The sequence below is a fragment of the Ochotona curzoniae genome, unplaced genomic scaffold (genome assembly GCF_017591425.1).
Source record: "Ochotona curzoniae isolate NIBS_2020 unplaced genomic scaffold, NIBS_Ocur_1.0 contig_430, whole genome shotgun sequence".
NCBI classification, from domain to species: domain Eukaryota; kingdom Metazoa; phylum Chordata; class Mammalia; order Lagomorpha; family Ochotonidae; genus Ochotona; species Ochotona curzoniae.
Window position 1 is genome coordinate 15,778,227 of NW_024466219.1, and position 571,455 is coordinate 16,349,681.

The 571,455-nt window shown below is 47.3% G+C and overlaps 8 protein-coding genes and 1 long non-coding RNA gene across 29 annotated transcripts; 6 read left to right on the forward strand and 3 right to left on the reverse strand.

Annotated features, from left to right (window-relative positions):
• Nucleotides 1-23,308: 23,308 nt before the first annotated feature.
• Nucleotides 23,309-26,920, reverse strand: AVPR1B (arginine vasopressin receptor 1B). The gene is made up of 2 exons (XM_040985278.1): nt 25,981-26,920; nt 23,309-23,631 (listed from the first exon to the last, which is right to left on the reverse strand). Exons 1-2 carry the CDS (start codon nt 26,918-26,920, stop codon nt 23,309-23,311), a joined length of 1,263 nt encoding a protein of 420 aa, XP_040841212.1.
• Nucleotides 26,921-82,371: 55,451 nt separating this feature from the next.
• FAM72A (family with sequence similarity 72 member A) lies at nt 82,372-94,626 on the reverse strand. Of its 3 annotated transcripts, none has more exons than XM_040985280.1 (4): nt 94,175-94,626; nt 91,097-91,174; nt 86,624-86,748; nt 82,372-82,935 (listed from the first exon to the last, which is right to left on the reverse strand). In XM_040985280.1, the coding sequence occupies exons 1-4, from the start codon at nt 94,210-94,212 to the stop codon at nt 82,841-82,843; spliced, it is 336 nt and encodes a 111-aa protein (XP_040841214.1). In that variant the 5' UTR covers nt 94,213-94,626; the 3' UTR covers nt 82,372-82,840. The 3 variants fall into 3 exon arrangements, with proteins under 3 accessions (XP_040841214.1, XP_040841213.1, XP_040841215.1); XM_040985279.1 differs by having other exon boundaries at nt 94,061-94,626; XM_040985281.1 differs by lacking the exon at nt 86,624-86,748 and having other exon boundaries at nt 94,061-94,626.
• An 887-nt stretch (nt 94,627-95,513) lies between these two features.
• On the forward strand, nt 95,514-339,211 carry SRGAP2 (SLIT-ROBO Rho GTPase activating protein 2). 5 transcript variants are annotated; one of them, XM_040985547.1, is made up of 23 exons: nt 95,523-95,621; nt 97,316-97,929; nt 191,613-191,805; nt 222,049-222,211; nt 264,917-264,979; nt 270,764-270,979; nt 271,589-271,717; nt 279,580-279,804; nt 283,263-283,364; nt 284,674-284,871; nt 294,449-294,533; nt 297,430-297,457; nt 300,307-300,331; nt 305,499-305,559; nt 311,849-311,926; nt 312,781-312,915; nt 315,298-315,403; nt 322,457-322,681; nt 326,180-326,259; nt 328,641-328,821; nt 330,232-330,378; nt 333,749-334,070; nt 335,974-339,211. In XM_040985547.1, the coding sequence occupies exons 2-23, from the start codon at nt 97,863-97,865 to the stop codon at nt 336,355-336,357; spliced, it is 3,213 nt and encodes a 1,070-aa protein (XP_040841481.1). In that variant the 5' UTR covers nt 95,523-95,621; nt 97,316-97,862; the 3' UTR covers nt 336,358-339,211. The 5 variants fall into 5 exon arrangements, with proteins under 5 accessions (XP_040841483.1, XP_040841485.1, XP_040841481.1 ...); XM_040985549.1 differs by lacking the exons at nt 333,749-334,070; nt 335,974-339,211 and adding an exon at nt 331,125-333,684 and having other exon boundaries at nt 95,514-95,621; XM_040985551.1 differs by lacking the exons at nt 333,749-334,070; nt 335,974-339,211 and adding an exon at nt 331,125-333,684 and having other exon boundaries at nt 95,514-95,621; nt 279,583-279,804.
• Nucleotides 339,212-343,491: 4,280 nt separating this feature from the next.
• Nucleotides 343,492-358,245, forward strand: IKBKE (inhibitor of nuclear factor kappa B kinase subunit epsilon). 9 transcript variants are annotated; one of them, XM_040985554.1, is made up of 22 exons: nt 343,492-343,694; nt 344,104-344,199; nt 344,351-345,837; nt 346,255-346,395; nt 346,676-346,805; nt 347,324-347,505; nt 347,625-347,785; nt 349,031-349,141; nt 349,332-349,511; nt 349,889-350,085; nt 350,681-350,745; nt 350,815-350,906; nt 351,035-351,121; nt 351,480-351,555; nt 351,665-351,777; nt 353,251-353,327; nt 354,099-354,138; nt 354,706-354,807; nt 355,377-355,473; nt 356,064-356,149; nt 356,272-356,343; nt 357,963-358,245. In XM_040985554.1, exons 3-22 carry the CDS (start codon nt 345,508-345,510, stop codon nt 358,084-358,086), a joined length of 2,463 nt encoding a protein of 820 aa, XP_040841488.1. In that variant the 5' UTR covers nt 343,492-343,694; nt 344,104-344,199; nt 344,351-345,507; the 3' UTR covers nt 358,087-358,245. The 9 variants fall into 9 exon arrangements, with proteins under 9 accessions (XP_040841488.1, XP_040841493.1, XP_040841492.1 ...); XM_040985559.1 differs by having other exon boundaries at nt 345,675-345,837; XM_040985558.1 differs by having other exon boundaries at nt 345,748-345,837.
• Nucleotides 358,246-368,707: 10,462 nt separating this feature from the next.
• RASSF5 (Ras association domain family member 5) lies at nt 368,708-429,119 on the forward strand. 3 transcript variants are annotated; one of them, XM_040985563.1, is made up of 6 exons: nt 368,708-369,158; nt 392,712-392,821; nt 423,956-424,072; nt 424,679-424,976; nt 425,544-425,659; nt 426,908-429,119. In XM_040985563.1, the coding sequence occupies exons 1-6, from the start codon at nt 368,708-368,710 to the stop codon at nt 427,058-427,060; spliced, it is 1,245 nt and encodes a 414-aa protein (XP_040841497.1). In that variant the 3' UTR covers nt 427,061-429,119. The 3 variants fall into 3 exon arrangements, with proteins under 3 accessions (XP_040841497.1, XP_040841496.1, XP_040841498.1); XM_040985562.1 differs by having other exon boundaries at nt 368,714-369,158; nt 392,712-392,833; XM_040985564.1 differs by lacking the exons at nt 368,708-369,158; nt 392,712-392,821 and adding an exon at nt 405,057-405,437.
• A 2,876-nt stretch (nt 429,120-431,995) lies between these two features.
• EIF2D (eukaryotic translation initiation factor 2D) lies at nt 431,996-448,310 on the reverse strand. 4 transcript variants are annotated; one of them, XM_040985568.1, is made up of 15 exons: nt 448,136-448,310; nt 446,900-447,090; nt 445,927-446,010; nt 445,152-445,242; nt 442,289-442,396; nt 440,361-440,602; nt 439,906-440,023; nt 438,359-438,404; nt 437,980-438,083; nt 437,712-437,861; nt 437,314-437,403; nt 436,561-436,656; nt 435,233-435,353; nt 432,847-433,021; nt 431,996-432,191 (listed from the first exon to the last, which is right to left on the reverse strand). In XM_040985568.1, the coding sequence occupies exons 1-15, from the start codon at nt 448,189-448,191 to the stop codon at nt 432,121-432,123; spliced, it is 1,743 nt and encodes a 580-aa protein (XP_040841502.1). In that variant the 5' UTR covers nt 448,192-448,310; the 3' UTR covers nt 431,996-432,120. The 4 variants fall into 4 exon arrangements, with proteins under 4 accessions (XP_040841502.1, XP_040841503.1, XP_040841501.1 ...); XM_040985567.1 differs by lacking the exon at nt 431,996-432,191 and having other exon boundaries at nt 432,653-433,021; nt 437,980-438,065; XM_040985565.1 differs by lacking the exon at nt 431,996-432,191 and having other exon boundaries at nt 432,654-433,021.
• Nucleotides 448,311-460,849: 12,539 nt separating this feature from the next.
• On the forward strand, nt 460,850-471,847 carry DYRK3 (dual specificity tyrosine phosphorylation regulated kinase 3). Its single transcript, XM_040985570.1, has 3 exons — nt 460,850-461,057; nt 462,960-463,071; nt 470,028-471,847. The coding sequence occupies exons 1-3, from the start codon at nt 460,981-460,983 to the stop codon at nt 471,603-471,605; spliced, it is 1,767 nt and encodes a 588-aa protein (XP_040841504.1). The 5' UTR covers nt 460,850-460,980; the 3' UTR covers nt 471,606-471,847.
• Nucleotides 471,848-483,232: 11,385 nt separating this feature from the next.
• LOC121159994 lies at nt 483,233-499,459 on the forward strand. Of its 2 annotated transcripts, XR_005884475.1 has the most exons (5): nt 483,233-483,372; nt 484,607-484,727; nt 493,330-493,476; nt 498,184-498,309; nt 499,384-499,459. It is a non-coding gene; the product is annotated as an uncharacterized LOC121159994 (long non-coding RNA). The 2 variants fall into 2 exon arrangements; XR_005884474.1 differs by lacking the exon at nt 493,330-493,476 and having other exon boundaries at nt 483,237-483,372.
• Nucleotides 499,460-503,857: 4,398 nt separating this feature from the next.
• On the forward strand, nt 503,858-544,763 carry MAPKAPK2 (MAPK activated protein kinase 2). The gene is made up of 10 exons (XM_040985571.1): nt 503,858-504,316; nt 538,530-538,669; nt 538,791-538,855; nt 539,016-539,095; nt 539,517-539,643; nt 540,791-540,866; nt 541,902-542,026; nt 542,592-542,677; nt 542,786-542,866; nt 543,226-544,763. The coding sequence occupies exons 1-10, from the start codon at nt 504,026-504,028 to the stop codon at nt 543,367-543,369; spliced, it is 1,215 nt and encodes a 404-aa protein (XP_040841505.1). The 5' UTR covers nt 503,858-504,025; the 3' UTR covers nt 543,370-544,763.
• Nucleotides 544,764-571,455: the final 26,692 nt, after the last annotated feature.

Sequence of the window (571,455 nt, forward strand, 5' to 3'; positions counted from 1 at the left end):
GATGCCAGCAGGCCTTCTAATGCTTGGCTGAGACGGTTGGACCCTGCCCAGTGTGGCTTGGAAACAGTGAGCCACAATCACACACGCAACACTAGAGCTCTTGGATGGGAACCAGCTGCTGGGCTGGTTGACCTCTCACCTGGGGCAGTTTTTTTTTTTTAACAAATCACTGATAGGTTCATTGTTCCCCTTGAACCCTACAATTCCCTGGTGGGTTAAGACAAGTTCTGCTATGTCAAAGAAAATCTCTCTAAGTTAGAAAAAGATGCATTTCTCAGTAACAACAAAACAGATAGGAGTTGATGCTATACAAATTGTATACACAAAATCATTGGATCTGAAATAATAGAAAATTTGTGATTTGGGTCACAATAATTAGGAACATATAAATGAAGGTGGCCATTTGACGCTCAGTTAAGACCCAGCTTGGGACATTCACATCCCATATCTGAACCGAGTGAGTGCTTTAGCTCAACTTCTGGCTCCACTCTGATCCAGCTCCCTGCTCATGTGTACCCTGGGAGGCGGTCGGTGGGTGACGGCTCGGGAATGTGGTCAGTCACCCAGATGGGTGAATTTCCGGCTCTTGACTTCATGGCCCAGCCCTGGTGTTGTGGGTATTCCTCCTATTTCCCACAGCAGCTGTCACTAGAATTGATAGGCATTCTTGTGATATTGTACATAAGTAACTTCTGATAAATTTTAAATACAAGGAACAACATTTTTCACTGTTTACTAATACTATCAAGGCTATTTTTCACCAAGAACTATGACAGATGTAGTCAAACATGTCCAGTTTATTAGTACCACAGATACAAGGATACCACACACACACACACACACACACACACAAACTCACAGAAAATCTATTATTAAAAAAAAAGCTACATGTGGATTTTTTTGGGCTCCAAATAAATGTTGGGTGAATTTCATTTTTCCATGAATGTATCTCTTACTGGGGCGTTGTGTGTGAGTTCACTTGAGTTCAGAAAGTGACTTTATTACCGGAGTTCCTCTTATAGTAAAATCTCATCAGTTTCATGCTTCTTACTCTGTTCCTCAATTTTAAGTGTCAAGTTTTCCTTAAGGAAAAGAAACTGCATATATACTTATTTGGAAGACAAAGTTACAAAGAGAGAGGGAGAGACAGAAAAATCTTCCATCTGCTGGTCCCCTCTGTAAAAGGCCACAGCAGCTCACTCTGGGCCAGGCTGAATGAAGCCAGCAGCCTGAAACTCCACCTGAGCCTCTGACAATGTGTAGGGATCCAAGCATTTGGACACCCTCTGCTTTTTCCCAGGCACAGCAGCAGGGAGCGGAATCAGAAGTGGAGCAGGTGGGACTTGAACCAGTGCTGATGATCTGAATAACTGGTGTTGCAAGTGGTGGTTTAAACCACTGTACCACAATGCTGGCCTTAGAGTTCAAGATTTCTTTTTTTTTTATAATAAGTTTTTTTTTTAAAGATTTATTTATTTATTGGAAAGTCAGATATACAGAGAGGAGGAGAGACAGAGGAAGATCTTCCGTCCGATGATTCACTCCCCAAGTGAGCACAACGGTCGATGCTATGCCGGTCCAAAGCCAGGAGCCAGGAACTTGTTCCAGGTATCCCACATGGGTGCAGGGTCCCAAGGCTTTGGGCCGTCCTCAACTGCTTCCCCAGGCCACAAGCAGGGAGCTGGATGGGAAGTGGAGCAGCCAGGATTAGAACCGGTGCCCATATGGGATCCCAGGCATTCGAGGCTAGGACTTTAGCCACTAGGCCACAGTGCCGCCAGGCCCAGTTCATGATTTCTTAACAAATGCTCCATAGATCTCTAACTGGGGTTAATGGGACCATAATGACTTCACACGATTTCCTATCATGTATTTGATTGTTTCAACTTTACATTTGATTCCTCTTCGAAATATCCTTCATTTGCAAAAGTCAAACAACTTTTGAATGACTTATTACAATTCAGTGGTGTTGAATGAATGTTCTAGTATGTTGCTCACTGGTAGGATTAGGGAATGAGCAACCGTGGGTGGGATCCCTGCATGGCTTATGATGGACTTCATTAAGTTCATCACACATTTTTTCTCATTCTGCTCTCTTGGCTCCCTGAAATGAGAATGATCTAGAGATAATAGGTTTTGCTAGTGGTTTATGGAAAGACTACAGAGCCTCCAGCTGCATCATTTACTATGGAAAACAATTTTTCCTGTTTAAGGATAGATTCTAAAATAGTTAACTTGGGCTCAGCATATGGCTCAATTGGCTAATCCTCTCCTGTCAACTGCCAGGATCCCATATGGGCACTAGTTTGTGCCTCTGCTGCTCCACTTCCCCTCTGGCTCCCTGCTTGTGGCCTGAGAAAGCAATGGAGAATGGCCCAAGGCCTTGGGAACCTGCAGCCAAGCTTGGAGACCCAGGGCGGTGGGGGCGGGGCGGGGGGCTCCTGGCTTTGGATCAGCTCAGTTCTGGCTGTGCAGCCACTGAGGGAGTGAACCAGTGGATGGAGGATCTTTGTCTCTTTTCTCTGAATATTTGACTTTCTAATAAAAATAAAGAAATAATAAAAATACTGAACTGCTCCCCAGTGCTGACAGCCACAAGAGATGCACGTCTGCTATCTGTGTGGCATTTACCATCTTTTACCACAGTCAATGGATTGTCTCTATTTTAATCGCATGATTTTGTATTTCATCTGGTGAGAAATGTGTATAAATGTTAATTGACATTTCGATGTGGCTAGATGGAGAAATGTGCCTCTGTAATGCTATTCCTCCTCCACCCTTCCTAGAACTGCTGCAGAGTCCGGCCGCAGAGCTCATTGCATGCTCAGGCATTCTCATGGCTTGTCCTCTGATTGTTAGATGAGATCCTGCCAAAAACGGAATCGTGCTTATTATGTGGTCAATAGCATGCTGGCAGTTACATAGTTGTCAATTGTTCCAAATCATATTTCAAATCAGATTGGAAATTGGTATGCTTGCTCTGTTATTCATGCTTATTTTGGATTTTTCATGCTTACTTAAAAAAAAAAAAGAAGTACTAAATGCCCAAATCTTTTCATCCTTTTCTATTTTCCACTTGCTCGTCCTCTAAGAGCTGGCAAATTGCAGAACGCTTTGAAGTCTATTAAAGTAACCAGGACGTAGTGTTTCCCCTCGGGCTTTCCCTAGTCACTTGGACAAAATTATGCCCATTATATTTCCAAACACTCTTCCAGCATCTTCTGTAAAGTAAAATTCTCTCCTTGAGAAGGGTGTTTGTCCATAAATGAGGTTTGTTTCATGGTCAGACTCTGTGTTCATACATTTGGCTTCTTGGCACTTTTTATCTCTAGTTTTTCTTGAAATTCGTTGAGGCTGTTCGGCAAGAGCACTGACAGGGCTCCTCCCACGCCACATGGATTTCTGTGAAACACAGACAGAAACTACCAGCTCTGAACTTTCAGTGTGGTTTTGGCATCCCATCTTTTCCCCCTCCTCACTCTTAGTCATCAGTCCAAAAAGTTTTATTTTACTTCCTCTCTAGACAGATTTTCTGTTTGGGAGCTGAATTTTGCTTCAATCTTGAAATGTATTTGCTTAGTAGATGTTAACTAAGTATAGTTAAAGTGTATTCAGGGCCCATTGCAGTAGCATAGCAGCTAAAGTCCTCGCCTTGCATACGCTGGGATCCCATATGGGTGCCGGTTCTAATCCTGGCAGTCCCGTTTCCCAGTCAACTCCCTGCTTATGGCCTGGGAAAGCAGTCGAGGACGGCCCAAAGCCTTGGGACCCTGTACCTGCATGGGAGACCTGGAAGAGGCTCCTGGCTCCTGGCTTTGGATTGACACAGTTCTGGCTGTTGCGGTCACTTGGGAAGTGAATTAACAGATGGGAGATCTTTCTCTTCGTCTTTCCTCCTATTTATATCTGACTTTAAGACAATTAATTAATTAATTAAAGTAAAAATATTTAAAAAGTGTATTTATAGCTTATTGTAGAATTTATGATAGAAAATTGTATTATTGTAGAATTTATGATAAAAAATTGTGTTTAATAAGCCATGAAATTTTACCAGTTGTTCATTTTTGTCCTGAAGAAATTTGCTTTGATAACCAATGAATTATAACTATGATAAAATTAGAAGTTCATTTTTTTTATCACCCTCTCTAGTTTATGATTGTAAAAGAGTGACCTTGTCGGTTTATAATGAGACATGAATATTAATTACTGTAGGGGAGTATTCTGTCATAATGAAAAGCTTGCAGTTCTAAATTGGAAATCTGAAGTGACTATTTAAACAGAAAAGATGAACTATGGGCGAAAATTTAAATTTAACCAAACCACAAATACTAATAGAGGTTTAAAAAAAATGTACAAAAAGCACCAGCTGGAGAAACAACTGCATGCTGGAGGCGTCAGCTCTTGCAGGACCAACAATGTCTTTGTCGGACTCATGCTGCCTCAGTTTACCAAGTAAGAAAAGGTTAACCCTCTTAAGAAAAACTCTCTTTGCATTCATTTGTCAGAAAATTATTGTGATATATGGATTGCTGCTACATTAGACATTTTTATTATTATTTCACAGCAAATAGAAACAATACTATCACAAGTCACCTACTTTTGGAGGCAGCAGCTAAACAAAAATGTGGAGAAAAATTCTAAATATTCCTGTCTGTGATGTGACTAGTCCCCTGAGACACCTTGAACAATAAGCAACCTGAACAACCATCCTTAGCCGCTTTGAATGTTTTTGAGACTGTCCCCGTAATAAAGTGCTTCCACCTTTAGAGAAATAGTCTGTGTGGTAAAGTGAGTAGGAGCCCTGCACTGGGATGCTGGGATGCTGGGATGCTGGGATGCTGGGTGTGCTACTTGCCTATCATGACCCTGAACAACTCCCTTAGCAAGAGGCCACCTCAGCTAGTGTGGGGATAAATTAGCCCAGCCCTTCTAGCTGCTACCTGAAGTCACCTGAGGTGCCCTCCGCTTGAGTAGTCAGTGAGATCATGACATATTGATGAGTACCAGGTTTCCACTTGGCACTTGTGAAAAATGGGCATTCTTTTAAAAAAAAAAATCCTGTTTTCAAATTGGATGCAAGATACACGTGGAAGCAGCAAGGGCAGTGCTTGCTGGGGTGTGCCTTTCCCTGCCAGCTCACCTGTGGTTTTGCAAATTCGTGGGCAGGTATAGTTGGAACCCAGGAGGCTGACACTCGGAGTTTCCTAGGAGGCCAGATGCTAAGGTAATTGTTTGGTGTTTGCAAAAGTCACTGTGCAGATGGAAATACCAACATGATCTTTAAAACAAACCCAGCCAGTAAGCAGTTGTGTAATAAACCTCAAGTGGATGTAGGATTTTCTATTTCAAGAAATGAAATTTTGCAAAGGTAACCAAACAACCAGTCTAGAAATAGTGCCAAGTCTTTGCTTCAGGTGAAGTCAGGGGGAAGTTGGTCTGAATGCATCCCCGCCCCCTCCAGTCCCACCATCTCCTGCACCCCTTCTCACTATCCTGATGGCTCAGCCTGGTCACGGCCACACCTCTGAACCAGCCCAGAAAGGAGAAGAGGAGGCGTGACCTTCCTTGAGTCACTCATGAAGCTTTTGGGGACCTGGTGGGTCCCTGGCGCTGGTCTCAGGACTGGAGGGGGAAGTCACACCAGACCTGACTGGGGCCCACGCACTGCCTAGTCTAGCTGGAGGTCCACCTGCCCCGCTCTGTCCTCCCACCTGCTGTTCCTCCTTCCCTCTTCCTGTCTAGGTGATGGCCTTCATTTGCCCAGAGGTGCCCAATGTACCATCTCTTCCCCAGTGATTTCAGAAGTTAACTGCCAGGCCTTGGCTCCCAACCCCCTCCTGCCTGGTATGTCCCTGTGTCGTCCTCCTAGTCGTCCAGGGGCCGCCTTCCCTCATCACCCAAGTTAGAGATAACTTGCTTCCCCACCTCCCATCCTCTCTGTGCTTTGGCTCAGTCCTGACTATCCATCTGCCTTCTGTAACAGCTACTGGAGTCCTAGTGAGTATCATCCCTGCTGGATTGACATGGGAGTGGGAGCAGCAAGCTGAATCCAAGGCCATGTCCAACCTGGCACCTTTCTTTGCACTGCTGGGGCCCTACTACAAACTCAAGTAGGGTTAGCTGGAATGGATTTTTTTAAATTGTTATCATTATTTTTAGCTTCTGGTCCTCTGCCATAAGGGGTCCATGCCTGGCTTTTAGGTCCTGTTTATTCAAAGCATTTCAATTTCTTTGGCTCTCCATGACCACCTCCTCCTACCAGACCATCCCACCTATCGCTAATTCACACTCTTGCTTTACTAACAGGTGACCTTCTGGTCTACCTTCACCGTGTTAATTCACATGTTTGAACAACAACGCCTGGGTTGAACCTTTGACTAGGAGGAATGAAAACCTTCCACTGGAATTTCAAGCATCAGCAGTCAGCTAGCAAGGGTCAGGGAGCCGCTAGATCTGGCTGATGACTGATTTCCCATTCTTCCCCAGTGTTCGCCTCCAACTAAAGGTCCTGCTACCCTCTCTCTGCAAGGGGCCCTGGGAGTATTCTCACTTCCAAGAGATGACTGCCCTCCTGGACCCTTTACACTTGAGAATACCTGTGTCTGCTCCCTGCCACTTGGGGTCACACCCTTGGTGTACTTCACTCTTGGCAAGATGTCCCTCTCCCATCCACATGGATATTGGGCCACTGGTTCTAAAGGCTTTGGTCTTGGGACTCCTATGCTTTTAAAACGGAAGCGGGAGTAGCACTGTGAGGCCGCAGGCTAAACCGCTACGTGGCGTGCCCACATCTCATAGCGGAATGCATTTTGAGCCCTAGCTTCTCTGACTTCAATTCAGATGCCTGTAAATGTGACTGGGAAGGCAGCAGATGATGGTCAAAGTTGTTGGGGCCTTGCCTTGCACTTGGGGAACTCGGAAGGAGTTCCTGACACTGGGCTTCAGCCTAGCCCATCTTTCTCAGGCATTTGGGGAGTAAGCAGTTCTCTCTATAATTCTCCCTTTCTTTCTGTCACTTTGCCATCCAAATAAACAAATACATAAACACTTTTTGAAAACTATTAAGGAAGCCAAAAAGCTATTGATGATGTGGGTCATGTCTACTTATATTGATCACATTGGAAACTAAGAAAACATTAAATTATTAATTCATCTTAAAAGCAGCACAAAATCATTACATCTGAAAATAACTTCTAAGCAAAACAAGTATGTCTTCCAAAACACAAACAATGATAAGGGGAGAAAAGCACTGCTTTACATTTTTGCAAATCTCACAAACATCTGACTTGATGAAGAAAGCGTGAGTCTCCGATCTGCTTTTGCACTTACTCTGCTGCCACCCTGTGAGCCGTACAGCTGTCAGGAGAGGCTGACAGTGGAGAAGGCAGTCCATCTCTCAGTGCTGTTATGAATATGCTTTTGACCTCACCAACTCTTTACAAGGAGTTCTGGAACCCCTGGGGCTTCCTGGACTGCACTTTGAGAACTGCTTCCTTCACTACTCCTTAGTAACTTACCCAGCTGTTGCTCACCCTTATAGCTAGGCTTTTCAGCAAACTGTATCTGGGATTCAGCCAACCCTGTAACGGGTATTTGGAGGTGCGAGCTCCCCAACAGCATGGGAGAGGGGCTCGGCAACCCTGTACTTTCTCTTATGGTGCTGCATTCCCCCATGGAGGGAGCCTTTGGAGAAGCCCTATTCTGTGGAAGATCACTGGGGAGCCTCTGGAATCTCGCATCTTGGTTCTTGGAAGGACATTTTGATTTTGGAAACAGAGGCCAAGCAGAGTGAAATCTGGTTAATGATCTGGGCAATCAAATTGGATAACACTGCAGTCTGGAATTTATGAAAGAACTTGTCACTTCTGTAAATGTGAACTGCAAAGCAAATGCAAGCAATCAACCTTTCCCCTCATCCTGATTCTATACCTACATTCATGCTTGCATGTGAAAAATTATATTTGGCCAAGTTCAGTGCATACAGTGAGCATTGGAAGCAATCTAATTGCCATCTACCGAGAGATCAGTTAAATAAACAACAGCTTCCATAGACCAGAACATTCTGAAAATGAAAAAAAAAATTCTGCATTTTCTAATACTAAATTAAGTGTAAAAAGCAAAAAGACAGAGCAATACATATAGCAGGCTGTCGTGTGTGTGTGTGCTCCGTGCATACATAAAGCAGACAGCACCCAGGCAGCTTTCGCTTCCAAGGAGGGGTGCTTGCTGGCAGAGGCCAGGGTGGAAGAGCAGCTCTTCAAGGACCCTCTTTTTGTGCCTTTTGAGTTCAAAGCTAAATGTTGTGGAAACGTTGGCTGTCCCTTCGCTTACCAAAGTGCAAGTGGAGTTTGTAATATGAGGAAGGCTCGTCTCCCAAAAGGCAGTGGCGGAATGCTTGGAAAACACAGACAACATCCAGACAACACATGGAGGGGATGGGGAGCTGCTCTCCATCATGGCTCACTCCTCTCTCTCTTACTTCATTCCACAAAGAGGGAAACTGGATCAACATAGGTCACCTGGGCTCTTCGTTCCAACTCCCCTTTGTCAGAAAGAGGGGTTTCTCAACTGCTCCTGCTGCTCTTCGTGGAGAGGTGATGGAAGGGAGGAGGGAGATCCCCTTTCTGGGATATCATCCCATATCTCTTTTTCTGCTATTGGTATTCCCCAGGTGGTCCGGGGAGAAGTGGTGCTATTCCAAATCAAACTCTCCTTTGAAGACTAAAAATTTGTTGTTTGCAGGTGGGTCCACAAATCTGGACCTCAGGGCTTTCTTGGGGCCTGGCACAGGTCAGTGACTCTGCTCAGCCTATTCTAAAGAACCCTTGGCCTTCACTCACTCACTTATTCACTCACTCATTTGTTCTACAAGTACATACTGAATCTGCTCATTGCAGGAGATGCTGGTACAACCAACCCTGGGCATTCATCAATAGCCAATACAGCTCAAGTCCCTATTCTGGTGGCATTTATATTGATATGATGAGAGAATAACAATTGTTAAGTAAGCAAATCAGTGGTCAGAGCAATGTGACAGGGGAGTCCTGGGGCACCCTCCTTGGACTGTATGCCATGGTATGCCATTCTGCAGAGGCCTTGGTCCGTGGAGAGATGCCTCTACAATGCTGTAGGCCCTGCCTCTGGTGATGAGAGTGGGACTGCCCTGGCCATGTGGCAGGTCCTGGGGGAGGAGTGAAGGGCATGGAAGAGAAGAGGGGTGTCAACACTGTAAGATCTTGTCTTTACCAGCTGCTGCTAAACACCTTTGAGAAACTCTGCTTCCAGCTCAAGGAGATCTTCCATCCAGGAACCCCAGCACAGCAGGCACAACCCCTGTGGTGAACCCTTTGGCAAGATGAATTGGACCAGCTGTGGTTCCCAGGACTTTGGATCCAGCAGGGCCTCCCAGGACCACGTCACCAAGTTGCTGTGCATGGGTAAGATCAGCTGAGTATAAACCCAATACCAAGTGGCTGATGCTTCTCATGAAATGGTAGTCTGGCAATTTATAGCTCTTTGTGAGGCAGTTGTACACAGGCTACACAGCATAGGTGAACACAATGGAGCTTAGAGAGGTTTGACAGTGTCCCAAAATCACATAGGCATCAAGTCACTGGACTTTCGGGCTCAGACTTCATGGCATCAATCTCCATGCTGGTTCTCACCCCTGCTTTACCTTCTCTGCCTTCCCCAGGGTGGACATTTGTCCTGGTGCTGCCCCTCCTCCTCACTGTAAGCAGGTGTGGACAGCCCTGCCAGCCCACATTTCCCACTGGTGACTCCAGTTTCCTTCTCACGGCCTGGGGTTCCTGTGCATCCTTTTACCCCACTCCACTTCCCACACACCATGCACAGAGCCTCGTTGCCTCATCTGCATGATCTGCCATTGGTGATGGGCGCTAGGAAGATCTGGTCTCCCAAGTTACTCCCTGTCCTTCACCTAGCAGGTGGGCAGATGCTTTCACGGGGGTGGGGAAAGGTCACTTGCACTGCTCAGAGGGGAGAGGAGGAAAATGGCAGAGAAGGTGTGAGGGCTTAGAGCGCTCAGCACAATTCCATTGGCCTGGGTGCCCCAAGAGGTTATAACCCTTGGTGCTTACCACTCCAGAAGTTGCTATCATTCCCTGCTCTTGAATTGCCCTGATGACCACTGCATCTCCTCAAGCCCACTCGACAGCAAAAGTGTCTCTGAGCACCAGCTCTGCAAGATACATGCCCCAAGGGGCATCACCTGCAAGGAGGGCCCACTGCATAATCCCACTGCCAGGGGCAGAGCAGGCAAAGAGAGATTTGACCTTGAGATAACAAAATGTGGACTCAAATCCAGATCCCCTCCCCGAGATTCCCTCCCTACACGGCAGGAGAGTCTGAGGAATCCTTCTACCACTGGGAATCCAGGGACAGACATGAAAAAGGGGGTGGGCTTGGCATCGCCATCCATCGAGCACGCTTGTCGCCTCCTCTTAGCCTCAGCCCAGTTTGCTGGGGTGCTGACCCCTTTCAACCTCTTTGTGTGCTCCTCCCTAGGCACCCACCACCTGCTCCCCAGTTTGTTTTTTTTTTTTTCTGGACCTACTGCGATATCTTTTGATAACCCTTGATAGAAGTGCCTGGGCTCAGGAGCCAAATGGCTGCATGGAGAGCAGGAGGCAGTATCAACACACAGTGTAAACTCAGAAAGGTGTACATTCAGGTTCAAATTCTGCCACTTGTTAGCACCCATGACCTTGAATAAGTCTAAGTCGGTTCCTTTACTGTTTATTGGGGATTGTGACTGTGCCTACTTCTAGTTAATTTAGGATAATTACATGAGATAATGAATGTGTCCAGCATATAGGAAGGAGTTTTAAAATGGCAGGAAATTAAAATGGCGCTTTCTAAAGCTTCCTCATAAATATATTACTGTTTGTGATCTGGTAGCACTCACATGCGTGTGTGTGTGTAAGGATCGCTCTCACATTTCCTCTCCTGTCTTTCCTTCTCTGCAGAAAGCATCACCATCCGGAAGTCAGAGAATGGATCTGCAGGACTCAGCAGGTGGGTGAGACAAGACTAGACCCATAGAGGAAGAGGGTTGGAGGTGTGGGAGAAGAAAGCTGTGGAGGCTAGGGCAGAGGATCCAGGAAGAGGTTGACTGTTGGGGAAGTGGAAATCCAGAGGTGGGGGAGCTCCTAGTTGGGTGGGGATGCCCCATGGCACTTTGGGGATGCCCCAGGCAGCCAGGCTGTCCTCAGTAATCTTGATTACCTATTGCAGCTTTGGCACAGCCACCACAGCTGTTCTGGGCTCTATGGGCATTGTAGCCCTCATCCTGCTCTTGGTGGGTCTCTTGTCCATGACTCTGAAGAAATGGAAGCACAAAAGTAAGTTGAGTATGCTGGCCCTGGAACTGGGATTGAAGAAAGGAGATACCTAGGGTAGAGGCAGGGCAGCCTTGGGGGAGGGGACAGGTGTGGTCTGTAGGATCTCTTCCTTAGAGTTGCCAGAGACTAAATCCAGGGCAGCATGACTCAATCCATCACGCAGAATCTTTGTGCTGAAAGCCATAGCTCTCTGCATGTACATTTATGGTCCACCCATCAACTACAGGAAACATGGATGCCACACAATCTCATCTAAACAATACGACAATGACTCATACCCACTCCTCCTATATTTTCCTGGGAACTTAATTCCAATGGTTGGAACGTAATGGGTTTTGCCTTTCAAGCCTGGGTCCTCAATCCAGCAATCAACCAAGTCCCTGTGGGTGCCATCTCAATACAGGTTGACTGGGTCTGTGGATTTTCCTAGAGTTATTGAAGATGTCGCTGGGGGCATCAGCCCAGCTTTCTCCAAAAACCCTCATTCAGAGTACTTGCTGATCCCTGTATAGAACCCACACAGAGGGTGCTGGGCAGGTGGCAGGGGGCACACTTAGTACTTGTAAAGCTGAGCAAATAAACAAGCAAATACAGAGACTGTACTGACTTTGGAAATGGAGAGAGATGCAGGACTTGCTCATCAAGAAACTAGGGTTCCAGCTGCCTCCCAGCAACTGGCTTTGCCTTTGGAAGCCCCTCATGCTTGTCCATCTGCTTGTACCTGGGACTCTGTGGCTGAAGGACCTCTCCTGCTATGCTGTGCTGTGTATTCAGACACAATCACCCTGGTTCCTTCTTTCAGCCACCCCAGGAGGCCATCATTAGACCAGGAGAAGGACGCCCCTATTATGTTCCCTTGAAACTTGGTGTGGGAGTCAGATATGGGCCTGGCTGAATTCCAGCACAGCTGCTGCTGTAAACTGGTCTCTGTGTTTCTTGACAATGTCTGAATCATCCTCTGATGAAGGCGAATGACTGTGTATTTATTCTATCTTCTTGGGGTCACAACGAAGCTTTAATGGAGGTGAGTGATACGGGAGGGTCAGGGAACATGGTGTGTCCCCTCTGCCAGACTCCTGTGACAGCCTGAACAATAAGGGAGCCCTCTCTGGGTCTTAGCCCACCTAAGGTAAGAGCTAAGGAGGGAGATACACTCCAGTCCAGGCCCAGTTTCCCAGGGCTCACATACAGGAATTATCCTGAGTCACCCTCCTGTCTAGGGACACACAGTGGCTTATGTGGTAGTCCAACAGAATTACAAGAATAGCCAAGAATTACGGAAGAGGGGTAGGTGGAGCTTACAAATATATAGGGAGTTCCTCTTATCAGTGAGCCCCCATGAGAAATGGGGCCATGAAGGAGCACCTCATGGGAGGTTGACCCCTGTCCACCACCAACCAGGGACACTTCCATGGGGGACTTTGGTTAACATCTGAAACTTTGCAATTGACACATTCCTTTCCTTTCTTTGCAAATCTCCGTTAAGCACCTCCATGTTCTCAGTAACAGGAATATGAACATGAGTGAATACAACAAATAGAACTTTGCCCAGATGGCATTTGCCTTCCCGAATGAGCAAATAAGCAAGGAAATCCATAGCAGGTCAGATGATGGCAGGTGGTCTAGGGAAACAAAATATGACAGCACAGGGAGGGATCACCAGGTGGGAGAGGACTTCTACTTTATATTGGGAGCTGGGAAGGCCTCACTGACATTGACCCAACCGAAGTAATGCTGTGAGATTTGAGGATAAGTGGGAAGAGCACTGGAGGCAGCAGGAGCAGCAAGTGCAAAGTCCTTGAGGCAGATGTGTACCTGAGTGGGGGGAAAAAAATAAACAAGGAGGTCCCCAACTGTAGACAACTAGCTTGCCTTGTACCTAGACAAGTGTTACATTGTTGAAGTAAAAGCAGTTCACAGTGACTGTCATTCTGGGCCTGGTTCATGTTAATTCTTGTGTTAACCATGTCAGTAAACCAGCATAGTTCACGCTCCGACATTTGTGGGTACTGGGGTTGGGAATAGGCCAGACTGGTCCAGGCTGCAGCACCTACAGGCACAACTAAGAATAGGATGTGGAGCAGGCCAGGCTGCAACAGCCACCAGCTCATACTAAGGCTGAGATAGAGGGGGCATACTATGCCAGGCAGGAGTCCAACACCTGCCAGCACATGTGAGATCTGGGTTTGAGATGGGCCTGGTAGGGGGAACTTGGGAAACATCCCTGGTGGGCTGTAGCTCTCATTGATGAGCATATGATACAGGACTGGGTGCTGGTCAGGCCAGGCAAGGTAGCTCTGCCCATCTGCAAAGGTGTGGGGTGGTTCTGGAGAGGGTGGACCAGGCAGGGTTGGGCCAACCTTAGCTCACTGGCATGTGCATGAGCCAGGTTGAAGTGTGGGTCATGCTGGGCTAGGCTATCATATCTACCAGTTTACATGAGCAGACTGGGCAGGGCTAGGCTGAAGCACTCACCAGCAAGAGTTTGGACTGAGGTCAGGCTGCAGCATCCAATGCCAAAGGTCAAGACAGGGGATGGGCTATGCCGAGCTGGTCATGACACGCACAAGATCTACATCTGGGAACAGACCTAGTTGGAGAGCTAAGGGGACACCCTGGCTGCATTGTGGTTCCCTCTGGTGAGTGCAAGAGCCAGTATTGGCGGGGGGTGGGGGGGGGAGGTTGCGATCTGAGTTGAACATGACTACACTGTCCCTCAGAATTAGTGTGGACTGGATCTGGGTGAGCTAATGAGAGCCAGGGAGGGTGTAAGATGGGCTGGGCTAGATCTCAGCTCCTGTTGAACCATTTGAGAGCTGTGTCTGGGTGTGGACCAAGTATGTATGCACTGTAGCACCCAACAGTAAGAATCAGATTGGGTGTGAGCCAGTTGAGCAATGCCACTGTTCTTGCCAGGACAGGATGTAGACTAAGTCAGTCTGGCCAAGGACCCAACGTTGTACACAAGATATGCCACTGGGAGGAGACCTGATAGAGGAGCTTGGGGAACACCTCTGTCAGGACACAGTCCCTGCAGGGTAGCAGCACAGAGACCAAAGCTGAGAGCAGCCCAGACCAAGCCAGGTTATGGAACCTGTCAACATGTCTGAGTCAGGTCTGGGAGCAGGCAGTCTGGGCCAGTTGTCTGGGCCAGTTCATGACACCCATTGGCAGATCTGAGAATCAGGATGGGCTGTAGAATGGGACTGGTCAGGCTGCAACTCCAGCCAGTTCACATTAGGGCCAGGACTGGGGCCTGGCTGGGCTGGGCTAGGCTGCAGCAACCACTAGCATGAGCCGAAACTGGGCGGAAGACTGGGCCAGACCATACTGCAGCACACACTGGCAAATACCAAAGTGAGGAGGGCCATGCCAGATAGTGTCACAGTACCCACTGGCACATGTGAGACCAGGGCAGGGAGGAGGGATGCAAGCCCAGTAGGGGGCTGCGGGGGTGCTCCCCTGCTGGGCCACTACTCCCACTGGCAAGTGTGAGAATTGGGATTGGGGCAGATCAGGCTGGACAGAACTACAACTGTTGGCATGTGAACTGGGTTAGGGATGAGCCATGCTGGGCTAAGCTAACTGTACCCACTTATTCATGCATAGGCCAGAATAAGAACAGGATGGTTGAGCTTTGCTGCAGCATCAGCTGACAAGTGCCAGGACTGGGAGCAAATGCTGTCAAGCTAGACTGCAGAACCACCTGGAGGGTGCAAGACCCAGGACTGGGAGTGGGTCCAGTATGGAAACTGTGGGCTCCTTTCTGATTGGTTGTAACTCCCACTGGTGAACATGAGAACCAGGGCTGGGGGTGGTAGACTGGATAGCGGGTTGGCTGGGTTGAGCTAGGCTTCAATGCCCACCAATGTGTATGAGAGCTAAATGGGATGTGAGACAGACTGGCCCAGTCTACTGCACATACTAGCAAGCACAGGAATCAGGGCTAGGGGTGGGCCTAGTAGGGGTTATTAGGGGTTACTTCAATTAGGCTGCAATTCCCACTAGTGTATGTGAAGGCTGAGTGTGTGATGGGCAGGGTTGTTCTAGGCCACAGTATCCTTTGGTTTATGTAAGAGAAGGGGCTGGATGCAGAATAGATCTAGCAATTGCAACTACCAGTGTGCATAGGCTGATGTGGGTGACAGACAGCTGGATCCCATACTGGCAATCACGCGCAAGAATCAGGTCTGAGATCACTTCAGATGAGGTTCCTTTGGGGATTCCCCCAACTAAAGCACTGGACTCAAAACTCCAACCACAGGGAGAATCCCAGGATCTGTAGTCTGACCATGGAGTGCATGTGTGAAAACTGAGCCTCCTCAGTGGCCAAGATGGAGCAATGGATGGCATGCCCAGATGCATATGGAGGATATAGCAGTCCATTGGAGCCTGCAGAGGACATCTGGTACCACAGCAGAGGAAGGAGGACAGAACAAATTGGTCAGCCCAACCAAGAGCTGACAGCAAATATCTGGGACACGGAGGTGAACTATGTCAGCCAATGGACCTCAGGAGGATTTCCTCATCCTTGGATTGGTGAGATCGACAGCGTTTCAGAACTATTGAAACCACTTGAGCAGAACTCTTGGAGCATGCTGCACATCAGGAACCCTGGGATGACATTGGGTGGCTGTTCCCCATCCCCAGGTACTGAGACAGTTGGAAGGCTGGGTACAGTTTCCTCCCTTATCTCCCTTCTTGCCCTGGATACAGAAGAAGAAAAAAACATTGGAAATAATGGTCTCACTCACTTTCCCCTAATCCTGATGCCTTTCCACCCTAATCAATTATGTAAATATCAAAAATAAAATTTAAAAAAGATGTATGTATTTATTTGAAAAGCAAAGTGACTGAGAGGGAGAGAAAAAAGAGAGCGAGACATATTCCATCTACTGGTTTGCTTCCCAAATGTTGACTGGGACTGAGTCAGGCTGAAGCCAGGACCCTGAAACTCCATCTTGAGTCCCCCAAGGGTGGCAGAGACCCAAGGACATGGGCCATCCTCTGCTGCTCTTCCAGGACATTAGCAGGACATAACCCACTGCTCAACAACACCAGCCCCTAGTTTTTCTTTGTGAGGCAACTGGGAACCAGATCCTGGAGTCCTCCTTAGGACTTGTTCCGAGCTGTATAGAGGAGAAGGGATCAGCCCAGGAGTTCGAGTGCTATGAATGGAAATCAATGAGTGTGTGCTGTCCTGGAAAAAGGACAGGCAAATATCGAGGTAAGAAAAATCCCACAACAGAAAGCAGACCCCCAGCTGGTCCCAACTGCAGGTGACTGTATGCTAGGGACAGCTTGAACACACTGACAGCTCAGCATGGTCATCCTCACAGCCTCCCTGGAGAGGCCGGGGAAACTGAGGCAGTCAGGGGTCAAATGACTTGGTTGCAGCTGTTGGAAGAAACTTCTCAGAGAGCTTGGGCATGGGGAGGGACTGTCCGACCAGGGCTCCGTCCACCGTGTCTTCCTCCTGAGCTCAGTGTCTCGGCTTAGGGCCATTATGCCCCATTCGACCCCTCAAGTAGCACTGGGCACATACCTGGTGTGATGCAGTACAGAAAGAAAATCAGATCCCATCACAGGCTTAATCATGGCTACAGCAAACCATGAGCCAGTCATGGAGCTCTTGTGGAAGCAACGTCCTGTTGGATGCCACAGCTCTAACTCTGACTCACAACAGGTAGGAGTCTAGAAAGAGAAGCAGGTACCACTCTGCAGTGTAGAATTGAGGCCAAAGAGATAAAGCAACCCACAGCTGGGCAGGCCAAACTCAGTGTGTCTAGCCACTAAGCACTCTTGACATTTTCCTTGTGTGGGTGCATTGTGGGTAGCTTGGATCTCTACTTCACTGTGTGGTCAAACTGAAATCCAACTTGGCTGAAGTTGATTGATCCCACTGAACTGTCCCCTGCAGCTGAGGCAGAGACGCGTTTGGCTGACTCACTAGAGTCCCCTCTCTCCATCCATCCCAACTACTCCCCTGCAGAAACTTCACTGCATATTCCATTGTGGGGTGACGGGAGGCGGGGGCAGAAATGGGTTGGGGCGTCAAGATTGCTCCTCCTGACAACTCAACAGTCCCTGCCTATAGCATCTCGTCTGCTTCTTCATCAGGCATTGATTTGTCAAGTTCAAAGCCAGACCTTGAAGTACAGATGGTGTTTGCTCCAGGACCACACACATAGACCACTGAAAAAATACTTGGTTGACAGACATGCTGCTTGTCTCAATGGGCCAATGACATGCTCAGGTACAATTTTGATGTCTAAATTTGATGCTGTGCTAATTAGAGGTACTCAGAGAACCTGCACTTGCTTCAATGTCTTAACTTTTTTTTTTTTTAAAAAATAAGATTTATTTATTTATTGGAAAGTCAGATATACAAAGAGGAGGAGAGACAGAGAGGAAGATTTTCCATCCGATGATTCACTCCCCAAGTGAGCACAACGGTTGATGCTATGCCGATCTGAAGCCAGGAGCCAGAAACTTCTTCCGAGTCTCCCACACGTGGGTGCAGGGTCCCAAAGCTTTGGGCCGTCCTCGACTGCTTTCCCAGGCCACACACAAGCAGGGAGCTGGATGGGAAGTGGAGCTGCCGGGATTAGAACTGGCACCCATATGGGATCCCAGGGCACGTTCAAGGCAAGGACTTCAGCCACTAGGCCACACCACCGAGCCCTCAATGTCTTAACTCTTAAAATGTCTTTGAGGAGCAGTGACAGATAGTGGAAGAGCTTCCATCTGCTGGTTCATTTCCCAACAGCCGAGTTGCGGGTCAGGAATGTAATCCAAGTCTCGCACCAGGGTGGCAGAACCCTGGTCATTTAAGTCATCTTCACTGGTGCCCCTGGGTCTGCACTGGCAGGAAGCTAATTTTCTGTCCATTACCAACAGAACAGAAAGAACATCTGGGAGTCTGAGATTGTGTCTCATAGCCACAAGGCTTTATTGAGCCCGTCTCATTAATTCTGCTTGCTTTGTAGAGGATTCTTTGGGGATTTCTAGGTGGAAAATGAGACATTTTGCAAATAAGAATCAATTTTATTTCCTTTTGCCCAAATGATATTTTCTTTTCTTTAATGCAGAAGCTAAGATTTCACACTGTCGTGCCAGCCTGCCTGGGTGCCACGCCGTGTAACCTGGTTTTGTGATGTTGAATGCGTTAGGTAACCTCTCTGTGTCTTTGTTTTGCTCCCTGACCATTAGAAATACTAACAGTACCTGTCTTCTAGGAGCTGATGAGAACTGGATGGGTTAATATAAGGGGAACTTCAACATGATCCATGGAAAAATGGAATTAAATGGAATTAAATGGAATTAAAAAGTAGTGGGGTGGGCCCAGCGGTGTGGCCTAGTGGCTAAAGTCCTCTCCTTGAATGTGCCGGGATCCCATGTGGGCACTGGTTCTAATCCTGGCTGCTCCACTTCCCATCCAGCTCCCTGCTTGTGGCCTGGGAAAGCAGTCGAGGATGGCCCAGGGCTTTGGGATCCTGAACCCTTTTGGGAGATCTGGAGGAAGTTCCTGGATCCTGGCTCCGGATCGGCACAGCACTGGCCGTTGCAGTCACTTGGGGAGTGAATCATCAGACGGAAGATCTTCCTCTCTGTCTCTCCTCCTCTCTGTACATCTGCCTTTCCAATAAAAAGATAAATAAATCTTTAATAGCTAATAAGGAAATGAAATGAGAAGAAATTTCATTGACAACAGCTAAACAAGTATGTACCCAACAGTGGAAGCCCTAGGGATACATGCTCCCAGCCAAGTTCAACCCCAAGGTCTCCCCTCCCAGTTCATCTCCCCCAGGACAATCAGAAGGATGACCCCAGCTCGGGGTTTGGGGCTGGACACCTTTGCCACTGAGTGTCCCTTCGCCTGTAAGCTCCTGTCGCTGCTCTCTCCACACAAAGCCTTGGTGACTGAGGACGGAGATTTTCCCAATTTGAGAGGCAGAATAGGGAATAAGCACAACACCACAAATAACAACACTGACCTTGAAACAAGACAGGAAATACTACTTGTCACTGACTTCTTTAAAAAGGAAAAACAGCAGGCTTCTTGCAACAGTTCACAGGGACCCTGGTAAGGCCAGCAGCAAGGTGGCTTCCTGCAGGTTTCTGGGACAAGTCTCGAGGAGGTGGGAAGAGACATAAATCAGAAGACATCTTAGTTATCTGGATCATGGTTGGGTCGAGGCCTCTGGGACCTACTTGTGGGGATGGGAAAGTGCTAGAAGCCTTCACAGAGCGTCGTGAAATCGAAGGGACTCAACGCAGGTCACCGAGCCTGCCAGTGTGGAGCCTCACGTGGGGCTATCGCAGGAAACACCCAGTAACAGGTGGTTAGTGAGGATGCTCATGGCCATGACCTCCCCTTCAGTGAGCACCTGTTAGTGAAATCACTGTGGCTGCCAGATTCTTTTCTCCAGACAACTCACTCCCAGGTGCACTGTCCCCCAGCCCCTACCAGGGAAGTAGCCCCCTCATCTGACAGCCGATACAACCACAACGCGATCTTCATCACGTTGGAGAACGCTGTGTGAGGGCTGCCCACCAGCCTCCTGGGCTCACTCTCTTGGGTGGCTCCAACCTCCAGGCAGTAATGGCCTCCAGCTGGGCCAACTCCCTCGCACAGAGGCCTGGCCTACTTTAGTCTTAGGGTCTGGGGACAAAGCAGGTAGGACAGGCCATCTTATATTCATTTAGAGAGGCAATTTTGTAATTATTCATTGGCATGCCATCAGGGCAGCCTGCTAGTATGTGGTGTTTCCTAATTGTTCTCTACCCAAGGAACAGAGAGGGCTGAGTTCATGGGTAGGTGATGGGATCCTTTCCCATTCCCCCAAATGCCCAAGCAGACCTCCGGGGCGAGACAGGTGTGTTGGCTGCTGTGGGCAGAACCCATTGCTCAGACCCATGCTTCAGCCGCTCAACCAGAACTGCAGCTCCCCTGGCTAGCGGACAGCCCTCACCCTGCAGCAGGAACTCTTGTGCTGTGTACCTGCCGGCTAACTCCACGGCTTGGAAGGAAAGAAGCCCACAGCAGGTGTGTCAAGGGATTAAGACCAAACGAGAACTTCAGAGGAAGCACCATATGACATTCCAGTGCAAAACTTGGGTGCTTTTCCTAGCCGCCCCTAGAGGTCGCTTCCGCCCAGACCTCCCCAAGGAGAGGCGAGGCGTGGATCCTAGATTTTAGCAGTAAGAGGCAGAAAAGAAAACCTCACTCTGACTCGTAGGCCGGAACCCCCGCAGCCCAGCCCAGGCACTTTCGATTCCATACTGCCACCTTGTGGAATCATAGCTAACTGCCGAACACTGCCTTCCCCACAGAAACTAGGTGCCGGTCTCCCTTACCACCTCTCTCAAGAATATGACATTTTAACTTTACTTTGACTTCCCATGAGAATTGCCCTTAGGAAAAGAAGATGCTCAGAAATGTCCTGGATGTCAATAAGCTTTATTGGCTAAGTTTAACCATGTCCCTGGATTCCTGACCCAGAACAGCCGTAGTCTGGACTCATTGACATCCCCTGAGATATGAAAGATGCAAATACACATAAAACGCAGACATGGTCATTTGAGAAACTGCTGGTTGATAGCATTCCAAAGAAGCCCTCAGCCAAGCAATGATGTCCTGTTGCCTCCTCGGCCCTGCTGGCCCTCACCTCCTGCTCCTACGTGAGCTTTAAGGAACTCTGGTGCACAGTCTACAGTGCAGCCTTCCCTGGCAGTCAGCTACCTGCAATGAGGCAAAAAGATGGCAGAGAGCAATGAGAGCTGGTCCCTGTGACCTTGCCCAAGCCTCCTCCTCTGCCCAGGCTGCCATGAGCGCCCCCGAGGCCTTGCAAAAGCTGTCATCATAGATCTAGACAAAAGCCGGATCTTCCTCCAGGAGCTCCCGGGACCAGAATCCTGAGTTCCTCAGCCTCTCCCAGCGTGGTCCCAATAGCTCCCACTGCCTCTCCGGCTTTCCAGAAAAGAGCTCATGCAGCCTTTGTAAGGAAGGAGCAGCGAGGATCCGCAGACAGCCGTCTTGCAGTGCAAGGCAGGAAAGACGAGAGAGCCCACACCAGCCAGTATGCAATGGATGGGGAAGGGGCTTCTGCCATGCCAGGTCCCAGGACCCTTTCTTTCCATGCTCTGTAGCCTCTCCTGGGCCCAGGGCAACCTACAGCCATCCTCATCTTCTCTGTAGAACATTCTAGAGTCAGCTGTCTTGTAACTCCTTGCCAACAGAATGAGCATTGCTGCTTCTGTTGGATAACTGAGGGGTATGTGGGTCACAGTGGGAAGATAACTTGTTCAAGTGAGTACAAGAAGAGAAGAGGTGAGGGCAAGACTCAGTGCCAAGTCTTTGGGGGTATACACAACAGTATTTTTCTCTCCTTCCAAGCCTCATGCCAACCAAAGGTTTTCTTAGTGCCATGGTATGAAGGCGGGGCCCAGGGCTGGGTAGAAGCTTCCAGAAGCAGGGGAAGGAATGCCTTCCATAGCTCTGGCTGGCAAGGAAGGCTCCTTCACCCAGCTTCACCGTGACGGATGGATGGGGCAACAGTGGATTGGATGCCAGGGGTTAACTCAGATAGCAGAAGCCGGCAAAGAGGCGGCCTTTGGCTTTTCCATCTGCCTTGACTTTTAGGCCCAAAGCATGGAGCAGGGAGCCATCTTGCTCCCTAGAGCAGAACCAGAGGAGTGATTCTTTATGGCATACATGGGTTTACAGCTACATTGACCTCTGCAACCCCACCTGGCTCTGGCAGCCAAAATCAGTCAGTCTTGCACTGATGTTGGTCCCTGGGGATGGCTGGGCCGGGACGAGGCACTCCTAACATTTCAGCGGATGTGCTTTCTACCGCCAAGGCTGACTCTTGGACTAGACTCAAAACTGGGCTGAGGAAACCTCCCCGTGGCTGTTGTCCACCGAGACCAGGAGGAGCCAGTAGAGCCCAGGTCTTCCTGCCCTGCTGTCTCTGCTACCCCTAGACAGGGACCCAGCCTCAAACAGCTGAAGCTAGAGGCGACAGCTGGCCAGTCCCCCGAACTAGGCCCAATGTCACAGCTGTGGGAAACCAGCGATTGTCCCAGAGCCCATCAGCTGGAACACCCTGGGTGTTTCTCCATTCTGTCACAATTTCCAGGCTTACAAAATTGTGGGAGGATGGAGCTGGGCAAGTCCCCAGAGGTCATCACACCTGACCCACAGGTACAGAGACTGACGCCCAGAGAGGAGAGGCGACACGCTGAAGGCATTGCTGAGCATCCCCCCACCTGGCCTGCACCTGTCCAGTTCTGAGCACAGCAGCTGGGGTCCCAGGAGCGTTCATGCCACGACCGTATTACTTGCTGTCCGAGGTCTCCTCCATGCAGCCGCAGAGATGAAAGCAGCCTGAACTCATTGTCGGGGAGAGGGGGCAGGCAACCAGTCTGGAGCCTAACTCTTTATTTCTTCCCCTCTCTCTGCCTTTCTTCCCACCCTCACTCCCCCAGACCACACCACTCTGCCCTGTCCTACATACACACTAAGGAGTGGCATGGGAGAAGAGGAGCTGGCCTTCATCCTCAATGCAGCTGAGTCTTTCTTCGGGGCAGACAGGTGCCCTAGCAGGTACAGCTCACACTTCCACTCACCTAGCTTCATAGGACCATCCTCCCCCTCCAGAAGCGCTGCCCCCCCGGATTCAGAGGGTCCTCATCCAGCTTTTCGCCTCTCCCCTCTCCTCTCTCCTGTGATGCACTGTGAAGGCAGCAGGACCAGGGGTGCAGGCGGCATGAGTGGCTCTGACTCCCGTGTCTGTGACTGGGAGCTAACTAGGGCGGCCCTCCCACTAGGGGGAGCTGTGGCTCCAAGGGTAGGGGTGACCATCCTGGCCTCAACCTGAGCCCTCATCTATAAGTCCGAGGACCCGAGGCAAGCCTGTGTGGATTCTAGGGAGTCCTATCTAGAAGATGCTCGTCTCAGTGGCAGCTTCCCCATCCAGCTGCTCCGAGTCCTTGGGTGACTCTCCAGGCCTGGGGCTCCTGACCAGGCTGAAGCTGAGGACAGGTGTGTGGCTGGCGTGGGTCAGCAGCGTGGTGCGGCGGCTAGAGAGGCTGCTGGGAGACAGCTGCCGGCGCAGCTGGGGCCGTGGGGGTCTGCAACAGGCAAGGCGCTGCAGGGTGCGCGGCAGCAGGTGCCTGTTGAAGCCCATGTAGATCCAGGGGTTGCAGCAGCTGCTGAGGTTGCCCAGGAGCATGGAGATGGTGAAGGCCACATTGGTGGAATCTGCTGAGAGAGAGGCAAGCAGGAGCAGCCTAAGCATGACGGGCTGCAGGTATCCCGGTAGGGCACCCAGGCCCCTCAATTCCCAAAAGTTGAGAAACCAAGCTAGAGAGAGGAGACACAGTGCCCAAATGAATCCATACAGCCCCTGCCGTGTCCTGGGGGCAACTCGGCTGACACTTAGGGGCAACAATAAAAAGGCAAAGTGACAGGCAGGTTCCCACTGAAGATCAGGACTGGGAGGCCAGCATGCCAGAGAGGAGTATCAGATGTGCTGATAACAACGTTTAAAGGACCAAAAATCTTGAGCCAGTGGGCTCTCATTTGCCTACAAGGGTACCCAGTCTGGAGGGTAGCAATTCGTTCCAGAAATTCTGTCTTAAAAGGCACTTGGCAAGTGGTAAGTCACGGTATACAGTGAGGGACAGGCCCAGGATGGTGGCAGACACTGCCAACAAGGGGGAGGGCTGCACCAGCTACGAGCAGGCTCCCTGTCTGCTCAGATTCCACTGTGAAGGGACAAATAGCTGGACCAGCCCTGGTGCCACTGGCGAAGCCTGGCCCACAGAGGTCTTGACTCAAGTCCGTGCATGCCAACCATGTCATTTGGGCCAGCTGCTTTACCTCTCCACGCCATTCAGATAACAGAGCAGGCCTCACCCCTAACAGCCTAACAGAGACAGATGGCAGGGTTGTCTGTCTCTCTCTGATAGGAGTATCTGTGGCCCTAGGAAACCCTCTTTCCTTCCTTCTAGGCTATTTCGTGCTTGGCCAGAGCAGGGAAGGGGACCCACAATTTGTGAGAAGGAAATGCTGTTGCTTAAAGGAGAGTTTGTTCTAATGTCAAAAGGAAAGTTAAGAAGGGATGTGATGGGGGCCCAGTGCTGATAGTGTAGTGGTTAAAGTCCCCTGTCTTGCATGTGCCAGAATCCCATATGGTCACCGGTTCCAATCCAGACAGCCCTGCTTCCCATCCAGCTCCCTGTTTGTGGACTGGGAAATCAGTTGAAGATGGGCCCAAATCTTTGGGACCCTGCACCCACATGGGAGATCCAAAAGAGCTCCTCGCTCCTGGCTTCGGATCGGCTCAGCTCCAGCCATTGTGGTCACTTGGGGTGTGAACCACCGGATGGAAGATCTTCCTCTCTGTCTCTCCTCCTCTCAGTATATCTGACTTTCCAATACAAATAAGCAAATCTTAAAAAAAAAAAAAAAAAAAAAAAAAAAGAAGGGATGTGATGGAGCTCTGTGTGGCATTGTTTTTGCATGTCTCTCTCCTGGTATCAAATTCACAGACAGCCTTTCCCTAGTTCAGCTCTCAGGGAAGCAAGGCGTCTGGCTTGAGCTTGTCCTAGGGTGAACAAAACGAGATGGGAAAAGCACAATACTGAGGAAGGGGATTTATAAATCCTTCAGGGTTGCTGGAAATATGGTGCCCAGAGCCCCTGGGCACAGGGACTCCCTAGGGCAGCTGCGTGTTGTACCCATCACTCAGCCTGCAATGCACCCACCAGGACACACAGTGCAGAGCAGTCACCCAGACAGGAGGCCAGCACGTGTCCCTGAGGGAGAGGGAGTGGGTGTTTCTGAACTCCGTTCTCCAGTGCTCAGGCTGCCCAGACAAGCCCTGCTTTCCTGAGGCTGAGCTCATCCTCACGGTCAGGCCACCAGGCAGCATCTGAAGTGCTGGTGACTGCCGCCTAGCACGCCGCAAACAAGGGTCTCCAGTATGTCTGCCTGGAGGAGCCAACTTCATTTCCAGTGCAGGAAGAAAGCGCGTTCCTCCTTTTACAGACCCTTGAATCACGCTCAAGGCGTGGAGGAGAAAGACAAGGAGACAGGAAGCCTGGGCTCTGTGCTTCACCTTGTCATTCCCCAGCTGTGTGACCCTGGGGATGTCCTGGCCTCTCTCCAAGCCTCTGTTCATCCTGGGGTTTGAACTTGAGACCTGAGGGGTTGTCAGTGGCTGTCGAGGAGCCCAAGCCCTCCCCAGCCCAGGGAGAGGAAAGGGTGCTGGGAGAATTCGGGGTCACAAATCACCAATTACCAATCCGGACCAGCCCATTTTGGAAATCCCTTTCTGCTCCATCAGTCCACCATTCTAAACCCCCTCCAGCTGGCTGATCAAATCTGCCTATGGCCTTTCCACTTCAGTACCTCGTGGGATTTCTAATCTGGTATATTACCAACAGTGAAAATCAGGAAATGCCCCCACAAAAGTCAGCTTCGATCATCTGAGTGGGAGTTGGAGCTTGCCCTTCTAACATGCTTCCAAATCACTTCACTCACTCCCTGCCACCTGCCTCGCCTCCGTCTTAACCCTCCCAGCCTCCTCTACCCCCACACACTTGCCTTCGTCAGGGGCGTTTTCATCCCACACAGACCACATCTGGACGCTGAAGAAGGGCGCCCAGCAAGCGATGTAGGCCAGCACAATGACAGAGGTCATCTTCACCGTCCTCATCTTGGCCCGCGAGATGGTACTGACACTGCTCACGCGGGAGGGCAGCCCCAAGGCAGCTGCAGGGGGAGCAGAGGGTGGGGTCCCATCCCAGGCCCTCCAGTCCCTGCCTTCCGCCCTGTAGGCCTGTGTCTTGACTTTTAGGTTCTTACAGATCTCATGGCAGATGAGGCCGTAGCACACTGTGAGCATGACCACAGGCAGGATGAAGATGGCCAGGGTAGTCCAGGTGATGTAGGCCCTCAGGCCCCAGGGGAAGTGGAAGTCCGCCCAGCAGTCCAGCACCCCGGAGCCCTGGATCACCTCTCGTAATGAAAAAATGAAGACTTGCGGGAGACTGAGGACAGCGGCGAGCAACCAGGGAACAGCGATGAGTGGGTGAGTGGACTGGCTGGGCTGCCGGAAGCTGTGTAGGGGGTGACAGACAGCCAGGTAGCGGTCCAGCGTCATGGCCAGCAGCATGTAGGTGGAGGCGAACATGCTGAGCACCTGCAGGTACTTGACGGTCCGGCAGAGGAAGTCGGGGCCCTGGAAACGGTAGGTGATGTCCCAGAGCAGCTGGGGCAGCACCTGGAAGAGTGCCACACCCAGGTCAGTCAGGGCCAAGTGCAGCACAAACAGGTGCATGCGTGAGCGCTTGCAGCCAGGCCGGCCCAGGATCAGCAGCACGGCCAGGTTGCCCCCAGTGGCCAGCACCAGGACAGTGGCCAAGACTCCAATCTCCACTTTGGCCAACTCTTCATCCCGGCCCAGCCAAGGTGTGGTGGCATTGGGGGCAGAGAGGGTACTTCCTGGGGTGGGACTTATATCCCAATGAGGCCCTGAAACCATGGTGAGGGTTTACCAGGAGGGAAAAGGATGGATGGAGGGTGTGGACGCAGGTGGGGAGTTCCAATGGGTAAAATAGATAACAAGGGGAAGGTCAAAGGTGGAGCAAAGGTACAGAGAGAATGACAAATGACTGGAAACAGCCTCGGAGGACACGGTAGAGGAAGGATAATGCGACAAGGATGGAGGGACCCCCTGGAAAGAGCAGGTTGTGGGGGAGGGTGGTCAGGAAGAGGCGGTCAGGATGGAAAGGAGGGAGGAGGCAGTGTTGAAAAGGGTTGGGAACCTGTCCCCAAATTCACTTTCTCCAAGCTTCCCTGGAGACAGAGGATTCCCGTAACCCAGCGTGAAAGCCGTCCGGAGCCGTCGGTGTCCCCCCACCCCCACCCTGCCCCCTAGACCTGGAAGCCCCAGCGAAACCCCTCAAGCGCTCTGACCCGCCAGGGAGCCCCGGCGGCGATGGTGGCTGGAGAGCGGCTCCAGCCCAGCGCTTTTTATTCGCGTCCGGGGAGCCCAGCTCGCCGGTTGGTTCCCCGCAGAGGAGGGCGGGCAGGAGTGCGAGTCGCCAGTACTCACCTAGCAGCAGGACCGAGAGGCTGGCTCGGGAGGCGGGAGGTATGGTGCGGGTGATGGACTAAGGACTTCAAGAGCCAGAAGCTACCGACGCGAGCGTTCAGGGGAGCAGCCGGCAGCCAGACGAACTCCTGTAGGCTGCTCATGCACAAGTCCCCAGATAGAGGCACACGCGCAGGGCCAATGCGACAACCGGTCGCTATGCCACCTGCGCCGGGACGCTGCAGCTGTCAGTTTTGGGCGCGCCCTCTTCCCCCTGCACCCCGTTAGCCCTCCAAGCAGTGTAGACACTGGGACTGGGGGGGTTGAGGGGTGAAAGAGGGAAGAGACCTGAATCCTTGCAGGCATAAAGGGAAGAGAAAGGGGAGACCTTTATGGAGAAGGGAGTGGTAAAGAAAGGATTGGAGTGGGGGCTGGGTGGAAGGCGCTGAACACGGTTTGCTTGAGGGGAAGGGGCCTAGGGGACCATAGAAAAAGCCATGTATCTGGGTCCAGCCCCATTTCTTCTGATCTCCTAGCCTGAGATCGTAACCACGGGTCACCACAGTAACCCAGGATTGTGTGACTTGCTCTAGAAGGTTACAAGGAGAGACGTGGGTCAGAATCTCTCCCAAATGAGTAGAAGTGAGTAGAAGTACTGTCAGGTCGTGCCATGCATACATTTTCTACTAGATAGCTCCAGATCCTAAATTTTGATTTTCAAATTAGCTGTCCCACCAGCTGCAGCTTAATTTCCCAACATCCTCACAATCAGGCTTCTCAAGTTTTACCCACCTGCTAAGTCAGAGTTAGCTCTCATTATTTTTCTAATTACTAATTGCTAGTTACTAATTACTTGGAATGTCTTTTCACATATCTACTTAGTGTTTGGACTTTCTCTTCTGAGGAAGTTGCTTGCGTGTTCTGCATAATTTATTTATTTATTTATTTGAAAGGCAGGGTTACAGAAGAGAGAGAGAGAGAGAGAGAGAGAGAGAGAGAGAGAGAGAGAGAGAGAGAGCATCAGCTGATTCACTCAGATGGCCACAATAGCCAGGGCTGGGCCAGGCTAAAATAAAGAGCCAGGAGCTTTTCTTCTTGGTCTCCCACGTGGGCAGCAGGGTCCCAAGGAATTGGACCATCTTCTACTGCCTTTCCTAGGCCATTAGATGGGAGCTGGATCAGAAGTGGAGCAGCTAGGATATGAATTGTCACCCATATGGATACTGGTGTCACAGACAGTAGCTTAGGCCGCTATGCCACAATGCCAGCCTCCATGGTAATTTTTTAAAAGATTTTTTAAAAAGAACTTATTTGAAAGGCAGAGTCTTTCCTAGGCCTCACAAAATCGTTATGAAAATAGTGACCTGTGCATCCCCACCTGAGAATGAAAATAGAACAATCAAGATTTTGCAAAGTCTCTGTGCCAAAATAGATATTACGAGAGACAGACAGACAGACATGAGGCAGGCCTTGTGGTGCAGTGGGCGGAGCTGCCACTTGGGAGTATGCATCCCACGTGGGAGTGAGCCAGCTCCTCTCTCCCTGTACCTGTCGCCTGCTGTGTGCTGGCCTTTCTGCCTTCCTGGATAAGTTCTGTTTCATCGGCCCATAAATGTACAGATGGAGGAAGCGATCTGGGGAAGATGGACCATTACAGGGACTAATGTATCTTTTATAGCTGGGAGCAGCCCTTGGTGTCGCCACTGTCTTGTGTTAAATTGGTCTAATCCTGAGACTGATGGAAAGCAAACAGGTGAGATAAAGGGCAGCAGGGTCAGCCTAACCTGGGTGAACCCCAGGAGCTTTTCAGGGAGTCTCTGCTTCGTTCTTGTCACCCTAAGATAGCTTGTACAGACATGCAGCACTGCAGTTGCAGCACCTGGTCTTTGGCGAGAGGGTGAATGAAGGATCCGCAGGGACCACCAAGTCTCATGTTCTGGGTTTCTAGAAGCAAATCCACTCTGGAGGCCAAACAGGCTCAATGAGAGTTTCAACATCGTGCACCTGCCCCCAGGTGCACTTTCCCTTCTTCTTCATATGCACTCTGCAACCAGGGACAGTGACTTCCTACCCTGGCTGTGCCCTCAGATCTCCCAGACAAACTGCAAATTGCCTCCTGTCACCGGCACAGACTCTAGAGCATGCCCTCAAGGCTAAAGTTCCAGCATTGAAGCCTACAAAGCCGGCTCCCTGGGTGAGGCTTCATAGCGGGTCAGGGAATTTTGCTGACTGCCTCTTGGGTGAACACAGTTGAGTAAGCGCATTCCCCTGGGTATGTGTTTTAAACTACGTGGTATGAATTTTTAAATTGACCAGAGAATAGTGTAAGAAGTGTGCTGGGTGTGGAAGACAGGAAGGTGTGAAGAGTATTGTTCCATTGCAGGCAGGGCCACAAGGAACTTTCCGCTGTTTGGCAGGGCCCGGTGGACCACCTGAATGCAGCTCTGCCTCCCTTTGCATGGACACCGGACCACCCCACTGAGATTTCTGTAATCTATTTAGGCATTGTCTGCCTCTGTGGAGTTAATGTTTACTACCGATGTGAGCTTGGAAGTTGATGTTGCTGATACTGTTTTAGCCAAAGGGCTTAGGGTTTTCCCTCCCTCATTGACCATATGCTAATCAAGGGTGTTCTGTCCCCAGGTGTAAGTGGGAATCTATTCTTTCCCTCTTTCTTTGATCTTTATGTCCCTCCTTCTGTGAAGTCTTTCCTTCCTTGATTAACTCAAGACTAAGCTGTAGAATGAGGATTGTGGTAGGAATGTGTTACTGATTGATATGCACCATCTATTGAGGACTTTTTCCTAACCACAGCACCAGGATGAATAACATCCTAGCTTAAGGTGAAACAAATGGCAGAGTTATCTTTAGAAATATCCACTTGACCATGATGTAAAAAGTCTGAGCCAGAGTTTGACTGATTCTGTATAAATAAAGCGGACAGCTTTCCCACATTGTCCATTATGATGATGAAATCCTAGTGGTCTGTCTTTCTTTCCTCTTTGCGCCTCATCCACGCACCCTTTGCGAGTTCTGAACTCAGCTGGAGCTCGACTCTAGCAGAAGTGAGTCATGGCATATGCCTTGCTTTTGCACTGAGGTTTTCTGGAGAGAGGCTTGAGTTTGTTGTTTGCGGTGGCATTGGGAGAAGATATCCCACTGAACTGCATGGCTGTAAGGGATGCAGGGGAGGGTGTTGAGTGCTCAGGTATCCTCCTTGCCAGCAGAGCAGGTGGCCCTGATGGCAGGGCCAGGACAGACCTCAGGTCTGAGAGAGGAGGCCGAGGTGCCAGCAGACAGCCTTGCTGGTGCTGGCACGGGAGTCGAAGGGGTGCGTGGCTCTCTGACCCACCCTCAGTAAAGGAACAACCATGGGATGTTCACACAGCACTGCCCTGAACTCCCTGGAGGCCAGCGTGGACACCTTCTCCAGAAGCTGTCATCAGTTCATAAGACAATCCCAAATTCTCCCCCACAAGCCTGGAAAATAAATTATGTGTGATTTTCCCTTTCTTTCTTTCCTCATTACAGTGAGGAAATTGAGATGAATCAGAGAAATCATGTGACTTGCTCAACACAGCTAATAGATGAACCAGGATTCCAAGTCTTTTCCAAGGATCATTCCAGAACTCAATATTTATTTATTTATTTATTTATCTATCTATCTATCATCATTCAATAGGCCCTGGGATTTCCCCTACCCCTCCCCAAATCCCTCCACACACACACACAGACACTGAGTTCTCCCACACCATTAGAACAGTATAGTTCCTCATAAACAGTCATGTGTCCATCATTGCAGGCATGGACAACGGCAGAGTCCAATATCCCATTGTCAAGACACATCCAAGAGAAAAAAAAAAGTTTCACTGGGAGTCCACCCTCAATCTGAAAGTAGAGATACACGCTGTACTGTATCCTCACATATGGACACGTGAGTCTCCACTGCACAGTTACTACAAATACCCCCAAGCAAAAAGTCACAACAAAACCAACAACAGGAAGAAAAACAGAAATTTACAATGCCATGAAGTTTAAAAACATGCTACTGAATGACTAATGTGTCACTGAAAAATTGAAAAAGAAAATCAAGAACCTTCTTGAAGAAAATGATGCTACTGCATGACCTATGAGTCATTGAAGAATTTAAAGAGGAAAAAAGTGTTTTGAAGGAATGAAACTGAAAACAATAACATCAAAATCCATGAGTTATAGTTTCCGCTGATCTTGGCTGGTGAAATGTAGATAACAAATAGGTTTTGTGTTTTTAATCCAGTCTACTAATCTATGACATTTGATTGATGAGGTTAAGTACATTCAGGGTTAATATAAATAGGTGATAATTTGGTCCTGTCATTTAGCAATAGGTTGTTCATTGATTTAATCTTCAGTTGTTATTTTGATGGAATGTTCTTCACGTTTGCCTTTGGTCTTGGTGGGTGCTATTCCTCTTTGTCAAAAGAACATCGCTAAGTATCATTTTTAAGGCAGGTTTGGAAGGGGCAAATTCTTTTTTCTTTACTGTGGAAGAATTTTATTTCATTTTCAAAGACAAAGGAAAGCTTTGCTAGGTACGTTATCCTGGGCCAACATTTTTGCTTTTAGAATCTGGAATATGTTGCTCCATTCTCTTCTGGCCTGTAGAGTTTCCTGTGAGTTTAATTGGCATTCCTTTGTACGTCAGTTGATTTTTTTCATGTGCACATATGGGGATCTTTTCCTTACGTTCTATTGAAGAGAGCTTGAGCACCATGTGTCGTGGTGAAGATCGCTTTTGGTCAACACTGTTGGGAGTTTTATGCCCCTCATGGATGTTGTTTCCCAATCTTTCTCCAGATTAGGGACAGTTTTATTATTTTATTAAACACACTTTTAAACCCAGCTTCTCTTTCTGCGCCTTCTGGAACTCTCATAACTCATATTTGGGCTTTTAATAGTGTCTCTTAATTCCTGAGTACTTTTTTTTCTAGCTTGAGCCAGCTCTGCTTCCAGCGTTTTAACCGTTTCCTCATATTTATTGTGCTTTTGTCTCTTCTTTTGCTCTTGGTCATTGTACTTCTGGTTATCAGATTCTTCTCCTTGGGGAAGGTTTCTAAGCTGTGTCACCCACAGGTCTGCAATTTGATTTTACTTATTGCAGTTAGCATATGGCTCTTTGTTTGCCGTCACTTGTACAACTCCCTCCACAGAGTTTCAAATCTGAGCTCTTATGTTAGACTTCCACCACAGTCTCTGTAACTCTAGCTCCTGGCTCAGCACTTTACCTCCTGTGATCCCATGCTGAGGCTGCACATTGTCTATACTGCGTTTCTCCCACTTCCAGTTCGCACATTTCCCAAAATTAGGAAGACACCAGGTGTCTTAAATAGCAAAGTTGTTGGCAATGCTGATCTTGCCAGACCCTGTTGGCCATTATGTCTGAGGGCCACATGTACCTATTTTGAGTCGTAAGATGCCAAAGTCAGTATTATTTTCCTGTGGGACCAATGCAATGCAACTAAGCTCAGCGAATTTGCTCCCAGCTCAGGGCATGCGCAGCTCACTGTTGTGCCTGCAGTCTCAAGGCTTTTGTCACACTGTACAAAATGGCACTTGATATGCCACTGCAGGTGTTCTGGATCTGCTGGCCCTTAGGTCTGAGGGCTACTGGGACCTATTTTGGGTGGAACCTGTAGGATGCCACATTGTTGCAATTCACTGAGCCCAAAATGAGTTCTCTCCCAGCTTAGTGCATGCACAGCCCTGTTCCATAGCCTTCGCTTCCCTGCATAAAATGGTGCCTGATTCAACTCTACTGTGGGTTTGGGCCATGAAATCTACCCTGTTCCTGCACTGCCTGATTGGGATCTGCTGCTCTGTCTCTGCTCCTGGTCAAATCAAACAAACCAGCAGAATGGGCAGTTCTTTATCTGAGTTCACCTCCTGAGTTCCCAGAGAATCCCCATTCCCACCTGGTTGCTGGTCGAGTTCCGACTGCTAGTGCAATTTAGATTGCCTCTCTCTGAATGCTGCTGGGATGTTTGGTCACCGCAATGCCACCTCGTTATTTCCACTGCTTTCCTGTGTCCATCAGTCTCCAGGTGCCCCTCTGCCATTGGTCTGTCCTTCCTATTTACTAGAATGTGCCCTCTCTGCTTCACCCTAATGTTTCTCCATCTGTTTAAATGTGTTCTCACCCTATTTTGCCCACTTTGTTTCCCCTCCAGAACTCAATCTTTGATCTGATATGCTATTCCTGGTATTTGGAAGCAGCATAAACAGGAAGCAGCATCTCTACTATCTACTTGAGAAAAACATGAATACTAATAATAACTCCAATTACATGACCATTTCCGATTTTTAAAAATTATTTTGATATGATGTTATCTCGTGTAAGTCTCATAACAGTACTTCCAAGTGGGTGTTTGCATAGCAGATTGAAGAAGTTCAGAAAAGCTGATTCCCAGGCAAAGATCATATAAGAAATAAAAATACAAACCCAGACATTTTTGGTATCCTTGCAAGGAGTGTCCAGGGCTTTGAGAGTAAAACCTGTGAAAGGGCAGAATTGGGCCCATCCAGCTTGAGACACGGCAGAATCCTCCAGAACAACCTTGGCCCTGGCTTCTCAAAGTGGAACCTGGGAGCTCCCCTTGGTGCTGTTGGAGGGAGTGGGGGGTGGGGTGGGGAGGGAAGGCTAGTGAGTGGGGCTCTAGGGGAAGTGTCTGCCTGAGGCAGACTCTGGCATCTCTAGGGAACTGCTATGGATAAAGAGAGAACCTAATGGACCACAGCAAGACAGGAGGAATGCAAGGCAGCAAGGATGAGCTGATGAAATCTTGAGCAGCAAACCGCAGACTGCCTTGGGAAAGCAAAGGCGAGGGAGAGAGGAGGAAGAGGGAGGGCCACTGAGGCCTGTGGCTGGTGGCTGGGGCTGAGTCAGCAGAAATGGCAGGTGGGCTTTGCAAGAACAAGGAGTCTCCTTGTAGCTGCGTGCTCGCCTGGTGCTGTGATGCATCACCCATCTACTCTCCTTCACATGCACGTGGCTGCCTGAAGTGTTTGAGAGGAGGAAGGGGAAGTCCAGTGGGGGAAAGGCAGAGAAGAAGGCAGAATGAGTGAAGGCAGAATTGAATATTTGGCAGAGTGGGATATCGGAGCCCCTGGGATCCTACTGACCCTATGGAGAGGCAAGGTGACAGTGTGGGCAGATCCTGTTCAGACCCTGTGGAACAGCTGACCCAGAGAGCAGTGAGACCAGGCCTAGTGCTCAGTGCGGCTCCTTGCCTCTACTCCCAGCAAATGGCCTCACACAGCCCCAATGGTTCTCTGTTGATGAGAGAGTTCGTTCATGAACTCTCATACCACTGACCTTCTGCTTTGGTCAAGCTCATCTCCCAGGGCCCTCACAGTCACAGTGCTGTGTCCTTGGCTTTGCTGTCCTCCCCTGAAAATGCTGTTTGCCTGTTCTTGAGTTATCCAAATTCCAGCACCTTCTGGAGTCCTCACTCTATAACCCTGGAGAGTGGGGAAATACATCTCCTTCAGCCTCAATGAACAGGTGAACTTGATCATAAGAACCTAGTAACATTTAGATTTCCATACCTCCCTCTCACAGAGTTGCAAATGTGCCATTTGGGGCTGGCACGTTGGCTCATTTGGCTCATCCTCAACTTCCAAGTTCAGGGATCCCATATGAAAACCATTTCATGTCCCAGCTTCTCCACTTCCCATGCAGCTCCATGATTGTGGCCTGGGAATACAGCTGAGGATGGCCCAAAGCCTTGGGACCCTGTACCCACATGGGAGACCCAAAAGAAGTCCTTGGCTCCTGGCTTTAGATCAGCTCAGCTCTGTGAGTTGAGGCCATTTGGGGAGGAACCAGCGGATAAAAAAAATCTTTCTCTCTTTCTGTCGCTGTAACTCTGACTTTCCAATAAAAATACATCTTTAAAAAATAAAAGAACATGAAGCAAGGGTCCCACACCATAGGACTCAGCTATGCACCAGTTACACATCTGGGACCTAGTAGACCCAAGGTTGTGTTTGCTCCAGGCTTTCACAGGTGTTCATGACTGGACTCCAGAGACTGTTAGTGCTATCCAACTTAGGCCCTGAGAGGCTTAGGGATCCACTGTCCCCTGCCAGCCCCCAGACATTGCCCTAGATGAGAAGGGAACCCACAAAGAGAGGAAGAGATGAGAATCAATGTGTAATATTGTGTGTGTGTAAATGTGTGTGTGTGAGTATGTATGAAAGCGTGTGTATGTGTGTGTGTGTGAGTGAGTGTGTATGAAAGTGTGTGTGTGAGAGAGAGAGAGCTTATGAGAATGTTCCAGGTGAGAGCAGGGTCCAGAGGAACTGGGCTCCAGCCAATAGGAAAAGGGGGTCATGGACCAAACAGCTAGAGAAGGTATACATGGGGTAGCTCTGCCCCTAAGTGAGAAAAAAATGTACTTTGTGGAGGGCATTTGGTGCAGCCATTGGTCCATTTCTTGGGACACCAGCACTCCACATAAAACTGCCCGAGTTCAAGTCCCAGGCCTGCTCTCTTTTCTAACTTTCTGCTGGTGCACTCCCTGGGAGGCAGCAGGCAATGGCTCAAAGGCTAGAGCTCCTGGCTCTGGTTTCAGCCTGTCCCAACCTCAGCTCTTACACGCATTTGGGCGTGTGAACTGGCAGATGAGAGATGGGAGATTCTCACTCTCTCTCAGGTTTTCAAATACATAAAATAAATGAACTTCAAGATTAAAGCAAACATCATACCCTTTTATTGAGTGAGATTGGATAGAGGCTAGTTTGGGGTCTTGTCAACACCCATTGGTGGTGTGTGCATAAAAGGACATACCAGGGACCAGCATGGTAGCTCAGCAGGCTAATATGCCTCCTTCTAGTGCCGGCATTGCATATGGACACTAGTTCCAGTCCACTTCACTTCCTATCCAGCTCCCTGTTTATAGTCTGGGAAGGCAGTGGAGGATGGCCCCAGCAAGTATGTTGGAGACCCAGAGAGGTTCCTGGCTCCTGGCTTTGGATTAGCTCAGCTCCAGCCGTTGTGACTATTTGGGGAATGAACCAACAGATAAAAGACTTTTCTTTCTGTTTCTCCTTATCTCTATATTAATCTGTCTTTCAAGTAAAAATAAATGAATCTTAAAAAAAAAATAAAAAGGAGACCCCCAGGGCCCTCCCCTCCACATTCTGTCTACCCTGTTCTCGCTGGCCCCCAGGCTCAGCAGGAAACTGTGCTGATGGGCCTGTTCTTGCTGAGAAGCCTGTGGTTTCCACGTTGCTTTCAGTTTGCAGATAGAATATAGTAATGAATCCCAAAGTCTTGCCACCTGGGTTTAACATTATTTTTCCCTTGCTGTATTTGCTTCCCTTTGTACAAATCAAACCTTTTCTCCTCTGTGATGGCGTCCCTCGGTCTCTCTGGTGGGTTTAGTCTTGTTTCCCTCTCTGAGCCTGTACCACTTCGTGAAGATCTCTACTTACAACTTAGCACAGGTACTGCAGCTTAGCGTGAGCAAAAATTTCCCCCTTAGGCAAACAGGTGGGCATTTGGAGGAACGGGAAAGGATCCCATCACCTACCCATGAACTCAGCCTCTCCCTGTGCCTTGGGTAGAGAACAATTAGGAAACACCACATACTAGCAGGCTTTGCCCTGATGGCATGCCAATGAATAATTACAAAATTGCCTCTCTAAATGAATATAAGATGGCCTGCTCTACCTGCTTTGTCCCCAGACCCTAAGACTAAAGTAGGCCAGGCCTCTGTGAGAGGGAGTTGGCCCAGCTGGAGGCCATTACTGCCTGGAGGTTGGAGCCACCCAAGAGAGTGAGCCCAGGAGGCTGGTGGGCAGCCCCCACACAGCGTTCTCCAACGTGATGAAGATCGCGTTGTGGTTGTATCGGCTGTCAGATGAGGGGGCTACTTCCCTGGTAGGGGCTGGGGGAGAGTGCACCTGGGAGTGAGTTGTCTGGAGAAAAGAATCTGGCAGCCATAGTTATTTTGCTAACAGGTGCTCACTGAAGGGAAAGGTCATGGCCATGAGCGGAGAGTGGCAGGGATCTAAACCCAGGAGCTAGGAATTCAAGACAAGAAAGTTCCAGAAGAAAGAGGAGAAACAAAGCAAGATCTTAATCCCAAAACTTTGTTACCATAGCAATTCAACTTGGAGGGACAAGGATGAACTCAGTCCTTGTCCTTGACGAGGAAAGCTCGCGTCAGGAGTCAGATTGCAGAGTGCAGCCTCCATAGCCAAGGGCTGATGACTGAGGACCTCACTCAGCCCGTCTAGGTCTCAGCCCAGATGCCTAGAAGATGAGGCCTTCTGTGAAGCTGCCGAAAGGAACCAGTGAGATTGCCCATGAAAAGGGCTTAGGACAGTACCAAGAGTAACAGCAATCAGAAAGAGTGAACAAGAGTGGAGCCTACAGCAGTGACGAGAGCAAGAATGAACTCATCAAGGGCCTGATTCCTGCAGGTGAGCTAGCTGTGAAATGACCCTGAACTTGAAGTCAGGGTGCCAGATTCCAACGCCACTTTTGCTGAATGCTAGATTTGTGGCCTAGACAATTACTTGCTCTGAGCCTCAGTGTCAAATACAAATGCTCACACGAACTGTGCACTCCTCCCAAAGTACCCTCCCTGATTGTGTCAGTTCTGGGACCTGCAACCGTCAACACAGGCCCTGCACCTAGTAGACACTTTAAAAATGCTGTCCCAATCTAGTAGTAGTCAAGAGTGGCCCGATGTTGAATGGAAGGTTCGCACATTTCCTTGCTTGAAGCAGAGTAAGGTCCAGGATTTGAGCCAGGTTGAACTTGAAATGTTTTTAAGTGGCCTCAGCTAAGCGACCCTGGGGGCACAGAAGCAGGCAGGTCACCATTTTCCCTCTTGGTTCCAAACTACCTTCAGGTGGCATGGTAAGCTGATCTTCCACCTGCGGTGCCAGCATCCCATGTGAATGCCAATTCCAATACCACCTGCTCCACTTCCCATCCAGCTCCATGCTTATGGTCTGGGAAAGGAGCAGAGGACAGCCCAAACTTTTGGGTCTTTGCATTTAAATGGGAAACCTGAAAGACACTCCAGGATCCTGGCTTCAGACTGGCCTAGCTCCGCCTATTGTGGCCATTTTGGGAGTGAAGCAAGTGGATGGAAGATTCTCTCTGTCTTTCTCTCTGTCCTTCTTTCTCTCTTTTTCTCTCCCCTCTTTTCTCTCTGTAACTGCTTTTTCAATAAAACTAGTAAATATGTCTTTAAAAAAAAACTCTGAATGGCCCTAACTGTGGCCATCAGAAAGCTTACCTCACTCTGGAAACCTACCTTTAAGTTATAAAGCATGTGGAGTTTTTTCTTTGACTTCTGTAGGCATTGAGGTTTGCAAAACATGTTTAAACTGGCTGGGGAGAAAATCTACAGTAGAAAATCATACAGGTTTGTGATTTTAATCTCAAGCCAAATTTCTGGGCTTTTTATAGTATGCACATTCAGCTAACTGGAAAATTCAAAAGTAAATACATTTTGAAGAGAGGGGGAAAAAAGTCCCTGCTGCTCTCAAATGAGGCCTTCACTACCTGTGAATGAGGTCATCATTTTGTTGCTTGTAAAAGAACTGGATAGAAAGTTCTATTTTCACTTTCTTCCAAGCTATTTATGTGACCAGAAAGGAGGTATTGCAGGGTGTGGAAGAATTGCTTTTTAACTGCCTTGGGCCTTCCTTTGATAAGCAGCGCTGGATTATCCTCCCCAGCACTCAGCCATGTGGCCTGAGCAAGGCTCAGCAGTGTTTGCTTTCTGTAGATCTGAATGGGTGCCATGGTGACCAGGTCTAACTGATGGCCACACATCCAGGCAGGTCTCAGGGAGCTATCACAAAGGTGGATGAAGTCACCATTTTATAACCACTAAAGCTCTTACCACACCTCCCTCTATGTGGCTGGTAGATCTGGTGTTTGAATTGAAAGGTTCTGAAGAGTAGGGGACCAACAATCCTGGTTGTTGGGCACTGGGGGATTTCCTAGAATATTGGACTTTCAGTAAAACCAGACAGCCCCCCACAGGCTGGGGCAGTTCCCTCCCTGGTAAAGAGTGGCCCGTTTTCCTGTTGTTGATGCCATTAGAAGGTACAGCCCATGTTTCAAGCCCCGGAGGGCTCATTAACCTGGATTGCTAGGTGCCATTAGCTTTCCAGTTCAGAAGATCTGGGGAACACCTAAGACTTTGCACTTCTTACACTCATTCTTTCATTAATTTTTATTTATTTATCTCATTTGAGAGATAATATGATAGCGATCTCCCATCCACTGACTCATTCCCCAAATGCCAATGACAATGACTAGACTATGGTGCCGGGCCCAAATTTGCATTTTTTAAAAGATTTATTTTACTTATGTAGAATGCAGAGTGACATAGAGAGAGGGAGAGGTAGAGTGAAAAAGGTTTTCCATTTGCTGGTTTACTCCCCCAAATGGTTACAACATCCAGGGTTGGGGCAGATTGAAACCAGAAGCCAGAAACTCCATACAGGTTTCACACAGGGGTGGCAGTGGTCCGTGCACTAGGGCCATCTTGCTGGCTTTCTGGCTGCATTAGCAGGGAACTGAATAAGAAGTGGGGCAGGACCTGGCATGATAGCCTAGCAGCTAAAGTCCCCGCCTTGTACGTGCCAGGATCCCAAATGGTTGGGAAGCTGGCAGCCTGCTTGCCATCCAGCACCTTACTTTTAGCTTAGGAAAGCAGTCGAGGACAGCCCAAAGCCTTAGGACCCTGCACCCATGTGGGAGACCTGAAAGAAGCTCCTGGCTTCAGACCGGTACAGCCCTGGCCATTGTGGCCACTTGAGGAGCAGTGGATCAACAACTGGAAGATCTTCTTCTCTGTCTTTCCTTCTCTCTATATATCTGACTTTGCAATTAAAAAGTAAATAAGCCTTAAAAAAAAAAAGAATTGGGGCAGCTGGGAGTTCACCGGATGCTCTAATACTGATGCCACCTTAACCACTGGCTCCAAGAATTTGCATTTCTAACAAGACCAGTACCTGCACTGCCACCCCTTCCCTCTCCATACTCCATGGTGCCAATACTGCCAGTCCAGGAACTGCCTGCATTTGAGAACCACTGCTGTGAAACACTGTGTTCTTGCTGTCCACTGAAGCCACCTAAGGATCTTCGTTCAACCAAAGATGCTTGGGGCTCCCTGACAGTGATTCGAATTTAATTACCATGGTGACTGTTGAAGCTCCCCCAAGTGATTCTTCTTAAAACAATATTTTTAGAAAGATTTATTTATTTTTATTAGAAAGGTAGATTTACAGAGAAGACAAGAGACACAGAGAGAAAGATCTTCCCTCTATTGGTTTACCTTACCAAATGGCCGCAACAGCCAGAGCTGAGCTGATCTGGAGTCAGGAACCTCCTCTGGGTCTCCCACGTGGGTGCAGGGTCTCAAAGACTTGGGCCATCTTCTGATGTCTTCCCAGGTCATAAGTAGGGAGCAGGATGGGAAGTGGTGTAGATGGGAACCAAACTTGTGGGACTACTTTTTAAGAAAATGTTGATAACATTCATGTGGGATAACAGTTCTTGTAAGCAGCGGATTAGCTACTTGAGTCATCGTGCTGGCCCCTAAAATTTTTATTTATTTATTTTTACTTGAAAATCAGAGTTACAGAGACTGTAACTCTCTCTGTAAAGAGAGACAGAGAGAGATCTTCTATTTGCTGATTTACTTCCCAAATGGCCACAACAGCCACAGCTGAGCCAGTCCAAAGCCAGAAGTCAGAAGCCAGGAGTTTCTTCCAGGTCTCCCACATGTGTACATGAGCCCAAAAACTTGGGCCATCTTCTGCTGCTTTCCTAAGCTGTAAACAGATAGCCAGATTGGAAGTAGAACAGCCGGGACTGGAACTGACACCCACATGGGAAACCTCCTCTGCAAGCAGATTAGTCTAATATACCATTGTGCCAGCCCCTCCCCAAGTGATTCTAATGTCCAGCCCAGTTTGAGAGCACTGCTCTGCCAGGCGCTGCTCCCCCTGCCCTCAGGAGATGACCTGGACTCATCTCTTGGCAGTTGTTGGCTTGGCCCCTCACCATGCAGGTGTTGAGGAACTCCAGTGTGCCACGCACCATGCCAGCGGCTGTGTGGCTTCATCTGCTATGACCCTCACTCAGGGAGCTTGCTGCTTAAAGGTAAACAGAGCAGAAATCAAAAACAGTATGTATGCTTCAAAACTATGACAAGAGCACTGGAGGAAAAAGGTGGGGAGCTTGGGGATCAGGAGAGAAAGGGCAGGCAGGAGGCAGAGAAGTGAGTTGGGGATCTCTAGAAGGCATAGACGCTAGCACTGGAAAAGCAAGGAGTAAGCTGGACTGAGTATGCAAAAAAAAGACACTCCAAGAGAGAGATGTGGTGCTCCAACCTGGGGGATGGCCATGTTTCTGAAGGGCAGAGGACCAAGCAGGTGACCTGAGAGATCATTGTGGGTGATAAGCAAGGATACAAACGTGGAGGGCTGGAGGGCCTCCTAGGACATGGGAGCAAGCTGAACTTGTGGGACCACTTTTTAAGAAAATGTTTATAAAACAGAGAAGAAAATCTGAGGGGTTTTGTTGGTTGGTTGTTTTTACTTTTTGTTTGAAAGAAAGAAAAGCAGAGGAGAGAGAGAAAGGTCTTCCATCTACCGGTTCACTTCCCCCAAATGCCTACGAGGGCTGCAAACTGAAGCCAAGAGGCAGAAATTCCATCAAGGTCTCTCCCTGAGGTATCAGAATCCCAAGGACTCAAGCCCCATCTACAGTCTCCCAAGATGCACTTGAACAGGAAACTGGAGTTGGAAGCAGAGCAAGGTCTCAAACGCAGGCATTCCAGTAAGGGATGTAGATGACCCGAGTAGCATCTTATTCACTGTGCCAAGTGCCTGCCTAACAGATAAACATTTTTATCTTCTGCATTTTATATTTAAAAACATTTTATAGAGCCTGATGGCTCAATCGGCTAATCTTCCCCTGAAAGCACCAATATCCCATATGGTTCCAGTTCATATGCTGGCTGCCCCTCATCCCATCCATCTCCCTGCTACTATGTCTGGGAAAGCAGTAGAAGATGACCCATGTCCATGGAATCCTACATCTATATAGGAGACCCAGAAGAAGCTTCTGACTCCTGGCTTCAGATCAGCTCAGCTCTGGCCATTATAGCCATTTGGAGAGTGAACCAGCAGATGGAAAATCTTTTTGTCTGTCCTCTTCTCTGTAACTATGCTTTTCCAATAAAAATAAACAAATCTTTTTTAAAAGTTTTTTTTCTATAGCATGTTGTGGAGAAGACATTGTAAGGTTCTTCACCAAAGATGGGGAGTTTGAGGTTGAGATATTTGGAGGTCATGAGAACACTTGCCCTGGGGATTACTGAGACAGGCTGTGGAGGGCTGCCCGGGGGACACTGTGTGCAGCTACAGCCTTGGGGACAGCTGAAGGACTGGGGCTCAGCAGGAACTAACACTCCAGGTATTAAGTTACATGCTTGAGTTTCACACCTCCGTCTTTCCTTAGTGTGGCCTTGGTTGAAGGCTGTGCTAGTGAGGGGCAGGCTTTACAGTTCCTTGCTAGAAGAGCAGGAGGTTTCCAAGGCTGCCAGCCATACTGGGGTGCCCACAGCCAGGCCCTGCAGTCCTAGCAAGAGGGCCCATCTGCAGGCAGGGATCTTTTGCACCGTGTGGAGGTTTTTAATATACTGCCCAAATGGAGAGTTTGATTAAATGGCTTTGAAAGTAACCAAAACTCTGAGGTGGGAAGTGGGAAGATAGCAACAAGGACAATCTGGGGAAGCCCAGTTCCTGAGCAAGCAGGTGCTGACTCCCTTGGGGCAAGGACAGCAGGTGTGGGGGTGGAAGGGACTGCCTCTTGTGCACACAGAACTCCTTGTCACTGGCACAGCTCACAGTGTCCTGTACTGTGTGCCAAGGAAGAGGGAAAGACACCATAGGTCTACAGCCAGGGAAGCAGGCTCAGAAGAGGACCAGGACTGTCTTGGGCTTAAAGAATAAGATCTTCCATTCCTGTAGCCAGGCTCCTGTTCACAATCCTGTCAAGTACTCAGCACCTGCCTCCCCTGGGCATATCTCCCTAAGGAAGGACCTGGGGCCGGTGGCTGCAGCTCAGAACACCTTGTCTGGGGCCACAGGGGGAAGGATTGGGCTGGTGATAAGAGGAGCTGGGCCTGAAAATTGGGTCCAACTATGGTCTCAGTGACTGAAACTTACCTAAGGTCACCTGAATGCCAAGGAGCCGGCTAGATGCAAGAACAAGAGAGACCCGGCTCAGGCAAGGAATAGCAAGGGTAGCTCCTCGGGCACAAGAATCATTTTTATTTATCTGTGATGTTGGTGCTTGTCCAATTACCAGACACTCTGCATACAGATATTGAAAGAAATTATTTTAGTAATCTCTGAGGCCGACCTGGCTATGGGTGGGCCTGACTCCATGCCTTTTGTTGTTACTATTTTTTAAATAAATGACAATTTCCTCCACAAAGGACCCTTGGGAAGATTTGGGAGAAAGGTGCCAAAAAGAAAAAAGAAGAGAGGAGGGAGGATTTAAAGAAAGAGGTCATAGGACAGGATACCCAGGGTCCTGTTCATGAGGACACAGTACCGCATCCACTGTGGGGAGAGTGCCATGCAGAAAGATCAAGGCAAACAGCAAAAGACCAACAAAAAAAATGTAGAACTTGGGGCTTAGGAAAGCTAGAGAAGAAAAAAAAAATGTGATCATGACATAGCACATGTTCCAGGATCAACTATTTTTCAGGGCCATGAGGAAGATGGACGAGAGAAGCTAAAGAGTGTGAAAGCCTTGCCTGCCTGTACTGGAAATACATAAATGAGGTCTACAACTGATAAAGCAAAAGACAGCACTAGGAGTTTACTGTTCAGGTACATGAAGTACGAGGGGCTAAAGTGATTTCCTTTGAACAAAAGGATAGATTTTCTGTGTGGCATTTTTTGTTAAGATGCATTTGTTTATTTGAAAGGAAGAGTTCAAGAAAGAGAGAAACAGAATCTTTGATCTGCTGGTACATGCCACAGAGGAAGTGAAATTGCCAAAATGGCTGGGGTTGGGTCAGGCAGAAACCAGGAGCCAAGAACCCCGTGTGGGACTACCACGAGGGATGCGGGAGTCAAAGCAGTTGGAATGAGCGCATGCAAGCCTGCTCACATCTTATGTTGGATTGAGAGGCAAGCCTGGTGAGGTCATTCTCCCTGGACCATCGTCTCACTGGCCTGTGTCCCCATCACTGCTGAATAATGGTCAACAGGATATCATTTAAACCCTGAGAAGCTTAGGTGCCTCCAGGAGAAAACAAAGTCACTGTTTGTAGGGAAGCTCCATGTTTGTCAGGAAAGTATGTCCCTCATCAGGTAGCCAGGAAAATAACATTTTCAAGTGGGCAGCCCAGGCATTGCCCAGCCATTTCCTAAATGATTAAAGATCACCAATGGGGAAGGTCTTGGTAGCTCCTCGCCCAGGTGGGCGTCAAACTGAGGTATCCCTGCCTAGCCGAGCTATATAACTAGGAATCAGGGAAGCCCTAAACATTCCGGACACTTCCTGAAACCCAGGATCTGTCTCTCTTTAAATATCTTTCTCTCTCTTTTTCCTTCTCTCTCTCTCTTGCTCTCTCTTTTCTGGAGCACCCCACTCCCACCCCTCAAAGTACTTTCACTTTTACTCTTTTACTTTTTTTGGCAAATAAAACTTCTCTGCTCCGAACTGCTTCCTGGCTTTTTATTTTTATATTAAGCTGAGAAGAAAAAAAAAATCAAACTTAAAAGAGATGCTTAAAATAGGACCATTTCCTACTGCCTTGCCCAGGTGCATCAGCAAGAAGCTAGAGTGGACATGGAGCAGCAAGACTCAACCTGCCTTTCACAGGAAATGCCAGCATGGCAGGCAGCAATTCAGCCCTCTTACCATAATGTTGGCCCTAAGATTTTGCATGTCTTCTTTTCTTTAAGTTGTATTTATTTATTTATTTGAGAGAGAGAGAGATCTCCCATCCTCCAGCTCGCTCTCCAAAGGACTGTAATAGTCAGGGTCAAGCTTGTAGGTCAGTCTTCCCTCCCCGGAGCCAGGCACCAACCAGACCTGGGTCCCCTAGGCAGCCAACCACACCCAAGCAGAAAGGAGACTTGATGCCGAGAGCTGTAAAAATCCTGTAAAACCAAAAACAAGGGCAGTGCTTTGAGTGGAGAAGGATCGTGAGGCGCCCCACGCAGCAGCAAGGCTGACTTCCAATGTCAGGGCCTTTTAAAATAGTATTTGATTTTCTGCACTGAATGGGAAATTTTAACCCAATAAAAACTCTCTTCATTGGGAAACCACTGAAATAAAGGAGAAAACCACAGGAGGGAGAAAGGGTCAAGGTGGGTCTGAAGCTAATCTTCAGGTTGCTTCTTGCTCAGATGGCTCTGTTTGGCCTTGCACAGCTTGAGCAGCAGGGAAAGAGGCCCTAAACAGAGAGATGCTTAAAATAGAGGCAGAGGACAGAACAGCAGACCAGGAATTGGTCTCAGCCACCATGCTGGGGGACTCACTCTTGGCAGGAGATGAGGGTGGTGAAGTTTAGAGTAGTTGGGCTAAGGCAGAGGGCACAGAGGCAGAGCTGTCTGCAGCCTGCAGATTTTGGGTGATTCAATCGCTGTCAGCTTCTTTTCCCCTGCACTCCTGGGGGTAAAGGCAAGAGCAGCAGAACAACCGTGCAATGAGCCCCGGCATCAGGAGGGGCTGGACTCCAGTCCTGGCTCCACCAAAAACCAACATCTACACACAGAGCCCAGATTCCACAGCTGGAGAGGAAGGATTCACAACCAGAAACACAAGCCTAGATAGCCCGATTCCATTCTTGGAAGGTCAAGTTCCGTGTCTAGGGAGTCAAGTCTGTAATGCCTGTAGACAGATCTCACACATGGAACACTGTGTGTCATGCCTGGAAGACCAAATTTCTTCTCTGTGAAGCAGACTGAGCTTGAAAGAGCAAATTTCTATGACTGAAATGTCGGATTTCATGTGTGAAGTGACCCATTCCATACTGCAAGGAAGCATCCCATATATGGAGCCTGAGAATTTATACAGGCAGGGCCAGTTTCCAAGCTGTGTGGCACAAACAGGTACAAATCTTGGAGATGGGGCCATGGCATGATTGCTCAGTGGCTAAATCCTTGCCGTGCACACAATGGGGTCACATATGGGGACTAGTTCATATCCCAGCTGCTCTACTGACCATCCAGCTCCCTGCTTGTGGCCTGGGAAGACAGTGGAGGATGGCCCATTTGGGAAGTAACCCAGCAGATGGAAGATCTTTCTCTCTGTCTCTCCTTCTCTCTGTAAATTTTCCTTTCTAATAAAAATAAATAAATGCTTTTAAAAATCTCAGAAGTTGAGATTTCACACATGGAATGCCAGAGTCAATGCTTATAGAGATGAGTCTCATATAGGGAACCCAATATATCCCTAGAGGACTTAGTGTGATGGCTCAATTGGCTAATTCTTTCCCTGCAAGCATGGGATCCCATGTGGGCACCAGTTCATGTCTGGGCTCCTCTACTGCCCATCCAGCTCCCTGCTTGTGGCTTAGGAAGGCAATGGAGGATGACCCAAAGCCTTGGAACCTACACCTACATGGGAGACCCAGAAGAAGTTCCTGGTTTCTGGTTTTGGATCAGCTCAGTTCCAGCCATTGCAGCCATTTGGGGAGTGAACCAGTGGATGGAAGATCTTTATCTGTCTCTGTAAATCTGTATTTTCACTTTTAAAAGATGAATAAACCTAAAAAAATGTCTGGGAAGACACATTATACATCTAGAATGCTAACAGTGCCAAGAAGTCCATGAGGCTCCAGCCAGCTTCTGTGATTGGAAGAGAGCCCATGGACCACTCATTACGACATACTCCTAAAACTGAGATTCTCCCCATTTGTGCCATTCCGTTCCTGAAGGTTGAAATCTCCTGTTTGGTAATAGAGATTCCTGCCCAAAATTCCAAATTCCATGCTTGTGAGGACACTATCCAGCATCCATGTGTGGACATTGAGACTACGTAGAGTGCCACATTTCACACCAAGAGGCAGAGTTTTATCAACAGATGGTCAACCCAATGCCTAATGACCTACCATTCTACACTCAGAAATTCAGGTTTTATCCATGGATGGCTAAGTTCCCCACCTATACACTTATGCATCATGTTGCCTGAGTCAAATACCTGAAGTACGGATTGCATTCTCAGAAAAGTATATTCTAAGCCCACATATGACTGGTAAGTCAGGTGAGATGACTTGTGGTCTAGGCCTATCCACAAGAATATCATCACCCAAGCTTGGATAGAAGGTTTGCACAGAGATAATAACTTGAGGCACACTTAGAAGATCTGATTCCCTGCTAAGGAGCACAGGACAGACATAGGGAAGCCCAGGTTTTGTAAACCAGATGTCTACAGAGAGCATTTACACTCAATGAGAGAGCTCATGGCTGAAAAGTCAGGCTCCATGCTTGAAGAGTGAGGTTCAGTGTCTGAGGAGCAGGTTTTGTGCCTGGCTTACAAGTATACCTGCTCAGAGCTCTGGCTCCATGGCTAGACTGAAAGCCCCACACTGACGGGATAGGTCCTCCTGTGGAACACACAGCATATTGTTGGAAAGGTAAAAGCACTACTTAGAGTTCCTAAAGCAATGCTTGCAAGTGCATCGCTCATACGTGAGGGCCAGGTTCCACACTTGGAGTTTGTCAATCTCCAGTTTTGGAGAACAGCTTTCATGTTTTGGATGTTTAAGAGAGTCAACTTTCAATCTCCTAAATTTCAAAAAGTACTTTCTTTAAATTAGTACCTTTTTGTATGTCTGAGGTCAAGACATCAGACTGTTGTGTCATATTCCCCTCCCCTTTTGCAATTGCCTTTCTTCATTTTGTTAAAAATGAATAAATGAATAAATAGCACATCTTTGGCTCCTCCTGAATTTAATTATGGGGCATCACACTAGGGTGGAATAACCCCTAGAATGATAATGGGACAATTCCACATGTTGTTGTTGGGAAAGCCTCCTTTATCTAAGCTATTATGATCCTACACTAGGGCTGTGTGTCTTCTGTCTTCTCCATACTTTGGATCAGGTAGAATAGAGCAACAAAGTATTTGGTGTATCCTCAGTCCATGTGTACGCAGGAGTGAAGTAGCAGGAATGAGGGCAAGTTTTGTCTTATGATCCTTCCTTTTCCATCCCATGATTATTCTTTTAGGTTATTTATTTTATGTTTATGTATTGATGTATTGGAAAGGTAGACCAACAACGAGACACAGAGAAGAAGATCTTCCATCACTGATCCACACCCCAAATACCCACAGGAGCTGGGGCTGGACCAGGCCCAGACCAAGAACCCAGGCCTCAGTCTGGGTCTGCTACATGGGTGGCACAGATTCAGGTACTGGAGACATCATTGGTGTCTCCCAGGATTCACATTGGCAGGAAGCTGGATAAGTGGAGCTAGAACTTGTGCCAGATACCCCAATATGGGATGTGAAAACTAAGGGCAGCTAATAACCTATACCACAATGCTCTCCGGCCCCGGGATGAAATGAACAAAGCAGAGAAAGTAACAAAAATGTTATACCTAACAATACGCATTTCATCCAGGCAAACTTATGGCAAAATCTTGGGCCTTGCCCAGTTTCTTCCCTCCCTCACTTACTTCCTCTTAATAACTAAATAAATAAAACTGGAAAAAAATTTTAATTTCAGAGATAGATGCTCCCAGTGTCTGGGGCTTGATCAGACTCGATGTAGTGTCCACATTAGGAACTCAATTACTTGAGCTGTCACATCTATTTGGCAGGTTCTGCGTTGGGGGGAAGCTGGCACAAGAGTCACAGCTGAGACTCCAACCCTAGCACTCCTATGGGGGATGCAGGGAACTGAAAAGCAAGGCTAACTGCCTGCCCCTCTCCCTTCTTCATGTCTTCTTATTCAGCTTGGAATTCAGACACTCAAAATTTATAAAAATGTATATCAGAGAAGAACAGCAGTATGCTGTCAAGTGTCAACAGTATTCCCCCATGTCTCAGTTGACTAGTGTGCATTTATTTTAAAGAGAAGAAGAATGTCCTACATTTATTTCCAACAGATAAATATTGTATCTTCAAGTGAAGGAAAGGTATAAAAATTAAGTGATGGCATTTTGTATTTCCTTAAGCATTCATTCAGACATATCGAAGGAACATTTTCAATCAATTCTGGCTAAAAAATTATTGATGTAAAACCACATTCAATTTTGACCTGAACAAACACTCTCTGGCATCCCTTGGCCTTACCTTACTGGCTTAGTTATTGGTATGATTCATTTGTTAGATTTAGGTTAATTTCTGATGATATATGATGAATTCACGTATAAACAATTACTTACAAAAAAGATTACTACAGCTTTTGTAAGCAGGAGGCTTTCCAGTAGCTCAATATTTTCTTCTCCTTTTACTACCTGGTTGCACAAGGCAGATTAAGCCACACTCAAAACAGCAGAACATTTACTTATGTAGAACAAAATGTTCCGCAAATGCAATCCACTAGGTAATGACTTGGCTTCTGAACAACCTGGCTTCATTAAATTTGCTTTGGGATGTCACACATAAGTGTTTAAAGACTACTATACAAAAGGATATTAGGTTACCGTATCATTCATTGTCTCCAGGGCAGAGAACCAGAATAACACACTTAGAGGCTGGGCTGCAAATACAGCTTCTGCCACTGCAGCCCCTGGGTGCTGGCCTCCTGCCGGGCAGGCACAGTGTGCCTGGCCCCCTTCTTCTCCCCTGCTCATGAGAGCTGTGTGTTCCTCTGCTGCAGCTATGTCTCACATCTGACGACCCCAGTCTCATGACATCGACTGCTCCGAATGCAAGCAGGAGCACCAGCTGATGCATCTGTGCCCTGTCCTGCACTCGGGAAAACTTTGGCCTCTATTTGTGACACACTCTCCAGATGGAAAGGCTCCAAAGACAGAGCGAGCAGGCCACACATCTAGGTGGCTCAGAAGGAACGACAACTGCTGCCACACAAAGTGTACAGTTACATGGCTTGAAAGGCAGAGTTATAAAAAGAGAGAGATTTTCCACCTGCTGGTTCACTCCCCAAATGGCAGCAATAACCAGAGCTGAGCCGGGTCGAAGGCAGGAGCCTAGAACTCTAACTGCATCTCCCACATGAGCAATATAGGCCCAAGCCCTTGGGCCATCCTCCACTTCTTTCTCAGGTGTATTAATAGGGAACTGAATTCGAAGTGGAGCAGGTGGAACTGGAACTGAAACCCATATGGGATGCCTGATGGGGAAGACAGCGATTTAACTTACTATGCTACAACACTAACCCCAATCACATAGTTTTAATTTTTTTAAAAAAGGTTTATTTATTTACTTTAAAAGCAGAGTTACAGAGAAAGAAAGGAAAAAAAGCAAAAAGTCTTTCCATCCACTACTTCATTCCCCAGGAGGCCACCACAGCCAGCACTGGGCCGGTCTAAACCAGGATCCTGGAGCTTCTTCAAGGTTGCTCACATGGGTGCAGGGGCCCAAAGATTTGGGCTAGCCTCTGCTGCTTTCCCAGTCATATTAGCAGGGAGCTGGATTGGAAGTAGAGCAACTGGGTCTCAAGCCAGTGCTCATATGTAATGCTGGCATTGCAGGCAGCAAACTTAGGCAGCTATACCACAGTACCAGGCCCACTAATGTGATTTTAAGCATAATTATATTCCTTAACCCTGCACAGGATCAAGGATTGAATTATAATTTTCATTCTACTCTAATACTTCACCAGAACATTACATTAATTTTCTGTTTTACCTCATTCAATAAATTATGTGCATTCCTTAATTTCCTTTAAATTAATTGCACAAAAAGGACTGATCAGTCAACCAATGAATCTTAAAAAGTGACAATCTACAATGTTTGGTTTGGAATTTGCATATTAAAATATATATTGAAAACTTAACTCATAATAAGAAAATTGTTGACTACCAAGGCTTGATATTTCTGTCTTCCACCCTCATTTGCTTTCACAGATTTTTGAATGCAGTAGACCTCAGTTCCACTTTGACAGCTATAAAGCCGCTCAGTAGACCTGGCAGAGGTCAGGAAACATTGCTTTACTACTCTCTAGGCGGTACTTGACTCTCGGCTTCCTGTTGCTTCCTGAATCTTCTTAGGATGCAAGAACAATTGGAATGGCAAGACTCCTTGCTGCCTGGGGTCTTAATAGTCATTCCTGCACCTCACCCTAGCCTGCTTGCTGCTGAAACTGGATCCCATGCTCCAATTGACCAATGAAAGCGACTCCTAAAGGCTGGAATTAGAATTTTGGACTTGCCCTGCAAGTTCAAGTGCAAGGGGAAGAAGGGGGGGAGAGGTGCTCAGGTGACCTCCATAATGGCCTACTTGATTTGGTTTTTCATTTACTGAGGATGAAGGCTCTTTAGATCTCTGGTGTGTTATTGGCTGGAGTGTGTATAAATGGCTGCCTGAAACCTTTTCATCTTATTTGTTCATTTAGCAACAAAGCAGCCGAGTCCTTATCTTCATGTACATGGTATCCCGGTGGTAACCAGCAAGTAAAATGACAGCTGATTAAGATGATTACTTCTGAAATGACCAACCCATAAAACAGAGACTGAGAGACTAGATTAAATACTAAGAGAAGGAACTGACCCTTTCACTGCCCTGTAGGAGTGAGAAGTGCAGACTTCTGCTATGAAACAGATACTTTTTGAGGCAATGAATGGCACAAATTGTCAAGGACCCCACTTTATCCTATCTGCAAAAGGTCCCTAACTTGGAGCAGCCAGTGCCTGGGGTGGTTATAGATGGTGCAAAGGCTTTCTGGTGTTGGTGGCGAGGCAGACATTAGGCTGTGTGTGAGAGGAGCTGAAGGACAACAATGGGGATGTGTGTAGCTGAACGAGGGAAGCACTGCAGTCGCGTGCCTCAGAAGCAGACCATCACGGGCATGCTGAAAGTCTTGCTCAAATCCAATAGCCTTGTTAAGTGGTCCCAGCCTTCAACTGGGCAGCTTGGCCAACTCTTCCCCATCCCACACCACTGGGACTATTGGGCCAATAGCATTGTGCTGATGTAGTCCCATGAGAAATTTCAAAAGTTCCACACCCAGAAACCTTTCACTTAAGAGTATCTCAGAAATGGAGATCATATCCATATCTATTTAAAAAAAAAGGAGGGGAACAAAAGTTCCAGGGGCTGTGGAAGGGCACTGGTTTGCTGGTTTGTGTTTCAGTGCTCCACTTCCAATCTAGCTGCTTGCCAATGACTTGGAAAAAACAACAGAGGAGGGCCCAAAGACTTGGAACTCTGTACCCACATGGGAGACTTGAAGAAAGTTCTTAGCTCCTGGCTTCAGACTGGCTCAGCTCCAGCCATTGTGACCATTTGGAGAGTGAACCACAAGATGAAAGATCTCTTTCCCTCTGTAACTCTGCCTTTCAAATAAATAGTATTAATTAAAACACACACACACACATACACGATCCTGATGTTGTAGCCTAACAGCTAAAGTCCTTGCCTTGCATGTATCAGGATCCCATATGGGTGCTGGTTCTAATCCCAGCAGCCCCATTTCCCATCCAGCTCCCGACTTGTGACCTGGAAGAGCAGTTGGGGATGGCCCAAAGCTTTGGGATCCTGCACCTGCGTGGGAGACACAGAGAAAATTCTGGCTCCTGGCTTTGGATGGGCTCAGTTCCAGCCCTTGTGGCCAATTGGGGAATGAACCAGAAAACGAAAGATCTCTGTATCTCCTTCTCTCTGTAAATCTCACTTTCTAAGAAAAATAAATATTTCTTAAAAATAGTTTGCAGAAAATAGAATTAAAAGTTAACTTATTAAACACACACACACACCTGGAAGCAAAAGGAAACTGTCCCCATGTAGGACCACTCCCACCCTGTGGGAACTCTCTTCTGCTGATTCATTCCCCAAATATCCATAACAGCAAAGCCTACTCAGGCCAAAGCCAGGATCCCAGAATTCAGTCCAAGTCTCCCACATGCGTGTCATGAATGTAGCTACTTGAGCCACACCCTACTGCCTTCCAGAACACTCATTAACAGGAAGCTGATCAGAAGTGGAGGAACAGGACTCCAACCCAGGCCCTCTGATATGAGATGCAGCTGGGCATTCCACATGGCAGCCTCACTGCTGTGCCAAGCCCTCACTCCTTTTTGATCTCTTGGGCAGACAATTCCGATCCATCTGGCATCCTCGTCCTGCCCCACCGGGTCTTGGCCAGCTCATTAGCGTGCAAGGACTTTCCCTCCTTCCTCTTTCAACTTCCCAGTCTTTCATTCCAGGCCCTAGGGAGCATCCAGAAAGAAACCAGCAGAAGGCAAGCCCCTGACTCAGGCTGTGCCTTGGGAGGGACCCCAGCTCAGACACATGGCCCAGAAGGCCCTGTGTGACTTGGACCTGCCCACCTTTCACATATCATCTCCTATGGTTCCAGCCAGCACCCAACACTTGTCACACCCAGTACTGTCCACACCTCATCTGGGACATACTGTTGTTCCTCATGTGGGAATTCTTCAAGTTAGAACTTACGGTGCTTCTTCAAGGAAAATATCCATGAGAGAATCTCTCTCACTTTGCCTGGGTTGACTTTAGTCCCACTGTCCTCATTTTCCTTCACCACAGCTCATGGGGTTGTAAACATTCCTTTACCTGTTGCCTTCCTCGCTGGTCTGTACAATTCGTGAAGCAGAGCCAGTAGGTTCTGCCTTTTGGTTCTTCTCCAGCCCAGGCTAGTAGCCAAGGACCCAAAGCAGAATTCAGTGGTTATTTGTTGGCTGATGAAGTGAAAGAATGATTTTTGTAAAAGAGTTCTGAATGAAACCAAATATTGCATACAAATTTGGATTAAGACCCTGTGAAACTGCAGAAAAGTACAGTGAGGCTCCCACATCCATGTCCTACAGAGATGGGTGTCCATGAGGGAATCAGCCAAATCAGAACTTCGGATGCTTTTCCTGGGACTTTGCTTGTCCTACCTGTGGAGCATCGATTCTAACACAGACCCTGCCAATGCCATTGTCTGCTTTCCAACCCTGCTTTGTAAGATGGTTCTTATCCAGTTTCCTTAAAAGGATTCCACTTAGGCATCACATTGAACAGTCACAAAGAAGGAGGACTTGTTTCCTGGGAGACTTTGGGCAAAGTATCTAAACTCTCTGGGTTTCCATGGCCCTATGCTTATGGCAGCCATATGTTCCTGGGTCATTCAAACCCATAGGCAGCACTGAAATCTGGTGACATGCAAACTAGGATGTGATGACCATTTGACTGCCACCCAACTGCATGGCTGCCTGGGATTGCTGGGCCCCTGCGTAGAATCTCTAAACATGTTCTTTTGACCAGCTACAGGAGGGAGGATCCTGGCCATTGTCCCTACTGCCATGCTTGCCACAGGGAGGCTTCCTGCTACCTGAAAGCTGCAGCAGCAGGCCTAAGGCAGCGGCTGCTGGGTTCTAGAAGAAAGGGAAAGAGAAACATTCCCCTCACTTTGTCACCTGGGTTCTGAAACAGCGTTGCTGTTCCCAAGGTTCTCCCTCCACCATCCTGTGGCTGGACCAAGAGAACAGGCACCACACATTGTTCCATCCCCTCTTCCCTGTCTTCTTCCCACCTCTTCCAAAACACCTGTTTAGGGATCCTCTTCGTGCTGTGCCCACACACTCACACGCAGGTGCCTGAATATGTGCACACACACACAGTCCTTGCTCATTGCTCATACACACAGATGGCCAGGGACAAGGGGAGCCACATTCCCCACATGCCTGGTGAACCTTTAAGCTTAAGTAAGACAATTGCTGCATGGATGTTGGCACCTGCCTTCTGGAAGAAGGAGCAATCATGCATAGAGAGCTTATATTACAGAACTTTTATTTCACAACCAGGAATGAAGGTCCAGAACATATAAAGTCAGTAAGACAAAAAGACAACCACACATAGTCAATGAACCAATGAGACAAACAAGACATTCATTGAAAAGATAATTAGCATATGGAAATGTTTTTCATCTTATCAAGTAAGCATGGAAATCAAGATGATTTCTTTTTAAAAATTTGTTTCTATTGGAAAGGCAGATTTATAGAGAAAGAGATAGAGAGAAAGATCTTCCATCTGTGGGTCTACTTCCCAAATGGCTGCAATAGCCAGAGCTGAGCTGATTTGAAACCAAGAGCCAGGAGCTTCTTCCAGGTCTCCCACACAGGTGCAAGGTCCCAAGCTTTGGACCATCCTTGACTGCTTTCCCAGGCCACAAACAGGGAGCTGGATGGGAAGTGGAACAGCTGGGATATGAACTGGCATTGATATGGAACCCTGGTGCTTTCAAGATGAAGATTCAGCCACTGAGCCCCCCCATCGTGCCTGGCCAAAGATGAAAATTTCTCATCACATGGGACAAAACTAAAGCCTGAGACTACAAAGTGTTCATGTTGCTATTGTAAATCTGCCCACACTGAGGGAGGAGTACGTTGGATGGACAGCTTTCTGGAAACAAGGATGAAGTCATATCAAATACACTGGAACTCCTGGCTATCCCTGTCCCTGCGCATTTACTTTTAAGTATGTACTCCAAGCAAACTCAGAAACGTACTCCAAGTGACGTGTACAAGGAATTCCCTATTGCTTCGTTTATAAAAGTGAAAAACTGTGACTACTTTAATACCAGTTAAAAGGGAAAAAGATGAATTAGTCATGATTCCTGAACTCAGTGAAATTCTGTGCAAAGTAGGATAGATTTACGTGACTTGGGAGGATCTCCAAAGCGCATTTTAAGGTGAAAAAAAGGCAATAAGGCAATATTTGCAGAACAATATAAATTTGTCTTCATGGAAAAAAAAGTCCAGTGACTCACCACCTGAGAGGCCTTGGGCTGTGCGGGCATAATCATCCCCGAGTGTGAGTTCCTTGAAGGTAATGGTCCTTTCACGTCTTTCACGTGTTGTTCCCACATAGCCCTCACAAGACCTAGCACGTAATCACAAATGCCTGTGAGAGGTAAGAGAGAGATGGGGGAGGGATGTAAAGAATAGATTCCATAGACTATCATCGTGCCTGGGATCTGATGATAGAAAAAGGCTATGATGTGTTCTCAAGGGTATAAATGCAAAACTATGAACATAGACTCCTCTGGAGTAAGTTTCCCGTGTTCGTGTCCGAGTGCCTGGGCTCAGTTCTCAGCACTGCTCCTGAAGTCAGCTTCCAGCCACTGCACACCCCAGGAGGCAGCGATGATGGCACAGATAACCTAGTCTCTGCCCCCCACGAGGGAGACATAAATTGCACTTCTGATTCTCAGCTTTGGCCCCAGCCCAGCCCTAGGAATTGCAGGCACTTGGGGAGTGAATGAGGCAATTGAAACTCTCTTTCTTTTCTGTCTGACTCTTTCTTTGTCTCTCTGCCTTTGAAACAAATAAATAAAACTGAAGGGGAAAAAAAAAAAAAGACTTACACATATAAGCACATTATCAGGAAGAACTCTTAGAGAAATGGATCTCAGGCCTTTATCCTCCACATTCTGCACAAGGCCTCTTTTCCAAGGCTCTTTCAAGCTTGAGGACAGCAGGTGGCAGCAGAGTCAAGCTTTCCGGAACGCAAGACCCTGCTGCACATCAAATCAAGCTTGCAATGATTTTCAGTGAAGCAGCCTCTCATTTAAAAATCTATACTCCACACAAGAATAAAAGCAAACGGGGTGTGGACCTAGTGATGCCAGCCCCAGCTCCTGCAGGCCTCCTTCCCTGCGTGTCACCTACAGAGCCACACCTTCTTCCAAGGCATTCCAGGCTTTCTACTGACTGTGGCCAGCAAAGGAACACAGGGTTTGGGTGTGTATCCCTGTCGCGATGTGGCCCTGGGCACAAGTTGCAGCTGGTTCACCAGGAAGCAGGCTCTAGTTAAGGTTGGGCTTACTGGAGAGGTCAGAACATGCATAGAACAAATTGATGGATGAGGGAAGAGAGTCTTAAAAGGAAATGAAGTGCTGACACATGCCACAACCCTAGTGGATCTCAAAACACCATGCTACACCCAAGAAACCAGGCACCAAAGGTCATATAATACATGGGAACATTCATATGACATGTCCAGAAAGACAAATCTGGAGACATAAAAGGATGAGCGATTGCTCAGGACCGGGACCGTCATCACTGGGCAATAATTGCCAGTGAATTCACAATTTCTTTGGGATTGATAAAAAAAAATAGATCATGGGGATGCTCATGCAACTTTGTAAGTAAATGAAAAACATTGAGTTTTATACTTTACATGAGTGAACTTTATGATATATAAATTATTTTAATAAAGCTATAAAAAGCAAAGCATGTCTTGATCAAAATATATTTTAGGTAAAAAAGATAAACCTTGAATAGCTATTCAAGGAGAGGAAAAGTGACAGAGAGGGAAGTTAGTTAAAAATATAGCTATGAGAGAGCCAGCACTGTGACACAGCATGTTAAAATGCCACCTGTGATAGGGCATCCCATATGGGCAATGGTTCTAGTTCCAGTTGCTTCACTTCTGATCCAGCTTCCTGATAATGTGTCTGGAAAAGCAATGGGATATGGCCCTACTGCTCAGGCCCCTGCCACCCAGGAGGAAGACTTGGCTAGAGTTCCAGGTTCCTAGCTTCAGCCTGATCCAGCTCCAGGAGCTGTGGCCTCTCTCTAACTCTGCCTTTCATTCATTTGTTTAAATTTATTTATTTAAAAGGCAGAGTTACAGAAAGAGAGGAAGAGAGAGATCTACCATGCATTGGTTTGTTCTCCCAAATGGCCGCAATGGACCCATCTGAAACCAGGAGCCAGAAGTTTCTTTCAGTCTCCCATGTGAGTGCAGGGGCCAAGGACTTTCCCAAGTGCTTTACCAGGGAGCCAGAAGGAAAGTGGAGCAGCCCAACTCAAACTGACAGCCATATGGGATGCCGGTGTTATAGGCAGCAGTTTAATCTGATATATCACAGTGTTAGTTCCTGTGATTCTGCCTTTGAAATAATAAAATAAACCTTCTAGAATTAACTTTTGTCTATTGGTGGATTTCCTTTTTTTTTTTTTTTATTTCTTCTGTAGCTATGATTTGATTGATGGCACAATATGCTTCCTGCTTTGTCACATTCTTTCCATCCTGAGGAAGTGCCAGCACCTGCTCGCCCTAAAGAGCCGTCATCTCACTCCCTTAGAAGAAGGGGCCCATCCTGGAGAGAAAGCGCAAGCCAGTGAATGGCCAACACCTGAAGTCACACGGACCTGACTTCAAATCCTAGACACGCTTCTTAGTCTGGCTTCTCAGGGCCTTTCCCATGTGCCAAGGTTAAATAAGGGTTCGTGTTGTGATGAAATGGGTACAGTGCTGTTTTGACACCCAGCTGCTCCACTTTCAATACTCCCTGATGGTGTAGAAAAAGCAGCAGAAGATGGCCCAAGAGGGAGACTCAGATGGAGCTCTTGGCTCCATGCTTCGCCCTAGCCCAGCCCTAGCTGTCACAGTCATTTGGGGAGTTAACCAGCAGATGTCTCTCTCTCTCTCTCTGTGACCTTTTCTTCTTTCTTCCTTTTTTTTTTTTTTAAGATCTATTTTTTGTTTGCTTGTTTGTTTGAAAGGCAGATTTACAGAGAGGAAAGAGGAAGAGAGATCTTCTAGCCATTGAATTGCTTCTCACATGGCTACAATGGCCAGATATGAGCTGATCTGAAGCCAGGAACCAAGAGCTTTCTTTGGATCTCCCATATGGTACAGAAGCCTAAGTACTTGGGCCATTCTCTGCTGCTTTTCCAGTTCATAGGCAGGGGCCTGGATTAGAAGTGGAATAGCCAGGCCATACACTTCAGTGTCCATATAGCATGCTAAGCCTACAGGGTGGAGGATTGACCCATTATGCCAACTCACTGGCCCCAAATCTTTCAAATAAATAATGCCAGCCCTTAGTAAATACGAAATTTATGTGATTTTCCTAGAATGTCCACCCTGACCAACAAGATGGCATTTTAGCTCAAAAACCCAGCAGTGTCACCCATTGTTGTCATTCCGATGGAGGGCATTGCTGCCCTCTGCCCCTGTCTCTAAATCCATTTCCATTGACAACCTCACTTACAATCATTTTAAAAACTTTAGGAAGCCTTTGAGAGTGGTAAATCAGATCTGTCTGTGGCAATATTGTGATGGGAAGACTCCGAGTAGGCGGAAACCCTTCACCCAGGCTAGCAGAAAACACACAGCTAAAAACAGTCCCGTATGTGAGCAGGGCCAAGCAGCCTGGATTGCAGCATTACAACTAAATGCTTCTAGCAACTGTAGAATATTGGGAGAAAAAGTCAAAATATTGGCCTCATTACCCTTTAATTCATGTGAATGTTCAGCTTCATAAACACCTCCTGATAATTAGGGATTGGGGATTGAATATGTAGTGTAACAGGTGAGAAAACGGGTTATGAATCTAGGATGCCTTGTTCCAAAACTCAACTGATTGCCATAACATCAGAGCAACTACCCAACCCCCTCCAGGGCTCGGTTTTCTCATGGATCAGTTGAAGGAATGGCAGCATCCACCTAACAAGGATTTTATGAGTCAGTGTAAAGTGTGTGGAACCGTGTTTGGTGTATAATAAGTACTTGATGAATCCATTCATTCAATGATTACTCGGATACAATTCTGGTTCACTCTATGCCACTGTTTGAGAAGGGAGTACTAAATGCCAATGACACAGATGGAGTTCCTGCTGGCAAGGAATTCACTTCCTGGTGGGAGGGACTAGTAATGCATACACATTGTCAGGGACTGAATTCTGTCTCCCCTCACCCATTCCTGCACAAAGCCCTACGTTGAAGCCCTAATTGCATGATGGTATTTGGGGGAAGGGACCTTTGGGAGACAATGAGGATTTAGGGAGTACAGCCCTTGGAAGAAGAGCCCAGGAGCAGGCATGTGCACAGCTGGCTCTGCTTGCTATGCCAGCCTCTCATTGGAGTGCTGGCTTAAGTTCTAGCTGCTCCACTTTTGATCCAGCCACTTGTTAATGCGCCTGGGAAGCAGCAGATGCTGAATCAAGGACTTAGTCTCCTGCTACCCAAGTGGGAGACCTGAATGAAGTTCCTGGCTTGTGCCATTATCCTGGTCCAATGTTTGCTGTTGCAGCCATCTGGGGAGTGAGCCAATGGATAGAAAATCTCTCTTTATGTATATTTTATGTATCTATCTAATACTCTGCTTTTTCTTTAAAAAAATATTTATTTCAGTGGAAGGATAGATTTACAAAGAGAAAGAGTTTCCATTTGCTGGTTCACTGTCCAAATGGCTGTAATGGCCACAGCTGAGCTGATCCAAAGCCAGGAACCAGGAGGTTCTTCCAGGTTTCCCACACAGGTGCAGGATCCCAAACCTTTGGGTCATCCTCTACTTCCTAGACCATAAGCAGGGAGCTGGATGGGAAGTAGAGCAGCCAGGACATAAAACAGCCGTCAAATGGGATCCCAGCACTAGCAAGATAAAGATTCGGCCACTAAACCATCACACCAGGCTCTGCCCTGCTTTTCAAATAAATAAGTACATATCAAAAAGAGAAAAAGGAAGAAAAAGAAGAAAGAGGAAGAAGAGGAGAGGAAGATACCAGGGCAAGCAGGCAGCTGCTTGTAAGCCAGAAGGAGCCCTTAATAGGAATCAAAGCCTTTCCACTTGGTTCTTGAGCTTCCCAAACTCCAGTACTGTTAGAAATCAAGAAGTGCTGTTAAAGATACCCAGGCTGCGGTATTGCATTTTGCAGAACTGGCTAGTACAAATTTACATGTAAACATGTATTTGCATAGGAGCCTTCAGGAGCTACACAACTGGTTTTATTGATGCGAATGTTCCCATCCTATGCTCGGAATAGCAGTTCACCTTCCAGATACATTACACACACAGGTGTGCTAACCCTGAGGGTGGTAAAGTATTGTTAGGATAGATGCTGAGTATCCTGATTATAATTTTCAAGTGAAAAATTAATTAAAACTGTAATTTTGAATTTGGCTTCCTAGTAAGCAATGTTGTCTTCCTGGAACAGAAATAATTGTGTCAGAGCAATTTCTCCTTTTTAGAAAAGAGTTTTTAGTTGAGACAGAAAACAGTTCTCGTCTCCTGGTTCAGTCCCCAAATGCCTGTAACAGCCAGGGCTGGGGGCCAAGATAAGACACAGGTGACCCCATGGGTGGCAGGGACCCAGCTTGAGCCACAACCACTGCCTCTGCACTGGGTTGAAGAACCAGTGCTGGGGATTGAACCCAAGTACTCTAATGTGGGATGCTGGCATCTTAACCACTAAACCAAACGTCAGCTCCCGAAATAGCTTCTTCTGATCATTTTGTTCTTCCTCCTTGGCTTTTAGTTAGTGCTGACTGTGTAGTTCCTTCCCAGAGAGCAGCACAGATAACAGAGCCTATGGCTTCCCTGAGGTCCTTTTGTTATCCCTGACATCTGATCAATCCCTTCTCCTATCACTTCTTCACTTTCACAGGAAAACTATAAAATGTAACTGCCCAAGATAATCACTTTTATATCATTCAGGCTTTTTGCAAAATTTGATTTTTCTGCTTCTCTGGGCCTCTGAAAACTTCCACTGAGGAGACTGGGATGCAAAAGCTTCATTTAATTGCTTTTGCTCTTGAATTCTCCTAATTGCAATGAGCCAGTGACAGCCCCCAAGAAGCATCTTCTTGCTTTCATCCTGTGATCTCTGAGTGCCTGCTGCTACCACTCACTCTCTAGGCAATAAGGCTGTTCTCCAGTTGGCGCGGGGGAGAATGTAACCGAGGGACGACCTCGAAGACTTGAGAGTGCATCATGAAGGGAACAGCCACGCAGCTTGGGAAGGCACAGAGATTTTCTCCAAGGAGGAGGCTGCAAAGAGCCTCTTATAACCGGCAGTCTTTTCCCTTCTGCACATTCCCTTTTGTAATAGACTGATTCTCAAAAAGGAAACAACCATGGGATCTTCAAATATAAAATAACATATGCTCAAAATCATTCAGAAGATAAATGCAAATAAAAAATTATGAGGGGATGCTTTGCAGCTTGTCCAAAATTTCAAAAATAAACAACCCCTCTGTTAGCACCGAAGCTTAATTTGCAGTGGGAATATAATTTGCCTTAGGGAGGGCCACTTTACACCATCAGTGCAATCTGGGAGTGCACTGGATCATAGATCCTGCAATCCCACAGAATTCCAGACATGTGCTCAAAGATGTGCAGATAAGATTTTTGTTGTAGGGGTCAGCGCTGCAGTGTGGTGGATACAGCTGACACAGGCAGCATTATATGCTGCCTGCACACCCGTCCTAGCTGCTCCACTGCCCATCCCACTCCCAGATCATGCATTTGGGAAAGCAGGAGAGGATGGCCCAAGTGCTTGGGTTCCTGCACCCATATGGAAGACCCAGAAGAAGTCCCTGGCTCCTGCCTCAGATGGGTCCAGCCCCAGCCACTGCAGCCATTTGGGCAGTGAAAGGCAGAGATTTTTGTCTCCCTCTCTGTGAGTAACTCTGCCTTTCAAATAAATACATAGTTTCCTTTTTAATTATTGCAGCATTATTTTTAAGAGAAAAACAAAATTAGAAACTTAAATATTCATGAAAAAGACTGGTTAATAGCAAGAGTATACCTATACTCATGTCATACAATACAAGAAAAGCCCGATTTCTTTTTATAAGACTTATTTATTTTTTGCTTGGAGATCTACAGAGAGAGGGAGAAATAGAGAGATCTTCCATCCACTGATTCACTCTCAAAATGGCCACAAAAGCTAGAACTGAGCTGATCCGAAGCCAGGAGCCATGAGCTTCTTTTGGGTGTCCCCTACAGGGCCCCAAGGCCTTGGGTCATCCTCTGCTGCTTTTCCAGGTGTATTAGCAAGGAGCAGGATTGGAAGTGGAACAGCCAGGACTAGGACTGGCACCCGTATGAAATGCCAGCCCTGCAGGCAAAGGATTAGCCTGTCACACCACTACACCAGTCTCAAAGACCAATGTCTGTGACACACTGTTAAGGAGAGAAAAGGGTGCAGAAACCTGGGCAGGTGATTCCATTTGTTCCATATGCAGAGATTGCTCCTCCAGGTTGCATCTGCAGAGAGAAATTAGGGAAGAGCTTTCACCATACACCCTTATCTTTCATCTCACACAGTTTTAGAACTTCTTTGCCATTTTGCATGTATGATGTATGTTTAAAAGTTAATTAAAATGTCAACTGTCACTATAGCTTAACCTAACTTCAATAGAAATAATAGCTTATATACACCGAAGTTTGCTGCGTGCCAGGAACTGGCTTTCTAAACACTTTCCACAATTAGATTCAACCATGACCTTATAAGATACAAGCTATGATTATCCCCATTTCACAGCTAGGGGAATTACCCTGGATCTTAGCCAAAAGTCCAAGCAGTCAATGAGAGGAGAAATCACAGAAGACAGAAGCCAAAGAGCTCACCTGTGAATTCATACTTCATGGCAGGACTCAGTTTTTAACCCAGACTTGTTCAGGAAATCACACAGTCACCGTATGCTGCACTGCTGCTATAGTGCTCTCTGCCTCTATAACCAACTCTTTTTTTTTTAATTTAAGATTTATTTATTTTTATTGGAAAGTCAGATATACAGAGAGGAGAAGAGACAGAGAAGATCTTTCGTCCGATGATTCACTCCCCAAGTGGCTGCAACAGCTGGAACTGAGCCAATCCGAAGCCAGGAGCCTCTTTCGGGTATCCCACACAGGTGCAGGGTCCCAAAGCTTTGGGCCATCCTCCACTGCTTTCCCGGGCCACAGGCAGGGAGCTGGATGGGAAGTGGGGCTGCCAGGATTAGAACCAGCACCCATATGGGATCCTGGGCGTGCAAGGCGAGGACTTTAACCACTATGCAATCACGCCAGGTCCAATACAACCAGCTCTTTAATGGTGGTGCAGCCAACAAGAAACTTTCATAGCAAACTTAGATGCACAGTTCCTCTGAATCAACTGAATTGTGTCTCAGATTTCCCATCTGGCTTGACTGACAGAAGGTATAAATTTGGCCATTTTGAGGTCTCCCCTCTCCACAGAACCTGCAGAGTCCCCGTGTCTTACGTGGCATCAGAGCCTGCCAGCTCTCAACCCACCCTGGGTGCCCCACGGGTGTCCACTGGTTCCATTCAGCACCCTCCTGCTACAGGATGTCGTCCTACCCACCCTCACACCTACCCTATACTCCTCTCAACATTCTAGGGAAATTTTTCCTTTCCTGTTCTCTCTCATACCCCCTCACAACACCTCCCCCCATACACACCGCATAATAACTTTGGCTTTGGAATGCATCTCCTTGATCAAATTTCTTTCTGCAAGCGCTTGAGCCTACATGTATGGAACAATGGCTGTGATAAATAAACTCTCTCTCCTACCGATAGCACATTTGGACAGAGACATGGGGCAGTCAATATTTGTGATTTAAATGCAAAGACAGATTGGCACAAGGGACAAAGACCTCATAGGTGAATGAGGACTGCCTGCCTTTAGATCTTACAAGTTTTCAAATAAGAAACAGCCTAGTTCCTGGCCCTTGTTCAGTTAACCAACCAGTAAGTATAGAAAGGAAGATGAGATTGGAATTCAAGGAAGGAAGTGTTAGACTCCAAGGGCCTGGGATCAAAGAGGGGAGATCTAAATAGAAAACAGGTTGATACCAGGACTCAGAGATGGCTACAGGCAGCCAGGAAAAGGGGATGCATGGTCTACACACAGAGTCTTTTGACTACAGGCGCTTGGGGAAGAGGTCCACCCCAAACTCCATCTGCCACCCGTGAAAACAGAAAGGAAACATGTAAGAGAGCCAAGCCCAAGGGAAATGGTCCAAGGTGGGTGTGCCTCCTGTGTGTTCACGCTCGCATCCAGCTCAGCAAATCTGAGTTTTTGTTCCTTGGGCCACTGTCCATTTTAGTCAGCAAGAGCTGTTTGTTCTTGAGCAGTTTCGGAAAGGTCCTGCCTCCGGGGTGTAGAGCAGCAGGAACAGCTGCCCTCCCCGGGTTTGTATGTGAGTATACGCTTGTGAGAGCTCCTGGCAGCCAGGGCCTAGTCCTGGGCTCCACCTAGTGGACTCCCAGGCTAGCCAGGTGCTGGAACAGAGAGCAGCAAGGAGAGCTTCCACGGTGTCAGTTGCGGACTTGGGTCAGTGCCTGTTCACAATATCCTGCCCTTGTTCACAATGATTGTACTCTGCCATGTATTTCCATTAGAGATACACGTGTGACTGAGAGGAAGCAGAATCGTACACATCTTTTTCTTTCTTCTTAATATATAAATGATATTATATAACCAGGATGCCCAGACGAACACAGAAATGCACATTCCACTCATAACTATATCTCCTGGTGACCAAACTCGACCCAAACTGAACGTGGTTGTTTAGTTAAGCAATGATTAGGCCCAGCGCAGTAGCCTAGTGGCTAGTTTTTACCTTGCACATGCCAGGATCCCATATGGGTGCTGGTTCATGTCCTGGAGGCTCCACTTTCCATTAAGCCCCTGCTTGTGGCTTGGGAAAGCAGTCAAGGATGGCCCAAGGCCTTGAGACCCTGCACCCGCATGGGACATCTGAAAGCAGCTCCTGGCTCCTGGCTTTGGATCAGCTCAGCTCTGGAGGTTGCGGCCACTTGCGGAGTGAATCGTTGGACGGAAGGTCTTCCTCTGCTTCTCCTCATCTTTGTATATCCGACTTTCCAATAATAGTAGATCTTTTAGAAAAAAAAGTAATGGTTTACCTGGTTCACACTTTGGAATGTCTCAGAACAATAATTAGTTAAATGATCTTAAGACTCATGTCGAAGAAGCTTCACATTCAATTGTTAAAAACAGACAAAAGGGCATTGCAAAGCATGGAGGAGTTGGGAATGTAGGGCACCAGGGGCCTTGAGTGGCCTCTTACATGAAAGCCATAGGTGAGAGACAGATCAGTTCAATGTAAGTTTAAGGCATTCGAGCATACAGTATAAATGCAATCTATACTCACTCGCCAGCCTGTCATACTCCAGTCACCAGCTTCTAGATCATTCCAGTCTCCAGCTCCCTACTTGTGGCCTGGGAGAGCAGCAGACGGCCCAGGGCCCTAGGACCCTGAAGCAGTGTGGGAGGCCCAGAAGTTCTTGGTTTCTGGTTTTGAATCAACTCAGCTCTTCCCGTTCTGCCCAACTGGGGAATGAACCAATAGATAAAAGACCTCAGTTTTTCTGTTTCTCTCCGCAATTTTGTCTTTCAAATAAAAAGGAATAAATATTCTTAAGAGATTTACTGTTTTTTTTTTTTTTTAATTGGAAAGTCAGATATACAGAGAGGAGGAGAGAGGAGTCCCAAGGCCCTGGACCATCCCCAACTGTTTTTCCAGGCCACAAGCAGGGAGTTGATGGGAACTGGTGCTCGCCAGGATTAGAACTGACGCCCGTATAAGATCCTGGCATGTGCAAAGTAAGGGCTTAACCACTAGGCTACAGCACCAGGCCTAAGAAATAAATCTTTTAAGAAAAATTTTAACATGCAATGTCTTAGAATATGATATTTAAGATCTTTGTAAAGGTAATGAAACTTTTAAAAATTTTTTAAGGATTTATTTTTATTTGAAAGACAGGTTTGTAGGGAGAGAATGAAAGGCAGAGAAAGAGATCTTCCATCGGATGTTCACTCCCCAAATGACTGTAACCTCTGGAGATGGGCTCCTAGCCTCTGGCTTCTGATCAGCTCAGCTCTGGCTGTTGTGGCCATTTGGGGAGTGAAACAGAGAGGACAGAAGATCTTTCTCTCTGTCTCTACTTCTCACTGTAAATCTGCCTTTCCAATTAGCTCAGCTCTAATCTAATCTGTGTGCTATCCTTTTCTTTTTCTTTTTTTTTTTAAGATTTATTTATTCTTATTGTAAAGTCAGATACAGAAAGGAGGAGAGACAGAGAGGAAAATCTTCCAAATGATGATGATTCACTCCCCAAGCAGCTATATTGGGCCCAGCGAGATAGTGTAGTGGTTAGGGTCCTCGCCTTGAACGCACCAGGGTCCCATATGAACGCCAGTTCTAGTCCCAGCTGCTCCACTTCCCATCCAGCTCCCTGCTTGTGGCCTGGGAAAGAAGTCAAGGACACTCCAAAGCCTTGGGTCCCTGAACCTGCATGAGAGACCTGGAAAGAAGTCCCTGGCTCCTGGCATCAGATCCGCAAGCACCGGCTATTGTGCTCACTTGGGGAGTGAATCATCGAACGGAAGATCTTCCTCTCTGTCTCTCCTCCTCTCTGTATATCTGGCTTTCTAATAAAAATAAATAAATAAATAGAAAAGAACTTGCATTCATACGGGATCCCAGTGTGTTCAAGGTGAGGACTTTAGCTGCTAGGCTACTGCACTGGGCCCTCCTTTTCTTTTTTAATTTCATTTTTAATTTAACTTCCTTTTTAATATTGTTTACGTAGTTAAGAGAGATGCATGCCCCTGTGGGCCTCTGATTAGGTTAGGGAGGTTCAGGTATGGAAGAAGGCGGATGAGACAAAAGTTGCCCTGATTATCAGGGGAGGAGGAGGAGGGAGCTACTGCTGGCTGTCAAACTACATCAGCATGTGGGGAAAGCGAACAGTCATTTGATGATGCCTTAGAGACCCCGATGTGGAGCAGAATGCTCCGAGGGTCTTACTCAAGTGGCCCTGATAGTTTTGGGAAGTTGTTGGTTTCGTTGTTCCAAGGTTGAAAAAATCCTTGCAAGGCCCAATGGTTGACAAAGTCCACCTTAGTGCATCCACAGACCCAGGGAGGAGTCTTGGCCAGGAGGAGTGTTCCACCTGTTCTGCTTTCCATCCTCTAACGAGGCTGTCAACGGCCCCTGCTGGCCCAGTGAGCTGGCTGTTGTGTCTCCCGTGTGCACCTGGACACGCTGTCCACTGCACAGGCATCGGCCATCGAGGACGCCCAGTCCAACAGGAGAAATTTGGAGGCCAACCTACACGAAAACAGACACTCTGTGAAGACAAAACTGGCCATCTGCCAGCCAGGGGGAGGCCTGGAACTCGTTGTTTTTGTTGTTGTTGTTGGGTTTTTTTTTTTCCCCTGCACAGCTCTCTCAGACCATCAGCCTGCCAACACCTTGATCTCAGACTCCCTGCCTCTGGAACTGTGAGACAATAAATTCCTGTTACTTAAGCAATCCAGTTTGTGGGACTTGGTGGTGGCAGCTGTAGCAATGAATATAATTGCTTCTGGCAAATAAATAAGCAGCTCTCTGTAAAAATAAAATTAATCCATCAAACGTTAGACTTGGAAGAGAGCTCAGAAAACACATTGCTCAACTCCCTTGTTTGGAAATGAATGTCCAAGGTCACACAACCAGTTGGTGACTTCTCCTTTTAGCTCAATTTTCAATCTACCCACGTCCATCAATCTGACAACGATAAAAAAAGGTGACCGCAGCACACGCCCATTAAGGTGAGTGGATTCCCAAGCTTGGTTGAAAACAACCGCCTGGGGCCTGGATGCATCAGGATGGAGCCCCCTAACTGTTTGCTAATGGATGTGTGTGCTGTGTTGGAGAATTAATTGTGCACTGGCTCCCAGCCGGAAGATTGATACTCAGCAGAAAAGCAAGACAAGTCACGTGAACTCTGGCTTGGCCTAAGGGGTGCAGGGGACACCTTGTCGTCGTGAAGAATCTGGTGCTGCTGGGAAGGCTGCCCTCTTGCCACTGAGGACGAGTCCCCAGCGTGACCTAATCATCCGTGGGTCAGAGCTCTGGTCCGAGCGAGCAGGGTGGTGGCTGAGGACCAGGAATCTGAGTAATGCTTCCAAATGGGTGTGGAGACTTGCAACGGCGAGCGTGCAGTTGATTAATGACACAGTAATGGCTAGAGATTCCAAAGCTGCCATGGCTTCAGACTGCAGGGCTCTGTCTAAGACCAGAAAGTTTCAGCTCAGCAGCAGAGGCCTTTGAAGCATCTCCAGGAGTAATTGGCACTTAATCAATGCAATCATTGCAGCACATGACTCCTGCAGCTCCAGGCTGCCTTGCAGCCACTGAACTGGAAAAGAGGAGAAATAGGTCTATATAATCTCACCGCCACCAACATTTGGTTCCACAGCCCCAGACTTCGTGGGAGTGAAAGTATCAAAATGTTTTCACATTTCTAGTTTTGAGAATTAGATTCACTGTAAATGATATTTCGCTCCAGTTATCAGTGATGGCATAAGCAGTGGCGAGCATTTTTCCATTACAGAGGCCAAGTCAGCACTAATTCTGATAGATAGGAAAGCAAAACCTATAGCAAGCTGCTAAGCATGGGCTTTGTGTCTCCTCGTCTAAATCCTCCGTGAAACACTTGGGGGAACACTTTAGCGCGTCACTCCCTGACTACGGACGGAACATGTGCTGCTGATGGTTCCTGGACCAAGAGATGTTGGCTCGGCTCTTGGCTTTGTTTCATCAGTTGTAGACACTATTTTTAGGCCTGTATTCTTTCTCCTTTACCCAGCAGGAGTTTACCATTAACTTTCTCCCACTATCTACAAGGCCATTAGAAGAAAGAAAAAGCCCCACTTCCTCCTCAGCATCTTACGCAAGTCTTTCATGTGTGATGGATGAAAGGAAGTAGGGAGAAAGAAAAGAAGCCTCCTGGGGACAGCACCGTGCAGCCATTGATCCGTGTGTGCCCCTGGCACCCTGTGCGGGCCCCAGTTTATATTCCAGCTAATGGCCTAGCAAAACAGTGGAGGCTGGTGTAACTTTGAGTCCTTGCACCCACACGGGAGACCCAGCTGGCACTCCTAGCTCTTAGCTTTGACCTGGCCTAACCCTGGCCATTACGGCCTTCTGGGGGAGTGAACTAATGGATGGAAGATTCTTTTTCTCTTTCTCTCTGATTTTTAAAATAAATAAATAGGACCTGGTGCAATGGCTCAATTGCCTAATTCTCCCTCTTCAAGTGCCAGGATCCCATACGAGTGCCGGTTTGTGTCCTGGCTGCTCTATTTATCCCCTCCAGCTTCCTGCTTAAAGCCTAGGAAAGCAATAGAGGAGGACCTCTAGCCTTAACATCCTGCACCCATGTGGGAAACCCAGAAGAAGCTCCTGGCTTCTGGCTCCTGGCTTCAGATTGATGCAGCATTTGTCAATTAAGGAATTGCAGCAAATTAAGGAATGAGCCAGCAGACAGATCTTTGTCTATCTTTCTCTCTGTAGATTGCCCTTTCCAATAAAAATAAAGAAATCTTAATAAATAAATAAATTAATTAATTAATTAATTAATAACTCTTAAAAACAAATAGGATCCTTGGGCCCGGCACAGTGGCCTAGTGGCTAAAGTCCTCACTTTGAACGTGCCAGGATCCCATATGGGCGCTAGTTCTAATCCCGGCAGCCCCTCTTCCCATCCAGCTCCCTGCTTGTGGCCTGGGAAAGCAATTGAGGACGGCCCAGTGCTTTGGAACCCTGCACCCACGTGGGAGACCTGGAAAGAAGTCTTCAGATCGGCATAGCATCAGCCATTGCGCTCACTTGGGGAGTGAATCATCTGACGGAAGATCTTCCTCTCTGTCTTTCCTTCTCTCTGTATACCTGACTTTGTAATATAAATAAATAAATCTTTAAAAAAAATAGGACCCGGCACAGTGGCCTAGTGGCTAAAGTCCTCGCCTTGAACGCGCTGGGATCCCATATGAACACTGATTCTAATCCCGGTCGCTCTGCTTCCCATCCAGCTCCCTGTTTGTGACCTGGGAAAGCAGTCGAGGATGGCCCAGTGCTTTGGGACCCTACACCCATGTGGGAGACCTGGAGGAAGTTCCTGGCTCCTGGCTCCAGATCGGCACAGCACCAGCTGCTGCGCTCACTTGGGGAATGAATCATCGGACAGAGGATCTTTTCTCTCTGTCTCTCCTCCTCTCTGTATATCCGACTTTGTAATAAAAATAAATAAACGTCTAAATGTCTTAAAAAACCATACAAAAAATAAATAGATGAAGGAAGCATCCTGGAACTTTAGGACCTGTTGCTTTATAGATGATAGGCCACTATTTCAGTGCTTTTTAGAGGATACTCTTAAATGACCTGCTTTGAAATAACCTGCCTGCATTGCTGACAATTCAGACTGCCAGGCCCCTCTATTAGATCTGAAGCAGAGTTGCTGGGACCAGGAGCCTGGACTCTGCTCTGTAATGAAGAGTCTCCAAGGATCCCTGTGTCTGCTAACATGGATCCCACTTAGCTATCCTCCCTGCCTCTAAACTTTGCATTGTCCCAAGACTCAGTCTCCTCTCTCCACTCTTCCCCTAGGTGATCAAACAAACTCTCTTGTTTCTCAACAGTTCCTACATGTAGACAGCTCGCAGCTTTATAGCTTCAGCCCACAATTCTTTCCCCTAACTCCATAATCCTATGTCCAATGAGCTGGTTGAAGTCTGGCAGGCAGATTTAGAAGGTGCTCTTTAATTCTGTCTACAAACTAGTCCCCCCACCCCGCCCCACCATCTCAGTAAATAGCAGCAGAATCATTCCAAAATCTGGAAGGTATTCTTTTTTTTTATACAGTTTAACAGTTTATTTTATTTTACATGATGCTAACGTTGTTGATCAGAGTGGGGTGGATCAAGGTTTAGGGAAAACTGGGTGTGATCTTTCCAAATTTTCTATTTCTCCTTTTTGTTTAGGAGTGTGGGGGGACAAGGGGAGAAGCTATACCCAGTCTTCCAACCACCCCAGTACCCAGAGATGGGGAGCTGCCACCCAATCATTCCAGGATCCTAATGTGGTGCATACTCAAAGGGTTCTGCCCATGTGGTTTTGATAGTTCTGAAATGTTGTCCATCTCGCTGATCCAAGTATGAGGGAACTCTTTCAGCGTCCGTTGGCTGACATAGTCACCTCAGAGGCTCCATTTGCCCAGATATTTACTGACATCATTTGGCTGGGGTAGTGGTCCAATTTGTTCTGTCCTCCTTCCTCTGGGATGGTTCAGATGTCCCCTGCAGGGCTCACTGGGCTGCCATATCTTCCATGTGGAATTGGGCCAATGTCCACCACTCCATCTTTTCCACTGAGGACCAGTTCTTGCAGGTGGCCCAAGGGCCCAAACCGGTCAACCCAAGCCCCATTGGACTCACACCCATGGGGCTCACGGAACTGGCACCCACAGTGCAGGTGGGCCAAGAATCCAGGCCCAGCTACCCAGGCCCGCCTGATCCCCTGCCACTGGGACTAATGGACCTGGTACCCACCATGCAGGCGGGCCAAGGACCTGGGCCAAGCTACCCAAACCCCATCAAGGAAGTCATTCTTGAGCTCTTTTTGGACATCTCCCTTACTTTCTCTCATACTCATGTCCAACCCATTACAGTTTTGACAGCTCTGCTTTCAGGATATGCTCCAAGGCTATTCCTTGGCTTCTGTAGCAGCCTCCTGTCTACTCTCACCACGTGCTTTCCACATCATTTGGGCTTTTGTTGCAGATAACAGAAGCCATTCTATCTATTTCAATTAAAAATGGGTCTCATACAGTTGTGGAAGCTTAATGCCACAGCCATCCTTTCCAATCCTCACACTTTTTTTATGTTGCGACTCTGCTGCAACTCTCCTAAAGAGATGGCACCTTGTCCCCCTGCTCAAATCAGGGCCGGTATTCTGAGTCACCGTAACATGTAAAACGGGGCAGAAGTGGAACTATGTGAGTTCTTGCTCCCATTTCATGCTTTTAGAAGGATGCCAGCAATCATATAAAGAAACTCAGACAAGATTACTGAATGATGGGAGTGGGAGAGAGAGAGAGAATGAATCTTAGTGTTTTTTTTTTAAAGATTTATTTCTTTTTCTTGCAAAGTCAGATATACAGAGAGGAGGAGAGACAGAGAAGATCTTCCGTCCGATGATTTATCCCCAAACGGCCACGATGGCCTGAGCTGAGCCAATCCGAAGCCAGGAGCCCAGAGCCTCCTCTGGGTCTCCCATGTGGGTGCAGGATCCCAAAGCTTTGGCCCATTCTAGAATACTTTCCCAGGCCACAAGCAGGGAGCTGGATGGGAAGCAGGGCTGCTGGGATTAGCACCGATGCCAGTATGGGATCCTGGAGCGCACAAGGTGAGGACATTTAGGTGCTAGGCTACCGTGCCAGGCCTGAATCTCAGTCTTTTTTAAAAATTATTTTCATTGCAAGTCAGATATAGAGAAAGGAGGAGAGAGGAAGATCTTCCGTCAAATCATTCACTCCCCAAGTGACCACAATGCCAGAGCTGAGCCAATCTGAAGCCAGGAGCCAGGAACTTCTTCCAGGTCTCCCACACAGATGCAGGGTCCCAAGGCTGCCCTCAGCTGCCTTCCCAGGTCACAGGCAGGGCTGCCGGGATTAGAACCAGTTTTCATATTGGATCCTAGTACGTGCAAGGCAAGGACTTTAACTGCTAGGCTACCGTGCTGGGCACCTGAATCTCAGTCTTTTAAGCACTCCTGCATAAATCCCAGACATTTGAGACCTTCTAAAACCTTTTGATTTAGCATACTGATATCTTTACATAAGCACACATATGAGACCAATTGGGATCTGTAGAAGAATTGCTTAGCTAAATGAATTTTTTGGAGGCATTTATTACGCAGCAACCAATTAGTGAAATGTCAGTGGATTTAGGCTTTGCAAATTAACAGAGGGCTGGAGGAACAAGCTCTAGGTGTGGCCTCCACGTATGAATCTCAGAATGATACCGTAGACTCGCCCTCAAGGGAGCAAGCTGTCCTGATGCAGAAGCTGAGGCCTGAGAAGCTGTCAGCCAGTTCCAAGCAGAAACATGTCACCTTAACCGAGACTTGGGCCAGGGCTCTTCCTGCTTCCCCTCTGCTGGTTGTGGCAGGAAGTTTCTGATTTTAATAAAGTTTGCTTTGCTCACTGAAAAAAGAAGAAAATTTGTGCCTTTGCATATAACTCAGAGAAAGAAAATTAGGTCTGAACTTAGCTTCAAGGGAGTCTGGGAAATGCAAATTTTCGGTTTTAAAAAAGCCTGTGCATTTCAGACCAGCACAAAAAGAGGGACTTCTTTCTTTTCACTATTCCACACTCCGCGTAACCCCGAATCTAGTGTCCACACTTAGGGGCTGTCCATCAGATACGTGCAAAATGATCAAACTGAAGCCTGATAAGGGAAAGGTATCATTTGGAGATGATTGTCTCCTGTTACTCTGGAGCATGGTCTTCTATATGCCTAAAACCTTGTATTTCTGTCATCCTCCTTTATTTTTTTTTAGCTTTTCATTTATTTATTTGTTCTTAATTTTAATTGTTAATGGTGTTTTCATTGTTAATCTGAGTGGGATGGATTGAGGACTGGGGAATATACGGAAGTACCAAGAAATATATAGGACACAGATATTTTTCAGCCTGCTATTTACCATCTTTATTATTGCTGTCCAACCATTCCAAACCAAACAAGCTGGGTCTGTCATTTATTTGTTTTGTGATAAACTTTCCTTTAAAAAGATGAATTTGGGAGGCTGGAAAGAAGCTCTTGAAGGCAAAGCACTATAATTATTCCCGCCTCCCATGCTTTGGCCACTATCTCTCTTGGAGGGTTTAGTCTTCGGGCTCCTGACAGCTTGCTTTCTCTGCGTAATGTCACACAAAGGAAATTAGCTCAGTATGTCTTCTACGGAATTCCATCTGTGGCTCAATGTTTTCGGGTATTTGTGAACAAGACTATGGAGCGATTTTGATAAGACAGGGCAATGTTCCAGTCTCCGAGAATATTTCCCCCAAAACACTATTTTTAAAAATGCCACTGAACAGCCTGAAAATCCACCCCCACATGAGCAATCTCCTGCAATGTACAAAAAGCTTTTCAGGTGTCACAGCCATAATAGCAGGTGGTTCCTTGGGGTAGATGAATTACAGCAAGGAAATAGAGACTGAAAGAAAACTGTTTTGGTATTCTGGGTACAACTTTCCTCCACTGAATCACTCCCGTAAGCCCCCTGTTACCATGGGCCCCTTTCCAGAGCAAGTGAGCTGTGTGAACAGAGGTGGAGAGATGTGTTCTAATGGGCAGGCTTCGATGGGCCCATATTCGGCAGATGCAATTAACAGACAGCTATTTGTCAGCCCATTCTTGCTAAATCTCAAACACATGATTTGAATATGGATCTGATACTTTTTTTGCTTTTCCTTATGACGAACACATGCTCATTGGAAAGTGGTGCCCGTTGAAGGCAAGGTTTCTGGAATTCCATGTGGGTAGAGTTTAAGTATGAGCTTATCAAGAAGGCTGAGACTAGAGCAATTTGTGAAAGGTGATTATTCCACCCCCTGCACCCACGTTCAGGAGAAAAGGAGAAAAAAGAAAATTAGAAGCATTTGTCCCACCTACCTTCTCCCATACCTCAACCCTCCCCATCCTATTTAGTGGTTCTCATGGGCCTGCATTCTTGTCAACTATGTAAACAACATCAGAAATTAAATAAAATTATAAAAACTGTGATTATTTAAGTAATTTAAGAAAAAGATTTGTTGGGACCAGTGCGGTAGCCTATGGGCTAAAGTCCTCTCCTTGAACGTGCCAGGATCCCATATGAACACTGGTTCTAATCCTGGCCGCTCCACTTCCCATCCAGCTCCCTGCTTGTAGCCTGGGAAGGCAGAGGAGGATGACACAAAGCCTTGGGACCCTGCATCTGTGTGGGAGACCTGGAGGAAATTCCTGGCTCCTGGCTCCAGATCGGCACAGCACCAGCTGTTGTATCCATTCATTCACTCCCCAGGTGACCACGATGGCCAGAGCTGAGCCAATAAGAATCCAGGAGTTGGGAACCTCTTCTGGGTCTTCCACATGGGCGAAGGGTCCCAAGGGTTTGGCCTATCCTCTACTGCTTTCCCGGGCCACAAGCAGAGAGCTGGATGGGAAAGGGAACAACCAGGACACGAGTGTCAGTGTCACAGGGTAGAGAATTGGCCCGTTGAGCCATCGCACCAGCCAGTTTAAAATTACTTTTCATTATGAAATATTTAAAAGTACAAGTAACCAGGGTTCAAATATTCTTTTATAAAATTTTGTTACTTGCAAGGTAAAAAAAAATCTGGAGTAGTTAAAACGATTGTTTTCAATTTGAAGTACAGCAAAGCTGGATTTTAAAAGTTTTGCACAGGAATTGTCATTGTGGCAATTCCAGCATCTCATATGTAGTTTTCTCTGTGTCTCTCCTTCTCGCTGTATCTCTGCTTTTCAAATAAATGAATAAATATTTAAAAAAATAGAAGATAGTTTTACAGTTTCTTTTTTTAATCCATAGTGTATGAGATTCACATTCTAGTCTTTTATGGGTGAACCAAGTCTTGCTTACAGAAAAAGGAGATTTTGTTGGGCCCCATTCAATTTAAAACAAAAGTTAACTAAGGCCTAATAGGGAAATATGGATATAGGAAGATTGCTAGTGGGAAACCTGACTTTATTTGAATGGAGGGCACTTACATTGAAAGATTAAAACAAGCACTATCATGAAGTTAGTGCATTCTGGCCTCTCCAAGGTCACAGTGCCGTCACTTTCTGGTCGTATGGCTTAGTGCAAGGTTTTGACGCTGTGTCTCAGTTTCCTGGCCTGCATGGCAAAGATGATAAGATCTGTCCACCAGAGGCTGCATGTAATGCGCTTAGAACACTGCCTGGCATACAATGAACTCTCAAGAAAAATGACACTCTGCTTTCTGCCGGGGCCCTTAACCAGCAAGCAGGGACTTTGTCTTCTGTAGTTTTCTCTCCCTGCATCTATTCTGCTCACAGTAAGCTCTCAATAAATATTTGTTGAATGGATCATTTTAAATAGTACTTTGAGGTCAAAGTTTGAAAGAAATTTGTCTTCAGTTTTATAGCTAATAGTTAAAATAGGCCTCAGATTAGCATCACCTAGGTAGGAGAGAACCTTTGGCTGACAAGATCCGATTTCATGTTTAGATCTTTCTAATTCTCAGTATGTCAGGACTAAGATGCTCTTTCTTAATGGGAACGATAGCTTCCAAGATTATCCTGAAGACTCAATTAAAGTGCACGTGAAAGTTTGCAGTAAATCATGGTGACAAACAAAAACCATGACATTGTTAATTTTTTACCTTCTGCAGTTTGTCCTTTGGTTGACAATAAGATGATGCTTTGAGAGTGTTGCAAGAAAAATCTTCAGTTCAGGATTTAAGTACTAAAAATATTCAACCCCAGAGGTACCACAGACATAGACTGATTTTTTCCATCTGTGCAGTTTAGGGTAGAGTTGGCATAGGCTCAATACCAGGCAAGAAAGAAACTATGGTTTAGGATGCTTTCAAAGTGAAAAAAAAAAAGGCAGAAAAGGAAATGATTTCTTTTTATAAGCTTGAATTTGAAAAGAGGAAAAACCTTCATCGGGCAATTCCCCCCTGAAGCAAGACAAGTGGCTCCACATCCTTCCCCCACTCTCTATTTTCTTTCTGGTAAGTTTCATGATCTGCACCTTACGGTGACTACTTCCTCACCGAAGGAAGGCAACATAGTTATTGTTTATCAGCTACATGTGACTCAGGGGTCAAAAGAGCAGCTCTTCACGCAGTCAGCTCCCTACATTACTAATATTTAAGGACCTGGTTTTCTGGGCCAGAGAGTGTTCAGAATATTACAGCTTTCAGATTGGGCCCCACCCAAGATGCCTCAGCGGAGCTGAAGTTGAGAAACTGGCTTGAGGAAAAAGATAAAGTAGTTGAGAAAACCGTGGTGGGTGAATGATGAGTCATTGTCCCTTCCTTGAACTTCAGGAATGATGAGACCAGGGGAAGGCAGCGGCGCATGGCAGACCCAGACTTCCATAAAAGACAGGAAACTCACGGGGTTTAAGCAACTACATGGATTCTTAGGATAAAAACATCTAATTCCATGGTCAAGTTATTAAGTGCATTAAAAATATATATTATTCCTATCTCTGCTAATTTCCTGGGAAAGCAATGCAGGCTGGCCCACCTATACCCACGTGGGAGAACTGAAGAGGCTCCCAGCTCCCGGCTTTGGCCTGGCGTGGTTCTGTCTGTTGAAACCACTTGAGTAGTGAGTAGTGGATGAGAGATTTTGTTCTGTCACTCCCTCTCTCTGTGTAACTCTGCCTTTCAAATAAACAAATATTTAACAAAGAAACAAAAAAAGAGGAAGACATTATGAATACTGAATTGGGTTATATTTTACCATCAGAGATACTATAAATTTGATTATTTTCTTTTCCTACATAAAACTTTAGTGATTGCTCATTGCTACTGGCTCCAGTCCAAACTTAGAACGGTATTGAATATTCCTCATGATATGATACCCACTTTCCTTATTATTTCCTTCTTTTAGTTAATTTGTGTTACATATATTAGGGAGTGTTTGAGATTGCTTGTAATTTCCCAAGTAAGAAACACACTTTACAGATTTTTGTATATTTGCTTTCTGAAAATCAGAGGGACAGAGAACAAGAGTGAGAGAGGTCTTTCATCCACTGTTTGAGTCCTCAAACACCTGCAGCAGCTGGGGCTGGGCCAGGCTGAGGACAGATGCCTGGAACTCCATTGCTGTCTCTCAGATGGGCAGCAGGGACCCAGGCACTTGGATCAGCATCTGCTGCTACCTTCCTAGGTGCATGTGCAGAGCATTGGATTAGAAGTGGAGGAGCAGGGACACAGACTTGCACTCTGATATGGGCTGTGGGTGTCCCAAGTGAAAAGTTCGGAAGGCCTTCCCTGTGAAAGATACCTTTACACTCCCATTGGTTCACACTATGCCCTTTTGCTTTGCCAAAAGCTCTCATGCCAGCTGTCAGATTTCGTCCAGGAAAGCATTAAGCATAAGCCTCAAGTATCATTTCTTCCTGGTAGCTTTCTCAACTCCCACTCTCTCCTACTACGCAGAGGGATGGTCCTTTCATCCAGGGAATAACAGCACTTCAATTTTTGCTAAATCACTTGACCCAGTGAATTAGATGCACTGATGGGTCTATATTCTCTAAGTCACTATGTATTTCCTGAAGGGAAGAACATATCACTGTGCAATTCTTGCCACATTGTGGGAGACTAATATGGGTTTATCGAATACAGTCTGAAATCACAAGAGGATTGGGGCCAGCACAGTGGCACAGTGTATTAAGCCACAGCCTGCAGTACCAGCATCCCATTTGAGTCACAGTTTTTTAGTCCCTGCTGGTTCACTTCCAATCCAGATCCCTGTTAATATGCCTGGGAGAGCAGCAGAGGATAGGCCAAGTCCTAGGGTTTTTGCCACCCATGGGGGAGACCCAGAAGCTCCTGGCTCTTGATTTTGGGCTGGCCCTTCTCTGGCTGTTAAAGTCTGGGGAGTGTGTCAAGCAGATGGAAATCATCTCTCTGGCTTTCTCCCTCTCTGTAACTTTGTCTTTCTTTCTTTCTTTTTTTTTAAGATTTATTTATTTATTTATTTATTTTTGGAAGTCAGATATACAGAGAAGAGGAGAGACAAAGAGGAAGCTCTTGCCATATACTGATTCACTCCCCAAATGGCCACAACGGTCAGAGCTGAGCAGATCTGAAGCCAGGAGCCAGGAGCCTCTTCTGGGTCTCCCACGTGCGTGGGTGAAAGGTTCCAAGGCTGTGGGCTGTCCTCAACTATTTTCCCAGGCCACAGGCAGGGAGCTGGATGGGAATTGGGACTGCCAGGATATGAACTGGTACCCATATGAAATCCTGACGCATGCAAGGCAAGGACTTTAGCCACCAGGCTACTGTGCCAGGCTTGCAACTTTGTTTTTCAAATAAATAAACAGGTTTTAAAAGGGGGGGAAAAAAAAGGAGTACCAAAGAGCAGACAGATTTCTTTTTAGGGCTAGGTGTTATACTAGGACCAGAAAATATATGCTGAATCCACATGTGACATTGGTCTTATCAGAATGCATTACAATTTACTGTTATTAAAAAGAAGTGTCATGAACATATTTCTCTAGATAAAACTTTATCCACCCATTTTCTACCTAACGTTGGCTTTTCCACAACCCATGAGGCCAGACATAGGTGGATAATTTGTAATATTCTCAAACTGGTGAGGAATCACACTGGGGCTTGCTTCAGTATGTGCCCTCTGCCTTGCTTTTGTTCTTCAAAGGGCCCCTCACCTCTGAAGGCATGAGCTGCACAGAGAGCAGATGAACTCTACTGAATGTTAAATTTGTCTCATTCTCTATATTACACTCCTGTAACTGAACAAGTTTAACACAAGAAAGGTATAACACAGAATCAACTCACCTTTTTTCCCCTTTGTTTATTATACTCACCAGGAAAAGTTTAAGAGGATAAAAGATTTAAAAAAAATCCCTAACCATATTGTTCTACACTCATTCTCTTGGTTCTTTTGGGGACCTCTTGTCAGTGTTAACAACCAGTCCAGAAGACTAGAAGTTTTCCAAGTAACAGCACTTCATGAAGCACCTTTTGTGTTGGTTTATAGCAAATGAGCCCTAGAAATCTCTTTTCCCCTAGGCTGAGTTGGTTTCATGCTCAAGTCAGTCACTACTGCCCTCACCTACAAAGCATAACAATGCCATCACCCAGCACACATCTTGATTAATATCATAACTGATTCATGTCTAGAGATGCTCAAAGGCTGCAGTGAAAAGATTAGGAGTGAGTCCTGGAGTCCTGGAGTCTCTGTGTCTGTGCGAGTCTGAATCAGGCCATACCTCTTATGTGACCCTTATGCAAGTTACTTAACCTCTCTATGTCTCATTGTCTTATCAGCAAAAAGAGAATAATAATAATTGTGTCTACCACCTAAGTGAGTTGAATATGAAAAGCACATAGAATGTGATGTCTTGTCCAGAAAATACTCCAAAAGTGTTGGCCCTAACACGGTGTATTGTGCTTATTCTCTCTATTTCTTAAGGTAAGATAAGTGGATATAATAAAAACATTCAAAGAAAGGGTGGTCATTTTTAGAGTAAATTTTATTTACAAAACGGTAGCTCAGGCTGCTTTGGTGTCATTGTTAACAACATATATACAATGAGACATGAAATTAGCTTCAAGAGACATATTTTAGCTTCACATAAAACCAGAATCCAACACTATTGCAGTTTCCTAAGTGTGGCTCTGAAAGCATCTTAAAAACACACATATATAAGCTGAAAAACAAACAACAGAAAAACAAAAGAAATTCAAACTCTATAAGGTACAATGACTTAAGCAAACCACTTAGATGTGACTTAAATTGAGACAATTCAGCTGAAATTTGCTATTTACAGGGAAAGCCTTAGGAAATGGGATAAATTAAAGACAGAGTAGTTTTGTCTGGTGTTCACATTATAGTATCAAAAATGGTCTTAAAAGAATGCAAATAAATAACAATGGTAAACAGTATATGCTGATAACAGTATATGCTGATAACTCACCTAATGTCATGTTGAGGAATCAAGATGATCCCTCCACAGATGACATTTAGCATTTTTAATTTCTGCTGATTCAGAGTCTTATTCCATGATAAAGCAGCTCTACCCATTATAGCACATGGTAACTGGTACCCATGGAAACCTAGCTGCCTGTTTGTTGGTTTTTAAAATTTTATTTATTCATTTTCCATTTTTATTTGAGAAGCAGAGAGAAAGAGACATAGATGGAGAAATTTCCAATAGCTATTTCACTCCCCAAATGTCTGCAATAGCCAAAGCTGAGCTGGGCCAGACTAAAGCCAGGAGCCTAGAACCCAGGCCGGTTTTCCCACATGGATGGCAGGAAGTACTTGAGCCATCAACTGCCAACTCCTAGAGGGCACCCTACCAGGAAGCTGGGTAAGAAAAGGAACCGACGGGATTCAGTCCAGGCACTCACATATGAAGGTCCCAAGTGATGACTTGTGCTGTGCCACATGCCTCCCCCAACCACCTGTTTTTCAAAAAGCCTCTGTTGATACTCAGGTGAGCTTGATACATACATGTTTGATACCCATGTGGGTACTAATGCCCTTTATTCAGGAGTATAATTGTATCTGGAATTGAGTTTTAAGAAAAATTTTCCCAAAAGTTGAAAATAGCTGTGACTTGCAAAGTATCTTTCATCTAAATTTAATATACTTATACTAGGCAGAGGAGGAGGAAGAAGTAGAAATAGAAGAAAATTCTATCAGCATACATTCAATTGATGAAAATAAGTTGAGATAGCAAATAAATATTGTCTTCCAGAAGAGAAAGTCACTGGCAAATTCTTAGTAACAAGTTCAAGGTTGATCCATTAATATATTTTAACTAGGAAACAGTTATCACAGGAATGCTATATATCATAATTCCATTTATCTAATACACTCCTCCGCTGAGAGATCTAACACATCTTCATCAGCACTTTCTTCTACTTCTGGCAAATTTTCCCAAAGTAGGGCATTCACACCTGAAAACAAAAAGTCATAAAAGTTACTGTTGTTGCAAATCAGGAAATGACATGTGAACTTTTGGTAAGATTGTAATACAAACCTAGGGTTAGTAGAAAAGAGAACAGCAAAAACTACATACATTGTATTTACATGAAAACAAAATTGTGTAAGTAATCCATCTACCACACAGGCATTTATTTAAACCTTTTAAAGCAAGGGCTTACATTCCAGCATCTTAGAACTTGAAAGATCTCAGGGGTTACTCAAACCCTACCTCCTTTCTTCCTTATGCCAGAATCACTTTACGCTAACAATTCTGTAACCTATTTTAATGATCTTTAAGAATGGATACCTCACAGATTCTTTCAGATTAAGTGCCTCTTTGAAGAGAGTTGGGAAAGTACTGAATACATTTGCTGATGCTTCAAGAAGCGAAGACACGGCTGGTGTTGTTTCTCCAGTTTTTAAAAAGGAGAAGTTTTGGAGCCAGTTGTAAGATGGACTACAATCCTTAATGTAGGCAGGCTTGAGCTTACAGGGTTCCAAGTCAGAACTGTAAACTTCAACAATACTAGGTTGCAGGAATAAATCAAAAAGTAATTGAAAATCTTGTTGAGAAAGGATTGTGAGATACTATACAAAGAATCTAACACAGGTGTACTCAGCCACAAGGATTTCAAGATTTTTTTTTTACACCAAAATAAACTTTTAGTTCGATTTTCTGTGAACTTTTAAAGTACCCGTATATAGCATAAGACTAAACATATGGTAGAACATAATGAGATGGCTTATTCTGGGCACATACTGTATTTCAACTTAAAAGCATCAAATTGAAAAAATTAAATTCTAGGGAGCCAAATGAAATTCAACATGAAAAATTAATCTCAGGCTGCCCACTTGTCAGTGTGGGCACAAGCAGAACTCAGCGGCCGTGGATGCTCACTGCAGCCACATGACCAAATGGAGTGAACCGGCACTTGGAGATTTGGCTTGAATCTAATTTTCATTGCTTCTAGTACACTGTAGATGATTTTACTATTTTCTCACAAATGTATGCAACCATAGGCAAAATCTACTATTGTTTTGTGTATTTAAAACTTTATAGCAGAGTAGTAAGCCATGCATCTTTTCTAACTTGCTTCTCCCCCCACACCACTATGCTTTGGAGGTTTACGCTGCTATGTATAGACTTAACTCATTTATCTTTTATTTCTATGTTGTATTACATTGTATACAATGAAAATTAAAATGCATAAAGATTTTAAAGAGCTGAAGCCACTTGTTTTTCAAGTCATTTGCCAATTCCAGGGAATCTTAGCTGAGGTTCTTTCAGCCGCTTTGGGAAAGTTCTGAGCAATCCATGCAAAGGTTGGACTAGAACTCGGATCCTCCGGGGGTCTCTTTCAGTCTGACCACTCCAGAATGCTGCGGATCATATGCACCCATTTGGCTGCTACTGACTCAGGTGATTCAAGGAAAAAGTACATATGCTGTATTTCTGTGACAACAAAATTGTCTAAGTGATCCATCTACAGACATGTTGCAACGTCACGAAAAATTCCTTTTTATGGCAAGCATCTAGAAAATCCTACTTTTGATCACACTCTAAGGTCACAGAAGTTTAGTATTCTTGGAGCCAATATCCAAAGCCACGAAGCAGCTCAGTACAATTGGTTCAAAGAACAAAAAATAAACCAAGAGGTTGGATCTGACAGAAGCAGCACCTTCCTTTCTCTGTAAGGGAGGAAGGAAACCCTGGGACACATCTGTTTCTCATGGATTAGGTTCAGTGTGAATGTAAGAAAGCTGGGTTCTTCTCTTTGAAAAACTGACCAGGATTAAACAGTAAATCGAAATTGGAAACTCTCCACCCTGTGTTTTGAATCCTATGAAACAGGAAAAATAGTATCAAAGCAGAAACTCTCTTTAATGTACACGTGGAGCAACACAACTCAGCTTGGAATTCACGGATCTTTCGGCGTGTGAAGGAAAATCATGTTTTTTAAAAAAGGAATATATTTTTAGTTCCAAAGAAGACTAAATCATAGATTAAAAGCCTGGTATAAATGTCAAGTTAGATTGTCAAGTTTCCTAAAGTCACTTGGTCTATTGTGTAAATAGATATTTGATATGGAGAACATGCTCCTTGTAACAAAATTGAAGGCTACAGACTATTCGGAAGTATTACATAAATATTCTTTTCAAGAATTGGTAATTTTTAAAATTTGTCTATTTTTTGAAAAGCAACAAGATGGAGGGACACACAGACAGATACAAACAAAAAGGATCATCTATCGGAAGATTCACGTTCCCAAAGCCCACAATGACCAGAGCTGGGCCAGGCTGGCATTGGTAGGTGGGAACTCTTAAATCGTCCACGGGACTCAAGTACTCGAGCCATCACTTGTTGCCTCTTAGGGAATACATCAGCAGGAAGCTGGAATTGAAAGTGGAGGGGGGACTTGAACTCAGGTATACAATGGATGCAGGTATCCCAAGTGGCATCTAACATGCTGGACCAAAAGTCTGCTCAAGTACTACATTTTCTTATTAAAATGGTGAGTGTAATTTATTACATATTTCCTATGACTAAAATTCTATCATAATTTGTTGATATATGCATCAAGATATCTATTTTTACCATAAGGTACCACCAGATACAGAGGTTACCTAGATCTTCCTCCCAACCTTAAACACTCCAGCCTCTTCTTCCTCTCTTTCTTACATACACACATATCCATGAATACCTCACCATCAAATGTAATCTCCAAAAAAATTCTTAGTGGGAGTGAGAACTTAACATAGTGGTTAAGACATCCACACCAAGGCCGGGTACAACGGCTCAACAGCTAAATCCTGACATTACAAGCGCTGAGATCCCATATGGGTACAATTGCGTGTCCTGGCTGCTCCACTTCCCTTGCAGTTCCCTGCTTGTGGCCTGGAAATGCAGTGGAGGGTTCTGAACCCATTTGGGAGACCTGGAAGAAGCTCCTGGCTCTTGGCTTCAGATTGGCTCAGCTGTGGCTAGTGTGGCCATTTGGGGAGTAAACCAGTGGATGGAAGGTCTTTCTCTCTGTCCTTCTTTCTTTGTAAATCTGATCTGCCTTCCCAATGAAATAAATGAATCTAAAAAATCTAAAAATAAAAAAATACAAGACACCTTCACCCTGCCCTGGAGTATCTGGGTTTGATTTCAGGCTCCAGTTCCTGATGCCAAATGCAGATCCTGGAAGGCAGTAGTGAGGGTTCAATGATTGGCTTCCTGCCAGCCATATAGGAGAACTAGATTGAGTTCTAGCTTCTGGTTGAGGCCTAGGCCTGGCTCTGGCCTTGGCTGTTGTGAGCTAAGAAGTAAACCAGTGGACAGGAGCTCTTCCTTTGACTGTGGCCCTGAGGCTTCTCTAGAGTCAGAGTATGTATCAAAGCAGTAATCTGGAGCACTTAAAATGTTAATTTAAAAAAAGTCAAGAAATCCAACAAGGTTGAGGGCCTTAAGCACAATAATGAACATAGAGATGACCATGAATTTTGGTAACAGTTTTCATAAGTGAATGTTTCAGGAAAGTGGATTACAGTTTCACTTCAGCTGATCTGGTCTAGTTAAGAAGGTCTCAGAGGAATCCTGAAATGATCTGTCAGGGTTTTCCACTCAGTTGTTGATAGAGAGATGTCTTAGGGATGTGTAAGTCAATTGTTTCTTACCAGTGGAGTCTAGTCTGTTAATGTCATAAACTGCTTGGCTGTGAAACATCCAGAAGTGTCCATTGTTGCAAGAAAGAAGGCAGGAACTACATGGCACAATCACATGGTAACCTACAATGTTTCCGCTAAAAAAGAAAGTATTTGTGATTAGATACTATGTAATATCTGGACATGTAAGCTTTTTTATATAAAAAGGTAAATAGACTGTAGAATTTAGACTTCTCTTATTCCAAACTCTATTGCTAGTCTCTTGGGGGTGGGAGTTATTCTGAAATGGTTGCAACACTGCCAATCAAGTGGGGAAACAGTCTTTCGGCATTGCAAGATTATAGTAACAGTCTTGCATTTCTTTGCTAGTATTATTCTATTTGTTCTCCCTCCAAAGGTTAGCTTCTGGATGCTGTAAAATAATGATTTGCTTTGCTTTGCAAAGCATCCAAGATTGATGTTTTGTACCACATACTATTTTAAATAAATTTGAACCCGTGGGTAAAGGTTTATGGCATCCTCAGGACTGTGGCAAGTTGAGTTCTTCAATGTTCTAGTTCCACGCCAACACCTAAAAATGATCTCAACAGATGGAGGGGTAGGAAGACAGCATGAGTTCCTGTAAACCAAACACAAGCTGGTTGCTCTAATTTTAGTTAGTGTTTTTTGAAGGAATTCAGAAAGAAAGCAAATCCACAGCCTCTAGAGAAAGTCGAAAAAGTTTTTACTGTCTTCAGTATTACCCAGCTGATTTAAGTACCTCACTGTTTCATAAATTTTTTTACTAGTCACATATTAAATACAGTAAACATACAGACCATGTTTTGGGTAGTATTTTTTTAATAGCAATATGAATTGCTTTTATTTTGAGTTATAAAAACTCTTACTATAGCTCGGTCTCATCCTGCTGGATGTGGGAGTCAGTCACTTTTGTGAGACCCTATAAAGAATACTATAAAAGATACCAGCTCACCTAAAATACACCATCTTCTCATAAACAGCTTGAAAAGCAAATAAATGAAAACAAAAGTTGTTCTTGGGCTAGATCTGTCAGTCATTACAAGACCATATTGCAAGTGAAGCAAACTCTGTGGCTTGAAGTAGCACCTGTGTTCATTCATTCATCCATCCACCCTTTCATTGACTCAATAATGTTCAGTAAGCTTTTACTGTACACCAAGAGTAGTTCTAGGTAGTTCTAGGTACTTAGAATTCAGCAAGGAACAAAATGATGTTCTGGCTTTCATGGAGCTAACATTCTAACGGGGATAAATTATTATTTTGTTCTCTTGTTAATAAAACCCCATTCATTCAGTGGTTTCCTACTGCCCAGAAGTCATAACATCCCACTTTGTAACACCAGATGGAGTGCCGGCTATTCCACTTTCTATCCAGCTTCCTGCTAATGTGCCTACGCAGGTAGTGGAAGACATACGCAAGTGCTTGGGCAGTTTCTGACACTCACAAGGAGACTAAAGTGGAGTTCCTAGCTTCTGGCTTTAGCCTGGTCCAGTACTGACTGACTGTTGTGGCCATTTGGAGAGTAAACCAGTAGATGGAAGATCTCTCTCTCTCCCTCTGATTTCCCCCTTCTTTCTGGTGCTCTGTCTTTAAGATAACTAACTAAATAAATCTTACCAAGAAAGCAAGCCTTCCATACCAAGGTCTAGATCCACACCACTAGCCATTAGCCACATAGAGCTACTGAGCACTTGAAATAACGCTCGCCTGAATTGAGATGGGTTTAACAGCAAAGTGCATGCCAAATTTTGAAGAGTAAGAATATAGAATAGAATATAACATATTTTACTAATAATATGAAATGATAATATTTTGGATAATTGAGATAAAATATGATTAAAGTTACTTATACCTGTTTTTTTTTACTTTTCGAAATGCTGTGTTTCCAGGAAATTTTCAATTACATATGTGGCTTAGGTATTTCTACTGGGTGACACAGCTGTTGAGGATCTGTGTTCTGGGTATATCTCTAACCCACTCGTACCCTCCTCTTCTATTTCCATGTCTTAACCACACTAGCCATCAGCTTTTTCCTCCCATTTACTTATTCTTGTTTATTTGAAAACAGAGCTCTATGAACATTTGGGGTGAATCAGTATAGATTCAGAGACAGTCAAGGCTGGACTAGGCTGGGGAAAAAAAGTTCAATCTGGGTTCCCAGAGGTACTTGGAGAAGCACTTGCTGCCTCCTGGGGTGCAAATAGCAAATAGCAGGCACTTTGGGATGAGACCCAGGGGTCCCAGGTGGGGTCTTAACCACAGTGCCAAACGTCTACCCCTTTGGTCCCTTGAACATACAACCAACTTCCTTTAGCTTTTTATCTTTTTTAAAAAAAGATTTATTTTATTTTTGTTGGAAAGTAAATATACAGAAAGCAGGAGAGACAGATTCTGATTCACTTCCCAAGTGCTGCACTGGCTAGAGCTGAGCCGATCCGAAGCCGAGAGCCAGGAGCCTCTTCCAGGTCTCCCACATGCGTGCAGGGTCCCAAGGCCTTGAGCTGTCCTCAACTGCTTTCCCAGGCCACAAGCAGGGAGCTGGATGGGAAGTGAGGTGGCTGGGACAAGAATCAGTGCCCATATGGGATCCCAGCACGTGCAAATGAAAACTTTAGCCGCCAGGCTACCACTCTGGGCCTTAGTTTCTTAACTCCAGTGTTACCTCCTTATAAGAGGACTTCCCTGGCCATGATAGCTAACGTAGCTCCCATCCACTTTCCCATTTTCTATTTCATCACCACAAATTATTAATTTTTTTGAATTGTAAAGTCAGATACACAGAGAGGAGGAGAGATAGAGAGAAAGATCCGGAGCTGCGCCAATTCGAAGCCAGGAGCCTGGAGCCTCTTCCAGGTTTCCCACACAGGTGCAGGGTCCCAAGTTCTTGGGCCATCCTTGACTGCCTTCCCAGGCCACAAGCAGGGAAGCTGGACAGGAAGCAGGACCGCTAGGATTAGTACCATTGCTCACATGGGATCCTGGTGCATATAATGCGAGGACTTTAGCTGTTAGGCTACTGCACTGGGCCCGTATATTATTATTTCCTCTATAGTACTTCTGACCATATTAGGCATTTCTCTAATTGAATGATTGATTAATTTCCCACTAGAATATGATGCCCAAAGGATAGTGACTTAATCTTACTTATTGTGTTTTTGGTCCCTAACACATAATAGGTTCTCAATATACAATCTGAATAAATGAAATCAAAGTCATAAACCTATAAGAAGAGTTTGCTGATTTCAATCAGAAAGATTATAACTTATAATCCAAACGTCATTTGAATGAGAAAAATTGCAACTTTCTTTTCTCAAAACTGGGAGTAGTAACATAGATCTACAGCTAAAAAGACAACAGCAACAGCTCTTACATATGATGTAATTTATAGTTTATCATATCAGCCCTTTTAACTTTTACTATCATTAGGTCCTCGCAATTTTATAAGGTAAATAAAGAAGACACATCTATATAAAACAGAAATTAAATAAGGAGAGACCAGTGTTGTGGCCTGCAATGCCAGCACCCCATATGGGTGCTGGTTCAAGTTGCAGCCATTCCACTTCCCCGTTAGCTCCCTGTTAACATGCCTGGGAAAACAGTAGAAGATGGGCCAAGTACATGAGCTGCCGCACCTACATGTAAGACCTGGAGGAAGCTCCTGGTTCCTGGCTTCAACCTGGTTCAGCCCTTGCTGTTGCAGCCGTTTGAGGAGACAACAGCAAATGGATGATCTCTTTCTCTATCTGTCTCTCCTTCTCTCTGTGTAACTCTGCCTTTCAAATAAAACAAATAAACCTTTAAAACATTTGGATGATGCAGCCATTGGGATTAAGGTGCCCCTGGAGACACCCACATCTCATATTGGATGGCCAGGGTGAGTCCTGTCCTCTCTGCTTCCAATCCAGCTTCCTGCTAACGCGGCTTGGGAGGCAGCAGATACGATTCAAATGCTTGAGCCTCTGCTCTACTTGGGAGACCAGATGGAATTCTATGGTCCTGTCTTCAACCTTGCCCAACCCTGGCTGTTGTGGGCATTTGCGGCATGAAAGGTCTCTCTCTCTCTCTCAGTTGGCCTTTCAAATAGATGAAAATAAAACTTCATAAAGAAGAAATTAAATAAGGAAACAGAGGTTTTGAGGTTTAAACAGCTTAAAGATTACACAAAGAGGGATAAAACTTGAGCCCCAATCCGACGTTTATAAGCCCAAGTATGTACATTGGCTTGTTCTGAAAAATCAAAGCAGATACCTGTGAAGGCACTTTGAAAAATTACAAAATCATACACAAATGTGAAGTACCACAAACTCTTTTAACAAAACAGCTCAAAGTAACAAATGGCTTTTCAACGGCTCATTGCATGGGTTATGTCAGTGCTTGCTGCAGCCCACTGAACCTTTCTCTGTGCTTTTGTGTCAACATCCATCTTCTAAACCCAGAGCTGTCTGGAATACTGCCACAAATTACCATTTTAAACATGCGATGTCCTTCAGTTTACATCTGCAGATTTCAGTGAAATAGCTTCTTCCAATGAAGTCCACTGCACTGAGGATGGAAAAGTGCAGAGAAAATTAAATGAGCTTTAAAAGAAATGGTGAAAGAAATCCACAGAAACAAAAATTCCCATTCTAATCATTTGATTATGGAGAGAGACAGAGAAATCTCTACCATCTGCTGGTTCATTCCCCAAACGACCGCAAACACCCATAACCGGCAGCCACAGACTCCCTCGGGATCTTCCACATGGGTGCAGGGGCTCAAGAACTTAGTTTACCTTCTGGTGCCTTCCCAGGTACATTAGCAGGAAGCTGGACTGGAAGCAAGGTAGCCAGGACTTGAACTGGCACTCTGATATGAGATGCTGGTGTTATAATTAGTGACTTAACCTACTATACCACAACACCAGCCCTCATTGTGAGCATTTTCAAGTGTGCAGTTCAGAACTGTTAAGTATAGTCATGTTATCACACAAATTTTCCAGACCTTTTTCAACTTGTAAAACCGAAACCTAATACTTACTAAAAAAAAAACAAAAAAAAAAAACACCATTTCCCTTTCCCCCAGTTTCTGGTCAGCACTATTTTACTTTCTGTTTCTATGAATTAGACTATTTCAGGTGTCTTATATAAATAGAACCATACATTTGTCCTTCAGTGACTGCACTCATGGTGTAGCATGTAACAGAATTTTCTTCTTTTTTAAGGCTGAATAAATAATCTATTACATGTACACCACAATTTATTCATCCATCCCTTTTCCCAGTTGACAGGCTTTTTGATTGCTTTTAATTGTTAACAAAGCTGTTACGAATATGGATATGCAAATATCACTTCAAGATCTTATCTGAGGGGCTGGCATTTGGCACAGTTTGAAATGCCTGCACATAGCAGACTGGTCCACGTTCTGGCGCCTCTGCTTTGGGTTCACCTTCGTGCTAAGATCCACGTGGAGAGGCAGCAGGTGATAGCTCAAACACATGGATTCCTGCCACCCATGGGGGAGAAATGCATTGAATTGAGGGAAACTGGCTTTGATGTGCCTCAATCCTGGCTACTATATAAACTAGCTGATGGAAGATCTCTCTTTTAAATGAAAAATTTTTTTAAATGTTAAAAAGATCTTGATTTGAAATTTGTTGGATAAATATCCAGAAGTACATGAGAGTTTCAATTTTTCCACTAACTCACCATCAAATATACTTTTAATTGTGATGTAGCACAGACTTTGTAAAACCAAAGAACTGTAAGATATTCTACAGTAGGACCACAGTATATTTTGTAAGAATCAATTAATAACCTGAGCTTACACTAAATGTCTGACAAATCTTCCATCAAAAAAAAAAAAAATTCATTTGTGGGCTCAGCATGATAGCTTAGTAGCTAAATCCTGGCCTTGCAACCACTAGGATCCCATATGGGAACCATTTCATGTCGTTCCTGGCTGCTCCACTTCCCATCCAGCTTCCTACTTGTGGCCTGGGAAAGGAGTTGAGGATGGTCCACAAAGCCTTGGGACCTTGTATCCATGTGGGAGACCTGGAAGAGGCTCCTGGCTTCAGATTGGCTCAGCTCTGGCCATTGTGGCCATTTGGGGAGTGAACCAGCACATGGAAGATCTTTCCCTGTCTTTCCTTCTCTCTATATGTCTGCCTTTCCAATAAAAATAAATCTTAAAAAAAAAAGAAAATTTGTGTTTATTGATTCATACACATCAATACATTAATCCATTACAACTATAACTCCTCCAAAGAACAGTAGATATTAGAAAACATCTAATTCTATCCTAAACTCTGGTTTGACTTATAACAATTGACGTTTCTGAGGCTTTCATTGTCCGTCTTCTTACCTTACCACAACTTTTGCAAAAATGAATGGGTTAATATTTTAAGCATGTGTATGTACACACTACTAACAGGAACAAGTACTAGGCAGTAAATCATAAAATTTTAGCATCAATAAGTTTTGCTTTATTGCCTTGCCTTTTTTTTTTTTTTTTTTTGCAAAACAAGTAGGCACACACACAAATTTAAAATGTTAACCCATTTAACTGCAATACATTGGCTTTGCTCTTAGGCGTAACTATGCTTAAGCTAACACGCAAAAGGTTTCAAAGAGAGTTAGTAGTCACAGCTTTACTTGGGTGCATTTTAAAACCCTTAAAATCAGGTAAGGCACAGATAATGTTGTTTACATATAAAGAAAAAGTACCTTTTTGAGCTACAAAAATCTACTTTTGAGTGGAATAAAATGCTTCTTAATTAGATAGAGAGCCAATTCTTAAGGACTCTGTTCAAAAATGGATAGTGACTGAAAACGGATTTTAAAAGGGTTCGATTATGCAAATAAAGGAATTTTATCCCCAGTAGGCTTTGAAGGAGAAAAGAATTACTTTAATGCTAAGTCTCTATTTTTTTTCCCACACATAAAAAGCTTTGTAAATTCCAATCTCTCTCACTGAGTTCAATGGATAATGGTTCAGATTCAACATACCATTTACAAACCACATTAGAAAACGGGTCCTGGTTTGTGGGATGAAATTTAATGGGCAAAACGAAAAATGCTTAAATACCCTCTCCTGCAAAAGTCCTGCGAAAATCATGAATTTCTTCCAGTATCTAGGCCAGAGACTTGAATCAGTGACGGGTTGGATGGGCAGAGCACCGGCGCCAGGTACCCAATTTAAAGGACCGCAGTCACGTGGTTACCATTGAACTTAAGGCATTCAGTATGTCAGGACCGACTGCTTTGGCCCAACTCTGTCCGGACAGTCTGTCCACTTATACAGATACTCCAAGGGGGGCAGCAGCCAGCGAAGAGTGAGGCCCCAACATGATAACCCCCTGAGATTTGGGATCCAAGATCTAGGCCAGAGATCCCGGTCCTACACCTTGCCCGGCCGAGGCCACCACCGCCCACGTCCAGCTTAACTTACTTGGTCGGAGGGATGTCTGTTGAGAAAAGGTCTATTTCAGTGTCAGCCAGCAAAACAGCCTTCATCCCCCTGGAGCTGAGCACCTGTGTACAGAATCTGCAGCACAGGACCGACACGCAGCGGTCCTTGAAGCTGCAGCTGTCGGTGGTCATGGCGGCCCGGGGAAGACGAGACTTGGGGGCTTGGAGGACGCGATCGGGAGCACAGCCCTTCCCACAGTTACTGTCACGGGTACCAAAAAAAAAAAAAAAAAAAAAAAACCAGAACAAAACAAAAATCGAGTTGCGAGGTTTTCTCAGTCCTGAAAGCGAGTATAAGAGTCCATGTATTTATTGAGTGGGAGCTGGGAAGAGCAGTGAATTTAACCTTCTTTTTGACTTGGGGAGAAGGCAGTGGAGTTTACAAGGAAGCTCTCCACAGCTTTTCCTTGTTGCCTGCTGGAGGGATTCTCCAGCCCTGGACTCCCACCCCTTTATGGAAAGCGTCTCCCAGTCCCAGCGTCGAGCTCCTCCCGTGGAGCTCGCCAGTGCCTTGCTTCTCAGGATCGCGTCCTCGGCTCTCCCCAGCCTGGCTCCCCCCGGTCCTCGGCGCTGTGCGTGCGGGCAGCCCTGCGTGCTCTCGCTCCCGTCGGTTCCTTCGCGTCCTCCCCGCCCTTTGCTCCGTCCGGAGCCCCGCGGTCCGTTCCGGAGCGGTTGCTCCACAGAGAGCGGCGAGGCCGGCGGTGCGGGGCGGAGGTCGCCTGTTGGGCTGGGTCAGACACGGGCATCTGTCACCGAACACGCCGTTTTTGGCTTCTTCTTCCGCCGTCTCTGCCTCTGCCAGCCGGCTGTCAGTTTGAATTGCCAGCGCCATGCGCCGATTGGCAGAGCTGGAGTTCGCCCACGGCCCGCATTGGAAGGTCCCTGATCCGAGCTGAGTGGTCAGCAACCCGTACGTCCCGCCCCAGTAACGGTGCCGAGATCAGCTCGGATTTCTAATTGGACGATCATGGTTCCTCCTCTCATTTCATTGGTCAGTCTCGGAGTTTGACAAACCCTACTCCCGCCCTGATGTACGGGAAAGACACGCCCTAAACGCTTCTTATTGGATGTTGTTCCACAGTTCCCGCCGGGTTCTACTCTCTATTGGTTTAAATTCTCACTGCCGCCCCTCCCTTCTTCCCGGTCCAATTGGTCGTGCCTCCTTTCAAGAGTTGGGGTTTGGTCCCGCCCCCCCAGCTCTACTTTAGGCAACGCTAGCCGGGGGCGTAGCTGACTTGTGACCACGCCTAGTCAGTGACTGCTAGTCACACCTCCAAGTTTCGTCAGCTCCTCCCACTTATTCCCGGCCTCTCGGGACAAGCTATTCCTATTGGCTACAGACCCCATCGGTCGATAGAAAACGGGCGGTGATTGGCAGGAGGGTGGGCTCTGCTTCCCGGCGGGGTCCTGCGGAGTTGGCGGAGGCTCCTCAGGGGACTAGGGGGCCGATCTGCGTAGGAGCGGGTGGCGGGGAAGAGAAGGGGGAGAGCTCAGAGTGGGAAGCGGAGCCGCGGGCCTGGGACCCGTCGCGTCAGAGCCAGGTAAAGGCTCCTTCCCTCTCCCCTTTCTTCTCCCGGGACGCCGGGCTGTGGAGCCCTGACTGAACACACCCGGGCTGGGGCGGGAAGGAGAGGGCGCGGATGCTGCTCGCGGCATCGGCTTGGCGGTGGACGCCCGGAATCCCTCAGACCGCCCCCTGCCCCCGACCTTCTCCGAATCAGCCCGGAGTAGTCCTCAGGACCGCCTGTCTCCCCGCCCCTCACCGCACCGGCCTGGGTCTGTGCCCGGACTCTCCGGCCGCAGCGCAGCCCGTGCCCAGCCCCCTCCCCAGGTCCCCTTCGCGGGCCCCTCGGGGCAGCGCCGTTGGCATCTTGTGAGTGGCCGTCCGCGAGTCTCCAAGCCCTGGCACGCAGCCCGAGTCGCAGCCTAGGACCCAGAAGGATGGGTGTTCCCACAGCTTCCGGGGCTCTCTCCCCGTCCCACCCCGGAGCGCTCTCTTCCCCACTCCCGTGCTCGGACCCACGTCCCGGAGTCGTTAACATCCTTGCCCTTCCTTCACCCACTTGTCTCCCAGCCGCCCCTCAACCTCCCCCTCCCCCACGGCAGCCTCCTCCTCATCCCCGCTCTGGCCGTGCAGGACGTCCCCTGGTTCCCGTCCTGCCTCCGGACCCCAGCTCACACCCTCCTCCCCGCTTCCTGCCGCCCCCTGCTCGCTCTCCTCCCTTTGCTTGCTGCAGCCCTTCCTCCGGCTGAGGGAAGCGGGAGATGCCAGCGGGAGCCTCCCCTCTTCCCGACTCCCGGGGTGGGGACTGGGGGAAGAGTTGAGGAGGAAGGGGTCGTCGCTGCCGCACGCTGGGGAGCTAGCTGGACGCCTGGACGCGCGCTCCCGCCAGCTTCCCTCCGGGCTCCTGGGCCTGGGCTGCGGCGTGGGGAGCTCCTCGGGCACCGCCTGCTGAGAGGAGTCGGGATTGCTACCCTCAACGACCTCTTGCTCACCCCGAGTCCGGGAGTGGGTGCGGTATCGGGGATCCCCTAGGGCTTGAGTGACCAGAAAAAAATATTGAGGGGTGGCATTTCGAGTTGCTCTGGTTCCCGGCTTGGGGGAGGCGATGGCTGCCTTCCGCCCCTTGCTCCCGCCCCTCGTTTCCCGACCCTCGCCTCCAACCCGCTTCCTGCTTCTGCCGATCACATTGTGTTTCTGGATGTGTCCCGTGCCGAGCGGGCTTTTTCCTGTAGTTGCCCTCCCCAACCCCCCTAACATTTTGCTGCCAAGAGAAGCTAGTAACCAAAAACAAAACAACTGGGAGGAGGGGTGGCAGGAGCAGAAAAGTTGTGCCCGCGTGGCTCGTCCCTCTCTGCCTTTGATCCCCTTTGATGTCCAGGGGACGTGCTTCAGCCCGCGGTCAGGGAGCGCTTTGGAGGCCGAGCCGGGAGGGACCCTCAGTCTGGCTGCTGCCCAGCGCTGGTCAAGCTCTCGGGAGGCCTCTGAGGTGCCGCAGTCCCCACCCGGAGCGACTGCTCCAAAGTGTTTTCTTTTAGCCTTGGAACAAAATCCGGAGGGAGCTTCCTTCCTCCCCACCATGCCGGGGCTCCCGCCGATCAGGCGTTAGGGCTGGCGAGATGAATGGGGCCAGGCCAAGCTCCCAGCGACGTCCCCTACCTACCCCACCCCCGCGGCGATTAGGATCTGCGCTGGGGCTCATCGTCCTCCCTCCCCTTTTTCCTGCATTTACAGGCAAGTGAACCGGAGCAAACGACTTCCGATCCAGTCTGCGCTGCAGCGGCTCCCGTTTGGGATTTGATTTGCAGCATCTTTGAGCTTGTACGACAGAAAAAAAAAAAAAAAAAGCCGCGAAGCACGCCCAGCCCTCGCCCGGCACCCCGCTACGCACCCACTCCCTCCCGGGGACACAGCTGGGCGCGTCCACACCCCCGCACCCCTACATCATGTTGTGCGGAAGGACTTCCACTCCCCGCCTGTGCCGTTGATGTCAGACCCCAGGCCATCCTCCGGGCGCTGCAGTTCTCCCGGCTAATGCTGAGGCTGCGGCTCTAGCGCCGCCGTCGCCGCCCCCTCGGCCCCTGGGCCCACCGTCTGCATGTGCCCGCCTTAGCCGCGTGCCCAGCCCGCAGCCCGCAGCCCGCAGGGAGAGCTGGAGACCACCGCGGGCGGACCCTTCTGCCCTCCGGAGAAGCGATCTTGGACGTATTGATTTCGGTGGTTGGATTCTTCCCGTGGATCTATCAATTCGGTATTCGGATTTGGAAGAAAGAAGGAAAACATGACGTCTCCAGCCAAATTCAAAAAGGATAAGGAGATCATAGCAGAGTACGATACTCAGGTTAAAGGTAAGGGCTTTGGAAAATAGCGAAGGCTGGGACCGTAAGGGCTGGCGGGGCATGTGTTTCCACCGTCAACGGCTGGCTGTTCATCTCTTTGGGTGGAGCAGGTTGGGGCAGGCTGACCTCAGAGGTGGGCTTGGTAGGTGGTGCTGAGCCTCCAAAGAGGGGCAGTGCGGGGGGCCGCCAGTGCTGACAAATCAATGTTCAGAGTGGGGGGGCTTTAGGGATGTCCCTGTGGAGCCAGCCCTAATTTTGGCACGCTGGACCCGGTGGGGGAGGGGCGGGAGATTCTTGGAGAGAGAAAAAGGCACCGAACGGCCTCCTAGTGTCTGGGTCAGGTTCTCTCGAAGGACAACTGAAATCTGACAGGTGTTTGGTCATTTCCAGCTGAGGTTGAAGAGGAGTCCGTCAAGGCAACCTTGAAGAAGGTGTACCTGTTGGAAAGCCTTGGGAGAGGCGGGGCCTCCTTCCCCAATCCCACCCCATGCCCTGCATTAAAACAGGAGGTTTTGCTCTGGCACTGGGCACAGAAAAGTCCATAGCCACCTTGGGTGCACCTGGTATCCGCCCGATCCTGGGTCACCCTGTGGACAATCTGCGCCCAGAAGAACAGAAAGGATAAGGCCACCCACATGCCGTCTCCGCCCTCACCTCGGTCTAAATGGAAATTGGCTGTTAGTGTTGCTGGGTGGTGCTGATTCTGGAAAATGGGAAGACATAATTGTTTAACCCTTCTGTGTTGCCACCTTGCACTCTAGAATGTCTGCTTTCATAGCCCCATGTGCCACTCTGCAAAAATGTGAGGGTTAAAACGGAATGTGGACCTGCAGAAGCCCAGTGACCCGTCCCTTCCTGTGGTCAGTGGAGTCCCTGCCCAGACAGCCCTTTCATCACCAGCAGTTCCCTTAGGAGGGCTTCCCCTCTGTGAAAGAACCTCCAGCATGACCTTGCTGGTCAGTTAGAGGAAAGAGCCATGTGCCTGCAGCCCGCTGAAGCCATCACTGGGGAGTGGGAGAGACGGGTGGCCCCGAAGGTTACAGCACATGGTTGGAGCTCTGGATTTTCCTTTGTTTCAGAGTACAGAGGGAGGGGCCCCTCCTTCTTTCCCTGCACCAATGCAAGGAGACTCTTTCCTGTGATAGAGGACTTGGGAAAGGCCAATGTCTGGGATAATGATTGCCTTGAGGTGGGGGTTGGGGGCGGGTTGGGTTAGAGAATGGCCAGCTCTCACATCTCCTGCTAGATTGGAAGGTAGTTTGTGCCTGCAGGATCTTTTGTATGTCTGCAGTGTGGTCAGTGCTGGAGGTGCCTTAAGGGACCTTCTAGCCACTTGGCTGCAGATATTGGTAGGTTTATTACAAAGGTGGGGGAGTCAGCTGATTGATGGCTTCAGTTGAACTGGGATTGGGAGAGGTGTGGTTCTGAGTTATAATTGGGGTCTTGGCCTCTTGTCACTGTTCATAATCCCGGCCTGTTTTTGTAAACAATAGGCCACTGGCCTCTGTGTGTCCTGTCCAGACATGCTGCATTTTGCTCCTGGAATACCCCCTGCAGTTTTAACCAGATATGTTTTTTTCTTCTTTCTTTCTTTCTTTCTTCTTCTTCTTCTTCTTTTTTTTTTTTTTTTAACATATCCTATTCTTCCCTCTTGCTGTTGAGAGTATCAATAACTTTAGCATTCTCAAATTTCTCTCCAGGGGCATGCCTGTTGACAAAGGTGTAAAGTGAGTTTATATGTTTATGTTTGGCAAGGCTCATTGCTTTTTGGCCTTTTGGTTAAGATCAAGAGTAGCGTCTTTTGGAAGGTTCAACACTGATAGGTTTTAACAGAACCATATCTGCCAGTTGGTAAAGGATGTCTCACCAATGTCTCAGAATTAAACACTGTGTAATTTACAAGCAGTACTGATTGAGATGATATCATGTGGTTCACTCTTGGGGCTTCTCTTCAACCTTGTCATAGACAGGAGATTGCTTTGCTCTGATATTGTTCCATTGATGCTGTTCAAGATCATAGAATTTTACAGGTGTTTGAGTATGATATCTTGCTTAGAGAAGGTACCTGGTGCATACTTATCAGACTGATTTAAATCATGAAGTCCCTGATTGTATAGCTGAAGAGTACAGAGAACTGAAGCAGCCTGCCCAAGGTCACACAGCTAAGTGGTAGCAGATCTTAGATTCGAAGCAGTTTTACTGATTTCTGATTCCCCATTCGGCATTTACTGTGAACCAGTCTGACCAGGGTGAGAAAACGAATTAAAATGAAGGAACTGCAATCAGTCAGTGAATAGTAATAGTGATAATGATAGTATTTTACGTTTAGGTGCTTGTTAAATTGCAGCCTGTACTAAGCGCTTTACATGAATGATCTGGTTTAATTTGCACGTCATCCCAGAAAGTGGGTATTATTGTCACCTTCCACTTACTGCATGAGGAAACTGAGGCTTCAGGAAGGTAAACCCTTTCAAGGTCATACAACGAAACCACAGCAGTTTGATTTCACTCTTATTCAGCAACTGTTTATTGACTACCTGCTGGGTGTTCTGTGGTCTGGTGACATGGCAGTACAGAAGACAAAGTCCTCACCCTCAAAGAGTTTATATTCTAAAACTTGTGCTCTTTAGGGAAAAACAAAACTTGGAGACAAAGGACTGGGGTTCGAGGTTGACTCTGCCCTCCCCAACCCAACTGTCTGGAAGATCTGAGCCAGAATTGTTACGAGTTTCAGCTTCTTATGTATCATGAGACTCATGATGCTGCCAGCCTTTCCTGTACAGATGCCAAGATAAGACACCTGCTATAATAGCAAAGCAGTTTGGTTTGGTGGTTCAGAGCGCAGGTTTACAATCAAAGGAATCCAGGTTTACATCTTGGTCTTGCCATTTGCGTGCTTCGCACATCAGACAGGTTACGTGACTTGTCTGAGCCTCAGTTTCTTAATTAGGGAAATAGGAAAAATAGTATATATGTCCTAATGCACTTGTGAGGAGCCAAGGAAATAGGCTGAATACATTATTTAGCACAGTATCTAAGACTTGGTAATGCTCAAAATAGTGCAATCTACTACTTGTCTCTTAGTGAACCATCCTCCAAGCCAATTTGGGTTGATTAATAAGAGCACGTTGTGGTTCACTCTAGCTATTTAAATGATTGGCACAGGTCTAGGGATGAATCTTGAGTTCTAGCCTAAGTCATTTGCTAATTACAAAAGATACCTTTTGTCTTTCATATAAACCCTTGGGACATCAGTTGCTTTTTCTGTGAAGTGAACAGGTTGATGATCTAATCGCTGGCTGCCAGAGTCCCAATCCTGCTTCTTACTTGGCTCCTGCTTCTCACATGGAATGCTTTGAGGCAAGTGGCTTCTAAATGGACTCGTGGGATTCTGTTCAGCCTGTGGTGTTTGCCTCTTCTTAAACCATCTGCTTACAAGTGCCCTGAAGGAGTTCTGAGGCGGGGCCCCCAACCCTACCCCAGTGCGGTTTCATTAGGGGCATGCCTCCTTCATCAGTCTGCCTTGTAGCCGCCTTCTTAAAAACCATCATTGTTTCTGGTTTGTGGGTGTTCAGATTCCTTTGAAAGTTCATGCCTCTGAATGTCTAACTGGAAGGCAATAGTCTTAGCCTTTTTACATAGCCCTTTCCAATTTGCAAAGCACTTGCATGTACATTAATCTCTGGAAATTCTTTACAGCCTAGTCAGATTCATAGTCATAACTTGGGGCCTTTGACCTCCCTTGTTAACTCGCTGGCTAGGACTGAAGCAGTGGTTGGTGGTTAAGGAGCAGAGCATGGTTACCAGGGGTGATCCTTTGGGTGATACTTGGGTGAATTCACAACATTGCATGTATTTTAGCTATTGTCCTTTCCTTACTCTGGCTTCCTTACCTTCGCCAAACCGTGAGTTTTGCTACTTTTTCAAAAGAAGGCTTGAAGTCGAGAGTTAATGCAAATATTACAGGAGGGATAATCTGAAACAGAGTGGCACTGTGTATTGAGCAGTGAAATTCTTTTTCTTGAGAACATTAGGGGTCTTGTCTTTTTTTTTTTTTTTTTTTTAAACATCTTGGGAGAATGGTGTCTGCACACCATAGAGCTGAGAAGTGAAATTTTGCAATTTCCATCTGGAGCATTTTGATAGAAAAAGCATAGGCCTTTGCCTGGAACAGTTTAACCCTTTCAGGACCCTATGAGAGAGCAGGCAATGCAATTTCAAACTGCAGTCATATCGTGTGTGCACATTGGGAATGCTGATTGCTGGTATTTAAACAAGCTTGTTCCCCTGGGAGGTTTGAGCAGTTCTTCACTCTTGCCAATGAAGGTCTTTCCTGAGGTGTCTTTTGTCCCAGCCCCCACCCCCCAAGGGAGCTTTAAATATAATCAGTTTGTGAAAAGCTGCAGTAAAACATCCCGTTGGAATCCCCAAGCAGATGCTATCATCTTCCTGTGAGGTGATTGAGGGCTCCTCTTCCCTTGCTCAGGGACAAGAGCCACTCTGCCGTCAGGTGAATCCCTGGAAGCAAATGAAGCTCTTGGGAAATTTCAAGTACTCTGCAGCTCAGAGGTAAAGGACCCTGGAGCAGGTGGTGGGTCTGGGGCCATGGGATATGTGAAGCAGCAAATTCACATAGAGTCTTCAGGCATTCTTTGGGGGAATAGGAATGGGGATAGTTCTTTTGGAGAAAGCTACCTGATTGTCAGGCTTCATGCATCTTGCGCCATATACATTTAAAGCTAAGACAAGCCCTGATCATTTCCCCACTATGAAGTTTACAGAGTCTGACCTGGTCCTGATAAGTAGGACCCAACCCACATGTTTTTAAAAGTGGCACGTGCCCACACCTTGCTTTAAATTACCTCTGTTGATGGGTGACACTTCTAGACCCAGCTGCTCCTCTTCCCATCCAGCTCCCTGCTTAAGGCCTGAGAAAGCAGTGAAGCATGGCCCAAGTCCTTGGGACCCTGTACCCTTGTGGAACCTGGAATAAAGCGCCTGACTTTGGATTAGCTCAGGTCTGTCTGCTGTGGCGATTTGGGGAATGACCCAGAGGATGCAAGATCTCCCTATCTCTTCTGTCTCTGTATGTAACTCTGAGCTTCAAATAAAAATAAATAAATACTAAAGAAAAAAAAAGTTAACAAACTTTAACCTGGTATCAGCCTCAGAATTGGAGAGTGTAAGAGTTACCCAGAAAGTAGTTTGATTTAAAAGTAAATAATGGGTGGACTTGAAAACATTTTCAAATTTACAATAATACATTTTAGAATACTGTGTAAGAATTCTGCTGTCTGCCTTTTTAGCTTTAATTGTGGCAAAATACATGTACAATGTATCATTTTAACGATTCATTCTCTTTTTCTAAGATTATTTATTGATATGAAAAGCAGAGCAAGAGAGGGAGAGACAGGGACTGAGGGAATGAGATCTTTAATTCCGTAGTTTATTCCCTAAATGCCTGTAAGAGCTGACTCTGGGAGCCGGAAACTCTGTTCAGATCCCCCATGTAGGTGACAGGGACCTAAGCTCTCAGATCCTTACCCATGACCTTTCCGGAGACATTAGCAGGAAGCTGGATCTCGGGTAGGTGTGTGACTCTAAACAGGCACTCTGAGAAAGAATGTCTGCACACCAAGTGGATCTTAGCCTTTGTATCCCCACACTTCTCCCTATCATCTTAACCACTTTTAAAATGGATGGGTTAGCAGTATTGAGGACATTTATGTCGTTTTGCCACCATCACCATGTATCCACAGAACTCTTTTTCATCTTTCCAAAACTCTCATTCAACAGTGACTCTCATTCCCCTCTGCCATGGGCAGCTGCTGGTCTGCTTTCCTACAATTCTTTGTACCTCATGGGAGTGGAACCGTAATGTATTTGTCCTGTTGTGATTGGTTTATCTCACTTACTGTAGGGTCTTCAAGATTCGGCCACACAGCATGTCAGAATTTCTTTTCCAAATTAAGGCTGGAGGATAACATTTCATTGTATATATGTAGCACATTTTGTTTGTTTATCTGTTAATGGATACTTGTGTTGCTTCTACCATTATCCTTTTGAAAAAAAAAATGCCACCATTGTTTCTTATTTTTCAAAAGATGTCAACAGTCTATTCCAAGGTTTTTACAAGCTTGTATAGAAGAATACTTCAGAATGTTTGTGGAAATTATACATTATCTTTTAATCCTATTTTAGTAAAGGTTTATTTGTATTTGAAAGGTAGTGTTGCAGAGAGAAGGAGGACAGAGGGAGAGAGAGAGAGGGAGAGAGGGAGAGAGGGAAAGAGAGAGGAGAGAATGTCCATTTGCTCTCTAGATAGTCACAGTTACTGTAGCTGGGCTGATGCCAGGAGCTAGGAGATTCTTTTGGGTCTCATGTAGGTACAGGAGTCCCAAGAACTTGGACCTTCCTCTGCTGATTTTCAGACTCTTATTGGGGGGCTGGGCTGAAAGTGGAGCAAATGGAACTGGAACCAGTGCCCATATGGGATGCTGGTACTGCAGGTGGGAACTTAGCCTACTAAACTATGACATAGATACTTCTAAATAATTACTTGTCCTGATAAATATTTTTGAATTAAGGTTTTAGTAAATGCATTCATTTTTGTGAATGTGAATCTATAGTCATAATTTGAACGTTACATGTTTTATTAACAAGATTTTATATCTTTAATAATTACATGATTTATTAAACATTTATTGTGTTTTAAACGGCTTTATTGATGTTTAGTTGACATTTAATAAACTGTATTTCAGGTATGCAATTTGATCCCCTTTAGCATATGTCATATACTCATGAGACCATTTGTAACTCTAAAGAAACATAACAGTCACTCCCAAATGCTTCTTCATTATAAAATATTAATAAATGAGTACTATAATAGCCATGACTTAGAAGAGATACCAACTCAAGTAAGTAATATTACCAATTTTTTAAAAGTATTAAGTCCAGATTGATTCTTGGAAAATTTGTTTAATCTTAGTGTAACAATGGTAAACAGTCTCCCAGAGCCTTAGGTTAATCATTGTGTCTAAGGCATCACTATATTTTAGGAAGGACAGTGCACAAGAGAGGGAGAATAAAAAGGAGGGAAAAAAACTTGGGCGTTATAAGAGCTGACTAGTGACAGTATCTATTTTGCTATGAAATCTGTTTGAGCTAGTCCCCATGGTGTCAGGCCCCTTTAGAAGGGGTCACAGTGAACCAGATGCCCTGGGGAGGGGCCTGTAACTCCCATGGGAGACTACTCAGAACATTAGGAACATGGCTTCTTTCTTCAAACAGTTGAATCCCCATTGCCTGCCCGAGAGAGACCAGCTTGTTCGAGTGGACAAGAACTCAGTCCTTAGGCTGAGTGCAGCACATTCTTTCAACTCTGTTTCTCAGTACATGTGCCATTCGTTAAACACATATACTAGTGGCTACCATTTTGCTGTTGTAATGGGGCTCACCATGGAAACAGCATTCTGCTAATTCCTTGTTTCATGGTGCTTCCACCAGCTTCAGGAGTAATGTATTATTCTGGTCCCTGTAGCTGATGCTGCAAATGAGGTGTTGGCTTTCAGGAGTTCACCCGGGCTCTGTAGCTGATGAATGGCAGGACAAGTAGCTGATGAATGGCAAGACAAGAGTTAGAACCTGGGTTGTCACTGGAGTCTGAGTTCTGAGTGCTGCTCATGGAATGTCCCTTTCTCGCTGTCTCACCCTTCCTTCCCCCATCTTCAGCAACTTCAATGTTACTCTTCTGGCAAACCTAACATTCTAGGATAACTTGCTTGACCACTATGACCAGAGGTGACCTTATCTCTTTTTCACCCACATGGTACTTCTCTTAATAGCTCTCAGATGGCCTTGATCTTGTCCAGCCTTGTGTTTGGAATATTCTGTGTTTTAGGCTTCTCTCTTTGGACCCAGCTCTCACTTGGAGTCTTGTCAACATCATTTCCTTGCTCTGTGGCCTCACTCGAGTCCTGCAAGCTAACTTCTTCAGTTATAATAGAGAGAACAAAAGGCCTGCTTCACTCTTTTATTGTGAAAGTGTCTAAAGTACTAACTCTGGGTATAGAAAATATTAAATGCTAAATGCATAGCTCTGACTAGAAGATTCCCTCAGGAAACCTGTCTAGAGCAACACTGTGGACCAAAGATGGTTCTTGGGGAACATCTGTTGATTCTAATCATGAACAAAAAAAAAAGAGTCACCTAAAAATACTAGTTTTCCTTAATTTGTTTTCAACAATATGTCTTGGCACAACATTGCCTAAGTGGTTGAAAAATTAAGTTGTGATTCTGTTAATATCAATGCATTACTTCCCACTGACACTGCTCACGTTTTATGCCACCACAGAGTTGACCTGTCTCTAGCATCCTTGCTGCATCATGTCCTGTCATGCTTTTGGCTTCTTCTGTGCTTTGTGTCCTTTATCTTGAAGCTGAAACACTGAATCTTTCTTTAAAGCCAAGCTGTGATATTCCCGTCCCAGGAAACCAGGAAACCTTTCCTGCTTCTCTGCCCATCCTTGTTCTGATAGCGACCCAGCATACGACCCAAGCAGGATTCCCCACGATTCCTGCCATCTCTCCTGGCTTTTTGCATGAGCTACTTCAGTGCTCAAGAGGCACCCCCACCACAGCATGCTTGCACTGGTTGTATTCTTACACTCATCTTACTAAATTGTAATCTCTTCACTTACATCTGTCTCTTGGTTCACAACTCACTGAATAGAACTGCCCTTAATTCATTTCAGTGTGTCCACCTTTGTTACATAGAAAACACTAAAATATTTGTAAATCCAGCAGATCTCTTAATGGAAGTGGTTGTCCAGTGCCACAATGCCACACTTCTATATTTCTCTCTATACTCTTAATAAAAAGCTGACTCTTCCTTTAATGCTATTTGAAATTCAAAGTGGATTGAACATTGTGAATGTTATCATTATTCTCAAGGACAAGCGAAAATCATATAGTACCCCTTCACAATTGAGGGGCTCTCGTTATTACTCACCCCCAGCCCTTTAGAATTGCTGCCCTACAGCCATCCTTGAGTTGATCAAATTTCTTCAATCACATTTCCTCACCTTGCCAACCAAGAAAAATATTGACTCTGAAATTCCCAAGAGTTGAAAGCATCAATTGAAACAAAGCATTTTGGATTTGTCCGGGATTTATTTCCCATTTTAAGCAGATATGTAAAATCTAAATTTCAGAAAAATTATATCTTGTTTTGAGCAGGAATCAAAACAGAGTTGACTTGAAAGGGGATTGTTGTGATACTTTTCCAGGTTGCAGAGCCCTGTTACCCTGTTTGCAGAGCCCTGTTAACCTGGGTAGAAGCAGGTGCATGATCTGTAGTTAACAGGGTGAAGGAAAAAGGGCACAAACAGAAAACTGTCCCCTCTGGTTTTTCAAGTTAGTTGGTATTTAGTAGCCTTGACCTTACTTACGTATTTTGAATGGATGGTTTTGAACTTGAAATGTATATTCGTGAGGAAGGAAAAACAGCTGTGAAGTATGGTTGCTTCCTCTATTTCTGTGGATATTTTAGGATACCATCTGTTAAAGAGAAGACATGTCTTTTTTTTTTTTAACCTTTTCTTCTAAAAATGCACTAATCAGTGGGCAGGTGGCATGAAAGGCATTGTAAAAGCTAAGACCTTGTCTGTACTGTTTAAATGTAGATCCTGTATTTAGAATTATAGCCTGGTAGGCAGGTTCTGAACTCTCTTGGGAGAAGATAACCTTGCCAGATGCACCCATGAGTGGCTGTGTGGCCAGGGTTTCACAGGAAGACAAAACATAAAGACAAAAAAATTTTTGAAGATTTGTTTATTTATTAGAAAGTTACAGAGAAAGAAAGAGAGAGAGAGAGAGAGAGAGAGAAAGAGAGAGAGAGAAAGAGAGATTTCTTCTATCACTAGCTGTCTCCCCAAATGCTTGCAATGGCTGGAACTGGATCAGGCTTAAGTGAGGAGTCAGGAGTTTCCATCCACATGCTTCCCGTGGGTGGCAGAGGGACATCTTCCACTGCTTTCCCCAGCACATTGGTAGGGAGCTGGATTCGAAATGGAGCAACCAGGATTGGAATTAGCACCCACATGAAATGCTAGCATTGCAGACTGCAGCTCAAACCCCTCTGCCACAACATTCTCCCCATCCTTTAAAATTCTTTTGCACCAGAATGAACTTGTTTTTGATTCTATTTTCCATGATGTTTTTGCAGTCCTCTCTCTCTTTTTTTGAGAGACCTACTAGGGAAAATCTTGTCAGATGAGTAAGCTGCCCTTTGGACCGACATCTTGGATGAGGTACTTACTTGGGATCACTATTTCTTTGGGTCAACAATTATAAGAAATTGAACTATAGGATTCTGCAGAAGCAGAATGGTTCTAAGTACGGGATTTGCAGGCATATGTTCAGCCTGGTGACTGGGACACCAGTAGAGATTGCCTGCATCTAATTTATTGGAGTGCCTGCATTTGAGTTCTGTCTCTATTCCTGATCCTGCCTTCCTGTTAATGCAAACCTGGGAAGGCAATAGGTGATGGCTTAACTTCTTGGGTCCCTGATACCATCGTGGGAGACCTGAATTGAGTTCCTGGCTTTCAACTTTAACCTGACCCTACCTTGGCCATTGCTGGCACTTGTGGAATGAACTAGCAGGTGGCAGCCCTTTCTGTGTCTAAATAAATAAATAAGCATGAAAGTAAATATCTGGCTTTGGTTTAGATTTCATTATCATTGTGGGGATAACTTACCTAGGACTCAAAATCCTTAGTTTCCTCATCTATAAAATTAAGAAAATAATTCTTAGCCCCTGAAGGTGATGATGATGATGGTGGCTGGCATTTATTTGTTTATTCATTAGGATTTTATTTTTATTGGATAGTCAGATATACAGAGAGGAAGACAGACAGAGAGGAAGATTTTCCGTCCAATGATTCACTCCCCAAGTGGCTGCAATGACTGGAGCTGAGCCAATCCAAAGCCAGGAGTCCAGAGCCTCTTCCTGGTCTCCCACACGAGTGCAGGGTCCCAAGGCTTTGGACCATCCTGGATTGCTTTCCCAGGGCACAAGCAGGGAGCTAGATGGGAAGCCGGGCTGCCGGGATTAGAACCAGCGTCCTTATGGGATCCCAGCATGAGCAAGGTGAGGACTTTAGCAGCTAGGCTATCGTGCCAGGTCTGGCTAGCTTTTATTGAGTGCCTCTTATGCCTGAACTTTGTTTTCAGGGCTTTACAAGTATCAAGTCAAGCATTTCCCAACAGCTCTATGAGGTGGATACTATTATTATCCCCCTTTATAGAGAAAGCATATGGGATTAACATAACTTGCTGCTGAGCACCTAGCTCATAATGAAAACAATATGAACCCAGGCAGGCTTCCCACTGGTGTGGGGCTCAAATGAAAGAATTCATTTGAAAAGCCGTTGTAGCTATGAAACGCGTTTAGTTGACTGGTCTCATTTTCTGTATCTTGGTTAAAAAAAAAGCTAATTTACATTTGCACTGTGTTCTTGGTACAAGGGTGCTTGATCTATGTATATACCTTTGCTTTCTCATCTAGGCATTATGGATTAAATGAAAAGTTTTCTAAGATCGTTCCAGCTTCATTGTTCATGATTTCAGCTCATTTAAGTTATTTACGATGATGTGTTATCCTTCTTAAGCATATACACTTGTAGGTTCGTGAGGCCTTTATAGGTTCCATACAACACTCTGCCCAGCCCCGGAACTGCTGCACACAAACAGAGGTGGATTCCAGCTCGGACAGAGTGGTCGTTTGCCTAGAAAACAGTTGAAGAGATATTTGGTTAGGTTATGTGATCCAGTAGGAAGCTGTGCCTCCCAGTTGGTGAAATCTGGGGAGGAATAGTTAATTTGATGATTCTGAAAGTGGACTTGACTGATTTACTAGGGATAATGAATATTTTAGTCAAAATAAATATGTTGAATTTTGGATTACAGCACGCTCAGAGATTTCAAAATTGAGGAAATTTCCCTGTGTTATTGGTTTGTGTGATTTTCCTCTTCCACGTTGATGGGTCAGAAGCTGATGTGTCACTCTTAGTATTATAGACATTGATGTGTTGGGCAGTACTTGAAATTTTTTTTAAAAAGGAAGGAATTTAAAAACAATTCACATTCATCTAGAATGCAAATTTAAAAAATTGGGAAGTGGGAGGTTTTTAAAGCCTGACATCTGGGCTGGGACAAATTGGGGGTGACGGTGACAAAGGGTAGATCTAGACACGTGGGCTGTGGGGGAAGCGCTTTCAGGTGCTCCAAGGATGTGGGAGGGTCTCTTGCCTCTTACACCCCTCTTTATTTTAGGCTCTTTGTCAACTAGGGGATTTCTGTGAGGATTGTGATGAAGTGTGTTTGTTTGTTTTCTTTTCACCTAATGAATAGGCTAAGTAACCGCCTGTTGTTTTAAAATGAGTACTATTAATAATAGTGACAGCCCATATTTTTTATCATTACAGTGTTTAAAAAATATCATTCATAGCGAGGGAGGATTATAGCTATGTAATATTGGACATGGCCATTTTACCTTTGGGATTCTCAGCTTCTCAACTGGAAAATAGAAAGATGGATTACTAGTTTCTTGTTGTTCAGGACGTATGACCAAAAAATGGTTTTCATAATGAGCTGCCGCAGAGAATCGAGGTGTTGAGTGTTGTCTTGAGGGAATGACAGACCAGAGAGTAGATATTACAGCTTTCTCCTCAGTTCTCCTACTCGTGGTTTAAAGTTTCATCTCTAAATGACACTAATAAGCTTTGTGTTTTAGGCATGGTTAGAGTCAATTGTGCCATATCTCTTAATCTCTCTCATTTATTCAGTGATTTGTGGTGATGTAAGTTATCTCAACTCCTTGCTGTCAGCAATTTAAAATCCAACATTGAAGCATTTGATTAATGAGGTTCTTGGTCCGGATATGTTAAGGCCAGTACCAGCTTAATTTTGAAACACCTAGCTCTTAAAATTGTGCTAACACTTCTGCTGCCACAACGTGACACTGATGTCTGGCAGTTATTTCTTTCCCAGAGTCAGGGTGTATATATGAACTTTCTTTTGTTGTTTTGGCCTGGGAGCAAGTCGGCTAGTCTACAAATACCAGCTTTTCTGGATTCAGCCCCAAGAGTTAATCATTACCTAGGTGAAAACAGAAATCTCTCAAGTTTGTAACCTTCCTTTGCTTCTAATCTCCTCTTCAGTCTTCCTTGACTATAAGACATACATGCACATAAGGCACATATGAATAAATACACACACCATACACACACACTCACAAAACTTAATGTAAAACGACCTCATGTTTGTGAGAGCTGGAATTACTTGGGAGGGGTACTTGAGTTCTGCAGGCTCAGTGAGCATGATGTGAAAGCTGGGTTATTTGGCCTGTGGAGATGGCAGATAAGAGCGTGATATGTAATTGAGTAAGAATTTCAAAAATTATCCGACAGCATTAGGAGCAGCAAAGCAACTGCTTGTGCTCTTGTACACTCGAAAACTATTTGGAGTAAGAGTGAGGAGCTAGCATTGTTTTCAGGGCCTGCAACCCCCCTCCCCACTCGACCAGGCAAACATGCTTGCCCAGGCACAGACTGAGGTCTCTGAGAGCTCTTGCCCAATCATTCAGTACATTCTTCTGTTCCTGAGCAGTTCTCCAGTCTAATCATTTCAGGAAAAGTGATGTCTGTTAACCTTGAAATCCTTTTCACCAAGGACACACCACAGCCCACCTTCCCATCTTGTTGCAGTGACCCCAACTATAAATGGTCAATTCCTGCACTGCAGAGCTCACCACAGGATAAACAAAAGGGCTGATGAGTTGAGCTCATGGTTTTGCTGTGCTGCCACACCCTTTGTACAGATCCTTGCTGCATTTGGGTTCTCAGCAACTTGGAGGCTATTGTTGAAATGTTAAGGCGTTGGCTTGTGGCTACTGGGGTGTTTTCATGCCCCTGCACTCCTCACTTCCTCTAGTGTTGGGACACTTCTTACTGACAAGGAGATCATGAGGTCATTCCAAACAAGTACTCATTTTTTAAAGACCTACTATGTATTTAATGCTCTTCTGGGTTATGGGTATGGAGGGATAAATCAGGTTTCTGCCTTCAAAGTGCTCCAGCCTATTGGAGTAATGGGCAGACCATGCTGATATGGTGCTAGGACCACAGTAAAGGAATGTTGAAAGCTATATGGACAAGGGAATAATCTTACAGCGGGCCCTAATAATGAAGCTGCTAGATGGAGGAAGGTGGTGCTTGCACCTAGGCTTATAGCACAGAGCAGGCTGAAGTGCCTTCCCATCTTTATCTTATTTAACTTCAGAATGATACTTTGTCAGGGCAGAGGGAGTCTAGATTTTGTAACCTTTTTAAAAGCTTTTTTGGGAACCTTTTATTTTGAGATAATTATCCATTTACATGTAATTTAGCATCGTTGTGTAGCAGATTAAGCTGTGGTTTTGGACACTCACACTCCATGTTGGAGTCCTGGTTCTAGTCCCTGCTACTCCACTTCTGATCCACTTCCTGCTGTTGCCTCTTAGGAACCAGCAGATGGTGGCCGGAGGACTTGAGTCTCTGGCACCAGATAGATTTCTTGGCTCTTGGCTTCAGTCTAGCCCAGACTTGGCTCCTAGAGACACTTGAAAGTGACCTGGAAGATAGAAAATCTGATTCTGGCACTTTAAGTAACTAAGTGTTTAAGTAAGTAAATAAATAAATAAAACTAAATCTTTGTTTTGTAAAGAGTTATTTATTTTACTTGAAAGAGATACAGAGATTGTTGGAGAGGGAGAGAGAAAGAAAGGGCAAGAGAGAGAGATCTCTCTTGGATCCATTGGTTCACTCCCTAAATGGCTGCAGTGGTCAGAACTGAGCTGTTCTGAATCTAGGAGCCAGGAGCTTCTTCTGAGTCTCCAGTGTGGGCATTGGGGCCCAGACACTTGGGCTATCTTCTGCTAATTTTCCAGGACATTAGCAGGAAGTTGGACCAGAAGTGGAGCAGCTGGGAATTGAACTGGTGGCCACATGTGATGTTAATGCCACAGGCAGAGGCTTAATATGAATACCACAACACTGACCCCAGTAAGCAACCTTTTAAGGTTGGATTATTTTTTTCTCTCAGTGTAGTTGTCTGGATATTTATCAAGTTTGTTGTGTGTAATGATAATGCAATCCTATTTTGCTGTGTAATACTCTTTGGTACAGATGTACAACAATTTGCTTAACCATTTGTCCATGAAGAACAACATTTAACCCTTTCTTTCTTTTTATTGATGTGTACTGATGCTTTTATATTTCAGTTACTCATCCTTTGTTGATGATCGTGGGCTATAACACCCTCTCCCAGGGTTGGCTCATATTTCTACCTCTTTATCAAGTTCTTTGTTCTATAAGGGATTTCAAATTTTAACATAGTCAAATCTACCTTTTTCTTTAATATGTAAACTTATGTGAAATGCTCACATAAAACCTCTTTTCTAAATCATAGGCTATTTTTCTGTTTTCTTCTAAAAAGTTGAACAAGTTGCCTCTCATCTTGAATAAATAAGGAATGTATTTTCGTGAATGGTATGAGGTAGAAATCTTAACTCTTGTAGTCCATGTGGCTATCTATTCTGGCTCCATTTTTTCCCCATCATTTTCCTCATTGATATTTCTTGTCATAATTTTACATATATCAAGGCTTTACATATTTGTGGGCAAGACAAATTCTTCATTATAGTGGAGTGATGCTGCATGGCTTTGCAGCAGGAGTTGCTGGTGAGGGTTTTGTCTTATGAGGTCATTTAGGCTATCACCATAGCTCCTGCTAGAATGGCTCTGCTCTTGTGTTGGTTATAGCGGACATTGTATTTGAAGAATGTCTTGGGCCCAGCGCGGTGGCACAAGTGGTTAAGGTCCTCGCCTTGCATTCCCGGGATACCATATGGGCGCTGGTTCTAATCCTGGCAGCCCCGCTTCCCATCCAGCTCCCTGCCTGTGGCCTGGGAAAGCAGTCGAGGATGGCCCAAAGCTTTGGGACCCTGCACCCGCGTGGGAGACCCGAAAGAGGCTCCTGGCTTCGGACTGGCATAGCATCGGCCGTCGTGCTCACTTGGGGAGTGAATCATCGGACGGAAGGTCTTCCTCTCTGTCTTTCCTCTCTGTATATCTACCTTTCCAATAATAAAAAAAAAAGAATGTCTTGCACTTTAAGCTTTTTTTTTTTTTTTAAGGTTAGAACTACCATTTGAGCACATTATATTCTAAAGAATTTTTCAAAATTCTTCTAGCCAAAACTTTCTTTTGACTTGAGTTAGGCACAAAATAAACCACCCGGAAGTCAGGAGCTAATAGTCAAAAAATAGTGTGTTCATTTTACTTGGAAGGTGTGTTTGTCCAAGGTAAATGAACACATTATTTTTTGATTGATTGTAGTTCCAACTCTATCACCCATGCTGCAAATAATTATTATGTGGTTTTCATGAGAGGTTTAGAGCTGTCTAGTGCCTAGTCCTTATCCTCTGTGATCTTATAAAACAGAGGAGCAAAACGGCCTACATATCTGAAAAGTAATTAGGGGCCATTGTTGTGGCATTACAGGCTAAATGGTTGCTTATGATCTTCTCATTCTGTTCGGGCATTGTTTGAAGTCCAGGTTGCTCTACTTCCAATCCAGCTCCCTGCTAATGTGCCTGTGAAAGCAATGGAAGATGGTTTAAACTCTGGAGCCCCTGCCACCTACATGGGAGTCCTAACAGAAACTCCTGGCTTTGGCCTGGCCCAGTGCTGACCACTGCAGCTGTTTGGGCAATGAACCAGCATGTGTAAAATTTCTCTCTGTCTCTTCCTTTCTCTCTGTAACACTGCCTTTTGAATAAAAATAAATGTCTTTTTAAAAATGAAAAAGAAATAATTTTAAAAAATAACCCACAGCAGTACGAGAAATGACATCAACCAGTGGATGACTGAAAATGAGTAGTGTTGATAAGAACTTGAGGAATTCTGAGATGGGAAGAGGTGTAGGCTAGAATGAATAAGACCTTGATTTATGCAGTAGGAGGGAAGAACAGAGGCAGTGTGTCTTCCCTTAGTGGTGTTCCCACAGCCCCCACCATGCTCACCATGCCTGCATCACTTCCTATATCCTAATACAATGATGGTTTTATCCACTCTCACCCCCACCCCATGCTCCTTCTCCCCAGTCACACACTCCCTACCAGAAAGCTTGTGGGTTATTTGAGAGTGGGCAGTGGGCAGCCTTTCATTTCAGCATTCCCAGAACCCAATAGCATGTTTGCACGTGGTAGGCACCCACCAGTGAATGTGTGCTGAGTGAGTGAGTCGATGCTCCAGGCTCCTTGGCTGGAGCGGAGGAGTCACACAGGAGTAATACTAAGCTGGGTTAGTTCTTGATGGTTTTGAAGATCAGCCAGAGTTTGGCCTCCTGCTCTGCAGTAGAAAACAATGGGGGCAGTCTGAAGTGAAGGGTGGTATGATGAAGTCATGTTTCAGAGGGACTCCCTCCCTTGGCAGTGTCGCTGGAATGGGAGAGGGAGGCTTGGTTGTATCCACAGAGCATCCGATAGTCTGTGCTGGAGCTGCAAATATATTGTTACATGGAATCAATTCTTAGAGCCACCTATGAGGGAATCCTGATTCTCTGTTTACTGAGTAAGACACTTGAGTTCAGGTAGATGATCCAAAGCTGTGTGGGGACTGCAAGTGATGTGTGTTTAAGCTTTTTTATTTTACCCTTGGTACCCGAGTTTGACCACTAGGTCAAGAGACACCACTACCATTGGAACTTGAGCTGCAGAGAAAGGTGTTTGGAGCCTAGGGGTAGCCTAAGAGGAATGCCTGAGGTTTCCAACTTGGGAGAAAGGGAGAACTGATACTGGCTGTAACAGAAATAGACATAGAGAAGCCAGAAAAGGCTGTGTGGTTGAAGAGAGAATGCATTATTCTGAGGAGACAGTTACATTCAAGCAGAGATTGCATCAGGTAAGTGGCAGTGCTGTCCCCTTAAACCTCCCCCTCCTTCCATTAAAACTGTCATTTTCCTTTCTTCTAAATTAGGAATGTCACAGAAAAACTGAAATAGATGACACCTCCTGTACCTGCCAAATACCTGACCTCCTTTGCCGATCCTTTACATTTCAGTTTGAGAAATGTTCTCCCTTGAAGGGGACTTGTGTTTGCGTACAGGAATTCTTTGCATTTTCTTTCATCCCAGCCTATAAAGAGGAGCACAACTAAAGAAGCAGAGGAAAGCTTTCAGTTCTGAGCTACTTTACTCCAAGATTCTGTGCAGGACCGCTTCTGAGAGCTGTGAATTTAAGAAAAGTCAAGTCAAGTCCTGCTACCACCATCCGTCACCTGTCCTTTTCACCATGTACCAAAGAGCAGGCTAGTAAACACGTTATTTTAAAGGCATCCCAGGGAGTGTGGGAGAGTCTGTGTTTAGCAAAACATGCCTGGGTGGTGCTAGTGCTGTTTCGGGGTGTGGAGGCAACAATGGCTAATCATCTTAATTTGAATAACTTTGGGATGGTAAAATGGCTGTTTGATAAGATGATTTGATTGGAGATTGTGATGTAGGATTTGTTGGAGTTTTATTAGACTTAATAGACTCTGTCATCACCTTCATAGTTTTTAAAGAATTGCTTAAAAAACCTATTTGAAAAAGAGAGAGAAATGTGCAGAGCAAGCAAAAACCATTTGCTAGTTCACTCGCTAAATGCTCTTAACAGCCAGAACTGGGCCAGGCCATGGCCAGGATCCTGGAATTCAATCTAGATTTCTCATGTGGGTGGCAGGGATCCAGGTGCTTGGGCATCCCCTGCTGCTTCTCACAGTGTACGTTCCTCAGAAACTGAAGTAGGCAGGGGTGCCAGGACTCAGTCTAGGCACTCTGGTATGGGATACAGGTATCCCAAACCCCTGATCCCCGAGGCTTTCTATTTTTAGTGTGGATAGTCAGGATTGTCATTGCTTTTTTTTTTTTTTAAAGATTTATTTTTATTATTTTTTATTGGCAAGGCGGATATACAGAGAGGAAAGACAGAGAGGAAGATCTTCCGTCCGATGATTCACTCCCCAAGTGAGCCGCAACGGCCGACACTATGCCGATCCGAAGCCAGGAGCCTCTTCCGGGTCTCCCACGCGGGTGCAGGGTCCCAAAGCTTTGGGCTGTCCTCGACTGCTTTCCCAGGCCACAGGCAGGGAGCTGGATGGGAAGCGGGGCTGCCAGGATTAGAACCAGCGCCCATATGGTATCCCGGGCGTGCAAGGCGAGGACTTAACCACTTGCGCCACAGCGCCGGGCCCTGTCATTGCTTTTTAATCAATGTATTGGATTCAAGGAAGCTGCAGGAATTATTATCCTCCGATTTTTTTTGTTTCTTTGTTGGTCAATTTAAGTACCCAAGATTACTCTGAGTTAGCTTGAGAATTTTAATCTGCAGTTTGGCAGGAGGTTCTCAGACTTGAGGAGGTTCTCAGACTGGAGGTTCTCAGACTTGAGGAGCAATGCCACTGTGAACCTTGCCATCTACTACATGACTGGGTAAGTGTGTAACCTATTCTGGCTTCAGCTTCTCCCAAGAGAAGATGAACATATAATAGCTACAACTGGGGTTGTTGTGTTGATTTAAATGAGATGAAATTGTGCATTTGCTTTGTAAATTGCATGGCTAGGACACTTAAGATTTCTATTTGTAGTGACAGAAGAAGGTGGCTAGTCTCTTGATATTCACTTTAATGGGACTTGACCTACATAACATGGGCTCAAAGATGTTTGCTAAAATGAGTCACCTGTTGCTTTCTGGGCCATGCTTGAGATGACATGCTGCGTTATGGTGAACTCCTTTTGTACCGCCCTAAGTTCAGCTTGGTCTTACACAATTAGGGTAAGCTTTATGAACACACATTCTTCTCCCTTGGATACAATAGTGATTTGGGCAGGGTAGACAGCAGGAAAGTAATGTAGCTGGTAAACATGTGATTAATAATGTAGATTTGACCTAAGCAGTAGTGAGGTCTCTGTATATGGATGGGTAAATAATAAATAACAAATATGCCAAGCTGAGCATGCTATAGAACCTATGATCTGTGTTCATGCTTGAAGTGTGACTGTGCCAAATCTGTATTTGGTATTTAACTAAATTAGCTCCTACCAATCAAACTGCTTTATACCTATTGTTTATGCATCTCTATGATCTGCTGAACTGTAAATTCCTTAAGGGAAGGAACTCTGTTTTTCTAGCATTTAGTGAAGCATTTGGCTTGTAATAAATGTTTGATGGATGGATGGATGGATGGATGAAACTCTGTAAATATATTTAACTGATGGCCTTAAAATATTTTTATTTGAAAGGCAAGTTTTACAGAAAGAGAAGGAGAAATAGGGAAGAGAGAGATCTTCCATCTGCTGGTTCACTCTCAAAATGGCTGCAAGTGGCAGAGCTGAGTTGATCTGAAGCTAGGAACTTCTTCCTGGGGCAGAGAGACCCAAGGATTTGGTCCACCCTTTGCTGCTCCTCTTGGCCATAAGCAGAGAGCTGGTTCCCAAGTGGAGCAGCCAGGGTACAAACTGGTGCCTGTCTGGGATGCTGGCACTAGCAGTAGGTTTAGCTTGCTGTGCTGCTGCACTGACCCCTATCAGTGGGACTTTTGTGGAGAGCATAATGTGTGATTGTGTTGTCACCAGTTAATTTCATAGATGTCTTCTCAACTCTAGACCCTCACTGCTTGGGAAAGACCCATGTTTGTACAACTGGGTTGTGGCGGCTGCTTCTCTAGCTAGGCTGCCATGACCTAATGGCACAGTGACTGACTCAACATTCATCTACGTGTTTTATTAATGGAGTAATGCTGCTCCTCAGCCCCTCCAACACCCTTTCAAGGCTTTCAATTCAGTTAATTCCCCCTCAGGCAGTTTTTTACACAAATTTGTCTTCATCTCATTTCTTACTCCCCTTTCTTTTTCAGTGCTTTCTCTTAATTCAAGGAAACCTTTTCAAACCATTCTTGTAGGTGATGTATTCATGTTCATGAATTAAAACCCAAATCAAACACCCTTCCGCAGCATTCCCTGACTGTGGTAGATGAACTTGAAAAGCACAAGCGAGGAACCTGAAAGGAGGCAAAGTCTGGGCACAGGAACTGCAGAGCAGTGAAAGCAATCAGGCATCAGAGCTGTCAGGCTTGAAATCTCCTAACAGTGCCCCTAAGCCTCCTTTTGAATCACTCAGAGTCTCCATTTACCTCCTCCTGTTTTCTCAAATGAAATTTCCTCTTTCTCAGGCACTAGTCTTAAAAAACAAAGCAACATAAAACTGTTCACACCTATCTTCTTTCCTATCCCAGAGAGAATGGTGTTGGAATTGAGGGTCAATGTTAGAGTCCTGTTGCCAGTTTGTAGCTGTGTGACTGAAAAAGTTTTCAGGCTTTCTGTGACTCAGTTTCCTCACCTGTTGAAAATGTCTTGTACTGCCAAATAACCACGTATCCATAGTATCTTAGTGGTGAAGCTTATGTATGTGAAAAAGCCTTTGTAACTATCTACACCTCACGTATTTCTAATGTTACACCAGTTTTCTGTATTGCTTCATTTGTATGTACTTAATATTTTAATTACATTGTAGATTAAGATAGTTGTTTTTTTATCAGCCTGAGAACAGAAATACTGTATGTGACTTTTATGCAGAAATGTGTTTGAATTTCAAACAACAAATTTAAATATTATTAGGCAATGTGCCCTATTGTTAGATTAATTGAGTACTATTTCCTGATTGAAATAACATGCCATGTTATGGTGATGATAGGAATTTCTACCACTGGTGTTTAACATGGTATTGGGCACTTAGCAAGAGATTAAGACATATACTCTTATTGGTAGTTTGAAACGCCATCTTAATTATGATGCAGATTTCATTATGCAGTTGCAGTCTAATTGTCTTGATTTAATATTAAAATGAGAATGGGAAATTGGAAGTTCTGTTTTAGCATTGTACTATTCTTTTTTCATCCCTAAGTTGGGTAGATTTAGGTAAATAAAATGAAATTTACTTGTGAAAATATTGTACAAAAGAACGATCCAGGTCTGCGGCTCTGCTGATTTTTAGTTGGGGCACTGAATTTTGGCTGGGGCTTTTAAAGATAACATTTCGTAATTAGTCAAAGGAGCCATTTCCCAATCTCTTGTTGGAGTTTTTAAGAAAAATAAAGCCAGTGCGAGAACCTGTAAATGTGGAGTTGTCCACCTGCTTAAAATGGGTTTTATTCAAATAAGTGATCTTTAATGTCAGCCACTGTATATTTATTTGGCTACAGAGGACAACTCAAGCTTCATCCTGTCCCCAGTAAGCAAATGACAGATAGGGTTGACAATAGACAGAACCAAGTGTTTGGAGCAGTAAGATAAAATTACAAGGGCTGGCTGTTGCATAGCACACTCAGTAGAGCTTAAAGGAAAGAGAATACTTTGTTAGCACTGATACAGGTAGGCTTCTAAGTGGAGGCAAAACACTAGACCTTAGGATGGATCTTCCAGTCGTAGTTTTATTTTAGCAGCTTCTTAAATTCCTGCAGAGGCTGTGCAATTACATTCACCACTGTAGAATGTATTTTTGATTGAATTTGGTTTTGCTGCTGTTAGGTTCCTTTTGTCTTATCTTGCAAGCGTCTTATCTTGCAAGCATATCACCATGAATTCTTAAATCATTAACAACTCATTAAAAGTCTTGGTGATTTTCATTTTCTACCAAGCTGCAACCTGGGTGTGGTAGAAACTTGTGCCGGCCTGCTTGGCTAGGCCACACCTGAGCAGCTTCTAGCATTTTGGCTGCTAAAAGGTCCCTGAATAAACATGCTGATCAGATGGGTAGCCTAATCGTTACAAACCCATGAAAAGAAGAACTAGGCTGCTGGATGCCTAAGGAGTGTGCAGGATCAGACTCTTCAGCCTGAAGCACTCTTCAGCAATTAACACCTTGCCTCTCTTTTTATGCAACTTCCTCTTCCCCCTCTTGGAGACTGTATTTTTCCCCCCTTCTCTGAGGATTTCTATAGCTTCTTTCTTTCAGGGACTCAAAGTGCTTTTAGTTTTGTTGTGCCATTTATTCTCCATAGGGGTAGGAATTACAGTTTTGATGGAGATGAAGTAGTGCTACTGGACTGTGTAGTAAGTGATCCACAGGCAGTTACAGTAGGACTTCTTTTGGTAATTGGCTCACATATATGTGCATACATGTATGTAGAAAGAGAACCATGTGTGGCTTGACAACAGGGACATGTTAGGAGAAATGTGGATTCTTAAGTGATTGTATTATTCTTTGAACCTCATGAAGAGCACTTAAAACAAACCTATATGGTGTAGGTCATTCATGGATGTGGCCTCTTGAGGCCATAAACAGAAGAAAGAGATACAATAAATGCAAAAGGTTTGAGCCCAATGGTCATGTAATAATACTGTTTTACAGTACATTTGTTGTATAAGGAAGAAAACACTCTTAAATAATAGTCAAAAGTATATCACATGCACAAATCAGTAGCATAGTTGTTGGTTAGCAATATCAAGTGTTATATGCTATACAAATTATATGAATTTTTTTTGGGGGGGTGTAAGTTTTTAGAGAGACAGAAAGAGTTCCTATCCTCTGTTGGTTCACCCCCCAAATGCCAGGAACTGCTGCGTTGGTGCTGGGCCAGGGTGGAGCTAAGAGCTAAGACTACCTCCAGATCTCCCACAGGAAATCAAATACTAGAGCAGGCACCTGCTGTCTCCCAAAGTGCACATTAGCAGGAAGTTGGAATCAGGAATGCAGCCAGGACTTGAATCTGTTGAGCAATGACATGATTGGCTACGATGTCTCTAGGCAATTGGAAGTTTTCTAATCCAATATGATCTTATTGAACCACCATTGGCTGGAATGCTAGGCTTGTGGCCATATGTACTTTATATACTCTGTTAATATGCTAACATCTACAAAGGAAGGCTCTCCAAAAAGTTCATGCCAAATGCATACTGTGAAGAAAGCTACATATGAATTAAAAAATTATCTTTTAATTGTTTTCAGTGAACCTTTTCAAGTTCCTGTGTGTGGATGTTCATGTATGTACACTTGCACATATTACCTTAAATCAAGCAAGTGAAGATGTCTCCCCAAAGAGAATTTTAAATATTAATGTTTTTCAAATATTTAAAATGTCTTACTTATGCCTGTTACGTAGGGAGAAAAGGTCGCTCTGTTTTTGACTTGAGTCAGAGGAGAACTATTTGCTGTTCGGTAAACTGATCAGTTGTCACTTGTATTGAGAGAAAGATGTTCAAGCAGTGAAAATGTTTCTGCTACACTGGCATGCTTTGTGATAGAAATGAAAATGACAACATGTTTTTGTGGTTTAAATGAATAGATACCCTTTAGATCAATTCAAAAGTTGGTAAAGTTGTTTCAGCCAATCAAGGGAATGTCTGGTGGCAGAGGGAGCACAGGTGTCAGCATCTGTGCTGGCAGCTGGGTGTGTGCAGGGAACAGAGGAAAGGTATGTGTGAGCAGAGGATGGTGAGCAAATGGGAGAGGGATACAGACTGAAATGGAACAGGTGAGGATGGTTAAACCACACAGAACCTGAAGACCTGGGGACTCTGTTTGGTTTCTTGTGTTGTAGGCAGCTGAGGAAGATACTAGGCAGGGGAGTGACGCATCTGATTCATTTATGTTCTTAAGATCACTGTGCTTGCTGTGCAAAAAATGGATGTTATGGGGTAAAAATGTAGAAGGAAGGATGCCATTTGTAGAACTCTTGCAGTAATCCACTGAGAGATGGTGTTGGTTTGGACCAAGTAAAAACTGGGCAAATGTGAGCTGTCTTTTCTTTCTACTAGGTGAAACCAGAATCAATGATAACCTTAATTTAAAAGGAGCAGTTGCAGTGTGGGTGTTGTGATGCTGTAAGTTAAGCTGCTGCTTGGGGTGCCTGGAATGCTGGCTTAAGCTGGCCGGAAGCTATTTTGCTTCCCATCCAGCTCTTAACCAATGTGCCTGACAAAGCAGTGAATGATGGTTCTAGTACTTTGGTTCCTGGTTTTGGTCCAGCTCTGAACCTTTGGGTGGAAGTACTCTATTTCTGTCGCTCTTTCAAATAAACAAACAAATGTGTATATGCATGTATTATGCATGTATGTATACATAAATATATATTTAAAGGAACTTTTGCTAAAAAGAGTGGTAGTAGCAGTAATGTATGTGGAGCTCAGATTCCTTTTTTTTTTTTTTTTGAAGATTTATTTTTCTTGGAAAGGCAGATTTACAGAGAGAAAGAATAAGATCTTCCTAATGCTGGTTTACTCCCCAAGTCCCTGCAATGACTGGAGCTTAACTGATCGGAAACCAGGAGTTTCTTCCAGGTCTTCCATGTGAGTGCAGGGTCAGAAGGATTTGGGCCATCCTCTACTGTTTTCCCAGGCCACAGGCAGGGAGCTGGATGGGAATTGGAGCAGCCAGGACACAAAACAATGCCTGTATTGGATCCCGGTGCTTATGAGGCAAGGGTTTAGCCACTGAGCCATCGTACCCTCAGATTATTGTTTATGCAAGATGTATAACCCTTTTGCGTAGGACACCATTGCTGCTGTAGCTCAGGCTCTGGGTTGGGAAGGCCAGATTGCAGATAAGGCTAACAATTCTGCAGGCGCACATGAGCTTCTTTGTAAACCTCACTTGAAATTATTTGGAGGAGATTTGACCTTTGGCACTAAGTTTGCCTAGGCTGGGAAGAAAGTTGCCTGTTGGATGTGATTTTAGGCTGTTGTCAAGGACTACCAGATGTAAGCAGATGTGCTGGAGACAGCTCTTGTCCTGCTAGCTTTACCTCCACAAAGTGTTCTTTTCCTGTACTCCATTAAAAAAATTGTTTATTTGTTTTCTGGTATGAGATTGCACTTACTTCCTGTATGTAATTTTGTTAAGGGTCTAAGGTCATTTAGATGCCAGTTTAGGGAATGAGGACTCCCTAGGGGACAGTAAGCAGGTATCTAGGGCCAACACTGGAAGGTTGTGGCATGTGTACTGCACCTACTTAACCATTTTGCTTATCTGTGAAGTCTTGTCCTCTCTGAGGATTTGCTTCGTAATTTTCAAATTGAAAGTTTTAGATGAGATGTCATCTCTTTTAACTAATCCTGCTAGTTGGATAGGTTTGTATCTAACTGCCCAGTCTTTGATTTTTCTCCCATTTTATCCTGTAAGGAGATCTGCATTTTCTTTCCATTTCCTCCACCTAGAAAGTGTTCTTTCTCTGTGACAGTATGGAAAATGCCAGCTGATTTCCCCAGGAAGGGCAGCATACTGTTTCTGAGTGGTATCTGCCGTGGTGCGTGTGTGCTCTGGTCAGGAGCCTGTACTAGGTGGACGTGTTCTTGTGTTGAGATGCTTCTCTGTGGGAGCCAGAAGGGTCCATGTGTCCACAGTGAATTACAAATTCCTGGTGAAGATCTGGGCAAGCAGATAGTTAGAAGCAAGTAGAAAGGTTCTCTATAGGAAACACTTTTGAACCAACATCAATTAAATGGAGCAGGTTTTCCCTTCTGAAGATCAGAAAGTATATACCAAAGGAGGTCCCAAATGCTGTGGAACAAACATTTTATTGTTACCTCATATTTACTTAGCATTTTGTGCTTTTAAAAATTGATCCAGGGGCATGTATTTAGCCTAACAGTTAAGATTCTGGATAAGATGCCTGTATTCGGCATGGGAGTTGTTGGGTTCAAATCCTCCGTCTGCCTCCTGATCTCCAGCTTCCTACTGATGTGTCATGGGAAGCAGCATGAGGGTTCAAGTACTTGGGTTCCTGCCACCCACACAGGAAACTTGAATGAGTTCCTGGCTCCCGACTGGCCAAATTCAGGCCTGGCAGTTGCAAGCATTTGGGAAGTTATTCACTAAATGGAAGCTGTTATCTGCCTGCCTCTCAGATAAATAAATAAATTAATAAAGTACACTTTCAATTAATTCACTCTTTTAATCCTAAAACTCCTGTGAGGTGAGCAGGGTGGGGCAGAAAGTAGTTAGCTTGTTTTAAAAATGGGGACTCTGACATCTCAGGTAGGCCAGGTGACATGTCCAAGTCACTGAGTTAATATAAGCAGAGCTAGAACTAAGAAAGTATACAGGTTAATCCTCTGCCTGCAGTAGCCAGCATCCCAGATGGGTGCCAGTTCTAGTCCTAGCTGCTTCACTTCTGACCTGGGTCCCTGCTTATGGCCTCGGAAGGCAGCAGAGGATGGCCCAAGGCCTTGAGCTCCTGCACCTACATGGCAAATCCAGGCTCCCAGTTTAAGAATAGCCCAGCCCTGGCTATTGTGTCTGTTTAGAGAGTGAACCAGAAGATGAAAGATCTTTCTGTCTCCCTCGTTCTCTTTGTAACTCTTTCAAATAAAATAAATAAATCTCTTTTTTTAAGTGCATTTTTTTCTTTATAAAACAACACCAGTGAGGTGTGATTTATATACAATGAAGAGTTCTCAGTTTAAATACGTAATTTATAAGTTTTAGCAAATGTCTGTGCTCATGTAAGCACAATTATAATCAGTGTTTTGAACATTTTTATCTCCCCCAAAAAACTGTTCATGCTCCTTTGGACCAGTCCTCTCCTTTGCCCCAAATCTTTTGAAGTCTGATTCAAAGCTGTTCACTATTCCACACTGATCTGACAGCCGTTCAGCTATTTTCTGAGAGAATACTGGCCCACAGCCAGCCAGCCTGAACATGTTCAGTTAGGAAAATGAATGGGAAGCTAGTGGGTTGGCTGCTCCATTGTTAGTTCCTTCCTTCCCTTCTTTTACCAGCTCTAAGCCATGGAAAAATAATATATGTTCTCCTTCCCAGGGAAGGTTGAAGAACTGGACACCCCCTCACTTGTCTGCATTTGCCTCCTAGTAACCTGCAGGGATGTGAGGGCCAGGATGTGGTGGCATGGCAGAGGAGACAACCTCTGGAGGATGTTCTACTTTTGTGTCTGCTTAGTCCTCTCCTTGGAAACCAGTTCTTGGCTGCTTGGTTGCAGTTCCCCAAGGCCCTAAGCAGTCTGAATCCCATAACTAATGAATGAATCCCAGAGGCATTAGAGAGCTCAACTCCGAAAAATGAGCAAATTTTGAGTTCCAGAGCTGTACAGATAGAGTAAGTCCTAAACAGAGCTCTGTAGAATCTGAAGAGAGACACTGCCTGATGTGGCTTCCTAGTCCTGAATGTTGATTGTAGTGTCCTGTACATTACAGAGGATGAGAATGTCTGATGAGATCCTGGGCTAAAGCTGTTCTCTGGAATTGCTGAGGAGGATCCCAGCCCTTTTCAAAGCCACCTTTGCACTTAGACCAACAAGGTGGAAGACAGGTGTCCTAGCTGAATCCCTGGAGGGGCCATAGGAGATAACCTGTAACAGTAGTCCTTGCTTTCCTGGTGATGTTTGCTCTTACTTAGCTCCCTGTGCTGTCATTTATTTTGGGCTGGGTTTTCAAGGCTCTTTCCTTTTCTTTCTTTCTTTCTTTCTTTCTTTCTTTCTTTCTTTCTTTCTTTCTTTCTTTCTTTCTTTCTTTCTCTCTCTCTCTCTTTCTCTCTTTCTCTCTTTCTCTCTTTCTCTCTTTCTCTCTTTCTTTCTTTCTCAATATTTATTTTTAATAATAAAAATAAAAAAATAAAATAAAAAGAGGAGGAGTAACAGAGAGGAAGACCTTCCCTTTGATGGTTCATTCCCCAAGCAGCCGCAATGGCCAGAGCTGAGCCAATCCGAAGCCAGGAACCAGGGGTTTCCTCCAGGTCTCCCATGTGGGTGTAGAATCCCAAGGCTTTGGGCCACCCTCAACTGCATTCCCAGGCCCCAAGCAGGGAGCTGGATGGGAAGCAGGGCGGCTGGGATTAGAATCGACGCCCATATGGGATCCTGGTGCATGCAAGGCGAGGACTGTTAGCCACTAGGCTATCAGGTCGGGCCCTCAAGGCCTTTTGTGTGTTATCTCTTTATTCTCAGTAAGCTTACCTTCTGTTAGTGTGAGTACCATATCTAGGACAGCTGGCAGGACAGAACAGATTCAGATTTCTCTTCTGCAAAGTCTCATCTTAAATCTCAAGCCCTGATGTATTGATTTTCTTGTTGTGATCTTTACAGATTTCTCTGGCTCTGCCAGAGTGGGAAAAACATCACTACACTGCATGCTTGAGCTTCAGGTTTCTCTTTAGTTGGCAACCTCATCCTGAATACAGCCCTCCTTTTTTTTTTTCCAACAGAATTGAGCCTCAGGTCCTAGCTTTGCCTTGTCTTCCCTCATGTTTAGCTCCTAACAGCTGGTGTCCATCCCTTGCCTCCTTACCTCCATCGTTAGTTTGCTGGCGAGTCCCTGGAGTTGACTTTTTAACCTCACTGCTCTCCTTGTTAGCGGCTTTGGTACTCTGGGTTTAAGCAGTGGGCTTCCTGTGTTTATGCTACAAGCAAGGCTAGGACCTGGAAGGTCTGTGTGGCTATGCCACGGGCTGACTGCAGTGTGATTTGGCAAGACAGGAGTAGTGGGAGCCAAGACAAAGTGGAGAATCCCAAATGTGTGCAAGCATGTGCATATGAGGTGGCTGCACAGGGATGAGGACACAGATCACTTTTATTTGGGGAAAGAGACATTTCTTGTCTAGTTCTAGCCCAGCAAAAAGTGAGGGTTGTAGCAGTGCTCTCACTTCCATTTCTCACTGGAGTTAGATTTCACTAGGTCTAGGAAGGTTTCTTTTCTTTTCATGCCCCTGGAGAGTGTTCTATAACAATGGAAGAAATGTTAAAAACTGCAGGAAATGGATAGGATTACAGTTGACTAAGGAGGGTGGCAAGGTGAAAGAGAGAGAGAGAGAGAGAAAAAAAAAAAGAGAGAGAGGGAGGGAGGGAGAACTAAAGAAGACTGAATCTTAAAGGAAAACTTTTGAAGATACTCTCTGGGTGCAGCTGGTCACCCAGGAGGAGAGCTTGGATTTACTTGACAGTTCCATTTTCCACTCTGGCTTCATGAATACAAGCAATGGGAAGTAGGGAGGGGGACTAATACCCTCCCCTGGGAGCTGTGGCTGAGCTCCCTGTGTTCAGGACTAAACAGAGCAGCTGCAGTTGGAAAGCACATTGGCTCAGCTCTCTCTAAAGAGCTCAGCGGTGTGGTTATTTCATGTCTTTGTGCCCTCATATTCTCCTTTTTGCAGCTCATACGTTTTCTTTTTATTGGAAAGCTCAGCTGTCTTTCTTGAGCACAGTTTTACCTGGGCCCAGGTGGGGCTGCTGCCTCATTTGGTTTTCCTGTCTCAATCCTCATCACTTGTCATTCCCAGACTCCCTGGGAGGGAAGAAGGGTTGTATTGTGATGCTCACCTTCTAGAAGGGCTGCACCCTACCAAGACAGATGGCTGCTTAGCCTATTTTTAACTGTCTCTGGGGAAGAAGATTCCACAACCTATTTTGAAACTTGTTTCACTGATTGACAGCCCTCAAATTAGGAATTTCTTGCTGATACCTGCCTTACATTTCAGGAGCAATAATTGAGACTCATTTTCTTTGTTCCTTTGAAATCGTAGAATTTGGAAGCAGAGTGATTTTAAGAGCCATGGAAGCTTACCCCTAATGAAGAAAATAAAACCCACAAGACTTCCTACGTCCAAATTAAGATGGAAAATGCCTCTCACCCTCCCATTGGGGATCCCATCAGTTTTGGAACCTGCCTTTAAAGCACACATTTGGGTGCCATTCTGTGAGAATCGATTTCATTTTCGGGGGAAGAACAAGCGATTCTGGAATTGCCAGCGTAGAATGCAAGGCATTAACTGACTTACTCTATTTTGTTTCTAGTGAGAAAGTTAAATGATGCTTACAGAATTAACCTAGTCTCTGTTGGCAGAGTGTAAAAATAAACTCGGCTCTCAATATACAAAGACTAAATAAACTTAGTTCTCAATATACAAAGACTTCCCCAGTTCTTTTTCCCCCCCTTCTGCTGATGTCTGTCTTTAAAGAGAAAAAAGCCATGATTTTTTCTCTCCTCCATCACTGGGATCCTCTATATGTTAAATATCTCTCTTAAGGATATTGTTAGATGACTGCACTCCACTGAAGGCTCCCTTTTCACTTGCCTTTTGTTGCTGCACAGACTTCCTTTGACACAAGGCCTGTGCGGCCTCCCTTGACAGACTGCATCCTGATGGCAGAGAGCTCTGGTGAGAAGCCAATGATGTCAGTTGAGTTTCATTGTGTGGCATCTTGTACTATTCTTTGCAAGCAAACAGAAATGTGTTAGATTGACCATAACGAGGCCTTGGGGAAGGATCTTACCCCTCTTTGATGATTAGTACCTGTGCCTTTTCTCAGTAAAGCATCACCTGAGACATTTTCTTACAGAGATAGCATCACCTACCAGGTTGGGACATCAGATGCTTGGATCAACTGACGCTCTGTCTCCAGACTTGTGACCAAAGCTGAGCTGGCATTGAGGACAGCCCTTATCTTTTGTTCTGTGTTTCAGCCTATATGTAGTCATTGCGCAGCCCATGCTCACAGGCATCAGCGTCTGTGTTTGAAAACAGGGTTAAAATTCAGTAATCCACCTGTACTTTATCTCCCTCCATGTGAGGTCTGTTTTATGAAATTCTGGTTTAAGCCATATATTTGGATTGGGCTAAAGGGGATTTAAACACATTTTGCTACCAGCCTAAGAAAAACAGGTATATATGTGTACTGGTCATAACAGTTGGTCAGTTAATTCCAAATGTTTGAGTAATATAAAAATGTTACCATGTATTTATGTACATGGATACATCTTAATTATATGTATTGTGCATATGTATGCATACTTATGAATACAGATTCAAATACTTAGTACTGTACATAGAGTTGGTGCTGAACAACAACCCTTTTTTGAATAAATGGTTGTCTCTATGTATTTCAGTGCCTTATGTACTTGAAATTCAAGTAAGAACCTGTAGAGAAGCTGGTGTTTGGAATTTTTACGGTAGTGATTCTTTCATTTGTATGAGAAATAGAAATTTCCTGTGGGACTTTTACACTTGGGTTGGAATAACATGGCTTATAGGAAGATACTTCGTTAATAATAACTATTCTTTATTTCTAGGATAATATAAGTCATATCGATAATAACTAATAGAGTTCTTACTATGTGCTAGGCATTGTACTAAGTATATATTATGTCAGATAATCTCCACATCCCCAAAATAAGACACAATAGGGCGAGTTGTGTTACCATTCCCATTTACAAGTATGTGGGATCTGGGACCCAACAAGGGTGTTGTACAACGTCTAATGTCTGCACTGTGTGGTAATGTGTACAGTTTGTTTTTGCAATACTGCTTCATATTTGAAGAGTTGAGGTGCTTTGTACGGAGGAGTGAAAGGAACTCTTAAATCTAGAGACTGCCTAGAGGGGGAAGCCAGCACTCGCTTTGGCTTTCTGGGAACTAGAGTAGGTAAGTGCTCCCTCTTGCTCTCCAGAGCACACAAAGGATCCTTGTGGCTGGGCATTGCTCAGAGTGTTTGAATAGCTTTTGGCAGGTGGTAGGTAAAGCTATAGCAGGAGTGAAAACAAGCTACTGTGAGACATTAGACCCTGCCTGTCACTTTCCTCCCGGGCCTCTCCCTTGTTGGAGGGCCCTTTGGAAACTCCTCGTGCTCTGGCAGTCTGGGAGCCTGTGAACAAACTGCTTGCAGGTGCCAAAGCAAACAGCAGTGTGGGGCCTCTTGGCCTGGACTGGGAGATGGGCAGAAGGTGGGAGGGCTGTTTGAAAGCAGTATTGATGGAAGTGATTTTCCTGGTTATTGGTCCAAGGTGAGTTCTGAATTAAATGTAAGAGAATTATGATTTTTTTGTCCTTCTACAACTTTGGGACTCAGCAATCACCACAAATCCAGTCTTTACAAATGTACTCACAGCCAGGAATGAATCTTAAAAAGTGCCAGTGTGTGAGCCTCTTGGTCAGAAAGGCAGCTCGCAGCAACAGCAGCAAAAAACCAAGCAACTAACCAAAATACCTGTGGGGCGATCAAACAGTATTTATTTGCAAGATTAATTTGGATGCCAGAATCTTCTCTTTTTTTTGTAAGTTGGAGGGAGACAGCAATTAGAGGCCACCTTCTCTAGTGGCCATTCTCAGAACAGTAGCTATTTTTGTGATTGGCTTTACAGTAACATAAAAATAGATGCGCAGGCCTGAAACTCAAAGGAAACAATTCTTGATGTACTTTTCAGAGGGAGTTTGTGCTGTCTATGGTTAGTTTTTCCATTTGTCTGCAGCAGTCACATTTTTGCAATGTGTTTGTACATTTCTGACAATGTTTTAAAAGAGTATAGGAAGGCTAGTTTCATGTTAGAATGAATTCTGTGGGTCTTTCTGGCATTACTTTATCCCATTTGAAAAGAAAGATGTTGACTGGTGTTGGCAGTCTTTAGGTTTTATTTTGATCTGGATGAAGTTGATCAGTGTGGAAATTCTAGAACTTTGTGTAGGTGTTGAACATGTCCGTGGAAATGCACTATACCCATCGCTGTGGGAGGCTCCTCCAGCTTGAATTTAAACTTATGGAGCTGGCTCCCTTAAATGCCAGCATGCTAACCACGAATGCAACCAGAGTGTGTTCATGCTTAGATTGTATCTGGACCTCTCTCTTCTTGTTTCATATCTGGTTCCTGCTTCCCTGACACAGAACAAAGTATACAGCATTCAGAACCACGGTCTTAAAAAGCTCCAAAGCAAACAGATAAGCACAATATTCAGGGCAGTTTTGTGAGATAGTATTATCTACCATTTTAAAATTGAGGAATATGAGCCTTAGAAAATTTAAATAACATCCCTCATTTACACAGGTCCTAGGAACTGAAATCCATGATCCTGAAATCTGCTAGTAGAGTAGGTGTGATTCCTACAGGACCTCTGACCATGACTTTAACCCTTTGCTATTTGTATCACCGCTTGGATTTCTTGAAAGTAGACAGGGCATTCAAAAAGTTCATATAAAATACGTATTATCAAAGAGTTATGCAGGGGCTCAACATTTTTTGCATCAAAATGAACTTACCTTTTGATTTGATTTTCGTGAAGTTTTCAATTGCCCTCATAAATCAGCTGAAGTGAATGTGGGAAAGACACCTAACTGCAAATGTTATAGGAGAGACCATCCACTACAAAGAAATAGTGGCCCGCCTGTCCTTTTCACTTATGCAGATGGACTTCCTCTTCCATCTCTGCTAGTTGCACTGGGTAGAAATAGGGATGCTGTAGTGGGGGAGAGGAGCTAAATGTAGTTTCCTGTGATTTACATAATAAAATAATCTCCCAATAGCCCTTTCTAGTCTGCTGGTGGCTGTGATGAAGTGGGCCTGCCCCTGGGGACAGCCTCACTTAAGGGCCTCCCTTAGGGTTATTAGGCACACAGAGGGTCTTGGGATCAAATGTGCAGTTAAATTGATGAGATCAATTCATTAGGAAAAAGACTTCCTCTTCTTCCAAAGCTGTATGGTGTTGGGTCAGTCTCACATTAGAAGTTAGATAAAAGATTTCATGCCAGGGAGAAGCCTAGGCTGCAAGCTTTGATTATTTGCAGGAAGGGTAAGAATTTTTGAGTCTGCATCAAACTATTCAATTTCGAAAGAAGAGGCTTTGTAGCTTTTTTGTTTGTTTTTTTTTTTTTTAATTTTGACTTGTTTTCTACCTGCTTTTCTTTTAGAAATGATTTTTATATTGGTTTAAAAGTTTTTTTTTTTTTTTAAGGTCCAGGAGAGCTTTTTGTGTGTGTGTTGTGTTGTGTTCCCTTCAATTCTGACCACCCAGCGGCCAGCTTAATCTCTTTCCTTGTTTTGATTCTTTCATTTAGCATTGAATTAGACTTTATTGGGGGAAGTGAGCATCAGGGCCCTCAAAAGGAAGAATGTCTGCTTCCACCCCTTCCCTTGAAGTGGGTACAAGGAAAATGTTCCCTCACACCTGAACACTGCTGGTTTGGGTTGGATGTTTACAGAACTCCTTATGCTTCCTGTGCACTGGATGCTCTGTATTTAGAAGGTAAAGAAAATCTGCTGAAATCAAAAGATGTTAAATTGAGAGAGAAAATGATGCCACCACACTCCTGGTTGTAGTCTGTAATTTCAGCCTTATTTTGGTTATAAAATATAGTGCCCTTCTTACCTCCACTCTGATCTCCTTTTCTTTGTCCTTTTGGAATCTGGGGTTTGCAGCTTTCTTTCAAGTCCTGTAATTAATAGTCTCTTCTGAACTGTAGGAGCCTTAAATTCTTAACAGAAACGTTACTTGCCTCATTTTACAAAAGAGGCCTTTCAGCCAAAAATCATTCAGTCAACCAACAAACATCATTTAGCTATGACCATGCATAAGAACTGTGCTGGATATTCAGAATTCAAAACAAAGAGGATGCAATTTCTGTCTTGAGTCACCTGTGATCTAACTGGTGAGGCGCACATATGAATAACCGGGCGAAATTCTAACATGATGAGAAGTGTTTTAATTGAGTTCTATATAGGATTCTCATTTTGTACTTTGAAGAATAGCAGCTTCCAAACCCTGTTGTCTTTGCCTATTCCCTTGCCCATGCTCTGCATTCTCCTGAGGGCCAGAGATGAATATGGATATGCGTATGTTAGGAATGTGAGGATGAATATCTCTTTTCAATGCTAGGCCTGTCTGGCGAGGTGTTCCAGAGATTCCAAAATTCCTACAAAATGTTTTAGTTACTGAAGACTAATAGGAGGTAGTTATGTGGTAGAGTCACTCTGAAAGCTGTGGATTTTGGCTTCTTGTTCATTAGCAAAACACCTATGTGCTGTTTTTTCAATTCTGCTAGATTAGGTCGTATGAAATTCCTATCGTGTAATTGGTTTTTCATAGTTCCACCTAATAAAAAGAATCAGCTTTATGATCTTCTGGCCTTTAGGTTTGGGATGCACGTAGGAGTGAGGTATCCCCAGCCTGTGTGTTTTACCACCAGGTTACTATGTCTGAATGTGTTCTCTATTCAGAGCCTCGGCAATGGAGCCTGTGCCCCACTGTGGTTGTGACACTCCCCTCTGAAGTAGAATCTCTTACTCTAGGCAGTGTCTTTTTGTAGCTTGGACTGAGAATAAAACTGCTGTGAGCCTATTTAGGAATGTTTTGGAGAATGTATAAGAGTCTGTTTCATGCATATATAAGAGAAAACAGCAAATGAAAAGGCTGTGTACACCACAGCATGAATGGTGTGCTATTCTTAGCTGGGGCTCTAACCTAGAGTAGGACAGGAAGCAAGATGTTTCTGAATGTAGACTTTGGCTGCACCAGGGTAGAGGCAAGAGGCTTCGAGTCAGAAGGAAACTCATGACATTCGCCAGTGTCCTCCAGACCTTCCTCTTTTGGTAGACTGAGAAGAGGGAGTGGTGATTGTCTCCTATAAGAGAAAGCAGAATTAAATTAGATCCAGTCTTTTTTTTTTGTAACATTTATTTATTTTCATTGCAAAGTCAGATATACATGGAGGAGGAGAAACAGAGAGGAAGATTTTCATCTCCTGAGTCACTCCCCAAGTGACTGCAACAGCCAGTGCTGCACTGATCTGAAGCCAGGGTCCAGGAACTTCCTTCAGGTCTCCCATATGGGTGTAGGATCCCAAGGCTTTGGGCTGACCTCAACTGCTTTTCCAGGCCACAAGCAGGGAGCTGGATGGGAAGTGGAGCTTCCAGGATCATAACTGGCACCCATATAGGATCCCTATGCATGCAAGGTGAGAACTTTAGCTGCTAGGCTACTGTGCTGGGCCCTAGATCCAGTCTTGACAAATGGGCTTCCCACTTGTCCTAATAATTTCATAGAGAGAATCTAGATTTATTTAGTAGAGCAGCTTTTCTCATGCTCAGTTAGCTTAGGTTCTGAGAAAGAGACATACCTGTTGGCTGCTTGGATTACACCTCCTTCAATAATTTAAGTACTCTGATTTGTCTTTCACGTTAGAATTGAACTTGATTGGCCTTTGAAAGTGAAAAGAACAGGGCTAGAAATGCCTCACATGTATTATAGCACACAGTGGAGTGCCACCTACTTTCTAGTCACTTGGTGGCTGCTGACGGATTGATTGGAATGTGTTAGTGTCTAGCAATTGGACTGACCAATTTCCTTGTCTGATGGTGTGACTGATAGGGAAGAATGTTCGCAGATAGCACTGTTCCATGGAATTAGGATGGGGATGGTATTAGCTGGCATTTGTTTTGTCACTGCCACCATCATTTTATTTTGAATGTACATGAGATGACTCATAGTAAGGCAAATATACACCCAGGCCCCACACTGTATGTTTATTATTTAGTATTGATGACCATTCCATGTCTGTATTTAAAAAGGTCATGGTGGGCCCGGCGCGATAGCCTTCTGGCTAAATCCTCACCTTGCATGCACCAGGATCCCGTATGGACACTGGTTCATATACTGGCTGCTCCACTTCCCATGTAGCTCCTTGCTTATGGCCTGGGAAAACAGTAGAGGATGGCCTAAGGACTTGAGACCCTGCACTTGCATGAGAGACCTGGAAGAAGTTCCTGGGTTCAGATCGGCTCAGCTCTGGCTGTATGGCTACTTAGGTAGTGAACCAGTGGACAGAAAATCTGCCTCTCCTTCTCTCGCCTTTCTAATAAAAAAGGAGGGCCTAAATGTGGCATTACTTTAATCAGACTCTGAATGGATCAGGCCTGTGTACAAATCATTCCACTTCCTTGTTTCTACAAATAGGAAAAAAAAATCTCATTCGGAATTCAAAATGCATTCAACTATCCTAAAAGATACTCTAGGTAGGGCACACCTTTTAGAAGAAAGGAAACTTCTTTTACTCCCTTCTTAGTGGTGCATGGGATCTTAGAAACTCCTTTTACTTTCTTTTCTGATCAAGGTAAGAGATGAATGTAGGGAAAATTCTGGCTATAGCTGGACATAGGATTAACATATTTCTGTTCGTATTAACTATGTGATTGAACCATACTCTTTACTCCTTGTCACAGTACATCACTGCTGCAAGTTAGCTTCCTTAGACAAAAGTCAGTTTCTGTCTTCATTAGATAGGGGAGAGGATAGAAAAATGAGGGTGATCAACTGTTACTAACTTCTTGGCAGAAATGGTGACCATTTCAGAGTCAGGCCCAGAAGACCTGGCTTAGGAAAGCATGGGAGACATTGCCAAGAGCTCCTGTTGAGTCCCAGACCTCTTCACCTTGTTGAATTGAATATATTACACACTACAATTAGTTTATTATTGTTATTATTAAAAAGGGCTTTTTTAAATTTATTTGAAAAGCATAACTACACAGAAAGAGAGCATGCTGCTTTACTTCCCAAATGGCTCCAGTGGCCAGGGCTGGGTCAAACAAGCCAGGAACCCTAATCTTCTTCTGGGTCTTCCATATGGATATGGAGGCCCAAGCACTTGGACTGCTGTTATGCTTTGCCAGGCCCTTTAGCAGGGAGCTGGATCAGAAGTAGAGCTGCCAGGACATAATCATTGCTCAAATGGGAAGCCAGTGACTTTACTTGTTACAACACTGACCTAATAAAGGCATTTTCAAAGGATTTTGAAAACCTGGCCAGCTTGTTCTGGACTTATCATGTTTATCTGTACTGGTTTATCATTGCCACCAACATTTTGTGTGTGTGCATTTCCTCCTCTCCCAACTCCCTGTTTTGTGATTTGAGTGTCACACCAAAGATTCTAATGCAGACAGCTTTCTGCAAGAGATATAAAGAGGTGAGAGAGCTAAATAATTCGTCATGTTCCTGATTGGATGCATTATAATCATTTCCATTGACCATGATAAGACGTAGGGTTGTCTCTTTCAATGTATACTGGGAAATTTGAAATTTGATAAGAGGTATGTAACAGAGAGGCTGGTTACGAGAGTGATTCTATAAATATGAAATCTTCATGTTGCCTTTGACTTGGTGATGACAAGGTGGTGAATCAGTGTATGATATGGATGCAGAATATACGAAGCTAGCTGAAGTGTAGGGGTGTCAGGACAGGAATATTGATGAGGTAAGACTTGTCAGAGATTAAAGGTTGCTTTGTCTTTTCTAATGAAGGTCGCTTTGATGTGGAATTTAGCTATTTCATCTAGCTAATTGGAATAATGGTCTGGTTTCTGTTTCTGAAGGTTCTGCTGTTGATCTTGGACTAGTTCATTTTCTTTGCACACCAAGTTGATGACATAAGCAACAAGGCATGAGCTCTAATGTTTGAAGTATGGTTTTGGATTGTAGGTTCTTTGGGTTCTTAAATTAGCAGAGAGAAACAAAGAGAGGCAGCATGGTATAGCCACAAACAAACAAAATCCCAAACAACAGACTGGCAACAGAAATACCTAGGTTCACATCCTGGCTGTACTGCTTTTGAATTGTGTCACAAGAGTATGTACCTAAATCTCTAAAACTTCAGTGTTCTTGTTGTAAAATATGAGCGAAATAACTGGCCACCTTGTAGGAAAGTTGTGAGGTTAGAGTTGAGGTCGGTAATAATGGCCTGGCACATATACACACATAGTCAACTTTAGCTGTTTCTATTATTAACAATAATAGCGTGCAAACCTATCCCTTCATGTTTTTCACTTTTCCATTTGTAAAATGAGGTTTACATCCCACGCTTAATAGTGGAGCCAAGTGAGGTGTCTGAACTGGTGAGGATGGGTGAACCAATGGCTCAGGATCTCATATAGGTGCTCTGTAAATTGCAGTGTATTTCCAAGTTGTAGAAGAACTATATTAAAAACACCCTGCCTGTTTCCCCTTGTCATTCCAGCTATTCAGAGGGCTTCTGGCTTTGTGCTTTAAATAGTCCTCAGATGGTGATGTGCATAGTGGATGCACTCAATCCCTCTGAGTCCTTTTGCCCTGTTTGGGAGTTCTTTTCTTAGGACACAATCGCCGGAATAGAAAGCCTCTGACCCCACATCCCACCGGAGCCATATGTACCCGGTTAATGGATTTCTTTGGGAAGCTGGAACAAAAGACTGGGTCTGCTTCTGTCATTGATGAGACCAGGTATGAAGCAGCCCATTAAAAATCAGTCTCCTCCTAATTGTCTGGACTTTATGAGCCTGGCTTACCTAGAACATCCCATGTTATGATCCTAATTAAAGTTTGGCTTGTTTACTCTGCTCCAGTTGAGGAGTTATAGGGGGGATAAAGGCAGATAAGATATTTATGAGTGAGCCTTTTCCTGTTTCATTTTCCTCTGGATCTGTAATTAAAGGATTAACAATACTCATTATTAATTGAGCAGAGTCTAGGGAGGAGGGGAGCTTTGACAGATATTTTGCTTTTTCTGTAAGCCTAGGGCTGTGCTAGCAGCATTTCACATGCTACTTCATTCAATTTTCAGTGTTGTCGGGCCCATAATATAGAGGTAGAGCTTGAGCGTCAGAACTTGCCTAAGGCTTCATGATCAAGGACCTTCTGTGACTTACTACAACAATGTGGTCACTTCAATGAAGATACTGATGGTTTGAAAGCATCACTCAGTGTTTATTAAACACCTGAATGTAGTTATTATATTTGTGAGGGCAGGTTCACATTGAGGACTTCTGACAGTATCTGCAAAGAGATTGGCTCTCACCCTGAGTTTATGTGTTGTATGGGTTTACTTATTTATTTTGGTTGCCCAACTCTGAAGCCATGGTGGAGGGTCTTTTTCTTGGGACCCTCCTTGAGCTTCCAGAGAGAGAGCTAAGCTGCCTAACTTCCCTGTTAAGCTAGGATGGGTGCTGAAATAATTTGCTCTCCTTTACAATACATGAGAAACTCAGGCACAGATGGGAGACAGAGGCACAGAAATTAAATAATTAGCCCAAGATCACATCAAATGATTTCCAACTCAGCTGACGGCTCTGGCTAGGACCTCATCTCCCAAATGTTGCAGCTTCCCTTACAGTGTAATTTGGTCTCAAACACTTTACAAGTCTCATCTTTCTTTCTTCTTTTTCTGTTTTGGTAAATAAGATGTGTGTCACACCTACTGTCTGATTAATGTTGGATTTTAATTTAGCCCTTCAAGATGATCAATGATTCAATGAAGAAAAGTGCTGTCGGCCTGTCGTTTATAGTACACCTCTCTTTATTTCTTCTGAATGCTGCGTTTTCTGATGCTCTCGTATTCTGCACACTGTTGGTCTCTGTGACTTCAGAACTTGGAGACTCTCAAGGGTCCCCTTGCCAGACGAGCTTGTGTAGTTGGAAATTTCACCCTTCTCAGAGCAGTGCTTGTGGAGGGAAGGAATCCAAAATTGAATCTCCTTTTCAACTTTACAGAGGGGAGAGGGGGAAGGGCACAAAAGAAGGCCATTGACTTCTTTGTAGGAGCTGTATCGATGTGGTATGTGTTATTCTTTCTTGTTGTAATAATATTTTTCGTGAACATACCTTTTTAGTTTCTCTTATGACTCAATATTTATTGAAACATGAGCTCATTCATGGAGTATGACCCCCCTTTATTTTATGTGATATGGGCATTTGTGACTACCTGTGGCCTCTTAGGGCTGAATTCTTTGACTTCCTTATGGATGATTATGTGACCTTTTTGTCAACTTCAGTACTTACTACTGTGAAAAGAATTATAAAGGAACCGTTTTTGTAAAAACAGATAGTCTTATTTGGAGTGGAATATGTTAAGTGCTAAATGCCTCTTGTTCTAATCACCTTTCAAACTGCAGATCTTTGGGTTTGTTAGATATTCAGTAACACATGTGTTCATTGAACACTTTCTGTGTATTTTTACATATTGGGCTCATGTGTTTCTTTAACATGCCAGGTAAATGTGGTCTGGGTCTGTCTCAGCACCCTGACCCACTCTTTGTACATAGAACATTCTTCCCCTGGTATGCATGTGGCTCATTGACTCTCTGCTTATGGTTTCTTACTCAAAAGTCATCTTGTAGAGCTAGGGCGGTGGTCTAGCTGCTTATCCTTTGTTTGCCACACTGGCATCCCATATGGGCAACGCTGATCCACTTCCAATCTAGATCCCTGCTAATGACCTAGGAAAGCAGTGGAGGATTGCCCAAGGCCTTGGGCCCCTGCACCCGCATGGGAGGAAGATTCTGGCTTCAGATCAGCCCAGATCTGGCCATTGTGGCCATTTAGAGAGTGAGCCAGCAGATGAAAAAACTCTTTTTGTCTCTACTCTTTCTCTCTCTCTCTTTGTAATATCTGCCTTTTAAATAAAAATAAGTATTTTAAAAAATCACCTTTTATCAATAATATTTTGTTAAAACCGATCTTCATGAAATATACCCCTACTTTGTATTTCCTATTGGATTTGACTCTTCCTCTCCTTCTACTAGAGCATGAACTCTCCTGGGAAAGATTTTTTGTCAGTTTTGTTTTGCTATATCCCTGAAGTCTAAGAAGCACTTAGTAAATATATTTGTTGTTTGAATTAATAAATCAGCTTATTACCAAGTGACTCAGTTAATGTCCTGTGTGGAAGGAGCAGCTTGAGTCAGTCTCACACATCTGTATGATAACTTATATGAAGAAGACATGGTCAGAATGGATTTGTCTGTGTGGGATAGGTAATTCTTTAAAAATCTCAATGGACTCTTACCAAGTTTAAGTCATGGCTTTAGCTTTTAAACTATTACTGTTTATTTTTATTTAGAACGTTTAAAAGTTATTTGTAAGGCATTATTTTATTATGTATTGTTGTAATAGTTTTATTATTTTTATTTTATTTTATTTGAAAGGAAGACAGAAAAAGAGAGATAAACAGGTGACAGAGATCACTTATCCACTGGTTTACTCCCTGAATGTTCACGACAGTCTGACCTAGTCAGATCAAAGCCAGGAGGCAGAAGTTCAATCCAGATTTCCCATGTGGGTGGCAGAGGCCCAATTCCAGGGACTACCACCTGCTGCCTGTGAGGATACACACTAGCAGAACTGGAAACATGAAGAGGGGTGGTGCTTGGAGCCAGGCATTGCTGTACAGAATGCAGGTATCCTAAGCAGCATGCTAACCATCACCTCAAGCAACCATCCCTAGTATATTGCTGTTTTCATAAAATCAGAGGATGTTAAGATTGGAAGATCCTTTGCCACCCCACTTGTTTTACAACATGTCGCAATTGAATGTGTATCCCATTTAAATTTAGAGTTGCTAATGAATGGCCAGACCAGCTGCAAGTCCTTTGGGCCAAAAGCCTTGATCCTGCCAACTGTTCGTTTCTTGGATGAACTACCTTGTTTTAGGCACATGTGTGTAGCCAGTCTATTGTGGAGTTGTCAGAGTGTGTAGAGCCATCTTGGATACTCGGTTCTCCCCGTGCAACTTGTGTCTTGAATGAAGCTGGCCTGTCTCCATCTTATTTCTAAGTGTGGGAGGTCTTTGGTTTAGCAGGAAAAAGTGAAAAGGCACTTAGAAAACCCCAGCATTTACTGGAGTGTATTTGTTACCTGAATGTAATTGGGATAGTCTAAAAAAGATTCACATCGATTTACTTTATTGCTATCTGTTTTATAATATAAGCTGCTCCAATTTGATTTAGAAGGCACTTTATTATACATAAAGAAGGTGTCATGTTTAATTCAAGTGACTGTGTCCTTTCTCTACCAAGTGTGCAAAAAGTACCTCCCCTCCCCCCAGCTTTTGTTTCCCCCCTGCATCTAATTTTAATAAAACAAAGGTTCTGGCCTTTCTTAGTTGACATTAAGATATGTCTAGCTTATATCTGAAATACACTCGGAGGATGCTGACTTCAGAAAGCTATTTTTGGGTTAAGGGAAGTTCAAGCGTCCTGAGTATGGTAACCATGCCACCTAGGAACTTCATTTTGGTTTGGTAACAAATTTTATTTCAGCATATTTTCTTCCAACAGGTTGGCAAAATAATCAAGGTCAGAAAAATCTAGAGCTGTGCCTTAAAGACACCTAGCTAAATAATACGACCTAGAGTTAGGAGAGAGGACCGGTATGGTCCACGGATGATTTCTTTTCAGGCTGGGTTAGGGGAGTTTCAGAGCACAGTTGAATTCCTCTCCCCTTCTCTAATTTTCCCTTTTACATCTGCTTCGGCTTTTATGTTCATCAATGTTCATCAGTTTTTTTTTTTAAGATTTTATTTATTTATTGGAAAGTCAGATATACAGAGAGGAGGAGTGGCAGAGAGGAAGATCTTCCGTCCGATGATTCACTCCCCAAGTGAGCGCAACGGTCGATGCTATGCCGATCCGAAGCCAGGATCCAGGAATTTCTTCTGGGTATCCCTCGCGGGTGCAGGGTCCCAAAGCTTTGGGCCATCCTCGACTGCTTTCCCAGGCCACAAGCAGGGGGCTGGATAGGAAGTGGAGCTGCCAGGATTAGAACCGGCGCCCATATGGGATCCCGGGACGTTCAAGGTGAGGACTTTAGCCGCTAGGCCATGCCGCCGGGCTCTGTTCGTCAGTTTTTAAGGTTGCCCTTTAGCTCTTGGAATGATTATCAGGTCGGAGTCATAATCATTAACAATGGGAGCCCTTGATCTGGATAAGGTGAGCTTTAAGATTTTCTTCTCAAAATGCTTGAGAAGCAATCTCACGGTCAGATCTCACCCTGATGCATTTTGTTTTAAGGAATTGTACTAGGCCCTGACTTAGGTTCTGCCATTAAGTAAAAATATCTTGATTCTGTGGACTGGTGCCATGTCATAGTAGGCTAAGCCTCTGCATGCAGTGCCAGCATCCTGTACAGGCACCAGTTCATGTTCTAGCTACTCCACTTCCAATCCAGCACTGTGCCGACGGGCTGGGAAAGCTACAGAGGCAGGCACAAGTCCTTGGGCCACTGCACTCAGGTGGGAGATCTGGAGGAAGTCTTGGCTTCGGATCTGCTCAGCTTCAGTTGTTGCAGCCATTTGTGGAGTGAGCCAGAGGATGGAAAATCTCTCTCTCTTTCTCTGCCTTCACTCTTTATGTACCCCTCTTTCAAATATAAATAATGAATAAATAAATATTTCCAAAAATTTATAAGACTTACTTATTTTTATTGAAAAGGCAGATTTACAGGGAGAAAAGGAGACAAAAAAGAGATTTTCCATTCTCTGGTTCACTCCCCAAATGGCTGTAAGGAATCCAAAGCAAGAAGCCGTTACCTAGGAGCCTTTTTTGGATCTTCCATGTGGGTTCAGGGTCCCAAAGACTTGGGCCATCTTCCACTGTATTCCCAGGCTGTAATCAAGGAGCTGGATGAGAGGTGGAGTAACTGGCACCTATATGGGATCCGGTCCCATGTAAGGGGAGGATTAGCAAATTGAGTCATTGCGCCAGGCCCTGAATATGAATCTTAACAACAACAACAACAACAACAACAACAACAACTCCCTGTTTCTTAGGGATAGTGGTAAGTCTTCAGCCTGTAGGTCCAATCACCAGGAAGTGAATTCTCACCAATTCTTGGTTTGTATGCTTAAAGTTACGCTTTGGGCTGGCACTGGGGGCTAGTTCTGTCAAGTCAAACCACAGAACTACCTGGAGAGTGCATAATCTGGGACTGGGAGTGGGAGAGGCCTGGGAGGGAAATAGTGGGCTCATCCCTCTTGGGTTACCACTTCCACTGGAGGGCACGTAAACCAGGACAGGGGTGGGGTGGAATGGACTACTGCTACACACACTGGCAAATCAGGGTAGGGGATGGGCCTGGTGGGGGTTATTGTGGGTTGCTCCAACTAGGCTGAGCTCCCACTTGTTTATGCGAGGGCTGAGAATGTGCTGGGCAGCACCAGGCTGGACTGCAACACCCATTGGTTCCAGTGGAAGTCGGGGCTGAAAACAGAATCAACCCAGGATCGCAACCACTGGCTGATCAGGGCCAAGGACTGAGCCGGGCCCTGTACCTGCTAGAACATACAAGAATCTGGTCTGAGAACACCTCAGACAAAGTTTCTTTGGAGATTTCCCCAATCGAAATGCTGAACTCAGAACCCTAACCAAGAAAAGAGAGAAGACAGAACAGGTCAATCAACCATAGCAGGTATATGTTGGCAGCGAAATACAGGGCAAACGGCGACTCTATGATGGACTATGTCAATCAGTGGATTCTTCAAAAAGCTCATAGTGCTTGGAGTGGCAAGACTGGCAGCAATTTATAACTGGTGAACTATCAAAACCACTTGAGCAAGAACCTTGAAGCATACCCCTGCATGTGGGACCTGAGGAGGGTGGGAAATTGGGTGGGCCTTCTCCCTTAACACCCCCCTTTAAACATGAAGGGAACAATATGGAAATAATAGTCTTACCCACTTTCCTATAGCCCTTGAACCTTTTTACCCCAATTAACTATGTAAAGATTGTCAAAAATATAATTAAAAAATGGCTTAAAAAATTACACTTTGGGATTTACTTTTTTCTTTTTCTTTCTTTTTTTTTTTTAGTAGCAGCCTTTAGAAACCCATGGAGATTAATATGAGCTCACATTTTATTTGCATGGTTTGTGCTTCCCTTTCACTTTATGCTGTCTTGGTTGTACGCTAATTGTGTTCTCCCTCTCAGTCCTCTCCCTATCCCGCCCCCAACCTCCCTGCCCCCGTTTTCTTTGGCAGACATCATTACTTGTCTTGGAAAAGTAGGTGAACAGCTGTTTTTAGAACTCTTTAAAAAGGGTACAGTATGGATGGCTGTCTCAGCTAATGATAACCAGATCCAGGGGGCTGGGGTCAGCCTGAGTTGGAGTCTATTCAAATTAGCCAAGTAGTGATTATCAGTGGCAGGAGTATAAGTGACCACAAAGTGTTCAACACATCTGGAATGGGGTTCTGACATCATCCCCAAGATCTGTGGGGAATATACACAGCCTATAGACCCATTCCTCCTTGACCCTGTAAGGATTCTTTCAAGAGGAGTGCCCTGAGTGGTTTTGTGGCCAGCTTTCCTTCTTATTTGTCTTTGAGGAGATGTCAGCTGTCTCTGGAGCTCCCAGCCCCAGAGGTGTATGGTCTGCATTTGAAACTGCCGGAGCACATGCTGGATCCCAAGGGATCTGCCTTTCCTTTACTTCTTGTCCCTACACAACTTTTCCTGGCAGTCAGCATTGCTGTTTTAGATGGGTTGCTTTTTGCTGTTTAAGTTGTTTGGCAGTGATGTGTCAGGATGCGGGCTTTCTGAATACTTTCCCAGCTGGTTCCTCGAGTGTGGTTCGGGAGGGGCTGTGCTGTGTGGTTGAGGCTGCTGTCTGTTTGGATACTGACAGCTGGTCTGTGAGAAATGCTGTCCTCAGTCTGCTGTGTGGGGCTCCTCCAATGTGGATGGAGGTAAGTCGGGTGTGATGATATTGTTTTGTGGTGCTTTTGGTAAAGCAGGCTAGATTACAGGATTCAGTGTAATTCTTACCTTTAATCTATACATAGCTGGGCCTTGCTACCTTTCATTATGAGCTCATATTATTATACATTTGATGGGCTTCAACCCATTGCTGGCATTGTTTTGAGGTTAGTGCATTGTTTGAGGTTAGTAGGTGTCGCTTCAAGTTTTAAGTTGACTCCATATCCTTTCGACTTGACCTTCTGATAGCTTCCATGCTTTTTGGCACAACAGGGTGTTCTAAGAGTCTCCATCCTACTACAGCAGACAAGGAAATCACCATTTCTCCAGAAGACTTTGATTTCTTCCTGTAGAGAATATTGTCCAGGCCCTTGGCCTGAATTACCCTGTGAACCTTCCTTCCTGGGACAATGACCCATTCATGTCCAGGATGAGGATTTCTCTTGGAAACAACGGATCTCCTGGAACCACTGTCTCACTTTTATAAAGGTTCCTCTCAGAGAATCTCCTGCACTGTCCTTAGGTAGTCTTGCTAGTTCTCACACATCTGTCTCATTCACATTGGATTTCTCTAGTCCTTGCATGCTGTGCCTTCAACTATCGAGCTGTTCTTATCAGGACCAATTTTTCCCTAGCTAACATTGGCGACTTCAGTCCTTGCCTAATACTCCATCAAATAAGCTTGTGCCTGGGCTAAAGTTAACTTTTGCCTCTTTAGGCCCTGTGTTGTACCAATGATTTGTTTCTTAGAAGCCCCTTCATCACTCATGAAGAACTTAGTGGTCTTTAAGGATTTCATGCTGCTTCCTGGGTTTCTGAGGAAGCTAGCTTAAGAACTGCAGGTTCAGTCTGAGAAGCCATGGCTGTCTCATCAGCTTGACTTCAACCTGGTTAGGATTAGGTGCGGTAGGGTGGGGGTTGTGTGCTTTTGGCCCAGCATGTGCCTGGTTGACTCATTCTCTTTTCTTTCTTCTTGCTGTCAATGGGTCTTAGTTTCTTTACAGTGGTGTTTAGTGGGCCATGTTGTTGATTTCCTGCCAGGAAGTGGGATGTCCTGACTGTACTGTTGGCAAAGGGATTTAAGTATAGATAATGGGTTGCAGTTTTATTAAATGGAACAATGTGACAAGAAGGCCTTGAAAAGAGACTTGGCAGAGGGGCCTAGATGAATAGCTGGTCCTTGGCTTCCATGTTGATATAGAAAGATTGTATGGTCTCAAATCTGGCAGATTGCCGATGCATCATTTAGTAATCCTTGAGGCTGACTATGTAATGGTCTTGCATCCAGCTTTGTAGGTCTCTGGAGATTTATTTTAATCATTCAGTTATTTTAGTTTGGTCTGTTTAACTTCTCATGGAGATAACAATTATGGAAGAGTCACAGATATGAGGGAAAAACCAGGAGCTTTGTTCTCCCATTTTCTACTTGACTGCTATGACTGGCCTTATAATTGAAGAATGAGGAGTTAGGCTCTGTGGGAATTATTCCCAACTCTTGTTTTGTTTTGTGCTTGCTACAGTGCTTCAGTGAAATTCTCATCTGGCAATTTCGAGTGTGTGGAGTAGTCGTTCATATTGCACTAACTTACACTTCATTATATTGAACAGGAGACCCAGTAATTTATAGCCTATCATTTCTGGAGTCTGGAGATGGCTCAGCACAAGCTTTTCTGAAGCAGATTCTATTACATTAGAAGAGAAGCTCTCTGGCTTTTAGATTAGAAGAGAACTTGAAGCTTTTAGATGCTAAGCAAGGAGGTCATGTAAAGGTAACAGAATGACTTTGGAACTCAATCTCCCATGCAAAAAAGCATATAATGTCATTCTGTGTTGGCCTCCTTTCAGTTTTCTTTGATTTTGAGTAATAAATTCCCTCCTCACTACCCAGCTGAGCAATTTGGGAGTTTGTATTCCCTAGAAAGACTATTCTTGTACCCATCAGACTGAATTAGGTGAAAACTCCTTGGCCTTAATGAATGTTGAAGGATTTCAAAGGGCTAATGGAAATTCTTCTAGAAGTAACAGTTTTCATTGGTAAGGCAGTTTTGAAGAAATTCCCTGAACATCTTGAGTTATTTTATATAGCAAAGCAAGCAGCATTAGGTTTTTCTTGCTAATAGATGACAGGAAAAATGTGGACACTAGAAATCCATGGAAAATCCCTAGGTTGTGCTGTAGCATAAAATGTCCTTTCTCCTTTCTTAGCCCTTTTACCAGAACTGTTCACAGGAAACAGCGTGGACAAATTCATGTTAACTCTTCCCTCTGCCTCCTCCTATTGTTCTTCTGGAAGGTAGTTGGCACATGTCATGGAAAATCTAGGGTACAAACTCCGTAGTTAGATTCAGAGTTATAAGCAGAGTCTTTACTTGGATTGCTTCCAAAGAAAAGTGAATAAGAAGAATCTTGTTCAAAATTCTTCTTTGTCTTTAAAATTTGTATTTACCGAGTTGCCACCTTTGTAGTTAGCAAAGTTTATGTCCTTGTATTCATTAACTGATTCCTCAGTCATGGAATATCAGCAATGTTCCTGATGCTTGCTGGACATGTGAATAAAAAGATAAACAAGAAATAGCCCTTCCTACCTAGAGCTCATGGTCTATTGTCTGATAACATCAGATTTAATGACATCTATGATAGCCTTCTATTTAACTTATATTTACAGCTTGAAGCTGGTGGAAAGCCTTGAAAGTATGTTAGGCGGGGTTGGGGGTGGGTGGGTGGTGGGTGGTGGTGACACGATTCCTTTATAGTTTTAGAAAGATCACTATTAGTAGTTAGAATAGCAGGAAGTCAGAGAGAGAGTGAGATTGGAGGCAATAATCTTACTGAAAACCAATATCCATTGAGCCCTTCCAAAGTGCAAGGTGCAGTTCTGTTTGCTGGAAGCCTGAAAGGGAATGAGTTTGACTGTCTCTGCCCTCAGAGAGCTTATAGTCTTGGAGTGGTCAGGAAGACAGTAGACATGTAATCTGTAATTTTCTGTATATTGATAAAATAATTTGGAGAAAATCCATAAATCCCTAGGGATTAGAATGTTTGGGCATTAGGGTGAGTACTGAACTGACTTAATGGGATGGGCAATGTGGACCCTTCTGAGAAGGTAATGTTTGAGTTGAGGCAATCACAGGAGGGTCTGGGAAAGAAAGGTCCCAGTGGGGACCCTGAGTGGGAACAGAGAGGCCATGTTTGAGCATCCATGTGGCTGAAGGAGTCAGTGATAGATGAGGCTAGAGGGCCTTCTTTGCCACAGAAAGGGATTCAAATAAATTACAAGAGTGAGAAGCATTGCAGTTAATCAAATCAGGGGTTAGAAAACTATAGCCCATTTGACCCATTGGGCTTCCTATCATATCCAGTGCTCAAGTGTCTTTGTAAGGAAACCTTATTGAGACAATCATACCCAGTGATTTACACATTGTGTATAGTTGCTTTTCTATTGTAATAGCAGAGTTGGATAGTTTTAACCTACAACATGTGGCCCAAAAGTCTATATTTGTCATCTTTGTGGTCTTTGTAGAGAAAAAAAAAAGTTTACAGGGTCAGGCATTGTGGAACAGCAGATTAAACTGTTGCTTGAGGTGTCCACATCCCATATCAAACTACTTTCTTTCAATCCAGCTCTTTGCTGAAGAACCGAGGAGACAGTAGATGATGACTCAAGTGAGTTCCTGTCACCCACCTGGGAGACTGGGATGGAGTTTAAAGCTCATAACATGGCCCAGCCCAGGTTGTTGCAAGCATCTGGGGAATAAACCAGTAGATGGAAGATCTTTATCTCTGTCTCTTTCTCTCTCTCCAAAAAAAAAATTCGATCTTTGAAAAAATGTTTACTAGACCCTAAATTAAATCATCTAATTTAAGTTTTGAGGAGATTGCTGGGTGCTCAGTAGAGAATGAATAATTAGAGACAAGAGTATAACTGAATGGTTCGGCTAAGACCTATCTAGATAGAAAGCAGAGAACATAACTGCTTTACTTTGTTTGAAAGCACTTGCCTGTGAGTTATACTCTTTAAGTATTGTTGAATTAATGGCACACTGAAGAAGACAGGGTCAGTGAAAATAGAAAGGTAAATGGGACTTTGAGAGATATTTTGGAAGCGAAAAACCAATAAAGCTTATTGTTGATTAGGTGACTAGAAATAAAGGTAAGGCAAAGCAGGAATATAGGATGGGCTTTGGCTTTCTGACTCAAGTGTCGTGATGTTTGGCAGTACTATTAACTGAGCCAAAGAAAATGGAAATAGGACAAAATTGATTCATCTTTGAGCAAGGGACACCCAGGGCATCTAGGTAGAGGTGTCTGCTAGGTGGTGTGGAATACAGGGCTAGAGCCCAGTGCCATGAGATCTGGAATTGCAGAGTCCTCAGATGATGTGTTCTCTCCCAAGAAGAGCATGTAAGGAGAAAGGGCATGAATAGGCCCTCATAGGACATTTATTTCCTGTACAGTTTGAATCTAAAGAGATGAGGAAGTGAAAATAGCTCTTGAACATGTGCCTCAATCTGATCTTTCTGTGACTATGGAGTACTTTTTCTACAGAGGCTGGTAGACTTAGATGAGACTTTGTTGTTCCTTTTCTTCTGGTTGCCAAACTTCTTTGAGGGTGGATGATTGAGGCAGCCCTGCAGATTCCTCTCCCTGCTAACATTGGAGCATCTGCAGCCTTTTGGTTCTCTGGTTGCATTGTGTCTGTGTGTATCTGGTTGAGACTGTGGATAGATAGGAGGGTGTAATTATCTTTGGGGTTTCATCTGAGAGAGGTTTCTCTAACACCAGGATTAGACAAGTCATTTAATTTTATTCACATTAGTGCCATTTCTCTAAACTCCTGACATCCTGATAGACACTGAACAGCAGTAGTTGCTCCTTTCCTTTTCCCTTTCTTCCCCCAAGTCTGGGGAAAAGGGAACCACAAACGTGATTCATAAAAAAACACTTGTATTGAAATGGTCTGCAGATAGTTGCAGTGTTAAGCTTGAATGTAAAAACTCTTCTCTTTCTTCTCTTTACAAAATCCATATGGCAGCCTAAGAATAAAATGAAAATTGCAAAGAGTGTGCAGCAAGAGGACAGCTTGCAGAGCTGGCACTTGTGGCGTAGCAGGTAAAGCTGCTGCCTGTGGCACTAAAATTCTATGAGGGTGCCAGTTCATTTCCTAGTTGCTATACTTTCCAATACAGCTCCCTGCTAATGTGCTTGGGGAAAGCGATGTAAGATGACTCAAGTGCTTTGGCCCTAATGCCCATATGAGAAATCTGAGTAAAGCTCCTGGTTTTTACCTGACCAGCCTTGGCTGTTGGCTGTTGAAGCCAACTGGAGAGTGAACCAGCAGATGGAAGATTCTCTCTCTCTCTCTCTCCTTTCTTTGTCCCCCTCTCTGTAACTCTGACTTTCTGGTGAAGCAATCAATTTGTTAAAAAAAAGGGAGAGATTACTAACGGTTAAAATTCTTTTTAAATTTTTTTTGAGATTTACTTATTTTTATTGGAAAGGCAGATAAAATTATATATAGAAAGGAGGAGAGACAGAGAGGAATATCTTCCATCTGATGATTCACTCCCCAAGTGACTGCAATGGCCGGAGCTGTGCTGATATGAAACCAGGAGCCAAGAGCCCCTTCCGTGTCTCCCACACGGGTGTAGGGTCCCAAAGCTTTGGGCCTTTCTGCACTGCTTTCCCAGGCCACAAGCAGGGAGCTGGATGGGAAGTGGGACTGCTGGGATTAGAACTGGAGCCCATATGGGTTCCCAGCATGTTCAAGGTGAGGACTTTAGCCGCTAGGCCACAGTGCCAGGGTCTGGCTAAAAATATTAAAATAAATATGATAGGTCCCACTTTCTACCTTGTTCTTGCTTTTTTGCCTCCTTTCCCTGTTTTAGTGTAGTGTGAAGAAGACTGAATTAACACTGCCATCAATATTCAAATAACGCTGAAAATAGAGACCCACATTTTTTAGCTCCAAGGAGACAGTTGAATAATAGTCTTGACATTCTTCTGACCTAAATAACTCTTGCTTCGAAGTCAGTGACGAAGATATGAAGACTAAAGCCCAATCACCTAGTCCCAAAACAAATAAGATTTTTGATATCCCCACCCTCTACCACCAAGTGCAGTTCATAGATAGCAAAGGTAAATTGAAAACATGGGAAAGATTTACATTGAGAATTATTTCTTCTGCCCCATCTTGACCCACCCTGTATTCTCGCTTCCCTTTCCTTGTTATATACCCTTCTTTATAGTGTGTTGGATCCCTGCCCAATGTTTCTTTATGTAAATACAAGCAAATATGAATATGCGCGCCACTCCTGCTTTTACTCACAATAGGTAGCACGTTTTGTAACCTTTCTGTGACTTGCTTTTGGTTATTAACAGTATATCCTGGGGATCTTTCTATCTTGAATAGACAAAGCTCTCTTCATTCTTTTATTAGAGCTGCATAGTATTCCATCGTATGGATGGCTATCTGCTAGCTGATTAAACCATAATCTCTTACAAATAACGCTTGAGTTGTTTCCAAAATTTGCAATACAAGCAAGATATCAGGTGTACAAATGCAACTTTTAAAATGGCTTTACAACTCTACACAGGCTTTGTAAAATGAGATTATTATTCTTCATTCTTGAAATGCTGGTTAGTTTTATTGATTGATCAATTCTCAGTTGCTGATATTCACTGGTAATGGGACCACATCCCTTCATAACTCAGGAATCGTTAATATGACTGCCCCATGGAGACCTATTGCTCTGTCTCAGTCTTATTTTAATAATAAAACCTTTGGAAATTTTAATAATGAAACCTACTTAAGGCCCTCTGCTTAAGAAGTCTGAATCACTGATCACTGCAATTACTGCCATGGCAGCTGTAGAGCAATTTAACAGGATAATAGTGAATAAGATAAATTACACTTCAGATTCCTAGTGGATTGATGTGCAGAAGTATGTAAGGGAAGATGGGGTGGGGGTAGAATGCTTTCAAATTGTAGCAGAGTTTTTAAATAGGGAACTGGGCCAATGTAACCATTAACATTTGGAATTAGTCATCTTGTACCAACATCTGGGCTCTATGGTAGGTAGGATGTCCTGTTTATTGTAGACAACAAATTGGCTAATTCTCTTGTTGGTGTGTCTCTTGTGGAGTGGGTGGAAATTCTAGGTGGCTTGCTAATTGTTTTATTTAGAATACTTCTCTTCCTACTAAAGAATGAGATTCTTCAATGTGGGAATCGGGAGGCAGAGCAGCTTTACAAATAGCTGCTGGCCAGGGGCTTGGCAGCTTCTGCCAGGTGAGTGGTTAAAAAAAAGGCAGACTGGAAAAATGACTGTGGAACGGTGAACGCTTCACTCTTATTTACAAGACTAACATAAAGTCTCCCTGTGTGTTGGGGATGGGTCAGTTAAGAAGTAAGTACAGTGCTTGCTTTGTGTGCCCCTCAAGTTGTGGAGATGTGGTTCATATGGGTGGGGGTACAGAATGAGTTTTGAAGGGTCTTAAGGAAGCAAATTCAGGAGAGCTGGCTGTAGTTGCCCCGTTTTGGGAACATTCCTCGGCAGCTAGTCACATTAGTATGCCTTAAGATTGGCTAGGGATTGATCTTGTACTGTTGCTTTCAGTATAAAACACTTAACACCCACTGTCTTATTCCTTCCTGAGGTGACCTTTGGAGATAAAAAGCAAGAAAATGCGGAATTTTCTTTTCTTAATTTTAAACAAGATTTCTTTCCATCTATTTGAAAGGCAGATTTAGAAAGAGAATCTTCCATCTGCTGGTTCACTCCCCAAATAGCTAGGTTGTAATAGCTAGGTCTCAGCCAGGCCAAAGCCAGGAGCTCAGAACTTTTTCCAGGTCTCCCACATGGGTCTCCCACAATAGCCCAAGCATTTGGACCATTTTTTGATACTTTCCCAGGTACATCAACAAGAAGCTGCATTGGAAGTGGAATAGCTGGGTTTTGAATTGATGCCCATATTGTATGCCAGCATCACAGCTGGTTATTTAACGTGCCACACTACCATGCTGGCTCCTTTCTATTTATATTTGAGAGGCAGAATTACAGAGAGAGGAGAGACAGATACCTGCTGATTCACTCCCCAAATGACCACAGTGGGCCGAACTGGAGGTTGAAGCCTAGAACTTCTCCAGGTTTCCCACGTGAATGCAGGAGCCCAAGGGCTTTCACATCTTTTACTGTTTTCCCAGGCACCTTCCAGGGAACTTCATCAGAAGTGGAGAAGCCGGGACTCAAACCAGTGTCCATTGGGGATGTTTGTGCTATAGAAGGAAAATTAACCAATTTTTCACCTTCCCCCGTTTTCTTAACCTTAAATCTACATGAACACACCTGCGAGTGCTGTTGTTGGGTTTAGATAGTGTGGTATTGATGTTCAAGCAAACAAAATTGTCTTGAAAGTCTTTTTCAAAAGGGATTGCCCAAGAAAGCAGGACACATGAGGTTACTGCTTTGAGCCAGAGATGACTCTGGACATGGACAATGCCTGGAGACAGTCTGAGAATTCTATGTTCAAGTTCTGGTTCTCTTGGTCAAGTTGTATAACATTTGAATGAGAGGGAATTTTTTTTATCTGTTTTAAATAAAGAGAATGTTATCTGCTGTGCCATTTTTTAAAAAGCAATTAAGTGAGGTAATAGATATTAAATTGATTCTCACGGGGTGATTGCTGCTGCTATTATTAGCAGAGTCTGCTAGAGATCTCAGAGGCTTGGAGAGGAACACATACAGGCACTGTTCCTTGCATAAAGAGATGATGTTTGCCGCAGTAAATCAAGAGAGCACCTTTAGGGCTGCAAAGCGTATTGACAGTATTGGTGGAGGAAGGTGTTAGTTACCATGGCAACTTTGGGATTCAATTTGAGGGAGAGTTGTGACTAGAGGTTATCTCACTGTAAGAGACTGACTGGTGCAGATAAAAAAAAAAAAAAAAAAAAAAAAAGAAGGCCTATCTAGTGGGAATGAGAAATGTCCCTGGCTCTGTATCCTCAGGAAATACCAAGGGCTAATGCTGCAGAGAAAGTTCCAAACATGAGGCCGAACAGTGTGCAGGCCTTCTGCAGTAGAGGGTAGATGTGTCTTAGTGATCTAAGTGTTGCCACCGGTTTATTGCTTTTGCTCACATATATTGCTTGGATAAATGATAAATGTATGGATGGGTTTTCAGTGAACTGTTTTATGTTTAGTTTAGTTTTGATCATCTGAAGCCATATTGTGAAACTTGCATATTCTCCTACAAAGAAGGTGTGGGTTACAAGGACCATGAGTACAGAACACACCTTAATCATTTATGTTGTTCCTAAGGTAAATGATATAATGAATATAAATATTTGTTTTTGCTTGGACAGTTCAGCATATTTTCTTGCTATTAAGGCTCTTCTAGTGGTTGTGTTTTTCCGTTTCCTAATTGAAACCTTGACCAGAAACAGGGAAATGAACCAAATGAAATTTCTTACGACATCATGCTTCTGCATTTGCTGTTTAATTCTCTACGGCGACCAGTGCTTGCTCACAACTACTCATTCCTTTCATAGCAAGGGTAGCTGTGTGACGTGCTTTGCCAACAATATATGGTCATATATGACCCTTCTGGTCAGAGACAGTTGTGTCTTTATGGTTCAGTTCAGTGGTTTTTGTTGTTGTTGTTGTTGTTGTTCCTTTTTTCTTCTCTCTGTGATCAAATTTGTGACCAGGTGAAAGTTCATCTAATCTGGGCCTTTGTTGGACACAGCATGAATGAGAAATGAGCTTCATTGTGTTAAGCCACTGAGATTTGGGGGTTATTTCTGAGGCGGAAGCCAGCCTTCCTTTTCTGCTTTGATAGGCACTTAATACATGTTAGTGAGTATAACAGTGAACAAGAAAGAGGAAGTTTCGGGAATGGCATTATGGCATAGCAGATTCAGCCTGAGTTTACCATGCTGGCATTGCACATGGGTGCACAATTGAGTCACAGTTTCTGCACATCCAACCTAGCTTCCTGCCAATATGCCTGGGAGAGCAGTGGTAAGTGACTTCAGTGCTCAAGGCCTTGCTGCACATGCACTGGACCAGACTGACATTCCTTGCTTCTGGCTTTGGCTTGGTCTACACTTAGCAATTGCAAGCATTTGGAGAGTGAAACAGCAGATGAAGGATTTTTTCTCACACACACACTCTTCCTTTCTCTTTCTTTAAAAGCTTTACCTTTCAAATACATCAATATTTTTTGTACCAATTTTAGTATATGTGCTGCCAAAATGAGCACAATAAATATTGTTTTAAAAATAGAAGTTTTTTTCTTCATGGAGCTTACTTCCATGAGAAGGACAGGCAATACATAGACCAAATAATGATAATTAGAAGTTGACAAAGCTGAGTGCAATAGCCTAGTGGCTAAACCCTCATCTTACATATGCTGAGATCCCATATGGGCACCTGCTCTTATTCCAGATTTTCCACTTCCCATCCAGCTCCCTGCTTGTGGCCTGGGAAAGCAGTCAAGGATGGCCCAAAGCTTTGGGACCCTGTACTTGCATAGGAGACCTGGAAGAAGCTCCTGGCTCCTGGCTCCTGGCTTCAGATTAGCTCAGCTCTGCCTGTTGTGGCCAATTGGGGAGTGAACCAATGAATGGGAGATCTTTATCTCTGTCTCTCCTCTCTAAAAATATGTTTTTCCAATTAAAAAAAAATCTTTAAAAACAAAGAAGAAATTGTGAGAAGTGCTTTGAAAGAGACAAGGCACTGGCCCCCGAAGATCATAGAAAGACATTAAGAATCTGCCTGGGGCCCGGCGCGGTGGCGCAAGTGGTTAAAGGTCCTCGCTTTGCACGCCCGGGATCCCATATGGGCGCCAGTTCTAATCCCGGCAGCCCCGCTTCCCTTCCAGCTCCCTGCCTGTGGCCTGGGAAAGCAGTCGAGGACGGCCCAAAGCTTTGGGACCCTGTACCCCCGTGGGAGACCCAGAAGAAATTCCTGGATCCTGGCTTCGGATCGGCATAGTATCGACCGTTGCGCTCACTTGGGGAGTGAATCATCGGACGGAAGATCTTCCTCTCTGTCTCTCCTCTCTGTATATCCGCCTTTCCAATGAAAAAATAATAAAAATAAATCTTTAAAAAAAAAAAAAGAATCTGCCTGAATCCTTGTTAGGGCTTTTTTTTTTTTTTTTTAAATTTCTGTATATCGTAAGATTCTTGGATACTTGAGAATACTTTTGTGCCTGGAAAAGAGATAATACTGAAAGCAAAAGAAACTGTTGTGCTATTTGGTATGTAGTAGATTCCAAAATAAGTGACAGCAAAGAATGATATTGGTTCCTTTGTATTTTATAAAACTCATTAGTATCCCACTGGGTTTAGTAGGAGATGAAAGCCAAGCTTTGTGTGTGATGTGTTAAACCCTTCCCTGAGGGCATGCTTCTTCAGCTGTCAGACTGTTCTGATTACTTAGTGAATATTAGTCCAGTTTAGTAGGGTTAACCTGGCTCCTATATTGGGGAGAAACAGAATTGAAATGAATACATTATCCTAATATCTTTCTGATCTGATTTTATAGGGAAATAGACTGATGAAATATTTACTGAAATGTTTAAGTATTCCCAATAAAAGCTTTGAGACTGATTATAATTTTTCTGAAAGAAGCATAAAGATGGAGTGAGGTCTGATTGTTGAGGGTCATTGGTTCCACTGCCAGCTGGAGACTCACTTGTCATGATGGTGAGGTCTCTTGGTACTAGAGTGAGCAGTACCTGCTTTGGGAAAAGAAAAGAAATGATACCTAGGAGTTGTAATGTGGGATAATGAGCTTTATCTGCTCCCTCCCCCACCCCCACTTTTAAGATTTGTTTATTTTAATGGAAAGGCAGATCAGTTTTAAGAAGAGAAGGATAGACAGAGAGAAATTTCTTTCATTTGCTGGTTTACTCCCCAAATGGCCACTATAGCTGGTGCAGAGCCTATCCGAAGCCAGGATCTTCTTCCATATCTTCCACGTGGGTGCAGGATCCCAAGACTTTGGACCATCCTCTGCTTCTTTCCTACACTATAACCAGGGAGCTGGATGGGAAGTGGTGCAACTGAGACACATACTTGCAACCAGAAAGGATTCTGGTGCTTTTGTAAGGCAAGGATTTAGCCATTGATCCATTGCGCCAGGGCCTTTTTCTCCCTTTTCTTTGGTACAAACCATAACATTGAGAATGGAGGAAGATCATGAAAAAAATGTCTAAATGACAGCTATGAGGATGACCCAACTTGTAAACAAACAAGCAAGCAAAACCAAAACCACTGGACACTGGGAGCACATGGACTGCAAAATTGTATATCCAAATTTGGAAAATAACTTTTGCAACCACAATGAAATGGATTCTAGATTGGGGTGTGTGCCCCTTATCAGTCAAGTGGTCTTAGAGTCTTCCCTAGAGCAAGACTGAGAATTTCTAAATTTGAGCTAATACATTTTTTTGTGCATTGAATACTTTAGTCATTTCATGTTGACACATCCTATCTGGATGAAACCCCAGGAAACTAGGAAAAATGAATAAAAGTAAGGACTATCTAGCCTTAAAGACACAAACAGCCTTGCAAATATCTGAGTATATTGATATAATGTAAATTTCCATGCCATACACATGCCAACAGCTTAATGATGTATATAGCAAAGTCCCTTGTTAGTTTCATTCAGAAACTCTAAAATGAGCTGCAAGATTGGAAGTAATGAAGCTAAAGGCCAAAAATAACGATCATGTTACCTAGAGTCTCATGAATAATTCAGCTAAGCTTAATGCTTTTTCCATGGTAAAAATAAAGCAGAAATATTTGGCATAATGTAAGTAAATTATACCCTCCTTTTGGGAGGCTGGTTGGTCATGAGGAATGCGAGGCAGGGTGGAGAAATATCAGGAATCTATTCGTATTTCTCTTGACTGGATATATGGAATCTCTCAGATTCTGCCACTGGAGAAAATTCAAGTTGGGGGTTTAATGATGCCCTTGAATGCTTGCTAAAAGCTGATGTTTGGGGCACCAGATGGACTTTGAAAATTGCTTCTAAACTCATGGGAGGGTGTTCAGGAAAATATCAGGAGAGAAGGAATGTGTAACATTCTCAGTGCTAAAAAAACAAAGGAGTGTTGGTTTGTTTCAGGCAACGAATAATCGATAGGCATGAAGGAAAGAGCTCAAGGATGTTCCTGAAAGTTGTGTGCAAACTAGATTACTGTAAATCTGGTAAGAATTGAAAGGCATTAGGAAAACATTTTAGAAAGAGCTACCAGAAGATTAGAATTATTTTTTATCCAGTGAGCCTGTTTCTTTCTCTCCAGTTTAATTTTTTAAAATATATTTTTTAAAGATTTATTTTATTTTTATTACAAAGTCAGATATACAGAAAGGAGGAGAGACAGAGAGGAAGATCTTCCGTCCGATGACTCACTCCACAAGTGAGTGCAACAGCCGGTGCTATGCCGATCCGAAGCCAGGATCCGGGAACTACTTCTGGGTCCCTCACACGGGGCAGCGTCCCATGAGTTTGGGCCATCCTGCACTGCTTTCCTGGGCCACAAGCAGAAAGCTGGATGGGAAGTGGAGCTGCCGGGATTAGAACTAGTGCTGGGCCCGGCGCAGTGGTTAAGGTCCTCACCTTGCATACCCGGGATCCCATATGGGCGCCGGTTCTAATCCCAGCAGCCCCGCTTCCCATCCAGCTCTCTGCCTGTGGCCTGGGAAAGCAGTTGAGGACGGCCCAAAGCTTTGGGACCCTGCACCCGCGAGGGAGACCTGGAAGAGGCTCCTGGCTTCGGATTGGCATAGTATCGGCCGTTGCGCTCACTTGGGGAGTGAATCATCGGACAGAAGATCTTCCTCTCTGTCTCTCCTCTCTGTATATCTGCCTTTCCAATAAAAATAAAACAATAAATCTTAAAAAAAAAAAAAGAACTGGTGCCCATATGGGATCCTGGTGCATTCAATGTGAGGACTTTAGCCACTAGACCATGGCACTGGGCCCTCCAGTTTAATTTTTAAATCTAGGCTTTACCATATTGATTTTTTTTAAAAAAAAAGATCTATTTTTATTGGGAAGGCAGACATACAGAGAGGAGGAGAGACAGAGTGGAAGATCGTCCATCTGTTGATTCACTCCCCAAGTGGCCGCATCAGCTGGAACTGAGCCAATCCGAAGCCGGGTACCAGAATGTCTTCCAGGTCTCCCATGTGGGTGCGTGGTCCCAAAGCCTTGGGCTGTGCTCAACTGCATTCCCAGGCAACAGGCAGGGAGCTGGATGGGAAATGGAGCTGCTAGGATTAGAACCAGTGCCCATATGGGATCCCGGCACGTTCAAGGCGAGGACTTTAACTGCTACGCTACTGCGCCGGACCCTTACTATATTGATTTAACTTTATTTGAGACCTCTACTGAGGAGGTAAAGGTCCAGATAATCTGCATCTTCAGACCTAAGTTATTACCTCCTGCGTGGGTGAAGTTTCCGAATTCCTTCTACTTTTCTGCTAAAATTAAAGAGGAGATAAGCCAGTCAGTGGAATCTAAGCATGTTTGAGCTGGAAGAGCTTCGTGATCATCTGGTGCAGGTCATCGTGTGACGCACACAACAGACTGGAGAAGCTTTGTTCGTTGTGTTGAGAGACCCCTCGAATGAAAGAGAAGGCTAATTACTATGCACGAGATGAAAATAATCCAAAGAAGAAATTCTTGTTCACCTAAAATAAATGTGGAAAAGGAAATAGACTTGGCTAGCATAGCTCATCGCTTTCATCCTTTGTAATTTTTATTGTTTAAAACATGATGTGATGCTTGGCAATTGCGCTCTCATCTTGTAAGATAAAGGACTGTGTAAGCTTACTAAATAATAATAATAGGTGGAGCTCTGTTATAATGCCTGTGACGCCATCAAGCTGCTGCACCAACTAGGCATGCCCCACTCACTAGTTCTTTTTTGAATATCAAAGGCTAACGTAGAATCTCCCCCCCTAAAAGTGCAATTTAATGTCTATGGCGCTAAAATGACTTCTTGTGATATGATTACATGTATCCTTGCAGAACAGTGATCTATCTACCTTAAACTTGTTGAGCACTTTATTTAGGGGAGAATTGAGATTATGATTATAAAGCAAACTGAAATTATGTTATCAAAACATTTTAAAACAAAAAAGTAAAGGAAGAAGGAAGGAGAGGAGAAATTATCATTGTTTTCTTGGAATAGTATGTGTGAAATTTATTAAGTTTGTTCTTTGTATATTATTAAACAAAATAATTTTAAAAATAAAATCAGAATTTAAAAAAAAAAAGAAACCTAAAAAAATTTGTGACCAGGCCCAGAGCAGTTGCTCAGTGGCTCACCTTCCAAGTGCTAGGATCCTATATAGGGTGCTGGTTTTTGTCCCAGCTGCTTTACTTCCCATCCGGCTCCCTGCTTGTGGCCTGAGAAAGCAATTGAGGATGGCCCAAAGCCTTGGGACCCTTTTCATGAGAGGCCCAGAAGAGGCTCCTGGCTCCTGGCTTTGGATTGGCTCAGTTCCAGCTTAGTTACAGCCATCTGGGGCGTGAACCAGTGGATGGAAGCTTTTTTTCTCTGCCCCTCTTTCTCTGTTCTTTCCATTAAAATAAATAATAAAATTTTAAAGTATGGCCATTTGCGTGGTTAGCACTACAGAATTGATTTTAGGCCTTGCTTAAGACGGTGGGCCTTGGCAATGCCTTGGGCTTTGGGTTTCATACGCTCTTGAGAGACTGAACTAATTTTGTTCGGACATGAATACTAGCTTCAGATCTTGAAACATCCTGACTAAGTCTTAGCCATATGGACTGTTTTTTAGTCTCATCTCAGAAACAAAGAAAAATCCTTTTGGACAAGTCAAATTATTTTCATGGTGTTTTTGTAATGTAAAATCCCAGGTATGTAATCCAAAATAACCAAATGTTGTAGAGATGTGCCAATAAAAACTAAAAGCCATATAACAGATAATGTACATAGGTTCACGAAAGATCCAGACAATGAAGTTGTAAGAGCTGGATTAAAAAGCAAACTTGCGAAATGTTTTTGAGTAAGAAAAATGTCATGACTGATAATTTTGGTAGAGAACTAGAAACTAAGGATTGAATAAGATGAGAAATAATAAAGTTAAAAATATAATAAATAAAAGAAAAAAATGGATGTATTTCATGTAGAGTTGATAAGGTTCAGTAGCAGATTAGTATACTTGAGACATTGGAGGAAGATGTTTAGGGGGAAAAAAAGCCAAAATTATTATTTAAAATATGAAAAACATAGTGGAAATATAAAAGTACCATAAGGAAAAGATTTTACAGATTAGCAATTTCAGATCCAGAAGGAAGCCATACAGAGGTCATGAAGATGCAGTATTTAATTAAAAGACTGGTCATGAAGAAGGACTATACTTAAATACACATACATTTTATATTTATTTATTGATTCAGGAGGCAGAGTGACAGAGGAAAGAGAAGCAGAGAGATCTTGATGTATTAGTTTGTTTCCCAAGTGTCTACAATGGACAGGGTGGGCCAGAATGAGACTGGGCACCACGGACTCCATCCTGATTTCCTGTATTGGTGTTAGGGACCCAGTACTTAAACCACCATCTGCTGCTTTCCCAGGTGCATTAGCAAGGAAGGTGGAATGAAAGCTGTGTAGTTGGGACTTGAACCAACTCCCTGACATGTGATGCATCGCAAGTGATGGCTTAACTTGCTGTACCATTACTGGACCCAAAACATGGACTGTTTTATGATAGAGCTGAGATCAAAGCAAATACAGATAAGAGTTCAGGAGTAACACAATTTGTATTTGTTCTAAAAAATGGAAACAAAACAAATGAAAATGAAAGGAAAGATATGGATTGCAGGTGGAAAGGGGAAATGGAATAAAATTATCACAAAATTAATAAATAGGTAGGAATCCAAGGATTCATTTTAACTGGCAGGCTAAACAGTAGAAAGATGAGTAAGGGAAACAGCCTGCTATGGACATTATAAAGATAACCAGTAAACAATTTCTATTCTCTAAACAGAAAAAAGGCATAAGGAGACAATTACAGACTGTAACAAATTAGAAGTAGCCAAAATAATTTAAAACCATGTAATATGTCTAATACTAAGTAATATAAAACCATAAATGAGCTGAACCTCTCCTAATAAAAGGAAATATTTTAAGATTGGCTCCCAAATAAAAACACAACTCTGCCGTGTACAAGACACATACCCACAACAAAAGCATTCAGAATGGCTAAGATAATAAGATGACTAAAAGATGTATAAGGATACTCTTAGTAGTGTTATTTGCAAGACCCAAACTACTAGAATGCCATCAAAAGTAGAATGAAAGGGGACTGGCACCGTGGCATAGTAGAGGAAGCCTCTGCCTATGGGCCAGCATCTACTCTGGTTGCCAGTTTTAGTCCCAGTAGCTCCACTTCAATCCACCTCCCTGCTTATGGCCTGGGAAAGCAGTGGAAGATGGTGCAAATGCTTGGGCCGTACACCCACCTGAGGGACCCGGAAGAAGTTCCTTGTTTCAGCTCAACCCAGCTCCAGCCATTGCAGCTATTTGGGAACTAAACTAGTGGATTGGAAGATCTCTGTCTCTCTGTGGCTCCTTCTCTCTGTAACTCTGCTTTTCAAATAAAAATAAGAAATTTTAAAATAGGATGGAAAAATATAAATTGTGGTATGATTACAGAGTGGACTATTGCATATAATGAGACTATGTGAATTAAAACCATGCATAACATGAACAAATTTTGTAATCATCATAATGAGTTAAAGAGACACAAAACAAGAACATATAGTATCTGATTTCATTTATCAGAAGTCCAAAATAGGACAGAACTAAGCTATAGTGATAGTGATCAGGACTGAGTTCACCCTCAGGGGTGGATGGTAATTGAAAGGGGACTCATGGTCTTGGGGACACTCAGTGATGCTCTGCATACTGGCACTGGTTCTCTTCTGTTTGTAAAACTTCTTTCAGTTGGATCCCTAAGAGTTGTATCTCTTTTCACATGTAGATTACTTTTTCATAAAAGCTTACATTAAACAATGTAATTACCACTTGGAGCAGGTGTGTAGCACAGTGATTAGGTTGCTGCTTGAGATGTCCACATCGTTTATTAGAATTCTTAATTCCAGGACTGGATCTTCTGTATCTGATGTAGTTTTCTGCTAATGTGTACCTGGGCAGTAGCAGGTGATGGCTCATGTACTTGTGTCCCTGCCATCCGATATGTGGGAGATCCAGCTGCTGACTTTGAGACTCCTACCTGTGATCAGGCTTATCCCTGACTGTTGTTGATGTTTGGGGAGTGATTCAGGGGATGTAAGATCTTAGTCTCCCCTGTCCCTTTCCCTTTTAAATAAAGTAAAAAGAAAGAATTAAAAGTACTTAAACTATGTACCAGCAAATGACAAGGTATGGAGCCCCATGGGATATTAGGTGCAGAGCCAATAATTTTAAATTCCATTTTATATTTAATATTTAATATTTTATATGAATACCACCTCTAGATACTTGAGAACGTTTTCCTTTCCTTTATGTCAAGAATCCTTGATAAATTCTTTTCCCCATCTCCAAATTAAAAATAGAGACCAGAAAAAACAACAGAGAATTCACAAGCAAATCTAAACACACAAAGAAATTTGCCATAAACAATGGCATTTCAAATTGGTGGGGTAGGAAAGAGGATTGGAGCTTCCAATAATGAGTTTTGAGACAACTTGGTAGTCACTGGAAAATAAAATTAAATTGATCACTTTGTTTTTACATTAAAGTAAATTTTATATTATTAAGATATTCATGTACAAAATGAATCTGCAGAAATATCAAGAGAAACATAATACAATATTTTTTAAAACATGGAATATAATCTAAGTATGAAAGATAGCCCCAAGACTATATAATGAAAATTTCATAGATTTTGAAAGCTTTGAAAGATTAAAATGATAAAACATCAAAAGATGAACTGGAGAAAATATTTTCAACACACAAAAAGGGTTAATTAACTTTATAAGCAGGGTTTGCACAGTCATCAAGAAGTCAGGGAAGGATCAATAATTCAAAAGAAAAATGAGCAAAGAAAGTGAACTTTGTTTAAAACAAGCAAACATGAAGACTTATTGCAACAATAAGACTTAACAGCACTGGAAATAAATCATACATAATAGAGACATACAAATTAAATCACAACTAAAATGTGAAATCATTTCTCACAAATTATATAAAAACAATTTCTGATGTGTTGCTTTCTCCTACATTGTTGACTTAGCAATATCATAATTACAAATGTACAGATCCTTTGACATAACAATTCCCTTGCAGGTGAATTCATATCTGCATTCATTATAGCATGACTTATGGTGCCAAAAAATTGGTGCAATGGTACAAAAGGATTCAGATCACATAAATGAAAACATGAACATCCAAAAAGGCCTTATTGGTAGGTTATTTTATGGAAATGCATTTATACATACACACATAAACATGAAACAGAGTCATGTTTTAGAAAGGAAAACTGCATATATATAGGTGCTTATATACACAAACTATTACTAGAGGGTCTGGTGTGGTAACCCAGTGGCTAAAATCCTCACCTCGCATGCACCAGGATCCCGGGTGGACATCAGTTCGTGTCCTGACTGCTCTACTGCCCATCCAGCTCCCTGCTTGTGGCCTGGGAAGGCAGTCGAGGATGGCCCAAAGCCTTGGGACCCTGTACTTGCATGGGAGACCTGGAAGAAGCTCCTGACTCCTAGCTTCAGATTGGTTCAGCTCTGACCATGGCAGCCATTTGGGGAGTGAATCAGGAGATGGAGTATTTTCCTCTCTGTCTCTCCTCCTGTCTATATATCTGACTTTGCAATAAAAATAAATAAATCTTTAGAGAAAAGAATATTTCTAGTAATACACAAGGAAATACTAACATTAGTGGTCTCCAAGGTGTAAAACTTAGGGGTAGGATGGAGCCGGAAAGGAAACCGTTTTCAGTGTTTACTATTTCTGTTGTTCCAAAGTGTTTCCTCCAGGTGAATGGATGTGTTATGCTCATGTAGCAAATACAAGACCATAACAAGAAAAGCTAAAACATTTCTATTGTGTGCCCAGCGCAGTGGCGCAGTGGTTAAGGTCCTCACCTTGCATACCTGGGATCCCATATGGGCGCCGGTTCTAATCCCAGCAGCCCCACTTCCCTTCCAGCTCCCTTCCTGTGGCCTGGGAAAGCAGTCGAGGACGGCCCAAAGCTTTGGGACCCTGCACCCACATGGGAGACCCGGAAGAGGCTCCTGGCTTTGGATCGGATCGGATCGGCATAGCATCGGCCGTTGCGCTCACTTGGGGAGTGAATCATCGGACAGAAGATCTTCCTCTCTGTCTCTCCTCCTCTCTGTATATCCGCCTTTCCAACAAAAATAAAATAAATCCTTAAAAAAAAACTTTTATTGTTCATAAGGATTCTTTACAGAGATCCTGTTTGTATTTTGTATGCATATTTGTTGTGTGGAACTGACCTACACATGATTGGATATTACATTTCTGTGTGTACTAAATGCTGTTAGCACTTATGCTAGACAAAGCACCTGAAAATTTCTTGATTTCTTTTCCTTTGAGAGATCTTGTGTCTGTTGGTTTGCTCCCCAAATGGGCAGCAGTGGCTGGATTGGACCAGGCCAAAGCCAGGGGCACGGCCATTCAGGTCTTCCGAGTAGGTGGCAGAGGCCCAAACACTCAGGCTGTCTTTTTTGCTGCTTTTCTGGGTGCATTAGTAGGAAGCTGGATTGGAAATGGAGCAGCCAGGACATAATCCTGTGCTCATATGGAATGCTGGTGTCACTGGTGATGGTTTTACCTAGTGAGGCACAGTGCTGCTCACCTCTCCTATTCTTTTTTTATAGACTTAGTCTGCAGAGGAGGGGCAGTGTTTTGACATAGCATGTCAACCAACTGTTTGAGATGCCCACATCACGCATCAGATGGCTGGATTGAGTCCCAGCTGTTGCCTCACTCCCTGCTAATTGTGCCTGATAAATCAGTGGAAGGTGGCCCAAGTGTTTGGGCTCCCGCCACCCATGCAGAAGACCAGTGTGGCATTCCTAGCTCCAGGCTTAAGCGTGCCTCAAATCTATTTGCTGCCACTGTTTAGGGAGTAAAATAGTAGATATGTTTCTCTGTATCTCTTCCTTTCAGTAACTCTCCTCTGCAGTTTCCTGAACATGCCAGATGTAGGTTGGGTGATGCTGCTGTTAGAGTTAGTAGAAATCTGATTTCTCTTTGGGTTTTCCCAGTTTCTGGGTTTTGTTTGTTTTTTGGCCAAGCAGGGTCTTCCTATAACCAGCTGTAAACCTTTTTCCAGAGAAAAACTTAAACTGCATCCTCTGTAACTCCTGATTTTCCCTCAGTGACATTGGACATTGGCCTAGACCAGTGTCTAGTTGGAGTTTGAAGCTGATGTGGTTGCACCTTTATGAGGAAAAGTGTCACACTCGGGCTTTGGAAGCAGTGATGAGTTCAAGAAGCAGATTTAGGTTCCCTCCTCCAAAAAGGCATGGAGGATTGGTTGTAGTCTTACAGCATTGGTCCATTTTTCTGTGGTGTGCTTTTTAGCATTTTTGTAACAACAACAAAAAAATCCTAGTTCACTATTCTCTGCCAATAACTTTTCCTGAGCTGGAAGGAACAGATGTTTCTGTTGGAAATTGGCATCTGTTTCTCTCCTCGCTGTAGTGCATGCTTCCTGCAGGCCCTGGCCCATGTAACACTGAATTCACATTAGAAGGCTCTATCCTGAGACTCCTGGGGAAGAACCTGTAAGACCCTGGTCTTTCTAGGAGGCCAGAGCAGACGTGAGGGGGAGCTGAGCTGAGATCTCCTTAGGCAGAGTGGAGCCGGCACACCTGACCTTTCCCCATGGCAGTGGCCAAGAGCTGTTGCTGGTACTCCTGAAACCAGAAACAAAAGCTACGGAGACCCTAGGATTCTGTTGTCTACCCAGACCTGACAGTCCTGACACACCCAGGCACAGAAAAACATCACAGCCAGGCTGTCTTTGGAACACATACCCAGAAACAATGACTCTGTGTTTTGAGTGTTTTCTTGTGCATTGCTTTAAGCAGGTGCCTTCTGTTGTAAATAAGTGCTTTTCTGAAGTGTTAAGTGTGCCCACTACAGTATGGGAAATGTCCAGTGTTTCTCAATGCCCCAAATTTTCCCCTTCTTTTGTAAAAACCACATTTCTTTTCTTTCTTTCAAGCTTTCAGTTTCCCATCCTCTGTTGTCCTTTAATGGGTGGGGCAGCTCCAGAGCATTGTCTCAAAAACATTTTGAATGTTTCTGTTGATTAAAAAAAAAGTTTTAAATAGCACTTACTTACTTTCTTTTTTTTTTAAATTTGAAAGCAACATGTTTGGAGACTGTGTTCTGTGTAGAGGGGTAGGCTGCACCTTATAATATCCACATCTCAAATCAGAATGCAAGTTCAAGTTCTGGGTGCTCCATTTCCAGTTCAGCTTCCTGATAATGTATATGGAAGTGCAACAGATGACGACCCAAGTACTGAGGATCATGCCACTTAGCTGGGAGACCAGGGTGCAATTCCTAGCTCCTGGCTTCTACCTGACCCAGCCCTAGCTGTTGGAGTAGTGAACCAGTGGATGGAAAACCTCTTTCTCTCTGTAGCTGTGCCTTTCAAATAATACCAATAAACACATCTTTTTTTTTTTCTTTAAGAAAGCAAAAATTTGGAAAATACAGAAAAGCAAAGTGAAGGAAATAGTTATCCCAAAAGACACTACATTTTTCTTTTAAAACATCATTTTCTCTCTTTGTAGCCATAAATTCCTTTGTTTCATCGTTTACATTTTAGCATAACTGAGAGTTGGCACCTGCTGGTTAGAGGTCCCAGGAACACACCGCCTTGTAAGCATACTGACACAGAGCAGGCATCTCCCAGGTTGCCTTTGAAGCTTTACAGAATGTGAGAAGCTCCGCATCCCTGAAGGACATTTGACCCCTGTCATCTCCCAAGCAGAGTGGTTTCTGGCGAGAATGACCAGAAGGGGTGGAGCCTGGGAGTCTTTCCTACCCAAACCTGACCAGTGTTTGCTTTTGGATACGGGTGGAGGATATTTTGGGATTTGTATTTCTACCATAATTTCAGCTCTGTCACCCGGAAGTTTGGTCTTCGACCTTGGATTTTCAGAGTGAAACTTCTTTGTTATGAAATACTGTTTGTACTGTGGGAGTTTTTCAGATTAAAGTTGGAGCCAGAGTGAGAATCCTTCTTCCTATTGGATCTGGTTTTCTCTTGACTGGCTCCTGGCAGATGCTGACAGTAGGAGTTGGTGTGGAGAGGTCTGATGTCACTTCCTGTCAGACTGACCTTGGAGCCTCTCTTGAAGACAGAATGAGGAAGCCCCAAAGAGATTGTCCTGATTTTGATGACACTCAGAGTCAAGGATTCCGGGGGGATTTCTCATTTCTGTAACAATCCTCCTGTGGGAAATCACTGGAGGGATGAGAATTTATGAGTCTTTTTTGTAGATGCCCTTTTTATGCTGTCAGATGTGTGTTTCTGCAAAGACAACTGGATTTTGGGCTTAGGAATGTAGACATTGTAGAGTTCCCTTGTTGCCAATTTTTTTTTTTTTGGCATGTTTTTTTTTTCCTATCCTTTCACTCAATTGATTCTAATGACTTAGCTTTTCCTATATTCCACATCAAGGTATATTTTTTCCCCCAATTATCCCTTTGAAAATTCTCTCTGTTTTTGAGCAAGGTATGGGAGAGGGTTTTATCTAAGCATCCCCAGCACACAACTCCCCAGCATCCCCTCCTGCACACACCCTTCCTGCAAGTTGTCTTCTTAAGAAGCAGATGCTCCCAAGTGTCGCTAGCAGCCCTCAGCCTCTGCCCTTGTGACTTTCCTCTTTGTAGCAAAGAGGCCCAAAGAAGTTAAGAATGACTTTAAGTTCTTTATTATATGACCCTAATCAAGAGCCTCTCCTAGATTTTTCCCCAATGTCGCCTCTCCGTGTACAAATAGAGGCTCACAGTATTGTCAGTTGAATGACTCTCAGAAACATTTTGTCTTCCTCCCTGGTGCACGTAGTAGGTGTTCAATAAAGCCATGTCAGAGTGAAGCAGCTTGAATGAAATGTGATTTCTATGTAATTTCATATTCATAAGTCTGTCCCCAGTCTGAGTTGCTTTGCAAATTGTATATTGCTACTCAGATTGTCATTTCCTGAATTTTCTTTTCTTTGTTCCTTTTAGACATACTTGCTTCCATTGTTCCAAATTTAGGCATATTGAGAGTGAGACCAGGTGGGTGTGGAAATAGCTCTGTGGAATGAAATTGTTCAGTCAGAGGAGGGTGGGGGAGATGGCAAAAGCTATCAGAATCTTTTGTGTGGGTTTTCAGGTTAGAAATTGGGAACCATGGAAAGGCAGAAAGGATACAAAGTGACAGGAACACCTTATTTGGCTTTCAATCTCGATTTACGACCACCGTCTCCCCATGTCCCACTGTTTGTTCCCCATAGAGAAAGCTCTACCAGGGAGGGTCAGGCCAGTGCCTCCTGGGTCTGCCACAGCCCTGTTTTCTTCCACTTTGGCTCTTGTCACTTTATATCCTGTGTCCATTCCTGATACCACCCCACCAGTTGAAACTGAGATAAAAAAAACCATTAGCTTTTTGCCTGCCCTGCTTTTAATCATCTTCCAAAGGCAGCAATGCCAGTCCCTTTCAACTACTTCTATGTGGGTGTCAGACTGAGCGTTTAGCTTCTTCTTTATGAAAATGCACATTAGCTATTCAGGGAGTTAATCTCCTAATGATTTGTGTGTGTTGGTAAAAAGGAAAAACCATCATCCCCGCCTGGTGCACTCAGATGTCCCCTTTGGTACACTGATGGCAGCTAGTCAAAAGCACAGGAGCATTTAATTTAATTTTGCAGATGGCAGGAGGTGCTGCAGGAGAGCTTGGTCACATATGCCCCCTCCCAGGAGGGTAGCTTCAGTAACTTCTGGTTGCCGGAGGGGCTTGCATGTGAGAATTCTAACCCTCTGCCTTCCCTCTATTATAAAATGTGTTTTTTGGTGATTGGGAGAAAGCAGGAAGAAAGAGTGAAGAAAATTGCCAGTGAAAAGCCAGTGACTGATGTGTGGCTGCCATTTGTAGCAATGTTGCTCAGAACATACCAATTATTACCAGATTAACCCATTTCCTCTTTAATTGTTTATGGTCTCATCCTTCTGAAATTGCTCCCTGGTGACCAGAAATTCTTTCTGGGGCTTTGCTGAGGCTGGAACCTGTGCTTGTTGGTGACAGAGACGTTCACCTGTCCCTAGGACTAAGCTCCTAAGTGAAACTGAGGGAAAGACAGATAATCTTGTTTTAACTTAGCTGAGTTTATTTTGAAGGTGGCGTCTTCCCAAAGGGAAGCAGTCTCAGGATCCTGATGTGTTACTGCACAGCAGCTGTTGATGTAATTCCCAGTCCTGTTAAATGTTTTGGATTGGAAATCCAAGCTGTTGGATTTTAGGCCACGCCCCATACTCTTCCCCATCCCTCCCCACCACATATTGATGTGTCACTTGGTGGTTTTCAGTCTAACTATTGGGTAAATTCAGCTTCAGATCTTCTCAGTGTAGGGAGAACTTGGGTTCTTTATGTTTCAGAACCTTGCTGTTCTATAATGAAAGCTGCATTGTATAGGAGCAAAAATTTTTTTCTGTAAATCATTTTAGGTGATCCCATAGGCATTAGGGCACTTCGACAAAAATATATTCCTAATACTTCTGTTTGTTCCTGCTTAAATAGAAACTATTCATGAGTAAGTTGTGAACTTTTAACACTTGCTGAGCTTTTGCATACGTCTTTCTTTTGCTGTTTTCCTTTCCTGTAGGGGTAGCTACTGGTCCCATGCTGTAGACAACTCCTATCATAAGAAAGTGGAAGAGCTGATATAATTAATTTATCCTGATAGTTTGAGCACTAGATTTAAGTGTGGATGAACATTTGTATTTCAGCGATTTATCTCTTGTCTGAATAGAAGACCCTACTCTTTTCTATTTTTAGCCATTACAGATAGGTGAAAAAAAATGCTTATGTCCTATGTATTGACTTGTTTATTTACTCAAACTCATTTATTTCTTAAACCTATATTGATCATCTGTTATGAATTAGACTCTACTTTGTTTATTTTAGTTAGTGAAACAAAGATCTCTGTGGATTAGCATTTCTGATGGAGGAGGAGAAAGAGAAATAATATATGTGAAGAAGATATACTTTTTTTAAAGATTTCCTAATTTCTTGAAAGGGAGAGCTAGAGAGTGAGGGGGAGATAGATAGACAGAATCATTTAATCTCCTGATTTGCTTCCAAGTACCCACAACATTTAGGTGAGGCTAGACCAAAGCCAGTTGTCAGAAATTCCATCTGGGTTTCCCATGCAGGGGCAGGAACCCAAGTGCTTCCATCATCATCAACTCTGTTACAAGCCAATTAGCAGGAAGCTATACTGAAAGCAGAGTGGGACATGATCCCAACTACTCTTATTTGGGATGCAGGCATTCCAGTGTCTTAACCCTGGAAGGGTTATTTAGAAGGGTGTAAGTGCCATAAGAAAGATTGTGAGAGCTGGGTAGTTGGGACAGGTTGCATTTTAAAATGAGGACTGGGGAGCTTTTAGGTGAGGTTTCCTACGATAGGTCACAAAGCACAAAGATTTGAGGATGAGAGGAATATTCCAGACAGAAGACCCAGTGCAAATCCTCTTAGGTAGGGAGAGCCCTAAGGTTTGGTGTAGTTAAGGCGCACCTAGGAGTCACTTAGCCGAAACAGAGTGGTCCAGCCTGGATTAGGAGCTGAGGAGAACGTGAGGTGCTGTCAAGCGCAGGGAGGGGGATGCCTGATTATGAGTTTTCTCCCTGAGGCCTCTCCTCGGGAATTGAGAGTGGTTGATCAGGAGGGGAATAATAATAGGGTGGAGTAGGGGGCGGTTCTAGAGAAACTCCCATCAAAGCCTCGCAGAGGCCTGGAACCTGGCACACAGACTGAGCTCAGCATCTCCCCTTCTTCTGCTTCAAGAATCTCAGATACTTGGGATTTTTGACATATTTGGTGTTATTTTACTCCATTTCTGAAGCTGTCTTCCCTCTATTGCTACTTTTACCCCAGGGAGAGCACCCTGAAACACTTTTCTGTAGCACCTACCTGATACTTTCTAATTCTGGAAGTGAACTTTCCAATCACATCTCACCACATGCAGTAATAGAAGTGAAAGCACTTTAAATCACAAATTTCAGGAAGAGCTTAGCAGACTGTATCCACTCTCTTCAAAACAAGTCTTCACATCCACTTTGAAAGCATTGTTACCTCCCCAGTACCTGGCACAGAGCTGGCGTGAAGGTTGAATAGAAATGAATGTATATCCAGGAGATTATAAATAAAAATTTAAAAATAAAGTAAATGAAAATTTCACTTGGGGCAGAGGGTCTCTTGGCCTGATTGTATGCCTGGGCATATCTGGATAAAGCCTAGGCCTGACCCCTTTACAAGTCTTTGTGTTTCTTTGTGCTGCAAATTCCACAAACTTTGGTGTGGCTTTTCAAGGGAAGGTGTGGAATGGTATATTTTGGGTGAAGTTTTCATCTTGTGTGCTGCACATTTTTTTTTAAGATTTATTATTTTTTATTAGAAAGATTTACAGAGAAAAGGAGAGACAGAAAGATGTTCCATCCACGGCTCACTCCTGAAGTGGCTGCAATGGCAGAAGTTTAGTCAGTCTGAAGCTGGGGGCCAGGAGCTCTTTCCAGGTTTCCCATGCAGGTGCAGAGTCCCAAGGCTTTGGCCCATCCACTACTGTTTTCCCAAGCAACAGTAAGGGAGCTGGATGGAAATAGAGCAGCCAGCACCTGTATGAGATCCCAGCGGCATGTGTAAGGCGAGGATTTAGCCACAGCCATTGTGCCTGGCCCTTGTGTACTAGATTTTCTATTTGTTTGGTTTCTAAAAGCTTGTGTCGCTGCTTAAAGTCTCCACACTGATTTTGAAAACACTGACTAGAGAGAGCCCTGTGTTTTTCCAATTGTAGATTGTGACTCCTTTGCATAGCAGGTTGTGAAACCAATTTAGTTGGCCATTTTAAAAAAAAAACTTAATGGAATATGATTGTCAAAAAAAGGTAATTATCAAAGTGCATTGTATGTAGAAAGCCTTGTTTTGGTGCTATACATGCATAGGTATATGTTGGATTACAGTCTAATATCTATTATTAAGGGATGTGGTCAGAAAAAATTCAAAAGTATTATCTGCAATTACTCAGAAAAGTTCTTGGAGATAGTGAGCAAAGTGCATGGATCTTGAATTTTTTTGTTTTTTTTGCTCAAAACACTTATTTTTGATCTTGTTTTCTATGAACATTTTATTTGGTTACATGGGAATTCTTCCAAATTGAGACTGCCTTAGAAGGTTAAATTTTGGTGAAGCAAAACAAAGGTTAAAATTTGAGTGATAGTGTTTGGTTAGAAAAACAACCGGGATTGCATTTATTACTCTGCTGTGAAGTGGAAGCTACTGTGCCAGGACATTATGTGGTTCAGGTCAACAGGAACTAAGCTTGTTGTTCCTCTCTGCACAGAGAATTATGCAATTTCCAGTGGGAACTCCCCTTTGGAGGTGGCAAGGGAAGGGGAAGGAAGAGTGGAGAAAGAGGCAATTAGGCAGAAATCTTAAGTGTGAGTCTGGCTGACCCAGGATCTGCACATAGTTAACTCCAAGGCTTTGTTGGAATCTGCCAGAGTCTCGATGTTGAAGACGGGGAAAGCACAAACTCATTTCCATTCATTTCAATTCAACATTTATGCCAGCTTCGTGCTAGGTGCTAGGGATGTAACAATGAATAAGACATGGTCTTGAACGTGTGGTGCTCCTAGCCTGGCAGGGAAGACAGATGTAAATTGCTAATTATTGTACATTGTGCTGAGTGTCATAATAGAGAGAGTGTGTAAAATGCTCTGGAATAGAGCTTATGAATTAGAGGAACTGTGCTTTCAGCCTTTCATTCTGTGAAATGTGCAATTTAATAGTAACTGGGATGGGGAAGTTGGGGAAGTCCACGCTGTTGGAAAGGAAAGCAAGTTTTCTAAGGGAATCAGAGTCATCTAGTTAGCCTGTGTCTTTCATGCTTAAAGGTATTTTGTTTCAAAATAGTTTTAAAGATTTATTTTATTTTTATTGGAATGTCAGATAATACAAAGAGGAGGAGAGACAGAGAGGAAACTCTTCCGTCTGTTGGTTCACTCCCTAAGTGGCTGCAACTGCCAGAGCTGAGCTGATCCAAAGCCAGGAGCCAGGAGCCAGGAGCCAGGAGCCAGGAGCTTCTTCTGAGTCTCCCATGTGGGTGCAGGGTCTCAAGGCTTTGGGCCATCCTCAACTGCTTTCCCAGGCCACAGGCAGGGAGCTGAATGGGAAGTGGGGCTGCCAGGATTCGAGCTGGTGCCCACATGGGATCCCGGCGTGTGCAAGGCGAGAACTTTAGCCGCTACACTACCGCACCAAGACCTGTTTCAAAATAATTTTAAAGTCAGTTTTGGAACATCACTGCTCAGGAAGTCTAGAGACATACAAAGTAATTCAAAACAATTTTCTGTAATATTCTTAAGAAATACTGACAGTTATTAGAAATTTGTAGTGTTCTGATAGAACCCACGCTTTACTTAAATCAGTAACAACTTTGTAGGACATGTCAAATCACGACCAATTCTACAGTAGTAATATCAATCAATGCAGGCCATGTAGTTGATGCAGGCTTTGGAACCCAGCTCTCCTAGCACCAGGCTGATTCACTTTTGCCAGCTGTATTTGTTCTGGTCTTATTCTATAACTGTGTAGCCCAACGTAGCCAATTATGCTTTATTGTCCTATACTTGATTTTATTTTGTTTAGTTCAGTGTGTTTTATTGTTGGCTGAGTTGGCTCTTAATTTTGTTGCTGCCTAAGTAAATTCTGAATTTGCCCATTTATAGATTAGAAAGTGATTTTTTTTCAGAGATGTGAAATAATCAGGTAGCATTATACCTTTATATATATATATATATTTATATAGTACATTATGAAGCCTTTTCTGCTGCTACTTTTCTGTTTCTGAGTAAAAGCTAGAAAATGGAAAAAAATCCTTTCCACTTAGCTTGTTGATGCATGTGGTCGAGACCCGGCCTTTCAATTGTGTGAGGTAAGTTGAAAGGGAATGAGGAGTGCGACCCAGAGGTCCCCTTCTTTTGAATCATGTAGTTACCCTGCTGAGCTTGGGATGCTAATGCCTAAACCATAGGACTATAGGACCAATCTGCTTGCAAGATGAGAGCATGTGTTCATTTCTTGCCAACCTTTGGATCACCAGGCTCTTTGTGTGTGTGTTTTTTGAGTATGCGCATTTTACTTTATTAGATTCAGGTTGAGGGAATCATCGGGAGATTCTTGGAAACCCTGAACTCCCTGAAAATAAATATCTCATATTTCTCTTCTATTTTGGCTCTCTGTTGCAGGAGAGCATTTCTGTCATTATGAACATTGGAGTTTGCTGATCTGACTTCTCCTCTGTTCACATTAACAGCAGCTCATTGCTGCTAGAAACAGTTCCGGAGTTCTGCATTCTGCAGTACTCTCCAGATGCTTGTGTCTGAGTAGTGTCACCTTTTTTCATCCTCCCATGGAAAAATTCTATGTCCAGCTCCTCTGAATTGCTTGTTACTTCAGTTCCTCGTGTGTGACTTCTTTTCTTTCTTCTGGGCCTTTGAATATGCGTGCCCTCTGGACTGAAGAACTTTTCCTATCCTCTTCTACTGCCTAACAGCATTCTTTCACGTTCGGTTCCTCTGAGAGACCTTTGCTGAATCTTAGGCCAACTAACTTTGTCACTGTGTTCCAGTAGCATCCCGGTTAGTGGCCACATCACACTTAAAATGATTAAAATGGTAAATTATATGTTTTTGTATTTTATAATGATCAGTTTTTTTTTTTAAAGGTACTTGGCCTATTTGATGATACTTAGGTAGTACATACTAAATTTTTTTCATTTATAAAGGATCTAAAGTGGGAAATCCAAGAACATGCTAAGGCAGGTGATTTTTTTTTATGTTTTTTACATAGTTGATTAGGGTGATAAGGGTCAAGGGAAGGTGGATGAGACCATTATTTCCATGTTCTTTTTTTTTTTTTCTTCCTGTATCTGAGGAAAGGGGACGATAAAGGGAGAAGCCACACCCAGCCTCCCAAATGCCTCTGTACTCTGGGATGGAGGACCGCCACCCCACACTGGCAGGTGATTTTTTTTAGAAGGGAAAATGAAGCAGTGTGAAGACCGTGGAAAACTTGTGTGAACTCCTGAGAGTTCACAGTCAACTCAGTTGGTCTTGAACAGCCTTAGAAAATGTAGACGTAAGTGTGAGGGGACCAAATTTTACATCTCACCCAGGGTTGCACAGACTTGTACGGTGAGTGTTATGGTGTCGGATTACTTACTTCACTTTCCAGAATAGACGGACTACCTTTGCTTCCTTCCGCATCATGAAAAAGCAGAAGATCCAGGTAATCTGGGGATGAGATCAAGGGAAGAGACTGAAGCTGTGACCTGGTTTTGTATGTCACTCATGCTTTGTCCTTCCCATTCAGCCTTACTCATCAGTGACACAGGAAATGGTTCCTGTACCATCTGCTTCCCAGGGACTACCTAGCAGTAGGGAAAGCAGATTGTGTCATTCACTGACAGGTGTGTTGCTCTGGGTTGGTTAGAGGGACAGGGACAGGAGCTCTTTCTGGTGGTGCATGTGTCACTGTGGCTCACAGGAGCAGTATTGACTTGTGTGACTCTGTGAACCTGGCTATTATACATCTAGAAAATACCACTTAGCTTATTTGAAAGTGATACTCTTCGTATCTGTTTAAGTAAATCCAGAGACCATCATTCTTTTTTGTATGCAGGATTTTACCAGATCTTGAATTCTGGCATCTTGGTTATGGTAGCAGTATTAAAAGCAAGCAAACAAAGAAACAAACAGAAACAGTGTAGAGTAAAATTTAGAAAGACTTTGCCAATTTTTATTCTTATGTGAAAACCTTTTCCTGAAATTCTGCCCAGTGCTGGTTAATCAAAAATTTGTTCTAATGAAGTTTCTTCCTAAGAAGTTTTCATTAATTATGAAAAATATCCATGGTATTATATTATAAATCCTTTTCTGACTATCATAAATAGTAGGGGAGAAATGCTTATAAAAATGTGGCAGAACTGACTAGATAACACTTCTCTCTTTTGAATTTTTTTTTAGGATTCATGTATTGATTTAAAAGACAGGGAGATACATACATACATGCAGATGCAGATACACAGATCTTCAGTCTGGTGGTCAACTCCCTAATTACCTGCAACAGCCAGGGCTGGGCCACCCTGAAGTCAGACACTAGGAACTCCACTGGGTCTCGCATAAAGACGGAGGAACCCAAGGACTTGGCCATCATCCAGTGCCTCCCAGGTCCATTAGAAAAAGCTGGGTTGTCTACGGCCATAGCACCCTGAACGCGCCCGATCTCGTCTGATCTCAGAAGAAAAAGCTGGGTCAGCAGAAGCACTGAGTAGCTGGGACTGGAATGAGGCATCCCAGTACAGAATGCAAGCATCCCTAGCAGTAGTTCACCCAGCTGTACTATGACACCTGCTCCCTCTCCTTTGGGTTTTGGTTGACTTTCTCTTTTAATTTTTAAAGAATAAATATGTTAAAATGTGAAACATTTTATTTATTTATTTGATACATGCACACACAGAGAGCTGGATAGACAGGGAGGCTAGTCCTATCTGCTGATTCATCTCCCAGTGTCTCCAGTAACATGGCCTGGGAATGCAATCTAGATCTCTGATGTGAGCAGCAGGAACTTGAGTTACTTGAGCCATGACCACTGCCTTCCAGGATCAGTATTAGCAAGAAGCTGGAATGTGTAACCCTTGCTGGGAGTTGAGTTCACATACTGTAATGTAAGATAAGTGCATCTTAACAAGGGCTGGACACCTGCCCTGACTGTTGCATTTTTTAAGAAGTATAACAATGTGACCACTGGAAAACCCATGTGGCCCATCACAAAAATCCACAGGTATGTGATCCTACCTGCAGGTCCTGTCTTAGCTGCTCTCCCAGGTATGCTTCCTATCTGGAAGCCAAGGAGAGCAGCTAAGACAGAGACAGCAGAATGGCTGCTCATGAGAGTGACACTTTTATAAAAATGGCATTCTACTATATCCGTTTGTGTTTTGCAAAGACAAACAAGTGAATTTCATTTTCTTTGAGTTTAACAGAAAAAAACTGAAATGAAAGTAAAGAAAATGCTGAACTTAAGAGAACGTTTCTTCTCTCCCAACATTTATAGTTTCTGAAAGTTCTCTCTAAGGTTGAGAAAATGACTATGAAAACCATTAGGAGGCTCAAGTCATAGTAATATTTTAAATTGTATTTTTAGCTCTGCCTTCACTTTTAGATGAATTGGCTGATTCCTTGCCTGGAAGGAGCTGGTGATTCATGCTTTACACTGCTCTTTCCCATCTCCTAATTTTTATAGTATAAATCTATTTTTTCCTTGGCAGGGTTTCCAGTTTTTTTTTTTTCTTTTGATACGTCTAAGCACCCATTCTTTTGCCTTGGCTCCTCTATTCTTGTGGTTTTTGTTTTTATTATTTATATCTCCTAAGTACAGGATTTTTTTCTCAAGTGGATGCTATATGGGTTGAAATCTTTCCAGTAAAACACTTGTGGTAACTTAGCTCATCGTAATATTCTTGAATCACAGTGGTTCTTGGGACTTTTTGACATGGCTCCGTTATCTTCAGGCCTTGAATGTTACTATGAGAAAGCCTTAGACCAACTTAATTTCCCCTGTTTTGTACAATGATACTTACATAACTGTCATTTACTCCTTGAAGTCTTGCTGATTGCTCTATGTACATTTCCTGATGTGTGTTATGCCTTTTCTTTTTGTGCATGCTTCTATTTTCTTCCTTTGCATTTACTGTGATATCTTAAGCCTTTTTACATGCCCATTAATTGTATTTTTAAAAATTTTTTATTATGGAAATAAGCATCGTTGTGCAGTTGGTTAAAGCTGATTGAGATGTCTGTATCCTTTGTTGGAATATGGATTTGAATCCTTTCTGATTCATCTTTCTGCTGATATACCTTGGAAAGCAGTGAAAAATGGCTTAAGTATTTATGCCCCTGCCATCCACATGGGAGACCAGATGGAGTTCCTGGCTTCAGGGTCCAACTTAGGCCGGACCTATCTATTGCTACATTTGGGGGGCAGGGGCAAACTAGCAGGTGGAAAATTTCCTTCTCCCTTTGTCCACTTCTCTTTATCTGTCTTGTATGCATATATTCTGTCTTTCAAATGAACTCTATGTATTTCTGTTGTTTTGCCTTTCAAGTAAATAAAAAATTCTTAAACTTCTTATGAGGGATATCAGACATATACAAAAGAATAAAAATTAGTGTTAAAATTAGTGTTATATTAGTCCCATATATCCATCACTCAGTTTTGATAGGCCTCACTTTGCAACCAATCTTATTTTATCTCTATTTCCCACCCACTTTCATGGTCCTTCTTTACATTGAAATCAATACCAGACATATTCATTCTTGACTATTTCAATATTTAGTTCTAAGAGAAAAGGACTCTATACAAAAGCAACCATTAATAAAATTTATCTGATTTGTTTCAGATCCATTTACTGAATAGATGAGAAATCTTGAAAAAGCTCAAAATAAATATATTATGCAAAAACTATCACAGATTTCAGATTTTTTCCCCCTAAGATTAACTTTGTATTCCATTTTTCCACAAACATTTTGAAACCCTCTTGTGCAAGGACACTGCTTTGTTGAGTTAGGTCAGCAGCTTCTCCCTTCCATATGCATAGTGGTTGATGACAGTTGCTGAGCCTTAAACTCAGAGAGATGAAGCTTAGAGAAAAGGCTACTGGGGTCTCCCTAGTGTAGCTAGGCCACATGTTGGGAAATAGCACCATGGATTGCAAACACGAGAGATGCCCACTAGTTCCTTGGTGTTCTCTGAATGTCTAATTCTCATGTAGACTGGGAGGATAAGGGGAGAACCCAGAACAGAGTTTCTTGTTTGGCAGGTCCTTTCTAATTTAATAATGACCATGAAGAAAGAGTTTCGTAGTTTGTAGATTCCATGTCCCAATTCTTCTTTTGGTACCCATATGGTTTATCCCAGAGCTCTTCAGACTGCACAATCAGACCTTGTAATGGATCATGAAATCAAATCAGTGAGCAACGAGCGTTTAAAAAGACAGAAAATTATTGGCTTATACCAAAGCTAAATTTTGTTTCATGAAACTTATTCCAGGTGTGAATATTGGAGCAGTGGGAGATACAGGAAGAAATAGTTGACCTGCAAAAAATTGACGCCAGTCATTTGTGCTACTCAGGTCCTATCAATTTCTACACCACCTTGTTCAGAAAGTGAAAGTATCAAATCAAAGAGCCTAAGAGACGCATTTTGTTTATACATTTAACAAAAGCATATGTGGATCTTTGAATGATTATTGTAGGACTTAGTCTCAGGTCTCCTGTTTGACACATTGAAAAGATTCAGGGGTCCTTTTTGTCTTGTAAGCATTTCAAGCCTGAAACTATAGGATTTTGGTATGTAAGACAATCAGATGAGGCCATTAGAAATGAATGGGTGTGGAAGCAAGGTCAGGAGTATTGATTTTGGCTCACATCCTGTTGTGATCTGGTTCAGAGTGACCTTAGATAATTAACAGATCATTGTGAACCTTGGTGTGTTGTCACCTTAGTGACTTTTCATGAACACTTACTAAAAACCAAGCATTTGTTGTCTTCATATTCATGGTCTCCTCTTTATCCTGCGTTAACAATCTAATGGAGTAGTTTTTATTTTATTATCAAGTAATTTTATACATAATTAAACAGGCTTAGAGAGATTAAGTATCTTGTTCAAGGATACGCACTAGAAGAGGCTCCTGGCTCCTGGCTTCGGATGGGCTCAGCTCCAGCTGTTGCAGCCACTTCAGGAGTGAATCATTGGGCATAAGATCTTCCTCTCTCTATCTTTACATCTGGCTTTCCAATAAACAAAAAAGGGGAAAAAAAAATCAGCCTTTTCTGGATGCAGAGTTCTTAGCTGCTTTCTTGCAAGCTTGTCTCCCTGAGTGTTTTGAGCATTACATGAGATAGAATACCACAGTAAGCATTTAATAAATTATGTTTATGATTACTATTAAATATGTAGCCTGTGCCTAACAATAAATGTTTTGAACAAAGTTTACTTATTGTACAGAATGAGCAGTAGTTAACTAAATTAGATCTTGAAATAACCCATCACTTTAAATACATACATGGATAAATATATAAAACATTATATTACATATATCAGTATAGAAACTATATGCACATTTGAAAGGTGTATTTACACAGTGAAGGCAAGAGAAAAAGAGAAATCTCGTTTCATGGTTCACTCCCCAAAGGGCCACAGCCACCAGAGCTGAGCTTATCTGAAGTCAGAGGCCAGGAGCCTTTCCTAGGTCTCTCACATGGATTCAGGAACCCAAGGACTTGAGCTATCCCCAGATCACAAGCAGGGAGCTGGATGGGAAATGGAACAGCTGGGACACTAACTGGCACTCACATGGAATGCCAACACTCAGGCGGAGGATTAGCCTGAGATGCCACCATACTGTCCCCAGCATCCATATTTTAATATTGGTTATTTCAATTTGATTGTGCAGGAGCCTTGAGTAACATAGTTTGCCATTTTTCCTTTTGTATAGTAGACAGTTTGAATTGACATTTTGTCTTTTCAGAAGTTATTTAGTAGGAAATTCCTTGGGTTTTGATTATCCTTGTTTTATCCTGCTTTTCAGGACTCTGACCTTGCTTTGTCCACACTACAGAACACTTTAACCACAGCTGTCCTTCCTCTATCACCCCCACTTCTCTTTAAATTGTCCATAGCCCAAAGCCTCAAGACTAATTTAGGTTCACACTGATCCACAACGATTTCTTCCTCTCTGAATGCAGTATGGAACAATTATTTTGGCACTTTATCTGTTTAGTCCTTTACTTTGGCATTTAGCCTCCTCCCCCCACCCCAGTTGCATTATAAGTTCTTTGAGCATAAGACAACGTTTTAGATTTCTTATTTGCTTCAATGATTCTTCCCTCAGCTCTTTGCACAGAGATTTTTGTTACAGGAATATTTGCTACATTCATTGGTTGATTATTATATTCCCTGGGGACTGACAAGGAGCATGTCTTAGCAATGAGCCAGGAATATCAGACTGGATGATATTTCCCAGAAGAGCTGTTCGTCCTCTCAGCTGCATTTGCAGTGTGTAGTACAAGTTAATTCTAGATTCTGGACCTTGGGAATTCTGTTTCTTAAACATTTGAGGCAGGACCTAGGAACTGAAATTACTGCTTTGGCATTTGATGTGGCAGCTTGTTCATTTGGGAGCCTTTTGTCTTTGACTTGCTATTGAGTCACTTGAAAAGCCACGGCAGCTTGCCAGAGCAATTGTGATGATCAAAGTTCATTGAGCTAGCTAGCCCCCTCCACACCCTCCTCCTCATAAGCTTTATGGGGTTGCTTTGTGTGTCTTCACTTAGGGGCTGGAAAGTTATTGGATGACTGAATGTCCTTTGAAAAATTTTTCTCCTCTTCCTTCCCCCGATGGGTTTCACCTTGTCTACAAAGCCACATGCATTTGTTTTCAGGTAGTGTAAAGTGAATGTAGCTTTGACACAGTCTGCTGCACAGGAAAGACAGCTGTGAGACCACCCAAGATCAGGCTCCAACAGGTAGAACTATAGTCCCAAGGCAAGCCTAGGAGCCCGACCACAACTGCCCTCCCCGCCTCTTCTCCCCTCCAAGATCACCTGAGAACCCACGGATCGCTTTCACATCCAGTTTGCTCACCAGTGAAACGGGGAGGACAGGTTGGCTTTAGGATCATGGTTTTAGAATGTTTATTACTGCTAACCATCAGCGTTGGTATGTGCAGGGATTTTCAACTCATGAAATTCTCTCACCCATTCTAACCCCTTTACCATTTTAATTGGGAAGCTAGGCACCCATCCAGCAGGTCGCCTCCTCTCTGCGTGTCTTTGATTTTCTTGGTTCTTTTCATCATGACACGAGCCTTTACTGGTTCCATTTTTGGTCATTTGAAAACCATACTGTTCGCCTTTGCAGCTGCTCCTCCCTTTTGGTACCCTTGTCTCTGACCAGGCTCCAGTGTTGTTCTTTGTTCCACTCAGACCATGCTCACGTAGTCCCATGCCTTGGCTTCAATTTTTGTCTTCCTCTGCAGTATCCTCTCCTTCCCCTTCATTTTCTGAAATTCTATCTATGCTCAGAATTCTCTTTCAGACTTACATTTCTTCCTGTTCCTTCTCCTCTCCTTTCTTCCCTCACAGATTTGAAGGCTTCTATGCCTTGTAGTATTCTGGGTCTTAGGAATATATTAGTAAACCAAACAAACAAATTTCTTCCTCTTGAAATTGAATCTTTCTCAAGAAGTCTTACATTAGTATAGTCTCCACTGAACTAAATTTTCTGAGCTCACAAAATTTAACTTGTAGAATTTCTTTAAAAAAAAAAAAAAAAAGATGTGAGCCCAGCATAGTAGCGTAAGTGGCTAAAGTCCTTGCCTTGCATGCAACAGGATCCCATCTGGGCACTGTTCTAATCCCAGCAACCCCACTTCCCATCCAGCTTTCTGCTTGTGGCCTGGGAAGCAGTGAGGACAACCCAAAACCTTGAGACTCTATACCATGTGGGAGACCTGGAAGAGCCTCCTGGCTCCTGGCTTCCGATCAGCTCAGCTCCAACCATTGTGGCTGCTTGGGGAGTAAATCAACGGATGGAAGATCTTTCTCTCTGTCTTTCCTCCTCTCTGTAACTTTGCTTTCCATTAAAAGAAAATACATTTTTTTTTTTAAAAAGAGTCATTCCCCAAATGGCTGCAACAGCCGAGGCTGGGCTGATCTAAAGCCAGGAGTCGGATCTTTCTCCAGGTCTTCCACATGGGTGCAGGTACCCAAGGACTTGGGCCCTCTTTCTCTGCCCTCTCAGGTCATTAGCAGGAAGCTGGAATGGAAGTCAAGTGACCTGAAAGTGCACCTTCTTTGTTATAGGTTTTTTTTTTTTTTTGCTTCTTTCCCATTAGCTTGCTAATTTTGATGGGAGACTTTTGTCTCTGTTCCCAGAACAACTAGAAGGTATGAAAATAAATATTTACAATAAGAGCAAGAAAGCATATTGCTTTGGAACCCCAGTGACTTGGATTAGAGTCCTGGATCATCAACTAAGTAGTTTTTTGGTCTTGGTCTATCCCCTTCACTTTTTCACACCTGTCCCTCGAGCATTTTAAGAGCCCTCCTATTACGAAGTTTATAGAAAGGCAAACCAGCAGGGTCAGGGTAAAGAAGGAGACTTGGCAGAGCCTGCTGGCATTTTGTTTCCTGGGGACCAGTTTGGAGAGGGGCTGATTACCATGTTGATAAGAAGTCTTGGTAGGAGATAGGGAAGGCAGAGCCTGATGAAAGCCTCAATTGTCTTCTTATATAACACTGGCTGGAAAGGTACTAGGAATTAATATTCCTGAGATGGCTGGGTGACATCATATGTTTGTGAAAGGGCTAAAAGCAGGTGAGGCAGATTTTGTGGAAAAAGACGGGCAATCAGGCCAGATTCCCAGTGGAGAACATGGGCTGATCTCATATTGCACATGCTGACAACAGAGCCTGGGGGAGTCACAGGACCTGCCCCCTGGGTACCAGTACATCAAGGGGATGTGGGACATGCCTGTATGACTCTCCAGAAAGAGTATGTATTTCTCTCAGTCTGCTTTGCTACCCCATTTTCTTATCAGAAAATTGGGACTCATGACTTAATCAGAGAAGTTCCTCAAGAAGGGGATAATTTTGAAAGGGGGAAAGAAATAAGCTAGTAACTCTGAATTGAAAGCAGTAAGCTGAACAAAATATCTCGTTCTGCAGCTGTACTTTGCTGACAGATGGATTCCCTGGGTGTTCTCTGAAAATGGAGATAGTTTTCAGAGGACTGTGTCACAGTCTACACACATGATATTGGTGTGTGTGGTAGGGCCCTGGCTAGTTTTGCTAAATGATCTGAATCCACTAGAACTGGTTTTTCTTCCAGTTGTATTCTTATTGGGATTTTGCAACATTTTCGAGAAAGACAATGAGATTGCTTCTAACTCCCAGCGATGCAGGTAAAATCTTAGCTGTGGCTGAGTCTGGACAGAGAGCAGCATCTCACAGGGAAGCTTTGTTGGGTTGTGTCTGCTGACCCAGCATTTGAACTCACACAAAATCATTCATCACTAGTTTTGATTTGATACTGTCTGGAAATGATGGAGTGATAATCTGCTAGTGAAGTTCAATGTCATGGCCAAGCCTGATGTCCAGAGGGGCAGCTTCCAAGATTTATTGCTTTAGAAAGAGTCGATGCAGAAGTTAATTTAACCCGTACAAATAAAAAAATGGAAACAAAGAATTCCTTCTTTTTTTTTTTTTGCCCATTTGTTGAGCCTTTTTCCCCATAGCTGACAGGATGGTACTTAATAAATGAATGTACTGCTTGATTGAGTTAAATCTTTTAGATATTTTTGGAGGATTTTTTTTACTTACTTGAATTTCAGAGTTATGGAGAGAAAATGAGAGACAGAGAAGAAAGAGCTTCTATCTACTGATTCACTGCTCAAGTGGCCACCATGGCAAGAGCTGTGCCAACCCAAAATATCCTGGAGCCAGGATATTTTTCCAGGTCTGCCATGTGAGTGTCAGGGGCCCAAGCTCCTAAGCTATCTTCTACTTTTTCCCAAGCCATTTGTAGGGAACTATATCAAAAGTAAAGCAAATGGGGCCCAGCAGCGTGGCCTAGCAGCTGAAGTCCTCACCTTGAACGCGCTGGGATCCAATATGGGCACCAGTTCTAATCCTGGCAGTTCCACTTCCCATCCAGCTCCCTGCTTGTGGCCTGGGAAAGCAGTCGAGGATGACCCAAAGCTTTGGGACCTGCACCCGTGTGGGAGACCCAAAAGAAGCTCCCAGCTCCTGGCTTCAGATTCGCTCAGCTCTGGCACTTGTAGCCACTTGGGGAGTGAATCATTGGACGGAAGATTTTTCTCTCTGTCTCTCCTCCTCTCTGTATATCAGACTTTCCAATAAAAATAAATAAATCTTAAAAAAATAAGTGGAGCAAATGAAACACCAATGGCACTGGGATGCCAGTGTCACAGGTCAAAGCTTTATCTGCTGTATCACAGTGTTAGCCCCTGATTTCTAAAAGAAAGATGTAATTCACATACCATAAAATTCATTTTCTTTTTAAAGATTTATTTATTTTCCTTCAAAAGGCAGATTTACAGAGAGAAAAATCTTCTATCCGCTGGTTTACTACCCAAGTGACTGCAGTGGTTGGAGCTGAGCTGATCTGAAACCAGGAACCAGGAGCTTCTTGCAGGTCTCCCATGTGGGTTCAGGGTTCCAAGGATTTGGGCCATCCTTGACTGCTCTCTCAGGCCACACATAGGGGGTTGGATGGCAAATGGAGCAGCTAGGATACAATCCAGCGGCCATATGTGATCCCAGCATGTGCAAGGCAAGGACTTTAAGCACTGAGCCGTTGTGCTGGGCCCAAAAACTATTATTTATAAAGTGTGTAATTCAGTGTTTTTTTTTTTAAGCAATATGTTTACAAGATTGTGTAACCATCACCTCTGTCTTGATTCTGAAACATTGAAGTTAGATTTTGACTTGAATCTTTAAATGAAATATCAACCAAAGAGCAACTCTGACTCTCAGGAAGCTTGTTTAAAAACTTTGGTCCTTGTTACAAGGGAAGCTGCAATTTTTGTTCCATTTTATTTTTAAAGATTATTTTTATTGGAAAGGCAGATTTGCAGAGAGAAGGAAAGACATAAAGATCTCCCATCCACTAGTTCACTTTCCAAATGGGCATGATGGCCAGTGCTGAGGTGATCTGAAGTTTCCTCCAGGTCTCCCATGCAGGTGCAGGGTCCCAAGGCTTTAAGCCATCCACAGCTGCTTTCCCAGACCATAAGCAAGGAGCTGGATGGGAAATGGATCACCAAGGATACAAAGTAACACCCAGATGGGATCCTGGTGCTTACAGTGGGCAGGATTAGGCAATTGAGCCATTGAATGAGATCTCCAGTATTATTTTCAAAGGACACAGCAGAAGAGAATGGGATGGTAACTTTTTTTTTTAGCTTAAAATTTGTTACTTTCCACTACTGATGATTTTTAAATCTTAGTTAGGTCTTTAGATTATTACTATGGCTTTGATATAATAAAAAATATTCAAAACAAAAGCATAAGACTTTGGGCTTAAGTTATTGTCAGCCTCATGAGGTAGGTGGGGCTTAGTAAGATTTGTTGGCCAGTGATCTGATGGGATGCCCAGGGAAGGTTATTCTAGTTGTGTGCCACTTCAAGAAGCTCATGATAACTTTGGTACTTTGGTTTTGTGGATAGCCAGGAATTTTTCCATATAGCCACTTGTGGGAAGTGAGAACTTGATTTCTTTCCATGTAATTGTATGGAAGAAACCTATAAGAATCCCATTGTTTCCCATAGCTCTCAGGACCTCTCACTCAACTGGAAGGGTCTGTAAAGCCTTCTTGAGTTGGTGTGCGGAGTGTAGTGTGGGTAGTGTGCATAGTGTGTTTCTTTGAGTTTGCAAAAATGTGTATGCGTATACTTGCCTAAGCACACAAGGAAAGTAAGGAGAATTTCTTTGGGCTTTTACAAATTACCGTTTTCTTCTTTCTGCCTTTGTGACTTGTTAGTAGGCCAGGGTGCAGAGGGGCCCCTGGTCTGGGCACATGGCCCAGGCATGCTGGCATTCAGAGACCTATTGTTTCCTGTCCCGTCTATGCACATGGATAAAGAACCAGGGCTGGCCCGACTGCCTTCTTGGGGACCATTGTTTGTGTTAGCAGCAGCAGCAAGGCCTGAAGTAGCACATTCTGCCCTGAACAGAGCCCCCGTTCTATCTTGGAGCTGTAGGCCCGGGGTAGGAGTGGTTAGAGTCTCCTGCATGTCTGTGCAGATACTCTGAGCATGCTAGTAGCTAGCAAGGCTCCTCACTGGAGAGTATGGAAAAGTGGAGATGCTCAATGATGTCAGAGCACAGAGAAACTACAGTGGCAAGTAGTATCTATTGGCAGAGCCTCTATTTTTTCCTGGATCAACAGGGGGAATATTGCATCTTAATTGTCTGCACCTGCTGGGTTTGTTAGATGATCTCAGAGTACACTCAAAGGACAAAAAAAGCACTTCCTCCAAAGCTGCCTTGTAGAGTAGTTCTAGGAAGTGGAAAAGGGATCCAGTCTGATTGTAGGTTAGTTGAAACACAGGCTAGCTAGTCAGTCAGTGGGATAGTCCAAAGTTGACTCTGGGCTCTGACACTCCTCTGCTGGAAGATGGAGGAAACAGTATTCCAGGGCTGAGGTTCATAGTCACTGTCAGTTCCCCACTAATACCTTCAGAGGCTCCAAGTTGGTGTCAGATTTCTCCTGTCCCCCTGCCCTACTATTGACAAGTCAGATGAAGTTTAATTTGGCTTCAACAGCAGTTTGCAACTATTTTTATGGACCCTTTGTTAAACTATGTAACAAGTCTTCACTTCACTTACGTATGCAAAAACAATAATTGGGAATACCTTTTAGAGTAGTTGTGAAATTTAAAATGTATTCAGTAGACACATGCTCCCTTCCTTCAGGACCAAGAAGGGACCCTAAGGGTGGCATGCAGTTTGTGCTGTGCCTCCGGTCACTCAGGCACCTGAGCTGGGGGTTCCAGGATAGAGGGATGGGCCTGGAGGCTTATTAGATTAATTCATGTATCTCTGAGATCTCCTATGAAGTGCTTGTTGCTTGGAGGACAACTGTGCAGTGCCCTACTTTTAGAACTTGTGTTGCAGAACTTTGCTCCCTTTTTTGGTATGGGGTAGATGCTTTTCAGTCTAGTGTGTTCTTTCCTATACCTCTGGTTAATGAGATTATTGAGATAACATCCTGTCCATCCCTCTCCCCTTGATTGAGTACCTGAAGGACATTTTGAATGCTCTGTGTGCTCTGACTCCCCGACCCCCATACCCCTGCCCACACACGCGTAATGGCTACAAGTCCCAGCTTTTCCTTAATACGTGGAGAGGGAACAGATGCCTCTAGGCATAGTCTCAACAAGGGCTGTTGCCTTTAAGAGATCCAAAAATCCCTGGTAAGAACCAGATGCCTGACATGACCTCTGCAGATCTTTCTCCCCTACACCCTTGTAATCAGACTCCAAAAAACACAGAACAAGAGAGCTTTGATGAGTGATGAGGTAGGCGGCTTTTCTGCTCAGCCTTCTGTCTGCTTGAAATATCTGTAGTGCTCAGTTTCAGTTCAGGTGAGGTCATTGCAGGGCTGGTTGGCATTGGTCGTTGGCAAGGGGGAGGTGTAGGGTTGAAGCTGGAGATAACTGCGGTGGCAGATCCCCTAAGATCACCCAGCCAGGACAAGGTACTTGTGCTACATACTGATATCTGTAGAAACAAAAGCAAACAATGAAAATGGAGATAATATCTCAACACAAAACTGAATGCACCATTTACCTCTACGCTCTTGCTCCATGAAGGAGTGCTTGCAATGTTATCCCTGTAATCCAATTTTCCTGATTTATCTATTCATCAGATGAAAATTCTAGTCACCTCCTCCACCCCACCTTGCATTACATATCACAGATAAAAAGTGTTGTTATGTTTGAATTGTTTGGGCACTAACCTGGAGCATAGCTGATGAAAGGCATGATGTAGGTATTCTTTGTCTCTGTCACATCCTCATGTACTTGGAGCTCAGCAGACTTGCAGGGGAAGAAGATGAAAAACCCAAACCACTCAATCTGACTTAGTTGGGGATCAGGAGATCAGGAACTAACTTTGGAAGGATCCATACTGCAGCCCCTCACTGAGCTGAAAAGTAGCCTGACATTGGCAGGCAGCATCTTTGAGCAGCAAGCCTTGTCAGTGATGAATGCAGGGGTCCACTGTAGGCGGAGCTGGTTGAATCTGAAGGTATCATTGTTGCAGTTGCAGAGTGATGGTTTGTGACCTCTGCACAAGGTCTCTGGCCAGCCCAGGCCGACTCTGAGTTATCTATGAGGATGAGGTAACAGAGCAGGGTGTGAAAAAAATAAAATGTCTTTCCAAATCAACTTCTTCAGGATTGATTTACATTCTGTGATATTGAAAACTATGAAATCTGAGGGACAGTGGATGGTTTGCTTGACAGAAAACAGCCTGGGGCTTGTTTTGTTTGTCACCATTGACCTTGGGCAGGTCTCCCTCTGCCTTTATTAAAATATTCTGACTAACCCTTCTTCTTCAAGATGGTGTATAACATTTTGAAATGATTTTTAAAAGTATGGTAAGTAGAAGCATAGACTGTAAAATCGTCTTGCTGGATTTGAGGTCTGGTTCCATACTTACCAGCTTGATTCCTTCAAGACTCAGAGTTTTAGGGTCTGTAATGTAGTACAGTGCGTTAAGTAACACTAGCATCCTATATGCAAGTGCTGGCTAGTTTTCCGGCTGCTGTTTTCAGTTTTGCTAAGGCACCTGGGAGGAAAATATGACATTGTTACCGAAGTGGCAGGCCCAGATGGAGTTCCTGGCTCCTGGCTTGGGCATGGTCCAGCTCTGGCCACTGTGACCCTTTGCAGATCAGCACTTGGGAGATTTCTGTCCGTCTCTATCTAAGACTCTACCTTTCAAATAAATATATATATTTTAAAGGATTCAATGTTTTCATCTTTAGGATAGGGATGAAATAATTTGTACCTCCTATGGTGGTTGAGAGAATTCCTTTGGCTTTCTGTTGGTAAAGAACCCAAATTCTGGTACTGACCTGGAAATGTAGTAAATTGTTCTTTTTTTTTTTTAAGAGTAGTTTTGAATATGATTAGGTGAGATTTGTAGCTTCCCTAAATGATTTGGCAGATTTCTGATTCACAATATTTCCAGAAAGTGTTGCTGGAGGCTTTTGGAGATAACTCACATAATATAATCGCTTTAGACTATAGAGGTTTTTCTTTATTACTAAAGATTTTGGATTCTCCAGGGAGCTGAGGAACAGGAAATGAAAGGTGAGTGAATGCTGGCATGTAGAATGTTATTTTAGGACTGTTCACTAAACATCCCCTGGTTTCTATTGCAGAGATTCGTGCTCAGCTCACAGAGCAGATGAAATGCCTGGATCAGCAGTGTGAACTCCGGGTGCAGCTGCTGCAGGACCTCCAGGACTTCTTCCGGAAGAAGGCTGAGATTGAGATGGACTACTCCCGGAACCTGGAGAAGCTGGCTGAGCGCTTTCTGGCCAAGACCCGCAGCACCAAGGACCAGCAATTCAAGTAGGGGCTTGGTGGCTATTGCTCTTGGTGATCCTGGGTTCTGGAATGTTGCATTTAGATCCAGTTGAATTCTTGAGCCAGTGACTTCAAGTTGCTGAAATCCTTCAAAGATTTCTCCTTTTGCAGCTCAGTCTTACATGCAGTTGCAATATCATAATGTACAATGTCTCATGCACATAATAACAGCTAATAGTTTGAAAGCTCTTTCTATGTTTCAGGCATAGTTTCAAGCGCTGTATGTATGTGTTTTCTTAATTCTCACAACTCCATTTGTTGGTTATTGTTATTATCTCTAATTTATAGATGGGGAAGCAAGCATAATAGAGTTAAGGAACTTAATTCAGACTTACACTTTCACAATCCCCTGTTAAAGAGTAAAGTTAGGGTTTAGACCCCAACAGTCTTGCTCCAGGGTCTGTACTCATTTCACCAAGCTGTCGTTAACTAGGAGAAATATATGATGTAAGAAGTAGCCATACATCTAAATCCATGCACAACTTAGACCTGGAACATGCTAGAGATCAGTCTGTGCAAAACTTCCACCAGCTTCCCATTGGTTATGTTATTGATACTCAGGGTGTGTGATCTCTCATTTTCAACATCTTTTGGAATATTTTAAATGCAGAATCTCAGGCCCTACCATAGACCTACCATAATGGAATCCCCATGTTGAAATTTGAGAAGTGCTATTCTGTTCATAAAGATAAAAACTTCTTGGCTTGGTCTTCAAGACCTTCTACTACCCCTCGCCTTAGCAGCTTTCCAACCTTATTTTTATGTATATTCCACTTTATGTAAGCTAAATGGAATATTCACTCCAAAAGGTTGTTGCTGTCCTATTATTTGAATGTATATGCCCGTTTTTCCTGTCTCTGCATGTTTAAGCCAAACCTACACAATAAGGCCCATCTCATATGCTCCCTCTTACATGAAACTTTCTGATCCTCCAGGGGAACATTCTTTATCTTCCGAAGTCTTTTTTTTTTTTTTTTTTAATTATAGTGTCAGATATACAGAGAGGCGTAGAGACAGAGAGGAGAAGACCTGGCTTCTGACAATTCACTCCCCAATAGACCACAATGGCTGAACCTGAGGCAATCTGAAGCCAGGAGCTTCCTTCAGGCCTCCCACGTGGGTGCAGGGTCCCAAGGCCTTGGGCCGTCCTCTACTGCTTTCACAGGCAGAGAGCTGAATGGGAAGCAGGGCGCTCAGGCAAACACTTAGCTGCTAGGCCACTGCGCTGGGCCTTATCTTCTGAATTCTTACAGTATTTTATTTAGTCTTGGGGCATTCATCACTGTTTGCCTTATATGGTCTTCTTTTTGTAGACTGTAAAAGCTGGTCTGATTCATTTTAGTGTCCTCCAGTGCCTAACTTAACATGTGCCATACACCATCTACTTACTTGATGTTGTAAAATGAGTAAATTAATGAATTGGTTTAAGAATTCATGCCAGCACATCTTATTTTATCCTGTTCTTTGTTTTTGCTTATTGCTCTAACTAACTAGTGTGCTTATTGTCCTTTACAAGCCAACTCTGAGCAATAGGTATGGAAGCTTAGGTTGAGAATGTAGCTGTGTTGCCTGTCAGCGTAACCCAGCAGCAGTTCCTCCAGAGACTTTCTCCTCAGAGTCCCTTATCTTTCCCCAGTTCTACTTTGTTTCTGATAAAGGAATCATCTGATAATAAAATGTTATTTCAGTATGTGATAAATGAAGGCTTGAGGGAGGAATCATTTACCCTAGAAAATGATTCAAAATTGGATTTATTCTGTTAGTAAACTCCTCCTGCTCAGTAGTGTTGTGTTTTAGTACTATATCATATTCTCTGCTTAAGGACATATTCCTTATAAATCAAGGTAGAGTTATGTTAATCTTAAGTCTTCTGAATGGTCTCCCATCCAAGTACTAACCAGGCCCGACCCTGCTTAGCTTCCAAGATTAGATGAGATCGGGTGCAATCAGGGTGGTATGGCTGTAGACTTCTGAATGGTTCTGATTAAGACTGTATGCAGGAAACAGACTCTTTTCTTCTTCAAGGCTGGAAGAAGTTATTTCCCTTCTGGTAGCAGGTACTTACTTATCATTTTCTTTTTGACAACAAGTGACTATTTATTTAGATACAACTTTGTGCTTTTTTTCCTTCTCTCTGCAACTTAACTTATACTGTTCCTGCCTAAGTCAAGTGAGCATCTGAGGATTCGACATAGCTTATAATTTATATTCCTGTGTCTTTTTAATACAACGATGACTGCTGCCTTTCAGTGTAATATTGCAACAACACTTTAGTTTTTCCATTTTCCGCTTATTTCTGTATTCCAAAAGAAAACCAACTGTTGAGATGTTTGCACAACACACACACTACTCTACTGAGACAGCCATGCTGCTGAAGCAGACAGCAACACTGTGCCAAGCTTCAAAGGTTTGTTATCCAATGAACACTTTGGCAAGGGAAGGACATCTCAGGCATGTCTAATTTGGTAAAGATGAAGTCTTGGCTGTTCTAATAGGGCCCAGATACTAATGGTTTAAGATAGAGGCTGATTTATTTCTTGTGTAATAGCCAGGATGTTAAACCATCCAGAACTATGTCAGAGCTCCTTATGGCAGCCCCAGGAGGTTGTCTATAGGACCCAAAATGCTCACTGCTACCATGTCCACATTCGAGGCATTGATACAACAACCCAGCAAGGGGTAGGTACATATTTACTCTTTAAAAGAAACAGTCTTGGAGCCCAACATAGAAGCTTAGTAGCTAAATCATTACCTTGCGTGTGCTGAGATCATATATGAAAATCAGTTTGTGTCTCAACTGGTGTACTTCCTGTCCAGCTCCCTGCTTGTGGCCTGAAAAAGCAGTCGAGGATGGCCCAAAGTCGTTACCTTGCGTGTGCTGAGATCATATATGAAAATCAGTTTGTGTCTCAACTGGTGTACTTCCTGTCCAGCTCCCTGCTTGTGGCCTGGAAAAGCAGTCGAGGATGTCCCAAAGCCTTGGTACCCTGCACCCATCTGGGAGACCCAGAAGAAGCTCCTGGCTCCTGGCTTCAGATTCACTCAGCTCTGGCCGTTGCAGCCATTTGGGGAGTAAACCAATGGATGGAAGATCTTTCTCTCTGTCTCCCTCTGTCTGTAAATCTACCTTTCCAATAAAAATAAATACATCTTTATAAAGGTGGGGTGGGGCGGTAACAGTCTTGGGATGGCACACCCTGCTAGCCAGAATGTGGAAAACAGGAGCAGTTCCATGGATGGAAAATGGAAACATAAACATTCCATATGGTCCGATAAGCTTAGTATAGTTGAGATATTGTGAAAGTTTTAGGAGGATGTCAAAATGTGCGAAAGCAACCCTGGTATGCAGAGAGAACAGAGATAGTAAAAGCACAGCGGTGAGAAAAACAAGGCTGGTGGATAATTTGTCTGTTTTGTTGAAGAACAGGAATTACAAATGTGATTGTGAAAGAAACTGAAAACATTGGTAGGGGCCAAAAAATTACAGAAATGTATGGATATCAAGTGACAGAGTTTGGGCTTTATTCTGTTCATATGCAGGAACCATTAATAATTTTTGAACAAGGAATAGGATTGACTGCTTTGGAAAGGGAGTCATGGTAGCAATGCATACCGTCAGCTGGAGCATGGAAGAGGGCTGTTAAGAATGAATGGTGGTGTGATGGGTCAATGGCTAAATCCTTGCCTTGCATGCACTAGGATCCCAAATGGTGCCAGTTTGTGTCCAGCCGCTCCACTTCCCATTCAGCGCCCTGCTTGTGGCCTGGGAAAGCAGAGGAGGATGGCCCAAATTCTTGGGATCATTCACCCACTTGGGAGACCTAGAGGAGCTCCTGGCTTTGGATCAATTGAGTTTTAGCCATCCAGGCCTCTTGGAGAGTGAATGAGCAGACTTGATTTCTGTCTCTCCTTTTCTTTGTAAATCTGCCTTTCCAATAAAAATAAATCAAGTCCTTAAAAAAAATGAATTGCATTCCATTGGTGAGGTTAATGTGCATTGAAGCTGAAACAGCAACCTTGGAAACAAAAAAGATGGGGTGAGTTGGGAAGGCAAAGATTAATTCAAATCAAAGAAATAGGAACAGAAAGGGCTTTTGGTTTCCTGGTTCTGGAGTAGAAGGGTGGTTTCATTCAGCTGGTGAACTGTTGCCTCAATTTTGCTGACTCTGGGCCTGGTCCTAGAATAGTTCATTCTCTGCCCAGAGCATCTCAGCGGGCACTTGTCACCTCCCCCGGAGCTGTAGCAGCTGTTGGCCCAGCAATGCCATGAATTTGTCTCCCTGTGTTGCCAAGAGAACAGCTGCCAGCAGCAGCTCTGGGCAGACGCATCTCAGGGATGTTGAATTGGTTTTTCCTGGGATGGGACAAGTTGGCCAAGGCCAAAGGCAGCCTGCATAGATTCATCCTGCCATTTTCCAGAATAGTTTCTTCCCTGGCTAGATTTCATCCACTGATACTCAGTTGAGAGGGATGCTTTGTTGCAGTTCTAAGTGTCTACATTTAGGGACATTGTTGCTGAGCTGCTTTTTCATCTCTTGGACAACTCCTTTCTCTGGAAGCTATTACCTGTTCACTCTTTGGCTTTGCTTCCTATTCTGCTTTGTTCCAGCTCATACTTTGTCTTCTCCTACACAATGCTGACTACAGATATCCTTATTAAAGCCCACACAGCTCTGAATCCTTAGCAGTCAGACCCAAGGTCTCAACCCTTTTCTGTGCTTCCTCTTCCACCAGAAAAAGAGAAATGCTGCAGACAGAGCTGTAGCAATTATTTGACTGTATCAGATTCTGCTTTGTCTAAAATGGTTAGTAGGATTTCCTGCATCCATGTGACTTTTGGAGGACTCTGCTAATGTCTAAAATTCTCTTAGCTTGATTTAAGAGTGGAGATAAGGGCTCAGTGTCATAGCTAGTGGCTTAAGTCCTTGCCTTGCATGCGCTAAGATTCCATATGGGCAGGGTTTGTATCTCAGCTGCTCCACTTCTCATCGAGCTTTCTGCTTGTGACCTGGAAAAGCAGTAGAGGATGGGTCAAAGCCCTGGGACCCTGTAATACTCTGGGAAATCTGGAAGAAACTCCTGACTTCGGGTCAGCTCAGCTCTGGCCTTTGCAGCCACTTGGGGGAGTGAATCAGTGGATGGAAGATCTTTCTCTTTGTCTCTCCTTCTCTCTGTAAATCTGCCTTTCAAATAAAAATAAATAAATCTTTAAAGAAAAAATAAAAAGTGCTGGCAGATGCTGGCATGGGGGACAAATTCTGTCAAGCTAAACTGCAGAACCACCTGGAGAGTGGGCCGAGTAGGGAAACAGTAGACACTTTCCTTTTGGGTTGCCACTCCAGCTGTTGAGCATGAAAACCACAACTGGGGGCAGGCATGGCTAGACAGAGTGGCACCTGCCACAGGTGTGTGTGTGTGTGTGTGTGTGTGTGTGGACTGGATAGTGGGGCTGTAGAACTAGGCTTCAATGTCCATTGACATGCACGAGAGCTGTTTGGGATGTGGGACAGACTGGACAATACATATTGGCAAGCATGGAAACCAGAGCAGGGGGCTGACCTGGTGGGGGTTTTTGTGGGTCACCCCAACTAGGTTGCAGCTCCCACTGGTTTACATGGCCAAGTGTGTGGTAGGTGGGACCATGTTGGGCTGCAACTCCCATTGGTTTGCATAGAAGACAGGGCTGGAGACAGAACTGAACCAACAATTGCAATCACCAGTGTGCGTGTAAGCTGATTGGGGCGACAGACTATACTGGACCCTGTATTGGCAAGCACACACAAGAATCTGATCTGGGATCACCTCAGATGAGGTTTCTTTGGGGATCCCCCAACTGAACTACTAGACTCAGAACTTCAACCGTGGAGAAAATTGCAGGGTCCATGGTCTGACCATGGAATGCTTGTGTCAGAGCTGGACTGCCTCAGTGGCTTAGATAAAACAGTGGGCAGCATATTCAGGTGCACATGGAGGATACAACGGTATATTAGAACCTACAGAGGACACTTGGTACTGTAACACAGAAGGGAGGACAAATTGATCAACTGCCCAAGCCAAGTGTTGGCAGTGAAAATCTAGGCAAACAGAACTCTAAGGTGGACTATGTCAGCCAGTAGATTCTAGAGAGATTTCATTGTGCTTGAAGTGGTGAGATCGGCAGCAATTCAGAACTGTGAAACTATCAAAACCACTTGAGCAGAGCCCTTGGAGCAGGCTCCACGTCTGAAACCCTGGGATGGTTGGGAGACTGGGTGTGGCTCCTCCCTTTATCTGCCCCCCTTCTCCCAGATACCTGAAGGAAAAAGGAGAGTGTGGAAACAATGGTCTTACCCAGTTTCCTCTAGCCCTTGACCCTTTGTGCCCTAATCAACTATGTAAAGATCTTAAAAAAAAAAAAAAGAAAAGAAAAAGAGTGGAGATAAAAATATTATATGAAGATAAGAAACCTTCCTAGGGAGATGTTCTTGCATTTTCTTTGGCTCCTTGAAAAGTATAAATGTATTCCTATTAGATGCCTAGCCTTTGATTGTCTCTTTTAAGTGGAATCTGTGTTAATATTGCCCAGCAGGACTCTAATTGACAATCTGTGGGCTACTTTTCTTCTACATAGACTTTCTGTAAATTACCTTTCAGTATTGACTCACTAGCTTTTGATCTCTTACTTTTAATAGCTCATTTCTGTTTTATTTTGAGGTAGGTTTTTATTTTTGGTTGCATTTTTAGAGGGCTGTTTCTACAATGCTATCCTGCTGTGTTCTTGGTAGAGTCCTTATGCTACTTTTTAAACCCACAGTAAATATATTTTATTTCTTCTAGCTTTTCCTTCTCTCTTAAACCAATGTTTATTGAAAATTTTAGAGGTATTGTTCTAAGCTCTTAGAGCAGAGTCCAAAGAAGTAATGTTGTAGTTCTTTCCCACATGGATTTATTATCAAGGCAGGGGAAAAATTAGATCTGAATATAAGAACCTATCTTTATCATTACCATTATGTGAGGTAAATATCAAATATAAAGGAGGACACTTAATTGATATGGAAGGAAGTAGTAGTGAGGAATGGAATTTGAACCACACTGCAAGAAAACGAATAGGTTCTAGAGCGAGAGAGGGAAAGGAAAATTCTGAGCAGAATGGGCACAACTGGAGGAAAGTACAAAGTATTTGAGTTACAACAAGTAGGTCGATTTGGCTGAGAAAACCAGTATCTGGAAAAATTAGACAAAGTTAGGGAGGATTGTGACGTGAAGGGCCTTGATTCCTGATTAAGACATCAGAGTCTATGTATTAGATACTGGAAACCACTGAAGGTTTGAATAGCTTAAATCTCCAAGCCTACATATGAACACTGTTTAGGGAAGATTAACCTGGCTGATGGTTTGCTAAATGACAAGAAACTTGAGGAGAAACCAGTTGCTGCCATAGATAATAAGGATCTAAATTGGGGTGGGATGATAGGAATGAAAAGAATAGGAATTTTATCCTACCGTCCATTTAGCAAATATGTATTGTACCCTGACCATGTGCCAGACACATGCCAAGTGAGACTGATATTGCCCTCTGTACTCCTGGAGCTTACCGTCTAGAAACAGATGGAAAGCACCTGGTGTGTAGGAAGCCTCTACAGGAATTGCTGACTGATGAGATTCAGGTTTCAAGTGAGCATAAAAGAGCTCTGTGAAAGTTTCTTTTGGACTTGGGTGACTTGTAAATTAATGGTGCTTTTAACAGAAATACAGGAATTAGGAGCAGTTGTTTATGAAAAAAGACTTGAATGAGAAAAAATTTGGTCTTTGGATTTTAAGGTTAAGATATTGGAAGGATACTGAAGCTGAAATTCCCAGTAACCAAAAGAAAATGAATGGCCATATGTGGGACTAAAGATAGATCTGGGCTGTTAGGAGATATGAGCGTATTTGTGGAATGGTGGTGATTGAGGCTGTGGAAATGTTTGTGATTTTCAATAGTAAGGGTTTACTGACAAAAAAAAACACAAGATTTTCTTTGTGTTGTCTGTGGTGCTTAGGTTTCAGTGTGTTAAGGGTTTAAAAGATGTATCTGTCTCTGCATTTCTTTTTTGGATTTAATTATACAAACATCAGATATTGAGCTAGGTGAGGGGATGGATATTAAATTCACATTATATTAAGGAGGTACATATAAAAGCAAATCTTACTTGAGTGGTTTTGAACTATGTTGCTTTTGGACAGAATCAGAGGGAGCACGGTCCAGGTATCTCAAGAATCTGGTAGACATTCAACCTGCAATACTCCTTTCAGTGGGAGATTAAGAACAAAATTAATTAAAGAGAAATTCTTGTGCAGCCCATATTCCTGGCCTTAGGCCCAGCTTTAGACTATACACAATCTATCTTGTTATGTCACTTGTTGCCTGTGGAGTCTTCCTTTGGGGTTGAGTTCAGAGTTGTTCATCAGTCTCATGGGATAACACTGAGTTAAACCCAGAGCTTATTGGCCATGGAGAATGTTAAAGCTGTGTGTGCAATTCAGAAAGGGTAGAGGACCAGAAAGTTCCTCTTTGAGTGTGGGGTGACCTTGAGGAGGGAAGTAGGAGGAAACATAAAGTTGCCAGAAGGGAGAACCCCTGACTTCCTGGGACCAGTGCGTCATTCATTCATTCTGGACAGACTTGGGAGCAGTTTGTTCCCTCAGGGAAGATTTTGCCCAGATGCAGCATCTGGTGTTGAGCAAGGTTTGGCTTCCCTTTCCCGTGGCTCAAGCTGCTTTTATTTAGACACTAACCCATGGTCTCTTGGTATGTTGTTTGCTGGCCAAGTCTGTATAAGACCTTGGGTGGTGGTTGGGTCCATTTCAAAGGAAGAATTGGGAGGGCTCCTCACATGTGAGTAAAGCAAAATGGAAGACACTGAAAGACAGTTTATGGATCAACAAGACAGGGTAGGGTCATGCTTTGAAACATATAAAGAATTCAGTGGATAGCTCTGGAAGATGTTATGACTTATTAAAAAGAGCCCATTTCTTTGAGCCAGACAAATAAGAGTCTTACTTCTGTCTCTTCTACTCAGAGTTGTGAGGGTGTTGTGCAGGCTGGGAACTGGCGGTGGGAACTCAATCCAGGTCTTCCACATGGGTGACAGAGACTAAAGTGTAATGCCACCCAGGGCCTGCATTATCAAGAACCTGAAATCAGAAAACCAGAGCCAGGAGTTAACAGAGTGGGACACTGGCATCCTAACTAGTGCCTTACTAGGCCGAAAGCCTATCAGAGATATGTGATTTTAGATGACAATTTAAAAAAGAAAAACCGAAAAATCAGTATATTTATTTGAAGGCAGAGTACACAGAGGGGAAAAGACACACACACACACACACATTTTCTGTTCACTTTCTTTTTTTTTTCCATTTTTTAATTATATTTTTGAGTGTTTACTTTCCAAATGCTTAATAAAAGCCAAGTCTTGACTAGACCAAAACTGGGAGCAAGGCACTCCATCTGAGTCCCCCAAGTGAATGGCAGTAACCCAAGTAATTTGGGTCATCATCTACTGTATCTCAGGCACATTAACAGGAAGCTAGATTGAAAGCCGAGGAACTGGGACAGGAATAGCAGTCTGATACAGATGCAGGCATTCCAAGAAGGCCCACCCCTAGATGAGCTTCTTAATTGCCTCAGTTTTTCCAATTGCAAAATGTTAATAATAATAATACCAACCTCATGAAGCTGTCATGCTGATGAAATGCATTAATGTATACGAATCTGTTATGATAGTGTTTCTTCAAAAGTTGGAATAGAGCACAGCTATACCAGATTCACTAGTTATTCCCTGTGCAGAGTTAACCTAGCCAGTTGTCCGTCCGAATAGGTAATGTTATGTCAGTCACCATATTCTTCAGAGACCACTGTGCACTCTAACAAAAGAAAAATTCTCCTCCCTCCTGATTTTTATAATATGGCTTCCTGAGTAGGATATAGGGGATTACATGACTCTGTATTAATTGTATGATCAGTCCCTATAAAAACTCAGCAATTGTATATTTTGTTCTGCTGGGTGGAAGATAGTTCAGTCCTGGTGTGTTGCCTTTAGATCTGGGCTCATAATCATCAAGAGGAGGAAGTGGGTCATGCAGCTATCCTCTGGTTTCCTAGAACTCTGGGAGTCAGCAGTTAGCCCTATTGCCAAGTGGTTGGGTTTCTATAAGGGTGGGGATAGTTTTGGGGCCTCCAGATCTGAACTGCTGCTTGGACAGACGATGAAGGCCGATCCAGCTTAGCCTCCTGTAATGTCTATCATTAGACCCAGCAAGGCAGTCCAGTACAAACTTTAGTCATGAACATAACAGAATGTCATTTACTGGGTTGCTTGTTTCATAAAACCAATCAGAAACTCCCATGCTTCTTCATAAATAGGTTTATATCATCCCTTTAGAGTAGGAATTGATAGAGGGCAGCTCAGAAGCAAAACATGCTTTGATGAGGATGCTGCATGTCTCCCAGGATCTGCCCCTGGAATGTCAGCAGGCCCCACACCTCAGGCTTCCAGCTCTGTAGAGCAGACACTGCTGATCACATCCCTTGACAGCAGTGCTGGGGCCTGGGGAGTTGATAGTATTCATTTTCTCTGTGCCTGTAAGCTCCATAGTAATTCCATAGTAGACACAGGAAGCAGTGTGTGACTGGTTCTTGGGATCTTTAATTCTCAGGAATTTGCAGCCAATTAAATGAGTTGACTTTGATCCAGGTCTCTTTTAAAAGCAGAGCTGTGTCATCTTATTGGGAGTTGGCTGTGTTAAGTGGGAGGGTTTACAAGATAAGAAGAAAAGACAGTCTCTGCCTCACAGACTCCTGTGATTGAAATGGGGAGCATCAGGCAGACTGAGAATTAGCATACATGTGCATGAGGGTCCGTGGAACTAAAAATAGGACTCCATTTAAAGCAGGTTCCAGTAGTCCCTGGGAAGGGACGAAGGATGGTGGAGTGTTCAGGAGGGACTCAGTCAGGGAAAGGTAAAAGCAGTTATATTCTCAATTAGATTTGGCCCACCTAGAGGTGGGAGGGCGATTTTTAGAACTGAAACGGGATTGTGTTTTCTGCTGTTTTGCTTCTATCCCCCCAAAGGTCATTGTCCCCCAGGTTTTAAATCCAGGGAGGCTCAATGGGCACAGTTCTCCTTCTTACCATATTTTGGATACAGCTGGTTAAAGAACCAGGATTAGAAAATGAATCAAACAGACTAGGATTATCTTTCGTGGTAGGATGCTGAGCTGTGTTTGTTGATTTCTGCTTAAGCTGTCGGGACAGGGCATCCTTGCATGAAATTCAGACATCCCTCTCTGGCAGCCTCTGTGTTAAAGTAGGGGTTGCAGAACGAGTCTGGCAGCTCTCAGCCTGAACCCTTGTAAACAACAGATGTTCATAACTAAGTTCTGTAGGTGGGGGAGGGGTTTCTCTTGATGCTTGAAATTCTTTGAATTTATAGGCAGTGGCTCGGGAATTTAGCAAAAAGAGGAAATTGTACAGAATCAACTGCGGTGTACAGGTGAAAATGATGGTTGAGAAGGGTTTCCTTAGAAGACAAAGCACGGGCAATTGAGTGGGCTCTGAAGAGAGAGGAGGAGGAACCAGGAAAGCAGGTGTAGTTAGGGAATGCACCTCTTCCCTGCTCCAGCTGTACCTGGGCTGAGTCGGTCAGCTTGTTTCTGTTTTCTCTAGTAGTGGAAGGAAATGCCTGCCCTTCTCTTCCATGGAATCCTATGCACACATGCATGCTAGGTGCGTAATACAGTCTTTCCCTTTAGTATCTGAAGCAGTTTGGGTTCTTAACGATATACCAATTCATGGGATGTTGTTAAGGAGTTTGTCTTAAATTTTAGTCTTGAACTTTCTCAATGTTGATTTTGCCATGTCTTAATACATCGGCTGGAGGCAGCTGAAGGTAGTATGGTTTATAGAGTGGTGCTGTATCTTCTTCAATCCCAACTCACTGATCCCAAGCACACATACCTCTTTCCAGGCAGATAATGACTGCTTAGGAAGCTTGTTCTTTATATCATTGTCAGGGAAACCATGATGTTTCCATAGTTATAATACATCTTTCATAGGCTGACTTGGTATTAAATTAGAGAAGACTTTAGGAAAATTCTTGCCTTTAATGAAGTTGAGGGAAAAGGAACTTTTCAGGCCTTGTCACAGTTTTGAGCCACTCTAATTAGCCAAAAACAACTAACTTGAATGAAAATCTGCTAAATCATTAATTATAATTATTTTGGGGATAAGAACACCTTTGTATTATTCCTTCTGGAAAACATGTTCACTCCTGGCTGTTTTGTCTGTGAATATGGAATGTTTTTGCAAACACCAAGCTTTGTGAGGTCCATGGATTTTAGCAAACATTTATTGAACAGTTATTCTATGCTGAGAGCTTTGCTAGGAATGAAATATTCATGTGTGTAGAAAAATAAGCCATTATTCTAATTCATTTAAACTGAAATGTTTTAATTTGTGTATGTATGCATAAATGTTCTGCTAAGGCATTAAGCTCAAATTCAAGGGGATAGAATTGTTGAGCTACTCTTATTAATCCCCAATAATATGAGATTCAGTAATAAATTCTTGAACTCAAATTTGTTATCAATAAGATCAACAGATTCAGAGCAAGTTCTGGGCTTCCCAGAGAAGTATAGAACTCAACTCTTCTCAGCAGGCTCGTGGTGTCCTGTAACATTATAGAAAATTCATGTGAAAAAAGATAGCATGAAGCCTACACTCAATTTCTGAAGAAGAGATAGGAGAAAGAGTGTATTTTCCTCCAAATGGGATCTTTACATTTTTTAGTGTAATTTTAGACTTACCGAAAAATTGGCAGTAGTACAGAGAACAACCATATGCCATGTGATGCAAATTGTCCCCAAATGTTGATATATTACTAATTTGCATTATATCCATACACAACATACACACATGAACATTCAGTTTTTCTGAAGCACTTGAGTTAATTACAGACATGCTGCCCTTTTATCCATACCTATTTTGTTGTATATTTATTTTAAAATGAGGGAATTTTCTTACATAGTACAGTTAACAGAATGAGGGCATAAGAACTGAAAAATGATACTATCTATCTTTAGACATTCAGATTTTTCCAGTTTAAAAAATACCTTTAGGGCCAGGTGCGATGGTGTAGTGGTTAAGGTCCTCGCCTTGCACGCCCGGGATCCCATATGGGCGCCAGTTCTAATCCCGGCAGCCCCGCTTCCTTTCCAGCTCCCTGCCTGTGGCCCAGGAAAGCAGTCGAGGACTGCCTAAAGCTTTGGGACCCTGCACCCACGTGGGAGGCCCGGAAGAGGCTGCTGGCTTCAGATTGGCTCAGCTCTAGCCATTACAGCTGCTTGGGGAGTGAATCATCAGACTGAAGATCTTCCTCTCTGCCTCTCCTCTCTGTATATCCGCCTTTCCAATAAAAATAAATCTTTAAAAAAATAATAAAAATAAAAAATACCTTTATTGATCAAAGGAAGACCAAGATAATGCAATTCATTCAATTGTATCTCTTTAGTTTCCTTCAGTGTGAAGTGATTGCAAGCCTTTTTTTTATATTTCATGGCATTGTCCGTTTTTTAAGTGTTCAGGCCAGTTATCTTGGATATTTCTGATAATCTGAGATGTTTTCTTATGATTAGATTCAGGCTACACCCTCTTGGCAGGATTGCCACAGAATGTCACACTCTGACTGCGTCATTGACAATGATTATTTTTCCCTTTATTGGAGGTGTTGACTTGATCATTGAGTTAATATGCTATCTGCTGGGTTTTTATACCAGGGAGTTATTCTCTTCTGTTATAACAGCTGCATACATTGTGGAGAGATACTCTGAGACCATGCACATAATGGCTATTCTTCAACTCTTAACACTTGTTTTAACATTCTTGCTTGAGGGGCCAGCATTGTGGCACAACAGTTTAAGATGCTTCCTGTGAGGCCAGCATCCCCGTATAAGCACTGATTTTTCTCTCTCTGTCTATCTCTCTCTTTCTGTAACGTTGCCTTTCAAATAAAGAAATCTTTAGGAGCCAGTGTTGTAGTGTAGCACATTAAGCTGTCACCTGTGGTGCCATTATTCCATATGGAAGCTGATAATTCCTGTCCTGTCCTAGCTGCTTTACTTTTAATGAAGCTCCTTGCTAATGGCCTGGGAAAAGCAATGGCAGATGGTTCAAGTGCTTGGGTTCCTACTACCCACGTGGGAGACTTGGAAGAAGTTTCTAGCTCCTGGTTTGGACTGGCCCACCCCAGCCATTACAGCCATTTGGGAGTGAACCAGTAGATGGAAAATATCTTTCTATGTTTTTCTCTTGATCGCTATAACACTGCTTTCCAAATAAATAAATCTTTAAAGGAAAAAAAAAGAAATATTTTTTAAAATTTTAAAAATTAAAAATAAAATTTTGCTTGAACTAATTATTATATTTTCCAGATGGTCATTTTTCCAGTTTCCATCACTCCTTCTATAACTGCCTGTTGAAATTGTACTGCAAGAGTTTTCCTACTGCTTTTATTTTCTGCTCTGGTTGATTGTTTGTATCAGCATAGACTTGTGGATTCTTAAGTGATTCAATAGATTACAATCCTTTACCATTTTACTTATTTTAATGTTCACATTGCCCCAGATTTGGCCACTGGAGTCCCATCAGACCCAGTCCTGTGTTCCTTTTCCTGTGATTCCAGCATTCTTTGAGCACATCCTTATTTTCTGACACAAGATCTTCCAAGCTTTATTTTGCACTTCGTTGTTTCAATTCATTCATTTTTTTCAGAGAGGTTTCAGTGGGTAAGCTCGTTTAAAAATCTTCAGTGCTATGTTTCTGTTATATTTTTATTTATGATCATTCTTTTAAGATAGAAGAAATAGGTATATGTAAATGTACACACATTTCTATATTTCTCTTATATACAGATGCTCAGGCTATGATAAAATTATGTACTAATAAGACCATTTTTAATTGAAAAGGTTGTAAGTTCAGAATGCATTTAAGACACCTGACTTAAGGAACATGTTAGCTTAATGACAGAACACACTGTATGGTGTCAGTTGATTGCCCTCATGATTGAAACCTTACTAGAGTCCTGTCACATATCACTGGCTCAGGAAAGACCAAATGCAAAATTCTAAGCATTGTTTCTACTGAACACCTATCCTTTTAGTATAATTATAAAGCTAAAGCTAAAAAAAAACATCTTAAACTGAAATATTGCTAATCTAGAGCCTGTGTACTCATCTATAATAAAGCCTTTGCATTCACACCAATATCTTAATTCCAACCCAAATTCAACACCACACTTTATTCAATTTTCTTCCCTTTCCGTATTTATAATTCTGTTCTCTAAATTGTGAGAAATCTAGCTTCATTTATCCATAATGTATTCATTGATTTGCTAAGTCTTACAGTGTAATATGCAGAATTTGGTTTCAGAATTTCAAACCTAAGTTTCTGATAATGATTTAGAGAACTTTTTTTTTTAATCCTTGAGTCCCAAAACTGTTCAAAAACGAGTTGGCTAATTCTTCTTTGAGGTTGTATTATTAATTTTAAATGTAATTTGATTTGACTGTTTCTGTCTGTATTGTTTTTCTCCTCCAAAATTTGATCTTATTACTATTTGTCATTGCCAAATCTTTTATCTTGACTAGTGATTGAGCAGTTTCAGGAGGAGTGAAGTACCTGCTTATCCATAGAATAATTAAGGATTTTTAACAGGAATGAGCAATGGAACCATGGGTCAAAGGGCATGCATCAGGAACGGTCATCCTGTGGACATTTTCCCTTATTCCTGAGCCATCCTTGACTTTGAGCAAGACCATTGCCAGTTTTTACTAAGGTTGCTTCTCCCACATTCTCCCTGCTTTTTATCAGCATTGATGGAACCAAGAATTCAACATGCATCTGAACTCTAAGACTGTGACTGCGCAGGCTGCTTCTCAGCAGGTCATGTAACCTGCTTCAGCTAGCACTTCTGGATGACCTGTTTCTGGTCTCTTAGAGGTGAAATCCCAGGGCATTCTGCTCACCAACACCCAGACTTGCAGGGTTTTAGGCTGATTGTCAGCCTGTTTGCTGGCACCCTGTTGTGACACTTCTGGTGCTTGTCTTCATTGGCTTTCTTCACTCAGATACTTTGGCCTCTTGATAGTTTTTTGCATAAACTCTGACCTGGCCATTTTCTCCTCTTTGTCTGGGGATGGCTTCCAGATTCTCCTTCTTCTGCCTCATTTAACCCTCTTTCTCTAACTCCCATACACTCATTTTTGTTCTTTCCTCCAGACACTTATAACCTGGTCAGTGTTGCTGCTTCCAACTGGTCTGAATCTTGTCTGCAGCTTAAGTTCAAAAACAGATGGGCCTGAAGCATCATAGACGATGTGCCAGTGTCTACCATATGAAAGCACAGTTACTAAAAGGCATCAGGAAATTTTATAAAGTTGTGGGGATTAATTTTCTGTCTATTCATTGATCCTTTGTTCCCATTCCCCCTCCATCGCCTCCATCCCACCCTCCTCCTTACACCTTGCTGCTTTCTATCACATCTTTGTATAGTCACTTGGCAAGTGATCCAAAACTAAGGAATTTGTGTCTTCTTGGTCATATAAGGTGGGGTAATGTGCTAATAGGCACATTAGCAGGTCAAAGATGTCACCAACTTAGGAATAACTTGTTTGATCACCAATGGAAGTGCAAGAAAGTGACAGTTCCATTGCTTACTCTTTTTTTTAAAGATTTATTTTTTTAATTTTTATGGGAAAGGCGGATATACAGAGAAGAGAGACAGAGAGAAAGATCTTCCATCTGATGATTCACTCCCCAAGTGAGCTCAACGGTCGATGCTATGCCGGTCCGGAGCCAGGAGCCTCTTCCGGGTCCCAAAGCTTTGGGCCATCCTCGACTGCTTTCCTGGGCCACAGGCAGGGAGCTGGAAAGGAAGCGGGGCTGCCGGGATTAGAACTGGCCCCCATATGGGATCCCGGGAATGCAAGGTGAGGACCTTAACCACTTGCGCCACCGCGCCAGGCCCATCCATTGCTTACTCTTGCAGGGACTATGTATGTACTCCTTGTAGGCAAGAGATGTGTTCCTTTGGATGCAATGACATTGTGCAAACTTATTATTGTTTTAGAATCCTTACTTTTGGAACTTTGTGAGTGCTTGCCCCTGTGTTCTATGGAACATTTTTTTCCTAAGATTTATTGATTTTTATTGGAAAGACAGATATACAGATAGGAGAAGAGACAGAGAGGAAGATCTTCCATCATTTATTCACTCCCCAAGTGGCCACAACGGCTGGAACTGCACTGATCCAAAACCAGGAGCCCGAGCCTCTTCCAGGTCGCCCACATGGAGCCGCTAGGCCACTGCGCTGGGCTCTAAGGAACACTGTTTAACTTTGGTGTTCCTACTCACTGTGTTCCTTAAGAGCTTGGTGGGCCCACGTATCGTACAGGTGCATGATGAGAACACTGGTAGTCATCATGGAGCACTGGGAGCGAGAGGAGAGCACTGGTGTGGTGCAGTACTTATTTGGTGCTCACTGCAACCAGAGTCTTGGTATTGAACTGTCCTCAGGAATAGGCTCCCGGAAGTCTAGGGATCCCCAAGGTCCACGTGCAAATGCTAGTGTGTGTGTCCTTCCTTTTCCCTCCCTCAGAAGAAAATACTTACAGGAGAATTCTCAGATTCTCAAATGGGGCTGGGGTGTGTAATAATCAAAATCCAGGATCTTTTCTTCAGAACAGTGGCTTCTAAACTTTTTGATCATGAGCCACCATGTCTCTCTGTTTGTGTATTTTATATTGCAACCTGAAATACACAGAGACATGTAGGCTATTCAGTACATTAATACAACATTTAAACAATACAAATCTTTGCTTTATGATGTATGTATTATTATTTTCTGCTTTGTTCTATTATTCTGTTTTTATTTTTTTTGTTTGTTTGAGAAATGCTAGTATTGAACCTGTAAATTAATCTTTCCCTCCCCAATACTACCAGTAGGTTGTATCTGACAATGTGTAAAACATTCCCTTAGGGGCCCGGCGCGGTGGCGCAAGTGGTTAAGGTCCTTGCCTTGCACTCCCGGGATCCCATATGGACGCCGGTTCTAATCCCGGCAGCCCCACTTCCCTTCCAGCTCCCTGCCTGTGGCCCGGGGAAGGTAGTCGAGGACGGCCCAAAGCTTTGGGACCCTGCACCCGCATGGGAGACCCGGAAGAGTCTCCTGGCTTTGGATCAGCATAGCATCGGCCGTTGCGCTCACTTGGGGAGTGAATCATCGGATGGAAGATCTTCCTCTCTGTCTCTCCTCTCTGTATATCCGCCTTTCCAATAATAAAAAAAAAATTAAAAAAAAACATTCCCTTAAGTGCACTGGTACTTTTTAGAATATCTAACTTTATTTTCATTTTATTGGAAAGGGAGACAGATAGAAAGGAGAAATCTCCCATCTGTTGGTTCACTCGCTAGATGCACCTATCAGTCTGGGTCTCCCATGTGGGCAGTGGGAACCAAGTATGAGGCCATCATCTGCTTCTTGCCAGGATATTCTGGGTCAGAGGTAGTGGTGGGATTCCATCTCAGGCACTCCAGTATGGGATGTGGTGATTTAAGAACTGTACCAAATGCTTGTCTTAGCACTGACTCTTAAATGTTTGCTATGCATGCAATTACCTGGGATGCTTGTTTAAAGTGTAGGTTCTTGGTCACTCCTCCACCTCTGGTGAACTGAAATCTCCCTGGGATGAGCACAGGAACTCAGCATAAACAAGCACTCCCACTGATTGAGCTGCAGGATGATTTGGGGCCCTAAAGATTCACTTAGAGAAGCTGTTTTTGTGTACTTACAAGCCTGGCTTTTTAAGACTTCAGAACACATGTACTCTAATGTCTGTTGTGGTCCTTAGGAGGGCAGAGAAGGGGTTAACTGAGGCCAAAGAATGAAGGAACTGAAGGGTCATTTTACAGTGGCTGGGGTGTGGCCCAACCCTCTAGTAGGTGCCCAGAGCCAGTCCCAAATTAGAACGGGGTTGGATTCAAAACTGCTCTTCCTATTCACTTGCCTTTCATGTGTAACCACATGCAGTGTGTCAACATGCTTTCCGGCGCCGTTAGGCACCAGTAGTTTTGTTCCCTCTGGGTTCATGGACCCTTGGTATTCCTGTTATGTGTTGTCTTAGAATAGCTTTGTGTTCTGGGGCTCTGAGCCCTTTCTGCTAACTCTTTCAGCACCAGACCTTTGTGAATGCTAAGGCCTTCTTAGTTGAAATACAGCAGTTACCACAACAAAGGGAGAAAATGATGATTGATCAGGAGACCTGGTTTCTGAGGATGCTCTGCCTCAGTTTCTCACTTAGAAAGCAATAGGTTTGGCCTTGACTCTGGACTGTCTTGAAAAAAGTCTCTTCCATCTCTGAAATTCCAAAACTTCTGTTTTTTTTTTTTTTTTTTTGTACCCTCTAACTTTCTATTTTACTTTGAAAGTCTTCTCTTTGAAGACTTGAAAGTTTTGAAGTATCAGCTACATCAGGCAGGAGATTCATGGTGTTAGGGAATTTCCAGAGAACCAGATGATAATTTAATAGCAGCAAGATGTATCTCTACTTAGTGCACTGATGAAGTGGGAAATTTACGAAACAAGTTCACTGCAAAATTGGGTAATAAGACAGGATTTTTGAGATACATTTGTTTTTATAGACATAACTCTAACCACTTTATGTTATGGATATGATTTCATTATATGGATTGTTGAGTAATAATAATAATTGTTGTAATGGTAAGAAATGATGATGTTGCTAAGTTTTGTTGTATAACACTTTCTTGTTTACAAACTTTTAAAAAATGACTATTACCTCCTTTGACTCGATTTTCCTAAAAAGTCATGAATTATAGCAAGGTTGTTGTCCTCATTGATTTTTTAAAAACAGTTGCAAAATTTTTGAAGCCTCGAAGTGTATTTGTGACTCAAGGTTACCTGACTAGTCTTAAGCATTGCTGAAGAGAACCACAGTGCTGGCATGGGACTTGAAGTGTTCATCAGACTCCTTAAGGACCTGAACTAATAACTTGACCTACTAGCCTGGAAATTGACGAGGGCATCTCTTATATCACCCAGTTCTTTAAAGTTTTGTCAATAAAACATCAACATGCTTAATAATATGTTATGATTTAGAACACAGGAGCCTTTGGGCATTCCTGTTTGGTCACTCAGCGGCCATCCGGAGGGTGAGCTTAAGATATATATTGCAGCCCTTGATTAGGCAAGACCGATGGATGCCAAAGAGGCTACTTATTACATAAATCCTAGTTTTGCCGTCCTCAAGGCTCATAGGTCTTCTGTGGCTGTGACATCTGTCATTAATCCCTACTGATGAAGTGTCCACTTGTGCTTTGTGATAGGTGTTCACTAGCATTCTCAAATGTACCCTGTTGTTAAGAGACTCCCTTCTGACAAAGGCAAGAGAAGTATCAGGGTAGAATGTGGGAGGAGACGGTGATGCATGCCTCTCCCTGGATGATTATGCTGACTGACTTCATTCCATTTAGCCATATAGTTTCACAGAAGCTGGATTTTCCATGCGATTAACATGAACCATGGAAGGGGACTCATTTTCCCAAGAATAGGTATTCAGGAAGGGGAGATACCCCATGGCCACTCTTTCTTCACGATGGCTTGTTGGTACTTGGCATTCTTCAGTACTGTTTGGCAGCCACGAGTAGTTCCTGGCTATAGATCAAGCTTCTCCTCTTGTGCCTGGTGCCAGGGAGATGTCCACTCCTTAGGGGGTGGTTACTACTTTGAAAATAAGAGTGTGGATTTCTAAGTGACGTCATTCCACTCTGGCACAGACAGGTGTTTATCTCTCTACAATGAATTACCAGGGGTGAGCCAGACTGTCTGCCTCAGTCATCTTCCAAGGTCTCATTTATTTTAAAAATCTGCTAACAACATCTGTGTGTAGTTTTTTCTCTCTGTATGTTTGTCATGTGTTATAATTACTTGTGGGGTTTCTAGTGACATCTTGAATGGAAAAGAAAAGAAATCTGAAGATACAACTGTACAGTTATGCATAGATTTTTCCGTAGAATATGTGATCCAACTATCACTATAATGTCCGGGGTTATAACATTGTTTTTAAAGATTTATTTATTTATTGGAAAGACAGATATACAGAGAGGAGGAAAGACAGAGAGGAAGATCCTACATCCTATGATTCACTCCCCAAGTGGCCACAGTGGCTGGAGCTGAGCCAATCTGAAGCCAGGAGCCAGGAACCTCCTCTGGGTCTCCCATGCAGGTGCAACATCCCAAAGCTTTAGGCTGTCCTCCACTGCTTTCCCAGGCCACAGGCAGGGAGCTAGGTGGGAAGTGGGACTGCCAAGATTAGAACCAGCACCCATATGGGGTCCCGGGTGTGCAAGGTGAGAACTTTAACCACTACACCACTGCGCCAGGCCCTGTAACGTTTTTTAAACTGAAAAACAAAGCTTTTATGTACCATAGTCATTAATTACACCTTTGTAATATCTTCTACTGTTACTATGATGAAAAGTCAGCCTCATATCAGGCCTTTTGATGTGATCACAACCTATTGTAGTGGGGCTGGGGGGTGCTCTCAGTGGAGCTATCTAATTAATACCTTATTGACTTTTCAGGCCTTAGCTCATTTGGGGGCTGAGTGTATAAACCCTGTTCTCCAGCATTTAGATTATTCCTGGATTACACAAGAAGGGTTTGATAGCCTCTCTGTTGATTCTTCTGCACAGTTCGGGGAGTGATAGTGCCCAGACATGTGTGTAAACAAGGGCAGTCCTAGATCTTCAGGAACCGTAAAGAGGCTTGCTGGGCAGGCAGATCAGCCAGGAGTGAACTTCACAGTGAGTTCATCCATGCCCTTGTACACACAAGCATTCAAGACCAGCGTAAGATATGAGTTGTAACTGATGGACAATTTAGGAACAGAAAAGCTGTGCTTTGGATCCAGGAGGTCTGCAAACTTGGGAGAAACAGATCAGAAGCAGGAATGTTGATCTTTTTGTTTCAAGTGCACAGAACAGGTGTCTGGCACATAGTGTGGTTGTTCAGTTAATACTGAATTAGTGAATGAAATAAGTTGAGATCAGAGGATGAGCTCAGGATAATAAAATGATTTACGCAAGAAATCTGATTGGTCAATTCTTGGATAGACTTCCCTTGTTTGTTTTCCTGATGTTCCTTGTCTGCACCATGAATGTGGTACCATGTAAGTATTTGAGAGGAAGGCAAAGTCCTGCACTTGACATCAATATTGATGGAGACAGTTCCAATTAGAGTCTACAGTTGTTCATATCTGACCTAACCCAGAAGACCCCAGCTCCTATAATCACTTAGGAAATTGTTTTTAAGCACTTACTAGATGTCAGATATGGTGCTAGTCCAATTCTTGACTTCAAAGCAGATTTCTGAACTCCCGACTCTGGGGCATGCCATTCTCCCAAGGGTGAGGCTGAGCTCCGTGGAACTGATCCAGAACCACAAGAATCCTGTATAACTCTTTTCCTCTGCCCTGATTATAAGGGAAAATTTATACTGTTTTAAGTAAGATGGGTACACCACTGCTTGAATCCTTTCTAATCATCTGTCTCAGCACTAACTTCCCCCTGAAATTTTGAGAACTCATTTCTCCATACATAGAATACATTATTTTTACCTTGGGCATTTTCCTGTTTCTGTCTCTGAACTTGCCTACCCTGATTTCACTGTGGGTAAAGCTGAAGCCAGAGCTGTGATAAGCCCAGAAAGCCAACCCGCCTGTCTTTTAAAAGACGCCTCCAGGCTGCCACTGAACTACTGGGTCATATAATAGGCAGCCACCATTTCGGGCAGAATCTTTTCAAGTCGGTCCCCCACCTTGATGGTCCCCTCCCCCTTTCTTTTAGCACCTTCCCCAGCAAATCCAATCCATCCTTAGGCTTATCTAGGTCAGCAAGGGTCTGATATTATGCATGGCACTGTCAGACCATAAATCCGCTGAAGCTTTGCCTGTCTATCCAGGCCGTCTGCTTCTGTCAGCATCAGCAAAATGCATAATAGAGAAAATAAGCCAGAAAGGCTAATAACACTCATCTGAATAAAATAATCTCTTTGGCTGCCTCAGTTCATTTCGTTTTAATCAGGTTTCCAGGAAGGAATTTAGGATTTAAAGAAAAAAATACAGCCTCCTTCTTGTCACTAGTTTTCCTGTCCACCCTGTCACCAGATGATTACTTTTATCATGCATGTGCCTTAAATTTTTCTTATTCGCATCATGGTGGTATGCTCAGTTGTATACACTGAATGATACAGTTAACTCACTTGGGGTCTTGTCTGTCATCACAGATACATCTATTTTTATAACTGATTGTATTGGTATTTGCCAACTATACACAGAATGGCAGCTTTGGTAGGAATTCTGAGACAGAGGGTGGATGCTCAGTGGGAGTTGCTGAAACATCAGGCTGTGGCAATCTGGGCTCCCTTTGGGTCCCTTGCTGTCTACATCAGCACACAGTTCTCAGTGTGGAATGCAGGGCTGATCATTCCTCCCTGTCCCTTAGAGAAAGGACAGTAGAAAATTAAATTCTGCTCTCCTGTTGGTATCTCTCTCACGTCTTCCCAGAGACTTACAGCTGCTTTGTTAATTGCCTGTTGCTGCTGTCTTATCCCAACCATTATTTGCTGAGGGCTGTGCATTTTCAGCAGGCTGTGCTCTTGGCCCTGGCCCAGGGCTGGGTGAGGAGCATTTTGGAAATTGATGAAAGCTGGGTTCTAATTTGTTTGAAAATAAAAATAATAATATTTCCTCGCATTTGTGTAATGCTTTATTGTTGGTGGAGTTCTTTTGCTTCTGTCATCTGATCTGAGCTACACAACAGGCCTAAGAGATGGCCAAGTGGCCAAGTGGAAGACTACTGGAGAGACTGCTGGTCAAACAGGGAACACACCTCACTAAAGCAACACAGAAGTCATTCCAATAATGCCATGCTTGTGCTATGCATTACATCTACAGAGCCATTACATGCCATTAATTAAATGGCACCTTGGACCAGGAGAGATGCCAGGATTTTACAGTCATGCATTGAAGATGTTTAGGAAACTAGATTTACACCAACATTCCATGCATCCATCTTGTAGAAGCCATATTTGAAACCAAGCAGAGAAGGGAGGGATTTGGGGGTAAAAGCATGACATAGAGGCTGGCTTGTACCTTTATCGAGTTGGCTCTTCACCTTTACTAGTTTAGAAAAATCCCTTTGGGCATTTGCTGCAAAGTTCATGGTGTAAGAGGAGGGATTAGAACCAAGCTGATGTCGCTAAAGCTCATGATTCAGCTGTGCAAATTTATCTCAGTGCATCCACAGAATCTCCTCTAGACATGCAGCTGGCTCGTGACTTTCTGGGTCTCCTTTCTTTTGACTGGAGTCATTCCCTCTCAAATACAGTATGATGTTTTCTTGATCTTTCTCCTGAACAATTTTTTAAGTAAGAAAAATACTTCTGGATATTTTGTCTGCTTTTTAGGGATTAGCGTTTGAGGAGGTTTGCAGCTGTTCGGCACATTCCTAAGGGATGCAGACCCTTTTCTTTCAGTGCCCAAGTATTACACAACCTAAGGCTCTGGGGGTGGGGAAAGTAAAGACACTGTGCAAACAAATGATAGATGGAAAAGATATAAAGACAAATTTCAATCCCCTAACCCAACAGAGATCCCTTGGCTCCAGCAGCCCCAAATAAAATAAAGCCGCAAAGCTGCTAGAGCAGGAAACCACTCTAGCAGAGCCTTAATATGCTCCCTATGAAATCACGTCTCGTTGACTTGCTTATTTTCCAGCCTGAAGTGTGTTTCATCTTTGTTCGTGTTGGCTAGGAAAATTGTACAGTATATTTGTGTTCCTCTCTTCCCCCATTCCCTTCACCTCTCCTGCCCTACTGCTGTCCAGAAATAAGTAAGAGAATTCATTGAAACACCTCAGTTGAAAGGGGAAATATGTTGAGCAAGCACACACACTTAAAGGAGCAGAAATACTGTATAAAAAGCTATAGTACACTCTGCTTGTGCCAAATCATTTTACTTATTATGTATGTGTACTTGAATGTGTAGCTGTACTGACAGATCTTGTCAACTCATTTTAAAAGATAGTAAATATATACCTTTAAAAGATATATATATATACACATGCATATATATATCTTTTAAAGATATATATGTATATCTTTCACAGATATATATATATACATATATATATACATATATATACATACATATATATATATATATACCTATATATACCTTTTCAGGACCTTTGTAGGAGAAGCTAGTTTTTGACAGTACTAATGGCATTTCCTCACACTCCTACATGTATGAAGTTTCCATTTTAGACTTTTCATGTGTGTAGAAGAGGGTTGCTTCTCTATCAGGTGTGCTCTTGATGTATGTTGCTCACTTTGAAAATATAGCAAAACTCTCCTGGATCTCTGTTGCTAAGATCTAGTGAAGACTGGAACGGTGGTCCTGAATCCCCTGGCCTTAAAAGGCAGCTGTGTAGCAAGGATCTTTCTGTGCCTTAGCATCCTCCAGTAGCTCACTTGGGTTCAGTCTTAGCACATACTGCAGGAATAATGTCCCTTCTGTGTCTTGAGCACATAGGGATTTAGCTGAGTTACCTCTTAATTTAAAGGAAAGGATAATTAGAGGACTACAGTTCAATTAGATGATATTTTCCCTTCTCTCAAGATAAAAAAGTAGCAATATTTAGCCTCATTTAAAAAAAGTAAAAGGTCTTTTTTTTTTTTTAATATAAAAACTACAGCCAGAATTTTCCTTTTATAATTATTTGCAGTAGTTCTTTCTGATGTCATGGATTCTGATGAAGTATCAGTCATGCAATGATCTTCCTTTATTGATGTCTGTCTTCATGTTCAGTGTTTTAACAGTATAAATGACAACATCAAAACAATACAACCAGAGTTAATTATTTTATCAGAAAAAAGAAATTTGAGACATTTATAGTTCAGAAGGCTTCCGGAATATTAAGAGATGGGAAACTCCTGGAAAACTTTTTAAGCTATAGAGTCTTCTTTTAGAACAAAAATCTTGCACAGATCCCCAGTTTGTGAAATGGATCAAGGCAGTATTTTATTGGTATAAATCTACTTTTAGAATACAAATTTTTTAAGAATACTTATGACCAAGGCAATCAACACGAACAAGTGAGGCTGTGTTTATGAACTAAAAATACTGAAATCTGAATTGTGAACAGGAGTTACAGATGTATATCAGTTTCAACATCAAAGTTATTTTTGGTTTTGGTTCCAATGTCAGGAAAGCCTTGATTCACACATATTTGTTGCTGTAACCTTGAGATAGTTTTAAACTGATTTTAGTTGCTTGAAGAAAGTCATTAAGTTGAATCACCAACATTATCTACAGCTATTCCTATTCACCTTTATAAATATTAATTGGACAGGTCAGAATTTATGATAAATTTTAAAACAATTAATAATGAGGTGGTATGATATTGAACAAGTTAATTCTTATTTTTCAACCATAATCTACTATTAAACCAGCATAATCCCATAAACTCTGCTATGTAATTAAACCTGGCTATTGTGTGTCAAGTTTTGTGTACACCTGTACAGCTTTATCCAAAAAACACACATGAACTTGAATTTAAAAGTTAGCCTAGGCAGAGCAATAGCCATTCTAATATGGTTCAAAAGTTCCAATACATTCAAAGATTTTTTTTTTAATTGCAAAGCTTACATGCAACAAAGCTCACCTGGTAGCCCATGGATGTTCAGATATTGTCTAATGCTGGGAAAAAGTCTCAAGCCCTTTACTCACTTAAATGGACTTGTTACATTTGTCTTAATTGAGTTGTGGTTCTCTATTAATTCTGGAGCTTCTGCTCCATGAAAGCAATAATAGCTACATGCTGTAAGGGTAGAAATAAATATTTGTGATAACATGACTTAAATTTCTTAATAAAATGCATAAGTGTTAAATGGTAAGGCAATTTATCTTTGAAAGAGCCCTACTTTCTGGGCCCGGCACGGTGGCGCAAGTGGTTAAAGGTCCTCGCCTCGCACGCCCGGGATCCCATGTGGGCGCCGGTTCTAGTCCCGGCAGCCCCGCTTCCCTTCCAGCTCCCTGCCTGTGGCCTGGGAAAGCAGTCGAGGACGGCCCAGGGCTTTGGGACCCTGCACCCGTGTGGGAGACCCGGAAGAGGCTCCTGGCTTCGGATCGGCATAGTATCGGCCCGTTGCGCTCACTTGGGGAGTGAATCATCGGACGGAAGATCTTCCTCTCTGTCTCTCCTCTCTGTATATCTGCCTTTCCAATGAAAAAATAATAAAAATAAATCTTAAAAAAAAAAAAAAAAAGAAAGAGCCCTACTTCCATCCATTCATTTTATTAACTTATTTTTTGTGTAGTCAACCTTTGGAGGACGTCTTGGAATGTCAGTTCTGTATTCTTTTCTATGATGTTAAGTTGGGTTTTCCTCCGCTTGGAAACTGCGCTGTGCATTTGTGAACTAGCTGGCCCTTTGTTCATACATTTGTTAAATTTCTGCTTGTTGTAGGTCTTTCTTTATCTCTTATACTGTACTCTGCTGTTTATTTTTTTATAACCACAAAATTACTTAGTAATGTACCTTGTTCATCTAAGATACAAGTACTTACACATTTGTGGAGTGTGTGTAAAGTGCTGTAGAAGAGACTTAGAACAGACCTCCAACCCGTAAGATACAGACTGAAACCAATTATAAATTGAAGGTCTTGTGGGATCTGCCCCTGCCTTTTTCATAGTCCTTTAAAACTTATATATATTTTTTTATGTTAGAGGCAGTAGGAAACTGGGGGAGGAGACAGAGAGAGAGAGAGAATGAATGAGAATAAATCTCTTCCATACGTTCACTCCCCAAATACCTGCAATGGTTGGTTGGCCTATGCTGAGCCAAAATAGTGCTGGGAGCTGGGGACTCAATCCAGGTCTCCCACATGGGTGGCAGGAACCCAGCTACTTGAACCATCATTTCTAATATCTGCCCCTTTGAAAAGCAAATGTAACTGCCTAGAATATTACATGCTTATTGAGGACTGAGAAACCACTTTGTAAAATAATATAAATTAGGCCATTTAGGATTTAATAACCGAAATTTATTTGAAATCAACTTGGAAGTTTCCTTGTAGTGGAATCGTCAGATATCATTGAATACATGTGCTCACATCTCTCACCATTTTGAAATTAGGATCATTTTTTACTCTCCTCCCCTCTTTTGAAATTAGGATCATTTTTTACTCTCCTCCCCTCTTTTGAAAGGAGTGGATTAATCATGTCTTTCTCCTTGTCAACTATGGTTTTTATTATTATTATTATTTTCAGAGAAATCTTTTAGTTTCTCCAAGAAGAATGAGTGGGCATAATGTTACCACAGGATTTGGCACACGCATGCTAGTGATGCTGGTTACAGAGCTGTAATGCCTGGAACACAGGGAAGGAAGACAGGCTTAGCACAGCTTCAATTTGGACTTTAATATTCATTGAAACAGACCCTTGGTTTTGGTTAGACAGATGTTTGTTTTGCTGGTCTGATGTGTTCTCAAGCTCAAGTCAGTGTGGCCTGATTATTGTTGGTAGTTATTACTACAGAATTGGATAACCCCTTCTAAGTTGAGCTCCACACTTTACAAATCCCAGGTGGCTGGCAGCTTCCATCTCTGAATGGAAGTAGCGCTGACTCAAGGATCAAGCTTTATTCAATTTACTTTCTATTCAGCAAGAGTCTGACTAGAGGGTGGGTGAGGAAAGAGGAACAAATGGAATGTAAGAGAGAGAGAGAGAGAGTATGTGTGTGTGTGTGTGTGTGTGTGTGTGTGTATGTGTGTGTATGCAGTAGTTAAGAATACACTCTTTGCAATTACAGACTTTGTTTTGAACTCCTGCACAGCCACTTTTTAAGATGTCACCTTGGACAAGATGTTCAACCTTTCTTTCAGTCTAAATTTTTCTCATTTGCCATATGTGGTAATGGCCTGCACCTGATCATGTAGTTGTGGCATTTAAGTTAAATAATAGTGTCAAAAGCCTAGCCAGGTGCTAAGTGTGCAGTACCCCTTTGTAAATTATACCACCAGCCATTCCTTCTTTCTGTTTCTCTCCTTAAGGACTGTTGGCTCTGTTGGCTCTGGCCTACCCTGGCCCCAGCCATTGCTGCCATGTGGGAAGTGAACCAGCAAATGGAAGAACTCTGTCTTTCTTTGTCCCTCTGTAATTTTGCCTTTCAAATAAATATAAATTAACTTTTTTAAAAATGCAGAACTTTCTGGTTAGTTAAATTAATGCCATGACATGAATAGATAATTTATAACTGTCACAGTATTTTAATTAGTAATGAACATCGAGATTTAAGACTTCACTGTTCCACTCAAATTATGGACATTTTAGTAACATATATAATATATACATTATATATTATACATTTGTTTACAATATAGCTTGTGATCTTGATTGTATGGAATGTGAGATCATGAATTCAACCAATGAAATCAAAACCGTCTTAGATGGAACCAAAAAGGTTTCAGCGACTTTTCATGGTAGAGTCACTGAATCCTTCAATGGATAAGTCTGTGGAAACTTCATCTCTATCTGTAGTGATTTTATCTCCACACAAAGTTGCTACCTTTTATCCTCAACTCTTGAGATGAACTAAATGGCTTAGGGGCTAAAATTAGTCTAACTTAGATTCTACTTGGGCAATGGAGAACTGTAATTTTTGTCCCTGACTTTTCCTTACTGATCATGGGCAAGTACCAAATCCCTTCTAATCAGTAGAATGCCTATTATTGTTACTGCTTTGCTTATAATGAAATGATGCCGTTAGATCTGCTAATATAATATATACTTGCATCCCCCAAGTACCTAGAACAGAACAGCTGCACCACAGATAATCCTGTTCCCCTTCTTTGTTCCATCCCTCCTCCCCTCTCCCACCTTCTTGTTACTTTTTTCTCATTTTTATTCATTGAGCTTTTAGGAAAAGGAGGAACTCAGAGGTTCATGCTGCAGGAAAAAGAAACCCCTTACTTCCAGTTCTGCTTTGATGACTGTGACTTTGTGATATGAACTGTGATTGCAGATGTTGGCCCTGCTTGCTTACCAACTTTTTGTTCCCTTGCTGTTTCTTGCAGAAAGGATCAAAACGTTCTCTCTCCTGTGAACTGCTGGAACCTCCTCTTAAACCAAGTGAAGCGGGAGAGCAGGGACCACACCACCCTGAGTGACATCTACCTGAATAACATCATTCCTCGCTTTGTCCAAGTCAGTGAGGACTCAGGAAGACTCTTTAAAAAGGTGTGTAGATATTCCTGCTCACAGAGGTAGGACAATGACCTAGTCTTGTACAAAAACAAAAGCAAAAACAAAAACGGGTATCTTATTGGCCCACAAGATAAAGACTCTCCCTACCACTTACTTATAGAAAAAATATATATTTGAACTGCCTTCTTTTTTTTTGTTTTTGAGCTGAATTAATGGTAGCCCTGGGGAGGTAACTATTTGTAAGGTACAACCCTGAGAATGGTGCCATAACTCATAATCTGCATGTATTAATAATGAATGTTTTGATTGGCTTCCTTCTTGAAGAGGTGAAGCTGTTGGAACTCAAGGGCTTTATATCATTTCTTGCTTTCCTCTTTTAGTTCATTTAGCAAGCTCATATGTCAGTATGCTTGTGTTGTCTGTTCTCGGTGAAGATGGACTCATGAGTTTAGTGATTCTTTGGCATATCTCTATGTATCTTTTCATTTGTGTATCTCTCTGTACTTGAATAATCAAAATTCCTTGGACATATATTTCACAGTTTGACTAAGGAGAAACTAAAAGTAATCATGATCATCTTAAAGAATTTCTGCTAAATTCACCATCCTGGTAAATTTACCATCTCTTAGAAACTTGGGCCTCTTTTCTAAGCTCTCTCAACTTTGGGCTCTTAGCAGAGGCATTAGAGCATGAAGTGTGTTACAAATTGTGGCAAAGAGCCCGTCATTATGCATAGTATCTCATATATAACATTTAAGTTCTGAGATCTCCAGAAGGTGAATACTCTTTCTCAAAGTTATAGGGAGAAAGGGGACTGATAGATCTATTTAATTTGTAAAATTTGATGTTAGTATTTGAGAGAGAAAAAAAAACTTTGATAAATAACTCTTGTCAGTGTTTCAATCCTTAAAGACAGGAAGATATAAAAAAAGATCTGACTAGGTCCGAAATTAACCCTGATTTCTTCCAGTTTTTTAACCAGCCTGAAAACATAACTTATTTAGATGCTACCATCTATATAATTGCATCCCTGAATGGGAATTTTTTTTGTATGTTTTAGAAACAGAACATTGAGGGTACAACCATCTGGTGAAGAAGGAAGACAGACTCTCCTCACACCCCTAACCTCCCCAGCACAGTTCACTAGTTATTTTTAGGAGACTTGACTGCTGTGGTTGTGGCCACATTTCATTTAAGGGGAAAGCTACTTTTCTATCTCATCCTTAGTTTCTAGCATCTGCTCCAGCTTGCATGTCATTAATTTAAATTATTCTCTAACCCCTAGTGACATGCATCACCAAAATTAACACCTTTTTAGGTAAAACTTGGAAGACTTGACAGTAGTCAGATACTTCTTCAGCTCCTCTTTGTCACTTGACAAGCACTTGGACTATTTTAAGAAGGAAACAGTTGACTTACAGTTTCCGTCACAATTTTCTCTGTTTGAGAGAAATATTTATGTGAGAGATATTGGATAGACATGTCCCAATCTCTTATCTTGCTCTTCTGCTAGCTTCTCCAGACCTCCGAGATGTTTATGCCCAAAGCAGATATTAAAGTTCTTGGCTCCTATGTGTCCTATCCATATTTCACCCAACACCTGAGTGTATGGCATATACCTAAGGCAAAGACGTCTCACCTCCACAAGCAACATCCACCCCGGAATATTCCTAGCCTTGGTCCATGGTCTCAGGGTTGGCCTCTGGAAGGTGTGCATTTCTGTGCTAGGGGTATGCAATTCCATGAAGAACAGCTCACATTTCACCAGTTTCTAGTTAAATGCGTTTTCACAAACTGAGCACACTAGTGTAACCCTGACCTCCAGACAGAGTATTTAGTACCCAGAAGCACACCCTTGCTTATTTCCAGTTGTCTGTCCTTTAAACTTCCACCAGCGTGGGCTCTTGGCAGCAGAGATTAGTTTTGCTTGGTTTCATACTGTATATAAATAGAGTCATACAGTATGTATCCTTTAGTGTCTGGTTTCTCTCATTCGACATTATGTTTGTAAGATTTATTCACATCATTGATTATAGTTGCAGGTCATAGAACTTTCTTTTGATCTTTATAACTTTGCCTCAATTAAATTGACCTGAGATGTGCGTGGGATGGTTTAGTAAATAATATTTTCTACCCCACAGGACAAATAATCTCTTTTTGTCCCTTTGAGGTTTCAATACAGACAGAAAACTCTGAGGTAGAAACTGGCTGACAGATTGTGAGTAGATTTCCTTCTGGTTTGCTGGGTGACAGTCTGTCTGCTTTCCAGTACTGAACAAAGAAACATTCTCCATATTCCAACTTTTCAGTGTCTTTTATTTCAAGTGTGTTGCATATGAAGGATTGGAATCCCACCTGTAAAATTATACTCAGATGGGAGACCTGAGAAGTGTTCCTGGGCACCTGTCAGTTTCTGGGACTTGCTTTGTGCTCTCAGAGCAGAGGAAGTCACTCTTTCTCTTGGGCCTGACTTTGCTGTTAACTCCAAAACCTTTCACAGTTTTTTCTTTCTATCATCCAATTTCCTACATTTTGAATGAGGAGTTTGGGCTGGGCCAACAAAATGGCCCTACTTGCTAATCCTCCACCTCCAAGCACTAGCATCCCATGAAGACACCAGTTCATGTCTTGGCTACTCTACTTCCCATCCTGTCCCAGCTGCTCCACTTCCCATCCAGCTCCCTGCTTATAGCCTGAGCTAGCAGTAGAGGATGGCTCCAGCCTCAGGGCCCCTGCACACTATGAGAGACCTGGAAGAAGCTCCTGGCACCTGACTTTCAGATCAGCTCAGCTCTAACTGTTGTAGCCATTTTGAGACTGATAGAAGATATTTTTTTCTGTCTCTCCTTCACGCTAAAATCTGCCTTTCCAATGAAAATAAAGAAGTTTTACAAAATAGATGCTTTATGTTAATTTCTATCTATCATTAACAAAATTCATAGATTTTCTTCTTTTTTTAAAATAGTGGCTTTTTAATTTATAAAAAAATGATTCACTGGGGAAAATTATGAAAATACAAGTCAGTATTTTTTGAATTCTGTGTTATATATTGTGTTAAGCCCTTCATATACATTCATTCCTTAATCCTCACAATTATTCTGTAAAGTAGTAATGCTATTAATATTTCAAAGAAAGAAGAGACTGAAGTGAAAGAAATTAAGCAAAAATGAGGTATGATTAGTATTTAAATCTAGGCATTTGACTCTAGAACCCAGTGCTTTCATCTGTATGCTGTATTAGGACTCTATCGGTACGTGTGCAGGAATGAGAGTGGTCCAGGTCTTCTTACTCTTTCCATTGAATGTAGGTATTTCACTTAATTATAGAGTTACACAATTAATCTGGTCTTTTATTTTGCACAGAAACCTTCAAAAAAAGGTAGTAGTGTTCATATCAACATTGGGTTATTTCTCCCACCAGGTGTTGGAAAGCATCTACAAGTTGGGAGTGAACTAGGGCAGCATGTTTTTCTCCCCAGGGATAGAATCTCTAGCTAGAAGGAAACAAAGACTTATTAAATGTGAGAACTACCCACAAATCTGGCTCAGTGCTAGTTCAGCTAATTTGGGGAAGTCAGGATGACTGCACAATTGGCCTCTCTATGCTACTGAGCCCCCTTAAGGGATGCTCCTTGCTGGCCCTCTGGTTTGTGGTTATGTCTACTGGGACATATTATACATTTTGCATGAAGTTGTGTTGGAGATTGCTTTGGCTAAGCATAACATCTGGAGAAAGTAGCCTGTAGTCTCCTATCCATAGCTTAAAAACCAACCAATTTTGTCTAGGACGCCAGGGAAAATTGAGTCCATTTGGTACTCCTGACATCTTTTTTCGTGCGATGAAAGCTCAGTCTGTCTAACCTCTGTTGGAAGCAAGGGTTGGGCAAATATTATTGCTGTCACCTTCATTTGTTTAATGTGGTAGCTTCAAAAATGCTGGTCAAATACTGCCAAGTCTGACTCCCATCTCCATGTGATCTCTGGGAGGAATGTTTTACAGAATCGCAGTAAGAACAGAAATCATTTTTCTCATTTGCTCAGTTGAAGCTGAAATAAACTTGGGTAAGCTTTTTCCCATAGGGGAGAGGACAATCCTTTTCTCTCTTCCTCCTTTCACTTAACTGGAACACATTCAAGGTACCCCTGACTTTACTTTTCAAATCTTACTAGCCCTTGACAGCTGCTCACACTTAAGCTTGGAAGCTGGTCAATTCAGTCTTAAGACTGAATCACATCTCTTGTTTTTATAGTACAGCAATGAATAGTATTAATAGTATTCCTGTTTTACCTTTAATACGCTTTCTGTGGCAGAAACTAAAATTAAACTGAGAAAGTGGGGCCAAATTCCCAACAGTTCCAAATTCCATAGGAGTTCTCAACTTTACCTCCGCATGAAAGTTATTTTGGGAGTTTTTTTTAAAAAAAAAAAATCGGTAGCCTTGATTAGAGAAAGATTTCTTAGGATACAAAAAACTTGACTAATAAAAGGAAAAAAGGATGCATTTGAACTGAAATCTTGCACTTTTGTTCTTGGGAAGAGATTGGTAAGATGAAAGATAAGCCTCAGACTGGAAGAAGATATTTGCAATGTATGTGTCTTAGTCTGTCCTCTGCTGCTGTAACAATATCTAATGCTGGATACTTTGTAAAGAAAGAGGTTTACTTATAGTTTTGGAGGTTAAGAAGTTCAAGATTAAATCACATCTGGCAAGGGCCTTGCTTCCATATCATGGCAGGAACAAAGAGAAGAAGGGGTGGGGCTGGATTCTCAGGAATCCACTCCCTCTTTAACTAAACCACTTCCGTAATATGGTAGTAATTTATCAAGGACAAAGCCCTTATGACCTTATTACCTCTGAAAGAGTCTACCTCTCAACACTTGTTTCATTAATGAGTAAGTTTCTGACACATGAGCTCTGGGAGACAAATACAAATCATAACAACATATTTCTGCCAGAGTCATTAGAAGGTAGAATAAAGAACTCTTATCACTCAGAAGTGCAAAATTCCCACTTTTTAAAAGATGACCAAGAGTTGTAGTAAATACTTTATACTGATGATGTACACAAATGACCAATCAGTGCGTGAAAACTGTTCAATATCATTAATTGTCAGAGAAATATAAGTTAAAACATTGAGAAGATACACTGTAAATACTCTGAAATAGCTAACATGAAAATAACTGACACTACCAACTTGTTAGGATGTACTCATATATTGCTGGTGAGAATGTGAAATGGTGCAACCATTTTGAGTGATGTTTTGGCAGTTTCTTATGAAGTTAAATATATGCTTGCAATATGTGATCCAACTTGTATTTCTGAATATTTACTCAAGCTAAATATAAGCACATGTTTACACAAAGACTCGTATTAGCTTTTGAATATTCATAATAGCTTTTGTGACTGGTGGGTTACATTTGTCCCCCACTCCAAGTTGTCTATCTCCTAATTTTGGAACCTGGAGAATGTTATCTTACCCGTGTTCAGTTTTATAGATATGGTAAGTCTGAGAATCTTTGGATGGTGATATTATGTTTGATAAGCCAGGTGAGCCCTAAATGCCGTTGTAAGTATCCTTAGAAGGATGAAAGTACAGATGTAGAAGAGGAAGGCCAAGTGATGGAAGCAGAGTAATAGGAGGTGCTGTCACTGACTCTGGAGGAAGGGGCCATCAGCCACAGAATGTCACTCTTAGTGCTAGAAGAAGCAAGCCAAATGGGTTTTCCTGAGAATGAGCATGCTACTATCACCTTGGCTTTAACTCAGCGAAATTTGTTTTGAATTTTTGATCTTCAGAGTAATAAGAGAGTATGTGTTGTTTTAACCCATCAACTTTTAGTAGTTTGTTACAGTTGCCAAAGGGAACTAATACTTGTTCAGAATGGCCCAAACTGAAGACAGCTTAATTGGCTATCAGTGGATGGTTGGAAAAATACTGTGTGGTATATCCATACATGTATTCACCAAATAGTGAGAATGAGCTGCTATTTGATAAACTGTAATGACCTTAGAAAACATTATGTCCTTATCAAAAGCCAAGCATGGGCATGTATTCTGCTTGATTCCATTTATATGAAATTTCAGAAAAGACAAACCTCCTCTGTAGTGTAAGAAACAGGCTGGTGACAGCCTTGCAGGCCTGGGCAGGAGAAGATAATATTTGACTGAAAAGAGACATGAAGGAATATGTACATTTATGAAAATGTTACATATCCTTGACTATGGTGGTGTATTTGTCAAAACTTACAATACTGCACACTTAATTGTAAATGTCTGAATAAAGCTTGTTTAAAAGATTGTGAAGTTAAAAAAAGTGCTCATCCAGCACTCCATCCTACTGTGTTTGAGGCGGTCTCCGGAGTGGAGCCTGGCTTCAGATCTGCTGCTGTGGACACCATCTTTCATTGTGGTTTTTTTTTTAAAGATTTATTTTTATTATTTTTTTTTATTGGAAAGGCGGATATACAGAGAGGAGAAACAGAGAGGAAGATCTTCCGTCCGATGATTCACTCCCCAAGTGAGCGCAATGGCCGATGCTATGCCGGTCCGAAGCCAGGAGCCTCTTCCGGGGCTCCCACGCAGGTGCAGGGTCCCAAAGCTTTGGGCCGTCCTCTGCTGCTTTCCCGGGGCACAGGCAGGGAGCTGGATGGGAAGCGGGGCTGCTGGGATAGAACCGGTGCCCATATGGGATCCTGGGCGTGCAAGGCGAGGACCTTAACCACTGCGCCACCGCGCCGGGCCCATGAATTCTTTGTTATTTAAAGAGTTATGTATTTTATTGCAAAGTCAGATACACAGAGAAGAGGAGACAGAGAGGAAGATCTTCCTTCAGATGATTCACTTCCTAAGTGAGCTCAACAGCTGATGCTATGCCGATCTGAAGCCAGGATCCAGGAACTTCTTCCCGGCATCTCATGCGGGTGCAGGGTTCCAAAGCTTTGGGCCGTCCTCCACTGCTTTCCCAGGCCACAAGCAGGGAGCTGGATGGGAAGTGGAGCTGCCGGGATTAGAACCGGTGCCCATATGGGATGCCGGGGCATTCAAGGCAAGGACTTTAGCCGCTAGGCCACGCCGCCGGGCCCTCATCTTTCATTTTGGAGAAGTTGGAGAGCACAGAAAACATCCAGACACCAGAACTGCCTCTGTCTGTGGGTCATGTTCCCTCCTTGTCAGTTAATGTTGAGGCAGCACCAGCCCACTCTCTCTAGGCAACCTCTTGTGGTTTGCTGCTTTATTCCTTCACACTGCTGGGAGTAGGGAATGTAAGCTGAGTGCTGAGGCTCAGTTAATACTTTTATCTCGGGTGCTCAGATGTTAAACATGTCCTTTTACCGTTTGTAAATTGGTTGTAAGAGAATTGGCACACCCACTCAAATGTCCTTTGGTCCCAAGAAAATGAATTTGGCAGTCAAAGAGATTAAAGGAAATTTAAAATAACAAGTCATACATGTTACCTGTTTATTTCCTTTGGACTGGGATAGAATTTCCTTTGAAGCCAGCTGATTGGCATTTCTGAGGAGAGATGCGATGATACTACAAAGAGGTGTTAGTTCTGTGGTGTTGGTACCATCAGTATAAGAATTGAACCTGCAAGGCTAATGTAGTTAAACAGCCCAAAAGGTACAAGAGGCACATATGTCCATGAGTTCAACAGTGGACTGAAAATATGTGTTTATGCATCTATACTGACATGTACAGATTTTTCCTTTTTGTGATTCTTCCCTAAATACTATGGTATAACAACTGTATACTTAGCATTTAGATTATTTTAGGCATTACAATTAATGTAGAGATTCTTTTAAGTATCTAAAATTTATGCATTTATCTAATGCAGATATTATGCCATCTTATGTGACAGTCTTGATCTGTGGATTTTAATAATGAGATTTCGATTTGGAATGACTATTCTGTTGATTGAATGGATGGCAAAAGAATGATTTTCCAAAGGTTGTGTTGCTGTGTTTTCCTGCCCTTGAGAGAAATGGTTTAACTTGGAGATATCTTCGGGAGAAGTAATGATTCAGTATTCCCCGTGCCTTCACTGTGTACCATGCTTTTCCTTCCTTACCACACTCAGGATGCGTTACTAACTGAAATTCCTCCGTGTTACAATGTGGTCACTACAGCACTGCATGACGCTTCACAGCAGCGGCTCCAGTTATCCGTCTTGTCTTGTGGGTGGCAAAAATCCGTCCCAATTAGTTGAGCTTTATTCTCTAATATTGATGAAGAGATTCTCTTTGGAGAAAAGAGCAGGATATCGAGCTGAGCTTATCCGAGTGGGGATGGAAGGCTGCCGGCTACTGCAAAGGTATCTGCTGATGAGAGCGGCAGGTTTGCTGCCGAAGCCAACGGTGAGCGGAGCTTTGCAGCTAGGGTCACTTGGTGGGGTTTAGCTATGGTTTCTGTGACATTAGGTCAGTAGCATTTGTATGCTGTCTCTTGAGGCTTCTCCTTGGGTGGTCCAGGCTTTTTTCTGGACATACAGAGACACAGCAAAAAAAGAAAATGTGCATCAAAGATGTGTGCAATTTTTCTTTGGTGAATGTGAGTGGGTATTTGCCTTTTGCTGTTACATTTCTTAGATATCAATCTGCCTTTTCTAAAGGATTCAAGGTATTATGGTAATTCAGTTTGTTCAAGTTGTTATTAGAAACTCAGAAGAAAAGGAATGAAAAACAGAAAGAGTATTAGAAAGAAGTTAAAATAGAAAACAAGTGTCCAAATGCAGCCTTGGGGTTGAATGCTACCCTGAGTTAGAAAGCCAGTCAGCAAATGTTTCAGTGAATACTGTAAGTACAGTATTGTGTGAGGTGTGAAAGAGCTTACCAATCAAGTTGAGGAGCAAGATTTGCCTCCCACGGATTTTAGTGTTTTTTTATTCCGTTTATATCTCTCCCAACTTTCTGTGGGAAGATGATAACAATACTATAAATAACAACAACCTTTTGTAAAATATCACCCACTGTATATAGTAAGCTGTAAATAGCTTTTCTCATCTATCCTGCAAAATCTTTTTTTGTCACAACTTTTTATGGCTGTATTAAATATTTAGGGGTAGTGCACATGTTGTGTGCAGTTTAATGAATTCTTACAAACTGGAAACAATTATATAACCAGACCCGGAGAAACAAAAGAATATTACTACCATCCCCTTGAATTCATTACCCCGAAAGGAAACTACTATCCTGACTTCTAACAGAACAAAAATATTTTCCTGCTTTGAAAAAAAATGTTTAATGGAATGATGTCATATTCTTTCAACAATGGGGGGGAGAATCTGTTTTGTTTTGGTCCGCTGCTCCCTATTATTTCTGGTGAAAAGTCAGCTGTGGTTCATTTTTCTTTTTTTGAAGATTTGTTTACTTATTTGAAAGTTGTAGTGACAGATGCAAGAGGGACACACACACACACACACACACACACACACACACACACCTTTTCTATCTGCTGGTCTACTGCCCGAATATCCACATAACTGAAATTAAGCCAGGCTGAAGCCGGAAGCCAGAAACTTCAGCAGATATCCCATGTGGATGGCACTTGGGCCATCATGCCCTGCATTCCCAGGAAGCTGGATTAAAAGCAGAAAAAGCTGAAACTTCAATCGACACTCAAATATAGGATGTAGGCATCCCCCACAGTGACGTAAAATATCGTCAGTATTGACTTCTACTCGATGCGGGAAAAATGGAGGCAACCTTATTTCTTACTCAATTCCTCTTGCTTTTCTTTCAGTTGCATATTTGTTATACTGCTTGGTACAGTCTTACAGGTTGTTGAGACTCCATTTCTTTTTTTAATATTTATTTATTTTTATTGGAAAGGCAGATGTACAGAGAGAGAAGTTGAGACAGACAGGAAAATCTGCTATCCACTGGTTCACTCCCCAAGTGGCTGCAGTGGCTGGAGCTGAGCCAATCCAAAGCCAGGAACCAGGAGCTTTTTGGATCTCACACGCAGCTGCAGGGTCCAAAGGCATTGGGACTGTCTTGTTATGCTTTGCCAAGCCACAAGCAGGGAGCTGGAAGGGAAGTGGAGCAGCTGGGACTCGAACCTAATGCCTATATGGCATCCAGCAGTTGCAAGACGAGAATTTAGCCATCGGGCTACTGCACTTGGCCCTTTCTTTTTTTAAGATTTATTTTCTATTTACTTGAAATACAGAGTTGCAGAGAGAGAGAAAAAGCGCCCTTTTATCTGCCAGTTCACTCTGCAGATGGTCACAATGACTGGGACTGGGACAGGCCAAAACTAGCAGCCTGGAGATTCTTGCAGATCTTTCCTGTGGGTGCAGGAGCTCAGGCCGCTGGACCGTCTTTTGCTGCTTTCCTAGGCACATTAGCAGGGAACTCAATCTGAAGTGTAACAGTCAGGACTTGAACAGGTACCTGTATGAAATGCCAACATCTCAGATGAAGGCTTAACCTGCGTGGCCACTAGACTTCTTTTTAAACCTTTTTGATTTTTTCCTGTGTGATTCTGTTTAGACGATTTCTACAGTTCACCAGTCCTTGCCTTTGTCGTGTCAAATATGCTATTATTATTATCCAATGATTTTTCGAAATTTTTGAAATATTGTTTTTTACATTTGGTTCTTTAGTTCCCTACTCCTTTATCTCCTGAAAAGTCCCATCTCTACATATAAATCCATTTTTCCTGTGGTGACTCTTTAGAAGTTCATACATGCTGCTTTACCTACATTACCCATGGGTCTATTTGTAGTTCTTGATTTTTCTCTTGACTGTGGACTACATTTCTTTTTGTTGTTGTTGTTAAATTTTTATTTGAGTGTTTGAATTTTATGGTACAACTTCATCGAATGGGATTCCCACTCCCTGACAAATTTCCCCCACGTTGCTATAATAGTTTAGTCCTTCATAAGGAGTCATGATTCCATCAGTCTGTTGTTTAAGTGTGCCCCGACATTGGTGGTACAGACAATGTCAGACAGCCCAGCATCCCACTGTCTACACATTTCCAGCAGTTTCATTGGAAGTCCATCTTTTATTTGGAAGCTGGGATGCATGTTGCATTGTATCCCCACATCTGGTTATGGTAGTCTGTATTACTCCATCACTATACATTCCCATAAATGAGAAGCATATAAGGTCAACAACCAGTATGAATTAGAACAACAGCAACAACAAAATTAGAGCACCTCAAAGAAAAGTGCCATTAAGTAACCAACGAGTGGGTGAGAAAAAGAAAATACAAAAGTCTCTTGGAAAAATGATGCCACCGTGTAATCCATGTGCCAGCAATCAATTCAACAAGAAAAAAGAAAGTATTTGAAAAAAATGAAACTGCAATCAAAAACATCAAAGCACATGGGATGCAGACTGATTTTTAAAGCATATTACAGGTGCTAGACATCTTTATCTTCCTCTGAAGAGTGTTTAATTTTCTTTTTTTGCTAGTAACCACTTAAATTGCTGGTTGCTCACCTTAAGCTTGGGGGAGCTGTCAAAATGGAGATATTTTGGTTTTACCCTTAGTTCTGGGACGTAGTCTATGTACTGAAGCTATGGCCTTTCTGGGTTCTTGGAAAGGCCAGAATATCTTTCAGTCCAGCTCCGTTTGTGACCCGGAAAGGCAGTGGAGGATGTTGGCCCCTGCACCCATGTGGGAGACCCAGAAGAAGCTCCTGATTCCTGGCTTCAGATGAGCTTCATTGTAGCTCTTGTAGTCATTTGGAGAATGAACCAGCAGCTGGAAGATCTTTCTGTGTCTCTCATTCTCTCTATAATTCTGCCTTTCAAAACAGAGGAAATAATCTTGAGAAAATAATACTGCTATGAACATTTAATTAGAAGGTTACTTTTCTTTTCATTGTATCACTGAAAGCCACATACGACCAGGAAGAGGTGACATTGGAAAATTTTTTTTTTAAGATTTATTTATTTATTTTAAAAGTAGAGTGACAGTGGGAGACAGAAAAGTCTTCCATCTACTGGCTCATTCCCCAAGTGGCTGCAGCAACCAGGGCTTGACCAGGTTGCAGCCAGAATTCTGAAACTCTATCCAATTTTCCCACAAGTGTGACAGAATCCATGTGCTGCTTTCCAAGGTGCATTAGCAGGGAATGGAATCAGAATCAGAGCAATTAGGACTGAAATCAGTACTCCAATATAGGATGCTGGCATTACAGGGAGTGGTCGAGTCTGAACTTCCGTTTTCTTTTCACCATATCACACTACTACCTTACGTTTCAAGATTTATAGATAGTATTTTTAGAAAATAGTTTTGCTAAATCAGATGGTTGAATGTAGTCATAATCTGGGCTTTTTGAATAATGAGTTAAAGACCTGCATTATTTCTCCTTTTTTTTCTTTTTTAAGGAGTAGTTATTTTTATTTTATTAAGTAGTTATTTTTTATTTCCACTCATCCCCCCCTTCCTCCCTTCCTTCCTCTTTCAATAAACTTTCAGAATTTTATACTACATATGTATATATGTAGAGATAATTAGTAAAATAAAGCAAACACATAAACAAAAGATCATATTGAACATATTATTGTATAATTCACTATATTATTTGAGAAAATAAATTTTCATCTTGTTTAATACCAAAGTCATATAAGCATTCCCGTAATTGTCCTAAATATATGTTTTACCACTGAGTCATTCGTGCCAGTGTTTATAATATCTACTGGCCTATGTTCTTTAAGTCTTCTTCCATCTAATGCTATCCTCTTTCCATGACACTGATTTACAGAGGAGTTGTGGCCAGAAAAGTGTCCTTTGTTCTAGATTGGCCTGGCTGCTTCCCTGTGTTGTTGCTTAGCTTCTGCCTGTAGCCTCTATTTCCTGTATGTTCAAAGTTGATTTTGAACTATCAAGTGAATTCAATCTATGTGTTTGGGGTTTAGAATGCACAATATATGATGTTACATATTAGCTCACATCTGGAAATATGTCTAATTAACCAACCAATAGTGATGCCAATGTTGATGCTTCCCGAAACCTGTAATGGTGATGGTCTGCCTCCTCCATTTTGGTTAGATTTGTTTTCACGTGATAGAAAGCTGGCTGTAAAGCATGGTGTTGTCGTACATGCGGGGTGTAAATTCAGTCATTCAGCTTATAGTTTAAACATGCTACATTCCAGAATGGTTACTCTTTTCTATAACTGTACTTCTTATGCTTCACTGCAAGGTGCCTCTCTGGGGAAGGAGATTATTAATACAACTCATCAGGCACTGTGCAAACAGGCAGTAGTTTATAAAAACATGTAATTCTCAGTAGAAACCACATTAATGGTATGCACACTGACTAGATACCAGTTTTTTTATTAGTATAAGACCCACAGCAATATAAAAAATAATAATTATAAATAGTACTAAATGAGTATTACCCATGCCCAGGGACTGTGCCAAGTGCTTTACTTGTTTTAACTTATCATCACAATAACCCTTTAAGATGAGTGCTGATTTTATCATCCCTATTGTAGATAAGAACATGGGCAGTGAGGTTAAATAATTTACTCAAGGTTATCTGGCTGGCTGACAGGAGCAGTGGGATTTGTGCTCTGCTGCCTGGCACGGCAGTCATATTGGTGAGCTTAGGACCCAGGTCTCGTGCAAGGAGTTGATGGCTTGCTGATGCAATGGTCACACATTTCAGTGCTCTGCCAGGCCAGTCTTTCCATTATACTATTCTGATTTTACTTCTTGCCTAACTTGTCCAGAGAGAGTAGACACCCTTGATTTCTGTCACCCTTCTTGTAGAACTTGTTTCTTTACATATATTTTGTATTTTCAACTTCTTAAAAGGCAGAGCAACAGAGAGACAGAGAAACAAATCTTTCATTTAACATTTTGAGTAAACATTTTTTCCCATATCACTGAACCTTCTTTAAACACACTGCTTTTTTTTTTTTCCTGGATATATTTATTTTACCTCTTGTAGCATGCATTCAAGAGTGGGACTACTGAATAGATAACATAGTAGCTCCATTTGTGATTTTTTTTTGACAGAGATACAAAGTAATTTGATGCCAAAATTTGCTAATATCTGTGAAATGTACATATTTGCCTCAAAGCACAGAATCAGAAAATTGACATAGAAACAAAAATATTTGCATAGTCCTACATATATATAAGAAATTAAGTTTGTTTTTAAGATTTTCTGAAGAAAAAAACGAGAGTAGGCTCTGTGATGAACATTACAAATTTGTGTCGAGATGGATCAGATGCTTTGCAAAATATTTCAGGTGAGCAGTATATCCCTGACATCAAAACTTAATGAGTACAAGGAAAAATAATGGAATTGCAGTCTTTATTAATAGAGATGAAAACCTCTTCACTTAAGCACATGGCAAGTAAGATCCTGAAAGGAGTAAATATAAAATATGAATTATTAAATTTCTTCCATCCTACCTGAAGACACTGCTTTTTACAATTATGTATCATTCTGTCTTCTTAATATTCCATGTATTCACAAATTGTTTAACTTCCTTCGGTTATGTTGTCCTGACTTTGTCCTCTGGACCCAATTCTTGTACATTTGTAAACAATCCAGCATCCCTGGGATATTGGAAATCACTGTCTTTAAGGTAACTATGTAGCCTAAGTGTTCATTTGGAAATCTCCTAATCCATTTGTTACAAAACAAGTAAAGAAGGTTTCCTCCCTTTATTTTTTCCTCTTTTCTTCCTCATCTGTTTTCTTCCTTCTCTTTGAGCTCAGCTGAGGACTTGCAGCTCAGTGTTGTGCCTGAGCTTAAGCCCTGCTGGCTCAGTGGAGTTCTTTCACTGCAGTTTAGTATCAGTTTCCTTGTCTTTACATTGAAGGATATTACTCATGGCCTTTACTCTTCTTCCTTCAAATGTCATATGAATCACTACAAGCTAGGAGGAAAGTGCACTGGAGAACTATGTTATCACCACCTGTGTGTCTAGTTATGTTCCTGTAGAGGAAAACATTTGTCCTATACCTTCCCCAGCAAGAGTGTTTTCTGTGCGTCTAAACTAGTCCTTTTTTTCTTTTTTCCCTCCCTTCTCTTCCCTTCCCTTTCGTTCCCTTCTCCCTTTTTTTTTTTTCTTTTTTAAAGCAATATATTATCTTATTATATGGAAAGGAAATAGAGAAAACAAACTGGGAGATTGAGTACCTAGCTTTAATCACCTCTTCTCTGAAGCCAAGATAATCCAAGCCTTCTGCTGACATCAGCTTTGCATCCTTCCCTGCCATGCCTCTTCCCATGACCTTGTTTTTCATTTGATGTTCCTTTTGAGGGTGGGGAGCAGAAAAAAGCCTCTTACTGGTTCTCTCTGAGTCAATAGTCTTTTGGAGCCTTTGAGTTCTCAGGCAAGGAAAAATTCCGTAGCTTACCTGATCTTTCTCTCAGGATTGTTTTTAAAGAAAAAAAAAAAAACCCATTGTTTTAGTTCAGTGCAGAAGCATAAGTAACCACCATAAGTCCAGTTGATTCAATTCAGTAATAATGTTTGATTGTCTGTAATTGCTTACTGTTCAAGATAGGACTATAAAAGAGGTTCCAAGCGATCTGAAACCATGGCTCATGCTCTTGGTTTTCTTAGATCTCAGTTGGCTAGACAGGCCCCCAAAGCAGGTTATAACTTAGGACAATTTAACAAATGGTACAGATAATTAGTTTTCTATAGGAGTCTGGAAGAGGAGCAGATTGATGAGAAGTGAGTCAGACCGACTTCATAGAGGGCAAACAATCAGGCTGATGCTCTTTTAATGACCTGTTTCCATGAGTCTCAATTATTCATCTGTTTCTTATCTAATGGAAATATTTGTTCAAAGTTTTCTTATTATCTGACTTCCATTCCTGCCTCTTTGTCTCTATTGGAGATGCCACCTATAAGACCGGTCTGATAGCACTAGGCTTGCTTTTGACCAACAGTGGGAGAAATATGTGGGAAGAACTTGGAGCCGGAGTGCTAGGGGCCTTGAATGATGACTCATGGACCTGGAGCTCGAGCTCAAAGAGAGGCATCGGTATTTTAGGTACAGCAATGCAAGTTTGGAAACTATGCATGCTTTTCAGTGGCATTGGCAGCAATATTCAGCATGGTCGAGGGTAGGTTAGGAAGCTATCTGGAAGCTTGCTGTAGCAATTCAAGGGAATGGTGGACTCTAGTTCTTGGGTAGTGCCAATGGGAACTAATGAGATTTACTGAGACACAGGGCAAGACATCATGGAGAGGAGTGACCTGACAGGATGTGGAAGGCATAAATACTAGGGAGGAATCAACTCACTTAGTCATACAATGCGATGGCAGTGTGCCTGCCATGTTCCAGGCACTGTGCTGGGAAAATAAAAAAGCACTTGTGTACATCAGCTTATGTTCTAGTAGGAGACACAGATAATACAGAAATAAATCAGTAAATATATAAAAGATGAGGGGAGTAAAAAGAGGATGGGGATGCTAGATTGATTGCTATTTTGTATAGATTTGTCAGGGAAGCCATCACTGATAAGTTAGTATTTGAGCTAATTCTTGAGAAAGGGGAAGTCTCTACTATTTAGTTCTGTGAGGAAGGTATTTCAGGAAGAGAGAACAGTGCACAATACAGCCATGAACTTGGAACGTGTTTATCTGGTTATAGAAGTTGCAGGGAGGCCTGTGCAAAGCAGGCAAGAGGAAGAGTGGTGAAAAATGGGTAGGGGCTGGGGTTGGAGCCTGTCAGAGGATTTGAAAAGAGGAATGATACAGTCTGACTGCAGCTTAAATGCGGTTACTTTGGCATCTATTTTAAGAGGAAACTGAAGGAAGAGCAAGGTGAAAGAAAGAAGGGGAAATGGGCTCGGTGCGATAGCCTAGTGGCTAAAGTCTTCGCCTGGCATGCTCTGGGATCCCATATGGACACAGGTTTGCATCCTGGCTGTTACACTCCCTTCCAGCTTCCTGCTTGTGGCCTGGGAAAGCAGTCAAGGATAGTCTAAAGCCTTGGGACCCTACTCCTGCATGAGAAACCTGGAAGAGGCTTCAGGCTTCAGATAAGCTTAGCTCTGGTGATTGTGGCCATTTGGGGAAGATGGAAGATTTTTCTGTCTCTCCTCCTCTCTGTATATCTGACTTTGCAATAAAGATAAATAAATCATAAAAGGGATGGGGGGAGGAGGGAAAACCAGTAACAGAGGCTTCTATAAATAATTCAGGCAAGAGTTGATAGCGGATTGAAATGATAACTGTGCCATTGGTGAAAAGTAGTGAAATTCTGTGATAACTTTGAAATACAGAAACAATTGAACTTCTTGCTGGATTGAATGCAGTAAGTGAGGAAAAGAGCAAAGATAGCCTCAAGGATTTTGGCCAGAGTAACTGGAGTTGCCATTTATTGAGGAAGATGTGTGGAAGAACCTGTCACTAGTGAAGTATCCAGAAGCCAAGGGTGGCTTAGGTCACCCTGGCAGGCTGTAGCACAGGTGGGACCAAGCCTGGCAGGTCTTCTAACTTCTATTCAGTTTTCTCTCCAGAACTTGACATCACACTTCGTGAGTTTAATTTTAGACCTGGGAAAGGAAGAGTTAGTGAGGGTAAGAGCTGAGGAAGATTTAACTAGTTGAGTATTCAGAATAATGGGCAGTTGAGGTCTAGAAGAGAGGACTTAAAAGAGCCAACAAAGGACCCTGAGTGGTGGCCTAACAGCTAAAGTCCTCACCTTGAATGCACCAGGATCCCATATGGGTGCTGATTCTAATCCCAGCAGTCCGGCTTCCCATCCAGCTCTCTGCTTGTGGCCTAGAAAAGCAGTCAAGGACAGCCCCAAAGCCTTGGGACCCTGCACCTGCATAAGAGACCCAGAGGAAGCTCTGGGTTCCTGGCTTCAGGTCGACTCAGCTCCATCTGTTGCAGTTGTTTGGGGAGTGAACCATCAGACAGATGACCGTCCTCTCTGTCTCTCCTCCCCTCTGTATATCTGACTTTCCAATAAAAAATAAAGTTAAAAAAAGAGCCAACATCCTCCCTCGTGGGTCATCACCTTCCACGGGAGGGTATGGGAACTAGGACAGGGGCTGGGGTGGCTAGACAGACACCCAACAATATCCGTTAGGGACGGTAGAAGGAGATGGTTGGATGGAAGTAGGTCGCAACACCTGTTGGCAAGTATCTGAACAGAAGGGTATTTGGGACAGACTGGGCTAGTATGCCATATATACTGGCAAGCCAGGGTAGGGGGTGGGCCTGGTTGAGGTTACTGTGGGCCACCCTGACTGGGCTGCAACTCCTACTGGTACGTGCAAGGGACAAGTGCGTCCAGGGCGGAACCAGGCGGGACTGCAAGAGGACACGGGTGGAGACAGAGCCGACCCAGCAACTGTAACCACCAGCTGATCGGGGCAATGGACTGTGCCGGGCCCTATGCTACTAGAACATGCAGGAATCTGGACTGGGAATACCTCAAAATTTCTTCGAGGATCTCCCCATTCGAGACACTGGACTCAGAGTCCTAACCAAGAAAAGACAGGACAAGTCAAGCAACAACCTTAGCTATCTGTTGGCAGCAAAAAACTGGGCAAATGGAGACTCTAGAAGGGACTGTGTCAATCAATGGACTCTTCAATGACCACATCGTGCTTGGAGTGGCGAGACTGGCAGCGACCCATGAATGGTGAACTATTGGAACCACTTGATCGAGTATCTCAGAGCATGCCCCACATCCGGGACTTGGGGCGGGCGGGAAACTGGGTGGGGCTTCTTCCTCTATATCCCCCTTTAGGCCTTGAACCCTTTTTACCCCAATTAAATTTGTAAGGATTGTCAAAATTAAATAAAAATAAATAAATTAATTAATTTTAAAAAAAAAGAGCCAACAGAGAAGTATACATTTAAATGGACAAAAGAAGCATGAGATAAGGCTCACAGAATGTCAGACAGACTCAATGATGGGGATTGTGAACGGCCAAAAGCAATAGAATTAGATTTCAGTTTTGAAATTTTGGGAAACTAGTGGCCTGAACATAGTCTCTCCTAAAATTTTAAGTACTTTTCTTACCTTCTAAGCTAATAACGAAAAGGAATATGACCTTGTAAGGCTCTAGATACGGAGTTTAAAAATTCCCTTCCAACTGTAACATTGTTTGTGTGACTTACAAAGAATTTGACCTTCTCAGACTTCCTTGTGCCTAGCAATCAACTGGAGGAAAAGCCTGCTCGTCTACTTTGCCTCCTGGAGATCCTCTGAGGATAATAATGCCAAAGATTAGAAAGTGGTTTTGGAAGAATAATGTTGCAGAAATTAAGATCACCTTTTCTAGTTGACTTTAAGTTTTTGTTTTTAAAAATACCTTGACAGTCATTAAAAAAAAAAAAACTCACATTAGACATTAAACACAGAGCACATTGATCAATAAGATATTCTTCTTTGCAGCTACAAAATATTTTACTATTGTTTTGATTATATCTTGTTTAGTGCTATGTCCATTAAACTCATAAAATTCTGTTTGGGTTTGTTTTGTTGTTTCATGTTAATTGAATGAGGTAGTCATTGTTACTCAACCACAGAAGAATTACCCCTGTCGTCAAGGTTACAGAGGGCTCCCAAGTCTTGGTAGCTAAGCATGGGTCCTTCCCATGGAACAGGATGAGGTTTCCCCTGGGTGAGGTGGGAGCAGGGCTGCGGGTTAAAGCCACAGTGGAGTTCTGTCCTTCCAGTCCCCTTCACAAAGCAATATAAGAGTGGGAATGGAAATTAATTGCACCTGCTGGCGTTATTAAAGTTATCAGTGCATATCCCCTCTTGGGCCAGGAAGATTAAAATTGGTATTGTAATCAGAGCAGATGATTTCTGACACACTGGATTGGCTTCCTCTCCGAGTTAAATGTAAGGATATGATCTGAGCTTGTTGCCTCTGGCCTGATACCGCATAGCCTGGGGCTATGCTATCTTTGCCCCTTCCTCCCAGCAGCTTTGGAGGAAAGCCAGGCTCCTGCTTTCTGCATGAAGGATCCCTTGGGTGCAACATCAGGCCTTTTCATTTGCGATACGTGTTTTCTTGCTTACATTTCTCACAACATGCAGCTAGGTGTCTTGGTTATACCAGATGTTGGTTATACCAGGTGTTGTTCAAGTTCAACCTAAATGAAAAAAGGAATTGAGGTGCTGCTACACTAGGCCCAAGCAGTTCCACCTGCATGCAAACTGTGGTTTGTTGATTTGGAGCAAAAGAGGCCCTTGCTGTATTAATCTGAAATGATTCTCATCTTGGATCGAGCATCTTATCCCAGCTTTCACACTGACTCTATGATTTCTCCCTCAAATTCTGTAGTTAAGTGAGGGAATTTCTATGAAAATACTTGGCAAGCCATTAGTCATTATACAGCTGTGGTGTATTAGGATGGTCTGAGTGTAGACAACACATTCACTCAACACATAGTTAATTGAGCTCTGGCTCTGCACTGCACGTTACTATGTGCTGAAAAAAATGAAGATAGTCCCTAACGTGGAAGCACAGAATTTAGTGGGAGATGCAGACTTGATAATAAAATGCAGAAGTGCTTCTTTGATGGATGGACTTATGAAGTAAGGTTTGCCTTCTGTGTTGTATAGAGTAGGGATGTTGGAGAGGAAAGTATCGTGATTCCTGAGAGATAGAACTGCAGAAAACAAGGGAATGTAAACAGGTGAAGAATGATCCAGAACTACAAGTGGTATGGATAGGGATGGCTAAAATACCCGTGCCTTGAGGGGCATAGCAAGTGATAAGGATGATAAGGCTGTCAAAGGCTTGGATGACGCACAGCAAAGCTTCTACATCAAAGCTGTAAAATGGAAGCCCTGTAGTGTTGTTTTCATTTTCATTTTGAAGTAATTTCACACTTAAAAAAAAGTACAAAAATTCTTACCTACCCGTAAACAAAATTCCCTGAATGTTAAAATGCCTTATAGCAATGACACACTGGTCCAAAACAGGAAATTAACTTTGATACAATATTATTATCTAATCTATTGACCTTATATTTCATTAATTGTCCCATTAATATCCAATTTCTGTTCCAGACTCTGGTTCAGGTTCAGCTCTGGGTCAAACATGGTTTTTAGGTGAATTGCCTATATCTTTAAATTTCCTTTGTCTTTCATGATTTTGACACTTGTAAAAAATTTTGTTGTATTATTTTTTAAATTTATTTTATTTCATATAGACTAGAATTCCGCCCAAACTTCCACTCCCCGGCAGGTTAGTACTTCAAAAGATTACTTTGAGAGACTGTATAACTATATCCCATTTTGGGTGTCTCTCCCTCTTTCGAGAGGCACCCCACCTCCTGGATTTCTCTCGGGAGGTGCTTTCTGCTTTTTCCTTCCCTCTCCCTTCCCTGCTCACCTGGTCCCTCCGCAAATGAAAAAAAAAATAGATAGATTGATTGATAGATAGATATCCCATTTCCCCTGATCCTTTGCCCACTACATTTTAGCACCTAAAGATGATTTTTAATGAAATAATTCCAGTAATATGTTTTACCAAGACAGTATGTGAACGAATTTACCTCTTAGAAAAATGACTCAGGCTTTTGGGTTTGAGAAAGATTAGAAATATTAGAAAGGCGTTTGAGAAAGATTAGAAGAGCAAGAACAAGCTAGAAAGCTATTGCGATGATTCATTTCAGCGATAATGTGATGGTGAACTAAGGCAGTGAGCAAAGGGATAAAGAAAATGTGAGAGACATTCCAGCTATACTTGGAACTAGATTGAAAATGGTTTACCTTTTTGAGCCCCCCAAGCACATTTTCTCTAGATGAGCAAGTATCCATATAACCTCTGGGTGAGTCTTCTAAGAACTAGAGAAGCTGACTTTTTGGACAGACAATATATCTCTTTAAATGACATGCAAGCTGTTACTGCTTCTGGACATCTCTTGCCAATCACCATCTGGTTATAGATTGCTATCAATTGAAATTGCATTCTCCTTAGCCCAAAGGCTGTGTCTACTGGCCTATTCCCATCTTTCTGCCATGTGCTGGCTTAACTAGTATCATCTTGGATTCAGTACAAATATTCTCTGCCTTCACATAAAACCGAGAGAAATGGACTTATGATTTGGTGTAGCATTATGATTTGAGAGTATCAAGGAAACATTTTTTACTAGCTTTTCCACAGAAATAGAGAAAATTTAGCAAGCCAGCAAAAACAACGTGGAGAAAGGCAGGAACACTGAGATGTGCCCATAGGAAGCAGTGCAGGGGGATGCTTGTTTATTGAAGGGTGTGAGCGTTTTCTATATGACTTCACAAGGGAGCAGGAGTTTCCATGACTGGCAATTTAACTGACTTCACAGAATTCTTGAAGACAGTTTTGGAATTGGCCTAAGCACTTAGGTTTGCACTTGACCTCAGGTCAATAGCCTGCTTGAGCTAGGCAGGAAGGAGAGGAAGCTAAGCTTCTTGCACCCAAAGCTAGGATGGGGACACCCTTCTTATACACTGGAGTTCTGTTGAGTTTCTGAAAGTCCCCCATGGTGGGTTATGCAGTAGCCTTTTAAATATATTTTTACTGCTACTGCTGTGAGCTGATTAAGCTAGCCTGCAGATGATAGAGGGAATGGGTTACATGCCCCTAGTGGCAGATCACGACAGGTGGAGGAATCTATAGTTAGCAGAGGAATTTCAACAATCAAGTTAGCTTCTTAGTCTGCCTCATGGAATCCTCAAGTACATTTGACTTCTGGCCCACAGAGGTTCATCTTGGTGTCCTCAAATCAACTCAAGAAAATGTTGACGGGACAGTGAGAACGTTTTTGGTAAGAAAACAACCTAGAGAAAGAAAGACTAACATCAGAAAATGTAACATGGGTAGGGGCCAAGGTGGTTTCTTTGTTGTTCAGCAGATTAATGCCTTACCAAACACCTTTGACACTCTTCTGGGTGCTATCTCTGGTCCAAATAAGCAGCTAAGAAGCCAAACTGGGGATAAAATCTGGTCTTAGGGGAGACAGTTGAGCTTTTTAGATTTTGTGAAATTATGTTTAAGTAAAGTGGACAGTAACGGGAAAGAGGCAGATTTGGTTGTGACAACAAGCTCTCTTCAAATTGTGCATTCTAGAAACAGTGCTGATAAATTTTTTTAAAAATAGGAAGATAAAATCATGAGCTTTAAACATTGCTTTTGGTTATCTTTGAGATTGTCTAAGAAAATATTTCTCAACCTCCCGAATACTTAGAGTTAATTCACAATTGCTCTTCATGCCGGGATTTGCCCAAGGGGTCCAGGTGCCCTGGCTTGAGGATCTTGACCCCATCTCCTCAACAAGCTGGCTTCAACTCCACATATTTGGCTGTGAAACCAAAATGCTGTGAGGAATGCGGAACTGACAGGTCCACCCCATCTATGAACTAGAAGGACATCTTGATTAAATTAGTGTCAAGGGGTGGAGAGAATGGCACAGTGACACAAAGGGCGTTTTGAAGAGCCCTGTAGCGACTGTGGAGAATGAGTGTTCTCGTTAAATGTGGCCATGACCTGCAGCTCTGCACATGCCAGAGACACAGCTCAATTGTCCCCACGAGTTGGGGGCTGGGAGTGACAGGGGCAGAGCAGCCAGCCACTGTGCTCTTCATCCCGAAGTTCAGAGGACAGAACTAGCATGAAAGGCTCTGATGAGGAAAGGCTTGTTTGTTTGTTTGTTCCCTTTAACTGCAACAAGCAATTCTTGGATCATGGTCTTTGTTTTTGGCATACTTGAAGGTATGATTCCCTTTCCCTTGTGTGTTTGAATCTTCTCTCTGCTCCCCACTTATCCTCTTGGTCCTAGGAGGACTCTTGAAAGCACCATTGTCTTCTGGCCACTTTCTCCTCCCCTCTCTGGGGCTACTCATAAAGACTGCTGCCTGAATTCTCTAGGGCAAGAGTGAAAGGCAGTGCCCCGAGTCAGTGCTAACTGTTATTTACACTTGTCAGCCTCATCCCATTCATCTGTAAGTTGCAAGTCCAAGAAGAACTGATGGAGTGTTGAAGGCTTCTGAGAGGCTTCCCCAGGACAGTGGGAAAGCAGTAATGCTTTCTAGCTGGACAACCCTTTGGCCTAGTTCCATCAACACTGTGACCAGGGTATTTCATGAGACATACTTTTGCTATTTGCCCTTTGGACTGCCAGCCACCCAAATACTGCAGATGGATTTTAAGCTATTTAGGTTTTGTAGTTTTGCAAATATTATCCTCTTGAACAGATGAAATTACAACCTTTTCAGTAGTCAGTATCACGAGATTTAAGAACAGAAAAACAGTCAAGAATATTCTTTTGTGTTATTTCTTCTTGCTTGCTGTGAAAGCTTACGGCCTTTTTCTGCCCATTTGCACCCATTAGTTAACTGGGTGTGGACTACATGCAAGGCATTGTACAAGATGAGGAAAATACGTAAGTAACAAGATAGTGCTAAGCAGCAGAGTTTGTAAATTCAAAATCTAATACTAGCATTTAATACCTGTTCCTGTAAACTGCTTGACCTAAGTGTGCATCTATAGAGGGAAGCTAATAATAGTGACTCTCATTGAACTATTGCAAAGATTAAATAAGGTTATGCCTATAAATTGTTAGCACTTAGTAAAATTAAGTAAATGTAAGCTCCAACTACTATTTTGCTAATTGCTGATTGCGAGGTCTAGTCCAGATCTTTCAGAAGCTTTGCATAAATAGCTCCAGTCAAGAAAGTGTAGATGTAATAAGTTCCCCACAAATGGCACAGGAAATAACTGCTAAGGAATACAATGTAGGCAGTAGACAAAAATCTCACAAAGAGCTTGGTTATTCAAGGAAAATCTCTGAACTGATGTACACTAGAAATATTCGATTCCTGCATCTATAATAGATATCACCAATAAGTCATGTAATTCTTTCTGAAATTGGAAACATTATTTTTTAAAAGTACATGAAATGTATGTGGACAATAAACGAGTTATTATAAAGCAAGCACTGAACTGAATCAATCACACAGGTCAGAACCTGGGTCCTTATTAGTACCTCAGATGTATGTCTCAAATCACATTTTATTTTCCTCACTAGCTCAATTTTGTAATAATTATATTTTGCTTTTTTAAAAATTACATCTCCTATGTATTCATTGCTAAATAACATAGTTTAAGAGTTTACTTTGCCTATTAAATAGGAAGAAAATGTTTTCTTTTTTTCCCAATACTCACACTACACTCTGTATTTTATTTCTGATTCCAAATGTGGTGATGTGTCGTGTGGTTGTGGGAAATATTCCCACAACAGATGATCCTCTGGTCTCTGCGAAGCCAACTAGGTGTCTTACGTAATTCAGCTTGACTCTAACACCATCTGGGGTTAGCACAGGACGAGAGCCTACAAGACTGTCCCCACTTCAGATACCAATTTCAGGTCTGGTTTTCCATCTATGATTCTTGGAGGTTTTTTGATGCCATCATTCAGTAGATCCACTCACAGGACTCAGGAAAGAGTTTATTCACCGGATTACCAGTGTATTATAAAAAGATACAATTCAGGCACAACCAGATGCAAGAGATTCATTGAGCAAGGTTAACACATGTATTCACACCACAGTGCAGATCTCTGAGTGCTGTCCTTTTGGGCTTTTATGGAGGCTTCGTTGCATAGGTAATAAGATTTATTAAAATATTGTTCATTGACTTTCAGCCCCTCTCTTCCCTGTGGATGGTAAGGGTTGAAGCTGAAAGTCCCAACCTGTATCTCTCAATAATAATAATGATGATGATGATGATTTTATTTGAAAGGCAGAGAAATGAAGGGACTGATGAAGAGAGATCTTACATCTGCTGGTTTACTCGCCCAATTGCCCACCATGGCCAGAACTGGGCAGAGCTGAAGCCAAGAGCCCAGAACTCAACCCATGTTCCCCTTGTGGATGGCAGGAACCTAAGTACTTGAGCCATCACCAGGTACCTCCCAGAGTCTGCATCTACAAGAAGCTAAGTAGCCAGAACTCAAACCAGTTGCTATGATATGGGATACAGGGAGTATCCCATAAATGGGAAAAAAAATTTATCTTTTCACCTTTGTCACTACTATCACTTAGGAAAATTACAAGGATTTTAGGAACTGTATATTCAGATTCCTGAAGGAAAACTGAAATATGTGTTTCTCACCATATCGCATCTTACTCATGTATTTGTTTATTTGAAAGGCAGAGCAACAGAAAGGAGGGAGACAGAAAGACTTTCTGCTGGTTCACTCCCTGAATAGCTACAGCAGCGAGGTCCTGAGGCTGAAACTCCACCCATGTCTCCTATGTGGTTGGAAGGGTCCCATGTACTTGGGCCACCTTCCACTGCTTTCCCAGGCACATTATTAGCAGAGAAGTGGATCAGAGGTGAAGCAACCAGGAATTTGAACAGGTGCTCTGGTATAGGATGTCAGCTGTGTCAAAACATGGGCCCCTAGTTTCCTGGTGTTGCTAATCTTTTGTTTGCCTTTGTCTGTGAGATCCATCCGTGCTGTTGCAGACAGCTTTACCTTGTTTATCACCTTTCCTCCAGAGATCCATTTTGTTACTAGAAAAGCTTGGTGGGTTCTTTCCTCAGCTTAATAAAGAAATAAAAAGCTGGGAGCCAGTTGTAGACAGAGAAGTTTTATTAGCAAAGTGACCAGGTGAGCAGAAAGAAGAGGGAAGGAGAAGGCTCCTCCCAAGAGAGAGGCAGGAGGTGGGGTGCCTCTTGAAAGGAGAGAGGGATACACTAAAGGTTTGGGGAAGGGTCTTGGGATTTTAAGCATTCCCTGACCCCTCCTTGTTGGGCAGAAGCCTATAGGTAAAGGAGCCCCATTGGTGGTTTCTTGGCCCATTAGGAAATGGGTGGGCAATTCTTGTGCCACCCACTTGAAAATGTGGCCAAGATTTCAGTGGGCTTGGACTGTCTCACATTTATTTACCCTTTTTTGTTTATGGCATTTGAGTTGCTTTCAGTTTTTGATTAATATGAACTCTGCAGCTGTGAATATTCCTTTCTGGGTCTATAGGAATGTATGTACCCAAATTTCAAGGATATAACCCAGTAGTAAAATATAGAGATGATGTCTTCTTTATTATAAAATCCAAAGCTAGTTATTAGTTTCACCAACATTGTATAAGAGTTGTCATTGTTCTGCATTTTAACGACATATATGGTATGGTTAGACTTTTAATTCTCCTTTTAGTTTCACTTTGAACTATTGTTGTGCTTATTTCATTTGTCTGATGCTAACGAGTCTCAGAGCCTTTTCCCCCTGTTTGTATTGACCACATGGGCACATTCTTTTAGGAAGTGTCTCTGAGTATTAGCCTTTTGTTGGCTACAGGAATACATGTTGACTCATATCCTCCTATAGTGTGTTCTGCCTTTCTTTTCTTTGTATATTTTCTTTTAGTTAATAAATGTTATCAATTCTAATGTAGTTCCATCTATTCTCCTTAGTGATTTTCTGCCATGTGTAAAAAAGCCTTTCCTACCTTAAAGTATTGAGGATATTTCATTGTACTATCTCCTAAATACTTTGTAGCTTTGTCTTTTCCGTTGTACTATTTAAGTCATCCCCATAAAGGCAATTTGGTATATGTAGTGTGTTAGAGGGGCAATTTAATATTTTTAGAGAGATTCAGTGTTCCCATAACATCAGTGAAAGAAAGATGACATCCTCTCTCCCTCAAACCTCCAAACAGATTTTTTTTAAACAGCATGTATTAAGAATGTGCTCTATGCCAGTCCCAGTGTGCCTTCAGAATAAATGGCAGAAGGACGGCCTGGTAGGCTGGAATGACATTCCGTTGGAAAGGAACCATTTTTAGGGCAGCGAGTAAAGGAGTTGGGCTCAGAGTGCTGATGTGAAGATAAACTGAAACAAAACCAGAAAGAGCCCTGCAGATTCCATGCAAGGTTTATAAAGTAATAACATACACAAACACTGGCCTCTAATTAAAAAAGATAATAAGGGCCTGCAATGTGGACGCAGAGAAGGAGGAGTGAAAAGGAGACAAATATCAGACATACCATGAAGGAAAGATCAACAGCAGAGGGCTACTTGTTGGAGAATTAAAAGTTCATGGTTTTGTGGTTTGTTTTTGATTTTCAATGTTAGTATCACTTAGGACAAGGTAGAGTGCTATTATAGAATTTGAGATAGACAATGAAGCTGATGATTCTGCATATGCCCCAGTAACTAGATGCCCAAACCTTCCTCGTTCTCCAGATGGCCCCAAGAAAGACTTTTTTAGTGTTCAGTTTTTAGAACATCTTGTAGGTTCTTACATTTGGTGAATGTGGGCCACCTGAGGATCCCTAAGATTTGAATCTGCATTTTCAGTCACTCAACTAATTTTAGACATGCCCCTTTTGGGGGAGCGGGGATAGGGTTAGATTCAGCCCCTCTCTCTTTGATTACGGTGTTTGAAAAGCCCCTGGGGAAGTAATGAGGAACCGCATTTAAAACCTCTGGCTTGGAGCCTACACTGTGGCATAGCTGATTAAGCCACCAGCTGCTCTACTTTCCATCCAGCTGCCTGCTAATACACCTGGGAATATAGCATGAAATGGCCCCTGAACCCATTTGAGAGACCCTGAGCATGCCCTAACTCCTGACTTCAATCTGTCCCAGCCATGGCTGTTGCAGCCATTTGGGGAGTGAACCAACAAATAAAAATCTCTCTCTCTCTCTCTCTCTCTCTCTCTCTCGCCCTCTCTGTCTCTGATCTCTTTCTTTGTGTCTTCTTTACTCTTCTCTGTAACTTTGTCTTTTAAATAAATAAGTAAGTATTTTACCAAAAATAAGTCAAAAATACCTCAGGCTTGCCTCTCTCTTGTTTTGTCAGAATGTATTGGTTTCCATGTCCCAGGAAATAAACAGGTGTGTAACAGAAGTATGACATGCCTTTACTATCACCAGTGTTCATTCATTCCTTCATACAAAGCACTTTTGGTATTTTTTAGATATTTAGAATTGCACTGAACTTGCAGGTTGGGCCTCCAGAAATGGCAGCTTTGACAATTCAGACCAGCGTTTCTGCCTTATTGGCATTATGTTCCCTAACAGGTATCTTCTAATTCTAGAAAAAACAGCTGTAAGGCAGGAAGTTGAAGTTGAGCAGAACTGTAACAGACTTCACAGACTAGCAGGACAGAATTTGGAATTCAACTTAAGGAGGGGGAGTCCTGGTAAAATCCCCCAGGCTTTAGGGATACAACTTTGAAGTAAAGAAAAGACAGAAATAGACTTCAGTAGTCTCACAGAGACTGACACCCAGATTCCAGTGATGTTAATCTAATTGGATTCGAGTGATACAGGATAGCTTGTGGCTAGAAGTAAATGTAAATCCTTTCTAGAGAAAGATACTATCATCCTAGGCCTAATATACCTCTCAGCATTTTTTGTTCACAATGCTTGCACTAAACTATAGATTATTAGCCTATGAAGAAAATTAATTTATGACTGAAACCTAAAAGGAACAACAGGTGTCATTACGCAAATACTAAATTAACCATGTATAGTTGATATTTTGTGAAATTATACACTAAGGACAAAACTAGGAACAATTTTTTAAAATTATTTATTATTTTTATTGCAAAGTGAGATATACAGAGAGGAGGAGAGACAGAAAGGAACATCTTCTGTCCGATGAGTCATTCCCCATGTGACCGCAACAGCAGGTGCTGCACCGATCCGAAGCCAGGAGCCAGGAACTTCCTCCAGGTCTCCCACACAGGTTCAGGATCCCAAGTCTCAGGGCCGTCAATTGTTTTCCCAGGCCACAAGCAGGGAGCTAGATGGGAAGTGGAGTTGCCAGGATTAGAACTGGCGCCCATATGGGATCCCAGTGCTTTCAAGGCAAACTTTAGCCACTAGGCCACACTGTTGGGCCCAAAACTAGGAACAATTTTTAAAGAGCTCACTTAGAATGAGTTAAAGATACAAATGGAATTGTTGAAGCTATGATTTAGAGGTATAAATCTTCTGTGGGTCAGATAGTGGTTTCTTAGATATAACACCAAGATAAAGGAAAAGTAGATAAGGTAAACTTCATTAAAGTAAAAGAAACTTCTATCCTTTCGCAGAATGTGATTAAGAGATTGAAAGAAGATGTTGTCAAATCACCTGTGTCTCCTAGGAGTCTAATATTTAGAATATATAAAGAACTCTTAACAACTCAACAATAGAAAGACAAAACTTTTTAATTTAAAAATGAGCAAAATACTTGAATAGCTAGTTCCCCAAAAACGTTACACAAATGGCCAGCAAGCACATGGAAGGATGCTTGCCATCATTAGTTAATAGGGAACTGCAAATCAAAACCACAGTGAAATGCCACTTCACACCCACTAGGATGGTTATACTTTTAAAAATAAATAAAGACAAATATTGGTGAGGATGTGGAGAAATTGGAACTCTCATACATTGCTGATGGGATTATAAAGTGATGCAGATGTTGTGCAAAACAGTCCGCTGTTTCGTAAAAATGTAGGCATGTAATTATCCTGTAAAGCAGCAATTCCACTGCGAGGTATACACCCAAGAGAATTGAAAACACGTGCTCACATGAGAACTTGTACACAAATGCTCATGACAATATTATTCACAGTAAGCAAAAAGGGGAAATAGCCCCACGTTCATGAAGCAATTAATGAGAAAAAATTAAGCAAAATGTGACATATTCACACAACAGAATACTACTCAGCCATAAAGAAGAAAATATATGTCACAGCATGAATGAACACTGAAAAAATTATGCTACATAAAAAGAATCAGATACAAGAGGCCATATATTATATGATTCAATTCATAGAAAATTAAAGAATGTACAAATCCATAGTCAGAAAGTAGATGAGTGGTTGTCAGTAGGTTGGGCAGTGAATCAAGCAAGTATTAAAGTTTCTTTGGAGATGATGAAAGTGTTCTGGAATCAGATAGTGACAATGTTTGCACGACTTTGTGAATATATGGAACACCGCTATACACTTTCCATTGCTCAACTTTATGATAATATCAATTATATCTCAATAATAAAAGAGAATTAAACCAATTTAGTGCTATATAATGCTGTAATGTAACAGCTCAGTGTGTAGATTAAACAGCAGATTAGATATTACTGAATGAAGAATTAGATAATTGGAGAAAAATGAGAAAATGATACCTGCTGATGTTTAGACAGGTGCAAAGATGGAAAAGACAGGGAAGCACGTAAGATCCTTATAGGAATGTGGAAAACAGACCTAACAAGTCTTCTCTGAAGTCCCAAAGAAGAATTAGATACAAACAATATGACGATTCCTTAAAATTTTGTGGAAAAGTTTAATTGACAAAAACAAAACATATTAATTTTATTTCTCAACATAAGCTCCACTGGGATTAAGACACTTTTTAAAGCAATGAGATGAGCCAATTATTCCATCCTAAAGAACTGAGAATTTAATCATGTCAGTACAGTCACTTACATTATTAATTGAAGGCAAGTGGATTTTTTTTATTTAGGAAATGACAAAAATGCAGACGGAACCAAATCATGGCTGTAAGGTAGATGCCTAATGATTTCCCATGGAAATGCTGCACATGTTTGCTGAAACAACAAGCAGGAGTATTTTTTACGGACTAGAAGGACTATCGTAACACTTTCCTGGCTGTTCTCTGTTCTCAGCCTTCTAGAAAGTCAAGGAGCAGCATGCTCTGAGCATCCCAAGAAACCATTGCCAGACATTTGCTATTGACAGGTCTGCTTTTGTTTGGCACTAGGACACTTCCCTTGGTAGCCATTGCTTGAAGTCAGCTTCGTCTTCTTGGTGGTTGTTGGAAAGCTATATTTTGCCTCCTATTACAAATAACCCTTCGAAGAAGTGATTTAGAATCTTGATCCACTTTTGAAATATTCCATGGGAAGCTCTGCTGTTGTCTGCAGCTGATCTGGGAGCAAACATTTTGGTACCTATCAAAAAGAAAATTTCACTCAACTTTGAATTTTTAATCAGAATTTTGTAAATAAATTAGTTGAAATGTCTGTGGTGTTGGCTATTGTTTGTGGTGGTAATCAATCCTTTTCAAATAGGGTATAGGCAAGATTAATGATTAATTCTGTTCTCCAATTAATGTGAATTATTCCCTCTAAATGAATTACCTATTTATAAGAACTGATTTCTTTGGGACATTGTTCCCATAAACTTTTCATAGACTTCACCATCAGTAACTTTACCATTCTTTCATCTAAGCTTCCCGTATGTTGCTCTGAAAGGAGCTCTTTCCAAACTAGTATCCTTCTTATTGTGTCAAACTTGTTCTTGTTCAGACATCTAACCCAAAGTAGTATGAACAAACTTGTTTGGGGACAAAATATTTTGAAGTCTATGCATAGTGCCTTTCTTGGTACATAGCTTCCATGGTCTTATTGAAGGTGCTTAATATTTGAAAAGATAATAGCTGTGAACTGTCCCAAACTATCAAACACCTCACAGATTAAAGAAACGTTATGAATCTCAAGTAGACTAAAAACAAAGAAATTTCACAGAGGCACATTATGGTAAAAATCACTGAAAAGCCATGACAGAGAAAAATCTTAAAAACAGCCAAAAAGGAAAAGGCTCCTGGCTGCAGCCTGGCACAGCCCCAGCTGTTGGAGCCATTTGGGAAGTGAATCAGCAGATAGAACATCTCTCTCATTCTTAACCTTCTCTCTTATCTTTTTCTGTAACACTCCCTTTCAAACAGATTTTTTTTTTAAAGAGAGAAATGTGTGAGTCAGAATTCAGAGGAAATAGACAAATCATAAACCTAGTGAGAGCTTTAAAAGAATACTTCAAAAAGTTCATAGGAAACTGAGTTGAAAGACAAGTTTTTCTGGTTCAAATATTTTTTAAATTCTGTACATTTTTTTCATAAAACACATTTTCTATTAACTTTTTGAGGATCTCTCATTCACTGTCCTCATGAATGATTTTTAGCAACTAGATTTAAAAGACACAACAGTAAAAAAATGACATGGGCATTATGTCCAGCAATTGCAGAGTAAAGTGTAAGCCTGACTGGACAGGAAAGAGTGAAAAGCTTAGTGAGAAATAGGAACTACAGACTGGAGTTGGAAATCTCTAGCTCCAAACATTCTTCTAGTTCAATGATTTTTCTCTGGAAGTGAGGTACTGACTAGAGGGAAGGTGCTGGCCAAGGATTCTTCATCTTGCAATCTGTTCTTGTTTTTATTTGAGCAGCAAAGAGAGATCTTCTATCCACTAGTTCAACTTCTAAATGCCTGCAACTGCCAGGGCTGAACCAGGCTGAAAGCAGGAGCTGGAAACTCTATCCAGGTCTTCCCCCGTGAGTGGCAAGGGCCTAAGTACTTGGGTCATCCTCCACTGCTTCCCCAGAGTGCACCTTAGCTGGAACCTGGATCAGAAGCAGAATAACCAAGACTTGAAGCAACACTCCAACATGGGATGCTGATACCCCAGGTTGCAACTTAACCTTTGAGCCAAAGGTCTACCCTGATTTGTTTAAGAGTATAGGGGCCATGGCTAGAGCTATGTAAGGCTGGCTTACATCCAGGTTCAGATATCTATCCCAGTCCTAAAGCAGTGTAGTCTTAACTCTCTGGCAATAAAGGACTCTGCTTGTCCTTTCCAAGTTGGCTTTGTACTTTGCTTTATGCACCTAAGCCTGGAAGTTAAAATGGGTTTTTAAAAAATGTTTTCTTTATAATTGAATCCTGTGGTGTCTATTCCACTACTGACAATGGGATTCTAAGGCGACTTCAAGTTCTAAAGCCCCAAAGATCCCTCAATGACTTGGTTTGGCTTCTGGGTTCCTCTTTCTTAAAGTATTTAGTCAGCGATTTTGCCAGTGCCCCAGGCATTTCCTTTAGGGTGCTGCTGACTGTTTTACTTCCTGCCAGGCTGTCCAGCTCCTCTCAGTGTTCACACTGCCAGCTTCGGAGGAGTTCTGTTAACTCCTGTTCTTCCAGCCTCCTCCTGGCCAGCCGTCTGAGAGCCGCACAGGCATTCTTCCTACCCCTTAGGATCCCTTACTGTAGGAGGGCAAATGCTTGCAAGCACCTTGTCAATTTCTTTTCTTTCCTTCTTGCTCAGTTCCAGGCGGTTGACTGCTTTTCTTTCTGAGTTACTTTTACAGCTGCTGAGAGACTTGTACTCTTGCGTTGCCTGTGTGCCTTTGTCTCTTTCGTCCCTGTGTCCTAGTCTACTCAAGGGTACCCAGAGTCACCTAGATACCATTTCCACGCCTTTAATATTCAGATTGGGAAATGGAGTGATCTCTCCTGAGAATGATATGAAGAAGTGCTTTTGGCATGAGAGATCTGGGGCAGAAGACCCTAAAAATCTCTATCCTGAAGAGTGAGAGGTGGAAATAGGAGCAACAGTAGTTTAAGCAGTGAAGACTCCGGTGTGATTTTTCTCTTTCAGTGTAAAGTATTTTGTTTGGCACTTATTTTCCTAGCATTAGAATAGATCATGCTAAGAGATTGGAACAGCATGTTAAATTCAAGTTGTTACATGACTATTTCTGTGTCATCAGAGATCTTGGAAGAACAGAAGAGGCCCCTGGCTCTTCCTCCTACTATCTCCACCTCCCAGGTCCCCACCTCTACACTCAGTCACAGTCCAGTAGGGCTCAAACTTGTCTGGATTATGTGTTTCCCTGACAAAGGGTTTAGGTTAGAGCAGTGTCTGCAGAAGCTGAATGCAGGGTTCATGTCATGCCACAGAATGAATTTTCTCTCAGGGGCACTAGCATTACATGTGGGTTATCAATGAGACTGCTGACATATTCCAAAACCTCTAGGAGAGGAATGGCTTTCAGAAACAAGTGCCCTAGAGAAGAGAGGTCCTGGGTTTTGTTACTCTCAGTGATGGGCAGTCTTGCTATTCTATGACCTGGGCAGTAGGGGGTTTCTACCTTTAATATATGACCTCAGGTGAACCAACTGCTAATTGAGTAATTGAAAATGGTATTTTGTTCAATTTACCAGGAAGAATAGGAGGAAATTGTGTCCTCCTTGTTTTCCTTCCTCTCTCACCCTTGACATTTCTTCCTTTTCTGCTAAACATTTCAATTTTCTTCTTTCTCTGATTTCTTTTTTCTTTCTTTCCCCAGGAAAAAAATGCCCACTTTTCAGTTATTATTACTTTAGTTCTTATGAAAACTAGGAAGAAAAATAGATTGTATAGCAACAGGCATAAGAAAAAATCAGGAGACGCCTTCCCTGTGGGTTGATAGCACGCCCATTGATGGGATTTTGCTGCAGTGTTACTTAGGGAGTAGCCTCCAGATGCCTCACTGGAGGCACATGATGTGATCATGAACATGCTTGAGGGTACAGAAGGAGGCAGCACCAAGAGTGAAAAGAGCATTCGAGAGGCGACTGAGAGGACTGCATCCTGATGTTAGTATTAGCTAACGTTTGTTGAACATAGGTACTAGATTCTGCTTTAAGCGTTTTACATGGATCATTCCATTTTAAGATTAATCTTGGCAGTGGGATGATGAGTATTTTCCTATTTTACATATGTTTAAGCTAAAGGGTAGAGTGTTAAATAACTACCCTGAATTCATACAACTGGGGAGTCGAAGGAGGATTTTAATCCTGCTCCAAAATCTACATGTTTAACCCTCTGCTTTAAATATATATATATATATATATATACATATATATAATTAGAAAGGCAGATTTACAGAGAGAAGGGGAGAGAAAAATCTTCCACTGATTCACTCCCCAAATGACCATAGCTGAGCTGATCTGAAGCTAAGAACCAGGAGTTTCTTCCTAGTCTCACACACGGATGCAGGGTCCCAAGGACTTGGACCATCCTCTCCTGCTTTCCCAAGCATAGAGCCAGATAGAAAGTGGAGCAGCCAGGACATGAACCTGTAACCATGTGGAATCTTTGCACTTGGAAGGGGAAGATTAGTTAATTGAGCCATTACACTGGACCCAAACCCTCTTCTAATGCTACATGTGGTTCTAGATAGAATAGTAATAGCTGTGTAATTCTAGAAAAATCATTTCAATTCTCTGGCCTTATCTGTAAACCGTAACCAGAGAGTTCATGTTGAATAACCTCTGATGGGTCTCTGCTTTTAAAAGTGTAGGTGAAACAAATGCAGAGTGTTTACCTCTAACTCTATCTTGATCTAGTTGATTCAGCAAATGATTACTTTATAGCCACTGGGCACCAGAGAGGACAGAAAGCTACTTTTTAAATTTAATCTTGGGGCCTGGCACAGTGACCCTTAAGCAGCTAAACTCCTTGCCTTGCAAGCACCAGGGTCCCATATGGGTACTGATTCTAATCATGGTGGCCCCACTTCCCATCCAGCTCCCTGCTTGTAGCCTGGGAAAGCAGCTGTGGACAGCCCAAAGCTTTGGGACCCTGCACTCATGTGGAAGACCTGAAAGAGGCTCTTGGCTTCAGATCAGCTCAGCTCGGGCTGTCGTGGCCACTTGGGGAGTGAATCACCATATGGAAGATCTTCGTCTTTGTCTCTCCTCCTCTCTGTATACCTGACTTAACAATAAAAATAAATAAATCTTTAAAAATAAATAAATAAATTTAATCTGTATTTCCAGTAGTTTTAGATTATTTCATATTTAAGTAGCTTTGTGATAAAAAAAAAAACTAATTGCTTCAGATAAATCTAAAGATAAAAATCTAAAGAATTATTCAGGTTTTAGATAATTAATTTGGAAATAGGCATTAGATCTTAGATTACAATAGATCTTTAATTTTTTATTTCAAAATATGACTTGTCATTGAAGAGTTTCAATATACTCATTAACTTCTGAGTAGTTATTTGGTGAGATTAGGCTTCATTGGGTTTACAAGCTTAACAGATTCTTAAAAACTTAAATGTGACTGTTTTAGGAGCCACTTATACTGAAGCCATATTCCTGTAACCTGAAACATCTTTAGTCATTAACTTGAAGATAAAAAATTTACTGTGAAGCAGCCAGATTTTTTAAATCAGATTTCTGTTTCTGGCCATCTGAATTCAACAACTGCTTTGCTCTAGAATTAGATTATAGTGTGGAAACCTTTCAGCTATGAAAGGGTAAAAGGTGCTGAACTAGGAAACTGACTGAATTCCAGTCCCGTGAATGCTTTTAAGATTGGAAAATTGTGTTCAGAGGAGCCCAGACTTCAGCTTGATGTCCATTTTTCTCAGCAGATTGTAAACTTTTAAGGTGTCTGTTTTTATTCAATCCATGAGTATTTGACACATAATAGATACTCTATAAATACTTGCCAGCAGACTTTTCATTGCTCATTCCCTGTAAACCAGCCATTTCCTCCTTGCCAAGATCCAGTAATTGAACCTGCTTTAAAACATCTGATCAGTTACCTCAAGAGGCCTGTTTAGCTGCTGTCTTGGTTGGTGGGCTCCAGTCCTTAAGCCAATACTTTCTTTGCTAATTTACAATCACATTCTTTTGTATTGTCCCCTCTCCTTTAAAATTTGTATATACTGACTCATTAATGAGTTATAAATACATTTAGTGAATTATGACCAACACACAAAAAAGCAAACGAATTGCAGCCCATGTAAGTACTTTTACTGTAGGCCCATGCTACCCTGGGTTATAATAAACATTTTGCTTTTTAAGCATCCTGATCTACAAGATGAGCTCCTCTCATGGCAGCATCAAGTTCACCTCTTTGGATATGGTTCAGCATGCTTATACTTCATATGCTCTTGGGCTCTATGGAGTGTAAGATCCTCACTGGAACTCACCTTTACTAGAGCCATCCAGGGGTGTTCTATGCTGAGTAGAAAGAATTTTGCTTGCAAGTGTGCAAAGGGAAATTTAGAAAACATTTCTGACCTTTGACCCAAGGGCATCACCATCCTCTGAAGCTTTTCAGCCTTGACACCTTGACGCCAACTGCACCCCAACTGAGTTGCATAGGGGAGAGCCCAGATACAGTTGCCCACAATCCCTAGGGCCCTAGCCCCACTACCAAATACTGCTGTCTGTTTAGCCCCATCCTGCCTTCCAAGAGTTATCTCTGGCAAAGCCCTGGGTCATGAGACTTAGAGCCTTTAAAGTGGTGAGCCACTGCCCCTGAAACTATCACTTGCCTGGTAACAGTTCTGCTGCCAGAACTTAATGCAAGGTTCGTGTCACTCTCCTCTGAAATCTGTAAACCTAAATTCAATCATTAAACTGCCTTTTTAAAAAAGCAGTTAGTCTCCGAAGTATGTTTGAACTGGGGAGCAGAAGCTAGCACTGGTGAATGAGATATGTGCCCTTGAAAATTGGATGCTTTTTTTGAAAACTGCTGACATCGGCTAAATGGCAGAGAGCTAAACCCAACTGCTTCTACCTGCTGACAGATTCAGCTTTAGGAAGGGGCTGAAATTAGCTCTCACTACATGGCAGAGATACAGCTTCCTCTTTTTTTTTTTCTCCTTTCCTTCTTTCATAAAAATAATACAGCTTTCTAGTCCAGATAGCCAATAAACAGCAGGCCCGTGCCCCAATTCCACACCTCCCGCTCAAAAGGCATGATGCAAGTCACTAGAAAATCAGGTAACACGTAGTCTCCCTGTGAGTACTGGCTTTAAAGCCCTGTAATAATTCATGTTCTTTGGGGGCAAGCTAATGAACAAAACCAGTGAAGCTCAAGAAATGTAATTAAGGAAATTCAGAGTGGACCAACCTTATGTCCAAACAACCCAGACCACATAACCTGATTTTTCTGTGCATTTTTATGGCTGTACCCTGTGTGTGAGCAAGGAGGTTTTGAAGCATTCTGTCTTGGGGAGATGATGTTGTGTGGTACAATTCTGTTGTTCAGTGCTATAATCTGTTGGAAAAGAAAGATTCTCTGTCCATTTTGTAAGCACACGGCAGGCAGGAGCTATTGCACTGCCATTTCTATGAATCAGTCCCGCCTTGGCAACAGGCAGATAGGGGCCCCCCAAGAAACACACTTCGGCCAAATATTTGTGGTGAGTTACAAAATAAGAGATCCAGGCCTGTGCACACGATTGCACTTCCTATCCCATAGAACCAGCATTGTTAACTATGCCACATCTCTAATCTAAATTTAGGCATCCTTTTTTCCCTCCCAGGCAGAGATTACTCTGCAAACATTTAAGAGAAAAACTTTGCCCAAAGTAATATTTTCCCCCAACTTCTATTTGGTTCCCTGTAATGTTTAGATGACTCATTCTCTTCCAAGAAATGTTAAAGAAAAGAGATGTAGCTGTATATTCGTGCACAAAGGCCTCTCTGTAAATCCTTTTTGCTTCCCTGCCTAGGAACCTCTTGCTTTTTTAGAGGAACGGAAAGGCCCCACAGTCTTCCTAGTCACGTCCTGGGCTGCAGCAGGTTTGGTTGTTCCTGGGAACAAATGTGCCTCTTGTTTTTGGGTGGGGCTGCCTTGTAGCTTCCCAGTCCTGTCAGTCCTTCCGTGGTAGCCAGCAGGAAGTCTGTGCAGAGGCTGAGCTCTCCCCCAAAGGCACACAATTAAATTCTGAAATAGTGGCTTTGTTTAGTATCTGTGGAAGTAGAGACACTGGCAGAAGTTTCTGCCCCTGTCCCTGTGTTAGAATCGCTGGGGGTTTTCTCATGCATTTTATCTGTCCTAGCTGCACTTGTATTCCCCAGCCAGCCCAGCCCAACTCTTAGCCACAGCTGGTGAGGCCCCAGCCAGTCAGATCCCTCTAGCAGCCTGTTCAAATAAACAGGGGTCATAGTGGAGTGGTCCTCCCAACTAATCAGTACAAAAGGAAACATCTGCCTTAGCTTAATTGCTATTTTATTGGTTGCATTTTTCCTCCCTCTGCGTTTTCCCCTCACACTCTGGAGCTAAGTTGTTTAAGTCATGGGTAAGCAACAGGACAGAAGAACTGCCTTCTCCTTTAACCTCTGCTATTTAAACCTAAGGAGGTGCTGAGAGGGGTGGGAGGCCGGAGGGCAGGGCTGTGGGAAGTGATACTCGCGGTCACTTCCTCACCCTGTTGCTGACTCTGGGGCTGCTGGTGAGTCATTTTGCCTCACTTCACCTCGTTGGGTCTCTGTTACTTCAGTGGAATTCAGCTTTCCTCACAGTGGGAAGGGGTGGCTGGTATGTGAGATTGCAGATGAGCGGCCTTCCCTCTTGTGGCTTTTTCCTGCGGTTGAAGCCGTTGGATGAGAGACACTTAGAATGTGAAATTGGAGACTGCGAAGGTGTCCTAAAGCCGTCCGTCTTGTAGCACATCTGGGTCCCTGAGCAGAACTTACTCATTTCCTTCAGCTCTGTGGTGCACAGCTGAAAGGGTGGTGTTGGAATCTAACCTGGGCTCAAGCAGCCAGGTCAAAGAGCCCATAGAAAGGCCAGGAAAGACTTGAGTGTTTTAGCTGAAGGCTTTCAGTGTATGGAAGAGAAAACAGAAACCCAAAGAGATTTACCATATTTGTGCAGTTATCTCTTTGATGGTGGAGGAACTGGGAATAGAGGGAGAATTTTGAGATTGCTGATTTAGGGGCTCTTTCCACACTCTCTCCCCACCACCTACCAGATGTAAACATTCCAACCCACTGAGGAAAGAAGTCACACATATATTATATTCTATAATGAACACTTAATAGAAAAATGACAAACCACAAGAGAAAGATGAAATTGACTCTTAAGCATTTTAGAAAGTATTTATTTATATATTTGAAAGACAGAATTACAGAGAGAAAGAAAGAGAGACATACCTTCCAAATGGCCACAGCAGCCTGGGGCAGCTAAGCCAGGAGCATGGAACTCTACCCAGGTCTCTCATGAGATTGACAAGAGCCCAAGCACTTGGGCAATCTGCTGCTGCTTTACTGGGTCATTAGCAGGAAGCTGAATCAGGCGGAGGGCAACTGGGGCTTGAACTTGCAGCCTTAGACTTGTGTGGCAAGGGTTAGCTTCACCCACTGTACCACAATTGCTACACTGCTAATCATGCTTTTAAATATGTTTAGGTACACTAGAAATCAAAGACCTGAAAACTTATAGCAATAAAATACACATCAAATTGTCAAAACCAAGAGAGAATAAAATAAGCATTCTTGCATGCTGCTGGTGGTGTTTTTAATTAGCACTGCATTTCTCAAGGGCATTTGAATAGTGTAAATGAGAAGTCTTTGCTCCAACAATATCACCTACAGGAGTAGTGGATGAAAGGTGTGAGCCTAGATTATGTTTAACGTAATTGGATGTAGTGCTTTTTACTTATAAAAAGTGTGAAAATAGTAAATGTCCAGGTCCAGTATGGTGGCCTATTGGCTAAAATCCTCACCTTGAAAGTGCCGGGATCCCAAATGGGCACCGGTTCTAATCCCAGCAGCCCCACTTCCCATCCAGCTCCCTGCTTGTGGCCTGGGAAAGCAGTGAGGACAGCCCAAAGCCTTGGGACCCTGTACCAGCAAGAAAGACCTGGAGGAAGTTCCTGGCTCCTGGTTTTGGATCAACTCAGCACCGGCCATTGTGGTCACTTGGAGAGTGAATCATTGGCAGACGGAAGATGTTCCTCTCTGTCTCTCCTCCTCTCTATACATCTGACTTTGCAATAAAAATAAAATAAATCTTAGAAAAAATAAAAATAAGAAAAAAAAAGTAAATGTCTACAAATAGGCACTATAGCATTATAATCCGTTATATCATTATAGGGTAATACCATGCAAGAAATGGTTACAACATGTATTTCAATGAGTAACACAAAACAATAATGAAATCTCAATTTCATAAAAATAATAATTAAAACATATTAACAAAATGTATGACAGAATCTACTGGGGTGATTTCTCAGTGGCAGGAATTAAGGGTTATTTTTGTCCTCCTTTTTGGTATTTTCTGTAGTTTCCTTCTTTCATGTAATAAATATGTATTACTTTTATAATATTTTGAAGGCCGAGCATATGCCTTTTTAAAACGTGAAGGTCTGAAATGATTATTTCTGTCGTGAAAGCCTTCTCCTTTTGTCCCTTTCTTTGCCTGGGAGCTGGTCTCTGCATTGTTGGTATCTGAATTTTCAGTAGTGAAGAACCGGAAAGAGCTGGCAAAAGATAAAAGAACATCCCCTCTCAGCAACCCAGTGATGCCAGTCTGTTTTATCCCTTCCTCTCTTGGGCTTGGCATGTAGGATTCAGTGTGCAAGATGTGATTACTTCCTTCCTGCTTCCTCCTCTGTATCTACGGTTCTGTGGATTAGATGCCAGCCTGGGGAAGCAGCAGCAAAGGTCCTGAGAACCACCACTGGCACTTGACCAGTTAAGAGACCCCTTACCATGTTTTATCTGATCAAGTAGCATTGACTAATCTCAGAAGCAGTCATTATTCAGATACCACAGCCAGGAGAATCTACTTCCTTCTTGCTTGGAGTCTCCTGTTTAGTTAGGGATTTTGAAGTTCTTGGATGCTTATAAACTTTTTCTTATTATACACCATTACACCTCTTACTTTCCTTGGCAATCCTCTGGAATGTTTGACTGCAAATATCTGAGAAAGCCTGTTCCTCCTAACAACTGTTGCTAGGTAGGATGTGGTATTCAGGCCTGCTCTTTGGGGACCAATTGAAAAAAAATCAAAGACTACAACCCATTTTCCCTCCACACGATTGCCTTTCCTAGGCTATAGAAAAGGGCACATTTCATTTTATTAAAACTCTTTGAGTAATCTGACTATAATTGGGTCTGATCGCAGTGGTTATCTGATTTGCTGGGTTAAATAATGGGCCTTAATTGAGTCTGTGTTATTTGTAGAGGCTGGGTTGCTCTTGCTTTTGTTGCCCTCTCCTCCCTCCTTCTGTTTCCCAATTAACCTTCATTTCTCTTTCCTTGCAGAGTAAAGAAGTTGGCCAGCAACTCCAAGATGATTTGATGAAGGTCCTGAACGAGCTCTACTCGGTAAATCATATGGGATGCTTGGCTCCTGAACAAGCAGAGGGAAGCAGCATTTGGCAACTTACAGCCATGGTCACGTCAGCAATAGAATGAACTGAACTAGGGTTGAAGACAGTGCATGGTCCCCACTGGGGGTGACCTCACCCATCTCTTTTTTAAAAACATATTTTCAAAACTGAATGAGAAAAAAAAAATCTCAAAATCATTCCTCAGCTAGGCAAGTTTACATTGACTTCATTTGGGGCATGATTGCTAAAGATCAGCCAAAGTCTAAGTCATCAGTGTAACTGATCCCTTTAGCAACAAGGGACCCCAATCTAATGGCAAGCAATATGAACTGCCTTACACTATTGTTGTGTACCTCCTGGAAAGGATTTATTGTTCAAGATTTTGCTTGCAATCTTAGGTTGAATTACTGGTTTGACCAGACGAGTCAAGTAGAGCCATAAGTGCCCCTAAGGTGAGGGACCATTTCAGGCCCAGAGGAGCTGTACACCAACTTCCTGGGGTTCTATAATGGCCAAACCTCAGTGAAAAGGCAGGCTTGGAGAAGAAAATAGTCAATTCTGAGTGAACTGGTACTTCATCAGTCTTGACTGATGTGTGTTTCTCCATATACTAAGCAATATTATGAGTGGTTTTCCCGGTACCATGTTTTGTAAATTATAATTACAATCAGCATGCACTCATACATGCACACTAATGAAATTCCTGCTGCCCTACAGTATATACTTCAAATGTGCAGTGAATGCCTTTTAGGGATTTGGTCTCCTGGTCATACCAGCCCTCACTGTCATTTTTTCTAGGTTTTCCCATCTTGTTTGGAGGTGAAATTGATTTCCTGTGTTTACCTGTTTATTCCTTTCCTCTCTCCCGTCTTTACTTCCTCCCTTCTTCTTCCTCCTCCTCCCTTTCCTTCCCTTCTCTTCCTGCTTTGTTTTCTTTGTTTCATTTTAATCACAGGAAGTACAGGCCATGGTGACATGCCTCACAGGCATCTGGGGTCAGAGAATTCCAGGGTTTTGATCCAGAAGCCTAGGCGTAGTTGGTGTGTCTTGGCAACTGTTAGACAAGTAAATAGGGCTGAGTATTCATCTGATCTCCAATGATGCTCGTTTGTTTTGAATTTCTACTCTGTGACTCTTCTGCTCTGTGCTCTTCTACTCTGACATCAAGTTGATAAATGGCACCCTTTGGTTCAGCTCCCAAATTTTCATTTCTCTCAAATGAAGTTAAGGCTTTTTAAAAATAGAAGCGTGTCAATGTGAACCATTTCAGACTGGATAGTATTTTGAACCTTGTCTTTTTAATGTTTTACTTCTCTTTATTTTTAGAGCATCTGCTAGGCACCAAGAAGAGCTCTATTCCTTTCTCCTGGCAGGGAACTGACTAAGATAGAATATGACACATGTCATTATACAAATCCTTTTATTTCCCCGTAAGCACATTGGGCCTCTGCTATTTGCGGCTGTTTCTGGGGAGGAGTAGGTCGGAGAGTCAGCAAACCTCAGACCTAATCAAGTCCAGCATGCCACTTCTGCGATGGGTCTCAAGGCAGAAAGGAAAAAATCGTGCCTGGAATCTGTTACCCGGAGTTCTTGATGTTTTTACCCGGAGTTCTTGATGTTTTCATATACTCTCACTTTAAAAATAAGTGAAATGGTATAAGTTGTGTTGGAGTGAGGAAGAAAACCCTGGAACTTGCTATTCTGATCTGAGAGGGCCGGGCCAGTACCAATGACTGCAGTCTTCAGGCAGTTCAGTATTGGCCAGCTGCTTTCCCAGCACCAGGAGGCCACAGTCAGTGCAAAGCATGATGTCTTCCCATGCTTGTACAATCCAATAATTGATTGAGTATGATGTCCTCTGCCATAAGGCATATTGGTACACACTTATGATCTGGCCAGGGTCAAAATAAAAAGTTGATAAATTTCATCCAGAGAATCAAGGGAAAAGAAGGAAGTAAATTAGAAAGGAGGGAACTCCAGAAAGTTCCAAAGACAGCAGAATGATCTGCTGTAGTGGTTCTCAAGCCAGGTGGTGGTTTGTTCTCCAAGACACTGCTCAGCTTCTGCAGATGCTTTTGGTTGTTAACAAATGGAGGAGTGAGTGGGCTCCCCTGACAACTGGAGTCAAAGGCAGGATGCTGCTAAAACTATGCTGAGTGCAGGACCACCCCTCACTACCAGGTATGATCTGGCTCAGAATGTTGGCAATGCCAAGACTAAGAAACCCTGATCCAGACCAGAATCTCCTGAATTGGGCAAGCTAGATTCTAACTTATCTTTACCACCAGCAATATCAGCGTAGAGATACCCCGAACCTCTGTGACCCTGATGTCTCCATACTTTTATATACTCCCATTTTCATATCCTAGGGGTAGGTGACTGGGGAGTCATACCCCGAAATAGTTAAGAGTGGAATGAGTTTGTAGATTCTGTAGGCCATTACAAAGTTCAGAGAATAGATTTGTGAGTTCATTTTACCCTCCAGTGAACTCAGGACTGGTCTAAATAAGCTACAGTAGGATTGGAATGACTAACTGCCTTAAGTTTGCCTAGGACTAAAGAATGTCCTGGGACACAAGACTTGTGGCAACAAAACCAGAAACGTGCTGGGCAACAGCGTGATCACCCTGTAGAGAACACTGGTTTCATCAAGTCAGTAGTTGGGACTACTGTATGCCAGCTTCAGAAAGCTACTAACTACACACGGCCTCTCGGCAAGGTTAAAGAGAGAACAAGGGAGAGCTTCTTGTAGGTAGCTATGCCCAATTTTCTCTTCAGAAAGGAGGGAAGGGATCCTTCTTTCAGTGACCTTATAGGCAACAGAAATGATTTCTCAGTGCCGGAAAAAAGAAGCGAAGGACTTCAGAAACGCACCATATTTCTCAGCATCTTTCTTACCTTCCATCTTTCCCCTAATGTCTGAATCTTTTTTGGAGGACCAAAATTTCCCCAAGAGTTGGTAATTTAAGAACTTTGAACCATGATGAGCTAAGGGTACAGAGCCCAGGTAGTCCTAAACAAAAATACCTTTGGAAAGAAGTCCAGACTCTGGCCAGAAGTGGCCAGCTGCCTCTCTGCCTTGTCTTCTTTGATTTCGCTGACTTGGCATTCTGTGCCAGGGGTTGCTGCCCACAGCTGCTATTCAGAGAGCAGGCCCAGGGAGCATTCTTTTCCCCGTGTTTGTCCTCGTAACGAGGTGACTAGCTTGTAAGCCATGGTATAAGTCATTGTCATTTTCTGACTGATGCTCCAGGAATGTTTTTGAAGTCAGAACACACTGCTTCCAAACAAACTCTGGGATTCTCTGCCTCAGTGGTATTTAGAAGCTATGTTTGGAAAAGGACAGCAAATCCCATAGAAAAGGATGCATGTGAAAGCATGGAAACCACATGGGTTGGAGGAATATGAAGTCCAGGAAGGTGCTGGGATGCACTAGGGCTGTCATTACCCGAGAGGTTTCAATGCTTCTGTCCCAAACCCTGCAAAGAGTCCAAGAAGTATGTGTATTATTTTCTTAAAATGCATGTACTTCAGATTTTTTGACATCAAAATATTTTCCACAAGCTTTTTGAAGTGCTCTCATAGGCTCTCTGTTTTGTAAAATTTATTTGTTTATTTATTTGTTTATAAGAGTTACAGAGAGGACAGGGAAAGGGAGAGAGAATGGGAAAGGCAGAACCCAAGAAAGATCTTGCACTTGCTGGTTCACTACCCATATGGTTGCAACAGCCAGAGCTAGCCAATCTGAAGCAAGGAGCCAGGAGCCTCAAGCCTCTTCTGGGTCTCCCACACTGGTGCAGGGGCCCAAGCACTTGGGCCATCCTCTGAGCTTTCCCAGGGAGCTGGATCAGAAGTGAAGCAGTTGGGGCTGAACTGGCTTTTACAAGCAATGTCAGCAACACAAGCAGCGTCTTTACACACTACACCACTGCACCAGCTTCTGGTATGTTCTCTTGACTTGAGGCAGCAATTGCTTGTTTGAAGAGCTACTTCAGACTGCTATTTGGCATGCGTTCTGAAGCATTGGCAGTAGTCCCCCAACTCTTGTTTGACTGTAGCACTAGCATTAGGGATACAAATAAGAGATGTCTGGGCCTGGCATGGTAGCCCTAGTGGCTAAAGTCCTCACCTTGCACACACTGGAATCCCATCTGGGAGCTGGTTCTAATCCTAGTTGCTCCACTCCCCATCCAGCTCCCTGATTGTGGCTTGGTAAAGCAGTTGAGGACGGCCCAAAGCCTTGGGACCCTGCACCTGCATGGGAAACCCAGAAGAAGCTCCTGACTCCTGGCTTCAGATCACATCAGCTCCGGCTGTTGCAACCACTTGTGGAGTGATCTAGCACCTACATGGGATCCTGGAGCGTGCAAGGCTAGGACTTTAGCCAATACGCTACTGCACCGGGCCCTGTCTGCTCATATTCTACTGAGGGGCATTAAAATGTTCCATTCCAACTGTAGCTTTTGCTGGAGGGAGAACTGACTATGCTGAATCCTTGGGGAAACCCTGACATCAGTCTTTCTAGCTTTGATCTTGAATGGTCTGATTGCCAAAAAGGATCTTTTGATTTCCCATTTGTGTCTGGAAAGTGAGCTGTGAAGAGTCCTCTCAACATTCTACATTGAATTTTCAGTTGACCCTCCTGTTTTGAGTTCAGTATCCCTATCTTCAGCTGAACCTGGTATCATCCAGTCCACAAACCCTTTATGAGGACAATTAACCTTCGAGTCTTGAAGGTGAGGTCTGAAAGTCTTGTTTTTGACTGTCAATAGTTGGTCTTGTTTTTTCAACTCTGCCTTTATTCCTGCGTCACCAGTTTCTCTGAGGTCATTGGGTCTCTGTGATGGAAATCTGCTTGCTTCTTGGTTCTCCCTATTTGTGCTTTAGATTTCAGTATCCACATAGAAGTAGAGGTTTGCTGTGAGAAAAAGAGCACTCCAGCAGGGAAGAGCAGGCATCATGTGAATAGAGGCTTGGAACAAGCTTCAGATCCAGGCCTCCTGGCCTCCTCATTAAGAAACAAGATTGGATTCCTAGACAGTTGCTTCAATGGAAAATTTGAAAAGTGCAACCCTCTTTTTTTGTATTACTTCCTTCCTGTGTCAAATCTAGTTACACTTGGTACAGATTTATCCCTTCTCATGCTCTTAACCTAAATTGTTGTGTAGATTTTTATTATCTAGATCATAGATTTGCCATGGATGAAATAAGAAAATGTATATATACATAGTACCTGGCACAAAGCCTGGCATATACAAAGTGCTCAGTAAACAAGAGCCACCATTATTGCTGCTGTTGCTGGGAGAGAGGTTATCTGATCTGGAAAGATCTTTTGGAGCCTTTTCCTCTGCGTATTTTGTATTCGAAAGGTACAAAGTATAGATTCCTCTGTTGGCTTTGTTTTTGTCTTTAGCGTTCCTAACCAACCAAGCAAGGGTTTACCTTAGAGTCTGAAAGCAGCATTGTTTCCTCTCTGCTTGATATTGTGGGACCAGCCAAGCAGCAGAAATCATCTCATGATGATAAACTAAATAATACAGAGTGGACAGACAGGAAGTCGTTTCACTGCAAAGACAATGGTTCAACTGAAATACTGTTTTCCTGTACCTTGGAGTGGTCTTTTGCTTATGTTATTTGCTGAACCAAAATACTGTGGATTTGTGCCTTAGGAGTGTGAGGGCATTGCTTCATGCAAGTGGGGTCCAGCTGAGTCTGTTGGTCTACAAAGCCAAGCACTGACTCCCATTGGCTTGACTTCCGGGGTGGGGGTGTCTTACAGGTCATGAAGACATATCACATGTACAATGCTGACAGCATTAGTGCTCAGAGCAAACTGAAGGAGGCGGAGAAGCAGGAGGAGAAGCAAATTGGTAAATCGGTGAAGCAAGAGGACCGGCAGACTCCGCGCTCGCCTGACTCCACTGCCAATGTCCGCATTGAAGAGAAACATGTCCGGAGGAGCTCAGTGAAGAAGATAGAGAAGATGAAAGAGAAGGTATGCATGCTAGGGCAACGTCAGGGACCTAGAAAAGACATTCTGCCAGGCAGGACTGGCAGGACTCCCCAACAGGTGCCATGAAGAGCAGAACAAAGCTTCGGGTTCATTTAGTAGCCAGTGATGGAAAGTGGGTCCCTTACTGTCTGCCCTGGCAAGAATGCCAGAACAGGGGCACATGGACTATGACTTTTTTACCTCAAGCAGATCACAGGGAACAGTCACATTTTTCAAAGAGTAAATATCCTATTGTTCCAGGGAGTAGGGAAAACTGTAGACCGATGATTTGGTTTCAGAAATCAAGTGTTCCTGGGCATGGGTATAGTGCCACTTCCTTCAGGATGGTGGTGCACGGATGGAGAATGATATCTGAAGATAGACTCAAAGTGGGGCACACATCTGAAGTAGGGAGCCCCATTAACCTTTCCTGAGTTGATCTACATTATGCCCTTGAATCTCATTAAACAGAATTAGAACCCAATTTAAGGCAGACGCGCATAGGGAGTAGCAGCACAATTGTGGTTCTTGAATGTACTGTACTTTCATCTTTGAGAGAACAATCTCCCTTTAAAAAAAATGAAGTAAAAGTGCACTTTGTTACATTTTCAGCGCCAAGCAAAGTACACGGAGAATAAACTGAAGGCCATTAAAGCCCGGAATGAGTACTTACTGGCTTTGGAAGCCACCAATGCCTCAGTCTTCAAGTACTACATCCACGACCTGTCCGACCTTATTGATGTAAGTGCTTAAAGTTGGGGATCTAAGGGTGCCTTGTCCACAATATCAGAACCCCAGTCAGATGTTGCCCCATTGGGTTATTCACACTGCTGGCGAATTTCAAGAATAATTATAAATAGTCGCTATGGCCCATCAGGCTTGCCACATGCTAAGCAAAGCATTTTATACTTGATTATACTTGATCTCATTCAGTCTTTAGCACAGTCCTGGAGGGAAGGCATTATTCTCTGTACAGGTCAACATTCAGAGAAATTAGATGACTTATTCAGCATCAGCTGGTTAATGACAGAGGCAGAATTTACTCCTAGGTGTGGTTGCTAAACTTGCACTGGTAGCCACTGTGACATTTTCTGCCTGGAAATTCTCTCTCTTTCTCTCTCCCTCTTTCACTGTCTCTCTTTTGGCTTAAAGATTCTTTTATTTTTCTTTTTATTATTATTATTTTGGGATATAGTCCCATTGGCAAGATACTCTTCAGTCTGTACCTAGACGTGAGTGGCAGGAGCTGAAAAGTTAGAATGCCATGCTTCACATGTATACAGCGTTTAATGTTTCTCAGCAGTTTCTCATTGGATTATCACATCACCCTTATAAATAAGCACTCCTTTTTCGAATTTATAAATAAGCAAATTAGTGATCCAGAGCATTAAGAAGCTCCCCTGCCCAAGGTTATACTGCACATTAGGATCCTACCAGGAAGGTTCACAAATGTCCCTGGTACCTGGCCCGTCCCTGGTTATGGTGTGGCACAAAGATGACTGGGAGAAGCAGGTTAACAGGGCACGTGTGTTTTATGTGGGGCAGACACAAGAGATAAGCTTTGGCTTTGGCTTTCAGGGTCTGTCTCGGCTTTTTCCTGCCACTCCCTCTCAAACTTCAGAGTGGAGTCTTGCAATTCCTCTGACAGTTTCTGGACCTTTCGTCATTGAAGTTAGGAACCTGGAGGCAAAGGATTTAGCGTTGACACCCCAGCCTTCAGGGCTTCAGGTATATCCTAGCCAGTGTCCCTTCAGAACTGATTTTACCTCAGGATTTCAGTAACAGCAGCTGAGCTTTGCACTGTGGGCCAGGCTGCGCGTCCTTAGCTCCGTGGGCTTCTCCACAGGCAAGCCTGCCGTTCTTCGCCACGTGTGTGGGGTTCTGGTCTAAGATTCCCCACTGTTGAACCAGCTGGCTCGTCTGCGCTTACCATCAAGCTGCTCAGGAGTTCTGCTCTATCTCGCATCCCTCCCTCCCCAAACTCCCAAACCCAGCACACTAAAAAACTTGAACTAAATCACTGCTCCTTAGTTTTGACCTGCCATCAGCGTTTCTTGGTCCCTTCAGCTGGGGGCTTTTGGTTCAGAAGGCTCCAGCCTCTTCATGCCCCGAGTGGCATTGTCTCCCTGGGTAAGTGGAGCCCTGATCTCAGATATCTCTTTGTTCTCTCTGCTTGTTGATGCCAATCTGAACACTGTCCTGCAACGGAGGTCAAGGCCCTACACAAGATCCTTTCTCCTCCTCAAAGAAAACAGTTCCTCACTGTGGGGAGAGCTCTGTTCTCAGCATGATGAGGAGAATCGCTTCTTGCTTAGGCTCAGTTTCTGCTCTTTCTTCCATTTGATACAACAAAAAGAAATCTTTCTATGCAGTGTGCCACACCTCTTCTACTGATGTGTCCCCTCAGCCCCTGCCACCCCCATGTGGGCAACTTTCTCACTAATATACTGATCTCAGGGGAAGAGGACTACTGTTGTATCAGACACAACCTTTACAATCCATAGACCTTCCATCTGTCAGCTGTGAGCAAGTGTTTTTTGTTTTGTTTTGTTTTAAAGATTTATTTTATTTTCATTGGGAAGTTAGATATACAGAAATGAGGAAGACAGAGAGGAAGATGTTCCGTCTGATGATTCACTCGCTAAGCGACCACAATGGCCAGTGCTACACTGCTCCGAAGCCAGGAGACAAGAGCCTCGTACAGGTCTCCCACGTGGATACAGGGTCCTAAGGCTTTGGGCTGTCCTCGACTGCTCTCCCAAGCCACAAGCAGGGAGCTGGATGGGCACTGGGGCCACTGGGATTAGAACTGTCACCCATATGGGATCCCAGCATGTTCAAAGCTAGGAATTTAGCCACTAGGCTACCGCACCAGGCCCAAGCAGGTGTTTTATAATCAGTCCAGAAGGCAAGCTATTGTGCACCTTATTTTTATCGTGGTTTTTGTTTTTTGTTTTTAGGAAATCTGTTAAGAGCCTAACTTCACAGGATATAGTGTGAAGTGCCATTAAGGAAGGAGCCAGCAGCCTCTTTAGCGCCCTCAGCATGGACTGGGTCTAGATTACTCTGAGCCAGTGCAGTACTCACGGGTAGTAGAGCTGTTCTTGCCGCTCTGCTGCTCTGCTTGGGTTATATTTTGTGTTTGTTGTTTGTTTTGGTTTTGTGCTTCCTAGGATGAGGACAGATTAATTACTCTTTTTATTTAAAACAGCTGAGAATGCTATCCTGCTCTGTTAGTGTCAGTAAATATCCAGGCTGTAGCTATATGTTATGCATTGAGGATACAGACTGGAAATAGTGGTTTTTGCCCAAGAGGGATTCACAGACTATAGGGTAGTGTTTTCAAACCATGAGTCGCCGGACAATAAGGGAGCCATGAAATCACTTTAATGGGTCTGACCTGCTTTTTTTTTTTAATAAATAGATTAGTCTCTGATAAGAAAGCAAATCTAAGGGTACATAACATAAGTAAGGTTAAATTTTATTTTGTGAAACTTTTATGCTAGATGTGTGTGTGTGTGTGTGTGTGTGTATGTATACTTGTCTGCCCATAGGCATGTGTATGTGTGTGTGTGCATATGAGAGACTTGTTCCTTAATGTAAGTTGAGAGTCAAAAAAGTTTAAGAGCTGCCATAGTGCTTGAAGAGGAAAATCTCTAGTCTCCTCTAAACTCCAGATCAGAATCCAAAACTTACTTTCCTTTAGTAGCCTCCAGTGCTTAATATAAAACCAGACTGAGTACTTCGTATGTTCACTGAAGTAAAAAAGAAAGAGGCAGAGTTCCCCAAGCCATAGTTTGTGTTTTTCTTTTTGTGCCTTTTGATATTGTTTTGGTGTATAATAACTGAAGTTAAGTGTTACAATTTCAAGAGTTTTGACACATTTTTACTACGTGTAATTTACATCTCTATCAAGATATAGATGAAAGATGCAAATGTTTTCCCAGCACTTTAGAAGAATCCTCTTACCTCTCTACGCAGTAGATCCCCCACCCCAAAACACCCTGTTTAGTTTTGCCTGTTGTAGATCCTTGCAAAGATGGGCTTTTATAATGTATGCTTTTTTGTGTCTGGCTTCTTTTGTTCATCTGTGTCATCAGAAGGCCCAAAAGTGCACTTTAGTGATGAAACCACAGTAAGATCAGGCAGGAGCTTAGGTTTGGGTGTGCAGGCTTCCTGGCCTTGATGGGATCCAGCACTTGCTTTAAGACACAAAATGAACCTTGTGCCAGCGGATTGCTATCTGTGTTACAGACGCCATTCTGCCTTCTTCCCATGTTGAAGCTCAAGGTGTGTCACACTGAGGATAAGGGGAAAGAAGGTATGTTGTCAGTGCCATCACATTGGCACTGACTAGCCCCGCCCCTGACTCCTTTTTTAGTGATAGTGTAAGATTTGAAGTCAGACGGTAGGAATCCACATGAGGCATCTGACACACTCCAGGAAAAAGGCCAAAAGGACATTCTAAGCTTACTTGATAATGTCTAAAAATGTAGACTTGCAGGGCTATAATTTCCCCTCCCACCCCCCCCCCCATATCACTGTGGCTTTCTCGCTAGAAGTAGATGGATGCATGAAGAACATTCCTTGTCCTCATGCCTATATGGAATGTTGTGCATACATGCATAGAGACTGTGACACCATGGGCACCCAAGTTGGCCCCTGAGGGAACTCAGCTTTCCCAATAGGAGCTTTTGTTAAGGGCAGTTATTCTTCCATGTGTGAACTTCAAGTGGGTATTGGGAAACACCCATCTAGGCTTTTTCTAGAGTCTAAGTAAATATATCAGCTGATAAAGGGTTAATAAACTCTCAGTTCCAGTCATCGCACATCTGAATGGGCTGTCATTAACTTCTTATAAAAATTTGATTTCCCTTGGGGTGATTTTCATCAAACATTTATATAACCCAGAAATGGTCAGGGGAGCCCGGGATGGCCACAGAACTCATCTGAAGCCATGGAAAGCATTTGCTTTGTCCCCATCATGAGCAAAATGATGTGCAGCGTGTGCTCACTGGGATTATCCTGGGAATAAGATGAAACAGTCGAATTTCATTCACCTAACCTTGCCAGATATAGTACCTGGTTTTTAAATCTTCAGTGCCTGACTGTTGCCCCTTCAACTATGTCAATAGCCAAACCCCTGCAAAAACCATCCTGAAAATCCTTGGTTGGCTGAAAGTATGGAGAAGACAGAGGGGTGCACTGTGAGCCAGGCACTGTGAGCTAGCTCATTGGCACGGAGAGGGTACAAAGTGATTGTGTAAATCGAGGCTCCAGCCCAGGAAAGCTCCCTACTTTCCTTAGGCCATACAGAGTCAGCAAAACAAGAGGCTTTGGTGATGGCATCTGCCATCTTGTTGAGGTCAGTGTTAAGCTGAAGTAAATAAAGTATTTCCTGAGAAGCTGGGATCTATACTTGTGACTTCAGTAAACCAGCTGAGGCATATTAAATATGTGCCATGAGCAAGGCCTGATGGTGAGGAATATAAAGAAAGATAAGAAGGGAGGCATGGTAGTACAGTGAGTTAAGCTGCCACTTGGGACACAAGCGTTCCATATTGGAGTGCCAGTTTGAGTCCTGGCTACTTATTCCACTTCTAGTCTACTCATGTGCCTAGGAAGCAGTGTATGATGGCCCATGCACTTGGGTTCCTGCTGCCCATGTGGGAGACCTAAACAGGGTGCTTGGCTCCTTGTTTCATCCTGATCCAGCTCACTCTGTCTTTCAAATACGTGAATAAATCTTTAAAAAGAAGAAAGATAAGACACTGGTCAAACTCTCAAGAAGCTTTCCCTCTGATTGGGGGGCGAGATGAAATGGCTGGTTACGGATAGCAGATGTGTTTTCTGTGTCACATAAAGGCTGCAGATTAATGTGCTTCTGAGTGAAGGCCAGGGTCCATGTTGGCCAGGGATGTGAAACAGCTGGCTTCCCAAACGCTGGAAATTTGATTTGGATCTTGATGATTTGTCCAATCCCAATAGGTGAAGAGTGGTAAGTGTTTCAGAAAGAAAAAATGCTGAGAATTGAAGGGAAGAGATGAGTGGATTTGGGGGTATTGATTGAGATTTGTTTAGCCTGTCTTCACGTTGCCAGTATATGTAAATATATTGCCTGCTCTCAGCCTCATGACAATCTGTGAGACTACTTTTATCCACATTTGAGACCTGCAGAGATTAAGTAGCTTGCTTATGGTCATATAGTTGATTTGAGGCCAATGCTTTTCCAACACTCCCCTCCATTGGATTACAGCAGAAGGATCTGAAGAAAGAAGCAGAGGGAAGTGATGTTGGATAGGCAATTTGAAGGCAGATTATAGTTTGATCTGCTCAAGTTATTTAATTCATTGAGCCTAGTCTGGGAAATTAAGATAATACACTGCCTCATTTGGGATCATTATGAAGATTAAAATGTGGACTTTATATAAAGGACTTAATACACTTTCTGGCACATAGTAAGTACATTTAGTGAATCAAAGCTTTTTTTTAGTAAGTGCATTACATAATAAGCATCACATTTTAGTGCAATAAAGCAGACAGTACTGGTGTAAGATGATAAAGGTATGAACTAGGATAGAGGTCATGAAAAGAGAATTAACCAAGATATGAAAAAGTTTCAATGAATACCCTGATCCCCCTGAATCCCCCACCTCACTCCCCTACATATACTGAGCAGCATTACTTCTGTTCATAGATTAAAAGGAATAGAATTCATCATCAGAATCTACAGAGCTATTCAGGAAGGTCTCCAGGTTCTAGGGCCATCTGGCCAGACCAGCCGCATCTCCCAATAGAGGAAGGGTCTTGCATGTGCAGCTGCTCAGTCAGCACTTTCATCTAGCTTCCATTTGTTCTTCCCCTCTCAACTGAATTTACTGTCTTTGCATCCTTTCCCACTAGTTCAGCTGTAACTGCTGTTATTCTGCTGCAGCCAAGCACCTGCCAGAGCCTATTGGCACTAAACTCACAGTACAGCCCAGTGGATGCTTGTCACTGAGCTTTTGTCAGATGCTAGGAACAGGGAGGCATATCAGATACATGCCTTTTCCTCCCCAGTAGTGGCTGTTCCCGATGTGATCGTGATGAGATTGGGAAAGGCTGGGAGGAACATTAATGTGATGCTTGAGTATGTGGTGAAATGACACACAAATGCCTTTATCTGTCTAAGGCTTCTTTGATTTGTCTTCTCAAGTGTTGTATCTCAGCACTGCTTAAGTGAAAGGGAATAACTAATAGACAGGAATTTAGGTTTCTGGGTCCTTTTGCAATATTCCCCAGGGTGGGGAATATTGTTATAGGGTTATAGAATATCATTGTTGATTTAGCGTAGGAGTTCTCGGACTTTTTCCAGCTTAGAAATCTTCAAGCCAGGCTTATCTAGAATCTGCATATATTAAAATAGGAAAACAGCAGAGCTGACTTGATAAAAGGAGTAGAATGCAAGTCCTTTTATGCACTCTTTAAGGGCAACTTGAGCATTGGCACAGAACCCATGAGCTCTGGATTATGGTTTGAAGAACACTTGGCTTAGTCAAATTTGTTCATCTTGTCATCTAATAAACCAGTTCAGGGTTTGGGGGTGGAGTGGGGGATGGGGAGCAGTTTTCTAAGGTTTCTTGACTTTCTGCCTCCAGGATTGTTGCCTCTTTCACATAATTTTCTTTTTTGCTTTAGAAAATCAGAATCCTGGGGTGGGAATTTGACCTGGCAAATAAGATACCAGTTGAGATATCTGTGCTCAACATCTTAGTACTTGAGTTTGATGCTCAACTCCAGCTCCTGACTTTACCTTCCTGCCACCTACATGGGAGACCTAGATTGAGTTTCTGACTCCCAGTTTAGAACTGGCCCAGTCCCAGTCATTGTGGGCATTTGGGAAGTGAGCCAGTGAATGGGAGTTCTGTTGTCTTCCCTTCTACATCAAACATCACTTAAATAAATACACTTTTTATTTTCAAGAAAGGGAATCATAGTTCATTACATAATGCAAACATTCCCAATAACACATGTAAGAATTTTTTAGTCTATAGATGCTATTCCTGGGCTGCAGCAGCCTTTGTATAGAAACCTTGGTCTGTAGCTGAGGCCTGTCCTAGAGAATTGGAAGTTGTTGGGGGGTAAGGAGCTATAGAATCAACTCCCCATTCTCTTCTCCCACCTAGAGTCAACTCCTGTTGCGACATTCCTGACTTCTGAACCTGGATGAAGTAGTTTGGCTTGGGTGGTGGGTAGTGACTTAACCACCAACCCCAGAGGAATGGCAGGCTATATTTTTATTGTTGAATTTTATTATAACAGAATCTCCAGGCAAATCTAAAACATAGGAGTGATCTCTCCACAATCCCTCTTGTGTTTTGGAAAAATACTGTATAGTGCTTGATTGAATGATACCTCTTTATAAAGTCCTCTTCCATCTACCACGTCTCAGTCCTCAACAGTATGTTGAATCACTCAGTCAATAACAGAGAAGCTTCACCCAGATGTCAGCCTTCCATATTGTCAATCTTACATATAGTTAGCCCTGCTCTGGGGTCCACTCTCCTTTCTGCCAGGTCTTGGGACTGTTCCTGGTGTGCTCATGTGTCTTCTCCTTCCCACAGCAGTGTTGTGATTTAGGCTACCATGCTAGCCTGAACAGGGCTCTGCGCACCTTCCTTTCTGCTGAATTAAATCTGGAGCAGTCGAAGCACGAGGGTCTGGATGCCATCGAGAATGCAGTTGAAAATCTGGATGCCACAAGTGACAAGCAGCGTCTCATGGAGATGTACAACAATGTCTTCTGTCCCCCTATGAAGTTTGAGTTCCAGCCCCACATGGGGGACATGGTAAGTACTTCTCCCATCATCACACCTCCCAACAGGCTTGAAGCATACTTGTATCTAGTCAGTGACACAGAGACCATGTTGCTCTGGAGCTAGAGAGGCCTGAGACTGGCTTCTTGTCAAAGGCATGAGACATACTCTATTCATTTGGCAAACAGTTACTGTCTGCTGTCGGCTGTATTTGGCTATAAGATGTTGAGGGGTTAGAACCCTCAGAAAGCTAGGGTCTCTTGAATGAGATAACTGAGTTGGGCTACACTTAGAAATGTACAATAGGAAATACCTCCAGCGGGGCCCAGGATCGAAGAAGGTTAAAACACAATGCAAGTATGTTTTGAGAACTACCAATAGTTTAGTACAGTGAAAGGCAAATGACAAAGGAAAGTTCCCAGTGGTGAGGCTGAAAGAGATGAGAGGAGGTGAGAGCTGAGGTAGGGCCAAACCCTAGAGACTGAATGGGAAGGTAGGGCTGAGCAGGAGGATGGATTGTGACAAAGGATATGGTTTTGCTTGTACATTAACCAAAAAAAGGGGCAGGGTGGGGGAGGGAAGGGTACCTCCAGAAAGGAAAAGACCTGGTTCTGGTTTGTCAGGCAGGAGAGCATGAACATAGGGGCCATGCCTTGGCCTCTTAACCTCCAGTGACTAGAGTAAGGAAAGCCTAAATAAACTAATGTGGGAGGAAAACGAAGCCTCTGAGGAACCTCATCTTCTGTGAGTAGGAGCCACCATTTCACCTGTAGCTTATATCACAAGGAGAATATATAGGCTTATGTGTTAGCAAACATAAAGATGGACCTTCAAGACTAATTGGATTTAGGAGCAGGAAATTTTACCAAAGCTCTACTTTTGTCCCAGTGCTCCACTTTCTGCTTCTCAGGTCCATTTCATATAGGTCCTTATCCAATGGCAAGGTGACTGCATTTTCAGCCTTAACTTCTTGTAGGGTAAAATCCAATGGAAAGTTTATCTGCCTTCCTCTCCAAGGCTCCCCAAAATTCTCATTGTATCTGGGCAAAATGCTCATTCCTGGGCCCATCACTGGGAGCAGGTATCTGACACTGAGTGACTGGCATAAGACTGGGTCACATGCTCCAAATAGGACAAGTGGCCTGAGCTGTGGAGTGGGAAGTTTCCCCAGAGGACAGTTATTCCAGATTACTAAAAGGCATCCATATTAGGAGACCAGAAACCAGAATGACACTCCATGAAGGTCAGCTGACTCTTTAGAAAATCCTGTTCCAGAATGGCACTGTACCAATGTAACAGAATTTTCTGCCATGAATAGGCCACTATGGAGACTGGGATATTTCTATCCTAAAGACCAAAATGTGGAGCTGATTTCTTTCCTCTCCTTGGAGAAAACCAAGCCATTTACAGTTTGCTTCCCTTGCTGTGGCTTAGGAAATGTCAGTGTCTGAACAGATGGGCAAGTGAGATGGCAGCATGTACAATTAGAATTGGGAGGCGAGGTGTCACCAAGCCCCAGGCAGCCCCATTCTTCACCTGCCCTGGCTTCTGGTCAGATCTGCCTTCCAAGCCCCTCTCCAGCTGCCACCGAGACTCCTTCCCAACAATCAGTGCAACTTGGAGGCTGAGTGGAGTGATACATTTTCTGGTGTTGACTGAGTTGTGCTATGAGCCAAACAGCTTGTCTCCATAAAGGGTGAATCCAGATGCTGGGTACTCAGGCCCCCTCCTAACACTGTCAAAGTTTTATTTCCATACTCCAGAGCACAGCTGGAATGCATTACCTTGCACCCTGGTAGAGAACCACTGCCAAAGTATGCATCAGTGGCGCTGCTGCTTCTTAAAGGAACAGGCTTGACAGTGGTTTTTCCTTGTTGATTCCTCCCTGCTGGGTCTGGGTTATTTTGAAACTGATATTTCAGTTTTCTCCCTTTGTGTCATAAAGCTGATCGGTGAACCCAGGAAAGGCCAGGGTCAAACCTAGAACTTGCAAAGGTCCCACATTCCAGCCTAGCCTGAAGAAGATAAAAAATGGTAAGAGAGCCAGTCCTACTCCTAGGCCAATCTGTCCCCATCACTGTGTGTCAGCCGTGGACATCTGAGGCAACTAGAGGGAGCTGCCTGGAAATCTTAGAAGTAGGGCCAGAATTCGGATGGCGTTTTGACCGGAAGCTTTGGAACTGGCCAAGACCTTGTACTGAGTGGTATCCAGGGGTACTCAGCAATGAATCAGTGCCAAGCACTCTCAGATATAGTAGGAGTCCTTGGCTCCACCCTTATTGTTCCCAGAGGATCATGGGGCTCTGAATGCCTAACTGATGATATCAGGCAACCAGAAAGTTTCACTTTTGGCACTTACTCATTCTGGCCACTGAGCTTTCTCCATTGTGTCTGCTTATCCAAGAGCTAGAGTAAAGTCAGCCCACTAGATCTGAAAGCTGGCTTGGGCCAGTCTTTCCACTGGAGGGGGAGGTGAGTTGGGAGCTTAAAAGCCAATGGAAGAAAAGGTCAAGTTCTAGCCGTCTCCATTGAAGAGAGTTTTTGTCTTGGAAGCAAGAGAATGATCTATGGGCATGTGAATGTGCCCACTTGTTGCTGGTAAGGAAGAAGGCCAGCTCTATCCAGATGTCTTTCTACAAACAAGAGGCCAGAACACATTACGGCAAGGTGACAGAAACTGCCTCCCAATTCTCACTGGTTTCTACTCCTCCACACTGGGGACTGGATGACCTGGCGCCTTAGCCATGCTCCCATCAGGAGGCAGCAAATCAGTCATCCCTTCACACAAAGGAGAGCTGATGAGCAGGAATCATTGGGGGAAATACAGACTTCTTTTCTTACACAGGTCTGGTGAAGACCTGGAGTAAAAATGATAACATTTTGGAGAATGCCAACCTCCACCAGTTCCATGTGCTGTGGTGCTCCTAGCACAGTACATAAATTTGTTCTCCCTTCACACTGCTTCATTGAGTCAGAGCTCTCATGCATGGCCTGGATTTATAAACACACACTAGCTGCCAACAGTGGCAATTTAGCCTCCTGACCCACTTTTCTCCTGCTTTCACTCTGGTGTGTGAAGTAGGGCAAGGGAAGGCCCAGAGAGGTGACCACTTGAACCTGTAGCAGGAAGTCCTCTCTGCCAAAGCATTGTGTATGTGGAACTGGGGCTGCCAAGGCAATTTTTCCCAGCCTTCTGAGTCTTCTGTGGGGCTGCAGACTGTGTAGAGATGCCAGTTGTGCCAATTGTCAGCCTGGAGATGGGCCCCAAGGAGAGAGATCTCATCTCTAACTAAATGCCACTCCTCATTCGTTTCATGTCCAGTTTGAGCCTGGAAGAGGTCCATGCGTGTTGGCCTTGGCTTTTATTTCAACATAGAAACTGTGAGCCTTACGACTTGCATATGAGTTGTTTTATTAGCAATAATGGGAACTCTGGAACCGCCAAAAGAACTATGTCCTCTTCCTGACCTGGTGTTGCTTTCTTCCGGCAGGCTTCCCAGCTCTGTGCCCAGCAGCCTGTCCAGAGTGAGCTGGTGCAGAGGTGCCAACAGCTACAGTCTCGTTTATCAACTCTGAAGATTGAGAACGAAGAGGTGAGTGTCCTGCACAGGGGGCTCAGAGCCTGCCCTCTCTGAGTTTTCTCCTCTTGAGCTGCTTGCCGCCGCCCATCTGGGAGCAGGTGGAAGGAGCATGCAGGGAATGTCCGGGCTGCTGCTCACATTTCCTAGCCAAATGTAGGGCTGGACTTTCCCCCTCTGCTACATCCTGCCCTTGAACTCCAGGAAGTTGCTCTTGCGTTGCCAAAGGTTGTGCTCTATTTTGAGCTTTTACAAAATGCTTTTCCCCCTTTACAGTTTAATCAAAATGGCACTTGGCAGCTGTATGAACGATATTGTGTCTCTGAAACCACCCCCTCATGCCTGGCTTTTTCCAGCATTTTCAAACAGAAGCCTTTGACTTTGACACTTCAAACATCTCCATACCCTTAGGAAAGGGTGACTGTTTTCTGGCCTCCATGCATGTGCTTTTAATAACTAGTTCAAAAGGGCAGTTGATAATGATCCAGCTTTCTTGTTTTGTTTTGTTTTTAAGATTTTTTTTTTTTTGCAAAGTCAGATTTACAGAGAGAAGGAGAGACAGAGAGGAAGATCTTGCATACGCTGGTTCACTCCCCAAGTGGTTGCAGTAGCCAGAGCTGAGTGGATCCAAAGCCAGAGCTTCTTCCAGGTCTCCCACACAGTGCAGGGTCCTAAGGTTTTGGGTCATCCTCGACTGCTTTCCCAGGCCACAAGCAGGGAGCTGGATGGGAACTGGAGCAGCTGGGATTAGAACCAGCACCCATATGGGATCCCAGCACGAGCAAGGCAATGATTTTAGTCACTAGGCTACCACACAAGACACGTGATCTAGCTTTGTACTCAGTTCAAGTTGCTTCTTACCTTGTATCTCAGCAAGGCTTACTCAGAAAGGACCAAGATCACTCCATATGCAAATAGGGAAACTAGTTCATTGGTTATTTCAAAGTTAAGAAACACAACCTGTGGAATTGTAGATCTAGCCATCACGTTTTTAATTAGCCCTTTGTACAAAAGGGCTGCTTTGTAGTTACTCTATTCTCTTTTTTGATGCTGTAGTGATATTGAAGAGTTAATATGAAACCTAAAATTTAACATTCAGTTTAAGAGTGGGTCAAGCACATACCACAAGGGGAGTAGCTGTTTTAGAGTTCTCATCAGACAGAGTAGAACATTGTGGCAGAGTGCAAATGATATTGCTGATGGGAAACAGAGCTGCACCCTCTGACAGCAATCCTCCATCCTTTGCAGCCCCGTCCTTTCCCACTTCTCCAAGCCTCTCCACTACCTGCTGTTTCCCAACCTGCCCTACACATTATGCTTGCAGGTAAAGAAGACAATGGAGGCCACCCTGCAAACCATCCAGGACATTGTGACTGTCGAGGATTTTGATGTGTCTGACTGCTTCCAGTACAGCAACTCCATGGAGTCGGTTAAGTCCACCGTTTCAGAAACCTTTATGAGCAAACCCAGCATTGCTAAGAGGAGAGCCAACCAGCAAGAGACAGAGCAGTTTTATTTCACGGTAAGGGAGCTCGAAGGCCTTTAAAGACTATCAGTGCACACCCAGCACATACAGGAGAGTTCGAACCAAGACCTTGGCCAGTGTCTGAATACTAGGCTTTGAATGTGTTGTGTTTAAATCTGAGCATGCTTGAAAATGACCCATATATTTAAAGGCAGCGCACACCTGCAAGTTGTATGCCTGGAAGGAACCCCCAAGAGAAAGGATGCTTCCACATTTACTCCAAGATTTCCCTGTTAAAGATTGCCTATCCAGCTAGTGAACTTTTCTTTCAAAGCTTCCCTCTCAGCCTACGTGGAACCTTGAAAGGGGGGGCTTGATCTCTTGATTCTTGGGAACGACCTCTAATTATCATGGCTAATACATACCTTGTTTTTAAATGTTTAAAAGCTCTAGGTGATATGATAATAGTATTTTAGAGCTTTACTTGTTAGAGAATTATTTTTTATAAATACGGCTAAAACTCAAAGGGAATCACAGTGTGCAACAAGGTTGTTTTGCAGAGCCTTCCAAAACAGTGTCTTTTGTTATTTGTGTATCTGCAATCTTATTTTAGACAGATGGACTCTTTTTATTTTTTATTTATTTATTTGTTGTAGTGTTAACAACCCTTTGGAAGGTTGCTAGCTGGTCTTTGGTGCAGCTTTTTAGTAATTAAGCTATTTTGAGCTTGCCAAGTGGAATTTATTGCCTGAACTAAAATTTTTTTTTCCTAAACTTCTGACGACCAAGAGAAGAAAAATTAATTTTGCAGATGTGAGATGAAATATAGCCAGTGAATATGCATACTGATTCTGAATGAAAGAAATTAACTTGTTTTTCAGTCAGGAAGCACAATCTGCATGCTGTAAATTGAAATTTTTTTTTCTCCAACTGGAAAAATTTGTTTGATTCATATTTACACACTATCGTTTCTTCATTAAGAACACCAATGATTTGCTAATATTTTTAAGATTTATTTGTTTGTTTGAAAGTCAGGATTACAGAAAGGGAGAGATCTTTCTTGCACTGGTTCACTCCCGACTGATCGAAACAAATAGAACTTGGCCAAGACAAAGCCGAGAACTCCATCTGAGTCTCCCGTGTGGGTGCAGAGCCTAAGCATCTGGACTGTATTTGATGTCTTTCCCAGGTGCATTAGCAGAATGCTGGATCAGAAATGGAACAGCTGGGACTGCAACCAGTACCCATATGAGATGCCAGTGTCATAGGCTGTGGCTTAACCTGGTGTTCCACAATGCCAGCCCGAAAATAATTTTTAGAAAATTATATACAAAACAAAACATGCTCGTAACATAAAACTTAGAAGCACAATGGGTCTGGCGCAATAACATAGCGGCTAAAGTACTCACCTTGAACACGCCTGGATCTTATATGGCCACCAGTTCTAATTCCAGCAGCCCCACTTCCCATCCAGCTCCCTGCTTGTGGTCTGGGAAAGCAGTCAAGGACAGCCCAGAGCCTTAGGATCCTGCACCCACATGGGAGACCCAGAAGAAATTCCTGGCTCCTGGCTTCGGATTGGCTCAACTCCAGCCATTGGAGCTGCTTGCGGAGTAAACCGTCGGATGGAAGATCTTTCTCCTTCTCTCTATAAAAATCTGCCTTTCCAATAAAAGGAAATGAATCTTTAAAAGAAAAAACCTAGCACAAAGAAGAAAAGTCACCCATAATCCTACAACCTTAGGATATAATTCTTCCAGTCTTTTTTTTTTTTAAGTTTTATTTTACAGGTAGAGTATCAGAGACAGAGAGAGGTCTTTTATCATTGATTCACTTCCAAAGTACCTGCAGTAATGAGGGCTGGGCCAGGCCAGGCCAGCAGCTGGGAGCTTCACCTAGGTCTCCCAAGTGGAAGACAGGAACCCATGTACTTGGGCCATTATCTGCCAGTTCCAGGAACCGGATGGATTTCCTGTTAATGGGACTCAAACTGGCTCTCCAGTGTGGGATGCCAATGTGGCACATTATGCTGTAGCTTAACTTGCTATTCCACAAGTTCTGTTCTTTTCAGTGTTTTTTTTCTATGCAGGCATAGATACATTTTAATATGTATTTAGAATTTTATTAGGAAAAAATGGAATACAGATAGACTTACTATTTTATAAGCCAAATCATTTAGTTATAATACTTTTAAGAATATTTATGAGTAAAATATCAAAATCTATACAAGGAAATAATGGAATGATATTTTGCCTCTTCTTCCCATTGATTTAAGAGTTTTTTTTATTTGGAAGGCAAAGTGACAGAGAGGGAGAGAGAAAGAGAAACAGAGATCTTTCATCTGTTGATTCCACCCCCCCCAATGGCTGCAACATTTAGGGCTGAGTTAGGCCAAAGCAAGGAGCCAGAAATTCCATCCAGCCCCCCCACATGGGGTCAGAGGCGCGGCCATTTTGGATCATTATAAGGGTCATGATCACTGGCTTCCCAGGGGCGTTGGCAGGAAGCTTGATTAGAAGCGGAGCAGCCAGTACTCGAACCAGCACTCTGTTTGGGGATGCCAGAGTTGCAAGTTGACTTAAAACACTGTGCCATAATGTTAGCTCTATATTCATTTTTGTAAAATAGTTAATGCATTGTTTGTCATTAGTGCTGATCTGGAAACTAAATATTATTTTCACTTTCATTATTTATTTATTTATTCATTAATCATTATTAGGATAGCCATTACTCATTTATTGTGAATTTACTATACGTTAGCCATTGAGTTATAACATGGGAATGCTTGGATTTATAAAATGAGAGGGAGTGATGGACTCTGGCATGTAAAGGAAGAATTCTTTCTTTATTTTTTTTTTTTATTGCATGTGCACATATTTCTAAGTTACAATAGATTGATTTTTATAATTAAAAAATAAATGTAAAATTCTTAAATGCCCACATTCACATGTACTTAATGGACTTCAGATGCATCATATACAAAGGGACTTTTTGTATGTGATTTTTTTTGTTGTTAAAAAAAAAAAAACCTGACTTATTTATTTGAAAGGCAGAACAGAGAGGGGGGGAAAAAAAGACCAGAGAGATTTTCCATCCGCTGGTTCACTCCCCAAATGGTTACAACAACCAGGTCTGTGCCAGGCCAAAGCCAGAGACCAGAAACTCCATCCTGGTCTTCTACAAGTGCTTGGAGCATCCTGCACTAACGCCCTAGGTATATTAGTAGGAAGCTAGGTTGGGAGTGGATCAGCCAAGCCTCAAAACAGCACTCTAGTATGGGATGCAAGTGTCATAGGCAATGGCTTAGCCAGCCACACCACAAAGCCAGCTGTTTGTGCTTAAACTTGAAAGATAAGTGAACTCAGGAGTGGACTAAAAAGGAAAACGGCATTCCTTGAGGAAAATATAGCATTTACCAGTCATAAAGATATACAGAAACCTGGTTTAAATGTTTCAAGAACTTAACTATAGTGAGTCTGTTTTACTGCTTCAAGCTTTAATAGCAAAGAAGCCTACTGAACACTCTCTAGAGACTTTTAATTATAGGATTGTTTGGTCTATTTGGACTGCTTAAGATATAACTTAAATGATCCAATCTCATTGTATTGCATATTTCCATTTTTCAAGTTAAGTAAGAAATATTGAGCATTGGACAGTCTTTGTCGGAACACTTTTAGTTGCTAAGTGAATCTGCAATGTTGACAGTCAAAGCTGGCCTCTGGTGAAAGCAGGAGTGACCAATTTTCAAGCTGGTAACCAAGTCCTGCCTGCCCTTACCTTCCACCTAAAGGCACTGATGTCTCTGGTCCATTTCCTGACTTGTGTTTGGAGAGCTGCTCTGCAAAATTGTGTGTAGACTGCCTTGGCTCCCAGGAATGGTTTTTGTCCAGGTTTGTCCGGTAGTGTATTTTACAAGATGGTTCATTTGGGTGACTGATGCCTGATTTGTATTAGACAATTCGTTTTTGGATAAGAGGGCTGTTTTGGAGGCAGTGGCAATACAAGAGAAATGTGCCCAAGTTAAATAAAGTGGGTGCCAGTGTTTGGCAGATCATAGTGTCTTCAGTTGTCTCTGCCAAAGTTACCCAGGTGTGTCTCTGTGCCCTTCATGAATGTCATAGCAACACATCCCAGCAGTTCCCTTCTTAGAAAGTTAAGAAGTCCCTTGGTGTGGCTGAATCCTACGGAGTGCACCTAGTGACCAACAAGGCTGTTAAGAAAGTTCTCTGGTTACTCAGCACATGTCATCAGATTGGTCTCCCTGGATGAATTCACTGGAAATGTCAATTTTATCCTATAAAACTCATTTACTTGAAGGTGTCTCAGGAAAGTACTCATGGAATTTTAAAGCTTGAGATGATTTTTAAAAAGTCATCTAGCCAGTGTTCCCATTTGAAAATTTAATAAAACCAAACAGGAAACAAAATCAGAGAGGATAGTTGGTTTGTTTAAAGTCCTGAATAATAACTGGACCCAGAACACTGGTCGCCTGTCCTCTGGCCACAGGCTTCTCTCCATCTGTTGAGGAAGCCAAATGAAGGAAAAGGTACAGTAACAGTTCCACAGGTTTCTCCTATATCCCCTAACTGAGGGAGATGTTTCCTGATCTTGACTTTGCATCTTTGGCTGGAATGGAAAGAGGTTAAGGGTTATGGCTGAGCTGCTAAAATAGTGAAGGCAAACTAACTGAATTTTTAGGGATAGATTGGTGGGAGTGGAGGAGGTTTCTTGGTCACTAGGGCAGTGTCCTAGACCACTAGGATTGAAGCTTACCATAACTTTTTTTTTTTATCTTGGAATTCTGCTGATCCTTGGTAAACATGTACTAAGCTGCTACAAATGAGGCAGTGCCCTTGCTTTGCCAATTACAGCCAGGAGGTGTGCTCCATGGAAGGTTTACTCTATTATTTATTCTGCCTGACAGCTGTTTCTTGCTTTAAAAATTGATGGGGAGGAAGCGGAATGTCAGAGTGCCTGTATGGCGGGAAGGAGCAACAATAAGGACATCTGTGTATCTCTGCACACGGAGCTAGCTAGGCAGAGCTGTCCCCTCTTACTCACCACCTCCTGATGCAATCCAAGGCGTAAACAAGGTTCCATGAGTTTGTTCACCCCCATGTTAAGAATGTACTTAAAGGAGGAAGAGTTTTCAAAATTAAATTTGAGGAACCTTCTTATACCTAAAACTGTTGGTTTTGGGTTTGGGTTTGTTTTTTTTTCTTTTCTTTTTAAGACCTGGACCTTTTATTTTGATTTAGCTTTTTCTGTATTAGCACAAAGCAAAGAAGTTTAAGGAAGGAAGATATGTTTTAGGTCCAGATGATTCAGATATAAAGAGCAGGTTCTTTTTTGAGATATAAAATTTATCATTGATGGTGTTTACATAGTTGAGACAGGTGTATGCCCTTGCCACTGATTAGGGTGGGAAGGGTCGAGGAATGGGAGAAACTGGATGAGACAATTGCTTCTAACTGTTTTTGTTCTTTTTTTCTTCCTGTACTTGGGGAGATTGAGGAGAGGAGAGAAGGCTGTTTCAGTACCCAGGGATGGGGTCAGCCACTTGATACCATCCTAAGACCCCCAAAAGGAGCACTTTTTGATTACTTACATTATGTTGGGCCTGTACTAATCATAGTTTATGCTTAGTATCCTAACTAAAATTCAGTGTAGTAGAAAATATATTATTCCCGTTTTTCAAATGGAAAAATAAAGACTCAAAAGGGGTTAAGTGACTTGCCCAAGGTTAAAAGCATCAATACGTGATAGGATTATAATATTCCAACTCAGACCTTTTCATTTTACTGCAATAAAAATGTGTGTCAGTGGGTCTCAGAAGGGAAAATTATTCTATTAGTATTCTGTTCAATAAGTAAACCTCACTGCTGATGGTTAATCCAATTAAAAATTGTGTGGAAATAATGTAGTCACAAAAACAGAATTTGAATTTCACAATAGCAGCAACAACCCAAATTCTTTTCACTCCTACTTTTTGTAGAAGTTTTCAATTTTGATAGTATTGACTGTGTTTCAGGGACTTTATCCTAGCGAAATGAAATTCCCAGGTGAAATAAAAATACCGTGTCATTACTTGTAGGTTTGGGTGAGGGCAGGTGTAAGAAGTGGAATGACAGATAATTAGTCAGGCAGCTGACCCTCATTGCGCTAGGAAGAGATTTTGAGATTACATAGGAAGAGCTCTTTTCCCAGTCTCCTGGTCTCCAAAAATCATCACAAAGCCACCTTTTCCTCTCTTGTCCCTCAGCTGTCTCAACCCCCTTCTCTGTGTGTCTGTCTGGCAGCAACCCTGAAACTCAACTCTGCTGATAAAGAAAAGGTGATTTATATCCCCAGCTTCGCTCTCACACAGTTGAGTGCTGCCTACAGGGCAGGAGAGGGAAATGATAAATAACCTGTCTGTATACTCCAGGAGGCCTTTACCATCCCGTACCTGCCCCGCTGGGTGGAACCCTCCCAGTTATTGTTTCCACACGGCATTAGGGATGCAAGTCATGCCTCGACACAGTTTGGACCTCTAGGATTGAATGGAACCCATAAAGGGAATCCATCTTACCTCTTTATCACATTTTTATTTATTTTTTTATTTCCCCTCTCCCCCATTCTATTTATTTTAATCGTTCACTGAGTGACAGGCAGAGTTAAGTATGAACAAAAAAGAAAAAATTGTTTTTGGAATCACAAGCAGAAACAAGAGAGGGAGGAATTCACTTCCATCTCCTTACAGAATTGTAACTGTTTCTTAAGCAGTTTGGTCTGGTATTTGAGGGTTACAGCTTCTTGGAGAATTTTCCTCATTAGGAAATCTCTGAAGTCTCCTGGGATAACCTTCCAAAGAGAGGCCTTTGAGATTTATGTTATTAGCAGTAGATGTTTCCTGAAGGTTTTTCACCCCTGAGCCCTAAAGTACTGTTCCAAGCCCACAATTAGGCCTTAGTTTGGGGATTAAAATATCTCTCAGAGAAGATTGACAGCAGGTGAGCTGCAGCTGGAGCAGATGGAAAGGGGAAGGTGACAGCGGAGCCTGTTTTCATGGTGAAGGGCACATTTCCTGTGTAATAGGGAGGGTCAGGGCACTCTCTAATGTTATTTGCATGACTTACAATTGCTGAGGAAATTTCATCCAGAGAAGAATGAGACTGACACATTGATTTATTGGTCTTTATACATTTCTTGAGCTTTTGCTATCTGCTAGGCATGGGACTAAGCTCAGAGATGCAAAGGATCATGAGTGACACAATCCCAGGCCATTCAGAGGAGACATCCTTGAGAGAGACGTGTGAGCAACAAACCCTTCCTAATGGAGCTGTGTAAGAAGCGCTGTCCTGGAGAGTCTCATGGGACACAATAGAACCATTGGATGAGTGTGGGAAGGCTAGAAACTGCATCTCAAAGAAAGCAGGATTTTTCTTAGTTTTTAAATGAGAACCAGAGAGTTGTATATAGCTTCGTAAAAGTTCACACTGTAGGGGCAAACTTGGGCAGAACAGTAAAGATGCCTCTTGGGACACCTGCATCCTACATCAGAGTACCCAGGTTGGAGTCCTGACTGTTTCCTAATCCAGCTTCTTGCTAATGCTCATGCTGCCACCCCCATAGGAGATCCAGCAGATGTAACTTTTGTCTCCTGACTTCAACCTGATTCAACCCTGGATGTTTTTATTTAATACACACTAAAAGGTGGACAGAACTATTGCTTAAATATTTTATCCATTTGCTGTCTCAGCGACCTCATGTCTACCTTTGCTTATGAGTCACACTCTGGGAAACCTTGCTGTTGGTTTCTGAGTTTATAACCTCTGATTGCACAAATGAAGCCTTACATCTTAAGACAACCAAGGGAAACCCACATCTCTAAGAGTGGCTGTGGAGAAAATGGGAAAAACACCATCTTAAGAGTTTAAAGGGGGCCCTGGGCCCTGATGCACAGGTCTAGTGGTTAAATCCTCACCTTGCATCTGCCAGGATCCCATTAGGGGTACTAGTTTGAGGCCTAGGAAAGCAGTAGAGGATGGCCCAAATGTTGGGACCCTGCACCCGCATGGGAGGTCTAGATAAAGCTCCTGGTTCTTGGCTTCCGATCAGCTCGGCTCTAACTGTTCCACCCACTTGGGGAGTGAACTAGTGAATGGAAGATCTTTTCTCTGTATCACCCTCTCTCTGTATATATGCCTTTCCAATAACAAAAATAATAATAACATAAATCTTTATAAAGAAAAAATAGAGTTCAAAAGGGCCCAGTACAATGGCTCAGTTGGCTAATCCTCTCCCCTGCAAGCATTAGGATCATGTATGTGTCCTGACTGCTTTATTTCCCATCCAGCTCCCTGCTTATGGCCTGGGAATGCATTGGAGGATGGCCCAAAAGCCTTGGGACCCTGCACCCATGTGGGAGACCCTACAGGAACTCCTGGCTTCAGATAAGCTCAGCTCCAGCTGTTGCAGCCACTTGGGCGGTAAACCAGCAGATAGAAGATCTCTCTCTTTCTCTCCTTTTCTGTGTAAATCTGTCTTCCTAATGAAAATAAATCAATCTTAAAGAAAAAGTTCAAAGGCTGGTGGTCTAGGCCTGGTACTGCCACCGATTTTGAAGGACCAGCAACTTGTTTGACACTTCCTTCATCTTCTCATCCGTAATCAGAAAATAATATCTTCCTTATGTGTTGTATTTTCTCATTGTGTTTTACAGTTACTGTGAGAGTCAAATGAGAGCATATGTACTAAAGCACTGTAAAGACTCTCAGCATTGCTACGCATACAAACAATCAGAACTATGATGTTGACTTCTGCTGCCTTCCCTCTCCTGCTCTATACCATAGTAGTGGAGCTTTGTATCTTAAAGGTTAAGCGTACACATCATGCTTGCAAAGTGCATTATGTAGTTGCTGACTACTCTTTGCTAAGTGCTTGGTCTTGAACAAACTAATTAATCTCTACAAACTTCAGTACCCTCGTTCATGAAATAATAACAGTACATGGGGCTGCTTTGAGGGTTTGGTGGGTTGTCAAGGAAACCTGGTCTCTCATTGGGCACACGAGTGTTGAAAGAGACCCAGTCTAAAAGCACATTCCTGCCATCATATTTAGACAGAGTAGATGAGATTGCATTCCCAAAACTCCATCTTGTGTTTAGAACTGTTCACATGTGTGCAGGTGAGGACGGCAGCCCCTCCTTCTGAATACTTTCTGTGATAATTCCATGTGGAAGAGATGAGGCTGATCAGGGCACGGTGCAGCTGAGGCAGGGGCTGGAGCCTGCTCTGGGCACTGCTCCTGGTGTGATGGAATGCATCAAACGGATGTTGGCTGAGGTAGCACACAGCAGGTGTGTCTCCTCCTGCAGTTCTTTAGGGGAACTGAAGAGGACAGATGAGGGTCTCCGGCAGTCCGTTTTTTTTTTTTGCATTGGCCCAATGTGTAACTCCCAAGATAATGTGGAGCAGGGCGTTATTCCACCATGAAATCAGCAACCAGCTATAGATGCAGCACCTTCAAGAAATCAGAGTGGATCTGGTGGAAACTGGGTCAGAAACCAAATGATTGACAAAGGAGCTGTCCTGTGGAGCATTGGTGCCTTTTTTCCCTTTGTGATTCTGATCACTCTCCTCTTTCTTGACAGAAAATGAAGGAGTACCTAGAGGGCAGGAACCTCATCACCAAGTTACAAGCCAAGCATGACCTTCTGCAGAAAACCCTGGGAGAAAGTGAGTGTGGGAACCCTCGGCAGCAGACTTGGCATGGGGAGGGCCCCACTGAGCTTTCCTGCTGAGCACTCACTTCCATCCGCAGCCAAGTGGATCTGATCTGGTTATAGGAATGCATTTCTTTTCCTGGCCTGTTTGATGTGAAAGCCCACACCCCCCAGTGACTGCTTGAGTAATGGGGAAAGACCAATGCTTAATGAAGCACTAATGTGCATCATCTATTTGTTTAAGTGGAGCGTGCCTGCTCTCCACCCATTCCCCCTCCTTTGCCACCTCTGCCACGACTGGGGTAAAAGGCCTAAGCTATTATTTCTTTTCCAGATACTTAAGTTAGGTAGGGAGCCAGGAGATGAAATGACCAGCTGCTTGAGGGAGGGCTGAGGACCCTCCAATGCAGGTGTGATCGACAGACTGCTACTTGCTGCAGCTTCCAGGCAGAGCATCAGTTTGCTCTGCTTCCAAGGGTCCTGACCCGGCGTAGGTGGCAGCTCTCTCACCACAGGGCCGTGCCAAAGCCCTGGTGTTGAGTGGACTGTCTCATCTCCCAGGATGATTTTAACCAGATCCTGGAAAGTAGCAAGGCAGAGAACAGGACTGGCACTCTGGACTTTGTCTCTTTGGCTGTCAAACAGAAGGCTAAAGTTGAAAGAGAAGCTTCCCCGGGGCTTTCTGGCACCCATCCCAGGTCTCCTGCCTGACTCTCAGCATCCTGTGATTAATGGAATTCCCAGGTTGGGGATGCCTCGCTGTGCCCAGCCCCTTCTCCCTGCCCTACTAATCCCCTTACTTAAGGATGAGAGAGAGGGAAGGAGAGTCTGCAGGGAATGTGTGGTGACATCAGTGACAGACAAGCTATGCTTATGCAGAAGTCTAATGTTTTAAGTAAATTCTTGAGCAATCTTTGGGTCACCTGGACAGTATAGGATGGTTTGCAATACTCACAGGCTTATTGGCACTGGGAATTAAAACCCCACTTTTTGTAACAGAGCCTTCTACACACCTTTTTTGCCCTGTCCTTTTCCTACCCTGAACAATTCCCCAATATGATTAACTCGTTTTGGCTCTAGCAGCTCTGATCTTGTGATACAGTTAGGCATTTTATTTCATGTGAGGAAAGCCTGTTAGATAACTTGTGTTCTCGCTCCTCTGCACACCACCCAAGGGAACCGACTAAACAGGTTCAGGCATTGCGAGTCAAACTTAACTTGTAGAAAATCATTCCTCTTGGGTTATCAGATTGTTCTGCTAGGAAATGGAGGAAAAACAGCCCATAACTCTCTGAAGCAAGTTGTAGCTGTGATTTCTTTTTTTCAAGACCATCTAGGCACAATCCTTAAGAGCAAAGCTCTGGGACACACGCATGTGTATGGTCTTGCTCACACATATACATGCATCAAATGTGCTATTGTGGGGGGAGAAAGATGCGCCACTCATTAGTGCTGTAAATTATCTAATCTAAAGGTGACAAGTTCTAGCAATCAAGGGGAGTGGTGGTGGGGGGCGGTTACTGAATCCTCCTGTGTGCAAGTCATCATGTCCCTGCCTAATGTATGTATTTGTTACTATAATACAAGAGCCCCCTTGTTCTTGCCACACAGGGATAATTGATGTATATGAATATTCCAGAATGGAAATGGGACAGATGTTGAAAATAATAGCTCTGAATAATATTTGTGCAGATGAAAGCTGAGCCTTTGGTAACGAGACTGTTAAGAGCTGGAATATGGTGTTGCTCGAGATGAGCTGAGCTGTAATCAACAATTAGCAACCTCTAAAGGCAGGAAAAAACTGCCTGCCCTCCCCCACCTCTGGAGTTGCCTTTCCAGGAACTTGGCTGAGGAGCATGGGAGCTAATCTCTCTTTCTCTGGCTCAACACCTGCTGGGGTCTGCCCCTAGTTTATCTAATATGGGTCTAATACAGATCCAGCTTTATTAACAGTGAACCAAAGAACACAACATGTATGTTTTATGGCCCATGTAAACATGCATGTATTTTTTAAATACATAAGAATATTTGTTACGAACTTTAAGATTTTAAATTTCTTCCTCTCATTCAATTATTTCTTTATTTAAAAGAAAGTTACAGAGAGAAATAGAAGTAGAACTCTTAAATCTGTTGATTCATTCCCCAGATGAGCACAATGGATAAGGCTGAACTATGTGGAAACCAGGAAGATCATCTGGGTCTCCCACATGGGCACAGGGCTCCAAGACAAGGGACCAGTCCTCCGTTGCTTTCCCAGACACATCAGCAGGAGTTGGTTCCAAATGGGGTGCTGGCATCACAGGCAGCAGTTCAACATGCTATGCCACAATGCCAGCCCCTCAATTTCATTTTTTAAAGCTGGCTATGACCCATAATACTAGGGTCTATTATTGAACTGAGAAATGTAAATTGTTAGCAGAAGCAGCAGTAAAGCACATTTATCTCTTACCACCTCAGTCCCACCAAAGAGGAAAATAATAGTTTGAGTCTAAAAGTAAAGCAACCGTATCTTCTCCTTCTTCTTCCAAACAGGTCTTTTTCCTTCTTCCCCTCTCAACCTGAAGTGTGTGTGTATTGTATGTATTATGTATGTTCATATACTCAGGAACAAGCAAATTTGATCCCCCCATACATGTAAGAACAGCTAAATTTCATCTCTCTGAATCACTGAAATGTTCTGTAATGTTTGCTCTCCCTTGTTGCTGTTCCCCACAGCCACCCCAATTTTCCCTTTGAGACACAGAGTTGATAGACCTCAGGTGATGCTGGCAACCCTGACCTGGCACGTGGCATCAGAAACAACTCCTGCCTCTAAGGGGCTAGGGGTGCTCTGGGAAGATGGGCAGGGCATGGGCACTGTTCACCACTCCTGCTGCAACATAAGCTTTTTGCATTTGTCTTTCCAACAGGTCAGCGAACAGACTGCAGTCTGGCCAGGTAGGTGTGATCCAGTACACTCCTGGGAAGGGAGGAAGAAGGCTGGGATCTTGGGATCCCAAGATCCCAGCCTGAGAAAGAAACAAAGAGCTGAAATTGCTGCTTCCCTTTGCCTTCCTGACCCCATCTGATCTCAAATGGAAGTGGATTCACTGCAACTTACGCAAGTAGCTCAACAGACCTGAATGAAGGAAGTTATCATTGCTGAAACTTCCCAGAAACTCCCAAATACCATTGCCTTGCAAGGATGTTAAACAGTTGATTCTAGAGGATCCTGGTAACCCAAACGTAACAGCCAGACTTCAACAAGTGAGCTTTGGAAAGGCCTTGATAAGATCAGGAGACCATTTGATCTGATTTGCTGTGCGCAGAAAAGATGACAGCTCCTGACTAGTGACTATTGCTAGATAATGAAAAATGATATTGTATTTTTTTGGCTTGCCAGATAGCAAGAGTAAAGATCCCTTGCCTGTTGTACAAGTATGCAATCCTCCCAGTAATCCTCCACCTTCCCTTCCCTCTCACATCACAGCCAAATATTTTCCCTCCCAGTCATAGTGCTGCTATGAGAAAACTCGTGAGCTGGCAGAAAGCGAAGTGTTCATTCCGCCAACAATCCTCAGATGCCTAAAAATGTGCTGATTTTGACTGGAGAAAGAGCTCTAATGGGCCACTTGCCTTAGAGACCCTGGGTTAGCCCATTATAGTCACCACCTGTGTGTGCCAACACGCACAATGGTCATGAGGCCATTTACAATTATGGCTCATTATTTAGAGATAGCCTCATTTGGCTTTCATCGTTTTGCCATTGTGGATTACAATAAAGATTCTGTTAATAGCACAGTCTTGGCGATTGGAGAGAACCAGGATAATGGAATCCTGTGGGATATTATCTTCTTTTTTTTTTTTAATGTGAGCCAAATTTCTATTTGTTCATTTCTTGCATTTGTAGTATTCTTCGATGCCATTAAAAGATTCTTCATCCTAGTCCTTTTTTTTTTTAAGATTTATTTTATTTTTATTGGAAAGTCAGATATACAAAGAGGAGGAGAGACAGAGAGGAAGATCTTCCATCCGATGACCGCAACGGCCGATGCTATGCACCCGAAGCCAGGAGCTCTTCAGGGTCTCTCACACGGGTGCAGGGTCCCAAAGCTTTGGGCCATCCTCGACTGCTTTCCCGGGCCACAAGTACGGAGCTGGATGGGAAGCGGGGCCGCCAGGATTGGAACCGGCGCCCATATGGGATCCTGGGCATTCAAGGCGCGGACCTTAACCACTGCGCCACTGCGCCACTGTGCCACTGTGCCACTGCGCCACTGCACCGGGCCCCATCCTAGTCCTTTTAACCACTACATGACTGCAGCCAGCCACTTTATGTAGTTTCCCCTCTTGGTCAGTTTTACAGAGGCCTACCCATTCCCCACATTATTGTTGTCATCAACCTTAATGAGGTTGATTTGGTGTTCAGCACAACTGGCCTCCACCAAACTTGACATAGATAAACTCATCATATGCAAGCACACAAAGGTGGGCTTGGCACTTGTTTGAGGCTTTGGCAGCTTCACCAATTCCTACGTTAGGCCATTGTGAACAAGGGTAGGCCTTCTTGTAAAGCGGGATTAACATGCACTACATCTCCAGCATATGCCTTCCTCAGCCGTAACGATGGGGGGGTTACAGGTGAAATAAATCTTGAACACACTCAAGCCTCTGCCTCCACACAAAGTCGGTGGCAGCTGGGGAAGCAGCAGAGGTATCTTGATGGTAGTCTTGATTCAAGGGTGAGCACCTGCGCTCCTGTAGCTGCAGAAAGCTCTGTGGGATTGAGAAGAGCAGGTGACTCTATTGTGTCACCTTGGGCTGCTCTTTTCTCGTCTCCGAACTCTGACTTCCTCTCCTATAAAAAAAAAAAAAGAATATTACACATTATCAGAAGAATTCCAGAATTTTCTCAGGCCTGGCCTGATAGAGGTAGCAAAGCAAGGCCCAGTAGCCAGGCTCTGGTCCCTTCCTTGCTCCCAGCAGGGCAATGCTAGCATATTTGTTTGAGGCAGTGTGCCTCTGAGTCTGACTCCCTTGAAGAAATATCCTCTGAGGCCACAGTCAACTGAAAAACACGGATCCAGAGAAGCCCCAGGATGGATGTCCCACCCACCACGTCCAGAAAAATTGCTCTCTGTGTTTTTCCTAAGGATTTCCAAGAGAAACAAAATTTTTACAGCATTTGGTGTTTACAGATCATCTTCTTGTTGATGTCTAACCAAGATAGCTTTGGCTGCAAATTGAGCCAGTTTTCTCCTGTTCAGATTTTGAATGGTGATAGATCTTTGACTCGGTCTTTATTTATTTTTTTTAAATCCAAGATATGATTTCTCTGAAAGTCAGAATTAGGGAGATCTTCCATCCACTGGGGTTCTCTCCCCAAGCAGCTGCAGCAGCCAGGACTCTGCAGGGGCTCAAGCACTTGGGCCATTTTCTGCTGCTTTCCCAGACACATTAGCAGGGAGCTGGATTGGAAATAGAGCAGCTGAATCCCAAACCAGTGCCCATAAAGGTTGCGGGTGCTGCAGGCACTGCCAGCCCCAGAATGATGGTAAATCTTAAATCATCTCTATGCTGTTGTAAAGAAAAGCACTTCATTGGGCTTTATCTAGAATGTAACTGATCAAGTGACTAGGCCTGAGATGGATAATGTGACTTTTTTTTTCAGCTGCCACACAGCTTAGTTAGTTATTTAAAATTTTTGCTTCTGGGTTTAAAATGCTTGGTTGTCTCACTGTGTCTCAATTCTCTTTTTCCTGCCTGTTGCTGTATGGGTCCTGTCGGACTTGTGGGATCAACAACAGGCGTAGCTCAACCGTGAGGAAACAGGTAAGAGTCCCGCAAGGGCCAGGCTGATCAGGCCTGAAGAGTGGGTATTGCTAATCCACTAGATGGGGCAATCTTTCTCTAAACTTAAAGATTGTTTTTATTTTCTGTAATGTCATTCTAGATATATTTGTATATTAACAATGCGAAGGGTAAGCCTGGTCTTGAGAAGAGAGCCAAGAGCTGCTCCACTGCACAACTTCTGCACATGATTTTCAGTGTTGTTCTCAAATCTGTTACTGGGCAGCCAGCCCTCATCATCTGTGTAAGGAGGGGTCTTAGAGAATGCTGATGTGGATAATCTGCATCAATAGCTACTTCACATGGTTCTTGTGCTTATTTAAGATAATAATTGAAGCATTTTGTGCGTGACAAATTTGGCTTCCTAATTATACCTGAGAGCAAATATTGAAGTGATTTTGTGTCCCTGCATCTCATGTCAGCCGTGCAGTAAGCAGTTAACAAGGGGTAGACAGAGCTTTATCGCCACTCAGAAGAAAGCTTACCCAGGATTTAAAAAAATTTTTTTTGGGTGATTCACAGTGGTGTTACCATAGGAAGACAATCGAATGTGGAGGACACCTGGTTTCTGTGGTGTTGGCACCCCCACAGGCCCTTTGGCTGCTCTGACAGCTAGGAGTGGGTAGACAGTCCTGCTGGGGAGCTCACGTGACGTGAGCGGCACTTAACTCTGCTGCTGCTTGTCTACTTTGGATCTTATTTTGGTAAGAACACCTTCAGATGCACTTCCATAGACCTTTAAATTAGGAAAATTCCATTGCAACCCTCTTTCCTCTTTGTTCTTGAACTTCCTTATTCTTACCCCTTCTCCCATAATTTCATTTTTTCTGTGAACATTTTTTAATGTTCATGTTTACCTACTTGAAAAGCAGAGACAGATCTTCCATCTGATGGTTCACTTCCCAAATGCCCACGGCAGCCAGAGCACAGCCAGGTGTGAATCCAGAGTGGCAGGGGCAAGCACTTGAACCATCATTTATTTCCTCCCAGGATGGATTAGCAAAAGTGAAGTAAAAAGTAACGTTAAAAAAAAAAAAGTAGGCTAACCCACTGCTTCAAAGTGTCCACCCCTCATAATTTTATTTAAAACTGGAGGGAACAGATGTCTTTGAGAGGTAATATATTACATTTAAAATGAACAGGTTGTTGTCTCATTTTTAAAATTAATTAATTTTATTTATTTGAAAAGCAGAGAGAGTTCCCATCCATTGGTTCTCTGTTGGTTCACTCCCCAAATACCTGCAACAGCCTGGTCTGGGTCATCCAGAAACCAAGACTAGAAAGACCATTCGGGTCTCCCATGCAGGCCAGAGACCCTAGTAACCCAGCTACCACCTGCTGTCTCAAGGAGTGTGCTAGCAGGAGGCGATCTGATGCATCCTTTTAACTGGCATACCAAATGCCTATCTCTGCAAATTTGTGCTTTAAACAGGGAATAAGCCATTTTCCCTTTAGCACTAAAAATAAAATGAAGCTCGAAAGTCAGTTCCTTTCAGTTCCTGAACTAAAACCGAAATCTCTTGCTTGTAGATGGAACATGTGTGTGAGAGCGGAAGCCCTCAGTTGGGCAAATGGTGTGAGCTCTTGATTGGGACCCATGCTGAGGGGACTGGCACCCATGTGGTTTGCAGGCCACTGCTCCTAAACAGATGCAGGCAAAGCATATGCCTGGTTCTGCATTTGCCTGAGCACTCCAGAATACACCAAAAAGCCCACTCAAATAGACTTTACTTTCAGTCTGCTGTTCTGGTTTATTTCTATCAGTCGGAATCCAATGTTGGATCAGCAAGAAGTTTTTCTAAAATAATAAATAACTTGAAAGATGCATAATCTTGTATAAGTAGTTAGGAAATAAATGCGCATTTGCTTGCATGCTTGTTCATGGCAAGTAAGCCAAACAAGAAGAAGAATCTGGTAGCTTTTGTTTTGGAGGATCCCTAATGGGTTCCAGTCATTTTTGCCTCTGGCACAGACTAGATACAAGCTGTGCTGGACCTTTCTTTAAAAGGAGGTGCTTCAACTGCTCCTTCAAGGCCCTTGTCTCTTCCCTCTCCTGGCTGATGCTTCTGTACTTCCTTTGCTAACTTTTCTGCCTCCCCACATTCTTCTAAACTGAATCATTTCTCCAAGCTTGGCCCTCTTCATTTCTCTCCCTTGTCATTCTTGTTCCCTCTCTCTCCTTCCCCAGGCTTTCCTTGTTCACTCTGTGATGCTGTCTCTGAGCCCCCAGTGACTGGTGGGACCTGTACCCTCAGCAGTCTTTATCCCCACATCATATTTTCATTTCCTTGGCTCCTCCCCTGTTGTGTTTATTTCTGTTGAAGGGGCCTGCCCGTTTTTCACAGTCTCTAAGGCCCCAGACATTATCTTTGACACCATTTTTGTCCCCTCATGACACACATCTAATCAGTTGTTGAAATTTGTATTTTTTCTCCATTGGTGAGAAAACAGACACTTAACAAATGTAGAGAGGGCCAGTGCCTGACAAAAGCCTTAACCTTCTTACACATAAAAGTTATGCCAAGAGCCGGTGCTTGGCACAGCAGTTAAGGTTCCATTTGTGTGACTGCATCCCAAGTTGGAGTGCTTGGGTTCAGGTTCCAGCTCCATTTCTGACTCCATTGTCCTGTTTTACTGTCCCTCTGGGAACAGCAAGTGGTGGCTCAGTACTTGAGTTCCCACCACCCATATGGAAGACTAGATTGTGTTTCTGGCTCCCAGCTTTAGGCTGGCCCAAACCCAGCTGTTATGGGCATTTGGGGAGTGAACCAGAAAATGGATGATCTCTCTCTTATCTCTGCTTTTCAAATAAAAGATAAATAAATTCTTAAAATATGCTATTTTTTTAAATGCTATTTTTTTAAAGTATGCTGTTTATAGCTGTCTTACTGATTGCTTTCTCCTGCAAATTGCTTCGTCAGCACCTTACTGTCTTTCCTAGTTATGCCTGCCACCATCCTTCCTCCACTTTTGGTTTAAAGTTTCCTTAATTTGCTTGGATGGGAAACTACCTCTATTGTTCTCCTAACCCTGAGATTCTACTCATATAACCAAAAATATTGTGAATAGTACAATTAAGCTGCATCAGTTTTAAACTGAGGGAGGGATGGAAAGAGAAAGAAAGAAAAGGGAAAGTTAGTGAATAAAAGTACACATAGCAACTGGCGAGGTCAGCAACTGGCTAAGACAGCGGTGGAGTGCCAGGCTTTGGGGTACCACAGGAGTCACAGGCACATCGCTAGGGAATGAAATTCTCTCCTGGGTCAGAAACATTTCACTACAGCCTTTGTGACTTTGTCCCTTAGTTATTCCCATGAGACTCTATCTCAGCTCCACCAGAGCAGAAGGATCTAAGGAAATAGTCCTCTGCAGGGGGACAAGCAGTCTGTGGCCACCCTTGTCTGCCATAGCTGTCTTTTCTGGGCTGCCTCTGATGTCCTATTGACACTCATGCACATGCAGGTTAATGTCTTTGATGTCCTACTTCATTCTTACCTTTAACAACCTGGAGTATTCCATTTCCTTCACATCAGCTTAGAATGTTGCACTCATGTGACTTGTTGGAGCCGCGCGTTATAAAACCCTTCTAGTCTTTATTGATAGTTGGTGAGCATCCCTGGCATTGTTTGCTGAGCTCCTAGGGTTCAGTAGGTGTAGTGGTAACCTACAGTATTCTGTCTGAGAGGGAGACTGCCTGAATTTGTGTCCTCACCATGCCATTTACCAGCTACGTGATAATATGCAGTTGTTTCACCTCAGTAAGCCTTCATTTCTGCATTCTTCAGATGAGTGTAATATGTACTCCCTGGGATTTTTCCCAGGACCAATCCACCTAAAGGACCTAATACCTGACCCAGTGCCTCCATAATTGCTGTGTAAACAGTAGTCACTTACATTCATATGCCAATAGGGAATATGACTGCCCACTATCAACTCCCTCCCAGTTTACAGATGGCAGATTGAGGCCAAAAGAAATTAAATAACATAAACAGGATTTTATAGCAAAGGGTAGAACATTGGTGTCTGGGAAAGCTACTTTGTTTAGTACTAAGTAATGGTCACTATTTCCAGGTGTTGGTTTTTCATCTTTTATGCCATCAAACCCTCTTGCAAAGCTCCCTTGGCTCATTCTGCTACTTTTAATTGATACTAATTGAACAGGGCATGTCAGCAGCAGGAAGAGTTCGTGCAAAGCTGCAAAGCGAAGGAGGACTTAGCCGAGGACAGAAGTGTCTCAGGTTGTGGGTGTAGCAAAGACAAGGAGGAAAGATAGATGGTGGAAGCGGAGGCAGACAGGATCCAGGCCATGCATGGCTCTGCAAAGAATAAGGAGATGTGTTTGAAAGAGTTTCATTGATGAGATGTGCATTTTCAAAGGTCACTCACCACTCTGTGAAGGAAAAGAAAGAGAAATATGAGCTAGAGAATGGCAAGGATGAAAAATGAGTTACTGATGAATTGAGCTCAGTTGGTGGTGGCAGTGTTAGGAGCAGAGGGATTTGAGAGCTATTGAGAAGGCAGGTGTATTGATTAATTGGATGGTTGGGGGCGGTGAGAGAGTTGGTTTGCCATTAAAGATGATCCACTGCATTTTGGACATGCTGGATTCAATGCATTCTGTGGAATTCCAAGTAGGTGCTTGTGTTTTTATGCCTTGGAGCTTATAGAATAGTACAGGTGTTCTTTGTGAACCAGCCATGAATGTGGTTCCTACGAGGTTTTTTATTTCTTTTGTTGTTTTTTAAAGATTTTTTTTTATTAGAAAGGCATGTACAGAGAGAAGGAGATACAGAGAGAAAGATCTCCTATCAACTGGTTCACCCCCTAAGTGGCCTCGACAGCTGAAGCTGAACTGATTCAAATCCAGGAGCCAGGAGCTTCCTTCGGGTCTTGCACATGGGTGCAGGGGCCCAAAGCCTTGGGCCATCCTCTATTGCTTTCAAACAGGGAGGCCACAAACAGGGAGCTGGATGAGAAGTAGAGCAGCCAGGACATGAAGTGGCACCCATAAGGGATCCCAATGGATGCAAGGCAAGGATTTAGCCACTAGGCTGTTGCGCCGATCGTTGCACAGATTGTCCATTTTTTTCTCTAACCCTGAGCTAGTGCTATCTGAAGATCCTAATGTTGTTTCTCTTTGGCATTTCAGGACTCAGGCCAAGCAATTCCTCTGGTAGTAGAAAGCTGTATCCGGTTTATCAGCAGGCATGGTAAGCAGGATTATCACTTCACCCATATTTGTACAACGATTGGGAAGCACTTCCAGGAATTCTTTATAGAATAAGAATAGAGACTGACTTCCCATCCTGACATTCTCAGAAAAGGAATACAGTCTTACTTGTTCACATGTTTGCTACGCCAGAATGGCCACACCTAGAGAAAGACATCATGTGTTATGACCCAGAATACCTCAGTCTTTACCACATACCCTTTTCTAGTCCGAGAATGGGTTTTAAATTACAGCTGTGATGTGAGTGAGTACAGCTGGCATTACGTGGTGGTGGGGTTTTTCACCATTACTCATGGTCTTAGCATGAGAAGGTATCTCCCTTGGCACAGCCTGACCACTTTCTGTCATATTGGCGTTCTGTACCAGACTGATTTGGAAAAAGCCTTTTTGCTAATGCTGTGCTCATTCCTAGCAACACTCAGTTGTGCTTTTTGTTCTGTTTTCTGGTTTGGCCTCCACCAAATGCAAGGTCCCCAGGACTCTGGTTGTATCTAACATCTGAGAGACTGCAGGTGCTGGCTCCTTCTCAACCGAAGTCAGATCACGCTCTCTGCTGCTTGGACAAAGCTGCATTCCTCACCAGCTACTGATCTGCTCGGCCAGAACTTAGGGATGGAGAACATTGCCAGAGAATTCATTTTCCAAATGTCAGAGTGTCTAGAAAGTACATTTACCTGAACTAGTGCCACAAAGATTTCTAATAACTGGGCATCAGAAACTGCTTCTAGATGCTATTCAGTCTGGACAGGAAGACACAATGACCTTCTTGGAGCTAAAGAGATACACATGTGATCACTTGTCTGAATTCGAAGTCAGCCATTTTCTCCCTCTGCTCTCACTGTCCATTCTCCCTATAAACTGAAACTTCTCCTTTGTTCATTTTTAGAGCAGTAATTATTTCAACATGTTTACAACTTATCCCATTCTAATCAGCTATACTTTTTATAATCTTATCTATTACTTTGAAGTTAAAAACATTGTACTTCACTATTGAGTAATCAACAATATTTATCAAGCCCCTAATCAGTGCTGGGCACCAGGTGTTGCCAAGTAGAAAAACAAAAACAGAAATGAAATACTATCCCTGCCTGTAAGTGATTTTATGATGCAGTTGAGAGAAAACAAGTAAGCAAGTGGTATGTTAAATGCAAAGATATAAGCTGTGGTAATTCAGAAGAGCACTATAATACATTTCACATGTTGGTATTGATTGATGGCCAAGCCAACTGAGTTCAGAGGAGGAATTATTTATGCCCAAGTGACAAAAGGAAAAAGGTCTGAACTCTTCGTTCATCATTGCAATTCATTCAACAAATACACACTGATTGCTTATTATGTGTCAGTAAGGTGTCCCTTCCTTCATTAACTTTGCATTCCTCGAAAGGACAGATAAACAGAGGACCAGTTGGCCAGTCAATACATAGACAAATTCCTATAAAATGCAAGTATATTGGGTATTGGTGAGTGTTACGAAGAAAAGGGGAGCCAAGGTGAAGGCATGGAGAATGAACAACATTCTGGATGTGCTCTGGGAGGTCTCCCCTAATAAGGTGACAGTAGAGCATTGTCATGGGGGAATGAGCCACATGGGTATGTATGGAGAAATATCTTGAGAGCTACTTTGACCTAAGTCAGGAGATGAAGCCAGAAGCAAGACTCTTGGGGCCCATCAGCTAAAGTAGGTGTTTTGGATTTTAGTCTGAGCGATATGGGATGCCACTACAGAGTTTTGAACAAGGAGGCTTCCCTTTAAAAAATTCCTGGGCTGCTGTATTGATATTATGATGAAGCAGGAAGCTGCTGTTATGGGAAGATGCAAAATTGCGTAGTCCAAGATGTTAGATGTGATATTAGCTGAGAAGTAGATACGTTCTGGCTATTAGGGCTTGATGCTCCTGTCTCTGCTTCTGTGCGGTCACAGTTTGCAAGGAGACTGAAATGTGGCAAATTGCTGCAATGAAGCCATTGGGACCAAACATGCATATATATTGTGGAGAATGCAAACCCACATCACCCTTTTAAAAAATTTATTTACTTATTTGAGTATCAAACGGAAGGAAAGAGGCACAGAAAGATCTTCCATCCACTGGTTTTCTCCCCAGATAGCTGCAATGGCCAAGGCTGGGCCAGACTGAAGCCAAGAACCTGGAGCTTCTTTCAGATCTCCTACATGGGTAGTAGAGGACCACACAATTGGGCCATGCTCTACTGGTTTTTCCACACTTTCAGCAGGAAAATGGATCAAAAGTAGAGCAGCCAGGACACAAACTGGTGCCTCTGTGGGATGCCAGCACTGCAGGTGGCAACTTTACATGCTACGCCACAGCACTGGCACAAGTACTATCCTTTTAAAAGAAAATTTAGCTGTATCTAGCAAAATCTAGATAACAATCTTATCTTCTAATCGGGCAATCTTTATAGGAATTTACCACAAAGGTATAACTCCAACATATGCACAAGGTTGTGTTGTGTTTTGTTTGTTTGTTTTTGGAGAGTGTGTATGTGTGGCGTTTTTTGTAACCAAAAACGTTTGGAAACAACCCAAATGCTCATCCATACAAGAGTGGTTGAAAAACCTGTGATACTTCCATTCAGTGAAGTACTGTGCCACTGTGACAAAAGGATGAGGATCGTTCCCATGGACTAAAATAAACGTTTCTCCAGGATATACTGTTAAGTGATAAAAGCAAAATTCTAAACATATCTTTAGGGTGAGGAACTGGCATGATAGCTCAACTGGCTAATCCTCCACCTGCTCATGCCTACATTCTATATGGGCACCAGTTCCAGTTCTAGCTACTCTGCTTCCCATTCAGGTCCCTGCCTGTGACCTAGGAAAGCAACAGAGATTGGCCCAAGTCCTTGGGGTCCCGCGCCCTCATGGGAGAACTTAAAGAAACTTCTGGCTCCTGACTTCTGATTGACTCATCTCTAGCTATCGTAGCCCTTTGAGGAGGATCTTTCTGTCTCTATTTCTCTCTGTAATTCTTTCTTTCCAATAAAAATAAATGAATCTTTTTAAAAAAAAAAAGTAATATGCTACAAAAGAAGAGGATATAAGGATATACATTACCTCCTGTTTCTTCTAAAAGGAATGTAGGAAGAATGATTCAGGAAGCTAATAGTTATGTACAGGAGAGGATGAGAAGGAGACAAAAACAGCATTTTCCCAAACTGAAGAGTTAATAAACAGATAAATAAAGTCAAGATGTGGATTAAACACAAATGAAATTTTAAAAAGTAACAAATAAACGCAACTGCAATATAAAAGAATAAATGGAGAATAGGGCAGGAGTAGGGAAGCTTTTCTCTGCCAGGGCCATTTGAATGTTTATAACAACATTTGCAGGCACTTGAAATGATCAACTTAAAAATTATGCTGCTATAGATTTATTGAATTTCCAGTTCTGCCTGTGGCCACTTTGACAGAGCCAGACCAGAGGATTTCACAGGCCTTATATGGCCCACTGGGCAGCATTCCTCACCCCTGCTATAGGGAAATGAGAAAGAAAATAACCAACTTAAGAACCTCGGGAGGACAATATTTTAAGTAAATATTGGAAATCTAAAGATATGAGGAATTACAAACAAAATCTGCAAAGATTATGTCATAGTAATTTTTAAATTATTTTATTTTGGAAAGACACAGAAGGAGCCTCTGTTTGTTTGGTGATACAGGCTCTGAATGCCTGCAGCAGCTTGAGGGCCCAGGCTGGGGGCTGGGAACTCAATTCAGATCTCCTGTAAGTGGCAGGAACCCAGTTCCTTGAGTTCAGTGCCTCCCAGGGTCTGTTAGCAGTAAGCTGGAATTGGGAACTAGATCTTGGAACCAAATCCTGATATTCCCAGGTAAGATGCAGGCATTGTATCCTGCATCAGTGATACCTGTGTCAGTATTGGTTTAAAAAAAAAAAAAAAACACTTTAGGACATAATAACTGCTCAGAAGACTGTTTTTCCACATAGAGGTGCCCAGGAGTCATGAAATCCCACAAAAGCAAGTTACAACTTTGGGGACACAGTTAATGGGGATAGGATTTATAATTTTGGTTGGTTTCAAAAGGGTCAATGGCCACCATATGCTGGGAATTTTCACATCCTTACTATCTTCATATCCCTCCCCTCCGCTCTACCCCTGGAAGATCCTTTGTAAACACTGAGTCAGCATTTGGTTTGTTTCCAATATTTTTTCTGTTCCAAATAATGCCACTACAGAAGGAGAAGGAATGTGAGGATACTGAAACTGAGTCATGAATCATGATCTGGGGGAAAAGCATACACCATTTTCTTAAGGAAGGCAAGAAAGTATTGTGGATGTGATGGGGTAGTTGTAGGAATAGCTAGAGGAGCTCTTAGCAACAGCTGGATCCAGTACAAAACAAAATTTTCTACCATTTCCAAATATATTATCCAAGTCTGGTGGCCTTTAGACTCTAATGTTAATGTGTACTAATAAAAAGTTTAAAAAAGTATAGATTTTTCAGTTTGATTATACGGTGATTTATCTATATCATCATAGAAAGCCAGCTAGTTTTCCCATTTACTTTCTAGAAATGAACCAGTTATTAATGCTGTCACTCTCAGAATCATCAGAGTAGACGCTCTAAAGATTATTAAACAAAACACACAGTGCTCGTTGAAAGCCGCGGTTCTGAGGGGAAAGAGAAACCAGGCAGAAGAGCTCACCGGCCTGCTGCCCAATTTCCTGTAAACTTGCCTCTAATCTCTTCTTGTCCATGGCCAAGGCTGCTTTGCCATCAAGGTCTAACCTACCAAAAGTCCTGAGATGCTCCTCCCCCAGGATGCTGTGAGGTGACCACCAATTAGAACCCTCCAAAGAGCCTGTTCTCTAAGGTGACACTTCCTTATATGCATTTTTCACAAATGGCTGGGTACGTGGCTGTTTCCATCAGGATCCTTGCTGTTTAAACAGCATTCCCTTGGTGGCTAATACAATGTTACTACACTGGTATAGGTGGGATTTTAATGTTGCTTGTTACTCTGAGTGGAACAGAGAGCATCACTTTTTGCAGATTTTTTTTTAAGATTTATTTTTTTTTTTCTATTGGAAAGTCAGATATACAGAAAGAGAGACAGAGAGGAAAATCTTTCATCCGATGATTCATTCCCCAAGTGGCCACAATGGGCAGAGCTGAGCTGATCCAAAGCCAGGAGCCAGGAGCTTCTGCTGGGTCTCCCACATGGGTGCAGGGTCCCAAAGCTCTGGGACGTTCTTGACTGCTTTCCCAGACCACAGGCAGGGAACTGAGCGGGAAGTGGGGCTGCTGGATATGAAGCGGCACCCTCATAGGATCCTGGTGCTTGCAAGATGAGAAATCTAGCCGCTAAACTACCATGCCAGGCCCTTGCAAAAGTTTTGTAGCTACATGTGTGGCGCTTTTAGCCATGTCTGCACTCAGACTGCATCTCAATGAGAACTAAGCACACAACCACAGCCACAGACGAAGGTTTAAATCCCAGTGCTGGTTCCTATCACCTGTGTAACTTCCAGCTGCTCATCACTTCTCAGCCCTCCCATCAGAACTGGGATTGCTGCTAACCTGTGCTCAGCACAGCGTCCTCACTTCTTGTGAAAACTAAGTGATTTATTTACATGAAACCATTTGTTAGCTGCCGCCACTCTATAAGCATTATTTTTCCATGGTTATTTCCAGTCTGACAAAATCCAAAACCAAAATTTTTGTGTGTCATTGCAGTGAGATTCCCGTTTGTCTTGAGTAAAGCGCCAGTCAGGAAGCAGCGCCTGCTTACAGTGCCCAGCAGTGCTGTGAGGTGATGACTTCTATTTCCATGTCCTTCCCTTTTAGTTCTTCAAAGTGTTGACCCCAAGAACAGCTGAACCAGTAATTATAATCTCAGATGCCAAGAAACATGCCAGTTAGGACCTAATGTCTTGCCTGCCATCACCCATTTCTTGTCTTGATCGTGGGTAATGAGAAAACACCAATGGGTGCTTCTCCACTTCTCCACTTGTTAATAGGGGACAGAGAAGGCAAAGGCGGGGAAGAGCTCGCCTCCTCCGTAGCCTTTGGAGTCAGAAGTGAAACACTGCCACAGTCTTCCCCACCGTAAGATGCTGACGCAGTGCAGGTTAATGCCCCATGAGCATTACTGTGACTTGTCCGTGTCTTTCTCCTTTAGCCTGAAGAGCACACCGGCTGGGGGAGATAAACATTCAGCTAAACTTGGCAGTGGGCTTGTGGATTGGCTTTTTCTTCTCGTTGATCACTTTTCCCCATGTGTGTCTAGGATTACAGCATGAAGGAATTTTCCGGGTGTCAGGATCCCAGGTGGAAGTGAATGACATCAAAAATGCTTTTGAGAGAGGTAAGGAAACAGCCTTGAAGATGAGGCCAAATGTTTACCAGCCCCCTGGAGTATTACGCTACCTCTTTTGCTTTGAGAGGTCCTCAGAGCTTAACAGACAAGCTGGGCTTGCTCTGCAGCTGGGCAACTGGTCTCCCATGCCCCACCCCCCCCACCCTCATCCTCGCCTTGGATATACAAGGATGGCCAGGCACATTCCAGCTCCCTCCTTTCCTTTCAGCCCCATCCTTTCTGCTTCCCTCATTCGTGTGATCTGCCAAAACCCAAAAGTTAACTATGATATCTGGGCGGTTTACAGCTTCATCCGGAACTCTTGGTGGCAGTTAATATCAAAGCTAATGCGCCTGTTCATTGTAGCCCATTTATTATCTTGTGGGCTATTAAAGTAATGGGCAAGCTTTGGCAATTTCCGTCACTGTAATGGATATATATAGTTTCAATTTGAGGTTGGGCCTATCATTAAATCTAATTACATCTGATATGAAATTTTCCATGGGGAGACCCGGCATGATTGTTCTCCTGTAAGTAGGTGTCCTTTGTTGCAGCCCAGGAGGAGGGAGAGTCCACCAGAAGAGCTGGCCTCCTTGGCCTCATTTTTCTCCCCCCACAGGCTCAGTCCAGCCTGGTTTCATGGTATTGTGAGAGAGGCAGTTGCTATGTCCCAACTCCAACCCATGGGAATGGTGGCCTGAGCAGTTTGATTTATGCATTCCCTGGTGTAGCTAATTCATGGCCATGATGCTGGGCAGAAGGCTGATGAGCTGGCATGAGGTCATAAATAAGTCCAGGCCACCTCTGTGCGCATGTTTTGCCTCTCACTCTCTTCCCCTTTGCGGGGTATTGCTTATTCCCAGGAGAAGACCCCCTGGCTGGTGACCAGAATGACCATGACATGGACTCCATCGCAGGTGTCCTGAAGCTTTACTTCCGGGGGCTGGAACACCCTCTCTTCCCTAAGGACATCTTCCATGACCTGACAGCCTGCGTCAGTGAGTTCCACCCTTGCCCACAGTACCCTGGGCAGCAAGGGATGACCAGCTTCCAGGGCTCTATGTTTTCTTACAAGCTCTGATTCCCCACTGATACTTCTCCCCTCCATCCTCAACTCCTTTGTCCTCTGCAAGGAAAGAAGGAAGAATGACTTTTTTGTGGGTCCCTAAGTAGTGACCTAGTGACCCTTGGGTCTTTCCTTTCTTTCTCTATTCCTTTCTCTATTTCTTTCTCTCTCTCAATAGTTAATTATTAATTTATTTAAAAAGCAGGGAGACGGAGGATACAGACAGATAGACAAACAGACACAGAGGGATTTCCCATCTGCTGATTCACTCCCCAATGCCCGCAATTATCCAAGGTTGTGCCAGGCCAAAACTAGGAGCCCAGAACTCAGTTCAGGTTTCCCCACATGGTTGGCAGAGACCCAACTACTTGAACCATCATGGCCTGCCTCCCAGTGCATTCACACACAGCCAGAATCAGAAGTGGAAGAACCTGGACTTAAAACAGGCACTCCAAATGTCCATCTGGACATTTTCTTTCTGATTTACATTTGCCTATAAAACCCAATCTCGTTGAGTTACTTGAAGTGTATATGTTAGTGTTTGTGCTTTCTTGATACGAGGAAAAAGGAATAAGTATTGCAAATATTTCTTGCTTTTGCTTTAAACATGACATTGAGACATGTGTTGGGCCTAAAGTGAAACCTCCCACATCTCATATTGGAATGCCTGGAGTTGGTACTCGCCTCTGGCTCCTGACTCTAGCTTGCTGCTAATTTGAACTCTGAGGCAGCTGTGATGGCTCAAGAAATTGGGTTCCTGCCACAGGTATGGGAAACCTGGATTAAGGTCTGGGCCCCTGACTTTAGCCTCTGCCTAGCACCAGCTATCACAGACATTTGGGAAATGAACGAACAGATAGGCTCTCTGTGTGCGTGTGTCTCTCTTAGTTTTTCTCTGTATCACTCTGTCTTTGCTTCTTTCTCTGTCCCAATGCCTCTCAAATAAATATTTTTTTAATCAAAAGAGCATGACACGGTTTACAGGATAGATGCAGATGTAATAGTATGTGTTCTTGTAGGAATAAAATCCTTACACTATTTTCCCAGAAAGAGAAAGATGCTCTCTATTGTATCCATTTTAGGGGTTCTCTGCCTCTTTCCCTAAAATTTCAAGCTTGAAGTACAGTTCCTAGACATTTAATTTAGCTTGTAAAACTGGAACATCCTCTTATTAGTTTTCCCTGGAAACCAATCTATATGGTTGGACTGATAGCAAGTCATCCTGGAAGCATACCCCATCTGAACGATGGCCCCGGAGGTTGGAGGGGAGCCATGCCTTCGACATGGAGAAAAGGTGCTTTCCCCTGGTCACCCGGAGCCATCATGTCCCTGAGCACCTGATACTTTCTCAGTTATTCTGAGAAACACCCAGAGCATTCAGGAAGCTTGCTCTCGGGTTTGTGCTCTTCTCGTTGTAGGAATCTAGTAGAAATGAGTTATTTGAGTGATTAAGTATGAAAGGACTTCAGAAAGTTCATGGAAAATTAAATGAGAAGACATTTATTTTGATACAAAAAAAATTGAAATCCACACATAGTTTTTTTCATAGTACACATGTCCATAAACTTTTTGGAAGCCCCTCGTATATGCAGCTCAAAGACAGTTCAAATCCCTTGACTGCCCAGTGAGAGAGATACTGCTAATCTGGTGCTTTCCATTTCGTTTTCATGTATGAACGTCCATAGAAAATTACAATATTGATATCACACACTGTGGAAGTGGGAGGCTGCCCATGAGAGAGGCCAAAGGCTTAGGGCCTCACTTGTAACAAACCTTTCCACACAGCACAGGACTCAGGAAGTCTCTTGGTTTTCCTGGATATCCCTACAATCCCAGGGTGTACCTCATCCTGCCAACTGGTTGTGTTCTACTCATCCTTGTTGCAGATAAGGGAGGGATAAGCTAAAGCAGACTTGCCCAGAGAATGAATGAGGTGACAACTGCATGGAGTGGGGAGGATAGGAACTGCATGATCTCTCTGTCTTCGGGTCCTGGGCCTCCAAGGCTGGATGCTGAGCAGTCTGAACAGATTTGTGGCCAGCACCTTCTCTGTTATTGTTTGAAGTGGTAGATGCTATGGGGAATGTAGCCAATTTTATCTGTGCCTAGGGAGTCTAGATCAGTCAGTATCTGGAGCCCAGCAGGTGCTTCTTCCAGCAGCCCACTCAAAGGAGCAACAGGGTTCAAATTTGTATCCCTGCATAGCGGTACTGTGTGTTGTCTCCACCTGGCACATTCCATGTCATGTTTGCTGACCATGGCTCCCTGAATTCTCAGTCACTGCGGATACTAACACCTGATCGTCTTCTTTCAGCTATGGAAAACCTGCAGGAGAGAGCACTGCACATCCGCAAAGTCCTCCTGGTCTTACCCAAAACCACTCTGATCATCATGAGATACCTCTTTGCCTTCCTCAATCAGTGAGTAACCTTCCCAGCAGACAACAGCCTCAGGCCAGGGCTTGGGCTGCTGACTGGGCGTTTCCACACAGGTCTATGCCTGTTCTTCTGGCCTCACACATACTTACTGAGACCCATTATGTGCTGGCCATGGGGCTGAGCTGGAAGAGGATATTGTTTCAAAGGGGACAAAATTTTTTATACCATTTAGCTCATGTTCCTAGAGACAAATAACAATAGATGTATTGGTAGATTGAGTAAACAGGGGGACAGATGGAAAGATCCGAAGATGAAGGGAGGGGGAGCACTTTGCAAGGCGTAGTCATCTGAGGCCTCTCTGAGAAGCAACAGCCTAAGGGAATGAAAAAAAGAGCCACGGGGACTCTCAGAACCCAAGAGTCACAGTAAGAATGGGTTTGTATTTGAAAAATGATGGGAAGATTTTTAAGGAGAAAATGGCTATGATCTGAACAATGTGTATTTTTTAAAACCTACCAACTAATTTGTGGACCTTGGTGAGTGGTGAAGAGAAGCACCCATGGTCTAATGAGAGGTGTTGGTGTTCTGAGGGTGGGGAGGATGGCTGAGGCTGGGCTATATTTTGAGCAAAATATTGATGGAATGTTGATAGATTGGGTGTAGAGTGTGGGACAAAAAGAGAAATGCTAACTTTTGGACATGAGCAACAGTAAAGTTTGATGCCATTTATGCATTACAGAGGACAAGGTGTCTAAATGGATAGTTATCTGAAGCACCTGGAGTGGAGCTACTAGAGCTGAAGCCACACACGTATTGGCATTTAACAGATGACCTAGGGAATGAATGTGACCAGCAAGAAAAGCCTTAGGACCACAGGGGCCCAGCCTTTGGTGGGACACTTCTTATCCAAGCAGTGTGTCCTTGTCCAGGATAAACACTGGTGTTCCCACAGACAGTAAAGGCAACAAGCAGGGCCCTGTGCCACTTCCTGCTTAGTCACCTTTGTTTTCACTTTGCTGTCACTCAGCTTCTCCCTCAACACTCTAGACCGAAAGTGATAATAATAAGTGGTCAGCCAAGAGCCAGACATGACCACAGGTGTGTTTCCTTCCGGTCCACTGTGTCTTTAAAACATTGAAACAATACTGAAATATTTTTACGGATCTAGAATTCTAGCTTTTTTTCCTTTGTTTGAAAGATTATTAAATCTGACAACTACTAGTCTGCCATTGTTTTTTTGAAAGTAGAGTTGCAGGCAGAAATGGAGAGGCAGACAGAAATCTTCCATCTACTGGTTCACTCCACAGCAGCCTAAACGTTAGCACTGGGCTAGGCCAAAGCCAGGAACTAGGAGCTTTTTCCAGATATCTCGCATGGATACAGGGACCCAAACACTTAGGCTGTCTTCTGCTGCTTTTTCCAGGCCATTAGCAGGGAACCAGATCAGAAATGAAACAGCCAGGACACAAACTGGTGCCTTTATGGGATGTCATTGTTACAAGTGGCAACTTTACCTGCTGTCCTACCTCTCGATAGCCATTCTTAGGTGAAAGCAATTCCCTGTGGAGAAAGGGCTGCTGTCAAAATGAAGTAGCTACTTTCCATTTCCCTGACCCTCCCCATGACTCCCCACCCCTAAGTCCAAATTCGCCTTGCTTCATGGCTTTCGTAAAGTGGGAAAATGTTTCTCTGGATCTATGAATCTATCAAAAGGTGAAAGCAAAAGATATGCCAGGGAACCAGCGTATTCTAGTTTCTTTATATTTTAGCATATTCATGTTTCTTTATGAAAAAGAAGAGGGGCCAAAATTGTGGTGTAGCAAGTGAGGCAGCCACCTGCAATATTGGCATCCCATATAGGCACCAATTCTGATCCAGCTTCTTGCTAATGTACCTGAAAAGGCCATGGAAAATGGCTCAAGTGCTCGGGCCTGTGTACCCTTGTGAGAGACCTGGAGGAGGAAGCTCCTGGCTCCTGGCTTACATCTGACCCAGCCCTAGTCGTTGTTGCCTTTTGGAAAGTGAACCAGCAAATAGAAGATATGTGTCTCTCCCTTTCTGTAGCTGTGACTTTCAAATAAATTAAGGGAAGGAGGAATTTTCCTATATGGGTGGTCTCTGCTTAAAATGAATACAGCTTTAGAGGCCAATTCACAAGCCCCAGCTTGCTTGCAAATTCATGGTCAGCCTGACCCTATCAGCATGTGTGCTAGTGGCCTTATCCTAGAGCTTGCTCAGGCAACCACTGTTGCTCATCCTGCAGAGCTGTCAGGGTCCTGGTTCCACTGTGTCTGTTCCACTGCTTGGCTAGGCCCTGACTCAGCACCACAACTGCCTTTGGGTTACAAACCCCTAATGAGTCACAACAGGGCATTCACACACTCAGTCTGGAAATTGCTAAGGACTGTCAAGTCAGTCATTGTCTCCCCTCGTTGACCAACACCTGCCTTTAAGTTTAACCTAGTCTGCCTTTCCAAAGCAAGGAGGATGAAAGTTATGGGTGAGGCCAAGGAGAGCCCAAGTGACTGTGTGGGGTGACTACTAAAAAGAGAGGGGTCTTGTAGCAAGGGGCAAGTATCACGCAGAGCTAGTGCTCATGGCCACTGTTAAGGAAAATGGGAATGAGGTTTTAACTGGGGTTTTCCCCAATTGAAAAAAAAATGGATTTGTTCATCAGAAAGTGTTACATTGAAAATGTATAGCATCAAAAAATCAGTTTCCTAAAATAATTAATAGAACAAAAGACACAGGTGGTAAAACCCATCTCTATGGGATAATGGCAGGTGTAGCAGTGGTTGGACCATCACACCTGAGAGAGATTCCATTTGAAACTTTCTCTGTAATGTGTGTGTATTTTATTCCTGACTGTGGCTTTTTCTTGAGTCACACATAGCCTCAAAGTTGAAGGAACTGCAAAAAAGAAAACCTGGAATCTCATTCTTTCAGTGGGTTGGGAATCCAGGAGTACTGAGCAGGAGGCCTGTGGCCCAGGGTCATGCAGTTGCAGTGTAAGTGCTAAAGCCCAGGTTGTGGTCATCTGAAGACTCAACTTGAGAAACATCCAAGCCCACACAATGCAGTCACTCCATATGGTGGGATATGTATTTGATTGTATAAGTGTTTGAAAGGTACAGACAAAAATAAATCTTTTACCTGCTAGTTCACTTATCAGACACTCTCCAGCTGGGGCTGGACCAGACCAACTGGGAACCCAGAACTCAATCCACATCTCATATGCAGGTAGCGGAGACCCAACTACTTGAACCATCACTACTGCCTCCCGAGATGCACATTAGCAGGAAGTTGGAGTTGGAAGCAGACCTGGGACTCAAATCCAAACAGGATTTGAGCATCTCAAGCAACATCTTAACCACGGTGCCAAATGCCTGCTTCATTACGGTGGAGTATGAACTGACACTCCACAGGGATGAACCTTGAAATCATTATGCTGAGTGGTAGAGCCCAAACATAAAAGGCTGCACATTAATGAAATGCCCAGAATAGGCAAATCCATAGAGAGAAAGTAAATTCATGGTAGCCAGAGGTTGACAAGAGGAATATAAAACTTCTTTAGAGGGTGACAAAATGTTCTGGAGTAGAATGGACATGGTAGCATAACAGGTTAAAACACTGTTTTGAACATCCACATGCCATGTTTGAGTTTATGGTTTCAAGTTCTGTCTGTGCTCCCAATCCAGCATTCTTGCTCATGTGCACCCTGGGAGCAGCAGATAATGTCTTGAATATTTGGGTTCCTGCTCTTCACACGGAAATGGGATGGAGTTCGCAGCTCCTGGCTTTGGATTGGCTGTTGTAGGCATCTGGAGAGTGAAACAATAGATGAAAAATTTCTCTCACACTGCCTCTCAAGTAGATTAAAATGAGCAAATAATTTAAAAAATAAAACACCTAACATGTAATATCTTACACAAAGTCTATTTATTGTTGCCAGGTCAAATCCCTTGAGCCCTAGGAAGTTTAAGGCTTTTAAGAGAAGTGTCATGTGTGTCAGTTGACCCAAAGCTTAGTGCTGTCTCTGAGGAGTTCAGGTTTAAGTTTTGGGATCTAGAGCCCTCAGCTCATTAGATAAAGCTTGAGGAGGAAGGAGCAAGTTGATTCTCATACATTGGTGACTGCCAGAAGTCAGCAGCCCTGCCTCACACTCGCTGACAGAACAAGCTTCTAGATCAAGGAGCAGTCAGGATATTATCCCTCCAGGAAATATTAATTTAATGCCATTATGTGCCAGGCACAGCACTAAATGCTATGAATACATCATCTCATTTAGTCTTCTGGCAGCTGCATGAAAGAGCTGCAAACCTTTCCCCTCCCCGATCTTAAAATGAAGAAACCAGGAGCTGGGACTAAGCTAAGGGGCTAGTAAGCAGCGAAGCCAGGACTCAGAACCAACTCTAGTTTAAGAATCTCTTGTTTTCTCCTTTAATTTAATAAATGGAACAAACATGTATTACCAAAAAGTTAAGTAATAGTTTTTTTTTTTTTAATATATAAGAAAAAAAAATTTCCACACCAGTCTGGATGGTGACCTTGCTGTGTTCCTAACCACAATGCCAAGTCCTTTCCAGATGCAGAATGGAGGCGAGTTCAGGAAGTTCTATCACATTACAAACTGGAGCCACAGAAATGTAGCAGAATTCTAAGTGGGGATGACAGAGATATAAGTCAACACCACCCCCCAAAAAAATTAATGAAAAAATTTTAAAGGAGGAAGCCATATGGTCAGTGCTCTCTATTTTAGATATTGCTTTAAAAATAAGAATATAGTCACTAAGATCTTATACTGGGTACAGCCTCCAGAGGCTTCAAAGATTATTAACCCCAGAACACTTTTCATAAAATTGTGTGAATTTATTATGTACACATATATGAATTTTTCTGGAGAGAGAATTCTTAGAATTTTCCAAATTTTGAGTGTATCTGTGTCCCCCAAATAGTCAAGCACCACTGACTCCACCCCAAAACTTAGATGTTCCCTTGTCAATTGGAAGAGAAAGTCGGGTTTTAGTGTTTTGATTAGGAATAAGGAAATGGACCTCACTTCATGAGACCACCATCTGTGTAGATGTGGCCTCCTCAAGCTTCTGCTCATTATGGTCGCCAGTGACTCAAGCAGCGTTAGCCTTAATAGGAACCACTGCATAACTGATCTTATGCCCGGGCTTGATGTGGGACAGTCATGGCTAAAGTGACCGCGAGGCTTACCAGAAACTTCTAGTTTCCTTTCATGTTACCAAAACATTGTCAGTCACACTAAAGAAACAGGGCCTTCCTCCTCTATGATGTTGCAAAGTGGCCAGCCTGGAACTAGCTTCTGCTTTAGCTTTGTGGCATCTCACACCTCCACTGTCCCTGTAGAAGTTACCAGGGAAAATAACTTTTTAGGTAGACTTTGAAGCCTTCCTCAATCTTTTTAAAAATGTTTTTGACTTTTAACTCCAGATCTAAATGCTTGTTACGCAGTTTAGCCACTGAGATTTACAATGTGTGCCATCACTGGCCTGTCCTGCATTTAATTCTTTTTTTTTTTTAAAGATTTATTTTTATTATTTTTTTATTAGAAAAGCAGATATACAGAGAGGAGAGACAGAGAGGAAGATTTTCCGTCCGATGATTCACTCCCCAAGTGAGCGCAACGGCCGATGCTATGCCGATCCGAAGCCAGGAGCCTCTTCCGGGTCTCCCACGTGGGTGCAGGGTCCCAAAGCTTTGGGCCGTCCTCGACTGCTTTCCCAGGCCACAGGCAGGGAGCTGGAAGGGAAGCGGGGCTGCCGGGATTAGAACCGGTGCCCATATGGTATCCCGGGCGTGCAAGGCAAGGACCTTAATCACTTGCCCACTGCGCCGGGGCCCCCTGCGTTTAATTCTTAAGTCCTGGAGAGTAGTGATTCCACAATCTTTCGTGTAATAGTTGTACCATGTCCCTTGTCCTGCAGTGATTGTTGGAGGGAAACCGGGTGTGTACTTGAGTCTCTAGGGGAGAAGGCAAGAGAGAAACCAGCTTTGTATCATCAGTCTGGATGTGAGGTGCACTAGAACTAAGCTCTGCCCGGTTCTCAAGGACAGCCACCGTGTGAGAGACAGCTGAGTCCCAGGCCTCAAGTCCAACATCAGACAGCTTTGGTGTCCTCACGGGATCTGTCAGAAAGACTGCTGCTGATGCCCATAAGGGAGGCCAGACTCCTCAGCAGAGCTTGCAGCTCTGCAGACCTTGGGAGATTTATACAAAGCCGGCCCAACCCTCAGTGCCTGAACAGGCAACCGGTGGGGCCTCTTGGGCACAGTGGCTCATTGAAGGCCTTGGGTCCTTGGCCAAGGTTGGAGGTGTGGCTGGAACAGCTGCTGGCTGCGAAGGGGGAGTTCCTAGAATAAATAAATACCCAATAATGAAGTCAGCCTACATCCAGAGGAAGCCCAGGCCGAAGCCAAACAGCTTGCTGACCTTTTCCTGAGTAAATCCTGAGTGTAGTAATAGAGGAGGAGATTATGAACATTAAAAAACAATTGCATTAGCTGTTCCAGAAAAAAAAAAATTCACTGGCTGGATGGAATGCAAAGCTGACCAGTTGACTTTTTTTTTTTTTAATACATCTAGAAAATGGAGTGGAATAACCCTAATAATTTGATTATTTTGCTGAACAAGAAAGTACACAATACCTGTCTGTGTTCTGACCCTACCAATGCCAGGGCAAGCTGAGGGCTCTTGTCAGCTCAGCGGGTTGGGAGTCAGAGCAGCTGTGCACAGTGGCATGTCCTCAAGGCAGGGGGCTCTGGGGATCGAGTCCAGATGGGGTGAGGATAGAGTGGGAAGGAAGACTTGAACAAGAAGCTGGCCGGAGAACTAGAGCCCGAGCTGCAGGCAGGTCCCTCCACCTTGATCTCACTTGGCTCTTGAATGACCGCCTCGGTAGTTGTTTTCTCCTTCCCAGCTGATTTTCTCAGCGCCTCTGATGCCCAGAAAGGCAGGTGGCAATTTGTGGCCCTTCTGCCTTTGCCCTTGGCAGTGCCTCCTGTGATTGTGTTTTCAAGGCATTCATGCGAGAACTTTCCAGCTTGCCCCTTTCCCTTCTCCTGCAGTTTATCACAGTTCAGTGAAGAGAACATGATGGACCCCTACAACCTCGCCATATGCTTCGGACCCTCGCTGATGTCAGTGCCAGAGGGCCATGACCAGGTGTCCTGCCAAGCCCACGTGAATGAGCTGATCAAAACCATCATCATCCAGCATGAGAACATTTTCCCAAACCCCAGGGAGCTGGAGGGCCCTGTCTACAGCAGAGGAGGAAGCCTGGAAGATTACTGGTAGGAGGGCTCGGGGCTGGAAGTGGGGAGGTGTCACCAACACACATGGGCACAGGGGCCAGATGGTCCTGCAAACACCAAAGGGAAACACTTATGTCCCATAGCTTCCCACTGCTAGGCTCATGGCTGGTCAGGGTCTAGGGCTGGCGTGGACAATCATTTCTCTTACCCCCTCATCCTCCCACCCCCACTACGGATAAGGACCTATTCATGCACCTCCCTTCCTCCTGTGTTCTAAGTGGAGAGGGGCCACCCTGAATGGTAACAAGAACAGCAGCAGTAACACGAACACCCCCCCACACACACCCTCCAGGAGGAAGCTTATAAAGCTATAGATAGAACTGCTATTCACGAGGCAGCAGCACTTCCACTCTGGGCTGTGAGCTGTGAGAAAACCATCACAGGGAATTCCATTCTCACTGGGAAGAGTTTAGATGTGAGGCAAAATTTGCTGGCTGAGTTTGAGAGGTGACACTTTAGAATGAATTCAGCAGTTTGTCAAGAGAAAGAATGGTAAGCTCCATGTTCAGCAGGTTAGTACCATCCACCTCCCGCCTGGAAGCAGACTTAAATTCTATAGGGGCTGGGTTTCTCATGACATGCCTGGGGACTGAGATTTAAAAAGAATCAATCAGTAATTGTTTCCCAGCATTGGAATCGTATATCCATCATGCATTTTAAGTTGCCAAGACCCAGAGATCCCAGTGACAATTTTTCAGGCCACTCTCCCATGATGGTGGTTCAACCCAGCTCTCTGTCTCTTAGTGCAGAACACTGTCCATGACCCCAGAGAGCCCTCCACAATACCACTTCACAGTGTCATTTTCCCACTAAACACGAGGCCAAGTGCCTCTCTTCTTTAATCCCCAGCATCCTTATGTCCCTTCTACCACTCCTCCTCTCTTCCCCTAAACAATGTTTCTGCCTGAGCTAAAAGCACAAACCAACCCAAATAGGATTCCATCTGAATTCAACATCTGGAACCAATTCGGTCAGCCAGCCCCATTACTATCGACTGAGGTAGGGGAGGCCAGAGGAGGCTGTTGGCTTAATGAGAAGCCAGCTGGTCCCTACTTCTCCCTAACACCCACAGAAGAGTCTCCTGGCCAGGGAATGACAAAAGTGTCATTTGTGCCTCTGGGCGTCATCATACCAGTGACACTCTTAGGCTTGCTTCTGTGCTGAGCTGTGGATCCCAGGATGTGGGTCCAAGCTGCAGGAACCTAAGCTGGCCAGTTGGAGAGAAAGCTTTTGTCCCTAAAAGACAGTTTGTGGTAACAAGAGAGATTGGTGCATTCAGGTGTCACCTGCTGGCTGGTACGCTCCAGGGAGCTGTGTTATATGTATGCCTGGGGATGCTAGTTTCTCCCTTGTAAGATTCCTGTGATGTTCCTGTTCTGGTTCTGCCTCCCTCCTAAAGTCAGGCAGGATGCCTGTCCTCGTCAAAACTTGAACCACTGCAGGCTCTGGACCAGTGCTCAAGCAAGCACCAAGCCCCCAGCAGCCCCAGGGGCCCAGACCCTTCCCCAGTGTTCTCCCCAGCCATCTCTAGGTGCTGTGCATCTGACACTTATTAGCAGCCTGGGACAAACCACAAGCTTAGTCAGGGTACATTACTACCACAGCCAAGTGGGAGGCCCTTGACCTCAGGCCTCAAGTCCCTAAGAAGCAGGAGTCAGTGACCTTGGCTTGAGAGGGACTTTTCCAATGACTAGATTGACATCCACTCGGAAGTTCCTGGCTTCTGTCCTCCCCTCATTGAGAAAAGGGAGATATGCTGGTGAGGTGATCTAAGATGAGGGAGGAGGCAAGGCCTGGAGCACTGGAGGACTGCTAGGGAGGCAGAAGCATGGGGGAGGAGAGGCCACCACATTTCAGCACTGCCTGACCAGCCCTGCAGCCGGATCCCTATATTTAGGTCTACCTGCAGGAGGGCTGCATGTGGGACCTCCAGGAGTGGCAGGCTTGGGGACTTTTTGCTGGAGAATGGAGGTGGAATGAAAGAAGCATAGAACCTTAGGACTAGAAGAGATCTAAAAAAGCTTCATTTTGCCTTGACCACAGAGTGGTGGTTTTCAACGTGTGGTCCCTCCACAGACCAACAGTATCTGTGTCACATGGGGCTGCTTAGAAATACAGCTCCTCCAGCTCCACCCAGATCCAGTGACTCAGACACTCTGGGACTGAGGCAATCTGTTTTTTAGCAAGCCCTCTGGGGCTCCCAGCAGCTTCAGAACTATGGTTTTAGTGTGTAGCTGCCATAGATGAACCTGAAGCCCTGAGGAGGAGTTTGCTTTTGTCCTATGCATCCCGGGGCTCTTGAAAGTTTCCAGAATGTCACCAAACTCATCACAAAGAGTTGGGGCTCGGAAGATTGAGGGATTATGCCGACGTTATTGGACAAAGTGGAATCCCTAAGGATATCTTCCCAGAAACTCCTTTGGAACTGACTTGGTCCACACAGGGCTAGGCCTGAACTGGTCACCAACCAGTGTTGGAAGTGGATCATCCTAAAAGAGTAAGGACCATTTAATGAGGAAGGAGAGCCCCAGCGGTATACTGTGCAGCCAGACTCTAAGGCTGCTTCCATAGAAGCACCTGCAAAGCCTCACTTGTCACTACCTATTGCCATAGGAAGGCATTTTATTTAAAAATGAGCAGTTTCCTCTATACTTTTTCCAAAGGATTTCATTGAAATCCAGGAGATCAGAAATAGAAATGGCTTTTCCTAGTAACACTGCCCCTCCCTGCAATCATTCTCCAGTCCACCCGAGATGATTTCAGCCTCCATGAGTTTTTGTAAGAACTTGACCTTGCTTCCATGCCCTGCCTTTTTGCAATGTCTAGTCCACAGCAGATTCTGCTGCCCTTGCTCTCATTCTCTACCCACTCTGGTGTGACTCACTCCCCCACTTTCTCACCAGCACACAGACTAAACCACAAAACAAGTTAGAGACCTCAAGCAGAAGGTGGCAGAAGGAGGAAAGGAAGTAGCGCCATGAAGCCTCTGCTCTATGCCAGACTCTTCACTAAATTGTTTCCTTGAATCCTCATCCAGATCTAGAAAAGTATACAGATAATTCTGCCTTTCCAGCTGAGGTAGTTGAAGCTCAAGGGGTTTCAAATAACTCACCCACTGCCAAGTGTCAGAGCTGGGTTTCAGATCAGTTGTATCTGACACTAACACCAGTGTCTTCCGTCCCAGATGTTCCCTCCTTAAGAATGAGGAACAATTCCAAAATGCACTGCTTGCCTTCAAAAGGCCTTCCCTTTGTCTTGAGATGTTCAATGACCCAAATAGTCTCAAGTAGTCTCTGTAGCAGATGATACACTGGAGAGAGCGCCTGAAGATGTATTTCAGTCTTTGTACATGCAGGGCACCAAGAGTGTAAGGTTGACTGGTGTCCTTACTTCAAACAGCCTAAAGAGGTATAGAAGGGGGAGGCAAGATCTGTGAGCCAATACTAATGTCCCTATCCCTTGTTGGTTTGGTTGCAGTGACAGCCCTCATGGAGAGACTACCTCTGCTGAAGATTCCACCCAGGATGTGACCACAGAGCATCACACAAGCGATGATGGTAGGAGGCCCTGCTTCCTGGTGAAGAACTAGATCTTTAAAAGTCCCTCCACTTTTTGCACCACCTGCCAGCTCCTTTATCCCATGCCTGTCCCTTATCCCAGCTGAGAGCTCCTGCCAGGTAGCTAGAGACCAAAGCGAAGGAAAATTCATTTGGAAAACAGTGAGCCTGAGAAATCCAGAAGCTGCGTGCCAAGAACCCAACAAAAGCAAGCCAGAGGGGAGTGGTAATGGCGAGGCAAAAACCCCTGCCATTTGCGCCTGCTGACTGGAAAAGTTGACCCTTTCCAAAGCACAGACCAGCGAGCTCTGAGCAGCCTGGCCGTTGTGCATCAAGGAGTGGAATGCTCAGCTGTCACGCTCGGGCCCCTCTGCAGTGCCCATGATTGATGAGGGCTGTCTGGCCAGCACATTTCTCCTCCTTCCTACAGCTCCACACCTCCATTTCTGGATCATTTCGGCTTCTGGAAGCTCAGCAGCTGACAAGGAGCCTCAGAGTTTCCTGGGCACACAAATGAAATTGCAGTCTGTAGAGCTTCTCTGTTGCCTGCCTTGCTGTGAATTCTGCATTTGTGCACAGGCTCTCAAAGGAGAAAAGAAAATTAGAATTACTTATTTCGATCCTGATGTCAAAGGGATCAGAATGACCATTTACCTGCCGCATTATTAGGGGGAAAAAATAAACCAAGGGGATGAGTATAGAGATAGAAACTGCCCTGTGCTTGCCCTGTTAGAGGTTTTATAGGATATCTCTCAATCCCTAGTGAAATAGATTTGGTGGTTATTTCATAGCTGAGAAAACGGAGGTCAGGGAGGTCATACCCAAGGCTGTAGAGAGCTGCAACCGGGATCTTTGGACAAGCCTCCTCGGTCTGCTCTGCGTCCTGGAGTAAGCCCTTGGGTCCCTGGCCGTTCGTGAGCAAACCCACCAATCAGGGCTTTCCAGGCAGGGTGGTGTTTGCTCTCTACTTGCCAGAATATTTGACTTTCATCTCAGGTTCCAAGTTTCTAGGAGCCTTTTTCTTCTGCCCGCCATTCTAACAGCAGCCTGCTCCAGATAAATAAAATGAGACGATGACTGAGACGCAGAACATTGCTATGTTCTGGGCTTTGTCCTAAGAACTTTCACTCCTAGTGAATTTATTGATTCCTCATAACAACTTTGTGGAAAAGACATTTTTATTTATTTTTTTTATTATTGAATTTGAGAGACAAAGAGCTGTCATCTCCTGATTCACTCCTGCAGTGTCTTCAGCAACTAGGGAGCTGAAGTCAAGCCAGGAGCCAGGAACTCAATCCAGGTCTCCCTCATGAGTTTTAGAAACCCAATTACAGGGCCCAGCACAGTAGCCTAGTGGTTAAAGTTCTCATCTTGCACGCACCGGGATCCCATATGGATGCTGATTCTAATCCCAGCTGCTCTGCACTTCCCATCCAGCTCCCTGCTTGTGGCCTGGGAAAGCAGTCAAGGACAGCCCAAAGCCTTGGGACCTTGAACCTTTGTGGGAGACCCAGAAGAGGTTCCAGTCTACTGGCTTTGGATTGGCTCAGCTTCAGTCATTATGGCCACTTGGGGAGTGAATCAGTGGACAGAAGGTCTTCCTCTCTGTCTCTCCTCCTCCCTGTATATCTAACTTTCCAATAAAAATAAATTAAAATCTTACAAAAAATATTACTTGAACAATTACCATTGTCCACTAGTGTCTGCCTTAGCAGGAAGTTGAGTCAGGAACCAGAGATGGGATTCAAACTTAAATCTGCTGACCTGGAATGCAGGTATCTTAATGGCTAGCCTAAATGCCCAGCCCTAAAAGGCACTGATATCCCCATTGGGAAGATGGAAATTCACCCAAAAGCAAAATACATTGCATTTGTAAGCCCTTTTAATTTTTTTAAATTACTTTTAGTTTTTAAAAATTACTTTCCTGTGCATTTTTTCATATATTGCTCACAAAATATGCCCATATTTTGCTCCCTGGAAAATTGATTGGGAAATTTATTTTATCTTTATAGAAACTAAAAATGCCTTCTCTTTGAGAAAACAGAAAACAATAATTTATGTAAAATATAGTATGGTAACTTTTTCATCAGAAAAACAAGTGATGCTTAATGATGCAATATAGCAAGCTTAATGATAAGAGCTGTGAAAACACCAGAGACATTAATGTACAAGCAGATGATGGAGGGTAGGGGGCTATATTTGTGGTATATTAGGTTAAGCCACTGCCTGTGACACCATCCCATATGGGCTCTGCTTTGTCCTGGCCACTCCACTTCTGATCCAGCTCCATCTTCCCACCAGGGCAGGTTCAGCTTTTTCACCCAGTTTCCTGAGTTCATAAGGCCCCACAATGTGTGTTTCCTTCTGTTCCACACCCTCAGAGTGTGAGCCCATTGAGGCCATTGCCAAGTTCGACTATGTGGGCCGGACAGCACGAGAACTGTCCTTCAAGAAAGGAGCGTCCCTGCTGCTTTACCAGCGGGCATCCGACGACTGGTGGGAAGGCCGCCACAATGGCATCGACGGACTCATCCCCCATCAGTACATCGTGGTCCAAGACACGTACGTTGGGCCCCTGGCACCTTGGGGTGGCCCCTGGCTGTACTGTGGGCATGAGACTTCCTTTGTGGAGCCCTGGAAGTAGCGGGGAGGCCAACCCCAGGGAACACCACAGCCTTCCTGAGGACCGCTTAGCTCCTCAGATGCCCTCTCCTCGCTCTGTGGATTTTTTTTTAATCCCTCAGTTCTCTCTTGTCCCTGCAGGTCATCCCCTGATTGGGGTCTCTGAGAGGCCTCCCCATCCGTGCTCATCCACCTTTCTACCTGATGAATGATACCGCGGGGGTTTTATTTGACATTTCTTTGTTGGGAAAATTGGATTAGGAAAACGTTTTCTCTCCTCTATCCTTTTTGTAAGCAGTTATGCTCAACCTAACCTGGTGGGCCACTGCTGCTGACATTTTCCACTTACAACTGCAAATGGTAGAAAGTTTTTCTAGGAGGGTTCTGGCCTAAGCAGTCGTGTGGAAGTAACCCACTATGTTTGACCCAGATAAGGTTGATTTGGGAAAGTTTGAAAAGAGAAGGGAAAAGGATGTCAGAGGACAAAGGGATTCAGAGGTTCCCCTGGATGAGCTGCTGTTTGCTTCCCATGTATTAAATAGGTCCTCCAGACAGGAGACTGCCCTGTGCCCCATTTCATCAAGCCTGCCTCCCTGCCCCTTTACCTTGCCTCTGCCCCCAGCTCCCTTCCCTCGGATCCAGTACTGTCAGTGTTTTTAGCCCTTCCCTTACTTTTTGAAGATTGATATCTTGAGTCAGCACCCTCTCAGCCCCCAGCCTCCCCCAAGCTCATTCTTCAGGGAAATCCTCTCTGTTGATAACATCGCAAACCTCGTGGCCATCTGTGCGTGGACAGGACCCTCCCAAACTTAGCATTATTACTTCACCACAGGATGGAGAGAAGATGAATTGTTGGGCTAGGGGAAGGGGGCTTGCTTTGTCATCAGAGAGGCCCAGAAGAGCAAGTACTGGAGAGGCTACGTCAGTATAGCCTGGATGCTGGCACCTCCTGAGCCACTGCAGAGCTGACTGTCCCTGCCTGACAGATAAACCACAACTTGGACTTGCTACTTCCCCCTCCAGGAAGTGGCCCCAGCACAACAGGCTCAGGAAAGCCCTGTGGGTTAGAAGACAGAGGCCTCAAACTTAGGGGTCCCCTACCCCAGCTTTCCAGAGGAGCTAAGGATCCCTAGGACTCAGCAGATTATTTATTCGTATTTAAATCACCCTCAGGGAGGCCCTTGGGTTCCCTTGCCTCTGCTCACAGAACCAGCCCAGCCAGGTGTCACTGCTGCCGCAGTCATGTGGGGTCGCGTGTGTCGTCCGGGGGGGCCATCGTGCCGCTCTAACGCTACGTTTTGTGTTGTTGTGTTTTCCCTCCCCCCTGCCTGCCTGCCCCTTCTCCCCCAGCGAGGACGGTGTCGTGGAGAGGTGCAGCCCCAAGTCTGAGATTGAGGTCATTTCTGAGCCACCTGAAGAAAAGGTGACAGCCAGAGCGGGGGCCAGCGGTCCCAGTGGGGGTCATGTAGCCGATATTTATCTTGCAAACATCAACAAGTAAGCTCCGCTTTTCATTTTCTGCTCCCCTCCATGACTTGCCATGCCCAGCTCACAGCCTCTGGCCTGTCGCCCTCCATTCTGTGCTGTCCACGGGGCTCCCAGCTCCCTCAGCCTAACAGTCCGCATGTGTCCGTGGCTGCTATGAGGCCCACAGGGCTGAGGAAGCTTCTGCCAGCTTCTGGGGCAGGAACAGGGCCCCACCATGCTGTCCTGCTGGGGATGGGCACGCCGCTCTGTGTTCCCACGGTGTCTGTCGGCCCAGGCCTTCCTTCCCGGCTGTCTTGGGGCTACCACTTTGGCCAAGGCTTCAGTCACTTGACGCAACATGGTTTTGCACTGTTTCTCAGAGGTGCCTTCTCTTTTCCAATTCTGACTCAAATGTCAGTCTTTGACATCTTCCTTGCCCCGTGTCTGTCCCAAGATGCAGAGTCTTGTGTGTCTTCTGCCAGGCTGATGTGTGCCCGGTGGGTTCGTGCAGATAGCCTCTGTCTGTCTCTCTCTGCTGTCCTGCATCACTCCTGTGGGGGAAGGGGAGCACTGTGGCCCCTCCCTGCCAGGAAAGCTTTGTCCTCAGCGCTGTATCCATCGCCTAACCCCCAGCGCCCTTTTCTTCTGCCCTTTCACACCAGGAGAAATCATCTTCCATTTGTTTCCTGTTGCTTTAGCTCTTTGTTTATCCTCCCCTATTAGTCCCTTTACAGATTCCCAGTCCTGTCCAGCGGGCTCTTACCTCTGACCCCCAGCTTTCACTGTGGCCGTTAGGAACCTCCTGGGGTTTTAACTCCAACCACACCGAGCTGGCTGTCCAGAGGGACTCCACGCCTGCGTGATGCCGCCTCCCCAGAGGCATTCAGGTTATTGGAGAACTAATCTCATCTCACGGGGCCAGACACCAAGTCCCAAAGCCTCCAGACCTCTTTCCGCCAGACCCTGAGACCTGGCCCAGTGCCAGCAGGATGACAAGCCCCAGGGCGCTCCTGATGAATATGGATTGGAGATGATGTACCGTTTTTATTCCCCTCTGGCTTGGGAGGAATGAAATGATTTGCACTTTGAAAACCTGTTAACCATAGCCTCTGGACACTGAGACTGGAAGGAGAATAAAAGATGCTTGTTGTTTTTAAACTACACCAGGTTGCCCAGATCGCGTGGCTTTTTTCCAACCACACGGTAGCAGGGGGAGTGGTTGGGACATGTGGCTCTTTCCCTTCTTGTTCACCTTCAAGTTCGTAAAGAAGCTTCTTCAGCTCACTGCATGTAGTTGTAATTTAATTCAGGCCAACAACAACAACAACAAAATTTGTGTTTTCCTCCAGCACATTGCCCTGCTGGGAAAGCAAGCTAGTAAAAAGTAATTGTGTGCTAATCACATTTTTTCCTTATTCGCAAGTCTATGTTAATTGTAAGTCTACAGTCATAAGGTCCTTACACCTATAATTAACTCAGAAACCAAGGCTGGGTTGGTAGAGGGAAAGTTAGCTAATTCATTAGGCTACATATTTTAAGCCACCAGCTGTTTGATGCCATTTGGACAAAGGGGCTGAAAGATTAATAGCTAAAATGGTGGGAAGATGTTCACGTGCTGGGTGGTATCGGGGTTCTCGGAGGACAAGCCCTGTGGCCTGAGCAGAAGCTGACTGGTCTGTGGGGCACAGCAGCCTCGGGCTTGTCATCCCCTAGGACTGAGTGCACCTCCTCCCCAAATCCTTCAGTTTCCTGAGTGCCCTGGTGCCCTCCTGGTCCCTTCACATCTGTTGTCTTCTTCCTTACCTGGTCATTTTCTCCTCTCCTCTGAGACCCAGTCCAAAGATTGACCTCTTTGGGGAAGTCATCCTGACGCCTTTGAGTAGGGGGCTGTCCAATTCCATTATCTCTGCGTTCCCAAGGCAGCCTGAGTGTGTCTCAGTATACTCACTGCACCTGATTCCTCACAAGCCGATGCACCCTCAAAGCAGCAACACCGTCAGATGTCCAGGGCCTGGTCCCAGGACGTGGCATCCTGCAGCCACTCCATAAATCTGCCTTCTCTGTGGTCAGCTGTCCTTGAGGGGGAAAAAGGAAGTCGGCAAAGGCTGTGACATTTCCACTTCATCCCGCACATCTATTTAGCATTTACTCTTGTGCTGAGCAGAAATGAATCAGACACGGTCCCTCGGTGCTCACAGTCTGGCAAGGAAAAGATCATGAGGACAGGTGACTAAAAGCAGCACCTTGGACACTCAGAAGGAAGAGGGCGGGAGGGCTCCATTCCTCCTTTGATTAGAATGAGTGATACCAGCAAACTGTTTGCAAACAGAGGTCATTTCGGCAGGACCTGGTGCCACTCTGAAAACTTTGATTTTCTTTTTGGGAATGGCTGACTCACAAAGCCAGAAGTGCCCAGTGGGCAGATTCCTAGAGTGGCCGGGTTCTGGGCCGGGCCCTGAGGAAGACCACAACAGTGACCAGAACCGGAACTGGCTTGGAGCACTGGCTCTGCCCCCTCCTTGTTGTAGAGCGCCACCCCCTCCCCTTCTCCCCATCTCTTTCCACCCCAACCCCAGTTTCCCTTCTGAGACTCAAGATCACAACCACCCCACTGCTACTTGAACTTTGAACTGACAGCTTCATTGCTTCTTGGAGTAGGCCTTTGAAAATCTCATTCCAAGAGAAAATGAAATTTCCCAGCAGCAGGCAACACCCATACAACTAGAACTCCGCCAAGGCATTTGACATTAAGTAGTCTGAAACAGGTCGGCCTAGAGCCAGGGCAGGCTCAGTGCAGGATGATGTAGGAGTCATGTAGCTGTATTTTCACCTTGAGAAAATGCACAACCTGGGCCCTCGAGCCACAGTGTGGCAACTCCTCGAAAACTCTTCTGTTCTGTGTCTACAAAATAAGCAACAAGCCTCTTGTCACAACCCCAAAATGATCCCCGTCTTGCTGGAGTTGTACTAAAAGACACACTAGACGTTGGAAAATTCAACTGTCCTCTTGCCAGCCTTGCCTGCCTCCTTGGTGATGGGGAGATTTCCACCTGGGGCCTTAGGTTTCTGTTCAAAGCAGGTGACGGAGGGGCTTTCCATGACCCTGCCTTCCACTAGGAACTTTCCCCTAAGCAGGCTTTTTTCTGGCAGCACCTTAACATCTTAAGAACTCAAAGCCCACCTCCAGCAAGTAAGTATCCATTTCTCCTTTACCCAGCCCCCTGGGTGGGAGGGGAGCAGCTGTGTGGAGAGAGCAAGAGGCTGAGGGGAGAAGGTGCCTCATGGCCCTCTTCCTTCTAGAACTCCCCAGCTGCTGAATTCTGTCCCTCCCTCACACTTCTTAGCTTCCTCAGGGTCAAGGCTCCCTGGTCACACTGCCCTCTCTTGTTTGTGATTGAAGGCAAAGGAAGCGTCCAGAATCTGGGAGCATCCGGAAAACGTTTCGTAGCGACAGCCATGGGCTGAGCAGTCCCCTGACTGACTCCTCCCCGGGGGTGGGGGCTAGCTGCCGCCCGTCCTCCCAGCCCATCATGAGCCAGAGTCTCCCCAAGGAAGGTCCAGATAAATGTTCCATCAGCGGGCATGGGAGCCTCAACTCCATCAGCCGCCACTCCTCCCTCAAGAATCGGCTGGACAGTCCACAGATCCGGAAGACTGCCACAGCGGGAAGGTCAAAGAGCTTCAATAGCCATCGGCCCATGGACCCTGAAGTCATTGCACAGGTAACTGGGGGCTCTGAAGCAACAACATGAACCTGCACCCCCACACACACTTCAACTTAGCACACCCCTGCTTGTCAGCACAGAGACTAGGCTCATGCCCAGGCTCTGCGCTGAGTCCAGCAAGCACTGTACACATAGATTGGTAAAATGGCTTCACCAGCAGTCTGCCTTTCTCTGGCCCCAAGAAGAATCAGCAAAGTAGTATTTTGATCAAGTCCATTCAGCCCAAGTGGTGGGTCTTAATGATCCTACTTGACTTAAGGGAAGCTGCCTGAATGCTGAGGTTCAGATGGGTTCTGGCCCTTTTTTGTGTCATTCTGCCCACGCCCAGCATCCCATTCCCAAGGAAAAAATCCCTGCACACTTGGGTAGATGATCAGGCAGCAGGTGTACCATGCGCTGGCTGCTGGGAGCTAGGTGCCAGCCAGTGCTTGGGGACAGTGGAGAGGCCTGATGCTAGCTTTCCCTGCTGTACCTGTACCACACTGACAACTTTTTGTTTTCCCTGAACTATTAGAGATTCAACCCCACCTCTAACAGTCTGACTACCGGGGCCACTCCAAGCAGCTCCCTCAGACGTCTCTCCCAACTCTATCATTTCCATTAGACCAGGTAGGAACCCAGAGCTCACGGTTGCCCTCTTAGGTCTCAACTGAGTTGAGAGCCTCCTCGCCCCATCATCCTGGGCCAATAGAGGCTGGTGTGGTCGCTATTGGCAGAGCTGGGGTCTGCTGGAGGTCTCCCTGGCAAGCCCAGGGCTGAGTGATGGGCCTGAGAAGTCTTGCTTTGCTAGCCTTCCCTTCTGGCTGTGGCTCTGTTGAAGCTCCTGGGTCCTGGCTGTGATCTGCCTTGACCAGGGGATCCTCCCAGCTCCCTCCTTGGCCGGGTGTGAATAGGAATGTCAGCAAAGGTAGACAGCTGGGACAGACTAGCTGCAAAGTAGGACGAGGGATTGGGGGGAGTGACAAATGGGACCACAGCAGAAACCTAGGTCACTCTGCAGAGACCTCAGCTAGGAACAATCTTTCACTGGAAGCCTAGTCCCAAGGAAGTTTTGCAGTGGGGTGAGGGAGCTGGGCACAGCTGGGGTCGGGGTGAGAGAGCTGGGTGGTCTACCTGGGAGGCAGGCAGCTCGCATGCCACTCTTCTCTGGTGCTGCCCTGAGCTCCTAGGCTCCTGCTGCTGTTGCTAAGAGCTGGAGGGCTCCCCTGACTTAGCCAAGGCGATTCACCTCTGTGAACTTTGGCTCCCCCTCCTGGTTGCTCCCTTGGTGGTGGGTAGAAGGAAATGGTCTCCAGTTGCACAAGGCCCTGAGAGCCAGGTGGGCAGGGAGATGGGACCTGCCAAAGCCTCAGGGCCTGGCTCTAGAACTCTTCCTCAGCTCCCCGTTGTTGTGGGGGAGAACCAACCCTCTTAACTTTTGACCTGGAAGAACAAGAAAGTAAAACTTATACTTCACCTTGACCACTCTTTTTCAAGTGTCTCACACACATTAGGAACCTCTACAAAAGCAGAAAGGATTGGATAATAAAGCTGTGCATATTCAAGACCAAATTCCTAATCAACCTAGTTTATCCACCTGCCGCCCCCCACCAGATTAGTGGTCCTTTCATCCATAAAGATTTCAGTCCCTAGTCTAAAACTCAAGAACTGTAGTTCCAAAATGTCCCAACCACTCAAAATAATAATAATGATGATTTTTTTAAATCTCAAGACAATGAACATTCTCGTGTCCCCTTTCCCTACATTCTGAGCATCTATCTGTTCAAGGATTCTGTCCAGGTGGCGTGGTCTGGGCATCTCACAGGTGCTTTCTACCATGACCTGGAAAGCGCTGCTGAGCCAGAAGCCACAGGGACTTCTCCTTTGCTTGGTTTATCTCCTCCTTTCCCTTGTTTTTCAGGATATTGAGGCAACCATGAACTCGGCCCTGAACGAGCTGCGGGAGCTCGAGCGGCAGAGCAATGTCAAGCACACCCCCGACGTGGTTCTGGACACCTTGGAGCCCCTCAAAACTTCCCCAGTGGTTGCCCCCACATCGGAGCCCTCCAGCCCTCTGCACACCCAGCTCCTCAAGGACCCCGAGCCCGCTTTCCAGCGCAGCGCCAGTACCGCCGGGGACATCGCCTGCGCCTTCCGACCCGTCAAGTCCGTTAAGATGGCCGCCCCCATCAAACCACCAGCCACACGGCCCAAGCCCACCGTCTTCCCCAAAACAAATGCCACCAGCCCTGGTGTCAACTCCTCAGCTTCCCCACAGTCCACTGATAAGTCTTGTACTGTCTGAGGGGTGTAATTTAATTTGTCCTAGACAAAGGGACTCTAGGGACTGACTGTTATTAAAATATTCCTATTTAACTAGTTTGGGGACTTGAGTTGACGATTAGATTCTAAGTTGTTCTTGCAGGAATTAGCCTCCCCATCACCCAAAACCTTGAGAATGAAGCCCTTGTTCCTTGGCCTTCCCTCCTACCGCCCCATGCATCCCCCAGTGGTCGTAATCCAGCCAGTTGCAGTAATACCGTTCTTAGGTTAGCCAGAGGCAGCGCGTTTCCCATCAAGTCACTGTGAAATCTGACAAGGCAAACCAAGAGGACACAGGCCTAAGCCTCAGTCCCCTCAGACCCCTCCATGCCTTGACCAGACAGTTGGCTCCTGCCACCCAGCTTTCAGTGGCATCTTGTTTTGGGTACTAATTGTAGAGACTCATAGATATTCTATTCCATTCCTCATTTTACACACACACACTTCTCATCTCGCATGTGTAGCCTCTTCTGCTCCCTGGACAGTCTCTAAGTTATTATTGTGGCGGTTCACATAGGAGCCACCAGGGGCCTCCGTTTCCATTACAAACTTTGTCCTAACTGGATCAGAGAACCTCGCCGTTGAAATCCCTCAATGGCATGACAGGAACAGCACAGGGACAGTCCTGGGGTCTGTGTGGGCTCGGGGGCTTTCTCTGCCGTCTCTCCGTTGCTGTGATTTGCTCATTGCTGTTGGCTTTGCTCTCCTTCCTGCTCTAGAAGTACAGCCCCATCTTACCACAGAGCGTTTACAGTTTCTCGGAATGTATAGAGCCATCTCACCTGGAAACTTTGTCTCTGACGGACCATTTTCCATTTAAGACATTTTCCTGTGTAAGAAAGTTTTATAGTTGATTCCCTTTAGGCTAAAGACTCTTAAGAATGTTAATGCATATATGGCAGGTTTGAAAAAGGTAAGATATGGGTTCTTCTGCTGCCCCCATTATTTTGGCACTTAGAAACATAAAAATGCATTATCCTATCCAAAAATTAAATTCAGTTTTGCTAATCCCAAAGTTGCTCCCGATGAACAGCCTTAGTTTTGCTGTTGGACAGGGTTCTCTTGCTCTCCTTGCTCTCTCTGTCTCTTCAGGGACCAACGGGGGCTTCGAGAATTCTGGTCATATTCAAGCGAGACTCTATCCGTTCAAGCCTGTTTTCACTTATCAGAACAAGGACAGTTAAGAGAACTCTGACCCCACAGGCTCTAAAGTCTTCCAAAGTTAAAATCTAAAGCAAAGAAAAAAATGGATGATGATTTTTTTTTCTGATTTCCCTCTAAACTGCAAAAAAATGCTACCTTAAGGCTTACTGTAATTCAGTCTCCAGCCCTAGTGCTCTCCGTCCCAGCCACCTCAGAACCACACCAGCCCAGCAGTACCTGTTTCCTGGGCCTCAGATAGCAACTCGCATCCAGTCCTTCCAACACGCAAGCTGTGCCTTGATTTCAGCTCACTAGACTTGGTAGTTCAGAGGAGATGGAGGGCGTCTCTTCCTGCAGGGACCAGCTGTGAGGATGGTTGTTGGTGCTCCGGGAAGTGGTAGGATTGTTCCTGCCAGGTCTGAAGGAAGACAAGGAGCTTTGTGGGAAATGACTTGTGAGAAGGAGCACCATCAGGACAGCCAAGACCCAGGAGAAGCCTCCCTTAGCAGGAAGGGCTGCCCTGCAAGAGGCGACCCACCAGCTTTAGAATCTCGGTTTTTGTTGCTTTCTTCAGTGGCCTGTCCTTGTCTGTCAGCTGGACTTACACAGGTCCTGAGCCAAGAGGGGCTCTCATTCCCAAGGATCTGTTAAATTGCTGAAAATGAAGCCCACCCTTCACTTGACATTCCCATTCATCCGGTTGATCTGCGCTGATCCCAACCCTGCCCTTTTCCCAGACTCCAGCACTCTCTCTGCTAAGAAAGGAAGAGCAAAGCTTGCTGAATGCAGTGCATTAGGCCTGTGCCATGGCTCCTGCCTTATTTCTCTCCCAACTCTGCAACATGGCTTGTGTTTGCTGTCCCTCGGTCAGCGTCCACCTGCTGATGTGCATCAGGAACTCAACAATGTCACTGACGAAAACCAGCTCCCTTTCCCCCAAGCCACCACCACTCTTGGAGCCGAGCTGTCTTCCCCATCGCTGGTGCTCCAGGTATCTGATAGACAGGCCCGGCCGGAGGACTAGGCGCCCACAGGAGGAGAATCCTCAGTAGAGCTCACTATAGTCAACTGGAACTGAACTTGCACACTGTGATTTTCACACCAAGAAGCCAAGAGGAGCTGGCCGCCCAGACCTCGGGAAACCAGTCCTCCTTAGATGTGCTTGCCAGAATCAGCATGATGCTTCCAAGAGCCCCCGCTGTGCCCCTGGAGGCTTGGATCCTTTTCCTGGTGTGGACTCTGAAGGCTCAGTTGGGGGAGGGGGGAGAGCAGTGGGGGAGGGCTACCAGCATCCCAACATGGACAACAGAGGACTTAGCAGCCAGCAGCCTAGAAACTGGAAACACTGGTCCCAGCCAACCTCCTCAGGGCGCCCGGGTTTCTCCCTAAGAAGATGAGGGGCGATGACACCAGCGCCGGGATGAGCTGACCACTGGAAGGGCTGGTGTCCGTGTAACTTCCTGCGTGCAGAAGAGCAGTTAGATCCTCCAGGGAATTGCAATGTTGTGGCGTCTGACTTGTATGTCACGTTTGTGTACAATGGTATATTCTTTACAATAGTGTTGATAACTGGAATATTGTATGTATGCTTGGAGATGCTTCGTGTGAACCTAAGACTGTCACTTGACAGATGTTGGATTGGGGAAAATCCAAAGCACAACTTCAAAATAAAATACATTTTTAGGTTTCCATCACTGCCGCTCCTGTATCCCTTTACCTCTTGATGCAGGAGGAAGGCTGCCAAAAGAGCTTCCTGGTTCGTCTGTGATAACCGAGCCCTTCCTGGCAGCAGAGGGAAAAAGGAGATATGGCTATGGTGTCAGCCACCTTCTCCCTTCCCCACCAAGAGTTGCAGTTCTAATGTGGATTGCTTCCCCAGCATTTCCCTTTAGCCTGTGTGCCACCTCAGAGGTTTGATAGAAAGTCTTTCTGCTCACCATTGGCCAGTCTGTTGCCATGAGAACCACTTCCCTCAAGAATTCACCTTCTCTGTTTGCAATGAGGACCATCATTTCCGTCTCAGATCTGCCTGCTCTGAGGCATGTAGCCTAAGAAGTTGTTTGAAACCTTTTTCTTCTGCAACCAGGGCTGACCAGGAGGTCTGTTTCTTCCATAACCAAAGTCCTGAGTCATTATGCCCTTGTCAACCCCTGCCTCAGGAGAGGAGCCGATGGCTTGGCCAGAGAAGGGGACACAGACTGTGCCTTCTGTCCTTTAGATTTTGACTTAAGCAGAGCAGCACTTCAAGGGTGATGTTATTCAAAGATAACAACTTAAAATGCATCTTAGAGCCCCTAGGGCCTCTGCTTGTTTTTAGTGGGATTATTCTAATAGCCAGATGCCCCAGAAGGCTGATTAGATCTCTCACATGCAAAGGGTGGCTTGTGTTCAGTGGCAGTGGCAGTACAAAGAATCCTGCCCCCAGCCCTGGCTTCAGACACTTCACCTGCTTCTTTTAGATCTGTCATCTCTAGCCATCATTTGTGCATCTTCTGTTCAGCTCTGCCGTGCCCTTCCAATCTGCTGTCTCTTCCCCCTCCCATTTGAACGAACAGCCACGTCTTGAGCTACTCATGCCAAAACTGAGGATGATGTGCCACCCTGTGGTGTGAATGGGTTTTTGCTCCCAAGAATGGAGATAGAGTGGGTTGGAGCCAGCTCTTTGAAAGAATCCCTTCTTCATCCACCTGCTGCAGTCTGATGGGAGCTTGATGAAAACTAACATCAATGAACACAACGGAAACACAAAGCCCTTCTATTCCAGATAGAAACCAGCAGAGACAATGGGGATGGACTAGGCAGCAGTCTTTAAAATCAACTTAGTAGTAGTATCCATTTAGAAATAGGAGGTTTCATTTTTACTGAGAGTCAACAACCTCAGCTGGGGACATTTGGCAAAGACCAGTCCCTCAAACAGCAAACTCCAAGCCTCTGTGTGCAAACACTGAAAAGAAGAAATGGGCAATAGAACTTTCTAGTCAAAGGAGACAAATAAATAATCAAAAAACCCTGAAAATGAAACCGAATGAAATGAGGGCTTGGTTGGTTGAGAAAGCCTCCCCTGGAGAGTGGGAGGAGCATAGGAAATGGAGTTGGGCTTGGGCAGGAGGTGAACCTGAAATGACTGACAGACGGACGTGCGTGCAGAAATACCAGACGCTTGGCTGCGTTGCATCCGCAGTTTCAGGGAGAGATCACGCTTGATTAACAAATGTAGACGCTGTGAGATGACAGATTGATTCAAATTGCAAGATTCCCAGCAAAAACAGGCAGATGGGGAAAAAGAAAAGGCCCAAATTATTGGAAACCTGGCAGAGCAAAGAGCACAGGAGTGAAGGACACAGTAAGACAGTCAGTGGTTGAGAGGAAAGTGAAACAGAAACTAAGAAGGAAACGCAGCAGGGAGGGAGGGAGACGTTGGTGGGGGCAGAAAGGTAACATGGGTTGTGACCAGGACAGGGGGGAAAGAATGAGGATCACCTGGGTGGCTGGTGGGGCGGGATAAAGGGTGGGTGGGGACAGCTCATTGAATGGGGAGCATCCAGAGGGGCCAAGGGACCAGGCGTCTTAAGATGGGCAATGGGGAGACAGAAGCCTGTAGAATGGGAAGTCAGTGACACCCAATGGGTCAGCAGCTATGCAGAAAAATTGCACTTCTCCCTGCCTCTGGAGGGAAGTGGGCAGTGAGTTAAGGGATAAAGGAGCTCCCCGTGCAGTGCTCGGTTTGGTCCAGGGCAGGGCAAAGTATAGCCTTGAGTGGAGCGGATGGGGAAGAAAGGTGCACAGGGTGTTTCAGAGAAATGCTCCCTTTTCTGTGCTGGGGACCAGGACAAGAACCTGCACAGGAGCCGTTCCCTTAAGCAGCCTCAGTGCTGCCCCCCTTCTCTACCTCCTCCCATCTCCCAAGGGATCAGCACCTCCTACACCCAAAGCTCCTGTCCAGGGCTCCCTCATGGTGGCTCCAGGACTTTGTCATTCAATCCTTTCTACTTATCCCGCTGCTGTGCTCAGCTGTGCATTCCCACCCTGCCTTGCTCCTTGCTCCTCCCTTTTAAGCACCTGTCTCTGCACAGGAGAAATCTAGGAAAACCAGCTTGAGGCCAGCAGGGTTAGAAAGCAAAAACATGCCAGGTACCAGGCACATAATCTCATTCTGTTTTTGCACCAACCCTAGAAGGGTTGGGTGATGCCCTGGGCCACCTGGCGTCAGGACACAGGCCCCTGGCAAGTGATGGATGACAGTGGAGCTGCTCCTGCCCTTCCCCCTCCACCACAGCCTCGGTGACAAAAGGCAGATGTGGAGTGGTTCCCCACCACCCTCTCCCGCTCCGCGAGCTACCATCGGGACCCTCATTCCCACATCTGCTCCTTGCAATGATACCTTCAATTACCACGTGTGTCTCTAGGACTCCTTAGCCACTGGAGAGTGGCTCTTACACACTTCCTTCCCTCCTGGGGCCCACAACGCCCCAGACTAGACCTTTGCCATGCTGTCCACATAGGAAACTGGCCTTGTGGACCACACCAGGGAAACAAGGTGGCAGGAAATGTGGCTGCAGCCCCCACCTCTGGCCCCACCTTGCCCTGAACCAGCCCCACTCTGTTCTTGCCTTCTGTGTCTGCGATTCCTCTCCTCTCTTCTGCCTCACCCCCCTCTTTCCAAAGTCTCCTAGTGGAGCCCTTCCTCTGGCCAGTGTGCCCTGCTGCACCTGCTGTCCCCCTAGAGAATAAAGCAAGGTTGCTGATAAAGACTCTCCAGGTTCATCCTGGAAATGGGTAAAGGTAGTTATCTGCTGGGTCATGTTACAAAGCTGAGTAGCCTAAGTCAACAGTATCCTAGGAGTGACAAACCTGGTGGCCACTCTGGGATTTGGACTGATAGAACGACCACCTGTCTCAGAGGCAGGAGCTGCGGGGAGGGAGGAGGACAGGAGAAGTAGGTCCTGCCAAGGCAACTAAATGCTTGAGCAGACAAGTCGCATGCTGCCACCCTCCCCTGCCCCTATCTGAAGCACCAAGGAAGTGCACCAATGCACCAGGGAAGTTCAGTTCTTATACCAGAGCTGAATGGTGGGTGGAGCAGGGAAATCCTGGCAGGACCTTCTTCCTGGCCCTGCTGGGAATGTCTGCAGCAAGGCATGTGGCCCCACGCTGTCAACAGGTGCATCCCTGAGCAGGAGGGCAGGGTTCACTGTGACAGGGTGGGGCTGACAGAGGAAACCTCCAGGTGTGGTCTTGGGAAAGTCCCTCCAACATTCTACAGGAACAAGGAGTTTCCTGGTTTTAACCATGTCTTGTCCAGAGGATGACACACACACACACACATGCACATAAAAGCACACACCGTCACACAAATGTGTGTATACTCCTCTTCAGCACCTTCCCAGGACATTTCACTCGGGATGTGGAATCCCAGTTGGGAGGCTGGCCTATCTAGGAGTTGGCTCCAACATCTCTGAGGATCGTGGGCAAATCCCTGAAGCCGTGTGACTCTAAGTGTGCCAGTAAAATGCCTTACAGGCTCCCACATTCTCCCTGCCAAGCATCCAACCACAGAGGAGGCCCGCCACTGCATGGTCCCACAGGGCTGCGTGCTATATTTGGGCCTCAGGAGGAGTATTGATGTGGGTTCAGTGTTTGTCCACTGAGACAGTGAGTCCCATTGAGCCGCCAGCACTGGGACCCTGGACACAGGTCCTGGTCCTCCCTGCACCTCCCAGGTATGGGCCCTGGCTTCCTTGCTGCGGCACCCAGCCACATGCCACAGCTCCCCAGGCCTCAGTGCCTGGCCTTTTTGTAACTCAGACTCGGGTCCCACAACCTCCACTGGGGCTTTCTCAGCATCCTTTTTCTCCTTCCTGTAAGGGTGATTGGCAGCAGCCCAGCTGCCTGTCTCTTTAAGAAAGAGGGAGGGAGGGAGGGAGCCAGAGGGAGTAAGAGAACGAAATCAGGAAGTGTAAGAGCTGGGAGCCTCAAATACAGCCAAGCTGGTGTCTGGCTGGCTGTGGGAGGCTTGGAGTGCTGACTTCTGAGGTGGTACCAGGCTCCTTCAACCCGCTCTGCCTGAGGGTCCCAGGGCTCCGTAACCACCAGGAAGCTAAAGGATTTGCCAGTGAAGGACGGAGAACCTGAAAGGCTCCCGGTGCCACAAGCCCACAACTCCTGCTGGGAGATGGGGTGAGTGTGCGGCACCTGCAGGGGATGGGCATCAGGCTGGGGGGAGGTGCCAGGCAGCTTCAGGGCAGGGGGGCATGTGTCCTGTGCACGAGGCGCCAGTCTGAGGCTGGGAGGCTCACAGCTGCACAGCACCATGGGGGCCTGCGTGCAGCTTCTGGGACCTGCCTTCACCCCTTCCTGAGGTCCTTCTCCCTGGAGTCGAAGTGACCCCAAAGTCTCCAGGAACAGTTCAGGGAAAGGCCTGAAAATCCCGTCCTTAACCTACTCCACCTTTACCCTCCAACCCCATTTGTTGGGGGAGGCAACAAACAGGAAAGGGTTAAAGGGCTGGTGGCTTTTGATAGAGGCTCAAACAACTCAGCGCTGGCTGCCTCTCATCCGCCCTCCTGCCGTCCTCTTTCCTGTGTAGCTCAGTTCCCAAACTAGCCACAGACGGGAAGCCTAGCACACGCTCACTGGGGACAGTCGGTGCCTGACTCAGCTGCTTGGAGCACCCACGCACAGGGTGAGTGTGCTTGGCCTTGGTGGAGCCCCAGATGGTGGCTCCAGGCTCATTCACCTGCTGTACCATGCCAGGTACTCCACGGAGGATACAGCCCCCAGGACATGCCATCCTTGCTCAGCCTCCCCTGTGCCTGCTCTGCCCATAACCACAGGTCTTCAGCTACACTTGGACCGACACCAGGTTCCAGGTACAGGGACAGCCTGAGCAGGATGATGTAGGTGGTAAAGTCGGCCGCCCACCACCTCCCATGGAACCCTCCTGACCTGGGTCCCAGGATGCTCTGCCCCGGCCTCACAGCAGCAGGCTGGCCTACTGATTCCCATCAGCCCCAAAGACAAGCTGGCCAGCTTAGCCCGCAGGCAGCCACTGTGTAAGGTACAGGAAGCTGCCCTGTGCCTCAGTGACATCTGTGCAGTGCAGACACAAACATGGGACACAAAGTCTTAGCCAAAGGCCCAGCATAGCCTTTCCTCAAAGTATTTAAGGGAAAAGTGGCAGGCGCCAGGCCTGGCTGGTGACATGCTCACATCTAAAGCAGAGCGTCTCTTTTCTCTGGGCCCTGACTCCAGGCTGCAGTTCTTGTCTTTGAGGCACACACTGAGAGGCAGCAGGTGACAGTTCAAGTGACCGAGGCCCTGCCACCTGGGTGGGAAGACCTGTATGGAATCCTGGCACCCAGCCTGTCCTTGCACTGCTCTGGCCATCATGGGCCTTTGAGGCAAGAACCAGCAAGTGGAGGTCTCTCTCTGTGTTTCTCTAAGTGACGCTGCCTCTCTTGGCCTCTCAAACAAACAACTTTTTTTAAAAGAAGTATGTAAGGGGCGGTAGCCCTTCCTATGCTCCTACCCCTGGCATCTAAGAAAGGCCAGTATAGTGCCATTGAACTTAACTTGTCAGACCTTGCCTAGTACGACAGTGCTTTTGTGGGGACAGGATAGAAAAAAGGCACTATAGGGGCTTCTGGTCTCCCTGGGGGCTCCTGCGCCCCAGGGCTTGAAGGTCTCTGGACTCTCTCTCCCTATCTCTTGCTTTCTCTGACCTGGCTCTGCTGGTTGCCTGCCTGCCTGCTCCCCACAGCAGGAAGCACATGGCCAACAGGCAGGCTGGGTGGGTGGGGCAGGAGCTCTGGACAGATGTTGCAATCCTGGAGATTTGCGATGGTGTGGCCACCGCTGGCTGCCTGACCCCAGGACTGGCCTCCTGCACCATTACTGCTTCCTGGGACCATCCCAAGACTGGATGTGCAAACCCCAGAATCCTGAGTCCTCTGGCAAGAATTGACAGAGGCAAGAAGTCGGTCTGTGAAGAATGGCCTGTCCAGGGCAGAGGCCTGGGGAGCCAGGGCAGGCAGAAGTCCTATGGCAAGGAGAGGCACAGGGCCCTCCTGCAGCGCTGTGCTGTGCTGTGCTGCTTTTTGGAGAAGTTACTCAACCTTCCTGTGTTTCCCAATTCCCTTCCCCCTTGCCTGTGCCTAGGCTTGCTGTAGGCCTGGCTGCAGGCCAGGGTCACCAGCCTCCTAGGCCCCCAGCAGGCTGCTTTTCCGAACAGAAAATGCAGAGCACAGCCAACTACCTGTGGCACACAGAAGACTTGCTGGGCCAGGGCGCCACAGCCAGCGTGTACAAGGCCCGCAACAAGGTAAGGAGCGGCCTGGAGGTCCTGCCTAGCCCAGCACAGCCCTGGGCCACCTCGTACCCATGTGGCAGGTGCAGCTACTCTCAAGGGTGGCAGGCTGGGGTGGCCCCTGTATTCTGTGCTGTAGGCTGTTTTGGGGGAGGACACAGATGTGGGTAAGAAGGGGCTCCTTGGGAGGGTGCCCTTGCCTGCCAGGATGTGTTGGCAACCACTGGAACCAACACAACAGGAATCACCATGGCTGCATGCCCCCACCTGTGCATAGCAAGGGTGGGGGCAAATCTTTGTCACTTACCAGTGCCTCACCATGCACCCCCTGAGCTGGGAGAGGAATGAGGGTGGGCTTGGGCTGGGGGACAGCCAGAAGGAAACCCTGGAGATAGTGGCTACAGCAACCACCCTGTCCCATGTCCCCGGCAGAAATCTGGGGAGTTGGTGGCTGTGAAGGTCTTCAACACAGCCAGCTACCTGCGGCCCCGGGAGGTGCAAGAGAGGGAGTTTGAAGTCCTGAGAAAACTGAACCACCAAAACATCGTCAGGCTCTTTGCGGTGGAGGAGACGGTGGGTCTATGGAGGACCGGCTTACCCTCGAGCCCTCAGCATGAGGGGAGGAGGGTGGGACAGGCTTACCCAGTCACAGAGACCTGAGCAGACAGAACAGGCAGAGGGGTAGGGCGACCAGCGGGAAAGCAGTGACGGAATCAGTGCCCAATCAGAAAGGGCCTCCTGGATTCTAGCCTGGGGGATCTGTATGAGGTCAGGCTGGAAGTTGGGAGCTGCAGATGGGTGAGGGGGAACCTCGGGCTCTGGGGCTGAGCCGTAGGCTCTGTCTTGCCTGTAGGGGGGCAGCCGGCAGAAGGTGCTGGTGATGGAGCACTGTTCGGGAGGCAGTCTACTGAATGTGCTTGAGAGTCCCGAGAACGCCTTTGGGCTGCCGGAGGACGAGTTCCTGGTGGTCCTGCGCTGCGTGGGTATGTCCTCCCTGTTCTCCCTTCTCCCCTGCCCGCTCCTCCATTGCCAAGCCAGCAGCAGGCCTGGGCCCTGGGTGTAAGTCCTGGAGGGACACCACATTTCGCGATCCAGCATCCAAGCCAGAGAACAAAGGGATGCTGAGCAGCCCTAATTCCCAGGCAGGGGACAGGAGGAACAGACTGTGGTGGGCGGGGCCCTGGAGCCAAGAGCTGCCCATCCATCTACTTCACAAAGAACCAAAAAGCCACCAGCATTTGCAGTGGCAATTAGAATTTACACGCTTCTGGCCATGTTCCTTACCACAATGCAATAGACAGATGATTAAATATCCAGAACCGGAAGGCTGCAGCCTCCAGGGGCAGCGGGGAGGGAGCCACCATCCCTCCAGGTTCCAGGAATCCAGGTGAAGCCTCCATAGCCTTCTCTCTGGGGCTACCCTTGCCTGGCTGGACCCCTGGCCAGGCCTGTGTGCCGCTGGAGCTGGCTTGCAGCAGTGCCTCTGTGTGTACATGCACAGTGGCTGGCATGAACCACCTGCGGGAGAATGGTGTGGTGCACCGCGACATCAAGCCCGGGAACATCATGCGCCTGGTGGGCCGCGAGGGCCAGAGCATCTATAAGCTCACGGACTTCGGCGCCGCCCGCCGGCTGGATGACGACGAGAAGTTCGTCTCTGTCTATGGGACGGAGGAGTACCTGGTGAGGCGGGCCAGGGCAGCACCCGGTGAGGGGACCACCCTGTCTGCCCCTGCCCTTCCAAGTGCTCTGACTGGCACCTGCTGCACCAATGGCTCGCTCTGTTTCTCCTCTCTCCACAGCACCCTGACATGTATGAGCGGGCAGTGCTACGCAAGCCCCCACAGAAGGCATTCGGGGTCACGGTGGACCTCTGGAGCATTGGGGTGACCCTGTACCATGCAGCCACTGGCAGCTTGCCCTTCATACCCTTTGGGGGGCCTCGGCGCAACAAGGAGATCATGTATGGGAGCAAGGGGGCTGGGGAGTGGAGGTGACAGGTGGGGATGTGACAGGCAGGGCAGCAGGCACTCACCCTTGCCCCCAGCCCTGCTGTGTCTCCCCCCTCCCCTCTGGCTCTGGGGTCCTCCCTCGGCTCTCCCCAACCCCAACCTTTTATTAATCAACCTAGGGAGCCCTGCCATGGAGTGATACACAATCATGTTTAAAATATGCATTGAGTTGGCCTGGTACAATGGCTTAATCGGCTAATCCTCCCATTACAAGCTCCGAGATCCCATATGGATGACAGTTTCTGTCTTAGCTGCTCTACTTCTTATCCAGCTCCCCACATAAGACCTGGGAAAGCAGCAGAGGATGGCCCAGGTGCTTGGCGCCCTGCACCTGCATCAGAGACCTGGAAGAAGCTCCTGGCTACTGGCTACAGACAGGCTCAGCTCTGGCTGTTGAGGCCACTTGGGGATTGAACCAGCAGAGGAAACTTTTTCTCTCCACCGCTTCTACTCTGTGTAAATCTGCCTTTCCAGTAAAAGCAAATAAATCATATATATACATGCACACGAACATTTATCCATTTAAAAGGCACAGTGACAGTGGAAAATTTCTGCCCACTAGATTTACTCCCCAAATGCCCAGAACAGCCAGGACTGGCTCAGCCAGGAGACTGGAGCTCCATCCGGTTCTTTGTGTGGGTGGCAGGAGGCCTTGAAGCTTGAGCTGCCTGCCAGGAGGCATTAGCAGGGAGCTGGATGCGCCTGAAGCAGCCGGGAATGGAATGGACGCCATCCCGCAGGACGTGGCTGTACTGAGCCCGTGCCTGAGCCAGAGCGTCCTGTGGGTTGCAGGGAGGCCAACACTCCGGCCCGCAGCAGGGCTAAGGCTTGGGCAGCCGGGATGGGCCAGGCCGGGGTGGTCAGAGAAGGCTAGTCTTGCAAGGGACTGAAGGTTGGGAAAGCAGAGGAGCAGAGAGAGATGCTGGGGACCAAGCTCCACTTGAGTGCAGGTGCGACCAGCGGCTGGGTGGCCGTGCATGTGGAGAGCCGGGTTAGGGTAGGCGAGGGTGGGAGGCTCTCACCCGGAGCAGAGTGTCCAGGCGGGGCGGCCTGCCCAGGCGGGGCGGCCTGCGTGACACTCCATTTCTTGCTTCTCAGCTGCCTCTGAGCGCTGGGTGACAGAACCGACGCTCTGTACCCTGCAGGGCAGAGCCATGGGCTGGGGCTCCGCTAAAGCTGCTCTTGCTACACTGCAGGTACCGGATCACCACCGAGAAACCATCCGGGGCCATCGCAGGGACACAGCGGAGGGAGAACGGCCCCCTGGAGTGGAGCTACACCCTGCCGGTCACCTGCCGGCTATCCATGTGAGTGGGGCCCAGGCCTGCTGCAAACCCTTCTCTGCTGAGCAGGGCACGCTGTGCCCTGTGGTCTCAGCTTTCCCACCTGGAGCCTGACACAGTGCTCCCAGCAGTTCCTGCCCCACCACCTAGGGAAGGCAGGTCCGCAGCCCAGCCTCTGATGGTGCCATGTGCTGTTGGGGGAATGGTGCTGCAGGGGGCTGCAGGGCCGGCTGGTGCCCATCCTGGCCAACATCCTGGAAGTGGAGCAGGCCAAGTGCTGGGGCTTCGACCAGTTCTTTGCGGAGACCAGCGACATCCTGCAGCGTGACGTCGTCCACGTCTTCTCCCTGCCGCAGGCGGAGCTGCACCACGTCTATGTCCACGCCCACAACACGTACGTGGGCACCGGGGGGCGGGGCCGGGAGTGCGCCCTCAGTGCGCCCTGCGGGGGTGTTTCCCCAGGAAGGCACGTGCTCCCCTCCGAGGCTTGTAAGTGTGTGTGTGTGTGTGTACACGTGCGTGTGTGTGGGCATGTGGTGCACTTGCTGAGGTTGTGAGTTCACTAAAGCCCCCTGAGATGCTAGGAGTGCTCCTGGGTTCCAGTCCCTTCAACTCTGCCCACTGGAGAACACCCTAGCGCGCACACACAGCCTGCTAAGAGCTCAGCCCTCTCCGCAGGAGGGGTCTTAACTGTGTCTGGGCCCAGCACCCACCCCCAGGCTGCTGCCCCATGCCTGACCCCTATCCCTGCCACACACTCTGTGCGTCCAGGGTCGCCATCTTCCTGGAGGCTGTGTCTGAGCAGACCCACGTGGCCTCCCAGCACCAGGAGTACCTCTTCGAGGGCCACCTCTGTGTCCTGGAGCCCGGCCTCTCGGCTCAGCACCTTATGCACACGACAGCCAGCAGCCCCCTCACCCTGTTTGGTGTGACCAGTGAGACCCCGAAGGGGCTGGCCTTCAGGGACCGTGAGTAAGGTCACCGGGCTGGGTCTGTTCTTACCTTGGACTTGATCCCTTTTCTCAGTGGATGCAGGTCTGGGTTCTAATTCCGCATTCATCTCCCAGACGCCTTGGGGCTTGGGCTGGTGTCAACCTCTTATCTGTAAGGGCAAGGCTAGCTGAAATAGGCAGATTCGGGTCCTGGGCTCACCCACCACAGTGTTTGTGATGGATAGGGGAGTTGCATTCATGTTGGAGGAGGCTGGAGCCCAAGGGAGGGAAGGGGACTAGGCCAGGGGGACAGAACGTTGTCTTTCCTCCAAGTCCTAGGAAAAAAACAAAACAAAACAAAAAAGCAAAAAACAAAAAAACAGCATCCTTCTCAGTTGCATAATGCCGACTGCCTACTCCCGGAAACTCGGACGAGGAACTGGGCAATTTCCGAACCTATGGGCGAGGGTGTAGTTCCACAAAATGTCCAGGAGGTGGCGGAGGGAGACCACATCTGTTAAGATGCTCCGAACTTGGAAGCTGGGGGTTCAGTGAGAGTGGGGAGCTTGCCCTGGGACGGGGTGTGAGCTGAGACTAAGGATGGCTCCTCAGACATGGTCTTTGTCTACAGCTGCCCTGGATATCCCCAAGTTTGTCCCCAAAGTGGACCTGCAGGCAGATTACAGTGCAGCCAAGGTGAGGGATGGCCCTCTGGGGTGGAGGCAGGGGCAGGGGGTGGGAGACATACCCACCTGTGTGTTGCAGGGAATGCTGGGTACTGGCTACCAGGCCCTGCGGCTGGCACGGGCCATGCTGCACGCGCAGGAGCTGATGCTTCGGGGCCTGCACTGGGTCGTGTGAGTTCCCAAGAGGACCAGGCCTGGGGATGGGCAGAGGGTGGACCTTGGGATCACTTTTGCTTTGCCCAGCACAGCACCCTGAGTGCCCTGGCTTGGGCAGCCCTGACCTGGGCTCTCTTGGACAGGGAAGTGCTGCAGGTCTCATGCAGGCAGACGCTGGAGGTCACGCGGACAGCCCTGCTCTTCCTCAGCAGCAGCCTGGGCGCGGAGAGGTGAGTGCACAGCCTGGAGCTCTCAGACTGTCCCTCACCTCTGTCATTCCGCCACACCTCTTATCTCCAGTACCCCGCTGTGCAGAAGGGATAGTGAGGGAGGAGAGATGCCCCTATCTTGACCTGCCTCCATCCACTACATGCATGACCAGCACCAGTGCTTTGCACCTCCCTTGTCTGAGCATCCTCTGTCCCTAGACCCCCTCCTCTAGGCGGCCAAGACTGACCGCAGCAGTCTCAGGGCAAGCCAGCCCAATCGCCCTCACGCAGTCACCCCGCTTTGTACCTCTCAGGACTCTGCCTGCCTCCCCTGCCCCCAGCTGAGCCTGAGTACAGCTGGCCTCTCCCTTCCCTCCAGGTTGGACAGTGCAGCTGAGATGCGCAAGGGGCAGGAGCCAGAGGAGGCTGCAGAGCTGAGGTCCAAGCTGCGTACTGTGAGTGGGGCTGGAGGGGGGAAGATGCTGGGTGCTGGGGAACAGAGCAGGGGGCCAGCAGCCAGGCTGAGCTCTTAGCATACCCCCTCCCCTCCTTGGGCCCCCGCAGCAGGCCAGGCTCCTCTCCAGCTGTTCTCAAAGCGTCATGGAGAACCAGGCATGCCTGAACAGTCTGCGCAGGGAGCTGGTGAAGGCGAGGGATCAGGTACATGCCGACAGAAGGTCTGTGGGATTTTCCTTCTTTGGGGGTTGGCAGTGGGTCATGGGAAGCCAGAAGGCCCTGTAGGAGTCAACCCGCAATCTCTGGGTGAATCAAGGGGTGCTAGGAGCAAGAGTACCCCCAAACACCCCAAACCAGTCATGGGGAGAAAAGACTCCGGGCTCCTGCACCCATGTGGGAGGAGGGAGGGCATAGTGGGCCCCTGAGCAATGATTCTGCATGAAAGAAGAGTTCTGCTCCCTTGCTGGTGGCAGATCCTTGGCTGGTTCTGCTCCATCTAGCATCTCTTGGGCTCCTGGGAATAATAATAATAGTAGTAACAATAATAAACACTGTAACACAGTGAGGGTAGCTTGCCCTGAGAAACCACCAGGACATGCCAAGTTCAGAGGCAGCATCTGTCTTGGTTGCCATCAGGCGGGGCTTTGCAGCATCTAACACTATTTCAATAGATGAAAAAGTGCCCCCCTCCCATGCCACAGGCTGTCACTGCCCCCGCCTACTTGGCAGCCCTCAAATGGGATGGGGGGAGCACAGGTGAAACTCCAGGGGGAGTCTCCCCTTCTCTTTGGGATCCACTGCGGGCAGGACCAGGTCAGATGTCACTTTGTGGCCTCTGCTGTAAGCTTGAAAAGCCTTGAAAACTGCAGGGTTTTCTTTCGGGGTTCATTTTCTGTAAGGTTTATTTTTTTAGTTGAGAGAAAGGAGTAACAGAGCAAGCTTCCATCCACTGGCTCACTCCCCAGTTGGTGGCAGCCACCCAGGGCCAGCCAGGCCAAAACTAAGAGCCAGAAGCACCTCCTGAGTTTCCTGTGCGGAGGGACGAGGCCTAAGCACCTGGGCCATCCTCTGCTGCTTTCCCAGGCACATTAGCCGGGAGCAGGATCACAAGTGGGGCACTCAGACTCAAACCAGCAACCGTATGGGGTACCCAACCCACTGCACCACAGCTTGCTTTTAACTCTTCCAGCAGCAGTGAGGCCCTTGAGAGCCTGTCCTGACCCCAGGTAGGGCAAATATTCCCAAAGTTCTCTGAAGACAGTGCTTGGTTAGGATGTACTGGGCATTGCCCCAGACCCTGCTGGGTGAGAGGGACAGGGGGCACCAGGCTATATGTGCACCACATGGCTTTGCTGAAGCCACGAGTCAGTGATACATTCCGAACAACATGGCCCTGAGCCTTGTGGCTGCCAGCTCCCTTCCAGGGACCACCTGGGTCTCCACCCATCACGTGGTAAGCTCTGCTAGACAAGGGGTAGGCCCTGCCTGGGGTCCAACCTCAAAACCACCAAGCTGGGGTCAGCTGGAAGAATTCCCTAGGTCTCCACACCTCTCTGTATGTCCCTCCTGAGGAGGGGGCATGTGGAAGGCCCGGAACTGGCACCCCTCCTGCAGGTGCCTGGGCCCCACCCTTACCTGCTCACCATGCCCCGCTTTGTCCCCTGGGCTTTGAATCTGCTTGCCTCTACCCACAGCCTCCAGCAAATCCAGTGCTGTCTGGACAAGATGAACCTCATCTACAAGCAGTTCAAGAAGTCCAGGCTGAGCCCGGGTAAGCCCTCTCCCCAGCCCAAAGACCCATACAGGAGCAACCAGGGCCACTGTAGGTTGACACCTGTGTGGTTTTCTAGCCCTCACAAGACCCTGGGGTCAGCTCGGGGGTGGGACAAGCCCGGCTCAGGCCGTGTCATCAAGGGGCAGGGCAAGAGACCCTGGGAACCCACCCCCACCATACCCCATGCATGTCCTTGGCTGCAGTCCAGTTCAATCCCCAAATGATTGCAACAGCCAGAGCTGAGCCCATCCAAATTCAGGAGCCAGGAGATTCTTCTGGGTCACTCCCATGGGTGGAGGGACCCAAGCACTGGGCCGTCCTCCACTGCTTTCCTGGGGCCATAAGCAGGGAGCTGGATGAGGAATAGAGCAGCCAGGATAGGAACTGGCGCCCATGTGGGATGCCAGCGCTTGCAGGTAAAAGATTAACCAGTTGAGCTGCTGTGCCAACTCCAGCCCTGAGCTCCTGAGCCAGGCCTTGGTGCTGGGCTTTATCCTGAGGGCCCTGACATTCTTGAGCTACTTCCAGCTGCCCACATGTTCCCCTTTTCATACCTGAAGCACTGCCCAGCCTCCCAGGACACCTCCATCATGATCGGCCTCTTGGCCACGCTGACAATGTCACAACAAGTTGTGCGATGGACACGATGCTACCACCAGCCCAGCTAGGCCATCTGTGTGCACCCTGGCACCATCCCCAGCCCCAGGGGCCACTCTGTTTGCTGGGCTCTTTGACTAGGTGACTTCTTGGCCATCTGTCTCCCTCTAGGGCTTGGCTACAATGAGGAACAGATCCACAAGCTGGACAAGTGAGTGGCCTGTTTGCTGCAGGTGTGGGTGCAGCCCAGGGGTGGAGCCAGTCTCTGGGCCAGACCGGATGCAGAACCAGGGTAGCTGTGTCGTATCCGGGTGGGTTATCGGAAGCATCTGCTTAGGCCTGGACTTGCTGCCCCTGCAGCCCTCACTGGTCCTCTACCCCCTTTCCTACCTCTGACCTCTGCCCCGTGAGCTGTGCTATTTAAAGACTGCCTCCCACACTTCCGCACCCACCCCAGCTCCCTACCCACCCGCCCCCATACACACACCCTTGCCATGACCGTCTCCTCCATGCTCTGGGGATGAAGCCAGAGGAAGTGGGTGTCCCCTGAGGACCCTGGCGTGCTTGCACCGTTCCCTGTTGGTGCGCATGCTCTGTGCCACCTCTGGTCTTCAAGATCCGAGCATGTAACAATGGCTGCCTCCCACCTCAGAGACGTTTCCCCGCCGTGAGCCCCTGGGGCTGAGCACAGGCAGGGAGACTGTGGCCGTGAAGGGGCCCTGGGTGGACGCACAGGGGCTGAGCTGCTCAGGGGACCCAGGGCTGTGGTTCCCTACAGGGTGAATTTCAGTCACCTGGCCAAGAGGCTGCTGCAGGTGTTCCAGGAGGACTGTGTGCACAAGTACCAGGCTGCCCTCGCTGCCCACGGCAAGCGGATGAGGTATCCACAGGGACCCCAGGACCATCCCACCTGACCCTGCCAGCTTTCCAGGCATCTAATGGTGCTGGGGGGATGGGGGTTGGGCTGTTAGGGCTCATGGGTGGTCTGGGTATCTGGATGGGCCAGGCAGCCTGCAGGGTGGCTTCCATGCAGTAACCTATGTCCTATATTGGGGAGGCACCATCACCCCATTTCACAGGTGAGCAAACTAAGGTTCAGGCAGCAGGTGGGAGAATTTGTGAGAGCCTTGACCTCAATTTGTTCTGGGTAAGGGAGTGTGGGTCAGTTCCCGGTGTGGTGATAATTCCCCGCCTGGAGCCTTCCCTGGCTCTGTGCTCGACCACCGACAGCTGCACTGTGACCCAGCCCCACCTCGGGGATCCGAGGGGACTCTTGCCTCCTCAGTCAGAGCGGGGAGACTGGAGGCTACCCCTAGAAGGACAGAAGCAGTGAGGGAGGCGCCTGCATGGGACCCTCGGTTCACGCCTGTGTGATGACCCCGCAGGCCCTGGCAGGAGTAAGCCGAGCCCCATGCTAACTCTGCTCTCTCTCTCTGCTGCTGTCTGCAGGGAGGTGCACACGACCAGGAACAACCTGCGGCTGGTTGACTGTTCTGTGGCCGCCTGTAACACGCGAGCCCAGGGTGCCCAGGAGGGCCTCAGCAAGGTGCACCTGGGGCTGGGTGGGCAGTGCTCGGGGCCCAGGGGCAGGCACTGCAACCATGCCCCACTTCTGGACAGAGTGCTGGTCAGAGCCCAAGCACCTGGGTGTGGGGTGGAGGTTCCCAATCCTCCGATGAGCCCTGAGACATGGACTGAGGAAGATCGCCAGCCCTCCCTGGCAGTCTCAGACTGAAGGTCACTGTGAAAGCAGAGGCTGCAGGATGCTCACACCTGCTCCTTGCTGTCCTGCAGCTTCCAGGCACCCAGCAGAGTGACTCGTTCCTGCCTCCCAGTAGGCATCGCATGCAGCAGCTCCCTGCTTCCAGAGGCGGGCAGGGATGTGGGCTAGGTCTCTCACCCCTTTCCTGGCTCCCATTATGTCCCAGGAGAGCTAGGTTAGACCCACGGGAAAGCTGGCCAATGAAATCACTGATTGCAAGCTCAGAGCAGCAATGGCACTGTACCACTGCATAGCCTGGAAGGAAGGAAGGGCTAGGGGACCAAGGCTGGAGGGTAACCCCCAATCAGTGTAACCCCCAACCAGCCATATGGGAGCTGGCTCAGCCCTCTGACCAACACTGGACTTCCCTTCAGATGCTGGACCAGCTCCTGCAGGCTCAGGCCTTGCCATCCTCCTCGGCTTCTAACCCCAGCCCCGCATCCCAGGACTTAGCTCTCAAGTAAGTGCAGGAAAGGGGATGTGCCAGGGCAGAGGCCAGGGTTGGGGAGCCCTGCCAAGGCCTGAGGGGAGGAGTGCCTGAGGGCCAGGAGCCTCCTGGGATTCAGCCGCCTGTGTGGACAGCATGCAGGAGCTGTGCCGTGAGATGAAGATGGTGGCCTTTGACCTCCAAGACAACAACTGCATCATCGAACGGTGAGAAGCCCCAGCCAGGGGGGAGACTGCAGGGTGCCTCAATGGCATGGGTGCCCCCTCCACATGGCACCAAGGGTGCATGGCCTTGGCAGCAATGGGACTATGTCTCTGCATAAAGCCCATCTTTAAAAGGAAGACAGAGAGAGAGAGATTGAGAAAGAGAGTGAGCTCGCATGTGACATTCCCAATGCCCACAACAGATGAGCAGGGCCAGGCTGAAGCCAGGAGCTGGGAACACATGAGTGGCAGGACCCCCAGCCCTGCAACACCTGCTTCCTCCCAGGCTGCGCATGAGCAGGCAGCTGAAGTCAGATGCAGAGCCGGGACTCATACCCAGCATCCTGAATCTGGATGTGTGATGTCCCACGCAGTGTCTTATCTCCCTGGCCGAGCCCCTGCTCCCCATCTCAGCAGAAAGCATGTTTGCTCTGGAGGTCCATGGGCCTACTTGCATAGAGATGTCCACGGGCACCCGCCACTCACACCCTTTCTCCCAGCGACCCATCTGAGAAGCAATGGCCGGGTTGAATTTGTGGCAAGTCCTGTAGATTTGAAGCCTGATGCTGCTGTTCGCAATGACTGCTGGGAGATGTGTCCATCCTTGGGCTTCAGTGTCCACCCCGTCAACACAAATAGGTCCTCCCTTGTCTTGTTAATGTAGACACAGAAGCACCATGTCAGGTGCTGTCATGGGCATGAGTGGGGGCAGGGCTGGAGGATAGGAATCCCAACAAGCTCACAGTCCCCCCTCCCCCCCCGGGAAGACCAGAGGCCAGAGTTGGTGGTTTACCCTGAGTTCCAGGACGTCTTCAGGGAGGGTGCTGTCTTCCTCATGTCGCCTTGCAGTGAGGGGCGAGTCCAGCCTCCCCCAGCCCCATGGAGATAGCTTCTTGGCACAGCTTCCCAAACAGCTCTTGCAGGGACAGGAAGTTCTAACTTTGGTGCCCACATGGCTCTCTTGCTGTGATGTGTAGTCTATTTACAAACAGCTTGAGACTTGATTGACAGGCATTTTCACTTCCTTCTGCAGGCCAGTAAGCAGAGAGCCAAGGTAACCGGTTGGAACCTCTTTTCCCACCTCCCGACCAACCCTGCACGTCAGGGTCAGTTGGGAAGTGGGAAAAGTCAGAGACCCTGGCAGTGGCCTGGGGGTGGGGTGAAGTGATTCCTAAGTTCCCATGAAATTCTGCTGAGCAGTCAGGGATTCCTGGGGAGACAAACAGCTGATCCAAGCTTTCAAATGGCTGAAGGTCCTGGTCTGGGTTGGGTTAGGGTGGGTGCCAAGGTGAAGGGTACAGGCTTCTGCAGTAGGTGGGCAAAGCTGACCTGGGCCCTCCGTTCCAGGTTGGGGAAGGTCGTATCAACCCAGGACACCTGAGCTCTGCGGGGAGCCAGCAGCGCCACTGGCAGCCAGTTCCTCGGCACTACAGGACCCAGCCCAGGGCGGGATTGGGCCTGTCACAGCAGCCTACCTCCCTCCTGGCCACTGGCCAGGAGACATCTCCCCAGCATTACCGTACGCTGCCTGTCCCCTGAGAAGCAGCACAGGCCTGACTGCCGCACAAGGCTAGAGAGTCTGGCTGACCTGGATGTCTCTTCCCGCACTTCTCCATCGCCAGGACTAGAGGACCGAGCCCAACGGGACCACCAAGAGAAGAGGCTGTCCCAGGCCCTCCCACCCCTCTGGCTGACAAAGCTCTGCTCTTCAAGGAAGCAGAGAGGGCGACGGGTCACATGACCTGACCTGCTCCATGTTGAGGCCAGTGCCAGTGCCCAGGCTCCTGTCCCTTGTGCCCTACCCCAGGCATCTTCTGATTGAGGGGTGTGGCCAGCCAGCATCATCAGGCGGCCATGCCACCCAGTGCAGGCCTGAAGGGATGTGAAATAAATGTGGCCTGCTCAGTTTTCTGGGTTTCTGTCTGGGCTGGCTCTGCAAGGCTGGGAGGCCTCTCAGCCTGCTGTGCCGGGCTACCAAAGCGAGCTGAGGCACGTGCTGAGCCTGCTCTTCCCCGAGAGGGGCCCAGGGCGCAGGGCCTCCTCCCCTCCAGCCTCTGCCTCCTGCCACCTGGGGAACTGTCAGGGGCCAAGGACCTGGGGAGAATGAAGCACTGGTTGAGTCTCAAATTTTTTTTTTGAAGATTTATTTATTTTTATTGGAAAGGCAGATATACAGAGAAGAGGAGAGACAGAGAGGAAGATCTTCCATCCAATGGTTCATTCCCCAAGCAGCTGCAGTGGCTGGAGCTGAGCCAATCCGAAGCCAGGAGCCAGGAGCTTCTTCTGGGTCTCCCATGTGGGTGCAGGGTCCCAAGCCTTTGGGCCATCCTTGACTGCTTTCCCAGGCCACAGGCAGGGAGCTGGATGGGAAGCAGGGCTGCCCAGATTAGAAACAGAGCCCATATGGGATTCTGGTACATTCAAGGCGAGGACTTTAACCGCTATGCTACTGCGATGGGCCCATTCTTTCCTTTCTTTTTTTTTTTTAAAGATGTATTTATTTTTATTGGAAAGGCAGATATACAGAGAAAAGGAAAAACAGAAAGGAAGATCTTTTGTCCAATGGTTCACTCCCCAAGTGGCTGCAACGGCTGGAGCTAAGCCAGTCCAAAGCCAGGATCCCGGAGCTTCTTCTGGGTCTCCCATGTGGGTGCAGGGTCCCAAGGCTTTGGGCCATCCTTGACTGCGTTCCCAGGCCACAGGCAGGGAGCTGGATGGGAAGTGGGGCTGCCATGATTAGAACCAGCAGCCATATGGGATCCTGGCGCGTGTAAGGCGAGGACTTTAACCACTACACTATCGCATCGGGCCCTGGACCCATTCTTTTTTAAATTTTAAATCCATCCCTGAACTACTTGCTATTTTCCCCCATCAAAACCAGAACCACATCCCATGGGCTTCTTTAAGCATATCTTCCTGGTTTTCCTGTGTTGGCTGGGAAGGATTTGAGTTAGGTCCTGACCAGTATAGCCTTTTCCCAGCAATCTCCCCCTACCAGCCTCCCCTTAAACCAGAGCCGTGCTGTCCCCCACCTACCTGCATTGGAAGAGCAGTCGTTTGGAAAGGAGAAGCTGCTTTGGTGTGCGGAGTGTGGGAGAGAATACACCGGACACAGTGTGGCATGTTAGGAGGAGTCTTTATTGGCCAAGCTTGGTGACAGCACCTTCCACTACACTCCAGGAGCCACTGCACCAACTGGCTGAAGTCAGAGGTTTTTAAATTCTCATTCTCCAATCAGCTTGAGAGCTGTGCAGTAGGATGTTTCAACACATTTAACTAAGTGGCAAGAAGGGGGCTGCCAGAGCCCAAAGTTTCCATGTAGTCAATTAATCTAAAACAGCACAGTATGAGGCAGGAGGGGCCAGGTATACAGGGCTTCCAGAGCCATCTCTTCACTGTCAATTTACTTGAATGATGCAGGAGGAATGTGGGGCACGGAACCTCTGTGTCTGTGCTGTCTGTGGTACCTGGCAAGTGGGTACTCGTTCATCCAGCAACTGTACCCCATCACAGAAACAGCAGCCATGCCGGGCACAGACAGCAGTGAGCCTGACCCTATCCTTCCTGCCCATCCTTGGGAATTTTCCTGGTGACCTGCAAGCCCAGAGAGAGGAAGGCAGAGTCCTGCAGACTGACACCTGACCGCCGTGCTGCTGTCCCCAGCTCAGTGTCCCACGTGCTTGAAAGCTGCCAGGTGGCACCAAGCCAGCTGATGTCAAGGTTGTTATTCAGAGCTCAAGCATATGGGCTCAAGTCTTAGGGCTCTGGGGATAGCTCCCACTGCAATGTCCTTGGGTCATGGCTGGTCAGTGGGGTGGGAGGCTTAGGCTGAGGATGTGGCACAGCAGGGGGTCCCTGCCAGGGAAGTCCCACAATGGGCCCAGGAACAGAGCCAGGTGATCCTTGAGAGCCAAATGCAGATCTTGGGGCAACGGTATATAAGCCAGACTCTATGATTTCAGGCGTCATGGGTATCGCGGTCTCAGTGCCCTCCGATCCTGATGCTAGGCAGGACTGCTGCCATGGGGCTTTCCCTGGCCTTCAGAGCCCATTGGCAGGGCAGGAAGAACCAGATGGTGGCCCAGGACAGCCTTAGAATCCCCAGGTCTTCAAGCCCAGTTGCTGTCCCTCTTGGTTCCCTAGTGACTCCTGACATGGGCCTTTGAATGAAGAGAGCCGGTCAGCTGCTCAGGTTGGAGCTGAGCACCCATGGAGGGACAGGGTGCTGTCAGGTGCTGGGGCTGCAGCATGACCGAGCTATCCAGGGAGCCTCCATGTCCTGCCACCTGCAGCCACGGGATAAGCAGGTGTGCCAGCAGCTGTTTCCACCTCATGCTGCAGGTGTCCTGGTGGCAATACAGAGCTCAAAATGTAGGACAAAGTCACTGTCATCACAGGAGAGGGTGTTGGGGATCCACAATGGGGCAGGGGACCTCCTTGGCTGAAAGTGAGAGAAGTGAGCACATGCAGGCAGGTGCCGAGCATCCCTGTGCTGCGCGGGAGGATACTGGGGACCAGGGAGCTATGAAAAGGGAGTGGGGAGGAAAGTGTGATGGGGAGTGCAGTGGAAAGGGAGGAGGCAGCCCCAAAGGGGCTCCCAAGCCACATTAAAATGCTGGGAACCATAGACAGGCTTCAGTCACGTCAAACTGGCATTTGAAAAGTGCCTGTGTGGTTGGTGGCAGGCAGGAAGTGATGGGGTAAATCCATAAAGTGCCTGTTTACACCCTCCTCTGTCCCTACACTTGGCCATGAGCCTCCTTTGCTGGATGGGTTAGAGAGACGGAAAGTTCTTATCTCAGGTGGGTCCAGGCAGGCTTAGATCAGTGGTAGATATCCAGAAAGTGTCCCTGTGGCTTTCAGAGTCACAGTGACACAGGCTAGGCTGGGTAGGTGGTGGCGGCAGCGATAGAGGGCATCCCAGATCCCCATCTGGGGATGGGAGTGCAGTCAGCTCTGGCCAGCCCACATGCCATGGGCCCACTGTCTGTTTCACACTCAGGATTCCCAATTTCCATTCTTTCTTGTCCTAATTTAGAGCAGACTCCAGGACTCCACCCAGCTCTCCCAGATCGCAAATCTCATCAAATAAGGGTGTGGCCCCCATCTGTATTGTTTATCCGTTTCCCAGACAACTCCTACCAAAGCTGAAGTTTGGGGACACTGAGTCAGAGGCTGCACACGTCCTTCAAAGGATATGTGGATGGCTTAACATTAGGCAACACACGACAAGGGGGACCAGGCACTCCCTCTGCAGTGCCTCTGGAGCAGCTGGTGGGAGGGAGGGAGAAGCTCAGGAAAGGACAGGCTGGTTCCTCATGAAGGCCTAGACCTCTCCTCGCCTTGCCTTGAAGAGTTGCTCAGCTGGCCACTGGGAGTCATGTTTTACAGGGTGGAGTTCTGGGCTTCATTCCCTACCTCCCCCCAGGCTCACAAAAGATCCTTAATCAGGCAACCCAGTGGGAGGTATTGAGGAAAGGGCCAGGATGACCCGAAGTAGCTTCAGTTTATTTTCCTTGGAAGTTCAGAATTATCCCTCTGGGGAGCGTGGGTCTTCCCTCCCTGGTCCCCAAACCCTGGCGGGGGGGGGGATGTGATCAGAGATGGGAGAGAGGAAGGAAAGAGGAAGGGAGGGAGTGGGAGAGATGGAGAGGAAAGGGGGAGAAGGGGGATGAGGGTGGGGGACAGGAATGACAGCCACAGCCAGACTGCAGCAGGAGCAGCTCGGGTAGAGTGGGCCATGAGGGCAGGGCTAACCCATGAGGTCATCCCAGCCAATGTGCCTGCGCCCCTCTGTCGTACCCTATCCCTGGCACCCTGCCACCACGCTGGGCACAGAGCTGGCTCTGTGCTGAAATTTCAGTGGCTATGGCTTGGAGCCTCCCCTCCAGCTGAGAGCAAAAGCTGCTGACAATTCTGCCTGGAATATCTGAGTTTTCCCAATGCGGAAAGAAGGAACACACACACAAGTCAGCCTTATCATAAAATTGGCACAGTGGCTGGGGAGGGAAAAATTCCATAACGGAGATGCAGAGGGAGGTGGCGCCACCAAACTGGTGTAAAAGGAACCTGACTCCCCCTCCCCACCCATCCCTGCTCACATCATTCATCCCCCTCCCCCAGGTCTGTCCTTGTTTATCTCCATGTCCTGTCAAGGGCGCTGGGAGCCCTGGAGCCCTGGCGCCCACTCTAGCAGCCCTCACCCCAGCCAGTTAGAAGCATGCAGAGGGGGGACATGCACCAGGGTGAGCAACATCTTCAGGAATGATCGGGGTTTTGCCAGCACTACCCCACTTCTACACACTCTGGGTACCTTCTGGTTTCCTTAACCCCAGTCATTCCTCCAGTTCCCCTGTCCTGGGCGCATTAGTCCTGGCTTAAACAAAACCTGGGAGATAAGCCCTAGTGAGGCACCACTGGGGGCAATGGCTGCATCCTTTCCTTAGAGGGCACCTCCTAACAGCCCTCCAAGGAGGGATCAGAAAGACCACCAAAACCCAAGTGAGGGAGGGGAGACCCAGAAGTTTCACTGTGACTCACGCTAGGGTGACACGGGTGTTAAGTAGGGACACAAACCACTTGCTGGGGGAGCCCAGAAGAAGGAGCCATGCAGTGGGTGAGGGACCTTGGGAAGACTCTGTGGAGGACCTAGCCTTGAACTAGACCTTGAAAGTAGAACAGTGTTTTGATGGAAAGAAAAGGCTGAGGCAAAAGTTTGCCAAATATACAACTGTGTAACTGTACCTGGAAATGAGATCTGTGATTTTTTTTAAGCCCTTCCTTCTCACCACCCCAGCTGGGTAACACTAAGTTCAGGGAACTAAGTCCAGTCAGTGGCACCTGGTTAGTCCCATCATTTCTCCAAGCCTTGATGTTCTCATCTATCAAGTGGGAACACCATGCTCATTTTCCAAAGTTACCACAAAGGAGTTGAAGTCGAAGGTGCCTGATGTATCATAGGTGCTTAGTGCACACTTCTGGAGCAGAAACACATTGCATACAGCGTTTCCCAAGGGACTCCCACAGGTACAATGCAGTTCTCCAACAGTACTCCAGCCAGTCCCTGCGCACAGTCAGTCACAGGATGTGTTCCCGCCCCCACCACAACTCAATCATTGCTGGCCATTCCTATGCTTGGGGAGCTGAGCTGAGCCCACCTGAAGCCCACCTGCCCAAGAGAGGAACATGGGGGTGGGAGTTCTCACACTGAACAAGGAGCATGAGTTCTCCCCCAGGGTCCATGGAGGGGTCCTGTCTTAGCCTATCTTTTACCTTTTTCTCTATATGAAGATTTGCATGGTGCTGGTGGACCTTGGGCTCCTAGGACAGCATGGTGGATAGCAGAGGTTTGCAGGGTAGATGAACGAAGAAGAGCTCCATGCCCTTAACAATGGCAGTGGTCAGTATGGCTGCCTGTTGCCTGTTTCCAGTTCTTTTTTCCATTCTGGGCACAGGGGAGGCTCTCACGGTTTGTTGGTTTGTTTCCCACCCATAGGCTGGGGCCATGTAACTTGTTCTGGCCCGTGAGTTAGGAGCGGGAATGAATGGAGCATTGATTCTACTCATTGACTTTCACTTTTTTTTTCTTAAAGATTTATTTAATTTTTTATTACAAAGTCAGATGTACAGAGGAGAGACAGAGAGGAAGATCTTCCATCCAATGGTTCACTCCCCAAGCAGCTGTAATGGCTGGAGCTGAGCCAGTCCAAAGTCAGGAGCCAGGAGCTTCTTCTGGGTCTCCCATGTGGATGCAGGGTCCCAAGGCTTTGGGCCATCCTTGACTGCTTTCCCAGGCCACAGGCAGGGAGCTGGATGGGAAGCAGGGATGCCAGGTTTAGAACCGGTGCCCATATGGGATCTCAATGGATGCAAGGTGAGGACTTTAGCCACTAGACTACCATGCCAGGCCCTGACGTTCATTTCATCTGAAAAGCAGAGATCTTTCACCTGTTGGTTCGCCTTCTCAAAAACCTGCAAGAGTCAGGGCTGGGCTGGGACAGAGTCAGGAGGCCAGAATTCAGTCAGGATTTCCCCTGTGGGCAGCAGGGGGCCAGGCACTAGAGCCATCATCTACTGCCTCCTAGCATGTGCTCTAACAGGAAGCTTAAAATCAGAAACAGAGGCTGACACTCAAAGCAGCCTCCTGGGCAGTGAGCTCCACCCTGTGCCAAGTGCTGGCCTCATACTGGAACTTTCCAATGCTTGTTTGGGGACCCCCCCCCCGCAGGCTCTCCTTCTGTCCCTGTGACTTGCTCACTGCCCTACTGGCAGGGGTCCCTGAGGGACTCCCATAAGGAGAGGTTGCAAAGGGAACTAACACGTGTGGGTGAGAAGGCATTGCCGTTCACAGGCACTGTGGTGTGGGGGCTTGCTTATTGCTGTAGCCCAGCCCACCTGGTCCTGACTGAATTAGCAACCCCAGGGGGACTCTGGCACAGCTACTGATCAGCATCCCATGCAATTTCTGGGGATTTCAGATGACTTCAGAAGCCTTGAAGACCACCCTGCTCTGGGCTTCCCTTCTCCCTACCAGAGGGCTCAGGGCAGAGGGGTGTAGGTCCCCGGAAACCAGCATGGGATACCCTGTGATGTGATGTGACCTCGCTCACTGACCAAGCTGGTTGACAGCTCCAAGCTGATTGTGCTGATCCTCCCCCTAGAATAAGAGGGGAGCAGGTCAGCCACTCTGTTGAGTCCCAGGCCGAGGGCAGGCACCAGGGTCTTACTTTGGTAGCCGGGACGACCAAAGAGAAATCCACAAAATGGTGACGGTTGGGCATGAGACAGCAGGCTGTATGCTGCCTGAGCAGGGAGACCTGCCTCTCCGCAGTCCTTGCTCCCTGGAGAGCGAGCAGTGAGTTGTGGCAGAGTACGTGTACACATGTGACTACATTGTATGTGTATGCGTGAGTCTGCATGTGTGAGTACATGTATATGCATGTTGGATGTGTGTGAATCCATGTGTGTATGTATCTGTGACATGTACATTTGTGTAACTATGCATGTGTATGCATTGTATATCTGTATGTGTACATATGAATATGTAAGTGTGTATATGTGTGCATGTGCAAATACATGTGCATGTACGTGTGTGTGTCTTGCGGGCGCTGGGGGCTGGGCTGGGCAGGCCGCCATCAGAGAGGGCAAGTTCCCTGCAGGAGTCTGGAGGATGCAACCGCTGCGCTGACCTCAGTTTCTTGGCCCAAGCAGATGAACTTTGCGATAAACTTGGTGAACTTTCTTGATTGATTGCATGAAGTTGTTATCTTCATTTTCATCTCAGTTCCCATCCCAGAAGTCCAGTGGAGGGCCCTGGCCCTGCACCCCCTCCTCCGCCGCTGTCAGAGCAGGGCTCAGAGCAGCTGTCCCATGCCTCTAAGTCAGTGCGGCAGCTGGAAGCAGACGCGGGAGCATTCTTCAGCATAGTTCAGATAACTGGGCAGGATTTTATGCAGGATTATTCCAAATTGTCCTCTGTCTCCTACTGCTAGAGTTGATGTTCACCCCCAAGGGTCGCCCCATTCAGGGAATCTGGCTGGGCGGCCCAAACCAGATTTGGGGGCTGGGGAGGACAGAGATGGATCCAACTTCCATCTGCTGGCTGTGCCAGGCTCAAGCCTATCACCTCTCTGGGTCTCCTACAGGGGTGGCAGGGATCCAAGCGTTTGAGCCATCTTCTGCTGCTTTTCCAGGTGCGTTAGAAGGGAGCTGGATCAGAAGTGGAGCAGCTGGGTCTCAGACTGAACCACTAATATGGGATGCCCCTTGCAGACTAAGCCTAACCCACTTCTGGCTCCCAAGGCTGTGTTCTGTGTCATAATCCTGCTAATGTCACCCACAGCTCAAGTTGGGATCCATGCCCTAGTCCCCAGCAGGGACACTCCTGGGAGGGAGTGATCTCCAAACCTATTCCAAGCCCTGGAGCTGGATGGAGAGGAAAGGTGGGGACTAGTAGGGTTTTCTAGGCGATACAGCTTTCTCCCACAGCCTGGAGAAGACAATTTGCAGAACACGTGGGAATAGGAGCTCATAAACGCAAAGTGCTCTTTTGCTTTCACAGAGTCGGCAGGAAGCATCCTCCCAGGATTCCAGGCTGGGGCCTTCTCAGGTACCATCCCCCCCCAAGTTCATCTGTCTTTATGGGAAGAGAACCCAAGAGCTTATTCAGACTGGGCTTCTCAGAGCCCAGAGCAGCCTGGGAACTTGTTGAAGATGCAAAATCCCAAGCCCCAGCCCAGACCCAAGGAATCAGACACTGCAGGGGTGGAGCCCTGGAACCTGCGATTGGACGATTGGAAGGCCCGCCAGGTGAAAGTGACGCCCCATGTCTGGTAGGGTCTGAAAGTTGCAGAGAAAGAAGCAAAGGCGGAGGAGCAGTGGAGCAGGGCTGGCGGGCCTGTTGTCCACATCCTTCCGTCTGCGCTCCTCCTGCTTCCTGCACTGGGTCAGGGGAGGGGCTAGTTGACCCCCTTGGGCCACTCTTCCCTTCCACACAGCGATCACCTCCTGGAGCTGAGAAGCAGGGTCCCCTGGTGACACACAGAAACCTAGGAACTCCCCTCCCTGCCACCATGCCCCTGCGATCACCACCCCCAACCACGAGGCAACTCATGGGCAAAGCAGGCTGGGAACTCCCCTGACACTGGATCCAGAAATTTTAGGAATTACCTAAATAAAAAAGCCAAAGTAATGATTCCCCTGCTGGTCACTAGGGGGAGCCCCACCTCTGGCCTGGGAAGAACAGGGAGCCACTCTGGAGAGCTAGAAATATTTCCATACGGGTGCCCCTCCCGGAGGTTTGGAGGGGACAGGTTGTCCACCACCTCCTCCCACACCGAAAACCCTGAATGCCCAAGGCCCTCACATAAAGCCACCCGGCGTCCGAATATAACCCCTGCAGGCCCCGTCCGTGTACTTTACCTATCTCCAGCATCCTACACTGGTTTAGGGGAAATCACAAGAAAAGCAGAGTGTCTATATCCGCAGAGACGCTGTTTTTTTTCCTGAACATTTCCCATCGGTGTTTGGTTGGATCTGGAGGTACAGGCTTTCTGGGAACAGAGGGTTCCGCGATATTCCCAAAGCTGGTGGCTGGTAACCTCTTGGAAACCAACCCAAATGTACCTGGTGTTTTCAGGAGGAAAGGAGTGCTGTGTGACTACTAAATCAGGATAAAGTGGCCAGCAGCCAAAAGTACCTACTGTTGCTCCAAGCCCTGCCCATTTTATAGTCAGGAAAACTGGGGCGAGAGGCTCTGGGCGGGAGTGGACCCTAGCAGGCAGGAGCCATGAATTCAAAGACCCCAGGAGTCTTGATCCTGCTGGCTCCTTCCTCCCCAACCCCCCAGGACAAGCGGCTGTCTCCACCGGGGGCCTGGTTAGGACCCACTTAGAAGCAGAAAGAAGAGGCCCCATACGTGGTCGAAAATTTAGAATTTTCAGGATGGTAACAGAGGGCGCAGGGCTTAAGTGCTGAACCTGGTTGGATCCAGGCTGGGGAGAAAAGCCAGGCGCAAAACAAGGCGTGCGCATCGGGACCGAGATTCCCGCAGTACAGGCTGAGATATGGATCGGAGTGAAAGCTTCCCAGGCCCCGTGCACGGGACACGAGGCATGGGGCACCGAGCCTTACTCCTAACGCAGGACCTTCCGGGAAAGCAGAGTCAGCTGAGCTGGGCTGGGCAGGGCAGCTGAGGACGGGGAAACCCGGCGCGGATGGAAGTCGCTCTGCGGGCCGCCGCCGCCCGGGTGCGTGCGTCCTCCCCTCCCTTCCCCCCCGCGTCTTGGGACTCGGTTCGACTGCGGGACGCCAGCGGGCATCCCCGAGGGGCATCCCCGATGGGGGCGGCGGCCGACAGGGAAAGAACGAAAAGAGTGCGACCCTGGGCGAGCGTTGAGGGCCAACCCCTGGCTGCATTGCCCTCTTCGTCGGACCCCAACCTTGGCCGGTCCCTGAATCCTGCGCGCGTGAGCTCGCTGGGTGTGCGGGTGCAGGTGGGGTTGGGTTCGGTGCCGGGAAGCTGTGAGCGAGCGCGAAAGGCCAGGGCCGCCGCAGAGGCGCCTCCAGAAACGCGCCTTCAGAGTTGCAGAGTACAGAGTTCTCGGGCGCAGCACTTCCCGGGGTGGCAGCTGGCAACTGCCCCACCACCCAGCCCCGCACTCGTCCGGGTGCAGCCAGCCACCGGCCAGGTCCCGTCGCCCCGCAGCCGTCCCCTAAGGTCGCCCTTCCTGCCTTTCTGAAGTCTCCCCGCCTCCGCCCCGCCCCGCGGCTGCGGTCCCTTTAAAGGCGCGTTCGCGTGGGGCCGCCTCTTCTCTCGGGGCTGGCTCGGGAGTAACGCAGTTGGCGCCGCCACCGCCACTAGCCCGGCATGGCCATGGCGTCTTCGGCCATCGGGCAGCGCCCCTATCCGCTCCTCTTGGATCCCGAACCTCCGCGCTATCTGCAAAGCCTGAGTGGCTCCGAACCGCCGCCCTCGGGCCGGTCCTCGCGCCGCTGTGGCTCCGCGCCCCTCTCCACTGCCCCCCGGACGCAAGAGGGGCGCAGCGGCCGCCGGGCTACTCTGGGGGGCTCAGAGCCCCCACCCCGGGCCTCTCGACCCGCTCGCCCTCTCCGGCCAGGTCTGCAGCAGAGGCTGCGGCGGCGGCCTGGAGCTCCCCGGCCCCGCGACGTGCGGAGCATCTTCGAACAACCGCAGGATCCTCGCGTCCCGGCGGAGCGAGGCGAGGGCCACTGTTTCGCGGAATCGGCGCTGCGGGGAGGCCATGGCTGGTGTGACCTGTGCGGACGCGAGGTGCTGCGGCAGGCGCTACGTTGCGCTAGTGAGTGTGAGGGCAGGGCTGGGGAGGGGCGCGGTAGATCCGCAGTCCAGGGGCGGGTGGGTAGGGGGCTGCGTGGGAACAAGGCCATTGCCCTCTTTATCTCCGGAGCAGAGCTCGAGTTTAAGGTGACTGCCTCTTCCTCCCAGAGACTCTTAGCTTCATGATTCCCTGTAAGGGAACGGTTATGCGGCATTTAACAAACACTTCGGCCCTAACAGGTGCGTGCCTGCGCATCGCCCCCCGCCCTTCCACCGAGTGCACACACGCGTACATACACAGATGCGTCAGTTTCCCCCGCCCCTCTGGCGGCGCGCACACAAACTCAAGTGCGAGCATCCACTGCCCTAGTCCTGCTACCCCCAAAACACAGGTCCGCGGGCCGCCACTGCGTGCTCGTGCGCGCGCGCGCGCGCGCGCGGGCACACACACACACACACACACACTCACACACTCACACACACAGAGGCGTGCGCGCGCGATGGCCGCGGACGCAAGGTCATTCTGTTTTGCTCTTGTTTTAAGTTCGGGGGAGTTGGTTGGGAAGACTGGTCACTGAGATGCCCGCTTGCCTCCGGCTTGTTAGAGTTCGTGGCAAACAGCTGTTTGACCTCGTTAGGCTTGGGCTGCCAAGGGTGCGGAGCCTAAGACTGCCCTGGACCGTGTCCCTCCTGCGTTCCCCACTCGGGCCCCTCAAACCTTTGGACTTTGCTGCAATATTTGGCCATGTTCTCTTACTCCTCTCTCCCTGCCAGGATCCACACCCTTCTCATGCACTAAAATGGACCCAAATGGCCGCAGGGTCCCAACCTCCCTGAGCTCAGGCTCCTCCCCAAGTTGCCTCCTGAGCCAGGCTCCTGTCAAAGCCTGATGAGATGTAGTGGCAAGGAGCATATTTGCTGTCACCCAGAGGTTGGGAGTATTATTTTCTCCTTCCACTGCTAGCTGTGTGTGTGCCTTTAACAGGGCCTTCGAACGCCCCACATCCTGTGTTTGCAGGTGCTATGTTTGGTAGATGTCCATGACTGTGTGTGTGTGTGTGTGTGTGTGTGTGTGTGTGTGTGTGTGTGTGTGTGTGTGTGTGTGTGTGTGTGTGTGTGTGTGTGTGTGTGTGTGTGTGTGTGTGTGTGTGTGTGTGTGTGTGTGTGTGTGTGTGTGTGTGTGTGTGTGTGTGTGTGTGTGTGTGATCTCTGCAGGCTGAATGCAGGCCACAACAGCACAGCCCCTATCAAGCATCTCTAGCAGTGACTGGGGTTTATGTCCTTCAGCTGAGGACCTGGGATCCCCAGGCCACAGCAGCAGCTCCTGGCTGGTCAGGGACACTTGTCTTTTCCATCTGCACAGCCCATGGCCAAGGCCAGGTGATGCATCCCCCACCACAGCTGTCTGCCAGGCTGACAAACTCAGGTTCTAAGTCAGCATCAAGTGCAAGGCAAAATCGGAGGGGAGGAAATGGTGCTGCTGCCCTGACAGCTCAGGTGCTTCTTAGAGGGAGAAGATCCCAAGTTAGAGAAGGGTGTGTGGTGTGGTTCAGTGGGGGCTGCTGGTGTGGGCCAGTCGCCTTTGACCTTGCAACAGAGTCAGATGCAGCTTGGTTTTGGACATGTGAGCGGCTTTTGCCCTCTCAAGGGTCCTGGGGTACTTGACTGCATCCACTGACCTGGCACACAGAGAGAGGCTGTGTCCTCGTGGTCATGGGTGTCTTGTAGGGGAATCCCAGGATGTTGGCCTCATGGGGATTGTAGCAGTTTGGTTTTGGACTTTGAGGACCTGTATAAAAAGTTACAGAGTGAGGAAGAGACAGAGAGAGATCAGCCATCTGCTGGTTCATTCCCCAGATGGCAGCAACAGTTAGCAATGGGTCTGATTGAAGCCAGGCACTTCACCAGGATTCCTATGTGGGTGACAGAGGCCCAAATACGTGGGTCATCTTCCACTGCTTCTTCAAGGCCGTTAGCAGGGACCTGGATCAGAAATGGAAAGCTGGGATGCAAATCAGCAGACACATGAGATGCCAGTGTCGTGGGTAGCAGCTTTACCTGTTGTGCCCTAATGCTAGTCCCTTGCACATATTTTTATATATATTTTTTTGTTTGGTGGTAATGGTGGGTTTGTGTGGGTACATAGGTGTGATGTGCCATGATGAGATGAACTTATCGTCATGTCACGTGGAAGTCGTTTGCTTCCTTCCATGAGAAGCACCTGCGTCCAGGCACAGCCTCTTGGTGTGTGGCTTAGTAAAGTCTCTTCATGTCCTGGTATTTCCCAGACACCAGCCAAGGATGTCCGAACACCAGGGAGGAAGCGAACTGGAACCTGGGACTCTTGGGAGGAGACTGTGTTAGTCATTACTGATATCTCATCAATCGTTTTGAGTGGATAGAATTGTCAAAAACTGCTGTGATTATCAGATGAGGGCTGGGCGGAGTGCCAGCAGGCTGGACTCCAGGCCTGTCTCTTCAGGTCAGATTCCCTGGTGGAGTTGGTTGGCTTTCCTTTGGAAACGCCAGGGTCAGGACATGCAGACCTTTTAGGAGACCAAGGACCATATGGTGCAGTGATGTAGAACATGAATGGAACCCCAGCTGTCAATTAGTCTGTGTGGTGCCTGGCACCTCTGTGTTCTGTTCCCTTGTTTAAAAAGATGGGGATGATAATACGGCCCACATCGCTATGCTCACGCGAGCACACAGTGGATTACTACCTGTGAAGCATTTAGCAGGGCACCTGGCACCTGTCCTGGGAGCATTATTATCTGCTCCCAGAGGTGCTGTAATGATCCACCCAGGCACGTGGTGCCTCCAGGCTCAGCTTTCCAGGGACATGTGCAGTTCTCAGACCCTCCCAGGGAAGTGGGGGCCACCGGCATGGCAGGAAGTTTGAGTATTAAGTGTGAGTGAGAGATACCACTGCTGCCTGCTGTTCTTCATCAGACACCTGCCGTGAATGGGGAGTGCCTGGGGCCAAGACCCTCAGTGAGTGGCTGAGAGGTCAGGAGGACCCTAACCCCTTGCTTGGCATCATTCACACCCAGCAACATGCCAGGCACAGAGCTTGGGAAGTTGAAGGTTCTGACTTCAACTTGGCAAATGACTTATGTTGGCAAATGGGCTTTAAAAGAATTACAGAGAAAAGGAGACATATCTTTCATTTGCTGGTTCATTCCTCAAGTGGCTGCAAGAGCTGGAGCTGGGCCAATCCAAAACCGAGAGCCTAGAGTTTCTTCTGGATTGCCCATGCGGCACAGAAGCCCAAGCACTTGATCCTTCCTCCACTGCCTGCCAAGGTGCATTAGCAGGAAACTGGATTAGAAGTGGAGCAACTGGGACTCAAACTGGTGCCCACACAGGACACTAGCACTACAGGCAGATGATTAACTTGTTATGCCATGGTGCCAACCCTGCAAATGGGCTTTTAATAAAGACAAGAAGGTTCTAGAAAACTTCTGATATTTGATGTCTTAATGAGTATTCGTCTAACTTCAACTCATCCCTACTTCAAAGGGTGTAGCTAAGCCCTGCTGAATGCTACATCTGCTTACAGGAAAGTTCAGAGTTAATATTAGTTTTGGAGGTTAAAGAAATCACGTTTATTAAAGAAGGAACTCTAGTGGGCATGAGTGGGAAGACTTGGAGAGAACAGGTGTGTTCTATCACCAGCCTTTCAGGAAGGACAGGTCAATGGCAAATGCTAGGGAACTCACTGGCCAGCCTCAGCCTTCATCCTCGGGAACTGTCCCCTACAGGTCACCCACCTCTGTCTCCTGCATAAGCCACAGAGACGTGGCCCCTCGTCTCTCATCTCATTCTGGTGGATGGAGAAGCCAGCCTGGTGCAGAAGGATCTGGCAATGGGAGCTATCCAAGCCCAGCTTGGATAGAAGGGGCTTAACCACACCTGGCACGCAGTTAGTAAGCACAGTGTCTAGGTCACAGGCCGGCTCTCTCTGAAGGGGAGGGGTTCCGAGCCAGGGTGTGTCCAGTGATCCTAATTACAGGGTTGAAGGGGGCCTGGGGCTCAGCCCCCCAACCTCCTCCTCTTGTGCTAGGCTCTAATTAAGGCACCAGCACAGGTGTTGGCCTGAGGCCTTTCTTTCTGAGCCAGGCTGGTATCTCACTGGGCTTGTACCACCTCTCTGGTTGAGTTTACCTCCACTCGGCAGGACTGGCAGGTGAGCAGCCTCAAGCTCCTGTGGCTCCATCATCCACTGATTTATAAATATGTATATATTTAAGGAGGCCCCTAGCACGCTGGCGTAGACTCTGGTGTGCGCTGCGGGGGAAGTGTGCACTGTGAAGGCTCCTATGTTTACCCTGGGCTCCTGGAAGCATTTGCCAAGTATACCCAGTGGCACTGAAGTGCAGGACAGGTTCTCATGCCTTGGCCTTGGCTTTGGAGGTTGGACAATTCAGTCCTGAAGTGGACACCTGGTTTTTTGGAATGCATCCCCCACCCCTGCCTCGGCTCTGTCCCTGCCTGTAAGTGGGATCTTCCTGCGAAAGCACCTATGGGGAGGAAGGAGGGACAGGAAAAGAACCCAGTGGGTTCCACAGGCCCAGAGCCACACACTGTGTCCCCCCCTCCTTTTTTTCTCCTCCCAGCTTTCTGTCCTCTCCAAAGATGAAAATGAAAGGATTAAATGGGGGCTGAGAACCTCCTCCCCACCCCCTGTTCATCAGCACATGGAATTTTCTGATTACGGAGTACGGGGGTCTGGAATCCCAGGTACAGTCAAAAATGATTAATGCCACTTGTCTGCCAGCCTCATTAGACTTGGTAATGAATGTGTGTGTTTGCCTGCTGATCCCGCAGAGTTATTAGGTGGAAGAGAACTGACAGCTTCCCGAAGTGCTGGGGTTGGGTACCACATCCTCTACTCCCCAAGTTGGCGGGAGGGGTAGACAGTGCCAGACCTGGCAGGGAGTCTCTAAGTGACAGGGAAGACCCAGCCCCCAGCTCTGCCTGCCAGTCCCTGACAGGGGAGGGGGAGGGGACAGGAGGGGAGTGAGCACCTCCTGTCTGGGGTCAGGGCTGTAGGCATAGGAACTGCACTGTGCCTCATATAGCCAGTCCAAGGAGTACAGGAAGAATGCCCAGCGTGGCAGTGCCGCTGCCCTGGAGAGTGCCTGGTGTGTCTAGCTTGTTGCTGTGGTCACCCTTGGAAGGGGCGCGTGGAAAGGGAGCCACCTCTCCAGCAGGTGCCTGTCCATCTTGCTTAGGGGCAAGCAAAAGCCCATGCTGATAGGCCTGGGGGAACCTTGGCGCATCCTGCCTGGTCTCTGTCAGCCACAGTCCCTGGGGCTGAATTGGCTAGGGGAGGTCCCAGCTCCTGCACCCAGAGGGCTCTCCCACAGTGCTCTGTCTGGTTCCCTACCCCCACCCCGCCCCTCCTCCTCCTCAGCTGCCCCATGGAACATAGATGCTTGCCATTCCTGCCCTGCCCAGGGCATTCCTGAGGCTGGTGAGGAACCTGTCAACAGGGGAAGGCCCCTTCCTGTTGGCATTCCTTGGGTGACAAGGTGAGTGTTGCAGGGAGGGGGAGTGTTTGTGGGTGTGCAAAGCGTGTCCCCACCTCCGCCATTCTGCCTCTGGAGCTCAAGCAGGGCTAGCCCACGGGATCCACGCCCAGACATCTTGGCCTTGGTCTCCCGCAACCCTGCCCCTCACTCTCCTCTCTGTCCCCTCTTTGGGTCAGAGTGCTTACAACAGCTGATGCCTGGGGAGATGGCTTAGCATTTAGTCATTTTTCTGTTTTTTTCCCAAGGGTTTGGCAAGCTTCTGTCCACAAGTTCCAGGCTCTGTCTCAGAGGTGGGAGGGGAGGAAAGCCAGCCTTGTTGCTTTGGGGCAAGAGCAAGGAGGAGCCCAGGTGGTGAATCAGGGCAGAAGGCTGGGTTTTTAGGGGCTGTGGTTTAAGTGGAATAAATCTGTGCTGGGAGCCTGGCCTCAAGGTCAAGGCTGTCTTGCCTCAGACCTGAGATTCCTCTGAAGCTCCCACCCACTGAGTGTGGCCAAGGATGGACGATCCAAGTCACCTGTGTGATGTGGATGCTGGGCTTGATTTAGGATAATGGACCGTTTCCCTGCCCAGGGATGCTTGGGTATGTAATCGCGTCATTCACAATGATCAACTTAAAAATGAGCCTGCTGAACCTGCTGTAGATTAAAAAAAAAAAAAAAGGTTTTATTCATTTGTAAGGTTTCTCTCACTTACTCACACACACAGATGAGAGAGAGATGGAGTGGTCTTGATCCACTTGTTCATTTTCCAAATGACTGCAGCAGCTGGGGCTGAGCCAGGTTGAAGCCAGGAGCCAGAAGCTTCTTGCAAGTCTTTGGTGTGGGTTCAGCGGTCCAAGAACCCAGGCCGTTAGTAAGGGGCTGAACTGAAGTGGAATATTCACAACTCAAGCCAGCAAACCTATGGGATGCCCTGGCACCTGCCCGGCTACTATCTTACCGGGGAGCTGAGGGAGGTTCCACATTTTCTTGATGTTTTCCTTCCTACCTGCACCTCTTGCCCTAGCCCCAGGGAAAGAACAGGATGATATGGTACTGAGGGTATGTGATGAGGGTGCTGTGACTGCCCTGTCTATTCATCCCATGTGGCCCTGGGCAGGTAATGACCTAGAGCTTAACCGCCACCAGGCCCCTGGTCATGCTTATTCCTCAGTGGAGGGCCCAAGGACTGTGTCCTGCTCCCCACTCCATAACTGCAGGGTGGGGCAGCTCTCTTGATGTCCTCAGTGGTCTTCCATCAGGCAGTTAGAAAACTTAAAAACTTGGCTGTTGTGGACCTTGAAGTAAGGCTGCAGCTTCTGGCAAGTCAGGACCGAAAGATGTCCTTGATCATAAAATTCTTTTATGCTTCAGTTTTTACTGGATGGCAGACCCAGGGGGAAAATCATGGCCGATGATACAAGTTGATGATGTATGTACCTGCTGCAATGGGATGCGGGATAAGAAGGAGTGGGAATGGCCAAGAGATTGTGGGCCAGAGGTGGCTTTGGTGGCACTTGGCTGTACCTAGGGCATTTTGACATGCATGGTCTGCGCTGGGCTCTGCAGGGCTCTTGCAAGGTGAGGTGAGGCCAGTTGGGTGGTGTCCATCTTGTAGATGTGGAGACCCAGCATTCAAGAGGAGTCAAATGACTTTTGCTAAACTAGTAAAAAAGCCAGTCCTGGGGCCCAATGGCATCTCACTCCATGAGCCAATGTTATTGGCCACATGAGAGTTGAGTTCCTTACTCAGCTGTCTGTCTCCAGCCTTTACCAGTGTCAAAGAATGGAGGGATAGGAGAAAGCAGGGTAAGCCAGAGGGTGGAGTGCCATGTACCAGCCCCAGGATGGCTGAAAACCGCCCATGCCCAGGCCTGTTTCTGACATGTTCTAAGTTGGTCTTTAGTGTGTAAATCGTAATCTCTAAATACAGGGTGAAGTTGTTCTAAATTCCCAAGACAACAAATTTGATATACTTCTCTCCTGTATACCCTCTTGTACCCCTTAGTGTCAGGTGTGTGTAGGGGTAGATGGGGAAAGGCAGGGGGACCTTGCTCTCTCTCCTGTATACCCCCTCCTCATCCATGGCTGTCGGAGTTGGTGCTGCTGGAGGAGCCAGGAGAGTGGAACTGACAGATGGGCTCCTTGCAGGGTGCAGCCCTGGAGGAAGAGGAGTTGGAGGGGGCCCGGACAACACACAAAGGTCCACACCATGGGTCAGCCTCTGGATCTGATCCCTGGCAGTGGGAGCAGCAGAGCTAGGGAGTCTCCAACCCCCAGTGCTGCTCTCCAGGGCAGATTTGCATTTGGGAGCAGGTGCCATGGTTGCTTTCTTTGCTGACTTGCAGGAGGCTTATGTTCCAGCCAAGCAGAAGGGAAGTTGGCAGTTTCTGTGGAAGCAATGATGTGTGCCCTTCAACTTGGAAGTGGTCACAATCCCCAAGGAGGAGTCCAAGATGCCTTGCAGCCGCAGGGGAACCCACAGTGTTCTTTAATTGGAGACTTGAGAAATGTGCGAGAAAGGGCCAGGAGGCCGTCATGAGCACCAATTTTGAATGTACTCCAAAACCATCTGCAGGTGCCTGTATCTCAGCTGGTGTCTTAGGTGGATGCTGTTGGGTTCTCTTTGGCTTGGCAGATGGAGGTCAATGTGATGAGCATGAAGAGCCCTGACAGGTATCCCTCTGCCTCTAGATGGTGCTCCTCCCAATCCACACCTGCAGCAGACCATCAACTTAGTTTCCAAAGGGTTAGGAAAGAAGGTTCTAGAGCTTCCCAGACCTGTCTGTGCTCTCTGCTGGCTCTCTCCTTGTACTTCCCCAATGGCTTAGACAATCAAACACTAGTTCGGTGACAAGGTGAAAAGGGAAGTATCTCCAGGTTCCAGAGGGGGGCAATTGGCAGGGGTTTCCCCATCACACATGACTCATGTTTGAGAATTCCCCCTGCATGTACACTTAGCCTTCTCCGAATTGGGAGCGGGAATGCCACCCAGGCATGGGCTCAGTCGGGTCCTGGCCTTCCTAGGACATCTCAGTGCCAGGATTAAGGCCACATGGGTCGCAGTGGACCTTGGCTCTCACCCTGCGTTTGACTGCCCAGGAACCTGGCCTCATTGGCCACCTTCTTCCAGCTAGGGTTGCTCAGTGAAGTAGAGGGCTGCTAGGAAGGGCCCCAGGCAGCCCTGCCTCCTGGAAGAAGTCCTGAGGGAAAAATCATCATCTAGGCCTGAGGAAGGGGAGTGTTTTGGGAGGTTTTTATCCTAAATATGTATATCTTTTGGGAATATGCTTTGCCTTGCTGCTGCCTGGGTACTGGAGCCCTGCACAGGGAGGGGAGAGCTATGTGGGACCACTCAACCAGGTCTGCTGGGAGAGGCACAGGTAACAGGGCAGCCTCTTTGGAGGACCGTTGTGGCTTGGTTTGGCCCACAGGCATGGGAGACCATGTACTTCAACAGTCTCTCTTTTAAATATTAATTTCCATTATATTCGAATGGTAGAAAATAAGAGTTTTTCCATCCACAGGTTGACTTCCCAAACGTCCACACTAGCCAGGGCAAAGCCAAGTGGAAGCCAGGAACTCTATCCAGGTCACGTGGCAGGGCTTAACTGTGCATGAGCCTTTCCCTGCTTCATGGATGTGCATTGGCAGGAAGCTGGAATGAGGAACGCAGCTGGGATGTGACTACAGGCATTCCACTGTAGCACACATGACTTGGAAGCTGCATCTTAACTGCTGTGTCCCATTGCCCTGTCCCCAGCATTCTCTGTGACCCAGAGGTTGGTGACTGCAAGGGAGGGACAGAGCTCATACCTGAGTCTTGACTTCTTAGACTGAACACTTGCTGACCTGAGGGCTGTGAGCAGGTGCATCTTCAGCCAGAGCTCCTACAGGCGCACCAGTTCTCTGAGGTCCATTTGCTCTGGTTGAAGGACATGTGTCACCCCCCTTTTGTGCTAAACATGGGGCAGGCATTTGGTGGAACGTTAGCATGCCACCCGGCACACTACGTGCCATGTAGGAGTGCCTAGATTCATGTCCCAGTTCCACTTCTGATTTTAGCTTGCTATTGATGGGCACCCAAGTAAGCAGCAGGTGATATTGAGTTAAATTCTGGGCTCTTGGCTTTGACCTGGCCAGCAGCAGCTGTTGCAGGCATCCGGGGGATTGAGCCAGTGGATGGAAGATCTCTCTTTCTCTCCCTCTCTCCCTTTAAATCAAGATGAATATAAACAAAAACTTACTAAAAACTGGCCACTAGTGGTTTGCAAGAGCAGCCCATAATCTCAGCACGGCCTGGGAGCATGTGCCCCTCTTGAACGTCTTCCTTCGCCCTCTTCTTCTTTCCTCTCCTTTTTTTCCCCTCTTCCTCTTCTTCTCCTTCTAAGATTTATTTATGCAGAAGATGGGGGGGGGCAGGAGAGAAAGCAAGCCCATCATCCATCTGCTAGTTTATTCCCCAAATTACTGCAGTGGCTGGAGCTGGGATGATCCAAAGCCTGGAGCCAGAAGATTCTTCTAGGTCTTCCATGTGGATTCATGGGCCATTCACTGCTACTTTCCCAGGTGCTTTAGCAGGAAGCTGGATCAGAAGTTAGAGCAGCCAGGACTTGAACCAGCACCCACATTGAATGCCAGCTCCACAGGAGGGGGCTTTACCCACCATGCCAAGCACTGGCACTGGGCACTTCTCAGTGCCTAGGGCCAGTTCCCTGTGTTGACCTGGTGGTGCGGCCTCCTGCAACATTTCCAACAGACCTGGGATTCTTCTGGGAGTCAGAGTCAGGAACTCCTGCGCAGTGAGCATCAATAGGGCAAGAGAATGCGGTGTCTGCCGTTCTGCCTCCCCAACCGCACCCCACGGTCTCACATCCTTATTGGCTGTTACCTCTTCTGTGTTCAGGTATCTGGTCTCAGATAAATGGTCTGACATGACCTGCATGAAGTCCTCCCCTAACCCTCGGCTTAACATGGGGGAGGGAAGGATGTAAGTCAGCCTCAGCCTGTCCCTTGGGAGCCTGTACAACAGGTAAACCATTAGGAACCCATCACCCCAAAGAAATCCATTAACGAGCCCCAGCGCCAGCTTGAGCTGTGGGTAACCCATCACTTCTGCTGTCTGCTGAAACTTTGGACGCATCGATTTTCAGACTCTGGAGCACAACTGACAAGTGAGGCTTGGGCCAGCTCCCTCCTGTAGACTGCTGGGGGCGTCTTATCTTATCAAGCTAAAAGCCCCAGGAATAGAAAGTTTTCCACTGGGGGGAGACGGACCTCAGGCAGGAAGGCACAGGCTTTGGTCAGTTGGTGCTAGAGTCTGACTGAGGGCCTGGGGCCTGTTGAGGTGACGTGAGACCCAGAAGCCCCCTCTGGGGCCTTGTGCACTGCCCTCACCCCTGCCCCCCACACACTGGGCACTCAGTCCCTGACGCCCAGCTGGGAGAGAAGCTATTGATCTGCTCCGGAGATGACGGAGGGCCGGGCAGAGCAGAACCGGGCTGCTGCCTGCTTTGGGATGGTCACAGCACGGCTGCAGCGGCTCTTCCGCAGGCTTCCCCAGGGCCACTCGCTTTCTGGGAAGCTGCTGACCCTGCACAGACTCCGCACAGAGGCCCCACGCCTTCCTGGTAGGTACACACAGCGCATCAAGGCGGGGTGGGAGTGGGTATATGCTGCACTCCAAGGGGCTTCTGACCTGGCAAGCTGCTGCGTCAACGATGGCACCTCTGGCCGTCCCTTCTCGCCTGTTGTGGTTCAGTAAGGCGCCACCTTGGGGTGGCCACTGCCTTCTCTGTCTTGAGCACTGATCAGGGTGGGAAAGATCCTCATTTGAGGAAGGGAAAGGTGCAGAGGGCCCTGGTAGACTTAAAATTGTCTTACTCCTCTGTTTCTAAAGAAAGGATGCAGAAACCTACGAAAGACCCTGAGGGGTGGCAGTTCTGGGGTCCCCGCACACCTGAGTCCCAACATGGCCTTCTCTCTGCTGGGCACGCTGCTCACAGCCTCTTTTATGTCTGTGGTGTTGTCTGCCACATTCAGAGGATTCCCACTTCTGGGCTCATTCTGCCCAGGTCCCTGTGTGCTGGCCATGGAAAGGCCTTAGTGTGTTGAGCGGATGAGGCGGCTCAGAGAGGTAAGGCCCTCCGCTGAAGGTCATTGCCAAGCCCCGAGGCCTTTGCCACTGAGTTCTGCTGGTTGTACTGACCTTAAGTGCTGTTTTTAGAATTTGAAAAACAGAGAGCAAGCTTGCTACCACTCGCTGGTTTATCCTCTCAAATAGCTGTGATGGTTGTGCCAGACTGGGTTGCAACCAGGAGCCGGGTACTCGATCCAGACCTCCTGTGTGCATGGGAGGAACCCAATTACCTGGAACATCTCCCTGCCTCCCCAAGCTGCCTGTTAGCGGGAAGCTGTGTCAGAAGCTAAAGCGGAATCGCATCAGGCACAGCAGGGTGGGACACAGGTGTCTGACCCGTCTTGCCAGACGGCTGCTCTTTAACCATTGCAAATCCCCAGAGTACGCAAGCTATCCATGGGGTTTCCTATTCCGTTTGTCTCCACACTCTGTCCTATACATTCAGAAATCCAGCATGGATCTGGGCGAGTCACATTTGCTGAAATGCCATCTCACGCTCCATTTTAGAAGTCAAGTTTAAAAAGCAATATGATCTTCTCAGGAAGGCCTTTGGCCCTTGGGAAGCAGGAATTTTTAGATTAGCCAGACCTGAAGCCCACTTGGAGATAAATAGTCTTCAGATAGCCTGAATCCTGCATTCTCGTCCACAGCTTGGTATGTGCTGTGACCTTTGCTGAGAGGAGTTAAATGCTGAGTTCAGTGTAAATGCTTGCTGGCATTCTTGTTCATTTTCTCTTCCCCAACCCCCTCTAAAAATTACTCAGTGCATCATTTCCTTTGTCCTCTGCTATTCATCCCAGGGAGTTATAGATTTAATAAAATCAATCAGGCCTGGAGTGGCGGCATTCAGGTCAAGGCTGGGACTGCACTGCGGCTGTGGCATGCTCGCTGGGGGTTAGCGTTTGCACTTAATTGATGGAGAGAAGGAGGGGCCCCTGGGGCTGTGGGCTCTGGGCTTCTGGATCAGCTCCAGGGCCTCTGTGAGCACCTGGGCTGTGCCTTGTGAGAAGGGAAACTTGAACCAGGCCGACTTGGGTCTAGATTCTGGACTTGCCATGTTCTGGCTCGTAGAGTTGTCTTCGTGAAAAATCTACTTTGCGGAGCTTCACTTACTGCAGGTCTGAAATGGAGCAGAGAATCCCAAGTTCACACTTGCGTCAAATGGGTTAAATGTGATGTTGGATGGCAGATGGTCAACTCAGCTTTGGCACCCAGCAAGCCCACCTTCACATGAGGAGCTACTGTTGCCACCAAAGAATACCCTGTCCCCCGACCCCTTCCCTGGAGAGGACTTCTGACACCTGCTACCAACCTGCACAAGTTGGTTCTTTATCATAGCTGGGCCAAGGTGGGCTACTTGAGTCCGAGAGAGAGAGAGAGAGAGAGAGAGACCGGGGCTTGGAGGTTGCCCAGGCAGGTATCGAGGACAGATGTAAAATGCTTATAGTCATCCCCTAGAAAAATTCATCCCATCGTGGAATTGGCCATATAATTAGCAGGTGGAGCTAGATGAGCCCCAGGGGCAGGGGAGCATCATTAGGCAAGAGCCATACATCATCTTAAAAGGCTGTGAGGGGTCAGCAGCAAGCAGGGCCTGGCTTTGCAGAAGTCTCCAGTGGTCTGGGCTGCACCTGAAAGCAGGCCTGTGTGTGTCTGCAAGCAAAGAGGGCCTCCCACGTCAGCTGTTGACTTTTCTCTTCCTGCAAAAGTTGGCTTTGTCCCCTGGGTAGCCGTCAGTACCCTGGCTGCCAGTGACATCAATGCAGGTGTGGAAAAACCAGTTGGAAGCAGGAACCAGGTTGTTCCTTAAGGGGCTGACCCTGTCTGCCACTGGCCTCCAACTTCCTCCTGGCACTCAGTCAGGGCATACCTGGGCATACACATTTGTCTGCGTGTGCATTTGTGGCCACACACCTGCCCAGCTTTATTTGCTGTCCTGCAGTCTGCATGTGCCTTCAAACCCACTTGGGGTCTTTGGAGTCTAGGGGACACTTCCAAAGACATACTCAAGGTCACTGAGCGGCTGGGCTGCCCCTTGCCCCCACTCAGAGATGGTGTCTGCTTTAGAAAACAGCCAATGTGGCCCACAGCACTCCGGCAGCTGCTCTGCCTGAGCCTCTGTCTTCCAGAGGAGCCCCAGACACAGGCAGAGGGGTCCCAAGCCTGGGCCGGGGATCTCCACTGCTTTATGTCGCTTACACCCTAGCGGAGTGACAAGTGCCTAGGGCAGGGAGGGAGGCCCCTGCCGAGAAGAGTGTAGGTTCTGCTGGCCGTGGCCTCATACACTGGGCCTTGTCACTCTCTTGGCTAGCTGTGTTTAAGCCAGCTGTCCACAGCATCTCAGATCATTGTTCTCTGATGTTCTCTGGCAATCGAACTTCCCCACGGTAATGGCGAACACAGGCTTTGTCTGTCCTGAGCCTCCCTGGGGTAGCCAGCTGCCCTGGCACAGGGCCTGACCTAACAGGGCCCCCATAAATGCACGTGTACAAATGAGGGCACGCACAAATAAGAACCCACTTAGGAGCCAGGCAGATGTGGGAAGATAGGAGATGTGCCTGCGTGTGCAGGGCTCACGCTCTCTGGCCTGTGCCTTGCGGCTGTGAAGGCTTAATTTGCTCATCTCTGCACTTGTGACTGCAGGGCCACAGCTGAAATACAGCCTGGTCCTTCTTGGCTGCAGCCTCAGAGTGTGTAGATGAGGACTCCACCACATGCACTTGCACTTGAGGATGGCACTCTGTTTTGGGCTATCTGCTCTTGTGACTTTTTCCAAAAGCTTGCTCAGCTCTTGGGTTCTCAGAGACGCTCTGCATGCAGGGGGCCACACTGAAGGCTGTGGACTCACCCACCTTTCCCGCTGCCTCCACTCCATCCCCTGCTCACCCCTCTCGTCTGTCACCTGTCCTGTGTGGGGGTTGTGGCGGGCACCCCCAGGGTCAAGGGGTCAGTCACATGGGGTGGTCTTTTGAAGGTGCTCACAACCCTACAAGGAAACAACATATAATGTCAGCTGAAAGAAGGGTTAAAAGAGAGAACTGGGAAGACAGGCTATCAGAAGGCTGACTCCAACAAACACAGAGCCTTACGTGGGCGTGATGTTGGCAGCCACGCAATTGGAAGGCAAATATAATATAGGAAAAGCTAGGAGTGTGGGGCAGACAAAGGAGACAGGACGTGTGTACTAGCATCATCCAAATGTGTGTGTGTGTAGGGCAGGGAGCTGGAGAGGATTAGCACACAGTGACACCCTAGTACATGTGCTTGCAGTGTTACACGTTTATGCACAACACTCAGGGCAGGGTGGGAGCACCCCCAAAGAGCCAAGAGCCCTGAAACAGGCCTCAGCCCCAAATTGCTGGGCACTCGGCTGGCACAGCTCCTTGCCTCACCAGCCTGAACCGGCCTGCCCTCTCTGCCTGCACCTGCCCCTCCCTGCCCCACCCCAGTGCACCCAGTCGGCCTACCCACAGTGCCTTGCCTTGCATTGCTGGTGCCTGCAGCACAGGGCTGTGTGGCTGGGTGGGAAAGAGGTGATTAATGAGCCAAGCCAGAGGCAGCCCTCCCCCACCCCTACCCTTACAGGCAGGGCTGCTGTTGAATGGCATGTGTGTCTGGGAGGAGGACACAGGGCCCATGTCCAGCTCTGGGCTCAGGGACTGCCTCTTAGATTCCAGAACCAAGGCTGTGGAGAGAATGTGAATGTGTTATTCTTGGTCCCACAGAAATATCTGGGCAGACATGTTGCCTTCCCCTCCCCACACACAGATTACTCAGAAGTGCCCGCGGCTACCTGTCCCATCCCTGCCAAGGGTAAAAGCAGGAGAAGGCTGGGGCCAGAATCCCCAGGTGGTCTCTGCGTGACTTTCTCACGCCACAGGGCACCACCCATATTTGTAGCACTTTCTCTCGCCAGCCCTGCCCAGAAGCCCGCCCACCTAAGCTCTGAGGTACATGGGAACGGGGCGCCTGATACAGACTAGAGCATGTTGAGGCATGGGCACACAGTTCCCAGGCGTCCCATTGCCCACCTCACCCTCCATGGCTGGGGCCGGCGTGCTCTGGCATTAAAGTCCTGGCTGCTGCCTTCCTGTTGCTGCCTGCCCCCCCCCCACCCGCATCACTCCACCCCCCGGCTTGCTTGGGGGCTGCCTGGACGTGTAGCTGTGAGCTTCCAGGCCTCCTGGGGGTGATCTGACTTCAACAGCGAGGAACACAGTATCTGAAGAGCAGGGTTTGCATGTGGGTGCTACCTACCACCCTTGCTAGTTCAGCCGGGTGGGTGGATGATATGGAGGTCATGTTGATGCGGGCAAAGGCTGCAGACCTCCAAGCCTGATAGCCACACACCCATGCCTCCCTGCTCAGCAGCAATAGCGCCTTCCGTGTGCCCCTGCCTCACTCTTCTATGGGCCCGTTTTAGGCGGGAGTGGTGGGAGAGGAAGCAGGCCAGAGGTGGGAGTCCTTTCACCTGAAGGCTGCCAGAGAGGCCTGGAAATGACAAACTGCCGCTATGACATCGCACGCAGAGGGGAGGGAAGTCTGGTGTGCAGACTTGCTGAAAGTGACAGGTGGCAGTCATGGAGCACCTGCCAGGTACCAGACCTGGCCCTGGGCACTTTCCAGACTTTCTCTAATCTGGGCAACAAATTGCCTAGCAAGAAAGGCAGGATTACCCCTGCCATGCAAACCAGGAAATGGAGGCAACGCCAGTTCCCTATGCACCTGACCCAACTGCTCTGCATGACTTAGGGGGCCTGATTCCTCCCCATCCCCACCCATGCTCTCAGAGACCCCAGACTGCACTCCACCAAGTGCTTCCAGGACCCAGCCCATGTGAGGACTTCTGAACATCAGCTGATGAGTCAGGGGCCTGTCTGGGAGTGCTCAGAGCTCCGTGGCCATCCTAAGGTCACAGGGAGTGGAGCTGTGGGGCCTTTGGGAATAAAGGAGGCTGTAGGCTGCTGCCTTCTGGAGCTTGATCCTGGCCTCACTGGTGACATTGGTCTAATTAGCTCAGGACGAGACCCTCTGGCTGCCGCCCAGGGCCTCCAGAGTGTCCCAGATGTGGTTGCCCTGAGACGCAGCAGTCATGATCAAGAGGTCATGCTGGGTCAGGACTGGCAGACAGGGGTTGGTCCAGAGACTCCGGGGCCCTGAGAAGTCTCCATGGCTATGTGACTTGGCTTAGAGCAGAGCTGTGAACTGGCCCTTCCCAGACCTTCCGAGGGTGAGGCAGAGGCTTCTGGAAGAAGAAGGGGGACATTGTCCCAGCTACCTGCTAGGGGCAGCACCCCACTGCCCTCCACATGTGCTCTTGGCAACAGACCAGCCTGACCCTGAGCCCCAGGAGAGCCCAGCCCCTGGCATCAAGCAGAAGAAAGAATGAGGACCAGAGCCACCAAGAAGGATGGACTAGTGAGTGAGAGGTCAGAGCCAGCAGGTGCAATGGATTCCCTGTTCCCTCTCATCACCCCACCAATGCTGCTGCACCCAAGCTCGGAGCAGCTCAGCCTGTCCAGGCCTCAGCAAAGCTCTAGAGTAGGACTGGCCCAAGCAGGTTGAAACTCACAGGTGGATGTTGGAAGCAGCTTTAATTCAGCATGACCACTACCTGGAGGTAACCAGTTTTTATTCACATGAATTCTGCTTTTCTGTGATTCCTCTGAAGAATCCTATGCAAGTATCTGCCATGATAGGGACCAGGTGACAGCACCTGCAATCATCACAGTGGGAGTCCATGGCTTTTGCTGCTTCCTTTGTAATCTTTGCTCCGTTAACAAAGAATATGCATTTGTGGGGAGAATGTTAGCTGTCTGTAGCGTGAGGAAAAATGCTTGAAGTCTCGTCACTCTGCAAACACAAGCCTTTCTTGCAGGCCCCCTGTTGTTTGTGGAAGCATGTGTGTCTTACGTACTAGGGGTGATATTATAGCACTGTCATCTTTCAAAGCCGTGGACATATTCCCATATTGATCAATATGAATATGCATATTCATTTTATAAAATAACTATGTGGTCTTTTTTGAGATTTATTTTTATTATAAAAGCAGATTTACAGAGAGAAAGATCTTTCACCCACTTGTTCACTCCCCAAATGGCTGCAACAACTGCAGCTGCACCAATCCTAGGCAAGGAGCCAGGAGCTCCTTCCAGGTCTCCTATATGGATGCATGGTCCCATGGCTTTGGGCCATCCTCTGCTGCTTTCCCAGGCCACAGGCAGGGAGCTGGGTGGGAAGAGGAGCAGCTGTGACACAAACCAGTGCCCATATGGTATGCCAGCACATGCAAGGAAAGGATTTAGCTCTTGAGTCATCCAGCTGCCCCTGTAGTCTTCTAATTTTAAAAAATTATTATTATTTAAATGATGTTTACATAGTCAATCAGGGTGGGAAGGATTTAGGGTTAGGAGAAGTAGGTGTGATCATTGTTTCCAAACTTTTAATTTCTTCTTCCCATTTCTGGGGGAAGGAAGAAATAAGGGGAGAGGCTGTACCCAGCCTCCCAACCATCCCAGTTCCTGAAGATGGGGAGAGGCCACCTGATGTCAACTCAGGGTCACAATGTGGGACACCCCCCGAGGGTTCTGCCCAGGGGGATGTGAGAGTTTGGAAATGCTGTTGATCTCACCAATCTATGGATGAGGAATCTCTTCCAATGTCCACTGGCTGACACAGTCAACCTTAGAGTCGCCATTCGCAGAGATACTGGTGTCATCGTTTGGCTGGGGTTGTTGTCCATATATGTTCTATTCTCCATTCTCTGTTATGGTCTTCTATTTTAAAACATGATGGTGGGGCCCGGCATGATGGCTCAACTGATTAATCCTCCACCTTTAGGCAAGGTGTATTTATACCAAGTAATATGCTCTGGGGATAAACTCCTGCAGGAGACTAGCCCTACCTTCTCATTTCCCCACATCCTTTGCAATGCCTGACATAACTAGCCTTGGGTGACAATTTCCTTTTCTGAAACTGGAGCAAAAATTTACAAGTTCAAGCATTGTAGGGGTTAGGAATTCCCCAGGGGAAGGCAGAGGTATTTGTCCAAGGTGGGCAGGGCCACCCCTCATTGGGCTCTGGGTTCACCTGGGGCTTACCCCTTCAGTTCCCTGGACCCCAGGGCCTCCCTTGCTCTGACTGGAGTTGAGGGGTGAGTGGAATACCTGAAGATAGACTAAGACCTTTTCCATTAGCACTGGGTTGAGGTCTGGAGGGTCAGTGGGTGCCCTTGGCCTTCAGTGTGGTGATGTCTGATGCTACTGCCGCCAGTCAGGCGGGCCTCTAGCTGAGGCTCCTGGAGCTCTTGCTGTGTAGCTATTGATCGTTCTCTCAGCAACTCTATCACTTCCATCTGACGAATGAGGAAACTGAGGCACATGGGGCTAGTGTGCAGCCTGGGGTCAGGCCAGCCTTCTCAGTCTGACCTCTCCAACAGAAGGTGCCAGCCCTTCCTGCCATCCTCCTGCTGGGCCCCCTGACTGCTGGATGGTAAATGGGCACTGAGCCGTGGGCTGGGCAGAGCAGGGGTTGCAGATGTTACAGCCGGGAGGGAGACTTGGAGGAGGCAGTGTGGTTGCAGAGGCAACTGCCCATCGATGGCACGAGGGCATGAGGTCAGAGGTCAGATCTTGAGGCCAGAAGGAGGGGGCCTCCCTGGGCCGGGGGACAGGCTGTGAAGTGCAGGTGGGAAGGGCAGGCCTGGATTAGCCTGAGCCGGACAGAAACCTTGTGGGTTGGTCTTTAAGCTGCTGTGGCTGGGCTGGCTCAGAGACCCTTGAAGGGAGTGGGGGAACTGCAAGGATTGGGGATCCTGAGGATGGAGCAAAGGAGGAAGCGGGAAGCGGAGGACTATCCCCCAGCTAGAACGCCAGGGTCAGCTTTGCCTTCCTGTGAATTCTCATTTCCCAGTGTGCATTGCTTCTCAGAGCTCCCTCTAGTGTTGAAGGTCAACAATGCAGCACTCTTCCCCACCCACAATCACCCAGCACCTGCAGGGGTGATCCTGAAGCCCCACCCGCACCCAGCCTCTCTTTTCCTAAGATAATAAGGCTTCATGTGGAAGTTAGACACAACAAGAGATTAACAACTGATAGTAAAACTCATTAAAGCCTGAGGTAACTTCCCTCAGAGCACAGAACTGGCCACACAGTCTGTTCTGTTTCCCGGTTCAAACACAGGAGGCTGGTGTTGAACAAGTGAGGGGAAGGGGCTGCCTGGAGGCTGATCCTCTCCAGGAAGATGTAGGGGTACCCAGAGCCTGGGCTGCTTCCCCGGGGTATAGCAGCCTCCATTAGTTGAGCTGGCAGTGAGGGATTGCAAGGGTGAGGGGGCTTGCTGGAAACCAGCTTCCTAGCGTGTCCTGCCCTGCCCTCACGCTCCGCACCAGCCCAGGCTGGAGGAGGGAGTGTGTGGCAGAGGCTTGGCCTCACTGCTGCATCTCCTGGGCAAACCAGGGGTGAAAGGGCTTCGATGATCTCTTATCAGAAGAATGCCTCTGGTTCGGAAAATCCAGCCTCTCTGGTTCCTGGTGGCAGGTCCACCTGCTTGTGTGTGCTTGGCTGTTGGGGTGGGGCCCAAGCTGGCTTGGGCAGCAATGGGGATTGAGAGGTTTGTAGGCAGGTTTGTCTGCAGAGTGAAGGGACAGCACCTGCTGTGTCACCTGCGCAGGGTTGAAGAGGAAGGCATGAAGCCTTCTCTGAGCACGGGTTGCCGTGGCTTCTAGGCCTGACCCTTCCCTTGTTCAAGGTCTTGACCTTGGTGGTGATCTTCTGGGACTGGGAATGCCCAGAGCAGGGCCAGTAGAGGCAGACCAGTGGTCCCAGACTCCTGGCCCTGCCAATCTACTGCTGACTTCTGGAGCCTACATCCATTGGACACTTCCAACTGTTGGGGGATTGGGGCTCTGTAATTCCAAGGTGGCCCAAGGGCTGGGTTGTAACCTGATTTGTGATTACACTTAATTTTTTTAATGATTTGCAGGGCCCAGCATAGTAGCCTAGTGGCCAAAGTCTTCTCCTTAAATATGCTGGGATCCCATGTGGATGCTGGTTTGTGTCCCAGCTGCTCTACTTCCCATCCAGCTTCATGCTTATGGCCTGGGAAAGCAGTTGAGGATGGCCCAAGACCTTGAGACCCTGCACCTGCATGGGAGACCTGGAAGAAACTCCTGGCTCTTAACTTGAGATCAGCTTAGCTCCAGCCATGGGAAGATAGACAATAAGACAGCCGGGTGAAGCTGGGGCCCATGGCTGGAATTCTGTGCCAGGTGGCTGAAAGAGGCAGGGAAAGGAACCCACACATTCTGGGGGTGCGTGGCCCTGCCAGCAGCCCCTCACTACCATGTGTCACCTGCTTCCTGGTACTTGGCCACAGTAGCTGTAGGAAGCCAACCTAGCCGGGGAACTGGGGATGGGGGAGGGGTCCTGTCTTGCGAAGCAACCTTAGCACTTGTCCCCATCATGCCTCATTAGAGTCAGCCGCTACTGTTTCCCATATCAGAATGCCAGTTCAAGTCCCAGCTGCTTCACTTACTACCTAGCCTGGGAAAGCAGTCCGGAAGGGTATAAGAGCTTGGGTCTCTGCCACCTGTGTGGACACCTGGATGTAGATCCAGGCTCCTGGCTTTGGCCTGGCTGAGCCCTGGCTGTTGCAGACATTTGGGGAGTGACCCAGCAGATGGAAGACCTTGATTTCCTCTCTTGTCTGTTTCATCCTTGCCCTGTGATAAGCTCTACCTTTCAAATACATCTTTGTGGGAGAGAGAAACCCTTGGACCTTGGCTCCCTGATGTTGCCTGTTGGAAGTGAGATGCTATCCCACCTACTCAGTACTGCCACAGTCCCCCACAGGGGCACCTGGCCCAGCTCCTGCTGAGGGCTGTGGGGCACTGAGGAGGACCCCAGGGTTGGGGGGATTGGCAGTCCCTGGAACACACTGTGGCAAGAGCATGGTGGTCTGTGGACCTTAGCTCCTGGGTGCTTCTGCAGCATGGTCTTGTCTTTGGGGTCTCCCAGCTGGGCCTGGCTGCTCACCGCACCCCTCAGCCCTGCAAGCTGTGGCTTCTGTGCTCAGAGCCAGGCACGGAGGCCCTGACTTCATCTCTGTGGGCCCCAAAGTCCTAGGCTGGGCGTTTCCAGGGCCAGGAAGCGTGGAGGCCAGCCGCAGTGGTTTTGCTCTGGTCTGTGATTACACAGTCTGACTGCACAGAGCCATCTGCCAGCTGCTGTGCCCTAACCCTGTCCAGCTCAGCATTGGCCCTGGGGGTGGTCCTGCTGAGGTTTTGGTGCTGTGCTCAGAGATGGAAACTGAGAGAGACAGACATGGGATGGAGCGCCTGTGCCAACAGCACAGAAACTGGAGGGGGGTATTTACTGGTCTCACAGAAACTGCCCGTCCCGCCCAAGCCCATGGCTGCTGCTGCTCACTGTGGCATTGGCAGAGCTTCCAGTCCTGCCTTCGCCTCCTTGTTCCACTTCTTGGCATCCCTGAAGCATTCTTCATAACTCCAAGCATGACCAGACCCCTACAGGTGCTCACCCGGCCCGAGCCCGAAAACAATGGCACTCTGTGTGGGTTCCAGCTCTGTGCTACCCTGGCACTCCTGGGCAGTGTAGGCAGGGAAGCATGACCCATGCCTCCCTCTGAGCCCTTCACCCTGCCCCCCAAGCTGGAAGCTGTTTTTGTGCTGGGCAGGAGATCTCCCTTGCACGTGTGTGGTGCCAGCCTTGGAGAGCCGACATTACCCATTCCACACCAGGCCTGATGGGCTTCTATGTAGGAGACTTAGCAAGGCCAAGGGAGTTGGGGGCAGGGGGTTCTCAAAGAAGGGGACATGTGGGTCATCCCTTCTGGAGTGAGGGAAAGGAGCAGTCTTCCAAATACACCACCCCTGGCAAAGGCAGGTGTGACTGTCTGACTCTGGAGGAAGAAGATAGCAAGAGTTTTCTAGAAGCTGAGTCTCCCACGTGTCCAGGTGTTCCCTGCAGACAACAGTGACAACACATGCACAAGGATGGTGGCTCAGGGGAGCCCCAGTTGCAGACCCTACCCACCCCAGACCAGCTCCATGCCCCTGATTCCTGAAACTGGTTGGGGCTGTGGACCACGAGGGCAGGTGGCCACAGCTAACCCCACAGCCATCTCTCAGAGCTCCCGCATGTGGCTGCTGGCAGACCTGCATCACTTTGGCCTACTGCTTTGCCTGCTTTGGACCCTCCCCCTGCTGAAGCTTCTGGGAGCTGGGAGAGCCTTTGTGAAAGCTGGTGGGCTGTGTGTCACTGGGACCTCACTCTTCCTCTCTCCAACACTAGGACTTAACATTGCTTCTTTCCTGGACATAGACACTGACAGTGGGGTGCAATTATGCATGTGGGTGGCTTCAGCTGGGGGTACAGCAGTATCCCCACATTTCTAGGCTAGGCAGGTCGGAGGACAGTGGCTTCCCTTCCCATGGCCGCAGATGCCTGGTCTTGGGCAACACACGCCCTTCCCATACCTGGAGACAACCTGTGCCACAGATAGGTGTGGGGAAAGCAGGTACTCCTCTGTCTCACAGATGGGTAAACTGAGGCCCCGGAGAGCAAAGCCTTTTCCAGGTCCATGATCCCTGGAGATGCATGCTAAAGTGTGGAGAGAGACCAGGCTGCAGTCAGATGCTCTGACTCTGAGGTGGTTGGAGTTTCCTGGACCCTCATTTCCTATCTGGAATGCTGATTGGTGATCACATAAAGGAGGGCAGGTGGATGCTGTTGCACAGGAGCAAAACTGTCCATCATGGTGGGATCCCTGCGCTGCCTCCCACGCCTCCACTTCATCCCCTGCTCTCTGCTTCCTGTTGGCAGCTCCAGGCAGCCTGCCAGGCTGTTTCTCTGGAAGGAAGGAGGTACAAGCCCTAACCCCCTGTGGTTCTTTCCTTGCAGACTGTCAGTACACTTGCCACCCGGAATGCCGCAGCCTGATCCAGCTGGATTGCAGTTGGCAGCACAGCCCACCAGGAGATAGACCCTCTCCGGAGAGCACCCTCGCCCAGGTAGGCAACACAGCTCGTCGCCCAGGCTTGAGGGAGGACCCGCAGGAGCCCTGCACCTCTGCCTTCTCTCCTAGGAGCTCTGATGGGGGTGGGGGTGGGGAGCAAAGTGGTATATGTACCACCAAGTGTCACAGTCCTGCATGTGCTGGACACCAGCATCCTCTTCTGGCTGAGTAGTCTGCAGACCTGGCCCTTCCTTAAGGCCTTGCTTAAGGCACCGAGAGTGGTCACCCCAAACAGCTGGCAGACACACTACGAAGTGCCCTGGAGCGCTCGCCCAGAACAGAGCTGGATCTGACCCTAGTCCCCAATGGTGGGCCTGGCTGAGGGTGCAGTGCAACCCTGGGCAGCCTCCTGAAGGTCCCCAGGGGTGACCCAGGCAGTGGCCCAGTCGCATTGTCCTGGCCTCTCTGCAGCAGCCCGGCTGAGTCAGCGGGCAGAGCAGCCGCGCCAACACTCCGTCCCTGGCCAGAGGACCAGGAAATGGACGTCTGAAGCAGCCCTTGGGTCTGGATTTTGCAGAGGCACTTGAGCCATAATGTATCTGAACTTTGACATCTAGGATTTAGACTGGAGACAGAAGTGAACAGGTATTGAACCCCGCATTGAACAAGTATTGATCAAGTATCGACTGTATGCCAAGCACTTGGTGTGGGTGCTGTGGACGGGGATATGATAAATTACGCAGCTCAGTCCTTGGGGAGCTTATATCCTGGAAGGAAAGGCAGAATACAGTCAGAAAGCGTGCACTGTCACATGGTAAAAGGGTGAACCATATGACTCAGGTACATTGTATCTCTGCTGGGAGAAATGACGAAGGCTTCCCAAAGGAGGTGACATGTCATCTGAGCCTTCCTAGGGTGTGTCAGAGGCTGATGGTTGAAGGTTGCTGGTGAGGGAGGGACGGAGCGGCCCATGAATCCCAGGTGTCCTCCATTTCTGCATTTGACAAACATGCCAGGCCTGGGAAAGCTGCAGGAGCAGCGATGAGGGGAGCAGGCCTGGGTCCTGGCTGGCCCGTGCTGACAGGGCTGAGAGGGCGAGGCTCTAAACGAGCCCACCCAGTATCCAGGTGGGAAAAGCCCAGGGTGCTGCAGGAGACACTGATGGGGGACCCACATTGTTGGGGATCCCCAAACAGCCCCCAGTTCCTGTAGTCACTGCACCTGGCTTGTTCTGGCCCCAGCATGTCATTGTGTACCAGCCCCCATCCATTTCATTTTTGAAGAGACGCATTTATCTATCTGAAAGGCAGAGTTACAGAGGGGGGAAAGACCCAAAGAGAGAGATACAGAGACAGAGATCTTGCCTCCGCTGGTCCATTCCCTAAATGGCTGCAATGGCTGGGGCTGGACCAGGCTGAAGCCAGGAGTAGGGACCCCACTAGGAATCTGTCAACCCTGCCCATTTTCCATCCTGGAGCCTGGATCTCCTCTTGGAGTCTTTGTTCTGGCTGTGGTCTCAAAAGGGGGTGGGTTTGGTTTTTTTTTTTTTTGCCAGTGCCATCCCTGAGGACATCTGGCAGCAACTTTGGTCCTCATGCCTGAGGAGGGACGCTCTCCCATCTGGGGCGGAGGCAGAGGATACGACCGAGGGCTCTGGGAGGTGCCTAGCAGCCCGTCATGGCACCTAGTAGCCCCCCATAGAAAGAGCATCCCATCCAAATGCCCATGGTGCCAGATCGAGAAAGTCTTCTCTGGAGCCAAGGTCATGAGGTTCGCTGCCTGCGCTGCCCTCTCCTTAGAACATTTGAAAGCTACAGCAGCTTCCCTGTGCCGGAGAGCAGGGTGAGTGGCTGCCAGAGGACCCTGTCCCAAATACACCTGCCCCTGCAGTAACCTGGAGCAGGGAGCTACAGGATCCCCTTCCCCGCTCTTGGGCGTGGGTGGAATGCGCTCCCCACAGGCTGCCATGTTTGCCTTGGACAGGCCTGATTGCACGCGGCCACAGACCTGGGCATGACCAAGCTTCCTTCAATAAAACTTGGGCCTCGCTCCAGGCTCCTTTGCCTATTGTAAAAGGCTCGTTTGTGCTCGTTTCCTCCTTGGCTGGACTCTCTGTTGACGATCAAGACAGAGCTGTGTTTCCCCTTGGAGTGGCCTGAGCCAGGCGGTCTGGCGCGTGCTGCGGCTGGCACTCGCTGGGGTGCGGCCGGCGCTGAATTCAGCCTGTTGTGGGGTCCGGGGGAGGCAGTTGGAATTCGTTCTCCTGGCTGCTTTAAAACAGAGAAGATCATCGATCGTCCATGCAGAGGACCACTCCTCACCGCATTCTCATACGCTCTTCCGGTACATTCATACATTTTTAAGCACATGGCTGAGATCATCCTATAGACGAGTATTTGGTCTCAACCTTTTAAAAGCAAGAATCCCTGAGTTCTGACGGCCTTCTGCCTGGCCAGAGTGGGGAGGAGAGGAGGGACAGGTGTGGGAAGAGCCGGCATAGGCGGGGAGCCCTCATCAGGCTAGGGGAATTGGTAAGTCTCATGCAGGGCAGCTGGTAGTGCTATCGCCACAGAACCAGTGGTTTTACAGCCACCGCCCCCCATCCCCCCCTCAAGCTCCATGAGGCCTGGACATATTGGCCTCTTCCTTGGGCACCCATCGTGCGACTTTCAAGCCTGCCCAGAGCCTGTGGGCGTTCAAGTATATCCCAGAGAACTCCCTGGCAGCTGGCTGAAGACCATGGTAAATTCCCCCAGCAGCTGAAGATGCTCTATTGCAAGGCTTGCCCCTCTCCCAGCCCTCAAGGAATATCTCACTCCTGGTGGTCCCTCTTCATGGTGTCATTCCCATGGGGTCAGCCCTCGGTGGCCGCCCAATGGCTTCACCATGCAGTGGGACCTCCGATGGTTCCCTTTCTGCCCCCATCTTGGGGCAGCTGGTCCCAGAAGCCACCTCTGACCTTGACCAACAACTGCTGATGCTCATACCAGCAGGTGCAGCCGGGATGGGGATGGGGCCTGGCACCTCTGTTGCTCTGGCACTTGGTACCTCGAGTGCACAGCTTGTCGGAAGCTGTGGCACCTGCTTCCACTCAAGCCCCTTGCAGCCGGTGGGTGCTCGAAGCTTCTTCCATCCCCCAGGACCTTCCTCTCTTCCTGACCCTCCAGAGGCTCTGAGAGGGAGAAATCACAAAGCTGGCTTCCAGGACCCACCCCGCTCCCCACAGTCATTCCCAAACCCCATTGCAGCCCTGGCCTTGCACAGGATTTTGGCATGTCTGTGTCCTCACTGACTTAGTCTTTATCTTTAAATAGACTCATTTTAAATCAAAGGAAATTTGACAACCTCCCTGAATCCGTGGGTTGAAGCACTTGGGTTATTTTTCCCAGCAGATGTGAGATGTGCAGTTATCTCTAAAAAGAAGAGAGAGGCTGCCAGCCTGTCCCACGTGTACTGACCGAGCCAGGTCCTGTTCTACAGTCCTCTCAGGGGCCACCTGTGGGAAGTGCTGCCCTAGCCCAGAGGTTGCGCTCACCAGGCATGGCAAGCCAGGAGGGAGCACCTGGGGTGCTGGGAAGGGAAGCTGAGCCGTCCATTCATATGCATCCCCAAGGGTGTTCTTCCCCAGGGGAGAGGGGTGTCTAGAGGGACAGGCAGGGAATAGGGTGGGGACAACTTGTGTATAAGGGATGAGGTATATCCATGTATGTATATGCTATGTGTGTGTGCACGCGCATGCAGAATGAGTCTTAAAAGGGCTCAGCAAACTGTGGAAGGAGATTTCACCGGAGCAGGAGTTTGATGAACGAGGAGAGGGAGGCGGAGGCTGCGTTTGGGTCTCTGCTCTCGCCTGTCTCTAATTGTGGCATGTGAAAGGCAGGAAACGTCCCCTTAAAGGGAAGAAAGGCCCCTTCCTGGGTGGCTGCAGAGCTCAGCTATTTATTTACTTATTTATTAATCTACTTTTATTTGAAAGGCAGATTTACAGAGAGGAGAGAGATAAAGATCTCCATCTGCTGATTCACTCCCCAAATGACCATAATGTCCAGAGCTGAGCTGATCTGAAGTCAGGAACCAGGAGCTTCTTCTGGGTTTCCCACATGGGTACAGGGTCCCAAAGCTTTGGGCCACCCTCCATTGCTTTTCCAGGCCACAAGCAGGGAGTTGGATTGGAAATGGAGCAGCTGGGACACAAACTGGTGCCTATATGGGTGCTGGTGTTTTAAAGTAGAGGATTAGCCTGTTGAACCACAACACTGGCCCCAGAGTTCTGTTCTAGCCCTGGCTGTGGAGACAAAGCAGGCGGGCCAGGACCGGAAGCAGGCTTCTAGGAGCCTCCCAGGAAGGGAGCAGCATGCCGGGGCAAGGGACAGGACAGGCCATCTCTGAGCCTGCACCCCTCATGCCCAGGGTGAAATCCCTTGGAGCTTTCTGGGGACCTGAGAACAAGTCTAGATCTGGATGAGCCTGCAGAACGCTGGGCAGCTCTGCCAGCTTGCCAAATACCAGAGTGTTGTAATGTCCTGAATCCAGGGCCAGGGCTCTGGGACTTGGGGCATGGCAAGTCCCTTCTTTTGGCTATGATCTCTGCCTAACCCCGGAGCCCAAGCCACTGTTCCCATCTACAGACAACCTTCCCTCCACTCACCAAAGGAACAGATGATTTCCAAATCCCCTGGAGGGGGCAGGGATTCCACCCCGCCCAGCAGCCAGCCCTGTGGGTGTTGCTGCCTTCTCTGCCGTCCCCATCTGCACGCACAGATACACAACCCACCACCCTGGCTGCTTGGCACCGAGCCTCGGCAGCAGCACAGCCATGGTGACTCATCTGGCATGGGGTTCTGAATTTCCTGGCTCCGGCCAGTGCCCCCTCCCACACATTCGCCACTGTCTCCATTACACCCGTCTCTGGTTGTAGACCCCAAAAGATGCCTGGTGGCTTGTTCTGGGTCGCCCTCTGCCCAACCATCACATGTTGAACCCGTGATTACCACAAGGGGGAGCAGGAGAGCAGCAAGAGAAAAAGTGGAAAAGGCAACCACTGGGCTCGGGGTTTGGGAGCAGGTGCTGTGCTTAGTAGGGGCCCCATACCTTTCAGGAGGTGCAGGTGCTGGCTCTCTTCTGGAAGGTTCCATGTGTGTCAGATTTAATTGTCGTTAACAACAGTTGCTGATATGGTTTGAGGCTAATGTTGAGAGACAGGTGTTGAAATCACCATCCATAATTGAGGATCTGCCCATTTGCCTTATAGGCTATTATTCCTATTGTTTTTAAGCGCCATCATTTTAAGATTATTCTGTCCTCTTGATTAATTGACTCCGTTATTGTTAGGAAATAACCTTCTTTATCCTTGGTAACATCCTTTGCTCTGAAATCTAATTACTATAACTGCTGTGACTTTCTTTTTGTTCACTTTTATTGATTTTTATTCTCTTTGAAAGTCAGAGAGACCGAGAGGGATCTTCCATCTTCTAGTTTACACGTGAAATATCTGCAAACAGCCAGCCAGGGCCAGGCCGAAGCCAGGGGCGCAGACCTCCTTCTGGACCTCCCGTGTGGTCAGGGACCAGGGTGCTTGAGCCAGTGTCTGCTGCCTTCCGGGATGTGCAGGGGCAGGAAGGAGCGAGGGCCTCCCACATGGGATGCAGGTGTCCGAGCAGTGACTGAACCACTGCTCCAGTGCCCGCCCCGTGCGGCTTCCCTGCTCCACGGGTCCGTGATATTGTGATATTCCTTAACTATCCTTTCACAGTTAGGCTATTTACATCTTTACACTTAAGCATCATGGGTTTCGTGTTTTTATTTTTGGTAGGGAGCAAGTGATTGAGTCTTTTTTTTTAATCCATTTGATCGTGTCACCTCTTTATGAATTAAGTCATTTGCATTTAATGTAATTATTGCTACAATTTGGTCTTAAGTCTTTTTGCTGTCTGCTTTCTATTTGCTTTCTACCTGTTTTTTTTTTTTTTAAAGATTTATTTATTTTTCATTACAAAGTCAGATATACAGAGGGGAGGAGAGACAGAGAGGAAGATCTTCCATCCGATGATTCACTCCCCAAGTGAGCGCAATGGCTGATGCTATGCAGATCCAAAGCCAGGAGCCTGGAACTTCTTCCAGGTACAGGTGCAGGTTCTTAAAGCTTTGGGCCATCCCCGACTGCTTTCCCAGGCCACAAGCGGGGAGCTGGATGGGAAATGGAGCTGCCAGGATTAGAACCGGCGCCCATATGGGATTCTGGCGCGTTCAAGGTGAGGACTTTAGCCGCTAGGCCACGCTGCTGGGCCCCTCTACCTGGTCTTTGTTCTCTTCCTCTTTTTTCCCTTCCTGCCTGCCTTTGGATTAGTTGGAGGTATTCTGTTATTGAATTTTATCTGTTGCAACAGTCTTTAGCCCCTTATTTAAAATGAATAAATAATGGCTATCTCTAGGTTTAAGGCGTACATCTTTAGCTTAGCACAGTCTATTGAGTGATATTACATCGTGTATATTTTTTGTTTTTCAAGATTTGTTTTATTTGTTTGAAAGGCAGGGCGAGAGAGGGAGAGAGAGGGAGTTTCTAAATGGCTGCAATGGCTGGGGCTGGGACTGGGCCAGGCAAAAGCCAGAAGCCAGGAGGCAGGAACCCCGATCTTGGTCCCCCCAGTACTTGAGCCATCTTCCATTGCTCTCCAGGTCACATTAGAAAGGAGCTGGATTGGAAGTGGAGCAACCGGGAGTAGAACCTGTGCTCTGATGTGGGATGCTGATGTTGCAGTCTGTGGCTTGGCCTGCTGTGCCACAGCGTAGTCCTGGCTTCTCAACATTGGTTACAATGAGCATAGGGCAGTTTTCTTCGTGTTTCTTCAGCTTGGCGTTCAATGAATCTCCTGGATCTGCGGGTTTCTGCACAACTATCAGACATTGCTTCCTCAAACATTTATTTTTATTCGTTTATTTTCATTTTTAAAAGATCTATTTATTTACTGGAAAGACAGATTTCCAGAGGAGAGACAGAGTGAAAGATCTTCTATCTGCTGGTTCATTCCACAAGTGGCTGCAATGGCTAGAACTGAGCCAATCCAAAGCCAGGAGCCAGGAGCTTCCTTTGGGTCTCTCAAACAGGTGCAGGGTCCCAAGGCTTTGGGCCATCCTCAACTACTTTCCCAGGCCACAGGCAGGGAGCTGGATGGGAAATGGAGCATCCAGGACCCGAACCGGCTCCCATATGGGATCTTGGTGCATGCAAGGTGAGGACTTCAGCCACTAGGCTATTGAGCTGGGCCCTTTATTTTCATTTTGTTTCTGGTTCACTCCCCAAATGCTTGCAGCAGTCAGGATTGGGCCAAGCTGAAGTCAGGACCCCAGAGGTCTATCCAGGTCTCTCATGTGGATAGCAAGGACCCAAGCACTGGGGCTGTCACCTGCTTCCTGCCAGGGTGCACACAGCAGGAAGCTGGATCAGGAGCAGAGGAACCAGGACTCAACCCCAGCACTCCAACCTGGGATGCTGGTGTCCCAAGTGGTGCTTAAACTGCTGGGCCAAACACCTGTCAATGAATGCTCCGTGTATGTAGGTAGTAACTTTTGAAATTGCATCACTGTTTTCTGTTCATTTACAAACAAGCCTTTACTCTCTGGGTTTCGCTTCGAAAGCTGCTGTTGCTGCATCTTCAGATACACTGATTGTTCCCTGCCTGATCTGCCTTCATCCCACTCATGTATTTCTCATATACACATGGTTTGTGCCATCCCTAGAGATTTGGTCAGATCTTCCATGTCTGTAAGTTTTGTAGTAAATAGAATTCATTGACGCTAACTCTTATTGTCTTCACTAATCCTGACATCTGGGTCCACTGTGGGTTGGCTCCAGTTGATTTCTCTGCTCACTGAAGACACGGGGAACCTTCATCTGCCAAGGCAGCTTTTGGATATTTATGATGTCATTCGCAGGCCACAGGAAATGATCCAGTTAAAAAGGAGCCTGCTTTGCATTTAACAAATTTTGAGTTCCTCCTGTGGTTGCCTTGTCAGGGTCAGGACCACATGATGGCATAGGTTTTACAGGGCCCGCGGACTGGATGTACCCCAACCCCAGTCCCGATAGTCCTGGATCCAGCCTGGCCCCCTGCATCCAGTCCTCAGGGCTGCCGATGGCCCCTGTCTGAGTTAGCCCGTTACCTGACTTTGTACAACTTGATGTGCCTGTGATCCAGCAGCCAGCTGGTGCTGGTTGTTAGAAGACATTCACAGCACTACTTTCCTTGGCTTGAAGATCAGAAGATGCAGGCTCGGGGCTGAGTTCCCCACCTCCCCGGGGAGGGAGGGGCTCCACCTGCTCTGCCCAGGTACATTGCCTTAGCTTCTAAGTCTTGAATTGGGGTGCTGACACCTGGTCTGACTGCTTCGCATGCTGGGGAACAGTGGTCTCTCACAGGGAACTTCAGAGGTAACGAGTGCCAGCCCTCCCCCACCCAGTCACCCAACTCTGCTAACCCTGGGATGGCCTGACCCCTGGCTCCTTCACAGATCAGGAGGGCTTGGTTGTGTGTCAGCAGTGGCAGGGCAGGTGGTCCGGAAGACCCTGGGAGGAACTTTGGGATATGGTGTGGTCACTGGATTAGGGACAGTACTTGTCCTGGCAGGTTAGACTCAGCATCTGTGTGTGTAACATGTGATTCTATTATGGTTATGGTTGGGCACATGAACCCATCTGTAAAGCACTTGCTCACGTTGTCGTGATGATTCAACCGTGACACATACCAGAGCTCAGTGATTGTAATGGAACCCCAGCTTGCTGCTGCTTACAAGGACTGAAGCAGGCAGGATTGAGAAGGCAGGGGTGTGTGCTGCTCATGTAACCCGAGTGCATGACCTTACAAGGGAAAGGCTCTCAGTGGGTGTGTGCTGAGTGAATGGATGCAGGTGTCAGCACCCGAGGCACATGCCTAGTGATTGTTGGATAACTTGGCTGAAATCTGAACTGAAGGATTTGTGATAGGGAAATGCCACACGCAGATCTTGCTCTTAGCAAGGGAGCCTGTGATGACTCCAGGGGATGCAGAGTTTGGAGGGGGCAGAGACAGGTACCAGGGGAAGACCTTGCAAAAATACCCATTAATGGCATTCGGCAAAGCAGGAAGGCAGAAGAGGAAGGGCAGGTGGGCTGAGGCAGGGAATCAAGAGCTCTGTGTTAGCCCTGTGCAGAGTGCTGCTGCATGGCGGGGTGGGTATTCAGTGAGCTGCTGCAGACACCCCTCTGGAGCTAACAGGAGGCAGAATTATGAGCTATGAGTCTGGCAGGTGTGGTCGATACCACTGAAATAGGTGAGGCAACACCCCTAGTGAGGGCAGAGGCACATAAAGGGAGAGAGAAAACTCCAGAAGCCAAGGGAAGACTGGGGCATGGGCACACTGAGAAAGTCGCCCCTCTTTTCCCCTCCACACGACAGCAGCCACCAATGTGCCTTCCTTCTAGGAACTGAGTGAAACGATGGGCCTTAAGCAGGTGTTAGCTATTAAACCTCTCAAGATACGTTTCCACGTGGTGTGGCACCTCACTCAGGCTTCCCGCCTCTGCATGTGTGCTAGGAGGTCAGAAGGTCCTAAGCTGGCTCTACACCCCCGTCACACCCCTCAAACAGAGCAGTGAGATCAGAGCTGCTGTGGGTACCACATCAAGCAGGAGCTGGGGCTGGGATGAAAATGCCAGTTCCTGACTTCCGTTCTTACATCACAGCTTGTCGAGATCAGGCAGAACCATCAGGTAGCTCTGGCCACCTGAGCAGATTGCACTTGAGAAATGAAAGGAGCTTAAAATAGTGTCTTCCATCATCTGGTGCGTGGAGTCAGGAAGGCAGCCCATTCATTCATCCTTTCTAAGCCCCTGCTCAGTGCCATGGACTTGGCGGCTGTAGGTCTCATCTCCTCTGCCGAGGCCCAGGGACGAGGCTGGTCAGGACCTATGCTTTGTGTGCCCATCTGCCAGAGACCTGAAAGGAGACGGCTCAGGCCTTTCCCCGCTTCACCCCTTAGCAGGCTGGCCAGTGTCACCACTGTCTCTGGCTGCAGGTGCTCAAGAGCTCTGTGGAGCCCCTGCAGCTTCAGTCTAGAATTTTCCTCCTGGAGACCTGTCGCACTGTTTGTGATTTTTGCAGACTGCTTCCCGGTTCCCTGCACCATGGTCTCTGCTCTCCTCACTTCTTGCTTGCGGCTTCCTTCCAAGCTTAGATTCCTGGATAGGTGGGCAGGGGAGGAGAAGAGACAGAAACAGGGAGTGGGCAGGCTTTGAGAGCAATGAGCCGCGATGGAGCAAATGATCTCTCAGTTTCTTGACCCATAGAATGGGCAGATACTGCTCTTAAGGTTATGGACTAGCCTAAGTGAAGTCCAAATGGATGCTAAAAGGCCTTGGAGTTGCCTTTCTTTAGCTGCCAGGTTCTCAGAATGTCAGGGCTGGCAGGGAGCAGCTCCCTGGAAGGACACTGTGTCCCTGCCTCCTTCTGGCATCAGGGAAGCTCCTGCTGAGACCTGGGCGGGATGCTGGTGACCTTGTTATTAGCCATGTGCATGACACAAAAATCTCCAATGCCTGGCACCGTGGCTGCCTCCCCAACCTCTCTGCAGGACTCCAAGGACATGGGTGGTCCAGAGAATATGCCTCTTGCTATTTCCTTAGCTATGGGGATCCCGTGGTTCTTTCTAGAAGAAAGCAAGCCTTTCTTTGCTGGTCCAGATGAAGCAGGTCAGCTGCTACTGATGCCTTGAGGACTCCTGGGAACCCCCAGCCTGCAGCACCATGTGTGCCAGCATTGCACTAGGAGGCCACCATTAGCCTCTGCTGCTGGACCCTGCCCCCAACCTGAGCAGCCTTGACTGTACCCTTTTAAAGACTGTTCCAGACAAAACCAGAACCTATCTTCAATCCCATTCATGCCAGTTCTCCCCCATCATCCCAACACCCTATAGCTCACCAGGCATACACCCCGAGTTGCCTAGCCCCCTTAGCTCCCTGCAGGTGAAGACAGCTGTTGGCATTGGAGCTTCTCAGTTTTCCTAAGCTTAGGGTGGCTCCCAGTGCTCTCATCTGTATCTGCCAGGCACCCACAGGCCTCTGGGAGAAAGACATGGTGGGAGGAGGGAGCTAAATTGGGCTGCATTTGGAAGCCTTCCTGCACAGATAGCCACCTGCACGGCGGAGGAAGGAAGGGGTCCATCCCAGAGCTGACCAGAGTTGTAGGTAGAGCTGACTGCTGGGTGGCTGTGGGCTTCCCTGCTCACGGGCCATCTGCCCCCATACACCACCAGGCTCTGAGGGCTGTGGCTTGTTTCCCCTCCAGACCCCACCAAGGCAGTACTAACCCTGCTGTCAATCAAGCTGTCATGGACATGGAGAGTTTAGGACCTGGGATCACCCAGACCAGACTCTGAGGCCCAGCATACATATCTTGCACACACAACTTCCAGCCTTAGTGGGAATACCTGAGGGCTGTTGTTGGCAGACCTAAGTGACAGACTGTGTATGTTACCTGACAAGTACAGAGGCTGTTTAGGCACTCATAGCTTCCCTTGCTGTGGGGTTGCAGGAGTCAGGGGATGGGGGGCCAACCTGGAGGGGCTCAGCCTGCACCAACAAGGAAGGCATCCCACATCCATGCCACCTGCCTTCAGGGAATGAGCCAGCTTTGATGTTGAGACCTGAGACCTGACAGAGACCCCTCTCAGCCAGACTCTCAGGAAAATGCCCAAATGATCTAGGAGGATGATGTTTGCAGGCCCCTTCCGTGTGCCCAGGCTGCCTCAGGGCCAGGTTCTGTGGGTGGGCAGGACCCAGTCCTGCATAACTTTGCATGTGATTTGCATGTGCTTGTGGTTGCCCTGCAGTTTCTTTTGGCATTTCCAAGTTAAAATACTGCTGGCTCTCCAGGCAGGCCAGATACGATTTCCTTCTCCAGTTACTTCTGCAAGCAATTGATTGACCTGGTTGCTGCAGGCCGCGGGGAGGGGGGAGAGGGCCGGGGTCCACCCTGACAGCATCTTCTCAGGTGGGCAGGAAGGCAGCATCTGCCAAAGTGAGGGTCCCCCACCCCACCCCAACCTGGTGCATCCTGACCCACTCCACCCCTGTATCCCGGGTAGGATCCGAGGTGCGCTGGCGTCGGTGGCCCAGGGCGGACTGGGGGAGGGGCGCGGTGACACCCCGCGGGCTCTGAGGAACCTTGCAGAGGAAGTGGCTTCCGAAGTGCCGTGTGTGCGCTGCACCAGGGGCAGGAAGGCGCAGAGAGGCGGGGGCGAGGGCGCGGGGCGGAGGGAGAGAGTCGGCTGGGCTGAGATGAAACCGCAGAGGCTGAACGGGGCGCCAAGCCGGGCGCAGAGTGAGGCACCGGAGCCCGGCGCGCCGGCCGACCTGGGGGCTTAGCGGGCGCCAACCAGGAGCTGGCTGCGGGACTCTGGACAGGTTCTGCCTAGCCCGACTGCTCCTGAGGCCGGGTGCCCCTGCCTGCGCGCCCAGCATCCCAGCCTGGCCCCAGCAGTGCGTGCGCTCGCTCGCAGTCCCAGGCTCCATGACGGTGGACCTGGACCGCAGCATGAGCAGTGGGTCCTCCTGCAGCCTGGACGAGGAGCTGGAGGACTGTTTCTTCACCGCCAAGACTACGTTTTTCAGGAATGTGCAGAGCAGATCTCCCTCAAAGGTAACAGTGGCGGTGATGGAAGAAGGCAAGAGCCCTTCTCCGGGTGGGGTCTAGAAGGGGCCCCTGCTCCTGGCCAACAGGCACAGTCACGGAGAAAATGGATGGGCAGTTGCCCTGAGAACTCTCATAAACTTGGGGTGGCAGGCAGAGGGTGGGACCTGGAACCATTCCGGTGCCTGCTCTCCTGTCTTCGATTCAGCATTTCCTGTCCCCAGACCTTTTCAAAATGGCTCACCCCGGGCTGGGGGCTGAGGACTGCACCGGGTCAGGCAGCCACTTGCTGCCTGCTCACCTGTGCCTGGGGGGGTCTGGGGATGACCACTTAGAGTCGCCCTCCACCTTCCCTCATCAGAGCTTAGCTAGGGGTAGGGCACCTAGTGTCTAAGAGGCACAAATACTGGAGGTTGAGACTTCCGCCTTGTGAGAAACCATCTTAAAGCAGCATCTAGCAGCTTTGCAGAAGTGAGGGAGTCTGGACTATACACCCTCTCCCTGGGCGGCCAGCTCACTGCCATGCTTACCTCCCAGGGGACCCTGCTGGGGTCATGTGTGGGCCCCCTGTCGCCCAGCAAGCTTTTGTCCCCTGGCCACACTGCCAGTTGGCTACAGGGTAGCCCGATCGGCCACATGTCTCAGTAGGAATGGTGGCATAGCTGTGTATGTTGTGATTTCGATGGGAGGGCTCCAAGCCAGCAGTTACCTAGACAGGGTCCTCTGCAGACAGAAGTAAGTGATAGCTTCACAGGGGTGTGGCACCTCGTCATTAACACAGCAGTCCCGTGCCAGTTAGAGTTCACCCAAACTTCTGCAGGCCTGTCTCTGCCTGTGGCTGGGGTCTGAGGTCAGCTGCCTTGCAGGAGGCCTGAGACCCAAAGAGAGGATGAGGTTAAAAGGAATTGAGAGGCTGGTGGAATCATCACCCCCACCCCATGTGGGGCTGGACACCAGGACTTATTCTGGAGGGCTAGGGATGGGGGTGACCAGCTGGACCTATGGAGGACACAGTGGGACCACACACAGAGGGGAGGCAACACTCCTCCCCACCATGTCACTTGGGTCCTTACCCTGTGTGTGAGTGCCTGTCCTCTCAGCACTCTCCCCACACATCCTTGGACCAGTAGTGCCCAGTCTGAATTCCACGTGTGTGCTAGGCCCGAGGACTCTGAGTTCCCGAGTCTGGGGTACAAAGTGGCATCAGGACTTTGAATGGTATGCCAGGTAACTGTGATAGGTGGCAGAGGGGCTGAGCTGTTGCTCTCGAGAGTTCGTTTGCTCCCTGGGAAGAAAATGGCTTCTGTTTTGGAAGCAGGCTTTAGCTGTTCTGCTTGCCTCTTGTGATCCCACCGCCCGCTTGGGGCCCAGAGGGTCAGGCTAGGGCAAGGAAGGAGTCCAGCGAGGCTGAGGGTTCTTTACCTCAGCGACTGTTCCTGGGCAGAAATAGAACATTGCTGTGGGAAACACACGTTTGTAGATTCCTGCTGCACATCCCGTCCACTGTGTGTCCTCTCCTATAGCTGTCCTTTGTCATTTGGCCAGAGCCTGAGAACCCCCAGGGGCAGGATTCCCTGCCAAGAAAGGCATCTGTAAGGCTCAGGAGGAAGGGGTGGCAGATGTAGCCACTCAGATCCTCAGCCCAGATCCAGGGAGCAGGACCAGGTCCTTGTTGCAGGTTGCCTGCAGCCCAGAGCTGTCCAGTGAGGGGCTGGCCTGAGCGAGAGCCAGCCCCAGGGCCAGAGCAGCAGTGGGTGGGGGCTGCACACGCTTCCTCTCAGTATCTTAGTCCATCACGCTGGGTGTTTCTTTGCTTTTGTTGATGTTCTCAGCTTTCCTCGCTGGCAGCTACTCCTGCAGGGAGAGGGTCTCCAATGGAGGACTCCCCCATCCCCACTGAGCTCTGACCTCTAATAATGCTTTAGTCCTGCCCGGCAGCGATTAACCTGCCCCTACAAGAATGGTTCTTTCCCTTCCCCGCTCCCCACCCCTCCATCCCCCTCTTCAAGGAAAGGAGCCTGTGTCTGTGTGTGCGTCTGTGTGTGTGTGTTTCCCAATCACTGCCAGACCAAGGCTCCCATTCAAGAAAGCCAGAGAAGGGTTCTATAAATAGCCTGGTCAGCGCAACCTGCGGCCGCTGCTGGACAGAGCTGCTGAGGCCTGGCTTCTGCCCTGGGGCCTCTGTTGTTCCATCTCTGGGGCTTCCCTAACCCTTCCTGCAGCCCCCTTTGAAGGGAGTTGGTGGGGGCATGTGTCCCATTTCACAAACAGGAGGTGACAGGAAGTCAGAGATGGCAGGGGAGAGAGGACCAGTCTTTGGGCGCATGCTCAGTCTCTCCTTTCAGAAGATGCAGCCTGCTGAGAGTTGAGGGGGGTGGGAGCAGATCGTGAGTCACACACAGACACAGTTTCAGAAGACCAAGGCCCTGCATTCTGGGGACTTCCCCCCCACCTGCCCTCCGCTGGGCTGACCCCCATTAGGCTGTGTCTCCCTGGGTGATGGGTGTCCAAGCTGGGCTGCTGGTGGCTTGGAGGAGGACAGCCTCAGGAAGACACATTTTCTGGCTGGAAAGGCTGTGTTCCATGCATCTACAAGAACTCCCAAGGGGCAGGCTCACCCAGAGCTCCAGGGAGGGTGCTGCTTGCGAGGTGTCAGAGTGCTGCCCCCAGCAGGCGGAGACACCGAGGACCCACGGGAGGGAGGAGTTTGCCAGCCTGTGCACCTGGCAGGGGGTCAGCTGCACTAGTTCCCCTCTTGGACCCCTTGTCAAACCCACATTGCGGGTTTCAGGCCTTGTCTGCCTGGCAATTTCTTAAGATCCAAGCCCCTGAGGCCAGGGAAGGTAGAGAACGGCCCTGGCCATGCCTGCAGTCTACCAGGCTGGTGGTCACAGGCTGCCAGGTTTGATTGTGACATTGTTTCTCTACCTCCAATCTACACAGCCTCCCTGATTTAACAACCACCACTGCCCCTCCTGCCACCATGCCTCAATCCCATAGGAAGTTTATTTCCCACTTTGCATTGAGTGGATTTGGCAAGTGGAGGCTCAGGATTCCACAGGGCAGATCTTCGTGGTCTGTGTTTCTGACATACCATCCCCATGCCAGAACTCCATCGCGTGGCCACACCTAACCACAGGGCAGGCCGGGAAGTGAAGTGCAGCTGTGAGCCAGGGGCGGGCTAGCAGGCTGCGGGGAGTGCCTGACTGTCTCTGCACCTTGGGAGCTGTGTTCTGCTATTCCAGGTGAAGGACGTGACCAGTGTGGCTTTGAACTTGTACCTCTTTTTCACCTTCACTGTTCGGGAGCAGGGCCCAGCTCCCTCCCCTTGATGGATGGTTTCCCCACTCTAGGTCGCTCAGGAGGGTGACTACAGCCACCAGCAGCAGAATCACACTTTGAATAGTGTTTCAAAGTCGAGATCCAGTGGCCACACCCCAGACTTCCTGGCTCCTCCATCTTGGGATGCTGGTCTCAAAACTGTCTGTGAGGCTCGCCCAGGTTTCTTTCAGCACGCAAGGGAGATTGGTTCCAGGTATTCTAAGAATACCAGCACCTATAGGTGCTCAATTTCCTTATACGTTTTTATTTATTTGTGTTTTTAAGATTTATTTATCTTTTTCCGAAAGATTTACGGGGAGAAGGAGAGATAAAGATCTTCCATCCACTGGTTCACTCCCCAAAGGACCACAATAACCAGAGCTAAGCTGATATGAAGCCAGGAGCTTTTTCCAGGTCTCCTACGTGGGTGCAGGGTCCCAAATACTTGGGCCATCCTCCACTGCTTTCCCAGACAATAAGCATGGAGCTGGATGGGAAGTAGAGTAGCTGAGACACAAACTGGCACCTGTATGGGATGGTCGCACTTGAAGGTGGAGGATTAGCCTATTGAGCCATGGTGCCAGCCCCCTATTTATTTGAGAGGCAGAGCTGCAACAAGAAGGAAAGAACAAGTGAGGGCATATTCCTCCAACCTCTGGTTCAGTGCAATAAGCCCTGGGCTTATTGACCAAGGCAGTGGCCTGGGAACTCTGTCCAGGTCTCATGGGCAGCAGGATTTCAACCACTTGAGCCATCCCCACTGCCTCCCAGGAACCACACCAGGAGGAAGCTAGAGTTGGGAACTGGAGCTAGGAATCAAACCAAAGCACTCAGAGAGGTAAAGTGGGTATATTAACCTCCGGGCAAATGCCTGCCCCCAAGTCTCTTATGGAAAGTGGCGTGTAATCCATGCACATCTTCCTGTACTTATATAAATCATCTCCAGATGGAGTTCAGCACCTGATACGAGTTAGCTATTATGTACCGCCAGGCACAATGTGGCTGTCCTGTGCAACCTAGCAGTGTGGCTGTCATATGCCATACAGCACAGTATGACTGTCGTGTGCAGCCCCCTGCAGTGCCACTGCTGTGGAGCTCATTGTGACAAGGTATTGCTCAGGGAATAATGGCACAGGAGGAATCTATACATGTTCAGCAGGATGACATTTTTTAGGATCTATTTTTGGTTTGTGTTTGCGCTCTCTGATGTGGAACCCGTGCGTACGGAGATCCGACTGCTTAGGAAATACTTGGGGACTGACTGCCCACTCCAATTGTGAGCAAGCAGAACTGGACATGGATTCCTGAGAAACTGATCACTCAGGACCCTGGAATGATCCCTGACGGCCGCATTCACAGTCTGCCTGGTCCATGCCTCCCCTCCCACTGGGCTTCCAGTTCTCCACTCCCACCCACCCCGTGTCCCCAGAAGCACCGGCTACTTCACTCCATTCGGCTGGCCTTTCCCTATAGAGTGATTCGCGTGCCCACCCAAGGAGAAAGACCACCATTCAACCCTGAATCCCAGCTCTTAGTTCATTCTGTAGGTTGGACTCTGACCTGGTGCACAGCACACAGTCTTAAAGATGCAGCCCCCACAGGCACAGCCTGGATACCGGGAATGGAGTTCCCTTCTCTCTCCTGGTCTCCGCCTGCCACGTGACCGGCACCTGTGAGCTCTTCTGGTGCATAACACCCAGCCCTGAGCCCTGTCCTGGGACTCTTCTTCAATGTGGCTCGATCCCCACTCCACAAGCCTTGAGGCTCAGACTGGTCTGGGACGTTCACCAGAAATGGGAGGGTGAGAAAAATTTGCCACAAACCAAGAGCAGGTCATTCCAGGGCCAGGAGGAAGAAGCCAGCTGTGATGATGGAGGCCAGGGTCAAGTCCCTGAGCCCTGGGGCTCCTGTCCACAGAGCTGTGCTGCTGGCTTGCCCTTCTGTACTGTCTGTGGCCTCTCGCTGCCCAGCCTACACCCCAGCTTTCCTGTTCTGGCTCAGGAGCTCAGCATTCCTCAGGGCAGCAGGAGTCTCAGGTACCCCTTGACAGTGATTCTTAAAGCATGTCTGGAACCCACTCTGTGGCCTGGCCCCTGTACCCAGTTAGGGGACAGCACCACTTCTCCTTGAGCCCATCTGTCTCTGTGTGGCAGGTGGCAGGCCTCTCCTTTCCAGGGGTGCCTTGCCACCCTGTAGGGTTTGGGACACCATGCTGAGGGCATCTGATCAATCCTAGCAGCCTCCTGGACCGTTTCTCCCACTGTGGCATGCATGTCTGCTGCTGCTACACAGGTGCCCTTTGCTCTGGGAGTGAGACTCATACTCAGGCCCTGCTCTTGGTTTTTATTTTTTTTAATTTGTTTATTTTTATTGGAAAGGCAGATTTACAAAGAAAAGGAGAAATAGGAAGATTTTCCATCCACTGGGTTCATTTCCCAAATGGCCGCAATGGCCGGAGCGGAGCTGACTGAAGCCAGGAGCTACTTCTGGGTCTCCCATGTGGATGCAGGGTCCCAAGGCTCTTTTCTGGCTCCACAAACTGTCAATCCATTCTCTGCTTGCCTTCCTTGTCCAAACCACGTGGAGCTTATCCTCAGGTGACTGGGCACATGGTAGTCTCTGGAAGCATAGCTGATGGAGGAGGAGCAGGCTTAGAACTGTCTCAGTAACCCTGATCTTGAAAAGACCAAAGGAAGCCCCCTTCCACCGCACCCCAGCATGCAGGACCGTTCACTTCAGCGCCAAGGTCTGAGAAAATTGATCTTCGCGACTGTCGACAGGGGAGCTTGCTACGATACTGTAATTCTGGATATGGAGGGAATGAATTTTTCCAGTAATCCTAAAATGATAAGTCCCACAGAGCAAGCAGGAAATGCAAGGACAATTTGTCCAAACCTGGAGGGACCCCTCCCCACCCTGCCTGTGTGCTGCTCAGCTGTGCGCCCTGGGTGAGGGCAGGCAGGTCTGTGTCACCTGCTACTGTCGCATGGGGCAAGAGCTCCAGCTAAGGAGATGCGAGAGCCCTGGGTGACAGACTTCTGTCTGCCTGCAGCCTTGTAGGGCAGCAGGGTGGGGAGGAAGGAGACAGAACATCTCTTCGTCTCTATTGTGCTTTCCCTTTGCAACTTGGAGCATGGGTAAGGTTTGCTTCAGCAACGCCAGTAGTTTGAGTGCCCTTAGGGAGGAGTCTGGGTGCCCAGGTCGGTGGTAACCCTTCCTGGGCCCCAGGGCCTCACATGAGCCAGTCTGTGGTCCTGGGAGCCCATGGCCAAGCCTTCATTTTGTGTGACCTTGGGAAGCATGCTTGCCACTGTAGGTCTCACTTCCTCCTTCTGTGAAATGGGTAGAAGAGCAGAATAGAAGTGCTGCAGGAGTCCCAAGATTGGCTGGTGAGAACCCATGGCCGCTGCTGGGGCTTGGGAGTATAAAGACTGCTTGGAGCGGTGCAGCTGAGTGTTGAATGGGGGGTGAGGATCGTGACTAGGGTACTTAAGCCAGGGAAAGGGCCGGGTCTACTGGGATGAGATTAGAGTGTGCAAGAGCAATTGTTGTTTGTTGCTGGGCTTTGCTATGTGACAGGCTCTGCATGCAAGACTTAATGCATCCCTCTGAACAACTGCAACTATTCCGCACAGGATGTTCTTCCAGATGTCACTGGACAGTGAAAAGCCGAGGCCCAGAAAGGATCACACAGCTATAAGTGGCACATCTGGGAATCGGGCCCAAGCCTGCCTTTCCTATAGCACTTTCCAGAATTATCTAAATGCCTCGAGCTCCAGCGGTGAGGCCAGAGCGTGTCTGCCAGAGCCACCCCGTGTCAGTCAGCTCGCATCCCACAGGCGCTGGGGAGAGCACACTTCCACCAGCACATGTCCTGGAGAGAAGAAATCAGATGTGCCTGGCCCAGGCCTTGGCAGGAGGACACACGTTCCATTTTAGCCTTTCAGAAGCGTACGGTGCAGTATCTTTACTGGTGACAGTCAGGGTTTGGGGTGTGCCTAGCACCTCCATCCTCCTCAGAACTGATCCATTTCCCAATGGAAACTTTTGCTATTCAACAGTAATTCCCATTCCCTCTTCCCCAGTACCTGGCACCCATTCCTCTACTTTTTATCTCTATCAACTTGACTATCCCAGGAACCACAGGTGGCTGAACTCACACAGTATGTGTTCAGTGCATTGGCTTGCTTCTCTTGGCAGGGTTAGAAGGTTCATCAGCTTTCCTCTCTGTTTAAGGCTGAATAGTACTGCACTGTGTGTTACAGCACGTGTTGTTTCTCCATTCACCCATCAGCAGATCCTTGGGTTACTCCCCCCTTTGACTACCATCAGTAGTGCCGCTGAGAACACACGTGCACAGATTCTTGTTCTGGGTCTTGCTTTCATTTCTGTTGGGTGCAGGCCCAGAAATACGGTTATTGGATCGCTTGGTAATCATGTTTAATTTTTTGATGAATAGTCAAAGTGACTGCCATGGAGGCTGCACAGCTTTACAGTCTGATAGCACTGTGTACAGATTCTCATTCTGCACATCCAAGCCACGCCTGTTATTTTCCTTTGTTGTTTTCAATAACAGCCGTCCTAACGGGTGTCAAGTCGCATTGCATTGTAGTTTTGATTGGCATTTCCCTGGTGACTACTGATGCTGTGTCTTTTTTTGTGCTTACTAGCCATTTGTGCATCTTTTATGGAGAAACCTATTCACCCATTTAGCCTATTTAAAGGACTTAGTTAAGTCTTTTGTCTAATTTTTAAAATCAGGTGATTCCCTTTTTTCTTGTTGAGTAATTGAAATGATTTCTATATTCTGGGTATTGGTCCATATTGGGTGATTTTCAGTGGGTTCCCCTTCAAATTGTTTCTGAAAGAGCTGAGTCCAGTATTGTGAGAGACTGGGTCTGGGTCAAAGTGCTGAGACCCACCCACTGGCCTGCCTCTGATTCTGGGTGCTGTGGGAATACAGAGATGGAAAGAATACAGCTGCTGGACTGGGGATGCTGCTCATTGGCTAACGGGGGAGTCAGGCTTGTATGATTAACACAGCTTTGCAAAGAGGGTGGCCAGTGCTGGAACACTTGGCTCACAGCCTACGTTGCTGGAATGTCTGCTAATTAGAGATAAAAGTGGATATGCCAACAGTCATGTCAGTTCCAGGTGCAGGGCACAAATTCTCTTTTCTCCAGCTGCACACTCAGACTAAGGGCACAGGGAGACTGAAGGAGGATGGGGGCCAACGTTGTGGCATAGCACGTTAAGCTGTACCACCTGTACCACCATCATCCCACATGGGTACTAATTCTAGTCCTAGATGCTCAACTTCCCATCCATCTCCCTGGTAATGCACTGGGAAAGCAGTAGAAGAATACTCGAGTATCTGCGATCCTGCCACCAATGTGTGAGACCTGGATAGAGTTCAAGGCACTTGGTTTTGATGTAGCTATTACAGCCATCTGGGAGTGAACCAGCAGATGAAGGATTCATATTCTAGCTCTCTGTCTCTCTCCCTCCCCATCTCTCCTTCCCTCTCTCTGTCTCTCCCTCTCGCTCCCTCTCTCTCTGAAACTCTGACTTTCAAATAAATAAATACAAATTATATATGAAATTTATATTATATATATATAAAGGCTGAACAAAGTGAGGTTGAGGGGAGAGGGACCAAGCTGAGAATCCAATAAGGACAACTTGAAGCCCTTCAGGGCATGAGAAAATGCCCCTAGGGAAAATTCCAGGCACCTGCTGATGAGAAGGTGTCTCTATTCTGCCTTCATCCACACAGCAGATATTAGAGCTTAAAAGCAGAGGGTATTCTGGCCTCATAAGTAAGTGAGTGTTGCAAACCAGGAATCCTATGAGACTTTTTTTTTAATTGGAAAGGCAGATTTACAGAGCAGCAGATACAGAGAGAAAGATCTTCGGTCAGCTGGCTCATTACCCAAGTGGCCGCAATAGCCATAACTGAGCCAATCTGAAGCCAGGAAGCAGAAGCTTCTTCCAGGTCTTCCACATGGGAACAGGGTCCCAAGATGTTGGGCCATCCTTAACTGCTTTCCCAGGCTACAAGCAGGAAGCTGGAAGGGAAGTGGAACGACCAGGACACGAACTGGCACCCAAATGGGATCCTAGTACCTGCAAGGTGAGGATTTAGCCTCTAGGGCTGTCACATTGGGCCTCCTATGAGACTTTTATAAAGCATTAGGAACCTTTCCTTTCCCTTCATTTGTTTTCATATGTGCATGTGTGTGTGTGCATGTGTGTGTGTGTGCGTGTGTGTGTGTGTGTGGTGCCACTTCTTTGTGTTCCATTCAATTCATTGAGCAAATGTTGAAGGAGGCAGATACTGTTCAACAAACAAGGTCAAGTCCTTGCCCTCAGGGGGTTTGTTTTCTAACAGATGGTGCAACTTTTTAGAGGCTGGAGAGCGCACCCAGTGTCCCTGGGCCTCACCTAGGGAGAAGAGAAGGAGGGAGTCCCTGGGGTGAGTGCCACCAGATGGACTGGCTTGCCCAGGACTGTCCGGGTTTTCAAGGGGAGAGGGATCTTCCCTCCGTTGGTTCATACCCCAAATGGCCTCACTGGCCAGGGCTGGACCAGGCCAAAATTAGGAGGAACCTAGATCTCCATTCAGATCTCCTACATGGATATCAGGAACCCAAGTACTTGAGCCATCTTTTGCTGCCTTCCCATAAACATTACCTGGGATCTGGGTAGGAAGGAGAGCAGCCAGGACTTGAACTGATATTCTCATATGGGTTGGCAGTGATGAAGGAGGTGGTTTAGCCAGCTGGGCCACCATGCCAGGCCTGACCTAGTTTTGATATTGCAGATCCTGGGAATAATCACAGGCTTGTGCAGGCTGGAACAACTGGTCAACCTGCTTGGGTCCTAAGAGCTGGAAATGTGGCCAGTTTATCTTTGAGACACAGGATGTCCTAATTTCCTTTAAAATCAGAAGGGGAAAAAAATGAACCTTTAGATTGAAAAAAATGTTTTTAATGTAGAGATAGTAATGTACTTGTTTTTATGCTTATACAATCAGAAAATGTAATTCTTTGCATGAGAGGTGTATGTGTGTGTGTGTGTGTGTGTGTGTGTGTGTGTGTGTGTTTTAGCAAGAGTGAAAGCAAGAAAGAGAAAGGTCCTGACTGGCCCTGGCTGGAAGGCCTATCTGGCAAGAAGACTTTCATAACGGATCTGTCCCCACTGACCAACTTGGCTTTGTCCTGTCAGAAGGACAACTACTACATTAAAGGGGAGAAAGCAGGTGTTTGGTACTGCAGAGGAGATGCTGCTTGGGATGACCGTGGAGTGCCTGGGTTCAAGCCCAGCTCTGCTCGCACTTCCAGTTTCCTGCTAATGCACTCTGGGGAGGCAGCAGGTGGCTGCCCACCTGGGAGACCTGGTTTGTGTTCCCGACTCCTGGCTTCAGCCGTGCCTGGCTCTGACTGTTACAGACATTTGGGAAAGGAACCAGTGCATGGGAGATCTGACTGTCCCTCTGTCTTTGCAGTTAAAGTCAGACTACTGACACACAGGATGATTCTGCTGATGTTGTACCCACTAGCTAATGTTTCTTGAGTGCTAATTGTGCACTTAAGGTTGAGCTGAACACCGTCAGATACAATGCGTCATCTCCACAACAAATGCACAAACTACATTTCACACCCAGTGGGAGTTACCTGTTCCAGTCCACACAAGGTCAAGGCCACCACCAGCAAAGGCCAGTCTGTGGCCCAGGGAGGGGAGCAGTGTAGTCTAGTGGGAGGAGCCAGGGCTCCTACTGAGATGCTCAGGGCAGCTCTGAGAGGGACCATGAGCCCTCAAGTCAGTCCCTGGCCCTTGGTAGTTTTCTCTGTGATGGGAGGCAAGGCAAGCCTTGAACTCACGCCCCTGAAGCACCAAGGCCACAGCCTGTCCAGGCCCCCCACATGCAACTGCTTCTCCCCCAGTAGACCAAGTGGCCATCTCAGGAAGTGGAAGACTCTGTGCCCAGGCTCCTGGACATGCTAGTGCCACGTGGAGTCCCTGTGTAATGTTTCATTGTGCAAAGCCAGCTTGGCTGCCAAGAAAGCTCTCGAGACCTTGATCCCAACTGGGTTCAGCGTGTCCTGGTATGAGCTGAGGCAGGTGCACCTGTTTCTATCCTTCCTCTTTAGATAACCTAGGGACTTCTGGGGACAGGGACCACCCAACATCTGCTTCATCCCCCAAGGTACCTCTCATGGTCCTTAACCGGTTGGGAACTAAGTCAGTTGCTGCCAACATCATCTGTTTGGCAGTTTTGTCCTTGGGGATTTGAGTCTCTCAGCCCAGGTCTCCCACCGGCACACACCCCTACATCCTTTCCACCTCTCGCTCCTCTGCCATGGCTTCCTTTGCTGTGGTGCGGATGATTTACAGGAGAGCACGGTGTGGGAGACTGCGAACCTTTTATTTGGGGCCGTAGGACAGGGCCACAGAGGGCCCTTTGCTGTGGTGAGCAGGACCAGGGAGGCCATCTCAGACCTCACTCTCCTCCGGGAGTTGGGTGTGTGTGTGGGGGGGTGTCTATTTCTCACCTCAGAGTAGAGCATCACAAAGGGACCACCCTGGAGGTGGCGGGGACACTGAGCAGAGTTTCCAGCCTGGACAGATAGGTGTCTGGCCCCATCTTGAGAGATTCTCTTTAGAACAGCCACCTGCCTCCGCCACCAGCAGAAATGGCAGGTGGCTGGGGTCTGGCCAGGAGGTGCCAGTGGTTATTCTCCTGCAGCATTCACCTCAGCTGTCTTCCCTGACCTAGGCATCCCTTCCCAGCCCTTCTTCTCCCCTCCTCTCCCCTCCCATTTCTTCCCCTCCCTGCCTCACCCTGCCGCACCCCGCCCCCAGAGTGAACAAGTTGCTGCTGGTGGATTTGCTAAGTGCTGAGAGAGAGGAAATGTGGCAAAGGTTCACAGTGAATAACTTCCGGGCACTTTGTGTTTTGTTCTCCGGAGTTGGGAGAGCTAAAAGGTGTGCAACCTGAGCCTGGCTGACCTAGAGTTTTGCTGACTACAGAGACAGCAGCTGCGAGCCTTGAGCAAAAAGAAGGTGGGAGAGGGGAGAGGCACGCTCAGTGCTCCTGGAGGCTGAGGATTTCTGCGGCTCCTCAGCCGTGCCCAGCTGTCCCCTGAGAGGCCCCCAGCCCCACCCTGTTCTCCAAATCAGAAGAGGAAGCAGTGCTATCTTGTGTGTAGAGTCGGAGCCCATAACAGTGTCCTCCGGTCTCACCTCTTGACAGAGGAGACTGAGGCCCCAAGACAGGAAGTGACTTGCTGGAAGTCACAGATCATTAGATGATCTTGCTTTTGCTCTCGCCAGCAAGCGTCAAAGAGCCAAGCCATAGGGACGCCCAAAGTTCCCTGCATGCCACACCTTCCGGCATCGCCTCTGGGGCCAGGCGGGGGTGGGGTATTTCCAGCTCTGGGCTGTCCAGCGTCCATGGCCAGTGGGAGGCTCTGGGTGGGGAATCACACTGGCTGCTCCTCCCACCCACACCAGATCAACAGGTATTTATCTCATACCTGCTTGGAGGTCAGCCCAGCATTTAGGTCAGATCTGCAGATGGTACCCCAAATGGCCCCCGCCCATCAGTTCTGCCCTCCGGGGAGCCTCTGGGCAGGGGAGGGGGGTAGTTATGATGGCATTGCTATGTGTATAACAATCGTCAAGAAATGGCAGCAAAGTAGAATTGGATAGAATTCATAGAATTGAATGCAAAGTGTAACCATCTGGATTCTGAGAGCTCCCCCAGGTCCTCGTGGCATGGATCTAAATGCACATGCAGCTGCAGAGGACTGTGGCACGTGATGACTACGGGCTTGGCTGTGACGGGAATTGCAGGCTTTGAGAGGGGCATATGCTGTCATTTGGGAGTCACTCCCATGGTCCGTGGGTGAGCCCAGCCACCCACCTGCATCCCTGCGCCAGCCAGCTTGGCTGCACCCATGAGTACAGCACCAGTGGATGACAGAGTCTTTGTATGTGAAAAGCACCCAGTGACAGTGGACTCACCAAGGTCCATCAGCTGGTGGCATGGGGTATGCTTGGCATAAGAACCCTGCCAAGTGTGATTCAGAAGGCAGAAAAGAATGAGGGCAAGGCATGCCTCCCTCTGCCAGAGCAGAGGATGTAGAAGTTGCTGAGGGCTGGAGAAATTCCATGGAGCTCTATACTGGGAAGACAGAACGAGGGGAGGTGAGATGTGTGTGCCCCACAGAAGAAAGCACACAAACTCCAGTGCAGAGGCGAGCTCTGCCCAGGGGGCAGAGTCCCTAAATAAAGCTTTATTGGAACACAGCTGTGTTCATGCCATGACTACTGTGGCACAGTTGAGCAGCCACAGCAGCAGAGTGTGTATGCATGCAATGCCGAAAATATTCCCAAGCTGGTCCTTTGCAGAGAAAGCTTGCCAGCCACTTGTGTAGAGAAGGGAGTGAAGGGCTTCTGTGGGTACAGGGGCCGATGGCAAGTAAGTGTACAAGGAGCGTGAGGAGTGAGATTGGCTCAGGCAGGTAGGGCTGATTGGGAGGATGGCAGCAGCACATGCCTTTGGCACATTGGTACCAATGACCTCATGTCATTCTACTTTTGTGTCAGTCCTGTGAGTCAAGAAAGTTAAAAAAAAAATTATCCCCACTTCACAGATGAAGGTTCTGAGGCTTAAGGAGGTCATCTGACCTTCCCCAAGGTCACATGTTATGGAGGTCCTGCAGGTGTCCCCTGGGGCTAAGTCGTGCCGTGTAGGTGCTTCTTGCTCAGAACTCAGTCTAAATTAAAACCCAAGGGTTAGCACATTGAAATTCCCGGGAGAAACTAAGGCTGCTTTTTCCCTTTACCAAAGGCATGAGGGGACGATTGGTGATTCCTGGGCAAGTGTTTGTGTTTTGTTGCTCGTTCAGTGCTACTGCGCACACAGAAGGGGGAGAAGCAGGGGAGTGGTCACCCACGAGCCTCAATCTGGTTGAAGAAAAAAAATCTAGATGGATGGCCTACTTGGAGGTTACTGTAAGTAGAAATAAACTTCAGATTGTGTGGTGTTAGCTGCAGAGGTAGGTCAGCTTGAGCTGGCTTGTGCCTCAGTTCCTTGCCTGGAAGTGATTTGCCTCACACTTGCTTTGAGGATGAAATGAGTGAATGTATGCTGAGTAGAATAGTGCATGGCACATAACAAGCTGTAAGAAGGACTCATTACCACCATCATCCTTATCACCATCATCCTTATCACCATTACCATCATCACTATCATCACCACCATTATCATCATTCTCATCTTCAGGGTTGGGGCAGTCACACAGGCCTTGACAGATGGTGGGACTTAACGTTTTGGGCAAGAAGAGCTAATATGGTAAAAAAAAAAAAAAACCACAGAGGGCAAAAAAGAGAGGAAACTGGAAAATTTAAAAGGAAAGAGAGGGAAATTTTCAGCAACAAACAAGTTTTATACAACTGATTCAGGAAGAAGGCCTGGCTGTGATTAGTAGCTGTGGAATGGGGAGTGGGACGCAGTGTCCCCGGCCTCTGTCCACCCTGAGGACCCTGCTGCTTCTGCAGGACACCTGAGGACAACAGAAGTCGCAAGACTTGCTCAGAGATAACTTGTCAGAGCATCAGGTCCTTGTCCTGTGACCACAGCTAAGTCCTTACACCTGTCCCTGATGAGCCAATGTTTTGCTGTTGTGTTGTTATTCAAAAATCTGCTGGGAGGCAGGCACTGGGCTTGGAGGGGGCAACCTTGCTGAAGGCATGTTTATGGATGCCTGAGAACATCGTTCAGAGGGGGTGTGTCTGCTTGTACCCCTCGCCCCAGCCCCTTTAGTCACCCCAGTAACCGCTAGAGCTAGAAGAAGGCAAAGCCTTTACTGTGGCTTAGGACAGGAGACAAATCTCTTCACCCAGGGCCCTGGACATGCCCAGTGCAAGAGGAACAGCCTGACCATCTGCCACTGGTGCCCAGGCGCTAAATCCAAGTGGATGGATTACATACCGGATGCTCTGAAATGTGCGAGCACCCCAGGGGTCACCCCCATAGGCCCAGGTCTGTGTGAACTCCCGGCAGAGCTCCCCATTTTGTCCCTGTCCAGGGTCACTCTAAGGAACAAAATGCTGTCTTGACTTTGAGGACTTGGGAGCCCAACAGGTGAATAGACATTGGGGTTTTTGCCTCACCCTTTGAAGATGACTGTGTTGTTGATCTTATTCTCACCCTGGACACAAACCTCTGGGGCAGTTTCTATCTGTTGGTGTCCAAGTGCTGAGCTGCAGCTGGTGGGAACCTCAGGGTCTGGAGTCACCTGAATTGGAGTGGCCACAGCCCAGGCATCTCTGAGGATGAGGCCCAGGGCAGCTGTGTGGCCAAGTGAATTAGGCTAGGGGCAGGCGTGCAGTGTGGCTGGTGAGCTGCTGCAGAAGGTGCTTGCATCCCATGTCAGGACCTGGGTTGGAGTCCAGGCTCTGCTTCTGACTGCAGCTTCCAGTTAACACACACCCTGGTAGGCAGCAGGTGATGGAACAAGCATCCAGGGAGCCCTGGATTGAGTCCTAGGCTCCTAGATTTGACCTGGCCCAGCCCTGGCTGTTGCAAACATTTGGGGAGTCAAGCAAGGGACGGGAGATCTCTGTCTCCCTGACTTTCAAATGCAATGAAAATAAATAAATAAAAATGACTTTGAAAACTTTATGAAGAGCCACTGGTCTGGATTCTGCACACTCTCAGGTGGGAAAAGGCTTAGAAAGCCATTGGCCGCAGCTGTGAGCCCACCAGCTGGCCTGCTCCAGGGTGACTCATCCAGCCCCTAGGTCAGGCCTTGCCTGCCAGAGTCAGTGTAAGCACCAGCCATGCCAGACCTGAGTGCTGGCATTCTGCAGGCGTGAAATCCACATGTTGGCCACACACTGGCCTCTGGCTCCCGGTTCCCAGCCAGAGGGCTTGCTCTCCCCACCCAAAGGGCCAGAGCTCGGACAGTGAGGTCAGCTGCCATCTGTTGCGTCAGTCCCGGAAGGCAGCCATGCCCACAGCCATTTGCATCACTTCCCCAGGTCTGTGGTGGGAACAGGAGAGAAGAGACAGGTTCCTCTGCTGAAGAGAAGGGGAACAGGAAGAAGGGGAGACCTTTGGTTAAGGCTGCTCTGATTCTTGCTGTGTAAGACCAGGCCTGAGATTCTAGCTTAGTGTGTAGGAAATGGCAGAGTCTAGTTTCCAGTACCTAGTCACCCAACTCTTCTACTGGACTGAGTACAAGACAATCTCCAGGATGCACACGATGGCTCATCCAATAAGGATGGGGCACGGACTCACCTTGCTGGTTGGTAGCTGCTCCAGGGGAGGCAGGGCTGGTCCCACGGAAGTGAGCTCAACCGCTGGAGACTGAAGCTAGGGCTCCATGCCCAGGGTTCACCGGAGGAATGGACCAGCCGTGATTGAGACAGGCTGGGGGTTTAGGCCCATGCTGCTAACCTCTAGCAAATGCGAAATGTCCCCAGGGTGGCTTCCCTCTGGGTGCTCTTAAACTGACTTAAGGACCATTCCAGAGCCCCGAGTGCACACCCAGCAAGGGCTGAGCTTGCATCCTGGCAACCACATCCTGCTCTGGCTTCCACAAGTCCCTCGTTGCCATGTTCTCAGGGGACAGGGTGGCCTCCAAGACCTACCCAGTGATCAGATGTGTGTCTGGATGTCTCACAAGCCAACAGCTGCAAAGCTATACATCTACCCCAGTGATTGTCTTGGGAGGAGTGGGTGGCTTTGTTCAGCAGAGGACATCCCAGGCACCTGCAGGGTAGGCTGGGAAAGATGAGGTCCTTGTCCGTCTATAGGCACTGTCCGACAGTGACCCCACAGTATGGCTTGACCTTGCTGGGCCTCCATGGTGTAATGTGGGTAGTAGGGGTGACATTGGTAGTTTGCAAAAGGCGGATGTAAAAGTGGCTGGCTCAGCAGCTGGTGAACATGGGCTGTAAGGGACAGAGGGCAGGTGGTGGCTGACCCCTGCCCTGAGAGTCGGGAGGCTGGGAGGCTGTAGCCACTCATAGACCTGCCCACAGCTGCTTCTTGTGGCCACAGTGGAACTTGACATTTTATCACTGCGTGGGATCAGACCTTGATGGGAGAGAATGATGTCACACATGCAGTGTCCCATGTCCCCAAGCCTGCTGCAGGAAGCCAGGACAGCTGGCACACTGCTACATGCAGCTGAGTGATGCTGTGATGTCACGGCGGCATTCGGAACCCCAAGCAAACCCAGACACTCATGGGATGGGGCCAAGCAGAGGCAGAGCCTTCCCCCGGCCCCCTGGGCCTGTCTCCCTATTGGCAAGGGAGCACCCCATTTTACCGAGAGATCCCACATGGGTTCTGACCAGCATAGGCCCATATTCCCAGATGCACCAGGATGGCATGAAGATGGGGCATGGGTGATGATGACCTTGGGAGAAATACAAAGAATTGGCTGAAGGAGGAGGTCACTCAGACCCCAGTGGTCATCACTTGGTGATTCCATCACCACAGCCGGGCCCCTCTACTGTGGTTCCTTTCCCTGCAGGAGGGAAGGCATTAGGACCCTGAGAGGAATTCTGTGCTGCCCCACCTGCTAGGCTTAGGGTCCTTCCTGTGAAGTGGAGTGATAATTCCTGTAGAGTCTGGTCTGTGAGCACTAATGGAGAGGCATGTACGGTCCGTGCTGCACCCCTTCCCCCTAAATAACCCTCCATCAGCACAGCCCATTGCACAACCGGGACCCCCCTGGGCCCCATGATAATTTCACAGCCACACGTGGAGAGTGTGGTCAGTGATGTGGGGGCTGGGCAGGTGTCCATGTGCCTTTGTCCTCTGGGTCTGGGAGAATCTTCCTCACTCCTGTCAGCTGGGGCTGGCAGCAGGTGGGCACGCTGCCCCTGTGGCTGGTGGGCCAGGTTCTCAGGCATGTCCATGCATCCCCCATTAGTATCCCTGCCCTCCAGGTTCCTAGTCAGTGCCTGGGCACCTTTGCATGGGTCTGGCCACCAGCCTGAGGGCTAGGACTGTTTCCATTTCACAGGTAAGAAGATTGAGGCTAAGGAAAGGTTGCCCCTTCCCCTCACCCCCCCCATCCATCCCCCAGTGGCACAGTTGGCATTTGACCCCTCACTGTCCCTTCTTGCCCCAGTGGTCACCTAGATGCACGCACTCACCTATACTTACCGGTCTGTTCCAGAATGTGTGCAAAGCTCCAGCAGCAGCTGAGCCCCGGCACCCGCCCACACTGCAGGAGATTAAGCAGAAGATTGACAGCTACAACACGCGGGAGAAGAACTGCCTGGGCATGAAACTGGTAAGCCGCCGCAGGCAACTCCCTCCGGAGGCGGCTTGGAGGCGTGGACAGGGGAATCTAGGGGTGAGAGGCAGATCCGCCCCCCCACAAAGCTTCCCACGAGCTTCCTGGAGTAGTGCGGACTGCAGTGCCCCAGGCCAAGATCTCTGCCCTGGTTCTCAGTGGATGGGGAGAAGGGTGAACACTTCCCCCTGCTGGCGACCTGCGGTAAAGGCTCTGCAGAATCTCCCGGGTAGTAGAGAGGAGGGGGTGAAAGGAGACAGGAGGAGCAGAGCAGGCAGGGTCTCCAAGGGTCCTGCCTCTCAGAACAGGGCCTCAGAATAGGCCATTGGATCTGCTGCGTGGGAGGTTTGGAGCAGACAGAGCCCTGGGAGGGTTGGGGGTGCAGGGGTGGCAATCCCCAGGTCTACTCTGGTCACCCTTGAGCCATGGTGGGGATGGGAATCTCCATCTGTTCTGCTCCCCCAGGACAGGAGGAAAGCAGCAGAGTCTGGCCAAGGGAGTGTGGGAGAGCTGATGTAGAGCCCAGGACTGGGGTCCAGAGGGGCAGGTGGAGAGCATTGCTGGAACGGATCCCCTGTGTTGTTCCCCCTCCCTTGCTGGCAGAGCGAAGATGGCACCTACACGGGCTTCATCAAGGTGCACCTGAAGCTCCGGCGGCCGGTGACAGTGCCCGCGGGGATTCGGCCGCAGTCCATCTACGATGCCATCAAGGAGGTGAACCTGGCTGCCACCACGGACAAGCGGACGTCTTTCTACCTCCCGCTCGATGCCATCAAGCAGCTGCACATCAGCAGCACCACCACAGTCAGTGAGGTCATCCAGGGGCTGCTCAAGAAGTTCATGGTCGTGGACAACCCCCAGAAGTTTGCCCTGTTTAAGCGGATCCACAAGGATGGACAAGGTACAGGAGGGAGGGAAGCAAGGAAGGAAGGAGGGCTGTCTACCAGGGAGGGTCTCTGTCCACTCCAACCACTAAGGTCCCTTCTGACCCTGGCTGGGAGCGGGGGAAGTGACAGCTCCTGTTCCCCTGGGGCCCAAGTGGCCTTAGGGCCTGTGATGGAGCCACTCAAGGACTCTGGGCAGTGGAGGGGTGATGAGAGCAGAGAGCTGGGCAGGGGCTCCAGCCTGCCACCCGCCTCCCCAGGGTCCCTAACTGTGCTTGACTTCAGGGAAGCCACACCCAGGCTGCCCATTTCCTGTCATCCTGGTGGGAGGGCACCACCCCACCACTCCTAGTCCTTTGGGAGATGATGAGAAGGGAAACCACCTTACACTCAGGGCAGACACCCAAGATTAAAGGGCTTCACACTGGTTATTCTGGTCAAGGCTGTGTGTCGGCTGCCAGTTGTATGTAAGCGCCCCAACTGTACCTTCCCAGTCCTGCCCACACCCCACTCACCCCGGGCCATCTCTACTGAGCTCAGTGCCTGCCCTCTCTCATGCACCTCCATCCTGTCTTGGTTTGCAGTGCTGTTGCAGAAACTGTCCATCGCTGACTGCCCCCTCCACCTGCGCCTGCTTGCTGGGCCTGACACTGACGTCCTCAGCTTCGTGCTTAAGGAGAATGAAACTGGAGAAGTGGAGGTAGGTGTGGGCTCCTTGCACAGACCTAGCCCCCTGGGCCCTTGGGCGGATGTGGGACCTGCTCTCCTCCACCCCCACCCAGCCTGGTGGGGCCACGTGGCAATGGCACCTGGCCAGTGGCTAGTGCAAGGGTTGGGCTGGGGTGAGCACTGGGCTGTAGCTTTGGGGTTGAAGCCAGCATGGTCAGCACCAGGTACAGCAAGTCGGGGCCTGTGCTGGGCAAAGTAGAAAAACTCCCTGTATAGGTTTTGCCCCAGGATGGCCTGGAGCCCAGCAAGCTTCACCTCTGAGCCTTTCTCTTGTGGTGCCTCAGTCCTGCCCTTTACCCCATAGGCACAACTACCCACATCCAGTTTCATGGCATCAGGTCAGTTTGAGCCATGGGAGAGCTGGAAAGGGTCCTGGGGTTTGTGCCCCAAGCTTGAAGCAGTCTTGGGGGTCACCATGGAGATCTGGGACATCCAGGCAGCGGGGCTTAGTCCCTGCTCCCGCCTCCCAGCAGGCAGCTCTACTTCTGTCTGCTCTGTGATCCAAGTCTGCAGACACGTGGTTTCAGTGCTTGACCAGAGCTGGCCCATGGGGCTCCCGAGCTTGGGGCTGCAGACCCTGGTTCTACTTGTCCTTCTCGGGCTGCGGCCACCTTCCCTCCAAGGTGGAGGTTAGGCCAGGTAAGCCTCCATGCTCCTGACTGCTCACCAGCTTAGGGGGTCTCAGTTGCTGACTATGGCGGGATTGTGTTCTGCGGTTAGCTAAAGGCAGGTCTTCTGGGCAGGCCTGAATTCTCCGGGCTCTCCCAAGTCCTCTCCCAGAACTGTGTTCTGCCAGCCTTGCGCGTGTGCTAAGTCCGCGAACAATGAGGAAATGAAGAGGGATGCAGGATGCCCTGAGACCATGCAGCTGGGACAAGATGGAGTCAGGCTCAAGCCTAAGTGTCTCAGGCCTGCAACCACCTGCATGCTGAGACCTGAGGTGCTCCCAGCAGCATTGTCAAAGCTCTCAGTTGCTACAGAGAAAACTTAGTGTTGACTCTCCAAATCCAAACACAGTTCATGGACAGATAACACTTGGCCACAAGATGACAGGATTTGCAGTGTTATTGCTATGACAGATTAAAAAAAAAAATAACAGTGAAACTCCATTCGTTGTCCCTCTTGCCCTGTAGCCAAGTGTGTGTGCAGCACTGGCGTACACCGGGTGTAGGAGGAGGCAGCCTCTAACCTGTCTCTCCTGTCTCTCCCTGCCTCACAGTGGGATGCCTTCTCGATCCCTGAGCTCCAGAACTTCCTCACGATCCTGGAAAAGGAGGAGCAGGACAAAATCCAGCAGGTGCACAAGAAGTATGACAAGTTTAGGCAGCAGCTGGAGGAGGCCTTAAGGAAATCCCAGGGCAAACCTGGGTAACCGGTCCCACAGCCTCATCTGCCCGTGCTCTCAGATTTATTTTTATTATTAATTATTATTTTGCAATGGACACTGGTTCTCAGGATGCCTCTGGCGAACACATGCGTGCCTGGCCAGCAGTGGCAGATGTGGCAGGAGGTCTCTCCCATGGAAGAATGTCTACATGGGGATAAACCCCTGCCCGTGGTCCCCACAGGCTCTGCCAGGGGTCACCTCTGTGAAACCAACAATGCCATCCTCTCCCAACCTGCAAGTCGTCCACAAGCCTAATTGTTGCCTCTCTCGTCATCAAACCAGAACCTGGCACCAGAACCAGCCGGCAAAGGAAAGGAAAGGAAAAGCTGTTCTTTTTTCTCTCTCTCTGGTTTTGATTCTTCAGCTGCCCTACATCTCATCCACAGCACCTTTATTTATGAGGCAGACAAAGCATGTGCCTTGGCACCTTGCATTAAGCACCCCAGAAAGGAAGAGCATGCCCCAGCCTGCCCACCCAAGGGAAGGTCTGCAAGGTCCCACGCCCTGGTACCAGGGAGAGCTGGGAGCACCAAAACTGATGGGCTCAGAGATTTCCAAAGATGTGGCAGCCTGCCCTGGCCCCATGGGACCTCAATGCTCAAGAAACTGTGCGCGTGGGAGCCCAAAGGCATGCATCTGTGAGTGTGTGGCCATCACATCTCTGTCCAAGCTTGTTTTCTGGTTATCAGTTCGAACACTGCCAGAGCTGCTTTATGCTCCCATCCAGGAGAAACCAGCGATCAACTACGGTCTCCTCCATGGCAGGGAAGTCAGGCTGCAAGAGGAAGACTAGGAGTTGCAGGGGACTATGGGCAAGCTGTCTTCTGCCTTCCCCAGCTAACAGAAGGCCCGGGCTGTCTCGGTTACCCCCAGGGCCTCCAGCACTGCCTCTCTCCTTCCTTGGAACTCTGGGATCTGCAGGTGCCAGGCAGATCTGCAGCTGACATCAGAGGGAGTTGTGCAGCCGGGATGACATGCAGTCGCCCAAGCTGCGTCACGTGGGCTGGCTTCCAGTACTGTGCTCTGTGAGCCTGCAGGCCCGGTCTCCCCACCGACCTCAGTGCCTTTCTGTTTTCAGAGACAGCAGAAGGGGCGCTTGCTTCAAGACCCACTGCTGGCGTGCTCACTAGGACGGGCAGGTCCCTCACTGCCTTCCCATCTAGGTTCCTGAGCTGTCACTCCCAAGAAGCACTGCCATCAGATGAATGACAAGAGAGGACTGGAGTCCTGGCTCTGTGCATCGCTTCTGGCTCCGTGGGTTGGTTCAGTCCATCCCAGCCAGTAGCCCACACTGCAGATGCTCTGGTGTGGAGGAAGGAGGACTTGCATTTTGAGAACAAGGTGGGTTTTTCCAGTCTGGCCTCTGAGGCCATTTCTTTGCTGTGTCCTCTGCTTCCCCAGTCCCTGAGCCCCCTGCTGAGCCCATGCCCCGACACCAAGAGGAATGCTGACTCATCATTGCCCACTCTGAGGTCTTCAGAGCTGGCAGCCCTGCAGAAGTTTGTAAACCACGAGACCTCAGCGACCTTCCCTCCCCTGCTCAGGCCTTATTGCCCCTTCGTCTCAGAACTCCCTCGCTTCTACCATCTTCAAAGAGGAGATAGGAAAGAGAGCCCCCTCCCCTTATCCTGCACGTCCGAAGGTTCCTAGACGGCATGCCCCTGCTGCAACCGCTGTAAATGCTGCTGAGATACCCCCTCCACGGGGGTGGCTATTTTATTTTTGAGAAGGAAAAAAAAAAGGTCATGTACATATATACATAAAGGCATATAACTATATATAAAGAAATAAAGATATCTATGATGTAAGAAAATGTTGGGGAAGTGTGAAGTTCCCTCTGAAGTCCAGTTAGCCCCAGGCCCGTGCCGAGGTCGAGCCGAGGTCGAGCCAACCCCTCCCAGAGCAGCCGGCTCCAGCTGCTGTAGTGCCTTCTCCGTTGCGTTGCTCCGTGTGTGTTTGTTTTCAGGATATTTTCTTTTCCAATGTCTTTCTTATATGGGTTTAAAAAAAAAAAAAAGGTAATAAAAGCTTGTTGCGAAAATGATTCCTGTTGGAAACGTCTTCCTTGATCTTCTTCCATCTCAGGGGGAGTTGGGGAGGATGGGAAGTGAGAGGGTCACTCGGTCACTCGTGTCATGGCCATGTGAGACTTTGTTCTGCCGGCAAGTGGAGGAATGAAGGCAGCTGCTCCAGGAACTCTCCAAGGACCTGGGCTGCAGGTGCTGCCAGGGTGAGACAGCCTGGAGAGGGGAGGGATGTGGATTACAGATGGCAGCTGTTAGAAAGGAGGGGGCCTGCTGGACGGCATCTGGAGTAGGAAGTGATCCTTGTGATTCTGGAACTGTTTACAAATGGGAGCTACAACTGTGCTTCAAAGCTGAAGATCATTTCACCCGGAAGAAGAGGGTTGGACTGGATGACCCATGACTGGAGGTCCCTGCACGAGGTCGCTCTCTGACTCCCCCCAAGGCACATCCCAGCAACTCTACCACGCAAGAATTCCCAAGAAGAAACCGTGTCTGCCCCACAATGCCAATCGCATACTGCACAATGTGCAGGGTCCTGGGGCTACTGGGCTGCCCAGAGCTCATCCAGTTCAGCCACTTTCTCTAGGAAGAACTCCAGCCCAACAGACATCCTCAGGGCCCATCTGGAACATCCCACAAAAGTTAAGTTTTTCAGTGATGCTGCAGGTACCTGGGATGGAGGAAGTTTCTGCTTTTTCACTGCAACTCATTTGGTTATGGAGTGGAACTGCATTGTGAAAGAACTGGGCACAGATTTAAACTTTTTGCACCAAAATAACGAATTTCATTTCCCACAACATAGTGGGAAAATGCTTGTTAAGTGCAAACTCGTAAGTTTGGCCTTATTGTTGATCTATGGGGCTCAGCACATACAATGCCAGTCTTACCCTCCCACACCCATGCTATTCATGTAGCAAGAGGGACGATGATTCAACGCAGGGGAAGCCAGACCAAGTGCAGATCTAGAGGGAGCTCGGTGTCCTGGCCTAGGTCTGGGAGAAACTGGTTAAGAGTAGGTGTTCCGGGCCTGGCGCGGTAACCTGGTGGCTAGTGTTTGCTTTGAGCGTGTTGGGATCTCATATGGGCACCGGTTTGTGTCCCTGCAGCCCTGCTCCCCATCCAGCTCCCTGCTTGTGGCCTGGGAAAGTAGCCGAGGACGGCCCAAAGTGTTGGGACCCTGCACCCACATGGGAGACCCAGAAGCTCAGTTCTGACTGCTGTGGTCACTTGGGGAGGGAATCAATGGATGGAAGATCTTCCTCTCTGTAGATGACTTTCCAATAAAAACAAATATTTTAAAAAATAACAGTAGATGTTCCTTCGACAGCCAGCCCTAGCACTTGGCCTCTTCAGCAAGGATGAACAAGACAAGCTTCCCAGTCCTCCCAGGCTGTGCGAGAAGGACCTCCATATGGTACTTCCTGTCATTCGTAGTCCTCACACAACTTTTTCCTTACCACTTACTCTGGTTTGAATGTGTCCCCAGCAGTTCATGCAGTGGGCACAACCTCCCCCAGCTTCACAGCATAGCGTAGGCTGCTGGGATGGGATCAGCAGTAGAAGAGGCGACTCAAGCTGACCGGCTCCCTCCATCTCACCTGCGTGATGGCTTCATGATGACGCAGCAGCAAATAAGGCCCACACACACCCTGATAGACACCATGTCCTGGACCTCCAGGGCTGTGAGCCAAATACACTCCTAGTCTTTATTACCCAGTCTTTAGTACTCTGTTACAGCGACAGAACCTGGATCACAGTGCTACTACATGTGTCAGACTCCCTGAGGTCAAACCGTGCTGTCTGAAGGTTTTGCTGTCTTAGGACTCCGTTGGGGACAAGTTCTAGAAACCCCTCCCCAGCTCCAAAAGCTGCTGCCAGTGCAATGGAATATACTCACCAGTGCAAGGCATGTCCTGGATCCGAAAACAAAAGGTGGGAGGAGCCACACACACACACACACACACATGCTCACACCCTTTTCTTCCTTGCTTCCCAAGACTCAGATGGCTGGTCACAGGGGACATCTTCAAGCCTTTCTTAGTCTTTATAACAGTGAGACGAGAACAAGAAAAGGAAGCCTCGCAAGGTGGAATAATTTCCTGATGGTAAAATGTGAGCACATTGACTAGCTTGGCTCCTCCCATACAAGGTAAGGCAGGCTGTGGTCACAGCAGCGATCTCCATGGCCCAGGCACGGGGCACAGTGACAGTTCTGAACCATTCTGACACCACAGAAAGCCTTGGGGAGTGGGACAGAGGATCAACCCTCTCTTGGAGAATGATCATAAAAAATCTCAAGCTCCATTTCAGGGAGTTCCGGGTCCCCTGAAGATTACCTACAGTCCCCGGTTCAGAAGCTGGGACCGAAGATGGCACGCACTGGACAGGCCCCTCCCCTGCAGCCGAGCCACAGCCCGGGAGTCACACCCTGTCTCGTTCGGTGGCACTGGGCCAAGTTGCTAAGAATCACTGTCATGTAGAACTCTGTCCCCAAGCGCTTTTATTGTCCCTTCTTTCTGTCTCGCAGAAGTCTGGGACAGCTTAGGGCCCATTCTTTCTTCTGTTGTCGTTGAGATGACAATGTGGGGCTCTGCTGTCTGCTAGGCTGACGCGTTAGAGACGGGAAGGGACAGGCTGGAGGTTGGAGGTTCATCAGGGAACAGCAGGCTGTGGAGCGCTGGGTGGAGGGAAGGGCTTCACACACAGGAAGGTGTCAGCCTTACAGTGGGCTGCCTTGTGTGGGAAACAGGGATGGGGGTGGTGGGGGTGGGCAGACCACCGCAGGAATGGAAAAAAGGACATACACATACACAGAGTGCATCCTGTCCCTTTCAAATACTTTTCATTAAGCTAGTCCCATTTCATTTAAGTGGGAGAAACAAGAGAAATCAGATTTAGATCAGAATAAAAATTTATTTCAGTAAACAATTATATTTCTGATTTGTAAAAGTTGAAAATGCTCATAGAAATGACCAGCCCCGAGTTGGAAGCCACTGGACCCACCACATGGAACAGGCGTCACTTTCTCTTGCCGGCCTTGGGGGCCTTCTCCAGGCCCTGGATGTGCTTTCGAGGGAGGTGGTACTCTTCTGCAATCCGAACAGCAGAAACCCCTGAGTGTGGCGCGAGCTGGCTCCCTGACAGCCCTGCCACCCCACCCCATCCTATGCCAGTGCTCCTGGCCCTGACCTCGACCCCATGCTGCTCGCCCTTCTCAGCCTGAGAGGGGCGGCTCATTCCTCCCATACAAGGGCCCTCCTGTGACCTGCTCCACCGCACCCAGCTCCCCATGGCTGAGGCTGGAGTGTCCACACGCAGAGCTGGTGCGTGCTACTTCCTCAAGAGCATGTGTGTGTGCAGGGGAGTATACACAGATGCTCCCTGACGTGCAGTTTACAGACTGATAAACCCATTACCAGTCGAGACTGCACCGAAGCCACCTAATTCTCCATGTGTGTTTAGCAACCAGCACATGGTCAAGCGTCACTACTGCTCCCTACAACCTCGGGTTGCTACCACCACTGTCTGACATCATGAGGGCTGACCCCCTTCTTGTCAGTCCAGGGAAAGAGCACAGTTTAAACTGTGAAGCACACTTGCTAACAAATATCACTTTTCAATCACGAAGCTGGAAGCTCCTGAATTAAGCCATCCTAAGCCAGGGGGCGTCTGTATGGGTGTCAAGATGATGAGACCTAGCTGAGTCAGCAGGGAGACGTCCTCCAAGCAGGAGGGGATACTCACCGAGCAACAGCCGGCCCAGGTGGTGAACCTGGTTGCCCTGGATCTGCACCTGCAGACTGTCCTTGGCACCAGGGGCAGGAGTGATGGTGGTGCTTGCCTGGCAGCGCTGCTGGAGGGTGGAAGCCACAGAGTAAGGGTCCAGCCCATAGGCCTCCAAGTTCCGGACCACGGTCACCTGAGGGACAGCAGGGACAGATACTGAAGCTGGGTACTGCCCAGCCAGAAGGCCACCTGGAGCCCCATTGGCCCCCTCACCGGTGCTCTCATGGGTCACCACCCCCATAACTATGACTTCTTTGTATCCAAATAACTTACTTTGGTGTTTCTCAATTGATTCTCTCTACTCTATCCAATGGATGTGTTTTATATTTAGTAGGGTAGAGTCACTATCCTATATATAATAGCCTAAAGCATGAACAAAGGAACCGCATAATGACCCCAAACACTAGTCCCGTTTAAACAACCTTGACTAACCTATGTCCCCATTCACCCCCCAATCTCAGATTCCTTTAATGCAAAAGCAAATCCTCCCCGACAATGGATCAGTTTGTCCACTGTAAGCATTTCAAAATATAGCTCCAAAAGATAAAGGCATTTCTTCCATAAAAACGAAAAAATCAGCACAACTACAAGTACATGAGCAATAATCCCTAATATCAAACATCCGATCAATAACACAGGTGAAGCCAGCTTTTCCATAGAACTTTGAGATTAAAACAAAAACCACAGTGCATGTCTCTGATGCAGTGATTAAGTCACTGTTCATGACACCCTCGTCTTAGAGTACTGGGGCTCTGATCCTAGCTCCACTTACATCGGCTTCCTGCTAATGTGTGGCGGCAGGTGGTGGCCCAAGGACTTGGCTCCCTGCCACCTGGGTGCCTCAGACTGAGTGCTGGGCTCCTGGTTCGAGCCTGGTCCAGCCCTGGCTGTGCAGGCATGTGCGGATCGAACCAACAGAAGGAAGATCTCTGAATGTCTTTCTCTCTCTGCCTTCCAAATAAAACTAAAATTTAAAAATTAAAGAAATGTTGCTGGGCCTGGTGGCATGGCCTAGCGGCTAAAGTCCTCGCCTTGAGCGCGCCAGGATCCCACAGAGGCGCCGGAACAGCGAGGTGCTGCTCACGTTCCGGCTGTTCCACTTCCTATCCCACTCTTTGCTTGTGGCCTGGGAAAGCAGCAGAGGGTGGCCCGATCAAGTCCTTGGGACACCTGGCTCCTGGCTTCATACCAGCTCAGCTCTGGCCATTGCAGTCAACTGGGGAGTGAACCAGCAGATCGAAGACCTCTATGTCTCCTTCTCTCTCTGTAAAATCTGCCTTTCAAAGGAAAATAAATCTTAAAAAAATAATATTCTCTACAACTTGACCTTGGCAGCTTAGTCCAGCTCCTGACATGACACATGTACCCCCAACCACATCTTCTCCCTGCTGGTGATGCCTAATCTTTAAGACCTCTAGGAAATAAATCACTATTTTATGAACTACCAATTTCAATTCTGGACAATTTTTACTATTAACTATTAATCATTAATCATTACTGTTATCAAATGTCTGTCTGGCACATTAGAAGGTAGAGGCCAGAGCCAGTGTGGACACGGTTGCCATGGTGGCTCCCATCACTGACCGTTGCGTGTGCCATGTATTATTCTAAGTGCCCCACCCACACATCCTCCTTCTTTTGATCCTTGCTATGTCTTCCCATGATCGGGACCACCCATAAGGAAACTCAGGGGAGGAGCAGTCTGCCCTGGGTCAAAGAGCTGCCTGTGAGCCCAGGCCGGGTTCCAGAACTTGTGCACACAAACTCCTAGAAAGTTCTCTATTCTGAACCAAGTCTGGCTGGCTGGACTTTCCTCCCAATAACCTATTTCTGTCTTCTAGGGCAGGCCAAGTAAACACACTGCTTTTCCAGGGGATAACCCTGCACACAGCTGAGGACACAGGTCAACTGTTTCCGATGACTCTGTGTTGCCAAGCTAACCATGCTTGGCTTCTCCAGCCACATTTTTGTACAAGTGATTTTCAGAACAGAATGTAGCAGAGCTGAAAGTCTGTGAAGGAGTACTATGAGAAATAAGTAAAAATAAAATCTTGTCTACGTTTGGGACCAGGTCCTTGCAAATTTCCTAGCACAAAATCCAAGAGGGCACCGAGCAGGGAGGGCCAGCGCCATCTGTCTTACACCGGGCTTGGCCCAGCACAAGTAGGGCACTTCTGAGTCATCTTGGAGGGGTTTGGAGCCAATCTGAGAGCCTCCAGTCACTTAGGGAGAGTGGGACTTAGCAGCGACCACATTGTTAACTTGTCACTCATCACCATCCTTAAACATTGTGTCTAACTTCTTAGAAACCTGCTGTGGATCACACATCGTGACTTTAAGTTACCTTTTTATTAGAGGCCCTCTGTGCTAGGGTGATGTCAATGGGGCTGATTTTCCCCTTCTTCACGATGGGCTCTTGTCCAGGAAAGGTCACTTGATAGGCAGGCTGCAGTTTCTCCAAACATCTGGAACGGGCGGGTTTAGGGTTGTGAGGTGACTAAGCTAACGGCCAGCAGGCGGCTGGGCCTACACCGCCCCTGCAGGCGGGGTCCACGGGCTGCCAAGTAACTCAGCATCGGGCCAGGCCTGTGTGTCTCTCGGAGCCGTTACAGTGTGGCCTGTGGCAAGAGGCATTCTCAGGGAAGGGGCGGCTGTGACTGTCCATGGGCCTGGCCTTCTGAAAATGTGCTCTGTCCTCCCATGCTCCTTACGGGCTGACTGCCCCCAAGTGCTGCCACACACTCCGCAAAGGGACAGGGCACATCTTTTACAGAACACCTCTCACACAGGGATTTCTACCTGTGCCTAACCAGATGTTCTCTTCCTGGCATATACTACAGGACTGACAAACTTTCTCAGTAAAGATCCAAATGGTAAATATCTTAGATTCTGTGGACCACGTGGTCAGTGTTGCTGCTTCTCCATCTTGACATTACTCTAGCACAAAAGTAGTATACCATCAACATACAAATGGGAATAGCTGTAGTGTAATAAAACTTTATTTACAGGAACAGGTGGTAGGTCCGATTTAGCCAATGGGCAATAGTCAGCTGTGTTGTGGACAAAAAGTCTTTCCTGGGCCCGGCATGGTAGCCTAGTAGCTCAGGTCCTTGCCTTTTATGAACTGGGATCCCATATGGGCACCAGTTCTAATCCCGGCAGCCCTGCTTCCCATCCAGCTCCCTGCTTGTGGCCTGGGAAAGCAGTCAAGGATGGCCCAAAGCCTTGGGACCCTGCACCTGTGTGCAGGTGACCTGGAAGAGGCTTCTGGCTATGGATGGGCTCAGCTCTGGCTGTTGCAGCCACTTGGGGAGTGAATCATTGGACAGAAGATCTTCCTCTCTATATAGCTGACTTTCCAATAAAACTAAGTCTTTCCTTTGGTGACTTTAGAATAATTCTTCCCAGTCTTTTTCTGCTTCTATATCTGCTTGCAGTTTTTATTTTCAGTAATATTCATTTTCTTTCTTCCTCTCAAGTTCTACTATATGGTATTTGCTCAAATGGTTCAAGTCACCCTGCCATCATTACTCAAGCCTGTGCTTATACAGACTGCTATTGTATGAATAGACACAAAAGCCAGAAACTGGAAAAGTGACAGTTTTGCAGCTCCATGTGACAGAGACGAAGGGCTGGGTGGGGTCGTGGAGAGGCACAGTCAGCTCTGCTCACCTGCTCACCAGGCCGTCCCACGGCAGCTTCAGGATGCTGTGCCGCTCGTTTTTCTCCAGCAGACAGTCACACAGGGTGGGATCCAACTGCACAAGACTAGAGGATGAAGCAAGAAGGAAATCTCAGACTCAGCCACCTCGCGACTCGCCCTGACCTGCCCTCAGCACTCATGCAAGGGCAGCCTCAACCAAGGACCCTGGTCCACCAGGCAATGTACCCTGAGCGTGGGACACTCCAGCCTTCCCCAGGGGGAGAGGCAGGTGGTAGAGGGGAGGACAGATGGGACAACTCCCAGGACCAAGAGGCCTGTCTCCACTCTGAAGCTAACCTGGGGACCGAGGCTCTGACTGAGCTTCACAGGTGCCTGGCTAGGAACAAAGACAGGAAGCGGAGCTCCTTAAAATGTGGGTTAGATTAGGCCTTTTACTCAAGATGTCTTTTTAAAGTAAGAAAAAAAATGAACAGAACTCTGTTCAGTTGGTCCTTTACCAACTAAGTAAATAGCGGAAAGCTCTGATGACTTGGGTAAATTGTGTGTGAGGTCTCCATCCCACCCCTCACTGTGCCCCGTGTACATGGGTATCAGCGGGGGCCTTAGCCAACGCCAAAGTGTGGCAGGTGCCAGGCAGCCTGAGCAGGAACTGCCTGGAAGCCAGCTCTCGGGATGATTTCAGAGATGCCATGGCTGCTACAATCCACCCCAGAGAGTGAAAATTGAACCAGGCAGACGTGGCTCCCTGCCTCCCCACTCACTTTTTGTTGTCTGTGTCAACCAAGTCGTTTCTCTTGGCGTAGTCAATGATGACAGCTCGGACCTCGCTGCCTTCGAGAAGGCTCCCCTTCCTAGAACGGGAGGACCAGAGGGGTCATTCAGTCTGTGCCAGCCTCAAGCCTTGCTCAGCAAGGTGTCTACCTTGGCTCTCGACTGCTTTCTTCCCTTCCCCCTGACTGAGGTTAGGCCTCCTGCATGTCGGCAGCAAAGGGACACATATTCTCTCATTCACCTTGTCCAGGAAACTAGCACAGAGAAGGAGGCTTGAAGCTGGAGCAAAGGGAGATGGGGCAGAGCACATCAGCACATCATTCAGGCTCAGGGGCAGAGGAGGCTGGGACCCCAGCAGGCAGAGCAGGGCTGCCGCCCCCACACTCACTTGTGGCCAGACTCCTGGAAGAGCGGGGTCATGCCAGCTGGGACACAGTAGAGGGGTTTTATGTCCGGAGGTTGATAGGGCTGTTCCCCGCTACCCTCGTGGACAGTCTGAGAGGTCAGGGAGGACTCGGGTATGACGAAAGATGTGATCCTAAAACCCAGTGGAGGGAAAGAAAACACACTTTGCACTAGCGTCCTGGCGGTCCCCGCTCCGGGTCCCAGATGCCCAGGGCCAGCTGAGCCACGGCCAGTGGGCCGCGGGCACTCACCTTGGGTGTTTCCAGTCCACAGCCACCAAGCTCTCCACCCCTTTGCTGAGTTCCTTCACCTGTATGATCTGTTCCTGCTGCATGTGCTGCAGGAACTTGGAAAGCTAAGGAGAGAGGACCAGTGACAGCATCTTCCTAGGCTCCCCAACACAGCACCTCAGCCGGGCCGGACCTAGCAGGCAGCACCTGTGGAGGGATGAGAGGCCAGCCCTCCCCCCATCACCCCAAGACCTGCGCAGCCCCAACCAGCCTGCTGGACGCTAAGCTGGGAGGTTCAAAGGGGAGAGCGAGTGGGACTACCCATCCAGGGCCTCCCCAGGGTCCTGTGTGCCCCACGGGGCTCTTCGTGTAGAATGCAAAGCAGGTGCCTGCTGTTTACCTTCTTGTAACTTGACTTCTTTATGTCCAGCTGGCGTCCCTCTGGGCTGGCAGCAAATGGAGAAAAGGCAAGTTAAGTGAACTGACACTGAGAAGGACAGCCTTTTCCCCTCAGCCTTCCTCCCCACGTCCCCTCCCCACAGAGGTCGCGGTTCCAGAACTCTCTGTCCAGGTGCGGCATCAGCCAGGGCTGTCCAAAAGAACTTCCCAGGATGGCAGCCCACCCACTTCTGTGCTGTCCGCATGGGAGCCACCTGTATGACAACTAAGTACTTGAAATGTGACTCAGGTGGCTGAGGAACTAAATTTCTACCCTTATTTACTTTAAATTCACTTAAATTTAGAATAAAAGAGCTACGATCCTGGCTAGAGCTTTAGATTCCTCTGGAACGGCAGAACTCCACCCCTCAAAGGGACCTTCCCAACGTCAAACCCACAGCCTGGGCCGCCTGGCTTCTGCAGGGTCAGCAAGCGCCACCTTGTGGCCAACCATCACCTATCCACTCTCCACCGCCACGCGGACGCCACAGTGGTGTCCCACAGCTGTGTGTGCCCTGGCCTGATCCCGGGCCCCTCCACAACACGTCTGCTGCCTCTTATCCCAGCGACATTAGCTTTGGAGGGAGCTTCCAGATAAGAGCTGTGCCCTCTCTCCTCTCCCCAGAACCTCTCTTTTCTCACAATGTGACATTCAACAGCAGCAAGATGCTTGGATAACCCTCCGGAAGAAAGCACCACTGCGGATGAAGACTTTATACTGCAGAACACCCCAGCACCCCCTACCTCCTCTCCCCAGTCCTGACAACCCAGCAAGGTCACGACAAATTCCTCAGCCTCCCTGGTGTAGGACACCTTGAAGCAGCTCATATGTGACAGGCAGACACTGCGAGCCACTTAAAAAAACAGAGCAAGATTCCCCCCTAAAAAAGAAATCCAGTCTTAGGATAAACTCCATAACTGACACAACAGCATTTATCGAGTGCTTATCAGCTGTCAGAGGCCACCTCCTCTTGCCATCAATCCGGACAGCGCCGCAAGTGGCTCAGAGAAGCCTGGCAGGAGCCCTGCACCCCTCAGACCCCTCAAGCTCCGCCCTCAAAGCCCCTCCCCCTGTGCTGGGTGGGCACACCCCTCCTCCTGGCTTGTGTTTTGGGGGAGGGGAGATGGAGGAGGTTCCCACATCACTTCCTTCTGACACCATCTGACATGGCCTTGTATTTTCCGCAAATGTGAAGGGACTGACCATTCCAGAAGGAGACCCCTGACAAGAGGCCATCCTGGGACTCTTCCAGATCACTCGCTTAATCTTAGACAGCTCAGGAAACCGCCCCCCCTGCCTCCCAGAGGGGCCATGGCAGAGAACACGGGAGTTGAAAGGGGGCAAATCTGAACTTTCCACTTCCTCCACCTCCTCTCACTGGCTGAAACCTAAGTGCATAAAACCCAGTACCTTGCTCACTTACCACCCTTCCACCCTTCCTGGCACCCCCACACACCCCTCGGCCCCGCTGGGTCCCAGCGCCTGGGAACGGGCGGGAGCCACCATACCAGCAGGAGAACATGTGGCTGCCGAGCAGCGTGCTGCTGAGGAGTGGGAGGTCGGCCTTCTGGACGCGGCACTTCAAGGCGTGCAGGAAGCATCGCTGCAGCAGCTCATCCATTTGCTCTGCCAGGCAAAGACCACACAACCTCCTTCGGGAGGGAGGCCGGAGGCCCACGGGGCCCAGCTCCACCCTCACCTCAGCCTCTGGGCTCCCCTTCTGGGGCTCACAGCCTCAGACAAGGGCTCAGCCTGCACATCCCACTGAGCCAGGGGGGATCCAAAGAAACCCTGGAGGGCTCAGGAGCTGGGGCAGACTGGCACCAGGACACAGGGCATACACAGCAAGGACTCCAGGCAACAGGTCCCAGGGTTTCAACACTCCCTTCAGCACCACTCTGGTCCCAAGGGAGGGGGCGCGTCTGTCTCCTAGCCCTGTCCCCCCGCCCCCCCGGAGCTGTACCTTGCAGTGTCCTGCTGTCTGTGGGATCCTGCTCCAGGCCTCCAGCGCTGTTGGCTTCTGGCGCAGACATGTCCCCACACTCGTGAGGCACCTCCCCACTCCCCTCTTCCTCTCCCAGCGCCAGGTGCCTCATGTCTTCCAGCGGCACGGGCTCCTGTGTAGACGCCTTGTCCTCCCTGATACCCGTGGGATCCGGCACCATGGGTGACAGGGAAGGTGGAGCTGATTTGACCCCGGATCGCCTGCAAGAATCTCAGGTCAGAAACCCCAGGCCGCAGCCCAAGCCCTTGCCCAGGCACGGGGTCAGCCAGGGGCTCACAGCAAGCGGTAACCCCTGGCAGGGGCATCTGTGAGGGAACAAGAGAGCAGGGAGCCTGGGCATCGTCAATCCCACTTCCAACCCTGAACCCAGAAGAGTTCTGTGCCTCAGTTTCCTCCCCTCTGACATGGGGAGAATCGTTCTTTCCTCTCCCCAACCCAAATAATGTAAGTATTATCAACAGACATTCTGAGACAGGGAAAGATGAAGGAAAAGCAATTAAGTCCGGGGCTCTAAAGCTCCTCTCCGGACAAGTTAAAAATAACAAAGCCATCTGGAACCAGGAGCAAAACCGAGATGGCAAACGCAGCTGCAGCCCTGGTGTGCTGCTGCAGCCCCAGCAACAACCTGAGGCCCAGAACAGATGGCCAAATACAAACACCTGCACCGCATGCAGCTGCGAAGACAGAGCCCTGCCTGGTGCAGCAAGCACACTGTAACGTCAGTGTAAAGGGCTTTTAGGACCTGGTGCAATGGATCGATTGGTTAATCCTTCCCACACATCCCCTATGGGCACTGGTTGGTGGCCTGGATACTCCACTTCCCATCCAGCTCCCTGCTTATGGCCTGGGAAAGCAGTCTAGGATGACCCAAAACCTTGAGACCCTGTACCCGCATGGGAGACCCGGAAGGAAGCTTCTGGCACCTGGTTTCAGATTGGCTCAGCTCTGGCTGTTGCAATCATTTAGAGAGTAAACCAGCAGATGGAAGATCTTTCTCTCTGTAAGCCCTGCTAGTGTTGTTAACAGCAAACTAAATTCTACCATCAGGTAAATACCATAGTTACATTAAAAAAAGAGAGAGAGAGGGAGAGAGAATGGAGATTGAAGCAGCTACTGAAAAAAAGAAAAAAAATTAGACAACTTGAACTTGATCACTGTTACCCAGAGGGTTAGAAAGCAAGGTGCCAGGAGAATGTAGATCAATAGCCCAGAAACCCTGCTGGACAAGTAAGCTAATGAGCTGCACACCCAGCAAAGTAAGACTTGGTCAACCCTCAGCAAATGAACAGCTCTAAGGCTGGGCCGGAACGTGTAAGGAGGAGTCTGTACCACGCCACCTCAGCCCTCCCTAAAAGGCAAGGGGCATTGCTGTTCACTGCCCTGGTAAAATGATCAAACGACCAGATTAAGAACCAGGACATGGCCCTAAAAGTAACAGCTACATGTTAGTCAGCACATGTTACTTCTATAACGAGGGGGAAACCGGAAGTGGAACCTGAATGAGTGAGCAGATTTTCATCCTGGAGCCCATGGATCTGACCTGCTTGCATTTGGACCCCAAGGCACCTGTTATGAAGCCAGATGATGCCTAAAAAGGGCGTGGCAGAGAAGGCCAGACTGACCAGCAAAACCAACACAAGCCAACGTTACTATGGGGTGGGCAGAGGTGAGCCAGTCTCTTAAGGTTTCTTCCAGGTCTGGGGTGCTATCATCCACCCTGAAAATAAATGTCTAACCTCTTATCTAAATAGGAAGAAAACTCTCCTTTCCTCGGCTGGCAAAGAAGCCAAACTCAAGATGGCGATCTGCCTGAGGACACAGCGGGGACTAAGGCTTTCTGAACCCAGGCCCCTGCTCTCTCCGCCCACCCCACCCCCTGTACTTACCACAGGTGGTCCTGGTAGGTGTGGAGCACAGAGAAACCCCTGCCCTTCAGGCCTGACGTCAGCATGTCAGCTGTGGACATGGCTGCTACTCCGATGGCTACAGGGGCTCTGAGAAGAGGAGGGCCAGAGAGAGGGGTCAGTGGAAGACTCCCACAGAGCATGCATCAGGATCTCCCAAGAGAAGCATGACAGTCCCAGCTCAAAACTTCCACTTGCACTACAAAACTAAACTCGGGTCAGTCTCAACTTCCTTCAAATTCCCCTTCAAATTCCCACTTTCAAAAATTCCTGGAGCAAACCCCACCCTCTGTACAGACCCTGTACTGATATTACCACTGCCTCTGGCTCATTCTTAGTATGAATTAAATGTGGAAGGACAGTTAAAGTCTCTTTTCTTTAAAAACAACAACAACAATTAAAAAAAACCTTTCAATTTACTCTGTGAAAGGCATACAGAGACAGACAAACCAAGAGGGATCTTACAGCCCCTGTTCACCCCCCAGATGCTTGCAACAGCCAGGGCCCAGCCAGCCTAAAGCCAGGAGCCTGGATTTCTATCCAGGTCTCCCTGCCCGAGTGGCAGGAACTCAGGAACTTGAGCTATCGCCTGCTGCCTCCCTCAGTCTACATTAGCAGGAGCTGCTTTCCCAGGGTCAGCAGGGAGCTGGATCAGAAGTGAAGCAGCTAGGACACAAACCGGCACCCAATAGGATATTGGCACTACAGGGTGGAAGACTAGCCTCTGTGCCCCCACTTCTTTTGTAACAAGGCTTGCTCTGGGAAACTATATGTCTGGGTGTTTTCAAGATGTCAGAAATAACCACATTCATAGTGATACAAAAACTCCCAAAGCCCAGAGAAAAACTCTCCATGAACCCAGAGCGACACATGAATTGGCTGCATAGTGCCTTGAGGAAGGTGACCAGAGTGGACAATGAGGAACTGTACATGACTGCTCCAGTAGCTTGCATCCAGTGGACGTAGTCCCTAAGGCCTAAACTTCAACTTTTTCACTAAATTTCGTGGCTCCACTTACTGGGTCTACTAGTCAGTCACCATAGAAAGGTAAAGCCTTTCAGGCCTTTCTGAAAAAGGTGACTATTAATAAACTGAAAGGTGGGCCTCTGGTGCGGTGGTCAGCACCCACATCCCATAGCATAGCGTCTGGATCCGCAGTCCTGGTCTTGCTTGGGACTCCAGGTATCTGCTAACACACACCCTGGGAGGCAGCAGGTGATGGACTGGAAGTGGTCCTTGCCCTCTCGGTGGGAGGCCTGGATTGAGTTCTGGGTTCCTGGCTTCAGCCTCACTCAGCCCTGGCTATGGCAGGCATTTGACGGACTAGAAGATGAAAGATCTTTCTCTGCTGTCGATTTGAAAAAGCAACAGAAATCCTGAAAATAGTGATAATATTCACTTATCACTCAGTAGGGCAACACAAATGAAAACGACCCATACTCAGTGCTGGCCACAATGTAGGGAAGTAGGTTCCAAATGTGCTGTGAGTAGGAGCAAAAGCAAATACAGCCTTTTGGTGAACAAACAGCAAACAGGCATCATCTTCAAGTTAACAGTGCTGCTTTTCCACATCTACTCTACAGCGGCATCGAGGAGACTGTCATAGAGACGCATGGGGGCCATGTGTCTAAACACCCAACGGGGAGGACTCCCTCCAACACTCCGCAGCTGTGTGTGCTGACCAGGAAAACGTCCACACCACACCAGATGGAGAAGCAATCCACTGGTGCCAATGTTGTGGCACAGCTGGTTAAGCCGCTGCCTGTGAAGCCAGCATCCCATAGGAGTGCCGGTTCAAGCCCCTGTTGCTGCACTTCCGATGCAGCTCCCTGCTCACGTAGCTGGGTAAGCAGCAGGAGATTCCCCAAGTACCTGGGCCCCTAGAGATGCAGGTGGAGTTTCAGGTTCCAGGCCTCAGCCCGGTGTAGGCCTAGCCCTTGTAGTCATCAGGGTGGTGGAGTAGTAGGTGGAATATCTCTCAGTCTCTCTGACTCTGCCTTTCACATAAATACACAATCTTTAAATCATATCACTTTAACTGCTTTCATATAGTTGGACTATAGAGAGGCAGCAAGGATTAACAGGAAATGGTAACAGCTACTTCTAGAAGAAAAGGACTGTGGGGTCAGGGAATTTTGGATTTCTCAGAACTGTTCATATAACAACTTTTTGATTTATGTGAAAAAGGAAGCAGTGAGGGGTTGGCTGAACGACTGTAAACATACTGAGAGTCTTTGAATCAGTGAATTTGTTGAGACCAAACTGCATATCAGTCAAAGTACTTAGAAGTTAGGAATGTTGATGTGAAGACTGAGAAAAAGCTGTGAAGATACTGAAAGACAAGCAAAGACCAAAATAAAGACACAGGCAGGAGACAAGGGACGTAACATCTAAAGCAAGAGAGTATCCTGGCTCAGTCCACCGGACAGAAGACACTAGTAGAACAAATGAGAAATTCTAGAAAGCCTGGAACTTAGCTAACGATATCGTACCAGTCCTCATTGCTTACCCGTGACTACACTGCAGGTACAGAAGCGGCTCCATTAGAGAGCTGTGTAAGGAGTCTCAGAATGCTATGCTACCCGGAAATCCTTCCGTAAGCCTAGTTATTTAAAAGTCGGCAAAAAACAAAACAAAATAAAAACCCCAAAACAAACAAAAAACAGAAGAGCCACAGCAGCAAACACCCCCAGCCCAGGCACGCGGGCATCGGCAGACCTGTGGCTGCTCCACAGCAGGTGTGCCCTCTGCTCCATCAGAGGAACTCTTGGCCCAGGTGTTTTGGAAGCTGTCTTTCCCCTCACCTCCCCTTTCACCTAAGCTTTTCCAGGTCAAGGCACAGTACCTGTTCCCCACCAAGGCAATGGCACAGAGGTCGCCCTTCTGTACCTGAGGCAGACCAGCAGGGGGCACCACGAGTCCCGGCAGCATCAGATCTGCAGCAAAAGGAAGCATCATTACTTAGTTTGGCATGCATTGAATTTCATGCTAATTCCTCTCATCCTCTGGACAAACACTTATTAAGGAGCAATTCTGTTATTCACCATGGAAACTGAAGAGGATAATGTATTAGACCGCCCTTTGCAGGCCAGGTGTTTCATGGCAGGTTCCAGCCTGAACTGGTTCCCTGAACTCAGCTTGTTGGTCCTGAGGTACATATAGCCACTCAGAATTCTCTCACATCACTCACATTCTTTGAGCCTTACAACAGGGTCAGGGAGCCTCAGAGAGCCCATGAGAAGTGTGATACACAGACGAGGGGAGGCTATCTTTCAACCAATGGAACCCAGAAACTCTCGAATCGCTGGTGCAATGGCATGATACGTAAAGCCATCCACCTGTAATTCTAGCATCCACATTGGTGCCACTTTGAGCCCTGGCTGCCCCACTTCAAATCATCTTCCTGCTGGTGTGCTTGAGAGCAGCGGAGGATGACCCAGATACTTGGGCCCCTGTACCCCTGTGAGAGGCCTGGAAATGGATCCTGGCTCCCAAGCTGTTTGCAGGGGAGTGGGCCGGTGGATGAAGAGTGCTTACTTTAACTCTGTCTTTCAAATAAATAAATAAACTTGGGGAAAAGAAAAAAACACCTCTCCCTAAGTAGGTCTCAGTTCTCTTACCTGCTCCCCCCGCCAGTTTTTCCAGCACTGGAGGCCATGTTGTGAAGGTCGGCAGGAGATCGGGATGGGACCAGAGCGTGTACACTGTGCAAACAGACCCAGAAAACTCTTCACCGAAAAGTCAATCTGCCAGGGAACTGGCAAAGCCTGACACAATGGCCGCTGCAATTGGAATGCAGAAGAGAAACTCAAAGCCAGAGAGAAGCTTGTGGGGGTGATGCTCAAGAGGTGACACTCTCAAGAAGAACAGAGCTAAGAAACTGAGCAACCCTTGAGTCTGCGAGGGGCCCATTCTCCTCCTGGAACGCAACCAGAGGAAAAGGCCACTGTGGAAGAAAGTGGGGGCAGCAGACAGCTAATAAGGCGCCTAGGTGTGACTTCAGAAATCACTGACGAACAGGGAGCCAGCCTGTTCCTACATATCCAAAGTGTTTAGATCAAGAGGCATCCATGTCTGTCTTCAGCACTGGCACAGGAATCGAGAGGGAGAAGTGGAGGAAGGCACAGCCTAAAGGTAGCAACACTGCAGTCAGAGCCTCAGACCTCCACTGAACCGCATCACCAAGTCCGCTGCCTATGGGCACCATTTGTTCTATCTCAGAAACTACTGTGAGTATCTTATGGAAATCCTACTGTGGAGGTTCTAAGAAACATCCTGAGATGCCCTGAAATCAGCTCAACTCCTGCTTAGTCCCCCCCGAGCTCCCCAGCCATTGTGCCCCCATCCAAGGACTTCCCTCTGTACCCAGCCTGTTTCTGGGTTGGCCTCCCCTCTCCCTCTCTCCTATGGAGCTTTCTGGTCTTGAGAGACCCAAAACTAGGAAGGCCAGGTCCAAAGGTGTCATTGGGGATGCTATGTTTGGAGACAATGTGCTTCTTCGCTGTCTGGGAAGAAGGGGAAGGGAAGACACAGAGCAAGGCAGGTGTTAATACCAGGACTGAAGTACCAGTCCTCTCCATCACACTGCCATACCTGTTGGGTACAGATTCCGCTCCAGTTCAAAGAGGATGGGGTTACCACCACTCATGTACACAGTCACTGCATCTCCTCTGTGGGCATACAGCTTCACAATGTTGATGTCCTCCTTGCCAGGGACCAGCTCAGAGACCTGATCCATACCCAAGGCAGGAAAAGCTGCCGCCACGTCTGCCCGGAGCTTCCTCCTACAGAAAGCACAGGGAGAAAACAGGACTCCCTTTAAAAAGCCTGCCTGGCTCAACACCCTGCTCTCTCTCCCATCTACCTTCCCAAGTTCCTGGTGCAGTTTATGGATGAGAAAACAGAGGCCCAATGGACATCCCAATTAGCCTGGTGCAAGATGCCTTCCTGATTCATGCCTCGTCCTCAAACCCCACTCCTTTCTCACGGCTACAGGGTACACCACAGCACTAAAAACTGACAGCTGGGCTGCACCATGGCTTAGGGTCTGCAGTGCTGGCATCCACATGGGTACAGGTTTGAGTCCCAGCTGTTCCACTTCCTAGCCAGCTCCCTGCTTATGAGCCTGGGAAATCAGTGAAAGATGGCCCAAGAGTTTGGGCCCCTACACCCACATGGGATGGCTCCAGAAGAAGCTCCTGACTCCTGACTTTGGACCAGCCCAGCTCTGGCCCTTGGGGCCATTTGGGGAGTAAACCAGAGGATGGAAGATCTCTCTCTCTCGTAACTATGCCTTTCAAATTAAAACGCATCTAAAAAAGAGGGGAGGAGAGGGAGCAGATAAGTATAGGTCATTGGTTTTCAATGGCAGTACCTGCATGTAGAATGCTGTCTTAACAGTTATAGTTCTCTTAACCCTGTGAGCCCACTCCCTGGCACCTCCCTTCCCATCTGGGTCTCCTGCAGAAAGCAGCCACTTTCTGCCTAATACTTTTAGGTCTTATAACGCCTTCCCTCCACCCAATCTAAGCCCTCCCAAGTAATTTCGGAGCACAGGGTCGCAGTATTTCTTCATCGGTTGCATCTTCTACAACTCTTAAAACAGTCACGGTCATGATTAAATGACATTCTCTTTAAACTAAAGACTAGAGAAAATCCAAAACAGCCTGGCAGAGAGTCCAGGCCCCCTCACCGCGCCCGCGCTCGCCCCCCAGGCTGCTGCCCCTCGGCCTCGACCCAGGGCGGCTGGCCGGCCCGGAGAGAGCAGAGGGGCCAGCAGGGCCCAGGACAGGTGCCTCGTGGGCTCGTCAGGTGCCCTCGCTCCCTCACCTGTCCGACCCCTTGATGGCCGTGTTGGACTTGACCCGAAAGGCCTTGGCAAACATGTCTGCTGGTGTGGCCCGTGCAAGGCAAGGAGAGCCGGCACTGTTAGGAAAGCGAGAGCGCCGAGGGTCCCCGGCCCGCAGCCCTGGGGGCAGCCATGCTGGGCCCGGCCGCAAAAGGGGCCCGGCAGGAAACTCCGGCCGCGCAGATCCGCCGCCCGGCGCCACTGCGCAGGCCGCGGCCGCCCCTAGTGGCGAGGCCGGGAACTGAACGGGGCAGGGCGGAGCGGGGCGGTTCCCGGAGATGTTCCCGCCCCGCCACTGGCCCGGCTCTGCGCCTGCGCTAGCGCTGTGGGGGTCTGCGGGTCTGTCGTGGGCCCTGGGTTGCTCAAGGCGATTCGGCTCATTTCTTTACACTTTGTCTGTGCCGAGTACCGCGTTGAGTAAACGCTTTGCCAGCTCCCTTTCTATTGAGTTTGATTTTTCAATTGTGCAAAATTAATCGCACTCATGCTTTATTAAACTCGCAGGACTCTTAAATGCTTTTTAAATTTTTTTAAAAGATTTATTTTTTTTTAATTGGAAAGTCAGATATACAGAGAAGAGGAGAGACAGAGAGGAAGATCTTGCGTCTGATGATTCACTCCCTAAGTGAACGCAACGGCCAGTGCTGCGGCGATCCAAAGCCGGGAACCCAGAACCTCCTCCGGGTCTCCCACACGGGTGCAGGGTCCCAAGGTTTTGGGCCGTCCTTGACTATTTTCCCAGGCCACAAGCAGGGAGCTGGATGGGAAGTGGGGCCGCCGGGATAGAACTGGCGCCCATATGGGATCCCGGGTGTTCAAGGTGAGGATTTTAGCCACTAGGCCACGCCGCTGGGCCCTTAAATGCTTTTTTTTTTAAAAAAAAGATGTATTTATTTTTATTGGAAAGGTAGATTTACACAAAAAAGAAGACAGAAAGAAAGATCTTCCATCTGCTGGTTCTCATCCCAAGTAGCTGCAACAAGCCGGAGCTGAGCCAATCCAAAGCCGGAAGCTAGGAGCTTCTTCTGGGTCTCCCACATGAATGCATAGGGGCCCAAGCACTTGACCCATCCTCTGATGCCTCCCCAGGCCATAAACAGGAAGCTGCATGACAGAAGAGCAACCAGGACTAGAACTGGCACCCATTTGAGCTGCTGCTGCTGCAGGCAGAGGCATAACAGACTATGTCATGGAGTCAGCCTGCAGGAATCCACTCTTATCCTAGGTCTGTCCCCAGACTGGTACCACGCAGAGAAAGATTGCTTCTCTCGGAGGGTTAGCTGTACGTCCTGGGGCCCTGGCCCCTTCTAACTTCAAGTTTGTTGAAGATAGCTTCAGAGCTGAAGGGCCAGACGGTCCTGGGGAGTCTTCTTTGTTTGTCTTCCCTTCTAGCTCCCGGCTCGAACACTCAGGAAAACAAAATAAAATGGTCCAAGCACTTAGGTCCCTGCCACTCACATAGGAGACCCTGATGAGTTTCCATCTCCTGCCTTCCACCTGGCTCATTTGGGCATTTGAGAATGATCCAGTGGATGGAAATGCTCTCTCTTTCTCTCTCTCTCTCTCTTTTTCTGCCTTTCAAATAAATGAATGAATCTTTTGAAACAAAAATGTTTAAGAGCAGAGTGTCCAGGAACCAATGGAAAATCCTAAATCCTTGACTCAAGGTCAGCTGCACAAAGGAGGCTTCCACCTTAACTGTCCTAAGATGTGGCGGTCCAGTGTCTGCCCATGCCTGTTACAGCCCAGGTGCCAGCCTACTTCCTCCTAAGCACCGGTCTACCAGACTTTGATTCTGAAGGCCAGTCATGGGTGAAGGCCAGAAGAGCCCGGAAGACACTGCCGTTTGGGACACCCACATCTCATCCTGGCTCTGCTCTCAATCCCAGCTGCCTTGAATTGCACAGCCTGGGAGGCAGCTGGTGGCGGCCCACTAGGTGGGGCCATGTGTGAGATCCAACTTGAGTTCCAGAAGCTGCAGGCATTTGAGGAGAGATCCCGTAAATAGAAGACCTTTCTCACATGCTCTTTCTCTCTTCTCTCCTTTCTTTCTCTGCCATTCAATGAAATAATTCATACATTTATTTTAAAAGAAGAAAAGAACTGTCGAGCCATGAAAAGATAGGAGAATCCTTGAATGAAAGATGTCTAAAAAGCACCGTGCCTATAATATATATCGTGACAATTCCACCTGGAGGTAATAAGCAGAGTAGTGATAGCTCGGAGTTGGCAGTGAAATTATGATTGATATCATAAGGGTCATTATATGTTGTCATCCACACTTGCCCAACACCCACACAATGAACTCTAACCAGCGAGCAGACCCCAGTAAATCATGGACTTTGGGTATCAATATGGGCTCACTGGGTCTCATGTGCAAAGAAGCAAAGCCTGATATAAAAAAGAAAAACTTGGGAAACAAAGATGTTTGACCCATACAATGTTTGCAGGGGAAGGCAAAGGAAGTGGCTCTAATCATAACATTTTTTAACTGTGGCTTTCTGTGAATGGGAAAGCCTCGCTGAACAAACAGTGCTAGGAGGGAACAGACCTTTGTGGCTGTGGTGGGGGCCTGATGAGACCAGGTACCCAGTCTGAGAATAGCAGCACCTTGGGTGGGGACCTCACATGCTCTGCTCTGAGAGCGCCAAGGTGCCTGTAGCACTGGGAATATTTTCTTTGTGATTATGACACCCTCTGGTCCAATCCAGGGACTTCCTAAACATTCTTTCAGGCCCAAAAAACAAATATAACCCATTCTTTCCTCTTTACTGCCTTCCCCAAACTGATATCCTCCAAAGCTTATGAATCTAGGCAATCCTAGGTGAGGCCTCTGGAAAGCCTTGGCACATGGGCAAATGGCAGAAAAAAAAGTCTTAGAGCTGATCAGAAGTAATTCCTCCACTTCTCAGGTAGTTATTTCCTTATCTGTCAGCATGTTGCCCCCAATCTGTGGCAGAAACTTGGTGGCTGGATACTTCCAGAACCCACTGGGGTCTGGGAAACTGCACAAAAGAGGGAGGCAGCCCTGGGAGATGATTCACAGACTCTGACCCTTAATCCGCAGGAGCTGATGGGGACAAGGGAACAGCGAAAGCACATCTGGTGGACAACAGGGTTGGAAGCCCCACCAATGGATGTGGACTTTTGGGAGAACCTTGGAGAGGAAGACCAAGCAGGGACTGGGCAGTGACTGGATTGGTAACCCAGGGACTGAGTCAAGATACCTCCTAAAATTTAAGTCAGGATTCCAAGCATTGCCAGAATACTTTTTTTTAAAATATGAAAGTGAAAGATAGAAAGTAACTATGTTCCCCCATCCACTGTTCACTTCCCAACTGCCCATGAAAGTCAATACTGTATCAGGTTGATGCCAAGAGCCAAGAACCCAATCTAGATCTCTCATATGGGTGGCACAGACCCAGATACTTGAGCCGTCACCTACTGACTGCCAGGATGCCCTTAGAAAGAAGCTGGAACGAGCCAAGATTTGAACTCAGGCACTCCAAAATTTCATGTAGGCATCCAAAGCTGCATCCTAATGGTCATACCAAATGCTGCCGCTTACATGGGAGCAATTTTGTGCTTACATGGGAGCAAGAACTTGTTCTAGAAAAGAGTTAAAGTGACACGCACATTGATTTGCAGGACTAGGGCTAACCATTGAGTATGAGTCTAAAACATGGTAACAGCATGACTTGAAACCTCAGGTCCACCCCCTTTCAGCATGAAGCAGCCAGAGCCATCGGTGTTGCGTTCTCCTGACAATACTTCTGGACTGGAGGAAAGGTGATGAATTAGGTGAGCTAACAGGAAGTTAGGTAAGGTCCCTGTCAGAATGAGAAAAGGGGTAGAGTCCCTTTAAGCATGCATCAAGTGCTTGTTTTACTAATTCCAGTCTTCTGACAGGTTTTTCTCTCTACCTCTAATTGATTGGCTGTTATCCCAGACCTCTGCTATCCTATATCTCTGAACATTTAGCAAATTTAGCAAATTTCAGATTATATGCAGTTGAGTTTGTTACGCCCTCTGGTTGGTTATCATTCTGGCCCTCTGATTGGCTGTTAATCTGCTTCTCCCTTGGTGAAAAGGTAGATACTTTCATGCAAAAACAGAGCAGAAGTCCAAGGCTTCCTGGGCCACTCCTTCCTTGTAGACCATTTTTGACTGCTGCAGCAGGTTCATACTTTAGGACGTCTTGAGTTTGTTGTCGTGCGTGTGCACACACGCAGGTATTTTTCGAGGTGGGTATTACTTATATACGGCTTCTCAGTCACTCATTCACACAGGTAACCAAGAAAGCCTCTCTGCAAAGCCTAAGACACCAGGTTCAGCTTTCTTTGCAAACTGACTTTTTAGAGCAGGTGGAAGCTAATCCTAACCGTGCTTCCTGTTTTGTGAACTTTCAGCAGATGAGAAATGTAGGATGGGAATGACTCAGACGGGAAAATTTATTCCTGATATATTCCAGAAACTTACACATGGGTACAGCCACACATTCAGGAAACTTACACATGAGTACATATTCAGGAAACTTCAGATTTATTTTATTTAAAAGAGTTACAAAGACAGAAAGAATCTTCCACTTTCTGGTTCACTCCCCAAGTGACTGTATTGGCCAGGACTGAGCCAGATTGAAGCCAAGAGCCAGGAATGTCATCTGGCCTCCCACATGGTGGCAGGAACCCAAGCAATTGAGCCATCAGCCACCGCTTCTGCCTCCCACCCCTTCCCCCAGTCCCCACTGGCTATCAGCAGAGTGTCAGATTAGAAATGGAATAGCCAGAACATGAATTAGCACCCATATAACACCCTTCTGACACTATTACAGGTGTCAGCCTAAGCCCACCAAGTCACCACACTAGCTCCTGTAGTGAGTCTCAAATGGGATAATACATCTCAATCAGCTAGCAGAAAGTCTGTCATATGTTAATGATCAGTAAGCAGCTAATGATGTTATTTGGGCCTTAACATAGACTGCTCAGCTGCTTAAACCAAACAGCAGAGGAGGAAAGTGATTGTTCAGCGAGCATATGAAGTCCAGCGCACACAAAATAAAAAGGGGATGAGGGAAGACATTGTGGCACCCTGAGTTAAGCTGCTGCTTGGGATACATATGACGCACATCAGAGTTCTGGCTGCTTGCTTCAGCATCCTGGAAGGCTGGGACTCTGCCATCAGTGGGAGAGACTCAGATGGAGTTCTGGGCTCTTGGTTTCAATCTTCCAAATAAATCTTTAAAAATCAGCTAGTTGAAAAATTCAAAGATTAAAAATCAAGTATCTAGGGGCCGGTGCTGTGGTGCTGGTAAGCCATTGCCCGCAGTGCAGGCATCCTTTGGGCTCACTAAACCCATGTGGGAGATGCAGAAGAAACTGCTGGCTCCGGGCTTCAGTCTGGCTCAGCCCCAGTTGTTGTGGTCATTTGGAGAGTGAACCATCAGATGGAAGACCATTCGGGATCCTGACATTCAAGGCGAGGACTTTCGCCACTAGGCTACCACGATGAGCCCTGCACTTGTGTTTTTAAGGAGGACTAATGAAGTTCCGTATGGTGATTTTTCCAAGATTAAATTTCAAGTCTAATTCAAAGTATGACAGGTTGAGATTTTATTCCCTCTGTATGGACTGACAGATTCAATGAAAAATACAAGATGCCCAATTAAAATAGAATTTTGGATAAACAATGCATAGGTTTCATAATAATAAGTATATTACACAAATATTATAAATATTGCATAGAATATACTTGTGCCAAAACTATATGCTGTCTACCTGTGTTCAAATTCAACTGGTGGGTGGCCTCTCCCTTTTGACTGGCAGTTGGCATTAGCCAAGGACTCTTGAGAAATCTAGCTCAGAGGCATGTGCACGGTGGCTGCATCCACAAACAGGGGCCTAAGGTCTCCTAGGCCAAAGCTCCTGAGCCATACAGAACCAACAGGTCTGAGCAAGCGCCAGGGTTCACAAGCAGCCACAGAGAACACGTGGCCATGACTCATGTCCCACAGCATCAGGGGACTCAGTGTCAATGCAACAAATCACTGCACCACCAGAACCCCAACACAACACAACTCGGTTTCCCAGAGTCCTGAATGTGAGAAGCCCTAGAATCACAGAGGAGGAACAGGGCCGTGTACAGTTCTCTGGCCTTTCCCAGCTTCTCCAAGTGACCTGCACTTGGACCTGCCACCCTCCAGCCTCCAGTTGAGTAACAGCACCAGCACCTGCCGCACGCTCTGTCTCTCTCTTACCTCTGCTTCCATCTCCACCTTTCCTGCTCTGGTCCTCCTGCTTTCGTCCTTCACCTTCCAAGGCCCGTGGTGATGATTATCGTGAGCTCATTGGCTCATCCAGGAAAACCTCATTTCATCTCTGGTTTAATTACATCTGTAGGGCCCTTTATGCCAAGGGAGGCGACACAGCTACAGATCCGGGGATTAGGATGTGTACATCTTTGCGGGGCACACTGTGATCGACTGATCGCACTTCAGAGTCTCAGATCAAGGAGAGCAGTGTGTCATACAATTCTTAGAGTCCAGTGGTCTCTTCTGAGTTGTCCCTCCAGGACCAGGGTCTAAAGGCAGTGCAGAGACAGTGAACAACTGCGTGTTAAAACCAGGTGACCACAAAAATAAATCTTAAAACAAACAAAACAAAACAAAACAAAAAACAGACAGACCAGGACTTGAATTCTAGGTCATCATTTACTAGCTGGGTGGCCTTGGGCGAGCTACTCATCTCACACAGGACTACTGTGAGGTCTTTTGCTTTTGTTTTTTTTTTTTTTTAAGATATATTTATTTTTATTTTTACAGAGAGGAAGATCTTATGTCTGATGGTTGACTCCCCAAGCGGCCTCAACAGCTGGAGCTGAGCTGATCCAAAGCCAGGAGCCGGGAGCTTCTTCCCGGTCTCCCACGTGGGTACAGGGTCCCAAAGCTTTGGGCCATCCTGCACTGCTTTCCCAGGCCACAGGTAGGGAGCTGGATGGGAAGTGGAGCTGCCGGAATTAGAACCGGCGCCCATATGGGATCCTGGCGCATTCAAGGTGAGGACTTGAACTGCTACGCTATCGCTCTGGGCCCTACTGTAACTTTTGAATGAACATTTAAGATGCTGCTTGGAATATAATAAACACTTAGCAAATGGTGATGATTACAAAGGATCCTGACTAGGATTTAGGATTTCAGAAACACCCCCAGCTGCAGGCAACAGCCTAGGATGCCTTGTAGTAAGGTAAGTGTTACCAGTTAGGAGAAAAGCAGCCAATAGCTGGAGAACATACTGGGCCCGATTAATGCCAAACTTGTGTTAACTATACCAGTGTGCCAGCATAGATTTTATTTTATTTTATTTTATTTTAGATATATGGAGGGATTGGCTTGGTGCCACAGGCCCCCAGCCCAGCTCAGCTGGCGCATGTGAGCACCATTTGGTGCTGGGTACCCTATACACCCCCAAGCGCAGGGACTGTGGATTGACCAGGGAAAGGAGCAAGGGATGTGTGGGAGGGAGGACCGCAGAGGGAGTATGCTGCAGGTGAGGAGTGACTTTTGAGGGACTTCCATCAACAAGGACACTGTACTTGTTGGTTCAGGTGGAATGCATGTGTCAGAACTGAACCTCCTCAGTTGCTAGGATGGAGCAGTGGATGGCACACCCAGACACACATGGAGGATGTGGCTATCTATTGGGGCCTGCAGAGGACATCTGGTACCATAACAGTGGAAGGCGGGCAGAACGAATTGGTAACTACCCCAGCCAGCATAGACAGCAAATATCTAGGCAATTGGAGCATGTCAACCAATGGACCTTGGAAGGATCTCATCATCCTTGGAATAGCTGAGATTGATACCATTTCAAAACTATCAAAACCACTTGAGCAGAACTCTCCGATTATGTGTCACATCTGGGACCCTGGGACGACATCGGGTGGCTGTTCCCCATCCCCGGGTAATGAGGCAGTTGGGAGGCTGGCTGTGGCTTCTCCCCTTCTCTAACCCTTCCCCCCAGATACAGAAGGAAGAAAAGGAAAATTTGGAAACAGTGGTCTTACCCACTTTCATCGGATCCCTCTTACCCTAACCAACTATGTAAACATCATCAAAGTAAAAATTAAATAGTACTTAAAAGATTTCAGAAACATTAAACCTTTGCCAAACAAATTGACAGGAATTATACATTAGTGTAAATTTTAATGACTTCATGATTATTCTAAATGTAGATGAAGTCAAACATTTTTCCTTTGGTTATGGTGTATAGCCCTAGCCCATTTCCTGCTGGGCTACGCTATTTTTACTTTTTTATTTTTTTTTAAGATCTGTATAATTTTATTGGAAAGGTGGATTTACAGAGAGAAGGAGAGAAAGATCTGCATTCACTGGTTTACTCCCCAAATAGATGCAACAGTTGGGGCTGAGGTAACTTGAAGCTAGGAGCTTCTTCTGGGTCTCCCACATGTGTGCAGCAGCCCAAGGGCTACAGTCATCCACTACTGGTCTCCCAGACCACAAGCAGTGAGCTGGAAGAGCAGTGCAGCAGCAGGGACACAAGCTGGCACCCATATGGGATCCTGGCACTTGGAGAATTAACCAGTAGGCTACGCTTTTGCCTACCATGCCAACATCCCATATGGGAGCCGATTTGAGTCCCAGTTGCTCCAGTTTTGATCCAGCTTTCTACTGGTGGCCTGGGAAGGCATTGGGGGCGGCCAGGTGTTTAGGCCCCTGCATCCACATGTGAGACCAGGAAGAGACTCCTAGCTTCGGGCTCCTGACTTCGGATCAGCCCAACTCTAGTTGTTGCAGATATTTAGGGAGTGAAGCAGTAAATGGAAGATCTCTCTCTCTCTCTCTCTCTCTTTCTTTAACTCTGCCTTTCAGATAAAAATAAATAAATCTAGGCCCTGGGACAATAGTCTAGAGGCTTAAGTCCTCTCCTTGCATGTGCCAAGATCCCTTATAGATGTCTGTTTGTGTCCTAGCAGCTCCACTTCCCTTCTAGCTCCCTGCTTGTGGCCTGGGAAAGCAGTAGAGGATGGCCCAAAGCCTTGGGACCCTGCACCCGCGTGGGAGACCTGGAAAAAGCTCCTGGCTCCTGGCTTCGGATGAACTCAGCTCTGGCCATTGAGGCAAGTTGGGAAGTGAACCAGCGATGGAAGATCTTTCTGTCTACTTTTCTTCATAAATCTGGCTTTCCAATAAAAATACATCTTTCATAAAAAATAAATAAAAAGTAATATTTGTAAAACTTTCGCAGTTTCATATGCTCCCCGCCCCTCCCCCTCCCACCACAAGGCCCCAGCTGCTGTGGGTTGCACTTTGAAACTCAAGAAAAACTATGAAAGGAGATGACAGAAATTTGGGGAAAAGAAACATGTTTCTGGTATTTGGGATACTGACAAACTTCAGGGTTTGAGACGCACTTAACCAGATGTGAATACCACCAGGAGCAGATGTGCAAGAAAAGTGAGTTTCACATATTCTCTTGACAATTTTTTTAAAGATTTATTTATTTTGATTGGAAAAGCAGATTTACACAGAGGTCGGGGGGGCATCTTCTGTCCACTGGGTTCACTCCTCCAAGTGGCCACAGTGGCCAGAGCTGAGCCACACGGGTGTAGGGTCTCCAGGCTTTGGGAGCTGGATGGGAAGTGGAGTCGCCAGGAAACGAACTGGCACCCATATAGGAACCCAGCACGTGCAAGGTGTTGATTTAGCCATTAGGCCCTTTTGAAATGATATTTTTAAAAACGCATTCCAAGGGGCTGGTGTTGTGATGCAGCTGGTTAAGCCACTGCTTACAACTCCAGCATCACATATCGGAGCATCCATTAGCGTGCCTGCTGCCCTGCTTCCAGTCGAGCTTTTCTGCTGATGTACCTGGGAAGGCAGTAGAAGGTGTTCTAAGTACCTGGGCCCTTGCCACCCAAGTTGGAGACCTGGTTGGAGTTGGAGCTCCTGGTTTTTTTCTGGCCCAACCCCTGCCATTGCAGGCCTCTGGGGAGTAAACCAGTGGGTGGAAGATTCTCTCTTCCCACCTCCCTTTCTTCTTCACTGTCACTCTTCCTTTCAAATAAAGACATTTTTTAAAAGTCAAGATTACTTGTTTTTATTGTAATGCCTTTACAATGACAGAGAGATCACCATCCACTGGATCATTCCTCAAGTGCTGCAATGGCTGGAGCTGGGCCAGTCTGAAGCCAGAAGTTTGGGAGCTTCTTCCAGTTCTCCCAGGAGCACTCAGGGACCCAAGCACCCAAGCCATCCTCCACTGCCTTGCCAGGCCACCAGCAGAGACCTTCTTGGAAGTGGAACAGTCAGGACTCAAACCAGCCCCTATATGGGACCCTGGCACCATGTGAAGGCTTAGCCTACTGGCCCCTAAACTTTTTTTTTTTAACTTAAAAATGTATTCCAATTTCTGGGCCTAGCATCATAGCCTAGTGACTAAAATCCTTGCCTTGCATGCACCAGCAACCTCCTCTAGGTGCCAATTTGTGTCCTGGCAGCCCCGCTTCCCATCCAGCTCTCTGCTTATGGCCTGGGAAAGCATTGGAGGACAGCCCAAGCCCTTGGGACCCTGCACCCCCGTGGGAGACCAGGAAGAGATCCTGGCTTCTGGCTTCGGATTGGCACAGGTCCAGCTGATATGGCCACTTGGGAAGTGATTCAACAGACAGAAGATCTTCCTCTCTGTCTCTCCTCCTCTTTGTATATCTGACTTTCTAATAAAACTAAATGAATTTGTTTAAAAAATGCATTCCAACTTCATAATGTTTTATACGGTAGTATGCATTATGGCACTTTTTGCTCTGAAGAAAGTAATAGCAAAAAAGTGAGTTCAGGCTTAATCCATCAATGCTGTTATCACAAAAAGCCAGGTGATTGTGACCACAGGGATATTTGCTTAACTGCATGGGAAACTGCTGTGATCCCATTCTGAACATCTCAGTGGGTCTGAAATGATTTGCTGTTTATTTGTGACAAGCTCCTTGTGCTACAGGTGTGTCAGACAAGCGTTCTAACAGGAAGTCAGCTTTGGCTGCATGGTTACTTCAATGGACTCTTCAACAAGTGAGGCTAGTGGGAGGAAGGAAGGACGAGGAAGGTGTGGAAGCTGGTCGAGGGCTAGAGGGCTCAGGGCATCTGCTAAGTGGGGGCTGGTGGGCTCCAGCTAGATCCCCCACTGGACTTGAACCTCACCACAGGGAGTGTCTGAAGCAAGGGAAAGTCTTCGGGTCCCCCAGATTAGAGATTCGCCCCCACTCTCTTCCCTTCCTTGACTCTGGGAACAACTGGGTGAGAGACGAAGGAGGCCTCTGTGTTCTCCACCTTAAGGGCAGGAAGGGAGAAGACCACTTCACCTTGGCAATGAACACGGACCGGAGATGAATTTCTCCCAGAGCTGGGAGCGGGTTCAGCATGAGCTCAGAAAACCTGTGGGGGCAAGTCCTGCTCCGCCGCTTCCCTGGGGAGAAGGGATGACTTCATAAAATGTTGCAACCTCGGAGCTGGAAGGGACCTCCCAACAATCAATCTAAACTTCGTGTTGCCATAGAACCTGTTCTTTCAATAAAATCTCCTGGAAAGCGCCCTGCAAACCCCTACGAATCAGGTTTGTTCGGTGGCAGGGGAGGGGTGGGGAGGGCCTGTTTACACGGTGAGATAGTCTCGGCAAACTACCCCGGAGGAACTCCTCGCTCTCGCTTATGTCCAGGGGCCACAAGGGATAAAGTGGGCCAAGTCGGACCTCCGAGCCCTGGGGGAAGTTTTTCACCCCAGAGCGGGACATGAGGTGGACCCCCTGAGGGTGTCACCCAAGGTGGACAGGGGACCGCGAGACCGACTCTCAGCAGGGGGCGCCCTTGTCCCGAGGAAGTTGGGGTTCTCTCTTGGCCGCCTCCGGCTCCGCAGGTTTAGAAACGGGTGGGAGGCCACCTCAGGAGCACAAGCCCCCGCTTTCCGGCGTTTTCACCACCGCGTCTCACTGGTTCTCACTTCAGTGAGCGAAACCCTCGGTGTGACGGAGATATCTGAAAATGCGGGCGGGAGGGGGCGAGTTGGAGACATGACACACAAGCTAAGGAAGCAGAGCCTTCCAAAGGGCCCCGTGCGGGAGGAGGAAGGGTCAAGTTCGGGCTTTGTCTTCGGGTGGTCCCAACAAGCATGGCACGTCAGGCGTCAGCTTCCCTTCTGCCAACTAGCACCCCCCAGCTTCCACTCTGGACTCCAGCGGGATCCCTAAGAGGGACGCCAGCCCCCGTAAGTGTCAATGAACGGGCTGGTAGGATTGTTTTCTTATTTAAAGTTCCTATTTAAGAGGCAGGCTTGAGCACTCCGGGCAGCCACGTGAAAGGACTGGAGGCTATAAGCGGCGGGTGGCACTTGGGGGGCGATAACCGTGGCTTTCACTAGCGCTCCGCCCGCGACCCGTGCCACTCCCCGCCGCCGCCGAGCCGAGCGCCCAGGCCGCACGCCGCTCCCCTAGGAACGCCGGCGCCATGCCGCGCGCGGCCCGGGACAGCGCCGCCCTGGATGCCCCGCCCCCGCCGCGTCAGCGCGCAGCTGCGCAGGGGCGTTTCCCAGGGCGTGCCGCGGTTGCTAGGCGACCAGGCCGCGCCTCCTCCCGCCCCGCGCTGGCTCTCTCCGCCCGCGTTCCGGGCAGAGGAGCGAGCCGAGGCGCGCGGAGCTGCAGCGTCTGGCTGGCGGAATCCCCAGGGGATCGTCTCGCCCAGGAGGCAGCCGCCCCGGCGCAGGTGGCCTGGGCCTGCCGTCCCTTCCAACCGCCGCCCCTCCCCCGCGTGGGGGGTCCCGAGAGCGCGGATGGGAGGCACGGCTCGCGGGCCCGGACGGAAGGATGCGGGGCCGTGCGGGGCCGGGCTCCCACCCCAGCAGCGGAGGTAACGGCGCCGCGGGGTAACGGGCTGGGGGCGGGCGGGGCCCCGAGGGAGCGGCTGGCGCTGGCCGGCGAGGCCGGGGTTGGGGGGAGGGGGCGGGGACGGCCGGAGGTGGAACGAGCTCCCGGGCTGGGCGGACGGGCTGGGGGGACGGAGCTGGCAGGGTCCCCGGACCGGTCGCTCCTCCCCTCGCGTCGCCCCAGCCTGCGGGGAGCGGGGAGGGGGCGCCGGCGCAGCCAGGGCCGGAGGAGGGGAGGGGGATCGGCAGCCCCGTTCTTGCTGAAGCCGGTGGGTGGCGGGCTCCTGGTGAGGGGTCGCGAGAAGCTGTGACTTTTTGTGGGGCTCTTTGGCGAACCGGGGGAGCCGGGGCGGGCGACACCTTTGCAGGAAGCCCTGTTGCTCTGACTTGGCGTTATGCGGAGGAGGTGCGGGCCCCGTGTCGCCCTTGCAGGTGAGGGGACATCTTGGGTTCTTGGGCTGCCTTTCCGCCCCTAAACGTGGACGTTTGTCCCGGTCTGTTTGGAAGTGCTTAGGCCGAAGGGTCCGTCAGCCCCCGCAGGATATTTAGCTTCTGATCGTCATGTTGCCCAAATGCAGCCGTCAGAATGTGAGCAAGTGTTTAAAAGAACATTCCAAAAATACTGGCAGGGTCTTTTTTTTTTTTTTTTTATCCTTTTGTATGCCTATAACACATCAGCAAGAAAACTCTGGAACTAATTTTACAGAATCTTTTTTTAAAAGGCAGCTAAATTATGCCAGGTTATTTAAAAAGATAGTTTAGAGTTCTTCGCCTGTTACACTGTACTTGTATTCCTAGTATAGCAATAAAGTGATACAATGATATTCTGTGTCCCTGGAAAACCCATATTCTTGAGAACAGATAAGCTACATTATTCAGGGCCATCTTGTGAATTAAATCCACGTCTTGTGGATCAAAGAACAGAGAAGAGAGCTTGACTCATTTAGCATCTTGCCTTCATCTTCGACCAGGAAGTGAAATGGGAGCAGAGGTGACGCTGGGAACATGCTGTGTTCACTGTATGCTTCTTTACAAGTTAAGCGGATCCACCTCACATAGTGGCTGAGGAAGTTCGTGAGTAGGTGAAGTCAGTTCTAAAAAGGCCTTCTGTTTTATGCCTGTAAGACCACATGTGTGTAGGTGGGCATGTGTGTGTGTAAGCAGGCACACGTATGTGTGCAGGCTCGGAGGGCAGCCAGCCTCACGCGGGCCTGAGATCAGAACCCAGGACTGACTGGGCAGAAGCAGTGAGGTCATGTCACCTTTCTGTCATCTTCAGGTTCAAATGCCTTTGTTTCAAGTAGAGAATTCAGTGAGGGCTTCTTGGAAGCCTCTGCTTTTTGTTTTGTGTTTTTGGACAACCTTTAGAAATTAAGACTTGTTTGGTTTTTAAAGGGCAGACTTAGAAACATTGTCTTTAACAAGTTAAAAGAAGTGGCTAGTGTTGTGGCATAGCCTGCTAAGTTGTCACTGCGGCTCCACCCCCATCCTGTCTGGACACTGTTGCTATGTGATCTAGCTCTGCTAATGTCTGGGAAAGCAGCAGAAGATGGCCCAAGTGCTTGGACTCCTGTACCCATGTGGGCCAGCTGGGTGAAGGACCTGGTTCCTGGCTTTGGCCAGTGTGACCATTTGAGGATGAACCAGCAGAGAGGACACCTTCTCAGCTCTCATATTTATGTAATTCTAGCTTTCAAATAAATATGTTTAAAAAAAAAAACAAACGGGAGGATAAAGTTGGGTTTCCTCTGTTCCACTGCCTGCCGCCTTTTGTAGCAGAGGTAGCTGTTGACCCAAGGTGTCTTGGTTGGAAATGCAGATTTATACTCTTTGATTACTGACAGGTGTTTTTTTCCTTTTTTTCCTCCTGTGTTCTTTTCTACCAGGTTGGGAGATGGTGTCTATGATACTTTCATGATGATAGATGAAACTAAATGCCCACCCTATTCAAATGCCCTGTGCCATCCCGCTGACCCAGCTCTGCCCAGAAGAGTGAATGTAAGTACTCTGGCCCCTGAGTGTCTGGAGGGGAGGAAGTGCTCCCGAGGGCGGCAGGTGCAACCCCGGATTGCCAGCACCACAAACTCCTTTTGGCTTGCTTGTTTCCTTTTTGGGTTCTCCTGTCTTCAGAACAATTTCTGGGGTCCAAGTTGAGCCCCCTCTCTGTTGTTTTTGATTTGGGGCTCACCTTTTCCTTTGCTTTTGTTCCCACGGGGCTCAGTAGGTGGCACGAGGAAAGAAAATGACATGTGACATTTATGTAGGTAAAGTTTGCTTTCCTAGAGGGTGTCATACCTGGGACGTTACAAAACCTGCTTTTAAATCATGACTCCTTATGAAGGACTATACTATTGTAGCAATGTGGGGGAAATCAGTCAGGGCTGGGATTTTGGTGGGTGCAGAACTCCCAGTCTCTATGAAATTGTACTATAAAATTCAAAAATTCAAAATAAAAATTTAACAAAAAAATTACATTATAAAAACCCTCCTTTCAATAAGAACACAGAGGAAATAGCCTGGAATTTATACATCTGTGATTGCTTTCCTTGTGAGGCAGAAATGCAATTCCAGATTATCAGAACACTCCTAAAAGAGAGCCATTTGAAGGATCCCAAATACAGTTTGCTTGTCTGATGTGTTTAATCGTTTTGAGGGCTGTAGATGCTTAGCTTCCGACCTTATTCTCCGTAATGTAATGATAGAAGGTAATTCCCTCTGCCTGTAGAGTAGGCAGAGCAGCATTGGGATACGTTCCAGGACAAGGAGAAGCCGGCCTGTGACTTCAGAACTCACCGCAGGTGTTGTCTGAGGAGACAAGTGGATTGCGGAATTGACTAGTTGGTAGGACTGCTTTTCCACACTCTGTGTGTTACAGCCTGAAATTGTTTCTGTGTGGAAACAATTACTTCTCCTTCGCATGATTTTTTCCAAGTTTTCATCTCTTTTTGCTGTCAAGAGCGACCTTTTTACCACTTGCAATGTAAATATTACAAAGCATGTACTAAAAATACTGGGAGGGCTGGCTATCCTATTTTTAATCTTTCTGGAATGTGGTAGGGTTTCTTTCTATTTCTACCAAGAGTTTGTTTCTTCAGTATGTCAAAGCCTCCATGGGCCCTGGAGCCACTGCCCCTGTGTTGACCATCAGACATCATCCATCGTTGCTGCACTTGTCATGGCTCTGGGCTGATGTGTCACCACCTGATTTCAAGTTGGTGTTCACTTTAATTCAGAGTTGGCCAACTCCGATCACCTTCCAGGAGGCTCCCTCAATTGACTGTTTCAGGATCAAAGTGAATTTATGACTGTATAGTGCTCAGAGAGCAGTTCTTATCAAACATAAGATTTTAGATTCTAACCTACTAGTACTTTGCGAACTTTCCTGAGAATGTTTTTGACTTCTTGGTGACGCTTAGAGTTCATGATGTCATGACTCCCTCCCGAGCCCGTGTTGCTGTTTTCACAAAGTCAATTCAACTTTGTTGTTTGCTGAGATGCTCTTAGGTTCTCGTTGTAAACAGTAAGTTATCTACAGATGGACTTGCCTTGGGATGAGTTTTGTGTTGCAGGATTTAGGATTGGAGCTGGCAGGTAGCAAGGGTTTTATATCTGAGTGAGAAGGATGTTCCTGCTGAATTTCTCAACAAGATCTCTTATGAGTTAATTAATACAGTGTAGGATCCTGCCTGGAACACCATGAGCCTTCCAAATTAACAGCATATGTGAAAGCATTCTTTATTTTTTTTTTCTCTTAAAAATTTGTTCCTGAGGGACTAGCATGTGGTATTCTGAGCTGTCACCTGTGATGCCAGCATTTTGTATGGGCATGGGTTTGGTTCCTGGCTGCTTCAGTTCTAATCCAGCTCCCTGTTGATGGCCTGAAAGAGCAACAGAGAGTGGCTCAAGTCCTGGGGTGCCAGTACCCATGTGGGAGACCCTACTGAAACTCCTGCCTTTGGCCTGGCCCAGCCCTGGCTGTTATAGCCATTTGGGAAGTAAATCAGCAGGTGGCATATCTATCTGTCTGTCTGTGTCTCTCTCTTGCTTGCTCATTAATTCCAAATAAATAAACAAATCTTTCTAAAGAGATATCTTGATTTAATGAAGTCAGTTACAGAGGAGAGAGAATCCTCAGACTCCATCTGAGTCTCCCTCGAGGGTGGCAGGGGCCCACATCTTGGGCCCATCTTCTGATGTTTTGCTCAAGGCCATTAGCAGGGAGCTGGATGGGAAGTGGAGCAGCCAGGACATGAACAGGTGTCTATATAGGATGTTGGTGTCAGTTAGTGGCCTTACCGGCTGTGTGACAGCACCAGCCTGCTGCAAAACATTCTTAAGAAATAAAGCTTTTCATTTCTTCAGTGACACATTGGCCATTCAGCAGCATGTTATTTAGCTTCATGTTATGAATTCTCTTTTTTCTCTGTTGTCGATTCTGTTTTATGGTTCTTCATTTAAGGGGATATATAGTAACTGTGTAGTAAAGACTATCACATCACATACAGATGTGAAGATACAATGTAGTGTGCATCTCTACTTCCAAGGATGGACTGCCAATGGCACTGCTGAATGTATCAGAATAGGATGCTAGACTCTTTGCCAGTGTTCATGCCTACAATGTCAGGATACACTAAAATAGCAAAATGGTGGACTTATGATTGATTGTGAAGGCCTATGGTATTGTAATGACATGGAAGAAATTAGTCGGGGGAGAGGGATTTGAGGAGAAGACAAAGGAAATCCCAGAACCTATAGAACTGTATCAAGGAATAATAAAATTAATCAGTTAATTTTAAAAATTAAGCATGATAAGCCTGGAATTATTTGTCTCTAGATTTAATTACATGAATAATAAAATATTTAATAGAGCAGACCATATGTATCATTGGTTACTTGGATTATAATCCTAGACTAGAAATATGTACTATTCTGTAACTATTACACTTAAACCTGTGTGAACATTGTAGAATCTCCCCAGAACAATGGAAGGCTTGTTTATGGTACACAGGACTTGCTGTGTAATTGGTTCAGGCCAGATTTTGAGGTGTTTACAGGAAGGGAAAGATAGATAAGGAAAGAACCTTTCCTTGGGTGGAACATCTTCCTGGAATTGTCCAGGTTCATTGGCAATGGACACACCTTAACCTGTGCAGGGCTACACCTGCAGCTGTGCTGAGGGTAACGGGGGTGGGGGGTGGGCGGGTGGAGAAGCTACAGAGCCAGCAGGGGTGGGGCAGGGGCAGCCCCCTTGTAGGGACCTGAAGGGCTCTGATGTAAGTCTGGGAAGGCTGGGGCAGTCAGGGCAGACATAGGAGCCCGGGAATCCCCAAGGCTTCTGTGATGGGCTGGTGCGTGTCTTGTGGACACTCATGTGTTTTCTGTTGTGTGTCTGTTCTCATGGCTGTGCTTTGCCTGAGACCCTTTCTGTATCCTCCGTGGAAGTGAAACTCTCAGAGCCAGTAGCCATAGTAGGTGATGCTCCCAGCTTGGACCCTTGACCACAGATGTAGCAGGTTGAGAGGAGTGGGTTTTATGCCAGGGAGAGAGTGGGTGAGGCAGATCTGTGAATCTGCAGGAAGGAGGAAGGCCTGTTGTGGGGGCTCTCACCCAGCACTGAGCAGAAGGCAGTCAGTGCTGTTGCCTTCGGGCGGTGGGAGGGGCAGAGACATCACCAGGGCAGAGAGAGAAAAGTAGAAGGGGAGGGCCCAGCGAAAGTACTGGCCTTGGGTGCACGTTCTAATCCTGGCAGCTCCACTTTCCAGGCTTGTGGCCTGGGAAAGCAGTCGGATGGCCCAAGGCCTTGGGATCCTGCACCTATCTGGGATGCCCAGAGGAGGCTCCAGGCTTTGGGTTGATGCAGCTCCAACTGTTGCAGCTGCTTGAGGAGTGAGTCATCGAATGGAAGACCTTCCTCTCTGTCCTCCTCTCTGTACATCTGACTTTCCAAAAAAAAATGTAAAAGGGGAGAGTGATTGGAAGTTTAAATCTTAATACATTAACATGGCCTAAGTATAACTACTGGTTTTAAAAAACTTTGTATGGCTTGTTAGGGTCTTTCACATACACTTCCATTATTCGGTCCACACAGCATCCTGCTAATAGGTACCATTATCCACATTTTTTTTTTCTTAGATTTACTTGTTTTTATTTGAAAGGCAGATTTACAGAGAAAAGGAGAGATTTCCCATCTGCTGGTTCACTCCCCAGTTGGTAACAATACTCAGAACTAAGCCTATTCAGAGCCAGGAGCTCCTTTTGGGTCTCTCATCTGGGACTTGGATCATCATCCACTGCTTTCCCAATCCAAAGGTAGGGAGCCGGATGGAAGTGAAACTTCCAGGACATGGCCTGCCTCTCATGTGGATGCCAGCACTGCAGGAGGATTAGCCTGTTGAGCTACCATGGCAGCCCCCATCATCCACATAGTACAGATAAAGACATTTAGGCTAGGAAAGGTTGAAGGAACCTCTCCAGGGATCCCCAGATTTTTCAATTGTGTGGGCAATGTAGCCCCAAGACCTTGGCAGTAGATGTTCAGAGGCATTAAAGCTGGGTAGTAAATATTTCCAGGAAGTTAAGATAATGCGGATGTTCATTTTCTAGATGTAAATCTAAACACTAAAAGCAATGGAAAGTCTTTCCCTGGTTCAGCTGAACTTATTTCCTAATAATTTGTAGCTCCTGAAGAATGCTTGGCGTTTCTTAGCACAGGTGTAAGTAATGAACAAGTTCAGGTGACAGGTGGAAAGAGGCATTGGCCTGTTTTTGTTTCTCCAGTTCTAAATCAGGAGTGGCTGTTTGACTTATCGGTAGACATTGTACTTTTGTGCGTTTCGTCAGGGTATTTAGGTTCTGTCTGCAAGCTTATTTATTTTCCCTGTTCAGTGAGGGTACCAGTTTTGGTGTCTGAGAGACTATACCAGGTCGCTGTCCAGCCTCTTTGAGATTGTGGAGCTGAATTGACTGTTTCCCTTTTGCTTAGGATCACATAATAATTCTCATAACTGTCGGTTCTCTATAAGTGTTTAAATTGATGAGATGGTATAAAAGGAACAGGCAGGAGCCAATGTGCTACTTTCATAAACTAGATTAGAGGCTGCCTGAGGTATGCCAGCATTTTTTTTTTTTTATTGCAAAATCGGATATACAGAGAGGAGGAGAGACAGAGAAGATCTTGCATTTGCTGATTCATCTCCCAAGCGGCTGCAACGGCTGGAGCTAAGCCGATCCGAAACTAGGAGCCAGGATCTTCTTCCTGGTCTCCCGTACACGTGCGGGGTCCCAAAGCCTTGTACCATCCTTGATTGTTTTCCCAGGCCACAAACAGGTTGCTGAATGGGAAGTAGGGCTGCCAGGATTGGAAGCGGCACTCACATGGGATCCCGGTGCATTCAAAGCGAGGATTTTAGCTACTAGGCTTCTTTCTAATCCTGTAACATATTCCGTTTTCCACCTTTAAAGCAGTTTTACGTGAAATGTAGTATGTACATGAAATTTTGACACACACAGTAAAATGGATACGGACTAGCCAACTAATACCTCCATCATCTCACAGTAACTCTTATTCTTAATGTCAGATTTTTTTTAAAGGTGCTATGTTTACTTCATTTTATTTCAAAGGCTCTTTATTTCAGATCAAAGACTCTTGTTTCAGCTTGGAGGAATAGATGGAACTTTCCCTCTTTGGGTTACTCTTCCATCAAGGGGAAGGTTAAGCCAAGCAGAATAGAATCAAGCTCCTTAGTCACCTGAACTATTGCTGGGAAAGGGTTTTACAGGAAATACTGTTAGCCTTTCTGTAACATCTGATTGCCTATGAACTTTGAACTGTTGTGATCCACGAGCCAGGTCAGAAGGCTGCAGTCCCTTAGGTGATGTGTGGTTGGTTCCAGGCTATAGTCAACGTTCAGCTCTCCTGGAGGGTTGTGTAGGTGTTAGAAGAACTGGTGCTGAGTTGTTTCATGGGAAGGGTCCTGACTGGGAGTCAGAAGACCTGGGTTCCAAATCTGCCTCTCTCACTTAATAGTACTTTATTGTTTATAGAGCACTTTAACACCGTTGTTTCGAATCTGCTATGTGCCCTTAAGATTTGGGAAAATCTTTTGGAATAAAAGATTTAATAAAAAAAAATATGATTTTGGAAAATACCCTCAATTTAAGATAATATGTATGGGTCTAACACATTAGCTCAATTGACTGAGCTTCCACTTCCAGGATCCCATATGGGCTCCAATTCATGTCCCAGCTATTCCACTTCCCATCCAGCTCCCTGTTTATGGCCTGGGAAAGCAGCAGAGGATGGCCCAGCATGAGAAACCTGAAAGAAGCTCCTGGCTTCAGATCAGCTCAGCTCTGGCCATCATGACCATTTGGGGAGTGAACCAGCAGGTGGAAGATCTTTCTCTCTGTAAATCTGCTCTTCTAATGAAAAGACTTTATTTTAAAAAATAAGAATTTATTTAAAAAATAAAAAGTATTTATAACATGTATATATATCATGTATAATTAAGTGGCCAATGATGTGACACAGACTCAAACTATAATTAAGATGTGAAGCTAATTAGTATGAGCTTGGAGCAGTTCTAAGTAAAAGAGACAGAACTTGAATTAGCCTAGAAAGGATTGTAGGATTTAAGTGTGTGTGTGTGTGAGAGAGAGAGAGAGATTGAGGGGACATAGATGTATCTAGAAGAAGGAGCCTAGCATGGTTAGGGGGTGGCAAGACAACTCTCATATCTTGAGCAAGGTCAGGCACATGAGGGGTTGGATGGTCTTGATAGAGAATCTGTGGGCGGAGACTCTAGGACAAGTTTCCCGAGACTCCTGCTTGTCTTGTGTCCCTTTTGGGTCATTTTAACCTTACAATAATGCATGGCTGGACATATTTATGTGTCTGTTCAGAAAGGAGCCCTTCATCCCTGTCCTGTTTTTGTGTCCGTTTTTCTCGTCCTCAGATCCCCACTGAGCCATTAATTGGAGATCAGCCCCAGCACTCGGGGACCGGGGATGAGATGAAGGTGGAACAGTTGTTTCAGGACTTAGACAGTGGACGAGGTGACCCTGTGCAGTCAGACAGCGCTGTCAGCAACTCCGAGAAGTGCTCTCCAGCTATTTCTCAAGGCAGGAGTCCTGAGAGCTTGCCCGCCGTGAAGTCCAGCAGCTCATCCAAGGCATCCCAAGCCGTGCCCCTGACCCCAGAGCAGGCATTGAAGCAGTACAAGTACCACCTCACCGCCTATGAGAAGCTGGAGATCACCCATTACCCAGAAATTTACTTTGTGGGGCCAAATGCCAAAAAGAGACAAGGCGTTGTTGGTGGTCCCAACAACGGTGGGTATGACGATGCAGAAGGGGCGTACATCCATGTCCCCCGAGACCATCTTGCTTATCGCTATGAGGTGCTGAAGATTATCGGCAAAGGGAGTTTCGGGCAGGTAGCCCGCGCCTACGATCACAAACTGAGACAGTATGTGGCCCTGAAAATGGTGCGCAATGAAAAACGCTTCCACCGCCAAGCCGCCGAGGAGATCCGCATCCTGGAGCACCTGCGAAAGCAGGACAAGACCGGTAGCATGAACGTGATCCACATGCTGGACAGCTTCACCTTCCGGAACCATGTGTGCATGGTCTTTGAACTGCTGAGCATAGACCTCTATGAATTGATTAAGAAGAACAAGTTTCAGGGTTTCAGCATCCAGTTAGTACGCAAGTTTGCTCAATCCATCTTGCAGTCTTTGGATGCTCTGTACCGAAACAAGATCATTCACTGTGACCTGAAGCCAGAGAACATTCTCCTGAAGCACCATGGGTGCAGCGCCACCAAGGTCATTGACTTCGGCTCCAGCTGTTTTGAGTACCAGAAGCATTACACGTACATCCAGTCGCGGTTCTACAGGGCCCCCGAGGTCATCCTGGGAAGCCGCTACAGCACGTCTATTGATATCTGGAGTTTTGGCTGCATCCTTGCGGAACTTCTCACAGGACAGCCTCTCTTCCCCGGGGAGGACGAAGGGGACCAGTTGGCCTGCATGATGGAGCTGCTAGGGATGCCACCACCAAAACTCCTGGAGCAATCGAAACGGGCCAAGTACTTCATTAACTCCAAGGGCTTGCCTCGCTACTGCTCCGTGGCTACCCAAGCAGATGGAAGGGTTATGCTTGTCGGGGGACGCTCCCGGCGGGGCAAGAAGAGAGGTCCTCCAGGAAGCAGAGACTGGGGAACAGCACTGAAAGGCTGTGACGACTACTTGTTCATCGAGTTTCTGAAACGATGCCTCCACTGGGACCCTTCTGCCCGCCTAACCCCAGCTCAAGCTCTCAGACACCCTTGGATTAGCAAGTCTATGCCCAGACCTCTCACCTTTGAGAAGGGGTCAGGGAAACGGGTCGTTAATCCTGCAAATGCTTTCCCGGGACTGGGTGCCAAGCTGCCCCCTGTTGTTGGAATAGCCAGCAAGCTTAAAGCTAACTTAATGTCAGAAGCCAATGGCAGTATACCTCTGTGCAGTGTATTGCCAAAGCTGATTAGCTAATGGACAGCAGTGTGTTCAGAGATGCATATGTATGTATTTTTAATTACCTTGAAATGAGAAAAAAAGAGCGCAAACCCATTGGTGGATATGTTTTTGTTAGATTAGACTTCTTTTTATAACAAGGGAAAAAAACCCCACATTTTTATATGACTATGAAAGAACTCTTCAAGGGCTAATTTACCTAACCAGCTTGTGTTGGCCACCTGGAATATACATTAAACGGCTTTTTATAGATCACTGCATCTTTGCTGTTATCGTCAAATGTACTTCAATCTGTGTGTGATCCCATGGGTTTAAATCTCTTTTTCTCTCAAGGTAGAAGGTATACCAAAAAATATACGCTGACTACTTCCTACTGCTGCTTTCCTTCGGTGTCTGTTCTGGCCAGGGTGGGAGCGGGTGGGAGGTAGTTGTGGGTAGAGCACCCCAGGAGGCCTCTCTTTATCCTAAATGAAGGGCTTCCCCACCCCCCAGCAGAATACTGGCCGAGGAAGCTCTTCAGGCCCTGGCTCTCTGAAGTGTGAGCTTTCTGGTTTCTGATGTGGCCGTGCTGCTGTTGTACCGCTGATGTGTTTGCAGGGCACTCCAGGCATTTGCAGGCATTTTACCGCTCGACCACAAAAGTGCTGATTCTAAAGTTCAGTCACATGTGTCCTTCCTTCCTGATAGTCAGGTTCTTGGACCCAAGTGACCCAGATTGTTAGAGGTGGAACCTGTGTGAATCCCGCTGCATGAACCCGCCGGCTTGCTGTGTGGCCCTGTGCTTGCTTCCTTAATGATCACTTGGGCGGGCTCCTGGAAAAGTGCTTAGGATGACAGTTGGGACACCCACATCCCGTGGAGCAGTGTCCATATTCAAGCCCTGGCTCCGTTCCCAGTTCCAGCTTCCTGCTAGGGTGTATCCTGGGAGGCCACAGGTGGCAGCATGAAGAACCGAGTCCTGTGTAGGAGACACAGTAAGCTCCTGGCCCCCAGCTTCAGCTTGGCCCAGCCCTGGATGTCACAAACTTGTCTGTCTCTGTGTCTCTGCCTTTCAGATAAATAAGATTTTTTTTCCCCAGAGTGATCAGATAAACCTCACTGCAGGTTAAATGTTTTCCTTCCTACTTACCCACCGCCTCAGTGTGCCAGATCTTTTCCATTTTCACTTGAATCACAAGAGTATTCCTAATTCTGTGTGAACTTCACTTATAGAAAAAGAACAGCTTTGTTTTTGTTTTTTTTTAGGATTAAAAATTTTTTTTTATTGGAAAGCAGATTTATGGAAGGATGGAGAGACAGAAAGATCTTCCATCTACTGATTCACTCCCCAGATGATCGCAGTGGCCAGAGCTGAGCTGATCTGAAGCCAAGAGCCAGGAGATTCAGGGTCTTGTAGCATCCTCTGCTGCTCTCCCAGGTTGCAGTCAGGGGGCTAGATGGAAAGTGGAACAGCTGGGACATGAACTGGTGGCCATGTGGAATGCTAGTGCTTGGAGGCAGATGATTAACCAATTGAGCTATCATGCCAGCTCAAGAAAACTACTTTGTTTGAAAATCCAGAAACTATTCTTCCCTGCTCCCATTTGTTTTCCTTTATGTGATTCTCTTCAACAGTCTTTCCTCTGTTTAGATTTAAAGGTAAACAGAGAGGATTGAACCTACAAGGAGTTGATGGAATGAAAGGGTGGAGAAGGAACAGTAGCCAGGAGCCCAGAATTTCAATCTGGGTTTTTCATGTGGGTATTAGGCCCCAAGTTTTTGAGCCAACACTCGCTGCCTCCCAGGGTGCATATAAACAGGAAACTGGGATCTGAAGTGGAGCTAGTGCTTGAACCCAGGTACTTCCACATGAAAAGAGGAACAGATGTCCTTAGCAATATCTAAAACCCTGTTCCAAATGTGCTGTGTGCATCTTGCTGGCTGCCAGACACAGGCTAAGCAAAGTGAGAATAAAAGGTCAAGTTTCCCAGCCCCCCGGGGCCAGGCAGCAGCTGCGAGCTCGATCCTCAGCCTCTGGTGATAGAAACTGGATCATTTAAAACCTTTAGCATCACCTTGGCTCTTGGTTTCTGGAGCATTCTGTTTCTCTAACTTCCTCTAACCTTGACAGGGTCCTTAAGCTTGCTGGGAAGCTTAAGAACCTCCCACCTTATCTGGGCAGAGCACGCATGGATGGTGTTTTGTCCGTGGTTATCAGCACAGCAGGACAACTTTTCCAAGCACACTGTTAAGAGTGGCTGCCACAAACACATCTGCCACTTGCCATGTTTCTGTGTGTGTATGTGTGTTTTCAATGAGAGATTGCTGAGGTGGTCACCACGGGCTCAGCTTCTGTTGACTGCAAATTTACTCCATCATTGTAAATTTACTCCAATGTTGAGTGAAAGGTGGTAGCCATGACACTGCAGAGAAATTCTGGGATAGTCTGAAATGTGAAGGGATAGGCTGCTGCCTAAATCTGGAAACCAGGAGTGTGATGCAGAGACAATTCTAGCAGCTTGGTGTGACCATCTTCTGCAGCCAAGTCAAGGCTGGGAAGAGTGGGCTGCTTGGCCCACCGCTACCATGCGTACACAGGGATTTGAGGCGGATAGGTGGGTTTCAAGCATAAGGACAAGATGTGCTGTGTGCTGGCTGTCCTCCAAGCCCTCTGCCGGTCTGTGAGCCACTGTTCAGTTTTTACTCTGGATTCTTGCCCGGCTGTGGCAGGAGTTCAGGGAGAGGCTGAGCTGGATCAGTTAGTGCAGATTCAGACCGTGTCACCCCCCCACCCCGTCCCCCCAGCACTAGATGGTTCTTTGGCCGCTTTTTGTTGGTTGTTTCAGTGCAGTCACATTGGTGAACTTACTGATTTCTATGTTGATGAAGTCAAGGGAATGTCCACATTGGTATTGACAAAGTGAAAAAGGTTGGTTCAGTTTTGTTTAATTGGTTTCTTGTTTTTTTTGTTGTATTTCATTCCTAAAATGAATTAATTTTCCCTTTGATTAAGATTCAGGTTTTTGAAAGGCAGAGTTAGAGAAAGAGGAGGAGAAACAAAGAGGAATCTCCCAGGCACTAGCTCGCTACTTAAATGGCCTAAATGGTTCAGGCTAAGCCAGGCAAAAGCCAGGAGCTTCACCCAGGTATCCCACATGGGTGCAGGTATCCAAGCACTTGAGCCATCCTCCATTGCTTCCCAAGCCATTACCAGGAGCTGTATTGGAAGTAGAGTAGCCAGAATCCACATGGATTAGCAGTGATTTAACCTCCTATGCCACAATGCTGGTCCCCCAATCCTGCTCCCTCTTTTTTCCTTTCAACAAGGGAAATTGGCCAGTGCAGCTCACTTTATTGGCTCTGTCCTCATAGTGTCTGATACATTCACCATGTCATGAGCCATCTGCACAGGCCCACATTTTTACGATGCTGTGGATTAATGGGTTTTTGAAGCATGTGGGCCATGTGCAGATTGGGGAGCCAGGAGCATATACTCCTTTCACGTAGACCCACCAGTCACACTGGCCAATTTCCCTTGTGAGTGCTGCTTTCTGGGGAAGTAGACAAGGATTGGGTGAAACCATTTTCTCCTGTGTTATCTTGATGCCATTGAGGTGTGTAGGTGAAACCAACCAGGGGCTGTGTGGTTGAAGAGAAGGTCTAACCTGGCTCTTCTCTGCTAGACGAGACCAACAGAGGGTTGTCTTCACTGCTAGGTATTTAAGAGGCCTTGGGACAGCCAGGTTAGCTGGCTAATGTTACTGCATTTTATGGAGTTTATCACATGATCAAGCGATAAAAGATGAAACAGAAACCTTAACTGTGAAAAGTTTTGATCTGTAGCAGCTGGGTGTATTAAAATACAGTCTGTTTTGCTTCATCCCCAACTGCGCATAATTAGAGCTGAATGCCAAAGTTTAGGCAGCAGCTTTCCTGATAGAATATTCTTCCTACTCTATTGAGTCATGAAAACATCTTCCTCATTCTAAATTATTTATTTTGCGTCTGTCATTGGATATCATCTGCCACAAAAGTTACAGAGCTGTGAATCTAGAAGCTTCTAGAAGGGTTCTTGGTGCTGCTTCTCTGAGAATTTAAGGGTAAGTGCTCATCTTCTGAGCTAGGAATTGCCTTGGAATCACCAGGATCTTTGTCCTTTCTCTCTCCAGTCTCACTGGAGCTCCCCAGTCTGTGGTCCCTGTAACTTAGCAAGTAGAGAAAAGAGGCAGACAGGTGGAAGAAGAGTTATCCTCTGCCAGGGATTGCTTGTCCCAGTTACACATGTTTTCAGTATCCTCCTTTCCACATGTGCCACTATCAACTTCAAACTAAACTCTGGGAGCCCAAGAATTGAAAAGAATTGACTCCCAGACCCAGGCTTCTGCCGTATTTGATTAGAGATGACCTTGTTCAAGCAGCTTTCAAGTGATGGCTGTGAATTTTAATGAGACAGAATCACAATGAAGTCATCCATGTGAGGACTAAAAGTTCTCTGGTCCCTGGGAGACCTGACCCCTGAGATAGGCCAGAGCTGCAAATACATTGTCTAGACTCCGAAGGGGCAGAAGCTGATTCTTAATATAGCTCAGCCACTGCCAAATCCAACCTAGACGCTAATATTTTCTATAATAGGAGCTTTCCCTACTGGAGAGAGACCAGAAAGGTTGTCACCTCTTCTGCCACAGCACGGATAGGCTACAGAGAGGGTAGAGCCCTAAATCAGGCCATACTGACCCATGGCTATTTCCGCTCAGGAAAGTCAGCCTCTAGAGCAGAAAGTCTGAATCATTTTGATATTGTGGGATTCTACCATTGTTCACGTAGGACCGCTGACACACTTCCTCTGGAAAGCACGGTTTTGTGTGCATGAGTCAGTGGCATATTTTTCTTTTTAATTTTTTAAAAATAAAAATACAAATGAATTGCTTTTTTTTTTCTTTAGCTTCTTAGGATTGGTTTCAAATCCAAAGCTGAAATCGCTCCCAAAAGGACCCAAGTGCCTTACCCTGATGGGCTTACCCTGGAGTGAATGAATGGCAGTCACAGTAGTTGTTGGCAGGTGCAGCCTTGCCAGGCAGATGACAATGACAGAGACAGACGTGCCTGGAAAAGGACATACCAGGAAGGGGAGAGGGAGCAGATGAGCAGCAGCCTAACAGGGATTCAGCCAAGATGTTGTTAGTGGCCTGAGCATCTGCACAGTCTGGTTTGTAAAGCCAGCCCTTGAGAAGACACCATGGGTTCACTGTCTCCCTGGGTGGCTTCGCCCTCGTCAGTGGCTACACAGATGCTGCTAGGCCCATGCTGTGCTCCAGGATGAGCGCCTAGCGAGCAGCTTCATGGAATGCCATTTATTTGGGAAATCGGAATGATTTTCTTGGGCCTAGACCAACTTTTCAAGCTGGAGGGGATGACAGAGCGAGTGAAAGGAAGGGGGAACAAGGTTCTTGAGGGCTCTCAGGCAGCCCTGTTCCTGACTGCACCTGACCTGGCCCTGGGCCACTGTTGTCCTGGCAACCAGAGCTCGCTGGACACTGAACTGAGTCACTGTCTTCTGCCACTCTTGCTTGTCTCCCAGATTCTTGGGCGGCCTTTCTGCCTGATGGGAACCGTGATGTGAAGAAGAAATGTATGCACTCTCACATGAAGAAACTGCATTGCAGAGAGAGAATCTGTTGGCAAGGCAGAATTGAAAACATTTGATTGTCAATTTGGCCGTTTAGATTTGTTCATGATCAAGCACAAGACAAGTCAGGACCCTCTGGCTTTATTTATTTATTTTAATGTGTTTCTTTGTCTCTAGTAATTTTTATAAGATTTATTTATTTGAACTAAACTGCTGTTACAATAAAGGGGGAAACAGTTGAGGAGAGTGGCGGGGAATGGAAAGAGGGTAGGGGGGAAATCCCTGAGCCTAAAGAACTGTATCATGGAAAATAAGGGGTTAAAAAAAAATAGGGCATGGCGCAATGACTCAGTGGCTAAATTCTTACCTTGCATGCTCCAGGATCCCATATGGATGCTGGTTTGTGTCCTGACAGCTCCACTTCCCATTCAGCTCCCTGCTTGTTGCCTGGGAAGGCAGTGGAGGATGGCCCAAGGCCTTGGAACTCTGTACCTGCATGGGAGACTCAGAAGAAGCTCTTAGCTTATGGCTTCAGGTCAGTTCAGCTCCAGCTGCTGTAACCACTTGGGGAGTGAACCATTAGACAGATCTTTCTGTCTCTTTCCAGGAACTTGTTATGGGTCTCCCATGTTACTGGCAGGGTATCAAGAAGTTGGGCTGCTTTTCAAAGGCCATCACCAGGTAGTTGGATTGGAAGTGGAACATTCAGCACATGAACCAGATAGGATGTTGGGGTCACATGCTTTACCTATTTCTGCCCCTCCCATGGCGTTTATTCAGTTTAAAAAACAAAAACTCTCAGAGGTAGGAAAAGGCAATAAAAACGGTGTTGGACACACTGTTGTTTTTTGCTAGGGAAGGAAGCCACCAAAGTGCCTGGATCCACAAGGAATCAATGATAAGGACTGATCTTGGCTTTTTGTGTGGCTGAGCCTGGGCACACTTGGGCCTGCCTTAGTATCCAGTTACTGGCAAGGTCCCTAATGCAGGAGGAGGTGTGAGATGCCCTGGGAGAATGAGCTATCCCTGGCGTGGAGCCCTGGCCCCTAAAAGGTCACTTTTGCCACTCTGAGGCAAGTCCCCACAGGCCTCTCTGTTGGGGCACCTGCCCTTTCGAGGGTGACTTAGGGAGCCGCTACTGCACACACAGAAATCACTGCAGGGACTGTCAGGGAAGGGAGCCCCTGGAGCCTCGCAGAGCCAGGCAAGGGGGCTAGCAAGCCAGCTACACTCTGCTTGGTTTTTCACATTTGTGAGAATGCCCACAGGAAGCGGGGTGAGGAGGTGGGGAGGAAATGTTTCAGAATGTTCCAGGTGCAGGCAGTGCAGATGTATGTTCCAAGCTGAAGGAGCAGGACAGAAGGGAGTGTGTTCTTACTTGGAGGATCAGATGGGGCCACCCTGGAGGTAGGGATTCAACTCCTGCTGTTCCCCCCCTCCACCAAGTGGATCCTGTCCTAAGTCAGCCAGAGAGGAGGAGGAGGAAGAAGCAGTTGGCAAGAGGCTTCCCCTAACCTCTCCTCCCTCTCTCTGCCTCACTTCCCTCAACCACTGGCTGCCTGAGCTGCTGTTTTCTCTGGTTGCTAGATGACTGTGTCCACTTGAGTTCCACAACAAACACAGTTGGAGCACCAGAGGGGCAGATGCACGGACAGGTCCCTGACAGCTTCTGTAATTTGCCCAGCAGCTGTCCCACACCACCCCCTTCCAGTTCCCAAGGTAACCCTTTTCTTTCCTCGGTGCCCCATGTCTCTGATGGTTCTCAAACAACCCGAGAGACTGCCAGGGGCCAGGGAAAGAGGCAGGAAGGACAGGAAGGGGTTTCCAAATGCTTTGGGGAATGGAAAGTCCACAGGTGCTTTCCCTAAATCCTGGTGAAACAGCAAGGTCAGGTGCTTCCATGGCCATACTCATCCAGTCCAGCTCCAGGTAACTGCATTTCAGAGACTCAGGCCTGCGTCCAGTGTGGTAGCTGAGCTTGCACATGCCAAGGTCCCACATGGGTACTGCTCCTCTTCCCTTCCAGCTCCTTGCTTGTGACCTGGGAAAGCAGTCGAGGACAGCCCAAGGCCTTGGGACCCTGCACCCTCCTTCGTGTGAGACACAGAAGAAGCTCCTGGCTCCTTGCATCTGATTGGCTCAGCATCAGCTGTTGTGGCCACTTAGGGAGTGAATCAGCAGACAGAAGATCTTCCTCTCTGTCTCTCCTTCTCTCTGTATATCTAACTTTCCAATAAAAAGAAATAAATCTTAAAAAAAATGAGAGAGAGAGACTCAGGCCTTTGCTTTTTGTTTATGCAAGGCTCTGAATTCTATACCATGCAGAGTGAAGGATGAAGAGACAGACAACCTTTAGCTGCAAAACGCTAGCGGGCCAGGGCCCAGGAAGGACACAGGTGCAATCCCTGGATTGCAGACTTGCAGTCTAGGAAGTCAGAAACAGGGTAGGGACCACATGCTGAGCTCCTCGTGTCTTGAGCCCCACCCCTGCACCAGATAAGACTTCCGTGTGGGCTCTCCCTGGGATGCTGATTCTCATGCTTGCCTTGTCTTCACTCTGGTGGTGATGTCCAGTGCCCTCGCTTGCCAGACCCTGGACTGGATCCATTCAAATGTGCATGGCTCTTGTGTTATTGCACTCAGGGATCAAGTGTAGTGGGCAAATAGATAAAGAGTCAAAATACAAGTACATTGAGATTCTTGGGGCATAGATGTGGGTGGGTGGCCTCCAAGGTGGGGGAGAAGAGAGTGGAGGGAAGGAGGAAGAGGAAGAGGGGGAAGATGGAAGCTGGAGTGGAAGGGTTTGTGTGGTGACTTCCTAGTCGTTCACCAGCTGTGACCATTTCCTCTCTGGTTTCCCTTATGCTTCCCCTGCCAACCCCAAGCTCCAGTACCCGCCCTGCCTGGGGCTAATGAACAATGCTGCCCAAGCTCTTCCCAACTGAAACAGTGGAAGGCCGCAGACTCAAACTGAATCACCCAGCTCCCTTGTCCTGCTGGTTCTCAGCAGTGCCAGTGATTGGAAACGACACTGCACCCCACCTCCGACACCATGGATCCCAGCAAGTCCCCCTTCTTCCTCCAGCCAACTCCCCTGAGCTCCAATGTGAGTTTGTTTTTCCCTACTGGATTGAGAAAGGGCCAACGGATGAACCTGGGGCAGTTGAGCGGCACCATCTGGGGCTTAGACAGCGAGAGCATCCTTCCTGCCAGCTCACAAAAACCCATGCAGAAATAAGCCACACTGCGCATGTCTGTCTGCATGCTCACCAGTCACACGAACAGAGATGGCTCACATCCTCTCTGGCTCAGGTGTCTGCTCAGCACAAGGAACCACAGCCCCATGGTAGCTCTTCTTTATGGGGCTGGAGTAAGACAAGAAGGCCCAATAGGAAGGGGCAAGAGCGGCCAGGGAGGCAACCAGCCGGTCAGACCTTGTCCTAGATGAAATTTTTGGTGGCTGGCTCCTGGCACCAGGAAAGGATCAGCTAATCAGGGTGATGTGACAGAGGATCTGAGGGAGAAAGGACTTGGCTAAGTGTCTAGGACCAGGTGTTAAGATAACCAAACCTGGGCCTGGTGCAATGGTTCAACTAGCTAATCCTCCCCTTGCAAGCACAGGATCCCATATGGGTGCCGGCTCATATCCTGGCTACTCCACTTCTCATCCAGCTCCCTGATTGTGGTCTGGGAAAGCAATGGAAGATGGTCCAAAGTCTTAGGACTCTGCACTATTGTGGGAGACCTGGAGGGAGCTCCTGGCTTCTGGCTTCAGATTGGCTCAGCTCTGTCTTTGCAGCCATTTGGGGAGTGAGCCAGTGGTTGGAAAATGTTTCTCTCTGTAAATCTGCTTTTACAATAAAATTGAAAAAGAATTAAAAAGTAAACCAAGGCCATTGTTCCCATCAACACCCCTCAGCTGCCTACCTCATGTACAGGCACAAATACCCATACACACACACGTACACACATACACACATTTTAATGCATACACATACATAGAAAGAACATACTATTTTCCCCATTGCTTTGGGCCCCTGAATGCCCTCCTGCCCCCACCATCTCCCTTCTCAGGTCAGAATGTCAACAGCTACCTATCTCCAACACACACACACACACACACACAACACACACACACACAACACACACACACCTCCCTTCTCCTGGGATTCAGGTTCGTGGCTGCCTCTCCTTTCTGGGCTTCAGTTTCCCTGCAGGCACCAGATGGCAGCTCTGACTCTCAGACCTCTCCAGCGATCTGGAGAAGCCCAGAGAGGGGCTGCAGGCAGAAGATGCTTCTGCCTGGAACTGATATCTGTACTGAAGTCCCAAACGAGGCTGAGGGCTCAGCAAGCTGAAGCCCTCCCTCTCCTGTGGGAGTGCCTCCAGCTTGGCTCCTCCTGGAGAGAGCAGTGCCACATGTCACGGTTGGACCTGTATGACTCCCAGAAGAGCACCTATGTGTTGCAGCGAGTTGGCTGCAGTTGGGCCAGCAGAGAAAGAATCTTGTGTTATCGGTTCACTCCCTAAATGCCTGCAACAGCTAGGGCTGCAACAGGCCAAAACTGGGAGCCTAAAAATCCATCTGAATCTCTCCCATGGGTGTCAGAGGCCGCAAGACTTGAGCCATCACCTCTTCTACGCTGTGCATGTGAAGGACACTGGATTAGAAGCAGACTAACCAAGAGTTGAACCAGGCACCGCGATTTGGGCTATGGATGTCCCAAGCAGTGACTGGTTTCAACCACTGCACCTGGATGTCTGCCCCTAGACGATTGACTTTTCCAGAGAAAAATTGGGCACCTCTACCCTCAAAACCACTCCAAGTCCACACCTCCAGCAGGTGCAGAAAAATGCTGACCTAGGCGGGGGCAGGAGACAACAGGATCACCTGTGACGTCAATAACTGTTCTGGAGCCTTCAAGCCTGGGGACAAGGGCCTGTTCTCTAGAGCTGGGAGATGTAGAGAGATCAGGGTGAGACTGGGACTTTCGGCTGCAGCAACTACGACATTCCTGGAGTGTCATAATGAAGAAAGCCGACTCTGAGTCACGTTAGCACCAACACACCCGCATGGAGCAGGCAACTGGAGAGCTCAGACAGCTCAGATTAGATGCGGGGGTGGAAAACAGCCCCAAGGATTCTGTGTCTGATTTCTCAGCAGGTGACTGGGGTGTTTGATGCAGAGACTGAGCCCAGGGAGCAGCTGGGGCACAGGGAATTGCATGAGCGGGAGCCACACAGGACGAAGGAAGGGAAAGGATATGGGATTCCCAGAGAGCCATGGATGTGGCTGAGGCTTGGGAGCAGTGGAAGCTCTGGTTTGGAGTAGAGGAAAGTAGGCACTACAGCCTCTGGGCTGTGGGAAATCTGTGTTGACCCCACTCTTGCATCATCTCCTCTATTCCCCTGCCTTTGATTGGGCCGAATCAACGGCGAAACCAGAAGGCAAGGGAGGGTGGGTGGTGCAAACCCAGCCTGTGCAGCAGGGTAGCGAGTGGAGCACAAGGTCTGGGCTCCTAAGCGGCAGTCTCATGTGCATCAGCAAACATTCTGTAGCACAAAGCAAGCACCAGCTGTCGCCTGGCTGAAGGTAAAACATGAGAATGGGGCCTGGAGATGGCTCAGTGGCTAAATCTTCACCTTGCATGGGCTGGGATCCCATATGGGCGCTGGTTCATGTGGCGGCTGCTCCACTCCCCTTCCAGCTCCCTACTTGTGGCCTGGAAAAGCAGTCGAGGACGGCCCAAAGCCTTGGGACCCTGCACCTGTGTGGGAGACCTGGAAGAAGCTTCTGGCTTCAGATTGGCTCAGCTCTGGCTGTTGTGGTCATATGGGGAGTGAGCCAGCATACAGAAGATGCTGTATTTCTCTGTATTTCCTCTCTGTAAACCTGCTTCTCCGATAAAAAAAAAAAATCTTTAAAACTAAACTAAAACGAAATAAACAAGCCAACCGTGGGAATGTAGGGCTCAAATAAAATAAATATCTTTAAAAGTAAACAAAATATGTAATATATGTATGTTTTCGAAGAAACACAGCTAGAGCTGTAAGGGAGGAGTGGGCAAATTTCCAGAGATAGTGGGACAACAACATCAGAGCTCAGGGAGGTTCTGTTTACACTCGGATCTGCTGAAGAGCAGGGAATTCCTGGCAGAGGACTAAAAAACACAGCAAAAGGTAAACAGGGATGGGATGTCCCAACACTCGGCAGTCACGTGAGGGGTTCCCGTTGGGGAAAGGTGGTAATTTTCCAGGAAGAAGCCATGCTTGTGCCAATACAGGGAGGGCTATGCTGCCCCTCCGCAGACCATCCGCCCCTTCCCCATCTATCCCCTCAGAACGATCCCTTCAGTCTGCTGCCAGGGAGCTCGCTGTCTCCATCCCGGACGGTGTGGCCTGCCCCGCAGGGAGCGGCCGCCGTCCCGAGATCACCCGCCCGAGCGCTGGCTCTGCCCACGCTTCGCGGCGATTCCGCTCGGCCTTGGCTCAGCACACCGAAAATAGGCCGGCTCTTGGCAGCCTTTCCTCAGAGGACGCCAGACGGACGGGTGCAGCGACGGACGCGCTGGCGGAAGGCTCGGGGGCGAGTCGCTTTCTAAACGGGGTTGTGAAAGCCCGGACGCCCGCGCCTCACAGGGCCGCCTCGGGGCCGCCGGCGCTCGGCCTGGGGCCGCAGGGACACGGCAGAGCAGCCCGGGCAGAGCCGAAAGCCCTCAGCCCGGGGGGTCTCTCTCCGCCCCGCGAGCGCCTCCTCAGCGGAGCGGGGCGACGGCGCCCTCTAGCGGGGACGCTGGGATGCGGCTCCCGGGGGCCGCCCGGGCCACGTGGCCTCACGCAAGGCTCCAAAAAGTCGACCCCTACTCCTTCCTTTTCTTGATTGCAGCTATGAGTCCTCTGCCATGCCAGGGGGATTCCTTCAGTTGTACGGATCGACATTTTCTAGTGGAAAGTCCCTCCAACCCCCGCCACCTCCCCCCAGTCACACCTTGAATATCCTGTTTGATCCTTGGGGTTGAAGGAAGAGAGGTTTGCTGAGAAGATGCTTCCGAGGTCTAGCTGTTTCCGTAGCTGTAAGGTGCTTGTGAAGCCCTAGGCGCTGCCCAGAGGCCCACTGCGTCCACTAACCACAGGCAGGGATCCAGGCTTGGATTACGGGAGTCCCTTGGCAAGAGGGGGAGGGGGGCTCCCTGGCAGTAGCCAGTGTGACTGTCCCTCTTGTCTGGTTCCGAGATGCCCTGTGACAGCCAGCCTCCTTCCATCCCCCCCTTCCAGCTGCCCTGGGCTGGCTGCCCAGGGAGGACAGAGTGACCTGGTGACCATGGCACCCGGGCTGGAAGGACACAGGGAGGAGTCCTGTTATTTGTGGTGCTGTTGCCACTTAGCAGTCTTTCATATTTACACTTATTTTTAGGCATCTTCCTGGACATTCTTTCATGTGCCCCGCCGTGTGACTGAGGGTCATTGGATGCCACCGTTGGGAAACGAGCCTGATGGACAAATTTCTGATTGTGGCTGTCATTCTGTGCCTGCAGGTGAATCAGCAGTTTCTTTTCTCTTTCTTAATACTGGGCGTGTTAACACAAAAACAGACTGGGTTGTCCATGTCTTGGCCAGGTGTGTATCAGGAACATAGCGGGCTGTTTGCTGGCAGGTGAAACTTGTCTTGGTAGTCATGAAGTGGACAAGTCAGTGGCACTCAGTAGACCCAGGACGTGTGGCACTAGCCCATGATTCATCTCTGGAGCTTTTTCACCATCCTCCTCAGAAATCCTGTGTTGGGCTTCTGTGTATTTCGGGGCCCTGCAAAAGGCTGCCCGGTTCCGGCACTGACTGTCAGACTTCCTGATGGCCGTTCCTGCCTTCTGCCTGCCATAAGCTGGGGAGAGTGATGGCCGCCAAGGGCCTTCACAGCAGCAGAGGAGGACAGTGTAGCTGCCGTTGGTCACGAAATTCTGCACCTCTGAGGGCCCTTTAACAGCTTCACCCCCTAAAGCAGAACTACAGGCCAGCCGTAGCCCAGCTCCAGGTCTGAGGTGCAGTGAACATGCTGTAGAGATGTGTCTGGTGAGTGAGTGAGTGAGTGAGTGAGTGAGGGAAGTGCTCAGGGCATGTGCTTTGGGGTCATAGATCTGGGTGCATGTGCTGGCCCTGCCTGCTCCTCAGCACGTGGCCATGGTGGCTTATCAGTGAGCACCAAATGGGAGCGACAGTTCTTACCTCATGGTGGGGGAGCGGCGAACAGCACCAGAGATGTGGGGCACTTGGCCTCCTCGCCATCTCCCAGGAAATTTCACAGAGACACCTCCGAAAGTGGCTCTGTCTTCTGCATATGTTTGGCTTGCTACTGATTCCTTTCTGTCCTGAGATTCTTAGGCATTGTGGTATAATGAGTTAAGCCACCACCTGTAATGCCAGTATCCCATATAGCTAGGTGTTGGTTCAAGTCCCAGCTGCTCTACTTCCAATCTAACTCCCTGCTAGCAGCTAATGTGCCTGGGAAAGCAGTGGGGGATGGCCCAGAGTTTTGGCCCCTGTCTCCCCCTGGTGGATCTGGAGATTCCTGACTCCTAACTGGCCCTTCGCAGCCATAGCAGGAGGATTTCACTGTGGGTGTGTGTGTGCCCTTGCCTCTCTATAACTCTGCCTTTCAAATACATAAATAAATATTTAAGTAATAATAATAAAAAGCAGACCTCAGCTTTTTCAAAAGGGGATTTCAGGGCTGACAAGTGAGAGGGAGAGGTGACTCCTCGCCGGCGTGGTTGTTTTGCTTATCCTGCCGTATGTTCCTGCACCCCCAGTGTCTGAGTCCCAGCAGCACTGGGCACTCTTCCCACCCTCTTCCCCGAGGCTGCATGCCCTTCCTTTTTATCCTAGTCCCCAAGGAGGTGGCTACCTTGCTACTCCCTGGGATGGAGACACGGTGCCTATCCCAAAGCCAGCACCTGTCCTTCATTCTCCACAATGCCACTTCCATCCATCCCTTCATTCCAGTGACTCGGCACATTTAATCTCTCCTCCAAGCTCCAAGGCAGGCCATGGAGTAAGTAAGCTGTGGACATGGAGAATTCTAGCTAAGATCCATGTCCTGTTGGATATGGGACTGTCTGCCCAGAAAGCACTTCTAAGTACCTTCTAAAGGTACTTAGAAAAAGTTAATACCCAATGGGAAGTACTAAGCTTCACTACTCATTGAGTGTCGTGCACATGCAGGGGGCCGGAGCAGTGCAGGTAAATAGAGCACAAACTTGTTAATATAATAACAGAGCTGTTAGGATAGGCTCCAAAATCATTTCCCAGTCACCATGCATTCCCTCTCCAATTGTAACCATCTGACACTTACAGATTAAATGCCTAAAAATAGTGATTGTGGCTCAGGGCCAAGTTGAGAAACACTATGCTAGGATGGTCCATTTCTCTAGGCCCTGGGGAGCTACACAAGTTCCTTTCTAAAAGATTAATTTGTTTATATATTTGAAAGAATTAGGGAAAGAAAGAGGGAGAGAGCTTCACACTGGCCAGGGCTGGGCCAGACTAAAGCCAGAAGCCAGGAATCCCACATGGTCCCAGGGTCCTTTTCCTTTGCTTTCTTAGGCACAGGAGTAGGGAGCTGGATTAGAAGGGAAGCAGCCAGCCCTTGAACCAGTACTTCAGTGGGGGTGCTGACATTACCCTATCCCACTGTGTTACAACACTGGACCCTACTGAAAGATTTTAAAGCCCTGCAACAACATAATCAAATTTGCATTTAAAAAATTATTGAGTGATATTTGGAGCATGGATTAGAATAGGGATCAGGGGCCCGGCGGCGTGGCGTAGCGGCTAAAGTCCTCACCTTGAACTCACTGGGATCCCATATGTGCGCTGGTTCTAATCCCGGCAGCCCCACTTCCCATCCAGCTCCCTGCTTGTGGCCTGGGAAAGCAGTCGAGGATGGCCCAAAGCTTTGGGACCCTGCACCCGCGTGGGAGACCCGGAAGAAGTTCCTGGATCCTGGCTTCAGATCGGCATAGCATCGGCTGTTGCGCTCACTTGGGGAGTGAATCATTGGATGGAAGATCTTCCTCTCTGTCTCTCCTCCTCTCTGTATATCTGACTTTCCAATAAATAAATAAATCTTAAAAAAAAAAAAAGAAGGGGATTGGAAGCCGTTTACAAAGCTGGTGACCTAATGCAGCTTTCACTGGAGCTTGTGGGGCCTCAGGCTGTAGCATGGCAGGGACATGAAGAACACTCAGCAGTGAGGGTGACAGATGAAGAGAGGTCAAGGTTGACCACTAGTGTTAGCTTTTGGCAGCCAGGTGAGCAGCAGGATGGAGATGTGTGTGTGTATGTGTGTGGATAACTCAAGTCAGTTTGTAGGTAGTAGATTCAAGGTGAGAATACAAAACGAAAGAGTTTGCTATGGCTATGAGTTCAAGAAAAGCATCTGGGCTATGCCTGCACTTGTGGGTTTGAGGGTCGTGGGTGCAGAGTCAACTGGTGGTTGAAACTTGGGAGGTGCAATGACTGGCAATGAGTGTTAGGCAAGGGGTCCTAGTAAGCCCTGGCATTGCAGAGGCAGGCTGAGGCTACGTGCAGCCGCAGGAAACAGAGGCAGTAGAAGGTCCTATGTGTTCAGAGAACCACAGTGGGAGGGATTTTGGAGGAAGAGGGTGGGGTGCAAAGTGTGGGATCCATCAGAGAGATTCAAACGAAGAGGCAGCCGAGAGCAGAGGAGGAACTGAGGCAAAACCAGACCTGGGGGTGGGGGGCGGCCTGGTGTATGGCCTAGTGGCTAAAGTCCTCACCTTGAACTCACTGGGATCCCAGATGGGTGCCAGTTCTAATCCTGATGGCCCCGTTTTCCATCCAGCTCCCTGCTTGTGGCCTGGGAAAGCAGTCCAGGATAGCCCAAAGCCTTGGGACCCTGTGCCCACATGGGAGACCTGGAGCAATCCTGACTCCTGGCTTCGGATCAGCACAACACTGGCTGTTGTGACCACTTGGGGAGTGAATCATCAGACAGAAGACCTTCCTCTCTGTCTCTCCTCCTCTCTGTATTAGGTGACTTTGCAATAAAAGTAAATAAAATCTTAAACAAACAAACAAAAAAGACCTGGGAAGAGAACATGGAGGTGGAGGGCCCCTATGATCAGTGCTGCCTGAGTCTGTCCTGGAAAGGATGAGCAGCCATGAAGTAGGCCTGAGAGGGAAGAGCCACTGCTGCAAGTGACAGCCGCTGGAATGGGAGTGGAGCAAATGCTCCAAGTCACCTGCTCAAAACCTCCCCTGCTTTCCTTGCTTGCTTCAGCAGGTAGAGAACAAAGTGTCAGGGGGACAATGACTCCGCCTATCCCTGGGGCAGGAGTCATGGGGATTCTGGTTCCTTTGTGCAGTGGTGGGAATTGAGCTTTTGATCCACTTTTGGCCTATGAGACTTAGAGAGATGCTGATTGAGGTTCCTTAGGAAGTATTATTTCTTTTGATAAATAAGATAAAGAAAGAAGTCTTTGAAGGCAGTGGAAAAATAAAAAGAAATCGTCCATCCTCAAATGGCTGCAATAGCTAGGGCTGGGCATTGGCAGGGAGCTGGATTGGCAGCAGAACTGGAATTTGGAACTGGAATCAGCACTCTGATAAGGGATGCCCATGTTGCAAGGGTTGGATTGATGTGCTATACTACAGCAATGGTCCCTTCCTTTTTCCCCCGCCTCCTTTCAAATTAGAAAATTTTTCATTTAAAAATTAAAAAAATTTTTTCTTTTTGTTTTTTTTTTTTTCATTTTATTTGAAAGGCAGAAATATAGAGAAAAAGGGAAAGAGAGAGTGAGAGAGACAGAAAGATTTTCATTTCCTTGTTCACTCCCCAAAAGCCTGTGACAATCAGGCCAAAACCTGGAGTCCGGAAGTCCATCTGGGTCTTCCACCTGGGCAACAGGGACTTCAAGGCCATTGTCTGCTGCCAGCCAGGCTATGCATTAATAGATTACTGTATTGGAAGTGGAGAGACTAGGATACAAACCAAATTTTAGACACTCGTTCCCTTGACTTGAAAGTTGGGAATGCTGAACTGTTGTTCAGAACGGGGTCTGATGGAACGAGAGGCAATACCTGAGTCCTTACAAGCAGCGATTGCTCGTCTCAGGGCTGCTGAAGAATGTACAGGGCCAGGCAACGGAGAACCAGACGTTCTAGGAGAGAAGTCCAGAGCAGTAATGCCCAGAAGCACAAGTGTCACAAGCAGCATGCAGGATGATTAGAAAAACAGCAGGATTGGGAGAATGGATCTAGTTTAGTGAGCTAGTGGAATATTCTAGGTGAGAGGAAACTAGGACAGTGGCAAGGGAGATGGAAAAAGAGGACAGATACAGGAGGCCTTGTTGAGCTTAAGTCAGACGTGGGAAGGAAGGAGAGAATCAGGGAGAAGCCACATCTCCTAATACAGCAATGGGAGGGATCCTAAGTCCTGGTTCTGGAACTTTCTTTTGGCTATGGGACATCTTTGGCTACAGAGCCTCTGTGTTGGGGGCAGGTGTCATTCTCCCTCCATTTTTCTTGTTGAGGGGTTAGGTACAAATTAGGGGAGCATGAGTGCCCTGTGCCAAGACTTGGGGAGGTTCCATAGCCATGGAAACCTGCTGAGAAGGAACCCCAGGCTCATCTGAATGCGTTCCTATCACTGTCTTGAGATTCTTAGCAAATTCTGGAAAGGGCGGCTCTGCATTGCTGCTGAGAAGAGAGGGGCCCAAGCGCCAGCCTGTGGAAGGCTGGGGAGGGGGAGCGGGCAGACAGTGGGGGCACAGCCAGGGGCCCGCCTTGCTGTGGAAGACACCGGGGTCATGGTGGCTGCAGGTTCCCCGGGGCTGCTGAGGGTTCAGGGAACAAATCCATGGACAGGCCTGCCAACAGTGTCTGGCACTGAGTGAGTGCCTCTGAGTGTGGGCATCATCATCATCATCATCATCATCCCCCCTGCATTGATTCCACGTTGGGACAGCACTGAGGCGGGTTATTCTTGGGGTCACCTTTTCTCATTTCCACATTTTTTTATCCTGCTATCACCCCTCAGCCTAACCCTGTAATTATCCTTTTCCTGGTAGTGTGGGGCTGGCAGAGGAGGGCAGGGGGACTGGACACAAAAGATCACGTGATTATCACAATAAATAAACAAGCAGGTGATATCACATCCTCCCTTTATCCTTAGAGTAGCCAGTTTGGACTCCAGGGTGTGTCTGTGAGAGGAAGAATTTTTATTTTTAAATGTAACTCAATTAACTAGAGATCTGATTGATCTTTCTATTTAGCTGCTTCTTGTTGTTGTTCACAGGGAAAGGACTCTTCAACTCTCTGCTTCCTCCCTCCCTCTCCTTCTCAGATCCCTAAGGGCAGGGCAGGACCTCAAGCAGGGCAGAGTGTCATCCTGATCCTACTTTACCTCCCCTCTTCTCTATCTCCCATCTTGGTCCCCCCAAGCCTGCCAGAATCCAACCTTTGTCCTTTGAGTGCAGCCCTTCAGTGGTGGTTAAAAAAAAAATAGCATGTTGCTCTGTGAACCTGTTTTCCTGACCAAAGTCTGGTAGCTGTTCCCCCTCACCCCCACCCCCAACTCAGCCCTTCCCAGCACACTCTCATCACGAGGCAACTTGCTCGCTCGCTGGCTGTCCTGGGCCTCAAGTATGCCCGAATTACATATTTTTTCCCTTAGCAGAAATAGTTGTGGTTTCTCCTAACAACTTCGCAAGTTCCCCACCGAGTTGGAAATTCCCTCCTTGCTCACGGCTCTTGCTAGAGGCACAGGAAGCCTGCTGTGGACCCGGCTTTACTCCTGCCCTGCTGTGCCACTCTGGGCAGCTGGTGGACTCTCTGTGAGCCTCTCCTCAGAGAGGAGATCAAGGTCTGGGGAAGGATTTAGTTTTGGAGGACTTGGGAGGTTGAGGGTGAGACTTGCTGGAGTCTGATACTGCCCATTTCGCTCACCTGACCCCCTCCCCCGAGACAAGCTGGGCTGTGCCTCTCCTACCTCTACACATGTTCCTCGGAGGCCCCAGATAAACAGAAGGCTGAGTCCAGGCAGCAGAACTGTTATTATCCTGATGATGATGCTGAAGCTGCTGTCAGCATGAGAAACAGGAAGTGAAACTGACTAGAATGCCCAGCAATAATCTATTGGGCCCAGCTCCTCCATGGGATCTGAGGGCCAAGAGCCAGGGTGCAGAGCCGATTCTGGGTCCGGGCCCTGGAGCGGGCCCTTCGGCTGGGGGTGGTGGCACATGTGCTGTGAGCAGTGCCTTGGAGTTCTTGAGGTTGATCTTCAGCCTTCCCCCTGCCTGCCGTATCCTCAGGGTGCTTCCTTATTATTTCCTTCCCCATTTCCTAGAGAGAGCTTCCCACGACCGGCTGTATGGCAGTGAGGGCGTCTGCTGCCCAGGCCAGCCTGAGCCCAGGGCCCATCTCTGCGGCTGGTCTGTCTGCAAAGCGGACACATTCCCCAGCCGGAGGCCTTTCTTCCCCTCCCTCTAGGGAGCTGTGTATTCATCCGCCCCACACTCCATCTGCTCTGTTGATTACTTGCATCCTTTGTCTTATTCAGGAATCGATCATGGATAAATGGGAGTTGGAAAACAAGGGCGTGGTGCAGTGGAGGGGGGACCGGTGCAATTATCCCACGCTGATATTTCCATTTGCAGCAACTCAGCCTCTGGAAATTGGGTGACACAGGGAAAGTGACCTGATTTCCAGCCCACCTTTTTAGTTCAATTTCCTAGGGAGGAGACAGCTGTGTGGCCAGTAAAGGAACCCGGCTGCGATGGCAGAAATGTCTTCTTACTGAACAACGCTCTGAAGATGCATGGGGAAGGGGTGATGGTGGTGGGCATGTGATGATGGCAGGGAGCCTGTTGCTGGACAGACTGTTGGGCTCCCGCTCTGCTTCCTGGGGTCCACAGCTGTCTGGCTTTTTTTTTGGAGCCAGATTGCTCCTCTGTAGAGGGACCAGCCTTGTCATGCAGTAGGTTCAGCTAACATAGTAATGCCTGCTTCCCGTAACCAAGCCCTGACTTGAGGCTCTGCTGTTCTGCTTCCAATCTAGCTCCCTGCTAATGCATCCGGGAGGGCAGCAGGCGATGGCCACCCACATAGGAGACCTGGATGGAGTTTCTGGCTCCTGACTTTGGCCTGGCTGTCACGGCCATTTGAAAAGTAAAACAGCAAGTGGAGAATCTCTCTCTCCTCTCCCCATCCCATCTGTCACATTTGCCCTGCCTTTCAAATAAATAAACCTTAAAAAAAAATACTTGTAGGTAATTGGATTTGGGTTTGGGGAGAGCGTCACCATTTGCTTCTCATGGCATTGTGAGCCAGCATAGGGATGCAGAGAAGGCCACCCAAGGGTGGGTGAGGGTCACAGCTGGGCGCTTGGCTGAGGAAGCCAAGCAGATAACCTTGTATCCCTGGGGCAGGATAGGTGTTAACACGTTCCCTGTTCAGCACACGGTGCCCAAGAAGACAGGTGTCTGGTGCTTACTTTATGCATCCAAGCCCAGCTCCAAAGGTCTAAGTCCTGAGACCTCAGTTTCCTCCTCTGGGTCCCTGGAAGGTTTGTGTAACATCACCTGGTAGGAGTGTAATGGGCCCTGACTGAGTCAATGCCCGGGATCATCACAGTCATTTCAGGAGCCCTGTAAGTGTTCGGGAGATGGGAGCTATTATAGCATGACCTTTATTTGTCCTTGTCTGTCATCTGCCATCCTCCATCCAAGCCAGCCAGGAAACATCCAAGGGCTATGTTCAGTGATGGGTACTGGGCAGGTTGCTTAGTGTGGGCATGTAGTTTTGAGGACAGAATCTCCTTAGAGACTCCCTCTCGCCTTGTTCCTCTTTCTAAACGCACAGCAGAGCTATGTCACAGTGAATTCAGCTGTGCTTGGGTTCCTGGCCTTGCTCCTTACCCATTCTCTCCTTCACTTGCTTCTTCTGCTTCCATTGCTCTTTCTCTGCCCAACTTCCCAGGAAGAGAGGCCCCAGGTGTCTTGGCTGAGTAAGGTCCCTGGAACCCCTTTAGGCTCTGGGATGACTTGTCTGGGGGAGGGAACTGTGGAAGGCGTAGGGCAGGAAGCTGCCGGTCCTCCCACCCTGCAATTCTCCCCTCCTCAGGCCCTGGACTTCTCTGCGAGCTCAGAGGAAGCTGGAGGAGGCCACTAGGCCCTGTAATAACCACACTTCTCCATGATAAACAAGAACCAGATTCCTGAGCAGTGACGCAGGCAGAGCACTGGCTGGGGCAGCTGTGATTACACCAAGGTATGTAGACACCTCCACTGGACCCTGGCCTGCCACAGGAGGGGCTGTCCACAGGCCCCTCTGTGTTGTGGTTTTGGTCGTTTTCAGTCAGAGTGACAGGGACTTTGGTAGCCACACATGGACCAACAGGCAGCCTTATACTCCCTACCAGACCAGCATCCTCCCATCTTGCCCAGAGAGGAGGACTTGGCCATTCCCCTTCCCTCCTCCTGTGCCCAGTCCCCCACTCTGGCCTGTCATCCCTGTCCTTCTTGCTCTCATGCTAGAAGCCACATTCTTTTTCTCCCTTCTTATTTTCTGTTTCTCTTTCTTTTTTTTTTTTTTTTTCAAATTTTATTTTAACATTCTTTACATAGTTAATTAGGGTAAGAAGGTTCAAGGGCTACAGGAAAGTGTATAATACTAGTCTGTTTTCCATATTGTTACCTTCATGTTTAAAGGGGGGTATTAAGGGAGAAGGCCCACCCAATTTCCCACCCTCCCCAGGTCCCGGATGTAGGGCATGCTCTGAGGTTCTTGCTCAAGTAGTTTTGATATTGCTACAGTTATGAATTGCTGTCAATCTTGCCACTCCAAGCACTATGGTTTCTCTTTTTCTGACAGATTTATTTATTTTTGTTTTTTTTTAATAGATAAATCTTTTTTAAAATTTATTTTTATCACAAAGTCAGATATACACAGAGGAGGAGAGACAGAGAGGAAGATTTTCCATCCAATGATTCACTCCCCAACTGACTGCAATGGGTGGAGCTGAGCTGATCTGAAACCAGCAGCCTGGAGCCTCTTCTGGGTCTCCCACATGGGTACAGGGTCCCAAGGCTCTGGGCTGTCCTCAACTGCTTTCCCAGGCCACAAACAGGGAGCTGGATGGGAAGTGGGGCTGCCAGGATTAGAACCAGCGCCCATATGGGATCCTGGCATGTTCAAGGTGAGCACTTCAGCTACTAGGTCACAGTGCCGGGCCCATATTTATTATTTGAAGGGCTGAGTTACAGAGTAAAGCCAGAGAGATCTTCCATCCACTATTTCACTCCCCAAATGATTTTAAAGACTAAGGCTAGATCAGGCTGAATCCACAAGTTTCCTCCTAGTCTCCTATGAGGGTGCAGAGGACCAGGTACCTAGGACATCTTCTTCTGTTTTCTCTGGGCCATTGGCAGGGAACTGTATCCGAAGTGGAGTAGCCAGGACACGAACCAGTACCTGTCTGGGATGCTGGCACCGCAAGTGGCAGCTTTATCTACTATGCCACAATGCCACAATGTCACACTCCTGTGAGTGTTGGGTCCTGTCTTGGATCCAACAGCTAAGGGTGCACTGGAATTAGGTGCCAGCCCAGAGGTTGTCAGAGCTAACTGACTTGGATCAGCCCAACCTGTCCACTGCTGTCCCCTACAACACAGCTGCTGAGCCTCTGGGATTGAAGCCAGATTCAGCTCTTGCTAGATCCTAGGTGGAAGGTTAGATTGGCTCATATGCCTCCAGGAGGAGCTGTGAGAAACTGGGGCAGAGAACTGGGTGGCTGGGGAGTTAGGGCAGGAGGGAGGAGCTGTCCTATTTTCCCTATTGAGTTTTCACATTTTGTACCATGTGGATGTATTAAAGGTTCCATCTCCTCACAAAACACAAGAATTCTGTTTTGTAAATTTGTCTGTCACATACAGAGGAGCCTCCACCTCCATCCTCATGACAAAAAGGCTGCTGGGAGAACTCGTTGAGGAGGCCTCATTTGGGCCAGGCTTCAGACTCATGGCTGTCAGAGGCACATGGCTGCTTGGGTTTGGAATATCCTGTTTCCAGATGACTCAAAATCTTGTACCAGAGTGGAGACACATTTCTGTGTGCAGTGGGCCAGGAAGGGGAGGGACAGCCATGTGACCTGAAGGTCATGATGATCCAGGTAATGGTCAAGCCCCCTCTGCTTTGGAGAAGTCTGCAGGGGCAGACTATTCATGCTGTTTGCTCATCTTGGTTAGGGGTGGGACCAGCTAGTGTTAGCTCTCTGTGGTCTATGTCCTCCATAGTAGGGTGCCAGGGGCTGTGTCTGTTTTCTAGGCATTGTTGGGAGGAAGATTCAGGTGCTATTGTTTAACAGGCAGAGTTTCAGTCTTGCGAGATGAAAAGGATTCTGGAGATAGCTGATGAATGCACTAATGCCACTTAACTATGTGTTGTTTTGTGTGTGTGTATTTTAAATGCTCATGTGTTTGAAAGTGAGACAAAGAGGTATCTTTCATCTACTGGTTCACTCCCCAGGTGCCTGCGGCAGCTTTGGCATAGTCTGGCCATACCAGAAACTTTGAATTTGATCTAGGTCTTCCAGGTACTTAAGGCATCACCTAAAGCCTCCCAGGGTGTGCATTAGTGAGAAGCTAGATCAGAAACAGGCAAAAACGTGAATTCAGGGGTCCTCATACGAGATTCTAGCATCCCATGGAGCAGCTTAAGCTCTGTACTGTAAAGCCCTCCTGAACTGTGTATTTTAAGAATTGTTCCAAATTCTTATATTTGTACCACACAACACTCTTCATGTTCATGCCCAATAGCTCCCCAACTGCCCAAAGTCCAAAGACTGAGTGGAATTTCCAGCCCTCACACCTGCCTCTCCCCTACATACCCTTTCTGTGGTCCAGTCTGTGCTGACCCCCTGCTGTTTCTCAACAGCCCAGGCAATTTCCTGTCTCTTTCCATTTATTATTTCCGGATAAGCTGTTTTTCCTATGGCATTTTCCTCTTCCCCAAGTCAGATGTCTCTTTCTCTGTGAGAAGAATCTCCTGGGAAGAATCTCCTATTTATGAACGCTGCAGCACCATTCCTAAACCTTCCAAAGGCCCCCCCCCCCCCCCCCCGTAGCTTGGCTATTACCACAACCAAAATCAAACGAGAAAATAGATACATCATACAATATAGAGAATTTAAATAAACTTATAAGTGGTGAAAATGTAAATTTTATGGTATATATATTTTTCAAAAAGTTTATGAAAAATACAACTGTGAAAAACTATGCATAGATTTCCATTTTTGGTATCAAAATATGCTTAGATTTATTTTTAAAATGTTTTTTTAATCTGAAAGGTCAAGCAACAGAGGGAGATGTAGAGAGATCTTCCACCTGCTGATTCACTACCCAAAAGGTCATATTAGCCAGGGCTGAAGGCAGGAGCCAGGAACTCCAAAGTACTTGGACCGTAAGCTGACACCTCCCGGGGGCACTATCAGGGAGCTGGGTTGAACATAAAGCAGCTAGGACTGGAACCAGTACTGTAATATTGGATGCCGGGGTCATAACTGACAATTTGACCTACTTCACCACTGCAACTGCTTTATACTTCCCTCTTCATTTCACTTTTCCATGGACATTTTAAGGTCCCTGTTCATCTTTTTTTTTTTTAAAAAAGATTTATTTTATTTTTATTGGAAAGTCAGATATACAAAGAGGAGGAGAAACAGAGAGGAGGATCTTCCATCCATTGATTCTCCCCAAGTGGCTGCCACTGCTGGAACTGAGTGGATCTGAAGCCAGGAGCCTGGAGCCTCTTCTGGGTCTCCCATGTGGGTGCAGGGTCCCAGGGCTCTGGGCTGTCCTCAACTGCTTTCCCAGGCCACAAGCAGGGAGCTGGATGGGAAGGGAGGCTGCCGGGATTAGAACTGGTGCCCATGCAGGTACCCATATAGGCGAGGATTTTAGCTGCTAGGCTACCTTGCAGGTCCCCTGCTGCTCATCTTTAACTTTTCATACACTTGCGTACACCTGTGCTGGCCTTAGCTGTCTGACAATGCTTCTAGATGACAACTGTATCACAGATGGGCACTAACTGGTGCTCAGTCAATGCTTGTGGCCACAGAGGAGGGCATGGAGCTGACTGAGAGAGGGCAGGCAGGCACAGGCCTCCAACACCCATGTTCCCCTTGCATCTCTGCTGCCCTGGGGGAAGTTCTAGACACCTAACCAGGGCCAAGGGCAGATCCCTCCCCAGCATCAGTGAAAGAACTTCCAGGAATGAGAGAGTTTTGCTTGCCATGTGTGCTTTGTGGGTCACACAAAAGGCACAACTTCCTCTGGTGGTGAGAAAGCACCAGCAGTTCTGAGAGTCTGAAGTTGTTGAGGTCACACACACACACACACACACACACACACACACACACACACCTGTCAAGATGTGGTGTCAGTGGGGGGGTTTTACGGGGCAGAACAGTGAGGTTCCAGTGGTTTGCATGTATCTTTCCTCTCTAGAATGTGGGAGTCTTCACAACCTCACAAAATTGTGAGGAGAAAAAAATCAGCTCTTTCTTCTGGTGTTTGTGAGAGAACAGAAAGGAAAATATAATATCTGTCTATATATCATGTATATCTTATATATATTTAGGCCTTTCCACAGAAGCTTACATAGGCAAGGACCCCAGATTGACAAGTGTGTACATGACTCCATCCATGGCCTCTGTGTCTTACAGGTGGGCTGGTCTCTGGAGCTCCGTGTGAGCCAACAGTGTGTTGGCCTTGCCCCTCCTGTGCACATGGATGATGGTGGCTCCTGACAGGGCTGCCTGGCAGTGCTGGGGTGGGGGTGAGGGGAGTTGGATTGATCCTCAGAGCATTTAGGAACTCAGGCTCTTAGATTCAGGCTCTGGAGTCCTTCTCTCCTCTCTCCTGTGTGAGTGATGGCCTTGGCCAGGGAGTTCACCTTTCTGTGACGCTGTATTGTCAGTGATCAAAGCAGCAGAAATAATACCACTTAGAGCATCGCCAAGAGGACCGGACGAGATGATACAGATGAAAGCACCTGCTGTGTAATAACAGCTCACCTTCTCGGAAGCCACTTACCATGCGTCAGGTAAAACGTGGAGTGTTGTTTGTGTGTTTAATCTAAGGAGTGTTATCTCTTTCTTCATTATACAGAAAACACAAAGTGGGAGATGGCAGAGGTAGGATTTGAACCCAGGATTGGTTCCTCTGTCCTCTGTTGCTTCAAAATTGTGTTCTCCCGTAAAGCTGTTCGTGTCGTTTGTCTTCACTTACTCCAAATATACACTCCACACTTCCTCCCTGCTTCCATATGTTTATCTGAAGTGAGTGAGGTTGGGGGAGGGGAGGTGGAATCCAAACAGCAGCGGGTCATCAGGCAAAGACCTAAAGATCCCTCAGGTCTAGGCACCCTGGCCGTGTCCCCTTTTATTCCCTTTGTAATCCATTATCCAGGCTGCAAGCTGAATATGACAGTTTGGATCTCCCAGAGTACACCTGGGTATTTGTCTTCCCCGCATTTTTCAGACTAAGTCTCGGGATTCACAATTAGGCTTCTCATTGTCCTAATTAGTCTTACTTGGAGTCCCTTTGGACTGTGCTATGTCTGTCGCTGTTCAGAGGTAAAGTTTCCCTTCCCCTTGGGGTGCTTTCTTCTCTCTTTCCATTCCCGTTCCTCACCAGCTGCTCCCCGCCGCAGCATGAAGCTGTCAGAGAGGCTGCAGGTGAGGACGCTGCTGGGGTCTGGAGACAGAGCATCGCTTCCCCTCTGGGATGCCCTTGGGTAGGGCACTGTGAAGGGCAGTGGCATTGGGTAGACCTCCTTTCTGTGCTTCAGCTCGTAGCATCTGTCCAGAGTGGGAACAAGGAAGGGTTGAGAGAAACCATCTGGAGACCCATGCTTGGGAGTTACTTTCTGAGTTAAAAACTTCTGTGGCCCATGATTCCTGTATAGGAATATTCCTTGCATCGTTTTATCACAATACACATTTCCCTTTGAGAATCTTCGAGAACCTCTGGTCTGCAAGGATTTCAATTTTATCTTAATTCCATTGTCCCCATACTTGTTGAAGTCCCTGTGGTAGCTACCATGTTTGCTTTAGAGAATTTCTCATTTTGTCAAAGAAACACGACCTTGCGATATGACTCTGCTTCTGTCTCCCAGGCCTCAAGTCCTGTTGCTATCCAAAACTGGACTGTCGATGGACAAAGCCTCTTTCTTTTGCAATATTTTGTTGGCTCTGTCAGCAGAGACAGGACTACTCCTGTGTGGATATGGACACCTGTCAACCTGCCATGACCCAATCTTGCCAGGAGAATGTTATCTGAAATTTCCAACAAGTTCACATCCACAGATTTTCTCACCGTCATCACACATCCATAATGCCATGCCATAGTATAATAGGAAATCCCTGGTCCCTGACCATGTGACAATATATATGGAGAAGCTTGGAGAAGACGGGTTGCCATGTATGTATGTATGTATCTGTTCTGGAGTATAATCCAAGTCAAATGCACATAGTTCAAAATGGTAGCTCAAGCTCCAGCCATTTCATTTTTCCTTGTAGCCCACGAGAAGGAGAGGAGGAGCAGAGGGAGGATTTACTTCCCTCTAGCCACTTCCGTTTCCAAGTCGTTGGCTAGAATTCAGTCTTATGAACACAATCAGCTATCACAGAGCCTGGGAAATGTAATTTTGATCCATGCCGTCATGTACTCAGCCAAATGATGGGGGGCTCTTTTCTGTTAGAAGGGGGAGCAACACACGTTATCCTGGAAAACTACCCATCTCAGCCACAGACTGTGAGATTTCAGTGAGTGAAGGCAGCTGTGAGCACCGAGTTGGGCACACAGGAAGTGCTCAATAATCACTGCTATCGTCGTCCTCCTCCTCACCAAATGAAGATGGGGGCTGTTCTGAAACTGTACTGGAATGTTTGCTTTATGTTAGCACCGCATGGGTGACATAACCATCATTGCTACCCCTTTTAAGACACTTGAGCTTCTTTTTGATGAATGGATTTGGGAGGATGATTTCTTTGGGGAGGGGGAAGATGGGGTGGGAAAGGAGAGGAATTATCTGGTTAGGTATATGTTGTTGTCAAAGTCCGAGTTTTTGCTTTGGATGGTGCTTGACAGGGTCTGTTGCGCTACGAGAGGGCTTCAGAGAGTTTACCGAAATTCACGTTATCTGTCTATGAACTTATCGGGGATCCCAAGATGACATCGGGTGGCCATTCTCTATCCCCCGGTACTGAGGTGATTGGGAGGCTGGGTGTGGCTTCTCCCCTTACTCCCTCCACCCCTTGCCCTGTATATAGGAAGAAGGAAAAGAAAATATGGAAACAAATTGTCTCACTTTCCCCTAAACTTCGACCTTTTTCACCCAGACCAACTATGTAAACATCATCAAAAGTAAAAGTTAAAAAAAAAACCCGGAACTATTAAATATCTACATAGAAGTGGAGAGGCATGTTATGATTATCCAATGGTAAGAGTGTACCATGACTTAAGGACTGTAAGAAGTGAATTCTTTGTTTCCGAGGCCCTTCACTTGTGTGTGTGTGCACTGTATTGTATGGTGCCTGTGAGTGTGTGTGTGAGTGTGTACATGCTGGCAGTAGGCAAAAACAGAGCTTCCTATTTGCATGGAGGTTTAATGTTTGAAGTGCTTTTACATAATCACGTAAAAGCTGTTTATTAAGTGGTTCATTACAGATGGTAGAGAGCTCGCTGCTGCACAAATAGAACTTTGAACTTCTGTGTCCTGCAGAAAAACAGTCCAGTTTAGCCTCACAATAGTCCTGCTAGGCAAGCAAGAAGGCAGGACAGATGTCATTATCTGTTTCAACACAGGAGAAAGGAAGCAGCAAGATGCCTGGGCCTCTGGTGCAGCGCCAGAGCCAGGCAGCAGCATCAGAAAGGAATGGCAGAATCTGTGCTTCCTCTTTAGCTTGTCTTACCCCTCTGTGACTCACTGGGCCATTAGGCATTTATTCCTCTGCATGCCAGGCCCCCTGGGCTTGTATGCTGTGGTCATGTGGCTATGTGTGCAGTTGATACCCTTGCTGTGCACCATGCAGGGGCCCTTGGGGTCCCTGGGTCTGCAGGCGCAGGTACGAAGCCCTCGTAACATGATCGGAATCCCCAGCTGGGTTTCAGGTGTCCTGTTGTTTCTAAGCCATCAGGGTTCAGCTTCTCCCCAGAGCTCCCACCTGGCAGCTCTGATGTCACGGACAGATTCCCTATCTGTGAGGCAAAGGAGTGCTGACTTTGAATCTTCCTGATCATTTATAGTCGGAGCTTTATGAGGAGTTCCCATAAACCTCATTTCTTTCTCATTGTTTTTGTTTTGATTTTTAATACAAGAGAGGAAGACAGTTGAGGTTTTATTTTATTTTTTGGATTTATTGATGTATTTGAAAGCCTGAGTTAGGGACACACACACACACAAACACACACAAACACATCTTCCATCTGTTAGAGATATCTAAATGACCACAATGGCCTTGGACTGGGCCAAGCTGAAGCCAAGAGCCAGCAACTTCCTCCAGGTCTCCCACGTGGATGCAGACAGGGACCCAAGCACTTGGGTCATCCTCCACTCCTCTCCCAGGCACTAGAAGTGAGTTGGATGGCAAGTAGAACAGCTGGGACTTGAACTGGCCTCTTATGGGCCTTTACATGCCACACCACACTGCTGACCCCATTCCTCATTCCTTTAGGTACAGAGGCAGGTTAGCTGGCTTGTTCAGGGAACTCAGCTGGAGGACTGACTTGGGCTCAGCCCGCTTGTTTCTGGATCCTGTTGGTTTCTCTTTGTGCTGTGCAGCCTGTGCGGGGCAAAAATGCACCTATTCTGTTTCTGGCCTTGTGGAGAGAAAGCAGGTGGCGGCTTAACACCCAGCCACAGCAGGCCAGGGAGTTCCTGTGAGAGCCCTGAGCAGCCCAGCTGGGGCCTCCCTCCCTCTTTTCCTCCTGGTACCTCTCTCTGTCCTTAGGCATGGCCATGTAGCTTCCAGGAGGTGACAGCAGTAACAATAAAGGGGAAGGGGAAGGTGCTCCAGTCTCAGGCACTTGGGTAGAATGTTTCTGTCTTGAAGGAGGTGGGGGGACTCCAGGGGGTTGTCTCCCCATCTCGGCCCTGCAACCTGGGAGCATGCTGCCAGACAGAAGTAAAGTCTTCCTCTATGTGGTCCTGCCATTCTTGCTGTGCCATTCACTGGCATTTGCCTGTCCTCATCCCCACCAGATGACACTGCTCGCTGCCAGATGCTGAGCATGGCACCTGCTCACAGCTGGTCCTACCCTCCTGCTGCTTGGAAAGAGAGCGAATTCACCTAAGGGGGACCATTCCTCTCCCTGGCCCACAGGGTGACCTCTGCACACCCCTGGAGGGGACAGGGCCCTGCCCTTCACTCCTGCGAAAACTGAACAAGGCAGGAGTTGCCAGCAGTTCTCCTTTGCTTACCTGGACTCTGTTCCCAAAGTCCTGTTTTTTTGGGGGGGGTGGGGAGTGAGTAACTTTTAGGGGCCTTGTGTAGCCACAGGCCAAGCCTCATTCTCTAACAGAGCCGACTCCAGAATTCAAACCAAGTCTTGTCTTCACGGGTCTGGCTGATTACTTTGCTTATTTCTCAGCCGCTCTGCTAGCACAGAGGGGAGGGATGATTTGATCCTCCAAGCCCCCAGCCCCCAATGAGCAGTGCTATGACCAGCCCAGTGGATTTTCTCTCCCAGAGGAGCAGCTGCTCCCCTCCCAGCCAAGAGTCTGGCGTCCCTCTGTCCCTCTCCCATCCTGGTTACCCTACAGGTGCTGCTCCCACCCGGGGAATCTTCTGAACTAGAACCGGATTCCTCAAAAGACACCTGCTTCTCAAGGCTTGTGTTTCAGCATTTGTGTTTCCACATCAGAAACCAAAATCTTATCTCTCCAAGTCTCCGCGCAGCCAAGAGAGGGGCTGCTGGCCTTGCCAGCAGGTGCAAAGGAAGGGTCTTCTCTGGAAGGTTTAATTGCTAAATTGTTCACGGCTCCAAGTAGTAATGCATCTTTACCAAAAAACAACACAGGGATGAGCAAAGGAAAACAAAACCTCAGAGGAGGATGCTTAAGTCACCATCTGCTCGCACCTGCCCCAACACGTATGTCCGTAAGGCCTCATTTTGGGGAGGGGCTCCTCACCAGCCAAGGTACCCCTGCTCTTCCAGTTCGTCGCTGCAGTCCAAAACGGGCCAGAAAGTTGGAGGAAGAGTGGATCTTCTCTCTGCATGACGTAGCGACACCTCCACGCCTCCCCGCGCCCCGCGCGTGGCTCCCATTGAGGACTAGGATTTCCCCATCTTTCTCCCGCTGCCCCCACATCCCCAGCCTTGGGGCCCCCCGGACCTCCCCCGCGGGCCGCAGGCACCTTGCGGCCTCCCCTTTAAGGCCCGCCCCTCCCCCACGCCCACGCTTCCCCGGGCCCCGCCCCTCCGACCCTCCCCTTTAAGGACCGGCCCCGGACGCAGACGAGGCTGTGACGCGGCCGCCGGCCCCGGGGCTGGGACTTTGTCGCGCGGCCGCTGCCCCCCGGCCGGGCCCCGCCGTCCCGCGGCCCCCGGAGCTGCTGGCCGCCGGGGGTGGGGAGGGAGGGAGGGAGCAGGGCCGGTGGGCACCAGCGGCGGCACCCACGGAGCCCCGCGGCCCGCTGAGCCTGGAGCCGGGCCGGGGCGCGGACGCCGGCTCGAGCCCGGAGCAAACTTGGCAGCCGGGCGGGGGGCGGCAGGGACCCCGTCCCGGGCCGGAGGAGGGGGCGGCCGCCGGCGCCATGCTGCCCGGCTCGCAGGGCCCGAGCGCGCCCGCGCCGCCCCCCGGGCCGCCGCCTCCGCCGCCGCCGCCGCCTCAGCCCCAGCTCCAGCCCCAGCAGCCCCCGGCCCCGGCCCCGCCGCCGCCGCCCCCGCAGCAGTTCCCGCAGTTCCACGTCAAGTCGGGCCTGCAGATCAAGAAGAACGCCATTATCGACGACTACAAGGTCACCAGCCAGGTCCTGGGGCTGGGCATCAATGGCAAAGTTCTGCAGATCTTCAGCAAGAGGACGCAGGAGAAATTCGCCCTCAAAGTAGGTGTGGGCCGGGGACGCGCGCGCGCGCGGGGATCGGTCGCCGCCCTGGACCGAGTTTCCGGTCACCGGCGGCGGGGGAGCACCCACGGGACTCCGGCGTGCCGGGGTGGGAGCCGGCAGCCGTCGGCTGTTCCCGCCCCGTCCCGAAGAAGCGCGTTTGGGGCGCTGCGGTACCCGGCCTGGCCACTCTCCTCCCTCCTTTCTTCCCGCGGGCACAAAAGGCCTATTACTCAGCGGGCGGGTGGTCGGTGGGTTTGGAGAAGTCGCATCTCCGAGGTTTCCTTGCCCTCGCTCCTTATTTGGGAGCCCCGGAATGTGTGATTTCACTTCCCCGGGCCTCTCGAGGGCGGCCGGGCGGCCTCGGGGCGCGCGGCGCCGAGTCCCGGGCGGCCGGCGAGTTCCGCGCGCGCTGCGCTGCTAACCATCGCCCCAGATTCCCCGGGACCCCCAGCTCCCTAGGGGCGGGAACCCCGGCTCGGCCCGTGCGCCCCACCCCACCCTGCCCGCCCCAGCGTGGCCTCTTGCGTCCTGGGCTCTTCGTTTGATGAGCAGTGGAGGAAGCATTACCTGGAGCCGGGGAAACCCAGGGTGTATTTGTTTTGTTTTTTTTGAAGAGGTGTGGTGGTGGTGCTGGGGGTTGGGGGCAGGGGGCAGGGGTGGGTGAGCATTTCAGGGAGGATACCGTCCTGCCTAGTTAGGAGCTCCCGCGAAGTGTCAGCGGGGTCGCCCCAGGTCACCAAAAAGGTTTCAGCTCTGACCACGTCTTTGCAGGGAACGGGGCAGGTCTGTTTCCCCTAGGGTGTCTTAATGATTGGAGGAGGAGAAGAATACTTCCTGTGTTGTATTTTTTTTCTCTTCCCTTTCGTGTTTCAGTTATCAAATACAAAACTCTGATAGGAGTTGTGGGTGGAGCTGTCGGGCGCGCCATCAGCCTGTTTAGCCTGGCGCTGGCGGAGAACAGGGGCAGGCTTGTCCGGTTTCTGGAGTTGGGGAGGAGGGGGGGTCTCAGCGGTGTGGAAGGGAAGACTCTTGCAGCTCTTTTCGTCAGATTTCTTTGCTTCTTGCTGTATACGTTCTTGTTGTGAGGTCTCTGCTGTTGGTTAATGGCGACCGGGGGAGAGAGAATTTTGGCAGCTTCTGGGACACTCTGGTAGGCGTGTCCTGCACCTCTCTCCTTGTTCACAGCAGGGCTGGAGGAATTGTTCCGATTGCCTGTGGCTCTGACCTTGGGGGTTGCAGTTTGACCGCAGTTAACCTGCACAGTAGAGGAAGTGACAGACGCGATTTCCAGGAGGGTTTTCTATCCCCTTGGAGACACCATCTGCCTCCCCTGTCAGCAGTGTGGGGATGCGGGCTGATGGATCTCTTGAATGGTTGGGATATTATATAAAAACGCTTGAGAACAAAAGCGCCCAACTTCTGTTGCTTCATAGACTGGGACACACAAAACCGTCTTCTGAAGTGGTGCTGGGTAGCAAGTCACATTTTTCTTGACTTCAATAGGAGAACCGCTTGGATATTCTTTCTCTTTTGAGTAGTTCTGAAAGGAAACCTGGCAGTCTCTTAAGTAGCATTTGTGGTGTAGCCTCCTCTGTTAGGAGTGGGTGAGGATTGAAGGCAGTCTGTTTTGACAGGCAGCCTGCTCCCAGGCCTTCCGAGTTGACTCAACTGTTGAATTTGTACATTTCCCACACATCTTTGTGTTGGGACTTAATAATAGAAGAAGAGAGGAGGAGTGAGGCCTGGAGACTGACAGCAGTGTCAACAGCACTTCTATATCCAAATATTGGCTGAGACACAGTTGCAGCTGTGGAGGATTCTGAGGCAGAGGACCTGGTTCTGGAGGCTTCCAGATCGTGAATGTTGATGAACTTGAGCAATCAAGGAGAGAGGAGTGATTTTATTTTCCTTTTTTTAAAGATTTATTTTTATTGGAAAGGCAGATCATATTTCTAGAGAGAAGGAGAGATAGAGAGAAAGATCTTCCATTCACTAGTTCACTCCCCAAATGGCTGCAATGGCTCGAGCTGAGCCGATGTGAAGCCAACAGCAAGGAGCCCCCTCAGGGTCTCTCATGTGGGTCCCAAGGCTTTTGGCCATCCTCTACTGCTTTCCCAGGCCATAAGCAGGGAGCTGGGTGGGAAGCGGAAGAGCCGGGACATGAACCAGCACCCATATGGGATCCTGGTGCTTGCCAAGGTGAGAATTCAACCATTGACTTATTCTGCCAGGCCTTATTATTATTTTTTTCTTTTTAACAAGTAGAAGTCTTTTGATTATGAAGTCAGACTTTGATTATAAATCTATTGGGGGTGGGTACAGGTGTGGGTACCCCAATAAGGAAGGATCCAAGAAGGAGGCAGACTGGGCATAGTGTGGGAAGGCTATCCCTGGCCCGGTGCCTCCCACTGGCATTGTTGCCAGCTCCAAGCAGGTTGCAGGTGCTGGGGTGCCGGCTCCCAGTCTGTGTGGTCCAGCGACCTCTTAGACCTGTTAGGTGAATGTAGGACTTTAGAAATGATCCCAGCTCGCCATGCTGCATCTCCACCTCCCGTTCCGAGAGCTGACATTTACATGGTTTTGGTGGGTACCATGACCTCACCTCACTGGCCCCCTGGCTGCTCTTGCACACAGCTCTGAGTCATACTCATACTTGTAGTCAGAGTCGGAGGGGACTGCAGTGGTCATCTTGGCAGCTCACTTGGTTTGCAGGTGAGAAACCTGGGTGGGTGTGAAGCAGTGACTCATTGTAGGGATCTTGACCACATGCTTGGCCTAGGCAGGATTAGAACTCAGATTGCCTGCAGGGATGTGGACAGATGGGCAGGGCCATGGAGCTGGCAGGTGCTCCGCGGCATTCAGAACTGGCGAGCCACTCTTGACGCAGGTCCTTTTTGCCTGTCCTGGCTCCTGGATGGGTGTTTACCATCTCCTGCAGCCTGGAGTTTGGGGTCTGTTTTAAGAGATGTCTTTCTGCCTTACCAACTCTTTGTATTTTAAAGGCTCAGGAATTCTGTTAACTCTTGTTTTGGCAGATGTGGGGGCAGGGGAGACACCTGGACTCAGAGTACTTGTGTATTGATTGGTCATATTCCCCGCGGGCTCCTCAGCTGCCTGCTGCTTCACTGTGTCGTGGTGACGCTTTGGTATTAGCTGAACAAATTTAATTAAAGCTTGCCCTGTTGTTCCCCTTGGCTGCGTGATGCTGATTAAGGCAAGCATGTTATTGCTTTGTAGACTATAAGATGTTGTCCTAACTTATCTCTGTTTATCTTTCCATGGCGTAGCTTAGAGAAAACAAGAGCCCGTGTTCTTCTCCTTTCCTCTCTCCATCTGGCCTCCTTCCCCAGGATCATGTATGTGCCACAGCCGTGAGGCTCTTGTGAATAGGAGCTGACCACAACCTCTCACTGTTGGTCTGGATGCTATCAGAGGGAGAGGCCAGAACCCCGACGTGTGCCCTTCAGGCCCCCTCCTACCCACATGCCTCTGGCTGGGCACCTTCTATAGGGGAATGATGGGGAGGAGTGTAATAAGATGGAGTATCCCACCGGGGATTGCCTGAGAACCTTGGGGATCAGTTAGTGTCTTTGGCAAAGACAGGGTTAACGCATGTGGTTGAGAGCTGTCTTGGCTACTAGTGATGTGTGGATAATAAAATGTCGATTCATGAACACAATAAAAGAGACAACATCAAAATCCAGCTGCTTGGCATTCACACATGTGTGTTCAGTAGCCAGCTGTGGCTATTGGCTGCGGAGTTGAGCAGTGTGGAAGAGCATTTTCGTCCTTGCAGAAAGCTCTGCTAGACTTGGCTGGTCCAGGTGTTCGACTGTATGATTGGGAATAGAGGCACCTTAGAAGAGGGAAGCTTCAGCTGGTGTCAGGGGGGCATGGTGTGGGCCTCTGAGGAATGAGGCTGCGGTGGGCAGCACAAGGATGGAGCAGGTCAGCTTGGCAAGGGGAAGACAGTGCTGGGGGACTTCCCTGCCCTGTGTCAGAGCAGGTGTTAAAGTACTTGGGAGGGGCATGTGGTTGTTACTCCGAAAGGGGGGGGCCCTTAGGTTGGGGGGAAGGGTTTGTTTTCTGGTTTCAGCGACGACCTTGTTCTTCTCTTGGGAGAAGGCTCCACGTGAGCCTGGCTCCAGCCCCAGCCTCTCTCTGCTGTGACAGGACTCTTTGGCATCACTGAGTTGGGATCAAAGCCTGGTCAGCTGCTAGTTGTTCTTCCACTTATGAGTCCTGGGCTTTGGTAGAGCTTGAAAATGATCTCCAGCTAAGATCTGGGCTCAGTGGCCAACAGGAGGGCAGAGAAAAGCCACTCCAGGGTCTCGTGGCCAGGTGTGGTTGGGTGTCTGGGAAATGCTGGGCTGCTTTTGAAAGGAAGAATATTGGTTTCCAGGGCTAGGAACCTGTTTGGACTGCCTGGGACCCAAGGACTTGTATTGTTATCAGTTGATAATTTTGCTGAAGAAGGAGGTGCAAGGGGTTTGGAGGAGGACTACAAGAGCCAGGACTTGGGATGGCTAGAGGCATATTTAATGTAGTCCCTGCGCAGATTCAGCCATAGGGGAAGGGATTAGAATCCCAGGTTGTGTGGGGCTGAACAGGGGGAATGGGTCACAGTTCGCAAGCAATTCTGCTAGGCTCCAAGCCCAGATTCCTCCTGAGGGTTTGATTCCCGCTTTGTTGCTGCCTCTTTCTCTATTCCAGGCCCTTCCAGGGTTCATGTGGTGCCCCACTTCCATGCTATGCTGTGTGATTCTGGAGGGGTCTGTGTCTTGGAGGGAGATAGGTGTTGTTTGAGGGGACTGCAGGTACTGTGGCTGGTGGTGCAAGGCCCAATGGGGAGGGAACCACGTGTCCTGGCTCTGTGGAGAGCTGACATTGCCTGCTCCTCTTTCTCAATAGCTTCTATCTCACGGAGGGCAAGGCTGGGCCAGCGAAGGTGTTCGTTCGTTTGTGCATGCTGGGATTGTGTCTTGGGCTCTCTCCCTAGTCTGGGTTCCTTGGTTGCAGTAGTTCTGGGCTTTCAGACTTGGCAGTTGAGAACCGAGCTCTGTCTACAAAGATCTTCACCCTCTGGTCACTGAGTATGTAAGGAAATGGAGAGGGACTCCCCACCCCAGAGAGCTTGGTCCAATCAGGTTAGGAGATCCAATCAGGTTAACTTTTTTAGACTTTAGGAAAATCCAAATATTTTGTGTTTTAAGATAAAAGTGAGCCTGCCAGTAAGGGTTATGGGCTAGATAAGAAGGCTAAGAAAAAACAAACGCAATTTCTGGTCTTTGTGCCCTGCCAACTGGCTGTGTGACCTTGAGAGTGTCACTTGAAGTTTGTAGGCCTCATACATCAGAAGGCCTGGCTCAAGCAAACCCCTGAGCCCTGGTGGTGTGGGGCAGAAGGCCAGGGACCAGCAGAGCTGCCGTCTTGCTCCATGTCATCAGCGGGATCCCAGCCAGCGTGAATGCTCTTTTGATAGGCTTAGTGTGGGCCCCAGGGCAGCCTGTGTCCAGTTAGTTAATAGTATCACTGATCAACTGCTTCTTCTCTGTTATGAAGATTTGAGAAGTGTTCCTGCTGGGCACTCCCTATGGGCAGGAGCTGCGGGGCCAGTCGGGGTGCACATCATTTCATTCCTTGAAGCCCCTTGGTGCAGTGGCGGTGCAGAGTAGAGGTGAGGCCTGTTTCCTGCTCTGTACTCGCTCTCCCTGGATGTCTGGGCATCTGCAGGCCGCTGTGGTGTGATGTATGATTGTGCCTTGCACACCTGGGGTGAGGAGGGCCGAAGATCCAGCCACCGTCCATTGTCCAGACTTTGCATGGGTGTGTGACAGGGTTCCTTCAAACGGGTGCTACCTTTTAATTCTAAAGACAGTTGGGAGCTTGAGGGGCCTGTTGTGAGAACTGGGGACTGAGTCCCAGAGCTGGTGAGGAAGTGAGAGTTGATGTCCAGGTAGGCTAAGCCCCTTGGTAAGGCTGGGTAGAAACAGATATTAGGGAGTCCAGGGAAACGAGACAGAAAGGAGGTGCCTCATAATGTCTGTCCTTGCTTCCCCTTTCTTCCTGCTTGTTGGGAGACAAGAGCAGTGCCCTGGAGGTGTGGGCCATTGGATTTGGTTGGAAGAGGAAGAAAAGCACCATGAGAGAGAGAGAGAAAGGTTGGCTTTGGCTGTGGCAGTGTGGACTTTGTGGAGTTTTGGTACTTGCTAGCTTTTCTGTGTGTGAGCTGGTGGATGGTAGTGATTGGGACTGCCCCAGGCTCAGCCTCTGGTGTCTGATGCTCCATGCCATGGCCAGCCAAGCTGCTCATCTCACCGGGAGCCTGAGTTCTGCAGAAGGCTCATGTGAACAGACATCGTATTCTTTTTTTTTAAGATTTATTTATTTTTTATTGGAAAGGTGGATATACAGAGAAGAGGAGAGACAGAGAGGAAGCTCTTCCGTCCAATGATTCACTCCCCAAATGGCCACAAAGGCTGGTGCTGAGCTAATCAGAAGCGAGGAGCCAGGAGCTCTTCCGGGCCTCCCACATGGGTGCAGGGTCCCAAGGCTTTGGGCCATCCTCGACTGCTTTCCCAGGCCACAAGCCGGGAGCTGGAAGGGAAGCAGGGCTGCCTGGGTTAGAACTAGTGCCCATATGGGATGCTGGTGTATGCAAGGTAAAGACTTTAACCATTGCACTGTTGCGCCGGGCCCATGGACGTCATATTCTTGACGGACACTGCCAGCCATCCCCTTGGTTGATGTCCATCCAGGACCCTCCTCTGGGAGGGAAGAGTGGGAGTCAGAGGTGGAACTCTGGATTCATCTCTCTGGCTTAGCCTTGTGATGAAGCTTCCTGTGAACCTGAAACAAAGGTGGGGGCCGGGCTGAAGGGAGGCCTTCCTGACCCCTGTGCCCTTACTGCCTAAGGCGCTTTGTACCTTGCTGCTGCTCGGTGCACCACGACTATGACTGAGGGGAGTGGCGGCTGCTGCCACCCTTTATCCGTGTTGTTATGAGGTGTCCAACCTGCATTGGCCATTTGCGGCCTGGCCTGTCCCAATGGCTAAAAATAAACCTGCCTCTGCTGCAGTCCCCCTCCAGGCAGGCCCTGCTGTCTGTCCCAGGTCTTGCTGCTTCCTCTGGTGCTAACTGCTTATCTCACTTTCACCCATGCCCTCTGCGCTGGCCAGCTCCCTGTGCTAGGTGCCAGGAGCTGGCTGTGGTTGGTGCTTCTCCAGGTTATGTGGAGCTGCCTTGCTCAGTCCTCAGGAGGCAGAGGGCTGGCAGGCAGGAGGGAGGTGTCTTTCAGAGTTAATGAGACCTCCTTCTGTGCACACCATTGGGTGACTGAGTGTGCTACCTGCTGAGCTGCCTGCCTGGCTCCGGAGTTAGGCTGTGCTCTGCAGAGTTGGGCTTCGGGTTACCACATCCAAAAGTGTGACCTCATCGTGTTGGCTTCCAAGAATAACTGGGCCTGGCTCTCAGGACCTCCTTCCTGAGTCAGGCGGTGGCCCTGGTGGCCCTCCAGGCTCTGCCACCTGCAGAATGTCACCCAGCCTGGGTCCCTTTGGCATCCTGACTGCTGGGGATGGGAGGACAGGGCCCCTAATGATCTGTGTCCATTCAAGTATGGCTTCCTCTTGTCGTGCCTGGAGCTCCTGGAGACCTGTGGAGCCAGCTGAGGAAAGGGCCTGTGGGGTGTGGGCTGGTGGTGGCTGGGCAGGGCATTTTTGGCACTCTCTTCTTCCTGTTTTGTCAACTCCTGGGCAGGTGTTGGTACTAATCATGGCACAAGGGGATCCTGGGTCTGTGTTCTGAGATTAGGGTCTATTTGGGGTAGAGAGAGAGGAGCCAAGAGCCAGCACTTGGGGAGTCCTGTGGCTCCAGCTCCAGTTACATGCCCAGAGCATATCTGCAGGGCTGCCCTCTCCCATCTGTCCTCTAGGCCTCATTCCTCAGCAGGGAGAGATTTATCTGTACAGACCCATTGGCTTCTGGAGGGGAGGAGCTGCTTGTAGTTGCTAAGAGTTTATTTTTAACTTGGACAAGAGGAGCCCCTGTCCTTGGAATAGCCCAGTCCTCTCTCCTCCCCTGATCCGGCCTCATTCCTTGGAGGCTGCAGTTCTTAGGGGAAGGCCAGTGGGATCCCCAGTCCAGGCTTCACAAGCCCTGGGCTGTTCTCAGCAAGCAGAGCTTGTGCGCTTTGCTTGTCCTGTGTGGCTTTTGCTGAGCTGCAAGGGTCTGGGGGCAGGGGTGTGGGTGTGGGTATTGAAGGCCACCCCTGTGGAATGGGAAGCATCCTAGGAATGCAGGTGGATGGGTCAAGAGACCAGCGTGCCCTGGAGCTGTGTGACCCTCCAGCCAAGGATCCTCTTCCCTCCCACTGGCTGTGACTGCTTTCTACAACCTACATTCCAGAAAGGCTGAGTGAGTGCCACTGTCCCCTCAGCCTGCAGCTTCTGTCTTGTGAGACAGGCCCTGCCATGTTCTCAATGATGGCAGGTGCTTCGTAGTGCTCTTAGAGGGAGGAGGCTGGATGGCTGTGCCCTTGCTCCTGGACCCAAGACCGTCCTGACCTTGTGTACATGGTCTGCTGCCTTGACTCAGTATCTTTAAAAGAAAACAGAACTGATTGTGTTTGAGGTGTTGTGAAGGCAGGCAGGCAGGCCTGGAGAATAGAGTGGGAGTTGGGGCCATAGGAGCAGGGAGCTGACTCTTGGAGCTAGGTCATGCCCCCTGACTGCTGTGTGTGAGGTGGGCATTGGCTTGCCTGAATCCTTGAGTTGCGTGGCCTGTTGAGTGTGAGAGAGATCTGAATCCTGGCCAGGTCTGGGCCAGTCTGATTCTTTGTGAATGCTTGCTTTCCCTCCCAGCCTTCTGTGTTGCTTTGTCAGGGGACCTCGCTCCTGCCCCTCACCCCTGCCCCACCTGGCTCTTTCCTCCTTGTTGTTTTCGCTGCCCTCGCCCCCAGCCTGTGTGTGTCTGCCCCTCTCCCGCAAAGCCTGGCACATCCCAGTGGGTCTTCCTGTCACAGCAAACTTGCCAAGACACCTTGCCTTTTGTTTCACATTCGGAATATTTCTTCATGTGCAAAGGGGCTCCTTTAACATTAGATTGGATTGTGACTTCCTTGAAGATTCACATATTTATTATTTTTGTATCCTGTTGTATCTTGTTTCCATGCCATGACCATATGTCCTCATTAAGAACAACTCACAGTGTTTTGGCACTGCATTACACCCAGCTGCCTCATGAAGATGTGGCAGCAGGTTAATAGTGGGTGTCACCTCACGTGAATTCAGGTTTGAGTAGGGCCTGCAGGGTGGGGGCTGTGGCAGCCCCGAAGTGGAGCGGCCCTGGGCCGAGCTCTCTCAAGACTAAGCCGGGATGTAGTGAAGGCTCCCAGTCGCTGTCTGTCCCAGTTCCTCCTCCTCGCTGCAGAAAAGCCGTGCTCTGCGGACTCCTGGGTAGCCCTCCACCCCTTTGGATCTGCTTACTCAAGCAGGCACCCTCTGTTCCTGCCATCCGAGTTTTTGTTCTCATTCTTGTAAGAGGCTGGTCACAGTTTCCCGCCAACATTTCTCCTGCTTCTGCTCTTCGTGCTGTCGCCCACCTCTTCCTGTTCAGTTTTGGAGGTGGCCCTCCACCCCTTGGAGAACTTCAAGAGTGGGATTCCTGCTGAGCATGCCAGTTTTCCTCCCCAGGTTAGCCCTGGACAGGGGGAGACACACAGGTGCCTTATAGGGTTATCTATTGTGTTGGCTTTGCTCCCATGTGTTGCAAGAGGCTCCAGGGTTGAATACTCTGTTGCTGGAACTGCAGTTGGGATCTGAACCTTGTGGGGCCTCTCAACTCCATGCCACAACAGATTTGCACAGGCAGGAGACCGGGCTGGGTCCTGGACCATCTGCCTTCCAGCCCTACCTGTGTGGCTCTGAGCAAGTCCTGAAACCTGTCTGGGCTTCACTCAGTTTCTTCATTTGTAGGTTAAAGGGATCAGACTTGACTTTGAAGGAATCTTGCAATGAAGGCCTTGCTTGGTTGTGGTTGCTGGCTGCCCACTGCTGGGAAAATGACTTGGTGTTGTGATAGAAGTGGTCAGCCTGGGTCCAAGGGAGCCCTGGGGTCTGAGAGCCAACATTTTTGAGTTTCTGCAAGCCCGTGCTGTTTCACCCTTCTCCTGACATGTTTGTATCAGTTTAGCCAATGTTTATAAACGTTTATTCTCCTTACTGCCTGCCTTCTGTCTTCCCTGCCGAGTGGCCATCAGGTGGCCCAGATGGCAGGATTAGCATGGAATGGAAGAATAGTTAGGATCATTCCCTTGGGCCTGGTCCTCTTTAATACCTCTGCTCTGTGAGATGAAATTTAGAACAATGAAGGTTGATGCTTTGTAGCAGCTTGGAGCAGTTCCCTGCCTTTCTGAACAGGATTTGCCTCAGGGTGCCTTCTACCCCTCTGAGATCCAAAGCAACTTACTGCTCAGGAAAATTAATTAACAGTGCCAAGAATGACTTTTGCGGCTTGGTATGGATGGATCAGAACACCAGATTGCCTTTGATATGTGTGTAACAATCTATCGTTGAGCAACTGTGTGAAGGTTTCCCAGATGACAGATATGGAATACCAGGCGTGTGTTGCTTCACTCACACTCCTAGGAAGAATTGAAGTCAGGCTGCCAGGGAAAAGTCTCCATTTTACAGACAAGGAAGCATATTCAAATGTATTCAGAACAATTAATTCATTAGCATATTTTTTCTTTCTTTTTTTTTTTTTAAAGAAATATTTATTGAAAGGGAGAGAGAGAGAGAGACTTCCATTGGCTGATTCACTTTCCTAGTGCCATAATGGCTCGGTTAGGCCTGGCTAAAGCCAGGGTCCTGGAACTCTGTGGTCTTCCCCACCTGGGTGGCAGGACCTAACTACTTGAACCATCTTAGGTTTTTTTTTTTTTTTTTTAACAGGTTAAAGGAAGCTGGATTGGAAATGGAGCAGCCAGGACACAAACTGGTGCTCATATGGGATGCTAGCTTTGCAGGTGGCAGTTTAACTCGCCCTGTCATGATGCTGTACCAAGCACCTACCAAGTGCTGATCATGATTTTAAGTTCTGGGGATACATCAACATATAAAACAGACATTAAAGCCTGGTTGTGTAGAACTTGCATTCCAGGAGGGGGTGACGGACAAGGATTAGTGAAATGCCACACTTGTCAGGTGTTGATGGACACAAAGGTAGAAGTGAAGGTGGGAAGGATGTCCTAGAGTGCTGAGTGCGTGTGGTGTGGCAGTTTTAAATAGCAGGAAGGCTTTCTTTCTTTTTTTTTTTTTTTAAGATTTATTTTATTTTTATTGAAAAGGTGGATATACAGAGAGGAGAGACAGAGAGGAAGATCTTCCGTCCGATGATTCACTCCCCAAGTGAGCGCAACGGCTGATCCTATGCTGATCCGAAGCCAGGAGCCTCTTCCTGGTCTCCCACACGGGTGCAGGGTCCCAAAGCTTTGGGCCGTCCTTGACTGCTTTCCCAGGCCACAGGCAGGGAGCTGGATGGGAACAGGGGCCGCCGGGATTAGAACCGGCGCCCATATGGGATCCCGGGTGTGCAAGGCGAGGACCTTAACCACTGCGCCACCGCGCCGGGCCCCAGGAAGGCTTTCGATCTGGGGCGAGGCACCAGAGAGGAGCACACACTAGCAGGTATGAAGGCCTGAGGCTCCTAGTGAGCACATGTAAGGCTCTAAGTAGCTCACAGTGCTGCCTAGTAGTTGTATGGCTCCATCATAATTTGGTACTCAGTTGACCCAGCAATTTATATTTTGTCATGTATTGAATACAGAGAGAGAGAGAGAGAGATCGCCCATGTGTGTAGCATGAACGCAGAAAGGCTGCTGCTCCTCCTCTCACGATGGGGAATGTGTGTGCCCTCTCAGGCATTTGCCCTGTTGACCCTCGTAGGCGGGTGGTCTGATTCCAGGTTCTGCATCCAGAGAGGGTTGGGGATGGGCATGTGGCCGAGTCAGGACATCAATCAGCCAATGAAGGTCAGGGATGCACAATGGACTCTCCTGATGGGCGGGGGAAGAGGTGGAGGGTCACGGGCTTACACCTGGGACACAGCAGGTGTGTGTAGGCAGGGGAGAGGCTGGCAGGATGGTTTCTAAAATCTGTGATGAACTTGGGCCACATGCTCCCTTTTCTCTGGTTGAGGAGTGAGAGGTGTTTTTTGAGTGACAGGAAGCACTTGGGACCAGATAGTACCTGCCCACTGCACCGAGCCAGGACAAGGGGTCAATGAAAGACAGATTGTTGGTTGGAATAGGGCAGAAGTGGCTGCTGTTGTTTGTTGGGTTCTTAGGGGGTTTGTCTTGCTCAGGAGAGTCACGTGCTTCCTGCTAGCCAGTCTAGGATGAGGCTCAGTGACCCTGCCAGCACGGACTCTGCCCCCTGAGGGCTCTGACTGGCTTCTGGGAGCTGGGAGCTGGGCAAGTGTGAAAGGGAGGGGGTAGGAGCCCAAGACAGAGCTACCGTTAGTGCAGATTGGTGGGTGAAGCAATGGGTCCCTATGTTTTTTCCTGAGCTTACGCTATGATAAAGGAAGTTGCAACATGTTTTTTCTGTTTATAGCATAGGAAGGGGGAAATCATCTTCCAGTAAATGTGAGAAAAAGCAGCGAGTCATGCCTGGGTGGCTGCCTGCACCTCCTTCTGCACCGCACATCCTGTGCAGTGCTTCTTTCTCCTTTCTTTCCTGTCTGTGCCTTCCTGTCCTCTTTCCTCCCAGAGGCTATGGCCTTGCGGCAGGCGTGCTGTTCTCCCAAGAAGTCAGCCCCTGGACTGAGGGACCTTTGTTTAGGCTGCTGAGATTTTTAAAGAGGACACATGATGCCAATACCCATTTGGCATTGCCCTTGGTGTTCCAGAAGAGGGAGGCAGTGCTTGTGTCTCAGCACCCCCGGCCACCTTGCTGGTGCACTTGGAGTCTGTGTATCCAGGCAGACCTTTGGCACCAGGGCCCAGTGCACATGGGAGGCAGACATCAAGGTCGGATCACTGCACCTGCTAACACCAAGGCCTCTGGTTGGATTTTGGTGTCTGGGCGGCAATCCAGTTGCCTTTGGAAATGTGCCGATGATGTATTTTCTTGATGAGAACTTCAGAGGAGTCATGGAGCTGTTTTCCTTTCTGTTGTTGAGATTCATTTCCTTTCCCTTGGATGTCTGTATCTCAACCCAGCAGCCAGAGTGATGGAGCCAGTGTTAATCAGCGCAGGGGTGTTGCAGGCTATAGGTAGCCCTGATGACAATGGCTGCAAAGACTGCCCATGGCACCAAGCCTCCCCCTAGTTGCCCAGAATGGGGTGGCGGCAGTGGTGGCTTGTGTTGGTGGCTTCGTGGGCTGGAGAAGATGTGTGTCTCAGGGTCTGAGTTTTTGTTCAGGCTCTTTGTCCCTCGTACCTGTTGCTTCTGGTAAGCTGACACAAAACTGTTCCTTTGCTGCTGTTTTCTTTGAATTTGATCTCTCTGCTGAGAGGGCTGGACTCTGAGAATCTGGTGGTGGAGGGAGTGGAGTCAGACTCTGCTCATTTCTGTTCTCTTCCTCAGAAAGCTATGCTTGTCAGGATGGGAGGCACTAGCCACAGGATGCTATTGATTCATTTTTTGTTAATATTTTATTTGAAAGGCACACACACACACATCTCCCAGCTACTGGTCCAGTTCCTACAAGCCTGCAGCAGCCAGGACTGGGCCAGGCTGAAACCAGGAGCCTAAAACTCAACCTGGGTTTCCCCTGTGGTTAGCAGGGCCCAAGAACTGGAGTCACTGCCATTTTGCAGGGTGCATCTTAGCAGGAAGCTCTTTGAGAGTTGAACCAGATCTTGAATCCTTTTACTTCCAATGTGGAAGCAGAGTCTTAACTGCTGTGCCAGCCTGCTCCACAGCCGGCTATGTAAATTGATGTTACAGTTAAGTATAATTCGGGTCCGGCGCGATAGTGTAGTGGTTAAAGTCCTCGCCTTAAACGCGTCAGAATCTCATGTGGGCGCCAGTTCTAATCCCGGCAGCCCCGCTTCCCATCCAGCTCCCTATCTGTGGCCTGAGAATGCAGTCGAGAACGGCCCAATGCTTTGAGGATGGGACCTTGCACTCACGTGGAAGACCTAGAAGAAGCTCCTCACTTCTGGCTTCAGATTGGCTTAGCTCCAGCTGTTGCAGCCCCTTGGGGAGTGAATCATCGGACGGAAGATCTTCCTCTCTGTCTCTCCTTTTCTCTGTATATCCGCCTTTCCAATAAAAAAAAAAATAATAATCTTTATTTTTTTTATTGGAAAGGCGGATATACAGAGAGGAGAGACAGAGAGGAAGATCTTCCGTCCGTTGATTCACTCCCCAAGTGAGCGCAACTGCTGATCCTATGCCGATCCGAAGCCAGGAGCCTCTTCCTGGTCTCCCACACGGGTGCAGGGTCCCAAAGCTTTGGGCCGTCCTTGACTGCTTTCCCGGGCCACAGGCAGGGAGCTGGAAGGGAAGCGGGGTTGCCGGGATAGAACCGGCGCCCATATGGGATCCCGGGTGTGCAAGGCAAGGACCTTAACCACTTGTGCCACCGTGCTGGGCCCATAAATAAATCTTTAAGGAAAAAAAATTAAATACAATTCCACATTACTTTCCTGTGCTGTGATAGACTCACTTTAGCTTCTCCTTAGTCAGTTGATGTCCACCATGTTGTGTAGCTCAGCTGTAGGACATTTTGTCATCACGGAGTGTTCTTTGAGGCAGGCTTTTAGGATGACCATTCTGCTGTCAGGTAAGGATGTCTCTGAGCTTGGAAAAGGCTTTGTGGAAAGGCATGAGTAATTAAACATTTTTTTTTGAGGTTTATTTATTTATTTGAAAGGTACAGCGATAGGGACACACACAGAGAACACATACATACCATAGATACACGCCAAGGTTGATTGATTCTAATCTGCTGGTTTACCTCCCAGATGGCTGCAGGTCTAGGTCAGGTGAAAGCCAGGAGCCAGGAACTCCACCTGGGTCTCCCACAGGGTGGCAGGTGCTCAAGCACTTGGACTAGCTTCTGCCGCCTTCCCAGGTGTGTGAGCAGGGAGCTGGATTGGAAGTGGAATAGCTAGGATTCAAACTGGTCCTCTGAATGTAGGATGGTGGCTTAAGCAGCCACTTTATAACATTAGCTTGAGCAGAAGTTCTGAAGCCCAGGTAAGAGGGCAAATAGAAAGTAATCATTTAGGTCTTAGAAAGATGTAGCTTGGACCTGATGTGATGGCTCAATGGCTAAATCTTCACCTTGCAAGCACCTGGATCCTGTATGGGTGCTGGTTCATGTCCAAGCTGCTCCACTTCTCATCCAGCTCCTTGCTTATGGCCTGGAAAGAGTAGAGGATGGCCCAAAGCTTTGGGACCCTGTACCCATGTGGGAAACCCAGGAGAAGTTCCTGACTCCTGGCTTCAGATAGGCTCAGCTTCTCTCATTGCGTCCATTTGGGGAATGAACCAGCAGACGTAAGATCTTTCTGTTTCTCCTCTCTGTGAATATTACCTCCCTTTTCAATAAAAATAAATCTTCCTTTAACCCACGTGGGACCCCGTTCCCATAGTCAGTCCAGGTGCTCCCCAAGCCACATCAGTTGTCAGATTCCCTTGTCGGTGGTCCTGGAAGGTGCAGAGTCCCGAGCTGTACCCCCTGTATGGTGTTCAAGGTGTTCTACTGTGCTCCCCAAGTGATACCACTGATCTAATTTCTGCTCTAATTCTTCTGGGGTTGGGGGCTTACCCCCTTTCAAGAAAGCCTCACTACTAAGAAGCCTTGGGTGTTGCAGTTCTGTTCAAGTCCCTTGACCTGTTGAAATCCTTCGGTGAATTGTGCAGCACTTGCAGCGTGCAGTGCCCCCGTTGTCCACACGCAGGCTTCAGCGAAGCCCCAGCAATGGTGGGATCTCCTGCAGCCTGAAGCTGGGTACCTCTGCAGAGTGCTTATCTTCAGGAGCCCTAGAGGGGTTGCAGATGAAGAGATTTGGGGATGCTGCACTCTCAGGCCTGTTGGAGAGATGGAGAGAAGGTCAGCTAGGGGTTGTCCCAGGGAGCATCTGGCAGATATGCTGTTTCTCATTTGTTTGGCCCAAGGTCAGGCACAGGGCCTGGCACATGACTGAGTGATACGGCTGAGCTGATGAGGGGGCCCTGGAGCCCTTGCCCAGCCCCATCATCTTCAACCTCTGTAAGTTTGTGCTCATCTGCTCTGATGGGAAAAGTGCCAATTTAACAGGACACGAGGCCTGGCTGCGTCAGAGACAAAAGTGACATTTAAGCAATACAGATTTTTTTTTTTTTAATCGAGCATTAAAGTGTCGGCTTTGAATAGCTGGTTCCTGACGCCACCCCACCCGGTTGGAGATGGTGATGAAATCGTGAGTGGAGTTGGAGTCTCCTCAGAGCTCTGAGAAGCGCCCAGGGGAAGGAGGCCTGGGCACCGTGGGGAGGGGCCGGGAAAGGCACTTTTAGATCACTGATTTCCGGAGGAGGGCTGGGGCTGCTTGGCAGGTGGGAGGGAGGTGCCTCGGTAGAATGGGCTGTCAGAATCCTCCCGGATTTTAGAGTTGCACTGATTGTGCTAATTAGACATGGGGGGAAACAGCAGGCAGGGGGAGGTGGGGTAGGAATTATCCTTGGAAGCCAGAGCACGCCTTTTGTGTTCAGTGATGGGAAGGTCTGTCTTGTGATGCTCCTGGGGTTAGGAGGGAGAGCGACCACCAGGACAGCAGTAGGGCATGAGGAATTCCCCTTGATGGCAGCCAGTCCCCGACCACAGCCTCCTGCGCTAGCAGTTTTGAGAAACATGCCCACCTGCAGCAGTGCCCAGCTGCAGAACTGGGGAGGCTACTTAAGAGGCAGGGCTTTCTGGTGAAGTCTGTATGGGGGCCAGAAGCACCGCCTCTGTCAACTGGAGGGGCCAGTGGGAGACACCCTGCAGGGTCTGGTTCATTCTGAATGAAGGAAAAGGCCAGTCTACGGCCATACCACCCTGAATGCACCTGATCTAAGCAGGGCTGGACCTGGTTAGTACTTGGATGGGAGGAAAAGCCCGCCCAGGAAATCAAAGAGGCTGCTAGGGCAGAAGTGTGTGTGTGTGTGCCTTTTCCACAAGTTCAATCCAGGGAACCTGGGTTTTAGTGTTAAAACCTAGAGTTTGTCTGAGGAATAGTTTCCTTTGGTGGAGGAGGCGGCAGGGAGTGAGCATTACTTTCAGATCCAAGAGAAAATCTGAGCTTTGTGGTTTGAATATGAAAATAGTGGAGGGGGAGATGCCGGAGCCCAGCGGGGTCAGCTGCTCTTTGGGCTGCCTGCATCCTGTGTGGGAGCACTGGCACTGAGTAGTGTTGCCTCTGCTTCTGCTTCAGTCCAGCTCCCTGCTGACACGCAGGGAAGGCTGCAGGTGATGGCTCAAGTGCTTGGGTTTCTGCACTCATGTGGGAGACCCAGATGGAGTTCCCGGCTCTTGGCTGCAGCTTGGCCCGGTCCCAACTAGTGGGGGCATTTGGGGAATGAACCAGTGGATGAAGGATCTCTCTGCCTGCCTTTCAAGTAAGTAAGTAAATAAATCTAGATTTTGTGGGCAAGTTAAAAGATTTATGGCATGTGTGAGTGCGTCGTAACTCAGAGGCTCCTCCCTGTGTTTTCTGGCTCACGGTAGGACGAGGGATGTGTGAGAGCTGCCTGGAGCCCATGTGGTTCGGGCATGCTCAACCTCCCTGCCGCTGTCAGGTTCTGTTGCTTGAATCAGCGGAGCTGGTGGCCGAGCTCTTCCAGTGTATGATGGTGATGACTTCTACCTGACTGCAGGTGTGTACACTAAGTGTCACCAGCACCCTGGCATCCTCATAGTCAGATGCAGAGGGAGGTCTGGGTTGGGAGGACTTGATATGGGAATGAAGCGAGTCAGTCCATCTGGGTAGGCCCCCTTGTCTTTGGTGATGTAGCACAATTAGTCCACAGCCAAGGTTGCCTTGACTTAATGCATGGGTTCAGTGCTGTTGTGGATTTCTGGTGGTCCTTGTAGAAGCTTCACCACCTCTGGGCCTGAATAGCAAAAATAACTGAAGTGTGTGGGTGCACACTCTGATCTGCTTATGGAGGGGAGGTGTGAGCAGTGCCTCTTACATGCTCCAAATGGTAGGAAGCTCCAGCCGGGAGACCAGAGGGGACCTAGAAGAAGGGGCTGCCTGTTTCTTCTTGCACTGATGCCAGCGCGGACTTGCCGTGAGATAACATAAATCAGGGAATGTTCTCGGTGTGTGTGACTGTATTAAAGGCTCTGAGAAGTTCTGCAGTAAATGAACTGTTCACTTTATTTATGTTCATGCTTCTAACACATCCAGGAGCCTTTGCTAACATTCCATGAGGGTACTTTTTGAGAAGTGGCAACATGGGCTCCCTGTGTTGGGGAGAACTGTCTAGTGATGCAGGGAAAAAGTCATGTGACTCAGTCCACACAGGGCTGGGCAAGGTGCATGCCATGTCTGGGGCGGGTGGCAGAGAAGGGCCCGTGACAGCAGGTGGTTCCTATTGAGGTTGTTCTGTTTGCAGTCCCTTGTTGGCTTTGTGTTATTGGGGAAGCTTTTGTCTTGGCTTGAAAACACTGAATAGCAGCTACATCTGTCATGCCTGGGAAGCGGCAGTTTGCAGCGTGGGGGTGAATGAGCAACTGTAGGCACCCCTGCTGGAGCCCAGGCTGCCGAGAGCGCCTCCCTTTGGGAAAAGGAAGGGCAGCTGACCTGGGGCAGCTGCCGGCTAAGTCTGGAAGTAGAGGGGAGTGATGCTGAGCCCTTATTTCTTTGCATTTTCTTTCTGTTGTGGGGGGTGGTGTGTGGACCCATGGGGCTGCCCAGGAAGGTGCAAGTGCTGCAGGTTTTTTTGCCCACAGGAGGGTGGGCCTTACCCACCCCTTGAGGCGGAGGGGGTGCATGACAAGTCATCTTGGCTTGAATTTAAGGAGAATTTGGATTTATTAAATGGACTTACACCCAGGTAGGTGGAATTTTAAAACTGGTGCCTCCTGGCTGGGCTGGTGTTCAGGCCGGAGGTGACTGCCTGGGAGTGATGGCTCCCCTGGGTGACGCTCAGGAATGCCAGGGAGACTTCCCTTGGCAGAAGCCCAGGCCTCTGGCATTCCCGGAGACACTGGCGTGGCTCTGCCAGGAGGCGGTAGCCCTTTCTGGGGAAGCAGGTGGTTCTGGGGGGTGGGCATCAGTCACTCCTGGGGTCCGGAGCCCTATGTGATTCATTCAGGGCCAGGACTTCCTATCTCTGAGTCATTTATTTTTTTCAACTAGGCGGGATGGCTGTCCTCCACAGGAAGGAGGGTGGGGTATCCACAGCCCTGGCTCCACCCAGCCACAGCACAGAGGCGTGGGGTGTCTCGCACAGGGACAGGGAGGGGTAGGGGCTGATTCTGTTCATCAGATCCCCCTACACCTCACAGGGTGTTGAGTGGGCCAGGCTTTGCTGGTTGAAACAGGCTTAGCTGCTTTGTCCACTAGGACTGTGTTTGGAGGTCCTTGGGCTCCAGCATCTCTGGAAAGCCTAATAGCCTCAAACCCCGCAGACTAGCTGTAGCTCCCTGGAGGGGCCCCTTGCACTGTGGGGAGTGGGGACTCCCTGAGCTTGGTGCTAGGAGAGAACAGAAAAGGCTGGGAGAGGGAGCGGCTGAGTGGGCCTACCTGCCCGGCATGCTGGTCATCAAGCCTGGTAATCAGGAAATGCTTGCTGACCTCTGCGGATAGGGGTCCTTTGCTTCCTCGGGGCCTCTACCTGTGCTCTACCCAGGCTCTGCAGCTGTGCTGTGGTCCTTCGTTCCCTGACACAGCTGGACCTAGATGAGGTGTCCTGCTGTCCTTATATGATGGGAGACCCCAGATTCACCCCCAGGGCTGGGCCTGGCTGCTTCCAGAGGAGTGGGTCTTGTCCACTCCAGCACCTCCCTCCATGGAGAGTTGTGAGAAGTGGGTCCTGCTGCAGGCAGCTTTTGGTTTGTGAGGGAATGGCTTCCAGCCTGGAAGCAGTCGCCCCTCCTCTGAAAGGCCTGGAGGACCAGACTCCCTGGTCGCCCTGGAAACCAGGATGGCTGAGGCATGGCGGGATGGGCTTCCTTACTGATCTGTGTCCTTGAGCACCCCTACTGGGGTGGGGAAGAGGAATACAGAGGAGGGGCCTCTGCTTTCCTGTCTGCTCATCTCATCCATGAGGTGGGTAGTGCACACAGAGGTAAGGGAGCCTGGCTCTGAGCACACCTTGAGACTGTTCAGACAGCTTCCCTGGGCCTGTAACTGCACCCCCCTGCAGGCTGGAAAAGTGTGCAGAGCACGGCAGCTGTCACTGTGGGGAGCATGCCAGGATCCTGGGATCCCCTCCTTGCACACTGATTCCTTCCAGTGAGGCCCTGCCGGCACTGCCTTGACTCTGACCACACAGTCATACAGTGATGGAACCAGACCCGCGGGAACCAGCTTATGACAGCAGGGTCTGGGCACCAGCCTCACATGTGCTCCCTTGGCTGAGGCCTGGTTCCCAGGTTAGCCTGGCCTTTTGCAATCCTGCCCTTGACAGCCCTCTTCTTCCCCTTGCGCTGTCCTCCCCTGACCTCCTGCAATCTCTGCTTTCCCCTGCACTGCCCCCTGCTGGCTGTCACATGCCTCTCCCCACAGCTGTTTACTACAGAGCCTGTCAGGTGGGCAGCCAGCTTCAGAGAGAATTGTGCAGTAAACACACGCATGCCCAGCCACTGAGATTCTGCGTCACCTTTGACTGCATTTGCTGTTATGTTTCGTGCATGGCCATGTCTCTTTCAGGCTCCCTGTGTTTGCTGGTCCATCACACTTTGGGGGTGCCTTTCATAGTAAGCATATGCCTACCTTACATAGATGTTAGGGGTCAATGTTGGTTCATGCACCTGTTTCACAGATCAGGTGAAAAACACACATATTCAGGTGTCATTTGGTGAGTTTTGATTCATACTTCCATCTGTGCAGCCCAACCCTCCATCAATATCTAGAACAGAAAGTATTACCACTCTGGGAAGTTCTCTCGCCCTCCTTCCTGGTCACCCCCACACTAACCCTTCAGAGTCATCAGCATTTATGGCTGTTCCTCAGGAGTGAGTTAGCCTCTTCGGAAGCCTCAGCCACAAACAGGATCATCAGTGTGGGTCCTGTGTGGGGTCCAGTCACCTGGGGGCTTGCTAGTTTAAAATTTAAAAAATTTTTTTTGGAAAGATTTATTTTTATTGGAAAGGCAGATTTGCAGAGAAAAGGAGAGACAGAAAGATCTTCCATCGGCTGGTTCACTCCCCAAACGATCTCAACAGCAAGAGCTGAGGTGATCTGAAGCCAGGAGTCAGGAGCTTCTTCTGGGACTCCCATGCAGGTGCAGGGTTCCAAGGCTTTGGGCTGTCATCTTGTGCTTTCCCAGGTTACAAGCAGGGAGCAGGATGGGAAATGGAGCAGCTGGGACACAAACTGGAGCCTATGTAGGGTCCTGGCTCTTGGAGGTAGAGGATTAGCCAGTTGATCTATTGCGCTAGACCTCATCCCCCTCTTTTTTAAGTTATAAGATTTATTTATGTATTGAAGGGCAGAGTGACTGAAGTGGGAGGGACACAGGAAGAATGATCCACTTTGCATGCACTGGGATGGCTAGGCAGGCTGAAACCATGAGCCGTGAATAGCATGCTCATCTCCCTTTTGGATGGGACTGCAGCACTTGGTCATCGCTGCTGCTTTTACAGGTGCATTAGCAGGGAGCTGGATCTGAAGTGGAGGAGCCAGGTTCCAAACTGGAGCTCTGATTTAGGATAATAGCCACTATTCCTTTCTTGTTAGGCCCAGTGATAGGTACTCCACTGTCGATGTGATCTAATTTGCTGCTTCTTTCTCCTGCTGATGGACAGTTTGGGGCTATGATGGATGAGTAGACCTATTATGGACATTGTCCTGTGCATCTTTGTGAACAAGGCATCTTCCTTTCTCTTGGCAAATGCCTAGGAGCGGGTTGCTGGGTCCCAGCTTCTGTTCCCACCCAACTCGCTGTGCTGGCCTTTCCTCCTGCTCTGTAATGGTTAGTGGTCCTTCCCTGGTGTCCTGATCTGCTGGGGAGCCCATGGGCTCTCCCTGCCTCACCCTCCAGGGGGGCGCTCACTCCCTTCCAAGGCTGCTGCTGTTGTGCAGTAGCTCCCTGGGGAACCCGCACAGGCAAACTCCAGCTCCTGCTGGGTGACAGCCCCTGGAACGTCCAGGGCCTGTTGTCGCAGGTGCTGCTTCAGGGCACCTCACTGTCAGCCTCCCAGTTCCTGACCTGCCCCGTGGTCTCCGTTTCTCGGTCTGTTACATGCTCGTGATCCACCTCTGGGGGTTTAACTTTCTGTTTGGAATGTGTTTTGTCCATAACTGAGCCTGTGTTCTAGATGTGGCCTAGATGGGGGTTCCAGAATGGAGTGTGGTTGGCTCTGGATCCCTGTCTTGTTCTAAATATTTATTTATTTAATCTTTCATCTTCCTTTTTACTCTCCAAGTGCTTTTAACAGCCAGAACTGTGCCAGGAACTTAATCCATGTCTCTTACCTGAGGGGAAGGGATGCAGATATTGAAGCCATCACCTGCTGTCTGCCAGGGGCATTAGCAGGAAGGAAAGCCGGACTCCAATCTGGGCACTGTGATGTCAGATGCAGGTGGTCCAAGCAGCAGTTTTTTTTTTTTTTTAAAGATTGTTAGTTTATTTTAAAGACAGAGTAACAGAGAAGGGTGGGGAGACGGACAAAGAGACTTGTTACCCAGTTCATTCCGTTAGGTGGCCACCCCTGCCACCTGCTAGATTTGCCGGCTACAACTATCCATCCTCTTTCCAAGTGTGGCAAAGAGTCCCCTTGGATATTGTCAGATGTTCCTGGCCAAGTAATTACCCTCGTTGAGAGCTGTTTCTAAGGGATAGAACATAGTTATTGAGAAAGCACTGAAATAATGCAGCTGTCTGGAAGTGTGTTCACTGCTAACTTAGCTCAGCTTTCCTACTTCTAATATGCATGGATTTTCACTTATCATGGATTAAATAATCCCATGCCCCTGACAACATGGTTCAATTTCAGTCACCATGGTGCATTAACTCATGACTAATTGCACAGAATACAGATTAGAAGGTTAGCTTGTCAGTCTACAAAGCACTGTGTTCGTGACAGGTGCTCATTGTGGGAACTGATCAGTCGTGATGGGTTACTGCCATTCAGCTCACTTACAGACAGAAAAGCAGTTGTGTTGGGAAACTTGCATGGCATTTCCAAAATGGACCGTTGATAGAAGGAGTTGGCTAATCAGGATGAAACTCCAGCAGAGAACTATGTTGGTGTTAGTGTTAGTGCTGAAAGTGGAGTTTGGCTTCATCCTCACCAGAGTGACCAGCTGACCGACTACAGGGATGTTAGCCCTGCCACTTCCGAGGCTGTGTGCAGCAGGGACTCGGCCACAGCAGCATGTGGACATCAGTGCAGAAGTGGTTTTGACCAAGAGGATGACCGGGTCTCAGAGGAAGTGACACTGGGAAAAAAGTCATGTTTGAGGTCCTTAAAGATGTTTCACACTTTGTAAGTGCAGAGGTATAAAATGTAGGAAGTGGATTCAGAGAGGAGTGCGGTCTTCGTGAGGGTTCAGAGCTGTGCGCTTTGTGGTGTGCGTTAAACAACAGGAAGACAAGCCTCCTTCATGCTCCTCTGGATTGGCTTTCCAAGGAGACAGAACACTTATTCTCAACATCTCTGTGTTAAATTGCCTTGTGCCAAATCAACATTAGTTTTACTGTTTTTTCATTTCCTTATTATAACTTGATAGTATGTTTTAAAAAAATGTTCTGACAGTTTTAAAGGCCCTGGAAGGAGCATATTGATCAGGATTGCACTGCATGGTTTCCAGGGTTCCATGTGATTGTACAAAGCAAAGGTTGTCTGCTTTTACAACACTCCGGCAAATACACAGCCACCCCCGCACAGTGCTTGCTAAACTCTGTCTGCTTTGCTGCTTACAAACACTTTATGAAAACAGATCAGGCTGTAGTTATCAAACTGCAGCTTGCTTTCTTTTGTGGGAGAATATCTGAAGAACTTTGATTTTAGCATTCTACATCTGCCTCCTTTTTTTTTTAAGTTTTATTTATTTTTATTGCAAAGACAGATATACAGAGAGGAGGTGAGACAGAGAAGATCTTTCATCTGCTGGCAAAATCCCCAAATGGCCGCAATGACTGGAGCTGAACCGATCCGAAGCCAGGAGCCAAGAGATTCTTCTGGGTCTCCCACATGGGTGCAGGGTCCCAAGACTTTGGGCCATCCTTGACTGCTTTCCCAGGCCACAAGCAGGGAGCTGGGTGGGAAGTGGAGCGTCCGGGATTAGAACCAGCACCCATATGGGAGGCCAGTGCTTACAAGGCGAGGAATTTAGCCTCTAGGTTACCGTGCCAGGCCCCATCTACCTCATTCTTTCGGACAGTTGCACATTATTCTATAAAGTTTGAAATATGTCATGATGAAAGGAGCACCTTAGAAACTCTGAGTAGCTCCATTTAACAGATGGGGAAAATGGAGATTGAGGAAGTGAAACAAATGATTAAGGCCAGGCAGGTGGTGAGCCTAAAACTGGCATTAGAGCCTGGAATAATCTAATTTCGGTGCCTTTGCTTTTAGCCACAGTAATCATTTCTTCTCTTTCTTTTTCTTAGAAGCAGCTTTTAAGAATAAAACCACATAACAAAAAAATTGATTGAATTAAGCACAATTCTAAGTGCAGTTATATTATTATTAAATATTTATTTTCATTGGAAGGGCAGATTTATGAAGAGAAGGACAGATAGAGAGAAAGATCTTCCATCAGCTGGTTTACTCCGCAAATGGCCACAATGACTTGTGCTGAGCCAATCTGCAGCCAGAGCCAGGAGCTTCTTCTGGGTTTTCCACATGAGTGCAAGGTCCCAAAGGCCGTCCTCCACTGTTTTTACAAGCAGGGAGCTGGATAGGAAGTGGAGCAGCCAGGACACAAACTGGTGCCCATTTGCGATTCCAGTTCAGTTAATCAATTGAGCCATTGCACTGTGCTCTACATTATTATTATTAACCAAACAACAATCTTATTAGACAGGGTCTGTTACTATCTCTGTGTTAACAAGGGACACTGGAGGTGCATGATGGTGAGGAAGAGTGTCCCGGATACTGAGACACTGGGCCACCTGGCTCTTGGCTTCAGGCCACAAGGCACTTCAGTGCCTTGGCTCTCACTCCTGCCCTGTGCTTCTGCCTTGAGATAAGGTCTCAGCCTGTGCTACTGTGGATGATTGAACTTTAATGTAACACATTTTCTGGCTCACTTTGGCTCATGTTTTCTTCTCTCAGTCTTTTAAAGATCTAGTATTTAACACCGACTGTCCTATTTTTTCTGGTCATTTTAAGGTTGATAAGCTCGCTGTTGATCATGTCTTTCACCTGTTTAATGGGAAAGTGCCAAACATTGCTAAGAACAGCATCCCTTGGTTTGTCACTAGAGGTGTTCTTTTTGGGGTGGGCCAACTGCAGTTGTTTTTGAGTGTTTCCTTTTTTCCTTTTTCAAAAATTTATTTATTTTTATTGGAAAGGCAGATTTACAGAGAGAAGGAAGGACAGAGAGAAAGATTTTTCCATCCACTGGTTCACTCCCAAAATGGCCACAGTGGCCAGAGCTGAGCCCAACTGAAGCCAGAAACCAGGAGATTCTTCTGGGTCTCCTATGCAGGTTCAGGGTCCCAGGGAACCCTTGGGCCATTCTCGACTGCTTTCCTAAGCCACCTGCAGAGAACTGAATGGGAAGTGCAGTAGCTAGGACACAAACTGGTGTCCATATGGGATACCGATGTTGCCAGGTGGAGGATTAGTTTAGCCAACATGCCAGCCCTAATGTGTGTTTGCCAAGTGCCATGGATTGGCCAGGTTTGGGTGTGTGGTATTTGGTGGGAGGAGGATCCAACTTGTAAGTAGCCATGATGTTGGAGTTTATGAAAGTTTTAGGGGAGAGTTTTAGAGGTTTCCTGAAAAAGTCAGGGAACCTCACAGAGGAATCACACTGTCCTATCTCCGGTTCCCACACAAAGATGTGAGGTCATGAAGGGCCTGCCTGGTGGAGGTCGTGGAGTTGACTGTAGCTTAAGTATCTGAAAGACATTTGGAGAGTAGAGATAATGTGATAAGGGATAGGAAAGACCATGTTTTGGAAATAAGAAAAAAAATTCTATAATACTTTTCACTTGTTTGAGAGGGAGAGAAAGGAGTACCCACTCCCAAATACCCACTACTTGGGACCTGAGCCAGGAGCCAGGAGTCAGGAACACAACCCAGATCTTCCAGACAGGTGGCAGGAACCTGATGACTGCATCAGTCACGGCTGCCTCCAGAATCTGCATCATGTTGGTGAGACGTTGTCGTCGGGAGCCAGGGCTAGCAATTGGATCCAGGCACTCCTCAGACTCAGGAGTCTGAACTGCTAGACTTCAACTCCGCGGTGGAGATGTTTCAGGGAGAAACTGTCATGCTTAGATGGATTTTCTGGAAGGTGGCCCAAGACATGTTGGGATGGAACGTCTCTCCCATCTAGAAACCTTCTAGTAGCACGGCAGTGGTTGCTGTGGCCCATCAAGAGGCAGGAGGCCAGAAAATGGAAGATTGATTTGGGAGTTCTCTTTGGAGGCAAAATTGGATTGGTTTTGCTAGTTGATGGTTCCAGAGAGACACAGAGACAGGGAGGGGGAGAGAGGGAGAGAGCAAGAGAGAGGCTTCAAGGTTTCTATTTGGAGGCTTGGTTACTTGGTGATGTCACTGCCTTTTTCTGAGATTCAGGAGTGAGTTACAGGGGCCAGTGGGTTCAGTTGGGTGCTATTTCAGCAGCCTGTCCTAGCTTTATTGTTGGTCATTTATGAGAACTGCAAATATTATCCAAAAGCTTTGGCATTGTGCCTCCCTCTTTCCTTGGCAGGAGATTTTGTCCGGATGGCTTTTTTTTTTTTTTTTTTAAAAGATGAATTTATTTGAAAGAATGACAGAGGGAGAGAAGCAGAGAGAGATATCTTCTGTTGGCTGATTTGCTGGTTCACTCCACCCATGGCAGAAGCCTGACCTAGAAGTCCATCTGGGTCTTTTGTACTAGTGGCACTCAGCCCATCCTTCACTGCCTTCCTGTGCATATCAGCAGGAAGTTGGATTTGAAGTGGAGCAGTCAGGACTTGACCCTGAACTGGTGCTCTAGTATGGGATGGAGGAGTCCCCTTCCCACCAGAGAGAGAGAGAGAGAGAGAGAGAGAGAGAGAGAGAGAGAGAGACAAGAGACAGACATTCCTTCCATCTACTGGTTCACTCCTCAAATGCTGCAACAGCTGGCCAGGCCGGAGCCAGGAGCTTCATCTGGGTCTCCAACGTAGGTGGCAGAGGCCCAGGCACTTGAGCTATCATCTGCTGCTTTTCCTAGGCTGATTAGCAGGGAACTGGCCTGGAAGTAGAGCAGGTGGCTTTGCTGAGCCCTGTTTTTAAACAGAATTTACTAGCTTTTCCTTCCTGGTCAGAATTTGGAGTATGAGTTCCCTTCCTGTGTCTTCAGCTGTGTGAGAGTAATGTCTTGAATCAAAGAACACGTACTGTACCAGGCACCCACCCAGCTCTTAGCCCCAGGTGCTGTGTCTGTCGGAGGCCTTTCCTGTTTGTGTTGGGGGCCTGAGCTCTTTCTGGTCCTGGACCATTTTTGCTGATGGTGTTGCAAAAGGCTGTTCCTACCTTTCCCTTTAGCTCCAGGTGCTGTGTCTGTCGGAGGTCTTTCCTGTTTGTGTTGGGGGCCTGAGCTCTGTCTTATCCTGGGCCATTTTTGTTGATGGTATTGGAAAAAGTGGCTCCCATCTTTCCCTGACCACAGAGTCTCCTGTGGGTTACAAGCACAGTGGTTGCTGCTGGGTTCTTTTCACCCTCCCTCTGCAGCTGTTCTCAGGCAGGTGGACTCAAGCACAGGGTGGGAGTGGGGCGCATGGACGTGCACACTACCCCTGGTCTGCAGGTTCCTTCTTTGTCTCTGTGCCCTCAGCCAGCTCCCTCCCCCGCACAGATGCGTTGTTTGGATGTCCGTGTGCTGTATCTTGTCCCACTAAACCAGGATGATGGAGATGAGATTGCATTTATCCGTTCAAATTAAAATTTGTTTTGGCAGCTGTTTGGGGTCACCTTGAGGGAGATGGCGTAGGCTAGGAGCAGTGTTCCTGACCCCCTTCCTTCCGAGTCACTCTTGATTTATCAATATTTGGTGTTTTTGTTTTTAAGAACTATATCAGATACTACAGGGATTGTGGTATTTTTCCTCTGGCTGCTTGAATTCTAGCGTCAAGTCACCATGGAGAGCATAGTGTGATTTCCTTCCACCTGTGTCTACCTCATCTCCCAGGGAAGATGCAAGCCACTGGCACTGAGACCCGGTCTGTCTCAGGGAAGTTGGTTGGACTGTTCTGTACTAGGCTGGGTGCTGGGCCTGATATGGGAGCGGGGTTGGAGGCAGAAGGCACTGGGGAGGGACCAGTTCAACTCTGGATTTACTTGTTAGAGCTGCTTTATAGTGGGGAGGAGAGCCTAGCAGTTGGGGTCTGCCTTGGGTCTGAATGTTGACTTGGGCTTTGGTTGCCACACCTGAACAGTACTGTCAGCAGTTGGCCCTCCTGTAGGGCTGTGAAGGAGACCTGGAAGAGCAGTATGTTCTGGATATAATATGTACCCGGCACATGTTGGGCACTGATAGGTGAGAATTTCTCCTTTTTTGAAGACATGATTATCTGTGGGAAGAAACAGACACCTGTGTCCCCAGATTTCACGTTTCCTACTGAAGACTCCTGAGTGGTTAGCATCCTGGCTATGTGTGCAGGGTCATCTGATAGCCATCATCTGATAGGCGTTACAGATTCTCACTTTGGGAAAAAGTAGTGCTTCCTGTCGTTGAGGATTTTAGTCATTGCTAGCTAACTGCTGGGTAAGTTTGCTCTGAAAGCTACTTTCTGTTGGATTAGTGTCTTAACATCACATGCTGACCTTGGAGGGTTTGCCCCTCACAACTCCCCACAGCCTGTTTCTGGCTGCTGGGGTCCGTGCCCTGCTCCCTGCCTGGCCCTGGGAAGGGAGCTGTCAGAGCAGCAAGAGGAGGGTTCAGACCCTGGTTCAGCCATAGACAGTGGGGATGGGGTTGTGGCGAGAAGACTTGCTCAGCACTCAGCCTTCTCAGTGATAGAATCTCCGGCGTCCTGCCAAGGTGGGCGGGAGGAGGTAGGGGAGCTGATCTTCTGAGGTTGTCAGTAACCAGAGGCTCCTCGGTCTGGACTTGCTACAACCACCACTGCGCTCCCCAGCCCCTGCCTTAGGGGCTGCTGTGTCCCTTGCCTGGTGGTCCCCGAGTTCAGGAGAAGGCTTGTGTAATAGCACAGACCAAGTGCTGACCCCTGCCGCGTGGCTGAACCAGGCATTGGCATCATTCCTGACATCCAGTCAGCGATCAGTATGTCTTGGGAGGCCGCATCTTCCTTCCTTTATTACATGCACACCCCTGCCACCAGCTGACTGCTTTGAGGGGAGGTGGGGAAGGGGAGTTCAGGGATGTCATGACACGGCCCTATTCCTCCCCCTGTCCTGATCTCCCAGCCTGGACTTGGATCTATTAATAACCACTGAAGCAAAGCAGGTGTGATCAACATTCCAGCTGCTCACCCAGTGGGACGAACACATGGAGAGCAGGGAGCAGAGTAGCAACAGCAGGCACCCTTCTTAGTCATGCACACCGTGCGCTTGCCTTCGCTCTTCTGACAGCAACCCCAAGTGGTAAGGACTTAAGGGAACAAGAGGAGGGGACCTGAGGCTTTCTTGGGCTTGTGGTTGGGGTGCTGCTTGGATTGTTCCTTTGCAGTCATGTCCTCTGCCAGCCTGTGGGTGATGAGAGCTGCACGCTCTGGGTTCGCGCTGTCCTCGTCTGTGACTCGGCCAGCCTGAGCTGTGTTTAAGGACTCAGCATGCCCAGGTGCTGGCACGGTGAAAAGCTGCTGAGCACACCTGGGCGGGGAGTCTTCTCCTTTCTTGGTTCTGGCAGGGACAAGGAGGCTTAGAGCTGTGTGTTTGAGCAGCTCCCATGTCTCTCGCTGCCATCAATTTGAGGCCACTCCCCTCCCGAGGCAGTGGGATGTGTGGCCATGTCCCTGGCACCTGCCACCCTTAGCAGGGGGTGGGGGCCCTGCTGATTGCACAGTGAGCCTTCCTGTGGTGCAGGAGTTGCCGAGCTAAGCTATGGGGGATGAGGCAGCACCTGGAACAGGCTCTGTCTTACATGGGCTGTCACTGTCATCCCGCCCAGCCGTTCCTGTGGCTTGTGAGCGGCAAGACCTTTCCTTCCTTCGATCTTGGGCTGTCAGAGCTCTAGTCCTGGGCCTGTGGGTTTCTGCTGCCCCTGGCCAGCTCAGAGACTTTTCCCATGTGACTCCCCAGGCCTCTGGGAGAACCTGCTGCCCTGCCTCTCTGCTCGTGGCTCCTGACAGGTCCCTGGCTGTGTGCCCTGCTTAATCCTGTCCTCCAGATTAGCACATTCCAGTCTTCCTCACCAGAGCCTGTGACTCTTCTTGGCTCGAGCACCTGCCAGCTTGCCCTGCCCGACCAGTGAGAAGGTTTTGCTTTCATTACTTGGTTGATTTTTATTCCTGAGACATATGTGTCTGGATGCACGTCACTCACCAGTAGGCATGATTCTTACTCTTCCCAGTTAACTCTGTTGCTGAGGGGCTAGACCTGCATACAGTCCCTGTTAGGTGTGAGAAGGCTTAGGTCTCCAGCCCTGGGTGGTGCCCTTTGGTACATCGATCAGACAGTGGCTCATGAAGTCAAACCCAGCAGTAGAGACACGTGGACCATTTTCTGCACAGGCTTCCTGGTGCCAGCAGGGGTGGGATCTCAAAGCCCAAGCCCTCGTGCCTGTCTATCTCTCAGGGACAGTTGGCTCCTGTGTGGATGTGTAGTGGGGTCCCAGGCCTGCTGACTGCAGACTTCCCCTGGGCTTAACGCTACACACTCTAGCCCATCCAAGGCATACGGTCATCTTTGCAGTGTGTGCCCTGGGGTCCTGGAGGGCTTGCACTTAGAGTTGGTCCTTGGCATACTCTCACATGACGGTGCCCCAAGGCTGCAGATGGACACCTGGTAACACTGTCCTGTGGTGGCTGTGCTGCTCACACAGTGCTCTCCTGGGCAGTTCTCTCACTCTTGCGTAGGGCGTGGTGTGGGCTCAGACGGACCTGCTGTGTTCCTCTCTGGGCCTCTGTCGCTGTGTACCAGTAGGGGGTGATAGCACTCCTTCCACAGCTGCTCTGAAAGCTGGCTCCTGGGCCCCTTAAGCCCTTTCAGCCTGGCATCTCCCTGGACTACCTGCATTTTCTGGGTTTGCCTCCCTTCCCATTGGCCTGTATGCTTTTATATCAGGATTCCAGTGAACACAGTGTGTGTCCTATAGCAGGAGCTCAGTAGATGTTTGCTGAATTGAGTTATGTAAAATGAAGCTGCCCAGAGCCTCTCCTGTTCTCTCAGAGCATGGAAAAGTAAATGTTCGTTACCCTGGTCTGGACTAATAAAGGAAGTTGGAAGTGCCTGGAAGGGTGGCTGTGGTGGCAGAGCTTGGAGTGCTGATTTGTGTCCCAGCTCTAATACTTCCTAGCTGGCTCCCTGCTAATGTGCCCGGGAAGGCGGAAGGTGCTGGTCCAAGTGCTTGGGCTCCTGCCACCCACGTAGTGAGACTGTGATGGAATACCTGGCTCCTGGCCTTAGCATAGCCAGCCTAGACTGCTGCAGGCATTTGGAGAGTGAATCGGCTGATGGAAAATTTTTCTGTCTCCATGCTTTTAAATAAATCAGTAAGAGAGTGCAGCTTTAGCCGCCCTCCTGTTTCGGGGAGCGTGCTCCTGCAAAGTCAGTTGGTGAGCATCAGCTCACAGGCTCTAAAGCAGTGGCATGGTGGGAAGGCGTAGGCTTCAGAGTCTACCAGGCCTTCTTCTTTCTTCCTGGAAATAGATCCTTGGGTGTGTGGAATCCCCGAGACTCAGGCTCCTTAACCTGTCAACCAGCAGATGTGTGATGAGAAAAGACCCCGTGTGTCATGGGCCATTATGTAAAGGCAGGCCAGCTTCCCTTCACTGCCTTCTGTACCCCAGCACCCTCCTGGCCACCATCTGACCAGGCTCACTGCATATCCCGCATGTCCCAGTAGGTCTCTTAGACGCCCCTGCTGCCCCAGCCCCGCTCCACTCCATCTCTGTGCTTGAGTCTGCTACGTCATCTGCCGGGATGCCTTCCCACTGTCCTTTGCCTTCCTACTGCCTGCTGCTTTCCCACGTACCTGTCCGTTTCCTTCCCACATACCTGTCTGTTTCTTTCTCGACCCCTGAAATCAAGGTGTAACTGTGCCTGCCAGTCTGGGGTCCTGAAAGGCTGGCCAGTGTGGGAGCTGTTGTCCTGGTTATTTTGGTACCTGTGCCTTGCATGTAGCAGGCACTCCGTGATGCAAACAGCAGTATCTGTTGTTGAGCAGGAGACACTCTGTGAGGAGCTTTGCAGAAATATTTAACACGAAAGACCTGTGTCGCAGAAGCTGTTATCCCAGCCATACAAAAAAGGTCGGTGTTGGGGCACAGTGGGTTAGGCTGCACTTAGGATGCCTATGTCCTCATTCGGAATGCCTGATTCGAATCCTGGCTGGTTTGCATTTGTGGTCCAGTTTCCTGCCAATGTCCCAGGGAGGCAGCACAGAATGGCCTAAGTGCTTGCACTTTGTTACCCACATGGGAGACCCCGATGGAGTTCCTGACTCCTGGCTTCAGCCTGACTGTTGTAGTCATTTGGGAAGTGAACCAGTAGATGCTTCTTCCCCCCTCTCTCACTATACCTTACAAATAAAATAAACCACACATACACACACACAGAGTGTATCAGGAGCTTTGGACTGTAGGCAGTGAGAACTTTGCACAAAGTAGTGTGGGAACAAAGCAGGGTTCGTGCTCTTCCCAGGAGGTGCCATAAGCATGTTTGGGGGTGTCAACCAGCATCTAGATGGAAGTCAGACCTGGCCACCCTCCGCAGGGCACTGAGTTAGCCTTGATTAGCCACTCTAGTGGGCCAGGGCGATTGCCATGGTCCCAGCTGCCACACGCAGGGGACATGATGTTGTTTCTTTCTAAGACTGCTCTGTGGACATCCTGCTAAGTTCTTGGTTGGTTTGGTCTTAGGCCTGTTCCCAAGCCACTCCCAAGCAAAGGAACTGGGATCAATGAAGCTGTCATGGACAAGGCAAGATTGAGCCCCTTGAGGGTCCAGACACCTGATTCGGGGGAGAAGGCAGATTCAAGTTGTGTAACTTGTTCAGGTCGCAAGGCATAACTGTTTGTGCTGGCCAGCGTATGGCCAAGAGGTTGGGATCTGAGAGCTCCTGCATTCTCTGTTCTGGCTGCTGTCCCAGCTTCCTGCCTAGCAGGCTTTGAGAGGCAGCAGGTGATGACTGAAGCACTTGGGCTCCTGCTTACCCATGCGGATGCCTGGGCTAAGTTCCCAGCTCCTCTTGACTGCAGCCTTGGCTGACGTAGGCAGAGGCGAACTGGTGGTTAGGAGCTGGTTACCTCTCAAAATAAGACACCTGGTTGACCGTGCGCCCCCTGCTGGTTGGATGGAGTTGACACAATGGTGGAAAGAGCTTGGCTCTTCATGGCACCTGTGGGATTTGAGTGATCTGGTAGTACGTTTTGCTACTGATCCTGGAGTCACCCCTCACTTGAGGCCCCTTTCTATTATTGTGTTGTTTGTTCTCCCTTCTGTCTCTTCAATGCCTGTCTTCTAGTACCTATCCTCCATCTGCCTTCTGGAATAGACTTCCTGTCCTTGGCTAAAGAGAGGGCCAGCAGGTGGCCTGGTCTCAGCGCTGCATTCAGTGGAGCTGGCAAGGTCCCCTGAGAGCTCTTGGAGGTAGAGCAGATGAACAGACCTGGCAGCTGCAAAGGCCTCCCGGCCGCAGCAGGAGGAGCTGGGACAGTGCTGAGGGAGCCTGACGTGGGGGCAGTGCAGCGTCCCCCCTGGAGATGGTGCCCTCACTTTGGGCTTGTCTTGCAGATGCTCCAGGACTGCCCCAAGGCCCGCAGGGAAGTGGAGCTGCACTGGCGGGCCTCGCAGTGCCCACACATCGTGCGCATTGTGGATGTCTACGAGAATCTGTATGCCGGGAGGAAGTGCCTGCTGATTGTCATGGAGTGGTAAGTGGCTGCTGTGCTGTGCCTGGCCCAGCCTGGCATCGCACCCCGCTCAGGGGACAGCCCAGTCAGTGGAAAGTGGTGGGGGGTGCGTCCTCCAGACCTTTCCTTGGTTTTGTCTCAGTTTGGATGGTGGAGAGCTCTTCAGCCGAATCCAGGACCGGGGAGACCAGGCATTCACGGAAAGAGGTACAAAGGATGCATGTGGGACAAGGTGGGGAAGGGGCCTGCTCCTGTGGCAGATGGGACCAGAACGGCTAGTGGTTGCTTTGTTTCTGGAGTGCCGGGTGCACAGGAGCAAAGTGAGGCTATCTCTATGCCTTTCCTGCCCTCCCTCCACCCCCAACAGAAGCCTCAGAAATCATGAAGAGCATCGGCGAAGCCATCCAGTATTTGCACTCAATCAACATTGCCCATCGGGATGTCAAGGTACTGGTTCATGTGGGTGCTGTGGGGCTGTAGGCTGGGAGCTGGCGGCCTGAGACCCTGTGTCTGGGGGCTTTGTGGTCCTGAGGGCAGCGTGGGGCTGTGTGTCGCTCCCTACCCATGCAACTTCTGCATCAACAGGGAAGACCTCTCTGGGCAGTGTGCTCAGCCTGTGCCAACCACTTATGTCCTAGGGCACCTGCTGCACCTGTCACTGGCACTCGGTGTTAACTCTTGTCTCCCGGCATTCCAGGAGCTCTGGGAAAGTGGGGACCTGCTCACAGCGAGCCCATGGTGCCTTGACTGGGCAGTTCCTGGGCTGAGGGTTGGGAGGGCAAGGCCACCCTTCCCCGCCCCCCCCAGGATTTCTGATTACCCTGTCTCAGCTGCAGCAGGGCTGTCATTTGTCTGTCTCTTCCCGTAGCCCGAGAATCTCTTGTACACCTCCAAAAGGCCTAATGCCATCCTGAAACTCACTGACTTTGGCTTTGCCAAGGAAACCACGAGCCACAACTCCCTGACCACCCCTTGCTATACACCCTACTACGTGGGTAAGTAAAGTGGAAACTGGAGACCCTGTTTTTCACCTGGCCCCTCCTTCTGGGATCCTCCCGTGTAGGTCACAGAGGATGCCACGAACTGGCAGGATGGATCCTCAGGGCTCTCTGGCACTGGTGCTAGCCTCCAAGCTGCCAATGAACTAGGAGTCTTGGGGCTGAGAGGCCCCAGGTGCTGGGCGGGGTGTCCCTCCAACCCTGATAAGCTGCCATTCCTGTCTGATTTCCAGTGGAGAGCAGGACCTAGGTTTGGTGTGGCTCCTCGGCTGACTGACACAAAAGCGTCTCTGGCAATTGAAGCATTTATTCATTTTAAGAACCTAGGGTCAGCACTGTGGTGCAGTGGGTCAAACCCCTACTTACAACACCAGCATCTTTCATCAGAGTGTTGGTTCAGGTTCCTACTAAACACCTGGGAAGGAGTAGAAGATGGCCCAAGGAGTGAGACCCCCACCACGCATGTGGGAGAGACCCAGGTAGAGTCCCTGGCTGCTGGCTCCTGACCTTGACCTGGACTAGCCCCAGCTGTTGCAGCAGTTTGGGGAATGAACTGGGAAGATGGAAGATCTCTCACAAAATGAATGAATGAATCAATTAATCTTTAAAGATGTGTTTTTAAAGATTTTAAAATTTTTATTGGAAAGTCAGATTTACAGAAAGGATAAATCTACAAAAGAAAAATCTTTTGTCTGCTGATTCACTCCCCAAGTAGCCGCAATGGCTGGAGCTGAGCCAATCTGAAACCAGGAGCCAGGAGCTCTTTTGGGTCTCCCACGCAGGGTGCAAGATCCCAAGGTTTTGGGCCGTCCTCGACTGCTTTCCCAGGTCACAAGCAAGGAGCTGGTAGAAGTAGAGCAGTCAGGACATAAACTGACGCTGATAGGGGATCCTGACACGTGCAAGGCTAGGACTTTAGCCACTTGGCTACCACGCCAGACCCTCCATTAAGCTTTTTTAAAGTCTCTGGCTGCAGAGCTGAGCTGCTTGCTGAGGAGGGTCTTCTGCTCCTTCCACTGCCATCCCCCTCCCCCAGCTGCCTTCCCATCTGGAAGGCTAGGGAGTGGGAGAGGTGGTGGCATCATTCACAGGAGGGGTTGCCAGGGCACTGCCAGGCCCACTCAGCTTGACCTTTAATTTGCAGCCCCTGAGGTACTGGGTCCGGAGAAGTACGACAAGTCCTGTGACATGTGGTCCCTCGGTGTCATCATGTACATACTGTGAGTGTGCAGGGACACCCACGTGCTGGGCTGTGAGTGTGTGGGGGTGGGATACCCACGTGCTGGGCTGTGAGTGTGTGGGGGTGGGATACCCACGTGCTGGGCTGTGAGTGTGTGGGGGTGGGATACCCACGTGCTGGGCTGTGAGTGTGTGGGGGTGGGATGCCCACGGGCTGGGCTGTGAGTGTGTGTGGGTGGGATACCCATGTGCTGGGCTGTGAGTGTGTGGGGGTGGGATGCCCACGGGCTGGGCTGTGAGTGTGTGGGGGTGGGATGCCCACGGGCTGGGCTGTGAGTGTGTGGGGGTGGGATACCCACGGGCTGGGCTGTGAGTGTGTGGGGGTGGGATGCCCACGGGCTGGGCTGTGAGTGTGTGGGGGTGGGATACCCACGGGCTGGGCTGTGAGTGTGTGGGGGTGGGATGCCCACGGGCTGGGCTGTGAGTGTGTGGGGGTGGGATACCCACGTGCTGGGCTGTGAGTGTGTGGGGGTGGGATGCCCACGGGCTGGGCTGTGAGTGTGTGGGGGTGGGATACCCACAGGCTGGGCTGTGAGTGTGTGGGGGTGGGATACCCACGTGCTGGGCTGTGAGTGTGTGGGGGTGGGATGCCCACGTGCTGGGCTGTGAGTGTGTGGGGGTGGGATGCCCACGGGCTGGGCTGTGAGTGTGTGAGGGTGGCATACCCACGGGCTGTGAGTGTGTGAGGGTGGGATACCCATGGGCTGTGAGTGTGCAGGGATACCCACGGGCTGGGCCGAAGTGTGCGGGGGTACTGGGCTACATGAGGGTTATATGGGGTGGTCCTGCAGGTGTCCAGGACAGGATATAGATATCAGCACTTTCTTTTTGGACAGATTTTCTGTTTCCTTAGTGCCCTGTGGAGTCTGAAGGTGGAGGGCTGGGTGTGGCTTCGCGATTGAGTGGGGCAGTGTGTGGTCTAGACCCTGGGATATCGGGGCCCTGTCCCTACTTCCTCAGAGTGCCGTGTCATTGAGCCGCTGCCTTAGCCCTCTTTTCCTGTTTGCTCGACACAGGCTGTGTGGGTACCCCCCCTTCTACTCCAACCATGGCCTCGCCATATCTCCTGGCATGAAGACGCGCATCCGGATGGGCCAGTATGAATTTCCCAACCCAGAGTGGTCGGAAGTGTCTGAGGAAGGTAAGAGCCCAGCCTTTCAGGACCAGGGAAGTATGTGTGTGCACACTCATGAATGTGAGTGTGCAAGTGCGTGTACAGTATGTCCTGTGAAGGTATGTGTAAATGTGAGTGCATGCACGTGAGTGTAGAAGTGTGCATGTGTGGGTATGCTTGCATCTGTGTGCACAGTGTGTACACGTGTAGGCATGTGTGTACACTTGGGTATGTGTATATGTACATGAATGTATTTGTGCGTATGCGTGGGTATGTTTGTGCAGTGTGTACACATGTAGGCATGTGTGTGCGCCTGGTATCTGTGTGCATATGTGTGTACATGTGGGTATATTTGTATCTGTGTATACTGTGTATAGGTATGTGTGTACTTGTTGTGTGTGTCTCATGTGGGAAGTGTTAGTGGGTCTGCTCTCACCTACTCCATGTGTAGGACCTAAGACAGGTGCAGGCCACAGGGACATGGGGGCTGGTGCAGTGGTCCTAGGGTCCTTGTCTCCGTGCAGCCCCTTTGGCCCCGGTTTCCCCAGAGAGCATCCCCTGAGCTGTCCCCTGCCCTGCTCACCCCCCACAGTGAAGATGCTTATCCGAAACCTGCTAAAAACGGAGCCCACTCAGCGAATGACCATCACGGAATTCATGAACCACCCCTGGATCATGGTGAGCTGGCTGGGGGGCTGGGCTCCAGGGGCTCGGCCCTCACACCGGCTCTCTGCCAGAACCCTGCGCACGCTAGGCTTTCACTCACCGCTCTGCTCTTCCTCTCAGCAATCAACCAAGGTCCCTCAGACCCCTCTGCACACCAGCCGGGTCCTAAAGGAGGACAAGGAGCGGTGGGAAGACGTCAAGGTGAGGGCCGTGCTGGTGTGCAGTGCCCTGGCCTTGGGTATCTGTCACAATGGGAGCGGTGGCTCTGAGCTGCTGCCCTGGCTGGGCTCACTGGTCCTGTTTCCTGTCTGCCTCCCTGGGGCTCAGCAGGAGTTGGGGGACACTTGCTGCAGGCCCAGGTCTTCTGAGTCCTGGCCCACGCTCTCGGTGCCTTCTTGCTGGTCTCGGAAGGCCCTTGGAAGCACCAGGGAGCTCTCTGCCAGCAGGTGCCTGCCTGTCTCCCTCCCCCCGCCCCCCAGCCCACTCTCTCTCTTGCCTTCACCTCTCTCTCTCTGGACCCTTCTTCACACTACACTCCTGTCACTTGCACCCAACCCCAGGAGGAGATGACCAGTGCCTTGGCCACGATGCGCGTCGACTACGAGCAGATCAAGATCAAGAAGATCGAGGATGCTTCCAACCCTCTGCTGCTGAAGAGGAGGAAGAAGGCGCGGGCCCTGGAAGCTGCAGCCCTGGCTCACTGAGGGGCACCCCCCCATTGGAGGACAAGCAATAATGCCCACCAGATGTATTTTTTAAATGAAGAGATGCAGGCCGTCCTCTCTGCCAGCGCCTCCTCCCGGCTGTGGGAGCCTGGGAGTGTAACGCCACTGTGGCCAGCTGAGTTCTGCCTTTGGCTGCGGCCACCCCAGGGAGCGGGGAGCTGGGGGCTGCCACGGGAAGGGAGCAAGAGGCTCTCGGCCACGCTCCTGCTGCAGTTTTACCCAAGATTTGATGTAGAGTTTTTATCAAATTTCTTTTATCGTGCTTTCCCTTCCGCCGCCTCCCCACCAGACCCCTTCCTCTTGGATCCTGCGAAGGTTTGGGGTTTGTTCAAGGGTTATTTGTGGAGCTGTTACAGGGAGGGGCCTGGTGATGCCCCACCTGCCCCCTCCCCCCTTTTCCCCACTGCAGCCTGACGTCCTGCCGGCTCAGGTGTCCCAGAAGCTCAAGGCCATCCATGGGGGAGCTTGGAGGCCTTGGGTGTCAGCAGTGCAGCGGGCATGTGGGAGAGTGAGCGAGTGTGTATGTTTGTGTGTGCCTGTGTAAGCATGCTATGCACATGTGTGTGCCCGTGCGTGCGTGTGTGTGTGCCCACATCTGTGCCTGGGACCGTGCACTTGTAGAACCAGGGCCCTACAATGGCTCAGCAGCCCTCCCTCTTGGGGCCCACCCTGCTCACACTGAGCCTGCCAAAGTGCCTGGGAGGCCTGTGCAGACAGAGCCAGGTCAGCCAGGTCCTGGCTGTCAGAGAGGACTGACTCGGGCACTGGCACAGTTGTCAGGAAGACTGGACCCCCCCACCCCAACCTCTCTTCCTCCTCAGTGCTGTCTTCCCTCTTGCCCCCGACCCCAATCTGCTCAGCAGCCTCTTTACTGTCCCTTCTTGCCTTCAGTTGCCCATCCTTGGTTTTCTGAAAATTTTAGATACTCTGCCAGCTCCTGTCGGTGCGCGTGGCTGAGCCGTGTCCTGTGGCTCACCTCAGCTAGGGGGTGTCAGCCCTAGTCAGACCCCATGGGCCTCCCTCAAATTTCCATTGTGTGGCCTGGGGGGGCAGCGTTCTTCGCACCAAAGATGTTCCGACTCTGCCTCCTGGTCCTTACTTAGCCCTCCTACCCAACCCCCCCGCCACCTCAACAACTCTGCTTCCTGTGTCCAGGCCCTCCCCCAGGGTTGCCAAGGGTGGCACAGGCAGCCACGCCCGGTCCCTGCCTGGAGAGGGGCAGCAGGTGTGCTTCACCGGCCCCTCCCTCAGGGCAGGTGGAGGGGGCACCGGCTGTGCCTCCCTCATCTCAGACGGTGTGTCCAGCACTCAGACTGTTGTAAACTTTTGTTTTGTATGAGCAAAATTGTCTTTACTAAACTGATTGAATAGTTGAAAGCTTCTCTGTCTTCCTTCCTGGGCCCTAGGGCCCTGGCCCCTCTCTTCTGTGTGTGCCGGGCGAGGGCAGAGCCATGGGCTGCAGAGAGGGCCTGAGGGCCTCTGCCAAGGGTAGGAGTGAGGCGCAAGGACTTGGGGAGCCAGTTCTGTCAAGAACTGGACTGAGAACCAGGCTGCTTTTCGGCGTGTGATTGCTTGACCCATATAGTCAAGTGCTACTGTCAGCCTGGGAAAGCTGGCTGGTGGGGTGGGTAGGGCTGAGAGCAGCTGGTAAGCCTGGTGGGAAGGGATCAGGGGAGCAGGTTGGTGTAGTACCTGAAAGTTCCAGCAGGGGGTGATAGGGCCCGCTCAAACTAAAGCACCTCCGGGCTGGAAGAGACCTCAGTGGATGCAGACAAAGTGGGCACCAGGGTGGAGGAGGGCTGTTGGCAATCACTTGATGATGAGTTGACTGGGTCTCTGCTGGTTAGGGAGAAGGGCTGGCACGTTCTAGATCATGATAACTGCGTTTTCTTCTGTGATTCTGACAGGCAAAGCAAGAGGGTGCCTGTCCCCATGTAATGGGCGAGGCCTGGGGTGTCCTCCTACCACTATCTGCCTGCCCGGGTAAAGGCTTGCTTGTTTGTGCTCCCTGTTGCCACAGCTGTCACTGTGCCAGTGCCCAGTGTGTGGGAGCAGAGGCCTGTGGCCCGGCCTTAAGGACTCTGAGTGGGTACCTAGGCTCAGCACTGAGTAGCAGCAGTAGTGCAGGGTTTCTGCCTTTAGAGGATCATGTCTGGGCTCATGAGGGAGTTGAAAGTGTGGAGATCTTTCCAGGGAAGGGAATTGGTCAAGGCAGTGGCTACCCTGATGCAGGGGCTCAGCACGGGGCACGCACATCCCCAGCTCTGGGCTTCAGCTGTTGGAGGGGCTTCTCCTATGGCCACAGCTCCCACTCAGCTGGAAAGAAACTCCTCTCTCTTTTAAAGAAAGCCAGAGAGAGGAGAGGCACACAGAAAGAAGATCTATCCTGTGGCTCACTCTCCAAATGGCTGCAACAGCCAGGGCTGGGCCGGGCCTAAGCCTGGAGCCCGGAACTCTACCCATGTCTCCCACATGGGTGGCTGGCACCCAGAGCTTTGGGGCGTCTCCACCCAGAGCTTTGGGGCAGAGAACTGGACTGGAAGCAGAGGAGTCAGGCCTGGAACCTGGCACCCCAATATTGATGCAGGCACCTCAAGCCAGGGGATAGGTGTGAGGGCAGAGCCTGAGCTGATGGGAAGACAATGCCTGTCCTGGATTCTCTTTGTGAAGATAGAGGAGCTGAGATTTGGCCAACCAGGGAATCCAGGGAGATCTTGCCAGCTGTAAACCATGCCTCCTGTCCTGTGTGCAGAGCCCGGCTTGCTGTGAGGTCATACCCTCAGCTCTGGGAGTGAGGCGGCACAGATTCCTTGGGTCCAGTGTTATGCTGCAGCAGCCACTGCGGTCTCGCTGTCCCTATGCCCCACCACAAATGCCTGTGTTTGGCCTCCTTGCCTGTCTGGGTTAGACCTGCAGGTGGCAGTGAGGGGCCAGCATGGGACTGGCTCTTAGAGGAGATGCCAAGAAGGACCATTGTGTCTTCACTCCCTGAGTCTAGCCGGCATTAGCCACCCCCTGCCAGATGCCCTGGCAGGAGGGCAGTGGAAACTTGTGTCCCTCCAGGCAGCCTGTGGCCTGCCAGGAGAAGGGCCTGCGTGTGCTGTGGATCACCTTCAAGCTGAGGAAGTGGGAGGCATAAAGGGCTTTGTCCCCCCAGCACCCAGGCACCTGCTGGTTTCTCACCTTTACGTTTTCACCAGCATGTGAACCCTCTGAGGCCGGTGTTCAGTCTCCACTTCTCCACTCAAGGGCACTCAGTTGTGGACTTGACCAAGGTTGCTCACTAGGTAGATCCCCTAAGAAGTCCCTGGAAGGGCTCCTTAAGAGGGAGAGCTGTGGAGGCTGGGGTTGTTTAGGAGGGCAGTTTAGTTTTCTGTGCCACAGGGGTACTCTGTCCGAAGGAGGAGGCTGCCTGTCTGAGGGAGGCGGCCATCTGAGCAGCTTCTGTGTTCCTAGGACCTTAAGAACAGTTATTCCCCTCTTCCCCAACGCAAGCTAGGGATCCCAGTCCCCTGGGGGCGAGGCTGGCTGGGTTTGAAAGCAGCTTCTCTGTGGAAGACTAGCTCCCCCCATGACTGGGGCCATGGGTGCTATATCCCTCATGCTGCACTGAGAGAAGTGTGGGGATGGTACCTAACTCAGTGGAGCAAATGCCCATACACTTGCTATGCACCTGTGCCTTATGTAAATGGACCAAGTGCAAGGTTCCCAATCTGCCCTTGAGCTGGTGAGACATAAGAGGCCTGCATGTAACAGTGAATGGCTTTGTCCTTGCTACTAGTGTATGCCTAGGCCTGGGCACCTTAGACACTGCTCCAGGGAGGGTGTGTCTTTTGCGTCCATGTAGCATGGCGCACACACTCTTGGAGATTTTGAGATCAAAGGACACTCACCCTGGATCCTAGTCCAGCCAAGTCTTCTCACTTATACCTTGGTAGGTGGTTTTAGCCCTATCCCATTCAAGACTCAACAGAGGATGCATGGGACATGGGAAGGTGGGAGAAGTGTGGGTTGTGGATCTGCAGTGAGGGACCACCCCCAAAACTCCTGGCCGTTTTCCTACCAGGGTCAGTGCCTTGGTCTCCTTGGTGCAGTGACTTCAGCCACCATCCAGGCTGAGCTCATTTTGAGTGTATGTTGAGTTGTGTCCCACGTGCACGTTTTTGGGGAGATACTGGTGAGGAGGAAGTGGGTGCAGGCCTCAGGATCAGACATGGACATTATGGGAGAGTTGGTGCTCTAACCAGCATGTGCATGGGTTGCGCTGTGAGGCACAAGGAGCCTTCCTGCAGATCTGTCCACACTGGCACCTAGGGGCCGGGTAGGTGGGGGAGGATGAGGGAGCAGCGTAATGGAGAAATTCCATGCGAAGTCCGGTTGCCGGAGTCCCTGTCTACGTGCCTTTGGGTCTCAGGTAACCCAGCTTGTGGTCTGAGCTGCTGTCTGCATGGCTCTTGAACTTGACCCTTGACTCCATGGCTCTACCAATGTGCTCTGATGCACCTGCACTGATGGGAAGTGCCCTTAGCTGTTTTCTGCTGTTTCCAGCTTCTCTAATGTGGATTCCTCTCCAGGTCGCCCTGTCCCCCTCCCAGAGCCAGAATCTGGGAACATCTACCTGATAGAATCCTGCCCTTTTTTGTAGTTGTTGTTCACTGAATTTCTTTAAAAAAAAATAATCTTGCCAACTTGTACCATCCACCTGGATTGTTTGCTGTTAGTCATACATTTTATGAATCTTTATGGACAAGGATGATGTCCTATGGAAAAAGGGCAGCTATCAGGGTCCTCCTTGCTTCTCTGGCTGTTGCTGCTGGTCTGTTAGTCCCTCTCTGGCCTCCACGTTGTGCACACACATCAGTGTGTAAGGGTTCTCGGAGGGCTCCCAGCACGTGTGGGGTGTGTCCCAGGACATCAGCACCTCGAATAAGGAGTCGTCTTGGCGTTCATAGCTTCTCCCTGTGCTTCTGCTGTGAAAGTAAGGCTCCTGCTGGAGAAGCTCACAGGCTGGAGGTTCTGGATGTGCTAAGCCTCTTCTGGGAGCCCTGGCCTGTCATGCAAATACTTTTATTTGCATAGCTTTTTGGCTTTCAGGGACCATGAGTCTCTCTCTCTCTCTCACACACACACACATACACACACAGAGCCACACAAACACACACACAGAGCCAGACCAGGCCAGGCTAGGATTTGCAAGTGAAATACTGGGACCGGGCTTTCCCCAGTGGCCGCCCTGCTCACCCCTCCTTGGTTCCATGCTGTCCCTCAGGTGCTCTGTGAGCAAGTCCTAATCTCTGATCATCAGGCAAAGGTGTTTCCTGGAGCCCAGCCAGGTAGGCCAAGTGTCTGACTGTCACGCAAGCGAGCAGCGACGTGTCCCGACTGTGTCCATCCATGTGACACGTGAGCTGGCTCCTTCCTTAGACGGGACAGCTGTGCTCCTTGCCCAGCTCACACCCGCCTCTCCCCCCTCGCTCGGGGTGACGGGGCCTCAAGTTTCGGAATGAGCGGCCTCCTCCCAGCTCTTGCCCTCTGCTGTGGAGGCCTGTGGTTCTTTGTTCCCCAGTCACAGGGTTGTTTTCAGAGAAACCACGGCCTGGTCTGAGTGTGAGGCTGGGCCCCCGGGGTGAGCTGGGTTGTGTCAGGCCTGGAGGGACCCATGGGTTTCTGGCACGCAGTCGTCTCTTTCTGGTCACGAGCCTGTTGGGAGGAAGCGGTCTTTACATGTGGCTGGAAGCCCGCAGGAGGGGCTGCTCTGAGCTGGCATGTAAGGCAGGAGAAGAGAGAACCAGCCCATCTGTGTGCTTAGTCCAGCCCTGCCCGGGTTGGAATAGCTTCTCCCTATCTGTTGGATGAATTTGTTTAGCAATTATAACATTGTAGACATTTATGTGCTTATACTTATCTAGACACCCAGTCAAGCAGGACAGTTCCTGTTCCTAATCTCTTCTCACCCAACCATGCCAATTCCTGTTCCAGAAATAATTTCTTTAAACAGCTTGCTTCAACACCCCCCACCCCCCAGGTTTCTATTACAGTTCTTTCAGTTGATGTATGCTCACACAGTGGAGACATTTCCATAACTTCTGTGACAGGCACAAGTAGAATTGTTAGGCGTGTTCATCTATAACTTGCCCATAAAAAAGTTGTGATAACACACAACAGAATTTACCCTTAGCCATTTTGCAGTGGAAGTTGAGTCATTTCTCCTCACTCTGTGCTCTTGAAGCAATTGCAGTTGGGTTTTAGGATTTATTTTATTATTGAGAGGCAGAGAGGGAGAGAGGGAGAGAGTGAGCGAGAGCCTCTCGTCTGCTGGCTCGCTCAATGCCTGCTACAGTTGGGGCTGCACCAGTCTGAAGCTGGGAGTTGGGAACTTTTTAAAAATTTATTTTTATGGGAAAGGCAGATTTACGGAGAGGAGAAGAGGCAGAGAGAATGGTCTTTTATCTGCTAGTTTGCTCCCCAAATAGCCAGAGCTGAGCCAATCTGAAGCCAGGAGCTAGGAGCTGTTTCTGTATCTGCCTCACATGGGTACGGGGTCCCAAGGCTTTGGGCCATCCTCCACTGCTTTCCCTGGCCAAAACAGGTTGCTGGATGGTAAGTGGAACAGCCAGGACATGAACTGGCACCCATATGGGATGCGAGCACTTGCAGGCAGAGGATTAGCCCATTGAGTCATCCCAGGATCTGTCTCTGGGAGTTGGGAACTTAATCCAGCCGTTCCATGTGGATGGTAGGAAATTGGATTCATATTGACCCTAAGCTGGAGTTGGGTAGAGAGGAGGCCCTTCCTAGGCCTTTGATGTGAAATGTGGGCATCCTCCCCCCCCCCCTCCTTAGCTGCTAGGTTGAATCATCACCATGCACTTTTTCTTTTGGAAAGGCAGAGAGGAGAGACAAATTTTTATACTCAGATTAATTCCCCAAATGGCTGCAATGGCCAGAGCTGGGTTGATTTGAAGCCAGGAGCTTCTTCCGGGTCTGCCAGATTGGCTTAGAGGCCCAAGGCTTTGGGCCATCCTCTGCTGCTTTCCCAGGCCACAATTATGGAGCTGGATGGGAAATGGAGCAGCTAGGACTAGAACCAGTGTCCATATGGGATGCAGGTGCTGCAGATGGAGGATTATCCTGCAGAGCTACCATGCTAATCCATTTCAGGTTTTAATAGGCACTGCCCCAAGGACAGTACTATCAGTTTATGAATGACTGCGCCTTGTACACTGTGTTCTGAGTGACAGGTGCATGAGAGATTGAGGCAGCGTGGGGGTGGGAAAATCAGCTGATAGCTAAGGATGTTTAAAGCACTTCTGCAAATTGATTGGTGCCTGCCTTTGGCCGTGCTATGGACTGGAAAGATAGGCCCCGAGCGGGGATGGGGATTCCTTCAGCCTCTCCCTACATCGGTGGCCCTCCCCGCTCAGTGGTGGTGATTTGCATATACATTTTGGGCCTGTAGGCAGAATGATGTAGAGTCAGACATCTGAGTCTCTGCCTTGTCAGCCTCCTGTTGGTGCTGGATAGTGAGCAGGGTCCTTGACCTTGGGCTGGGATGAGCATGTCCCAGGGGAACCACTGTGGAGCTGGCCGATGGCCTCACATAGCCTCGACCTAAGGCCGACTTGAGGGTGCTGGGAAAGACCCAGTGTACCTTCACACCCATATGGGATGGGTGCCTCGTGGTTAGGGATAGCAGGTTAGACCCTGGGTGATGTAGGGGACCCAGGGTGCAGACACGTGCTTTGTCCTGCAGGACCCCAGTCGAAGACATCCAGCAGAAACATGGAACATGGAGGTTGTGCTTAGCTCTCTGCTGGCACTGTGTAGAAGACCTTGGTGTTACACTAGACTGATCTGGGCTCAGACTGCCAGGGTCCTTTTGGCCTCAGTTTACCAACCATTAAAATGGGGACATGTAAAAGGCTGCCCAAGGATATGCCATTGCAGGGAGCTTAGTGAGGCCCCTGGCTGGCTGGTGGAGTTTGCATGGGGGTCCTCCTCCATCTGCCTCTAGCCAATGAATGCAGCAGGGAAACAAAACCATAGCCACTGTCCTAGTGTCTAGCACCCCAGCATGGCTGGTGTGGCTCAGATTCCCCATAGTAAGCCCTGCGCAAACTTCCCCCATATGAAGTGGTCTTCATCCCCACTCCCCAGGGACCTCAGATGTGGTGGTCACCTACACTCCCCTCTGTACTATTTACTCTAATAGCCCCTTGCAAGTTTTGTGCCTGTTTTCCATTCGCTTCTTGGAGAACTCAATGGTGGATGCAGCAGGATTAAAATGGAATTACGAAGCATGGCAAGGTGTGAACAAAGTCTCACCAGACAAGTCTATATTGAGTCTTTATTAACCAAGCTTGGTGATAACAGGGCCCACCAGAAATTAGCAAATGAGAAGTCTATATGGCAATCTAGTCAGAATCAAAACACTGGGAGGAACAAACGGTTATTATCCCGAAGTCCATCCATTAAACTGAAGGCCTACATTTCAGCTTCCCCAGCAATATAAATTATCCTAAGAATCATGCAGTGTCCAGCCTGGACACACTTCCAAAGCTGCAAACATTCACATTTCTCTGGCTTCTCTGGACATTCTATTACTGCTAGGCCTCACCTCTCCGGAGCTCTTGAAAGTACACAAATTAGAAATACAAAGCATCTTAGCATTGCTGTCTTCACTGTCCCACCCGAGCAGTGAACAGAGGGTGAGGAATACAGACACACAGGGGCCATGCTCGGGGGCTACCTGTCCTCAGAGTCTGTGGAAAACCAGAGAGCAAGCAGGTGCTGGGGAGGCCAAGAGTCAGAGTACAAGATTGATGGAAGCACGTGACCAAGAGAGCGAGCCCCTCGCTCTATCACGGGCCTTTATGGAGGTTTGGGAGGCGAGTGGTCATGCAACAACACCACTGCCCCCAGATGATGACAGGTGGGCAAAAAGGATTATGTGGGTGGAGGAAGGCATGGCTTCCAAGCTTGTGACCCTGAACTACCTGTAGCCTAACCCACGAGAAAAGATTAGTTTGGCATAAAAGTTGGAATCTATGCCTCCTGTTTTCTTAATAAACATTTTCCACTGGCTCCCTGAACACCTCTGGAAGCCTCTATTTTATTAAGTAACTGTAAGGAACAGATAGACCCATAAGGTCGTGTGGAAGCCTTGGCTGGGCCTGTGGGTGGCGCTCCCTGGCTTCCTGAGAAGTTCCTGTCACCAGGCAGGTAGGGAATGCTGCCCCTCTGCGTCCCTCCTGGATTCTCCCTCCAAGACGGCTGCCCTGTGACCCTGGGGCCCATCCCTGTGTCCTGAATTGGTCTTGACTAACAAGCCCCTGGGCCGTGCTGCGGTGCGGGGCAAGGCGCTGCGAGGGCCCTGGCGGCCAGGCGAGGGAGGCTGATGGGAAGGCACTGCGCCTTCCAGGTAGGCCGGCCAGAGGTGAGGGTGAGTCACAGGGTTTCTCTCAAACCCCGCGCCCGTGGTCTCTAGAACGTGCTGGAGCCCGCTAGCCCCCGCCTCAGTTCCAAGAATGCCCGCACGTTCCTCCCTCCCACGGTTGCCATTATTAATCAGGCCCTGACTTTGGCGGTGGAAGGGCGGGGATCATTCTCATCTGTCTGAAGAATCTGGCCAAGAAAACCACCAGGTAGTAATTCCCGCCAAGGAGGCGACAGACAGTGATCAGCGCCCATGGGGAGGAAGCGTGAGAGAGCAGCCGTGTCTGGTCTGGGGTTCATAACCCCCTTCCGCTCCCACAGCCCAGGACAGCTGAGCTGGAGGTGCTGAGGGGAGACGGCGGGGCCCGCCCCTGCCCCGCCCAGCCCCACCCCTGCGCGCTCCCGGCACTGCCGGGCGTCCCACCGGTGCTGGCTGCTTGCCCTTCGGGCCGCAGGTCAGACCCTAGGTGTGTGTAAGCTCCAGGCCCTGGGATCTATCTAAGAGGATCCTTGTCAGTGTTGTGAAATGAGAGAGCCGAGCAGGGCAGTTCCCCACCCGGTTCCGCACAGGTGTGTGAAAACCCAGTGTTAGAGACCCTGGTTCCCCTTCAGCCAGCGTCCCTCTCCTCCTGAGGCGTCTCAGCCTCCGTCATTACCTCCACTGTACAGGTTTGTAGTGCAGGTCCCCTAGGTTCTGCGGAGGTCTGTAGCTTCTCAAATCCATGGCAAAGAGGAGGCAGGAGGAAGTACTCGCAGCTCAGACATCCAGAGGCCCCATGTGTATGAGGGCCATACTCTAGTGTCCCTTTTTCAGTGGTGCCTGCCTTTCTTGCCCTATTGAAAAACTGCAATCGCCCTAGAGATCTGATCACCTACTGGACACCTCTGAGCTTACTGATACGCAATGGCTGCCACAGAGGCTCCCGGAGCTGGGGCTGGTCTCCTTGACAGACCCCAGCACCCAGTACACCCGCAGTGCCAAGGGTGGACAGGGACCTGCTGGCATCCTGTCCTGTGCACAGAAGGAGGAGGTGCCTGGCAGAGCCCTGCTTCCCCTGGCAGCTTTGGGGGAACAATACAAGGTGCAGCAGGAGTCCAAGAGCAGGTCCGCAGGGGTCTGGCAGGTTCCGGGAGGGCTTCTTGGAGGAGGTGAGCTGGCACAGGATGGTTGAACTGGCCTCTCCCTTGCCGACAGAAGGAAATCCCTTCTGCTACTGCTTCAGCCTATTTCCTCTTGTTCTGCCCCGAGTGGCTCCTGTGGCAGGAACCACACTAACCATTCCCATGCAGCGTATTCCTCAACTAAACCGCCCCGCAGCTGGGGCAGCCTCAGCCACCGCACACCAGTTGACCTCAGGCTTGTGTGGCCTGAGAGGGGGAAGTGGGAGATAGTTAGGCCTTGCAAATAGGGTGGACCTCTTGAAGGCGCTGTCCCTGCACCTGTCAGGAGGCCTGACCTGATCCACAGGTCCTGAGCTGTAAATGCCCAACGTGTGCTTGAAGGTGGGAAGGGGCTGAGACGTCTTGACATCACTTCAGTGATGCAGTCTCTGTCTCGGGATGATAAAGGCCTCATTAAAGCAAACTTGTGGTGGGTTTTGTTTTCTGGTTTCTTGTGTGATTGTGTTAAATGTTTCCTTTCACACCAGTTTTCCATAAATGAACGCTATCAGAATTGTGTTCAAGGGGGTGTGATGTAGTTAAATAGAAACGAAAATGGAGAGGCTGCTGGTGTTGTGCAGACATCCCAGATGTCAGGTGAAGTCCCAGCTGCTCTGTGTCTGACCCAGCTCTCTGCTAGTGTGCCTGGGAGAGCAGGGAAAGATGGGCCAGGTTCTTGGGACCCTGCCACCCGTGCAGGAGACTCAGATGAAGCTCCTGGATACTGGCTTCAGCCTGGCCCAGCCTTGGCCATTGCAGTTATTTGGAGAGTGAAAAATGTCTCTTTTTTTCTCTCTTTGTAACTCTTTCAAAGAAGAACATAAATCTTAAAAAAAAAAAAAAAATGGACACGTATAAGGTATGTGTATTGTGCAGTGAACCTGGCAGAGTTAAACCCCAGATGTGAAAAGCCTCACAGGTGTCCAGCCACTTGTCCCAGACTTCCAGGAGGGCAGCGTTGGGGTGTGATCTTAGAGTAGGCAGTAGGCGGCAGGTTTAGGGTCACGAGTTTGGAAGCCACACCTCCCCTTTCTGCCCATCTGTGCATCAAAAGTCATCTACCCATCATTACCTGGGACCGGAGGAAGTGTGGTGTTGCATTGTTGTGTAACCACTCCTCTCTCAAGCTTCCTTAAAATCTCATGCTGGGACGGGGAGCTCACAGGCCTTGTCACGTGCTTCACTGCTCATACTTTGGCTCTTGGCCTCACTGTGCCGGCTTGCTCTGTTGCTTCCCGTGGACAGACTCCAAGGACAGAGGAAGCGGCCTCTTTCCCTTTCCTTTTTACATCCTGGCTCACTCTCCCTTAACATGGCCCACTTGTGACTGTATTCCTCACCCCTCTGAATAAACTTTACCACTTGCTTAAGCCGTGTCAGTGCCTGTGCTTAAAATGCTTTTAAAGTAAGAGGTAAGAACCTAGGAAATAGATACTTGGCCCAAACCTGGATCACAACACTGGGAACTATGGGGTGAGTCTCTGCCCCTGGAGCCTACAGGGGAAGTGGACCAGTGTGCGTGTTACAGGGTGCTAACTCCCATCTGCATTTGCGTCATGCACCCTTAACCAGGGTTGAGGAACTGGCAAGCCAGGGCATCTTGGTGTCTCAGCGCCACTGGGCTGGTGGCCCACCAGGGGACACTGGTGTTTCTCTTGTGTTTGGACATCACCGGTTGTGTAAGAGTCACATTACTGGTGCTTTATTGTGCATGCTTTTGGCTTATGAAGTGTCCAGCTAGAAACCTTGGAGCAGCTAAGAGCAAGCGCAGAGAGGAAGACCTTGGCTGAGGGTTGTGATTGTGAACAGGTGATGACGGGTCTGTTTTTACCAGCAGGAATCATGGGATGTGATCAGTTTGATTCCCATGACCAGTGTTCCAGGAATGCTAGTGACTAAGCCACCCATCCCAGAATCTCCAGCATCCCAGAAAGGACGGCCTGCCTATCCTGAGCCTCCTCCTGGGAGTATGAGGAGTGGCTGGGGCTGGCCTCTTGGAGGCCATCCTGGGGTGACCTGCAGCACGGAGGTTGTGTGGCAAGGCTGAGGTGCCTTGAATGTCAGGACCTTAACTGGCTAGGTCAGTGTCTGTAATTCCCTAAGGAAAGGCCAGCTTCCAACTAATTCAAGCCTTGGGTTCCACATTACCTGTTGTGTCAGAGAAAGCCGGAGTCCAGCGCTTTTCTGTGGTTGTTGCTGGAAGTGTTTCTTTGGCCAGTGACATTTTCTAGACCTGGCATCCGGTGATTTGGCCCCAGCTAGTGGGGTATGGGCAGGAGGGAGGTATTCACTGTTCCCAGCCCTCAGCTAATAACACCACCGCCCACACAGTCCGTGGTGCCGGCTGCCCTGACTTCTGGGTGGATGTATGTTGACATCCAAGGTTGCAAGTGAAGTGATGCAGTCTGACTGGCATTTACGTTTACTAATGGCATTCAAACCCTCCACACCTGTTATGCTTTCTGCCTCTAGGGGCTGTTGGGAAAGCCTGGGCACTCCGTATTGGCACTGGCAGCACGTTCCAACTGTGCAAGTCCAAACTTATACCTGGAAACCCTTAACCCTGTCCAAGCCTGAACCATCATCAAACCCAAACCTGTCACCCCTTCATCCTCTCAGAAGCTAGTTTTTGGGAGATTGCTCTGTTCTTCTTGGAAAAACTTCTAATATGCGTTAAAAACCTTTTCACCTGGTGACATCATCAGTCTTGGCATTTTGAGTGTGAGGGGTTTCTGACAGGTGATTAGCCCCCTCAGCTGACAGTGTGTCTGACCACATTGAATGGACTTCTCTCCTGTTCCACGCCTCACTTTTTTTTTTTTATTGCATTTAATTTTATAACAACGTTTCATAGGCTCTGATGTTCCCCCTCCCTGCTCACTTTTGTGAGTGAGGAATAAATTCTTGTCAGGCTAAGCTGTGGAGGCCTCAGAGTTCATCTGTTACAGCATCTAATGTCATCCTAACTCTTCAGTTCTAGGCTTTCTTGGTCTAATTCATCTTCTAAGGAGCTTTGGGGAAATCTGCAGAGAGAGAGAGAGAGAGAGAGAGAGAGAGAGAGAGAGAGAGAGAGAAATGGTAGGAGTGTTCTGCATTTTGGCTGCACAGAAGGTGCTGATGTGGCCTAGTGAAGAGAATGCTAGGATAACAGAGCGAGGGGTCCTGCCCTTGTTTTGCAGGGTTAATGTGTCTCTGGGTGTTCATGCTGTTTACTGGTCAAATGCATCCACTGGGGGGAGAGGACTGGCATGTGTAATGGGGAATGGAGGGACCAGGGTGAGCCCATTACAGCAAAACAGATAATCAAATAAACCTACTCTTGCTGTGGCCACAATACTGGCCAGCTGCCAGTCAGGAGTGAAGGGAGGGGTTGATACCCCGCCCCTCTCCTCTTGATACTCAGCATTTCACACAAAGCTTTGGCTGCTGGCAGAAACCATGGTGATATATCTGTCCCATCTCCTGGCCAGCAGGTTTCAGGCTTGGTAACTTTTATACCTTCCATGGAGAAGAGTTCTTGACAGGCACACCTGTCCTCCTTCCTGTCCATGGGCCCCACTTTCCACTTTGAAAGCTGCTCGTGGCTTGTGTTTGGAGCAGAGCGATCGTTAGGTCACGGAGTCAATGAGTGTAAGCCAGTAGAGAAGGCGAGAGCTGCCAGGATGGGTGTTTCGAGTCTCTTGATGAAGTTATACATGCCACTTGCTGCATTCGTGCTGAGCGTGGGTGATGCCTGCGTTGGGAGGAGATGGTGGTGGCTGTAGCAACTGAGTCAGATTTCAGAGGAATTGTAAGGTCATGCCTGGCAGACCAAGCCTCGAATAAGGCCAAGGCAAGGATAGAGCAGGTAGCATGATTAGATAGGGTGTGGGGGATGGGGCAGACTGCAGAGAAATGGAAAGAAATGGAGTCACTCAAAATGAATGGACACGTTCACCCAGGGCTTTAGTGCTACAGAGAGACCAGCTTTGTGATTATCCTGATTTAGACAAGTTACTGGTTTCATGGGTTATTGAGACTGGTAGATTTGGGTTTGCAATAAATTTATTCTATCTGGGTCTCATCAGGCATCTGAGAAAGTCTTATGTGATCATTTAGTAACTAAGATAAAGCTGTCATGCGGAGATCAAAGAGGAAACTTGACCAGTACCTGCTGTCCTATGGCCTTGGGCCGTCATATTTAATGCTCTGGCTGCAGTGATGGCTTCAAGTCACTGGGTTTTCTGCCACTTGTGTGGGAGACCTAGATTAATTTCCTGGCTCCCAGCTTCAGCCTCAGTCCAACCCTGGTTCTTGTGGGCATTTGGGAGATCTAACCAGCAGATAAGAGCTGCCTTTCTCTGCCTCTCAAAGAAATAAAAGCGGTAGAGAAACTAGATCCATATTCTAGAGTATCTGGACTAAAGGGGACATAAGTCTTGGGCTTAAATTTTTAAAATTTATTTTATTTTTTATTGGAAAGTCAGACATACAGAGAAGAAGAGAGACACAGAGGAAGATCTTCTGTCTGATGATTTACTCCCTAAGCGGCCACAATGGTCAGAGCTGAGCCAATCCAAAGCTAGGAGTCTGGAGCCTCCTCCTGGTCTCCCATGTGGGTACAGGGTCCTAAGGCCCTGGACAATCCTCCATTGCTTTCCCAGGCCACTAGCAGGGAGCTGGGTGTGAAGCAGGGCTGCTGGATATGAACTGGCATCCATATGGGATCCTGGTGGGTACAAGGTAAGGACTTTAGCCACTAGGCTATTGCGCCAGGCCCAGTCAGGAACTTAATTTGAGAACACCAGTGTGCAACACAAGTGAGGATGAGAATACTAGGTCATCACTCAGGTGAAAGAGACTTGGGATTTTAATTCATCCTAAGAATGATTCGTGTGCTCTGGATTGTTTCAAACAGCAGCTCTCATTGTACTGAGTTGTGCTGAAAGGGCAATGATAAAAGTTAGCTGGGGGAGCAGGGCCCTGCTTCTCTGGAAAGCTCTGGGGAGGCATTGTCCTGGCCTCCCCTGGTTTCTGGTGGTTGGTGGTCCCTGGCAGTCCTCGGCCATGGCGGTAAGTTCCAATTCTTGCCTTCCTCTCCACAGGATGCTGCTTCCAGTGTGTGTATGTCTGCAGAGAAATCCCTGTCTTGTCACAAGGGCCTCTGGTCGTGGGAGAAGGGCCCACCCAGAGTCGAGCATGACCTCATTTTAACCTGATCACAGTACGGATACCCTGCTTCCTCATAAGGCCGCATTCACAGGTGCTGGTGGGTGGGGTTGATGAAGACTTGACTGTCACTTCAGGGAGACGGTCAGGATGGCCAGCATGGTGGCACAGCTGCAGCCAGGGGCTTGCATTATGGTGCTGTCACAGCAGACATCCCGGAGATGCGAGGGTGACTGTCACTCGCCCGGGCAGCCATGGTTGGGAATCTCAGCAGTGCTTGGCTCTTTCTGCTTCCTGTGGCTTCCAGGACATGCACGCTCTCTCATTTCCTTTTACTTCCTGGCTGTTCTTATTTGCTGTCCGTTGCTGATGGTGCCTTTTTAACTCAGCCAGTGAGTGAGTGAGTCAAATGTCTTCTCCTTCTACATACTATCTTATTTCTGCAGAGTGAGCCGATTTCTTCTCCCATTCATCTCCTGATGATTCCAGAATCTTGGGGAACTGTCTCCTGAAAACCAATCAGGCCTATCCTTGGTTATTGGAGCATCTCAGCTAAGTGTATCCAAAGTCCTCCCTTTTGGCAACCTGGGTCTCCTCTAAGATTTCCAGTTCCAGCAAAGAGCATCGCTGTCTGTCCATGCGTCCAAAATTTCTTTGCTGTCCCCCTATCCTTCCCTCCCCAACTTCAAACAGGTACCAAGTCTAACTGACTCTTCACATGAACTAGCTTGCAAGTGTGTCTATGAAATTCATGTTTTAGTTCCATTGGCATGACCTTGGTTCACATCATTAACTGGCTTTTTTTTTTTTTTTTTTTTGGCTTGGGTTACAACAGCACGTCTGAAATTGGTCTCCAAGCCTCCAGCCTTATTGTGCTTGAATGCACTTTCCACGTATCAGCCATGGTGCAAGTCTGATCGTGTTATTCCCCTGCTGAAACCCTTCACTGGATTCGTAGTCCCACTCGGATGTGAGTCAGCCTCCTCACATGGCCCACTAGTGGCTGCCCGCTCTGATCCTTGCTAAATTTTTGAGCCTCATTTCTCTCCTATCACACCTCCCTTTCTTCCTCCCAGCAATTCACATGCTGTTCCTTCCCCAGTACCCAGTTCCTCTCTCGCTTTGCTTAATTCACCGATACTCGTATTTTAGGCTCAGCAAAAAACGTCCTTTCTTCTGAGGAGTCCTGTCCTGACCTACTAGTTTGTCAGTGGCTAGTCTACCACATTGCATTACTAGATGGTGTGAAACTGACATTGTATCATGTGTGATTGGTAGCCCTGACATTGGGCAGTGCCTTGAATTTGCACACTTTGTCCCTCACTCTCTGCCTTCTTCTGTTGCAACTTCTTTATCTGATTATCTGTTGAAAACCTGGCATGCAGGAAGCAATTAACATTTGTTGATTGAATTGAGATATTTTCAGAGAGATATGGCTGATGGGAGTGCATACAAGAAATATAGAAAACATTCTGGAAAGCACCCATCTTACAGAAAAATCTAAAGTACTAAAGACTTTTATTGTGGATAAATGAAGACTTAGAATGGCTAGCGTAGATGCCTTCAATATTTGCAAAACTGTCTCTTAGGAATAAATATATTATTCTATTCTGTTTTATCTTTATAAAGATTTATTTATTTGAATGGCAGAGTGATACAGAGAGAGGGGGGAAACAGAGAGATCTCTTCCATCTGCTGGTTCACTTCCCAACTGGCTGCAACAGCTGGGGCTGGGCCATGCCTAAGCTAGGAACTAGAAGTATCATTTGGGTTTCCCAATGTGGGTGACAGGAGCCCAAGCATTCGGGCCACCTTCTGCTGCTTTCACAGGTGCATTAACAGGGAGGAGTTGGAATGGGAGCACAGCAGTGGGACCTGTGAGAGAAGCAGACAAGGCCAGGCACACAAGCAGGTGTACCTCACACCCCTTATTCATCATCTCTACATGTGTATTTAGCTCTGTAGAGCTCTGACCTCCTTCTCTGAAGCCAAGGAGGAAGATGGACCAGGGGCTGGTCTGAGACCTTGCGGAAAGCTGGGAGTCATGTCCGGTGGTGAAAGGGAATGGACTTCCTGCCTCCTGAACTCCTTCAAAGATTTGGGGTTCACTGGATGAGTCAGAAGTGACTCAGCTGCTCAGAAAGAGGGAGTAGGGGAAGCCCCAGGATCGGGGTTGTCTGACTGTTTATAACCCAACAGCTCACATCTCTCTTTTTTTGTATATTCTTTTGGCTGGAAAGAAAGGAGAACCCAATTAATAGTGGTGTAATCAAAAGGAAGATGCTTCTCTCACATGTTGAAAATGCTCAAATGATTCTCATCGAAGACTGGTTAAACTCATGGGTTCAACAAGGCTGACAAGATCCAGTGGCATTCCACTGTTGTATTACTGTTTTCTGCTTATTGACCCATTCTGTTAGGGTGAGTCGTTAGATGACTTCAGCAATCTCAGGCTTCAAGTGGAGACAATGCTGAGAGGCAGAATAAAAAAAGCTAAGTTTCCTTGCTTTTAAAAGTAGCAAGACTATTTCCCAGTACTCTGATAGTCCCTCACTTCTGGAGAGACTCAGGTCACTCTTCTTGTCACATTGGCCAGGTAAGTCATAAACTTATTGCTAAGTCAGCACGTGGACAGGTAACATATGATCAGTCACCATGAGGGAGATCCACCTCCGCTACATCCCAACAATATCAGGGCTTATTACCATGAGAGAAAGGGGGAACGGGAGCCAACAGCAGCCGCTGCATTTCTTTTCTAATCAAGTTTTATGGAGACTGGGGGAAGAGAAGTCATGATCATTACCACTTGTCTGTGCTGTGTGTGCTGTGTCAGGGTCTTCCAACTCTCCTGGGCTACCTGTGGCTGATGGGTGCAGCCTGAGCTTCTCACAGCTTTACTATGGGCCCAGTATTGAACTAGGCTCACAGTCCAATATCTCATGTAAACTTCATCTTGGATTTGCAAGTTAAAGATTTTTGCTCTGGCCTGGCACAGGGGCCTAGCGGCTAAAGAGTTCGCCTTGAATGAGCCAGAATCCTATATGGGCACTGGTTCTAATCTTGGTGGTCCCGCTTCTCATCCAGCTCCCTGCTTGTGGCCTAGGAAAGCAGTCGAGGATGGCCCAAAGCCTTGGGACCCTGTACCCACGTGGGAGACCAGGAGGAATTTCCTGGCTCCTGGCTTCAGATTGGCACAGCTCTGGCCATTGCGGCTACTTGGGGAGTGAATCATTAGATGGAAAATCTTCCTCTCTGTCTCTCCTCCTCTCTGTACATCTGACTTTGCAATAAAATAAATAAATTTTCTAAAAAAAGATTTTTGCTCCCATCTTTGGATTGGAAACTGAAATGCGATCCCTTACGGAAGGTCAACAGCAGGCGGCAGAGTGGAGATCTCCATCGGGTCTGTCTACATATTTTTTTTTTTTGCATGTGTGTCTCACCAGCTCTTTCCTCCAGCCTAAGTTTCAGTGAGACTGGGAGCAAGTCAGGGAGAGTTAGACTTCGATCTGTCTTTCTCTAAACATCATTGACTGAGGGCTGGCATGGTGACACAGTAAGTTCATCCTCCACTCTGTGACGCTGGCTTTGTGGATGCTGGTTTGTGTCCCAGCTGCTCCACTTCCCATCCAGCTTGCTGCTTGTGGCATGGGAAAGCAGTGGAGGATGGCCCAACTCCTTGGGATCCTGTACTCACATGGGAGAACTGAAAGAATCTCCTGGCTTTGGATCAGCTCAGCTCTGGCCATTGCAGCCGTTTGGGGAGTAAACCAGAGGATGGAAGATTTTTCTCTCTGCCTCTTCTTCTCTATAAAGCTGCTTTTCCAATAAATACAAATAAATCTTAAACAAAATAAGTCTTACAAATATTATGGATCAATATTTTATAAAATTAATAGTTACTAAGAAAATGAGGTGAAAATATAGTAAAGGTGTAGGAAATATAATCACTGCTTTAACTTATTCTAATAAACATTAAAAAAATACGCTTTCAAATAGTTGTAAGATCTTCTAAACACTCGTTTTTGGTCAAGTGGAAAGTAGAATGATAGAGAGAGATCTTCCATTTTGTTGCCTCATTCCCCAAATGCCCCTGGCAAACAAGGCTGGAGCCAGGATCTCCATCCTGGTCCCCCATGTAGGACTCGGTATTTGAAGCACCATCTGCACACCCAGGGTGTGTACTAGCAGGAGTGCTGGACTGAGCAGAGGCGGGACTCCATTCCGGGCTCTCCTATGGGGAATGAGGGCATCTCAAGCAGCTTAATCCTCTGCTTCACAGTGCTCCCAATCCTCTAAACACTCTTGATTTTTGTACTCGCTGCAAATCAACAGCAAATAGTCTTGGGCCAGAGCTGGTCTTGAGTGTACACCAAGCACCACCAATTTAGACGGTTTCTCCATTATCATCTTCCCTAGACTGTGACGCAGGCTGTTCTGTGTGTGAGGGGGAGAAACCTACTGGTAATGATCTTGACTAACACATCGGAGGAAGAGGTTAGGTTGTGCACCACTGTTCTCAGGAGATAAAGGCCAAGGGAAAGGTCTAGGTTAGGTTTGCTGGAGATTCTTAGTAGGATGTATCATTCAATCTTGACTCACCTTGTCCCTGAAGAAATGAAAAAGAAAATAAAAAAGTTCTTGAAGAAAATGATTTTACTGTATGACCTATGTGTCACTGAAGAAATTAATAAGAAAAAAATACATTTTTTAAAGAAATGAAAATATCAAAACCCATGAGATGTAGCAAAAACAGTATTGAGAGGGACATTTATAACATCAGCTGCTTACTAAAAATTGAAATATCTCAAATAAATGATCTAATAATGCATCTCAAAGAGTTATTAAAAAGGAAACAAGGAAAAGGAAGCAAGAAATGATAAAAAAGAACACAGGAAAAATAAATGCAACTGAAATGTAAAAAACTGCAAATTGCAATAAAAAAGAGCCATTTTAAAAAAGGTGAACAAAGCAAACCTTTAGCCAAACCAACAAAGAAAAGCGAGAGAGGAAAACCAACTAAATTTAGAGATGAAAAAGAAAACTTTGTAAGAAACTAGTGAGATGATCTCGTCTTGCTGAACGGGTCCTTTAATTGTCATGTGATGTGCTTTATCACTTTTAACATTTTTTTTCACATCAAAATCTATATTATGTGATGTAAGAATGATTATATCAGCTAGTTTTTCCTTTCCATTAGCCTGGAATATCTTTTTCCATACATTCAGTTTCTGCATATCTTTGTTGGTGAGATGTGTCTCCTGTAGGCAACAGATAGATGGGTTTTGTTTTTTCACCCTGTTTGCTAATCTATAACACTTGCTTGAGTTTAAGCCATTTACAGTCAGGGTTAATATCAAAAGGTAGTAATTTGGTCCTGCCATCTTAGCGATGGATTGTTCATTGTTTGATTTAGTCTTCTTTTGTTGTTTTATTGGGACATTCTCCATGCTTGCCTTTGGTTTTGGTAGGTGCTACTCCTTTTCTCTGTCAAGAGAACATCTTTAAGTATCATTTGTAGAGCAGGTCTAGAACAGGCAAATTCTTTAAATTTTTCTTTACTGTGGAGGAATTTTATTTTATTTTCAAAGACAAAGGGCTGGGTAAGCTATTCTGTGGTGACAATTTTTTTTCTGTTGAGAATCTGGAATATGTCACTCCATTCTCTTCTGACTTGTAGAGTTTCCTCTGAGAACTCAGCAGTGAGTCTGATTGGGTTCCTCTGTTAATTGATTTTTTTCATGTGCATATTTAAGGATCTTTCCCCTGTGTTCAACTGAAGAGAGCTTGATTCTTACGTGTCGTGGTAAAGACTGCTTTTGGTCAACCCTGTCAGGAGTTCTGTGCCCCTTGTGTATTTTGTTTCCCCATTCCTTCTCCAAATTAGGGAAGTTTTCCCTTATTATTATTTCATTGAATACATTTTTAAACACAGCTTCTCTTTCTGTGCCTTCTGGAACTCCCATAACTCTTATATTTAGCCTTTTAGTAGTGTCCCTTAATTCTTGAATACTTTCTTAGCTTGATTTAGTTCCTCTTCCAGTTTTTAAATTTTTCCCCAATTGTTGCAGAAAACATTTTCTAATTCTGTATTCTTTCTTCTGCTTTGTTCATTCTATTATTGAGGCTTTCCAATGAATTTTTAATTTGCCTTATTGTGTCCTTCATTTTTTTCTTTCTTTTTTTGTAAATCCCAACCGGCAGTTCCCAGAGAGTTTTGTGGAGTTCATCTGGGAACTCCTTTATAAGATCCTTGCTCAGGTGAGTTGTGGGCCTCTGGATTCAGTTTGCTCTTTTTCTTCTTCTTCTTCTTCTTTTTTTTTTTTAAGGATTTATTTATTTTCATTGCAAAGTCAGATATACAGAGAGGAGAAGAGACAGAGAGGAAGATCTTCCATCCGATGATTCACTCCCAAAGTGGTCGCAATGGCTGGAGCTGAGCCAATCCAAAGCCAGGAGCCAGGAGCCTGTTTCAGGTCTCCCATGTGGGTGCAGGGTCCCAAGGCTTTGGGCCATCCTTGACTGCTTTCCAAGACCACAAGCAGGGAGCTGGATGAGAAGCAGGGCCGCTGGGATTAGAACCGGTGCCTACATAGGATTCTGGCATGTTCAAGGAATGACTTTAGCTGCTAGTCTACCGCACCAGGCCCCATGTCCTTCATTTCTAATAACTCAGCTTGATTTTGTTTCAGTGTTTCTATTTCCTGTGTGACATATTCCTTAAATTCATTTAACTTCTGTATATGCTTCTCGTAATTGTTAAGAACCTTTAAAGCAATTTAAAAAATTCCTTATTCCCCATTTCCTCAATGTCTTTCTTAGTTAACTCTGAGGTTAACAAAGGTTTTTGCTCCTTTGTGGGGGAAGCATCAGTAATGTTAATTGTGCCTTTTTCTCTTTTGCTCTTGGTCATTGCACTTTGGTTTAGCAGAGTCGTCTCTTCAGGGCCAGTTTCTAAGCTGTATTGCCCATTGGTTGACAGATCAATTTTATTGATTGAGTTCAGTACCTGGTTCTTCATCTGCAGTCATGTGTGCCACTCCTCCCAGCAAGTTTCTCTCCCAGATTCTTGTGCTAGGATTCCACCATAGTCTCCATAACGCTAGCTGCTGGCTCACTACTTTCCACCCCCTGTGATCTTATGCTGTGTCTGAACCGTTGCCTGCACAGCTTTTCTCTCACTCTGGTTTGAGCAGTCCCCAGAACTAGGGAAATGCCAGATGTCCTAAATCACTGGGTTGTCAGAAGTGCTAGTCTTGCTGGAATCTGCTGGCTGTTAGATCTGAACGCCGCCTGGACCTATTTTGGATAGAACCAGTAGGATGTCAAATTGGTACTATTTTTCTGTGAGATTGTTGCAATGCGTTTAGATGGAAGTGAGTTCTTTCCTGGTTCAGTACCTGTGTAGCTCATTGTTGTTCCTTCATTCCCACAGCCTTTTCCTAAGTACACAAAATGATACCCAAGGTGGCACTGCTGGAAGTCTGGGCCTCCTGGCCCTTGGCACTGGAGGCCACCTGACCTGTTTTGAATGGAGACTGTAGGATGCCAACGTGGTACTGTTTTGCCTGTGGGACCAGCGCAATGCATCAAGCCAGAAATGAGTTAGTGCGTGTGCAGCTCACTATTGTCCCTCTAGCCGTACAGCTTTTTCTTCAGTACACAAAATGGCACCCAATATGGCAGTGGTGGGGTCTGAGCTGTGAAATCTACCCTGTTCCTGCACCCACATGCTTTGGCTCTGCTACTTTGCTTCTGCTCATGGTGTAATCAAGCAAATCAGCAGGACAGGCAGTTCTATGCTCGGGTTTACATCCTGAGCTCCTGGTGAGCTTCCCATCCCATTTGGCTGCTGGTGGAGCTTTGATCACTGATTGCCAACCACTGCTGGGATATCTGGTCACTGAAAAACTGCTCGGCTGTCTCTGCTGCTTCCCCGTGTCCATGGATCTCCACATGTCTCTCCTCCCAATTCCTCTTTATTACCACTTTTGCTCATGCTATGGTTTCCTCTTATCTGGGCTGGAGGGAAACAGTATTTAAATGGTTTCTTACAGAAGATGTATATTGTGGCAAACACAATGGCTCAGCTGGCTAATCTTTGGCTTGCAAGTGCTGGCATCCCATATAGGTGCCGGTTTGTATCTCTGTTGTTTTACTTCCCATCCACCTCCCTGCTTATGTCCTGGGAAAACAGAAGAGGATGGCACAAAGCCTTAGACCCTACCCCTGCATGGGAGACCAAGAAGAAGTTCTTGGCTCTTGGCTTCTGATCAGCTTAGCTCCAGCCCTATGGTCCTTTGGGGAGTAAACCAGTAGATGGAAGATCTTTTTGTCTCTCCCCCTTCTCTGTAAGCCTGTTTCTCCAATTAAAACAATTTTTTTTTTAAGAAAAAGAAGATATGTATTCTCCTCTCTAACTTTCAACATCCTTTCTCTACTTATAGAGTCTGAAATTTCTACCATGGTCTCTGATCTCTGTATTATTCAGTCCTGGTCCATCTTCAGAGTCATTATTTATTTATTTGTATGAAAACAGAGTGACAAAAGAAAGAGAGATAAAGTGGGGAAACAGTAGAGAGAGAAAGAGAGAGAGAGAGACATATTTTCTGGTTCACTTCTCAAATACTTGTAACAGCCAGGTTTGGGCCAGGCAAAAGTCAGGAGCAAGTGGCAGGGCCCTTCCCAGGCACAGTAATAGGAAGCTGAATGGGAACAGAGCAGCATGGACTCTGATGCAGGCTGCTGGAGTCCCAAGCAGGCAGCTTAACTCACTGCGCCACAGTGTTGGCCCCACCGTAAGTTTATCTTGGATTCCCCTTCCCTTATACAGAATACCACTCACTGTTACTCATTGCTTGATTTTTTAAACGATTCAAGCTTTGTAAGATGAGATGGAGAAGCCAGGGGGCCCTGAGTCCAACTCTGTTGTGAGTTGGAGGAAATCTACCCTGGCTTTGGAGATATGGTCCCCACTGCACCCCACCTCACTGTGTTTTGTTTGAGTTCTAAAGGTCTTTAAATGTGCATGTCACTCCGTTTATTGTCACCCCCTTCTTTCTTTGACCAACTCCCACCCACCCTTCTTGTCCCATCTAAAGTTACCTTCCAGTGGAAACCCCTCCCACCTGGAGACTAGGTCATGTGATTTGCTTAGCACTAGAGATCATCCACACTACATATGTCACATACTTCTTAGTACAGAGACTGTCTACACCTTGCACTCCACAGTCTTGTATTAGAGATCATCTCCATTGTAATAACTTGGTGCAGTAACTTTGTCTGGTCTGCTGCCTCGCTAAGCTATTAAGCTGTGAGGTCATAGGCCATGACTGTCTCATTTATGATCGTTTCTTCAGCACTGCCCCTTTCCCCATAGGACCTAGAGCATAATGGGCCCCGAATAAATAAATATTAGCTCGTAAAACTGAGTGGGGGCAAAGTCAAGGAGAAGTCTGGCTACTTCTGTTTTGATTTGAGTCTTCACACTGTGGAACACGCTTGTAGACACTATGGTGTAAGGGATTCAATTAATGATTTATTGTGGTCTATTAGCTACCGTCCAGCCCTGGTGGAGGGGGTCACGGTCACGGTAGGATCAGGTTAGGGAAATGACAGCCCCTTCCTCTAAGTAATACAGGAAGGAAGTCTTCAAATAGATGTGAGATCCTGGGCTGTGGTCTCACCAAGCCATGGGCTGCATTACACAACGGCTTCATGATCTTGCAAAACAGCCTTTTTTTTTTTTAACCCCCAAACAATGTATGAAGGAAACATCAGAGTTGTAGTTGGAATTGTCGTATTTCAGATGCTTATCATGCAAAGCAATGATGGAAAAGGAACACATCTGAACAAAGATCAGCATTGTAATCAGATAAGGCCTTTGGCAGGGTGACTTTGTTTAATAGTGTGTAACAAACATTGGTCTCAATGGCAGTGTGGCAGCTGTGGCAGCAGGCACCGGATTTGTGTACCACTGCCATCTTTAATTCGTGTAGCTTTCTTTCCTTTACTACACCAAGAGTTTCTGAGCCTAACTTCACAGAGTTGAAAGTAGGGCTCAAAATGAACAAACAATGCAGGGATGAGACGTCTTTTCCATCTACTCAGTAGTGGTGGTGGTGGTGGGAGAAGGCATTAGAAAGAAAGATCCAGGGCTGGTGTCGTAGTATAGTGGGTTATGTTGCTGCCTGCTGCACTGACATCCCATATGGATGCAGGTTTGAATCCTGATTATTCCCCTTCTGATCCAGCTCCCTATTAATGCACCTGGGAAATCTTGGAAAGATGTACTAAGTGCTTGGGTTCCTGAACCCACATGTGAGACCTGGATGAAGCTCCCGGCTCCTGGCTCCTGACTCTAGACTGGCACAACCCTGGCCACTGAAGTCATTTGGGAGGTAAACCAGCAGGTGGAAGATCTCTTCCTCTCTCTTTCTGTAACTCTGCCTTTCAAATAAATAAGAATCTTTTTAAAAAGAGAAAAATCTTTCTTATTGTTGATGATGTGTGAGCTGTGCCCAGTCACTTTTCATGTTCTTAGCATCTGTCTCTCCCTCTGGTCCAACAGGAACATTTCCTCCAACATCTGACTCTCAGAAATACCTACATGATGCTGGAATCCTTACATGCATTTGTGTCTTTACAGTGACACTTTGAAAGAATGTTAATCTTCCATGTCACAGAGAATGCAGAGCTAGGAAATGCCCCATGACCATGCAGCTAGGTGAGGGGGCAGCCCTGAGCTAGAGCTAAAATGCACCAGCCTCTGGAGGCTGGGCAAGGTCACCTGAGCTGGGCTGAGCTTCTTTCCCCCAAGGGTTTCCATCTCCCCAGGTTTTCTCCAGCCAGGGTGCCAGAGAGGCTTTTGCAAACTTGGGGCACCTTGACTGCTCAACCCTGCTTGGGAGAGGGGAGCTGTGATAAATCGACTGGGAAATTAAGGACCAGTGCAGACTGCGATGGGGATGAGTCCTCAGGAGAGCCAAGAAGGGTGGGCTGCCTGATGGAGGGGATCAGAGAGTGTGGGCTTGATAGGACTTAGAGCTTGTCTATTTTAGTGCTGTGTGCTTTCCCACTACAAAGGCTCTGTTTTAAACTGTGTTTGGAAAGTGTTTGGCCTGGCAGGAAAGATACCCACATTCTGTACTGGAGGACTTGGGTTTGATTTCCTGATTTCCTGATTCTAGCTACTTGCTAGTGCAGACCCTGGGAGGCAGCAGTGTTGGTTCTAGTAACTGGGATGACTTTCTGGCTGTCCAGGTGCTGTCAGCGTTAGGAGAATGAGCCAGTGAATGGGAGGCCCCGGTCTCTCCAATGAATAAAAGCATAACAATTCAAAAAATTCAGCTATTTAAAACTCCTTTGAAGAGGAGCTGGCAAGTGGCTCAACAGGCAAGCATCAGCAAGTCATATAGATGCCTACTATCTGCTTCTGACTGCTTTATTTCTCTTCCAGCTCTTTACTTATGGCTTGGGAAAGCAGGAGAAGATGGCCTGCGTCCTTGGGTGCTGCACCCACATGGGAGACCCAGAAAGAATTTCCAGGCTCCTGGCTTTAGATCAGCTTAGCTCTGGTCGTTGCAACCATTTGGGGACGTGAACCAGCAGATGGAAGTTTTTCTCTCTCTCTCCCACTGTGTCTCCTTCTCTCTGTAGATCTGCCTTTCCACTAAAAATAAATGTCTTTTTAAAAAATTACTTTAAACAGTTCTTTGGAGAAAGAAACTCCATTACTGATTTTGTTAACCAGAGCTGTAGTTGCTGACTACTGAGTCGTGATTCAGGACTGGCATCAGACAACTTGTCTTTTCATGAATCAGTTAGACTCTAGCCAGCCTACCGGAAGTGCAGACAGATGTCAGAGGAAGGGTTTGTTACTGGACAGTTCCTATTTGCTTTCTAGTTGGGTAGCTGTTGCAGGACAATCCTTCCCTCGCCATGAGTGCCTTCTCTCTGGTGGCCCTAGGTTGGAAACCATTGATTCAGACAGGCCAGGTAAGATCTTCAAGCCACCATGTGAGAAGTGCCTAAAAAGAGTGTTGAATAATGGACTGTATATGTCACCTGCACCCACTGGCCCCTCAGAGATGGAGTGCTGGCTGGTGGTTCATCCAGGAGCCAGCCCCATAGGCCATGAAACTGCAGAGGTCTCCCGGGCATTTTCAGTTCTGAGTTTTATGTTCTTCAGCTCCAACTCTAGTTCCCTAGGAGTGTTATATCTGCTTTCCCTCGAGTGGTCCCCATCACAGAATCCATCCAGCCAAAGACTTCTGGGAAGTGGGCTTATATCAGAAGGGCGTCAGCTGCTCCTGGGCCCAC

Excerpts from the sequence above, each read along its gene's own strand:
- AVPR1B (XM_040985278.1), bottom strand. The coding sequence starts at position 26,920 with ATGGTTTCAGGGCCTCATTGGGATATAAGTCCCACCCCAGGAAGTACC. Across the intron at positions 23,632-25,980 it reads TGAAAACGCCCCTGACGAAG|ATTCCACCAATGTGGCCTTC; the intron begins GCAAGTGTGTGG and ends CTCTCTCAGCAG.
- FAM72A (XM_040985279.1), bottom strand. The coding sequence starts at position 94,212 with ATGACCACCGACAGCTGCAGCTTCAAGGACCGCTGCGTGTCGGTCCTG. Across the intron at positions 86,749-91,096 it reads GACATCGCATGTTTAAAATG|CGGAAACATTGTAGGTTACC; the intron begins GTAATTTGTGGC and ends TTTCTTTTTTAG. Across the intron at positions 82,936-86,623 it reads TAACAGACTAGACTCCACTG|GTGTGAATGCCCTACTTTGG; the intron begins GTAAGAAACAAT and ends TTTTGTTTTCAG.
- SRGAP2 (XM_040985547.1), top strand. The coding sequence starts at position 97,863 with ATGACGTCTCCAGCCAAATTCAAAAAGGATAAGGAGATCATAGCAGAG. Across the intron at positions 264,980-270,763 it reads TCCTGAACGAGCTCTACTCG|GTCATGAAGACATATCACAT; the intron begins GTAAATCATATG and ends GGTGTCTTACAG. Across the intron at positions 326,260-328,640 it reads GCATCACACAAGCGATGATG|AGTGTGAGCCCATTGAGGCC; the intron begins GTAGGAGGCCCT and ends CCACACCCTCAG.
- IKBKE (XM_040985553.1), top strand. The coding sequence starts at position 345,508 with ATGGCCTGTCCAGGGCAGAGGCCTGGGGAGCCAGGGCAGGCAGAAGTC. Across the intron at positions 346,806-347,323 it reads GGTGGTCCTGCGCTGCGTGG|TGGCTGGCATGAACCACCTG; the intron begins GTATGTCCTCCC and ends GTACATGCACAG. Across the intron at positions 354,139-354,705 it reads CAGATCCACAAGCTGGACAA|GGTGAATTTCAGTCACCTGG; the intron begins GTGAGTGGCCTG and ends GGTTCCCTACAG.
- RASSF5 (XM_040985562.1), top strand. The coding sequence starts at position 368,714 with ATGGCGTCTTCGGCCATCGGGCAGCGCCCCTATCCGCTCCTCTTGGAT. Across the intron at positions 369,159-392,711 it reads GCAGGCGCTACGTTGCGCTA|ACTGTCAGTACACTTGCCAC; the intron begins GTGAGTGTGAGG and ends CTTTCCTTGCAG. Across the intron at positions 392,834-423,955 it reads TCGCCCAGGTAGGCAACACA|AATGTGTGCAAAGCTCCAGC; the intron begins GCTCGTCGCCCA and ends GGTCTGTTCCAG.
- EIF2D (XM_040985565.1), bottom strand. The coding sequence starts at position 448,191 with ATGTTTGCCAAGGCCTTTCGGGTCAAGTCCAACACGGCCATCAAGGGG. Across the intron at positions 447,091-448,135 it reads GCCATCAAGGGGTCGGACAG|GAGGAAGCTCCGGGCAGACG; the intron begins GTGAGGGAGCGA and ends TGCTTTCTGTAG. Across the intron at positions 446,011-446,899 it reads GCGGAATCTGTACCCAACAG|TGTACACGCTCTGGTCCCAT; the intron begins GTATGGCAGTGT and ends CTGTTTGCACAG.
- DYRK3 (XM_040985570.1), top strand. The coding sequence starts at position 460,981 with ATGGGAGGCACGGCTCGCGGGCCCGGACGGAAGGATGCGGGGCCGTGC. Across the intron at positions 461,058-462,959 it reads CTCCCACCCCAGCAGCGGAG|GTTGGGAGATGGTGTCTATG; the intron begins GTAACGGCGCCG and ends CTTTTCTACCAG. Across the intron at positions 463,072-470,027 it reads CTCTGCCCAGAAGAGTGAAT|ATCCCCACTGAGCCATTAAT; the intron begins GTAAGTACTCTG and ends TCTCGTCCTCAG.
- MAPKAPK2 (XM_040985571.1), top strand. The coding sequence starts at position 504,026 with ATGCTGCCCGGCTCGCAGGGCCCGAGCGCGCCCGCGCCGCCCCCCGGG. Across the intron at positions 539,096-539,516 it reads TTGCCCATCGGGATGTCAAG|CCCGAGAATCTCTTGTACAC; the intron begins GTACTGGTTCAT and ends CTCTTCCCGTAG. Across the intron at positions 542,027-542,591 it reads GTCGGAAGTGTCTGAGGAAG|TGAAGATGCTTATCCGAAAC; the intron begins GTAAGAGCCCAG and ends CACCCCCCACAG.